This window comes from Oreochromis niloticus, linkage group LG5, assembly GCF_001858045.2.
Source record: "Oreochromis niloticus isolate F11D_XX linkage group LG5, O_niloticus_UMD_NMBU, whole genome shotgun sequence".
Classification (NCBI taxonomy): Eukaryota; Metazoa; Chordata; class Actinopteri; order Cichliformes; family Cichlidae; genus Oreochromis; species Oreochromis niloticus.
In genome coordinates, this window is record NC_031970.2 from 15650069 (window position 1) to 16128329 (window position 478261).

Genomic DNA, 478261 nt, shown 5'->3' on the forward strand with positions numbered 1-478261 from the left:
TTGTACTTGGGAGTTGTTTGTGCACTACAAAATCATTCAAATTCACAAATCAGTTTAATATAATACTCCAATCTTGAGATTTTTCAGAAATGAAGGCATTCATACTGATCTTTAGCTTTCTTCTTGCAGTGTTTTAATCTAGTAAAAATGGATTAAAGAGAATTATGTTTTCTTTAACACAAGTCTTCAAGAATCTGGAAACATCAATATTTAAAGTGTCTTATTTGCATTTAATTCAGAACCACAAAGTGCACACCATCTCTACACGATCTAAGATATAATTTTCTTTTACCCAAGTCTGATGCAGAGTTTTAAATCTTGTGAGCAGTTACAGTAAAAACCCCTTTGTAATGCCCTTCCTGCTGTTGCCATTTCAAAATAACAGCATGCAGAAGCCAGATGGGAAAAACCAGGATAGTTTCAACCTTCTGAAGTATTTATATTGACCCAAAATGAGTTCATCTTTCAGTGTTTGTGAATAAAGACACAGGAAGCAGGTTTGGTGGGTCAGCTTGCTACAACTTTAATCCAAACATCGCTCTGCATATTCAATACATCCTCATCATATCCTCTACATAGCTCCCTCTCATATCTCTAAACAGTTTTAACAAAATAAGTCTAGTAGCACATCAGTCGATAACATTTTATCTTACAATTCTCTCTCTGTTCTGTAGTGTTTTTTCTCTTTACACATCAGGAGTATTTGTTCATTGTCTTATTTTAGTTCTTTTTAAACACGGAGACGAGACGGAGTACACGAACGATGACGAACGCTGCTCAAGAGTCCAGACTGTGAACCCACACACACACACACACCCCTGTCTACCAACACACACACACACTTTGAAATGATTCAATGTCTCTCAAAATGTTTCAGTAGAGGCTTGACGTCTTGTGTGTCAATAAAAAAAAATGAATAGATTTTGATATTTGGCCCGTTAAACTCTGAAAACATGGCAAATTTTCTTGTTCCTCCTTTAAAATTTTGCTCTTTGGGTGTTGTATAGTCGGTTAATCTGAATTCTGGGAAATTCTCAGACATTTGAGCCGAGATTAAGCTGAAAGCCCTGGAAAAAGCAACCTCTGACTGTCCAACCAAGAGTGTGTGTGTGTGTGTGTGTGTGTGTATATCAGGTGAAGAGTGTGTGTGCGTGTCTGCACACATACACAAACTGTGGTGTTAGTTACATCAGAGGCACTTTGACCCCTTTTCTCTGTGCCCCCAACATGGAGAAAAAAAAAAAAGTAAATCCAACATAAACTAAATCAGATTTTATTTCAATAATTTGGCTTCAAGTTTCAACCCAGACCCCAAAATTCCCCCAAACAGAAACAAAGAAACAAATTAAAATAATAACCCCAGAGAAAAGGCCAAGTTAGACATCCAACATGGCCAACTGAAAGCAGAACAGGGCAGAGCTTCCTGAAATTGCTTCAGCGCGAGAGCTTCCCAGCAGCCTTGGGTTAATCACGACGATGTGGTGCGCTTTGTCACCGTTTGTGCTTCGTTTGTGCTCTTAGAGCCAGGATCACGCCGAGTCTATAAACTCAGACCTGCTCAAGCCCGATGTGATGCACGGTCACCTGAACTCACATTTAAGGCGGAACACCTGAAGTCACTGAATGAACATCTATCTGACCAAAAACAGATCTTAAAGCTCAAAGTAATCGAATTACTCCAACTCTAGTGAAACAGATGTTAGCAGGAAACCAGTGAACGCACCAAACTCTCATGATCTGTTTCACAGTACGGAGTACAACACTGTTCATTTTAGTGGTGTAAACATGTTTCTTCTGGACAAATTGTCAACATATCCTTGATAGAAAAGCTGGAAACAGCAAAATAAATAACTGTTTCTGTTTTTATAATTTTAATTGTAGTAACTGTAGCAATCGATGGACCTGAGGGATGTCGCAGCACTGTGGGCCACTTTACTGCAGCTCCCATTCAACTACCACAACCTTGCCCTAACATAAACCTCCGCTGTGGTTTAACTACACTTCTAACCTTTAGTTACTGTTTGGAAACAGCTGCTATCAAGGAAGTGCCCTGTCCCAAAGCCTTGAAATGTTGTTTCATCTGTTTTGGACATTTTATCAGAGAAAACTAAAATGAAATGTGTGGCTATTTTTAATCTCCTTCAGGACACAAAAAGTATTTATTGGTATTAATCGAGGATGGGTACATCCCCTGGGTGAATTACACCTAATTATGTCTGTAAACTGGGATCAAGAAAAAGTGGCTCCTCCTCTAGATCTGCTCTAACACAACGAGCTGGTTTGAAGAATTTAGCGAGTAAATTTAAGCTGAATGTGGAGCTGCGTAAAAGAGAAGCCATCTCTTCTTCAGCAACTCTGTCCTCAGAGGTAAAGTTGAAACGGACAGATTCAGACCTGTCAGTGACGTTCGAAGCTGCTGGAAAGCGCCGTGTTAGCATTAAGCAGGTTTTTGTGTGTATGTGGAAGCTCCACCTGCTGGAGAATGTTTTGTTACCTGGAAATCAGCAGAGAGACGGAAAAAAGGGGGAAAGGGGAGAAAAAAAAAAAAAAAAAAAAAAGGAGCCCCCACCAGAGCTGAGAGAGCGGAGAATAAAAACAAAACTCCCCGCCGCAGGAAAAACAACAACAACAACAAAACAAAAAAACCAAAACAAAATAAACCAAGAAGCTTCTGAGTCCTCTGTAGAAACCACAACCTTTATATCCCTCTACAATTATGTACAATTAGACTTTATACAAGTAAAGCAGTGACGCTCTCCTCACGGTGCTCCGTGTGTGTTCGCTTGTGTTTTGTGTCCTAGGTGGAGCTGCTCTTGGAGAGGTTGGGGTAGAGGACGGCGGCCGTCACGGCGACCATCACTGCGACGACCGGCATCCACGGGCTCCAGCCGCTCTGTTGGAGAGAGACGAACGAAAAAACACATACGAGACAGAAACAGACGAAGAAACGCGTGAATAAATAAAGTTAGTTTGAACATTACAAGTAAAAGTGGACAGAGGCGGAAGGAGAGCTTTTAAAGAAAGAGGAGAAAGAAGATGAAGAGGTGAAGACAAAAGAAGAGAAGCCACTTCAGTCCAAAAGATGATATTTTATTTCTTTTTCTGGTGCAAAAATTCATCTGATTGAGGAAAAAAAAAAAAAAAGTTTATTTAACGAGAACAACGTAAATGAATCAGCCAAACTGCATGTAAGTGCCAAAAATGTCCACCTGAGGCTGGCTCCAATCAATCTCCATATACTGACATGTAAAAATGTAACTTTTATAGTACCCGCTGCAAAAACATAGGTTTGACCTCATAGTTTCCTGCTTCTGACAACTACACAGGATTTTTCAAATAACCGAGGCTGAGATTTTTAAGGCTGTGGCTGCTTTGACCGACAGCTCAGAGACAGGTGGCTGAACTGGACCTCTCAAATACATTTATGCCGTTTCTCAGCTTTTAACATTATTTTTTGGCTTTTTTTTTTTTTTTTGCCTTTATTTGATTGGACAGGGAAGATTTTTGACACACAAAAGTGGGAAGAGAGCAAACGGCCTTCAAACCCAGTCTGCTCAAAGGGTCAGCTAAACTTTTTCCCCTTCAGAATATTTGTAATGTCATGATCTGAATAATATGGCTAATCAAACTGTAGTATTTTATTAGTGGAGTGCCCACAGAACAATGGATGACTTTGCAGTGGGTGCATCCATCTATTATCCATTTATTTTATTTGCAAGGAACCCTTTGTCTAATCAATCTGAAACAATAAAAGTCATATTCACTACAAATATATATATATATATATATATATATGCGCTATCACAGCTAGAGATTGACGAGGTACAACATAAATGCTACGGCAAGGAGGAGTCAGGACGCCAGGTCAGGGGGGAGATATCATCACCCCCACCCGAGATTGGGTACATAGCCCCAAGTGCGATAGGAGAAGGATCGTTGAGTGCGAGAGGAACTGACCTGAAAGATAGGATCATGGCCAAGCTTGAAACCTGGATCCCCCGTAGCCGGTTACCAAGATTACGTGAAGTACCCTCAGAAGGTCTGCTAGATGATGTTAATGCAGCACTACGGATGATACCTACAACCACGATTACCGACACTAACAAGCTGATCTACACTACGGCAGCAGTGATCAGTGAGATGCTTGGCTACAAGTTGAACAGCCACAAGGGGCAGTACCCTCCATGGAGAAGGAGGCTAGAGGGCAAGATCAAAGTAGCACGAAGGGAGGTTAGCCAACTAACGGAGTTGCAGAAAGGCATGACAAAGAAGGTGCATAAGAAATACAGCAAGCTGTCCATACCTGAGGCCTTGGAAACTGCCAAGCAAAGACTCACAGCCTTGGCCAGCCGCTTGAGGAGGTACACCAGAGAGATAGAAGGCAGGAGAATAAACCAGCTGTTCTCCACAGAACCAGCAAAGGTGTACTCTCAGTGGCAAGGGAACAATAAGAGAACAGCACCACCAAGGCTGGAGACGGAGCAATACTGGAAGAGCATATGGGAGAAGGACGCAACCCATAACGGCAATGCTCAGTGGCTAGTGGATCTGAGGGCAGACCACAGCAACCTCCCTGAACAGGGTCCAGTAACCATCACAGTGGCAGATATCCAAGAAAGGGTCTCCAGTATGAAGAGTTGGACAGCACCAGGGCCCGACATGGTTCACGCCTACTGGCTGAAGAAGCTGACTGCACTCCACGAGCGTCTGGCAGCACAAATGAACCAGCTGCTAGTTAACGAGAGACACCCGGAATGGCTAACTGAAGGTCGGACGGTCCTGATCCTCAAGGACCCCAAGAAGGGACCGGTCCCATCCAACTACCGACCAATAACCTGCCTCAGTACTACATGGAAGCTCCTGTCAGGCATCATATCGGCTAAGATGAACGGGCACATGGGTCAATGCATGAGCGGGGCACAGAAAGGGATTGGCAAGAATACCAGAGGCGCAAAACACCAGCTACTGGTAGACAGAACAGTCAGCCGAGACTGCAAGACCAGACTGACCAACCTGTGCACAGCCTGGATTGATTACAAGAAGGCCTATGACTCAATGCCCCACAGCTGGATACTGGAATGCCTAGAATTGTACAAGATCAACAGGACCCTAAGAGCCTTCATCAGGAACTCAATGGGGATGTGGCGCACAACACTAGAGGCCAACTCCAAGCCCATAGCACAAGTCACCATCAAGTGCGGGATCTACCAAGGAGATGCTCTGTCCCCACTGCTGTTCTGCATAGGCCTGAACCCCCTCAGTGAGATCATTAACAAGACTGGCTACGGATACCGACTACGGAACGGAGCAGTTGTCAGCCACCTCCTGTACATGGATGACATCAAGCTGTATGCCAAGAGTGAACGAGACATCGATTCACTGATCCACACTACCAGGCTATACAGCAATGACATCGGGATGTCATTCGGGCTGGAGAAGTGTAGTCGGATGGTAACAAAGAGAGGAAAGGTAGTCAGAACTGAGGGGATCGAACTACCAGAAGGCAACATTGCAGACATAGAGGACAGTTACAAGTACCTGGGGATCCCGCAGGCGAATGGGAACCATGAAGAGGCCGCTAGGAAAGCTGCAACCACCAAGTACCTGCAGAGGGTCAGGCAAGTCCTGAGGAGTCAGCTGAACGGTAAGAACAAGATCCGGGCCATCAACACCTACGCCCTGCCCGTGATCAGGTACCCTGCTGGGGTAATAGGCTGGCCAAAGGAGGAGATAGAAGCCACTGACATAAAGACAAGAAAGCTCCTTACCATGCATGGAGGGTTTCACCCCAAGTCCAGCACCCTGAGGCTGTACGCTAAGCGGAAGGAAGGGGGCCGAGGACTGGTGAGTGTCAGCACCACAGTCCAGGATGAGACAACGAACATCCAAGAATACATTGGGAAGATGGCCCCAACTGACCGAGTGCTCAGTGAATACCTCAGGCAGCAGAAACCCAAGAAAGAGGAGGGAGACGAGGAACCATCATGGAAGGACAGGCCCCTGCACGGTATGTACCACCGGCAGATAGAGGAGGTGGCTGATATCCAGAAATCCTACCAGTGGCTGGACAAAGCTGGACTGAAAGACAGCACAGAGGCACTAATCATGGCAGCACAAGAACAAGCTCTGAGTACAAGATCCATAGAGGCTGGGGTCTATCACACCAGGCAAGACCCCAGGTGCAGGCTGTGTAAAGATGCCCCTGAGACAATCCAGCACATAACAGCAGGGTGCAAGATGCTAGCAGGCAAGGCATACATGGAACGCCATAACCAAGTGGCCGGCATAGTGTACAGGAACATCTGTGCCGAGTATAACCTGGAAGTCCCGAGGTCAAAATGGGAGATGCCCCCAAGGGTGATGGAGAATGACCGAGCTAAGATCCTGTGGGACTTCCAGATACAGACGGACAAAATGGTGGTGGCTAACCAACCGGACATAGTGGTGGTAGACAAACAGGAGAAGACGGCCGTAGTGATCGATGTAGCGGTTCCGAATGACAGCAATATCAGGAAGAAGGAACACAAGAAGCTGGAGAAATACCAAGGGCTCAGAGAAGAGCTCGAGAGGATGTGGAGGGTGAAGGTAACGGTGGTCCCCGTGGTAATCGGAGCACTAGGTGCGGTGACTCCCAAGCTAGGCGAGTGGCTCCAGCAGATCCCGGGAACAACATCGGAGATCTCTGTCCAGAAGAGCGCAGTCCTGGGAACAGCTAAGATACTGCGCAGGACCCTCAAGCTCCCAGGCCTCTGGTAGAGGACCCGAGCTTGAAGGATAAACCGCCCGTAGGGGCGTGCTGGGTGTTTTTTTATATATATATATATATATATATATATATATATATATATATATATATATATATATATATATATATATATATATATATATATAGCAAGGTCCTTACATTTACATGTATATTTCAAGATTCATCCTTTATTTTTGGTGAGAAACAACAAAGGTTTTAACTCAAGCAAGTCAACATGCCAAGTACAATTTCCTCCTTGATTACGTCCAATAGGGGCTTAACTCGAGTTCCCTTTTATGCATCAAATATGGAATTAAGGCCCAAGTGTTTGTTGCTTCAAATTCAAAACAGCTTTAAATTCCTGCCGAGGACGGTCGATGTTTGTGAGTTTTACTCGAGTTCTCTGCTGACTTGTGTATGAACGATAAAAGGAAACAAATTCAATCAATATCATCTTTTGGGACTTCAGGACAGGAGGAGAAAACAAGTAAAAATTAAATTAAAAACAAAACAAAACAAAAAAACCAACAAATTATGTTACCTGAGCAGAACAACAGAAAAGTTACAGACCAATTTCCCCTCAAAGCAAACAACAACTGGGCATACTGGTCAGACGTTCCCGAATAAACAAACAAGCAGCAAACACAGTACAAACACGATGGACATGATGATGGATGCTTCAGAAATAAGGAAAGTAAGAATGGCTGCAGAAAAAAAGACAATAAAAAACAAACCAGTAACAGATGAAAATAACTGAAGTTTAGCAGCAGCTGGATGCAAGAACACAGAAGAAGAAAAAAAATTAATAAATGAAATTAAAAACAAACCCTGCAAAAAGAAACATAGGAGAACACAAACATGTAATTAAAGAAAGCTAAAATAAAGCACCGAAAACCTGACGGAGAGGAAGAGGAGAGTGAATGAATGAGGCAGGTGGAAGGAGAGGGTTAGCCTTTAAGATGCGATGGTCAGAGCCCGGCTCTTTAAAGGGGAACAGAGTGTAAAAAAACAGAAGGGTCACCTTTAGAAGTTTCCACAGATGAATTAAGCTCATCTACATTTCTCACAGCTCCAGACTTTTCTTTGAATTAAAACTGAAATATTGTTGAATTCTTGGGGTCGGGGAGAGATAAAGTGACAAATCAAAAGGAGGGTCACTAATTTATTTAAAATTACTGGGCTGAACATAAACATTAAGACTCTCTGATTAACTTTTTTCCCTTTATTTCTGTTGTTTCGCCTCTTCTTCTTAACTTAAAATTTTAACACACTGCTGACTGTGAACGGTCAGCAGTGAGCGGTTCAGCACTCTGTTTACACAGGAGGCGTTCAGGTGCTGCTTTCAGTGTGGGACAGCCACGTTTTGGCCCAACACGTGATGAAGTAAAGCTGCAGCAAGAAAACAGCCGCAGGTGCAGGTGACGTGTGTTTCACACCAGTGCTGTGGACAGCAGCTGGATTGGTAAACACAGAAACTTATTGTTCCTCTAGTCGTGCGTGAGACGGGCAACTTAAAAAAATGCACCTTCTTGACAGACTGAAACTAATCCCAGACAAAAGCACCATTTCATTCTGCGAGTAATGCAACCCAAGTTTGACAACTGAACTTTGCTTAGCTTAAAAACCGATCTGTGTAATATTGTGATGAGCCATACTCCTGCAGCGCAGTCAATAAATAAATAAATAATAAATAAATAATGCTTATTTTCTCCACTGTGTTTTTCAGGATTGTCAATTTAGGTTGCATCTTAAAGATTAGTCTTTATTATGGATGTGTGGTGCTGACTGACATTACCAGGATGGTCATGGTTTCTTGCCTGGTCATTAAACTATCAAAGTAGGCAAAGCTTTGAAGTAGTACAGTGTGCATAGATGTACAGCGATGACACAAAATTTGCATCCATCATACACATCTAAACACCCTGGAGGCCTACCGTGCCTTCGTTTTCAGCCAGGCTGTTTACATTCCTCTCATCTAGTCAGTGGATTTGGAGATGTGCGGATTATCGGCAGATTGGTTTATTTATGCATTTTTTCCACAAAAATAAAAAAGTCACTACAGCCACATCCCTTGTTTCAATTCCCTCAGAAATCATTTGTTTTGATCTTACATGACAGACCTTTCTGAGATCACTTTGAGCATGTAAATAACAAAACAAAATAAATAACTAAATAAATAAATAAATAAATGGCTGTGTCCAACTTAGTGTTGAATCTGCTCATCTGGACGTTGCGTTTTCATTGGGAGAAACATTTCGTCACTCATGCAAGTTACTTTTTCAGTCTCAGCTGATTTTCCCAACCTGATAGTAACAGTAACAGTAAATTTCCATAATGACTGAATCTAGTATCATTGCTTCAGCAAAAACCTTTGAGGACTCCTTATATGTCGGCTGTATCCAAACCGCTAAGAAGCATTTCATTAAAACGCAGCTTTTCTGTGGCTTTCAAACCTCAAAACACACTACACCAAAGATCAGTCAACCACAAGGATGTGTTTCCCCCACCACAAACACAGTAATATAGTGTACACAGTTAGTGGCTGTAGCTGTAAGTCATCTGCTAATCGGAAGGTTGTGGTTCGATCCCTAGGTTTTCCAGTCTGAATTCCAAATATCCTTGGGCAACATACCACCTCAAGTTGCTATGAGTATGAATGTGTGCGAACGCTAGATAGAGAGCACTTACATAGAAAAAACATATAAAAAAAGGTGCTTGCATGAATGAGGCAAGTTGTGCGAAGCGATTTGAGTGCTCAGAGTGGAAAAGCGCTATATACCATCTATAGACTGTCGTGATTTTATACATCGGGAAAACCAAACAACCTCTGGCTAAGTGGATGGGACAACACAGAAGAGCTACTTCATCAGGCCAGGACTCTGCAGTCTATTTATACCTACAGTCCAATGGCCACTCTTTCGATGAGGATGTGCACATCCGGGACAGGGAGGAACACTGAGGTTTGAGTGGTGGTAAAAGAGGACATTTTTTGGTGATCTAAAAAAGTGAATGCAGCCACTCCAACCACAGCTGGAGTAACATTCAGAATGGTACTAACGGCCATTGATCAATTAACCGAACTCGAAGCTGGTTGTTAGTCCGTGGTGCTAGTTTTGGTCATTATCCAAATGTACTGTTTATAAGGTTGGGGAAAGCTACCGTTAGTAGAGAGTGAAGGAATCCCCTGAATTAGTGAAAAAATATTTCTCACCCTGAAAACACAACGTCCAGATGAACAGATTCAAGGAATCACCTTGTTTTGAACCTACACGCTTCGAGCGAGGGTTGGTGTGATGGAAAAACTGAGGGGCACTGCACGCTCACATGTCAGTTACAGAGTAGACACGCCCTGTTTTATAACACCCTTTTGACTCCAATTGTACCATCATTTATAAAATAAACATGGTGTTCCATTTAACAATGTGTTTACTGAGGTAGATCAAGTGAGCTGAAGGGTGACTTCTTCTAGACACCCGGGCATTCCTTTACAGCCAAAGGAGTCTCCCCCTGCTGGTCATTAGAAAGAGTACAGGTTTATTGCACTTCCATACTGTATTTAAAGACCTGGAAGCTAGGTGCCTCTTTTATATCAAGTCTACAATAACAAGCCTTATCTATCCATTCCCCTCCCACCCCCCCCAACGATAGGTCAAACACCGCTGCTGTGAAGAGCATGAAGCATATGTACAAGGCTTCCTTTAAAATGGAGGGTCTGTGGGTGGAGGGAGCCCATCCCTTTAAAGAGCAGAGTTTAGTGTTAGCTGCAGCAGAGCAGAAGCAGAAGTGAGACTGACTGGCAGACGAACAGGCAGACTGACAGCCATGCAGTTAGAGCTTCTCAAATCAGAAGACGAGGGACCAGACGCCATGATGATGATAATGATGGCTAAGATGATCCTCAGTCTTAAATGGAAGTTTAGGAGGTGAAGAGAGCGATCTGGTGATCAGAATTCAGAGTTCCACTTTTAACAGCTGGGTTACCTTTATGTATCATCATCCTGAGCTGTTAGCATTCAAATGGTGAAAGATGTAGTTTAGGAATATTTGGATGCTTGCCAGTAATAACCTGCTCCTTACTCTTACATTCCCTCCTTATTTAGGTTAATTTGTTACTGAATTTATGACCTTTTTTAAAAAAACAGAAAAAAGTGTGGACATATGGGGGAAAAAAAGGAATGCACTTTAGCCACAATTAAAGTAAAATGTTAAGACTGTAAAACATCTATAAATGTGATAATGTCCAACCCCATAGTGAGGGAAATACTATGCTCCTACACGACATAAGCTAAAATAAAATCTCTTCTGGTAGCTTGTTTGGAAGGAGAGACTGACCTACAAAGGTGCCTCATATCAGGTACAGAACGTGTTCCAACTTTTTGTTTATGAGGGGCTGCCAATCAAAAAACAATTGAATTAAACTGGGCGGAGGTAAAACAGCAGGATTCACACTGAAGTTCTGCATTAAGGCCCAGTATAAGAAAATCATGAGTCATGCAAAGCTTCTCTATTAGACTTATAAATATATTATTACAATTCTTTGTGTTGGACACGCTTACAGGAACTTTCACTTTCAACAGCAATGCCTATAGTTCTTATTTTCAAAAATAATAAGCTCTCATGGCGCAAACCTGTGTTGGGTTCACAGAGGGAGATTTCTTTTCAATTTCAGCACGTCAGTTTTCCAGCTGAAACTCATGACCCTGAATTCATCACAGATCAGAATGACCCTTTCGCCTCTGACATCTTTCCTTCCAGTGATGACAAACAGATAGATGCATCAGAGACAGACAGACGGACAGACAGGACGGCAGAGAGATTGACTGATGTCATGTCGGTGTGTACCTTTCTACCACAACTGGCCGAAACACCAGTACAGCAGAGCCAGGACAAGGCCCATGAATATGGCTTGGACAGGCTGCAATATGGATGGCTAAAAGGGAGAGGGGTTGGAGGGGAGAGGGGATAAGAAGAAATCAGCCAGCAAATCAACCAAAACCAACATGGAGGATGGAGCAGCTACAGCGAGGGGGGAGGGAAGAAAGGGGGAGAGGGGAGAGAGGCAGAGAGAGGGTTTGGGTTTGTATCTAATCAGCCGTTTTCTACGAAGCAGCACCAACATTTCTACACATTCAGCAGCCACATTCACAAACACCACGGAGGAGCAGCCATCCGTCACCAGGCTCTTTTAAAACAGCAACACTTTTCTGCAGCAGGAACAGATCTCCTCCAGCTGCCGTCTGTCAGCTGGTTTCAATCTGATCTTTACAGCACGACAGACACCGGTTCATACAAAGAAGCCTAACAGAAACACACTGAGTGAAGAGAGGGTAACTCTAGTTTTTTATAATCAAGTTCTTATTTGCTCCATTGCTATCAGTGCTAATTAATGCAAACAGTAGTTAATGAGATCTGGGAACACAGTGAAATGAGCTACAAATACTTTTGTCTAGAAAATCTTACTTTTTGTAACCCTGATGGACATTTCCAAAAACAGTTTTAGATCACATCAGTGCCATTCATCCTTCCTTCCAAATAAATCAATCAAATCTGGAGTTTTGTTTTAAACTGCCTAGTTGAACATTTCATGGTTTCCATCTGGATATCTCCATAAGAGATATGGAGATGGTTTCCATCTCCATAGCTCAAATAAAACTTCACTCATCCTGCAGAAAAACATTTTAGTCTCCACAAAAGAATTAAAAAAAGGTCTCGGACAAGCCCCCATTTACGTTACAACCCGGTTTATAAGCATCATTAGATCAATAGTTAACCTAGTTTAGGATGGCAAGGTCCAGCAAAAAGTAGTGGAAGACCTTCCAAACCAGTGATCGCATTCCATTATCCACAACGTATCAGCTACAGACCACTAGCAGTTTAGCCCATGCAACGCCCAAAGACGATGCACTGTGAGGATAATGAGAATTGGAGAAGGCCATGAAAGAAAAGTGGGACAGAAGAGAATCAGTTCACTTAACATACACCAATGGTGGATTTTTTTATTTTATTTTTTCATAATAGATATCAATTGTAGACTTTGTATCAAAAAATAAATAAAATAAACAAACAGAAACAATGAGACTTTCTAGTGTGGCCTTCGTGTTCCCAGATCTCAGATATTGCATCATTATTATTACCAAAAAAACTAAAGACGCAAAATTACAAGGTTGTAATGAAGAGAAATTGGCCTTTAGATATATTGTGTTTTAAAAAAACACTATGTTGATTTGGGTCCAGGGACTTTGAATCAGGACTTTTAATGTTTAAAGCTCAGTTGCAACAAACCCTGATGTAATCTGCTGTCACTTGAACAGTTGAAAGAAGAGGACAAAGAGCTGAGGGAGGAGGAGAGGAAGAAAAGGGGTGGGGGGTACAGAGTAGGCTGCTCCGCCTCACTGATTTTCTGATTAATGTTTCCAAGAGTTTTTATTTATCAGCTTATTTATCAGAACAGGATATAAACCAGGAGAGACGGTGAGGTCACATGTTGTCACCTTGGCTAGAGGAGTCAGTTTAAAAAAAACCACACACACAAAATAAACACACAAGTCCTTTGACTGTGTTCACAGAGCTGCATGAATTCATTTAAAAATCACAATTTAAATGTTATTTTGTTACCTCACCAGTGATTATTTGGCATTATGAGCATTTCTACTTTCAACAAAGATGTTATTGACAGTTCTCTTTTTATAGGATTTAGACAACACTAACGCTGTGTGACATTCAGGATAAAAATGCAGCTTCACCTGCATAAAAAGCAACCTTAAAGCAAAAATAAATTAAGGTAAAACTTCAAGCTGAGCAAACATAGATTACAAGAAAAACAGTCCAAGCACAAGTCTGTGTTTTTTTATCATAAAGGAACAAAGAGTGTGGGTGTGGGCACTCACAGAGCTGGACTTGTCCTGCAGCAGCTTGAGGTTGCTCTTGCACTGCTCCAGCTCCTGGTGGATGTTCAGCTTCTCCTGCTCTGTTCTCTCATAACGCTGACGGAGATCAGACAGCTGGGACTGTGTGTCTTCATACTACACACACACACACACACACACACACAGATACGCCACTGTTATTTCTATGACCACTGTCATTTCTATGCCCATTTGCATAAAGGGTTCACTTCCAGGTAAAGTTAACCTCTTTGGGATATCCTTTTCCTTGTGACATCATACAGATCCAAGAATAGAAAAAAAACTGCCAGAAAAGAATAAGGTCCCTTTAAAAACTGATGGAGAATCCACCAAGTGCCACATTTACAAAAGCTCACTAGCTGCTGTTACCAATAACTGAGTCAACAAACACTGGACTATTTATACAACTATCTGACAAACACTATGACCTGCTGAGTTATTATCATTTTGTATTTTCTAATTAGCTTGTATTTATATTTCATTTTGACTTTTTGCTTTCAAGTCAGTCTAGTTTGTTAGTTTCCAGACTGGAATTTCTTATCTTTCAATGTTTGAATTGTTAGTTTTAGTCTTTTTAATTATTATTTTATTATGATCAGGCTAGCTAACCTTAAACTAACAATTACTAAAACTAAGAATTTATCCTCTATGTTAGTATTTTATTTTAGTTAGTTTTCTAAGTTCACAAAATTGTTTTAGGTAGTTTACTTTCCCCCCCCCCCAAAAAAACTTTGGTTTCATTTAAATTTTTTAGGATTTTTTTTCCCATTTTTATTATATTTTAGTTTTGTTTTCTTCACTTTTTACAGCACTTTGGTCATCCTGTGTTGTTTTTAATTGTACTTACAAATAAATTGACTTGAAAAAATGGACTTTTATTTTCAGTTTTAGTTGATTATAATAACTAAAACTGCTGTTTGGTCAACTGTACTTACAGACTGTTGAAAAAGTTAATTCTTTGATTTCAGTGATTGAAATTTCAGTGCATTATTAGTCTGTAATGTCGCACCCACCAGCAGATATATGTGAAATACAGTTTATGGACAGCCTGTTAGTGTTTGCGCCTTCTAGCTCCAAAAATACAAACATGGTGGCAGCCAAATTGCTAATGCCGAGATTTATGTTTTTCCCTCATTTCTTACAACTTTCAATTCCCCGAAGCAAACATACAATCAATAAATCACCAACTTGTCAATTAATGTCACTTGATGTGCTCCACTGAACAGATCCTGACTGCAGCTTGCTTGTGTAGCTGTTTGTCTATCTAAAAGTTCTTTTTAGCTGAACCATTTTTGGTTTTGTTTTTAAATAAGGGAGCTCAAAAATTTGTTCAGGCTGCTGCTTGTATGCATTTCCCTCACTGTGGAGATTTTGGGACATTTTATTTTATTTCTCTGAGAACCCCAGTGTGGTTTCCTCTCTTTATTCACATCTGCCTTAGGCATCTGCTCAACCACCTTCACTCGTGCTGACTTAAGTCTCTCTGGATTTATCAAAAGACTCAATGATCCATTTCCAACTTTTATTTTTCATCTCTTCCATTTGTTCTGCTCTTTCTTCACCTGGCTTTTGCTGTGTTTTATCTATTTATTTATTTTTTAAATCCCATCCTGTGTGCGTACCTCTTTCTGCAGTGTATGTGTGCGGGCCTGGGCCTGGTCCAGCTGGCTCTTTAGCCTGCTCGCGTCCTGCAGGTGCTGATTCTCCAGAGAACCCAGTTTGTCCTGCAAAACCTCCTCCCTCTTCTCCATAGACTCCAGACTGCTGCTCAGGACCAGACTCTGCTCCCTGGAGCTGCAAACACACCAAATCACACGTCTACTCAGTTATCACTCCACTACATTTCCCAACAATGTTAGAAACTCTCGAAGGATTCGCGATGTTGTGACTTTACTGAAGACTTATGAGGCTCATATTTCAGGCTCCATATTTTTTTCACTGTACTCTAGAGTCACTTATACTGGACCTTTGTGCAGGCCCTCAATTTATCCGGTCTGAAACAAGCTGTTTTAGCTCCTCTCTATTTAGACCAGCTTTTTTTCCCCCTAATTGGCTGTATTTTATAGACAAAGGGTTTGAACACCCTTTGCGGGGCTTGTGTGGTCACAATTAAAGCTGTGATTTCATTAGTATCATGTAGATCCAATGGTAGGAAAAAAGCGCACCTTTGTAGGAATACTGAGAGAGATTACTTTGTACTCTGACCAGAAGCCATTATAAAACATAAAATATATAAATCATTGTGTGTAACTGGGATACCTTACACATGATGCACAACATTTTTTAAAATAATTTTTGCAAATAAAGGCACAAAAATTGCATTTCCTTTTGTCATTAAGAAGAGCGAGACTTAATGTTAACAAATAGTCGTGTCTTCTCGATAGTCATGTGTTCACCATCGCTGCTGGTAAACAGATGAGTGCCTGGTTCATACAGTGTTTTATTCTGAAAAATGACCAAACTGTATGCTTCCTCTGTGTCTGGCTTCCTGTCCTGCTTATCTGCACTATGCAGCTTGGTGCTCCATCCATCAAAAATAGACTAAGGGTATGTTTTTAGCCAAGTCCTCAGCGTGTCTCGGCACTGACTGACCTCATCCATCTTACAAATGCATTATGATACGGAAAATTATGTGCTGACTGGATTTCTTTTATTGACAGCGAAGATTTTGATCTGATAGAACATTTTACTGGAGCTGAGTAAGACTCGATTCTGTAACCAATCACACTGGTAAATTCCTTTTGACGTAGCTCTCCAATATGATTTTCTGTTTATAGAGCTACATGCAACATAAACTGGAACATGTAGTTTATACTTGTGTTTATAGTTTTGAAAACCTGTCCAACATGTGGATCAAATCCTTGGACTGGTACTGTAAACAGTGATTTCTGTATTTAGCTCGTTTATGTAAATGCTGCAACAAAATGTCATCAACATTAAAAAACACTCTGACTTGTTTCCATAAATGTCGTCAGAAAGAGTTCAAATGCAGAAATTGATCCACAAACAGCAAAATCAAACTTTGGACATGCTGACAACTCTCATTAGTGAGATCTCTTTAAAGTGGTTTTCAGTCTTCTCCTGGGATTTGATATCTTTAAAACACAGGAGAAAAAAAATGCTTGATTACTTTTGAGTGCAACTGTACTTAAAATATATGTACATGGTACAAAACATGGTTCTGACTCTACAGGCAATTTATCTTCCATAACAACTAAATAAATCTAAATAAATTCCTTTTTAAACTTTAAAGTTACAGTGTGTAAGATTTCAAAGCTAGCTGTCAATAGATTTCAGTCAGCTCAAATTGTTTGCTTACTCCTCCCAAATCAACCGCATCATTCTAGCTGAGGTGGCTGTTGTAGGAATAATGTGATTCTTTCAGTCAAGAGATCAAAAACATTTATATTAGATTAGCCCATAATGGCAGTTTACTGTTTGTTTATAAGAAAACATTTTTTGTACATACTACCTGAACTTTTTTTGAATAATATCAACAATAGTAATAAACCAGGAAATACAAACAGCAAAGTGACTCCAAACTGGATCAAGCTCGGAGGTTTTTGCTATCTGGGTAGGCTGTCAGTCCACTGTTTACCTCAGCTGTCAATATGCAGGATAAAAATCGTCCATGTCCAAGTGCTTTGTAGAAAGTCAAAAGATGTGTACAGTTTATTGTAGACTAAAAAATTTGTAGCTGAGGCGCAGATAAAATCCTGCTGAGGACGTGGTTGTGGTGAGAACATGCAGCAGTGTTTTCTCTCAGCGGAGAACAGATCTAGCAGATGGTTTCAGTAAGCTGTCAGTCAGCTGTCATCTCCTCGTCTTTCTCTGCCTGAATCAGCTGGACACCATGTTTCCTTCTGTCAGTCTCACCCTCAGCCTGCCCTTTAATGCTGAATCCAAACTCTGAACCTGATCTGTTGACTTGGCAGTGCTCCTGAGAGCCGTCCTGGGCCAGAATTCATCAACTCGATCACGCCTGTCAAAAGACTTTAAGGTCCACCTAACAAAGTTTGATATGTTCCAGGTTTCGAGACTCTCAGCTTGAGATCCAGTTAAGAGACTATAAGTTTCAAAGTGGTGTTTATTTAGTAACGGTATATTCAAATGGTTTATAGATGTGTGGATCTTTTTTTGACAAATAATTAAATGTGATCTTGTTTAATTCTGACAGCACTGCAGTATAGTAAAATAAAAAAAAATAAAACAGTGGATTCAAATAAAGAATTTAAAGCAACACGTGTGTGTACCTGCTCAGCTCAGCCTCCAGGCGGTGCAGTTTTTCTGTGAGCGTTTTCCTCTCAGCTCTCAGCCCATCACAGTCCTGCTGCAAACACGTACACCGCTGGTGCAATGCAGTGCACTCCGCTGTGGCAGCGAGACAGAGAGGACGCACAGTTATGATTAGTAGTGATTCAAAGACATGAACAGACAGCCTCAGACGAACATGCAGGCAGTGCTCACCCTGCAGCTCGCTGGCAGCGGTCTGCTGCTGTTTCTGCTGCGTGAAGGCCTCCTGCAGCCGGGTGATCTCCTCCTCGTACTTGGCGGCTGTGTTCCTCCAGTGCTCTAGCTCAGAGCGCACGCTGACCAGGTCTGTCTGCAGGACAGTGATCTCACGCTCCCGCTCTGCCGTGGCTGCCTCCATAGCATGTCGCAGGACGAGAATCTGATAGCAAAAACACAATCCGTGGGTCGCTCACTTTGTCATGTGACTGCAATTTACTGCAAACTGACAAATAGGGAGACTTTTTGGGTAATGAAGAATGAGTGACAGAGACTTCAGGGTTCCTGAATCATTAAAAAAAAAAAAAAAAAAAAAAAAAAATCCATATAATGTTTTTGATAAACTTAAAAAGAAGGACTATGAGAGAACAATGTCACAATGTTTACCATTTGTCATTTTTAGAAACAAGAATGTCTAGTTACAGTTTAATTTTTATTAATTTCAATGTTTTTTATTATTACAATAATGATTTCAAAAGAAAATATTTTTAAAAATATTTCCACAGGCAAGATGTAAGATGCACTAAAGCCTCTAGAGGACTTGTGTGTAAAAGATGTAACCAGACTGAGTAAACCCAAAGACATTCCCTGAATATCTTTAATTGGTTTTATATACTTCTGTAAGCACACAATGTTGTTTCAGTTTGTTGTCTTAATTCAGTTAATTAAAATTTTCCCTTTTATTAGTTTTAGTTCAGTTTTTTTTAGTTAGGTTTTTTTTTTTCTTTTTAGCTCTCATTAGTATTTTCAACTTTTTAAGGGTTGTTAATGACCCACTCAAACCCTGGAGTCCATAAAGAGTCTGACATGTTACACATTAGCCAAGAGAGGTTTCAAGACAAAATGAAAGAGAAGTGAGGAAGAGTTATGACGAAGAACTGGCAGCAACAGTAGGTGAAGAGGTACCTCCTCCTGAGCAGAGTAAAGTTCCTCTCTGGTGCTGCAGATGGTGCTCTCCCTCTGCTCCCTCAGTGCCTCCATGTCAGCCTGAAGCTTCCCAAGCTGAGCTAAAAACACACAAACACATAGAAGGTGAGATGTGGCAGATAAATACTCATTGATACAAATCTATAGTACATCTTTTTCTCTGTGTTCACTCACTCTGCAAGAACTGGATCTGTTTGGTCGACTCCTCAGTCAGCTGAGAGTTACTCCTCCTCTCCTCCTCCAACAGAGCTGCACACCAAGAGTCACACAGTCACTATGTTTATACCACTGTTCTTTTATATTTTCATGCAACGTATAATTGGAGAGATGCAGAGCAAGAACTGTCATCTCACAAACTCAATAATACTGTAGTAAAAATGTATGAGGTAAACTTTAATTCAAACAAAGTTTGCGAGCTATTAATTACAATTAAATTTCTAATTATAAAATATTACTATATATTATCCACAGCCATGTGAGAACACTGTTACCTTGTAGCTCTAGACATTTCTGCTTGCCGGTGTTGGCTAATTCTTGGGCCTCCAGAAGCTCTCTGTGGAGATGGTGGATGACCTGCTCCGTGTCTCCAGGCTCTAGACCGGCCCGATGCAGCTCAGCTAACCACACACACATACAAAATGTTAAGTACATTATTTATTATGTTACAGTCTTCTTCTTCTCAAAAAACAACCTGAACATTCAATGAAAAAGTCAGAGTCTACAAATTGTCTGTATTTTTATTAAAAAAAAAACAAACAAAAAAAAACAGGAACTTTCCAGACTTAACTTCTTCACTGTTCAATAAATAAATATATGAATATACGACTGAGCACACAGTGACAGTGTGGATATCAACTTACTGAACATAACCGACAGGACTAATTTTTTCAGTCAGTTGTGAGTGTAGTGGGTGGGGGCGGTGGGGAGTGTCCAGCTGACTAGATAGTAGCTAGTAGATCTTTTATTGAGAAGATGGATGTCCTGGTTTAGACTGGGCCCTTTCACTTATTCAGATTTACATGTGTATATTACACATAAGTAAATGTAATCCCAGCTTTAAAAAATGCGCTTATTTAAAATATCGCCTGAGACCACAAACTCTGCAGGAAACAGTTTACTGAGGTCACAGGTCATGGCAATGATGCCTTTTTCCCACTCATATTTAATACACCTAGACTTCTTATCCCAAAGGTGAGAGTTTAAGGCACTTCAGGCTTCGCTTCGCTTCATCCACCTTTCATAGTCTGTAGACACAAACTCTAAAATGGAAAAAACACCAGGCCCTTCAGGGACCAGCACAGCTGAACATCTCCCTAATGGTCAGTTAAATACAATAATCAAACTGGGTGGCCCGGTGTTTTGGGGTTTATGATCACAGGTGCACGGCCACAGTTACCTTTGAGCAGAGCTACTCTGTTCTGAGGTTCATTCAGCTCTTGGTCGTTCATGTTTCCATCTGAAACACACAAAAACGCATAAAACTCCTATGGCTGCTTCAGGATCTACACTCCAGCAGTTTCAAGACTAATCAGATGCTGACATAATAAACTGCTAGAGAGAACAACTAATTTTAAAAGACACAAAACACCATTCTGTTCCAGGCAACTAATTTATAATCTTTAGGAAAAAATCTAAACATTTTCAGCAATTTGTGAAGCTATGCCATAATTACCGTAAATCCCGGACTACAGAGCGCACCTGATTAAATGCTCTAATTGTAGAAAGAAAATCAATTTTGTACTTGTACAGGCCGCACCGGATTTTAAGCCGTATGCGTTTCATTTGTAATATGAGATATTTACACAGAAATATTACACGTGAGGATTTTTAATGTTTAATTTAATCCGTAAGGTAACGTAAACATGGTAACATAAACGTTATGGTAACATACAAAAATACATACTGCAAATGCTTTTTTTCCTCGAACAGCGCCTGTAACACAGCTACCTTTAAGTATACGTACGCATCGGTAACACACAAATTACGTTGCTTATGGTTTTTTTACAGAACAGTGCACAAACAACATTACAACGTCTCTTAACAACCGATAAAAATATATACCGTATATATACGACTTATCATTTTGATTGGTCTACTGTTACCAGGCAAAATGTTTTTGGCCGCATGAAAAAAAATATGCATTAGCCGCATGTCAGTATAAGCCGCAGTGTTCACAGTGTGGGGAAAAAAGTAGCGGCTTATGACCCGAAAACTACGGTAATTAAAGATTGAAGAGCAGACAGTGTGAGACAGAACAGCTAAACCTTAAACAGATGTCAATGCTATTCGAAATTAGGTCGAAAAGAAAAACCTTTCCAGTAAAACTGAGAAAACACAAGACAAATTTTGGAATCACCAAAATTAGACTTAAACCGATGAGCAGGAATGTGTGGGTGTTTTCACTGACCTGATGTGTCATCACTGCTGCGGTCTTTGCTGGGACTCAGAGTGTCGGACATGTCTGACTCTTTGGCATCCATCTGATTCCCTGTGGACGCACAAACAAAAACAAACACGCACATCAGCCAGGACTAACTAAAAACTACAGTGTAATCACTTGACAGTCCACATTTACACATGCCATCAAATTCAAAACCAATAAATTACTTTAAGCAGCTGGAACACATGCACAGTGTTCAGGTAGATTTATACTTCTACTTAAATCAAACGTAATTTTGGGATCATTAAAACTGAACATTTAAAAAAAATAAAACAATATCATAAAACCTAATTTCTAACTCTGGTGTGTTCTCTACCTTTGAGTCGATCAGGGCTGGTCAGGATGTCATCTCCCGCCGTCTGGTTGTTCTGTAAGTGGGCGTCCATCACTTCTACAGAAACATCAGGGTGAAAATTTCAGTTCAGCTTTTAAAAAACAGCAATCCATTTAGCTTGCTTTTGTTCATGGATGAATCTATATCAGGACTCAAAAACCCCCCAAAGAAATCCAAAAGAAACAGAGTTATTAACTTACCATCAAAGTTGGCCAGTTTGTGGATTGAAGAACTGACGGTCTCCTTTAGCTGTTTGACGGCTGCAGAGAGAAAAAACAGAAAACCAGGAGGAATCAGTTTAAATAAGTCAGAAAATAAAATCGGACCTCCACCATTATCAGCTGGATTAGCAGTTGGTTAGTAAAAGTGTTAGTATAGAAATTCAGAAAAACTAATGTTTTATTTCAAACTTCTCAAACTGAACAGCTGAATCAGAGATTAATCATTTTAACACAATTATCAGACGACTGGAAAAAACGTGTAAAACACTGAACCAGCTGACAGCTTGAAGTAATTACTCACTACTGCAGTGACATCTCACTTATGTATCCTTACATTCAGTATGATAAATACAATGACATTTTTGTACAGCAAAAACTAACTGAATTCAAATGTGGAAATAAAGTTAATAAAAAATAAATACTTAATGCAATCGAGACCTTTGAAAAAGCCAAACTACGCTTACCAGGTGTTATTAGCTGTTCACACAATAAATGTTAAATTAAACTACAAAATCAACACAGCTCACTTCAATTAATTCCAAATGACCTTAAACAAAACTAAAGCTTCATCTAAAGTCCTAATCTCCATCTGTGCATTATATACCACACCAGAATGTGGCTGACAGCTGATAGTAAATGTAATCAACCGACAAGGTACACCAGCAATAAAAATTCCACAGTGGATGATGTTTTCCTCAAATGTTTTCACACACTTGCTACTCTTCACTCATACCATCTGTTTCCGGTATGAGTGAAGACATGGTCAATGTGTAAAAAGGTAAATTTTCCAAAGTTATGTGAAATGAAGAAACTAAAAGAGAAGGAAGACGAGGAAAAGAAATCGAAGGGAGAAAAAAAAAATCTGTGTTTCACTTTAGTGAAAAGTTATAAAAGCAACATGCAGGGAAAATCTGCTTCAGAAGAAGCATGACAGATGCCATAAGGAAATCCAAGCAACCAATATATATGTGTGGGGTTTTTAAAGAGGAAGAAAGAGTTCAATATGCAGGAACATTTGGTCAGTGAGACATCACCAGGCTCCAAATGTAATCTAATTATTCTCACTCCATGAAAAATAAAACTGAAATTAAGGCTTAGGTGGGTCCTGGTTCCTCATGATGAACCTCTAGTTTCACAATTTTTCAGCTAAAGCCTGCTCAAATGATCTGACAAACGGTATTAACACTTTAACTTAATCTTCCCAATAACACATATTTGCTCTCTTCATTCACAACAGTCAAAAACAACAGCTGTGCTGTGATTTTAGAAATAATCACTCAGAGAGCTCATTCATGTCTGTGCCAGCTGCAGTGAGGTAAATTTCATGTGCTGCTGCCGACAGAAAAACAAGATGTCGCTCTTGCAAAGTAGTATAGACTCTATTCTTTAAAAAAAATTCAGAAAAAACCCATTTTATCTAAACAAAAAACCCCAAAGAAACTGGCTTCTTTTTTCCCCACTCTGTGTTTACAGGCCATGCCGGTATTTATCTGTCTTACACACTCAACCAAACAACAAATACAAAATTAAACAAAAAGTAAGTTAAAAATCAAAATGTCTCTTCCAGCAAACATAAAAAAAAATATAACATCTCCTAAGTAAGGTTAATTCTTTTGTGCGATTTGCTGCATCTCTAATTAATTAATAAATAAATAAATAATCCAAAAAGTAGCTATATTAATACTGAAACAAACAAGAAAAGAAGGTAGAATATTCCCTCCCAAAAAAACCACGTATAAATTCTAAACGCACAAATCAGTCCGTGCATAATTACACTGCTCCGCCCATCAAAAAGTCACCTGCACGAATATATCGCCTATCATCGGTTATTGGACTGGAAAAATTTTACATATCGCCCAACCTTATCTATAACTTTTCTTTAAGAGTTCATCCTTTGGTGTGGCAAGGATAACAGAAAATTGTGCTAGAAATCGATGTTGTTTTGTTTCTTGTGTTTTTTAAAATCATACTTTATTTTTATTCTTTACTTTGTACTACATGACATTTTGCAGTGAACAAACTGAAAGACCCACAGCAGCAAAGAACATCTGTTTGAAACCATGGAAACAAACATAGCCATTAAACAATTATATCTGCATAAAATAGTTTGGCTGCTTAAGGTTTAACTACTACGCTTAACACTACTCAACCTTAAAAAGTTTATATTGCTTAGCCTGTCTTTATGAAAAGAACACTTGCAGTTTTCTAAGAATACTCTTTATCAGCCTGTTTCACGCAAAATAAAACTGCTCTGAAGAAACATCCAATTAAAGAAAAACAATCTTCATCCGAAAGATTTAATCACAGTTTACTAGTTAAGTAAAGAAGAATGAGCAAGAACAGAAACAACTTTAAACCAGGAAAATCCAAAGATGTGATGATGTGTTAAGGCATGTGAAGAATGAGTAAGAAAAATGTAGATTTCATTACATCACATCTCGAAATTTAGAATTTTTTAAAATTATTACAAAGGGGGATATTATGGTATTATTGGAATTTAGTGGAAGAAATTTTTAGTTATTAAATGTAAATGTCCAGATCTTATAATTCTGAGGAAAACAAAATAAAAATTGCAAAAGTATAACTTAATTGTTGTGCTTTCCATTTTATGACTTTTAAGCGCTCTGACAGTTTCATTTGGCTTCTCCTGGCATTGTTTGGCCTCCATAGGGAAGAAAGTAAAGGAAATTATGAGGAAAAAGTGTTTCGGTGTACAGCAGGAATGGATGCTTGTACTCACGCGGACACTCAATCAACTGTTGGATTCTAGTCGAGTCTCCTCCGCTGTTGTTAACATGACAGTTGTCTGATAGAAACACAGAGAACTGACATTACTATGAAGACTATCAGAGCAGAGCCCGGTATTTCTTTTAGATTTGATTGATTCTGCTTATCGATGCCAGGGTAAATTGAATCATGGATTTAACAAAGATCAATACAATTTTTTTTTTTTTAAGTTTGTTTTTTTTAAATTTGTCCTGATTTTAAACTGGTTTTATTGCAATATTATATTGAACTGCAAGACAAGTGGGTATACTGCATCCCATGTGCTTGTGCCTGTGTAGCCAATATAAGCACACTGAAGAGCAGACCATGAGACTTAATGTTCTGGATTAGATAAGCAGAATCAAAAAACAGTGGTCTTAAGGATCGACAAATCTGGAACAGGATCCAGTTGAGAATTGGCTCTCCACACCCAACCCGGTTTTAGACTGGACGGGTAGAACCAAAGACAGAAATCATGACGGACAAACAGGTAGAAGCAGGTAGAATGCATGAAAGAACGAGTTACAGAGAACTATGAGGACAGATAGATGCGCGATAAAAGGATGGAGCTGAAATTAAAGCCAAAATTGGTCTCGTCAGACAGAAAGTTAACACAAAGGTTCTGGACAGATACCACATCAGACAAGATGTGGACAAGCAAACAGCAGACAGGAAACATAAAGCCTCCCAGCAAGTTTTCATTTCAACATCACGCACAAGAAATAATGAGTTAACCAGCCTAACAGTTTCCACAAGTCGGCTTGAATTTTAAAGAAATAATAATAATAATTCCACCTTATTTTTGCATCCAAGTACAGATGTTACCAAAACAAAGTGAAATCAAAAAGATGTGAAATGATACAGTTTAACTCCCCAAAATGTAACAATACACAAAACCTGAATTCAAGGCTCGGATCAAACAAGTTATCATTTAAATGTGCAAAATATGATGCTCCCTTTAAGTAAAGTATCACGGTGTGAAATAGGTTATTTCAAGAAAACCGGAGGATAGTCATGCGTAATATGATGTGGCAGGAATGTTTAACTGGCTGTTTTAACTGGTTGGATAGTGTCTGTGATCTTAACCCAGTGCAAATCTGCTGTCATTCATTAAAAAAGAAAGGGAAATGAAAGGAAAAAAAGCAGGAGGCAGTGTTAAGTTGAATACTGAGTCCTGCCAGAGGACAGAAACCAAACCAAGCACATGATCTCCTTGTTGGAGTAATTAGAGATGGCAGATTTGAACGGGATTAAGGTCACTCTGCACTCATTATAAATTACTAGGTAATACTAGTTCCTCACTAAGAGGGTTTAAAGAAGTGTTTAAAAAAATAAAATACATTTTTAAATTAGAAAGTTTATCTGTATCCTAAAATAAAGAGCCATGCTAAAAAAAGAAAACTTCTAAAAAATGGAGAACACAAAATGCACTTAAAAGCAATTTTTTTTTATTTTTTAAATGGGTCACTTGAAGGACTGATTTTTGTATTTCTGTAATTATATACCCCCCCCCCCAAAAAACCCCCCCCATTAATATCAAGAGCAAATTATTCCCTAAATGTTGTTCTGATTACTTGCATTAAAATAGCATTGTTTTGTTAATTCTGTGAAGGAAAACCTTTTAAAAAAAAACAAGCCTAAATATAAATTAAATAGTTTATTATTATGATAATTAAACTACCATCAGCATCTTCATCTTCCCCAACTGCACCATCATCGGTGTCTGTATCCTCCTCATCCTCGTCTTCCTCCTGGCTCTCGCGTATCTGCTGTGTGGAATCTCTGTCCTCGACAAGCTCCTCTACTGGTCCGTGGGGGACAGTGACGACATCTGTCATGTGACCAGATCAGATATAGACGATTTTGTCGAAACGTCACCAGAAATGTTGAGCACAGAGTCTAAATGATGGCGGGTTCCGTCATAAGGTGATTACTGTGGCGAGGTGTGCAGTGAGCCAGTCACCCGCAGCATTCATGTTCAGAGTGTCAGGCATTCAATGACCAGAAGTCAATCAGTGACCAAGGCTACTTTTTTCCCCCCACAGGAAGAAAAACAAAGCAGTGGACAGTTTGGAAACCAGAGAAACAGCCCAGATTATCCAAAAAGCCCCAGAAAAAAAAATTCCATCACTATCACCAGTGGATATACCGACCATCGAGCTATTTAAAGGACATGAAGCCTTGTACAAATCCTACGGGCTTCACACAGAGCTGAAACTGAAGGTCACATGAAACACTTTGGTTTCAAAAGACTTCAGAATCAGAATCCAAATACTTTTTTAATTCCTAAGGAAAAGATGTACCCCTGAACAATCATTATAAAAAATGCTTTAGGCGGTGTGACAACAATACCTCATCAGCCTTTTACGGCTGAGGGGTAAAAACAATTAATTTAACATAAATTAAAGTTCAGATCACCAGAGCCACAGCATCAGCAAACCTTGGGTTGTTTTAGGTAAAATATTTACTCGCCTTAGTTTCACATCATATTTTTTTTTACCTGTTCGTCAGAGAGACACTTGCAGCATTTCAACTCCCAGTTTCAGAATGTACCAAAAAAAAAAAAAAAAAAAAATCCTATCTTGCTCACTTTTCTCCAAACGACATTTTTCTTCCTCTCGCTATCTAACAGCAAAGTTAAACCAAACAGCTCAAGCTGCCATCTAAGGCCGTCATCAAGCTTCCCCTCCATTTCTTAATGGCATCAGAAGAATCACAGCTGAACAGTTGCGAAACAGACAAAGAAAATTTTTTGCTCAAGTTGCTCATTCAATTCGGACCTCGCCTCTATTCCCGTTGCCTAGTGCAACATCTTACATCAGCTGGAATCATTGCAGAGATATATGTAGTTACACCTTAAAACTGAGCTGCTTTATTGGTGAGCGAACCGTTAAAATCTCTGGGAAATGACCACGACGTTTTTTGCAGAAGAACCCACATACTGTATGATGGATGCAGCTAGTGTGCAGTGCCTTAATCCCCTAATTTGATTTAACATGCAGTGTAAAGCTTTAATATTTGTTTACTTTTTCAAATAAGTCATAACTGGAATAATAAGGACGACCTTTAAAAAGTTGGAAATATTTGCTATATTTCATACTGTAATAAGCATAAATGATGCTGGTCCTACAGCTCCCATTTTTGGTGACTTATGAGTTAGTCAATAATGCTGCAGGGTGCGCTCATGTGCAGCCACTTTTCATATAATAGGTCCGTATAAAGGGAGAGGGCTGCAAATGAGCCTAACAACCATGCCCAATATATTCTCCACTGATTTTCAACACTGGATATATTCCTGATAAAAATATTTTCACTTCCTGTTAACTCCCCAGTAATATTGCTATGTAACAACATATTTCTATAAGTCACATCATCTAAAAGTAATTATTATTAACCTTCCTAATATTTGAAAACTTAAATTTAGGTCATTTTATCTCAGTGTTTTTGTTTCTGATTATAAACGTGGAAAAAGCTGACACTTTCTGAATACTCTCAGGACTTATTTGAACGCTTCAGTTCCTGCACCAAGATATAAACTACCAGAGGAAATGGAAACCCGAAGGCTGGATGGCATGCCACCATAAACAAGACGAAAACAGAAGACACCCAGATTCCCGTGACAGACAGATAGAAGTTCAGTGATAAGAGCAGCAAGCAACAGGAAATTACATGGAAATCATGCAGGAAGCTGTCATGCATCATTAGTGGAGGCTGAGGAAGTGATAGAGATACACAAACAGACGGTGGTGGAGATGACGCAAACCCAGGACATGTGGACTCACCCAGACTGTTGTTCTCTTTAATGCTTTTCTCTTGTAGCTGTTCTAACCGCACTGTAAACAACAACAACAACAACAACAAAAGCAGAGAGAAGTGTTGACTGACAGGAAGTCCGAGCACAGGTCAAAGACATGATCTGACCTGCGCAAGAGGCGCTATGTTGTTAAAGTGACTGGCGTAAAGGGATCACTATGCCAGCGGGTTAAATAGGACTGTGTGTGTGTGGCTCTCTGTATAGTTGTAAAGATGCAGATGATGCAGACTGATCACCAGGTGACTGAAAAACCATCATTTAATGTATCCAACCTATCATGAGTTTAACCAGGTCATTCAGTACAAAACTGAAATTGGCTATGATTTTTATAAATATTCTAAGTTACTGGACCACAAAGTACACGAGTGGGTTGACATTTTTTAAGCTGCCAAAAGGATTATGACTAGAGGATGAGCATGTTATCAAAGCACAGGTAAAAAGGAGACCTTTCATTTGTTATAAATAGTTTTGACCAGCCCCCTGTCTCATACTACGGTAATATGACCTCCTCACAATTTAGTCAAAATACACTTTTTGTCATTTTCTCCATGAATTATTGCAAAACAGATCCAACATCCTAATCGGATGCCTAAATAAACTCAGATGTCTAATTGCAAGTAGCAGATCAACTCTGAGCTCCTCCTGAATGAGAAGTTGGTGTCCAGTTGCTTTTATTACATTTTGGGATCAAGCTTTGATTTACGCAACCATATGATTGGATTAAGCGTCCAAGTCTGTGTAATGCCACATGAATTGAAGTGTGTGTGTGTGCGTGCGTTTGTACCCTGCAGGGCAGCGAGCCTCTCGTTGGTGAAGTCATTGTCTGCCTGCAGAGCCTCGATGCGAGCCTGGAGAACCTGCTCCTTCTCCTCCATTTCCTCAATCCGTAGTTCCAACTCCCTCTTCTCTGTCGCGCCCCGCTGAGTGAGCTCCTCTTGTCTGCCCTCTGCAGCCTGGAGGAGGAGAAAAGGACGTAAGAGAGGTTAGGCCAAAGGAAGGAACAGAAGAAGACAAAGACGAGGGTAAAAAAGTGGAATAAAGAGGGAAATGGGGAGAAAGCAAACAGAAAAAAAAGATTATATGCTACATAAAACACAGCTCCCATTTTTGATAAATATGGATTATTCTGGACTATAAATAATGCAAAGCTGCTCTACCAGAGTCGAAGGATAAAACACAAAATGAGCTTAAAATGAGCACAGATTCCCTCTACTGAATTTATAGATAATTTTATTCTAAATATATCTCCAAAAACACATTTAAATAAAACTTGTTTTAAAACAAATTAATGCTGCAGGAAAATAAATAATTTTCCCTTGACGGTTACCTTAATTTTGTCAGTGAGCTCCTTGATCTCATTAACGGCCGCGTTGTACTTGTTGGCGAGCTCCCTCAGCTCCTCCTGACTCCTTTCTGACATCTCCTTCAGGTGGGTGCACTCGTCCTCGGTGTTACTGAGCGTGCGCTGCACAACAGCAGAGATGGCACCAAATGTTAACCTTAGAAATTTTAATTAGTTTTCATTCTGTGCATACCATATACACACACGTGTATCGTACCTCCACCTCTGACAGCTTCCTGACCACCTCAATCTTCTCCTGCAGAACTCTCCTCAGAGACTCCTTTGCCGTTGTCTCGTAGTTGTGTTTATCCTCCTGAAGAGCCAAGAGTTCCTTACGGATCCCTTCCTCCGTCTGGGACTGAAAGAGAATTTTAAAAGGCGATGATCATTTTAACTTTGTTTTGATTCATTGTAGAAGTATGCAGCCATTTTTTAAGTGTATGTATACCTTAGAGTAAGCTTGTATCTGACTGCCCATCACCTCCAGCCTGGAGAGCAGACGGTCCTCATCAATCAAAGCCTGTAGGAGACACACACTTAGTTTACAGCAGTCCTTATCACATTAGATACCATCTATAGATGAAAATTATGGGGAAAAAACACAAATTAGTTTAACTAATCGCAGCGTAGTGTACTAAATGACCCTGATTAAATATGAGCAGTTAGATATGATGTTGCAAACTCGGGGTGAATCCAAGTTCACAACTCTTTTTAGGCTCTATTACTAAATAACCAATGAAAGTGCTGTGCCTCATTTTGTTGTGCTCATATTTATGATTTGTGGGAAACACTATACTTTTATGTTACTAAAAAGACTGAATGCTGAACTGCCAGAAAGCATGATCACAGCTGCACTTGTTGCATTTGTTCCTCAACTTGTGAAGAATGAAGAATGAAACGTGGTATTTCCTACCTGCCAGCTGCTCTCTGAGGCCTCCTGAGTGGTGGCTAACAGACGCTGCAGAGTGGCTAACTTCTGCTCCAACATCTGCTCTCTGTGTAAGGCCTCCTGGAGAGTGAGAGGGAGGTCATCGATGAAAAATAACTCAGGACAAACAACAGCTTACACAGTTATTTATGACAATGTCTGATTTTTATCCACTAATATTAGTGTACCAGTTAACTTCAGTTAGCTGCTTTTTCTTTGCGGTTTATTGTAACCTTTGCTTGGAACCTTCTGAGGGACAGAGGATGCAAATTATTTCTAAGCTAACTCTGGTACAGTGCATCAACATTTATGATAATATTATAAATGATTCCGTTTTTAGCTAAAATCACTTAAAATGAAAAGAAAAACAAAACAAAATCAGTAATCAGATTTTTTTCACTCTTCCTTTAGAAATAATTTAAACATTTATTCCTCATTTTAGTTCTTTGTGCATTATAGAAAGTTGCTTTTTAGTAAGGACCTCTGATGTATGCTTTTCATTATGTAATCCATTTTTCCGATCAGATAAAACTTCACATCAATTTCACATCAGAGAAATACTCCTGTCAAGTCTTCACAGAACCCAATGTTGTCTTGTTAAAGCAGACCTATTCTGTTCATTTCCTAGCTTCATAACTTTAGTCCCTTGGGTTGTAACAGAGTAAGCCTGCATTCTTCTGATTGGATGCCGTTTGTAAACACAAGGGTTGAGCGGCAGGTGGGTGGAGCCTTCAAGCCTGATAGCTATATGAAGGATATCCCTCTGCATGGCATCATACAGATGTTGCAAAAACAGCCACAAACCAGCTGTTTAGAGCAGTCTGAAGCCTGAACTTATGGCTCACCATGATTATTTGTATGTGAGAAAGCACCAGTTTAACTGTGTTTGTATATATTTATATAAATAAGAAAATAAGGAGAAGCACAGTCACATTTCAGTTCTCAAATATGTCCAGTAGGTGTCAGTGTATTACCTGTAGATACTGGGAGAGCTGGAACAGTTCCTGAGAATACATACTGGGAGTGTTGGCTGCAACCTAAAAAACAAACACAAACACAAACCATGGAAACATGCTGACAGTTGTCTGAGACTCATTCAGCCTTTTGTTTGAATGCAAGGACAACAAACAGCTGAAAAACCAAAGGTTAAAGAGTAAGCTGACCATAATATACAACAACAAACATACACGAAGACAGAGCACAGGAACAGTGCAGGTCCACATTTCAGCCTTACCACAACTCTGATCATTAAAACACGACATGAAATATATAACTCTCTGCTTTCATTGATTTACTTTGAGCTTCAGAATTTTCTGAACGACTCTCAGCAATGTTTATCTATGCATCATTTATCTGCTTTATTAAAGCTGTGCTGTGACAAGCTGCGTTTAGACTTGTAAGTGCTGCATAGAAGTAGTTCCCCAACAACTGTTACTGTTGTAGCCACAACTTAATTTTTACCTCTTTCACTCTGATAATGACAAATAACTTCAGGATCAAAAACGGGTCAGAAAATGAATAATGTAGTGTATTCTTCTTAGTTCTGTTTTTTTCTTTAAAGTTGTATAATTGATAGGGGAAAAAACATATTTATTGTAAATTACTTCTGGTGGCCTACATGCAGTACCTTCACAGCTCCATGCTTTTCCACACTTTAAGCCTGGGTCAATGCTAAGTTGTGTATCATAGAATGGATGCTAAGTATCTGCTATTGACTGCCAGTAGCAAAACATATTTAGCACAAAAAAAGTGTTAAAGCTAGTACTGTTTTTTTTTTTTGTTGTTGTTGTTGGAGGCTGTTGAATTTAACGAAAGAATTCATACAAATCTAGTCAAATTTCAAATCGGTCTGTGTGATAGCAAGCAAAGCGATGAAAACACTCAATACAGCCTACAAATAACCACACTGACATGTTCAGGTTCTCCAATCATCTGAAGAAAGATTTCATGTACACAGGAAAAAGCTCTGTGGAAAATTAAACTTTAAGGAGTGACTGATAACAAGCAGTACTGATAGTGTCCATTAGTGTTACGCTCAGCTGGATTTCTTTTAGCCATTTTCATCTGCTTGCTTCTCGCAGACTTTACACTTACACAGTATTTTAATACAGGCAAATAATAAATATGTTCCTGTTGTCAGACAACAGATTAACCATGAAATATCAAAGCCACATGGTCACCTTTGTATGTCCAAAGCTATTCCTGCTGGTTGGTTTTTATAATAGATCTGTGAGCTGGTTTTCTCTTATCCTTGTATATATGTGTACAAATCAAATCAGCATGCCCTTTGCTATCGATGTTTTATGTTTGTTACCAGTATGAGAACATAATGAGGAAAACACCTTTTACACTTGGGTCTGTAACCTACATAAGGATTTATACACACACACACACACACACACACACACACACACACACACACACACACACACACACGACTATGTGTGTTGAGACCTGGGAGATGTGAGGATCCTGCTTTAGAACACTTAACTATGTTTAAGAATGGCTCAAATGTAATCATAGCTCCTCCCAGGCGTGCTCACACACCAGCCTACATTCCTCAGACAGGTTATACTGAGTCTTTGCTGTTCTGAGGAAGAATCAGAGCAGGGCGAGGCAACAGAGGAAGCCTGGTACAACACACTATGGGTAAACAATAAGTCTGGTACTGCACTGTATGGCACATAGGGTTACATTACATTACATGTATATAATGCGTTTTAAAAAAACAAAAAAACCAAAAAAACCCAAAACATTGTTAAAGTACCACGTGTCTATATGATCACATGTGGTGTTGTACAAGAAACTATAGAAAGGTGTTCGTTATGATATGACAAAGATTTACTCGTTCATTCAAATTACATGATAAATGATCCCTTGTGTGAACAGCACTGGGAGCCAGCTGGTGCATGCGGACTAATTCAACTAATTGCAAAGTAACTGTAAAACAAACCACAGCAACTAAAGCTCGTAATTTCTACTGATTTCTTTTTTTATTTCTTTTTCAAAAGGTTGATACCTTATTGCTGGAATTTCTTGATACCAGTACAGGTTTTTACATGCTCAAAACAGTCCGTGTTGCCTTACTGAGCTTAAATCTGTGTGCTTTCCTATTATTTTATGACTATTTGCAAAAAAAATTAAAAAAAATTAAAAAAAAATTAAAAAGACAAAACTTTATTCTAAGGAAATCCCACTATTTAAAAAAAACACTGATTAAAATCAATATTTTCATACATCTAAAGATTTTACTTTGTGGGGAGCTCAAAGTCTCTTGATAAATTCCAATATTTTTATATGCAGAAATAATCTTGTAGTGTACATACAATAAGTTGGTGCTAGTCAATTTATCAGCTAAACTCTAACAACAAATTTCCCGATTACAGTACTAAGGAATTTTCCCAGTGTTACAACATTGAGGTTAAGAAATCAACCCCAATTCCTTCTGGAACTTCAAAAGAAGTCTATATGACTGAATTTAGCACCTGACTTGTAGAAAAACAAAAAAAAGTGTACTTTAAATTGTACGGGGTATTTTGTTTTTGTTTTTTGTTTTTGGTATACCCTTCATTCATGCTCTTTGAAGCCTGTCTGTGTAGGTTTGTGAGACTTCCTGAAACAGCAGCTTTCAGTGTTGCAAATTTTAGCATTTTTTAATTTAGCTTGGAAATTCACCCCACATGGAGAGGCAGAATCCAAGAAGCATGACAGCAATGACCAATATTACTGTAGACTGGGAAAAGTTTGTACGCCATTGCACCAAATTTTAAGTGTTAGATTTGCAGGATTGAGAATCCCACCAAAACTGGCCCAAATTTAAACCACATGTTCAAAAAAATATTTATGTGCAACTGTATAAAAGATAATGTCCCGCTGTGTTACACACAATTCAAACATTAAAACATTTTTTAACCCATCTGCCAAACACAAACCGAGTCAAGGCATGTGTGCAGTGACAGCACATACAGTTTACTTTCAACTTTCAAGTCCAATCTAATACTCTGAATTATACATCACTGCACACATTAGTAATTAGTTTAGTAAAAGGAAGCAATCTAAGGTTTTTCTATATAAGCACTTTAAGCTCTTATGAACATCATGAATCCATCCAAATAGTTAATCTCCAAAAGCAGTGGGACTTCAGTTTAGAGAGGTCACATCCTAGCTCTGAGAAAATGACAAATTTCCTTTTAAACTTGAGTGGACAAACATCTAAATGTATGTGAAACCACAGCCTGTACAGTGGCAGAAAAAAATCCTCCTCCTTGATGCACATGAAGGATTTCTGTAATGCTGCAGCACCAACTGGCAGGGATCTCTGCATTCCTCTGTCAGCTGACTACTCCACTCTGTGTGTTTAAAGACAACTTATGTGTGTTAGAAATACAAACACACACTCTTAGATGCTTCTCTGAGGTGTAGCCCTACATGTGAGTGAGTGAGAGACACTTTGACATGGGACAGGACAACACAAACAAAAACACGCACACGCATACATACTTCTGTTCTTACCTTGTCTATAGGTAGTGGTAACGGAGGCTGGATGACACTGAAAGAGGAAGAGAGGAGAGAAAAAAAGTTTGTCACCATAGAAACACCAAAGAGCAAAGACACATGGAGTAACCACGGAGACCGAAATAAAAAAATGTTCCTGGAAAAGTCTTGTGACATCGGTTTTTCAGCTCATTTTAATAAAACACTCATTCTATTACGACCAAGTCACTGGCAACAAGGAGTCCATTTCTCACACCTTTCTGACATTTCAGAGGGTATAAATCACTTGATGTAAAAAAATATCCACTCAGCAACTGAGCCTTGCAACAATTTTTAGATGGGAAGAGCAGAGGAAAAGACAAAGGGAAAAAACCCCCAAGACTTTTCAGACTAAAACTTTGGTTATGTTCATAGGTTATTTATGCAACTGGGAAAAAATAAAAAGTGAGTATTTATATATTACATATTTTATGTATGTAATTTAATCAAGCAAAAACCTCCAGGTCTGAAAAATGAAGTCAATTCATGAAGCAAATAACTGCAGTCCCTCTAATGGCCACTTAAGGCAGGTTTTTAAAGTGAGTTAGTCGGCACAGACTCACATGTTAAAATGTCTAACTTTGCAACATAAATAATCATGTTTGCAGCCTGCAACCAAACTTTTGTTGACAGGAAAGTCCATAAAAGGGGAGAACTAACAAGAAAAGATAATAAAAAAAAAAAAAATGCATCTATCTTAATTGCCCCTTGGGGATAAATACAGGGAGTGCAGAATTATTAGGCAAATGAGTATTTTGTCCACATCATCCTCTTCATGCATGTTGTCTTACTCCAAGCTGTATAGGCTCGAAAGCCTACTACCAATTAAGCATATTAGGTGATGTGCATCTCTGTAATGAGAAGGGGTGTGGCCTAATGACATCAACACCCTATATCAGGTGTGCATAATTATTAGGCAACTTCCTTTCCTTTGGCAAAATGGGTCAAAAGAAGGACTTGACAGGCTCAGAAAAGTCAAAAATAGTGAGATATCTTGCAGAGGGATGCAGCAGTCTTAAAATTGCAAAGCTTCTGAAGCGTGATCATCGAACAATCAAGCGTTTCATTCAAAATAGTCAACAGGGTCGCAAGAAGCGTGTGGAAAAACCAAGGCGCAAAATAACTGCCCATGAACTGAGAAAAGTCAAGCGTGCAGCTGCCAAGATGCCACTTGCCACCAGTTTGGCCATATTTCAGAGCTGCAACATCACTGGAGTGCCCAAAAGCACAAGGTGTGCAATACTCAGAGACATGGCCAAGGTAAGAAAGACTGAAAGACGACCACCACTGAACAAGACACACAAGCTGAAACGTCAAGACTGGGCCAAGAAATATCTCAAGACTGATTTTTCTAAGGTTTTATGGACTGATGAAATGAGAGTGAGTCTTGATGGGCCAGATGGATGGGCCCGTGGCTGGATTGGTAAAGGGCAGAGAGCTCCAGTCCGACTCAGACACCAGCAAGGTGGAGGTGGAGTACTGGTTTGGGCTGGTATCATCAAAGATGAGCTTGTGGGGCCTTTTCGGGTTGAGGATGGAGTCAAGCTCAACTCCCAGTCCTACTGCCAGTTTCTGGAAGACACCTTCTTCAAGCAGTGGTACAGGAAGAAGTCTGCATCCTTCAAGAAAAACATGATTTTCATGCAGGACAATGCTCCATCACACGCGTCCAAGTACTCCACAGCGTGGCTGGCAAGAAAGGGTATAAAAGAAGAAAAACTGATGACATGGCCTCCTTGTTCACCTGATCTGAACCCCATTGAGAACCTGTGGTCCATCATCAAATGTGAGATTTACAAGGAGGGAAAACAGTACACCTCTCTGAACAGTGTCTGGGAGGCTGTGGTTGCGGCTGCACGCAATGTTGATGGTGAACAGATCAAAACACTGACAGAATCCATGGATGGCAGGCTTTTGAGTGTCCTTGCAAAGAAAGGTGGCTATATTGGTCGCTGATTTGTTTTGTTTTTGTTTTTGAATGTCAGAAATGTATATTTGTGAATGTGGAGATGTTATATTGGTTTCACTGGTAAAAATAAATAATTGAAATGGGTATATATTTGTTTTTTGTTAAGTTGCCTAATAATTATGCACAGTAATAGTCACCTGCACACACAGATATCCCCCTAAAATAGCTAAAACTAAAAACAAACTAAAAACTACTTCCAAAAACATTCAGCTTTGATATTAATGAGTTTTTTAGGTTCATTGAGAACATGGTTGTTGTTCAATAATAAAATTATTCCTCAAAAATACAACTTGCCTAATAATTCTGCACTCCCTGTAAAGTCTGACTCTGATAACCTGGTTATGACCAAGTGTATAAAAACATGCCAGTCAGTTATTAGTAGTGGTAGTAGCAGTAGGAGGAGGAGGAGTAATTGGAGTATTAGTATTTTTTTATTACCATTATTAATAGTTAACCTGTTCTCACACGTTTCACAGCTCAATGAGCTCAGCTAAATGCTCCCTCAGAGACTGCACTCAGGTGGTTTTTATGTGACATACACTAATAACAATACTCAGTATCTCAGTGATACTTTTATAGGAAGATGAGTGGATATTTTTTGTTTGTGTGTTTGTTTTTGGAAAGACATTAAATCACACTGTCTAAATTTCTAAGTACCCTGCTATACTGGAATAAAACTGAAACCTAAGAGTCAAATAAATATCACCATGTGTTACTTCAAAATGGCAGGTAACTGGTTTCCATATTTTTTTTTTAAAAGAAATATTGTTAGTTGACTAATTTAATTCACATACTCAATATCAGTTTCACTTGCAGCCTGAAAAACACTCAAACACATACTTTTTTTTTTTTACTTTTGGTGAACTTGAACTGAATCACATTGCAGCGGCTGCTGTGTATGTTGGATCAGTGTGGTGTGGTTGTTGCAATAAACATCAAACACAGTCAATGATTAAGCCCGACAGGATTTCCTTAAAGTACAGGAAAAGTCAGAGATTGATGCGACTGTTTGCTTGCAGACAACACCTTGAGGCCAGTTTCAAAAATATCCTGTTACATAAAGTCTGACTTTAATAACATCTCAAACTCACATACATGGACCAATAAAACACCAAACAGTGCATTGAAACGTTTCACTCAAATCAAGTGAGATGTGTAAGCGCAGGATACAATTACTTTACTATAGTTTGCAAGGTTGCAAGAAAAGATCACTGTCTGATGGCAGAAAAAACCAAACAAAAAAACCAACCAAACAAACAAAAAGTCTTCAAGTAGGCCTGGAAATTAAACATTTTCAGTCAGACCCTGAAAATAGTTGTAGTTGATTATACAGTTTTGTTAAGGTTATACTGCTATCAGTTGTAACATTAGCTACAGGTAAAAATTTAAGCTAAAAGTTGTGTACTTTCAATGAGATAAACTTCAATGAATTCAGAAAAATCTAATTTTCTTTAAGAAATAAACAGAAATTAAAGCAGGCAAACATAATGACAGTTTAGAGCGCATCTACTATCCATTTCCTTATTTCCTGCCATGTATAGCTGCAGTGGTGGATGTTCATATCAAACATGGCCAACGTTTCAAATAATGTCATCTATAGTACTGTGCACTAGTCTTAAGCCAATCATTTCTTTACATTTTGCTAGAAAAATGGGAAATGGGCACAGCAATTTATGAAGTTTGCAAACATAAATGTAAATTGAGTAAATAATCAAGTGCAAAAATAAAGAAAAATCAGATGCCTGCCATTTGTTCTGTTCTGTCAGGATGATCCCACAATGCTTCAATAATGCTGAGGTCCAGTTCTCTGGGGAGGTCAATCCATGACTGATGGTGTTCAGCTGTGCATTTTTCTACTCAGGTGAAGCTTTTACTGCATTGGCAGTGTTTGGGATCACTGCCATGCTGAAAAATGAAGCCGTTACCAATCAGAAGCTTTTAAGATGGTATTGCAACAGGGCCATAAGACTGCTGCCACTAATTTTCAGTCCAGTTCTTATGCAATTTGGCATACTTCAACCTTTTCTCCTTTTAAGCCCTTCTATAAAGAAATAAGGGATGACTCAAGAATTTTGAACACACATGATCCCTGTGAACCAAAAACCCAGGCTCATGAATATCCTGATACAGCCTCCTCAAGCAGAAATCATGGTATTGTGTCTGCTTAGGTAGGTACACAAAGTCAAATATGTATCTGTACTTTTAATGGTCACCAGGATATAAAAACCATTCACTTGTACTAACCAATCACCATATTAGCCACGATAGCGTGTAGACATACCCACCATACAGTGGAAACTGTCGTGAACATCTTCTGTTGCATATGCATAAGCGCAACAAATGATTGGCTCATCTGTTTCCTGTTTTGGCTATTGATTGGCTCTTTAGAGACAGTAGCCACCATCTTCTATAGCTTTCCATTTAAAAAAGATTAGTTAAATCCCAGTAAACTATGGGATTCATATTGTAAAGATATGTAGGACACAGCAGGATATAGCAGTCAGAAGATGAATGCATTCATTTTAAAAATCAAACCAATGCAATAAATTTGTTGGTCATTTGTTTTAACACTGCACTGCTCCACAGGATCACATTTCTTCCATTTCCTTAGGTCAAACCATGCATAATAATATAGTACAGTCACTGTGAGTTGCTTCCACTGCTCTCTGTTTTGCATTAATTAAAAAACACAGTAGTTTTGAGAGGAGCTGAATGAAGAATAAATCTAAGCCAAAACCACAGTGTGAAAACAAATTGGCCACCTTCAGTTTCTGCCCTGCAGAAACATGGCCTCTGTCATTTTGTGCTGTGTTTACCCAAAGTACTGTAATCTTCCAGCACAGCAAGGTCATGCAGGTTTGTTTGAGAGACAGTGTGGAGATTACGTAGAAACAGTCGCAGTTCAGGAAGGTAAATTCAACTCTGGGCAAAAAAATAACTCAACACTGTTAATGTGTCACTACTCACTGCAGAAATGGAGAATGCAGCAGCTCCTTTAACAAAAAACTCACGGGTCACATGAATTCTCATGACACAAACACATTTTACAAATCAATAAGTGTTTGTTTTTCTACAGGAGACAAGAACAAGCTGGACTTCCATCATAACATCTATGGAGCCACCACAGCTTTAATTTTAGGCCTTTTTTCAATACATTTCCTCTTATAAAAAGGATTGCAGCACACACTTTAGCTGTCCATACTTATAACTCCAACTCAAATTTGCTTGGTTACTGAGCTACATGTAAAATTCTGCTCAGAAGAATGAAGATGCAGAAACTATTGTACATCAATTTTATCAGTTTGGTGCAACTCAAAGTAACAACAGGTGCACTGAAGAAGCCACAAAACAACCATGAACAAGGGAATGGTTTAGCCACAGACCACTGCTGTCTTAAAACAAAAACAAAAGCCAACAGTTTTATCTTCACTATTTTAGGCAACTTTCTTCTGAATGGCAATACCTCACAAAATAATGAGATGACAATACATGACCAGAAATCTGCAATGAATAAATAGATGGGTTGAAAAGAGCACTTTCATTTACCTCAGTTTGTACCTAAGGCCAAAACTGCAGGTCAGAAAAATAATTAAAAGCACTTTAAAAGGTTAAGGCAGTGATTTAAAAGGATTTTTGTACATTTAGGACCAGCAGAGCAGGTTCTCTACAGAGATTAGAGAAAACAGCTTCCACAGAGCCACATCATCAATCACAATAAACACCCAGTACTTTGTGTTGAGTTAGGCATTTTCATATCAGAGCTCCACTGCCTGCTGATCACATGACACCCAGCAAGAAGAAATGGAAGAACTACAATCCTCCTACATACAGTATTCAATGTTTCCTCTTATCTTGTTAAAATCTCCTAGTCATATTTTTGACTAGATACCAGCAAATAAGCATTGTAACACTTGAATGCTGGGCACTGGCACTTCCAGATGACTCTCTTGTCCTGAAGGGATGATGATTCTTCTTCACTGTGTTGTTCCAACAATTTGTTCCTGCTGCAATCATTCAGTCACAGCGCTGTCACACTTTAATTTCTGTGCATAACAGCTGGCAGTAGTTCTAGTATTCAGATACCATCTTCATATCAGCACTGCTCATGCTAATGATTAGCCTTTTGCCTCTCTCTTTACCCATACATAACAGAAATATGGGGTTTTGTGATAGTTTGTAAGTTTGGATTAATGGCTTGTGTACAGTGAAGACAATGAGGTTTCTTAGATACAACATCTTCTTCATTTTGACCATTTGAAACCCTGATCCAGGCACCAAAAATTAAAAAACGTAAATAAACCAAGATAACTGTCCTTTAAAGAAAAGATACCGTCAGGTCATTAAACTGCACTGCTTGCCGTTTTGGCACTTACATTTTTTGTACGTTTTCTCTTTTGCAAATTCATGACCAAAAAGCCTTTTAATGAGAGTTCACATACCAAACTTTACTACAGTTTTTACTTGCTCCCCTGCTTGTTTTACAGAGAAGAATATTTTATGTATCAGGGGATATTTTGGGCATGTTTGGCAAGAAATTTAAATATCAAAATAAATATGGGAATTCCTGTTATACAGGTCTGTTTATGGAAACAAAAATAAACCTTGAATCATTTGCAAATAGGCTGTTTGTTGTCATTCAGCTACATCATGCTAGCAGATTAAGCCTTTAAAGGTGAGCAGACACCTGTTTTCTCAGGCATGATTTAGCAATTTTCTATTCAAGTTCCTACACTAAAGGCAAGTTAAACTCAAGTTAAATTGAGGAGTTTCTGTCATATTTCAGGCCTGCTTACAAAACAAAACGACTGCATCATAAGATAATAAGGGTGGTCTCTGGCTGTGCAGCTACCCTTGGAAAAATGCAGAAACTTTTCTAATGGTCATCAAACCATGTCTTTATTGATATATACTGAGGGATCAAAACTCATCATTAAGAGTAAATGTCATCTTTATGGGGGAAGGAGTTAACATCGTCACAGTTAAGTTTCCAGTTACAATGTGTCTTTCCAACTAATAAAAACACATCTATTTAACTGATTCCATTAATTTGGATAATTGGGGTACATTTACTTCAGCTTTAAGGCATTTTATTTATCAAGTTACCAGAAAGAACAAGAAAACAAGAAAAGATTTCTATCCACTCAATGCCAGGAAAAACAACCACTTTAAACTTTTCTTCTTTCATTGGTATTGTTTTTTTTTTTTTGTCTTTTAATTGTATTTTATATAATTTACTTTATTTATCCAAAAAAGTTAGGAAATTATTATGTCACAGCAGCTAAAGCAAATAACTCATAACAAAAACAACACAACTGAAAGTCAAATAGCTCATTAAACTAAATTTTGATAGAAAAAAAAATAGCTAAATAATGTAAAAACAATTATATAAAAGAGCATGACTGAACAGTAAAAATACACTATTTAGATAAATATCTCAATGACAATCTCATGGAGCAATTATGCCTTCTCTTAATAAGCAAATAAAGAAAAGTACAGTAAACATGCAGGACAAAAATGATTTCCATTGTACAAAGAAAAGGAAGGATCAGAGGCCGGTTCAGGGGGTTCAGGAGGCTCTGCAGCAGTTGTTTACAGCAGATTCTGACTGCATCAAGAAAATTACTCATTTCCAGTCATCAAATACTGCCTGCACAGACCAGACCAGCATGGCTCCAAAGCAACACATTTTAAAAAAGATGGAACAATATCTACGCCATCACATGATCTAATTTCACAGGTCTTCAACTGTGGCTCACAAGAACGTCAAGTCTGCCTACACGGACACACAAAGTGAAGAGCAGAGCAACAGGAAAACAAAAAGGCTGAGTGTTTTGCATGCAGTCTAGCAAAAGGCTGCCAGTAGTTTCCAACTGTAGCATACTCGTATGTTTTTAAACCACTGTGGGAGAACACTTCATTCTGTCACAAACATAGCTCTACATGGTCATCTATTACTTACTAAAAGATGTCTGAAGCACAGACTATTTAAAAAATTAAAATAATAATTTAAAAAAAAAAAAAACAACAAAAAAAAAAAACAGACACGTGGTTGAGGGAAATTCTGGCTCAAAAAACTGCTTTTACATCGAAGTTTTAACAATTAATTTATTAGTGGGACACTTTTTTTAACAAAGAAAAAAAGGAAGCATAAAAGCTTGATTTTTAATCGCACATGTGGACAGATTCCTTCTTTTCTGTTGTTCCTTTATGTTCTCGTCAATATTGTGCAAATTTATTATGCTATAAAAAAACAGTCCTCGCATAGCTTCTTCAATTTAAAGCATAGTCTTTTTTGAAAACTCAATCTTTTGTTCACCTTTTCTCCTTTAAAGGTGATTTTGTAGATTTGTTTGTAGATTTATTTAAATTTATTTAAGCTGAAACCATCCACCATAAGCTGGATCCATTGATTAGACATTCGCCAGCAACACAACTGGAAGTTGGAAAATCAGTTAATAATACCAGTTAATAACATTCTCAAAGTGGGAGTAAATAGGAGAGAGAGATGTGACGCAAGAGTTTGAACTGAACATTACGAAATGTTATCTAGATAAACAAGTCAGCTGCAGCATAACTAAAAACAAAACTGACATCTTATCTTGACCAAAAACTCAAAACCATCCTCTGCTCATTTGGGCCAATCAGTGGGATGGATCCGTCCACGATTATCTCAAGTCTTATCACAGATGTGATGGAACAATTCACATAAAAGGTTATAAGACAAAATAGCTGATAGGTGGATTTCTCTGGTTCAGTGATAGAAAAAAAAAAATCTGTATTTTACAGACTTTCCATTTCTCTTCCACCTCTAACAGGTTTGATCTTGCTCTTCATCTCTGTTGCACTGGCCTTTTAATATGTCTCACTACCCATGTATTTCCACTGTCAGTGAAAAAAATAACATTGGAGTGGTAATCCCATTTTTTTTACCATAAAAAAATGTCAGGAAAGTATTTTAAAATACTAAACCCCTGGCCTCAATACAGTCTCCCAAACCAGCATTTCACCGCAGGAAGTGCAGGCAATAAATTTAAACTCTTAAGCCCTTTGGAGGCCCAAAGGATTCCAGATCAGGAGGACAGCATGAGGAGATTAACCTTAGAGATTACACTTTTGATAATGAGCAGGTTGTTTCTGAAACGATAATGTAAAATGCCAAGAATAAAAAAAAACTATAAAGAAGCCCTCTACACAGCTGCCACATCAGCTTTAAGACACCCAACAGTGACCTGAACAAACAACCAATCAGGTCCCATTTTAGATTTCCAGCTTTAGTTCATTTTAGTTTTGTTGACAACATAGTCCAATTTCATCTCGAGTGGGAAAACTAATAAAAATACTGCACACAAACATTCAGTATCCATTTAACAACAGCCTGAGCAGTCTTTTAAAAAATTACCAGAGTTTAATCAACAAGTCTTGCTGCACGTGTGTTACAACTTATAGAGCAAACATTCCCATGTGAGTTAATCTGGAACTACAACTAACAACATCTAGAAAACACTTCAGTTCCAGTACTCTGTAACAATGCTGGCATCCACACACCAGGAACAGCAGTGACTTCATTGAATTTTAATATTTTGCAAAGCTAGTTTTAGTTTCCACCAATGACTTTTTACACACACAGACTTTAAATGCCTGTGGTTCCCAGGTATAATATGCATTCGGAAGGGCTCCATCTTCATCACCTTAAACTGCAGCTGGCAACTGCATTTCTTGTCCTTGCCGCCTATCCCAACCACAACCAGCATCAAGTGGAGAACTGGCTCATGTGGTGCTACGCTGAGGTCATTAACAAAACAACACAAAACAATGCTACCCACAGACCAATATTGTGGATCTGAACTCTGTTTATGAGCTGAGAAATCAGAGACGCATCTAATTAATAACTGTCATAAACAATATAAACTATTATTCCTTAATTTATAAAAGAAAGCACAGGTTGGTCGACCGGTCACACAGAGAGCCACTTCCCCTGTCACCACCACAAATACAGAAATTCACTGAGAAACACTGAACAGATACAATCAGCAGCTGCAGCGACACACTGTTGTTTAGACACAAACTTTAGGTCATGGTACTATTTGACTTTAAAGCTCTGTAAATATCAAAAGCATGAAAACAGTCCGATCAGAGTTGCCTAGAAACCTGCCTGAAATTCTGGACCTCAAAGATCTTACCTGTGAGGTATTCTCCTCGTACGTCAGGTAGTGATTTGTCACAGGCCAAAGTTCACCTTTCAGCTTCTACCTCACCCTGACTAGTCTGAGAAATGCCTCCCCCCCTCCACAGCTTCTAACTTTTACTTAATTTCTCTTCTGGTTTCAGAGGAAGCAGCTGATTCTTCTCTACTTTTCCACGGAGCGCATGAAGTCTAAGACTAACTTGCTTTCTTCGTCTCTCCGCTCCTCCCCTCCTCTGAACAAACAGCTGAGTTTCTTCCTTTAACTTGTGCAAGGTACTATAGCTCCACCCCTCCTGGCACTCACTGTGAGGAAACACTCCTCTCTGCTGCAACTATGACTCTACACTACCTTTATCATCTTGTGGGAGGTCAAAGGTAGCCTGGATAAATCACTTGGCAACTGATTCATCATCTTTAATCCCAACCTATTTTTGAGCTGACATTTTATTGTCCTGCTCACCTGGCTGGAAGAGCAGTGAATCTGAAAATGAAACACCCCCATTAACCACATGACCACAAGTATGCGTGAGTGTTTTACGGAAATACGGGCAGCAGTAACAGACTGATAGGGGAGACAAAGAAGTACTATTGTTGTGATCAAAACAATGACACGAGACGCATGTACAGGCCAGACTTTAATAATTCATAGCTCAATTTTTACCTTATAAAATTAACTTTCATTAGTTTAAAGAAGTAGTTCAATAGAGCAATGCAGGAACACTAAGACACAACTTGCTCGAATTTATTCTTTGGATCTGTATGTGTTTTTCTGTGTCTCACCACATAAACAATATTGTGGAAAAAAATGACTTCACAAAGGCAGAAAACTGCTGATCCTCAATTACAAACATTTCTGGCCACAAGTCATCCAGTGAGGTCACAACAGGTGTTTTAGATTAGATGGAAGACCGAATAATAAGGAAACACTCCCACGTTGTCACCTCCTATTTTACATGAACTATAATGGAAGAGGCTCCAGGGAGCTGTGCTGTTCAGAGGACTTTATGGAGACTTCTGAGCATCAAACAGCATTAAAACTCAGTCAATACATTTTCATTGATCTATAAAAAGTATTTAATAGTATAGAGAAAATATTTAGAGTAAGAGATAACAGCTAATTAGTTGGAAATGGATACTGCTGAAAAATACTGCACAAAGTCCAGTCCTGGGCCTCACACTTTTTATATTATATAATAATGACATTTCCAGTTATCAAAATTACTTTGTCAACAACACTAATTTACATCACTGTGGGAAAAGTCTAGAACAGATTCTGTAAACTAAGTTTTCACATTACTAAATAATTTTTATTAATGTGTATTTAGCAGTTGTTTGAAATTAGAAATGCAGTATCAATGTGGAGAAAAGGGATATTAAATAAAGATGTAAATCTGAAAAGGGTTCAGTTTGGGGAGTATCTTTAAAGGGTGATAAGGAGAGTGGAGTTCATTATATAGATAAAGATGTTCATAAAATAAAATTGAAGCATAGTTATTGTTATGAAACTGTCGTTTTCGTCTTCCATGCATTTTCTGTGGTCTTTTTTTTTTTTTATTGAAATTTAGTTCTAAAAGTGCTGCTATGTAAAAAGTGTAATTTGCCTTCTTTCCATTTAATTAATTTCTTTCTTGTGGACATTTGTCACTATCAAAAGTTTTCAAAGACCCAGCCTTGGTTTAATGTAAAATTGCAAACACAGTAACCATCTTTATAAAGCTGTATATGGCAGATCTCCAGAAAGCTAATTCTAATACCAGGGAGCTGAGACATTCTTCAGCTATTAATAAATCTTCTGACTTAGCTTCACATCCCTCCCCTTCAGCAGCACTCTAGAGACAGAGTCCAACTGTTAGTTAAATAAGAAGAGCTGTTTGATTAAAGCAAATGTTAAAAAAGGTGAAATTTGACCTGTTGGGGGCAAAAAATGTCAAATGTGGTCCTGAGACAGAAGGTAGCATCATTGCTCTGTAAGTCTATGATGCCGTAATTGTTCCCGTAATATTCCCATGTGGATATAATAACAGACGCTGAAGGTCAAAGGTCAAACTAGAGACTGCAGTCATTTCCCCACAGAACATGTTGGAGGTCTACGCTTATTTAGATCTCAGGTAAGCACCATTCACTTTCATGGATTATTGACCATGTGGATAAAATACTACCGTTGGTGTTAATTGACGGACTTCTTAAACCTGTGCTGAACTACAATCCAAACCTGCACATTTGAAAATAAACCAGCACAATTCATCACAACTCACTACTAAAATACCACACATCTGCAGTGACAGAGAGACAAGGGAAAACATTACAGAGACTGAAATGATTTTGTTCCTGTGCAAAGACATACTAGAAACCAGAAAGTGACTGATGATCACTTGTTCAACAAGCAAACCTATTCATAATTTCAGATCAGATTCCTGGCAACTAATATCTGATGTCTTACAAATGTCTTAATAGATTATTTCATCCAGGTTATTTTTATATTCCAAGTCTTATTGATTTCACTTCCTAGTTGTGCATCAGAATCTTCACTTTGTTTGTGACAAAAAGCAGTTGTAAATGAAAAGCCGTCTTTCCAGGTTGCAAAAAATATATCACACAATGTCCAAATTTGGATAAACAGTCAAAGTAAGCTCTAAACTCATCCCAAGACCTCAGCTTTATTCATTAGAGAAGTGTGTGGCCTGTCATCTAGAGATTTAAACATTGTTGATTTCAGTAGTTGTCAGTAGTAATGCTACTTGGTTACTTAGTATAATAAAAATTAATATTTTGTTTAAGTAGAAAACCAGTTAACTACCAGAGGTGAGATGTTATGCAGCCACATGGCACAAGGTAGGAGATCCTCTCTTTCAGTGACAAGAAATTTTAAACAGGCAACATGTCAGAGCAAACTGAAATAAAACCACTCGACCACAGCAGTGTTTTCCGGTCCTGTGTGTGGAAGGAAGTGCTAGCACTGCTAACATTAGCTAGACTTGGCAAACTAATCTTAAAGTCCTGCATGTGTGACAACGTGAAAGTGCCGCACATTTTAGCAACATGTAAAATACAGTTTGATTCCTGAAGAATGTAATTAACAGTTACAAATAGATCTCAAAAACACACATTTTTACGAATAATAGTCGATCATTAGATTGGGCTTGTTTGAATTATATGTTAGTTTTTTCATACTGTTAACAACTAATTCTTGGTGTCCTTTGGTTTTGGAAATCAGCTTTTTGTTTTCTAGCACAGACAGCATGAACAAACCAGACCCAGGACTCCGGTCAGCGTGGCTGATGGGTTTACCAGACTGGAAGCTGAGCAGCATGGCAGCATATGGCACTGCCCAACACAGCACTGAGCCCCAGTAACACTAATGCACACGTCCAGCCAATTACAAACACACAGACACGCAAGTGGGACTCTGAGTACAGTAGGAAGTTCCATGCTGGGTCGGCAGCTGGTCAGCTACAGCCCATTTAACAGAAACACACACAAAGAAAGGCAAAGAGACATGTAAACACTCAGCATGAATCAATATAAAGAAACTAGGGGGGGGGGAACCCTAACACTCGAAAGAACAGTTGATTCAAAAGGTTATTACACAGGCCAGAATTATTAACACACACTCGCAGACCCTTATCCTCAGCTCATTAACTGCCCTCATCATCAACTAGACTGATAATAATCACATCACTACACAACCCTAACCAGACAACCATTAAATCGACAACAATATCTGGTTAAATCTGTATCAGTATACTGTTGCTTTAATGAGCAGTAATAAATCCCAATTTTTCAGAAAAATGTGTAGTGTAGAAACTGTAGAAAGCTTTGTTAAAAATATAGTCTGTTATTACTAGATAAACAAATCTTCATGGATCAATGTGAGTGGTGCTTACTCGCTTCGTCGGCGCGCCTCCATCCCATCAGGTAGGAAGAGTTTGATTGTTGACACGATGCAGCCATGGGTGACTGCAGACAAAAAGAGAAAAGACACTTCAATATTGTTCATATGAAGAAAACTAAATAAAACCGAGCAGAATGTTTACATATACAAAGTCCTGGATCATCAGCGAATATAGACTCTAGAGAATCCACGTCAAATATGCGGCCCGGGCTGACTATGTGTCAAAACTGCAGAAGTTCATAATTTTTAAGAAAATGATTTCTGCCTTTCTGGCCCATATTAACAAATCCTATGAGGTATCAAATTTCATGTTATTGAAGGTTTTCTGATGTGGGGGTGTACAATTCCCCCGCAACTGTTATAATTAGGTATGGTTCAGAGTAGAGCTGGGCGATATAAGATTTTTTCATATCACGATATGTTTTTTTCAGTTCAGGCGATAACAATATATATCACGATATAAGCCAAATAACTATATTTGTAAGATTTAAATGTGCCGTTGCTCATGAGTAAAATGTGAAATAATCTGCAGCTAGTTTTGATTTAAATATTTATTTCCCATAATAAGTTCAACAGGGTAGATGTACTTAAGGAACATGATAAATAAAGGCAAATATTGCAAACTACACAAAAGGCAGCCGCTAAAGCGTTTAAGTTTCAAAATAGAACAAACAAAACAGACTACTAAATTGTCAATTTCACTTAGAAACAAAATATTAATTCTAAAAATAAATCTTAGTTTGTTTTACAGAAGAACAGACAAAATTGACTAACTTTTGTCAATATCAAATAAACTGAGAACTAAAAGGAAATTCTCAATCTCTCTTGTTGTATAGCTTAGCTTTTCAAACAGTTTTAACAGTTACTTTAGTCTGACAAAAGCCGAATGACGAATTAGCGCTTTCAGTCAGAGATTGAGCATGCACTGGTTCATTGTATTTCCAGACTTGCTTTCGGCACAATTTACAGTGCGCGCTACTCTGTTTTTTGTCAGACTTGAAATAGCCGAAATACCTTCACACTACGGAACTTCTATGGCCCTTCCGTTCGACCACCTCTCCGGCATTGGAACCATCATCTGTTTTTTTCTTCGGTAACCTTCGCTCACGCTCTCGGTTGATTTTTCTCTAGTCGGCAAACTCATTTCCTTCATTACCCGGGCAGCCTGGCTGCAAAAACAAATACACATGTGCGCCTTGGCACTTGTGCTGTACGTGACGTGACGCTGCGGCTGTGATTGGTTCGGCTCTGCGCTACTTAATTTGGATTGGCTGTTCTTTTTTGGGGGGTTTTAAGAGGACAAGGGAGATGAGGCCTATCGCAATAGTTTAATTTTTCTATCGAGAAAAAGTTATTTCGCAATACATATCGTTATCGTTCTATCGCCCAGCTCTAGTTCAGAGTAATCACCGGCAATTTTTTCACCAGTAGTTGCAGCGCTGTTGTATTACCACTACCTTCAGCCCTGTTGAAGGTTATTCCACAGATTGTCAAACACATGGAGAGTCAGTGCCTGAATATTTGAGCGTATGTTGCTTCTTTCTATTCTGCCCAAACTGCTGTTTTCCACTTTACATTTTTACATATATTTGCACACAAGGATCCTGGTTCAAAGTGCTATTCAAAGAAATTTGAGCACGTAAATAGACAGTCATGCAAGCTCTCCTACACATTCACCTGGGTTACATCAGTCTAACTGCTACCAGGTCAAGCTTGTGTCCTGTGTGTCACAACAAAGAAGTGGTTTGTTTTGAGCTAAATAAAAGCACACGTGCTGTAGTGCCTGGATCAGCATGTGAGCTGACTGTGCGCAGAGGCACACAGATGGACAGAAAGGAGGGAGTCACATGGAGGGACTGGGATTTTACTTATTTTTGATAATAGGGAAAACATTATTATAAGGCTGTTCTAAAGCTCCCTGAAAAGCCTTTAGCTGATCCAAAATGCTGCAGTGAGAGTACTAACCGGGACTAGAAGGAGAGATCATATTTCTCCCATATTAGCTTCTCTTTACTGGCTCACTGTTAAGTCAAGAACTGAATTTAAATTCTTCTGCCTCACATAGAAATTCCTCAATAATCAGGCCCCATCATGCTTTAAAGACCTTATAGTATCATAGTATATCGATAGATCACTTGTCTCTCAGACTGCAGGTTTATCTACGGTTCCTAGAGTTCCTAAAAGTCAAATGGGAGGCAGAGCCTTCAGCTGTCAGGATCTCCTGTGGAACTCGCTGCAAGCTGTCAATCAGGAGACAGACACCATCTCTGCTTTAAAGGGCTTGTGTTTAACCTTTCTTTCTGGTTAGGGTTAGTTGGATCAGGTCGTCCTGAACCATGCCTAAGTTATGCGACAGGCTCAGGTGGCTGAGGGACTTCCCATGATGCACTGAGCATTTCTTCTTTACTCCCGTCTTTTCACTAACTGTACGGTAACATGCCACTATCCACTATCATCTCTATTCTCGTCTGTTTTCTCTTCTCCCTCCTCTCACCCCACAACTGGCCATGGAAGATCCTGCCCCTCCCTGAGTCTGGTTCTGTTCGAGGTCTTTTCCTGTTAAAAGACATTTCTTCCTCCTCGCTCTTGTAGGGGATCATTTGATTGTTGGTGTTCTCTTTCTCATAATTGATGGTGTTCTTATAGTACAAAGCAACTTAAGACAACTATTGTTGTGAAGGGGTAGTGCTAATAGAATAAATACATATCGTATTTCCAGTATACAGAGACAAAGCTGTGTCTAAATTTGTTTAGACACAGCTTTTTGTTGTTTTGCTTATTTTTTTTAATGCATAACAACAGTTCCGAGAACACACTTCTCTAAAGCTATCTGACTTGTCATACACTGGCGCAAATCCAGGATGTGAAAACAAAAACGTGTTTCTAGACCCTAGTGACTTATTTTCATACTGCTGATGAATTAAAGTAGTTATGAGTCTCCTCTGGTAAAACAAACTGTATATTTTTTTATTATATAATCTAACTTGATATAATCTTCTAAAATCTGTAAAAAGGCACAGATCAGTCTTTTTTTCATAACCTCTGACAGAAGTCTCGTGTGCCAGTTTAATGCCTGTTGGAACTCCAGTGTGAAAATGGCTTAAGTAGAGCTGAAAATCTGACCTTAATATGCGCTCTCTAGTGTCTATGTATGCATTAGGTCATAGGACCAAAGCTAAATGAGCCCAGAGCCATCCTTGAAGGTTAGTCAAGTGTGATTACTTGACATGTGTGCATTATTAACTATAAGAGTAAGGAAAAATCCTCTGTGCATTATGTATGCTGACTGAGAAGCATAAAATATATGTGCTTTGCCCCTTAATACATCACTGTATGTCATCATATTCCAGATGTGATCTTTGTACCTTTGCGTGTGTTCTCAGTGACGTCGACGCCAAACTGGATGATGTCGCCGGAGAGGACCTCACAGGGCGGACTCTCCTCCGAGCCACGACTCAACCTCTGGCTGTTGATGAATGTCCCATTGCTGCTTTTAGTGTCCTGCAGGTAGAACTGAAACATGCAAAACAACAGGTCACAACCATGTGAAGAAAACTGACACTTATAAACAAACATGAACAGAAAACTCTAAATTGAAGAAGAGTCGAGTTAAAATAGATCCCCAGATTAAAAGAGAGAAATAAATTATGACAGGAAATATGAAGCAGCGGCTCATAATGGCAGAAATTATATTTCACAACCTTTGGTGGTATGATTTTCGTATTGTCAAACGAATATCAAGTATTTATCAGTAATCAAAGCCAATTAAATAGTATATTTTGGGAAAAGAAATGTCTGCATAAACTATTTCCTTGTTTTCACCAGTGGTAGGATTTAACATGTTACCAACTACACCCTCTGGAACCTGGACACTGTTTGCTATTCACCAACAAAAACAACCAATATAAAATAAAAATGCACTACAAATGACCAGGCCTCAAACTGAAAAACATGTACAATACAAAGCTAAATACTTGATGTACTAGGTGTATCTGAAAAACAAAAAGAAACAAAACACACACAAAATGAACTGACCTACGTCCAATGAATTTCACCAGAACATAAAACTGAAACTCTTGACATGAACTCCCCTGGAGCAACGTGGGGTCAGACGGCACCCAAAAAATAATTCTGCTTTGTTTACCTAATTATTCATGTCACCCAAGCACAACATAGCCTCACTGATAGGTTACAGAGCCACCTGTCACCATCGATGGCTGCAGTCTACCGCCTTGTAATACACAGATTTTACACTGTTGTATTACCGTATTTTTCAGACTATAAGGCGCATGGGATTATAAGGCGCATTAAGCGAAACAAAACAGTCAGCTAAGTCAAACTTTACTCAACCCATTCTTCTTGCTTCCTCCACTTCCGTACCATTGATTCATTAATGTTGAATTCTCTCGCAGCTGCTCTATTCCCATGTTGTTGCAGTATATTAATGACTAACCTCATATTGTGGATGGATTATCTAAGTTGTTCTCCTGACTGAAGTTTGGTCCGTTTACAGCATCCTGCCATGCGATTGCATTTGTCCCTTACCATTGGGAACCTTCGCGTTAACTTTTATCGAGTGGAAAAAAGTTAGCGTTCATCCTCCAGCTTCACTGTGTTTATGTTATGCTAAAATAGCTATGTCACGAGCGATCACGTAGCACATCATTACATACCAGCTAGTCCACCTTCAGTAACCCTACAAAAGACACTCCTCCTTCATTTATGTTGGAAGTGACAGCAGAGCTGTACGTTTTAATTTTTTCAGAAATCTCTCAGTCAGAACATGGTAAATCATGTTTAGGTGGAAACTAGCGAGCGCCGTGTACCACATAAAATTGGTTCGAGGTCAGTAACCACAACCAGAATTCATACATAAGGCGCACTGTCAATTTTTGAGAAAATTAAAAGGACTTTAAGTGCGCCTTATAGTCCAAAAAATATGACACAAGCACAGCAGCTAGCCAGAGATGACCCTGGTGAGGCATAAGCACAAGGTTTAATTTTTTAGGGGAGTAAGAGGAACTCGTCTTGGTTTGTAAATTCCCACTGTAAAACCTCACGATGAGCATTATTTGCCATCAACATCTTTGTGTTTTAAACCAGAGGTGAAGAGTGAGGGACACTGGATTCTCGTATGTCAATCACAAAGTAGAGGGTAATGGGAACCACAGCATGTTGTGTTTAGTAAGTCTCACGGTACTTTGTGAAATAGTCAGGACACAATTTTCATCAGACCAGATGTCATATCAACTAGAGATGGACTGATTCGATATTACGTATCGGTCCAATACTGACCTAAATTACTGGATCGGATATCGGCGAGAAATAAAAAATGTAATCCGATCCATTAAATATCACAAAAGCACCTCACAAAACTTGCGACATAGCGTAACTCAGCTCATAACCTTAGCACGTCGGAGGAGTATGCGTCACGTGATAGAGCGGCTGTGGCCTGCGAGACCTGGTTGAGCATTTGGAGCCTTGCTACCAAACCGGAATTTCATCTGAGAAAGTTATGCCAGAGAGAAGTAAAACAAGTGTGTAAGTTCATCTCTGAATGTTTGTAAAGCATTCCCACGTTAAGCTTATGACTGCCTCTTATTCTCTCCCCCTCCCTCTCCTGCTGCTACTTCAATCATGAAACTGATCAACGATCAGCTGATCGGCTTTTCTGTCGGAGTCCCATCTCTCTTTTTTGTTTTTGGCCCACTTTCCAACAGAAAGAGGAAACCAGCGGCTGAACAACAGCAGCACGTTTAAGCTTGATAAACTGTTTTTAGAATTTATTTAATATTACTTTCTACACCAGGATCCTTTTCTACGTAGCTGACGGCTGGTAACTGTGCAGGAACGGGTCTAGCAAAGTTTGGCCAGGGGGCCAGGTAGGGCATTAACAGGGAAAAGGGAGCACAAAGAAATACTTTTCTTTCTTATTCTCATTTAAAATGTCTAGCTTTTAATAAATAATTATCTGGATCTTACACCCAAAGTTTTAATTTGATGTAAAATGTATAGAAGTCCATTACTGAATATAGTAACTATTAAGTCTAATATATACCCTAGTAAGCTATAGTACTTTTTCCTTTGGGAAGGTACCATCTGTGCAGTCTGCAATTCTGTTGAAGAAAGATGTTGAATCTATTTAATTATTGTAGAAAAATAATTGATTTCTGTGCATTTTTTTAATTATTTTTTTATTTTACACGTGCATTAAATTAAAGTTGATTACGTCGATTAAGCATCACAAGGCGGAGGGTGGTTCCCTTTTTTTTTTTCTTTTTTTTTTTTGCTGGGAGTTGACAACCCTATTAGCAGAAATATTAAGCAACCTAACTAAGTACTCTTTAAAATACCAGAATAGGGAGGATGGTGTAGGCTTAAGTTTATTAGATTGATCAGTATTGCTGAACTATGAAATATTTTGGGTGCAGTGTATTTTTAGCATACAGGTATAACAGAATAGCTTTGGTGTTTTGCTTTTTAAAACTCGAGTATGAACTTATACAAAATGCAGCAAAATATTAAAAAACAGTTTTATTGATTAAAAAAAATACACTATATCGGATTCATATCGGTATCGGCAGATATCCAAATTCATGATATCAGTATCAGACATAAAAAAGTGGTATCGTGCCATCTCTAATATCAACCGATTTGCATCCATGCACATTGATTACAGATTTTTTGCTCCTGAAGGGCAAAAAAAGTACACATTTGGAGGCTCATATCTCATGTCTTTCACAAATCAGAGATGTCATCCTCTGCTGACCATTACAAAAATTTCATACTTTAGACCACAAGCCTTATAAATCTTGCAGGTTGACAGCCACCAGGCCCACAGACAGACAGACATAGCTACCCTGAAATCACCCAGTGATTCCCACAGTCCTGTTTCAAAGCTTTGAGATGACTGTTTTCATCATCACCATTTTAGCATTTCACAATCAGATGTCACAAGCGAGGGTTTGTGACCAGCAGAGGTCGATGTTTTGAATAAATTCTTATCCATCTTTTATATACAGTCTATATACACAGAGAACACCCATGAAGGTAAACCATAAACAAGAAGCCAAAATCATTCGTTCATATGATTCAGGAAACCCATGCAGAATATCTTGATTAATATCAGACAGGAAACAACCATCAAAACAAAACACAAATTAGAGCAAACACAGATATTAACAGCTAAAATTGAAACACAAACCAGCACACACAGATAAAGGTAACACAGACACAGCAAAAATTACACACACACACACACACACACACACACACACACACACACAGATAACGATCTGATCTGGATGCCCGGGGCCTTTTTGCCTGTCGTTCCAGGAGTTTCATTCATCAGCTTTCAGCTCTCCGTCATGACTTGAAACACTCTGTCCTACCAGAGAGAGAGGAAGGAGGGACTGAAGGAGGAAACAGCAAAAAACAAGCCACGGAGCGAGAGAGAGGCTGAGGCTGACTGGCTCACTTCGCTGTTTATCCCACTGCAGTGTGCAACGAAAAGCTAGCAATTCACAGCTCATGATAGCTATACACTAACACACACACACACACAGTTACCTTCTGTCCCCATGGTAACCTGGAGATGGGGAGGGAGGGACCTAACTATAGAGCTTTTCACCCAGCAACACCACACACACACACACACACACACACACACACACACACTATGCGTCACATATGGCTCTCGCAGACTTACATTCTCACGCACACTCACATACACAGAGAAACCATGACATCATCCACCTGTGAGCTGCAGACAGCGAGTTCAGTCTGCTGACTGTGACGCCTGATTTCCCATAGAGCACCTGAGACGTGGACTTGTTTCACAACATTATTACGACACGTCACACAACCAGGAAGTAACAATAAAGCAGAGCACACAAGCAGCAGACATGGTGAGTAAAACTGTGCCAAAGTCACAGAGACAACATCACAGCAGGGAGAAAACGAAAATCGCAGCAAGAGTTTCATGAAGAAAAAAAATATGCCAAAAAAAGTTTTATATCAATATAAAATGCCACCATCCCATATGTGGAAAGTGGTGGGTAAAGTGAGGAACGTAGAACTGCTTTTGGCTCCTCCTCTATTCACAAGGGGTTGCACTTCAATCTGCACTTGCGTAGACTGATTTTTTTACACTCTTTGCCCCCTCAGAAGATAACGCTCTCAGTTGTTTGTGTCTTGTTCTCAAACCAGGAACCTTTTGTGTACAAGGCAAATGTGTTAAACACTACACCACAGAGCCACTATACTAATGCCACTATGTTAAAAATCTAAATCTGCAAAAGAATTATGTCACTAAATCTTTGAAATAAATCTTAGTAAACCTTTGTCCCAACTTTACATCCATGCATCTGTGGGGGTCATCTGGTCACGAACCAGGATGCTCAGATGTGCACAGTGTTGCTGATCTATTGAAGTTTTTTATTTTTTTAAACAATCTTAAAATGAATCATTCACCATTTATGTGTCAACCAGCTCCAGCTTCACATTATACTGTCACAGCACCATTTTTACTCCTGTGGTATCTTCAGTCTTTTTCTTGAAATAACACAAGAGGTTACTTGGGCTGAATGTTGTAATACTATGTATTCACTTGCACACTCCTAAGTAGTGTCTACTTTGAGTCTTTCTTTGATTAAATTTGGTATTCAAATTTAGGAAGTACTAGGATCAAATTTCTGATAACGTCATGCATCTACCCAGAAGTAATCAAAGCAGTCTGTGAGGCATCAGCCACACTGGCTATCATCCATTTCACTGTCCTGAAAACTTTCCATAATGACTAATAAGTGGCTAACTGTTAACTAAGAACAAATGCGTGAGTGAATGAGCCATTAGTTTATTACCAGGTCACAGAGGAGAAAACAGACCAGCTGGCTGTTTTAAGGCTGAATTTAAGTTTGTTGATTGGACATTTTATCTGATTTAACATTCTGAAATGAAGACACAACAAAGGAGATTCCAGAGTGACGCACTGTGGATATGAGCTGAGATTTCTTCCATGCATACCAGTATGAGAGAAGGAATTCTTTCCCAGTTTAATCAGTCTGCAAACTCAAATACCACAGAGCAGGATGAGCTACTGTCTTTTCAACTACAGTTCTGCAATCTCTTCTAAAGGGTCAAGAAACTCAGGTAGAAAGTGGAAATAATGTTTGTCAAATATAATATTTGTTTTATAACATGCAGGTATATATGTTTGTGTTGTATTGGTTTGTCCACCTGCTTTGTTGGGATTTCTTGGAAAAACAGCCATGTGTTGTGTTTTCTTGTTTGTTTGTTTGTTTTTTACCAATTTTGACAGTGATGGTCCACAATCACCAAGACAAACGAGAAAAATAAAAGTAATAATGAACATTTAAAAAGATTGATCTCTAGAACAGTTTCTCCCCCCAATCTGCACATCATCATATGAGTGAAGCACTTTTTAAACCAGAAGCTGGACCCCCAGCATTCCTGCAATACCTCCACCCACCATCAGAGCACTTCTCAGGCAAACACTGCATCCCTTTATCCTTCTATGTCTGTTCTCTCTCCATGTCCCTTTTCATCCATTAGTAGTGTCAGCTAAACAAACGTCATGCTACTCTGTTCGGATTTTACTTTGCTCTTAGCTTCCAAAAACAGTACAAACCATCAGCTGGCAGCTAGCCCTGCAGGCACAACAACCACTTAACCAGTCAGCAGGTCAACACATGACACCAGTTTGTATCAACACTACAGACAGATTTAAAGAAAGCAGCAGTCACCTGATGGATAAACCTTCCCAGAATCACTCGCAGGAGTCACCCTGACTCCTGGCACAACTAAAAATAATTCCACCTTAGAGCAGGACATCCAATATCTCGATTTAATGCAAACAAGATCCAGGGTCTATGAAAACATGTATACTAACAAATAATTAGATGACCTAATCTAGTCAATACCTTAAGAAAAAATAGCAAATATAAACCCAGACACCAAATAATAGCATTCAAGAGAAATTCCAGTGTAAATTCTTCAATTTCCAAATCAACTAGAGCATGCACATATTTGTCTCATCACTAGCACTGCAGCTCCCATACAAACAGATAAAGCGGATTATTCCTTCATTAGCAAAATATGACAAAGTACTTTTACAAAAAGCAGCAACAAACATCCATCACTCCAGGAGTCTTGGGCCAGTCAGGACACATTTCACTCTCTCAGAGGCTTGATAAACAAGTTCTTGAAATTTCACTGCCAGTCATAAAACAGAAGCAAGGTCACTGTACCACATGCAAAAAAAAAAAAAAAAAAAAAAAAAACTCATACAGGATTTAAAGTGGGCCTGTTATGCTATGTTATTTCCTGTTATATATCCTGTTCCATTGGTGGATGTTCAAATTAAACATGGCCAAAGTATCAAATAATGAAGTCAAGGTATGTACAAGTATTCCCTGTGAGCCATCAGTTACTTCAAATTTATCTAAGCCAGAGACACAATGAGAGCAATCAGTGGGCAACTCTACATCAACAAAGATGGTAGTAAAAGTTCCAGGTGAAAAGTTAAAATTTTAAGCTTTTATTAAAATCAGAGTTGACTAGTAATTTTATTAATTGCATACAATTTTTTTTATGTTCCAGTAGCCGAAATTTAATTTACATAGCTGGTTTGATGGCTGTCAAACAGAGGTATTACTGCACAGCCAAAGAGTCCACTGAGCCAATGGGGATCCTTCGCTTTAGGTGTCAAACATTGTTTTGAAAAATATTGGCACGAAGATATTTTAAACAGGTAGTAAGATAAAAAACAACAGTGAATTAGGTGATGAAATCACATATTAAAGAGCTGTGCTATAAGGTTAGATGTTAGCTGTCAATCTGATGCTCAACACAGAAAGCACTGATGGGTTACATGTAGCTGACCAGCCAGCAATGCCTCTCTCCCTCTGTCGCTTTTTTCCCCCACCCATCTACCCTAATGCTGCTAGCCCAAGTTCAGAGGAGGACTGCAGCTTTGAGATGAGTGATAGTGGTGCAGCAGTGCTTGCACTACAAGACCAGGCTCAGATAGAAGCTTGCTGCACCTTCCTTCATATGGAGGGAAAAGGGGCATGACTCTTGTTTACATTCAACAGTTTCCTATAGGCTGACCACTTCTTGTTGGTCCTGGTTCAGGATATTGAGAGGTCTGTGCTTTAATTCAGACATCTGTAACAGCATTATTTAGATTAAAGTGTGAGTTTTTAAGGTGCATACACAACTGTGCTACTGTGCAAATTAAATATGCTTGAGAAAGGCAAAGCAGTGCATACTCTGCATGTGAGTGTGTAGTCTGGGCTCTAACTGTCTATGAGCACAGAAGCCCCACCTACCCGTTGTTCAAACCCTCTGTTTTACAAGAAAAAGCCAATCACAACATAGGATGACTTAAGGGGCTACACCGATGCCCAGTATAAGATAAATAAGGACTGAACTGTGAAACATCCAAACCTACCTACTCTATTAGAGTCCAAGAATAAAAATGCTAAGCTACAAAAAAAACCAACAAAAAAAAAAAAAAAAACACACAAAAATGATAATCAAGAATAACAAATGTATTATAATCAGAGACCAGTGCAGGTAAACTTTGTTTTACCTTTTGTATAGGAATTTCTTTTATTTATGTATTAATCACATTATTTTATTGTATAATGCCTTGGTGCCACTGGATTTAACATTGGTTTTTCTGTTCTTTGTGTTTTGATTAAAGAATGTTAGCTACCGCTCACCGCTTGTCTGGAGGCTTTATTTAATGGAAAAATTCCACAACACTTTATAAAATAGGTCAAACAGATGTGCTTACATGTGCTTTTCATATCTTATACCACCACATTAAATAAGTGAAAACTTCACTATAAAGTGGCATACAAGTGGATTTACATGTAATTTAGAAAGTAAAAAGTAAAAGTTGGATTAGAAATATTACACATGCCAACAGGTGATAAAATATAGGAACGATGTACTGTAATGTCAATATCGTGTTATTAATGATCAATTAATCTGGAGTAACAGCTAGTAGAGGTCAAGTGGAAGGTTGAAAGCTGGACAGAGAAGGAGCCATAAAATTTCACTTATTAATTACTGACTTTAAAACCAAGAAGAGGTCCCTTTGTGGGTCTGAATGTCAAAGGACTGGTCACACCACAGGACTGTCAATGAGGCATGAGATTTTCTCCATATTTTATTAATGAATGCATCCGCCACACTGAAGGAAATGAGTCATGACGGGTGCGATAAAGCTGTTACTGTTGAGAAGCATTAGGTCCAGCAGGATTGTAAGGCTGAGAGAGAAAAGGGCAATAACAGAGTTAAATAAATAAATAAATGAAGTAACCATCCTTTTATTTGTTTTAAACACACACATCTTTGTTCTCTACATGTTCCACATTGACAGTGATACATTTTTTTGGGCACTGATCTGAAGTCATAGTACTCTGATATTCTTGATATAGACTCAGAGCCAAGATTTACTTAAACACTTTTTAAACAGCACTGTGTATCTGACATTGTGAGCTGTAACCTGAAACACCTGATTATATTTAAATATTTTTAAAAAGTCCTTGTTGAAAAAAGTGTTTGATAATCTTAAATTATTGATAAGATATGAATTATAGATTACCTGGCAGGATACAAGTCTTAAAACTGAAGTGAAGCAATCAAATGGAGAGAAGATATGTCACCGTGTTTGTGTACTACAGCAGCATCAGCAACTCCACACTGAGGTGTACCTCAGTAATACTGGTTTGCTATACTCATGGCAGACCAGACAAGCATTCATTGGCATCATCTGAATAACTGGTTATCAGTCACATTTGTAAGTCTACTTTAAATAGACTTTAAGTCCAATCCTGAAACAAACAGTGGCTGAACTATGGAGCTCCTGATAATAATGATGATAACAACAATAATAATAATAATAATGATAATAATAATAATAATAACAACTTCTCAAGGTTATTGCAGCACAGTTTTTATTGTAGCCTTTTCCTACAGTCTGATACAGGATTTTTTATTAATACATTTGTTAGTACTGTATGGAAAAAAATAAAACAAAAATTAGCCAAGTAGCCAATTTGCTTCACCTGAGAATCAACCAGTGGAAATGCCATCGATGGCCCAAAAAGGCTGGCAGCTGGGCAGTCAACTTACGTGCCACACTTCTTTCTTTTTTAAACTTAAAAAAATGGTTTTGTTGAACCCTGTTAAATTTTCTCTCTCTAATGTTCAAGATTTCTTATCTCCAAGTCCAACTCCATCAACTCAGTTTCACTTGTGATGGCAGCGCACCCAAGAATGACTTCAACAGGAATTCAGCAGAGGACTATGAAGACTAAATTCATCTTTCGCCGATAAGAAACCCTGAACACAAACCTAGATCTGCCAATAGTTGTTCTTTGGATCTGCTCAGGACATATCTTGTTCAAACTATAAAACTATTTTAAGTAACTTTCACATGATATTTGCCAACTTCCACATGAGCAAAGCCAGCCGTTCAAGTTTTATACACATTTAGTACACAGATGGCGGTAGCATGTTCTGCCATCGCTTCTTTGGTGTTTAGTGAGAGATTTGTACCCAAAGTTTTCTCCCTCAGCATGGAGCTGACATGCAAACCCGACATTCACAGGTTACAGAGCATGTTTCACAGAAAGGCTGCAGATGGAGAAAGAGAGAAAGCAGGAGACCCAGCTGACTGGAGACTGGACTCCTGCCACCATTTCCATAAGAGGCCGTTTGCTGCTGCTGCTGGCAAACAAAAAGAGCGTTTTATCAGCGTGCTCATTTCTGCAACAGTGTCTGCCTTACCTTCAAAGGTGAATCTTAGTGCACAAGTGTTTTGCTATAGACTTCACCATCTTTAACAGTTGAGATTACCTCCTTAATTAAGTTACACATTTTTCCATACTGAATATAAATTTAAGACAATAATGAAACAAAAAAAAAGTGCCAGAGGCTTTCAAGTTTCCTCTCCTTAAAGTGTGAGGATTTGACTTGTTTCTTTTTGTGGCAGTTTTTAGACTATTGGACTGGGACAGTACAGACCAGACAGGAAACTAAGAAAAGAGCAAAGAGGAACAACATGTAGGAATCAAACCCAGGATTCCTGCAGCCTTTTGTGATATGGATCTCCAGCTCAACCAAGTGACCTATAGTGGCGTCCCATTTTTGCCTTTTTGGTTTTGTTGCCTTCCAAAAATGACTCCTGACAAGAAAGCTTAATTTTTCCTGTTCAAGAGACCAGGCTGGGAAAATCTCATTCATATTGTTTCTGTTATTTTTCATAGTTTGACATTATGGCATCTGCTGTGATGCTTGCATCTCTGATGAAGTCTCACAAGTGTCACTTTTTGTTATTATACCTAGATAGTTTACACTGAGTATGTAAATGCAGATAAATAATCAAATAATTTGGAATAAAATATTTTTACATTACAAGGTTTAGAAGGTTATTTTGACAGTACATATCCAAGATAAATTATCATAATTATAATATTTTTTGACAAAGTCAGAATTGAATTGAATCGGATCAAGTGCAATCAAGGACCTTGTGATTCAGAATTGAATAAGTTGTAGAAATCAGTGACAATACCCAGCCCTAGTGGCCACTGTAGGACTGCCTGGAAAGAAACACAAGGGTACAGGGTGTCTTTAAAAAAGAAAAACAAATAAATTAAAAATACACACAGCCACAGTGACACTCTTTCTAACTTAACATTTTGATTCATCAAAATCAAAAGAGTCAGTAGTCAGTCAGTATACAGTAGTGGCAGAGTAGAGTCAACCATATTCGGATGCTAACAAAATGTCGTTAGTAAACTGCATCCATAAACCGTGCAGGTGCTAAGTAACACACTAATAAAAAATCTAGAATTTAACTCATCAAAACTGGAACATAAACTTCTTGGAGGGCCATTATCAAACAAAGAGCCATATTGTTTGCCAGACGATGTGATTTAAAATGTTTCTGAAGACACAAATATGGTGGACAGGTCCAATTCAGTACCTTAAGTTAGCAGAACAGATACCTTATGGCTGTGTGTATTTATACCTGATAATCAGACAGCGACTCCACTAAATTCAAATCTCAAAAGAATATAAACAGGTGAGTAACTTTCTGTGCCAGAAGAAAATCCTGACAATAGTCTTACCTAAAAGTTGCTAACATATAAACCAAACCAGGTTTGACTTCTATCAAGCTCATGAGGATCAACTGTTAACAGCATCATTATTCCTATTTGAGGAAGTACTAAAAAGCTGAAGATGGATTGCATCATCACTGACCAATCATCTGGTTCACCTGTTAACTTTAGTTTATTCTGACCAAGATGTTTACTCCTTCAGCTCTTCCACAATAACCTTCCTACAAAGCTGGTTCCTTTCTGCTGGAGTTTGTATGTTGATCTTGATATACTGGGTTCCTGGTATAACCTTCACTGACTTAGCACACAAAAATACATGAATAGAGTTGGTGCAGAATAGGATAATGTAACACACATACAAATAGTAAATGGGCTTTAACACCCCTACAGTCTAAAAATAAAAAGCTCCCAACAGCTTGCATCGTGTCTAAACAAGTTATGAAGACTGCCTCAAGCCTAACATGTTTAAATACTAATTAAAATGTACTAAAATCTGCAGCAACATGTCAGGGTCAGGATCAAAATTCAGACAGAGAAGAGATGGAATGACAGACAGGACATCAGAATATCTGCGGTTCCCATTGACAGTGGTGGTATCAGAGCCCCAACACTTAAAGATAAATTTTGGAATTTATCCATCTCAACAGACTATCCCAGCTTTTTACCAGCAGCTGTTTAAAGAGCTCAGGCAAAGGAGGAGATGTTAAAGATAAAACCAAACTTACTGAACCTGTTACCCAATTCTTTGACCCATTTTTATTGACGTTTTGTCTCTACCAGACATCCAAATTGAACTGCAGGGCCAAAACATACAAATTGTAACCCAAAATAGTTAACAAACTTCAGCTAAATGGCAATCTGCCATGTTTTTCTCCCAGTGAGGGAAAATAATATTCACATTTACTGTAACCAGGTTCAAATTCAGTCATCACTTAAAGCCAATAAAGAAAATCTGATTGGTCATTTAAATATGTCGCTGATTCAGGATGTCAGCTCATACAGTTTGTTTTAACATGTTTTATTTTATTCTATTATATTTATTAAGTTATTTTATCTTATTTTATTTTACTTTGCTTATGCTATTTGTATATGTACAGCACTTTGTGAACCCTGGTTTTATGTTACAGTGCTTTATAAATAAAGCTTGAATGGTATGGTATGGTATGGTATACATTAAGGAACAGGAAAAAAAACATTTCACCTAAAAGCTGCTGGATGTTTTGGGTTATTGAAAAGATATGTTTTTAAAAAGGATGTAAATAAGACATCTGTCCTAGTTTCATAACAGTCAGAAACTGCACTTCTAAAGCCCCATTGTGGTATCCTGCTGCAATATCTGGAAGCATCACTCTATCACTAAACACATGAACGATGCCAAAGCTGAGGCTGCCAGGCTGCTGTTCTTGCCAAAAGAGTCCTATTCCTCCACACACGCGCTCAGATATTAAGAGTACTACAGATCTGAATCCACTCTGTATAGCAACGTTCTTGTGCCTTGTTGGCATTCATGCTGCGGTTATTACCATGCCGTGGATTATTGACACCAGACAACAGCTCTGCTCTGCTGTCAGCACTGCCTTCCACCAGCTGCCTGGGTGACTGACCAGCTCTTTGGCTGCCTTTAATCATGATCTAACTTCCAATGATACTGTGTTAAAATCTGCATTGGCTACCTTCCTCATCACTGACTTGTGCTTTATGAAAATGGTGCTGGCACTATGGTTTGTATCTGTATCACTGAGGATGTATATGCTGCAGTTGTACAATTTAAGTTTAAAGTAAAAAGTATTTAACATGATTCATATACAAAGCATTCTCATTCCCAACACATAACATACCGACGATTTGTCACGGCTCGAGGCGTCCCACAGTAACGCGAAAGGTACCCTTCCGCGTCCTTATGAGACACTTAGGATTCTCAGTTGAATCCAATAGAATGCCGCTCGCGGTGGTAACACACCCTAACCCTATCACATAGTGTTTTCCAAAATAATTCATGAAAGAACGTAAAACACATTTACATGTATAGATTCACTCCAAACAGCTCTCATGCCTCCGACCGCATAACATACCGATGTTTTGTCACATAGCGTCGGTATGTTATGTGTTGAGATGACAACGTGTTGTCACATACGAGCTCTTTTTTGTCTTTCTGTAAATCATTTAGGTTGTGTACCCAACACGCTTGTTAATCAAGAGATTAAGCAAATTACGCACTCTACCCCAACCAGTTGATCAGTTGATTTTGATGGTTGCAACAACAATTGCATCAAAACAAAATTAACTATGCAGCATTTACAGCACAAAAGGCATATAACACATGGCAATATTCTCTCTTTCATACCATACTTAGGACTTAGGCTTCTACATGCGCTGAGTAAATAATGAGCCTTTGAATCTTCTAAGTCTGTTCATAGTTCATTCACAGTTTAGTTTGTGCATAGGTTTTCTCTTCTTTCTTTCTACCTGTCAATTCCAAATCCTGCACAGAGAGCTCACAGAGGGAAAAGTTGATCCTGATTAGAGCTACTGCATACAAATCAACACAAACGGGACACTTGCATCATAAGAAAAGTTACATTATTGTTCAGTATAAATAAAAATAGAATGATTCACTTTTTTTTTTTTTTTTTTTTTAAACCTACAACAAGCAGATGTTGACCAAAAACAAGAAAGAAAACAAGAAGAGTTGGCTTGTGGAGTCATGTCTATGTCCTGCAGGATGCTAAGTCTGGTCTGATCTGGTCTAGTGGCACGTGTTAGGGTTCTCAGCATACAAACACACTGGATGAATGAATGACTGGTGGGATAACTAGTGAGTAATACAGCTGTATTAGAGGGATCACCCCACTAAGTCCTAAATCGGATTTAATCTGACAAGTATCTGCCTGCGAGTCCATCCGACTGACAAACTGGTCAGTGGCTACAGACACTGACCTGTAAAAAAAGGTTAGGAAAATGGACAAATATATTGGCTCTCTTCACTATTATGACCAACTCTTCATGTGGTGGTGGTGGTGGTAGTAATGGGTGAGGTGGGCGGGAGGCTTTTACTTTTACCAATATATCAGCAATTGTCTGGTGGAAAATTTTAAACACACTGCCCAACCCAACTGGGAAAACTGTTCCTATGATTCATGTCAGTGAGGTGGAACGTAAACCTGATTGGAATGCTTCCTTTATTTATATTTATAAAGTCCACCTAGGACTGGGCGATATATCGAGTTTTTAAATGTATCGATATAATTTTATACGAGATATAAGATGTGACAATATCGTTTATATCGATATAGTCTATGTTACATTATAATTATACTTGTGGAGCCGCAAGTTTGCCTCTCTTTCGTCCACTTTTGTCTCTACGCAACATTACTCTGCCTCGCCTCTCTCCTTCACTGAACACAACTCCCCCTCCCCCATTGCTTCACCAGCAGGCAACGACAAGATGGACACGGCAGCTATCAAAGAGGAGCTGGTTGGTAAACAGAAAACATTTGGAGATTACTATTTTAGTGCTGGTAGCGTTAATCTCGTTAAAATGATGTTAACGCCATAACTGCATTAACGCAGCAAATCTCCGTTAACGAGTTACCGGGGATCGCCCCGTGCGTGGGGTTGGACGGTGTCAACACATTAACGAGCTAACCGCGCTAACGCGTTGATGCCTAAAGCTATTCATTTTCTCAAAAATCGACAGTGCGCCTTATGTATGAATTCTGGTTGTGCTTACTAACCGCGAACCGATTTTATGCGGTATACAGCGCTCAGCAATCTGTCAAAAAAGTGTTTTAGTACGACTTTGGTAAGCTACGAAGCAGCACCGCTTGATGGATTCTCAGAGCATTACGGCTACCAGAGTCAGGAGCCTCGCCGAGTAATACGTACTGTGCTTCAACGTAATATTACTGTATTTTGTGTGTGTAAGGACCACAAATGGCACCTGTTAAGAGACATGGTTACAAAGAGGATTTCAAACTCAAGGCTGTCAGTCACACAGTAGAACTTGGGGACAGAGCAGCTGCGAAATCTGTCTGTCTTTGTTATTATGCTCAGCGTCTTTTAACTACATTTTGACTGCACAATTGTGAGCTTTTTGTTATGCACAAAAACAACATTGTTTTCTTTTATTTATGGAGCATTATTATTTAATAAATGCTGATAATTTATTTCTGAGTAGTTGTTTTCATGTACATCTACGCTGTATGTTAATAAAAGTGCCTGTGTGAGATCTGGGACACAGCTTTGACTAAGAACTCTTTTTGTTCTTACTTTATGGCTTTAAAAAATATTGAGATATATATTGTATATCGCCATCCAGCTAAAGAATATCGAGATATGAATTTTGGGTCATATCGCCCAGTCCTAAGTCCACCCATTTTTTTGACTACCATGTATTTAAAAAGGCTGGGTAGGTTTGAAATATTATGACAGTCATACAATCCTGCAAATGGGGAAAATGGAAAATCATTTTATTTTTCATTTATTAAAGCTAAAATTACATTTATGGTTTTCAAACAGGCAAAAAAATTTGCAGGAAAATGTAAAATTGGTTCAGACATAACTGTGCAAGAACCAAGTCTCCTTATGTACATATTCATTCCTTTAACATCCATCCATCAAACAAGGAAAACTGCTAATATTCAATTATATAAATCAGATTTTTAATATTCAGTCACAGCTCCATACACCAGCCTATAAGTAGCCTTTCTGATCCAAGAAAATGCTGCTAAGAACCATTTCTAATTAGGTAGGACATGTGGTTCTCTGGGGCCACTTTGAAGGAAAATTATTTACATTTGTTGTTTCTAGATTAAGAACTTATAACATTATAATAACCCTATTCATTCATTTATAACATTTTGGTGCACTACCCACGTTTTTTATGACGTAAACAAAGATCAGGTGTAAGAGTAGTGAGTAATGAGAAACAGCGGGAAATTTAACGGGATATGTGCACAGACGGAGTGTTATCAATTAGTCACATTTATCAAGAGTTTTTAAAGCGCTTTGAGGAAAGTGGAAAACATGAACCAAAAATGGCATAGCACTATTTAACTGTCTATCTGACTGACATATCCTCTTGCTACACATCAATCTGTCTGACTGTCTGGAGCTCTTGAAGCCATACGGTAGGGCTGGGCCATATTATACGGTTCACGGTAATACCGGTACAATGTTAGGCAATGATAAGAAAATGAAATATCGCGATAGAATATGGGTAAAACACGCATGCGCAATGCCTTTGTTTTCATACGCACATGGCCGATTGTTGAGTGAAACGGATGAACCAGAATTGGTTTGTAAAAATGGTGCAACTTCAGTGATGTGGAACTGGTTTGGTGTTTGTCCGTCAGATACACAACAAAGCACATTTTTTTGTAGAACATGCAAGCGGCCGTCGTTATTGCCGTATTTGTCAGACTAAGGTGTTCTGGGTCCTAAACTCCGTCCACTACAGGTCCCAAAGTCAAACGAACACTGCAGCATCACTGAGAGTTAAAAACTGTCTAAATTCTTTCATCTTTAATAAAACGATCAGCATTGCTGCTTTACCAGGTGTAACTATGAAGTTTAACATCCAGGCATCCATGAAAACAGAATTTATTACATTTAACGGAGTTAGAAGTTAGCAGGAAGCTAGCGGGAGTTAGCTCACTAGTTTCGCTAGTTACCTAAGCATGATATAGCATGTTCTGACTGAGAGATTTCTGAAAAAAATCAAATGTACTGCTCTGCTATCATTTCCAACATAAATGAAGACAGGAAACTAAACAGCAGTGACGTTTGTAGGGTTACTGAAGTTGGGCTAGGTGGTGTATAATGATGTGCTACGTGATCGCTAGCGACACAGCTATGTTAGCATAACATAAACACAGTGAAGCTGGAGCATGAACGCTAACACTTTTCCACTCGATAAAAGTTAACGTGAAGGTTCCCAATGGTTAGAGACAAATGCAATCGCATGGCAGGATGCTGTAAACGGACCAAACTTCAGTCAGGAGAACAACTGAGATAATCTATCCACAATACGAGGTTAGTCATTAATATACTGCAACAACATGGGAATAGCGCAGCTGTGATAGAATACAGCATTAATGAATCAATGGTACAGAAGTGGAGGAAGCAAGAAGAATGAGTTGAATAAAGTTTGATTTATCTGACTGCTTTGTTTCACTTAATGTGTTTTATAATCCCATGCACCTTATGGTCCGAAAAATACGTATTTGACTTTTTTATTTGGCACACTGCAGTTTAATGTTGCAAAGCACCTCTTTTTAACTTCAGTGAATGTTATACATGGTTATGCTCAGGATATGTCAGCCCATTTCTACTGGAAATACCTTTTGGTTAAACTTTCAGCAAGGAATTTGCATTTGCACTGTTAAACTTTTACATAGCTTTACTGCACATAAAAGACAGCTGCTTGTTTAAGTGAAAATAAATGGATGGGGGTTTTTTTGCGCTAGTAAAGTTGTGGAGTTGTATTTTGTCTCGCATCAATTATATCGTCAGTTATATCGTTATCGCAAATTTTCAAATATATATCGTGATATATATTTTTGGCCATATCGCCCTACTCTACCATACGGTTCCTAAACTGAAGTCCCAGGACCTCCAGGGTTAAGAGAGAAGCAGCTGGGTCCCGCCTGACCTTCCCATGATGGCTACTGCTTAAATAAACACTTCATTATTTTCTCTCAGAGCCCTTCAGATATTCATCTCACCAGCTGCGTTCATGTCAATTAGCTCATCATTTCCTCTGCAGTAGTCAGCGGCACCAGGAGTCCACGGCATAGCGTGCAAGCACAGAGTTAGAGTCTCAGTCTGACTGCAACACTATAAACCTGACCAAATGTAAAAGACAATATGTCAGCCTGGTTTTTAAAGGCTCTGATGGGCTCTCATGCGGTCATCTCCTCAGATGTAAGAAATGGGGAATCCTTTTTGAGTGTGTGCCAGGAAAAATCCTGCTGTCATCTACAGGCAATTTTGCATGGCAGGTCAGTGCTCCCTTTCTGCTTGAAGTCTAGGGTGTCAGGCTAATCAACTAAGTATAAAAACCAGCAAATACTCACAAACATTAGTAAACTGACCACAGTCAGGTAGATGAGGTTTAACATTGGCCATAAAAATACTGCATGTGTACTTGAGAGCTTTGGTAAGTATGGCTAGCGGAGCTAAAATCAGCAACCCTCATTTCTTGCAGGCTAGATCCATATACATGTGTAGAATATGGTTAGACATGATATCTATCTATCCATCTATCTATCTATCTATCGATCGAACCAAACAGCAGCCACTCCTCAAACTCTTTCACATTAGACTGATTTTTAAAAGAACTAAAACTGCAGAGTCATGCAACACACAAACATTGTTTCTGCAAGAGGAAACTACGGTTATGAGGTACAGGTTAGGCAAGCCACTTTTAGAGAGTGTGTGTGTATGTGTGTGTGTGTGTGTGTGTGTGTGTGTGTGTGTTTTTAGCATTTCCCTAATATGAAAGCTACATTTCTGGTGCCTTAGTCACATGCAATCTATGTGACTTAATTGCAAAACAGGTAATAATAGTAGAACGCAAGACAGTGCTCATTCGACTTCATATACTACTGGGAAGCTTAGTCTATAGTAATACTGTTTTTTTGGAGATATGAACTTTTATATTTATAATCCAAATATGATAAGTGATAAACCAATAATCTCAAATCATTACTCCCCTGTTTCAATACATTCAGCAGCATGTGTGAATGGTAAGATCCTACAGATCAGTGTGAGTCTGCATGTGCGTTTATTCCTGAACAGAGGAAAGGATGACGCTGCCAGTGTCGTTATAAATAGCCTGTGCTGCGTTCACACACACACACACACACACACACACACACAGAGAGGGTATTTCAAAGTCCCTGCATACCACAGTGCTGGGTAATCCCGTGGCTGTCTCAGCCTGTTTAACCTGTTCAGCAGAGAAACTACAGATGCAACAATGCACAGATTTTATATGCCCACTTTACATTCAGACCTGTGCCTTTTAAAGAAACAACAGTTTGGCTCCCCTGAAAGGGATTAAGTCTAATCCTAGACTGGAATGTGGACTCCATTCAATGAATATCTGCTTTGAATTTTGGTTAGCCCTGGACTAAGTTTAGCCCCTGGTCTGGAAAATGAGTCCTACAACTATTTTTATCTCATTCTCTGCATTTAACAGACTCTTGGTTTTACTGTCCATTTTCTAATGACAGAAATTACTTAAACAATTCACAAGAAAGACACGTTATTTATTTAAATAAATAAATACATCGCATTTATAAGAAAACCTGGCAGATACACTAAATTTTTATTTTATCTTTTTGGTTTAGCACCAAGACAACTATTCCCAAAAGAAAAAAAAACTTTGTTTTTAAGTAATTTATCAAAGGAAATAGTTAATATCAATCATAGAAATTCATGATTTTAATGGCTAAAGATACATTTTTTGGCTCTACATCTTCATGACATTTAACTGAATGAGCAATTGTGTTAAATAATTACGCTAAATAATTACGTTCCAATGTTGACTTAACTAATCACGATTATGATTTTTGCCATAACCGAGCAGCCCGAATGAAATTATTCCCTCATTTCATCTTTGCCTCCTTGAAACTCAATTTTTTGTTTTGTTTTGGGGCGGTTTGCACTCTTAACGGCTAAGAGTGCAACAATTTAGCTTTTTCAGTCCATGTATTACCTGATCAATCTTAAAACTTAACACCTTTTACTAGAATAAATTATCACTTCCACATGAGTATTATGGTATGAAATGATGGTCCAACAATATCACATGGGAGAAGTTTGTATTGCGATTTCAACCTCTGTTTCAGTTATTGGCAGTTATACATGTCCAGGTCCAAAGTCTCCTTCAGTTCCCAAAAATCGAACACAGGGACCATACTGACAGTTAAACAGTCCAAACTCTTTCAGCTCCAATAAAATGATTAGTGTGGCTGTTACAATAAACTTTAACAGCCAGTCATCCATGAAAGAGAGAATTCACAAAGTTTAGCCAAGTTAGGAATCCACTGGAAGTTAGTCAGAAGTATTTATTTAAAAAAAAGAAAGAAAGAAAAAAATAAAAATGTACAGCTGTCTTATAGGTGCAGATATAAATGAAAACTAAAATCTAAATAGCAGCAACACTTGGAGGGTTCCTAAGTTGGGCCAGTTGACACTTAATAATGTACCACCAGGCAGCTAGCTACAGAGTTAGTAAATTGTTCTTGGTGAAAATCTTGTTTTTTAGGGTCCCTGATGAGCAGAGATAAATTCCATCATTTGACAGAAAGACAAGTCTGAGTTAATGCATCCATAATGCCAGGTTAGTCAATAATATGTTGCTGCAAAATTTGGATTCGTCACTACAAAAAGGTCCCAACTCAGTAGAGATGCACCGATACTCCCCAATCAGGAACTTGGCCAGCATTTTCTGCCCTGACTGAGAAAAGGCTAGTTCATGTATGCACAACACATGCACACAGCAATGCAGACAAATCATCATATGCACGTGCACATGCACAACCACACACTATGTCAAAACCATCTAACCTCCTCACTGCAAGTGAAGACACAGTTTGCCAAAGTGAAACACAAGAGTGAAAAAGTTCATAACAACAATCCCACTGAGACAAAGAACCTAACAAAGGAAAAGTGGTTAAAGCTACAACTTAGAGCCAGACACAAGCCAGCAACCTCAGCGTGAGCAAAAGATCAAAGCAATTACGAGACAAATTATGGAGATGAGTGGGAAAAGAGAGAAGGGTCAATGCCCTGTTATCTGGTGAAGTTATAAAAATACTAGGAAATGATGCAAGTACCTGACATTTGTTTTGTTATATAAATCTGTTGAACTTGACATTGTTTGCCTACATAAAATATGACAGGTAAAGGTAGGTGTACAGCACCTTATTTTCATTCAATTATTTGTAACTCTTTCCAGTGACGGAGCACTTTATTTTCAGTTTTCCAATGAGAGAAGATCTTGTAATGTACTGCAGTTTGCGGGAAAATTCTTAAGTTTAATAATTTATTTTATTATGAAAGTAAAACTTTGCATTGAAGCAGAGTGGGTATATGCTATCAGTTAAAATTGAAGAAAATTGCAACTGGTGCATCTGTAGATCCTGATCCTTTCCAATTATGTAATTTTAGATAGCAGATTAAGTCAACTACTTAAATAAATTTAAAAACATGTGTAAGCGTGTGAAGATTTTCTCCAAAATCTTTCAGGTGCATCAGTCCACAGAACAAAGAGTTATCAATTAAGTGGTTTTAAAGCCATATTTAATTTGCTAGGCAAGCTGGGCAATATCAGGAAAATGCACACATTTGTTAAGTAAGCCTCCCTACCTCAACTACACACTCAGTAATCCTGCTTAGTGCCCCACTCCCTTAAAAGTTTATTATGAGCCAGAAAAAGCCCTGACTACAGTCACAGCATCAGCTGTTCTTATGGAGGTTCCTAACAGAAATGACAAGGAAGCAATAAGAAGTGCTGGTTGAACTCTCTAAACTGTGGGGGGAAATACATTTTCTCGAGGGCTCACGTGAGAAAAAGAAGAGAAAACTGAGCAGAACTGAGTTCAGCTTATTGGTGTGGCCCTCCACAAGTGTCACAGTTTCTCACGTGGCCACCTTGGGAAAAATCAATTGCCCACCCCTGCTCTAAACACTTAAAAAAAAAAAAAAGTGCTTCACTACTTTCTTTATTACTAAAGAGACAATGCTTCCCCACAGTTCATAGTGACACAAACAAATCCATCAGCATAACTGACAAGAGTGACACAGATTATGCCAGTGTTAACGTTGTTAACATTGCTTCTTCATTTCATCCCACAACCTGCTGATACATTTCAAACTTTGAACAGCAGCCTGTTAAATCCACAGCAGAGCAATCATTATTAGTATTAATAATGATAGCTGTATTAAAATCTGCTCCCTTGTGCCATGAAGGTAAACATTATTTATAAATCTTCAAGTCACAATTATAAGGCATATTAAATTAATCCAAGTTGATGTAAGGGTTACCATGATTCAGTTTGGAATAAGTTGGATCTCCTGCTATATTTTAAGCTCTTAGGTAATAACCTTATTTACACAGTAAAAGAAAGGTTGTGAGCTAATTGGGATCATCCATGGAAAATATAAGTAAACAAGATGAGCAGCTAACATTGCAAAATTCCTCTTTATAGGCCTTTTATTCCTGTCTATTTAAAGATGCAAACCAATGAGGTGATATTTCTCACTGGTGGTTCTCTTTATATGGCCAACCCACAAGAAGACATGAAGTAAAGTATCCATCTACTGTAGGCCCACATAAACACCAAAGTAAAGCAATAGGAGGTCATTTTCAGTGCTGTTGCCGCTTACCTTGCCAGTCTTGTGGTCAAACCACACCAGAGCGTGATTCCTGGACAGCACCTTGCAGTCGAAGGTGGCGTTGTTCTGGGCTGGCCGGCACCGAGCCACCGACCTGCCGATCTTGACGGGCTCATCCAGGTACACATGCCGCTCCTGGAATGGGTGCGAGTTGGGTCGGCAGGCGAATATTGCCAGCGCTGAAGGCATTGATTTTGGCTTGAGAGTATTACTCCAACCAGAGACGAGGGGCAAGTTTTCTTGATCCAGAGTGGCAGGTTTTTCTGGTGCAGTCCCTCCTCCCAAAAAAATAGTAATAATCTACAATATCTGCGGCCTATCTGTAGGCTAAAACGTTAGTCCTCTAATCTTCTAGGCACTAACTAGTAAACATGGTCCTCTCTCATGTGTGAGAAATAAAAAACAAACCAACAGGTATAAAAAAAAAGACAGGACATTCCCCTCACTGACTGCCCACCGAAGCTACATAACGACGCTTATATGTGACAGCAGGCACTATGTACAGACCAAGCTGCCATGTGTCAAGACATACATGAGTGAGTATAGCACTGACAGCCCCTCACGTCCATCAAACTCCTTCTGTGCTGACTAAACTGTCTGTTTAACGCCTATCAAGAGCAGTAGGTCCAATTATTGCGCGCTTCTGAGCTGTGTTGTCTTCTCTTGCAGCAAGCTAACAGCAGGCACACACCCCAGCGTTCATCACCCTATACACACAAACACACACGCGTCTGTCGTTTACTAAAGTGTCATCTATAAGTGTAGTTGACATGTATGGCTCGTCATAATCTGAGTGACCTTGTTGCCCTGATGCAGGGAACCTTAGCTACCTTCCTATCTCCCTACCTTCACCACTCCCTCTACCAGAGAACACCTAGCGAGCCTGAACGCCAAAACACCCCTGAGTTATAAAACTAAAGCAGCTCAGTGCCCACTCTTCGTCTGAATTAGTCAGCGGAGACGTTTCAAAACCATCCACCGGGATGAACAGGGGGGGATTATCTGGTCGTCTTGTGCAACTGAAATGCTAATTGGCTAACTCGCTGGTGGACAGGCGAAGCGCTAACTCTCTTCTGGCGTTGTACCAGAAAGCTAGGCTAAGCTAGGCTAGGCTAATGAGTACTGACAAAGTTATCGTCCAGGTCCACAAATTTTTTCTCCCCATCTTTTTCAACCAGTCCGCTTACCAAATGGATACGATATACCATCCCTGTCACCTGGAGTAAATAAAAGCAACACGCTAGCGCTTCTTTTTGCTAACACAGAGCTCTGCAGGCGAGCGTTAGCATTGAAGGGAGCTACCTAGCAGCTAGCCGGCTAACTGACAGTCAGAGCAGAAACCGACGCGGAAAAATCAGGGGAGTTTCTTGACTGCGGGTCCTCACGCATCACACACCAGTCCGATTATTTTCTGGGGAAAGCCCCAGTAAGAAACACAAGTTATGCCGCTGTCGTCTGTTGCAGTGTACCTCGTGGTTGCCGCTATAAGTTTTATATTAATGCCGTCGCCTTCCAACAGTTTTGTGGAAGGAATCTAGAAGAAGTTGTCCTCCTCCGCAAGTCCCAGCCGCCATACTGTAACTAGAGAGCAGACAGCGGTGGTGCGTTCACTGAACGATAGACAGCCGGAGGGATGCATTCACTGACCAGGTGACATGAGCACCACCCACTGCTGAGCTCACTAAGTCAGACTCGGAAAAAGTAATGAGCTTAATAGATAAATACATAGATACATACAGAATTATGAATTATTAAAAAAAATAATAACCACGTGATTAACACTGACGATAAAATTATAAGCACTTTTTTAAATGTAAAAAAAAAGTACATACGGGTAAGGTGTTACAAAGTTGGTATTAAAGCACATCAACATATTTCACGTACAAACACTTCTTCAAATAATGATGATAAAGAAAATTACTTTATACAAAAATCCTATAATCTGATTACATCATCTTTACAAGAGTTCACATGAAAATCCAAACGTATTGCGCAAAGATTGGAGGACTAGAAACCACCCAGACAGTGAAAATACCTCAGACTAACACACAAATACAAATGTAGCTAACTCCCTCAGAGCTCAAAGGGACGTGTGAGGAAATTATTTCATAAGAAATTCTACTATAGACCCAAATCTATTTCTACTTAGTTTATATACAGGAGAACACAAATATATAAGCTAACATAAAAGCTAGAAGCATTGTTTTGGTGAAAAAAACCCTCATAAACCAAACCTTAAACACAAGATAAAACAAATGATGTCAAATCTTCCATGAAACGGTATCCTGAAAGGCAAAAGGGCTGAATTTTGTTTAGAATATGGATCTTTGAGAAAAGCTGCTTTTTGTAAACCACACAATTTCTCTGTTTTGTTGTTTTGTTTTGTTTTATTATTGTTTGCTGTGGTTTCCCTGTTTTACTGGAGTGGATTTTTTTATTTCAAGAACATGGACTGCTTTGTGTTAAATATGGAAACTGGATTATTGTTCAGTCTCTTTTTCAGAACTTTTCTTCTTGTTTTTTGTTGTTTTTCATTGTCCGTTACACAGGCCTGAATATATTAATTCCTTAAGAAATATGGAAGTCCTAATAAATGGTATAACCTAGAAAGGAAAAACAGAACAGATTTTTATCTACTTTGCTTAAAAAAAATCATCTGGTTTCTTTTCAAGTACCTTTTTGATTCTCATCACCTGCAGTTTATTAATCAGAGCAGTATTTTTCAGTTTGCATCAGATGGGCGTTATCCTAGCAATGCAGTTTAGGGGTAGGACAGCAGGTTGGGGGTGGTTTTACAGGAGATCAAATTCTGCTTCTGGCCCCAGAAATGTCCCTGTGGTGCTCTGGTGAACAGACAGCTGAGACTAAATCGATGGTGGATGAGACTGTAAAGCAGATAAAAACAAAGCAAAGCTTTGCTGTTTCTTCTTAGATTCAGCCATAATTTATAGGGCATGTGACTAAAGTATTCATAATTACTCTCCATAAGTGTTTGGAATTTTCCACATCAATTTTTTTTGTTGGTTATAAGGAAGTATAAAAAATATAATTGTTGCTTCTAGCAGCTGAACTGTGACCAGGCTTCAGTCTACACACTTTACTGAGAAAAGAAGAGCTAAAAATTTAATTGAACAGTTTGAACACTAACTTTTAAGACTGGGAATGTTGTTGTTTCATCAGTTTTGGGGGGAAAAAACACTTTTCTTGAAAGAGACAGACAGGTTTGGTGCTGTTCTCATTCATATTAAGTTAGTCAAGAGGTCACAGGCATTTTTTTAATATTCCTTTAAAATGAAGGAACTTATTTGCAGTATTTAAACTTTTTCTCAGAGTTTATTGAGTTGTTGCTTTCCTAACTAACCTCAAGCCATTGTTGCTAGTCCTTGTTTTCAATCAGCCTCAATAATACAGCAGAGCTGTAACGAAACATGCAGAAACCTTCCAGCATGATCAGAAACATATCTGAACCATTTAAAGGGCCACATGCACATTAAAGCAAATGACTTCCTCAAAACAAGAAACCCGAAAAGCAGCCTGGTGTCAGACAGAGTTATCAACTCCTTACACTCTGACCCTAATTTTTCAAAAGTGAGAAATATTCAGTGCATTCCACATTCACCTACTTCCAAAGTGTATGGAGAAGAGCAAGGGCCTAAAGAGGTTGAAGATGTAAAGCATTTCAGCCTCTTTTCCTCTAAATGTCCAAGACTGAGTAGGTTTGATGAGATCAGAATATTTAAATTCTTGCATGGCTGTTTAGTTTGGCCTCGTTCATATTACTAAACTGTAAGAAGATGCACGGGGAATCAATCTTCACAACAAATCCCAGCAAGAAAAACATATGTTGAGCTATGTAAGCCAGTAAATTAGTTCATCACAAGAAAAGGGCATGTTTCTGGGAATAAGACCTTGTACTGTTGCTTGAGATCTCAGTAGGTCTAAGAGGGCAGAGGATTGAAACAGGATTCACTTTGGGATCAGACTGATCATTAGGCTGTTCCAAATATACCAGAGTGAAGGACGAGATAAGGACTGAGTGACTGACAGACTCCTGCGATGTAAACATCAGACCTTATAGGACAGTGATATTAAAGTCATTTTAAACTGTGGGTAGATCATTCCCCAGACTGTGCTGTAAAACAGAAAGGTTCTGTTCTTTACGGAAAGAACATAATTTCTATAGCTGATAGTAAAAAAAACAGGACATTTTCTGTTATTTAATTTTGTCTGTTACTTAATTACAGATAGTATAATAAAGTCCAGATCCCAAATTGGATTTGGATTATAATTAAGTAACAAAGACTATACATATACTATAAACTAACAGAGATTGCACAAATACAGCAAATACTTTGGTGCAATATGAATGGCCATGGGAGAGGTTTATCAGCAAGACAAAAAGTTAAATTTATTAAAATACAGCGCAGTCCAAAATGTATGCCTTACTTCACATTTTCCAAAGCCATCCAGTGGGCCAGATCAGGGACTGTAGCGGCCCAATTCTGGCTCCTCTGCCTTGTATTTGATACCCTTGTTATAGGTTTTCATTTTAAAGTTTTGGAGTTTCCCGGTAAAGTGTTCCTGGTGCAGGTTTTGGTTGTGGGATAGACCCCATCGTGGTCCCTGCTGCATTGCCCAGCCCTCCTGCACAGAGAGCAGGGCACCAGCTGTCACTGTGCTAACAGTCTGACTATTATATGAGATTTAACAGCATCTTACTGTGTTTAGCTTCTTAGCCCAGTTTGACATCACTATGTCCATTTAACAGAGGCTGTTTGTGGGATACAAAGCCTTAGAAGCTGAACTCCATTACATCTTAGTTTAATTACAACACTCTTTAGTGATCTGATAAATGTTGGGGTTTGTGTGCTCCCAGATCTCTTTCATTGCATTTCATTATCTATCGATGGAAAGTGTTTTGGATATTGAATGTATTATCACTAATGTCAGGTTATCAATGTGAATATTTTACATTTGAAACTGTATACAAAAACATAAGAATGTATAAAAACATAAGAAACTATTACATTCATTATAACTTACATGCTTGTACCATGTGATATTTGAACATCCCCAAAAAGGTCTCACTTGGACTTTGGATTTTTTAATTGATTTATTTTCTGTTTAGTTGATAACTTAGCTCTTTAGTATGCACAGTTTTTTTGTTTTGTTTCGTTTTGTTTTTTTCATGGGATAACATATACTTTATTTATGAAAAAAAAACCCCGAAATCATAATAAAATACGAAAAAAGAATAATTGTGTTAAAAAGCTAAACATATGACAATAAAGTATGTAAAAAAGCAATGTACATTTACATTTATTTAGTGACAGATCAAATACGGTTTTCTGTGGCTCAAGATATAAAATGCAGGAATATTTAAAACCAAACACAATATATAAGTCATTTAGTATGAATTGGTTTAAATTTGCATTACTTTACACAGTCAGAAATAGGGGTACGGAAGGGGTACATTACTGTGCCCCAAGGTACAAAAATGACATTAATACAGTCTAAGGACAAATATTGGACCTCGGGGTAACTGTCTGTACCTTTTTTAGCGTCTGAAAGGTACATACATGTTCCTTAATTGTGAAAAGTACTTATTTGTACCCATTCTTTCAAAAGATAAAGTACAGGTTGATTAAGCTCTTTTTGATTAGAGGTTTTTTTTTTTTAATTCTTTTTGACAGTAATTTATTTGCAACTGTATTGATTTAAGCATATATTTTAGTGTTTTTATTTTATTTTTTATTATTTTCATTGCTGTTGTTGTTTTTGTATTCCCTGAACCCCCCTTATTTTTAAGCTGCTTTAAGAACAATGAATTTATTTGAAAGAAAAAAAGTAAAAATGCATTTAAACATTTTTTTTAAGAGTGATTTTTTTTTAAAGTATAACTATTTGGATGAATTGCAAAAAAGCACCCTTATTGAACTCTGAGTGCGAGTTGAGCCCATCCTCACAACATCAAACAAAAAGTAGAAGAAGAAACTCAACGAATAGCTGGTGGATTCTAGAACTTTCTGTAAATGCAGCAGGTGCCATTTTTGTTTTATCAACGGACGGAGATGGATTAGAACTTGCAAGTCCTGGTGTGCTCTGTTCACTTTCAACCGAGGAACTCTTAACAAAAATACAAGAGTGGGGCTTAGATGTCACCGAAGCTGAAGCTCAGCGTTTCAGAGGTAAGTTTTATTTAAAGAAAAATGTAGCATAATTACTAATTATTGGTTTAGCCTAGCTTAACGTATATTAGCAATTTAGCTAGTTTCGGCACTCTCTTAGCTCAAATTATGTCTTTTTACAAACGTTTCATGTGTAAAGTTGAGGTCACAGTTCTGAAAAATGAAAAATGTGTACACATAGTATTTGTATAAGTTTGAACTTATATATGTGGTTCGGCCACAGTCTATGGGTTCGGTAACCCCTGCGCAGCGGAACGGCGCGAAATTTGATTCCCTGGTAGCTGAATGCAGTTTACCGTTAGTGTATTAATGGTTTAATAAAATCACGTTTTTACATCCATTCCAAGGCCATCAACACACATGGGCGGCTGAATATAACGTTTAAAGGAAATATCTTGACGCCGCATTTGTTTAAAATATAACAAGGGTGTCGCAGCTGGGGTTTGATAGTAGCGTTTTAAGCAATGTGGGAACTTTTTCAGCATGTAATCTGAGCTTGTAATACAGTCCTGCGGGTGTTATCGCTATAAGTAATCGGTCTGAAAGAACAGACGGCAGAAACTGTCGGAAATCTGGAGAAAGGAGTCACCTTAGTAGTGAATATTAACAAATTACAGTATTCTAGTCTTTTTTTTTCTTCCAAACTTGAAAGGGCACAAAAGCATGCTCAGACTCTGCTCTCCTGTGTCCAGTAGTCCCAAACAAACATCTAAATTTAAAAATGAAAACTTTGCATATCGAGAGGATTCACTCTAAAAATTTGGTTTATTTTATTTAATTTACTGATTTTTTTTAATGAATATTTCTTTGAACTGAAAGAAGTTGTACAAAAGGTTTTAATGTGTGTGATATACGGTTTTTACCCATGTAAAAATGTGGTGATAAATATCCTTACATGGAATTTAGAGTTTGTACTACCATTTATCTTGCAGACAATGAGGTTGATGGTGACACAGTTGACTGCGGTCTTACTGAGACTATGGTTGCATACCTTTTCCAAGGATCCTTCAAAAAGCAGGTTAAATTCAACCAATTTGTGTCAAGGATGAAGGAATCTTCAGTGACGCTGACTCTACAGACTGTCTCTCCAGAAGACTGGCAACCATCTACTTCGTCAACTTCAATAAGGTATTTTCTTATTTATAATGAAGTTAGTATGTCTGAAGCATACATGTTGGCCGTTATGCACTTTTAGGATTTAGTTAATATGATCATTGTTTCTACCATATGTATTGTTACTGTAGTGTTTTATACTTCAATTCATGCAATAAATCAAACACTTAACTGTTTTCACAGCAATGAAAATACTTTGAGACTGCCAGCCTCTTTTGAAATTCCAAGATTTCCCAAAAATCTGCAACTAAAACTGGACAACAAAGAACCGTGCCATAAAAATCCAAGGGACAGACACACAATAATCAGAGTTCTATATAAAGGTGTGGCACAGTATACTATGTAAGTTAATCAGGGTAATGTTAGCTTGTTGCTTTAGAAAAAGCTGAATCTGTCATATTGAAAATAAACGCTACATTACTAAGAAACAATAACTGACACTTGATAAAGTTTGTTTGTCAGCAGTTGCTCTAACACTTATGTTTCTTCTGATATTACAGGTATCCCACAAATTCTGAATATGTGCAAGCTGTGAAGACGCTGGTAATGAAGTATCCTTTCCTCAAGGATCGTGAGGGAAATGGTTATGTAAGTTAAATTTAAAATTTGCACAAGGTTCCTTCAAGATTACAAAGTAAAAGTGAAGCTTTTTTCGATCTTGTTTTGTTAGTAAGACAATCTGTAGCCTCTCAGTAGGTTTGTATGAAGTATGTTTACTGATTCTTTGTTGGGTGTATTTTGTGTAGATTGTTTTTACAGTAACTTATGTTTCTGTTCAACAAGCACACATGGCATATGTCTTTGAGACGTAAATTCAAATCAGAGCGGGCACCACTAGTCGACAGTGAGGCAGTGAGGCGTTGTAAGGAGAAGTTTGGTTCTACGAGGAAAGGGCAGCCTAATAAATGTCAACGAACAAGTCAGAGAAATGTTTGTCAGGTTGGTGTGAGGGACATCTTGAGCTATAAAATGTTCTTGCATCTGTTATTACATCTAAAACTAAGGATTAGGGATGCAACTGTACCCCTTTTTTCAAACCGAAACAATACCAATACTTGGATTAGAGCACTTGCTAATACAAAGTACCAGTGCTAATACTTCTACCTCACAAAAAATTATTAATTGGAAGGCGCTAAAAGAGGGTGAACTAGATTAAAAAAATTTTTTTTAAAATATGACTCCAAAACTAAAATTTCAAGTTAACAATTAAGATTTTATGTGAAATTATTTCAGAGTTTCCATATTTTAAATATTGGTTCATGGTATCGGTTAACTTTAACCGATACAAGTTCTTTGTGATGCACAGATCGTGTCAGCTCTAATTGTATATTTAGTCTTATGTTGGGTTTCTAATCTGTTTTGACTTTCTCTTCTCACTCTTGCTTTCTTTCAAGGGACCATGCGTCCAAGGAGAGGATTTATTATCCATAGATGCCCACTTAAAGGTCTTACAGTGCCAATATCAGAAGATGCAACCAGATACCATGGTGGTTCATAACCGTATGCAGCAAACGTTTGCTTGGCGGCAAAAAGAAATTGCAGATGGTATGCCTGTGGAGGATGTGTTGAAGAAGTACCCCTTCTTAGGGATGCCTACTGGTGTAAGTCAGAAAGCTGAATTGAACTTGGAAATAGCTGTCACATTTAACATGTTTATAGTAGTAAATTTTATTTGCCCTTGACCTTGCTTTCTTCATCTGTCCCTCTTTCCTTTTTTTGTATGTTCATGTAACTTCTTACAGTATTGTTGTTAAATTCTATAAAAAAATAATTATGCAGCACCATACATAATTAATATCAACTTTAGATTATTTCATTTTCATACACTGTTATTTTGTACTGAAAATGAATTTTTTACTTGTAGCTGTGCAACGAACTCGGGTGGATCCAACCAACAACGGGTAATGTAAGCCAGCGATTTCGTGAAGGGCTCTCATGTGTTGCAGCAAAGGTGATTGACCTTACACGAGGGAAAACCCCACTCTACCAGCTCTACCTTGATGCAAGAGAGGAGGCTCTCACTGATGACCTACCAGGTATTTGCTTTTTTTTTTAACTTCAAGGCTTCCATTTTATATAATTTTTATAGGTAACTGGAAATGCCAGATAAAATGCATGGGTGATATTGTGGGGTGTTTTTTTTTTTTTTTTTTTTTTTTTTTTTTTTGGCAGATCTTGACACAAGGGCTGCACTTTTATTCCTGCCATACGTCTTCAAGGAGAAACTGGATCTCTTTGTCATACTTGGAGAGGTGTGTGTATTAAAATATTTAGTCTATATAAAAGGAAAACAAATGTATCTTTTGTTAAGAGACTAAGATATTGCTTTCCTCTACCTTCTCTTTTGACTTCAAAGGTTCATCCTAAAACCCCCTATCCAAATGTTCAGCTACTTCATGAAGACTGGAAACCAGTGTTCTCCAGAAGCGCTCCAAACATTGTGAAGTTGGATGGCAGTGAAGTGTGCAGAACCTCGTGTATTTTTGAAGGAATCATCTCTTCTTTCTGCTTGTATTTTGTCTTCAACCTTGCTTACCCAAAACATCTGAAGAACACCCTGATTTTTCTCCAAAAGTACATTGTGAAAATAGATGAGGGTGAGGACCGGCCTCTGCCAATCACAGTCACCAGACAAATAAATCTTCTGTATTGACCACCATGCCTCAGCCATATCAGTGCTCCAAATGTGGCAGAAGAACCTTTAGTTTGATAAAGCTTATTCAGCACATAGGACTTATTCATTCCCATGATGCCAATTTTGATATAACTTGTGGACTCAGTGACTGCTGTTCTGTTACACCAAAATGTCATTATTTAATCCACTATGCAAGACTGATTGAAATGTTCGGCCCTCTACGTTTGTTATGGTGTATGAGATTTGAAAGTAAGCACCAGTATTTCAAAACGTTGTCCCGCAATTGTAGAAATTTTATGAACATTGCTACAACTTTGAGCAACAGACATCAGTTCAGACAGTGCTGGGAGTTTTCTAACAAAAGTTTACTTGGTGAATTTGAAAATGTTTTTGGAAAAAGTGTGACTACACCATTTTTGTCATTACCACTGGAACTGCAACAAGCACTGACAGTCTATTGTGGCTTTTCTGAAGTTGATAGTGCTAAGACCTAAGAAAGCTTTCCGGCGTGTGTCAGAAGTAATTGTGAACAGTGTCAAATACTGTGTAAGAGATGTGTTTGTCATTGATGTACTGCATTCAGAGAAGATTCCTCTGTTCTGGCAAATTAAGTACATATTTAATATTGACACAATGTGGGTCTTTTGTGGAAAAATTCTCATTCCTCTGTTATATGACAACCATTTTCATTCATACAGTGTTAGAGTTGATAGTGAATGGACGTTGCTAAAACCTGGACAGGAAATTGATGTTGCAGCTTATGACACATACTCTGTTGATAACAGTCTGTATTTAAGAAGGTAATAAATGTGACAAGTATTTTTGACTTTGTATCTTCAATTTTTCAAATCTTGAGAGGAAAAATATAGGAAATCTGTGTGTAGATACTGAACCTTTAGAAAGACATTTTTGTACTCCTTTTTAAGGGTTCTTTTTTGTACTTTATACTAAGGGTACAACTTTGTCCTTTAAAGTACAGGTTTGACGTGTAAAAGGTACAAATTACAAGGGTACAAATCAGTACCCACAGTTTAGGGTACAGAACGGTACCTTAGAGGGTACCACCCCAGTGACAAGCCATTGTACCCCTATAGGTACATTTCTGTACTTTAATTTCTGAGTGTGTACTGATATCCAGTACTGGTCATTTTGTGGAAAAAGATCTTATTGATTTGATTGCTATTCTTACCCATAAGTTTGAGTCACAACTTAGGCCACCAGGGTTTGTTTGTGCCCTCTGTTTGCAGTTCGGTTCATCCATCTGCTTGCTCAGTGATGGAGCTATTAAAGGATTTAGATAAAGCTGATTTACTGCCTTCAGAGTCGGGCTGTAATTGAAGACGTGATTCATTCAGTGATGGGAGTTATACTTAGCAATGTGGATGTGTGTGTGTGGGGGAGGTGGTGGTAGTGGTGGTGGTGGTGGTGTTCAGATCACAAAGAATGAACTGTAGCTAGCGCTGCCAGCAGCAGGTGTCACTAAGGAATATATTATCGTATAAAGTAATATGAAAATGATCGTAATCATCAACATGTCTATCTACAGGTGGTCTGTAGTGGTACAATTGAATCATCTGACCACCCACTCAATTCATCAATGGGCTTTGATCAGTGGTTGTTGATCAATGGTGATGAAAATTTGCATATTACTGCTCAAGGAACTGACCTCACAGTCCATTGTTCATTCAGTGGGCTAGTTTCAGTCTTTGTCCAAATGTACTGTTTATAAGTTTGGGGGAACCTGCAGTCAGCTGAGACTGAAAAAGTCACTTGGATGAGTGACAAAACATTTCTCCACTGAAAATGCTACGTGCACATGAACAGAATCAACCTTTTGGGATTTACTTACCTGGATGATTGAGCATGCATCAAGACATTTTTTCAGTGTTTTTATTACTGCTAATTTCTACAATTATGTCATTCATCAAAAACAATTCCATTATATTTATAGTAGACAAAAAACACTTCTTCAGAGCCATGGTATAGAGGACCTGCTTTGTATGTTTTGTCTCAGTGTAAAGAGTATGAATATCTAACCCCAATTTACCACTTCACTGCCTCCATCTCTTCCTGTCTGCAGTGTTCTTCTCTGTCACACCAACCCCTGCATGTGCTTACTCCCATGAACCTTCTCTGTGCTGTTCCTCTTTTCCTCCTGCCTGGAAGCTCCTTCTTCAACATCCTTTGCATAGTATATCCACCATCTGCCCTCCGCTCATGCTCAAACCATCTCAGCCTGAGGTGTTCCTTTAATCTCGTCAATTCTAATGTCGAATGGAAAAGAAATAAACTGTTTCCTCCATTCCTCAGGCATCCTCTCATCCTCTCTGTTGCTAGATTTATGTATTGTAAGCATGCATGCAATTAACCTGCTATGTTCTCATCTTCCCTCAACATGTATCACCTGGACACTCTCACCAGTGAAGCTTAAAACCCTCTTGGATGGAACATCAACTCTAAACAAGCACAGTTATGCAATGTGTATAAACTGAACTCACCCTGTGAATAGAAAGGTCAATGTGATGACAAACATATTCAATGCAATATGAACCCTATAAGAAATATTACTGATAAAATAATACTGTAAGACATGTTATTAATGCATTTATCATAAGGCAGATTATATGATAGCAATAAAAGAATCTCTGAATCCTAACAATCTCCAAGAATGTCTTAACCAGTCTGGTTAAGAAGTACCCTGTTCTCTCTCCTAAACATCACCATTCCTCTACAGGTATGTCATTGGACCAACTGCCTTTTCACTCTTCATTTTCTTCATAGCTACCTTCATTTCCTCCTTACCAGTCCTATGCACTTACTGATTATCGTTCTATCTGTCCTCCTCTCTCACTTATTTTCTTCAGTCATCTGCCTCTTGCTAAAAATGCTTATTTCAGCCCAATATGTGCAAAAGATACAAAGTTAATTTGCACAGAAACAATGATCAAACAAAAGAACTTTTTTGGATTTTACCCAAGGTTCCAGCCAATGTACATCTTACAGCTTATTTGGAAAAAAAATTACACCAAACAAATAAACAAACAAAGAAGTTTAGCTTTTTTTTGGTTCTTGCATTTTAATATATAGTGCAGATGTTCCCCTTAATCAATTACATATTCTGTCATAGGACCTTCGTGTAGTCGTAGTATTTTAAATTTTGCAGCTGTATGTCTTATCTTAGATCAGGAGTGTTTCTGAGCCAGTTCAAGTACAATCTGAAAACACCCATCTTAGCCACTACCAAGATCTTAAAAAAGATGAAACCAATCTGGTATCAAAAACGATGAGCATTGAATTTTTGCTACTGAAACACTGTAATAACCACTGACTTCATCACTTACACTTTACAAAGCCAGTGTGTTGAACTACACCTATTGTCAGCCTGGGTCTGGGTTTGGCCACTGGACCATGTTTGACACCTCTTACTTAGATTATTATCTGTATAAAGCACGTTGTGACTTCAATTTTTGAAAAGTGCTACATAAATAAATCTTTAAAAAAAAAAAAAAATCTCATAAACATCTCTTAATTTCTACTTAGAGTTTAGGTTTACATTTAGGTTTACTAGCTTAGAATGTTTTGTCTTAACTAGGTTATGCTGTGACTTAGCAGGTCTAATGTTTGACTTTGGATCTCATAATTTTGATTTTAAAAGCTTTGATTTGAAAAGAAAAATCTCTTCTACCATGTTTTATGTCTTTTTAACAATTTCTTTGTATGTCTGTGTGCAAACCATTTGGAAAAATTAGACCACATATTAAATACAACTACGTAATTATTTGTTTATTGATTTTATATGGATTATTTAATACGGCATGTAGAAGTCAGCTCAGGGACATTTGTACGTGATGACGTTGCTCAAAGAACGTAATACGTTGCTGCTGAAATGCTAATTGAAAGCTAAGTGGCTACTTTCTACACCGTTCCTTGCCTCCTGTTGTTACCTGCGGACAAGCTGGCCTGAAATACCATTAAACTTATTTAGGAAACCGTTAACATTCTTCAGAGCATCTCGGTGTCCGGTGTCGGGCCGTAGCTATGGCTCTGCAAGGCCCGGAGGAGCTGGGGGAGCCGGTCGAAGAGCCGGAGGATCTGGACGACCAGGACGCTAGCAGCATCTCCCCGGCCGAGGAGATAACGCTACCCCCAGGGCCTGGAGGCGACGAGGAGACGGAGGAGGCTCTTCTGCTGCCCTGGGACCGTTTCTCCGCCTGGCTGCACTGCATTTGTGTGGTCGGCTTCGACCTGGAGCTCGGACAGGCGGTGGAGGTGAGACAAAAGTATCCGCCGGGGACAGCGGGGTCATGTTAAACTCAGTAAGGCTACAAATGTCTAAGTTAGCAGTTTTTTATGGCTTGGGCTAATTCTTGGAGGGGAGTGAACAAATCACTTTCATTAGCTGCTTTCATTTTGCCACTCTTTGATTTAACAATGATTACACGAGTGCACACACGCTTTACAAAACTAGCAGAACATTTTACCTTAGGATCACTTTATGACAATGCCTAGCTTACGGCGAAGCGTGTTTGGTGTCCTTAGCTGACGTTAGTCTGTCCCAGCAGCCACTGCATCACTCAGGCTATAACTTCAAATGGAGGTATTTTGCAGAAAGTTGCATATTTAAAACAAACAAACAAAAAAAAAATCATTCAACTTAACCTCCTAAGACCCGAACTCTTACACGGCATGCATTTTTAATTTCTCTTTGATATTTGGACATATTGGGGCCCGATGAATGTAAAAACAAAGAATTACCAGATATTTTTTTTTTTTTTAACCTTATTTTTGTCTTTAAGAAAAATAAGAGCCACATATGAGGATATTCGTTTAAAATTTTGATAGAACAGTAGCAGTATAATGTCCTCGGAAGTGGATATCAGGCCTTTGTAGAGCAAAATTCAGTATTTTGGTCTAAATAACCCAAAATGTGATGGGTCCTAGGAGGTTAAAACGGTACCCAAATATTTTGAATCCTACTGAAGTCACCAAGGCTAACAAAACAAACACCTGTTGACCTCACAGGAGTTATAGAAACACACATTAATCAGTAACCTGATAACAATGTTTAAATGCAAAACAACTATGCAGATTCAGACTTCTTCAGGTCTTTCTGTTTCACTTTCTGCAGCGGACTGAGCTACACTAAGACTACAGAGCATTTTATAATTTTGATTTACTAATTGGATGTAGTACTTAGTACGGTAAATTCATCAGCAGTACTAGGATCAGCATATTTGTTTATTTTTTTTAAAATTGTGTATATCAAAATTTGACTTGAATTAGGAGTGGGGGGAAAATCAATACAGCATAGTATCACGATACTGTAATGATATAGGAATACCAGATACTGATTTTTTTAAATTAAATATTTAAAATACTCTGGGAGTACTACCAACAAGATGGCTCATCTCATGTCACCATGCTGAGGTAACATTAGGTTAACAAACTTAACATTAAACTGGTTCAACCAAAACCACTGGACACACTTAGCTTGACAAAGTTACCCCGAAGTTCAGAGGCAGTTCAGGAGACAACCTTTATGCAGACAGTTGCAGTGTGACTTGGACTGACTGAAATCGCTGTCAGAGACACTGTCGAAGGTTTGTAAATAATTGCTGTCTAATTTATAAATGCAGAATGATTGCCAAGATGCTTTTGTTGCTCTGAATGAGTCTTTGTCCATGAGCACAACTGGAAGGGACTCAACTCAACTACGTGTTAGCTGGTTGAGTGCAAATATAATAGTTGAATTATGTGATTTTTGATTGTGTATAACAGTTAATTGCGCATTATCAGAAACAGATTGCATGTAGTTGCCAACTTGACCTTATTCAATCACAGACTGATAGCAGACTGACTCTGACTTACAGCAACATTTGTGAGTGGTTCTAATGACCATTTTGGTGTAGTTGATGATTTAATTTTGCAGCAAAAAAAAAAAAAAATGAAGTAAGATAACGTCATCTTATTAGTTAAAATATAAATATTGACAAAGTTTAACTGTGAGGAGATAATTTGCTGTTTTTAAAAAAGGTGATAATTCGCAATATATGTTCCGAAAATACAGCATGTCACAAAATGTTAAAAATGGCAACAGCATCATATTTTGAGAGAAATATTTTGATAATATTGTATCTAGGGATGTCGGATCATTCCCACCTCTAACTTGAATATAGATAAAGTTCAATATTAAATTTTTAGATAAATTTGCTGATGTTAGTGACTGATGTTTGTCTTTTGTGTAAGATACATTTTTTCTAACTGTGCAAATATTAACAAATTGTGCAATGAAAAACTGAAAAGACTATAAAAGTTTTGTTTTAAAATGTTTAATAAAACATTTGAAAGCAAATGTCAACACAAGTATTAAACCAAAATGTTGTCATTGATACATTTCTAGTTTGAAAAATATAAACACTGTAGATCATTTGTATACTAAAGGAAAACTAAAATTGTAAAAGTACAGCTATTTTTTTTAAGTACTTTAAAGAAACACTTAGAACTACAAAAATTGTATGTATTGTATAAACAGTTAACATTATACAATAGTTTTAAAAAATAATTTGAATTTGCTCATTTCTGTGTGTGTTTGTGGGTTTTTATTGGGTTGTATTTATTCATTTATTTATTTATTTTTATGGTGAAAGAAATCTTCACCGTGAAACATAATTTAACTCCTGTGTTTTAGCTTTTATCTTTGTCTCTCAGTCACATTAAAATCAGTTTATAACATCTTTGCATTCTATTAAAATTTTCTCTTTTTACAGTTTAACAACTTAAGCACAGCACTGAAAAGAGGCTGACCAAAGTTTTCAGTTGTGCATTTGTGAGCTTCTTCCTTGGGTAAAGTGTTGTTTTTTGTTTTCTCTTCCAGGTCATTTATCCTCATCATTCCAAACTGTCGGAGAAAGAGGTGAGTTACACTGAATGGGCGGGATTTTTTTTATTCTTTATTTTATTTTTTTAAAGAAAGGTTTGTTTTTGGAACATTTATTGACATGTTAAAAAGCATCACATGTTGATGGATTGATTCACAAAGGCCCATTCTGAGGCAGGAAAAGCTTAGTATGGGTATGTAAACCTGAGCTGATGTAATAAAAGAGGACAGGACATAAACTAAATATTTGCTCTTCTTTCAGAAAACAAGCATCTGCTACCTTTCATTTCCTGACTCCAACTCAGGTGAGTTTGTGTTTCAGCCTTTTTCTCTTACCTTGTATCCACCAAACTGGGGCTGGAGCTGGTTCTAATCCAAATCAAGGTCCAGTTTTGCCTTGTTGCTTTTTCAGAACCGTTCTACAGTTTGACTGGCTTGATGAGATAATTAAGTAGCGTTACTGTCACATTTTAGTGAACCAAAGCATGGCGGATAAAATCTGTGGCCTGAACTAGGTCATCTCAGAAGGACAAATACATGCACATCCTCATCAGAAGAGCTTACGCACTGCACGGTTTTTGATTTGCAAACAAGATAACATACAAAATAGGCACTCTTTCTGCACCTCTGTAATCATGAGAGACACACCTTACATTATTGTATTTTTTTTTTTTTTTTTTAAACAGCTTTCAGATTTTTCCATCAGTGATGGAAAATATTTGCCAACATCTGGTTGTGTTCTGCTTAAAAAGACCTAGTTTATACAAGGTGTTGGCTGTAATGCTAGGTGCAGCTCTTTCCAACTCTGTGTGGGATGTGTATAAAAATGGTTGTAATTCCTAAACAGTCATTCCTGTAGTTAATGCAATACTCCTTCTAAACACTTTGGATTAAAGCTGAGAGTCTACACTTCAGTCACATCTTGATTGTTTGATTTAAAATCCACTGCATAGGTCCATAAATATTTGGAGAAGTAACTGTAGGTGGATGGATATCAGCTGAACAGCATTAAGTCATAAAAAAATTGTACTTATTCTTTTTTTTTTTTCACAGATACTCTTAGATGTGTTTTTGTTAATTACTAAAATATTAAGTGTAAGATAGATTAGGGTATAGTGGTTGGCACTCTCACCACACACCCATGTACAAACACCACTGTGGCTTTGTGTGTTTGCCCGCAGGTGTGTGTTTTAGTTTACTGAGTCAGAGGGGGGTGAAGCTGAGGAACCTGCTGCCCTCAGTTTGAAGACAGGATTAGGACAGACTGCTTACAGGGCTGCTATATATATATCTCACTGTAGGTGTTTGTCAGAGAGAAAGGGGGAGAGAGACATTAAACTGAGGAACTGCAGCTCTCTTCCTCTCTCTGTGTGTTGTCCATAATTTAGGCTTACATCCTGAACAGAGTTGGCATCATTTGTCGTTAATCCACTTTGGGAATTCAGAATAAATAGTGAAATTTTTTTTGTTGTTGTTGTGCTCTTTATTTGGAAAGTGCTAACTCTTCATGCTTCTCATACCCAATAGAGCTTTATAAAACAAGTTGTTGTGCATAAATGAATAGGCTAGATGTCAGGTTGCTCTACATTTGTGCGACTACCTCCATCCGTTTCCTTCCACTTAACTGAGTCCAGGCTGAGCAAGCAGCAATTTAAGTGGAGATGCTCAGACCTGCCTCTTCTCCATCTCTACTGGGGGAGGGGGTAAAAAGTCAAGTCATTTGTAAAAACTTATTTAATTTTGATGTTGCCTGTCCTGTGAACTCTACATGGCATTGGTCAACTTGTTGTTAAAAGAGGACTGATGTGATTTGTGGAAAATAAAGCAAAGAGCTTTAAAGTCTTTCTTTAAGTACACACAGAAGTATTCGGACTGTGTTTGCTCTTCTCAGGTTTGCAGGTGAAATGTTTGAGTGAAACTCAAAATTAATTCAGAGCTGTGGTTGAGCTGTGGTCAGGCAGCAGTGGCCTGTTTTCATGCTGTGTGGTCTTGAATGCAACCTGACTGAATGATGTCATGGAGTCTTGGCGCTCCTGGAAGTGTGTGCTTATGTATGCGTGACTTATGAAGTGGAATGCTTTTTAAGTCTATCAGCCTGAGCTGAAGTGTTTGTCTTTCTTTGAATGTCCTAAAGCTCATTTTCTCTGTCTAAGGATGTGTGGACCTCCTGCTGAGGTTAACTTCTGGTTGATGGCTTATGCAGGACTTCCTGTTTCCTTTTTCCTTCCGTTTTCCTCTTCCTGTTTGTCTAAAAGACCAGAGGATGCAGGCTGGAAGAGCTGACCAGTGCTCATCGAGGTCACGTTTTTCTGCAGCGTACATTTTTTAAATTCTTTATTTTTAAAAGTGTGCACAATGCAAATATGTACAGAAATAGGTTGTGGTGGATTCTGCAGTGTTTTTGTTTCTTGTTTTTCAAAGGTGATTTTAAAAAAAAAAAAACTATTTATAATCACACTTATAATCTTAGTTTAAGGTTAGCTGAGGACAGTGCAGTTTTTCGTCTTCAGAACAAATTAAGTTGTATGTTTTTTGATTTTCAAACCCAAGTGACTTGGGCTTAAAGAATAATTTAGTACAAGTTTTAAATGTTCCTAAAGTTTTGTAGCACTCCTTTGCTATTGTGTCTTTATGAAGTGATTTTTATTTTTTTCCCAGCTTATGCATATTTTGGTTCTATGTGCTAGTCTGAGCTTAGAAAATACTGGAATATGCATCCATATTAAAATGTATTCACCATATTTTTTTGCATAGTGTTTGGAAGCTGGGATAATCTGGGCTTTTAATGAAATCCTCCTATAAATACTGCAGCCATCTTGGATTAAATCTGGGTGGCTGTCTGGATATTTTATAAACAAAACTTTATTTAAGCTTAATTAAATTAAACCCCGTGCATCACCACAAAAACATGATTGGTTTCCCGTGTTTGCTGATTTTCTCCCATATGTTTTTATTCAGGTCTTAAAATGTGTCTTGTTTACTGTGGGTGACAATCAGTCATTGCTCTGCCCTCTTTTTCCAGGTTGCCTTGGTGACACACAGTTCTGCTTCCGGTTCCGGCAGGGTTCCAACAGGAAGACATCACTTGGCTGCTTCTTGGAAACCACTGACAGAGACGCGCCACCTTGTCTGAAGGTCAGGCACCGCTCATTAACACACACACAGCTCTGTAGGCGCATAAACTGCACAGTGTAGAGTTTTGTGTGCTGAGAGTAAAATAAGAATCTGTGAACTGATAATTTGCTGTGTGTGTGTGTGTTACAGAGGGAGCAGGGCCATTACTACGGTTATGTGTACTTCCGTCAGGTGCGAGACAAATCTCTGAAGAGAGGATACTTCCAGAAGGTCAGTGTCATACTGCAGGAGGACTAAATACAGCCGGTGATAGAAAACTTAAGCATGAACAAGGATCCAGCACACTATGCACTGTGTTAAAACAACGTAACATTTGAGAGAGATTATGCTTCCTATTACCACAATAGGACTAATGATGGTTTTAAGCTATTTTTATTCCACATTTCAGAGATTAAATGGTTTCAGCAACACCTCTTGGTTATGATTTTAGGCTTACGATAGTAGTACTCCCACATCAGGCAAGGTTACATTGCGATTAACTGTATTAGCGATATAAAAACTGCATGCATGTTAAATTTGATATATAAATATCTAAAATGTTTTATTTTTACCCCACGTTATTTCAAAAGGCCTTTGCATCTCACTCCTCCCATCTGATCACTGAACAAATGCCAAATTAATTCACCTTATGTTTATTTGGCACCTTCCTTAATAGACTGATGATGCGATTGATGGATTTAATGTGGTGCAAATGTAACATTATACTTTATCATGACCGCAGGTACACAGAGGGTTAAAATAAGAAACAAAGGCCCATGTCGAGCATACACTGGTTCAAGCTGTGGGTTTGATTCTGTTTTTATTTGCAGTTTAAAAACCATAAGATATTTATTTGTTCCAGGTCTTTGTTTTGTGACACTTTTGAGATTTCTTGTAGTTTTCTGCTTTTGCTAGCTGACGCCCTTTGGGGTTTGATCTATTACTAGACAAAATGAGGGATTGTCGGGTCACTGTATTCTGACATCTTTCAGACAAAATCAAAATCAAACCACTAAAAAAATTACATACTGATGAAATGTCTGAAAATACAATTCCCTTTTTTTTTTCTTTCTTTCTTGCTGTGCCTGTCTCTTTCCAGTCTCTCGTCTTGATCAGTCAGCTGCCCTATGTGACCTTCTTCCACTCGCTGCTGAAGATTATGGCTCCTGAATACTTTGAGAAACAGGAGCCCTGCCTGGAGGCTGGTCAGTTTGATTACCTGTCTGTATGTAATCATTTATGTAATCCAGTCTCAGCTCCGTGTGGTCCAGAAGAGTTAACTGCACAGTCCTTAGTTCACACTTTCACAATGCTTTCACATCCTCGTTATATCTAGTTTCAGCATTTTTATTTTGATGGCACAACATATCAGCTTGGCAGCAGGTCCCCTGTACTGAGACTTCTGGGTTTATCAGATGTCACTGTAAGCTTGGTTCCCCTCTTACAAAGTTTAGAGAAACCAGTTTGTTGCACATTTAATTACAAGACATGTATTTTATATATATTCTCAGGAATGAGTTTCCTCTCGTCTGTTTAGGTTTTGAGGAATTCAAGAATACAGCAAAATGAGATGTAATTGATATGGTCAGACCTGAAAAAGATGTTTTACTTAGGACTAAGGTACAATTTAAGATGTTGACAGCCAAACCAAACTGTCACTGTCTGATTCAGAGAAACAGGAAAATAAAAAGGTAAATATAATTTTAAAATGACTAAAACAGCTTGTTTTTTGTTTTTTCTTTTGCTTTACTTTCATCAACCAAAAACCACAAAATAGAAATGTCCTCTTAGAGCAAGTTTTTCCCTCTAATGTCAGTGTCTCTAATATTTAATATCTAATATGTGTTGGAAATACTGCTTTTCACTAATTTCACCCAGGCTAGTAACAAACAAGGAGAGCCCACGCACAGTAGGGTTTAATTAGTCAGTCAAATTACCTAATCAAGAATTGGTGCAGTGAGATGTGAGAGTATGGTAAACAGTGCCACCTAAGGTGTCTCATTGAAAAAGTATATAAAGTTGGATAAGGCTGCAAAAACAAAATAACCAAACAAACCAAGAGAGGATCGTGAATAAGTGTGTTTTCACACCTGTGGTGTTTAGTCCATTTAGTTCACAGTAATTGGACTTAAGTATAGTCCAAAACAGCTGCACTGTGACCGTTTGGAGGAATAAACCCCAGAGTGGTTTGTTTATGGTGTGATGTGATCCGACCCTGATCCTGCAAGGTGTATGTTACAAGTTTGAGATAAAAAATGTCCCATAGCCACGTATGCTTTGTATTCTCAATGTGGGAAGGTACTACAGATATGCAAAGGTCTGTAGGGACTAGCAGCTAGCTGTGAAATGAATGTAAATTCTCCATGTTCTCCAGTGGTCCAGAACACAGCACCTTCTTCCTGTATTTACTTTTGTTGCTGCACTCATTGCTCCTGGCCATTGAGTGGACTCGCATGGTTTGTAGTGATGCATTTTGGCTTGCTTGGAGTTCTTTGTGTGAAAAAAAACACACCAAACCAAACAATGTGAAAAAAGTACTAAACTAAGTTTACGAACTCATCAGCTGATTCGGATCAGAGTAAACGAACTATAAGTGGAAACGGTGTGGACTGAAAGACGGGTTGTCCTGTAGGGCACTCCTACCTCTCAGGTGCAGCCACTTTTTTGATGAGCTTCCCAGACTGCTCCTGAAAGTAATCAGGAAGGGGTGGGAGCCTTGGAGGGTCGGCCAACCCATTGTTTTACCCATGTCTAATTGGAAACTATTTAAAGGGATTGTAGATTCTAGTTGATTATAGATTAATATCGACCAGTATAAGGCAATGATGCCATCTTTAATTTGGTAAGGGATGATCCTCTTATTTTGAAAGTTTGATTGCACATTGACTAAGGAATTGTAAATCACAAGTGGTTTGCCAAGTCAGAAAGCACTTTTCTGTTGAGGGTGGATTATACTCTGTTCCACAAATGACACTGAAAGCTGGAGACACAACGGCCGAGCAGTCCTTCCTGTTATACTTCGTTGAAGTCAGCTACCTGGGCCTGCCTGCCATGCGTAGTTGGTGCATTGAAATCTAAATTTTCCACAGTACAGTACTCATGATTAGAAAAAAACAGGCAGACATTTTGACCATTGCATTTACTGTCTGACAATGGAATTTGCATCAGAGACCAAAGCAGACCCTAGTGGACTTGCAGATGTGGAAAGTATGAAACCTGCTTGAGACTTCATGGGACGTGAAGTCTGTTTGAAACCACAGCTATCAAAATCTAGTTGCAGTTGCAGTTTAAGCCACTTTCTCATTGTCTGTCTTAATTTTTTGGACCCAGACTACATACATACACTTGATACATACACTTCCTGTTTCTGATGGAGAACTGGAACGTGCCATGTGAGCTCACTGAGGGTGAGCAGTGACTGTAGCTGACTGTGAACTTGTCTTGCCACAGAAGAAGAATAATATCAGAGAGGCAGCCAATTATTTCTGTGTACTTAAATAAATCCCTTTTTCTGTTTTCAGAGAAGATCTTTTTTTAATTCAAAATTGTTGTTGTGTTTGATAGCTTGTAATGACATCGATCGCTGGCCAACGCCTCATCCTGGACGAATCCTGACGCTGCCTATCATGGGTGTAGTCCTCAAGGTACACTCACTCACTAAGTTGAAACCAGCAGACGTTTAGTTTTGACATGTCGTGACAGGTAAAGATCAGGTCTAATTAATAACTTTAAAGATGGCTTGATTCAATTTCCCACGATAGGCAAATATTTGTTTAATCAGGCAGTCTTGTTCAGGTAGAACAAGAATCCTTCGCAGTCAGCAGAAACCTGTACTTTAAAGCAGGATTTAGGGGCTTAGTGAGGTAACGTCAATGTTTTCAATGTTATGGAGTTGGTTCACTACTTCTGTATCCTTCATGTCTTTTATTTTGTTTTAAAGAATACAAATTGGTACAGTTCTGGGACTGAAGGCTTGGTTTAGTTAAGTTTATCACTTTAATGAGTGTTTTAATACATTTGTATTTAAAAAAATAAATAAAAATCTGATTTCAAAGTGCTTTAATTCAGCAGTCGTTCACTGTTAATGATCAAAACGTGTTATTAGAATGAATTTTTGAATTTTACGTGGTTGCTGGTAGGGAACATAACAACAGCAGTGGCTACAATGACTCCAGACATGCTCGTAAAAGTATGAAACGAGTTTGACTATCGTAAGGATGCATGTCTTAAGTCTAGGGTAGGGTTGTAACTAAAGATTATTTTCTTCAATTACTCGATTAGTCAACGACTATTTCAGTAACTCTTATCTCCGCTTCCTGTGGGCAGACCTTCTGTTCTAGGCTCCATCACCCTGTTGTCTCGTCCCACAGCAAATTAAAATAAAAACCCAGGAAACAATTTGAAAATAATCAAATGTATTTCTAACATTTTTCAATATGACAGAGTAAAAATGAAATAAATAATATTATTTAAGTAATACAAATTAAAGTGCTAGTAGTATTTAAACAAAAATAATCTGCAAACAAGAAACTAAAAATAGTTTCTGTCTAAAAGTTCAAATAAACTTCAAATCAAAAAGATTTTGTCCAGTCCAAAATGACAAGTTTCCAAAGATGATTCAGTTCATGAATTACGATTGCACTAAACATAATGTGGAGTGAGGCTTGGTCTTATATTTGAGATGATGTTCCCAGCTGCTGCTAGAGATGCACTCTTTCATGACTTCAGCCATTTAAGATTTGCATGAGCCTCTTTTCAGGACGAACTCTTCTATATGCCTGTGGATAATACTAGTAAGAAGGACCTAAACAGAATTAGAAAAGGCCATTACTAATCACAAATGTGGTTGTATGTCGTTGTTTCTCTGATGAAAATCTGTGCTATGTGCTGCAGGTTCGCATCCCAACCTCTTATGATAAACCAGGAACGTCACAGCTGGTCCAATCCGCCCAGGTGATCTTACACATACACACACACACTCAGTGTCTGTATGATGTCTGTGATGACACACTGAGCATTATGTGAATATTAAAGCTGGAAGTGTGTTTTTGTGTTATAGAGTGATAGCATGGTGTCCATTGTGCTCCCAACAATTCATGAAGTGGACCTCTTCAGGTGAGTCCTGCAGGTCAAGGCTGATTTAGACTGAATCTTTATAGCGCCTAAGATGCAACCTATGTTACATAATAGTCTCATTGCCACATTGAAGCTTGTGATTGGTGTTAATTAGCTTGTTGTCATGTCTCTGTCTTTTGGTGTGAGTCTTGGTCGCTGGCATCCATCCATTTTCTACTGCTTATCAGGGTTGCTAGAGTATATCCCAGCTGTCATTCACACCTATAGAATCACCAATTAACCTAACCTCAATAATTACATGTGTTTGGACTCTGGGAGGAACTTCACGCAGAAATTCCACCGTCCTCCCAGATGGTGGAGTCGAACTCGGGACCTTCTTTCTGCACTGTGCTGCCAGAATATTTTATGTATTTTACCATTATTGTTGTGTGACAATGTCTAGATTAGGTTAGCGTTATTTATATGTTAGGATTGTTTAGGTAATTTTTGGATATTTTTTAGTGACTTGCTTTTGTATGATAATGTATGTTGGGATTGTATTTGGTGTAAGTTGAGAAAAGCAATCTCCATCCATTTGTTACAAATGTGTGTCCTTATATTGCTGATCATCATAACTTACATCAAGGTAATAATTGTTATGCTCTTACTGATCTGTCTGAAACCTGGTGCGTGGCACTGAATGAGCCAGTTGGCTGCAGACTGCATCGGTGTGAATTTCCAGGGACGTACACGTCAGGTTAAGGTGTAACGTGTACCTACAGGGTAGATTTAACACAGAAATTTTAATCCTCTGTCACAGTGTTCTTCATGCTTCTGACATGTTTTTTCCCCACCTGCTGCTTAGTAATGGTACTGCCATTGAATCAAGAACAATATCACTTGATGCTTCAGCTGAGGACAACGGCTTATCAAAAAAACAACAACAAAACAATAAAATCCACTGAGAGAAAGTGAAGACAGACCTTTCACAAGGAGGGTTAATTTCAGTGTTTAGTTGGCGTCTCTTAAAACTTGCTTCTACCCTGTGTCTCTGTGGGGGAAGTGCAGACAAAATGAATAGTCATGCCCATTATTAAAAGGTTAGAGTTACTGTTTTTGGTGCTCTGCTGTCAGGAAGGGTAAATTAGCATATTCTGTATTCAGGTAAAAAAGAATATTAATCACCCAGCTTGGTGGTTGTGCTCCTGACCAAATCTACTGAAACCCTTTAAGACTTTCAGGTTCTGAGGTAAATGAATAAATTTGAAATCTAGCAGTTCAACAAGGTTCGACCTGAGAATGCAACACAGGCGTGTGTCTTTGACATTGCCAAAATTGACTGGTTTGCAAACATTGGTAAAGAGACTTACTCCACTCATTGTCCCCCCCCAGGTGTTTCTATCCAGTCTTCTTCCATCTCCAGATGCTTTGGGAGTTGGTGTTGCTGGGGGAGGCACTTGTTGTCATGGCGCCATCACCAGCAGAGTCATCTGATACTGTGCTAGCGTTGGTCAGGTAAGTTAGCAGCAGTTATTGTGCCAGGATAATACATTGACCTGTACCTGACAACAAACCCAAAGCTAATTTTTACATAATTTTGTGTCTTCATGTCCAGGAAAATTGGATGTATGACACCTAGAAATGTCTTCCTGTTATAAATGTGTTATAAAGTGTAATTTATAGCCCAGCAAATGAGTCGGTCTACATATGTTTCTGTTTGTACAGTGATCAGAAAGGTTGATTTTCATCCAATGCATACTGGCATATGCGTCAGTAAAATGCTGATTTGTTTAAAATGGGCTTGGCCTAGAATATGCCAAGCATATTATATTTAAATTGTGAATACTTGAGATCTCTACAAAATCAGTGCGATTTTATTAATTTAAAAAAAAAAAAAAAACAACCCTTAATCCTGTCACCTTCACGTGTTTTTAAAAATGTTAAAAAAAAGGCACAAAAATGCCAGATGTACCAAAACTTACACAAATTAAAACTCAAATATTAAAACTGACATTTAATTATTTCTTCTTCTTCTTCTTCTCCTTCTCCTCCTCCTCCTCCTCCTCCTCCTCCTCCTCCTCTTTTTAATTTGTCAGAAGGTTCAGTAAACGCTCTAGTTTCAAAATGTTAGAAAATTTTTTTAATGTTTTTTTTTTTTTTTCCCCCTCTGCAGCTGCATTGCTCCTCTGCGTTACTGCAGTGATTTCCGGCCGTACTTCACCATTCATGACAGTGAGTTTAAGGAGTACACCACCAGGACGCAGGCTCCGTAAGTAAAAATAAATGATTAAAAATAAAATTATGCCATGCTGTTGTGTCATTGGTATTATTAGCTGGGATAAATTTGTGGACAGTGGAGCGATCAGCTGGTGAAGATTCTGTTGCCAAGAGGGGATATGCAGAAAACCACGAGTAGATTTGTAAAACAAAAAGTATCTATTTCACCTTCAAATAAATTTTATAAAATAGCAACAGGAGCTGCTGGAACAGGCTGCCACTCCATACAGCAGCAGGAAAAAACGTCTTGATGGGGCGTGGTCATTCAGGATGTTTGAAATTCCAATTTAAGATGGAGCCAATGAACAGAAGCTACTTTGGGAGAAATTTGTTGAGTGTTGAAAATTGTTTTTTGCTTATTGGTGTTAAAAGTTATTAATCTGTGTTTCTGCAGGCCGTCAGTCATTCTAGGAGTGACCAATCCTTTTTTTGCAAAAACTCTGCAGCACTGGCCGCACATCATCCGCATCGGAGACATGAAACAAGCAGGTAAACATTACAGCTTCAGCAAACTGAGACATACAGGGTCTCAAACCTGACCAAAAAGATGTCTCTGTCCAAAAAGTGTGTTGATATCCTGTATCCCATACTTTTATAGACTGGCTCTGCATGTTTTTTCGTGGCTTTGTTTATCATCTAGATTTTCAGGATATCAGGATACTACAGTAGGTAATGATGTATTGGAAATGGAGGAGAAATATTAACCTGTCCGATCACTCTTTTCACCACCTGGTACTCGCAGGAGAGATGGCCAAGCAGATGAAAGTCAAGAAACTGAAAAACCTCAAAACTCTGGACTCTAAACCCGGTAAATATTTCACATCCCCTTTGTATTCCATTTATTTTTCTGTATTATGAAGATTTTTTATTTTTTTAATACATTACATGAAATCTCTCCTCTCACTCACTCACTCACTCACTCACACACACACACACACACACACACACACACACACACCGACAAATTGTGCAAGAGGTCCCGCAATAACTAAAAAACAGTCTGATAAGTGTGTGTGTGTGTGTGTGTTCTGTAGGTGTGTACACTGCATATAAACCGTATCTCAACAAAGATGAAGAAATCATCAAACAGCTTCAAAAGGTGAGATGTTTCCCATTTTAAAGTATCACCTTATTCATTATTGAAAATATGAAATATTTTTATGTATTTTCTTGTTTTGCAGGGTGTTCAACAGAAGAGACCCTCTGCAGCCCAGAATGCAATTCTTCGACGCTACTTCTTAGAACTTACACAAAGCTTCATCATTCCACTGGTAACAACCAATTACTTTATGTCTGTGGTATCCTCCAATCAGATCCTAGAACTCTATAATGAATGCTGTGTTTTTAGAGTTGAAGCTCTGAGTTTGAAAGATTTTACAGAAGTGGATTTAACTCTGATGCATTGTGCTGTGAAGCTGTAAATATGTAATTTTAATTTTATAAATGACAATAAGCATTTTAGGCTTCAACTAAAATGATTTGTACATGTGATGCAGGAGCGGTACGTGGCCAGTCTGATGCCTCTCCAAAAGTCCATCAGTCCCTGGAAGAGTCCTCCTCAGCTACGACCGTTCATACAGCAGGACTTCATGAAGACACTGGAGAAAGCTGGACCTCAGCTTACGTCCAGACTGAAAGGAGACTGGATAGGACTCTACAGGTGCAGGCATAGGCCTTTATTATAAAATCTATCTGCAGAAATTAATTTATCAGATGGTAATCTGTATTTTTTAAGCTCATAAGCCATGGAAGCTTTTACTGGGTTAAGTATGAATGGTTTGATTGTAACACAGACTGAAAGGATGTCAGTAGTGAATCACTGACATGTTGTAGAAATGCAGACTATCCTGAGTGTCATATGAACTCCTTTTTTTTTTCTTTTTTTTTAAATTTGAAGGCATTTCCTCAAGTCTCCCAACTTTGACGGCTGGTTCCGCAACAGGAGGAAAGAGATGACACAGAAACTGGAAGCCCTGCACCTCGAGGCGCTGTGTGAGGAGGTGAGGAGGAGAAAGGCTTGGAGTGTATAAAGATCGGGCTGAGTCTGTCTGAAACATCATTTTAGTGTTTTATGCTTTTAAGTTAACTTCTGATTGGCTCCTCAAGTTTTGAACAGCAGGTGGGTGGGGCTTAAGGGACCATATAAAGGCAATATCCAAAGCATCATACAGATTCAAGATTAAACTAACTGTGTTTAGAGTGGTCTGAGGTTTTGGCCCTCTGAACATAAAGTTGAGCATAATTATTATTATTATTATTATTATTATTATTATTATTATTATTATTATTTTTTTTTTTTGTTCTTACATGGATGGGATGTTAGAAAGTAGTTAAGTGATGCCATTGGGTAAAGCTCTGTATATCTTAAAGCAGATATCAGTGTTGAATTGAGTCATAAAATGTAATGAGTTACCTTGAATTGAGTCCCAGACACCTTTATCGATGTCCACGTCATTTGTTCTTCTGCAGGATCTACAGAAGAGAATCCAGAAGCACACTGAGGTGGAGACAGTCGATCTGGTCCTGAAGCTGAAAGACAAACTGGTCTGTAAAGATGATTCATGGTCTATAACTTTAACACTACTGCCTCTAACCTCCTGTACTTTTACTGCTAAACTACTGCTCTCCTACTAGCACAACAGCTTATAGTCCTGCAGCTCTTTTTTTTCTTGCATAGTTAATAGGAAGTGAGGTCAAAAAGTTCTGGGAATGGATCTATAAAAATCAAAACCAAAATGTGCCTGCATTATCTGTCCATTCTCAATCAGCACACACTTGACATGCACCCCAAACTAGGTTTTTTGTTTTACATTAAATATTCAGTGCAGTGTCAACATGCTGCACATCCACCATAATTACTGCACTGGCTACATGTCTTCTGGCTGGGGTGTCATTTATTGGGAAGAGTTGAGTAATGCTAACATGGTGCTAAGTAAGCTAAATAAGCATGTGAATATCTGGAAGAAACTTCAGCTACTGTAAAACTGCACTGAATCTGAACCATAGGCAGCATGACCGGTTTATCTGTTGGATTAAAGTGTGTGCTAGTCTTTTATAAGGCAGTGAAGTGAGTGCGTAGCATAGTTTTTTATGTGTTGCATGGATGGATGGATGTATCATAAGAAATGAAGAACTGACATCATTCAAGATTACAAGCTAATTTAAAAAACCTAAAATAAATTTAGGAGGAGTGCCAAAGTCTAAAATCTAACTGGGCTTAAGCTGTGGGAACCCAGCTTCTTTCAGATCTGGGAGCTGTGGACTCTTGGATGGAAAACTGATTTTAAACATGACATTCAGGTCCGCTTGAAGCAGAAATTGATCTTTACTCTCTGTAAAGTTTGAGCTGTGTCAGAAATTGCAAAGCTCACAGTGCAAATGGTCAGAACAGGATGTGTGCAGTCACTGGAACCTGCCTGAACACGCCCAGGAGGATGGCGGGTTAAGGTCATCCTCTTTCTCGGGCAGATGACCTTCAACTCAAGGTCCATGAAATTTAAATCATGGAAGTTGTTTTTTTTTTAAAAAAAATAATTTTTTTTAATACAGCTGTTCCCAGAACCTTTTCTCCCTGCCTTGTATTCCTCCCACTTCTTTTACTTTACTTTTACTAACACAGCATACATGGCTGTGCTTGTTAGTAATCCCTGCTGCTGCACCTGGTATCTGGCATCTGCTGCATCTTCAGCCTGTTGGGTGAAGCGTTTTTGTCTCACTGTGCTCTTTGCTGCAGACTCAGGCGGAGAGGGAGAAGTTACCGGTGCGTCCCGGGACCTTGGAGAAGCTGAGAGCCCATATCGAGGGTGTCATCCTGACCTTACCAGAGGACCTGCAGGGCATCCTTCACAAGCCCACCACGCTCTGACCTCTAACCCTGCAGCCTGCAACACTAACCCCAGTTAAAGCTTGTTTTAAAGTTTTGGGTGGGGGTGCCTAGTGGCTTTCCTCCCAGTCGGTTTCCAAGGTGAGGGTGACGTGGACCCTCTTTTACTCGGACTGGGTGCCAGTTTAAATCTGCTCGGGTCTAAGATGGAAAGCACATACTTGGGTGCTAGCTCACAATGAGTCAGACTAAACAGCATTTCAGTGATCATGGTTTTTTTTTTTTTTATAAAGATGACCAGTCGAACCAGGATCGATCAGGAAGTGTTTAAAAACTGCTACTTTTTTTTTTTTCTTTTTTTAAATCACTGCTACATTACTACATGAAGAAAGCCTGGAGGGCTCGATCCTGATAGCATTTTCTGAACAGTCTGAGGCTGCGTGCGCAAGCAACAAGAAGATGACTTTTACTGACCTTTGACCCTGGGCGTTTTTACCTCCTTAACATTTTTTTTTTTTTTTTTAAACTTTGATGGCGGGTCGCTGCAGTCTAACTGAACAAAATCCGGAAATGTAAAAAGTTTCCCAAAGAAGTGCACTTCATCCATAACAGGACCAGTGTGCCCTTCTCACACCACACACCTTTATGCAAACAAGCTGAGCCAAGCAGTGCTTTATAATGGGATGTTACTAAAACACACACACAGCACTAACCACCAGCGACCCCTGCAGTAACTCTCTGCAGGAGCCAGTCATCTTCTTTTATCCATGTCACATGATCGTTACATGACCTATCAAAACAAAATTCAGAATGGTTTTTATATTTGTTTGTTTTTTTGTTGTTGTTTGCTTTGTTTTGTTTTTTTAACTTCTGAATTTTTGTGTCACTGTTGTGTAAAATCATGTAGAATCTCCTCCGACAGGTGAGGAAAATCTTTGACCTGCTCGAGTGTGAACTTTACAAGCCCGTATCCACCAAGAAAGAAAAATAGATCATTTGAAAAATACTTGCAGCAATGCAAATTTAAAAGATACCTTTTAAAAGAAAAAACGTTTTTCATTTGAATGAATGAGAGGACACCAAAAAATATGAGCTAGAACCCAAAGTTTGATTTCTAGAGATAATTATTGTTTTATGATAATCGGTAATAATGAGAGATTAACTTTCTGAAATACTGTGTGTTGTTTTGTGAACTTCCTTCTTTTCTCCTGATTAGTTTCTGTGTCACTATCACAATGAGGTTATTCCTGTATCTTATTGACTTCGATTTTAAAGGGTTCACAAAATTTTTCTTAGAAGTTATTTGGCCATTTTAACACTTTTAAACTTGAAGTATTTTCCAATTTCTTATATTTAACTCTTTAAAAAATGAAATGATGGAATGGACTTTTATTGTGAAAAACTGAAGCTTGAGCCTTCCTTTCTTTCTGGAAAGTTTTTCACTGGTTCATAAAAGTAATAAAATCCAGCAAATGTCCCTGTAATGTAGAGAAAAGTGGGGGATCACTGCAGCAGTTGGCGCCACATGTTTGATTTGGCATCTTTAAAGCTGTTTACTCTTCCCAGCGCAATTCTTAAACGTTTGTTTCTCATCGCAGGATCAAACTGCGTATCTGTTTCCGCTCAAGACCGTTCATAGAAAAATAAACTTTTTAAAAGCCAAAACAGCTCTTTTAAGCAATTATTTTAATGCACTTTCAAGTCCTTACTATGAACTGAAATAAACTGTCAGTTGTTTTGACTTTAAAAAGGTTTATTTTCTGTTTAGTTTTTTCCTGAAAAATGTCAACAACTTGTACAAAGATAAATAGAAGCTGTTCTGTCTTATTCACCTGAAAAAAACGTTTTTGATTGTAGAGCAGTTTGGATGACACAAAGTCTGAGACTCAGTAAGGGTGGAGTGCTCCATGTGGATTGGGAATAAGTTGCTACCTGAATTGGAGGGTTTTGTGTGTTCTTGTTCAGGAGTGAGGGTGGAGTGGAGTGGGAGCTGGGCAGACAGATGTGTGTGGAGTCAGCTGTGGTACAGAGTGTTAAACTGAAGCTGCTTATCTACATTTCTAGAAAGGAGGCAGTTGTGGTGGTTCATCAGCGTAAGATGCCTCCAGAGCATCTCCTAGATGAGGCGTGTTAGGCATGTCCTGCTGGAAGGAGGTCTCAGTGCAAACCAGGACACGCTGGAGAGATTGTCTCTCAGCTGGCTTGTGAACACTTGGTTGTCTCCCCAGAAGAGCTGGTGACAGGGAGTTTTAGATGACTCTGCTGAGGCTGCTGGGCCTGTGAACTGGTTCCAAAAAGGAGGCAGAAAATGGATAGATGGATGGGGGGCTTTCAAAAATGGCACTGCTGTGCTTTAAAATGTATTCATTCTAATGACTAACAAACAATGAACTTTGTATGTAAAATAGTGGTCACGGTTGCTCAGGATAATACACAGATGCTGATTCTTCACATTATATTTAATTTTAGGAGGTTTAAATTCTTTTGAGACTTTTTGTTTGTTTGCTTGTTTTACCTCAAACCTTTCAAAATGAGCTAAAGCTATCGAACACATTGTGAACAAAAACCACTTTGACTAAAGAGATCTCGACTGGCTGCCCTATATGTAATACCACTTTGTACCACAAGATGGTGCAGTGAGTCAGTGTAACCGTTAGTTAACCTGTCAGATTATTTAGAGCCCATATTAACAAAATGAAAAGTGTTTGTGTGGAAATAGATATAAAGCTAAAAATTAATATTAAAAGTCAAGCTGCAGCAACAGCTCCTTCATAGCACACAATGATTAAACATGAAAATCAGGAAAGCCAGCTAAATGTTGAATTTTATGATTGCATCACTATGATCTGTGATATTTCAAAGATTTCTGTACATTTTCTAAAACGTAAAAGCAATAATGGTTTAACAACTTGGCAGTTTGTATTTTCAGAAAACAAATTAAAACGCCTCGTTCTCATTTTTCTGAAAGAGAATACATACGTCGGCACATACAGTTATTTTATGTTTGCATTGCACATCATCGGAACATTGAATGGACTTGCAAGCTTGTGGATGTGTTTTCCTGCCATCATGTAACAGCTGTTTTATAAATGCTTTGAATTTTGCCTTTTTTATTACGCAGACAACTGTAAAGACAAAAAAATGTACTGGTTGGAATAACCTGTGACATCTGGTTGTTGGGCAACCATGCAAATTTTATATTTGTATTTTAAAAACAAAAAAAAACAGTAATATTTTACAACTTTTAATTTTTTAATGGAGGGCTATTCTTATTCCACAGTGTAGCAACTGAGGAGTTTTTTTGTACATAAAGCTGTAAAGTAAAATGTTCGCCCACATATGAGGATGTATGATAATTATTTTGCTATTCAAACAGATGTCTTTGCTAATTATTAACTATAGTGACGCCACTGCAGCGCTGAATAGCTTTTACGAGAATATTTACACTGCTCTGGAGGCACAGGGACATCTTGAATTTGTAGATTTTTCTCCAAAAGAAACAAGTCTCTTATCAACAGAGATGTGATAAGAGACTGGAACATCAGGAAGGTTCAAATCACGCCATCAAAAACCCAAATTATATACAAATGAGGAGATGAAATCTAACAGTATTTAATATTTATATGAAAAAGTAGCAATAATGACATTTTAAGTTATTCTGTAAATTTGCAAAAAATTAGAAGAAAGAAGTTGATTAAAATCAAAATAGTGCAGTGAGACGCTGAACTACAAACAGTTACACCATTATTTACAATATTATCATTTAGCATTATTAACTTGATATTTAATTTTTAAACATCGTGTTTATCATCAGTAGTTCTCGTGTAGGGTGACCAGATCCCAGTAAACTACGTTAAGATAAAAATGTTTAGTTTTAGGTCACATGTTTGACTTTGATCATGTGACATGTCATTTGAATGCATTTTCCCTGACTTTGAGAAGCATAAAATGAAGCTGATGTTTATTTCTGTGGTCTTGTCTCGCATTTCCTTTTTCTTTCTTGTGTTAGAACTGCTGTTCTGTCTGATAATTATCTTTTGATTTCATTCTAGATCCTCACATCAGCAGAAAGGTTTTCTAGACACGTTTCCTGTGAAACACGTGCTTACTTTAGTAAACCTTAACAAACTATGTGGAGATGGTCTCAAAATGTGGAAGAAGGGAGATGAAATTTAAATGACCTGGTCACCCTATTCTTAAGGTACTCCTAGATATAATCTGCTTTTTTACAGCAGGTCTAAATCTGCTGCTTCTCTCTGTATGAGGGATATGCGAGTTCCTGTCAGACAGATGGTTAAAATAAAAATCTGTTTATGGCAAATAATTCTGGTTTGATGGAGGATGGATGCTTCAAACACCTGGTTAAGGTTAGACTTAAACTTCTGTTTTAAATACTGTCTTATGCAGCAGTGGCACACATTTAGAAATTAGATTTAAAAGTCCCTTCAGAGGCATTTTCCCCTCATATTAATATAAAGTGTGGAGAAAAGACAAATTCAAAATGTCTCAAAGCCGTTGTTTTTAATATGCATTTTTGCTCCATTGACTTTTTATTTTATGTTTTTAAATTGAAGCCATAACCACTACACTTGACCACTCTGACAGCCTGAAGGACTGCAGCTGTGGTTATGAGACGCGTTATGATGAAAGTCATGCTGACCTACTTTTTTAATATAAGCAAATGATTATTGAACTTGTTTGAGTGGCCTTCCTGCTGTGCATCTTTCATAACATTGTTTTTGCTTCTGAAACGGTATTACAGTGAAACAAAATTCATCCAGCAGCTGTTTGTGATGGTTGATGCAGATGACCGACAGCTGCTGCTAAAACTCATGCAGCACGTCGCAGTTTGATTAAATGTTTGAAAAGGCTGCTGTTTGAATGAGGTCAGAGGATTTTTCATGCTACATGTCTCGTTCAGTGGGGTCACTGATGTTAACTGATGTGTTTTGTTTTGTGTCATTAAACTGACTTCTTAAAATGTAAAGTCTTGCTTGTTTTCTGAGGAGCTTCTGTCAAAGATGCTCCAATGCTTTAGAAGGACAAGGATTGTTTTAGAGTCACGTTTTAGTCTTTAATGATCCGTAGGGGCCCAACACAATGCAGATGCGTAAGATCTGCCTTGTACTAAAGGGTTAATTGTTGCTGAAGAGTTTATTTTAGTCTATTTTCACTAAACCCACCCAAGTAGCTTTGTTAGCTTGTCCTAATCAAACTGCAACAAAAAACCCTGCTTCATATTAAAACTGTCTTCCTGCCATCTCCTGATTACGATCTGGATTACGTGATCAGTAGAAGGCCAAAAAAAGGACTACCAAAACTGGATCATTCTTTTAGATTACACCTTCTGAACAACTGGACCCTGGGTGTAAACCCCCCTGCTGGCTCGGGCCTTCCTCTGAGAACTGTGTACTCTCTAAATACTCTGAATACTTCCACCCACAGCTCAAAGGCATGCATATTTAACTTAATCGGTGCTTCTGGGTGTGAATCTATGTTCATCCTATCCAGAATGTTTCCCATCACTCACTGGGATAGGTTTCAGCCCCAAATTTGTTTTTCCACTAAAAATGTTAATACAACTAATAATCTCAAGCAAAGTAAAACTTTTTTTGAAGTTTGTTAAAATTAATTTCCTTCTTTGTATTTTCTTGTAGACTTAAGCTTCAAAATACCAAGTGTCTCAATGGATAAATTTCACAATAAATCAGATTCTGTCTACCACCTCTTTATTTATTTTCTTTTACAAAACACAAATTTAAAAAAAAAAAACACACAGTGGATACAAATGAAAAGAATTAGCTTTGAGCATTAGTAAAATCTGTGTCTGAAATGAAGTGCTTATATACAGTATTGAGTACATGCAGTTCAACTACTTGGACGGTGTACCCATACCAGCTGCATACTTCTCATCCTTGGCGGTTGCCAATTTTCAGTCAGTATGATGAACTCAGTGCGCTGAGTGACGCCTCACTTCCACTAATTTAAGTCACTGAGCTGGACTCTTTGCAGTTGGTTACTTTAGAGAGCAGGTTTAGCTTTTGGAGAATGGACAGAAAGGCTGGGGAAGACATGGAGCAAAAGCCTCATACTTTTAATTTCAGATGATCAGTGTTAAAGAAGGAAAGAATCACTCTTTTTGCTTTTCTTTTGGTGCTGATGCCCCTGTTACGTCTTATAACACCTGGGTTTTCTGGGCCTCACTCATTCCATCCTTCTCCATGCTGAAAAACTTCAGCTTGTCTTGCTTCAGTCCGTGCTTTCGCCCCACTTTCCTGATTGGCTCTTTGGCCTGCATACCATAGGAGTCCTCCATGACTACCCTTCCTCTGAGAGAGTATCTGATGTAGGACCAGGAGAGGACGGAGCCGCTGTAAGACCTAAAAAACACAAGAGCATTATTAGTTATTGTTATTACACAAGCATAAAAGGAAGTCCACATGAATGGTGCTTGAGTTTCACTCAAAGACACACCAGCACACAAGTATAAGTCCAAACCACGAAGAGCCACTGCAGCATTGGCTGATCTGATAAAGACTTATTACTATTAAACCATCTGCAGTTTGTTATCTATCACAAATACACTGTGCCCACCTCTCCAGGGACACAGTACACAATCACGCTGGACCAATGAACTGGACTTTGGACACCAAACTTGCTTGGGCGGGATACGGATCATCAAGCGTCATTACGCCCTAAGTTTGAATATGTTTATAAATGGATTCCCTGTTAGGATACTCTCTAAATTCAACGTAATTCAATGTGCGTGCACACACACAGACACGCACACAGGATCTTACCCATAATAACCTCTGTTCATGTAGTAGAAGATTTCTTTATAGCGGAGTGGATAGTCCCACATCTGGATGTCTGTCAGCTGACCATCAAAACCCGGGAAATCAATCACAGGCTCGCCTGACCACACATACTGCAGACAGACATAATAGAGCCAATGAGAGCAATTAAAGATGATTTCACAAAAATTAGTAAGGTGCCCGTATTCTTTACAGTCTAAGCATTAATATCTGCAATGAAGGATTCATCGTCTCATCATTTTAACAATTTGTTTCTTTGCTTTTGTTCTTTATTTGGTTCTTCTTTTCTGTCTGTTGTCATCTTTGATGATTCCCAGTTTGCACTGAGGTGATTTGCAACAGTGTGAAGCGGCAGAAATTAAAATGAGCACCTCCAACAGACCCAGTAACGAAACATAACTCAGTACATCTACTCAAGCGGTTTACAGATGTACAGTTTTTCTTACAGAAGGAGGGAAAAACACATAAAACAGAAACACATGAAGCAATAACTTAAACATAAAAAATATTTAAGAAAGTGGATGGAAACAATCCATAAGTGTAGTCTGATATATCTGCCTCCAAGCTGATTTCAGCCCTGTTCTCACCTGAGACGGCAGCACCTTCCTGATGCTCATATTTGAGCCGCTGAACATCTGTACCACACCTTTCCTGGTGTCCACAGTGAGGCACACACTGGTCCAGAAGTCCGATCCGATGTTTGGCCAGAACTTGATGAGGGGTCGCAGGTACACATAGTTGTAGTAACCGCTAAATGTCAGGCCGTATGAGTTAGGGTTTACCTCCAAACTCAGAGGGGATCTGTTTGGACTGAGTGTGAAAAGCGGGAAGCCGGACTGTAAACTGTCAGCCATGTAACGCAGACACACGGACACACCTGCAGGAGGAGAGCAGGATCACAAATTTACCAAAGATGAGCAAAAACTTAACAGCTTCTTTAGTTGAATCTCATTTGAACACATGCATACGAATTTATAACAAATTTGTAATAATACTTGATTTACCACATTTTTGTACCTATGTTGGACTGTACTCACCTCTAGTTGGACTCTCTGTTGTCCAGGGATAGGTCCAGCGACGGTTGGTGGTCCAGGAAGGAGTAGAAAGGGGGGAGTAACGAGTGGAGCCCCAGGGACCGGTGGTGGGAGGTGTGGTGGGGATCCAGGAACTGGTTTTGTGTCTTCTGGTTGGGTAATCAGGGGTAGATGGCGAGACAGAATCATAATAGGGCGGGTAGAAGGTTACACCTCCATAATTACGAGACAAAGTGAACATCTTCCCTCTTAGATCTAGTGCAGAACTTCCTGGAGACAGAAACATAAACAAGTGGTCAACATGATATGATATGAAACCTTCTTTGTACTTATTAATGTAAGTGCTTTTATGAACAGTCCATCATCCAGGACGAAGGTGGACTAGAGCAGTAATTTAAGCCAGGAATGTGACTCCAGCCTGTTTTAGACTGGACGGATGTGCAGTTTGGTTTTAGATGCAACTGTAAGATGGAAAGGTGGCGCAGAGCACCTGGTGTGCATCCTCTCTCACCTGAGGTGCAGGGCAGGAGGGGACAGAGTGAGTGAGCACAACAGGTAGCTGTGCTGCAAAGCAAACAGTCAGTGCTCTGCAGCTGGGCTTTACAGTGAGGCAAAGGTTATCTTCTGTTTTTAGAAACTGCATAAATAAAGAGGTATGTGTGGAGCTCCAGTCCTCGCTGACGAGAACTCAGTGACACAAAGATATCAGATTTTCACTACTGTGGCAAGATGAATTCACTTTAACTGCAGAGATATATCCTTAAACATCCTTAATATCGAGCAGCTTTTTATAAACCTCCATTTGTTCCAAAACACTGCAATGAAAGTACAAACAGGGGCTGGAAAGAAAGACCATATCTCTTAATTGATCTGCTAAATCCAGAACCTTTATTATTACTAAAATTAATGATGATTTCATTGATTAAGGGAGAAAACCTCCCTGGTCCTGTGTGAAAAAGTAATTGGCCCTCTTGTTAAATCATGAATTATTGTGATTAACCACATTTTTTGGAAAGCTGAGTTTCATTTCATTACACACACTCAGGCTTGATTACTGGCAGACCTGTTGAATCAAAAAAACACTTAAACAGAACCTGTCTGACGAAGTGAAGCAGACTAAAAGTTCTCAAAAACAACACATCATGCCACGATCTAAAGAAACACCTGAGAAACAAAGTCAGAGACGTCTATCGGTCTGGAAAGAGTTACAATGACATTTCTAAGGCTTTGGGACTTCAATGAACGCAGTGAGAGCCATTATACTCAAATTGGAAAAAACCTGGAACAGTGGTGAAGCTTCCAGGAGTGACTGTCCAACCAGAATTACTCCAAGGGCACATCGATGACTCATCCAGGAGATCAGAAAAGAACCCAGAACAACATTAAGGAACCGCAGACTTGACGTGTCTTCGTTAAGGTCAGAGTTCATGATTCAACAATAACAAAGAGAGTGGGCAGAGATGCCATCCATCGGAGAGTTCAAGGACAAAACCACTGCTGACTAAAAAGAACACAAAGGATCGTCTCACAGTTGCCTGAAAACATTTTGATGATCCTCAAGACTAAACTGGACTGACGAGACAAACAATGACATCTTCAGAAGCGTGGTTCCCATTTCATGTTGCATAAAAGTAACACAGCATTTCAGAAAAGGAACATCATACCGACAGTAAAATAGGATGGTGGTAGTGTGATGGTCTGGGGCTGTTTTGCTGCTTTAGGACCTGGAAGACTTGCTGTGATAAATGGAACCATGAATTCTGCTGTCTACCAAAACATCTGTTCCTGACCTCAAGCTGAAGCACTATTAAAGTACAATGATCCAAAATACACCAGCAGGTCCACCTCTGAATGGCTTAAGAGAAACAAAATAAGATAAGATAAGATGACCTTTATTAGTCCCACAGGTGGGAAATTTGTTAAATTAAGTTAACTTTGGAGCGATCCAGTCAAGGTCCTGACCTGAACCCGATTGAGATGCTGTGGCATGACCTTAAAACGGTGGTTCATGCTCGAAAACCCTCCAATGTGGTTAAAATTACAACAATTCTGCAAAGATCAGTGGGCCAAAATTTCTCCACAGCGTTGTAAAAGACTCACTGCCAGTTATGACCGACGCTTGACTGCAGTTGTTGCTGCTAAGGGTGGCTCAACCAGTTATTAGGTTTAGAGGGCAATCACTTTTTCACACAGGGTCATGTAGGTTTGGACTTTTTCCCCTTTAATAATAAATACCTTCATTTAGAAACTGCATTTTGTGTTTGCTTGTGTTTGTATTCTTTGTTTAATATTTAAATTTGTTTGTTGATTTGAAACATTTAAGTGTAACAAACATACAAATAAAATAGGAAATCAGGAAGGGGGCCAACACTTTTTCACATTATTGTACGTCCTGAATGATTGGGCCCCAACAAAACAGCTCTTGGCTCTCCGGCTGCAGCCATACTTGTGGTTTGCAGAGTTTCGAAAAGCAGCGTAGGAGTCAGAGCCTTCAGCTGCAATCTACACAAAATAAAAGCAACAGCAAATCCGACTGCATATCACATGGGCCTCTTTAAGTATTGTTAATAAAGACAAAGGACCATTGTTATAGTCCTTTGTCTTCACTACATGCGCATGATTTTAATTAAGAAATATTTTCACTGCTGCAATTTTGGTAATTATATTTGCATTTAACCACATTCTCTTCTGTGTGTGTACCTGTTGTTCTTGGCCATGCATCTGGTTGTTCAGATGGAGTTGGTCCACCAATCACCTCCATAATAACCATCAGAAAGGGAACAAGAAGCAGCTTCATCTTCATCCCTGACACTGAGCGTCCCTGCAGTGAAGCGTGTGAGCGTCCTCGCTGTGTGGATGTGTTTATCTCTGCTGCCTCTCTGAGTCTGAGCAGGCTGCACTTCAGCTCTGTAACTTTCAGTTTACTGGTTCAGGCATCAGCAGCGGCTTTAAGTTTCATTTCTTTGAACAGAAACTCTCCCTGCCCCCTCCTTTTCCCCTCCTTTCAGTGTTGCAAGATTAGACAGATAGCAGCAAATGTGAAGTCACAGGGAGGTCATATTTTCTGTCTGTTCAGGACAGAGGGAGTTGAAAAAAAACTGTACAGTTGTAATGAAGTGGAAAACTATACATGAAGTCTAAAACTGTGAACAGTAGGCTGCAAACATGCTTTTTAATGCTGTGAATTTGGACGTTTTAAAATGAGAATCTAATGGGGTTGACCATCTTTTTGAGACAGTACGGACAAAAACCCGCAGTTTCTGGCATTTAGGGGCATTTCATTTTCACCCCTCCCTGAGCCTGGTTATGACAGAGGTTTATTCCTGTTAAAAAGGAGTTCCTCATCCCCATCAGGCTTCATCGTTATCACCAGGTGAGCAATCACACACACACACACACACACACACACACACACACACAAAAGATACATTATCTTTGGGTTGGGTTTATTGTTTGTCTTTGCTCTAGTTAATATTTAATTAGTCATCTGCAGCTGTTCCTATAGTTTAGACCAGGATTCAGCAACCTTTCTGATGATGAGTGCCATCTAAACTTTCCTCAGAAGTCAGTGTGCCATATGATTGTATTAGCAATAAATTTAATAACGCTCTATATTAACAGTTACACAGTATATAGAACAACTTTATAGAATTATATTTGTTCGCAGATGTTGGCAGCTATTAGCGAATAGTTATCAGCTATTTTGAAACAAAACAAAAGACACTTTTTATCCATAACAAGAACTCCATAACAGCAAATGAACTGTACAACAGAAAAAGCAAATGCTATTTATGGTCTCCTCACAACAGTGATAAGAAAAATAAACTGGGCCAATATGGCATGTTTGTTAATACAGAGACACTCATGTTAATGTGATCTCTGGTCTCCCACTCAGAGACACAGGTCTCCGAGTGTCCAGCGTTCAGACGGCTACCTGAGGACACTCATGTGAGAGAAAATCTGCTCACACAGATATGCAGAGCCAAATACTGTCAATAAGGCTTCTGCAATGTTCTGAAGACAGTTAAACTTGTCAGGTAGTGATGTCCAGCAGGTGAAAATGCAAGCTCCATGAACATGCACAGCTGTGGATTCCAGCTGCGTTCGTAGTTCTGCAAACTTTGACCCCCACAGAGTCGAGCTTTTCAGTTCAATCAGCTGCATTTCGATGTCCTCTGTGTCCAGCCAGTTAATGCGAGACAAATCCAGCTGCTCATTAAAGCTTTCTGGTTTGATCAGAAAAGAAAACATTGGTCCATACACCTGAAAGTCCCATAAACGCATTGTGAATTCTGTCTCGAATCTATGGATGTATTTCCGCGGTGCTGATGCTGCGCTGAGCGGACAGCTCCTGAAGCAGATGATTTCTATACATTTTTCATCAGATAAAAACTTTGGTTGTAAGATTCGGACAATTATTTAATAAAAGTTAGACATTTTAAATGAGAATAAGAAAGAAAAGTATTTCTTTGTGCTCCCTTTTACCTGTTAATGCCCTACATGGCCCCCTGGCAAAACTTTGCTAGACCCGCCCCTGCACAGTTACCAGCTGTCAGCTACGTAGAAAAGGATCCTGGTGTTATTTGTCTCTCAGAAACAGTTCATAACTTCCCTTCAACTTATCCATGTCACCTAAAAGGTAAACCTGTTTACCTCTCCATCACCTGTTCAGCTCTGATGATTCAGTAAGGACATCTCCTGGTTTCATCTGCATGTTTCCCTCTCACCACATATCCAAACCGATATCATGACCAGCAGCTTTTACAGCTGTGGCTCCAGCAAACATCAGCTGATACTAGAAATTAATATTAAATAAATTCTAACAACAGCTGATCAAGCTTAAACGTGCTGCTGTTGTTTAGCGCGACATCCGCAGGTTTCCTCTTTCTGGCGCAAAGTGGGCGATAAACAAACAAGAGAGACGGACTTGCGTCAGAAATACCGATCAGCTGATCACTGATGAGTTTCATGATTTAAGTAGCAACAGGAGAGGGAGGGGAGAGAATGAGAGATGAAGAGGCAGCTGACAGCGTAAAGACACAGAATAACTCCAGCTTTGTGTCTTTTTCCATTCTAGCTGAAGTCCGGGACAAACTCCGTTACGGGACGATTCCGCTTATTGTAACTGACTGTAAAAAGTCAGCACAATGAAAATAAACTACACCTAAACTTGGTTTATATCTGACCCAGATAGACTGCATCAGTGGCGCATCAGTGCCATCAGTTAACCCTTCGCGTGCCAGCTGTGGCACGCGTGCCCAGGGTTGCCGACCCCTGGTTTAGACAGTGCCTACGTCTCTGAGTTTGCATGGATAACATGTAAAACTTAATGTAATGTGTTTTTTATCCAAACTGTGAAGCACTTTATAACTGTGTGTTTTAAAAACCGCTACATAAATAAACGTCTTCTTCTTCTTATTATTATTCTTCTTATGTTAACTGTCTTTTTCTTGTATATATTTTCTCAGTCTTCCTTTGTCCTTTGTCGTGATGTTCTTGCAGCTGTGTGTTTCCTTGCTCTGTGCGTCCTGTATTTGCATCCCTTCTGACTTCTGGTGTTTGGACTCTGACATTATTCCTGTGTGTTTTGGGCATTTTGGACTTTGTTTGCTTCCTAGACTATCAGCTTTGAAAGCTTCCTTTGAGTTTCGTGCCTCTCCTGCATCCTATATTTGCCTCTGCTAAAGTTAATCAACGATCCACACAGCACAGTGTGACAGAAACTCACTGCTCAAATACTTTAAAAAAAACATCAACACAAAAGCAATAGACCTGTTTTTAGAATATTTGAATAATTGATAATGTGTCAGTAATCCGGTTCAGTTCACTGAGCTGTAACTGTCTACATGGAGGAATCTATCATGAAGAGGACCATGTGATGTCTCATTGTGCTGTCCTGAACCGCAAACACACCTCAACCTGGCTGCAAGTTCAACACAGAGGTCATGACTGCTGTGCAGTATGAATACAGTCCATAAAGGCTGATTCCAGTCTATTTAGACTAAAATAACACTAAAAGATTGAGTAGCTCTGCTCACCACAACAGCTTTTCCACATCATTTAACAAGAGGTAAAACTGACACAAGAACCAATACTATATGGAAATTCTAGTTCTTAAGTTAGTTTAGCTTTCATTAAATCTGTATGTGAGGTTTTACTTCCTCTACTCAAACCAGTGCTGAACTTTATCTCGTATTAACAGCTTGCTGTGTCAGTAAATTTCATCTTTCACTTCCTTAAACTTGTTGCCCAAACTTTCACACAGAGCTCCAGACACTTTTCTGACTGAATATACCAGTTTACTATGAGTACATTAGTCAAGACACATTTATTTAAGAAAGGGTGCCATGTTAGGGTAGCATGAGCTGAAATATTAGCCCAGTAAAAAATAAGAAAGGAGGGGCTCCCTGGAGTCAGATATTTTGTTTGGCTTGGTCTGAGAGTATCAAATGACATTTTGATGCAGAGTGATAAGTGTTACTGTTCTGTGCTGCTCATGTTGGCCCTTACCTCAGCTTTTGATACAGTTGGCTATCACATTCTGCTCAGTAGGTTGAGGTGCTGGGTTGATGCATGAGTATCTGCATTTTCACTCCACAGGGTTTGGCATTCAGGTGTAGGAGACCTGGCAAAACAAAGTGGAGAGAGGCAGCTTTCTGTTTGCTGCAGTTTTTTAAAGTCTACAAGCGCTGATGCTAGATCTCTGAATAATCTTAAGGAAATCTTATTTCCGTCACTCAGTAACAAATGTTGAGATGTAAAATCATCGCAAGTAAGCAACATATTTCAAACAGGAGCAGGAAGGTTTGAATGTGTGGAAACGTGAAGTTTTATCCTGCATGTGTGCGCGTATGTTGATGCTGCAACGATAATTCTCAGTACAGAATGCTAGAGAGCCTCATTTCATTATATTTCAGTGCGTGTATTTACATCTGTGAAATAGTTTACACATAGTAATGCAGCAAACAGATTGGTAAACAGATTCTTTCTGACACACACACAGTTTTTGTAGGAGGACCACAAGTCCCACCTAACATGAAACATGAAAACAGATTGAACGGTAACCAAAACAGATTTTTAGTTCCACATTTTGTTCTTGAGCTTTTGTTTTGTTTCCTCTGATACTGAAGCATTTCGGAAAGAGGATATAAGATTCCCAGAGGCTGTTTTCAAACCTTATGGCCACAGAATAAGTAAAAGGGCAGAACTGTGAAAATCTTTTTATGACACTGGGTAGACTGATGTTATCTGCACACTATCTAAAGACTCTTTATGTTGTATATATTTTCTTATTTCTTTTCTTATTTTCTTTCATTTTTTGTTTTAAGGTCAGAAATGTAAGAAATAATATCTCTTCCTCAGCATCTATGCAGACGGTTGTCACATCAGCTCGACCTGTTATCTTAGGCAGTTTTGCAGCAGTAACGAAGCTTAGTGGTACAATGACAGCGTTTTCTTGCTCTCTGGACATTTTAACTACACTTTTGTTCGAAAGTGTCTTACAGTGCATTGGTTCATATGTGCTCAGTGTTTTCACCTGCCTCTGGTAAGGTCTTATTTAAAAGCCAGTTAAAAACATCTTTTAAAATCAGCTTTTTATTAATTTCTCTAATTTTGTTTTTTTATGCATTGTTGGCTCCTATGACGTACTTATAAAGTTTTACTTATTTACTTACTTGTAAAATAAATAAGACATGGCCATGTTAGAAAGAGAAATCCAACAGTGAGACAGGTCGGCTGAGGTTAGGCTGGAACACAAGACAGTTAGTGGCTAAGTTTAGGAATAAGATAAGATAAACCTTTATTAGTCCCACAAGTGGGAAATTTGCTTAAAATAAGCACTTTTTAGTAATACATTATAATACCCGTGACTAAGAGCATAATTAAATGTAATTTCCATGTATGTTATTTAAAGTTAGAATTAAGTTTACCTACAAATAATTAAAGCTAGGCACACTAGAAATAGTTATACTGTAAGTAAATTATGTACTGCACAAGTACTTAATTTAGTATGTACTCAAGTATGTAATGTGTAAGTCATTTTCGGTAGTAAATAAGTAATTTTAATAATTACATAACTTCAGATGTTTTACAGGAAAGGAGACACTATTCTGGAAATCATGTGAAGTACTGTGTAAGTGATTTTAAGTTATGCATAAATTCATGTTTTCTATGCGAATGAAGAAATAATTACATTGTAAGTAAATTTAAGTAGTTGATAATTTCTTGGTAATTTTTGGGAAAAAAAACAATATTTCACCATCTTACATAACCTGTGTATATTAGGAGTATACTGAGCTTTTCAATGGTTTAACCTGGCCTAAATTCCAGATATTTTACAGATAAGGGGACACTCCTTTCCTGTACACTCATATTTGTACGGTGATTGTGAAATTTTAAAATACATAAACAATTAAGTTGGACTTGGCTCTATCATTGTAAGGTGACATAGGCCTGCAAACGTTGATTGTATTGATTTTTTTCTTGTAAGTTGGTAAGGGACAACAGTGCTAATCACATTTACATCAGCAATATAAAAGCACAGTTGAATAACAGAATATCCAACATACACATCAACATACTGAATATTAAATACAGATGTAAAAAGGCAGGATTAATCCACTTCAGACTGCAGCCCATGCTCTGAAAAAGTACAGTATTTATGATGAAACAGAGGAAAATGTTTGTTTTTCTGTTGATTTTCCCCCCACAATTTACAATATCATTTTCATTTTCTTACACAGTAAAATTGGCATTTTGTTTAATTTACGGATAATTTCTGTTTATTTAAGTCATAAAGTTAATTATTTCCTCATTTCCTTTACAGTGTAAGCCCAGTGAGTCTTGCTGACAGGTTTCTATGACTACAGCAGAATTCCTTTATAAATTTGAGATGTATTGTTGTTTTTTCTTAAGACGTTTCATAGTTTAAAAGTAAAACTTCCAAGTAAAATATGAGATTATACGCTTACAGAGTCGGTGCTTTTGGAAGTGCATTAAAACTGCATTTTTCATATTGGCCACCAGATGGCAACTCCTGTAGCTTCAAAAAGACTGTCCTTTAGAAGTCAATGGGAAAATTAAACTCAGCCCTGACCTCTGTGTAAAAACTTCCACTGACATTTGGCGACTTCAAGTGATTATGATCGAAAAAACAACAAAAAAGGCTGGTGAAACAAAGATAACCGATTACCGATTACGCTGTTCGGCTGCATGAAGTGAACTCTGATATATACATTAATACAAAAGAAGAAGGGGAAGGACCACCATCCACTTTTTAGCCAATGGGAAAAAGACATCTCAGCTTCACAGGACAGATGAACATGTTTTCAGCCTGGTGCAACAGTGGGATAGGTGGAAACTATTTATAGCGACAACACCAGCTTTTGTTTGTTTATTTGGCAGCAGGCTGCAAACATGTTTATTTCTGGTTGAAATCTTAACATTTTAACAAAGGAGTTTGTGGGGACTGACTTAAAGCAGCAGCTTGTTTTCCTCCTCCACACTGAAGAATCTCATCTTCTTTTCCTTTCGTCTACTCTCTTGCTCAACTTTTGCTCGCATGTCAAAGGTGTCCTCCAAGACTGCCCTTCCTCTGTTATTGTATCTGATGTTGGACCAGGAGATGACGGAGCCGCTTTAAGACCTAAAACCAAACCAAAACACACTTTTAAAAAGCCTTTAAAACAAAACTTAAACATTAAAAAACAAATTTAAGTCAAGGCCTGTTTTAAATGAAAAAAAAAAAAAAAATTATATCTTTAATATTTTCTTTTATACTGTGGTTATGATTAAACGGTCGGTGTGTGAGTTCAGCATAGAGATCTTACCCGTAATAACTTCTGCTCATGTAGTAGATGATGTCTCTATATCGCAGAGGATAGTCCCACACCTGGACGTCTGTCAGCTGACCATCAAAGCCTGGGAAACTAATCACAGGCTCGCCTGACCACACATACTGAACACACAGAAAAAAGAGAAGATCAAAATTACAGATGATTAAGTGATTTTGAGAATAATATTGTCTACTTTTTAAAGCCTTTTAGAAATCTGGATTACAATGAAGGAGTCATTTGATTTTTTTTTCTTCACTTAGATATAAACAAAACGAAACAAAAATGATTCTGTGTTGTCATTATTATGTCTTCTGTTGAAGTCTCAGGCACAAAAAAGGTGGAAAGGAGTTACTGTTCCAGCTGGTGGAGTCCAGCTATCTCAGGGTCTTGTTTCTTGAGAGACAGACTGTAATGTGATTAAGAGATGGCTGAATATTAAGGCAAAGCTCGAAGTTTATCAGCGGATCTATTTTTCCTTGTGACCATGAGCTGTGAGAGAATGAAATCATGGATACAAGTGAGGAAAATGAACTTCCTCGGAAAGGTGTCTATTCCGCTTATTGGAGACATTTCAAGTAAAAATCGCACACTGCTTTGCTCTGTTTAGTAAATTTGTCTTTCTGTCTCTACATCTACACAGTTTTTAACATGCTGATTCTAACTTTGTCGCCATTCTCACCTGATAAGGCATTACCTTCCTGGGGCTCATATACCCGCCACTGAACATCTGAACCACACTCTTACTGGTGTCCACAGTGAGGCAGACACTGGTCCAGATGTCCTGCTTAATGTCCGGCCATAAGTGCACAATGGGCTGCAGGTTCACACTGAAGGAATCATAATAGGACAGCATGAACGTGTCAAAGCTACCCTGCAGACTCAGAGGGGATATGCCTGGACTGAGAGTGAAGAGTGGGAAGTTTGGCTGCACAGTGTCAGTCATGTAACGCAGACACACCGACACACCTGCAAGAGATGTAACAAAAACGGGTTGGACAACACATTTCCTTAAAATGATTGGAAACAGTTTGCATCGGGCTTTAACGAATGTTTTCTTTCCTTTAGTTGGTGCTCAGGATCAATGTGAATATAAACTATACCAATTTCAACAGATCAATGTCATTGATCTGCAGTGCACACAGTCATTCAGCTGCACAGGCTGGACTTCTGGATAATAAGGTAATGCTACAATGCTGTTTGTTTGTGTTGTTTTAATTTAATTTTTGTCATGGTCATGGTCCCCTGGAGCCCTGCTGGCTCACTTGGTGTTTGGCAACATGTTTTGTTTGGTTTTTTTTGCTCTCTCTCTCTCTCTCTCTCTCTTCTCTGCCGGAGCGGTGCTCATTACAGGCTCCCGCCCCTGGCCTGCGCACCTGTGCTCACCGTCACACCTGTAGCCGATCCCAGCTGAGTGGATCGTTTCTAACCTGGACATCCCTCTCTGTGTGTGTACAGATCTGCCCTGGACGCCGTTTTCCGTGAAGCTGAGCGAGGATGTGTGTATTTGGAATCTGCTGAGGAGAAGAGCTTGTATATCCCTGTTTTCCCTGGACCCCCAGACCCTTTTCCCTGCCACACTGTGTGTGTTATATATATATATATATCTCTATCTCAACTTACTGTGCATGCTTCAGTCACCCCTTGCATGGGAACAGGTAGAAGTGATGGTGTTATGTAAAACTACACACAAAAAAACCCCACAATGTCAATAAATGTCACAGTACAAAAAGCATTTTAATTAAGGCAACAACCAAATATTTTACATTGTACAAATAGAATTATGAGCTCATTTACCAGTTATGAAGGTGCTGCTGCTACTGCACCCCGGCTGCTCGTCTAAGGAAGAGCTGCCCCCAGGGATGTCCTCAACAACGGTCTGGTGGCATTCAACCCTATAGGGCCAGCTCCTCTGCCGGGATGTGACGAGGGGGTGCAGGACCACCACCTGTCTTTTTTTGCTCTGCCCTTTTCTTGGTTGCTGTTATAAACAAACAGATTATTTCAGGGTCTCTTTTCAGGAGACTAAAAGCAATATAAGTGATAAATATTACCATTCTGTAGAATATTCTTATATTTCACTTTTACTTGTTCCCATGTTCTAGTGGGTCCTGTTGTGGCTCTAATGTGAAAGAGGATATAATGTAATATGATATAATATAATATAATAAATTACTTACGAGTTTAATTTGTCAGCAACTTTCTGCCAGCCCTCTCTCCTTGCTTTTGCAGCCTTTGCAGTGTTCCCTTGTGTTTTAATTAAACTCTGAAACTCCTGAAATCCCTCAATCAAGAGTTCTTGCTCTGCTGCCGTAAAATACTGAGCGCGCTCCTTCGACATCTTCGCCGACCAATCACAGGGTTGCCGATCAATGCTTCTACTATCGATGCGTAGCCCCTTTTAAGCCACCCAGTGATCTCACATTACTTCATCCAGCTGTACTAATCATCAACAACAGGTGTGTTCGGGGAACCGGATTAGCGAGCTCAAAGTTGGCGCGATGATTTGATCTTGGATGTGTCATTTGATCTTGGATGTGTCATTTGATCTTGGATGTAGTAAGCGAGGTACGAAGAACGGACCCCTGGACTTTACCAAGGTGCTCACAGACATGCTCAACAAATATGCTTCACAGGGCATATTTCAGAAGAGCATACATAAAAAGAAAGATCAAAGTTTTCTTGGCACTCGTGAGATGGTGGTTATAAACCCAGGCTGCGAGCCATAGTCAGAGCGTAATGCTTGCAATACTTGGCACACAGACAACAACAGAACCACAGACAACAGCAGATCCGGTACGTAAAGCTTACATTCAAATAATCATTCACAAATTATTTAGCCGCAGAGCTAAGAAATTAAACATGAAGTGCATTTGTGTATGCTCACAGAACATCCACAACGGGCTTCTGGAAGAAGTATGAGGCGAAGTCCAGGATAAAAAAAACTTACAGCCCCAAAACCCATAAATAGGACAGGAACTATGTTTGAAATAGCAAACTTGGAACTTACATTTTACACGCTTTCAAGGTGAAAGTCCATTTAAGACAAGTTCAACTCAAAACCTAACAAATAATCATTTAACCCAGCCTAATATACAAATATTAGAAATTGAAAAAGAATACTTAAATACAGAGAACATTAAGGAACTGACAGCAGCTCGTGTTTGTCCTGTCATCAAATCCTTTTTTGAAAACATGACAGCTGAACAGTGGCGTTCCATTAAATCAGGAAACCCCGACATAGCCACTAAGACTCTTCTGCCAGAGGCCTTATAGAGATCATTGAAACTGCGTCGAAACACTTTCAAATGATCGCCCAGAACGCCAACATTGAAGTGTCGGAGGAGGCTGTTTTGGACAACATGGGTACCATACTTCCAGAGCCTTTGGCAGAAGCTTTGAAAACGGATGATCAGGGCCACAAGGATAGCACTGAAAAACTTATAGCAGCTGTTTGCTAAAGAGGTTGTGCTGAGTGTTCAATCTGCACAGTCTGCTGACACCAAAACAAGCTTCACTTCAGAAAGTGAGCACATCATTCCTCCAAAACATCTAAACAAAATTATCAGTTTTGGTGGGAGAATGATTAAAGGTTTCATCTCCATGATGAAGTCTGTCGGCTTGAGCACTGACACTATTAGCTTCACAAATTCAGAGGTGACACAGAAATTTTTGATAGCCGAGATGTCCCAGAAGAACAGCAGGATCAACAATATGAAAGACTCATGACAGGCTCCTAGGACAGCTTAAATACTCCAAATTTGACATCCAAAAGGCTTTGGATCAAACTAAAGATCCTGAGTCTAACAAGCTGCAATCAGCAATAATTGAAGAGAGTGAGCTCTTTGCAAAAGCGCTCACTCTCTTTAAATAATCTAATTATTTAGCCGCAGAGCTAAGAAATTAAACACGATGTGCACTTGTGGCTGCTCAAAACATCCACAGTTGGCTTGGAAAAGTACGTTCTTAAAGACCTGCGCGATGTCTTTGGGAGTGTAGAAAATGTTCAAGTGAAAATAAAATAAACAATAAGAACAAAGGTCGATCAAATGGACCAATACAGCAAGGCCGTGATGATCCATTTGGCAAATTAAATCCATTGGGTATCCTTGTTGGTCTTCAGACAACAATTCTGATGGCTAAGGAACCAAATGGGACAGGCAAAAAAAAAAAAAAAAAGTGAGGTTTTTCACTGCATTGGCCAAAGCCATCACCAAGCCATTTAGACTTAGAGTGATGAAGGTAGCACTCCTACATCGTTTAAAGAGAAATTGGAGCAGCCGCAAAAAACACCTCAGGTAAAATCAAATCATTCTTTGCGAAGCAATTTGCAAATGCAACAATTCTTCGCACGGTCAAAAACATCAGGGCCACATTTCAGAGCACGGGGATAGACAAAAGCAGTGAATCGGCGGTGCAGCTTGTTCATGATTTTCTGCTTCAGACCATAAATCCACAGTTGGCTTCGAAAAGAACATTTTCTACACTCCCAAAGACATCGTGCAGGTCTTTAAGAACGTACAAGTGAAAATAAAATAAAATAAACAAAAGAACAAAGGTCGATCAAATGGACCAATACAGCAAGGCCGTGATGATCCATTTGGCAAATTAAATCCATTGGGTATCCTTGTTGGTCTTCAGACAACAATTCTGATGGCTAAGGAACCAAATGGGACATGCAAAAAAAAATTGTCAGGTTTTTCACTGCATTGGCCAAAGCCATCACCAAGCCATTTAGACGCACAGCTTGAAATGGTGGTTAGCCAGGCGAGTAATGCTAACTACCCCCTGACTAGACTAAGGAGCTTGAAAAGAAAAGCGTCTGGACTTCTTTGAGTTGCTTGAAGACGTTTCACCTCTCATCCGAGAAGCTTCTTCAGTTCTAAGGGTCAATTAGTGGGGAGTCCCAGATTTAAACCTAGTGGGAGTTTCCCCCCAAAGGGGGACAAAGGATCCCCTGATGATCCTCTACCTAATCACATGAGCCAAGGTGTGAAAGCGGGTGTGGGTCCCAATACGACAGGGTTTCGGGTGAGCTCATTGTGAAACCTGGCCTCACCCTCTCGTGTGATTTCCTGAGGTCAGATTGCCCATGATGTGAGTGGGCGTTAAGGCGTCTGGGAAGGGATATCAAAACTGGATTATAGATGGCAGACAGTTGGTGTCGTAAACCACCGCCTGTGTTCAAAGATGGTCGCTCACAGTGGACGTAAATGGCTTCTTTAACTCCTCTTTCAAACCATCTGTCCTCTCCGTCGAAAATGTGAACGTTGGCATCCTCGAAAGAGTGACCTTTGTCCTTTAGATGCAGATGAACTGCTGAGTCTTGTCCCATGGAGGTGGCCTCCACGGGAAATCCTCAGGAAATCACATGATAGGGTGGGGCCAGGTTTCACAATGAGCTCACCCGAAACCCTGTCTAATTTGGACCCACACCCGCTTTCACACCTTGGCTCATGTGATTAGGTAGAGGATCATCAGGGGGTCCTTTGTCCCCCTTTGGGGGGAAACTCCCACTGGCCCCACCCTGACATGTGATATCAGAGTTCACTTCATGCAGCTGTACAGTGTAATCCATTATCTTTTATCTTTGTTTCACCAGCCTTTTTTGTTTTTGTTTTTGTTTGTTTTTTCGATCATAATCACTTGAAATCTAAAATGTCGGTGGAAGTTTTCACAGAGGTGAAGGCTGAGGTTAATTTTCCCTTTGACTTCTAAAGGACAGTCTTTTTGAAGCTACAGGAGTTGCCACCTGGTGGCCAATTTGAAAAATGAAGATTTAATGCACCAGCAAAAGTCCTGACTCTGTGAGTGTTTAATCTCTTATTTAACTTTGAAGTTTTACCTTTAAAATATGAAACACCTTAAGAAAAAACAACAATGCAGCTCAAATTTATAAATGAATTCTGCTGTAGTCAGAGAAACCTGTCAGCAAGAATTACTGGGCTTACCCTGTAAAGGAAATGAAGAAATAATTTACTTTATGACTTAAATAAACATAAATTATCTGTGAATTTTAAAAAAATGCCATTTTCACTGTGTAAGAAAATGAAAATTACATTGTAAATTGTGAAAAAATTATTCTTACTATCAAAAATGATTTACACATTACTTAAAATTACTTGCAGTACTTAATTTGCTTACAGTATAACTATTTCTTTGTTTCCACTAAACTGGACTGTTACCCCCTTACTCTAGTGTGCCTAGCTTTAATTATTTGTAGGTAAACATAACCTTCAAATGAAAGTTTGAAGTTAAGGTCTATAAAGGTGTGCGTGTGAAGAATGCTCCTCAGATCAGCCTTTAGCATAGGACGGCATAGGATGCACTGTGCTGATCTCCAGATGCATCTGTAAGGAAAATGGGTAATAAAAGGATTGTATACAATGTGGAAACATCTCTGCTGATCTCTACCAAGACAAAAAGAATCGTAGCGAGACCGGCGTTGTCTCCTCACACTGCTCAATCTGTTTTCATGTTTCATGTTAGGTGGGACTTGTGGCCTGCCTCTCTCCACTTTGTTTTGCCAGGTCTCCTACACCTGAATGCCAAACTGAAAATGCAGATCCTCATGCATCAACCCAGCACCTCAACCTACTGAGCAGAATGTGATAGCCAACTGTATCAAAAGTTGAGGTAAGGGCCAACATGAGCAGCACAGAACAGTAACACTTATAAGATAAGATAAGATAAGACAAGATGACCTTTATTAGTCCCACAGGTGGGAAATTTGTTTCGTTACAGCAAAAGTGCAAAGTTATGTAGCAGAAATAGAAAACACTGGAATGGAATAAAATAAAAATAAAATACTATATACAATAGAATAAAATAGAATACTATATACAATAGAATAAAATAGAATAATATATACAATAGAATAAAATAGAATACAAATGCTATATACAACTGAGTAAGAAAATACAAAAGTACAACTCTGTCAGAAAAAGAATTGCACTTACAGCAGTCTTACTGCACATGTGTGGGTTTGATCAGCTGCAAAGGTCTTTGTTGTAGAGTCTGACAGCAGTGGGGGGGGAAGACCTGCGAAATCTCTCCGTCCCACATCGTGGGTGCCGCAGCCTGCCACTGAAGGAGCTGCTCAGTGCTGTCACAGTCTCATGCATGGGGTGGGAGATGTTGTTCAACAGGGATGACAGCTTAGCCACCATTCTCCTGTCACTCACCACCTTCACTGGGTCCAGAGGGCATCCTAGAACAGAGCTGGCCCTGCGGATCAGCCAGTTCAGTCGCTTCCTGTCCCCGGCAGACCACACCATAAAAGATGGCTGAGGCCACCACAGAGTCATAGAAGGTCTTCAGGAGTGGGCCCTTCACTCCAAAAGACCTGAGTCTCCGCAGCAGGTACAGCCTGCTCTGCCCTTTCCTGTAGAGCGCGTCTGAGTTATGAGTCCAGTCCAGTTTATTGTTCAGATGAACATCAAGGTACCTGTAGCTGTCCACAGCCTCAATGTCCATACCTTGGATGTTCAGTGGTTGCAGTGGAGGATGTTTGTGCCTGCGGAAGTCTACCATCAGCTCCTTGGTTTTACTAGTGTTGATCTGAAGGTAGTTCAGCTGGCACCAGTCCACAAAGCTTTGGGTCAGTCCTCTGTACTCCCTGTCGTCCCCATCAGTGATGAGGCCGACTATTGCAGAGTCATCAGAGAACTTCTGCAGGAAGCACTGGGTGGAGTTGTGGGAGAAGTCTGCAGTGTAGATGGTGAAGAGGAACGGAGCCAGAACCGTTCCCTGTGGGGCCCCCGTGCTGCAGACGACCCTGTCTGACACACAGCCCTGAGTCCTCACATACTGTGGTCGGTCGGTGAGGTAGTCCAAAATCCCTGTGGTGAGGTGATGGTCCACTCCTGTGTTCTCCAGCTTGTCCTTAGGACCGTGGGAAGAATGGTGTTGAAGGCACTGGAGAAATCAAAGCACATGATTCTCACAGTGCTCCCAGTGGTCTCCAGGTGAGAGAGGGAACGATGTAGGAGGTGGATGACGGCATCATCCGCTCCAATGCCAGGTTGGTAGGCAAACTGAAGTGGGTCCAGTGATGAGCTCACCAGGTGCCAAAGCTGAGCCAGGACCAGCCGCTCCAGGGTCTTCATCAGGTGGGATGTCAGAGCCACCGGCCTGTAGCAGTTGAGGTCCTTGGGGCGTGAAGTCTTTGGCACTGGAACAACACAGGAGGTTTTCCAGAGCTGTGGGACTCTTCCCAGCCTCAGGCTCAGGTTGAAGAGGGGCTCCATCACCCCACACAGTTGGTCTGCGCAGGCCCTGACCACCCTTGAGCTGATACCATCTGGACCCGCTGCCTTCTTGGCTTTAAGGCCCTAGTGGCCGTTTTGGGCCCATTGAAACCCATTATAAATGCTATTTTTCACTGCCCAATCATTACCATCAATTTAAAAGTGATCTTTTCACTTTCACCGAGGATTTGAGGTAGGGGCCTTAGAGTTGTAATTTTTTTATTTGTCCACCAGGTGGCGCCCTTTTTTTTTTTTTTCATTTTTGAGCATGGAACAAATTGAAGCAAAAAAAATCAGGTTTTGAGCGCCTCTTTCTGCTTTAAAAAGTGGAAAAAAAGAGTGGTGTTGTGTGTCACTATATAAAGGTCTTTATGCCTAAAAAACAATAAAAATATACAAACACACTTTTTTTCTTCAAATGTATTCAAAAGCTTTCAAAAGTATTTTCTCTCAGACGGCCACACTGCAATACAAACAAATTAAATATAAAACCATGGACCAAAAGCAAATTGACTATGTGCAGGAGAAAATGCTAACTTCCTGGTTTGAGGCCGGATGTGGGGTTGCACATTTCCGGTAGCTTTACTTTGCGGTAAATCGCTACTGCCAAGATATACTCCAAAATCATGTCCAAAACTTGAAAATGGAAAGATTGCGTTAAGTTCCAAAGAGCAGAAGGTGGGAACACTCACCACTGTTGTGTCACAAAAAAATCTAATGATAGATTTTGACGTTTAACCACTTAAGCCCCACGTCTCCGGTACCGGGGGCAAAAAGGAGGAGATCACGTTTAATCGGTTATAACGCCGGTTGAGAAATATAAGTCCAGACATGTGTGGTATCCACAGAAACCTCATAATCTCAGCTAAAATGTCATATAAACCATTTCTACAACCACCAAACACACCGAAAATAAGCCGCGATTAAACGAGCAGTTACGTAAATGCGCAGAAGTCCGCTAAACAAACAAAACCGAACCAGAAATTATTCAGACTTCATATAAGTAACCGGTTAAAGATAGGCTGGTTAGCTCCCAGAGCTATCACTGACTCCACACACCAAGTTTCACCACGATCAGACCAAAATTCACTAAATTAGCCGCAAAAGAAGACCACAAAAACACACAGCGGCGCAAATGCGCTAAAACAGAAATTGGCTTACCTTCCCGATTATTTTCGCCGGTAGCCGGTAACCACGTGATTGACGTTTAAAGAGTTGAGATCTATTGGTTGTTTGCATCACTCAACACAAGCAGAACTGCATCACTGCAGCATAGGACACATCGTCCACATTCAGAAGCACATCTCTGTATAGTGACTGGTCTTATTCTTTAAACAGGCAAATGTTCAGCATTCAAACTACAGGTGAACAACAGTCACAGATGTTTCCCGTTATGTCCACACCTACACAGCATGTTAACAAACCGTGAAAAAAGCCACACAAAAAATGAACGATTGCTGGTGAGGGTTTCTATACATTAGTATGTATGAAGGGTATGTTGTGACTTACCTTCTAAATTAAAAAGTGCAGTACTGGATGTCCACGATGTCCCTGCATCAAAAAAATAAAATTGGCTACTTGATTTCACCCATCGCTGGTTATTTTTAGAACATAACACCCGCAATAAACGAGGGACAGCTGAGAAATATAACATTTGAATCCCTTTTCTCCTTTGCTCTGAGGCGTGGGGGCAAAATATCGACAAGTCCGTGAACATCATTTACAGATATATTGGGTAAATGACCAAGACATCTATAGAAATGTAAATCGACGCTTAATTCATTCATTTGGTTAACTTCTTTTGGACATTAAACAGGGCGCGAATAGGACACCGGAAACAAAGCTCCACACAGGATTTTCCGCACCGGAACTAGCATATGCTAACGTGCACATAGTCAATTCTCCAAGTAAAAAAAATACCAGGATCCACAAATGTCATGTGACAACTTAATTGGCTTACGGATGTTGACGTCACATATATTTTGAATCTTACGACAAATTTGGTCCTTTGATGCTTTAATCCTTTGATCCGTAAAAATCCATAAATAGGGGTGAAAAGCAATGACTTTTACTTCGTTAATCGCAGCATTTATGTTTGCAGAATTGAAACACCTGGAACCTTTTCGGAGTAACTGTTTACAGATTCCAACATGTCTCAGAGGAAACAACCCTACAGATTTCTAAGGGAAGTTTTCTTGTTTTTTTTCTCTTTTTCACTAACAGAAAAACGACTCACACAGGATCACCTCTGCAGTGCTGCCGTCTCCTGTAACGCTGCATGGTTCTAAGCTACGTTTTCTTTCTTTCTTTTTTTTTGTTCTTGTAGTTTTTGTCCTCAGGTGAGGTTTGAAGTGTCTGTGTTGTGCAGCTGGTCTGGTCTGTCTCTAGACAGTCCAGGCTGCACCCATCAGTAAATGGTGGAGGCTCACAAGGACAACACACAAGTTTCTGAACAACTCTGCGGGAGGGTTTCTCCGACGAAGTGAAGGCCGTGAGGTACAGCTCCCCGTCCCCCGGTGACCCTGCTAGGTCCACCTTCTTAGGGAAACCCTCTGCAGAGGAGCTGAGAGAGCCAGGAACTTATAAGTTGTGTTTGTCCACTCAGGCATCATTCAAACTTGCTCTGCAGGCAGTTCCTGTCAGAAGGAAGAGGCACAGCAGGTGCGCCGGGGGGCGGAAGACGGTGCCTCAGTGCCTCTCTCCTTCTGACATTGTTAAAAAAAACCCCAACAAATTTATAATTATTTATATTTTTATATGTAGGTAATGTCCTCAAGTTCTTGATAACCACTTTTTCCTCTCTCTCTGTTTGTGTGTATTGTTTTGTCTCTTTCAAACAGGTGCCGGTCCTCACCTCTGCAGTGCTGCCGTCTCCTGTAACCGCTGCATGGTCCTAAACTACGTTTTCTTTCTTTTTTTTTTTTGTTCTTGTAGTTTTTGTCCTCAGGTGAGGTTTGAAGTGTCTGTGTTGTGCAGCTGGTCTGGTCTGTCTCTAGACAGTCCAGGCTGCACCCATCAGTAAATGGTGGAGGCTCACAAGGACAACACACAAGTTTCTGAACAACTCTGCGGGAGGGTTTCTCCGACGAAGTGAAGGCCGTGAGGCACAGCTCCCCGTCCCCCGGTGACCCTGCTAGGTCCACCTTCTTAGGGAAACCCTCTGCAGAGGAGCTGAGAGAGCCAGGAACTTATAAGTTGTGTTTGTCCACTCAGGCATCATTCAAACTTGCTCTGTAGGCAGTTCCTGTCAGAAGGAAGAGGCACAGCAGGTGCGCCGGGGGGCGGAAGACGGTGCCTCAGTGCCTCTCTCCTTCTGACATTGTTAAAAAAAACCCAACAAATTTATAATTATTTATATTTTTATATGTAGGTAATGTCCTCAAGTTCTTGATAACCACTTTTTCCTCTCTCTCTGTTTGTGTGTATTGTTTTGTCTCTTTCAAACAGGTGCCGGTCCTCACCTCTGCAGTGCTGCTGTCTCCTGTAACGCTGCATGGTCCTAAGCTACGTTTCTTTCTTTTTTTGTTGTTCTTGTAATTTTTGTCCTCAGGTGAGGTTTGAAGTGTCTGTGTTGTGCAGCTGGTCTGGTCTGTCTCTAGACAGTCCAGGCTGCACCCATCAGTAAATGGTGGAGGCTCACAAGGACAACACACAAGTTTCTGAACAACTCTGCGGGAGGGTTTCTCCGACGAAGTGAAGGCCGTGAGGCACAGCTCCCCGTCCCCCGGTGACCCTGCTAGGTCCACCTTCTTAGGGAAACCCTCTGCAGAGGAGCTGAGAGAGCCAGGAACTTATAAGTTGTGTTTGTCCACTCAGGCATCATTCAGACTTGCTCTGTAGGCAGTTCCTGTCAGAAGGAAGAGGCACAGCAGGTGCGCCGGGGGGCGGAAGACGGTGCCTCAGTGCCTCTCTCCTTCTGACATTGTTAAAAAAAACCCAACAAATTTATAATTATTTATATTTTTATATGTAGGTAATGTCCTCAAGTTCTTGATAACCACTTTTTCCTCTCTCTCTGTTTGTGTGTATTGTTTTGTCTCTTTCAAACAGGTGCCGGTCCTCACCTCTGCAGTGCTGCCGTCTCCTGTAACGCTGCATGGTCCTAAGCTACGTTTCTTTCTTTTTTTTTTGTTCTTGTAATTTTTGTCCTCAGGTGAGGTTTGAAGTGTCTGTGTTGTGCAGCTGGTCTGGTCTGTCTCTAGACAGTCCAGGCTGCACCCATCAGTAAATGGTGGAGGCTCACAAGGACAACACACAAGTTTCTGAACAACTCTGCGGGAGGGTTTCTCCGACGAAGTGAAGGCCGTGAGGCACAGCTCCCCGTCCCCCGGTGACCCTGCTAGGTCCACCTTCTTAGGGAAACCCTCTGCAGAGGAGCTGAGAGAGCCAGGAACTTATAAGTTGTGTTTGTCCACTCAGGCATCATTCAAACTTGCTCTGTAGGCAGTTCCTGTCAGAAGGAAGAGGCACAGCAGGTGCGCCGGGGGCGGAAGACGGTGCCTCAGTGCCTCTCTCCTTCTGACATTGTTAAAAAAAACCCAACAAATTTATAATTATTTATATTTTTATATGTAGGTAATGTCCTCAAGTTCTTGATAACCACTTTTTCCTCTCTCTCTGTTTGTGTGTATTGTTTTGTCTCTTTCAAACAGGTGCCGGTCCTCACCTCTGCAGTGCTGCTGTCTCCTGTAACGCTGCATGGTCCTAAGCTACGTTTCTTTCTTTTTTTTTGTTCTTGTAATTTTTGTCCTCAGGTGAGGTTTGAAGTGTCTGTGTTGTGCAGCTGGTCTGGTCTGTCTCTAGACAGTCCAGGCTGCACCCATCAGTAAATGGTGGAGGCTCACAAGGACAACACACAAGTTTCTGAACAACTCTGCGGGAGGGTTTCTCCGACGAAGTGAAGGCCGTGAGGTACAGCTCCCCGTCCCCCGGTGACCCTGCTAGGTCCACCTTCTTAGGGAAACCCTCTGCAGAGGAGCTGAGAGAGCCAGGAACTTATAAGTTGTGTTTGTCCACTCAGGCATCATTCAAACTTGCTCTGCAGGCAGTTCCTGTCAGAAGGAAGAGGCACAGCAGGTGCGCCGGGGGGCGGAAGACGGTGCCTCAGTGCCTCTCTCCTTCTGACATTGTTAAAAAAACCCCAACAAATTTATAATTATTTATATTTTTATATGTAGGTAATGTCCTCAAGTTCTTGATAACCACTTTTTCCTCTCTCTCTGTTTGTGTGTATTGTTTTGTCTCTTTCAAACAGGTGCCGGTCCTCACCTCTGCAGTGCTGCCGTCTCCTGTAACCGCTGCATGGTCCTAAACTACGTTTCTTTCTTTTTTTTTTTGTTCTTGTAGTTTTTGTCCTCAGGTGAGGTTTGAAGTGTCTGTGTTGTGCAGCTGGTCTGGTCTGTCTCTAGACAGTCCAGGCTGCACCCATCAGTAAATGGTGGAGGCTCACAAGGACAACACACAAGTTTCTGAACAACTCTGCGGGAGGGTTTCTCCGACGAAGTGAAGGCCGTGAGGCACAGCTCCCCGTCCCCCGGTGACCCTGCTAGGTCCACCTTCTTAGGGAAACCCTCTGCAGAGGAGCTGAGAGAGCCAGGAACTTATAAGTTGTGTTTGTCCACTCAGGCATCATTCAAACTTGCTCTGTAGGCAGTTCCTGTCAGAAGGAAGAGGCACAGCAGGTGCGCCGGGGGGCGGAAGACGGTGCCTCAGTGCCTCTCTCCTTCTGACATTGTTAAAAAAACCCCAACAAATTTATAATTATTTATATTTTTATATGTAGGTAATGTCCTCAAGTTCTTGATAACCACTTTTTCCTCTCTCTCTGTTTGTGTGTATTGTTTTGTCTCTTTCAAACAGGTGCCGGTCCTCACCTCTGCAGTGCTGCTGTCTCCTGTAACGCTGCATGGTCCTAAGCTACGTTTTCTTTCTTTTTTTTTTGTTCTTGTAATTTTTGTCCTCAGGTGAGGTTTGAAGTGTCTGTGTTGTGCAGCTGGTCTGGTCTGTCTCTAGACAGTCCAGGCTGCACCCATCAGTAAATGGTGGAGGCTCACAAGGACAACACACAAGTTTCTGAACAACTCTGCGGGAGGGTTTCTCCGACGAAGTGAAGGCCGTGAGGCACAGCTCCCCGTCCCCCGGTGACCCTGCTAGGTCCACCTTCTTAGGGAAACCCTCTGTAGAGGAGCTGAGAGAGCCAGGAACTTATAAGTTGTGTTTGTCCACTCAGGCATCATTCAAACTTGCTCTGTAGGGAGTTCCTGTCAGAAGGAAGAGGCACAGCAGGTGCGCCGGGGGGCGGAAGACGGTGCCTCAGTGCCTCTCTCCTTCTGACATTGTTAAAAAAAACAAAACAAATTTATAATTATTTATATTTTTATATGTAGGTAATGTCCTCAAGTTCTTGGTAACCACTTTTTCTCTCTCTTAGGGAATCCCTTTGCAGAGGAGTTGTGAGAGCTATGAACCTTTTAGTATTTTGGCCTCAACATCATATTTATATACAACTAAATTTTCATGTGAACATTCGAACCCCACTCGGTCGCGACAGATGGCCACCCCTTTCTGAGCCTGGTTCTGTCGGAGGTTTCTTCCTGTTAAAAGGGAGTTTTTCCTCCCCACTGTCGCCAAGTGCTTGCTCATAGGGGATTTGGGGGCTTTGTTAAAATAACCGCTTATAAGTTCAGTGGCATCAGTTTTAGCACTCAGCAAATATGTAAATGGATGATTCATCATCAAGTGAGGAAACATCCATTTAAAACATATTCGCGAGTTGTATTTAGTTGTGTATAAATATGATTTTTGGGACACTAAGGCCAAACAGAGACTAATTTGTACAATTGGGTGAAAAAATAAATAAAAAATTTAAAAGATATAGATGTGTCATTGTTTTATGTATATTTCAAATTGCACACCATTTGATTTCAACATATGTTTGTTACATTTGAAGTGCTGGTGTTATATTCTTATGATTTTGTCATTTGATGAGTATTATCTTTCTGCCTCGCTTCACATATTTACTGCTTCTTGGCTAGCTTTACCCATATGGAAAAGATATATATAAATCTTATAAAGTTTGTATCTGTCTTGTGTGAAACTTGTATGAAAAGCATACAAGAGTGAAAACAGATATAAGATGCCTTGAAAAATTATATAAATGAAACTTGTATGTTTTGGATACTTACTAAAACAATATATGAAAGTAATGAGAAAGTGGCCATTTTCATTAGTAAATCATATAAGCCTTATATGATTCACTATTTGAAGTAGGCCACGTCTTATGCAAGTCTTCTATAAGTTTTTTCTATTTCTTTTCCATATGAGTAGTCATGCTAGCATCAACACAGGTAGAAACAGATACGCATCAGAGAATCACCATGCATTGGCCTATCTAAATGCAAATGGAAAACGCTAAAAATCCAAATATAAATAACTTTCAGATTACTAAAGCTATCAATGGATCCACAGTTCCCATAGTGAAAACACATTCATATCATGTTCAAATCAGTTGTTATCCAATTTTAAAACGATAACACAGAATAAAGACACTTCCGGAAATCCCTTCATTGTGGCGGGAATGAACTCTGTATAAGTTCCGGGTTAATCTGCTGTATCTCCCCTGCTATATGTCATCCCAGAATGCATTGTGTGCGAAAAGACGTGGACGCTCCCACGGCTCCAAAATAGTTTAAAGCAACAAAGATTTATTGAAAAATTTTACAATTACAAAAGATTTGTAGTTATTCTCAAGTATGTTTTTATGTAGTGGAGATAATTTGTAACATATTTAGAGTAACTTGTCATAATAGTCGGGGTTCCTTTTAAGACACCTCTCTGTCACTTAACCACTGCCTAGGCATGCTGTAAAATGATTCAAATCAATAAATTATTCTTAGTTTTATGTAAGGGGATGTTGTAACACTTCTAAAATATGTTACAACCCACCCCACCTCTGTCATCAATTGTTTAGCTAACTGTATTAGCATAGTTAGCCCAAGGGGGTGCATCACAGTTTATCTAAGAAATCAGAATTTAATCTCCTGTAAGCCATATAATTTTATCTGCAAACAAAGTTTTGTGTTGTTACATCAAAATCCCTTTTTCTCAATAAAATCTGCATGCCCTATTTCTAGCCTTGAAGTCAGGGATAGAAGTGGGTAAACACTGAAATAATCATATGACTCCTATCTTATTGTTGATTGATGGAATTGGGGGTGTTGCAACTGTCCCCATGTTGCAACCATACCGTCCCCCCTATATACCCTATCCAGGTCTCTCTTGGAAATTAGATTTTTAATCTCAATCTCAACAGAGACAAAGTCCATCAAGATTTTTTTCCCCAAATTAGGATTTTTATATTTTTTTCTTACATGTAATTTGCATTTTTATTTTGAAAGGTGTTTTTTTGTGGAAAATTTTCTGGTCTTTTGCGACAAAAGGTTATTAGAAAATGCACTCAAAGCAGGTGATTTCCGGTATTTGCCAAAAAATGATTGGTATTTAAACTGCTGTAAACAGGTTTTTAGCCTATAGTCTGTCAAACAAATGTCACACAAATCACTCAGGGATTATAACAAATCATTCTCAGCCAGAAGGAACATTGGTAGAAGCTGCGATCAGTTTCCAGGTTAAAAAAAACCAAACAAACAAAAAAAACGTCATTGAGAAGTGAGGATAAGAGTCCAAGAGGGGAGCAGACATTGCGACAAATGTAAAATCACAATTCTATAGAAATATTTTAAATATTCATTAGGATACGTACAATAACGCAAAGTCAAAATTGTGTCAATCCGGTTGGATACAGTCTATTCATTAATATTGCTAATTACAAATAGAAAAAAAAAAGTTGGATTTGGATCAGGTTTCGGCACAAAAGACCCCAACGGCCGCGTTTATGCCGATACAGCGAAATTATGATAAACTGAGTTCTAATAGTAAAGTAGAAAAAGCGGGATTTGTTTCTTGCCAAAGCCATTGGTGTATCACAATATAATGCTTGTTTTTCTGCGCTTAAAAACAGCCTTAACTGCAGCCACAGGGTAGACCTTGGTCAGCTGTTTATTGAGCGAGTCACAAGCACACTGCAGGAAAAATAAAGATTTACAGTTTTTCGATTGTTTGCATTCACTGCTTCTATCTTTGATCGTTAACTTGGGGTAGGCGGGCCTTCTCTCCCACCAGCGGGCACCATTTAATCCTCCTCAGTTCCCTCCTAACCTGGGTGGTTGAGAGAGACAGGCTGTTGAGTGTGTATTGGATGCTGTTGTTGGGGGTGGGGAGGAGTGAGCAGGGTGAGGAGGTGTGAAGTGTCTGAGGTGTCAGAGGTGAGACAGCAGTAGTGGGGGTGGGTGAGTCTGCAGCCAGTGTTGAAGACTGCCTCATGGCTGAATCAAACCAGTTCATTTGCCCACCTCACATCCCTCCCAGGCAGAGAGTTCTGACCTCTGTGGCCCGAGAGGTCACTCTACATCAAAATGTTACTTGATACTCTCAGACCTAGAGACACTTTAAAAAAAAAAAAAAACTGGGCTGATATTTTAGCTCATGTTACCCTAACATGGTGACTTCTTTCTTAAATAAATGTGTCTTGACTGATGTACTCATAGTAAGCTGGTATATTCAGTCAGAAAAGTGTCTGGAGCTCTGCATCAAAGTTTGGGCAACGAGTTTAAGGAAGTGAAAGATGAAATTTACTGACACAGCAAGCTGTTAATATGAGATAAAGTTCTGCACTGGTTTGAGTAGAGGAAGTAAAAGCTCACATACAGATTTAATGAAAGCTAAACTAATTTGAGAACTAGAATTTCCATATAGTATTGGTTCTTGTGTCAGTTTTACCTCTTGTTAAATGATGTGGAAAAGCTGTTGTGGTGAGCAGAGCTACTCAATCTTTTAGTGTTATTTTAGTCTAAATAGACTGGAATCAGCCTTTATGGACTGTATTCATACTGCACAGCAGTCATGACCTCTGTGTTGAACTTGCAGCCAGGTTGAGGTGTGTTTGCGGTTCAGGACAGCACAATGAGACATCACATGGTCCTCTTCATGATAGATTCCTCCATGTAGACAATTACAGCTCAGTGAACTGAACCGGATTACTGACACATTATCAATTATTCAAATATTCTAAAAACAGGTCCATTGCTTTTGTGTTGATGGGTTTTTTTAAAGTATTTGAGCAGTGAGTTTCTGTCACACTGTGCTGTGTGGATTGTTGATTAACTTTAGCAGAGCCAAATATAGGATGCAGGAGAGGCACGAAACTCAAAGGAAGCTTTCAAAGCTGATAGTCTAGGAAGCAAACAAAGTCCAAAATGCCCAAAATACACAGGAATAAAATCAGAGTCCAAACACCAGAAATCACAAGAGATGCAAATACAGGACGCACAGAGCGAGGAAACACACAGCTGCAAGAACAACACGACCCTAACCCAAAGGACAAAACAGGACTGAGAAAATATATACAAGAGATACAAGAAAAACACAATCAACATAAGAAAAAGAATAAGAAGTTTATTTGTGTAGCAGTTTTTAAAGCACACAGTGACAAAGTGCTTCAAAGTTTGAATAAAATCACATTACAATAAGTGTACTTGCTATACTTCTTCTTCTTCTTTCTTTAAACTTGTCTTGTTTCATTTATTTCTTTAGTTTTTAATAAACAGTTTAGCTTTTCGTAACATGAACGCTAACATTTTCTCTTTCAGATGCAGATCCCAAAGCAATAATGAAAGAAAGGCAGAAGAAAGACAACCATAACCTCAGTAAGTCAAACCTTTTGTTTGAGATCCTTTTTTTAAACTTCTTGTTCGAATGTGAATACAATAAAAAAAATATACAACGCAATTGCTTGCTGGAGGTAACCTTGTGTGTCTTTGCTTTGTTGGTAGCAGTTGAGAGGAGGCATTGGTTCAACATGCGAGTTGGGCACTTTGATACCCGAGTCATCAGACCCGTAGGTCTTACTGGTGCTTTCATTTTCCACTGCTCACATAAAGTTACACTGTTTGAATTTTAATGCCAGGGGGCCACGCATTAGGCGTATAAATCATGATCTTGTCCTCTGCCTCTGTTGTCTTTCTTATCTTTACTGACATCGCAACAATGACAGAGAGATGCGCTGGAATAAAGGCACCATTCTCAAGGCTTCTGTAGACTACATCAGGAAACTGCAGAAGGAGCAGCAGAGTGCCAAGGATGCTGAGATGAGGCAGAAGAAGTTGGAGCAAGCAAACCACTCCTTATTAATGTTACACGTCCGGGTCAGTGTTCAGTTCAGTTTTATTTATGTAGAGCTGTTTCACAGGAATGGTCATCTCAAAGTGCGTTTTGTTATAAGCTAATGTCATGGTGCTGGGTCGTTGACCCAGCGTTTTGTGTTTAGTATGATTATTGTCTTCTGTTCTAGTTTATTCTGATTTTCTGTGTCCTCCCCTTGTGCCCTGTTCGTGTCCTTGAGCTCGTGTTGTGGATTTCCTGTTTTATTTTGAAGGTCTTTGTCTGTTGTCACTGTGTTCAGCTTGTATCCTCCGTTCGTCTTGTGTATTAGGATCAGCTGTGCTTCTCTCCTGTGGGTGATTACCTGATTACCTTGTGTGTGTGTATATAGTCTGTCTGGTGTGTTCTTTGGACTTCATGGTGTTGTTGCTCCCAATATTCTCTTAGACAACCTCTGAGGCCATCACAGGGCAGTTGTGGAGCTGTTTTGCAAAGAAGAATGGGCAAGGATTTCAGTCTCTAGATGTGCAAAGCTGGTAGAGACATACCCTAAAAGACTGGCAGCTATAATTGCAGCAAAAGGTGGTTCTACAAAGTATTGACTCAGGGGGCTGAATAATTACGCACACCCCACTTTTTGGTTATTTATTTGTAAAAAATGTTTGGAATCATGTATGATTTTCGTTCCACTTCTCACGTGTACACCACTTTGTATTGGTCTTTCACGTGGAATTCCAATAAAATTGATTCATGTTTGTGGCTGTAATGTGACAAAATGTGGAAAACTTCAAGGGGGCCGAATACTTTTGCAAGCCACTGTATTCCACTCATCATCAGATATATATCTATTTGCGAATCATTTCTCCATGCCTCTAAAATAGACTGTGTTGATTCTTTGGAATTTTCCATAAATAATTTGTACAATACAGAAACTCGGCCTCTCCCATTTAGATAATTTATAACTGTATTCTCTAGAGAGGAGTAGGTGCGGATTTCTAAGCTGTTACCTTGTGTGGTTAAGATAAAACTTCTTAATTGAAGAAATTTAAAAAAAATATTTGACAGGAATAGAAAAGGTACTTCTAAGTTGTTCAAAAGACATAAGAGTATTATTCCTAAATACAGATACTTTTCTTATACCTTGATCGAACCAAAATTTAAAGCCTGCATCCGCCCTACCAGGAGGAAAGCTGTTATTTCCAAATATCGGAGTAAACCTAGACAGTTGTAACATTTCTCCCAAATCAAACATTTAATTTCAAAACATTATAAATCATTGTCAAGTCTTTTATGACTGGATTATTTTCTACTAATTACCCTTGTCCCGATTCGAAATATTGAGATCCAAAACAAAATACCAAAGCCCCCGGAGGATGCAATCAAACAGATGAGTTTATTGAGCACACGCGTGGGAAGATGTACACTGTACAACATCAGGTGTAGATCTTCACCCAAAAGACACTTCAGATTGCTTTTGATTCATCAGGGTTAACGCCCCCTCATGCGTTTACAAAGATTATGATATGTCAGTTACAGTAAATATTCATTTTAATAACTAAAATAGACATAGAAGTTCCTGTTTTCTATCACGTTTTCCATATAAGGCCACTCGCTGCACCCTCCAGACGGTCCTTGGGGATGGTCGTCATCTGGCCACTTCTTCTGTCACCTGTAACAAGAACAACAAGAACAACAAGAAGCTGAATATGTTCCGGCCTTCACTCAAGCCTGTTTCTTGATTAAATGTATTATATGTGTTTTGTAGGCGTGCATGCATTGAACCTTCCATAGCTCCAAGCCACTTACTCCATGTTTCGCCGGGACATTCACGCCCAACCGAGCTTTCAACCTTTTAATTAATTGACTGAGCCACAACTCATTAATAAGCACCAAATTGCAATGTGTAAAGAATATTATGTGATTATGATAACACTTGTAATACAGACTTTAACGTACTGTCAGCAGCTTCAATAACTGCTTCAATAAAGTGATTATTATATGGTTTAATGCAATGATCATGACTTAATGCAAAGTTAATTAATGCAATCATAATGCTGATAATAAGTATAAGTAGCAGTAAAATATTCCTTATTCCACACCCTACTCCGTCCCTACTCTGTCATCATTAAAACAACTCTCGTCTTTTTTCCTCCTCCATGCTGAAAAATCTCAGCTTCTCTTCCTTCAGGCCACGCTCTTGCTCAGGTTCCCTGATTGACTGTTTTGCCTGCATGTCATAGGAGTCCTCCATGACTGCCCTTCCTCTGTTAGAATAGCTGATGTAGGACCAGGAGATGACAGAGCCGTTGTAAGACCTAAAAACACAAGGCCAATTATAAATAAAAATAATTCTGTTTAAAAATAGATTATGGATGTTAGATATGTGGCCAGCTTTTGGTGGCAGTGTAATGCAAACCCATCAGCACACAATTATAATTGCAAAGGACACATTTGGGCAAAATATGGTGGTCCTAAAGAAACAATTCACTCAAAAAACAGTAAAAGATAAATTGTCTGATTCTTATACAGCACATTTCTACTCTGAGCACTAAAAGCAGCACTTTTTCTACATAAGTGCTTTCTATTCAACATTCATACACATTCAGTGGATGTATCAGAGAGTAAAGTGGAGTTAGTGTCTTGCCCAAAGATATTTGGCACACAGACTGGAGCAGCCAGGGATCCAACTACCTTCCCTCTGATGACCTCCTCTACCTCCTGAGCTGCAGCCACTGAACCAGGTACCAACCAGGCACCACGCTCACATAAATGACTTCAGGTCTGCACTGTTATTTAACTTGATTCCAAAAGAGGGCGCTCCATGCCCAGAAAAATTTTTTCCGTGATGGCTATCAGCTGATGGTTGAATGTCTCTACTTTGTGCTACATATTTTAACATGTGATGTCATGCAGAGAGATGACAGAGAGATAACTATTGTTCCCATTAATAAATGAAGCACAGACTTCTCACACCCATCGTGTAACATTATGATGAGTTTATTTCTTCATGTATTAGACAATTTTTTAAAAGTATTGGGAATAAAACACACTCTTAAAATCAGTCTTAATGCAGTGATGATGGTCTGTGCTGCAGTGAGGTTTAAGTTAGCTGTACATGTAAAACTGGAGCACACCTACACACACACACACACACACACACACACACACACACACACACACACACACATAAACACACACACACATAAACACACACACACAGGATCTTACCCATAGTAGCCTCTAGTGATGTAGTAGAAAACTTCTTTATAGTTCAGAGGATAATCCCACATGTGGACATCTGTCAGCTGACCATCAAAACCTGGGAAGTCAATGACAGGCTCACCTGCCCACACATACTGAACACACACACATAAACGCACACACAGTGAAGGTTTTATTGGCTGACAGGGGTGTTTGCTTGTTTTTTTAGAAGGAAATGCTAACTGCTGTAGACCTGAAATATGAATGATCTGTATATTTTTCACAAAGTTTTTGTTACCCATATTCCATAGTTTGCATTCTGAGTGAAAAAAATGGCTTTTAAACTTTTAGAAAGGTTACAGCTTCCTCACTGTGTCATCATTTATTAGATGTTATGGATGCAGTAACTTTTCCACTCGCCTCAAGCCTGAAAGATGTTAATAAATAAAAGTGTTTCCTTTTCTATGCTACGTATTTAAACTAAACATGTGGGTGTAAATATGTGGGAGTCTACACACTAATTCTAATAATTCTCACCTGAGTGGGCAGCACCTTCCTGACGCTCATGTACCCGCCATTGAACAGCTGGACCACACCTTTACTGGTGTCCACAGTGAGGCAGACACTGGTCCAGATTTCCTGTGTAATGTCCGGCCATAAATACACGATGGGTTCCAGGCCCACGCTGTTGTGATCCTGATATGATAGCGTGAATACGTCAGTGCTACCCTGCAGCTTCAGAGTGGATTTCTTTGGACTGACAGTGAAGAGCGGGAAGGTTTGATACATATAGTCAGTCATGTAACGCACACACACAGACACACCTGTGAAAAGGTGAGTAAAAATGTAGACGTTACTTAACATGATTATTGACTTTACATGCAGTTTAAAGAGGTTAAATTGGTTCCTAGAAATGGTCAGGAACAGTGTGTAACAGGCTTTGAGGTATGTTTCCCTTTCTGCAGTTAATAATCTCTATATCTGGGTGCTTAACCCACCACTGTTTCCATTATTTATATAACAGATGAGCCTTTATGCTCCACCTTACTGATGTCTTCTTTATCTCTTGTCATCGTAGGCTTGCCTTTTAGTGCCATTTGTGTTGCTATGTCTTTTTCTGGACTTCCTTATCAGCTTCAATAAATCTAAATAATAAAGGAACTGACACCTGCACACCTATTACCATCACCATGGTAATTGGTGCAACAGACCTAGCCTCTGCTTCAACATTTTATGTTCATGAGATCAACAGGTATGAACTCATCACCTACTGACCAATCAGTTTTCTGGAAAATACGTCACCTTTCCCTCAGACCTATTAAAAAGAGCCTGTAGAGTTTTTGTCTTTTTAGTATCATGAAGAAAAAGTGACTCTTAGAAGCGTCTTTATTGCTTGCCTTTTCCCAGCTGTCCACATACAACTCTAAAACATTTTTATAATTTTTTAAGCTTTAATACAGTGGTATGACCCTTAAATGAGGCACCTATACCTTGTAGTTGTTGAACTTGTTTTTAGTTTGTATTTCAGTCTGTTTAACATCTCTGAGTTTTTCCAACATTATAATTTGAGCATCTTTATGAAATATGGGCCTCTGCAGTCTTCGTATGCTGCCAACACTGCCTCTTTCATAGTTAGAATGGTTAACCCTAGATTTACCTAGCGTCCACTTTTGTGTGACCTCTTAGCATAGGGATGTAAAACATAAGGCCTGGGGTCAGATTTGGCCCAGTAAAGAGAGTTAATTGCAAGTAATAAAAATAAAAAAAACCCCAAAAAACCCAACAACTATTAAATGACAGGGGTTTTTTTACAACCTGACTTAGAAATTTCACTTTGGGATTTTTTTTTTTTATTTTGATTTTTTTTACATTTTTTGTGGTTTTGTTGTTGTTGTTGTTGTTTTACAATTAGAAGACAGTCTGGGCAATCAGCTACCAAAACGTTTTATGCAATTTTACACATTTGTTGGTTTTTTTAACAATTTGAGCCCAAAGAGTTCTGTTAAGATTTCTTTAATTTACCACAACAGAATTTTTCTATATTGTAGAAAAACTACAGGTAAGATTACACTTTTTTTTTTTTTTTATAAATTATGGTAAGATACCTCAGGACAAAATGTGTAGAAACGATAGTTTCACTGGCCAACACTTAGGGAGACAGTTGCAATTTGGTGCTCTATAAATAAAATCGATTTGAACTGAAGTGGTGCGGCCCACTTAAGATCAAAGTTGGTTATGTGTGCATTACAGTGTAAAATGAGTTTGTCATCCCTGGCTTAGTAGGACTACGATGTTGCAGTAAGGGAAAGCCAGATTTAAAAAGCTATGTCCAAATTGTTTTGTGTGTATGTAGGTTTTTAAAATAATTTCATGGATTTCTGAACTACCAAACTTCCTAGCTGGAATCCCGGGATTCCCAGGATTGGGGACGATATTTTCCAGAGAACTGATTTGTCATCAGGGAGGTCGTTCTGTTCATGTTGATCTCTACTTTCCACAATCTGCTCTGGGGCAGGTTATCTTCACAACTTTAGCTCCTCGATAAGAAGTTAACCGTTTTTGTAACTCTGAAAACCTGCTTAGTAAAAAAGGCATCTGCTACCTTTTTAATGCACACAAAATTATGTCACTGTATCAGGTTTTGATAAAGAAATGAACTGTAACAAAGATTGTGTTTCTTTTTGGTTTTCTTTTGAAGAAACATAAAAGTCAGTGTTTGAATAATAAATACAAAAAATTAAATGCCCTGCTCACCTGTAGTTGGACCCACTGCAGTTGGGGCTCTGGTTGTAGCTGCGGTGGTGATGGGAGCTCTGTCTTTGTGTCTTCTAGTTTGGTAGGGAGTGGGGAAATGATAACTGGGGGGATAGAAGGTTACTCCTCCATTATTAGAAGACAGAGTGAACATCTTCCCATTTAGATTTAGTCCAGAACGTCCTGAAGAAAGAAACAGAAAGCCTGAGCTAATATAAAAATGATCTTTTCACTCTTTGTGTGTTTGTCAGTTTCCTGTTATGATTCTCATGTAACTCTACTCTACCTGAACATGTAAAGCACTACAAGCCTCATTCATGCAATCAAACACACATTTAAGAAAAAGAATACCTCCTACATCACAGACCACAAGTTTGTGTGGTTTACTTTTGTTGTCTGTGTGTGTGTGTCTACCTGTTGTTGTTAGCCATGCGTCTGGTTGTCCAGGTGGGGTTGGTTCATCACCAATGACCGCCATCGCTGGCAGAATAATCATTAGAATGGCAACAAGAAAAAGTTTCGTCTTCATCATCCCTGACACTGCAGTGAAGCGTCTGAGCATCTGTGCAGTGTGGATGTGTTTTTCTCTCTGCTCCCTCTCTGAATCTGAGCAGGCTTCACTTCAGCTCATTTAGTTATGTTCCTGTTTGAGATGATATCAGCAGCTTTGAGTCTGTCGCTTCTGACAACAAAAAATGGAGTCAAGAGGCATTCCTATTTCCTTCTGTTTCTTCACTGTACCGTCAGGTGATTGAGTTCAATTTAAAGATTGCTTGACTGCACATTTGCCTTTACGTTTGCTTTTGTGAACAGACATAACATTGTATCTGTCGTGGCCATAAAAAGGAATAAATAAAGCATTCACATTACCAAATATCAGGTAACAAACAAAACACTTCTTGCCTTCAGAATCTGTTGTGCAGCTTTCACAGTATGTTTTGAACCTTTGTACTGTGAAGAGTCTCCAATCAGTTTTGCTGTATCTGGCTCAAAGCAAAACTCTTTGCTCTTCAGATTTCACAATATCTGTCTTTTGTTCTCCCACATTAAAAAAGTGGTCTATTGGATTGAGATATGGTGACTGTGGACTGACAACAGTTAAAATCTACTTCCAACTAAGTTTCCTCCTAATGTGGCTCTGTAGTAAAATCTCTCTATAACTTCTTCTTTTGAAACAAACTGGACACTAAAAACAAAATGCCACAGCTGCTGCACAAGAAGTTTGATAGATAAGAAGACGCACTTCTGCCTATGGTAATTTTTTTATGTACCTGTTTGCTTCATCAATTCAGGTATAAATGACTTTATAGCCTACATGTAAATACAGATACTGGAATGTGTTAAACTGTTTTAACTGTTTCCTACCCCACACTTTGAGAGAGCAGCACCAGCATTACTTGCAAATGGTCCTTAATACAAATACCTGAATCCCAAGCATCTATTGGGATAGTCTAAAATATAACACTAAATGTGATTCAGAACATTTTTGCTTTTGGTTGCATAATTCTACATAGTTGTTTTACATAGTTTTACATGTTGCCAACCCACACAGGCACAGGGAGAACATGCAAACTTCACACAGAAAGGCCTGGAACAAGATGCGTTCACAGCGCCTAACACTATACTATCTGAAGTGATTATAAACTTACTTTTAAGCTCTTCATGGACTCCTACCATAAATCTGCTGCAGTAGATTTAGTCAGACCGTATGAACCCACCTGCTACTTGAGACCTTGCAAACTCTTTCCACCGTCTAACTCATTAAAAAGGGAAATGAGGTATTTTCTGTTATATCTGTGGTAGAAAAATATTAAATGTAACTTTTAAATCACTCACCAAATATTACTTTTACAAAAAAAACTTAAGTTGTTGATGTTTTTTACTTGTGCTGTGTAATAAAGAATCAGAATCATGTTTATTGGCCAAGTATATGTGCAGACACATACAAGGAATTTGGTTCCGGTAGATGGTGGCTCTCGAGCACAGCAATGTAAATCACACACACACACACACACACACACACACACACACACACACACACACACACGTGTCTGTATATACATTACACATGCATACACATACATACACAAAGCTGTGTAAACCAACTATAAATAACTAATCTAAACTTATATACATAAAATACAGAAATGAGTGTATTATTATTATTGATCAGAAGCTCCACCTCTTATCTAAGACAAACAAACACTGACTGAGTGAGTGGGTCGAGCTACAGGAGAGAAAAATTCCAAACTCTGCTGCTTCAGGCTGCTGATGCTCCACCTACTGAATGTGAGTTTGACCACAAGCACGGCTCAAAGGAAGTTTCAGTGAAGGTAGGATAAACAGTTAATAAACTCTTTGCTGTTTTGTCCCCTCATTTATCTTTCTGCCCGTACTTGATTTGTGATCTCTGGCTTCCCATCGTACAATGTTTTTAATGTCCTACTGTAATCCTAACTATCCCCTCATTTAGCGCATGTTTCTTTTATTTTACTGTGAATTTTATTTTTCTATTCAAACAGTAATTTCCATATTATCAAAGCGCAGAGCCAGTAAAAGGCCAGGGTTTATCAAAATAACACAAAGCTGCACAACCTCTCCACCACGACAACTTTATTATACAATAAATACAATCAAAGGGACTCTGAAAAAATAAACAAGGAAAGAAAGATTTATGTAATACATGTGAAAAATAACAATAGCCACAATGCTACAGAAACACCTTAACAGAAACATTCACCCAACAAAACCAGCAGCACATTAAGTCTTCTTTAAATTTACCTCATACACCAAGTTTCAACATCACAGTCATGTTTCATAAATAACCACTAAATCATGTGTTTCTGCTACAATGACAAACAACTCCAACAGTTCATTTGTGAAATAAATGAAATCAGTTAGAAGAAATAACCTGAAATAAAAATAATGAAGAGAAAAAGTGCAGTTAAATTTTGATTTTACAAAAATGAAAGTTATAAGGAAGCCGAGAGGGACCGTCAGAGTCTTTTGTTGATCAAATAAAGTGCACGATTTTGAATTTTCTTTAGCTTTTCAAATAACAAATTTTTTAAGTTCTGATTAATTTCACCTCCTTGTGCCTTTAAACCATTTAAAGAAAACAGTCAGGGATGGAAAATCCTTCGTCAATTAAACTAAAGGCACTTTGTGTCTACATTAAGGCAGCAGCTTGTAAATGGGGAACAAATCACAAACGAGGTCTGTTCACCGTTAAAATCATTATAACTGATTGAATTTAACCACTTTTTACATGGTTTGGTTTGGTAGTCTTTTCTAAAATTTCCCATCAGCATTCTGAATGTCTTTTGTCCTCCTCGTGCCAACCCATGTAAAAAAAAAAAAAAAACTAGAGACACTTCTGAAAACATTCACCCAAAAAAAACATATCAGAATCTGCCGGTCTTAAAACATTAAAGTTTCCACACACAAACATTTCAGCTGACTCAAAACACTAAATGTCTGCTGTAGTCCTCACAGTTTGTAAGTGCATTGTAAAAAGCCACCAGGAGGCGATATCTGTGGCTGCAAAAAGACTGCTTGTCCTACAGATTCTATGCAAAAACATCCCTCTGCTCTGACCCCACTAAGCACTCAGCTCATATTGAATAAAACCATCAGTCCATTTAGTTCATTGTGGTCATTTTAAGAGCCAGGCTATCCTTGCGACTGACAACACATTATCCAATGAGCTGATTGTTTCAAAACAATCAGCTCATTGGTGATGGCGCAAAAGAAAAAAAAAAAAAACTGAACTGAACTCGAGGCTTCACAGCAGTATTTCATTAACCAATCCATGACGTCCATCGTGTCTCTGTCAGAGATATAACAGCAGATATAAAATACTCCATCTTTGGTCTCTCCTGCTGAGAATTTAACCACAATTGTATCTCAAAGCTCATTCGTCCATATTTACAAGTGCAAGCTGGGTTCACATGACTGGCTGCATGAAGCGCTACATTTCCTGTCAAATGTCTTTGTGATGAGCCAGATTTAACAGTTGCAAAGGATCCTTCACGCTCCTTCTGGATTCACTGCTCGCCTCAGTTCATAGAAAGTAAAGCAGAACTCCTCGTCACCCCAACATCTGCTACTGTTTCAGGATCTCATTAGAGAGCCAGTCCAGACCTTCAACCACGCCGGTGCCGCTGACGGCGCAGGACGGCTGGATCGACCACTGCACAGACACAGAAGGATGAAAATATTAACAAGACACAGAAACACGAGGGATACAAACAGCATTCACCAAAGTCTTCAACTTGTAACAAATTATTTTAACTAACTACCCCTTCATAATAACTGCATGTGGGTTCAATTTAGGGCATGGCTGCTTTGACTGACAGGTGTGCCAACACAGATAATACATGTCTTGTTCTTCTTGTATGTTATTAATCTGTTTCTCAGCACTAATCAGCAAGGCTGTGTGTTGCCCCCCTACAGTTTATGCAAACCAAGTCGCTTTAATCACACTGCTAACCACATGTGGAAGACAGAAAACTCTCCCATGCTCAGCAGAAGCTGGGGACACCTACCGGCTGTGACACTCCTTTTAAACTCAGGGCCTCGATGATGTCACTGACAGACATGGCTCTGGGTAAATCCTGCTTGTTAGCAAAGACCAGCACGGCCACACCCTTCAGCTCATCCTCCTGCAACTGCAACAGGACAATAGAACCAACTTTAACTATGGTCTATTTTAAACTCAGACCTCTGACTGGTACTGGGTGGATTAAAAGCTGAATGAAGGAGTGTCGAGGCACCAAAGTGATTAAAGTTAACTAAACTGCAAATAAAAATAAAAACGTTCTAGTTAACTGAAATAAAAACAACATTTTTATAAAAACTAAACAATACAATAAGCTTAAAACTACAAAAAACAAACAAACCTCACACTGAAATAAAAAAAGTAACACCAAATAAAAATGTAAAACAGATGGAAAAACAAAACTATGACTAAGTTTAAATCTTTTTACCAGTGTGTGCAGCTCCTCAGACGCCTCTTTGATCCTCTCTGGGTCGTTGCTGTCGACCACAAATATCAAACCCTGAAGACAAACACAGACAATATTTATAATGTCCTCACTGCAGCTGCTTCATAAAACACAAACAATTAAAGTCCTGTGTTTACAGCAGCACTCTCACCTGTGTGTTAACGTAGTAATGTCTCCACAGCGGCCTGATGATCGTCTGACCACCAACATCCCAAACTGTGAAGCTGATGTTCTTATACTCCACAGTCTCCACATTAAACCCTGTGCACACGCACACACACACACACACACACGGAACCATGTTTATTATTATTTAACTCTTTTATATTTGTCTTACATAACATAAAGATGGAGGTTAAAAATGCTGACCAATAGTTGGGATGGTGGTCACGACCTCACCCAGCTTCAGTTTGTACAGCAGGGTGGTTTTACCTGCAGCATCCAGACCCACTGCAGAAACACAAACACACACAGACACACACAAGTGTTACTGTTGAAAACACAACACATATTCAGCCGTCAAATATGAGTTTTGGGGCAAAGGATGCAGACATTTTACTTAAGTGAAGGCAATACATAAAATATCCCATTAGAACAACTTTCATTTCAGAACCCCTTGTTTCTGAGGGGCAGCCAATAAGGAAGAAGAGGGGGAGGAACTACAACATCTTGCCTCAGACAGAGGATGAACTTGGCTGCACCAAGGCCCAGTATTGAACAAATAAGGATTATTTGGAACTGTCAATCATGCAAAGCTGCTCTAGCAGAGTCTAAGAATAAAAACAAGAACATTCACTTGCATATTGTTATGCTACACATCAGTAATATCAATTATATTCCATGGCTGCTGATGCGTTAACGTAAAGTAGTATTTTAGTTATATAGCTTGCAGCTGATTACCATCACTTAATATGACAAGTCATATTTTATAAGATGATCACAGGTTCTGCATGTAAACCATCATCAGTTAAGTACCGGTAATACAAATAAAAGTATCTAATACTTATACCTAGCCACACATACTGTAGTACTTATTGTTATTCACATTACGATGTATTTAGTGTATTATGTAATATGGCAACAGCAAATAAGGGCTGGCTATGTAAAAATATTCATTTGCAATGCAAACTGAAGGTATCATAGTCCCAGAAAGATTTTTTCATTAGAAGAAATTTGAATGAAGCAAAGCTGAGGCTTAAGTTTACAAAAACTGCACAACAGCTTACGTTGTTAATGACATGGTTTTTTTTTGTTTGCTTGCGTTTGATTGTCATAGTAATTTTTTTTAATAAGTAAAGAAAAATATAAGTCTGAAACGATTAATTAACAGTTAAAAGTCAAATATATTCAAGGTCAACCTTAACTATGTAATAAAGCTTATCCTACACTGAGATAAGATAAAATGACTTCATAGTCTCCTTTGAGTGAAAATCTTTTGGATCAGTCACCACAAAGAAACCCCTCAAACAGATGCACTATACAGATAATTACAGATGTTATAGATATATACTGTAGGTGATAAAGATAAGAAACATGACTTTTAAACTTATTTGCTCTTTGTAAGTAGAAAACAACCAAAAAGTGAGGAGAAAAATTAACAGAACTGCAGACTTTGCTTGTACGGGACTACAACTACAGCGATATCAGTAAGAACTCGCCATACTGGAAGCTCTGATAATTAAGCTCACATTAACTCACCCATCAAAATCCTGACGGGATGCTTGGAGAAGAATCTGGAGAAAATGTGTGAGACGATGACGCCCATGGTTCAGGTAAGCCTCAGGTAGGAAGTGTCTCTCAGGTAGAAAGCCTCTCCGCTCGCTGTGCCTCTGTGTGTCTTTGTATGTGTGTGTCGGTGTTTTATAGCGCTCCAGCGTGCTCTTTTGGTCTGTGTATGTGTTATCCATGGTGTCATCAAGACTCCTGTCAAATCTGGACACGGTGGAACTAGTAACAACACCGGAAAACACTGGAAAAATCAACTTCCGCTAATCCAGCTTTCAAACTAAGAGAGCTTTCGAGCCATTGGAATTGTTTCGTTTTCTTCTTCTTCTTCTTATCATTATTATTATTCGGAACCAACTAAGCAATAAAATGGCTTTTGAAACCTGACTGGAGATCATAACTAACACATACAATCTACTCACATTAAGAAAATAAACACTTGCTTATCACAAAGTGCTAGCTGAGGATCAAGAGCATTTCACATATAGTTGGGTTTACAACAGTTTTAACTTTAGCAAACAAGGTAAAAATGGAAGATAGACGTATTACATTGTTTTTGTTCCTCTGTTCCCATTTTGTTAAAGAAATGTTTTGCAATTTAATGCGCAGAACAATTAAATTTGTTTTGCATATGAAAAAAACAATCTTTAAATTGTTGAATGAGGTTTTGTTGCATTTCCATGACATAATTTAAGTAAAAATGTTGCGGTGCTGTGTAACAGTAATCTTGTTCCTGAGTTTATTGTTCTAACTTCTGATATCCAGTTCTGATGTTTTCCCACAATTCCAATGGCTTCAAAGCGCTCTTAATTTGAAAGCTGGGTTAGCGGAAGTTGAGTTTTCCAGCGTTTTCCGGTGTTGTTACTAGTTCCACCGTGTCCAGATTTGACAGGAGCCTTGATGACACCATGGATAACACACACACAGACCAAAACAACACGATGGAGCGCTATAAAACACCGACACACACATGCAAAGACACACAGAGGCACAGCGAGCGAAGACACTTTCTACCTGAGAGACACTTTCTACCTGAGGCTTACCTGAACCATGGGCGTCATCGTCTCACACATTTTCTCCAGACTCTTCTCCAAGCATCCCGTCAGGATTTTGATGGGTGAGTTAATACTTGTTATGACAGCAACATGTAATTTTATTCTTTCCGACACATTGTGATGTAATTTAAACTGACATGAGTCTCGTGTAGGATCATTGGTTCTTATTGACTCTGCAGTTTTTGCTTACTTCTTATTTACAAAGTGAAAATAACATTAAAATTAATGATCTTTATATTTATAATTCACCTATAGTATGTAAAATATGTGAGAACTTCCTCTGAAGTGTGAAGACATTTTCCTTACATATTCGTAATAATAACTTACATAAGTGTTATTATTACTAATTACTATTCGTGTGACCTGAACAAAGAAAGAAAAATCAATCAATTAATTAAATAAAGAAAAATAAACATTAATAACAAAAAAGAAAGCTAAAAACAAAAAACTGAGCAATATTAAGATCGTATGATGATATTAAGTGATGGTAATCAGCTGCAAGCTATATAACTAAAATACTACTTTACGTTTATGCATCAGCAGCCATGGAATATAATTGATATTACTGATGTGTAGCATAACAATACGCAAGTGAATGTTCTTGTTTTTATTCTTAAAAACTGCTGCTAGAGCAGCTTTGCATGATTGACAGTTCCAAATAATCCTTATTTGTTTAATACTGGGCCTTGGTGCAGCCAAGTTCATCCTCTGTCTGAGGCAAGATGTTGTAGTTCCTCCCCCTCTTCTTCCTTATTGGCTGCCCCTCAGAAACAAGGGGTTCTGAAATGAAAGTTGTTCTAATGGGATATTTTATGTATTGCCTTCACTTAAGTAAAATGTCTGCATCCTTTGCCCCCAAATCCATATTTGACAGCTGAATATGTGTTGTGTTTTCAACAGTAACACTTGTGTGTGTCTGTGTGTGTTTGTGTTTCTGCAGTGGGTCTGGATGCTGCAGGTAAAACCACCCTGCTGTACAAACTGAAGCTGGGCGAGGTCGTCGCCACCCTCCCAACTATTGGTCAGCATTTTTAACCTCCATCATTATGTTATGTAAGACAAATATAAAAGAGTTAAATAATAATAAACATGGTTCCGTGTGTGTGCGTGTGCACAGGGTTTAATGTGGAGACTGTGGAGTATAAGAACATCAGCTTCACAGTTTGGGATGTTGGTGGTCAGACGATCATCAGGCCGCTGTGGAGACATTACTACGTTAACACACAGGTGAGAGTGCTGCTGTAAACACAGGACTTTAATTGTTTGTGTTTTATGAAGCAGCTGCAGTGAGGACATTATAAATATTGTCTGTGTTTGTCTTCAGGGTTTGATATTTGTGGTCGACAGCAACGACCCAGAGAGGATCAAAGAGGCGTCTGAGGAGCTGCACACACTGGTAAAAAGATTTAAACTTAGTCATAGTTTTGTTTTTCCATCTGTTTTACATTTTTATTTGGTGTTTTTACTTCAGTATGAGGTTTTGGGGTTTTTTATAATATGATTTTAATCATATTGTGTTGTTTAATTTTTATAAAACTGTTATTTTTATTTCAGTTAACTAGAACGTTTTTATTTTTACTTGTAGTTTAGTTTCGTTCTTGAGTTTTAGTTAACTTTAACGACTTTGGTGCCTCGACACTCCTTCATTCAGCTTTTAATCCACACAGTACCAGTCAGAGGTCTGAGTTTAAAATAGACCATAGTTAAAGTTGGTTCTATTGTCCTGTTGCAGTTGCAGGAGGATGAGCTGAAGGGTGTGGCCGTGCTGGTCTTTGCTAACAAGCAGGATTTACCCAGAGCCATGTCTGTCAGTGACATCATCGAGGCCCTGAGTTTAAAAGGAGTGTCACAGCCGGTAGGTGTCCCCAGCTTCTGCTGAGCATGGGAGAGTTTTCTGTCTTCCACATGTGGTTAGCAGTGTGATTAAAGCGACTTGGTTTGTAAGCTGTAATCATAAACCGTTTCGGCTGTGTCCTATGTCTTTTTAATATTTTCATCCTTCTGTGTTTGTGCAGTGGTCGGTCCAGCCATCCTGCGCCGTCAGCGGCACCGGTCTGGTTGAAGGTCTGGACTGGCTCTCTAATGAGATCCTGAAACGGTAACAGACATCGGGGTGACGAGGAGTTCTGCTTTACTTTGTTTGTTGAGTCTTCTGTCTTCTGTGAACTGAGGTGAGCGGTGAATCCAGAAGCAGCGTGAAGGATCCTTTGCAACTCTTAAATCGGCCTCATCACAAAGACATTTGACAGGAAATGCTGTCACTCAGAGTTCTAGAAGAAACTCAAAAACAGGAGATAAAAGTCTAAACGGGGCTAATTTTTCATGAATTTAAAATGACCTGTGATGTTTTATTAACTTTTATTTTTTTAATCACTTTTGTTCAAACTTGCTGAGACAACACAAGTGGCTTTAAAACTGCCTCCACAGAACTTACCAGAACGGTGTTTTTATTTTTCTCATCTATCAAACTTACTTTACTTGCTGATGTAGTACGTAAATTATCAAAGGTTAGCATTGTCTCAAATGGACCACGATGAGTTTAATTATTACCACAAATGACGTTTGAAATGTTTAAACCACATTTTATGAACAGCTGCCAGAAGTTGTGCCTTCGATCGTTAAATTCACTACACCTGCCAAACAACGCCCTAACACGTGTAATGTTGTTTTTACCTGCAAAAAACTCAGTGCTGCTCTTGCTCAGCTAACCTGGGCTACCAGTCATCATCATCACAATGAAAATTGTTTAGCAGTCCCTCTGATGCAGCCAGTTATGTGAACTCAACTATGCACTCCAAATAGTGATTGTAAATATGGACGAATGAGACCTGATAGACACAGCATAGATGGACATCACCCATTGGTTAATGAAATACTGCTGTGAAGCTTCGAGATTGTTTTTTTTGGTTTTGTTTTGTTTTTGTTTTTTTTGCCATCACCAAATTGTTGTTTTGAAACAATCAGCTCATTAGATAATATCTTGTCAATCACAATGATAGCCTGGCTCTTAAAATGACCATAATTAAGTAAATTAATGACTGTTTTATTCAGTATGACCCGAAACCAAACATCATGAAAGTGTTTAGTGGGGCCAGGGCAGAGGGATGTTTTTGCATAGATTGTGTAGACAAGCAGTCTTTTTGCAGCCACAGGTATCGCCCCCTGGTGGCTTTTACATTTACTTAAAAAGTGTGAGGGCGTCACTGTTCAGTGAAGCCACCATTTTTTTACATGGGTTGGCACGAGGAGAACAAAAGACATTCAGAATGCTGATGGGAAATTTTAGAAAAGACTACCAAACCATAAAAAAACCGTAAAAAGTGGTTAAATTCAGTCAGTTATAATGATTTTAACTGTGAACAGACCTCGTTCGTGATTTGTTCCCCATTTACAAGCTGCTGCCTTAATGTAGACATGAGTTGCCTTTAGTCAAATTGAAGAAGGATTTTCCATCTCTGAGTGTTTTCTTTAAACAGTTTAAAGGCACAAGGAGGTGAAATTAATCAGAACTTTAGGATTAAAAAAAAATAAAAAAAATTCAAAATCGTGCACTTTATTTGATCAACAGACGACTCTGATGGTCCCTCTTGGCTTCCTTATAACTTTCATTTTTGTAAAAAAAAATTTAACTGCACTTTTTTTCTTTATCATTTTTATCTCAGGTTATTTCTTCTAATTGATTTCATTTATTTCACAAATGAAGCGTTGGAGTCGTTTGTCATTGTAGCAGAAACACATGATTTAGTGGTTATTTATGAAACTGTGATGTTGAAACTTGGTGTATGAGGTAAAATTCTGGGTGAATGTTTTTATTAAGGTGTTTCTGTAGCATTGTGGCTATTGTTATTTTTCACATGAATTACATAAATCTTTCTAAACATGTTTATTTTTCCAGATTCACTTTGTCATTATTGTATAATAAAGCTGTCATGTGGAGAGGTTGTGTATCTTTGTGTTATTTTAATACACACTGTTGGAATTACCAGAGAGAGTTCACAATAAAAAAAAAAAGTAACATGCACTAAATGTTCAATGCCATGATATAGATAAATTAAAGTAGGTTGACCTTTGCCAAAGTGTTTCCTTCTCACCTTCACCTACTCCCCTATGCCTGAACTCTAGTGTTCAACTCTCTTTTGTCTCTCTTTTGTTTTTTTAATGGTTGACTCCAGGTATTTAAACTCATCTACTGTTATTATCACTATTCCTTGCATGTTCACCTTTTCACCTGACCTAACTTCGTTCACATACATGTAGTCTTCTATTGACTTTCAATCCTCTTCTCTCCAGAGTACACCTCCACCTCTCTTCCGCCCTCTTCCTACTCTCACCGCAGATCACAGTGTCTACTGGACACAGCTCCACCTTGGACCCATCTGCCACTCATCTCTCCCACTTTCAACTTTCTCATGCAGTACCACAGCTCCTCTCTTGATACCCTATTATATGTAGTTTCCACAAAGAGAAAGAACTTCTCAAAAACACTCTTAAACAAAGCATCTGTGATGGTTTTTCTTGGGAAACCACAGTGCTGCTCATTGATTGTTGTCTCTTTCCCATAGTCCTCGGTGTCCAGCCTCACATATAACTCACTGTAAGCCTTTTCCTTTGTGTATGCTTGTCTCCCAATTCTACTGTCTATTTTCTTCATCTCCCTGACGAGCCCACGTTTTCTTTGCTAAACTATTCCTTTAAATACTTTCCTGTCCTCCTTCATTTCACCATCAAGTCTCCTTGTCCTCTTGACTCTGTTCAGAGGAAACACCAAACAGCTAGTGCTGAACTTTTCCTAGTGAAATGTCTTCTCTACTACGCAGTGCCACGTAATCCTTGCCTCTGCCTTCATTTAATTCCTCTTCTTAACATTCTCCCCTGACACCACCTTGGGTCTTCTATCCTTTCTGGATTGCTCCCTCTGTGTAAGATGTAGTCCACCTCTGTGCACCTCTGTTCTCTTGAACCAGTGCGAGTAGGGCACTTGGTGGCTCCACCATGGCTTGTTCTGCCAGGTAAAGGTACAATTTTTGTATTTTTCATGGAGAAAAAGATGTTAAAGTGCAATAGCTTTACTTTCAGAGATGGAAATGATTTGATTTGGCGCTATATAAATTAAACGGAATTGAATTAAACTAAGATTAAATAATTTCAAAATGTAAAGTTTGTTTTTCCAAAACATGAGGAAAAATATTAAATGAATTCTAAGCTGCTACATGTCACAGCATGTCATGCTTGCATGCAAAGCATAGTCTGCATCTCATAACAGCTTTTTGTTGCTCTATCGCGATATTTCTCTGGCACTTCGCCTTTACTGATCTCTATTTTTAAGGATGGATTTAAACAACATGCTGCCAAGAGCAGTTGCAGTTCAGCCTCATTTCCTGTGGGAGGTGCTTGAGAGCAGAGATCTGTTCCCTTCAGAGAACAGAGTTTGTTTCTGTTCGGACAAAGTGAAACTAAACGAGAGTCACTGAGAGAGTGAAATGGCACAGCACAAAAATCTAATGGACAAGGAAAAATTCTGCTGTTCAATCTGCTTGGATTTACTGACGGATCCAGCGACTATTCCCTGTGGACACAGCTACTGCATGAACTGCATTAAAACTCAATGGGATTCGGAGGATACAAAGCAAATCCACAGCTGCCCCCAGTGTAGGCAGACTTTCACACCAAGGCCTGCGCTGGTGAAGAGCACCATGTTAGCAGATTTAGTGGATGAGCTGAAGAAGATTGGGCTCCAAGCTGCTCCTTCTGATCACAGTTATGCTGAACCTGAAGATGTGGCCTGTGATTTCTGCACTGGAGTAAAACTGAAAGCCATCAAGTCTTGTTTAGTCTGTCTGGCGTCTTACTGTGAGAAACACCTCCAGCCGCACTATGATTCACTTACATTCAAGAAACACAAGCTGGTGGAGCCCTCCAAGAAGCTCCAGGACAACATCTGCTCTCGTCATGATGAGGTGATGAAGATTTATTGCCGTACTGATCATCAGAGTATCTGTTATCTCTGCTCAATGGATGAACATAAAGGCCACAACACGATCTCAGCTGCAGCAGAAAGGACTGAGAGGCAGAAGGAGCTCGAGGTGAGTCAAGAAAATATCCAGCAGAGAATCCAGGACAAAGAAAAAGATGTGAAACTCCTTCAACACGAGGTGGAGGCCATCAGTCGGTCTGCTGATAAAGCAGTGGAGGAAAGTGAGAAGATCTTCACTGAGCTGATCTGCCTCATCCAGAAAAGCTGCTCTGATGTGAAGCAGCAGATCAGATCCCAGCAGGAAACTGAAGTGAGTCGAGTCAAAGAGCTTCAGGAGAAGCTGGAGATGGAGATCACTGAGCTGAAGAGGAAAGACACTGAGCTGAAAGAGCTCTTAAACACAGAGGATCACAACCAATTTCTACAAAATTATCTCTCACTGTCAGCACTCACTGAGTCAACAGAATCATCCAGCATCAATATGCGTCCTCTGGGGTACTTTGAAGTTGTGACAACAGCTGTGGCAGAGGTCAGAGATAAACTGCAGCACATTCTGAGAGAGAAATGCACAGACATCTCACTGATAGTCACTGAAGTGGATGTTTTACTCTCAGATCCACAAGCAGAGCCAAAGACCAGAGCTGGATTCTTAAAATTATCACGTGAAATGACACTGGATCCAAACACAGCAAACACATGGCTGCTGTTATCAGAGAGGAACAGAAAAACGACAGCAATGAATAATCAACAGCCCTATTCTGATCATCCAGACAGATTCACTGATTACTGGCAGGTTCTGAGCACAGATAGACTGACTGGACGTTGTTACTGGGAAGTTGAGTGGAGAGGAGGAGTTCATGTAGCAGTTGCATACAAGAATATCAACAGAGTGGGGATGGGGAATGAATGTGGATTTGGAGGTAATGCAAGATCTTGGGCATTGAAATGTTCCCAAAACAGTTATACATTCTGGCACAACAACATCCAAACCCTCATCTCAGGTCCACAGTCCTCCAGGATAGGAGTGTACCTGGACCACAGTGCAGGTATTCTGTCTTTCTACAGCATCTCTGAAACCATGACCCTCCTCCACAGAGTGCAGACCACATTCACTCAGCCGCTCCATGCTGGACTTCGACTTAATGGTTGGTTTGTTTTTGGAGCAAGTGCCAAGTTCTGTAAACTCAAACATTTATAGTCTTTCATATCCATGTGGGTTTAAATCTGGATTCAAAATACATTGATAAAAATTCATATTCATATTGATGGCTTTATATGTTTTTGTCTTTCACTTTATGATGTTAACTTAATGAAGAAATCAGAAGCGCTCCCTCATTACAGATTTTGCTCTCATTAATTTGTACATGTGCGAAGAAATCTATGACACATTTGCATGTATCTGTAGGGCAAACTGAGTGTTTTTATTGTTGTTTTCTAAATTGACAAACAAAATTTAAAACTTATAATTATTGAATAGATCATTTGTTGTATGTAATGTGTGAAAATAAATGTTTTTCATACATAAAAAAACTTGTTTTTGATATTTTTAATTATGGTGACAACATACTGCATGAGTGGATCGTCCCTATGCAAGAAGCTGTTTTAAGTTGATGATGAGGCGACTGATCTAGTGACGCTGTGTGAAATTGCAAACGTTGGTGTCAGTCCAATACCAGGTAAATACACGGCCAGGATTGCCATTACCAATACAGATACTTTAAACCTATAAAGTAGGTTAAAGGTCTGTGGATTTTTATCCACTGATCAGTTTGAAAAACATCATCACTTTCCTAAATCAAACACATTTTAATGATCAGAAAATGTCTGTGATTTTTACTTTTGTTCATAGGACAAAACCTACCTTCCAGCTTTTCTTATATTTGTTTCTTTTTAGACTAGGAAAATAAATGTCCTCGTCTTTAAAGCACTCTAGCTATTGTTGGTTTAAATGTGCTACGTGGTGTATATGCCCACAGTTTCAACTTTTGAGTTCAAGTTATTATAGCAATTAAGCAGTACACACTTTGTCAAACAATAAGTCTGACTTAATCAAATCACCTGAATCCTATTATTTACAAAGATAATTCTGTCCTTTATCAATCATTATATGACATTATAATTAAGACTTTAAAAAAATCATCTGTCCACTTTCCTCTGCTCTTTTGTTTTAATTTGCATTCCACATAATTTTATTTTACTGCGCTCCACCCAATTTCAGTGTAATATTTTCATTTAACACAGCTACTTTTTGCCAAATAAAATTTTTTTATAGACCAATGCTCTATTTATATATTAAGCTTGTATACACTGCAGTATTACATAAGGTATCATTATGTAAATATGTAAACCATGTGACAGAAAATTATCATCATTAAATATCATTACTTTAAAACAATTTTTTCATATGAAAATGCAAAACAATTTGCAGATCCACCTTATGTAGAGATAGTTGTTAAAAAAAAAAGGTATACCAATATAATGACTAAAATTTACTAAATAAGCTTCATGTTTTATTAACTAAGACTTGAATGAAGTTATTGAGCCCGTAAAGTCTTCAGGAAACTGCCAAAAAGCACAGCTCACAGACCTGTAGAACAGCTGCCCCCTGCTGGCCATTACACAAATAAAATACAGATTAAAAAATACATTTGGTCTAGTGTTATAGCTCACCGCACCACCACTGTGTCATAGCCGGCACAAACATAAATAAAACTTTTAATCTTTGTCTAAATGTTCCTCTCATTCTATGTTTGTCTGAAGCTCGTGCTGCTGGTGAAGGTTTGCTTGAAGTGGAAAACAAGAGCAGACTGAGTCAGGCGGATGGAGTTAGTGCTTTATTATCACCGTAAAGCCTTTTATTAATCATGACACGGGAACATCAATCACTGAAACGTATTTACAGCTCAACATCAGCAATCCTGTCGTGTTTACTTCGTCTGTAAAGTGCAGCTCTGCCAACACGAGTCTTTCACTTGGTTACAGCAAAAACAAGAAAGCAATATCTCACCCCCACATGTCCCAAAAAACTCAAATAAAAATAAAATCATCTTCAGTAACTGTTGATTTCGGCTTTTTAGAAACATCTCCGCTACTTTAACCTCCCCACAAATGGAGAGGTGTGTCTGTGACCTCTTAAATTCCTACATGAAGAAAATGAAGCTTTTTTAAAAAAAATTAAAAACAAATAATCATCGTGAATCACTCTGGAAATGATGAATAAATGAATAATGAATAAATGTGCGACGAACATATAAGGCCCCAAACAACAACCCACGTACGCATGCCTGATAAATATTAAGACATTAGAAACAAACAAATGGACTCAGCAGGCAATGTGAAAGAAGATGGAGTCTGTTTTTTATGACACACAGGTGGTTATTGGTTTTTCAACACTATATCAGAGGAGCTTAAAGTCTAGTGTTTTTCTTTTATGAAAACAGAAAGCCATGTTCTCCTTTTAGTTTGAGGAAACTTGTTGGACTTTTGTCCTTTTCTCTCTTTTATTTATTTATTTATTTTAAACAGACCTCCATCTTTACAAATGTCAGACCAGTGATTCACAACCGGAACGGACCAAGAGAGGAGAAAAAAAAGCATCTTTGGCTCACTGACGTGGCCTTAAATCTTCATGGTTAATTGGTATGAGAGCTCATTAACGAGCGTTACTGTCATTCAAACTCTGCTTTCAGTCACATGGGCGCCGACCCTTACAGGACGCTAACACACACATACAAACACTGCATACGAACAGCTTGAAATGCTGGAATACTGGACTGATTATGGCATGATATGGCTTCCCTAATAAATACGGGAAAAAAAAGTTAAATTCAGAATTTGTCCAGGCCTGGTTTAAATTGAAATATTTTTTCTGGTTTAAATCAAATTGTCATATTTCTGTTCATACTGGTTGTGCTTTAAAATCTTTTTCATGGAACGATCAAGACTTAATAATAAAAATAAAAGCGGATTTTTCCTTTAATATTGGCACCTGAAAGTCAAAGAAGTGGACCTTGGATCCATCTGGAGCTCAGCTTTGAACCAAGAGGAGCAAAAGTGAAGTTGTATTCACGATAAGGTGGACGACAGGTGTAATTTAAGTGGTCTAAATTTTCTCAGCAGGTAACAATCACAACATAGGTCTCTCATGTCAGGGAGTCAAATCCACAGGTGTCAAAAACTTTTAAAAAAGAAAAAAAACAAAAACATCCTTCAAACTTTCAGCCATCAAATGTGTATCACAAAGTGAGCGCAGGTAGTTGAAAGTATGTTGACTTTTTATCTTTAAAGGCAGTGGTCAAGTAAAACGTACACGTTTTTCTTCTATTCTGTAGTGCCGTTTATCAAATAGATAATTTTGGCGTAACTAAAGTGAACTCACTTTGTGGTGCCCAAAGTAGCAATCTTCACTGAGCGAGCACAGACCAAATCATGCAAAAACAAGGAAGTCCGAATACTTACAGGATGAATTTTTCCCTTTACACCTTTCATTCAGCAGCTGCTTTCAGGTACTATCAGTAAAGCTCAAGCACACCTAAGGCCAAATATTTTTCATTTTTGGATTTGGTCTATACCAGGGGTGTCAAACATATAACCTAAGGGGCTGAATCGGCCCACTGGATAGCTTACAAGATGTGAATTTTTAATCGGGGAGGTTTTGAGTTACACATCTTTAAAGTGAATCTATTATTATTATGATCTATTATCTGCTATTCAAACTTTCTGTTTGCAAAGTGGAGCCAATCAGAAGAAAGCTGGCTTTTGTTAGTGGTTTCAAGGAGTGAGGCAGGCTCTGTCACTGGAGGATTAAACCACTGTAGGTAACTAAGTAAGATTAAAGTGATATTTGTGGGAAAAATACACCAAAAAACCCCAAAACAGACCAACACTGACCATTATTCTTATTAAAGTGTAGCTTTGAATATATCTATAGGTGAGGCACACCAGAAAAAGAAATCAATAGCTACAGTGAAACGGTTAATCGAGGTCCAGTGTAAGAGAAATAAAGATGATTCTGAACCGTGAATCACGACTCAAGTCCAAGAATAAAAACTGGAGCTGGAGTGGACTGTAAGATGTCCCTTTAAGAGTGGGTCGATTTAAACTTTACTTAAATTAACATTAGTGTCAACTGATCAGCATTAAGGGTCTAACTGTTGTTTACATATGTCCGTTTCCATAAAAAGAAAAATATACTTAATGTTATAAAGAATATAAGTTTTCCACCACTGGTCTAAACAGCATCTGAAAAATCCACCCACATTTTTCTGCAGTTAAATAACATCTAACATTATTAATAAATTGAACACGGTGTTTGTAAAAACAGCTGGTTAGCAGTTACTAAAAATTCATTTTCTATTGATCAATTAATTGACTAATCAGTGAAGATCTGCTGTGATGTGTTGAAATGAAGCCAGTGACTACATGTAAGGAAGGAAGGAATCCTTAAATGACCTTTTCAAAATAAGTTTCAGCTCATCAGCTTACCCCCCCCCCCCACCACCTTTTTTTTTTTTTTTTTAAACCAACAACACTGATGGAGAAAGTGGATGAGGTGTCCTGTTGCCCTCTGGGACCTTCATCATGGCTAAAGAAACCATCACTTCCTCTCAAAGTGCACTCATGCAAGAGCCGGTACCGACAGACCCAGGTTCAATATTCTTCTCACATTTTGTTTTACGTCTTCCATATTTTTGTTAGCTCTTCTTATAAAATAAACATAAAAACAGAAACTTAGAGGTTAATCTATATTCATGTCTTTTCTTGAAAGTGGAGCCGGTATAAAAGCAGCGTTTTTTTTTTTCTTTCTTCCTGTTTTTTTTTTTTTTTTTTTTAAAACACACAGAATAAAACACGAGTCCTGGATGAGGCATTTCCTCACCTACTCCCCTTCTCCCTTTTACAGTGAGGGTGTGTTAGATTTTTTCCTCCATTTCAGAGTAACAGGCCTCCATCACAAGCTTCAGAGTCCTGCACAGAGGAAGCACATGTTTTTCAGTTCCAGGCAGTCCGAGCGGGCGGATAGCTGGGCGGGTGGTGTTCCCCTCCTCTGATTCCTGAGCTGTGGTCTCGATTTTACCAGCTGGGACTCGCCTGGGAGGTAAAACATGCATCCTCTGAGTGTTGTTAAGCTTCAGACTCACCCTTCTTCTTCCCCTCCTCTCCAGCATCACTGTCCTCTGACTGGCTGTTGCTAAGCACTAGGAACTGTCCATCAGAGCCAGGCGGGTTGGCCGGGCGACTTGACGCAGCGATCAAGCGGCTCTGCTCCTCCAGATCCTGCAAGTCAGTCAAGAGAAGAAGAGTGAACTTTTTTTTGCGCATGGTGTTGTTTTCAGCATTTGGTGGCAGATGGAGCTTTTAATGGGGCAAGTGTAAGACCTGGACTGAGAATGGGAGGAAAATGACTTGAAAGACCTTCAAAAAACCACAGTGACCTATAAAGATGACATCTGACAAGCGCCACAGTACCCTTAATGACAAATTCATGTGGTTTGACGACCATTAAAAAAAGAACTGCTTAGTTCAGAAAAGAGCTTCAAGGGTAACTCCAAGGGGTAAAGAGTTAAAATTGGCTCCTTGGATGCAAACTCCAAAGAAAAAACATGGTGGCTGAGACTTTTGCACAGCACTGTAAATATATAATATTTTCATTCATTTAAGTCAGACAAAGCAAAAATGTCTTTAAGTGATGAACCCCAAGGTCCAACAAACTCACAGCCTAATCAATTAAAGTGGTGATGATGGGTCATAACACGTTTACATTGTATTACAGGCTAAAAACACGCCCTGACTGCTCGGTATACTCTGCACATTCGGTGTAACAGGGGAATAATGTGACGTTTGGGTTGAAAGATAAAAGATCACCTTCTCGATCTGTCTTTGCTTGCTCAGTTCCTCCTTCTGTTTCTCTTTGGCCTTATCCTCCTCCTTTTTCTTCTCCACCGCTTTACGGTCCTGCATCAAAAGAGCAACAATAAGAAAAGAAGCGTAAACATCCAAAGCAACACATGAATGACCACCGGTAACAGTCTCACCATCTCCGAGTGCAAGGCGATCTGCTTGGCCAGACCAATGCTGTCACAGATCTGAAACGCATGAAGAAGACAGACAATCAGACAGAAAGAAGGATGTGTTACACAGCCAGTTAAACAGATAAACGGACACACAACCTTCTCTCCATCGTTGTTGGATTCAAAGATGTAGCAGACGACTCTGCTGTCGCCCCGCCCGCTTGCCGTCTGCAGAACAAAACCAAACAGCCTCTTGTTGTCCTGATGGGATGAACACTGCACCACAGTGGAGAGAGGGAACTGCAGCGAGACACAGCAGGATGCCAGTGAGCAAAGACAGAAGCGACACTTCAAATCTTAGAAACAAGACAAAACTGGAGAAACTGGGGTCACCGTACCCTGAGTCGCGTCACTTGTGTCTGAGGATCAATTAGCCTGAAAAATAAAAGACATATTTTAATATTAGAAGATAATTGCAGTTTATTTCAAGCTGGCATTTTATTTTATTTTTTGTTGAATATGGTTCCTGTGGCTCATGCTTGAGAAGTTAGTCACACAACAAACATCAGCTTCATCCAACAGGCTCAAAATGATCACTGCAGTTCCTACTTGAGGCAGTCGCAGGTGACCAGCAGGTGGGACTCGGTCATCCTGAAGATGTTGTGGATGGCTCTGGCAGCCAGGATCTGCCTCATGGTCTCAGAGATGACATCCACTGACTCGGCAGTCTTCACCTCCATGGAGCCCAGGAAGCGAACGATAAAGAGCTGGTGGAGGATCGAGTCTGCGCAGCACAAAAAACAGAAAAAACAAAACATACTTCATGTACGGCTGTGGTTCCACTCGAGTTGTGTAAAAGCTGATTCTTTGGTGGTTTAAATGTCCCTTTCTAATAATTAAATGACTTTAAATTATTTTAAACTGGTTGGGATTATGGATAATAATAATGGAAATAATAAAACCCATTATAATCTAAATAAATACACCTGTATTTTCTGCTCAGTGTTAAAATACTGTCATTCACTAAATAACACTAAAGGCCACAGAGATGATGAGAAGAAGAAGAAGAAGAAGAAGAAGAAGAAGAAGAAGGAGAAGAAGGAGAAGAAGAAGAAGAATGAGCCAGTGGAGGATAAAACAGTATTAGTAATGAAAAGTAATGAAAAAAGATTATTGGATATTTCAGTTTAAACCTTTTTTCTAAATCAGCTTAATCCTGGATACAATCTTGCCAGAATCCCATTGGTAACATTAACATGACCTCTGCATGTGTCTTTTAGAAGATAAACAGGTAAATAAATAAATAGAAATTGATAAAATAGTCGAGACAGACAGACACGAGTACCTTCGCTGTCTTCTGCTGTGCTCTCTCCTGACTCCCCAAATGGATTACTTCTCCTGCAGAGAAGCACATAAACACAGCCAAACAGTCATATTTTCAAAGCTTCAAATATATCTGTCTTCACATTATTAGTTTAGTTAGCTTGCTTTTTGTTCTGTCATTGCGTACTTCACAGACCGTGTAAACAGTAGACATGGGCAGAGCTGCTTGAACTCTAATGTTCACAACACTCTCAGCACTGTCTGCGCCACATGTAGCACAGAACCTTCAAATCTGAGCAGATGGTGCTGCGCGGTCAGGCGGTATCGCCACGTTATGCTGCCAGCTAGTTTGTGAAACACATGCTGGAAAGTTAAACAGTGATTCATCATTTTCCCTGACAGACACGTACCTGCCGGACTGCGGTGCTGTTTTGTTCTGTCCTGAGTTCTCCTCGCTGACGGGGGAAATTATGTCAAACTGGATGGGTGTTTCTGGGGCAACCAGTGCATCCAGTGAGAGCACAGAAAGAGCAGGCGATGGCTCGGAGCCCACAGAGCTGATGCTGCTCGCTCGACCCGTTCGCCCCTTACTGGATGGGAGACACAGAAAGAGCGAGAGAGAGAGAGAGAGAAAAAGAGGATGATGACAGGGCTCCGTAATGAAATCTGGACCACCTGGGGCCCTACTTCAATAAATCATGGCAGCCGATAGCATTTTGTGAGGGTGTTGGTAATCATTACTCTCAGCTAAACCTAATTTTGAAAAAGTCTGAACCCTCGAGCAGAGAGAACAGGTAGAAATACCCAGTCTAAAACTCAAACTAGTTTGACAACCCACTCACCCACACGCACTCCTACCTGGTGGGTCTCATGCTCTCGTGTCTCTGTTGAAAGGACGGTGATGGTGTCACAGCTTCAAGAGCGGATTGGTTCACTCTGGCTGCAAGCTCCTGCCAACAAGAAGTAACTAGGAATTACTGTGAGCGTCTGGTTTCTAATAGAGATGTTTTTGCTTCTGTACGTGTCAAATTCCCCACGTGGCGTACTGTCGCAGTCACAAAAAACTCGGGGGAACACAGATATTAGATCAGATCTTCATTACCAGTACCTCGTGCCAAATAGTCAAATTTAAAGTAGTTTCCACAGAAAATCTATAATCTCCCAAGAGTTTAAGGTCTTCTGCACTATCTCACAATATTGATGCTGATATTTTACAACACATACTTCGCTGGCTAGACTACAACTAAAATAGCTGCCAAAGGTATACCACAGTGAACGGTAAGCAACATGAAAGCAGACACAAACCTCTGCATTTTCACTCAGGTAGATCCTCCTTGAGATGTTGTTGATGGTGGAGATCCACTATTGGAGAGGAACAACGTCAGAAAACAGCAGCAAACTCAAAGGAGGCTTCATAAAGTTAGAGAAGTATTTTACCTCCTCGCATTCCTTCCTGCTCTCCGCCTGCAGCGTCACCACTCTGACATAATAAAGAGAAGAAAATGATTTTTTTTGACCTAAGAATTAGGAAAAAAAGGGGGCGGGGTTGGGCACATCTGAGAAGAGAAATATAAAAAAAGACCTCTCACTTTTTCCCATCGAAGGAAGTGACCTGAAAGCAGAATCGGCGGTCGTCACAGTCAACGGCCATGACAGAGGAGTTGTCAAGGTCTGTGACCAGCCCCCCCGCCACCTCTCCCCGACCCTGTTGCATCAGGTTTCCACCCTGTGTAAAGAAGTACTGACGCTCCCAGGACGATGACACTAGCCCAGTCTTACTGTGAGACAGCAAAGACACAAAAAGGATTTGACAGTGTTTACAGTCAGGGATCAAACCACCAACCTTCCAATTAACCTTCCTCTACCTCCTGAGCTACAGTCACCCCAAAAAGAGATGCTCAATGTAAACACTGTTCTGGGTCTGTGGGTGAAACAGGATTAAAGCTCACTAAGAAATAAAACACTGAAGTCTTCCTGTGGCTTACTTCCGGATGTACAGGTAGCCCTGCTTCCTGGTCAGGTTGCGACACACAGGTGAGTGGGCGGGGTCGGGGTCACATGGTGCATAAAGGGCATCACAAGCCCTCTCCATCTCCTGGATGGTCTGTTGCATCTGCCCCACCTCCTCCTCCATTTCCCGGCGTACACTATACACACATTCACATGTTCATTGTCAGTCATTGCTAAAATCTTCATGTCTCCACGTTAATGAATTAACAGTTTGGGGATGAAGGAGTTCTTACTTCTGGACACTGGTTCCTATAGTTCCCAGGAATTCTTCCCACTGCTGGGTGAGATTTTCTGACCCCAGCTTAAAGAAGCTGATCTGAAGAGAACAAAAACAGGTTGGTAACAGTCACTTTCCTTTGCACGGCAGCAGTCTGAAGTTTCTCTCTGCTACCAGTGAGCAGTTTATGTTGTGTTAATTCACCTGAGGGACTCACATGTAGTTATCTGATATCAAATTTTCCAAAGCTGTAAGACCGTTCAATGAATATTTGATGACGATGATGATAAATTGTATGATTGTATGATTGCATGATTAAAGCTACAAAGAAATATTCATCTTACAGCATCTATTTTGCTATGACTGTTTACAAAACGGGGGGCAGCACAGTGGTTAGCACTGTTGCCTCACAGCAAGAAGGTCCTGAGTTCAATTCCACCATGGCTGGAGTCTTTCTGTGTGAAGTTGGCATGTTCACTCCGGCTTCCTTCCTCCCAAAGACATGCAGTTAGTGGGGAAAGGTGTGAGTGTGAATGGTCTTTGTCATCACTATGTCTATGTGACCTGTCCAGGGTGTACAGCAGAGAATGGATGGATGTTTACAAAATGCAGCAAAAACTAGCTTCTACATTGATTTCAGCAGTATTTAATTACCACAATTTCCCATATTCAATGCATTCACAGCTCTTCAGCATCTTTTCACACGGTTTTGGTCTTAAATCTCCTTTGCAGAAACTCTGTCTCCCCCTTCTGGCAATAAAGGCAATCCATGTTTGTTCTTGCCCTCATTCACCGGCTGTGGAACATATCAGTTTTCAGAATTCCTCAATGAAGTTACCTGGAAGTGTGTGTGTGGTCGTCACAATAAGAGCTCACTCCTTAGTGCTTCCTTTGTTACCTCCTTTAGCAAAGGATACACTGAACCATTCTTCGTAAAAGTTAAAGAAACAAAATGAATACCTATGCCACATGGAAAATGCACTTTCTTTTAGTCTATATTTGGGGCATTTTAGTTTAAGACCCACATCAACAACATCCACCATCAGATTAAAAAGTCTGACTCTCAGAACACCACAATTTTTTTCCTTTTCTTTGAATTTTCCTTCATATCCTTCTCTGAGCTCAAAGCGTTTTCCATCGAGTTTCTTTCCTGTTATAAACTATTCTTGGATGCTTCCCAGGTGTTTTAGACTACTTAACCTTTGTTGCTACAGGTCCTCCCCTATTCAAACCTGATTACAATGTGTCACCACTAGTGCGCATGTGTGTGTGAATATCACCTGACATGAAACTGTGTGCTCCAAAATACACAGCTGCCACTGATAGTGCAAAAGCTTCAATGAAACCAAACTTAATTTATTCACATAAAAGTTCAGCAGTCCAGCTTAAAATGTCTGTCAGAATTGTTTTACAGGATTACCAAAGAATTTCAAAGCTGTTTCCAAAATTCCCAGAATCAAGCAGGGGGATTAACATTTTGCCAAGTTAAGGAGTTTAATGTGTATTTCACACTGTTCTGGCTTTTTCTGGTGGAAAAGAATTTCGGACCTGAGTCAGATATGGAATCCAGTTAACATTTGGTTAAGACCTAATGTTGGATTTTTAAGGTGTACTGGTCCTATCTCTCTCTCATCACCCCCAACCAGTTGCAGCAGATGGCCGCCCCTCCCTGAGCCTGATTCTCCTGAAGGTTTCTTCCTGTTTTTCTCACAGGAGTTGTCTGATTAGGGTTAGCGCCTTTTGGTGCCTGTTGTTGTGATTTGGAGATATATATATATATATATATATATATATATATATATATATATAAACACAGTTGAACTGAATTACTCTGCAGTAAAGGTGTGCACACCTGTGCCTGCATGTATCCCAGCAGCGGCTCCAGCAGAGCTGTCTTCTTCTTGTACTGCAGAGTGTTCAGTGAGCAGAAGTAGTGCATCATTGTCTGGTGCTGTTTCTTGCGGGAGGTGTAGACATCCTCCACCACCTCCGCCCGTAACTGCAACACACGAGACTCTTATTTCAGTAAAAAGCCAGATAACATTATTCACTCGCATAATATCATTTGGTCTTGATAATCATTTTCCTTCTAGGAAGCTGCTGCTTTGAGGAACGTGAAACTTGATGAGAGACTTTTTAAAACAACCCAACCCCATCCTTCATCGCAGCCGCATTTCCACACAGTCATCACTTCCTGTAACTTTAACAAAAATACTACTGAGGAGTTTTTGCTGTTGTTTGTTTTGTTTTTTTAAATAAAGCAGATTCTGTAAAATTATTTTTATAGAAACCAAAATAGAGACCAAATATATATATATGTTTGGTCTCTATTTTGGTAAAATAATGTTACATATATATATATATATATATATATATATATATATATATATATATATATATATATATGTGTATATATATATATATATATATATATATATATATATATATATATGCATTTCTTTCATTAATATAATAAGGCTTAAATTAAATGAATAAACTTCAGTGATTTGGAAGATTGAGGGAAAACAGAGAAAGCATTTAGCTCTTTTAGTTCTACGTTCATACTAATATGTCTTTTTGACAAAGCACAATGAGCGTGCTATACATGCAAAATATGAAAATTATCCACAGATGCCTGCAGCTGTATTTAAATGGTAAAACCAGCTTCTTCTTATCAGCTCAGCCTTCCAATCTAAACAAAGCTGCTAAGCTTCTATCCATCTAACTGTGGATGTTTTTACAGTTAAATAGAAAACTTTCCAGACTATGATTTACCATTTACAGACATGTAAAATAAAACCGTGACCACAAAAGTCAATGTATAATTTGAGGTGTGAAGTCATGAATGGTAAACCTAAAAGCTGTTACCTTGTCGTTATCCCTCCTTTTGGATAAGCGACTGTATCTGTTAATTGCCACGTCGTGATCTGCACACAGAGACACAGAAAACATTTTTAATAGTAAAATATATTTTTCCCTTTTAATGGTTAGAAAACCCGAAACTGCCTGAAATGCACACTAAAAATACCTAAACTAACTAAATTTCACAATTGCAAGTAATTTAGCTTCTATTTGTACCATTTCAATAATTTTTCTTTTATATATAGGCTTAAAATTTAAGATCTAAAGTTAAGTACTTACTAGATCACAAAAGATTTAAATGAAAGCTGAGATGAAAGCACTGTGATATACAGAGTTCAACTGCTGTAGTGTTGTTTGGGGAGTGATAACACGAGCTATATCCATTGTTAAGGACAGACATGAAGGTTTACTACACAGTAGTATCCTTTAATTCTATACAAAATATATCTGACTGACTGAAAACCAGTATGAAAAACAGTGTGGGGAATTTCTGTGCAGTAGGATAAAAACTTAGGCTTAATCTCATGTGTAGGCAACTTTTTTCCCCTCCAGAGGGCCATACTGCCAAGATCAAATGGAAACATGGTTAGAGGTTAGAATGAAAGTACTAAATGTTAAATGAACATTTATGTAAGTCTTGTCAACTGTATGATATGAACTGCTGCATTGCCTGAATTAAACAGCAATAAAGTCTCACTGCAGTGACTGGCCAAGAATTATACTGCCTCTTAAGCTAATTTTCAAACACTGCGGGTCAGAATCAGATGGCTTTATATTGCACATGTGTGATTTATCTAGACATAAAGTATATGTAGTACAAAAGTACTCAACCACACCTTTAAATGTTTGAATTCAGGAATTTTCTGTCCAATTTCCACAGATGTATAAAATCAAACACCTAGCCATACAGTCTGTCTTTACAAACATTTGTGAAAGAATGGGTCATTCTAAAGAGCTTACTGCATTTGAGCATACCAGTTTAATAGGAGCCACCTTGGCAGCAAGTCAGTTTATGAAATATTGTAATGTAATATTCTATTACCAGCTGTAAGTGGTATTATTACAAACAGGAAGTGTTTAGAACCACAGCAAATTCGTCACAAAGTGGCAGACCGCATCAAGTTACAGAGCGAGGTCGGCATGTGCTAAAAGGTAAAGCACGTAAAAGTCCCCATCACTCTGCAGAGATCCAAAACTCATCTGTTATTAACATCAGCACAAACCCTATCTGCCAGAGGCTTCATGGGAAGGGCTTTCATGACTGGAGGTGCAATGCAAGCGTAATGTGTAGGCGATAAAGTGCACTGACTGTAGTTTATGAGGTACAGCTTACCACCACTGGCTATTTGGAAGACTTCTTTAAGTGTAAGGATCTCTGGGGAGACAAAAAAAACTCACATTAGAGAGTAAAGTGCATCTGTTTATGTAGCAAGGGCTGCTGCTTCAAATTTATTCTACTACCATAAATATTAAATATGTATATTAAAAGTAAACAACTAACATAGCAATGCACAAAATAATTTAAATTATGTGTCACTGTTGATGGCAAAATAAAATTTGTAAACTGAAAATTGACATTATGCATTATTAACGTCTCTAAAGCAGTTTCAAAACTGGGTGAAAGATCTTAAAGTGTTTTCTACCCTTCAGGTCTCGCTCTTTAAACTGAGTAATGGGGAACATCATGGCATCAGCAAGCTGGGTGGACAAGACAGCATGACAGGAGCTGAGCTAGAAAGAGGAAGAGAAGGGGGAAGTTAAAATCCTAACCATGAATCAGATCAACAAATACAAATATAACACTAGTTTTTCTTATTCTTTTTATTTTGCACCAAATTTGCCTGTTTGGGACATCAAAACATGCAAACCTAACTCACTTCATCGATGACTTTTGCAAACTGTTGCAGGGTAGAACTCATCACCTCATCATCACCCCCGAGAGGAAAACGCTGCAAACAACAGCGACAATAAGGAAACATTACACAGCTGAGATTAACACACAGATTTCTGGATGTTATTAAAATCGCTGATATTTTCTATTATGGTAAAGAAAAAATCTGAATAATGCTGATCCAAAGCTGTTTCTAGAAGACAGGAATGGCCAGACTAAATTTGACAGAGGTGTGGTAAAGGCAGATGTGTGTGAAGTAACAGATAAGAGCAGAAGGCTCGTTGTTACAGGATTACAGTTAGGGTGATAAGTTTAATGGATGGTGTTACAAGGCTGACATTTAGTATTTTATTGCCCTTTTTTAAGGGTCTATTGGTATAACAAAGATAGGCTGTTATAACAGTGAGGCTATTATTATACTGTGTGGCCTGTGGCTTGTGTGATAAGACTGGGAAGCTACACCAAGCAGTGCCAAAACCTGCAGTTCTCCCAACTGACCACATAAAGCTGGCTCCAAAAATGTTTTTCAGAACAGTGACTTCGAAAAAGGCGGAGCATTCTTAGGGAAATTGGGGTAGCTTAAAAGAAATTTTAAAAGTGAAACTACGGCAGAATTAAGAAAACTTTTAGAAAACTCAACTCAAGAGACGAGATTCTGAGACCGCCCAAGTGGAAGCCTTCCGCCACTTGCCTACAACCTAGAAATTCTGTCCATAAAAATTATGAACAGAATCAGTGACAAAGGGCAGCCCTGGCAGAGTCCAACGCCCACCAGGAAGGAGTCTGACTTATTGCTGGCTATGCGGACCAAGCTCTTGCAACGGTTGTATAAGGATCGAATGGCCCGCAGCAGTGGGCCAGACAGCTTCTGGAGTATTTTGAATTGCATGAATCCTCCTTAGTTTCCAAAAATCAGTCAAATATTGAGGCACCACTGGGAGCTAAAAACAGTCCAAATTCTTTCAACTCCCAAACGATTCTCCAGAGAAGTGACTCTAATTATTGTCTAATGCTGATTTTTATCCTTATTACCATTTATCTTCTATGCTTTGTATGGTGAGTTTGGGTTTTAAAAAGGCGCTCACAAATAAAATGTATTATTATAAAATAGGATTGATGAAGTTTAGCCAAGTTAGAAGTTAATAGTGAGGTATCTCAGCCAAGTCAAACTTCCCCCAAGGGAATGTGTGAAACAATCCATGCACAACACAAAGTTAGTCATTTATATTTTGCCGGCTGGCTATGAAAAAGTCCTGATCCTAAGCTTAATGTCCACACTGAGATCTCAGTTGGTTCAAGGGTGATTCATTTGTGAAGCTTTCAGATATTTAGTGTCCAGCACTTCTTTGTAATAATAATAAAAATAATAAAATAATCTAGTGTTTGAGTGTGTAGACTTGTGCTGCGGTTGGGGCAAATATGGTGTTTCCTACCTGTTTGTCGTATTCTTTCAGCAGTCTGGAGGTCAGGTGTGTTGCAGCACTCAGCTCATTCTGGAAGACAAATCAGCAGCACTAAGAGCTGGACACACACTATCCAACAGCAGCACATTATTGATTTTGTGTTTATGTGAGTGAGTGAGTGTATGTGTGTGTACATGTGTACCTGTGCATCATAAATCCTCTGCATGGCCTGATACAGTTGTGTGCAGTAGTTGGAGATGGCTGCAGTGTCCTCCTCAAAAACTCCCAGCAGAGACCGTGTCTGCAAACAAAAACCATCAAAAACAAACAAACAAACATCATGCAGCTGATTTAACTACATGATCTGTTTTTGAAACCACACTCAGCTTACTTGCTCCCGATTATTTCCTATGCAAGTGCCAAAAACTTCACCCGGATCCATTTCTGCAAATCAAACACCTGCACCCACTACTGCTGCTCTCAAGGTGTGTCTTAACATCCTGCTGGTCCCTGTCATTTTCAAGGCATTAGTCACTGTGAGAAATAAATCACACTCTCAGGCTGTTTTCCTGAAAGCTGAATGGTTGCAACATGTTGTGTGATTATCCTGAATGTATTTCACCCTGCTGTAAATCAGATTTTACTGCTGCGGTAACCTGGTTTCTCTCCAGCTCCCACTGTTAAATTACAAATATAACAGAGCAGACGCCTAATGTACACCGAGAGAGTTAATAAGAGACTGGAGTGGATGAAGCATAAATCATTAGTTATATAGACTAAAAGATTTTGCAAAGACTGCAGAGTCATACCAGCAAATCTGAAAAGTTCCCACCCAAACCTGATAGAGTCAGCTGATTTTTTTCTACTCTATAACTTTAACATATCATGCAAAACTTTATCTTTGTATTATGAATATGTCTGAGTTTCAGTCCATCAGAGTACAGGCATTCGTCAAAATTAGTTTCCCTTATTTTAATGCTCTTAGAATTTCTTAGAAACATGAGATAGCCACATTACATTTTCAGGGTTGAAAGAACAGTTATGCAAATTCTTTTGGCTCTTGCAAATGATTTCTGTGCTTGACAGCAGCAAGAATTTCCCTGTGCTTTGAGAGCCGATACCCAGATTATCCTGACTATTAACGTAAGTAAATCCTGGGTATGTGCAGCTTCAAACCAGGTAAGTTTATACACTTTGACCACACCTCAATCCGTGATGTCACAGCAGGTGTTATTCCTAAGATTTTCAGGAAACAACATCATTGCTCGAGTTGTTTTTCTGTCCATCTGCAGCAGTGCAGTTGAAGCTTTGGGCACGGTGTGACACCAACAGAAACACAACACTGGTGTTTGACCAGATAACCATCACTGGGCAAGAGGGAGGAATGATTAGCGAAGTGGCTACGGAAGTTGCAGGTTAACCGTTGATTTATGTGCTAACCAGCACCAAATCTGACATTTCAGGATCTGACAGCTTGGCGAAAGCTTCCACCACCTGATCCATAAAGCAGTCAGTTTATGATCCCACTGCATAGCTGAAGTATCCAGCTTGAGAAGCTGTGATTAGCTGTGCCGTTAGCGATTAGCATCATTCCGATGGATGTTGGCAAACAGTCTACAAAGACAGTTAGCCTAGCTATAGACGTGGCTAGCATTAGCTTTTAGCTAAAGCCCTCGGGGAGTAGAGCTGTTACCTGCGGGCTGTCCTCCAGCGTCTCCTCTATCGGTAGCTTCTCTATCCCGGGCATAGCTGCTGCAGGCGTGTCGATGATCTCTGAGAAACGCAAGACAAACACACAACAAATCGGTCCGACAACTCCCACTCAGGATTTCTGGGCTACACGGATTCACAACACCCCAAAACAGCTCCTCCCGGTTCCACATGCCACGCCCTCTACGGGGTTTTGGATTGGATAGAAGAAAATGAAGCCAATGTGATTGGCTTATTTTTTTAAAGGAATATTCACCATTTTGGCTCTAACCGTCAGTTCAGCGATAGAGGGATAGCGCGTACACGTCAGAGCCGTAATGGCGACTACTTCGGCGAGTTTCCTGTTGAGATATTTTTTAATCTTATTCAGAAATTTACTGACGCCACATTGTGTACAATATTTTAAAACGCGTTTTTTACGGATAGTATTTTTGTAACAGATATTTAAATTTTGAAATGTTCAACTTTCCAAAATTATTACCACAAACCATATACACTGAAAAAAGAACCAACTTAATTGAATTATTTCAATTGGTAACACCTAATTTAATTAAGTTCTTTGAAATGAAGTTAATACATTAGAGTAACACAACTGATTTATCTAATGTATTAACTTCATTTCAAAGAACTTAATTAAATTAGGTGTTACCAATTGAAATAATTCAATTAAGTTGGTTCACCTATTTTCTTTTTTCAGTGTAAAATGACCATGTTTACAAATATAATTGTTTGTTGAGAAATGATGATGATGATGATGAGCTGAATAATAACTCTTCTTCTTTTAGCGGCTCCTTTTAGGGGTTGCCACTGTGAATCATCTGCCTCCATCTCATCCTATCCTGGGCATCTTCAACCTTCTGCAGGTCCTCCATAACTGCATCCATGAATCTTCTCTGTGCTCCTCCTTTCCTCCAGCCTGGCAGCTCTGTATTCAACATCCTTTGTCCAATATATCAACTGTCCCTCCGCTGCACATATCAAAACTTTCTCAGCCTTGCATCTCTAACTTTGTTTCCAAAACACTCTGAGTTGTCCCTCTCATACAATATTCATTCCTAACCATGTCCATCCTGTTCACTCCCAATGAAAATCTTAACACCTGCAGGTCCTCCTCCTGTTTCTTTTGTCAGTGCCACCATCTCCAAACCGTACTTCATGGCAGGTCTGATTACATTCAAACCATTCACTCTTGCTGCTATCCTTCTGCCACAAATCACCCCAGACTCTTGTCTCCACCTACTCCATGCCTGTCTTCTTCACCTCTCTTGTGCAGTCTCCGTACTTTGGACAGTTGATCCCAGATATTTAGACTTCTCCAGCTTACCTCTGGTCCTTGTAGCCTCACTGTTACACCTTTCTCCCTCTCATTCATACTCGTACTTGTTTCTGCCTATACTTTAATTTTCACACCTCCACTGCTCCAGGCTTTCTCCCAACTTCTCCATACTCTCACAATGACATCTGCAAACCTTATAGTCCAGGGAGACTCCTGACTACATCTTCTGTTGACCACTGTGATCACCATTGCAAACATCAGTGGCCTCAGAGCTAGATATCACTCTATCCCAGCAGTCTCACTAATCCTCTACACTTCCCGATCCACTAACTTTCATCCAACACATCCTCTCCTCCCTCTCGTTTTCTTCATTTATCAGGTCCTCAGAGTACTCCTTCCATCTTCTCAACACACTCTCTTCACTTGTTAGTACATTTCCATTCTATTCTTGATTAATCTTTTCCAGCTTGATTTCACTGCCTAGCCAATCAATACAAGTTATTTCTCCTTCCTCAGTGTCCAGCCTAAGATATCACTTACTATAAACCTTTAGAGTAGGGGTGTCACCACCAGGGGTCCGCTTGCGGCCCACGTCACCCCTATTTGCGGCCCATGTATTGAAGTGAAGAAATATAAAGCAATTTGGCCCTTGAAGTAACTTTTTTGTTAGGGAGGATTTGTTTTAGTGTTGAGTGCAATGTTAAAATAAGTTATTTAGAAAGCAAATAATTATTTAATATAAAGGCAATATGAGCAGAGAGTACAAACATGTTGAGGGATTGGTTGTGTTAGTTCAGTGAGAGAGTTAAACAATTTTAACTAGCAGTCAAAAACTAATTTGTACACTTATTTCTGCATTTTTATTTTGTTATATACAAACAAAATTATAGCAAGGAGGAAAGAGAGTAACAATTTGTTTATTTGGTAGTTCAATGAATGGCTTCAGTTAAGTGTGAGAAAAAAAAATTTTTGCTCATGTTTGCATTTTTGTCTTGTTATACAATATTTTCTTGTTTGTTTCTTTTGTACTAAAGTGGCGCTCCAATGAGATGACAGTGCCAGCATTGGCCCACAGCTCATTTAAGTTTGAGACCCCTGCTTTAGAGGTAGAGGTGCATTTGCTATGTTTCTTTGTGCTGTATAACCAGCCTCCCAGTAGTCCTGTCTACTTTCTTCAGCTCCCTCACTATCCCACTTTCTCTTTATATATACTGTATGTATACTTATCCATGATATTAATATTAATATTAATATTAATATAAATCTGACCAAAATCATACTATAATACAATACACATAAAACATACAAATATATAGATAAAGTAATAATAATGCAAAAAACTTTTATTATTAATTAATTAAAATGCTACTATGATAACAGGCAAGCTGAAGTCAGAAGGTTCCACCTTCCTCATCCACATTAGGCAGCATTAGGGGATCACGAGGGAACAAATTCTCCGCCAAGCTGTAGAATCCATGTAGCACGCAGCAGCTCAGGCCACTGCGGGACTCCGCAATGTCCGAGGTACTGTACCACCAACCGGCCTCCCCATCGTAGCGCTCCACAGAATACATACAGTGATAGCCACCATATCCTCCGACCACAAAGAGCTGGTCATTCACAACTTCAATTCCAAAGTGGCTGCGGGGGTAATGCATAGATGGCAGGAGGCGCCATCTGTTGGTGATAGGGTTGTAGGCCTCAACAATACGCAGTGGGGTGTACCCATTAATGGTGCCACCAACCTGGGAGTGGGAGAGTGGGATGAGTTCATAGGAGAAAGAAGTACCACTGAATAAAAAAAACTATGAAATACAACTCTTTTGGACATGTTTTCCTCACTGCAATGCTGCGACTGGCCACTAGGAAAAATTTGTTAGTAAGTCTGAATGACTGCTCTGTATTCATGTTCTAACCTTCAGCACTTTAAGGGACCTAACCCCAGTGACCAGAGTCTAAATGAAGCTCCTGAGAAAGGAACATGAAGTAAAGGAAGAAGAAGACATGCAACAGACAACAAAGCACCAGGATAGTTTTTAGATCTGACAACTACCGTGGGGAGACTGTGGATGATTTATGTCATGCAATCTATGCCCTACAATGCTAAAGTCAAATTCATGGTGGTATGTTTCTTTCAGCTTGTGTAGGTGTTTGGCCCTGCACAGTGCATGATTTTATGTATGCAATCTACATTAACTAAGCAATGAACTGGGAGCTGCGCCAAGGCTCAGTTTAAGAGAAATAACAATTATTTTAAACTGTGAAGCTTGCAAAGTTACTCTAGAGTACAAGAAAATTACTGTGGTACACTTACTGCATATATCTGGTTTTTGTAAGCAATAACCCCCAGGCCTCTTCGCCTGCACATCATGGGAGCAATTGTGGTCCACAGGTTGGTGTCTGGATTGTAGCATTCAGCTGTAGGGAGGCTATAAGTTTGATAGAAACCCCCACAGATATAAACCTGTAGTAAGGATTAAGAGAAATTAAGAGCAAATTATTATTCATGAAGCGCTAGCCCCTCCCACGGTGTAGTGGCAACACAGTTGTAGTTAAGACATTTGCTTGGCAAGTGAAAGGTTGCTGGTTTCATTCCAGCAGACACAAATTCCCTTTGAAGTTGTGACAGAAAGGGTATCAAGTGTAAAACTGCAAAATCAAACCTGTGGAGCTATTTGTAGTAAAAGGAAGCAGCTGAAAGGGAAAGTAGCTAATTATCCATGAAGAGCTAATCAGAGTTTGGTAGGCAGGTTCAGGAATAAAGATATATTATCTAATAGCGGAAAAAGAAATGGCAACAATTACTGCATTTTTACAGGACATACAGGGAGAGGTTAAAAATTCAAAGAAAAAATGGAAAACAGTGTAAGGGTATCTGTTATCTCTTTAATGGTGGCTTTGTTTGGGTCCACCTTGGAGACAAGTGTCAAATCAATAGAATGGTGCTCTAAATGAAAGAAAAACCTCTATTCTGATAGGAGTGGTTGTTTCTAGGATGATATTACACCATTCACTGAGCCTGAAAAGTCATTAAATTGTTCCTATAGTCTGGCTTAAAGAAACATGTTGTCAGGCTGAACAATGAAGTGAAAACAACATAGTTTGGTCACTGCTTTCAGTCATGTCTCCTTGCAAGTACCTTTCCATGCAGAACTGTGGCACTGGCTGCAGCTCGCTGTGCATTCATTCTTGCCACGATGGTCCACTGGTCAGTCTCAGGCTTGTAGCACTCAACACTGCTCAGGGATATTTCTCCGTTGAAGCCTCCCATGGCATAAATGCATCCATTCAGCACAACAACGCTGACATAGCACCGGGCATTGTACATGGGTGTCACAAGTTGCCATGTAGAGCTGCTGAGATCAAGTCTTTGCACAGTTTTCAAGTTAGTTTCATGGTTGCAGCCACCAATTAAGTAGACAAAGCCATCCAGGGTAACGGCTCCATGGTGAGCACGATGAATGTCACAGCCCACAGTGGCCCAGCTGTTGGTTCGGTAATCATATGCCTCATAGCTGCATCGTGCAGTGGAGCGATTTTTGCCTCCAGTGACCAATAAGATGGAAGAAGGCAGACGTGGCCGGCTCAGCAAGCTACTGTAAATGAATTGTGGACGTCTGTTGAGACCACAAGCTTGAAACACCTCCACGACTTCATTGATAATGGACATGCATTCAGCATTGTTCTTTATCATGGCATTGTTCATGACGCTGTTTTGGAAGTATTCTGAGGTCATCAACGTGAGCCGTACCTGGACAAATAAAGAATGAGGGTTTAAGGCAAAGGTGTCAGGCTAATTTTTAATTAAGTCACATGCAGCCTAATGTGATCTCATAATGGCCTCAATGAAAAAAAGTCACTCCTCTAAATTTTTTCTTGCTTTAAGTGTAAAAAAATACAAGTGCGTTGTGGAAACACTGATTTTCACACAAAATGATCCAACTTCTGACTAAACTGATTGTAATTCAAATTAAACCACTAGTGGGGAGCAATTTAACATATGTGTTGATATGTTTTCAGATATAATATTCTGCTGTTATAACATTTGACATTTCTTTTTAACCGTAACCCCATTTTATACATACAAAACACCTGTTTTGAAGTAAAAACTTTTGAGTTGGACCCTCTGACGGGCCAATTATGGTGCCTGGACTACATGTTTGCCACCCCTGGGTGTTAGTATACATGTTACGATACATGTTTTATTAAGCTGACTACAGCTACAGTTGATTTGTGGTTAAGTTACCTTGGGCAGCAGCACAGAGATACTTCCTTGTCTTTGGTCAGGCATATGGTCAATCCACAAGAGGATGACTTCAAATGCTGTGTTTTCACATTTCACATTGAGGTGATCGTTCTCAAGTACAACGGCTAGCTGCTGCTCAGAGAGATCAAGCAGCTCCTCTGGGGTACCGATGATTTCTTCAAAGTGATGCAGGATGTAGAAGAAGGCCCTTTTCCTCAGTTCAGGGCAGTAGTAGAAGTCCACCAACTTCCAGATGCCAATGCAGTTCTCCGGAGACAGCTGGTCCTCCAGATAGGAGCAGCAGGCCCGAATTATCCCCGGGACCAAGAACTGGTCTGCAGCTGCTAAAATGGGCACCACATTATCCTCTGTCAGAGGAACAGATTTGGTGTAGGCGTAATTGATGATGACGTCCATCATCTCAGATGACACGCCAGGGATGGTGTACATCCGCTTCTCCGGAGTGGCCCAGGCTCCAGTGAAGAGAGTGCTGTGGGATTTAGAGGACATCAGGTTTTCAGGAAGTATATGTAGCACATAAACTACTGCTGGATCAAACAGGAAGTTGTTAATTTGGCATGAATAAGAGGTTATTTACAGTAAAATTTATCTAGAGCTCAAACCCAACAATCTTCAGTGCACATTCATTCACTAATAATATGACCATATCCAGAGAAGGGGACTGGGTGACAATGCCCCCCCTAAAATAATCCCATACCAATGCCATTGGACTAATGGACACAATTTTATAATATTAGTTTAGTACTAGATTATGCTTTAATATTAAAAACTAAAGCTTACATTTAAGTAAATAACATTTTCTCCAGCTGAAATATTAAAGTAATGTACACATTAATGAATTAGTAACTGCAATCTAATATAATGTCTTGATGCATGCATCATCCAAGTAAGGAAATCCCAAAAAAGTTGATTCTGTTCATCTGGACGTAACGTTTTCAGTGGGAGAAACATTTCATCACTCATCCAAGCGATTTCTTCAGTGTAATAATAAAATGTTTATGTTTGTGCAATATGAGAACCTTCACATTAGGTACTTTAAGTATATCTGAACACAAAAACTTTTTGTTTCTTTTCTTTACTCAGTGGAATTGTCACTTACTTAAATATGTGAGGATATCCTGTAGTCAGACTAACAGCAGATTTAGAAATGTGATGGACTTCAAGTGCCCACAGATATATTAATGGTCACTTATTGTTCTGACCAAACTCCATTTCTCCATTTCTTCAATAATACACAGATTTGCAACCCTACCAACAGGAGAAGGTGTGAAAGGTCGCGACAGGTCCTGACAGTTAAAAATGTACCAATCCTAGGAACTATTAAAGTATTGCACTCTGATGAAACTGCACACAATTAACCTCCAGTGAGTGTGTTGCCACTTCCATGGTGGTTCTTCTTGTAGGTGTGGTTACACCAAAGCGTTGCACGAATATAAAAGGTGGCTGCACAAAAGACTTTTTTTTTAATAAAAACTTTTTACTCGTACACGTGACTGTGTTTTGTTTTGTTTTGTTTTTTAATCTCAAAGGACCTCTAGATATTCGCAAATGAAAAACAGAGTTTGTTTGGTTTTAGTTTGTTTTGGGGGGTTAAAAGCAAATAAACTGGAAAAAAGTGCTCTTTGGCTTTGCATGAGTAAAATGTCAGGTGCCCCTTGATACATATTCAAAAATATATGATATACATATCTGCTTTGAATAAATACTTTTTTCTTGATAAAATGGAAATTTAATTTGGTTAAAAATGTCTTAAAAGGACATTTAACACTTCTATGACCATGCAAATTTTTGTAGAAGTTTTGCTGCAGGACAGAAGTTGTCTCCATCATGGTTTTAAGGTAGACTTTTTGCAATGCTGATTTCAAGTTTCAGCATCCCATACTGTGTAATCTGTTGGACCAGGATTCTTTCCCATACCACATGTTGTAATACCACAACAAATACTCCCATCAGTCATAAGCCTTGAGGAACTTATGCTGTCACACATACCACAGTCAGTACAGTGAAGGCCAAACAACCAAGAAAACTGACCAAAACAAATTTCTAAATCAGGGCCTGGGGGCCACTTGCGGCCCACATCACCCCTACTTGTGGCCCGTATAATGACGTGAAGAAATATAATGCAGTTTGGCCCTTGAAGTTACTTTTTTTGTTAGGGAGGATTTGTTTGTTGTTGAGTGCAATGTTAAAATAAGTTCTTTAAAAAGCAAATAATTATTTAATATGAAGGCAATATGAGCAGAGAGTACATACATGTTCAGGGATTGGCTGTGTTAGTTCAGTGAGGGAGTTTTTGTAAAGAAAACAATTTTCACTAGCAGTTAAAAACTAATGTGAACGTTTATGTCTGCGTTTTTATTTTGGTAAACACGAACAAAATTATAGCAGAAGTCCTGCCACATGTCTGGCCAGAAAGAGAGTAACAATTTGTTTATTTGGTAGTTTAATGAAAGACTTTAGTTAGTTAAGAGTGAGAGAAAGACATTTCAGTTCATGTTTTCAGTTTTTTTTTGTTACACAATATTTGACATTAAAAAAAACAACCAAAACACTACATTTTTGGAAATATTTGTGGGTGTCTTCTTGTTTGGTTTTTGCACTACACTAAAGCGGCCATCCAGTGAGGTGACAGTGCCAACAGTGCTAACAGCTCGTTTAAGTTTGAGACCCCTCTTCTAAATAGAAAGAAGGACTTGAAAATGATGACTTAAACTGCATTTTGTATTAGTTTTCACAATCAGAGACATTATGTACCTTCGAATTTGGTTACTTACAGAGTTTTTTGCTATACTTTAATCCTGCTGAGATAACCTACTCACCAAAAGTATGAGCTGCAGCTACTGAGGATGATCTTGTGGGCATCAAACATAACATTGTCCACTACGAGCACCACATCACACAGTTTTCCATCCAGAAGGAGTTTGCTCGGGGCTGTGCATACCGAGTCGCTCATCTTTTTCTCCATTTCTCTTCTGTGAAAATTTAAGTCTGTGCAAGTTTTTTCCTGTTCTGTCTTCTTTGACATGTCTATTGGTAACCAGGTCAGCTTAGTAAAGCAAATCTATGAAGAGATTTTTTCAGTTGGAAGTATGAGCCTGTTCACAGAGTTTTAGAATGTTACAATGTGACATCACAGAAAATCATCAAAATGTATTACATCAGTAACTAATTTACATAAATTTAAATAATAATAATAAAAAAAACTAGAAGAATGATGAAGACTAACTAAAACAAAACTGTATACTTTTCAAACTAAACTACATTCCATTTAAAGTATACAGGAAAATATTTTTAAGGGAAGTAAGGGAAAGAAACTTAAGAAAAAACATTTTGGTTTAGTACATTTTTACTGAGACTGAGGTGTCTGTGTTGCTAGTTTAATTTATTTCCTGTGTGCAGTCTCCTACATTTGCCACTTTTTGCCTGTCACACAGCCAATCTTTAAAAGTTTTACCTATCCTGAACTTTGAAAATCTTTCCACTCACAAATACTGACCTTTTGTGATAATAAAACTAACAGAAACTAAATGTAAAAGAAAAATTATCTATTTTAAGTGTCAGCACCAGTGCTGTTACTTCGTTTGGCCACAAGATGAAGCTGTCTCATACAATACAAGATACATATTGAGAGTCCAAGTAAGAACATACACAGCAGGGTACCACTTTTCTCTTTTTTATTTATTTGTTTTTATTTCCTGGACTTCCTCGTCTTCTCTGCCATCCATCCTCTTGCCTGTGGTGTCTCAATTTCTAAAGGAGAGGAGAGCTAGGGCTTAACAGGAGTGTACAGATACACACAGGCATACTTTACAGAATTTTTAAGGTTCACTTATTTTATTTATCCAGACTGTATGAAAGAACACACAGTTTTGAAGAAAGATGTGTACATATTAAAGTTGTCACACTGTAATAATAATTACACATCTCTGAACTAATAAAATGGACAGAAAGCAGTGTCAGTTAAATATGATTAGCACCACTCTTCATATTTAATTCACACTGCTTTTAATTCGCTCCAAACCAAAGATCTCTCCTTCCCCCTTTCTCATTTCTGTTTGTACATCCTTGAATCCTCTTTTTACCTCCATTCCTCACATCCACCAGAGATTGAGGCAGAGGAGGCAAGACATACACAGAGAGAGAAGCTGAGACAGCAGGCATTTAATGACACATCTTTACTTTCATCCATCTCCTTACATTTATCTTCATCAGGGTCACTGGAGCCTATCCCAACTACCACACGATGAGAGACAAGGTCACCATTCTGACGCAGGGCTAACACAGAGCACTGTTCTGTTAGGGCTCAACTACAGCTGTATTTTATAATCTCAGCCAGACAACCATTCACATCTATGGGCAATTTAGAATTACCAGTTAACCATGTCTTTGTCAGCATGTCCAAAGACAATGTTAGAATGTCTTTGTACTGTAGGAGGAAGCCGGAGTACCTGGGGAGAACCCACTCAAACACAGGTTAGAGTTAAGCATGTTCTCTCAATGTTAGGGGGGAAAGCTCACACAGAAAGGCCCCAGCCACACGGTGGAATTGAGCTCAAGACCTGCTTGCAATATCAGTTAAATATGATTTGGCACAGCTTCAGAATGCATTGTATGAAAAAGCCACAATCTTTTTCATACAAGGCAACTTTGAATGAAATTTACAACTAGCACAAAGTGACAAGATGATGCACCTTTTTCTGTCACACACATAAACCGTTTTTGATTGCACGGTTTATCATTTGCAATGAGTGAAGCATATGAATACATAGGAATAATTGTTTGTAGAGTCCTCCACCCTCCTTCGGTTGTATTCTCCAGCTGCAGGCCACACCTCTTTTGTACACTGAAGTCAAAAACACTTCCACCAAGGATATACCTGTGCATCCTCAGATATACCTTCTTCTGCAGCCACCTCACTCGTCTGTCTTCCACACGCATTTCAGAATTCCAGATATCCCTCAATATGTTGTAACAAGATTGATGTCAGGGTTGTAGGCAGAAACATGGAGGACACAGAACACAAAGATGGACAAATGAGGTAAATGAGAACTGCATATTTGGTGGGAGGGTCTAAGGCACAAGCAGAGGAGGTGGGGAAAAGAATTGAGGATGTAAAATCTGATGAAGGGAGAAGTGGGGAAAGAAAGTCTGCAGTGACATGGTTGGTATTGATTTCATTATGTGTGCATAATGGCAAGTGTGGTTCTGGAGACCCCTTATTAAAGCATGAACAACCACACTGGCTCTGAGGTTTTTGAAAGGGGTTTATATGCCACAACTATGCAAGATTCAGTCACAGAGCTAAACAGGTGTGCAAATAAAGGCTCATTTTGAAGATGGGTGTGGTTCAACCAGCTGTTAAATGAAGCAAACAGCTGTTAAAGGAAGTATATGTAGTGTGCAGGTGGGATTTATATGAGAGTCTCCTCCTATAAATCATATCTTTATCCAGTATGTAAACAGATAATGTTCTTACCTGCAGAGGGCATTGTTTGAGTCTTTGTGTCTGCGTGTGTGAGTGTCAGGATGCCAAAATGACTTCATGCAGACACCAACTGAAGCAAGAACTACCACAAAGGTTGCTTTGAGTGCTTTGGCAGGTGTTTTTCTGTGGTCATACAGTCAAAAACTGTGCAGGTGAGATCAAACTGAACTTTGAGTATAGGTGTGGTCTGAAAAGTTATCTGTGATATGGCTGGTGTCATCTCATCCCAATCCCATCTCATGGATAGGTTTTCGTTTTTTGATTTTGTTTACTTTGTGTTTTGATTGATAGCCACCCCAGACACAAATGTGAATTTCTGAAAGAACCAATAAAAAGTAAGCAAATATCTCAACCTTCCACCCTATTCAAGTCATGCATTGCTCCAACGTGTAGTTACATTCCTCAGGGCGTTCATGCCAGGTTACATAGAAGGTTAAGACGCAGAGTTAAAATGGTGTAAGCTATGACCTAGATCTGACACAGAAATACAATTCACATGGTAGACCACCATGTGAAGGTATGTCTCAATGGCTAAGATGTCCTTACTCCCCAAAGTACAAATCACACAAACACAGATTCATCCTTTTAACCAATTAATGGATTTTCCAGCCTTCTAAACCTAACTCTTATCTTATCCAGCCTCTCCTTTTTAAATCTGATTCCTAATATCAGATTTCACACTGCTGTGTGAAGGGGTGAGGGCATCTTGAGCACCAGCCAAGATGTCCTCAACCCACAAATTATAATTCACACAATGCAAATTTGTCTTTTTAATTATTAATGGATTTCCCAGCCTTTTACCCGATCTAAATCTGATTCTAATCTGCACCAAAAATCCCGTTCTGAATCCCTCAACAACCACCCAAAAATTGGCCCAAAAGTGAAAACTGGCCAAAGAGCTTCACCCCCAAAAGTACAAAGCTCACAACCACAAAAGACTAGCTGTAACTTATGAATGCCTGTTTATTTCCCATTCTTTTAACTTAAATCTGAATCCTAAAACCAAGTGTGCAGTCTTGCACTGGCCTGTGAATGTCTGTCTCAAAATGAGCACTGGCTAAGATGTCCTCAATCCCCAAAGTACAAATCACACAAGATCAGTACTGCAACAATATTTCCCAGCCTTTTCGTCCTCATCCAAGGGTGGAACCTAAAAAACACAGGGGGAAAACCCCTCTGAATATCACTTCAAGAAGGTGAGTACTGGCCAAACTGTCCCTGTAGGTCCCCCACAAAGATATGCGTGCGCAGTACACGCATGCACGCGCGCTCACCTCCTCCGTCCTCTCCTCCTCGCTCTCAGAGTTGTTCAGACTTGAGGGAGGAATGGCGGCCCCTCGGAGTTTCTTCATCTCTCTCTGCGGTTTATACCTGCTTTTATATTTCCCATGTGGATCTACGACATCGGGCACCAGAAGAGCGAATCAGGATCGATGCGGGTTTAAGGTAAAACACAGAATTAAACTTTCTCCGCGGTGTTCAGCGACTTTTCGTTAAAGCTGTCGCTGCGACGTCTCAAGTGTCCAAAAAGTTCCGTTTTCGGAGACGGTCGTGTTTTTATGTCACTTCTGCAGTATATGCAGTCAGGTTCTTGATGAATAAGCCGCCAGTTTAACACATTCACGTGTGAAGTTACAGTTATGATCGCTTTTTATTTAATTTGCTGTGTTTTTAATCTCAGGTTGCGTTACCTTTACCTGTCTGTCTGCGGGGTTCTAGCTGCAGGTCTTTTGCGTAAGGCTGCGGACCAGACTCCGTTGTAACAAGAATTTATTTATCTTTTTCTCCTTTTATTGGAAATTTGCAGTCCCCTCATAAGCAACTTCAGATATTTTCTGAATGAGTCTGATATCATGTTTAATTCGGCATATAATAAAACAAAAATGATTTTATTAGCTTGACACTATTATCCTTTCCCTAATCTCCAGTCTGGTTGGTAGCGTAATTCAAAGAGATAGCAAGGGGGGTGTTTTAAAGTTTATAAAACAAAACTTATTAATGATATTTATGTGTCGTGTTTGCCGAGTTGAACGTGTATTTTTCTGCTTTTAACCAAAACGCTTTAAACATATTGTCGATGTAAGTTTTGCCGCTTTGTGGCAAGTCTTAATATCCTTAAATTATTATTTGTCAGTGTTTGGTGTTCCCTTGTTCTGTTCGGCATTTATGTAATGCTACAAAGTGCACATCACTTGGTTAAAACTCTAACCCCAACAGCCAAAGTCGAGGCGATATTTGCAGGCCCTGTAAATTATCGTAGGTCGTAAAGCTGATTTCCTGCCTTTTGTGTAATCTTTTAAAAGCAATTGATGTGGAAAACAGGAATATGTGAGCTGACCCACCGCCTCCAAACGCTTGTCCTGCTTTTGTACTTCACAGCAGCCTTGCTTTTGGCCATGAATGAACCAGTGTTTGGTCTGTGCCAGTTCAGAATAAGTCTCTAGATTCCGTAAAGGCCAGTGTGCATGAATCTCACTGCAACGTGAAAAGAACAAGTCTCAGATTTTTCATTTGTGGGAATTTCTATAGTTTCTATCCTCAGGCTTGTTTTCCCCTCCTCTCTGTAATGATTTTAAGCATCATAAATGTTAGTTTATTTCAAAGATCCCAAGGACCTCACGTTTGTGTTGGGTTTTCTTTATTACCGAAAAGGGTAGATTTTGTGGCCATTAGACTTAAGGTCCTGCAGTTGATGATTCAACATTGAACGTTTGTTGTTTTTGGCCAAGTAAAATTGTATCATATGCTTAGGCTGCACTATTAAATAATTAAACAACTAAATATAGAAAATTTGATAAAGGCAGTGAAGAGTTGTCCATAGTTATTTCTTTCAAATCTTGATTTTTTTTTTCTTTCTTTCTCTGAATCACACCAACAGGTCAGGGAGCACAGACTAAGCTAAACTACGATTAACTGATAAGTTTCAATCATTGCCAGTTAATCTGTAAACCCATCTCAATTTTTCAGTCATTTATTTTAAATTTGGCTCATTAAAGTTGCCAAGAGTGCCAAATGTGACGTCTTCAGGTTTTTTTTAGTGTTGACTGACTATTATTTACACTGATCATATACTCTAGTTACTGTCATATATGACAAAAAAGATAAGCAACCTCTCACAACGGAGAAATTGAAGTTCGAATATACTTGTCAGTTTATCTTCCATAAAATAATAACTCTATAATGAAGTGTTAAGAAACAGTTTTTTGTTTCCGTGTTTTTTAAGTGAAATAAAAGTTTCTCTGGTTGCATGTGTGTCCACTCTGCAGGTTTTAATTTTCCTATGTTGATAGATGAGTCCTACATGCCTTTGATACGCTCACTCTCCGTGTGTGTGTGTGTGTGTGTGTGTGTGTGTGTGTGTGTGTGTGTGTGTGTGTCTGTCTGTGTGTTATCCTGGTTTCCTCTTCGGCTTTGAAGTGTTTTCTACAGGAAGCTTCACACTGTTTACTCTGCTGAAACATTCCTTCCTGCAATATCTCCCCCCTCCCTCCACACACACACACACACACACACACACACACACACACACACGCAGTCTGCCACCTCCCCCTCTCTTCTTCTGCTTCCTCTCCTTTCACACACACTTCAAAGGCTGCTGGATGGGGGTGTGAGGGCCTGCTATTCTACAGGTGTGAGGTTATTAGAGCTGCCTGTGTGTGTTTTTGACTGTGTGCTAGTTTTGCGTGTCAGCATCATGCAGGAAAAGGCTCCTGATTCAGGATAGATGTATTTAATAAGTGTCATTTTAACGACCTCTTGGTTTCAAACACTCCACCTTCTTCCCACAGTCCAGTGACATGGATGATGTAAGGATGCACTTATCCAACATTTTCCACTTCCAGCAGAATATTGATACCTTTGTGTTGTACTAAATAATAAAGCTATATGAGGAAGAGACTGGGAATCATTCCTTTGTTAGGGACGTGGCTGCTTTGATTATCATGTGTCCAGGTACAGGCTGTGAATGCCAGACCTCACCTAGTGTCACTGAGCTGTATATCTACCCTGTGTTCAAGATATCGGTGCCTTGTAGAGTATTTTCATCAGACTAATATTCTGGCTTACTTTATGGTACAGAGCACGCAATAAGTCTGAGATTCAGTTTTTGTGAGTAAAATCTTAGTATTTCATTAATCTCTTAATTAATAGGTATCTTTGTGTCTGTTAATGGGTGCAGCTAGCTAACCCAGCTTGCCAGTGCTAGCTGATACCTTGGGACTGAGGCTTTTTGATCAAATCTGGTAACTTCTGGCTGGTGAAAGCAGAAAAGCACCAGAAAAACCCAAACTTTGAGGCGTCAAAACACAGTCTTAAGCCAATGGGTGATGTCACTATGGCTACCTAAATCTTTCATACCCAGTCTCTGGTCCTGAAACATTTGCAGATAGTACTCTCTTTTTTTGTTAGGGTTAGCAGAATCTGAATAAGAATCAGCATATTTTATTAATCCCTAAGGAAATTATCTGGGTTACAGTTGCACCATTATAAATACCAGTAACAGAAACAGACTGGACTATTTAACAATACAATATGTTACAGATTTAAGAAATTTAGGAAATATGAACAATATATATGAATCGCTCAATAATGAATGTCACGGATTAACAGAGGTGATTATAAATAACTAGATATATAATATAAATCACTTGATACAGATATCCTGGAAAATACTGAATACCATTTTCAGTGGTATCAGTTGCTGTTTAAATAGTTTTTTGTTTTTTTTTAAGGCAGGATGCTGTTGTCTTTTTTGCTGGTAGACTTTACAGACATTAAACATTACAGATGGGCACGACTTTAAGGCTCCTTATCGTTTTATTTTTAGCTCCTAGCTGCTAACTTAACAGATGGCTAATGTGGCTGTCAGACTGACGGTTGCATTTACGATGTGTCTTTAATACTTTACGGACCTCCCGAAATTGCTCATGACATTTGTTCTGTGTCGTGAAGATCAACAGCTTCAGCTGTTAGTGAGGGGAGGGGCTGTGTGCCTGCTTGTCTGTAGCATGGTGTGTGATGTTGCGCGTTAATACTTCTGCAAATAAGTATCTCATCCGTTTATTAGTATCAATTAATATCAGAGTTTTTTGATAATCCTACTCAACATTCCTGCTTTGAAGAGCTACATGTTGGTCAAACTCGATGGCACCATTGTAATCCAGATGTTGGCTGCAGTGCCTCTAATGATGCAATGAAGTTTATTTAATTTAATTATCTAATGTAGCCTGTAAGCTCCAAGCCTCTACATTTATTTTAACTGTCTTCAAATTGTTTGCTCAGATTTCTTCAGCTCCCTCTGGAGCCTTGCAAGACTACTGCAGTTTTTTCAAAGATGGTGCATTACTCATCAAAACCAATAAACAATTTTTTATGTGTGAAAACAATTGTGTTTGTCTACATGGAAAAATTGTAGTTTTTTTCTATTAAAATTGCAAATGTGTTAAAAGGAGGTTTGATATTAATCCTGAAAATCTTGGAGGAAACCTCCTTTTTTCCCTACATCATCCAGAAACCCGATTAATGCGGAGAAAGACAGAATGATTTAAGTCAATGTAAAATCTCTTTTTGTAGTGAAACACATCTGCTGAAGCCATCACATCTCTCTCAGCGGAGGAAGGAACTCATTCGGCTTCCTCCTCTCTGTATCCCTCTCTGGATTCTTCATCCTCCCGTCTCTCTCACCCTGCCATCATTTTTCAAATAAGGTTTCCCCTGTGAAACCATGTCACATATCTAGGGCGTCGGTGTGTTTTTGGCATCGGGGAGCCTCAGAGGACATCATGGCTGGGTAGGCGTCGGATGGGAAACGTGTGTTTTCTGATTTCTGGCGGCTGAAACAGGCAGAAGGTGAAGCATGAGTGCTGGAGCTCCACCTCGATCATAAAACAGCTCAGGGAAATATTTTTCATCGCTGTCCTCTGAGGCTTTCTGAGGAAAAACTGAGTTTTACTACTTGAACTTTACTTATGTTCGCTCTGGAAATGTCCTAAACAGTCCTGAGCAGAAGTACGAGGTAATAAAAGGAAAGTGAGGATGCTTTAAAAACTTATGCATAGAACAGTTTTGATTTATTGAGTTAATATTTGGTTCTTAAACCTTTGGAAAACTTGCCACAGTTCTTCTGTGGATTCAGGCTGTGTCAGTGTGATTCCATCTCTTCATGTCTTCATGAGTGAATGATGTTAAGCTCTGAGTACATCATTCTGTTCCCATTCTGCTCCAGTCTGCATGCCAAAGTCTTCCTGGTACCCCCAGTTGATCTATGTTGCGTTTGTCAGAGTGTGAAAGCACTTAGGTAAAGAAAAAAGTGCATGTGTGGATGGTGAGTGCTCCAGTACAGAAGAAAAGTGCTATATAACAACTAGTCCATTTGGGATTCGAAGCATCTGCTATTCTTCTGGGTGAAGACGGGGTTTTTTTGGGGGTGGGTTCAACACATGTACTGCAAATCTTAATTTTTCTACACACCTTAACAGAAATATAAATGGTCTTCGGTGGTCTTCCAACTTGGGCCGTCTAAAGTCTGTCGTGGTTTACCTAATCCTGTGAGAATAGAGCAGGTAATTGGTCAAATCACAGCAAGCTAATGGAGTCTCTACTTAGTAGTGTACTTTGAGAAGTGAGGACGTGTCGGGCGTGCACTTTCTCCTGCTGTGCGGCTACACGTGTGAAAGGGAAACATCAGACAATGTCCCGACCTGATTCCTCTGACGTTGTCAGGAGCTCGTGTGTAAAAATGGCCCACAGCTCTTGCTTCAGAGTCAGTTTTGTTGCAAAGAGATGGCCCCCTGACGGTGTTGGTGGTGGAGAATTTCATTGTGTGTGTTTATGTCCTTCAAACAAAGAAGAACTTTGTAGTGAAAGGAAGATGTTGGATGTTAAAATCCTAAATGAAATTAAAATGGAGTTTTCTTTGGTTGCAGCGTCTGCAACCTCAGGTATTAAGTGAGCGTCACATGACCTCGTTCTATAGATTTGGACTCACTACACATGTATAGTGTTGTCCAGGTCGTGTCTTTTCAAAGGAAGTCAGGATTTGGCCTGCTCAGAGTCTCTTAAAGGACAAACCGTCACAGCGGGAGTGAAGCAGCTCCTCCTGGGTGAGGAGGAGGAGTCCTGATGAAGAGGGGTGGGAGGGGTTGGGGGACATTGAGGAGCAGTCATGCAGGAGGAGGAAGCCGCAGGTTTTGTTCTTGCGGTGGGAAATCTCTGGTTGGCTGCTCCCGAGCTCACACTCACACAGAGTTTGTATTGTTGGACCTCACTTTTGTTTCCAGCTTTTTTCTTTCTGGATTTGGTGCCGAACCGAGATCATACATGATTTCATGTTCCTGTTCAGCAGTTTGTCATGTGACAACAGATGTGTGCGTCCCTGCTCTCCGTGTTTAGCCATTAATAAAACATATTGACTGGACTGCGCTCACTGATTGGCAGTTCCAGAGTCGTTGATGATGCACAGTTTAGGTCATTTCTAAAGATGATTCACCAAAGTCAGCCTGTTTATGAAGTACTTTGTGTCTCCAGTTTTCATCTCTGCATGTCTGACGATCTTTATCAACAAGTACATGCTCCTCACTTTAGATGCGTCCTCTCCCCTGTGTCCTTTCTCTGGATGGATTCACACTTCCTCACTTAATCTATGATCCCAGAGGGTTTCCCATCAAACTGCGAGCATGGTAACATTAAGTTTTAGGCTTTTACTATTTTGTATATTTAATAAGTAGCAGAATATTTTGCTGTCTTTTCATCTTGGTTAACTTGTACACTAAAGGGATGAAATGATTCAATTCAGTCCCGCGTGGAGGCAACAATCTAGCTACACTTTTAAGGTGGAACGCTTTCATCCATCCTACTCAAGCTGACTGAACAGAATCTATGAACAGATCTCAACATAACAGTGTTTTTACTGGCTGCCTTGTATTAAATATGCTTTAGTGGGGATTGAAATGTAACTGTACTATGCAAGAATCAGTTTGAGTTATTAAAATAAACACTGGAAATCTCATAGTGTGTTGAATTGGTGTGTTTTATGCATTGCATGTTGAATATCTGTTCCCTGTGTCTCAGCAGTATCTGGTTCTTTCATCAGTATCACTCTCCCATGATTTATGAGGATGAAGTTAAACTATTTCTCAGTGCATGCTGAAACTCCCAAAGCACTAAAAATAAATCCTTTAACTTTTCTTCTGATAGAAGAATAAAATCAAACATGACTTCATTACATGAGAAAGATTTGATCTCTACAGCACGATGCTCTGCTCTGCTTTGTCACTTCTGGCCACACAGTTCGTGTGTCCTGACATAATTTTAAAAAACAAAGTTCACCAGGTGATCATAATAATTACAAAGTGCATAATTTTCTCTTGTGTAAAATACCAGTTTACAGGGAAGGAAAGTACAGTATCAGCGTTGATTAAAGGTCTCCATCCGCCTCAAAAACAGCCTTTTTTCCCCTGTGATGATGATCACGAAGATGATGCAGCGATTCGTCAGAACTGACAGTCTGCATCTGCTCCAAAACGGTATTTTGCACACAGTGAACAAGATCCTACAAGACCAGAGCAGACTGAATCCAACTCCGACTCAGGGGCTTTGTTATCAGCGGCCTTGTTATGCCATATGGAAGTGTTTGGAGGTGTGTGTTTGTCTGTAAAAGGCAGGAAGACATTAAGAGGGCTGAGTTTTTAGCCTCGAGGCTTTTGCAAGAACAAGGACCTCATCAGCTTCACACGGTCTCGCTGTTCTTTGTGTGCAATGAAATCCTCAATGAAGTTTCAATGAAGATAAAAAGGTTAAGGTGGATTTTTTTGAAGTAGTTGCCATGAAGGAGCACCTTTTTTTGTACGTCTCTGGTCGTTTGCAGAAAAAAGTGGTTTGTATAGCGTCTCATCTCACCTGTGTGCAGAAAACAAGTTCTCCAGAAGCAAATACTCAGAGACGGACTCAGAACGGGAGATGAGTAAAAATATATTAATTGTAGCTCAATAATATTGACATAGATTACTCCTATCATGTTAATTAACTCAACTTTGCACTTAAAGAAAAACATTCACATGTCCCCGACCACATGTAAGCGCACTTCATTTTTATTATGGCGGACCTAATTATTCCTTGGGATCAATCTAAGCAAATATTTATTGATTACACTGAATAAACTGAAATAACAGCTGGAGCTCCCTGAATGTTGATTGATTGTGCCTAGCAGTCTTGAAAGAAATAAAACAGAGAACCAGCTCTAACTTTATCCCTCAGGTCCTTTCAGCTGGGCATGAATGTAGGATGGCTGGTTTAAGATACAGCCCACTTCAGACTACTGGACCATCACACAAGCAGCTGTGATTATTGCCATATTAACATCCAGGCCTGGCAGTGGGCTGGAAGTCTCTGGGTGCTGCTCAGAGCTTTGGAGATCCACATCTGCATGTTGTGGTTACCTGAGGGCAGTGTCAAAGACATGTAGAGGCTTTTCACATTTCCTGTAAGCTACTCCTGTTTATGTTTGTGGTTTTGCTGCTCCTTTAGCATTGACTTAGAAGTTATAATAGACAAAGAACTTTATTTTATTTTCAGTGAAGTGAAATCAAGTGTTGAAGATAAATACAGCTTTAATGTGCTGAAGAGCTTAGTCTCATGTTTTTTTTTATTTATTTATTTTTAATTACCACAAACCCTGAAAAACTATTTGGTCATCAATCTCGGCCTCTTCAGCTTTTTATTAGCGCTGTCCATGTGTAGCATATCTAATGTGTATGTTAGCCTAACCATTAGTTAGCCCATCACTACATGTGAAGTTCAAAGTTACAGTTGTGCTGTGTGATTTTTAGAAGTGTTTCACTCAGTACAAGGTAAATCATCTTTATGTGGAGACTTCCTGCCTGCAATTCAGCTGAAAGCTTTACATCTTCTTTTTTCATTGATGGAAGGATGTTAAACTTTATTGTAGCACCTGGAATAACAGCGACACTGAAAGAGTTTGGACTGTTTTTAACTCTCGGTGGTGATTGCTTTTGCCCAGTGTTTGTTTGCTTTTGGGAATTCGAGGACCATTTCAATACGGAAATACCCGATGACGGCAGAGTTAACAAGCAGATAAAGATAAGATAACGTTAATGGCTGTATGAAGACTGGTTGCTAACCAGGCTTTAACCCCACCTTTGTTGAGGACACTACACCCTTGTAGGCCATATGGACAAAACTGGAGAGAAGTCTGAACATTTGGACCTGAGCTGCCTGAATTCTGGAAGAAGTGGAAAAATTGTTGTCTAAACGCAAGTAGCTGCACATGAGCTTACATGGAACTACGTTTTGAAATCTGTGATTTAAATCTGAAAATATCTGAGGAGCAAGTGAGCAGCATCATAAGTGATGGTGCCTGACAGACGCTCTGCTCTGCAGGCACTTCAGCTCATCGTGCAGCTCTAATCTTCCTCTAATCTTCCTCCCCTGAACGGAACTTTTGTTTATGCTTCAGCCCAAGAGCAGTATGTTGATTAGAGGTCAGCTGGGAGTTTGTCCCCACATCTGGAACTGGTCTGGCTGGCCCAAACAAAACGAAGCAGAGGAGAAGTCTGCTAAGTGAACCTTAAAAGCTGTAATTGAAGAAGTTCCTGTTTAATCAGATCCCTCCTTCTTCTTTCCTCCTTCCTTCCTTCCCTTTTTCCTTCCCTGCAGGCTCGGTCATTACTTCTCCCATCATCCTTTACTCCCCCATTCCTCTCCTCCGTCCTCAGATCCTTTCCTCCCTTGTGTGCGCTGATTAATTACTGTTTCAACTAACTGAGCCTGCAATTAGCTGTCTGATTACCACAGGAACTGATTGTGTGTGTCTGTGTGTGTGTGTGAGTGTGAGATGTTTGGGGATTCCCGAGGGAAATTCAGTGTTTCTTCAAAAGTTTTTATGTTGTTTAAAGAGTTTTGTTCTTCTTGTCTGAAAAAGTGAATTATTATTTTTTTTGACTGGTTTGTTTATGTGTCTGCGGACAGGATGTCAAACAGCTGCTCCTCCGGTCATTTATTGTGAGTGATAATGAACTACTTGTATTTTCAGTTGTTTACTGATGTGGATTCATGTCTGCTCAGGCCTCAGGGGGTGTGCGTATATTTGTGTGCATGGATATTTGTGGGGAGAAGCATAATGATTATTACTAGTGAGAAACACCTGGCAACAGGAAAGAAGAAAGCTTTTTGTGTGTGTGTCTGCTGTAAAGTATTAAAGTTTGACTCACAGCGGTGGGCGGTTTAACTGGCGGTGAAGAGGGGTAGAAATAGTTCATTAATTCTGAATTATCTAAGTATGCAAGTTAGTAAAAAGTCCAGGTGTTTTTACACAGCTGGTTAACTTTAGGATAGCTTAGAGTCGCCATTAGTTGGAATGTGAAATGAACAAGACACCTTTGACTAAACACTGAGATTTAGCCCCTTAGAATCAGGGCTGGGTGGATAAAGCACTTAATGAATGTATGGTTAAATCTACCTTGTAGTCTCAAGTCCTTTGAGTCCTCAGTAAGACTAGAAAAGTGCTACACAAATACCAGTGAATTTCCAATTCTTGTTTTATAAATCAGGTGCACCCCTTTCCTTTCCATCTGTGTACCGTCTCTCGCCGTTTAGTTCATCTTGACCCAAAATGGCTAAAAATAGAGCCCTTATTCGACAGGATCTCAGTAGATGTCACAACATTTTTTCTGTAGGTGAACCAGTCGATGCTTTTTCCCTTCAGATCAAAGGTCTGCCAGCTGTTCAGCTTTTCACGGTACACAGTCGAGGTGTTGGTTGGATGCCTGCTTTGGCCCTTCATTGCTCTTCCTGCAGCTAAGGTTGTCGCATGGGCCTCGCTTTTCTCTTACTGCCATTGCAGATTTTCTGCCCTTGCAAGATGGCCAGTATAGTCAGAGTCTGGGCCTGACTCCCTGTTGGATGGCTTTTACTTATTTGTTTTTCATTTGATTTGTTTTTAAATTGCAAGAAAATTCCTAAGGCTTTAATGAAGACACAATGTTTATACCATGTTAAATGATTAACCTTAAATTTGCTTAGCAAAATAACATTTGCTTTGGATTGGAAACAAAAGAATTCATAGCCGGCTGTCAGAGGGTGGAGATCAGAGAAGAGTCAAGTGTTTCTGTCCTGTAAGATGCTGGAGTGTTTGGAAGAGATACAGGAAACGTTGTAATGCAAAACCCATAACAGAGTAGGAGCGGATCAAAAGTACTGACTTAATTATAATTTATGTTTTAAGACATCACTATTAAATAGACTATTACTTAGAAAAAAATAAAAAAATTAGACATCAGACATTAGTCATTCTAATCTACTCTCATGAGTTATTTTATTTAATCATAATAAAACCACTGATGCTTGTCAGTTTTTCCACTCCAGCACAGTAAAATAATAACTGTTGACAAGTGAATTCAGCAAACTTTGTTTTCCAAATTGTAAACAAACACAGTATAAAACAGTGCTACGGTGTGACACGGGAAACTGAACCTGTCAATCACAGAGGCTGTGGTGACACTGCTGTTAAAACAAACCAAACCATGGGAGAAAGCTACAAGTTGTGATTCGTACCAGAGTGAATGATCTAATTTGAGGAATTTAAATACGTGTTCGCAATGAGTACTTGCACCTGTGACGTGAAGTTATTTACTTGTTATTATGTTTTATCTTGTACGCCATTTTTGGCAAAAATGTAGTTCCATGCAAAATCAGGTTTTTGTGGGTCAGTGCAAGAAACCAGGAAGTCTGTTTTTTTTTTTTTTTTGTGCTGTCGGTGGAAAAAACGTCCCCCTTGATTTTTAATTAGCCTTTTAGTTCATGCTGCCAGCGGGACACGTGCACACACCACAGCGTATAAACTTCTAAAGGTCAAAGTTCACACAGCAGAGGCCAACTTAAAGCCCAGAGTATGATTAATGCAAACATGATTAGATGAAACTTTGTGTGTGTATTTTTGTCATTGTTCTGTTGCCTTTAGGTGGTTTACGATCGGGACAATGAGGGACTTCACAAGTATGTCATTAAAAGTGTGTGTGTGTCTTTTTGTATGGATGGGTTGTGTTTGTGAGGTACAGTGGCTGCTAATAAACAGCACACCGTCAGGAACACTCGCACACACTCAGCTGGGTGTCTCTTTGATTGGTTTCAGGTGTGTGAGACCAGTCTGACACCTCTGTAACAAGCCTGTGTGTGTGTGTGTGTGTGTGTGTGTGTGTGTGTGTGTGTGTGTGTGTGTGTGTGTGTACATAAAAAAGGGTCAAAGCCGTAAAACTGCTGAAACAGTTGAGGCTGAAACATGCGTAACGAAAGTCCTCATCTTTGTGTGGGAACGTGGAGAATGGGCTTCTGGGTAATTTTAGCTCACAAGGGAGCTGATGTCTCGTCTTATCTTGCTGCTCATCATGTGTTACTCTATCTGCTGCTCTTTGTATTAAATAGACCTCATGGGTGAGGTTGCAAGGATATCCCAGTCCCGTCTATTAAATGGAGATTTGGTGACCTTTCTCAGGCGCCAGCTTTTATCTTACAAAAATGTAATTATTGCTAAGATTTCCACTGCTAACACCATCTTAAGACCAAGTAGACTTAACATCTGTTCACCGTTATTGTCATTTTGTTAAAAAGAAGTGAAGCAGCCATGCTTTGACATGCTAGGTGACTGGTTTGCATAATCTTCTGCTAAAAGTTTAAGCTTTTTCACGCCTGTCATCAGGAGTGGTTACTCTCATATGTCTCATATATCTCTGTTTTCTCCCTCAGGTGCCTTCAAGTGCAGATGGAGGCCGCAGGCTGGCGGTCACCTTCAGAGCTGACAGTGAGTTTCTCTCAAACATCGTAAATCTGCTACAAAGTGGCTGACTGAATGTAGCAGAAATTGTAGCACACGTAGTACTTTTCCTCTGGTTTGCACATTGCATTGTCTGCATCAGGTATACTCTCTTAATTCTTTACCCATTAAAAGCATACTAGGATTAAGTAAGCCTCGAAGCTCTGCTGGTGTCCGTCATATTTCAGGCCTATAGAACAAAGTGATTGGGTGGTCATCGGAAGTTGGCAAGAAGATGAGCTTTTCCTGTTCAGATACACTTGGAAAAACATGTAAACTATTCTAATGGTCATGAAACCACCTTTGTTGATACATACATAGGTGTCAAAACTTGTCACTATGGGTACAAGGGAGGTCATCAGATGTTATCTGAAAGGGGGTGGGGTGTTGAGGTAGACTCCATGTGTTGCTGTTCAATTATAATCCTTGTTTAACTGACATTGGATCGTAGTGAGCCCATGTATAAAACAAGCTGTTCAGCTCTTCACCCCTCAAAGTCAGCTTCTTTCTGATTGGCTTCCCCTTGTAAACACGAGCTTTGAACTTAATGAGCTGAGCTGTGAGCCTGAGATGGCAAACAACAGTCTGAAAGTGTTAAGAGCAGTTAAAAGCTAAGCTTTTAATTCGCAGACCTCATTACTGGACACTCTGGCCATGTTTAAGACCAGCCACTGGAACATTAGCTGTATAACAAAAAATAATCTAATCTAGTTCTGATTATGTTTGCTCTATCTAACTTGAATTTCAAGGTATTTATTAGTTAATCCAAATGAAATCATATTATAATATCAAATTTGAAGCATTACAGACTAGAAGAGAGCTTTCATGCAGGCATTTTATGGAGATCTTTTTGTATTTGCCGCTTAAAATCCTCCACAGGTGTGACCTAAAATCTTTCACAAAGATCAATTTGATCATAAAATAGTTTACTTTCTGTCATATTTGATATGAAAATCTGCAAGCCCTCCTTACCCTCACCCACATCATCTTCTCTCTCCTCCTCCTCCACCTTTTCCACCACCACCCTGTGCCTCCTCTTCTTCTTTTGTTCTTTTCTGTGTAAAAGTCAAGTTCCTGAGCCGTGGCAGATCCCTGCCTCCCCTCTTTGTCTGTGACCATGAGCGAGGAAACGCTTTCAGATCCCTCAGTCTGTTTGTGTGTGTCTGTGTGTGTGTGTGTGTGTGTGTTGTCTGCAGTGTTATTGCAACCCCTGCAGCTAACAACTACATGCGGTTTAACTATTTTAATGGGTTTGCCTGTCTTGATTGAGGTTTTTTTTTTTTTTTTTTTATAAAAATTGTTATATTTGTGCGATAGGAAAAAGTATCGTCATAAATACAGATAAAATTTAAATAAGAAAACCTGTCTTTGGATCCAGGGACTTGATACATGGATGGAGTTAACAACATCATTATCCTTGGTGGACATTATTAGTCTGTGTTTCATCTAATAAATGTAAAAAGTCCTCCTTCTGTAAGGTTTAAGATGTTTTTTTTTATATTTTCAAAGTTAGTTTAACATTGCGTATGAGGGGAAGTGCAGCAGCAGATTTAATTCATTAACTGTTTCTGCTGTGACTGCAGTTCCTGTGTTCAGTGACTCTGAGTTGATTCACAGTTTTAGTTTTTTAAAAAGTTAAAGTGATTCTGATTTCCTAAAGATTTCCGCCCCTGTGTTTGGACACCGTTAGGTCACCTCTTTCCTTGTGTCTCCAGCGCTTTAGCTACGCTAACATGTAGGTTTGTATTTGCTGACATTTAACTGCAGATTAAACCAAATGACAGTTTTAACACGTATTATGTAAGCAATGACGTGTGGGTCAGAGGTCAGAAGATCCTGTGAATTCTGAAGATCAGATGAAATGAAAACACGCTTGGAGCTAAAGTGAAGCGCTGAGGTGTTTTAGCATGACAATCAGAGAGTGTGTGTGTGTGTGTGTGTGTGTGTGTGTGTGTGTGTGTGTGTCACACCTCAGTAGTTTGAGGATCAAGGAGAGCCAGAGGCTTCCTCTCTCACACTCTCCCTGCTGGAGGTGATGTCATGGGGATTATAAAGCAGGGTGACCTTTGACCTCCAATAGGTTCCCAAGAAAGGATTGTGGGATCAGCGATACTTTGAGCATGGATTATTTTTATTTTTATTTTTTTTTTGTCATGGGTTTATCATCTTTGCTGCAACCACACAATTCTGCTGTGGGAAATTCTCACCAGTGATCAAAATGTTTTTTAATCCACACATTCAAACAAATGAACATTTAAAAACTATGATGTCCAGGAGTTTTAAAAACTCCTGGATATTTTGTCAAATTAAAACTGTACATTTGTAAGCTGTGTTAGATACCTGTCCAGTGTCGTGTTTGGGATACTTTCTGTAGCTCTAAGTTACAGACGCACCATAAACGGCTCACGTCCCGGCAGTCATTAGTCGTGAAAGTTGTGGAAACATTTTTGCCAGAATATTAGACCTCCTCTTTCAGATGATTTCAAACCTGACATCACACTTCCTTGTGTAAACGAGGATGAAATATGAAGCTAGCGAGCTTCATATAGCAGTGAACAGGTGCCTTATACCTGTACAAATCCATGTCTCCTCTGGTCATGTCAAGAAAGAATACATAAAGAATAAGGTCGATACGTAATCTTAGGAAACACTTTCCTGATGAGAGGAAAGATTTAAGGTCTTTGTTGCTGGTTTCAGCACTTACTTAATGCACCAGTCTCAGGGGGCCAAAACTGGAGACTAGTTTTAAAAAACAAAGCTAGTCAAAACATTTATTTGAGTTTTATGGAGTTTTATTCTCCATGGGTGATGTCAACACAGATACGTCCACGAATTTTGTTGCAGATGGGATAGGTTCCAGCACTCCTTAGCTGAAAAAACGTAAGAAAATTAAATGATAACTAATTGTTGACTTTGGTCTTCGTTTGCTGACAGTACGTCCAGGCAGAGCAACCAGTCTGAGTGCTTGAAACTGTGTCACGTGCTCCAGAGGATTTAACCAAAACTAAAGATTATGCTCTATAGAAATCTGACAGCACCTCACTGTCATTGAATTATGTTAAATTTCTTACTCAGACTGAAATCTGCTTCAGAAGAACGTCAGCTGAAGCTGATACTTTAATAAAACAGTACGTTCAAGTTGTCATAATTCTAATTTGAAGGATGAAGCGTTCTGTTGAAAGGAAATGAGGATCCATAAATAAATGGAGCAGACCACTGTGATGGTCTCCTTCAGCCTCCTCTTCTTCCCATGCTTTGTGTGAGCGCCTCCTCCTTTGCTCCTTAAATTGGAAAGCGAAAAGGAAGAAGAAAGGAGACATCTAAAGAAAATGGTTGCTGTGAACTTTGGCCCTCTTTTCGTTCTTCTGTCTTTACGCTGCTTTGTTTTATAAACGCAGAAACCAAAGATTAGTAAAGGAGGGAGAAGAGTAAAAAGAACTGCAGCCTTCCTCTCCTCCATACATCCTACGGAAGATGGAGGAAGAGGAGCAACCAGCTGTGACCTTCTCCTTTAGCCCTGAACATGACCCCGCTTTGAGGAGGATGATGAGGCGAGAGGAAGAGGAGCAGTGACTCGTGTCCGCTGCTCTTCTGACGTTCTCTCATCCGTCTCCATCTTTTATAAGCTCCTCTCTCCCAGCTTCTTCCTCCTCTTCCTCACTTCTGTCAATAGATGGTTAGCAGGAGGAAAGGGAAGCAGTCAGTCGTGTCTGAGTTCACGCCTCTTTTCTTTCTACATCCTAAGTCCATCTTTTTTCCTCCAATCCCTCTCGGTTCATGGCTGGCTGCTCCTCCTCCTCCGCCCCTCCAACTTCGTGTTTCTCAAGATAAAACAAGAGAAATGTTGGAGACGAGAGGAGGTGAACGACAAAAAATCCCAGAGCGATTGAATTAATGAAGGTGCGGTTAATAAAATATGGATGACAGATCGGACAGCTGTGGAATCTGCTAATAATGCAGATTCTTAATTTAACTCAAAGTATCTCCTTAGAGGGTTATCTAAGGACGATCACACACACACACAAACACACAAAAGATGTCAGCCATATAACTTTTAAAAAAGTAGACCTGTTATGTTTAGTAGTTCTCTCATTAGAGAAGCTTTGAACAACTCACAGTTCAAATTCAGCCTTTCTTATCAGTTCAAACAAGCGGTTTTAGCTCCGCCCTTTAATTCTAACTTTCTTCTGATTGGCTGCAGAAACTTTAACCAGCAGGTTTATGAAGCTGTTGAAGTGAAATGACGACATATGGACCTAAGAATAGAAATAAATGTCTGAAACTGAGTGTTTATATCAGTCTGAAGTCTGAGTTTAATCCAGACCATTAAGGAAAGCTCGATAGTGCAGAGGATCTCACACCAGAGCTCTGGACCATAAACTTTCTAATATTTTAAATTCTGAATTGCATATCCTTCATTTTAACATGGTCTTAGCCTATTGTTGCCTTGATCAGTTTTTATAGTTTTGTGGTTTTATTTGTTTATTTTCCCATTTCCTGTTATGTATGTATTATGTTTAATTACTGTACTAATGTATGTCTCAAATTTCAAGTTATTCTCTCAATTTTGAGTTGTTTTCTCAGACGTTTGAGCTGCTAAGTAGAAATTTCAAGATACTTACTTTTAAATTTTAACTTACGGGTGGTAACAAGCTGGAAACTATAAAAAAAAGACTCGTCAGAGTGGACAAAAGTCCATAACCTTCCTGCAATTCCTAGAATTGAGCTTGAGTGGTCCTTAAAGGGCTGTGAAGATGTTAACTGCAGTCTTTAATCTTTACTCTGTCCATCAGGCTCAGATTTCTGTTTCAAGAACCATTAAATTTGTAATCTTTTGTTAAAGTGCGGCTCTCTGTGCTGTTGTTAATCTCTTCATATCTCTCTGTTTCTCTCTGCAGACTGCTCATTAAACTACCCACTGGGGAAGCACATGATCCGTGAGGTCACCAACGTCTCCTTCAGTCATCTAGCCTGCGACGATCAGGCCGCCGTGGTCGTCCACTGGTCTGCGAGCCCACTAGGTCTGTTTACCTGTCAGCCTGCCTGTTTGCACGATCATCCGGAGAGACAGTTTTAGAGAGAGAACAGGGAAAGTTGAGGGAAGAGCAAGAAAGTTCAAAGTGCTCAAATCCGTAAGATTACCCAGCTCTGTGCATGTGTGTCCCTTTGATCGGGGCCGGAAAGAGGATCGCATCTCACACAACAATGCCGCGATTTGACCGTGAAGGAATGTGTGTGCGCACAGTGTAAGGTGAACCTCTGCTGCCTCTCCCTCTCTGTGACAAAACGGCCTGTTGTTTTCTCACACAGAGAGGGAGAGGCAGAAATCTCCCTGAAATTCTCCATGTCATACTCACATGTTGCCAGATTTCCTCTTTGAGATCTGCACAGCTTAAAGTTTCTGCTGTAACACAGCCAAGACTTTACCGACAGACCCAGAATTTATCTGAAACAAGGCTGAAGGCTGTGGCAGACCAGTAGGGATGGGTATCGAAAACCGGTTCTTGTTGAGAACCGGTTCCCACTGTTTCAATTCCTTGGAATCGTTTGCCATTTTTGCAAACGATTCCCTTATCGATTCCAGTCGCCCCGAATGACGTCACCACGTTGCGGAGCGTCGGAGTGTACCTGGCAGGAAACACGGCGCCTAATGCCGGGCTCACACTGTGCGATTTTTTTCAGTCGCGCGATTCAGCTCCTGCTCAAACTGTACGATTGACTCGCAGGGGTTAGAAGTTCATAGGTCACGATGCAGGGTCTCACACAATACGGCCCGATGCTCTGATGCGACCTGAGTGCTCAAACTGTGCGTTCATAAAATGAAGGTTATAACAGAAATTCTGTCGCTCGCTCTCCCTCTCTGTCTTTCACTCACACAGACACGCACACCACCACCATCAACTTTATGAAAAACATTGATCAGGCAGCTGTGATTGAGCAGCAGTGTAAATCCAACTATTTTCACGGTTGTTGTGGTCGTGATAATTTTGTGAGGCCACATCGAAAAGGCTCGGATGAGCTTTCCAAAGTTCTACAAGTTGTGCCTCCATCGCTTGTGTCCAGATCACACGCTGCACTGCCGTGCTGCGCCGTCTTTTTCGCTGACATTTGTGTTTGCGCGTGTGCAGTGTGAGAAGCTGAGGTGACACCCTCACGACGGTCGGGAGGATTTCAAACAGGTTTGAAATCCTCACGACCAAGCAATTGATGATCGGGAGCTGGTCGTGAGGTGTTAATCGCTTCTCGTTACCCCACGTACACTACACGATGCATGACGCACGATGAAGGACAAACTCGGGCCGATCACCAAAACGGTCGCACGACTCAAAAATCGGCTCAAAATTTGAGCTTTGTTATTGCTACAGAAGAATATTTATTTTATTATTTTACATTTACAATTTTCCCCGGGGACCCTGTGACACCCCATTGAAGAGCCATAGGCTGGATCTCTTAAGATCTCACTGTTGGGTTTATAAGGCCATGTTACTCCTAAATTTCTATCTTGTTCAAAGAGAAGATATAAAACAAAATTCTAAGCTAATCGACCTTAGTGTTCTCCTTTTTTAAAAAGAATCGATAAGAGAATCGATAAAGAATCGAATCGTTAAACAGAATCGAAAATGGAATCGGAATCGTTAAAATCTTATCAATACCCATCCCTACAGACCAGATGAGTAAAATTAGGGAGTTGGACAGGAAGACTTCACGGATCCCATTCAGAACTTTTATGGACAGAATTCTTAAAGGGTGGAGGTTGTCGGATTCAGAGGTCTCAGGATCTTGTGTGAGTCTGTCGGCTTCCTTGAGCCATGACCTCCACGGTGTGCTGAGTCACAAGTCTGAGGCCATGGTTCTGAGCCAGGATTGGGTTTGGGAACAAGCTGCTTCCCCCGGGTAGGAGTAGTAGGAGTCTTGCGGTCTTGGCCTTGAGTGATTGGTGTGGTTGTCTGCAGTGATGCTGTACAGGTTTGTTGTGGTGAAGAGAGAACTAAGCATGAAAACAAAGCTGTCAACTGGCCGATCTACGTTTCCACCCTCAGCTGTGGTCACGAGCTGTAGGATGGGTGGCTGGACTCAGCCTTAGAGACTTAGAGGGTCTGGGTATCTGCTTAAGCTGCTGCCCGAATGACACAGGATAAGTGACAGATAACAGATGAATGGATAGCTGGTTAGATATTTCCACTGTGTTTTTCCCAGAGAAGGCAAAGCTTCTACTGTTACGTACCAGAGATAAATAAGACTAGTTGTTGGAGACATTTAGCATCATCACATTGAACTGAGCCTAGTCTTAGCATTTAACTTCTTGCAGCTACATTTAATCTTCAAAAATAATGTCAGTAATGTTAACAATGTCTATATTTGCTGATCACTCAAAGCAACTGAAGTACAAGCTATTTTTACCCACACTTTCACTCTTTTTTTTTTTTTTTTTTTTCCAATACATTTTAATCCTTTGCTCACATGCGGAGCCCATATAGAATCACAGATTAACTTTAACAAGTCTTTGGGGTGTGGGAGGAAACCGGAGTACCTGTAGGAAATCCAGGAATGCAGGCTCCTCACAGAAAAGCCCCGGCTGAGCAGGAGATTGACACAAGAAACTCTTTCCTGTGAGGCAACATAACCATCCATGCCACAATTCAGACTACTCGATCGACTTACAAAAAAACGTCCACCACAAACACTAAACTCTTTACATGTGTCCGATCTTCTAAAAGAGGTGAAAAGGTGTCGTTTTATATTTGTATTTGTGATGAACAGACGCTCTTGGTTCTTGTTTGTTTGGTATTGAGTTTGAATAAAGATTGTCCAAATTTATACTGAAGAGAAGGAGAAAAAGAAAAACAGATCAAATCTGACCTCAGGCTGCTTCTGCTGTTAAAATGCAAAACATCGACGACTCACAAAGAGGGAGCGAGAGAGAGGTGTTCAGAAATCTGCCTCAGGACAGAAAAACCTGCTCTACTGCATCTCTCTCTCATGTTCCCTGTCTTTCTCTTGGAGAGCTAATATGAAAAACATGTCCGGTCGATGTATAGGTATAATTAAAAGACAGGTGTGCTTTCAAAGAGGAGGGACGAGGGTGTTAGGAGTGGAGGATTGTAGGAGAAGTGAAGAGGACTGAAAATAAGGAGGGTGGAGACGAGAGGAGATGCATGCAAATGAAGGAACAGAGTGGAGGGGGGAGAGAAACTAGAGCAGGGGGATAGGCGGAGATATGAGGAGGCACAGGAAAGAAGGAAACAAGAGTAGGTTTGAAGCCTTGTTATCACTGTGTGAATTAGCTCTGCACACTATTTGGTTTTTAGTTGTAGCTATCTGCCGTGACTGGTTGCTGTTTAGCTGGGATGATTCCCAGCTACGCTGACTGGTTACGTATCAGAAAGGATAACAGAAGAAAGTCCCCAAACTATATTATCCCCATAATGTCAGGAGTTCATGCATAAAAGTGGCACAACACATCAGATTCCCCCCTTTTCAGTCTTTTGCCTTTTTCTGTCAGGAAATTTGTCGAGTAGCTGTGACAAGCACGTACTGACAAGGTATTGCGATAAATCTGTTTCTCCTGTGTTTATATCAAGGTATTTTCATGCACCTCCACCATGACCACCTAAAAATCCCACCTCCAATCAAAGAGGTACTAATACAGTAGAAAATTTACTTAACTGTGCAATAGAAATGAGTTCACCAGAGAAAAGCGGAAAGATGGATGAAGAGGAGGGAGCAAGGAAAGGCAGAAAGGAGAGTAAGAAGAAGGTAGGAATGAAACTAGATCTGGTTAGGAGTGGAGTGTAGAAAGTGAATGAGGTAAAAAAGGGAACGAAAGGAATTAGGCGAAGAGGCAAAAAGCAAGTGTGTTGGTAAAAGTCAAGGAGAAAAGACTGGTGAGGACAAAGGAAGAGAAAAGATGGATGCTGACGTGGTGACACTGAACTTCCTGTTGCTGTTGCATCTCTGCAGGGATTGAACACATTAAAGGCTTCAGAGTTTACCTGGAGGACAAGAATCCAGAAGGGAAACAGTGTCAACACCTCATCCTCAAAGACCCACGACAGCTCAACTTCTCCTACAAGAACACGGTAGGGCCATTTCCACAAAAACACTTTGAACTGCCAGCCAAATGTAAGCATGTTAGAGGTAGCTATCAAGGGTGCTGGAACCAAGGGACAAGGAGCCCTGAAGAAAATCTTGATTTCAGGGATAAGCATGTTAATCCCTGCCCACTTTTGGTAAAATGAAGCAGACATGCATAAACAGGCAGAACACTCCTAATTCATTCTATTTTTCAAAATAGGGATTTGTAATTGACGCCATTCTGGGTTTGCTTGGGAGTGGACAGAGAGTTTGGGTCTCCATAAGGCATACTTTTGGATCTGCATCTGCAGTTTCTTGGGTTGTTAATGCATATTAGGCCTTAACATCATCAGTTTGAGTCATTGTGCAGACCTCTCCGAATATAGTTTTATGTATTTGTTTTACTTTATTCTGCTGTTTCTTGTTGCTTTTTGGCCCTCAATCTATATGAAATTACTTCAGCTCCTTTGGTGGTTTCAATCAATCCTTTCCGCTACAGGCTGGCTGTGTAATAATCTCCTCCTAAGCTGACGGTAATGTACTGTAAGAGATCAGGAACACAATCTGCAGTCTTCATTCTTCCAAAGTATCGTCATTATAGGACACTGACAATAAACTCGCACATGACTGCCTGGACAAAGATAAACACTTGAATCCTTGAAACATCTGTGGCCCTGAAGCCTTGAAATAATTACCACACAGTGTAAGCTGGCTCACTGAGTCACTCTTCTGTTGAGATGTTGTATTTAATAAGTACACATATACGTGCTCGTTAGAGTCTGCTTTTAACTTTTTTACTGCTTTTAATCAATGCATGCCTGCAGCCCACAGATAAAAAATGTTGGCACAATGACCTCAATTAATGTGCACGGTTCCCGATGAATGGATGAAGCAAACATGCTGTTTGTGTTTTATTAACTCGGATATTTACTCTTGCTGCTAAACTGTATTATTATTTAGATTTACTTCATTTCCTCTGAAGACTGTCGCTCATCATTTCCTTCTGATTTCACTGTTGAACGTTTGTGTTTGTTAATGTTTTCCTGTACAGAAGCTGAGCAGTCAGCCGTTCAGCGGTTTGAACTTTGACACCGACTACATGGTTCGTGTGGTTCCCTTTCCATCTCAGATGAACGAGAGTTTCTTCCCTCCGTCTTTCCTCAAAACTAACTGTGAGTCCTACATGCCTCACAAATGTATGGGACTGAGCTTTTAGCCGATCAGCTGATTCATTGATTGTTTAGAAAAGCCTTTTCAGGCGCCTCTTACGTCATCTTACTGTTCCAAATCACAAAAAGCCACCTCAAGGCACTTTACACTTTAAGGTAAAGGCTTAACCAGACTCAGGGAGGGGCAGTCATCTGCCACGACTGGTTAGAGGTGAGCATAGTTTTACGTTTTCTTTGTTATAATATAATTGTTCCATTTAGGCTTCGAAGGGACGATAAAACACAAGTATGATTTAGGATGTGGCTACCTTAGGATGTACAAATCTCTACCAGTGTTTATATATAGTTATATACAGTCTATATGTAATACCCGTGACAACATAAACAAAAACAAGATACAAGATGCTTTGTTTTTATGGTTTCTTTTTCCATTTAAATCAGTTCAATTCAGTTTTATTTATAAAGGACTAAATCACAACAACAGTTGCCTTAAGGTGTTTTATATTGTAAGGTGAAGACCCTACAATAATACAGAGAAAACCTCAACAATCAGATTAGCAAGTACTTGGCAACAGTCGGAAGGAAAAACTCCTTTTTAACAGGAAGAAACCTCCGTCAGGACTGCTGTGACTGGTTGGGGCTGAGGGGAGGAAGACAGGACAAAAAAGAGCCAGGAGATTAATAATAACTCATGATTAAATGCAGAGAGGTGTAAACACGCATATTGAGTCAAAACAGATGTGAAAAAGAAAGAAAAAAGAGTGAAAAAGAAACACTCAGTGGATCATGGGAAGTCCCAGCAGTCTAGACCTATTGCAGCATAACTTAAGGGAGGATTCAAGGTCATCTGATCCAGCTAAAACTGTAAGCTTTATCAAAGAGAAATCTTTTAAGCTTGGTCTTAAAAGTGGAGAGGGTGTCTGTCTCCTGAATCCAAACTGGGAGCTGGTTCCACAGAAAATGGGCCTGAAAGCTGGAGAGACTGCCTCCCATTCTACTTTTGAATACTCTAGGAACCACAAGTAAGCCTGCAGTCTGAGACCAAAGTGCTCTAATGCGGTGATATGGTACTATCAAGTCATTAAGGCCTTATATATGAGAAGAATTTTACATTTGATCCTGGATTTAACAGGGAGCCAATGAAGAGACGTGACATCAGTGTCGTCACCTCTTGAGACAGCTAAAAATTACCGTTCTGAAGAAAACTGTGCTTACTTTAATGCTGGAGTCAGATGGAGACGTGTTCATTAAATACTGGAAGCAAGATAAAAACAAAAATGCTGCTAGACTGACAGATTTACTGCACTGCTCCAAGATGCATGCACCATCTTGGAAGCGAGTTTAAATGCATCACAAGACAGAACATGCATAAAACTTTAGGGTTGCTGTGAGGTTGTGTGTTTCACTATGTGCCAAGCCTGACTAGTTTTCTGTTAGAGAATACTAACTGAAAGGGCAAAACATCCCCTTTTTTTTAATAAGCTGAGACAAAAATGAGTCTATACAATGAGAACAATAAAACAAACTTTGTAACCATCTCTCTGTCTGTATGTTTTGTTTTGTTTTTGTTGTTTCCCTACAGCGTGCGAAATGCTCCTCGGCTCAGACAACCTGGTCTGCAAACCATGTAAGTTCCTCAGTGTCGTCGTCATAACCAGAGCCACATGTAGGCCGACTTAGTCGGGAGCTGGTTGCACTGCCATAGCTGGACCCAGCCCCGCCTCGCTCTTACATCAGTTTATTGTGAATTAGTTTTTGCACAAACAATTTAAGTTTTCCTGTGTAGTTGAAATGGTGAGAAATGGTGGAGGTTACGGTGACCTTAAGTGGAAAAAGACAACAATGTGTTCCTACATTTCTGAAATGTTGTTGTGTTGTTTGAAAGGTTCTTCTTCTTGTACTTGTTTTATTGCAATATCTAAGAGGACGTGGGAGTTTAGAGTTCTTATTTCTTGTGTTTGCAGTCTGGACACCAAAGACACTGAACGTGTCTCAGCTCGGATCGAGCCTTCATGTGGCCTTTGATCAGGCTCCGCCCTCATTTGGTTTCCATTTCTACTACCTGTACTACAAACTGCGACCGGACGGACCCTCCAAACTGCAGCGCTGCAAACCGGTAAGATCAGCTGTGTTTAATACATTTTGACATTGATCGTCAGTTAAGTTCAGATTTATGAAAGTTTTCTAAAACCCGCCATGTTCGAGCAGGTTTTCAGTGACTTCACATGAGAAACGTGACAGTTTTTGTAATAAATACCCTAATAAATCTCCGTAAACGGATTCAAATGCAAAGGACTGTGTAGGCGAATGAACATATACTGGGTAGCAGTAGATGACAGAACCTGAGGGACTGGTATCATATTTAACCCTTTGTAATCACCTTTTGCATATCTAGACCAAACAAGTTACAACAATAATTTTTTCTGCATGCAGCCGCACTTAAATATCACGAGATCAGCTGTCCCAGCGCGCTGTTTCCTTTGGTACTGTATTGATCTGACCAGCTGTTAACAACACTTCTTAAGTTGAAATATACGTCATCTCGCTGTCAGCATGAACTGCACGTGGTTTTCCCGCAACAGCGGGGAAATTATGTCATTTTCCGAGGAGCTGTAGTATTTTTTTTCTCCAAGGCCTATCACAGATCCACTGTGGCTGCTGAAAACTGTTTAACTTTGCTCTTTGCGCATATTAGCTGGACACGTAGAACTTTGAGTGCACTACTGGAAATAGTTCATTTTGCTGTACATGGTGTGTTTCTTCAAACTGCATATGCATTTTATTTTATTTTTAATACAGTTTATAAAAACGAGTGGATCACAAAAATTTATGAACACACTCAAGCTAAATTTCCCGTTTACAGTTTTGAGGGACACACCCATGACAACTCTGTATCTAGAAAAATGTGTAAAGACATACATGTTTTATTTCACTTTTAGTAATGTATTTGGTTACTATGGACTTATTACATACACGTTATTAAACTTTTGGCTCTGTCAATATACAGCAAGTTGAATTTCTCCAAAAAATGTCAGTACAGCATGTAAAAATATGAAGATAAGCTTGGGTGGACTGTGATAGTTAAACTGGAAGAGGTTATATTGGTGCCTATTGAGTACCTGTAGACCACCAGAGATTTTCTCATGAAAGATCTTAAGTTTTGATTGGAAAGAGAGTTTAATCATTTGAGGGGAAAAAGCTTAATTAAACTGTATGGAAAATTACCAAAAATGTTTTTTCTACTTTGTTTTGGGAAGCAGATCAGCTTGTGGGTAAAATTGAATGCTGTTGTTTCCAGAGATGTATTTATTTGGATTACAGAAGAGGGTTTACTCTGTCCTTTTTTTTTTTTTTTTTTTGTTTGCCACCACAAAAAGAACTGAAATGCTTTTGTTGGTCGCTGCTGAAACCCTGTAAAGAGGTGTTTTTATTGAATTCTTTCCTTTCAATAAATACATTTGTTTGGACTTGCCTGAAAAGAACATTTGAGATTGCTGGGGATTAGATTCCTATCTGAATCTAATAGACATAGGCATCATTGGACCTTATTTTGCTTTGCTTGGTGCTTTACAGTTGAGGGGTTCGTGGCAGAGTGTGTGATGCTCTAAAACATGTGCTCTTGGGCAGATTCACACTGAAGTAGCAAGCTAGCAGTCTGTTACAAACATGTGATTGTCTCTGATTCTCCAAACTATTCTCATAGTTTCTTCTAGTATTTTCTGTGAAAATGTGTGTTGTCCCACCCCCTTCCAGCTCTATATAATGGTCTTATTTTCACTTCGCCTTCACGTGTGGCCACTGTGGAGCAGCTGTAAACACATTTTATTTGCGATGAATTTGATGTGGAAGCCTATAATTCGCCCCTAAATCTCATCCAACCACATCAAGAGTTTCTACTTGATCATGTCCGGACTGGAAGGTGGCGTGAAAAGCTTTTGTTCCAGCCTCGTCCTAACTGCATCTTCCTCGATCTCGCGCCAGCAGCTCTTTTCTTTTGTCTGTCTTCGCAGTATCAACACCATCAGGAGACATACAAACTGCACACGCACACACACACACACACACACACACACACACACACACACACACAGAGGGGAGTTTCTGTCCTTTAAGGGGTTGTGAAGAATGAAAAAATGTGTGTGTTGTCAGAAGGAGTTTGGGATTGAATCTGTAAGCTAAAATTTAATTGCAGATGTTAGTCTTTATTGAAAACTAAAGTGTCGTGTTTTACCGTTTCCAGGATGTGAATCAGCCCAGAACAACATGTATCCTCCAGGACGTCACTCCAGGGACCTACACTATAGAGGTACATGAATGTAGCACAGAGCTGAGCTTCATTTAGAGCATTCACAGCTGGTTAAACTGGTTTCTGCTGGATCCTAGTCCTCACCAAAGATGATTTATAGACCAAAAATGATCAGTTTTAAACAGTACAATCTTCTCTTCTCTTCTCTTCTCTTCTCTTCTCTTCTCTTCTCTTCTCTTCTCTCAGTTGAGAGATGACAGCAACACCACCAGGATGCACACTCAGCACCACGTCAGTCAGGGTGAGACACGCACAACCACACTGTACGCTGTATATAAAAGATGGCCACAGACACCATTTCATCTTTAGTATTGTTAGGTCTTTAGTTTGATTTACAAATACACCATTAAATAAATATTCCTACGATGACTGCACTGAAAATAATTGAGCTGAATCCACTGTGATCAGCCCACCTGTGCAACACTCCTGTTCCTGATTTACTGACAGTTTTAATCCATTTTTTTTTAAAAGCCACTGAGGGGCTGTCATAGTGAGACATTAATGACATGTTTTCAATGAATGCTCTGGTCTGGTCCATGACTCCGTATATCATCTTACCACATGCTGAGCACAAGGCATTGTCCACATTGAGGCAATAGACTACAATAAAATACAATGGCATGTTGGCAGTCAGAAAGGAGTTTGCCTCTTCACTAATTTGTCAGCTCATTAAGGATCTCTGATTTCTTTACCTTATAATAATAAATTAGCACCACCTAGTGGCTGGAGGTGTAACTACAAACCAAAATTGATTCTACACAACAAAGGGGTCCAAGGTGAATTTGAGTAAAATAAAGCTCAGCATCCCGTTTCTCCCCCGAGTTGAAAAAAGTCTGTTGGACATTAGGATGCCTCCTGGTAGCCTCCCTGTAGAAGTTTTCCTGGCACGCTCAACTAAGACGAAACCCTAACGTAGATCCAGAACCCACTGGAGAGATTATGTATCCACTGGGTCCAACGAGTCAGGATTACTCCAGGAATCAGTTCTGATTGTGTGCACACAATGAAACATCAACTTCAGTTCAGACCTAGTTAGCTCAGTCGGTGACTCTCCCCTGCCCACTACTATCATTTTTTTGTGGGAAAGAAATACTGAAATAACAGTCTGATCTAATTGCCTCAAAAATGGGTATGTTTGTTTCCATCCTCCAGTCCACTCCCCCTGGGCGGGACCTATCCGTGCCATGGCCATCACTGTGCCGCTGGTTGTCATGTCAGCATTTGCCACCCTCTTCACAGTCATGTGTCGCAAGAAGCAGCAAGGTGAGGGGAACCATGATTCATATTTTAAGGGGCTCAGTTTCTTCCCATTTTAATTTTTGTTAGTAATCATTAGTGATAGTGATCATCTGCTGTGTAAATGAGTTTCTTTCCTTTAGACAGCAACTGGTCCCAGATTTACTATCTTGAGGTCTACACTGTATATAATAACTGCTCTTGTAAACCTTTGCATTACAAAAGGATGGGAATATATAAGTGTTACTTCTTTCCACTCCTTTTCGAGCACTTGTTGTACTAGAAGACAGTATTAACTGTATTTATGCTGGGAATAAACGATCAGTCGATCAATCAATGTGACTGCACGACATCCCCGGTATCTTAATGTTTTTGTCATTAAATTCAAATGCAGGTGCAGAATTTCTGTCACCTTACTTTAAGTTTATGGCTGTATTTTAAAACAATCCTCTCTTCCCTCTTTTAGAAAACATCTACAGTCAGCTGGATGAGGAGAGCAGCGAGTCATCCAATCACAGCGCAGCACTGACCACTGAGCGGCCGTGGCCCCGCCCCAAAGTCTTCATCTGCTACTCGAACAGAGACTGTCCCAAACACACCAGTGTCATCCAGAGCTTTGCCTTCTTCCTGCAGGATTTCTGCTGCTGTGAGGTGAGAGACGATCATGAAAAAGAAAACTGAGGACCAGTAAGAGACTTAGTGAAAATAATCAGTTTGATGTTTTCTTGTTTTCTATATTCTTTTCCTCTGATGTTCAGGTTGTGTTGGACCTGTGGGAACACCTGGAGATGTGCAAAGAAGGTCAGATGTCATGGCTCAGCAGACAGCTGGACGAAGCAAACTTCATTATCACCGTCTGTTCCAAAGGCCTGCGGTACTCACCTTACCCTTCTGTTTCTATAGGAAAATAAGCAGACAATCAGATTTATTTGAATTTAGATTTCATTAGTTTGATTTGGTTTTATTTATTTTTATGCTAATTTTTATGAGTGTAAAGTATCATTTTAATTAGTCTTTGTTTTTGAAGTCTCATGTTTCCTTTTTAAATTTAACTTTAATATATTTTCTTCATATTTAATTGTATTTTTTTTAATATTACAATTGAGGTGCTGAAAGTGCCTTCAGCCGCAGTTCCTCAAATGGCCACTAGATGCCTCTAACCCTTTTTATTGAAAGTAAACATCAGAATTTGAACTGAAAAAATTAGTCAGGTGCTCAGTAGTTACTTTATGATTTAGTTTATGGTTGGCTCACAGGTTTCTAAACCTAACTGACAAGTGTGTCACCCCTCTGACCCACCTCTTTTTACAGGTGTCATGTTTTCTTCATTGTTTGTTCACTTGTTTCCATCTTTCCTTTCTTTCCTTTTGTCTTGCTTGTCTTCTTGCCATAGGCGTGTGCCTTTTCTTCTTCTTCAAAAAAATGCAAGTTTCTAAAATAGAAAAAAATGTTGAGTAAAGAGTCAACTGAAAATTTACCTTTATTCTTTTCCTTACCAGATTTTTTTCAACCCCTTTTGTCATAACTGTTGTTTTTCTGCAGCTATTACGTGGAAAAGAAGAGCCGTCGAGGGAAGACACCAGTGAGCCGCCGCGGTAATGGCAGCAGCTCTTCGATTACTGCCGTTGGTGGGGACCTTTTCATTGTGGCTGTTGCCATGATTGCTGAGAAGCTGCGGCAGGCGAAGCAAACCGAAGACAGCGGGACTCAGGAGATGAACCGATACATGGCGGTTTACTTTGACTATTCTACAGAAAGCGACATCCCCACCATGCTGAGTCTGGCTACCAGGTAGATGCAGGAACCATGAAATACCATCTTTAATGAAAATCATGAATACTTGAGCCTGATAAATAATTTTATTTCCTGTTTAGGTTCAAGCTGATGGACCAGTTGCCTCAGCTCTTCAGTCGTCTCCATTCGAGTCATTCCAGTCTGACTGATCGTGAGCAGCAGCCTCTTAACGTTTCCCGGAGGAACTATTTCAGAAGCAAGTCCGGGCGCTCACTTTACGTTTCCATCTGCAACATGCACCAGCACATCAGCCAGAACCCCGACTGGTTCGAAAAGCAGCTCGCTCCTGCAGGAGCATCCTCTACCTCCCCTGACTCCTCCTCCAAACATCCATCTCTTGCTGCTGTCCAGGCTCCGAGCCTCCCGCCAAAACCTTCCTGCTTGTCATCTCAGGCCGAGCAGAGGTTTGACTCTGGCTTGGTGCTGAATGAGGTGGTGGTGCGAATGCCATCGCTGGAGAGTGGGGAGGGTGTGACGGGGAGGAACGTACTCCAGCTGGCCCCTGGTTCCAGCCCTGATCCCAACCTTGGCCCGAGTCCCAGTTCCACCCCTGACCCCTGTCCCAGTCCTGGTGTCTGTCCCAGTCCAGACCTACCACACTCTTCTCTGTTCATGCTAGATCCCAATTCAAGGTAAAGTGTGTCACCCCTCATTTTTGTTTTCTTTTAATTTCACTGATTAACAGCAGGTAACACAGAACTATTATTATTATTATTATTATTATTATTATTGTTAATGTTATTATTCTGACTGCAGATGCTTTTTATCTGTTACAGGTCTGCTTCTGGAATATCTGGACTGTTATCCGAAGACTCTTCCTCCTCCTTGTCCTCCTCTGGTCCTTCCGTCCTCCAGGATGGCATTTCCCCTAGTCAGGGACATGCTGATGAAGGGCTTCCCCATGTTCCAGAGATTCCCCCTCCTCGTGATTCAGGCATCTATGATTCATCTGTACCTTCGTCAGAGCTTTCTATTCCCTTAATGGACGGACTGTCACATGACCAGGCAGACTCCTCCTCCCTGGCTGAGAGTGAATCATCTTTCTATGGTCTGAGTAAGGCATCAACTTCAACAGATGTTTTATAAAATATAATGCTGTTTGTTCTGTAGAAAAAGCAACATTTTAAATAACATGCATGTGCCAAATTACCCTGACTCATGTCCTTGTGTGACTTTTGCACAAAGGTAATTTATTCTTAAATGAAGATGAGCATGGTGCTCAAACTTGTCTATGTGTCTTTCAGGTGATGAAGAGGCACCCGCTGCCACACCGCTCAGCTGCAGTGCTGCCACGGTGTGCAAAGCTGAACTGCACCACCATCATCACCTCGAGCAAAATGACGTTGTTCTCACACCTGTGGCATCATTGTAGGGGTATGCCTTCAGCCAATCAAAAGAAGGCTCAGTGTGCCAACTCGGACGAAAAAGTTGTCTTTGTGAAGAAGGCGAAGCTGGAAGAACCGGAGTGGGAAACAGAAACTGAGTTCTGGAATGCTGATCTGTCATAACTATGTTAACCATTGAGTTCTAGAACACTATTCCATGGTAACTATGATAACCAGTGTGTTGTGAAACACTTGACCATAGTGACCATGGTAACCTTTGAATTCTAGAATGTTGATAAATAGCTATGATAACTATGGAACCACTGAATTCTATAACAGTATTCTTTTGTAACTGTGGTAACCACTGTGTTCTAGAACAGTATTTCCTGGTAATTGTGCCAATCACTGATTGCGAGAACACTTTGGTAATTGCAGTTCTTTTTTCTTTTTTGCCCACTGGAGGATTTTTGAAAGACTGGAACTCCAGATGTTGCCAGAGGTGACCATTTCAAACCAAAGATGGCCTCAGGCCACTGTGTACTGATTGGCAGACAGAAATGTATGACTTGATGCCTGGTACCAAAACGTGATGCTGTAAACAAACCAGCTGTTCCACTACTTTTTGATGGGAAATGCAAGATAAAGCAGAACCTGATCAAAGAGTTTACTTGCTGCCCAGGACTGTCAAAGCAGTTCTTACTTAAAGCTGCTGAATGTATAAACACCTTAAAGACATCAGTAGGCACTTTTGGACCAAACACTTCTGGGAAACTCCCTTAGAATAACTGCTCCACAGAAGTGCATACCATCAAGGACACTTTTTTTTCTTTTCAGTTTGCATTCACACCTTTGGTAAAAATGCTACCATGAAGTTTGACCCACCTGGCTGCTGGCATAGCAACAACTTATCACAATTACATAATGGAGAACACGGTAGTTGGAGCCGTTTGTTTGTTGTGTAACAGGCTGAAGAAGGAAGCAATGGCATTAGAAAGGGGACAGATATAGACTTTGCAGAGGGAAGCACCAATTCTGGGCTTTTCCAGCAACCACAGCTGTCATTGCTGCAGATAACCAAATAAATCATCCCTATTCTGTGGCCAAACATGTTATCAAGTAAACCAAAACAGTTCAGATCTGCTTTGGTTGTGGTGATTCTTGTAATTTTGTTTCCGTCTCTTTGTTTTCTCTCTGTTTTACTTATCAGTGTATACAGTCGAGACAAAACTCTAGCAAAGATTTCCCATTTCTTCTGTCACATACAGGCTGGACTTAACAGATGCTTTGTCTACTGTCTTTCATTTTTAGTAATCTCTGGCTTACATAGGTAATGTTTACTATTCCTATTTTATCATGGCAATTGCATTACTCAAAAGGTTCCTCATGCACTTTTAGTTCTTGTATTATACAAAAATGCAAAAAAGGGGGGACTGCTCCGATTAATTTGTAATATTATTTTGTATTATCATGATTTAAGACCAAATACTGAAAAGTCTTGTACTATAAGATAAAGAATTAGATGAAGCTTGTTTAAGAGATGCCTTTTTTATTTAAATGTGCCCACTTGTTTCTGGAAATACATTTACATCATAAAGAGAAACCTTCTTTAAGAGCACATCTTGTTTTGAAATACTTATGACATGGCATGCCTTATATTTGTTGACTAAGATTTATTGTCGGAGTAACAAAGTAACAGGACCACTATTATCCGATCATAAAATCTAATATTTTGTTTAAAGAAGTGACATAAATGTTAGTAAAGCTGGCTAATGTGATAAACAATGATGGAAGACTGTCATTTACGTGAACTCAAATTATTCTGCTTTTTGAGTTTTTCTTTTTAAAAATTGTTTTCTAGCTCAAGATTGTGAGTTGCTGCTGAACGCGTGAGCAAGGATTTCTGGTTCATCTGCAGGTTTGAGTTGGCTGGAAGGGACGATGTAACATTTCCTACTTGTAAATATAACTTTTATTTTTCTCTGGAAATGTCTGATATAATTTTGTATAGTTAGACTTTTATTTTAGTAAGCTACTTGTTTTTAGAAAATGTACTGTTTTATAGTACCTTTTATATAGAAAATAAAAAATCCATATTAAAAAAAAAAGTTATTTCTATTTCCTTTCTTTGTCGTGACTTCCTGCTGGGGATGATTATGAGCAAGCTTTTATTGTTGCAAAATATAATTTGGATCAAAATATGCTTTATGGCTGATAGTACTCTGTGACATGCTTCAAGCTGACTAACAGGTTTTAGTTTCTTGTGGTGAAACAAACACTCTTCCCTGATATAAAGGCCAGTGGACAGCTCTATAGTTTGTGAGCTGTGAGGCATCAAGGCTTAAATAAACAGAAGCTACTAAAACTTAGAGATCTTCTACAAACAGTCTGCTTTTATTTTCAGAATAAAAGCTTAAACCCTGGCATGGTTTAGAGATGATTAACAATTAATTTAACAAATATTTAACAATTCAGTGGGCTACATATAGTTAGCTTGGAGGAAACAAAGTATCAATTCTATTGCACTAATATCAGTCCAATACCAACTTTGCTATCGATAATAGAAATATTTGGATTATTCTGCCCACCTCTAGTTTGAACTCTTGGATATGTATGAGGTCACAGAGAGCAGATATAATATGGTCATCTTTGGCACAGAAGCTCCACCCACCTGCTGCTCAAACCTCGTTTTTAATGAGTGAGTATCATCCAGTCAGGAGAAAATTGGTGTAAAGGTGGAGGAACTAAAACAGCTTGTTTGAGAGGATTTGTGGTGCTGCAACCAAGGAGCAGAGCTTTTTTGACTGAATCATGCAAAGCTACTCTAGGATAAAAATAAGCCTGATCTGGAAATGCATAATACAACCCTATGTTAAACTTTTTGTTCTTGACAGCCTCTTTTTTTTTTTTTTTAATTTTTTTTCCCTCAATGCATTCTAAAACACATTTAATATGTTAATGTACTCGTTGTTGTAATATCTCATTTTATCTTCAAAGTCAACCATGCTTTTATTTTGAAAGCGAGGTTCGAAGGAAGACGCTGGTCAGACTCGACTGTACAGAAAAAGGAAGGATTTATCACTCTCAGGTTGTTTTCCGGCACAAATCTTCGCACTGAAGCTGGACTTTCATTTATTTTAAGAAGAAACTTTTGTTTTCACTCACTGGAAGAGCTAAACTCACTGAAACAGCTGATCCGACTGCTGTTTGCTGTTTTTGTTTTTAATCAGGTTTTTTTTTAAAGAGGGTTTGTTTTCAGCTCGTTGGGAGGAGCTGCAGTCCGATGCAGGCAGGTGATGGATGTCAGCGGGGTTCGAGGTGAGGGGAAGCTCCTCTGTGAAGTTTGAGGTGTTTTTACTGAAGTTTTTTGGTAAAGAAAATGTATTAAAAGTTTCGTGGAAAGGCATGTGATTCTAAGATTAACCCTAGCACTGCCGGTGTGTGTTTAATTATAAGGTGTTATAATGTGGAAGATTTAAAGTCAAGAGACTCTGAAGGGGCAGTCAGTCTACCAAAGAGAGAAAAAGCTGAAAGAAAGAGGTTTTTATTGCTGCTTCATGAGTCACAAGTTTGCATGAGAGGGTGACTTATAGCTTGTGCAAACACACACACATACTAGGCTCCAAGTCTATCTCTGTGAGGACCCCGAGCTTTACCCCTAAACTTAACCTGGACCTCATTCAATTCTGAGCCATAAAAGAAATCTTTCAAGCACCAAAAGACAGGATCTCTCTTTTCCCAAGCTGTAAAACTCAAGCTGGTGCTCGCAAAAAGGAATATATACCCACACACACACACACACACACACACACACACACACACACACAGTGGGTACTTCTGTCCTTGTGAGGCCCTTCCTATGATTTTAACCTGTACCACACAGTACATTTCAGATAAACAGCCTTCTGCAGACAGTTTGGTGTGAGCTGATGTTTGTTTGCTGTTTAAGTCACAGTTTTCTGATACTGTTGAATTAGCAGCTGAAGCTCTGGAGTGATGGGATTTTATAATAGTTCGTGTTAGTTTTGGTTACTTAAATGCAAAATAGCATTTGTTGAAGCTGGGGTTTACCCACGCTGCTCCAGGATGAGCTCACAAAGAACTTCCTCAGTCTTCATAAATGTTCAGTGAGGTTGAGATCATGTGATTGCAGGGAAATTCATGTTTGCTGGGACGCCTACTTTGTTTTTAAGTAGTTCTCCAAGGCTTTGATGTGTGTTTGGGGCTCATTATCCTGCTGCTGTGCGAATCCCACTCCACAAATATCAAACCAGAAGGTGGAGCGAGTCTCTGAAGGATGGAGAGCTGCTTTTCTTTGGATTCAGGCAGTGTGGATTCATAGTCCTTCTAGAAGCAAGCCTCTCTTATTTGGACAGTTATTTTAAAGTATCAGCTGAACTAACTTCTAATTTTGCTGTTCATTGGGAGCTCAAATCAAAAGTTGCTCTAAAACAAGGTTTAAAAAAAAAATCTTCTCACAAAATTATACTTCCATAACCATATTTGGTGCAGGTGTCCTACTCTGTGAGGCAGGCAGTAAATACAGCGTAGAAGTCAGCATGACTTTAAACATTTAAAATGGTAGAAGAGTATTTACGTCATTTACATAAAGTACAAACATTATATATAAATTAAAATGACTGAGTATGCAGGATCGTAGCAAAATCACTGATGAAAAAATGTCACTTTATTGCTGCAGTGAGAGATTATTTTAATTGCCTGGATGCTACTTCATCTATATAAATACAGGATAATTTATCACCTTTCAGTAACTTCAAAATCATAACTAGCTAACACTTTTAGATAAAAGTTATAGAGTACAAACTGAAATATTCGTGTAGCGTAGAAATATTTAAATAAACTCAAAGTACTTGAGATATGTTCCACCACGGTCATTTCCATGCTCTCATCCAGTGGGAATTTTAAGATTAAGACAGTATATCATTGGAAAATTTTACCCACTGGTGATCTCTAACTGGCATTCTTCATACTGTATTGTTTCTTCTTCTTTTGGGTGCTCCCTTTATAGGTAGTCACAGCAGATCATCTGCCTTTGTCTCACCTTATCCCTAGCATCCCCTTCTTCACTACATCCATGAGTCTTCTCTTGGTCTTCCTCTTCTTCCTCTGATTGGTAGCTCTGCCTTCAACATTTCCACTACCCCTCCTCTGCACATGTAGAAAACTCATTTCACTCACTCGCTTCAGCCTGAGTGGTGCCTCTGATGTTCTCATTTATAACCTTGTCCAATCTAGTCACTCCGCCGAAAATCTTAACATCTTCAGCTCGGCGTCCTATCTTTTGGTCATTGCCATTGTGTCCAAACCATACATCATAGCAGGCCTCACTCACTTGTCTTGTAAACCTTCCCTTTCTTTCCTGCTGCCATCATTCTGTCACAGCTGCTCCACACTGCCTGCACTCGCTTCTACATCTCTCTTGTGCACTGTCCATTGCTTTGGATGGTTGATCTCAGGTATTCCTCACAGCTTCACGGTTACTTCACTGTTTCATCTGCCTCCCACTCATTCACACACATGTATTTTGCTTTGTTTCTGCTTAATTTCAGTCCTTTTCTTCTTTATAGAGCAAGCCTCTGTGCAGAGGATACATCAGATACCTTTCTGGAAGTTTCTCTCAGCACTACAGCTGTACTTTCACACTCTTCTTGTAACTCTTGTCTACCACTTAAAGCCTGTGTCAGCTCCCCCCGAACTCTGTGCAGCCTTTTTCCTTCTTCCTTCTTCAGCCTCTGTCTTCACTCACTTCCTCTTCTTGATTTCCAAAGTAATCATACAGACTGTTATCCAGTGCTGTTTTGCTGCATTCTCCCCTGACACCACCTCGCAGTCTCCTATGTCTCTAAATGGCACTTTCTGCATAAGCTGTTATCCACTTTTGTGCACCTTCCTCCATTCTTTTACATCAATTGATGTTCCTCCCTCTTCTTAAGCACATATTTGCCATTTCCATCCTTTTTCAAAATCCATCACCATTTGTGTTTCTTCTCATCACCTCCTCATCACCTATGGTCCCTTTGCTTTTATGTCAATTAAAGTCTACCTTAATCAGCAGCCTTTCTCTGCTGACATCCAACCTGTGGCTCATGTTGACTGCCAACGTTCAACATCACCCCTTCTATTTAAAAGGTTAAAAGGGAGTTTTTCCTTCCCACTGTCGCCAAACTGCTTGCTCATAGGGGGTCATATGATTGTTGGGTTTTTCTCTGTATGTATTATTGTAGGGTCTACCTTACAATATAAAGCGCCTTGAGGAGACTGTTGTTGTGATTTGGCGCTGTATAAATAAAACTGAATTGAAATTGAACTGAATATTTCAAGCCTCACACTTGTGATCCTGTCTGGCATTCTCTTCACCTCCACAGCACTGCTCATATACATTTCCTTGAAGATTGCCCCTACTCTCTTCCTCTTCCTATCTATACCATAATAGAACAGCTTAAATCTGCCTTCAGTGCTCCTGACCTTGCTTCACTTCCACTTAGTCTCCTGTACACACAATATATCCATATATATCAGCCTACTCTCATCTCCACACTCATGCCTTTCCTTCTCTCTCACTGCCTCCTGACATGCCTTCCCCCCTCTCCTGTTGCTTTCCTTCAGCCAACAGTACCACAGTTTCCACAAGCTCCTTGTTGGCGAACAGCACCAGAGGCAGTCATTGTTAACCCGACTAATCCAATATGGAAATGCCATTTTTTATGAGCCACATGTTCAATTCGGCAAAGATTTTGGGCCGGATGCCTTTCTTGATGCAACCCTTTCCATTTATCTGAACTTGGGACCGGCAGTAGGAGTACAGTGGCTTGTGGCCCCCTCGTGGCTGGGTTCATCATATACTGTATTTAAAAGATGGATGTAGCTACTGTGATCATTTGTAAATAACAGCATTAACATTATTTGCTGTTGTACAAACACCACACCTTGAAATCTTGTCCTGCTGAATAAAAAGACATTGAAAGACCTTCCATACACAAGTTTTTAGATGGAACGCCACCTCCACACACAAAGTTTTAGTAACCAAGCATGCAGTAAATACAACCTGCATTTCTTTTGTGGGACAGGCAAATTCTGCTTGTATGCAGGAATTCTGCCTTCGGGGCTTCAGTAATGTTAAGAAACATAAAGAGATGTGTTCTGTAGTTACTTGCACGTGTAGTAACTCAAGTTTCTCCACATTTCAGCGGTCCACAAAAGGCTGATTGTCAAATGAATTAACTGCTGCTTTGATACTTGTTTTCACAACATTGGTAATTGGTATGTAATATTAGTCACAGTTCTCCTGTGTTGTTTGAATACCACTAACTTCTACTCCTCAGATGAAGCTTTCAATGATTTCTCCGAAGCTCATACAGACCGAAAACTTTCTGTCCGTATACAAAGACAAATGCACCCCAGCTGCATTTGTATGGTGAAAGCTGAACATTTAGACAATGACTGATTACTCCCGTTAAGCTGCTAATTATGGAGCTCATGGGATGTAGATCTGCTGATGTAATTTAGAAATAAATTCTGTAGATAAAATTAGGATATAATAATGATACAACTGGCACCTGGGCACTTGTGAGAGCCTTCCCATTCCAGAAGTTGGACTAACAAATCAAAAGAGATGTTAAAGAGGATGTGTAGATGCAGTTTGTGTCTTCGCAGATGGCGTTTTTTTTCTTTTTAGTGCTTGAAATTCTGATCATTTTGCATCTTTTTAAAACAATTTTCCCCCAGCTTTTTTACTTCTTATAATGGTCTATTTGTTGGCTTCTGTATTCATGGTTCCCATATAGTAAGATTTTACTTTTAGGTAATAAAGGCTAAATTTGGTCACCTTTTAAAAATTCATTTAATCCTTTATTTTTTTTCATAGGATTGTTTGTACTTGTTGAAAAAGGGATGAATGAGATTATGTCAGTGCAGTCCTACTTGTGCAACCCTTTCAGCTCTGGTTCAGTCCAACAGAGAGAAATTTCTGACTCGTTGTATAGAAATTTAGAAATGTTCGGCAGATTGGTGTTAGCAGGTAGTTTGCGGTGAGTTTATCAGCTGTCTACCTAAAAGAGGCTGAGGCTGTGTAATTTATTTTAACCGCTTTTGCTATGTCTGAAATGCTTCTCAAGAGTCATAAAACAGATGATGAACTGGGTGTGGGGAGTTAATCTCTGGAGGAATGTGGTTCTGCTGCTTTCAAGGGACAATGCAAGATGTTGTTCAGGTGTCATTTTTTTCTGTCGTTTAGACATAAATGTTCCTACCCAGACTGCACGCCGCTCTGCTGGCTTCATGAGACGTTTTTGTGCCTGAGCTGTGTGTTGTGATTTGCAGTGCTGACGGAAGTGGAAGCAGCACAAAGAATGAAAGATTTCCTTAATGGTTTGACATTTGAGATTGATACCACTTTATGGAGTTCTCCTAAATAATCCACTGATTTGCAGATAGTTTCATATCTGCATTTTTATTAATGATGATAACCTGGTGTGTCAGGCTGGATGTAGTGAACAGAACAATGTAAAACTCCAAAATGTCTCCCACAGTCAAGGTTAGTCTCACTACAGCTAGCCTCTCCTTGAGCATAGCAGCTTTTTTTGTCTGAAAACTGAATGTTTGCTGCGAAAGAGATATTAAAAACAGATGAGGAGGTAAAAGATTTACCAGGAGAACAGGGAGGGAAAGACTGGAGGAGCGGGTAGCCAAACAAACCTCTGATCTCCTCTGCAGGAGAGTTCAACCACGTCGCCTCCCTGTTGGGGAAAAAAAGTGAGTTTAAAACATTTTAAGGTTTAAGGTTAGAGTAAGGGTTATAGTACATGTATTTAAGTCGGCGTAATGTCCTCTGAAGTGATGGAAACAGAACTCTGTGTGTGCAAGTGTGCGTGCGTGTGCATGTGTGTGAGTTCATCCAGGATGGGATGGTTTGCACTGTTGGAAAAAGCCCTGCAACTCCCAGGAATGAATGAGTCACACACATAAAGGCACAGACACACACACACTTTAGAGCTATGATGAGACAGAAATACTTTGTTTGTTTTTTTTGCTTATTGATTAAAAAAAACAAAACAAATACTGATGCCTGGTAGCATCTGTATCTTCAGATCCATCCATGTCATTGTTATAAAATCGTCATAAAACACAATGAAGAAGCAACAGAAAACTGAGAAGAAGCAGCGATCGCTGAACCGTCTCCCACCATACACTGTGTGTGAACACATTCGCATCTTATTGTTTTACAGCTGTTCACTGTTTTCCAGTTCCTCCTCCTGGCATTTATTTTATAGCTCCAACCAAACCCTTACATCAAAGCAGGAGAGGTGGAGCAGTTGCGCCTCTTTATGGTGTTGCGTTAGAAACTTTTGAAATAAAGACGGAGCTTAAAGTAATTCACAGCACAGTACAGGGATTGCTTTCTCCTCTAAATATTTGTGCACATTTTATTTTATTATAAGGCTCAAAGAATAGTTATTACAATCAAATATTCCCTTTTTAAAGTACAACATAATTTTGACATATGGGCAATGCACCGCTTTTGGATTTTGTGCATGCATAAAATCTGCTGTGAATGTTCAAAGGATAGCAATAAAGGACGTTCAGCCTCAGTAGTTAGGTTAGATTTTATTTTATTTTTTTTTAATTTACAGTCTGACAAAAACAGAGCAGTATGCACTGCCAGCTGTGCTGAAATACACAACTTTAAGGAAAGGCAATGGCTCAAACCTGTTTCATCCTCTAAAACAGTGTTTCAAAATGCTGCACCATCCAGCAAACATGCATACATAATTATTATAGTATATAGTAACTGCCTAAAACAGTGAATGAGATTTTAATTTATGATATCAGTATTTTGTAGGCTTTGTCTCAGATGCCAGATGATAGGAATTATTACAGAGTTACACATCAAAGTCTCTGATTGTTAGGGAAGGGGATCACTTATAATGAGGGGGGGGGATTATCACATTTTTCTGTGGATCCAACCACAATGAACAACTAGCGCAGATGGTCTACCATCTAAAGAAAAAAGAGGGGGAAAAAACTGTGCAGCCCTCAGCCCGAGTGCGTCATCTGTTGGGAGAAGTTGGCACAGGGTTATGGCATAATGAGACAAAGATGTCATTCCCAGCTGGTCATTGTTCAACACAAAGGGTTACTGGTGAGTGGGACGTATTTAAACCCAAACAAGGATCTTCTCCTAACAGTTTTAGTACTTAAATCTAGACAGCGAGTGAAAATCAAAGTAAAAAAAGCAGGTCAAACCAAGTGCAAAAACATTAAAGTCCAAGCAGGCTCATAAACCTGATATTTACGCCACCACCAGCCTCCAAAGCTTCCTAATGTGGTCATTGTGTGAGACACGGTCAGCATCTGACAAGACAGGATTATATGAGACATCCTGATGAAGTTATTTTTCAATAATAAAGTGGATTGATACTCATACATGCATACAAGGCCAAAGTTTCGAATAGTGAGGTCAGCATAACCGAAGTAATTTATGTGTTTGCGAAGGGGAGCGAACTAGAGGAAAGTCAGTTTACAGCAGCTTATTTCAGACCAAAGTCTTTTAAGAATGATTATTATACTGATCTGTGAATCATACAAAGCTGCTCTTGTTTTCTCAAACCAGTCTGTATTTTTCAGTGTGAAACAAGTTCTGGAGCAACTTTGTTTGGCTATAACTTCATTTATTGTCATAATTGTTTATCAGTGAGCCACACAGGCCTTACATAAGCCTAATTCTTAAGGTAGAACTGACTTAAAGTGAGTTCTACCTTAAGTAAGAAACATCCAATCAGAGAACTCCTGAGCAGTTACCGTGCCGCTGACAGCAGAGGGAAGGTAGACACTGAAGTCACAGACACAGTTAGGAGCTTCCTGGGGTGAGAGGCCAGGAAACAGAGCAGGACTGCTGTCACTCTCTGTGTCACACAGCCAGAATAGGGAGAGGCTCTAATGATGTAACATGTTTGTCTCTGGCTTTCTGTGTCCTCTCTGTCTGCTCGTTCTTCTGCAGCTTCACCAGCATTCATAAGCCTTTTGTTCAGATTAGAAATGATGAATATGCTATTAACAGTAAATAAAAGTGGATGCCTCTTGGTGATGCTGAAGTTGACTTTTGCTACAATTTGTCTTATTTTGTTGAATCTCTATTGTGTCTCTAATTTTTGCACAGTCAGTTGCAGGACTTGCAGAAGCCCAGGTTGGAAGGAAGCTGTCAGGTTATTAGGACAGGAAACACACTTGCAGTTTCACACCAGTTATTTCCACATACATATGTGGAAACATACATACATACATAGATATACACCATATTTCACTTTTTTGTCAGTTTAGCGGAGCTGCTTTATAGTCATCCAAGTGTACAGTCTACAAACTAAATGTGACAGTTACAGTTGTTACTGTTGCTGAAAGTTTCACTACTTAAACAAATAATCTGTGCACCTTAAAAGTCTGATATCCATAATAAAAACAAATGAAGTGCAAATATCCTGTATTTTCTTTAAAAGTCACGATGTCAGCTTCTCATACACATAAATGAAGTGAAGGTTTTTTAACTCTGATGGATGCTAAGACATGCCAGAGTGCCTTCATCCCCTCATCTGTTCAAAATTCTTAAGATTTGAAGGTTAGTAAGGAATTTAATCAAACTTACACAAACTTTTCACCTAAAAGATCTTCACACAAATTTTGCACTGGGTAAAAGGTTGTGGGTGTAGTGACCTTGAGAAACCACCTGGGGGAGCTCTGCCCACTTCATATTTTACACACCTTTAATTGCTTGCTAACTTTACTCATCGCGACAATCTGCAAAGTTAAAAAGTCAAACCTTAAAGAAATTAACTTCCTTTTTAACCAAGTATGAAAATGAGTTTTCACTTAATCTGCTTAAAAACTGCTCACATTTTAATTTCCGTAGTTTTAATTTTAAAAACTTTTTAAAATCCTACTGAATTTAAAATGTGTGTAAGAGGTCTTTTTTCAGTAATTTTAATTTTGATGATTTTTTTCATTTATGCAAAAGTCAAAATTATAAATTCAGAGGCCATGTTTAGAACTTAAAATAAATAAAGCAGTAACTGAAAAACACATTGAAAATCTTTTTTTTCTTCTTTCAGTTATTGTTTGAGGTAACAGCATGTTATCATGTTCCTTTCATCCTTTATTGCTTCTCTCCTCTCCTCATCGGTCTCTCTTCCTTCCTCCTTTTCTTCCTTCAGGTCGAAGCGGCAGAGGAAAACATCCTCCTTCTCTCTCCTCTCTACTGATGGCTGGACCCTCAGAGGGGTAAGAACAATGTTCCCACACATGAACGTAGTCATGTTATTCCCTGCGTTACAGTAACTGCTGTGACTCCATTATTATATAACACAGGATGTGCCAAAGTCCATAATAAAAAAATAAAAAGAGCACCAAGCTGTGGCTCACCTACGTTATATTACCTTTTCTTTATTTGATTTTTATGTTTTGAGGTTTGGAGATGAGCACGTTATTTTAAACATCACACAAAAAGTCCCATTTTGAAGACTCACATTTAGGCTATTTGGTTCAGCTTAATTCAGTAATTTGTTATTGCCCCTACTGGGAAAACTGGTTTACAAACAGATTCGCAAGAAATCAGCCACAAAAAGAGCAATATAAAATCAACAAAAACAATACACAAGAACCATGAAAAAATAAATCCACATAGAAAATTAACTAAATATTCAAAATCACTGCATAATCCCCCGGTAATAATCACTAAATTAATTTTAAAAAAAAACACTAAAACAAGCCACTTAGCCTTCGGTGACAAGACCAGCATAAGATTCATTCTGTTTATCTGGGTTTAGCTTTGGACATTTCGCCACATTAAAGGAGCCAGTTGAGGTTGCTAAGGCATCTGACCCAGATGGCTCCTGGACGCCTCCTGGATGAGATGTTACAAGCATATTCAAATGGTAGGACACCCAGGAGAAGATGCAGGACAGGCTGTACAATTTTTGTCTCGCAGCTGCATCAAAAACACCTCAGTTTGTCTTCCAGACAAGGTGGTGGAGGTCTGGGGCTCTGCTGAGACTGCTGACTCCTGCAAAGAGGCACAAAACAGATAGGTGGTTATGTCCATTTGTAATGTTAAAGGAGACCTATTATGGTCATTTCCAGCTTTCCAGCTTTTTTCCTGCTCTCTGGCTCTACTAGAGTAGCTTTGCATGACTCACAGTTCAAGCTGGTCTGTAGAAGTGTTTGTGTGTTAGTGCCAGCAACATGAATGCCAGGACCCAGGGTTTCCCAGCAGAACACAATGCACTGTAATGTGATGATTGATGTAATTCACTTAAAACCATCAGGGGTTTATTGGTAATATTGTGGCTGAATTCTCATTAATAATATGTATAATGTAACAAACACAAGAACTGTGCAGTATCTGTGCCCAGTGAAATTAGAACTGTTTCACCTTTAACAATTAGGTAACGGCACAGCTGAAAACAAATTTCTCTCTGTCAGTTCATCAGTTAATATGAAGCACACTCTGCTTGATTTTTTTGCAATTCACACTCTTTAAATCGTTTACTTTAAATTATAGTCTTAAAAAAAGAATCTCTGTGTTGCAAAATGAAGAATTTCCTTTAACATAATTTGATATAAAGACAAGAAAGAAATAAAATTCATAATTTATTTTTTAATTTTTTTGTGTCATTTTAAAAATAAATGTAAGTGATCAGTCTTTGTGTGTAAGTGTTTGTCCTGCCGCTGTCACCGTGCTCCTTCAGCTCCTAATTATAGACGTCTTGTTTCCCCCCCCCCGACATCCGTCATTTCCTGTTTGTCCAGTGGGAACCGAGGGGACAGACAAACACACACATATACACACACACACATACATTGTAAAGGGTTCCTGTTCCTGAGGGTCTGTAGATCCACTCAGGAAGGTGGTAAGGCTGAGGAGGCTCAGACTGTGGCTGAGGTGGTGAAGCAGGAGAACGCAGGCGGAGAGAAGCAGCGGGCAAAAGAAGGTTAAAAAAGAGGAGAGGAGGTGCAGAAGAAGAGGCTTTTGGATCAAGAACCTGGAGAACTTTACGGAACAAGAAGGTGGAATAAAATGTGACTGTGAAGGAGGTGATTCACAGGAGGTAGCAGGAACAAAGGAGAAATTATTTCAAGTGCTGTCCAGCATGTGAAGAGAAGAAAAGAAAAGAGGGCGAATGTGACTTTGGGGTGAAAAGAAAGGGACCTGGAGGAAGAGGAGAGGAAGAAAGAGGAGGATAAGGAGCTGGGTTGATTACGTTTCAAGTGTGTTTGAGGAGCAGATCTGATCCTGATGATGGGCTGTTGTTTGTTTGTTTACTATCGGGTGAGTGTGAAGAATCAGAACCACTTCAATGAAAGCACAAACCTGCAGTACCGATGTCGTCCTGTAGGGGGGCATGTTTCTGGATTTGGTTTTTGTGCGCATGTTTCTATATTTATTAAGTACAAGTTTAAGATATGTTTATTTCTCTGGGCTGGTTCCCTTTGTACTTCCAGCACTTTGGGGAAAAAACAAGTGGTAGCTCGCTGTCAGAATGGGTGGAGCTGGACCCCTGTCTTTAATGCATGTCTGACAACAAGCCAAGTCAACCTTTGACCTTAAAAATGAACATTAGAGTCTGAGCACCCATTGTTGATTATACTGTTGCACCTAAATCAGAAATCAGATTGCAATGAGGATAGGAGCCTGTAGTAGACTGTTTATAGAAGAAACATTTAGGTTTGAGGCCTTGTCTCCGAAAAGGACTCTGGTCCTAAAGCGTCCTTGATCACTAAATGCTTTTTATGATGAGTTTATCATCTCTAGTTAGAAGTTTTATTCAATACGACACGATGCTCAAGCACGGTGTGCTTTTCTTTGTTATAAACAAGTCTGGTCGCCATCACGTGTGGGGCATTTAGTGGGTTACAAAGTCTAAAATGTCAGAAGTGCTCATCTTGAGATGTTATTGGACCTCAGAAGCCATTGGTTGACCACGTCCATCTTTGTAGTTTTTGTAGCCCCCACTGTCTGGTCACAAGATCACAACCCTTGGTCGGTTATTACTCTAACCTAGTAGGCCTTTTTCATCACACACATTAAGGCTTCCTGTCCCACTTTTTAAGGGGTCTAACTCCATCTGGAATCATTTTTCCATCACCTGGAAAATCTACTGGGACATCCTCTCCTTTCTCCAACAGAAGCAGGAACTCCCAGTCAGGATCCACAAAGATTTGAGTTAAGATTGTGTCCATTGTTTAATGGAAAAAGCATCTACTCCATTTAAATCACATTCAGACTAAACTACTCTCAAAGGAAAGGAAACGAGGGACTTCTTGTTGTATTTTTCACCTCTTAACACCACCTAAACTGCCTAGCTTTGAAATTAGAGCACAGTTTCCTCGTCCTGTCTGCTGACCCCCCATGACTGAGCCTTAACCTGTACATATGGGGAAAAAAGATATAACACATAATAATATGTTAAGGGTTGAAATGTTTTTTCATGTTATTTTCCATTCATTGTAATCTGGGTAAATTAAACTCAGTTTATCAGATGGGTAACAACTTACTGAAATGTTCATATCTGAGCAGACTTGAGCAGACAAATTAGTTATTATTATTCTTGCTCATTTGCCGTAAGTTCTGCCTCTCAGGATACTTACAGGTTACTGTTCGACTCTGTGTTGAGTTGGAGGTTAGCCCAGGAAGGTCTGCAGACACTATTAAGTGATTAAAAATGCTAAACTCTCCTCTCCAGATTGATCGAAACAAGGCAAAAACAAATTGAACAATTACACTGAACAGATTTTTTTGTCTGCTTACTTTTTTTGTATTTACATTTTTAATTTATAGCAATTTATTGAGAAATAACTCACAGATTATTGCAAACTGAAACCAGAACAGTGAGCTAAAAAACTGCATGGAGCTGTGGGTCCATCACAAAAACTTGACTTTCACATTTCTGAGTAATCTGATTTAATAAAGATAAAAAAGAATTTAAAGCACACTAAAATCAAGCACCTGCTCTGTCTCTGATGCATTTTATTCTGTTTATTGTGTTTTGCAGAAGAAGAGGAAGCAGGCTAACAGAGATGCCGACTCCCTCAGTCTCTGCAGTCTGGAAATCAATGTGAGTTCAGCTCCTCTTCAAGTGTGTGTCGAACTCTATTCTCGTTTAAAAAATGGTGATGTGTTTGTGAAAAGCTCTGCCTTCCTCAATGTGTGGGCAGCGTTTTCACACATTTAAAATATGACCTAAAAAAGAAACCTTAAGCTAACAAGATGATGATGTCCTACCACTCGGGAAGTGTTCAGCTGTATTTGTCTCCATTATCCTCATATGCAGAACACAAAGGAGGCGGTACATGTGACCTTCTAATCAGGAAGCTGTTACAAGGCCTGTATATGAGAGAGCTCACATTTGTCATTTGAGTTAAAATACCAACTGATTTCAGTTGCTTTCTAACTTGAGGACAGACATCTTTTAACCAAACTTTATTGATCCTGTGAGTTGGTTTTAAGTTTCAGTGCATCGAAATGGGGGGAAATCACAAAAAAATTATATGTACAAAAAACTTATATGGTAGTAAAAACTTAACACAAGACATTTTTATGGTTTTATCCACAGAATCGGATAATAAATGTCCATATTTTCCTACAATTATCAGACTGTAGGAAAATATGGACAGGCAAAGGTTAAAATATCAATACTACAGTCTAAATATCAGGAGAGCAAATCAATATGCTTTCAGATGTGTGGCTACAATATTAAACTGATTTCTTTGCTGTTATGCTGTCATGCACTTGTGCACAATCAAAAACTGAGACATTGTTCTTCCTTCAGGGTTGAACCTCAGTTAAAAAGAGACTAGCTGTAGTGAAACTGTGACAAGTGCGACACAGACCAGAAACTGGGAATGTTTGAGCTGTGCCTTTTGAAATACGTTGACTGCAGAGACTTTTTTGAGTTTCACTGCCACTTGGCCTGGAGTTTGCTCGTGTTTGTAGAAAAACATCAGCATCTTCCATGAAAACCACATAACATCAGTAATCTGCTAGTGACTGAAGTATTCACACGAAAGTTTTTGATGCAGCACCATCTTTGCAGCTGATTTCAGTGACTGCCGGAAACCACTGAACCATTGGTTGGCGAGTAGTTTCTGGCAGTCACTGAAATCAGCTGCACTCTCTAAGACAAAGAGTATCTCCATACATTTACTCCCACATTCTGCCAGAGTAGCTTGGCTTGTTTACTGTTTGAAAATAATCCTCATTTATCGTACATTGGATTCAATTCATTCACTGTCTGCAACAGCGACAGTTTAACTCCTCCTCTTTAAACCAACTTTCTTCTTATTGGTCACCCCTCGTAAAGCCGATTGCTTAATTTAAATAGAAGGTTTATTATAGGAGTTCTATGAAATGCATCCCTATATAACATAATGAAAGAATACAGCTGGAAATCTGTATCTGTAAATATTAAAATACAAAACCTCCAGGACACACTGTAATTATATCTCTAAAAAAGTAATATTCAATAAAGTTTTTTTTAAATATTTGACCAAATCACAACAGCAGTGACCTCAAGGCACTTAAGATTGTAAGTTAGATACCCAACATTTATAGAGAGAAAACTCAAACAATCAAATGACCGCACTTGGCGACAGTGGGAGGGAAAAACTCCCTTTTAAGAGGACAAAACCTCCAGCAGAACTAGGCTCAGCAACCAGTTGGGGATGATATGGTGGTACAGTGTTTATCCCAGAGACAAACAGAAAGTTCCCACATTTATCAGATATTTTTCTCATCAGAATTTTTATCACACTTGTATAAACTCTGAAAAGAAAAATGTTCCTCTTAGAGCATCCGTCTGTCCAATTTAGATTTGCCAGGGGGCTGATAGGTAACCTAAAAACTAAATTCAGTTAGAGAGGATAACACAAATTAACTGGAAATCTTGAGCAGAATTTTCTTTGTATTTGAGTAATAATTATGACGGTGAAAGAAATATTGCAGGCAAAGTACACTGAACAGTCAGTGTACTGTCTGCAGGCCCTTTGGGGCCCCCGGCCCTTAAGTTGGGTCCCTCCTCCTGTATTTTTAGCCCTCTGCCAGGAGCCTGTTCCTTCCTGGGCGTTTCCCCCTCTGCTCGGTCTAACACAGGATGTCCAGCCTGTTCAGCACACTCCGGCGGCTCCAAGGGGACAAACAGACCCAAACACACCATCAGTCTTACTTTGTTCAAACCGGCGCTGGCAGATACTGAAGCTGGAATGAATTACACTCTATTGTTTCTGAGCTGTCGCTCAGTGAATCACACACACTCGTATTGTTTTCTTACTCAAACTCCAGGACCCAGAGACCACTTTATCTGATTTAAAAGACACGTGTAAGGACCACCGGGAAACGTGCTTTACATCAATAATTTAACCCTCCTGAGCAACTGTCTGTTTTTGGAGTGGAGATCAGTAAAGATTAATTCACTGGGAATTATTATAATTTATTGGTCCATCAGTGTAGGAAACATTTACTACAGATTCATAACTTTATACATCTATTTATTTTAGGACAGTTTTCAAATATTTTTACCTAAATTGATTTTTGACACAGCCCACATACTAACAAATCCATTTAAAACTTTTAAGAGTTTTATAAAATTTGACTTGTTCTGACTGCATAATTACAAAATAAAATAAAGACAATATGCAGACCTTTAAAAAAAACAAAGGTAAGTACTGTGAAAAATCCACAAAACCAACAACATTAAAGTAAAAAAAAAAAAACCCAAACAGGATTAAAAGCACTGAAGTGTAATCGATGTAAACAGACATTAAAGTAATTATTTATTCCCTTATTAATAATTAATGTGGCACTATATTTTGATTAACAATAATAATAATAATAATGATAATAATAATGATAATAAAATAATAATAATGTTAATAATAATAATAATAATATTAATTGAATATCTTTGTTTAAACCTAAAATATTCGACTGGAATTATTTGCTATTGCCATTAATTTTGTTTTATTTGTGAAAAAAGCTGCTCTAGATGTAAATTAGTTGTTAAGGGGCTGATGCTGTCATTCATAATTATAATTATAATACATTTACTGTGGAGGTTTCTGTTTGGCATTGGATTTTTTAATAGATTTTTTTTTTTACTTGTTAATTAAAACAGGCATTCACTATTGATCAGTTACTGATGTGGTTTAGTAACCCTGGATTAAAAAAAGTGAGGGACGTTATCTGTTTAGATTTTATACACATTGTCTTTCTGACTACAATAAAACAGCATCCCAAGCTTTCTGTCAAAGATATTTTTAGTCGTAATTACAAATAATAGTTAAAAAAAAAATGCCCTCATCAGTACATGAGATCCCATCCTCAGCATGACTGGATAAAAACATGGATGGGACCAATACTGGAATATTGGAAAGTCTTAATTTACTTAGTTTTAGTTTACTTTTTTCATGTTGTCCTTTCTCCTACTTTTATGTATTGAATGTAAATGTTGTATTATATGTTGTGTTCCTTAAATGCTGTTTTAAAGTTTTAAATATTCATTATTTTGCTGATTTTTTTAATGTTAATTTACTCAAATTGATGCTCTGTCATCTTAAAGCTTCCCAGATTAAAGATAATTTAAAAATTCTCCAACTGCATCACTAAAGTGAGGTTGTGCATTAATTCATCAGTAATTGTATCATATGTTGTGTTATATAATTAAAACTTTCCCCTTTCACCTTGTACTTTTATTTAAGTCTGAAGATTTTACTTAGGGAAACGGTTTAGATCAGTGATCAGCACACCTGATCATGCCGCGAGAAATGATGAGGTGCGCTGTGGAAGATAATCTGGTTCCACCTAATAAGTACTCTAAGCGATTGGTGTAACGGGCAGAACAATTACATTCTCTTCCATCAGAGGGCAGTACAACTACCTGCCCTAATTAAATGGGTTGCCAACTGCCAGCAAAACAGAAGAAGACAAAGAAAAAAAATACATAATAGTGATGCTGTGAGACCACGCAGTGCGAGAAATAGAAATATGAAATATGAAAAATGAAATATGAAATAGAAATAGAAATTGAAATATGCACATATGTGTGGAGTACCATCTACTGTATTCTTCATGTTTTAGGAGATAATATGTATGATCCGTGTTTTAAAATCTCTATGATTGAAAAAGAGTGTGTGTTTCCATCTGTAAATGCTTCACCACATCCCTGTAAGGTTTAAAGACGCAGTCGATGTGTCACACTGCAGATCGAACGAGGCTGTGTTAACAGTTGAGCGAGTTCCTCCCTGGGCGTCTACAAACGAAGCCTCCTGATAACAGACAATAGAGCTTAGTCACAGGGAGCCGCTTTTGTTAACAGACTGTGAGGTGTCGGAGGCCAACGCTGATGCTCTGACTCTGATACCAGTCATAGCTTTTAAAGGAAACAATGAAAACACTTCTGTGAATGATGCAATCTTGTTCTGATGTCTTGTTGCTTTCAGCTGAGACAGGATGTCTGTTTATTTAAAGCTACTTTTTTGGAACTTGGATGTACCCTGATTATAACAAGGGTCCTAATGTACCCAAATCTGGTCAAATCAGGTCAGCCAAGCCGATGTATGAACATATATAGCTCATTAACATGCTTTGGTAAACAATGGATGTCCCACCTCTTCATTAAGCACTCGAAAGGCTTGATAAAGATCCTCTTTGTAACATCAAGTGAAGCAGTAGAATTAAAAGAGACTTTTTCATAAAAGTGAGAGTGGAGTATAGGAGGAGATGGACTGATGTGCTGACCCCAGTTCAGTGTCTTCATCAGCAGTGATGAAGACACTGCACTGGTCTGTTGTGGTGAAGAAAGAGCTGATTGTGAAGGTTAAACTGTTGATTTACTGGCTGATTTACTATATTCCTATCTGCACGCATTGTAATGAGATGTAGAGACTAATTCAATTCAATTCGATTCAATTCATTTTTATTTATATAGCGCCAAATCACAACAGAAGTTGCCTCAAGGCGCTTTATATTGTACAGTAGATCGCACAATAATACATACAGAGAAAAACCCAACAATCATATGACCCCCTATGAGCAAGCACTTTGGCGACAGTGGGAAGGAAAAACTCCCTTTTAACAGGAAGAAACCTCCGGCAGAACCAGGCTCAGGGAGGGGCGGCCATCTGCTGCGACCGGTTGGGGTGAGAGAAGGAAAACAGGATAAAGACATGCTGTGGAAGAGAGACAGAGATTAATAACAGATATGATTCAATGCAGAGAGGTCTATTAACACACAGTGAGTGAGAAAGGTGACTGGAAAGGAAAAACTCAATGCATCATGGGAATCCCCGGCAGCCTACGTCTATTGCAGCATAACTAAGGGAGGATTCAGGGTCACCTGGTCCAGCCCTAACTATATGCTTTAGCAAAAAGGAAAGTTTTAAGCCTAATCTTAAAAGTAGAGATAGTGTCTGTCTCCTGAATCCAAACTGGAAGCTGGTTCCACAGAAGAGGGGCCTGAAAACTGAAGGCTCTCCCTCCCATTCTACTTTTAAATACTTTAGGAACAACAAGTAGGCCTGCAGTGCAAGAGCGAAGTGCTCTAATAGGGTGTTATGGTACTACAAGGTCATTAAGATAAGATGGGGCCTGATTATTTAAGACCTTGTATGTGAGGAGCAGGATTTTGAATTCAACTCTGGATTTAACAGGAAGCCAATGAAGGGAAGCCAAAACAGGAGAAATATGCTCTCTCTTTCTAGTCCCTGTCAGGACTCTTGCTGCAGCATTTTGGATCAGCTGAAGACTTTTCAGCGAGTTTTTAGGACATCCTGATAATAAAGAATTACAGTAGTCCAGCCTGGAAGTAATGAATGCATGAACTAGTTTTTCAGCATCACTCTGAGACAGGATATTTCTAATTTTAGAGATGTTGCGCAAATGAAGAAAGCAGTCTTACATATTTGTTTAATATGTGCGTTGAAGGATATATCCTGGTCAAAAATGACTCCAAGGTTCCTCACAGTGTTACTGGAGGCCAAGGTAATGCCATCCAGAGTAAGAATCTGGTTAGATACCATATTTCTAAGATTTTCAGGGCCGACTACAATAACCTCAGTTTTATCTGAATTAAGAAGCAGAAAGTTAGCGGCCATCCAGGTCTTTATGTCTTTAAGGCATTCCTGCAGTTTAACTAATCGGTGTGTGTTACCTGGCTTCATGGATAGATAGAGCTGCGTGTCATCTGCATAGCAGTAAAAATTTATGCTATGTCTTCTAATGATGCTGCCTAAGGGAAGCATGTATAATGTAAATAGAATTGGTCCTAGCACTGAACCCTGTGGAACTCCATAATTGACCTTAGTGGGTGAAGAGGACTCTCCATTTACATGTACAAATTGGAGTCTATTAGATAGATATGATACAGACCACTGCAGTGCAGTACCTGTAATACCTACAGCATGTTCTAATCGCTCTAATAGGATATTATGATCAACAGTATCGAACGCTGCACTGAGGTCTAGCAGGACAAGCACAGAGATGAGTCCACTGTCAGAGGCCATAAGAAGATCACTAAAAGAATAATGTCACAGACACAAGCATCAGAAAGAAGAAGCTTCCTCTGAACAGAGTTCAGCCTTAGAGACAGGGGGAGGAGCGCTTTGTTTCAGGAGGGACTCAGAGTAGAGCTACTCCTCCACATTAAAAATCAGATGGATTCTTTCAGGATGCCTCCTCAGTGAGGTGTTTTAGGCATGTCCACACAGGACACCAAGGACACTCTGGAGAGATTAGGTCTCTGCTCAGTGCCCATCTGAAAGAGCTGCAGTAGATGGCTGGGGAGAAGGAGGTCTGGGCGTGGATAGGTGACAGAAAAAAAGATGGACTGATGTCCCTAAAAGTCTTCTCATTAGTCATCATGTTGTTTCAAAATGGAAAAGCAAATTTTATTATTTGTAAAACACAGTAATCTTGTGGTCAAAGGAGTTTGCAAAGAAAAAGCGTCTGGACTTCTTTAAGTTCAGACGCTTTTTCTTTGCAAACTCCTTTGACTACGATGACCTGGATGACTGAGAATCTTCACAGACAGTAATCTTGTGGTGAATGGATGGACGGGCCTCACCCGTCCCCTCACCTGTTTGGACTCTGGAACAACTAAAACCTGAACCCGTGTGACTCATTAAACCGACTGGATAAAAACTAGTGGAAGACTGGATTTGACCCGTGACACGTGGCTTATGATGAAAGAAAAAGAGAAAAGCAAAAGCAAAATCTTCACATTTAAAAAGGTTGGAAGGACAAATTGATTTGAGTTACTGATTTAAAATAAAAGTCAGTAAATAAAAAAACAAAATGCAGATTCTCAACATAACTTTCATAAAATCTTGCGTTAACTAATAAAAAAAAGTGTTTCTTTGTCCCCACGGTGGGGCTGAATAAACACATTGACTCAGAATTTAAAACCAGGACACAGCTTTGGCTGCCTGCAGGCCTCTCTCTGTTTATTAATTATACTTCGGACTGGCATTGACTGATGAGGACTTCCCAGAACCACCAGCAGTTCCAGTCAGGGATTTCATAATTTACTTTTGTCCAGATTATCAAAATAATAATAAACTGAGTAAAGATAATTTGAGTAATGATATAAATATTAACTTTATACAGTTTACATTATCATTTCTTTCACCTTAAAGCTAAATTTACTTTTTATTTCTGGCATGAAACATTTTCAGGGAATGACACATTTTAAATACACACAAGAAAAACAATATACATTTTCTTAAGTGCATTTACAAAATGTCTTATCTGTAGGATTCATGTTATATGTTTTCATATTTCATACCAGCTCTTTTAACTTTATTTCTGATTCCTTAATGTGTCTGTGGCACTGAGACAATTGGTTCAATATTTGAATATCTGGAGTGTAATTTTTAAGGAGGAAATGGGGTTTGGGTTTTGGAGTTTTTCTTTAAGTAACTGTGCACAAGTGTGGCTTATTAAGTTTTAGTTTGTGGACCACAGTAGAGCTCTATGACACAAAGGAATCAAACATATCAGGGTGTGGATGCACTCAGTACTTATGAGGATGACTTCATTGTTGTTGTTGGTCATTTCTTGGGATTTGTTGACAATGGAAGCTGCATAAAAATATATAACAGTACAGGAAAGGGACAGGCAGAGAAATGAAAAAGTACAGAATAAAGAAAGGAAGGAAGTAAAGCTACAAGTGAGTGGGTGAGAGCGCTGCTGAGTAAGTGAGCCAGTGACAGAGAGAGAGAGAGAGAGAGCATTAGCAGCAGAGGAGTGAGAAGGCGGACGAGTGAACAGCTACCACTGAGAGGATTACATGTTTCAGAGCTCTACACGGTCTAAACTGCAGACTAAACTTTTCCTGTATGATTTTTCTGGGAACAGAACCAAATCCAGCCTCTTTTTGAACTGTTGTTTGGGGTCTGATGGTTCGGCTCTGGACCTCAAGCCCCCCCGGAGCAGTGTGTTTAAAAGCTCTGGTCAAAGCTAACTTGTCTTTATGAACACTGCCAGCACCGAGTCTGACTGGATATTTTGCCTCTGGCAGAACTCTTATGGCACCAGGCCTTTTTAGAGCTGTTACGTCAACTCTTTGAGGCCACTTTACAGCTATTAGACTTTTAGTTGAACGGCTACTATTACCAGTAGCCGTTATTACTATTACTATTACCACTATTACTCTCCTTGTCTTTCTGTACCTGTGCTACCACCAGAATTGTGCTTGGAACTCCACTGATAGCACTTTCTTTCTGGTTTCCCAGCTTGTATCAGTCATCGCTTCAGTGGTAGAACAGCAAGCTGAATTGTTCCTGGACTTTGTGTTTATACTAAAAGACAGTACCAAACTCTCTTTAGTGTCACTCTGGACCCTCTGCTGTTTTCAGTCTCTCTCTGGACATTAGACTTCCATACCCCCTTCTCTCTGCATTCTCTACCAGTCTGAAAATCTTTATGGACACTTTCTTGGTACTGGGAATAGTCCAGATTGTGTGTTTGGCTCTGGGGTGAGCAATATGGTGGCAGGGCAGGGGCCCCTCAGCCTGCTGGTACAGCGGTTCAACTCTCGATGCTCAGTGGCAAACAGCAACATGGGAAAAGAGGTGGAGGTAAGATCGAACATTTATCCTTCTGTTCAGCCTGCTTGGATTCAGTTAATTTTGTGACATAAATTAGATTCTTTTGTTTGTCTTTGTGTGTGTTTTGTTGTCATCAGGCAAATGTATTCATTTTTTGTTGATTTGGTAGTATTAAGGATTTGTAGTTTTCACAAATGGAAAAAAATCTTGGCAATGAAGCTAGTGACAAAATCTGCAGTTCCTCTATTGGCCACTTGAGGCTGACTTCAAAGTGAGTTAATCCCCATAGACTGAAGTAAGCATAAAGAAAATAAGCCCAGCAAAGAAGACATTTTATGTCATTTCCACCTTCATGCACTGCAATTGGGAGTTAATTTTTTAAACTAGACCATTTACGTTTTTCTAATAGTATTAAGTTACTATAGCTCGCTGGTAGGCCTCACCTCCTCTAATCGAAGCCAATGAACTGGACACTTTAACCTTGTTTGAGATGTTGCGTGTTTGAGTTCATTGAATATCTGATTGTATGATAATGATAAAATAATAGGGCCTGACGTGGAGTTGATTGCATTAACACGGTGTTTTATTTATATGTTACTATGCTGTAATTACCAGGTGTCTGTATTTTTGCAGCACTTTGACTTTCATACTAACCAGTATGTCACCAATAGATGACATTAGTTTTCTTATCAACACAGTACTTATCTGTACAGTAATTAATGATAAATATACAGAATCTGACCTGATCTATAACTTGTATTCTTGTTTTATATGATGTAATCTGATTGGGCCTAATTTACTCTATCATATGACTGATGTGAATCAATCAAATGGGATCTAATCTGATGTTATATGGTCTAATTCAACAAACTAATATCAAAACTAGCACAACTAGTTACATTTAATGTTATTCACTTTAAACCAAAAAGACTGACACCTTCACTGAGGGCAGGTGTTGACTTATTAGGTTACTAGCTGATACTGTCATGGAGGAAAGGGAATCACTTTTTCTGCAGCCATTTAAAGGAAAAAAAAAGACAAAACATGTAGGTTAAGGGGTTACAAATGTTCTTTATAGTAAGTTTCGTTTCTTGAAAGTCTGGGGTCATGCTAGGTATCACTAAAGACTATAAAGTTAATTGTAAATCAAATGACTGAACAAATGTTGCAGTTCAGGGATTCAAACTGCAGACCGGAGTCAACCTGCTGTGAACTTGCTGTAATTAGATAACCAGGCAGTGGCTGACGAGCTGTATTGAATTGATTGCTGTCAGTTCGAATCAGCTGAAGCACCATCATGCACAGAAAACCCATTACAGTTTGTCCGATGGAAAGTTCTCGAGCATGAAGCAAATAAGCAGATAGTTCCAAACTGAACCCAAAATCTGCAAAAAAAACCCCAAAAACCCAGCTGCAGTGCATCTAAGCTCATAACCTCCACCAGGAAATGACACTGACTTTATTTCCATGTTATATTACTGAGACTCATCACTGACTCATCATTTTTTGAGAAGTTGCTGAAAACTGGAAATTCTATTTCCAGATTTGGGGGGTGAACTTAAATCGAAAGGTGAAGGAAAAAAGAAAATTATCTCAGAGGTTGATTTATTTTTAGGCAGCTGGTTCCTGACTGTGAGAGCTGATGGTTCCTGTGTTCCAGTAGGTCAGCTGACAGTGGGCTGCCGGGCAGAGCTGCACACACACAGACACATAAACACGCTGATTTACTATAAGTCTCCATTCAGGGCAGATAACCTAGAGCAGTTTCACACTAAGAGATGTGCCCTTTCCACTGCAGAAACTCCAGGTGCACACCAGGTGTCCCTATTGTTTACAAGATGCCGTCCTAATCAGGGCTTTGAGTCTATCTGTTTATAGACTCAGATCCATCAGACTCACTACTACGACTACAAAAAACCAATTGAAATAGTACCTAGTCTTTAACAAGCCTTTTTAGGCTTAAATGTATTTTTAATTAAACAATCAGTTACCACTTGCAGCACATTGAATATTATTTTCGAGATCCAGCTTGGGTGAAGCTGCTGCTTCTGACAAACACTGAAAATGGAGAGATTGCATCTGAATGCATGTGCGATAAAAAAAATTGGGGGGATTTAACATGTTGACATACATGTAATCGGATATTTTCCATACTTAAAACATTAAGCATAAAGTAGAAATGCTGGGGTAACATCCTTATGAAGATAACTTTGCTTATTATTATTAACTGTGTGCATTGTTTTTAAACGAGCTGTGACACTGATTCTTCTTTACACTTGACTTTTGGCAGTTTGTTGTAACAAAATACAGCCACAAAGATGACTTTTTCCAGTTAATTTGCAGTAAGTGTAAACATTAAATAACCATTATGCTCATCAAAACTTAATATTTATTAAAAACTTTGACTGTAAAGTTTATTCTGAGCATGTAAAACACTGTATAGGATGAATGAGACTTAAAAACTCTCCAACAATTGAAGGACTCAACTAATGTTGTTGTTTGTTTTCTGTCCCTGTATCACAGATATTAAATTGCTGGTTTGGATTGGTGTTTTTTTTTGTCAACATCTATCCCCTCTCCAGCAGTTTTGCAATGCATTTAAGTACCTGCTTCAGGGTATAAGTACTTTCTTCAACCAATAAAAAGAACAAACGCAGTTGAATTTTAAATAATTTCACTCCACGCGGTGTAGAAATTTGGAGGCATCATGACAAGAAAAGTAGCCCATCACATTTTATTTTAAACCTTTTATACCACCTCGAAAGAGGTTGGGTTGGGTTGGTTTTTGAAGGGAAAGGGAAGAGATGGATAAAGGGGAAAAGATAATGATGAGATTTAAACACAAGGGGGAGTGAAAAGAGGAAGGTAGAGGAGAAAAGGTCAGTGAATGATGGGAACTTCCCAAGAATTGTGAGCCAATAACCTAATAAAGGGATGGTTATAAAGGTGGTTTTTGGTAGTCCTGCAGCGCTTTTTCACTTTACTCACGTATGAAAACACATCCATGTTTGTTCATTTATCATTATGAAATGATAATTTTACTCTTTTTATCTTCATTATGTCACTGCATATAACGAGATGGCAAAAATGGTTGTTTATAAACACCAAATAATTGAATAATAAATACATATATTCTTTGTCTTTGCAAGCTGCATATTCGTTGATTAAGACAAAGTAATCAAAAACAGGCACTGTTAGTGTCATTCTTCAATGAAAACTTATTTAGAGATATGTATGAAAACTTATTCCATTGACTCCAAAGTTTCATTACACTAAAAAAATTGTTTTTAATTTTTTTTATTTACAATCAACAATCTACATGTAATGTCAAAAATGTAGCCCTAACATGGATGTAATGTCCATATTCAATTTGAGATCAGCTGCTATACGTAATACATGAATTTGTAGGAATTTCAGTGTTATAAAAATAATTGGCTAAAGCAAAATGCATGTACATTTAAGTTTTACATGAAACCACAACAGCCTCTTATCACCATGATCATCCAGTCTCACACAGTGGCCATAACAACAGTCCTGTTTAGTGTGTGCGTGACATAAGTTAGTGAAACATGACTGCATGTGTGATAAAGTCTGGTACTGAGGGAAAGACTTTGAGTCACGCTATTGTTTAATATGTCAACAGAACAGAGTCGGCTTTCCCACAATCAACTAGAACATTTGCACACACGCAATCCTCTGACTGGCTGATATAAAACAAGAAAAATGTCTGCTGGTGCTGATGTTTGGTTGATTAATTTATGTCCTTGTTAACCCTTCGGGTCCTTTGTATGCCAGATGTGTTGTTTTTGTGTGATAATGTAACCGTGTGGCTCTGCTCACCCCTTCCAGGAGCCCAGCACCAAGCGCAGTAAGCCTTTATCCCGGGTAGCGTCTCTGGCCAGCCTGCTGCCCCCCGTCAAGACAACGCCGCTGAAGAGGATTGGCCAGACACTGCAGGTAAACCAACAATCACGTCTTCAGTTTTTTAGTATTAGGTTATTTAAGATGGGAAATGAGAGTGGCTCTTATCTTGCTTCCCATTTTAAGGACATTTTATTAGGACATTGTCAGGTTTGATGAACTTAGATCAGAGATCTCGTGTGGGAGCAGCTATGAATACTACAGTTTAGAGTAGAAAATAGCAGTGAAGTGAGTGTGGAAGTGCCTTAAAACTGCATTCTTTCTAATGGCAAAAAGAAGTCTGGTTATACAGAAATCTCTGAAGATATCGCCGCCATATGAATGTGCAGCTAGATCCTGTCCGATTTCAAAACACAAAAATGGCAACACCCAAAACACCCAGCTTGACTTCAATAGCAGGTGACATTACAGTATACTGGCACCTATACTGAGGGAGTGGAGGGAGCTCATAGTCAAAGGAGTTTGCAAAGAAAAGCGTCTGGACTTCTTTGAGTTGCTTGAAGACGTTTCACCTCTCATCCGAGAAGCTTCTTCAGTTCTAAGGTCAAATGGCCGAGAGTCCCAGATTTAAACCCAGTGGGAGTATCCCCCCAAGGAGGGACAAAGGACCCCCTGGTGATCCTCTAATCACATGCGCCAAGGTGTGAAAGTGGGTGTGGGACCTAATCAGCCAGGGTTTCGGGTGAGCTCATTGTGAAACCTGGCCCCACCCTATCATGTGATTTCCTGAGGTCAGATGGCCCAGGATGTGAGTAGGCGTTAAGGCGTCTGGGGAGGGAACTCAAAACTGGATTATAGATGGCAGACAGTTGGTGTCGTAATGTGATTAGAGGATCACCAGGGGGTCCTTTGTCCCTCCTTGGGGGGATACTCCCACTGGGTTTAAATCTGGGACTCTCGGCCATTTGACCTTAGAACTGAAGAAGCTTCTCGGATGAGAGGTGAAACGTCTTCAAGCAACTCAAAGAAGTCCAGACGCTTTTCTTTGCAAACTCCTTTGACTACGATGACCTGGATGACTGAGAACCTTCACAGACGAGGGAGCTCATAATTCAAAAAACAGTTTTATAGTCAAATAATATTATTTAATAATGTTGTTTATGGGGAAAATTGATGATTGATGAGTTTTTACTTCCAGAATAAGGGATGGTGTTATGGCCCGTCTAGGGGTGGCCAGACCATAACATAAGGGTGATCCATCCCCGTCCGACCCCAAGCAGCACATCACACAATTAATACTTTTTGATTTATTTACAATACGTGAATTTAGAAACAAAGGAAGGGAGCGAATTATAACTTCGGGGTGGACCTAAGGCCAAAATGACAAACAAAGGGAGCCTATCTCAAGGATAAACCAAACTTAACTATTCAAAAGAATTAAACCAAACGACAGCGACTTACCTCCCTAACTAACAAAAACAGGAAAAAACTGTAATCAAACAAAAAAAGCAAACGCTCCTGCATTAAACAAACATTACTAGACAGGGAACACACAGTCTGCTGGTTGGGGTGGGCCGAGAATGAATGACTGGCCGTCCATGGCGGTGTCTTCTTATATGCTGCCTCCTGGTCATTAGCCAATTGGTACGCTCCGTCCCCCTGGATGCACCAATCATGGAGAGGCACCTGCACACTCAGATTTGCATATTAGATAAAAGTACAACAACAGTCGTAACAGATGGCAACAAAAGTTTTAGGCTACAGAATAGTACAATTAAACAAAACAGAAATAAGTTGTAATAATAATATATATTTAAACCATCCTCTGGTTCTGCAGCGCACCATCAGTCTTCGTAATGAGGGCCGTGCAGAGAGAGCTGCTCCTCCTCCTCCTCCTTCTTCCTCCTCGACAACAAAGACACGTGTTATCTCAGCGACACTCTCAAACCCTTCGTCCTCTATGACTGCCCCGAGGGTTTCAACTGCAGCTGCTTCGGCTTCCAAGCGTCGGGACAGCAAGCTGTGGAGCGAGACGTTTGACGTCCGACTGGGAGCGGCACAACCTCTGAGCCCCAAGGAGATAAAACGACAAGAGGTGAAAAGCAGTGAATTTTTATCAGTGTTTTTCTTTATTTGCCACATGTCTTCAGGTACATAATTTCATTCATTATTTCATTTCATTATTATCATTATTATAATTTAAATACTAGAATATAGTCTCAAGAATGATCAATAGAATATAATAGCCCTTTTTTGTCACTGTACATATACAATAAAATTGTGGAAACCCTGCCAAACAACAATGATGAATGAACTGTCTTGGCCTGAATCATAAACTGTATATATAAAAAGGGGAAGTAGCCATTGTGCTGTCACCCATTTGTTTCTGGACTCCACATTTAGAAGCCTTAATCACCCCCTGACACAGAGAGCTGCTAATTAGTGATAAAAACTAGAAAAAGAAAAAGAGAATGTCACCCATCAAAATGAAGCACAGCGTCGTGAACCAGCTATACAGGCACCAACACCAGAAACGAGTCCAGTTTGACTCAAAAAGCGGCTGACTGCAGCTGTGTCGGCATGCCTATTAATTAAAGGGCCTCATACCAAACCTCACCATAGAGTCGTTATAAAGGGGGAAATATCCATAGATTCTAAAGCTGTTTATATACCACACTGTAAACATGTTTGTTTAATATGGGAGTCAATGGGGCTGACTCACTTTTTAAGTCAGCCCCAAGTGGCCACTCCAGGAACTGCATGTTCATTTTTCATCCCCTGAGCCAAACTAACACTAAAGTCAATCTGTAGCATTGAATTCTTAAAGTAATTGTTCATCTTTGCAGGCTATATTTGAGCTGGCTCAGGGCGAGCAAGATTTGGTGGAGGATCTGAAGTTGGCCAAGAAGGTGAAGTAACCTTTATTTATTTATATTTTAATGAAGAGCTTGTTTTCAGTGTCAGTATAGTCACCTGTGTTTCTTTATGTGTGTGCTGTAGGCCTACCACGACCCAATGCTCAAGCTATCCATCATGACCGAGCAAGAACTGAACCAGATCTTTGGTACTCTGGAATCCCTTATACCCCTGCATGAAGGTAGGAAAATATTTTAATTACTATTATTTACATTATAGTTTCACAGGAATCTTTTGCAGTCATTTGCATGAACTTTATGTAGACATACAGATGAATGACATATATGTAACAACCTTAATGCTCTGTGTATATAAAGAATCTGTAATGGATGTTTGATAATTCAACACATCTGTGGGTCAGATGTGCTTTCTTAACTAAAATTAAATCGAGCCTCATTAGCGTTCAGGTGGAGGAGTCATGGCAGTTAAGGTAAAACATTTAGTGATTCAGGCTGGCCAAGTGTTTTTTTTTTTATTTTTGGTCAATACATTTTTATATACACTTACATATTTACACTTCTATTGTATAAAATATTAGAGTATCAGTCTACATTTAATTTTGTGGATCTTTCCTTTCTCGGTATTACTTGATTCCACTAAAGCATCCATTATTCTCACTCTGACGTTTCTTTTCATAAATTTTAACTTTTCTGTCTCACCTCAGATTTGCTGAGTCGCCTCCGAGATGCCAGAAAACCCGACGGGTCCACAGAACATGTAGGACATATTTTAACTGACTGGGTGAGTGTTTTTCTAATCAACAGACCAGTCCAGATATTAGCTCTTCACCAAGTATTTATCAAAGTGTGTGTCTGTGTGTTGCTGTAGCTGCCCTGCCTCTCTGCTTACACGCCGTACTGCAGTAACCAGGTCAAAGCCAAGGCTTTGTTGGACCAAAAGAAGCAAGATCGGCGAGTCCAGGACTTCTTGCAGCGTTGTCTCCAGTCACCTTTTAGCAGGAAGCTGGACCTGTGGAACTTCCTGGACATTCCCCGCAGCCGGCTGGTGAAATACCCGCTGCTGCTCAGAGAGATCCTGAAGCACACAGCCAACGACCACCTAGACCGACAGCACCTGGACGAAGCGGTGAGGAAAACTAAGATTTTAATACTTTATCAGTTTGGATCACCAGACAAAGCCTTTAAAAAGACTAATAACAAATGTGAGATGACATAACAGTGTGTGTGTGTGTCTACCCCATAGATGCTGATGGTTCAAAGCGTAGTGGCGGACATCAACAGGCAGACAGGAGAGTCGGAGTGTCAATACTACAAGGATCGTCTGGTGTACACAGAGGACGGACAAAGGAACGAACTCATCGACCGCTCCAAGACCCTCAGCTGTCATGGAGAGCTGAAGAATAACAGAGGACTCGTCAGTACAGTTCTATAACTTTACCGTCCTCCCTTCCCCATTTATCCATTCATTCATTTACCCAAAGGTCAAAATGGACCTCAGAGTTTTAGATATTGAAATCATTGTATGTTAAAGTAATCCTTATAAGTGGTAAGATCAGGGTTCAGACTGCTCTGCTGATTAACTGCACCTGATGAGGTGTTGATGAAGACATGCCTGAAGTCTATTGTATTCCCACTGCAAGGTATACAGAGGGGCGTAACATAGTTTCAGACAGGTTTTCTAATCTTGGGTCTTTAATATGTTGCCTTGGCTAAATTATTCACAACAATAATGATTAAATCTGATCAATAAAGTATGTTTATTTTCAACATATTCTTGAAATCAGTGATATGCATTATATGTATTTTCATGACATACGTGAGCTTTTTAAAGGTGATTCCTTAATTTGATTAATTTACTGCTATACCGAGATGCTTTTTATGCTTTCATAACATTACCATTTTTATGACCAAAATCATTCATAAATATCATCCAAATATTTTATTGTTTATCTTTGGAGGAAAAAATTTAAACCTGTACTCTGTATGACTATCTTTCCAGAAGCTCCACGTGTTCCTTTTCCAGGACGTCCTGGTCATCACCAGATCCATGTCGTCAAACGACCAGCCAGTCAGCTATCAGCTCTGCCGCCAGCCAATCCCCATTCGTCAGCTGGACCTGGAAGACCTATCAGATGGAGAGATAAGAGTGGGCGGATCCATCAGAGGGGCCTTCAGCAACAATGAACGAAGTCAGTACTGGACAAAATCTCACAGACTACAAACACAGATATTTAAATCAGCGTCAGGTTTGCTGCATGCTGAGGATGTCTTTGTGACCAAAGTTAAAGTTACAGAAATGTTTTTTGTAGTTTGGTGTGGTAGAAACTAAGTGTGTCCTATTCAGCACTCACCAGATGAACTACTATGATGATTGTAAGTAGTTTTGACAAGAGGAGTGTCATTTGTCAAATGACTCCAGAGACAGAAAAATGCATTAAATTATATTAAAACATGCTGATAGAGCTGACCATGTGATAATCAGACCGTGTATTAGATTATTGGAGTGATTAATTTTTGCATAATGTCTGACTTTTTTACCAGTGTTATTTTTTCGTCTGCCTTTAAAGGGTTGTTTAGGGGTTAAAACCAATTTTTAGGGTTAAAGTTAGAGTTAGGGTTCTGAACTTAGTAGTGACGATAAAAATGATAGCTGGATTGAGTTTCAGTTTATTCTGTTTATTTATGTATCAATAAGATCAAAATAGGATTTTTATCCTATTCCAGCCTACGTTCACCACCTCTGTCTCCCGTTTCCTCTTCCTTATTTTCTCCTCCACACAGCAAAGAACTTCTTCCGGGTTTCATATCGTACTGGAGGCCAACTGCAGAGCCACTGCTTTCAGGCCAGTGACGCCTTCAACAAACAACAGTGGATCAACTGCATTAGACAAGCCAAAGAAGCTGCAGCACTGACTGGAGACCAGCTGCCACAGACGGGACAGTGTCCAGAGACGGGGGTCAGTGAACAAACAGGGCCACCTGTTGAGACAGGGCGGAGTTTGTGCAATGACTCAGAGCCTGTGAATGAAAAGGGGTTGTGGGGTGTGAAAGGACAGGGCTTGGAGGGAGAGGCAGGTCTGCATGGAAAGGAAGATCTTGGACTGAGTGATGGAGATGGGCTGGGTTTAACTCAAGAGACAATGACGGGGAAGGAGATGGAGGCAGATTTGGATTTGCATGGTAAATCAGGGATGGACAGAGCGCCACAGCCGGTGATCAGTGAGGCGAAAACAGGTTTGGAGATGGAAAGGAATCAGGGTGTCGGTGTGGAGATGGGAGCTGAACCAGGAGCCACTACAGACTTTAAGGTGGATGAAGAGGGGCAGACTCTCATCAGATGTGAAGATGCAGTTTCCATTTCCCTCCTCTCCTCTTCAATTCCCAAAGAAGTGGAGGAGGAGGTGATGGAGGAGGAGCGTAGCAGTGCTGCAGAAGAAGGAGAGGATGGTATGGACACTGGCGAGATGGACTCACTGCAGTGCCACAGGTGCTGATATGATGACACCTATCAGGAATGGAACTGAACTCAACCAACTGTGGTATTTAGTAATGATGTAACTGACAAAAAACCAAATGAAACGTATATAAACAACCTTATTGGGAGAAGTCACGTGACCAACCGGTGCTCACTGCTCACAGACATGCTGCTCAGAATTGAGGCTAAAGGTGGCAAATGCTTGTACTGTGCTATGTATGTAAGATATTAAGTCTGGGAGATATGGTGAAGTAACAAAAATGTGCTCCAGGTGAAATAAAGACTTAGAAAAGGCCACTTCAAACAAGATTAGATCAAAAACATTAAATAAAGAAGACAACTGGGTGCTCTATCTGATGAGAAGAGAGAAAAGATGACAGCAAACATTACACATTTAGAAATAAGTATATCTCAAGGAGATGAGTCAGGAGGATACACATTTATTCTCCACATCAGAGTAAACAGTTACTCCCTAGCAATGTAATAACACAGTGGGACACTCCTCTCCCTTAGGTTAAATACTCCCAGGACAGTCTCACTGCTGCACCCACTCTGGTTGACCCACAGATGCAAAAATAAAACTCCCTATAAAACCTTGGTGAATTTAGAGTTTTGATTGTTTAAGGAAATTTGAAAAAGTGAAATAGAGGAAATGATGTTAGCAGTTGCTAAAACGTGTGTGCACAGGTTGGTCATAAGACTGAGGATTGGAAGTAAGCGTCTCCCATGCTGCTATCTGCTGTATCCTAACTGCAGTTAGCAATGGATGTCATTAAGAGGACTGGATACCACACCCTGTGGAAGTTGCTCACCAGGCACACACTGCTGAAAGATTGCTCAAAGGCTCTCCCTCCCAGGCTTCCTTTCCAGCTTCCCCCTGGCTCCATCATAGCTAATATTGACCCACCTTTGAAGAAATAAATCCTGTTCTAACCACTCCTGGCCAGCAGCAGAGCTCAACAGTCTTTATAGTTGTGACCAGGCTGACAACACTACTTTCACTGAATGACAACAAAACTCATGTCTCCATTCACTGTAGTTCAAATCGCCAGTTATTTGGTCACTCTTATGTTTGGGTTTATGAACACAGACGTATGGGGGTTGCTCCTGGACAGGCTTCACCACTGGTCCTGTGAGGTGAGCAGTAGTGAAAAACAGAAAACTGGGAAATGTGAAAACACTCTTAATTGTGCCATCATCTCATGTATTATTGCTCATGGTTATATTTTACATACCAATTCTGTTGTATAGATTGGTGGAGACAGAGACTGTATGTAAAACGTGGACTCTTCTGGTTGCAAAAACTAGTCTGCAGCAATGTTCCCTCTAAGCTGCGCACTGTTGGCACGGTCTCTGCGCAGAAAAAGTCTGCGTTGCGCACACACAAAAAATTCTAACCTGAATTGACATTAAAGTAAATATGTGCCGACACCAGTGTTTTAGCTAGCAAAGCGGCGTGGCTGATGTGGAGTGAAGCCACGTTAATGACAACGTGTATAACCATTGGAGATGTGAGCAGGACAGACGGAACAATTGACGGAAAAAAGTGGGGACTTTATACCAGTTTTTAAATTGTGTTGATAGGCCACGTAAAACCAGAGTTATGATAAAAATATATGCAATGATTGGTTTTCTTCCTGAATACTATTGTTGTTTATATTTACTGCGGGAAGGAACGGTAAAAACTGCGTTTTATAAGGAAAACGCTCGAAAGCACTCTCCACCTGTGAGTAAAGACGAAACCAAAACACCCCACCCTTTCCCACTGGTCGAAAAATGTACCATGTCGACCAATCAAAACATGGCATTTAGTTGTTAAGAAACAGGAGGAAGTTTTAGGAGGGACGGCAGTTTTGAGATGTGAGAGATTTGAGACGTTTAGCGCAAATCTTGTGTAGTTAGTGTGTAGTGTAGCCAGTAGTTTTGTTGTGTGTCAGAACAATGAGGCGACCGCTGAATGTTACAGGTGTTACAGGAGTGATACATCTCCTGTTGTCAGGCCTGCAGGTATCAGGCTGTTGTTCTCCTTTATCTCATAGTGGACAGAAATTATTTTTTGGAGTGGCACAAATAATTTGTGTGGCATCAAATTTGATGCAGAACAGCTGATTGTTCTGTAAATAGTTTGAAATGTTTGTTTAAAAAACTCCTTGGCTGCATTTTTAGGTAAACAGCTGCAAAAAACTTTGTTGTTTGCAAAACTCAGTAACTTTTTTGAAGAAGTAACTATATAATTAATTGCCCAACATTGGTCATTATATACTGTATTTTGCAGACAGAGAGTTACAGACTCTCTCCCAGACCACAGACTCATAATACAAGTCAGAGTTTTCTTTTTTTTTTTCTTTTTTTTTTAAAAAGAAAGTTGTGTTTTCAAAATTGGAGTTCAAGTTATTTTTACTTCCAATAGTGTTAACATACTACACAGGTCATGAACAAGATGTTTTTAAATTTTCATTGTAAATGGGCTAAAGCAGTTAATTAAAAGTAGTCTAACATAAATGTAAATGCTGTAATTTGATTATTTTAATAAACCATGTAACTTGGATGGATTCGACGCTGGTGTGACCACAGTGCACACGTCTGATGTCGCTCACAGTGGTCCAAGAGATCGCTCAGGGAGTTTGTGTGTTCGCTCAGACACATGAAAAATTAGAGGGAACATTGGTCTGCAGAATGCCATAATTTCAGTCACCAAAACTAAAGCAGAGATGTCTTGGATTGGTTGTACCGCACAGGAAATTACAGTATTCTTAGACAATTCCTTTAAAAGCAAAGCAACAAATCCCCTAACTTTGAGCTTAAAAGTCCCCGTCTTGTTGAGTTGTTATGGAGGGGAAGAAACTATTCAATGAAGCCAAAACATTAATTGTACCAGGCTGTAAATATGTTGGGCAGTTTTGCGTGGGAGTCTATGGGAATTGATTTCCTTTTGGAGCTAGCCTCAAGTGGCCATCAAAGGAACTGCAGTTATTGGCATTTGTGCATGGGCTTTTTTGCAAGTGCATTTTTCAGCTCTGGAGGGCGTCACTTGGTTTTCATCTCCTGTTTTAGTTTTCTTGTCAGATGTGGGATTGTTTCCTCCTCTGCTGCTGTGTTTCAAAAACTTTTTAAAGCATGTCTGAAAACACTGGAGAGAACTCAGCTGTACATTCACTTTTAATGAGTTAGCAGATTTTATTTATCTTCTGTGTTCTGTATTTACAGTTTTTATCATGTATCCCAAAAATATTTTGTTAAACTGAAGTAGCCTGCAGCAGATGAAGCTGCTGCTAAGTGATATGCTCTGTGTTAAACTCTGTATTGAAGGAGGAGCCTGTTGTATATGTACTGTATGTATATAAAGAATGTATATGAAGTATTTGTGTAATATGAATGAAGGAAAAAAACAAGCTGTACTGTTTGTTATATACGTGCTTACATATTACACACAGAATGATTGCTGTGTTAACACAGTCAGCTCTGTCAATGTTAGCAATGCTGAAGATGCTAATAATGACATTTACACTAAATTAAGGCTGCCATTTTTAAATGAATTACAGTACTGTGCAAAAACTTTGAACCACCCTTCATTTTTTTCTATATATCTTGCTAGGAAAATAGGAAATAGGTGCAGCACTTTATTCAAACATGTAGAAGCGTACATGGAAATAGTGTTTATAAGGCAAAAAGAAAAAAAAATCCTTAAAAGTCAATATTTGGTATGAACACATTTATTTTTTCTTAGGCAAGCTTTCTAATAATTTCTTTATGCAGTCTTCGGGAGTAGTTTTCCATTCAATTCAAAGCTGTTCTTTGGATGTTGCTCCATTCTCATATTTTTGTAGATTATGCCAAAAAAGGGGACTAAATGGTGTATTTCTGCTTACTTGCTTGTTATATGTAGACAGCACCAGTACATCCATCGAGTTAGATGCATTTTTAGTGCTTGAATATTACATAGGTCAATGTGAAGTGGTTAAATAAACAGAGAAAAACATTCTTCTGAAAATGTTCAGGTACAAGGACTGGACTGAAAATTAGTGAAATAGCAGCAATTGTCCAAAAAGACTAATTTTTCACTTATTGGGAGCAAAATGTAAACAAATGAGAGGCGACTCAAAACTTTTGCAAAGTCCTTATAAGAGGAGATTTGGGCTGCTCAGAGAACACTAACTCTTGTGCAAAAAGGAAGAAGGTGAATACAAGTTGAAGTGTTATTGTGAGGACCAAAACATCAATAAATTGTTTTAAGAGAAAGCCTTTCATTGGATGGATGGTTACTGTTAGTTTAAAAATAAATTGCCTATCGCACACACAGAAATGCAATCACTCAAATGCACAAAAGCAACAGTTAAAACAAGCTATTCTGATTGCCTTCAAATTTTCCAAACCAGGGGTTCCAAACATAGGGCCTTGGGGCCAGAATCAGCCCATCAATGAGTGTGATCTAGCAGACTGGATGGATGGCTTCAAATCATTTGAAAGCTACAAAGTAAAAAATTTCAGATACAAGGCCATAAGTTATGGCATAAATTTTGTCCATGGACTGTATTTTTGTCAGCTTAAGTCTTCTTACTGGCAAAGATGTCACCCATAGCCTTTCATAAACCAAAGTAAGTAAAAATAAACCAAATTACATAAAATAAGGCATTTTTTGGTAGTATTAAATAAAACAAAAAAGTCATGTTTTTCTTCACTACTCTGGATATTTTAACAGTGATTCTACATTAAAAATAAGACATTTTCTCTTAAGTTAAAAAAAAAAAGACAGATCATGTCATTTTCATGGCATTGTTGTGCACCAACAGGAACCACTGCACACGCTGGCGCAGTGGTTCCTGGACACATTGTGTCCAAAGATTTCATCTTAATACCTAACAGCTGTCAAGATACAAATGTCCTCCACCTGTAAAACCATTCCTGTTTTGGGGGTTGTCTCATTGTTGCACTTCTAGTGCATTGATTGGTAATTTCATTAACAGCAAAGCAGCTGAAACTGATGAACAACCCCCTCTGCTACTTAAATTATCAGATCAGTGTCCAAGAAGTTATGTTAACTTGCCACTATACTATGAATAAAAAGTGTTCACGTCATGTTTTTGAGTAGTGTACATCATGGAACCCAAACAACTTCCTCATCAGGTCAAGGCTCCACAGTCTATTTACACCTACAGTCCAGTGATGAGAATGTGCACATCCTGGACAGAGAGGACCGCTGGAGTAAAGAAAGCCATCTATGTAAAAAGTAAAAACCCATCTCTGAAGCAGTGAGGGGGCCTTGTTCATCTTCCACCACAATGCTGTAATTGCAGCCATTTCCCGGCTTTCTGTGAATGACTGCTCATCGACATTGATCGATGGTCATGCCAATTTGCATATTAACGATCATGAAATTGAGCTCACAGCCTATTGTTAGTCAGTGGTCATTATGCAAAGGTACTCCTCAAAGGTGCGGTAAGCTGAGACTGAAAAAGTCACTTAGATGGGTGATGAAATATTTCTCTCACAGATCGTTAGAACTTAGTGGGATTTCCTTACTCCAGCTTAGTCCACTACTGCAAACTACTGTTAACCCTGCACTGCTCATTACAACCTCGGAATAGCATTACATCATTTTCGTTCAGCTGCTGTAAAAAAAGAAAGAAAAGACAAGAAAAAAGTATGAAATAATCAGATCATGTATATACACACTGACTGCTCAAATAAAAATGACGCATTAGAAATATTTCAAAACGAATCTCACGTTTTTCTTCTCAGTTCTTTTTCACTATAAAATAAACATTTATTATAAATATACATTTATTTCCGACTGTAAAATACAGAAACTGTATCTTTAGAAAGCAAGAGACACCGTGTGCTAAACTACAGTTGGTGTGTCTGTTTGTATTACTTGAACTTGTTTGCATTTCAAATGAACTGCCATACCAGAAACAGTAGTCCCGTTTATGTTCGCCCCCCTGCTGCAGAGCTGCCTCGATGGCTGGAGTACTTGACTGTCTGTCCATATCAAAGCATGAACAAGCAGGATGTGCAGGAATAAAGGGTACACTGTGTGCAGGCGGGATCTCACTGCGGGACGATTGAACATTGTGAATGAAGGCGGTCAAGGCATTATCTACCTGCACATAGGTAAATCCCCTTTCCTTTGACTCTCCGTCAGGGTAAGTGATGTACAGCTTGATGTTGAATCCAGCACAGCCCTTAGTAAAATCAGAATTCCAGGAAATTACAGCAGGCTTTAAAGCAGGACTATGTCTCTATGTGCGGCTGATATGCAGGGACCGTTTACAAAGTGCAACACTGAACAAATATTAGACATACAAATTCATGACTTTCCTGTCACACGGAGCACTGCTCCCAAAATCATTTCATACTTTAATCACTGTACTAACATGCCGCCGTATAATTTAGTGTATGTTTTTAAATATGCAGAACTTTCCCAGTAATAGAGTAAACAGTTACGTAAAATCCCCATTTAGTCTGTCCACAATTTGCAACATCAGGGGTGGAAGTGGGGGTGGATTAATCCTAATAGATGGCTGAAACATTTTATGTGAATTTCTTTCCAACCTAGCACTGAAAAGAAAAGAAATATTTTTACTAAATTTGTAATTTTTCCTGTGAAGTTGTCATCTTTACTACAAATTGGCAATTTTTTCATAAACTGTTTCCCTTGGTATGAAGCACTGTTGCTTCATACTAAGGAAGGTTCTGTGTTCGAGTCCACCATTTGTGTGGAGTTTGCAGTCTGCGTCATGGAGCTGTGGGTCCTACATCTTCCTTCCACAGTACAAAGACATGCAATGTTAGGCTGAATGGTGATTCTAAATCGTTCATAGGTGTGAATGGCTGTCTCTGTGTTTGTCTGCGCTGCGACAGACTGACCTGTCTGTAGCATGCACTCCTTATGGCAGCCCCCCCCCCCCGACGACCCTGACTGATCGGTAGATTAATTTGGACACGTTTTTCCTCATAAATATGCCGGTTTATTCAAGTTTTTTTTGTCTTTTCTTTCCTTTTTTGTGTAACATTTCCATTTTTGTATATTTGTTTCTTATAAATTTATTTATTTATTGCAGATGTATGACTTTATTCACTCCCCTCTCTGCTCGGTTTCTTATTTTCCCTTTCAGTGGCCCTTTATACCACCATTCTGTGCTACTTCGTGGAAAAACACCGTGGGAACTCTCGCAGTTTTAGGCTCGAGGCTTTGTCCTCTCTGAACCCTGACGTGTTTTATTTTTTCCATTTATTTATCCATCGCTGTTCTTCGTCCACTGAAACCGTAATGAAACTGTGGGGATGGGGTTAATTTTCCAGAAGATGGCAGCATTGAGATAACCAGATGCAGCTAAATCTCAGTGAAGAAGATCTGCGCCCACAGGAAGCATGGTGCGGGTTGAGTGTTGCTCCGACTCCCTCCGCTGCGGGATTAGGAGGTAACAGCGGTGTCATCGCGGGACTGTAGCCGAGACGAGGTGCCGGAGTGACGGTTGAGGAGAGACTCGTCCGTTACGTCCAAAATACATACAATGGACGACAGCAGCCTGCCCCGGAGGGAAGCAGGTCGTCCGAGGAGGGTGTCTGCTGCTGCGGAGCTTGGAGCTAATGTTAGCCTGCAAGATGGCGAGGTGATCGACCTAAACTCTTCCAGAGAAAGTCAGCCTGGAGCGGACAGACCGGGCGCTGCTGGCGGGAGGATGGAGAGGAGGAACTCAGCCCCGCTAATAGTCCATAAGAGGCATATGCCCAAGGAGCCCTACAAGTTCCACATACCGAAAAAAACCGAGGAGAAGAAAGGTGGGCCATTTTGTCTGAATATCAGTAAAATTACACCATAGTATTCAGGACTTTTTTACGCTAATTTGTTTAGCACCTGAAAGACTGCCCTGACTGCCCGTTAGCAACGGGAAAGTTCCATTATCGGACGTGCGAGTATCAATTCTTAGAAAACGTTGTTTCTCTTCTTACATCGCACAACATGACGGTTGTGTCCACAAATGTGTATTTCATATGTCCAGCCCTACTGTCGCCATCAGTTTTAGCTGTATTAAACTCCGTACAAGCTCCAGTGTGTTTGAGGACACGGTTAGGGTGAGTGAGGGATGCTAGGCGTTAGCGTCGCCAGCCAGTTAACATTAATTACATGCTTGTAAGTGCAACAGGTGTTTATTTTCACTTTGTAGATGATTTTAGGCTGTTTGTGAGTGAAAGTAAATATCCACGCATTCATGTACGAAATTTTAAGCTGCATTTCACCTTTATGTTGACATTAGCTTCTGCTAACGAGGGTTAGCTAAAGCGAGGTAACCGCCTCCTTGTTTACATTTCATTTATAAGTGTCCAAGTGCTCACATGTACTTTGCGCTTTCTGCTCTTGTGTTTATGGCTATTGTTATCGTGCTGACCCTAAAATGTGATCTTGAGGACATTTTTTGGCGCTTTTTACAGAGTCTACTATAAGATTAAGACTAAAAGTTAAATGAGCCTTGAGATAAAGTTTAGTGTTGTGCTTTTTAGGGATTGTAGGTCAGATAGATGTAAGCCTGAGGCCAAGGTGATTTTATTTTTGCCATGAATTAGAATTGGTGACTTCCAAGCCTAATGGACCAGTCCTACTGAGAAAGTCCAAGAAAAATTTTATTGGTTTTTTTTCTTTTCAATCATTAACAAACAAAGTTAATAACCACCATGCTGATGATTATAGGTTTTTTTTGAAGCAGTAGTTTCAAAGATGTTCAGCCGACATGCTGACATCTTGTTGTATCTTCTTAATCTATTATAGCTGTCTGAGATCACAATTTGAAACTGTGACCACATTCTTTTTTTGTCTTGTGTTTGAATGTTTTGTCTCAACCCTGGTATTGTAGCTGTGGAGCGCACACATATGTTGTGGGTTACTGGGGGCATTAGCTCTTTTTGTTAAATCACACATAAGTGTTTGATGCTCCAGCTGAGCCCTCCCCGCCCCGAGGGAGGCAGCTGCTACAGGTTTTTCCTGTTCTCCTGAGAATCTGGCTAAAAAAAGAAAAAAACAGCACCTGTCCTGCTGTAATTAAGCCAGTCTGTCAAATATTTCTGTGGGCCTCCTCATGAGGAGCCTTGATGCTGGAAGCGGCATAAAGGGTGGGGCATTTTGGTGGCATTATTTCATATTTTAAAATTTTGTCTGATATACGTGAACAGCAGAGTTACTGACAAGCGCAGTAATATTCTATTCAAGCTCAAGTTAAAGTCCTGTTATTTGACTTGAGTTTATGGTCCTTCTAGAAGCAAGTGTGTTAATGTCAGTGATGGCAAGGACTCACCAGGGAACCTGAAGATAAGGTTAAGATAAGAGCTCCCTCCCAGCTCGTTATATGCCTGTTACACATACACAAAGCAAGGCATCAAGTTCAGTTAACTGCATCTTTTTTTTAAAAACTAGGGCTGTCATGATATCAGTTTTTCACTGAATTAATATTGTGGCCCATTGCTTACTAAATCTGGCCCCTGATCTCTTCCTGTGTGGACGCCCCATAAGAAGTTACAGTGGTACCCTTGTTGTTTTATTGATCTGAATACCTTTAGCACTAATTATTGAAACATAAAATTTGTTTGGTAAGCTCATTGACCCTTGACCTACATACACAGGTAAATCCAGTCATGAGGAAGGGTATTTAGGGTGGCCAATTGCAAGTTTTTCTCCTCTTTGCATCTTCTCTCGAGAGTGGCTACATGGGAGCCTCAAAACAACTCTCAAATGACCTGAAAACAAAGATTGTTCAACATCATGGTTTAGGGGAAGTATACAAAAAGCTATCTCAGAGATTTGAGCTGTCAGTTTCCACTGTGAGGAACATAGTGAGGAAATGGAAGACCACAGGGACAATTCTAGTTAAGTGACAGGTCAAGGAAAATCTTAGATAAGCAGAGGCAAAGGATGGTGAGAACAGTCATAGTCAACCCACAGACCAGCTCCAAAGACCTGCAACATCATCTTGCTGCAGATGGTGTCACTGTGCATCGTTCAACTATTCAGCACACTTGCACAAGGAGATGCTGTATGGGAGAGTAATGCAGAAGAAGCCTTTTCTGCGCACATGCCACAAACAGAGTTGCTTGAGGTATGCTAAAGCACATTTGGACAAGCCAGCTTCATTTTGGAATAAGGTGCTGTGGACTGATGAAACTAAAATTGAGTTATTTGGGCATAACGAGAGGCAGTATGCATGGTGGAAACAGAACACAGCATTCCAAGAGAAACGCTTGCTAGCCACAGTAAAATGTGGTGGCATTTCCATCATGCTGTGGGGCTGTGTGGCTGTGTGGCCAGTGCAGGTACTGGGAATCTTGTTAAAGTTGAGGGTCGCATGGATTCCAGTCAATATCAGCAGATTCTTGAGAACAATGTTCAAGAATCAGTGACAAAGTTGAAGTTGTGCCAGGGCTAGATATTTCAACAAGACAACGACCCTAAAAACTGCTCAAAATCTACTAAGGCATTCATGCAACGGAACAAGTACAATGTTCTGGAATGGCCATCTCAGTCCCCAGACCTGAATATTATTGAAAATCTATGGTGTGACTTAAAGCGGGCTGTCCATGCTCGGAAACCATCAAACCTGACTGAACTGGAGATGTTTTGTAAAGACGAAGGGTCCAAAATACCTTCAACCAGAATCCAGACTCTAATTGGAAGCTATAAGAAGTGTTTGGAGGCGTTATTTCTGCAAAAGGAGGATCTACTAAATATTGATGTAATTTTTCTGTTGGGGTGCCCAAATTTATGCACCTGCCTAATTTAGTTTAAGTAACTATTGCACACTTTCTGTAAATCCTATAAACTTCATTTCACTTCTCAAATATCATTGTGTTTGTCTGCTATATGATATATTTAAATGAAATTGCTGATCCAAACAACCAATGATTTATGAAGGAAAAACATGAAAATTCTCAGGGGTGCCCAAACTTTTGCATACCACTGTACATGCATACTGCCTTCGGGCAGGGGTGGAGGACTGGCAGTGGTCTTTAGGAATAAATTCCGAGTACGGCACCTGCCCTCCCCTATGTTCTCTAGCTTTGAAGCCCAGCTGCTGGAACTTGCTGGTACCCCCTTGACTCTCTGTGTTGTGATTTACCATCCCCCGAAATATAATAAGACTTTCATTAACGACTTTGGTGACTTTTTAGCATCTCTTTACCTAAATTATGATCGTGTTCTTATCACTGGCGATTTTAACATTCACATTTGTTGCAAAGATGATGTGTTTGCCAAGGATTTTCTAGCCTTAGCTGACTCTTTTAGTCTTATCCAGTGGGTTAATGCACCTACCCACCTTAAAGGTCATACCCTTGATTTGATTTTTTCTTATGGACTGGACATTTGTATCAGGGACATCAGTAACATTGGAATCTCCGATCATTTCCCAGTCATCTTTGATGCTGAGCTATGCAAATTGGACCAGAGCTTTGAGGGTCCTCGACGTCTTGCGCGCATTATCAATCCTGGGACTGTGGCTGAATTTTCAGCTGCTTTCTCTAAATCTGTTCTCCCTGACATTGATCGTTCTACACCCTCTTCAGTTGATGATTTTGCTAACTCCTTTCTCTCTACCTGCTCCTCTTTATTGGACGTTGTGGCTCCTATGAAAGTAAAAAGGCCTAGAAGCTGCTCGCAGCCGTGGCTAAATGACTCTTTACGCGCTTTACGACGCGTTTGCCGCCAGGCTGAAAGGCGGTGGAAAAAAGATAGGCTCCAGGTGTCTTTTGATATCCTTTGCAGGACCCGCCTGGAATTTCAGAAATCTGCTAAGTTGGCTAAAGCGGCTTTTCTGTCGGGTGTCATTGCTGATAACAGTCACAACCCACGTATTTTATTTAAGACTTTTAACTCATTGATCAATCCTTGTCCTGAAACGCCTAGATTGGCTTCCTTAGCCCTTTGTGAAAATTTTTTAACTCATTTTACAGGCAGAATCTTATCTCTAAGAGTCTCACACCCTCCTGTGATGAGTCAGGCCCCAGCATTAAGATGCTCTACTAACTTCAATCAGTTTGATCCAGTTTCGCTCCCTACTCTTAAGGGTATAATTGATCACCTAAAAAACTCAAACGCTGCCCATGACATCCTTCCATCTCGCATTATTAAAGATGGGTTTAACATTATCGGGCCCTGTATTTTATCATTAATTAACCTGTCATTGTTATCGGGTTGTGTTCTGGCTGCTTTTAAACACGCTGTAGTGCAACCTATACTCAAAAAGAGCTCCCTTGATCAGAATGACCTCGCTAACTTTAGACCTATTTCCAAACTCCCGTTTCTGTCTAAAATCCTAGAGAAGATTGTTCATTCCCAACTTCAAACTTATTTGGATGCAAATAATATCGGGGAAAAATTTCAGTCGGGGTTTAAGCCACGCCATAGCACGGAAACTGCATTACTGAGAGTCTTTAATGATCTTCTCTCAATTGCTGATTCAGGGCGCCCTGTGGTGTTAATTTTGCTTGATTTGTCCTCTGCTTTTGATTTGGTGGACCATAATGTCCTTTTAATGAGGCTTGAGCATCTGGTGGGCATCACAGGCAGTGCCCTTAGCTGGTTTAAATCCTATCTCTCAGAAAGGTCCTTTTCTGTCACCATGGGTACCTATGCCTCCTCCATTGCGCCTGTTACCTCTGGTGTCCCCCAGGGGTCTGTGCTGGGTTCCATGCTGTTCTCTTTATACTTGTTACCCTTGGGCCGAATCTTTGATAAATACAATTTTTCTTTTCATTTTTATGCGGATGACATTCAAATCTATTTTGAACTAGCTGAGGATGTCATGTCGTCATTGCAACACTGATTGTATGAATGAAGTTAAAAACTGGCTACTGAGCAATTCTCTCATTCTAAATGATAAGAAGACTGAAATTGTAATCTTTGATACTCCCTTCCCTTGGGCTGAACTAACTGGTATTTTTGGGCCCTTTGCTGACTCCCTTTCTGACACTGTGAGGGACCTGGGTGTTGTCCTGGACAGTTCCTTCAAGTTGGACAAACATGTGTCCTTCGTAGTTAAATCGAGTTTCAATCAACTACGTCTAATCTCTAAGGCCAAGCCCTACATACCACGTAAGGACCTGGAGAAACTTATCCATGCCTTTGTTACATCAAGGTTAGATTATTGTAATTCCCTTTATACTGGTCTCCATTCTGCCCTTGTTCACAAACTGCAGCTCGTTCAAAATGCGGCTGCGCGTCTCTTAACTGGAACTGGCAGGTTTGAGTCTATTACTCCAGTTCTTTCTGACCTGCACTGGCTCCCTATTAAATTTCGTATTGATTTTAAATTCTTATTGCTCACTTTTAAAATCATAAATAACACTGCGCCCAGCTATCTTACGGATTTCCTCAGCTTTTATATCCCTGGGAGAGTGCTTAGATCAGCAGGCCAAATGCTCCTGGTGCGACCTAGATCTCGGCTCAAGACCAGAGGTGACCGCGCATTCGCCGCTGTCGCACCCTACCTCTGGAATAACCTCCCCCTAGCTATTCGGGCGTCTGATTCAATTCAATCTTTTAAATCTCAATTAAAAACTTATTTGTTTAGCCTTGCTTTCCCCACCTCCTAGAGCCCACATTTTTAGTGTACTGGAAATTATCTTTTTCACTTTGTTAATGTTTATAATGTTTTAACCTTCAGCCTTTTGGGTTGTGCCTACTATGCCTGGTGTATTATTGGTTAGTTATGTCACCCGCCTGTCAGTATATTTTTTTGTATTTTGTATTTTGTGCTTTATATTTGTATTTATTATTGCTCTTAACTCATTCTGTGAAGCACTTTGGCATACCTGTGGTTTTTTAAATGTGCTATATAAATAAAATTGTATTGTATTGTATCATCAACAACTTGTCCAGTGGGAGAAAATGTTATGTTGAACAGAGAACACTGCAAACAGCCAAACACACCTGTTTCTTGTTACAAAATAATGAAGACCGTGTAAAGGTATATATGTAAAGTATAAAGGTAAAATGGATTCATCATTCTGAGGGATTATTTGTGAAAAGTGTTTTTTATTGGCTCTAATCTCTCCTGTTTTTCTTGTAGCTCTGTTCCAGTATGTCTCCACTGAGTCCAGGGAGTATGAAGACATGATGACTATCCTGACCTCCAGCTACATTGACACTAACTCTGCTGGATGCTTTACGTACTCCATACCTCGGCTTGTCTACAGTGAGCTGCTGGAGAAAGAGGTGAGAGATAAACAAGTCAGAGTCGTGAATTTATTAAATGACTAAATGAAAGGGGGGAAAAAAAATCAAGATCACCGTGGGTTACGTGCAGGGCCTACTTTACTTGCAGGTTGTGACCACACGTCTTTGCTGGGATGGTCTGGTCAAGTGGTTTTGTAACAGTTTACTTAGATTGTGGGCAACACAGATGATAATACTGAAAACAAACAAAAATATTGTCTCTCCTTTCTTTCCATATAAAGAAGTTTAACTACACATTTAATCCTTGATATATCTTAAGACAAATAACTGCAATGTAAATCTTACTTTTATCATGCAGAAAAACTGTGTTGTGATGCAGCTGTAGTATTAAAAAAAATCCAGATGGCACAGTTCTTTGTGCTTATATTTTAAGAAAAATATTTTAAAGTACTTGCAGCTCACTACCTGGAGTATAAACTAAAAAACAGGTAAAAAAAAAATGTCTTTTTTAATGGAAACCATATCTTAAAAAATGAAATTTTAAAGTAAATAGTGATAATAGTGATAAATAGTGTTATTTTAAGGAATGCTGACAGTAGAAGGCAGCTCATTTTATGCCCCTTAATGGTTCATCATTTACTTACAGGCTGTAGATGATGTCTTTGTCAGTAAGAACATTATACAACGAACACAAGTTTTAACATTTTCAAAAGCTGTGCCGTGGGTTGGATTGGATGATTTGGTGTGCTGATTTTGGTTTCAGCGCCTTATGTTGAAACAGCTGGTGTACTCTGACATGACCTATATGTAACTGTTTATTTTCTAGATCAAAGTATCACAAAACCACTCTGCTGTTTTCTGCTTTTGTTTTTTAACACCTTGCTTGGGTATCTAACTTCCTTTCCATGAGAGAGTAAAAAGGAGTCATAAGCAAGCCTCGGCTGGTAGTTGGTGACTTAACTTCTTTTGGGGCGTCCACACAGGAAGAGAACTGGGGCCAGATTTAGTAAGCCATGCAAATTAGTGTAGTCCCACAAAAATTATGCCAGTATTACTTAGCTGTAGATCCTGTTAACACATCTGTCAGTTAGGGCGGTGAATGAACAGACATTGTCACAGTATAACTGACTCGATTTTAGGAAGAAAAAAATGTCATTTTAATCCTGAACTCTGAAATCATATATTTCAATATTAAATGAAGTAAAAGGAGATGTTAAAGGAGATTTAACCTCGACAAGCAAATATAAAAAAGTTAAAACAGAATCAGTTCTTATTTTGTGTATTCTGCTCTCTGTATTTGTCTAGCACGATCACGCAAAACAGATTGTTCATCTTTTTTTTTGAATTCACTGAATTGAATCGGATAGGTTTGTCATTAGGAAAAGCTGGTTAGAGAGATGATATTGTTTGTTTAGTGATCATTGTACTGATAGTTTTTGTGTGTGTTTGTGTTTATGATTGATCACATTATTCGCGTGTGTGTGTGTTTTTAAGTTTGTGGAAAAAAGGAAGGAGATGAAGGCAGAGGGGAGGACCGATAAGGAGCTGGAGGAGTGCTACTGTTTCCTGTTGACAGACACTCAAAAGGTAGGAGTGACACTGAGCTATTGGTGAGACGTAGTCAGTTTACATAGTTGATTTACGTAAATGAAGTATGTATTTCTTAGAAGATTCTTCTTAAGAAATGAGTTTACAGGGAAAAGACACTGATTGTAGTTGTTCTTAGAAAACAGAATGACTGCGTTTTCTCTGTAAAATAACTGGGGTCACGCCAATAAACCATGTCCCTTAAGACTGAGCTTTCACCCTATCTGTGATCTAACTTGTGTTTTGTTTATTGTTTTAGCTTCCCCTGCTCTGTGAGAAGGGACTGTTTGTGGGTCAAAGCTGGATCACAGTGTTGGGAAACCCCAGTAAAGGTAATAGTGCACAAATGATCTACATATTGAGTTATTGCATGCTAAAAGGAGAAGTCACAACAAGCTGATATTGAATTTATTTTGTTGAATCAGCTTTCCAATATATATATATAGTGGTGCCTTGATTTATGAGTTTAATTGGTTTCGTGACGGAGCTTGTAACTCAAATTACTCGTATGTAAAATCAGTTTTCTCCATTGAAATAAATGAAAAGCCATTAATCCGTTCCAGGCCCCCAAAAAACGCCGCCTTCGGATGGATGGAAAAACAAAGTTCTTGCAAAATAAATGCAAGAACAACACTGATGCTTCCACTGCGAGCTAACCGCATAAAGTGACTGAGTGAAACACAATGTGCTCGGCGGATGTTACGGTGTTCACTGTGGTGTTCGCTCTGCCAAATAGTGGTGGGGTATTCAAAGCTGGCTTGTAGCCCCAATTGTAGCTCTCAACTCAAAATTGCACGAGAGACTGGGCGCATCTCGAAAAACTTGTTAGTTGGGGCACTCTTAAGTCAAGATACCAGTTTAATTCTGTAAGTATTAATTTTATTACTTCGTGTGTGTGTCTGTATGTGTCTGCGTATGTTCTTAGGAGTGTATCTGTCAAGGTACTCAGACCTGCTACAGATGAGTTCCTTAACACCAGGATCCATGGGGGAGATTGTCATCTTCAAAGTGATGAAGGTAAGTTACAGGGTTCATATGTGTGTGGAAAAGCTGAGAATGGCCAAGGAATTTTACAAACCTCTAAAAATGTTGGAAAATTCAATAAATCCACAAAGTCTTGGAAAAGTCATGGAAATATGTTTCACAATTACTTCTGTAATCGAGTATTTGTGATTCAGGTAAAATAATCTGTATTGGTCAAATAATTATATTTTATGGAAAATCTATCACTTTACTCAGCATCATGTTGTTCTCTGTTTAGACCCCAGCACGAGCTGAAGCCTGCACTTTGAGGATAATTGCAAAAATACTAAAATAATGCTTCATTAATGTCTTGCTGCATTTGTAAAAGCACAAAGTAAGAGCAGAGAAAAGCCAGGACATGAGACATGCAAACTGGATTTTGTAGAAGGGATAGTCATCGTCATTAGTCATCATTTTGAATATTCAAAATGTTAAAAAAAAAATAAATCCTCAAGCACTTTAAGCTACTATTTTTTAAAGTACATAGTTTCTCTTTCATTGACCAACACTTAGTAGGATATAACAGAAAACTGCAATATTGAATCAGTGATGTAAGTCAAGAACAGAGTTTGTGAGGCAAGCTTTCTTATAAATATCGATTTGATTACTTATTTTATGTTTTTTTTTTTTTGTTTGTTTAAAGTGTTTTATTGTTTGCTGACTTGTTGTGACTGTGGATATGACATTTGTTAGATGGCTGACTTTGTAGACATTTAAATACTACAGCTGTGAAATAAAAAGTAAATTATTTGGGCCACAGCCAGAAACTGGCCCAACTAGAAATGCAGCTCTGAGGTTTGATGATATCAGCTAATCCCACCTTCGACTCATCTGCATCGGCGATGCTAATTTAAATTAGGGGTGGGTTTTGATAACCGATTTTCTGATTAAAATTGATTTTAGCTTGAATAAAGCGCTATCGATTCATTAAAATCCTGAATCAATTTTTAAATATAAATGTATTTCGCCCGAAATGCCAGAATCTCAGGTTAAACCTCACAAAACTATTTCGACAACCACTAAACAGCTAAAACAGTAAATGAGAGCAGGTAAACGGATTCCACAAACAGACGTAAACACAAAGCCGTTGTGTTTATGCCTTTTTTTTTGCGCTAGATTCTGAAGCTGCAGGTTTTGTCTCTCTCCAACCAAAATTGACTGAACCAGCAGCAAAAGAAGATCAAAACTACGCTTCACATTTCGTTTAACATAAACATCGTCATGAATTCCCTCTTACTTTTGCTGTTTTGCTTCCACCACGATAAAATGATTAAATGCACAGCTCTCCCTCTCAGTGTACTTCAAGAAAGGTTTCCCATCTAAAAATCTCTGTTTTCTGCATTATTCGCTTGCTTATTACAGTCTGTTGTTTACAGTGCTGTCAGCTGCTGGGTTTTTTTTTTTTTTTTTTAAACAACTTTCAACAAGAAAGCGTAATTTCTGCTGTTCAATACTGAAGAAATGTAAAATTTTTAAAATGATGCCAAATTGTAAAACGATTAGCCGTGTCTCTAATAAAACCTCTGTAACTTTGCTCTGCTTCACTTCAGCAGCATCAGGTATTGTTAGTTGATTGTAGATTCATGGTTTTCTTCCGTTTTTGTTCTGCTGTAGAATATTTTTAAGGTTATCTGCTATAAAAAGTCAGGCCAGGAAAATCTCCTTCATGTTTTTCTGTGTTTTATCCTGAGTTACTTTGACACAAAGGCTTCTGCTGTGATGCTTACACCTCAGATAAAGTCTCACAAATGTCAGCTTTCTTTTTATAGATATAAAAATATAGACATGTACTGATAAATGATCAGACTGTCTGAGGCAAAATTTCCCTGAATCGAATCGAATCATGGATTGAATCGAATCGAATCGGGACCTTGTGAATTGGAATTCTAGAAATCAGTGACGATACTCAGCCCTAATTTAAATCTTTGTTGTTAAACTCAGTACGTGGCAGTAGAAATGATTGTAATCTGCAGTGGAATTTTTTGTTTGGCATTTTAGGGAAAAGTCAAGAGCATCTATGAAAACATGAAAAACCTTCTAGATCCAACGCCTCGCTTTGACAGCCATATCTCCAAGAACGCCAGCAAAGTCACCTCGCTGAACTCATACCGCGCGTTTGAACTCACACAGGTAAATACACTCAAACACGGAGAAAAAAAAACTGTGACACTAAGATCCCTGGACAGAAACAATGATCTAATACACAGAAGTGGACGTCTTACTCTGGGACAAACATAGTGTTGATGCACTTACTCACATTTTATCTGTTCAACACTGAAAATAGTTTCAGTGCTTTGAGATGTTTTATAGTCAACATGAGTCTTTCAGTTGGTGCTGGCGGTGTTGTTGGGGTTCAGTTTTTGTTTGGCAGGAAATGCACGTCTGAATTTAACTTTAAAAACAATATTCAGAGAGAATTGTGTGGAAATGACTCGGTTGTTGAAAAAGCTGACATAAAATTACACGTTTGTCAGTATTTTTGTTTTTGTTTTAAATTGAACACAATCCAGTGAAAGATAGCTTTCAGCTTCAGATGGTTTACTCGCATCTACTAAAACAGATTTTCTGGTTAAAATGTTTTTTCTTATGTTCAAATTTTCAGTTTCCATATTTGTATTTGGATTGACTTGAAAAAGAAGTTTTCCATGGTTTTGGTTAGGCCTCATATTTAATGTGTGTATGAATTTCATTTCATTGTCAGGTCAGTGTTGTCTCAAATGGAACATGTCAGGCTGTGCACTCGCACAAATGACTGTTGCAGCATTTGACTCTGATTGTTGTGATCGCCACCTCATTTTGTCAATAACTTGTTGTCCCATCCATGCATCCATCCATCTGTTTTGGGTGGATAAAAAACGTCCACACTCACTCTGCATACCTAAACCCTTTGCAAACTGATACAAGTGTGCCACCAAAAATCTCGTTCAAGATGCTTGAGCCACCTCAACTTGCTCCTTTCGACATGGAGGAGCAGCCACGCTATACTGAGCACCTCCCGAAGGAGCATAGAGAGGTGCTCCGTTCGGTGAAGGAGGCTCATTTCTGGTTATCCGTGATCCCATTTTGGCCCTCTTTTGAATTTTGTCTTTCTCCCCCACAACATGCCTGGAAAAGAAAAATCTGTTTTATCTGTTGATGAGGATATGTTGTCAGATGGTGATATCATCGTCAGTGCGTATGACATATCCTACTTTTACTAGCTGCACCTCTTCTTCTACTCTGAGCCAAGATAGTGACCATTAATCATTATCATTCAAATAATTATTCAGGTGTTTTTAGTGAGATTCGTTTAGTTTGTTCATACTTTTTGTTGTGAATCCACTTGTAGGCAGTGCAAGTATAGACACAGTATGTGTATATGTAGAAAAAGTACTGACATATGATGCATTTAACGTCTGGTTATTGAAGAGGAAAATGAGCGGTTGTGAACCTTGTGAGTCTTTTAAAGAAGTAATGACTGCTTTAAACACCACAGTTTTCTTGATTATTCCAGCAATACTTCTACGAGTATACATTTGACGAGCTGCGACAGCGACCTCGCCAGGTGTGCCCATACGCTGTGGTCTCCTTCCAGCTTAAAGGAAAAGACTCTCCTCTTCCCAGTGTACCTCTAGCACCCATCAGGTATGTGACACATGTAAATTCATGCTATTCTAGCGAGACGACACCAAAAGAGAGTGTTCGCAGGTGTCCAGGAAAAAGCAGCCAGAGCAGCTTCAGTAATAAACTTTAGAATTGGAGTCTTTTAATGAGTGTGCTCCTGTTTTGTTTTCTATATTTTATTCCATGAAAGTCTGAATAACATTGAAGTAATTTCAAAATTCAAGTGTCACCGACTAAGTCATGCACTTTGAAGTAAAGCAGCAAGCTTTGATGAAATTAAAAAAGGAATTCAGACATGTGGAAATCAACAATGGTTCTGAGTTTTAACCTCCATCTCTGTTCCAAAACTGACATGAAGTTTGTGATTTGTGTTTGGTGGGCAGGTCGAACAGTCAGTCAGCAGAGGGGAGTAAAGGTGAGCACTGGTCCCTGTTTTTTGTTGATGTAATCACACCTGAATGTGAAAGGTCACCTAAACCGCTTGGATATAAAATACAATAGGAAGCTCTGTGTTTTTTCAGTCTTGCTCTGGTGCTGATGAGGTTTTATTTTTCTCCCACAGAGCGTGCTCAATTCACAGTGTGGACTGGAGACCTGGTGACAGGCGACCGAGTGCTCTTTCAGATCTCGCTCTGTTCCCTGTCTCCTCCCTTCCTACCCCACAAACTGTGAGTACTGAGCTGACCTTTAGGCTGTTTAAAGCAGTGGTTCTCAAACTGTGGGTCATGGAGTTCCTGTAGGTGGGGTGTGGATGACCAGAAAAGTCATTAGTTTGCTCACTTACTGACCAATATTTGTGACTTCTCTTTATTGTTTAAAAGGTGGATCAAAATCTAAAGTGTGCTTTAGATAGACTTGAATGATGTAATCAGCTACTTCTCATGTGAGTTTCCCATTGTGATGCGAACTCCACCAACTTGGACCACAGCTAGCAAGAGTTGAGTTCGGTCTAGTAAAACATAAAATGTTAGCGTGGAGCTGCTGCAGTCCAAGATGGGCAAGATGGAGTATATTCGATTCCATAGATTCTCTCTATCTAAGCTGAATGATACAGAGAACCACCACATCAGCAACCTGGCCAACAAGCCCGGAGGTAGGGCAAAAGAAAAAAGGAAGGGCTGGGAATAGCCGTTTAGTTGTTGCTGAATTTTTAAAAATAAGACTGAGGATATTGTCCACTGCTTAAGTGCTTATGATGTTTTTCTCTCAGACAGATGGAAAAAAAATAAAAAGCGAGTCACTGAAAAATAATTAGTAAATCTCAGCAGTCTGACTGGGTAAAGTGTAAGCATGGGAAACACTGGATGGGGGTGTTTCTTTGAATGGGGAAAAATAAAAAATTAGAGAAAAGGTTTCAGCTAAAATGAAAAAGCACACAGACATATTCCATCAACACCTCGAAAGTTTACCTGGCTTAGTTGACTAAATTCCATTGTTGGTGTCCTTTATGACATTTTTTCTGTGATGCATTGTGCTCAACTCTTTAGCTTAGCCTTACTAAAATAGCTTAGCAGCCTGCCTTTAATGATCTGTAATCTCTCACAGTATTATTTTTACTTTTACTTACTTCAAAAAAACTGCATGCACATTTAAACAGATGCATCCTTACCATTTTAAAATGATTCGCTCTGTGTCCGTCTCACCTTGATCCTCCTTCAGACCAGAGAAGCTGGAAATTGGTCATTTGATGAGGTTCGACCAGGTGACCAAGCTCCTCCCTGCCAGCCTGTTCTCCTATAACCTCTACAACAGCAGCCAAGAGGGTAAGATCACATTAACCCTCTTAGTGATGCCACGTTACACACCAGAACTACAGTAACTTTAATGTTACATAAGATTAGATAAGATATTGCCAAAAATCCTTTCTTAGTTATATTTTCAAAATGTACGTGCATTGAACTTAAAAGAGGAAGTGGATGGGACTTATTTTATATTTTCTTTTTGGTAGTTGTGAAGAACGGCTATTACTGCAGTCTTCTGGAAGTGATGGACAGAAATCGGTCTAAAACCAGCGTCACGAGACTGCTGCATGAGCTGGAGATAAAGCGAGTGGTGGGTTCCGCTTACTTTAATATCACAGAGGACTAGCAGATTCTCATGTACAGTGCATGGAAGCTATATTTGGAAACTATATATCTGCCAGAGTCTTTATTTACCTATAGAGAAAAGCAGCTTGCCTTTATTTGAAACGGCCTCACATCAAGGATCACAGATGAATAGATTGTGAAGTTCTGAGCCATGATCAGCTGAAACTCTGTCCTGATACAGTGATTTTTACTCTATTTTTGAACTGTTATTCAGTGTAAAATGTATGTTAGACAGCAGTTGAATATTATCTTGTTATCATGCTGGTAGGGCAATGATTTCTAATTAAGTGTCCCAGTAACTCATTTTTGACTTTTCTTTATAACGCAAAATGATAAGTGGATTTGTGGAAACGTTATTTTATCTTAAGACGTTGTTTGTTGTTTGTTTAGTTGTTTGGAGAATTTTTTTCATGCTTTGCATCACTATTGGAGTCTCAGAGATACTAAAAGTTGTAAATATGTCCCACAGACAAAAGCAGTTTGAATTAACTGTAACAAGGAAGACAAAAATAAAATGTGAAAAATGACAGGAAGTGTTGAGTACAAGTTGTCTGCTCTCTTAACAGGTTCTAGTGACTCCGCTTGTAGATAAAGGCTTTCTGTTCCTGTTGTCCAGTGTTCAGATGGCCACGCCCACAGGTAAGGAGTGCTACTGTGAGTTACACTGGTAAATTGTATGCAGGATAATATTTGGATAAAAATAAAGAATAAAAATAAATAAATTGGCATTTCTCACGGTTCAGTGTTATCTTCTCATTCAAATCCTGGCAGTATCTAGCGCTGGTGGTATTTTTCCTGTCAGATCACTTCTCTGTCAGTCCCGTATTGACCCATTTCATGTTTGCTTCTGTAAATTGTTTTGCTAATTTCAAACTTGGGCAGATATCAACTTTTATGTCAGACTGTCCCAGTCTTCATGTTTATAGTCATTGCCAGCATGGGGTTTGAAGCACAAGCAAAAACATGCACATTAATGTGTTTGATCCATCCCTCAGGCTGAGCATTCAACTTACTGTAACATCCTCTGATGGTCTCTGATGGAGAGTGTGAATGAAATGTGTCTTGAGGCCATCTCACCTCTTCCTAAATGATAGTAAAATACTGCATAATAACTTTGAAGGGGAGGTTGACCAAATATAAATCCTTTTTATGGGTTTTTTCAGCCCATTTCAGTGCCTTAAAGGCAGAATTGGCACAATCCAACCCATAGTAGATTTATTCTTGTTTGAAGTAGTAAACCTTAATTTTATCACTGCTGTGAGTTTTCTCTACAGAGAAAATATTGGTAGATGTCAGTGAAATGTTCATGCGCTATGTTTTTGCTGGTTGTATAATTATTTATGAATTTACTATAATGAAATGAGTAAGAGTGAGCTAATGTGTTTTCAGAGAGAGGAGAGAACTGGAAGAGGTGTCTTCTGGCATTGTTTGTTTTCCCAGAGACCAGAGATGTGTCCAAAACTGGTGAGTATCACCGTAAATGAGGGGTATTCATTTAATTTAATTGCCTTTTGGTACAAAGTAAAGTTTAATATAGAAAAGAAAATAACAGGAGTATTAGTGGTGTCCCTGAAAACTCATTTTTGATTAGCTAAATTAAATGGAGTCATAATACAAGCATTTTTAGTGTAACCACAGTTCACAGGATACTCAGCCTAAGTGTTAATACTGATCATTGACTCTGCTGAAGGAGTTAAACAGCTGAAGCAACATTATTTTCAACCCAATGATGTTTTCCTTGTTTTGTTTTTTTCCTTGTAGCACCGCGCTCTGCCTTCACTTCCCATGATGCCTCTGAGTCTCAGACATCTGGTGCCGCAGTGATGTCACGGCTGAGTCAGTTTATCCCAGCAATGCATCACGCCCTGCTCAAAGTTCGTGCCAACCCCCCTCCTGAGCTGTCTGCTGGTGTGGAGCGCCAGGCACGGGAATACCTCATTGGCCTGAAAGATGGCAAGGTACGACCCAAATCTCTTGAAGCTGGCATCTTCAAATATCCACTTCCCCTGGGGACTGCAACGTTTCTGTGTTTGCTCCCAAGGTTCGCCAGTACCCGATGGGTGAGTACGATTCCCAGATGGATGACAAGGAAAAGTCGTTTGCTGCTCCCATACACCATCGGGTGAACTTGGAGGGCTACCTGCGCTCCTACCTGTACAGCCCCGCCTTCTACCTTCTATCAGCAGCTCGGGCCAGGCTGTTATTAGAGGCGCACTGTGGCATCGAGCAGCCGCAGCAGGAAGCGAGAGCCAGGAAGAGAGAGGCAACAGAGAAGGAAGCGACAGGAAATACTAGGCACGGGCAGACCAACACACAAAAGGTGAACAGTCACACAAAAAAACATAACGCGTCTTAGTAAGTCCTCTTGTCCTGGTCATGTCCATAAGTATTCGGACAGTGATGCAGCTCTGCGCACCAATATTGTCTATCTGAAAGTTAAAGAATCAAGATGTTATTTTAATGGTATTGAAATTATTATGTTGTAATTCAAAATTTTATTGAATTACAGACTTTTAGCCTTAATTCAAGGGGTTTAATAGAAATGTTATTGAATTTACTTAAAAATAGGTCATTAGTTGTTTTTTGGGTAAAAGACTACATTTGGTAGCAGTTTAATGGTGCTCTCAATATCCCCTTCCAGGCCAGAAAGCTCTGGGGAGTACTCTGGGTTAGATGAATGTTGGACATCTTCAGCAAGAACAACATAAATTATCACAGTCTTTTATTTTAATGAAATCCTGTTTCAGCCTTTTCATTTTCCCTCTTCATTCTCTCTCTGCCTCCCTTTGTGGTGGATGCCGGGTAACAAGTTGATGGAAAATTATGGCAAAAATTTATTTTTATATATTTTTTTATATACTCATTAGTTTATTTCTCCTTGTTTCGTTCAGTTTCTTGAAGCAAACAAATAGGCATGTTGATTACATTTTGAATATTTACAAATGTTACACTTTTCAAAATTCTACATGAAGTCTTTAACTGTTTACCCCTTGAAATCCTGGAGTAACCCTTGAAGCTCTTTTCTGAGCTGAGTGGTTTCTGTTATATTTCAGCCTGCTTATGGAACCAACTGACTGTGTTTGCATCAGAAGTTGGTGAGGGTGGTCTCTGCCTACGCTGCTACCCTTGGAAAAACCCAGAAACTATTCTAATGGTAGTCAAACCAAATCTTTATTGATATATACTAAGGATACAGGGGAGGCATTGTTGTCATCAATACTGTTAGAAAGGAGTACCTAATCTGATAGTTATTTTTAGTATAAATTTTTCTGACAACCCTACTCAGTACGGGGAAAAACCCCCAAATGCATTTAGATTTGTGAGTCAATGTAAAGCTACTCCAGTAGAGTCCGTAAATAAAAATGTGGATATTGAAATGTGCAAAATAATCCTGCGAAGCAAAATAAATCTCCTTGAGTCATTCACCTAAACTTAGACAAACAGCGCATACTTTTGAAACTTATGAAACTGAGGGCTAAAAGACCCACAAACAAGCAGCAACTTAAAGTAGTAAAGACCTGACAGGAAATCTCAAGGGAGGAAACTCAGCTTGGTGGTTTCAGATTTAAGGCAGTTAAGATGAAAGTTTACACATTATTCGTAACTTGATGTCACAGTTTCAGTTTCACAGTTGCGTCTGAAATGAGAGCGAGAGACCCACAGTGGGTGGTTTACTGAAGTAAAGTGACGGAAATTGTTTTTGTCCTATGGGGTTGATGAACTCATACCATTAATGCTTGTTGTTCAGATGCAGCAGCTGATCGACCTTGTTTTGACCTGCAAGAGGAATGCAGAAAATGAGGTGAAGAGGGAGGAAGGAGGGGTGCTCCAGGCTCCAGGGAGGAAGAGGAAGATGGAGCAGCAGGCAGCAGAGAGGGCTATTAAATACCTGAAAGCATCCCAGGAACCCATAAGGTCGGGCAAGATCCCAGGTGAGGAGAAGGGAAAAGCATGTCTGCTTTTTTGATATGACCAATCCCAGGCTTCATGAAAATCAGCTTTCAGGTCCTGAAATGTAACCTCTAAAGTCATGAATGAACTTAGGTTTGGTAGCAAATCCTCATGAGTGAGTCATGTTTGTACATTTATGCAACATCAAGGGAAGCTCTTTTTCTTTCGATGATTCTTTTTTGTCAAATTTCCCTCTAAATTTTTTTAAAAACACCAAAGATTGTTTGCTTTTCTCATTTTGTTAACAAGCTCACAATCAATGACTGATGACATGTTTTCTCTTTGGATTTGCCTCCTAAGTTGAAGGAAATCAAGGGTCCTTGTCTCCTGTCTCCTTCACGTCTGTGATTGGCTCATTGGGTTTGAGGGATGCTGATTTGAGAGAAGAGGGATCTGAACTTGCCGCCAAACTTCTGAGCCTGCTAACAAGTGAGCGGATACTCGGACAGCATGCTGAAACTTTCCATTCTTCCTGCTCTTCTTTTGGCTCCTTTGTTTAACCAGAATCGTTTAACTCTGTTTCCTTCTGTTATGGAGCAGCTTGCAGCTTACATCTTATTTCAGTTGATTTTTCTGCTCATTTCCAGGCCTCTACCAGGCTGCCAGAGGAACGGCTAATCAGAGCCTTTATGAGGCACAAGAAGATGGGCTGAGGGGGTCGTATCCATTTGATAGGCTGGCTACAAAACTAGGCCTGCCCACCAACTGTGACATTGATCTGAGAAAGCAGGATGAGCTGGAGGTATTTTATGTTTATGGTATCTGTTCAAAAAATTACTGTCTAGATCAGCGATGTTAAACATGCAGTCAGGCAGCCAGAACCTATCTGCTGAAGGGTTCAATTCAGCCTACTGGATTGTTTTGCAAAGTGCAAGAAATTCTCATTAAAGTGTACTTGTTAGTGTGTGGGTACCAGTGTTACACATATTTTTTACCTTCTGTTTCCTGGCAAATTTTTAGAGATGCCATGCGAGGGCTTTCTTTCACTTTTTTTTTTTTTTTTAAATTTATAGTGAATAAAGCGAATACTGGACTGCAGAACAAAAAGCCTATTAAACAAAAAGCCTATTAAAACCTGAAGCATATCACAGCTGTGATACTGTTGTGGTTTCCTGCCAAGAGCCTTTAAGGGTTGTTTACAACATGATCTCAGTGGTTTTTAGAGTTTTCTTAGCATCTTCAGACCAACAAGAGTTAAGGAAGTTGATACCAGTGCAATCACGTAGGTTGTTATGTATTATTTCAATGTATTAGTCATCTTCCTGCCTGCTTTCTGAAGCTGGGACTAGGATCTAAGATAACAGCTAGATATTTAATTTTGACTGTCAAAGTAAATGTTAATGATATGACTTTTGTTTAAATAGACTAGTGAAATACTAATATTGAGTATAAGACATGAAGAGTTAAGCCATTTTAAAACTTTGCTCATACACTCACTGGTCACTTCATTTGTTTATACCGGGTTCCCTTCAGAACTGCTTAATTCTTCATGGAATCGATTCAACAAGGTGCTGGAAACCTTCCTCAGAGATTTTGTCCACATTGACATTTACAAAGTGAATTTCCTATTTCAACACTTTCCAAAGATGGTCCATTGAATTGACATCTGGTGACTGTGGAGGCCATTTGAATAGAGTTGTCATGTTCAGGAAAGGAGTTTTAGATGATTTGAGCTTTATGACACAGGCAGCCATCAGCAGATTGGTTGTCTGAGGTGATACAGGGATGGACATGGTCAGCAGCAATGCTCAGGTAGGCGGTTACCAACGTTTAAACAATGCTCAGTCGCTCCTAAGAGTCACAAAGTGTGCCAAGAAATATCCTCCATGCAGTTACACCAGTGATCCTTTCATCTTGTTTACACCAAATTTTGCAGCAGAAATCATTTGCATTACTTCTAAATAAAGCTCCCACACTGGATCAGCTTCTTCCAGAAAGTGTCATAAAACATAACCATTTGAAATCGAGCAGGTGAGATTACAAAGTGTGTTTTCTTGTGTTTGTAGGAGCAGACAGCAGGTAGCGTCAGTAGTTTGGAGGGATTCAGTCCCAGCTCGCACAGCGGGGAGATGAATCACCACGGAGCAGCAGCTCGAGGAGGAAGAAGAGAGCTGGAGAGAAAAATGGAGTTTGATGAAGATGACGAGGAGGAATATGAGATCCCGTGGGTCCTCATCCCCATAACAGGTGTGTCTGTCTGCTCAGTCAGACATCTGTACTCTAAAACAGACCGTGTGCATTTTTCAATAATAAAAAAAAAAATCAGCAGTCATACCACACATTTAAATACTGTAGATTTTAATATGAAGAGTAAATTAAAGTCAGAATAGAACTAAACTCAAAAAACTAAAAAATGTACGAACAATAAAAAGATAAGGGGCCACATTGTTTACTAACATTCATCATAGGAATAAAGGTTTTTGTGCTAAAACCGTGTCCAGGTACAGTTAGGATGAATACAGCAGCCTGTAGTTTAGATCACAGATCACAGAGTTGGAGAACTAATCAGACTGAAAACTAAATGTTGGTGTTTTCTGTCTGCAGGTCTGAGTTCAGAGAGGTACACCCTGGGAGACAGGAACATCCCTCACGATCCTCGTTTCCTGCACCTCACCACGGCTACAAGCATCACCACAACAACCAACCCTCCCAGGCAGAGCCCCACCTTGTCTCCTGAGCCCAGTTCTCCTCCCTCCCCCTCCCTGTGCCCATCCCCTGAGGCCAGCCTGCCTCCATCCCCCTCCCAGTGCCCCTCACCTGACCCCAGTCTTCCTCCTTCACCTTCGCAATGTCCTTCTCCAGATCCCAGTCCCCTACCTTCCCCGTCTCAGTGCCCATCTCCAGAGCCCAGCCCTCCCCCATCTCCCTCACAGTGCCCATCTCCTCAGCCCAGTTCCCCACCTTCTCCTTCCCCGGAGGCCAGCCCTCCGCCCCACACATCCTCCCAGCCTAATGAGCTCAGCCTACATAATAAGAACCACAAAAGTGCTAACGAGGAGTTGTTAACCTCCATGGCCTCCAGGGAGCTTGCAGGTAACATCAGGCAACCTGAGAGCGTCTTGCTTAATGTATCAGTGAATTCTGGACTTTTATGCCACCTGCAGTTTTGATTGCCAACTCCAAATTTAAAAATTAATACAAGTTTATTTTTCCATTTTATGTTGCACATTTAAACTCTGGGTTATCGGTTGTGTAAATCATTGTGGCTGATTTATGTATTTATTTATTTTAATAGCTTTAATTTACGATTTTTGCAGTATGAAGCACCATTTTATTTTTACCAGTGTTTCTGAGCACTTTTGACATTCAAAATTCCAGATCTGAACAGGAACCTGAGCATTTCAGGTGTGTTAGAGGCTTCAGCTACCTACTGCAAAATCTAAAGACAAAGTCCCTCTCACCCTCTGCAATCCATACTGTTCATCTAAAATATGACTATTATATGCTACTGATGAGCCTGCTCTCAAAATGTAGGTATTGAGACAGAAAAAAGGATAATGTATATAGAATAGTGTGTAATTACATCTTCCATCAAACTGATGCATTCTTAACTCTAAACTTATATTTAATATATCAGAAATACATAGGAGCAGGCGCCAGTTTGTGGAAGCTGCCATGTTCCCCTGCCCCTGAACTTATAGCTAGCTGCGTTTTACATATGTGGCAGGAGATGAGCCTTGTTAGTAGAGACCTATTCCCTGAGTATTTCCATGTATTTATTTATTTTAACTTATTAATTCAAATATTGATATTTGGTGTTCCTGTATTGATTTTAACGACTTGTAACTCAGAAAATTTTCATAGTATGAAGATGACAGTTTGTAAGTGTAAGGTGAGACTTTAAAAAAACCCCCAAAACGTTATTATATTTTACGTCTGATGTATAGTGCCAGTGCAATCACATGATCCTCATTGGTTCTACTCCTGTAATCCTTCCCTCTTGTAATATATGCTTGTTTTTAAATGGGCTGACCTTCGTGTACAGTTAATATAATTTGTCTCCAGTCTAACACTGTCTTCTCCTGCAGCAGCATCCAGTGACAAAGAGGAGAAACCTCAGGGTAAAGAAAGGAAGACTGAAGAGCCATGCGTTTCTGCATCCATTCGTCTATCTATTCCTCCATCTTCAGAGAGAAGGATCTCATCACCATCCACTGAGCGAGTGAAGGAAGCAACAGAGAGAGGAATGGTTAAAGTGAAAGAAGAAGCGGTAGAAGCTTTGGTGAAGGAAAAAGAATGTCAGGCAGGTGAAAAGGTGCAGAAACGAGAAATAAAAGCGACTGATGATCATGAACAAGATTGGGAGATCCAAGAGATGGATTGTAAAAAGGGAAACGTGAAGGAGCTGGTAGGTGGTTCTGCCTCCTCAGCCTCTGCTTGCCCAGATATTAACAGCATTGTGGACAGACATCTTGGTGACTTCTCCTCTGAGATTCAGCTGCTCCTGCAGGAGGAGAGCACCCACTATAACTTACCTCAGTACCCTCACTCGACTTTAATCACAGAAACACCTACACCTCAACACACAATGTCCTACGCCTCTGTGTCTCAGTTTTCACAGTATGTGTCCTTCTACAACCCCTGCCCTTCCGTGCAGGACTACGTGGACTCACTAAAGGACGGCATTGACAGCATGATAACAGAGTTTGATGATGGCTGGCGAGAGCGCAAGCCCGAACCCAGTGGGACTAACCCTGACGCCACTTTAGCGAATAGAGTCAGTGCTTTTGTGGCCAGCGTTCGAGCAGCTAATACTACAGGCAGAGATGACGAGGGGTCTGCTTCCTGTGATGAGCGGACAGCTGCTGACTCTGGCACTAAAGTCAGTCAAAGCCTAGCACTCTCCAGAGGAAATGAGGCGTGGCTGCCAGACAGCACAAACTACAGGAATCCCACAAGTTCTCATGTTTCTTTATCAATTCCTACCCCCTCATCTGGTTTGATCTATGAGCCTGCAAACACTTCTGTCCTCTGCCCTCCACCTAGCACATCACCACATTCTCAATGGACACCACAGCAGAATGAAACTGTAGAAATCAGCAGGACAATCACTCAAGATGTCAGCCAAACACAAGAAAACAGCACCACGAGGACTGTGCTATGTACTGCTGCTGCTGACAGTGGGGGTGTTCTTCCAGCTAAAAACATCGTTGTGACTCTGCCGGGGCTAGGAGGTACTTCTGACTCTTTGGGAGAAGCTTCCCATCCCTCTAAACCGGCATCCAGCCAGAGCTCTGTACCTGTCCCCAAGCCCAGTGTGGGGACTGCACCCCCTGCCACAGACCTGAGCTCCCTGATCAGCCAGTTGCAGCCAGATGTGTTCAACAGCCTGGTGGAGATCATCAAAGAAGTCAAGAAAAACTCCCTGCAGTTCTACATCCACTGCACTGAACCAGGAGACGAGGTTACCAAAGATATAAAGGTAACCTCATGGGCAGCTCAGTTCACACTACACGTAGAGCCAAAGGAAAGTCTCCAGAAATTATTGTTTTAACTGTTTTTTAAATTTGGGTTTCCTTTACTTATTTATAAATAAACAGCTTGACTACTTTGACAAGATGATCTCAAGAAAATCGCAAATAGAGACTGTTTAACATGTCAAAAATGAAAGAGGTAATGCCAGTTATTAATGCTAAAAGAGCTAAACACAAAGCTGCTGCTGTGTACGCAGAGTTGAGGAATTTTTTGTTGGTATAAATGTGTATAATCTCTGGTTAAATTGAAGAATAAGCCATAGAAGTTCATCTTTACTGACGCGGAGTTATTTTATTTGTGTTTGACGTTATGTTGTAGGAACTCCTGCTGAAGCAGGGTAACGTGGAGCAGAATCCAATCACCTTTCTGAGCCAAGAAGACCCTGACAACAGGCTCCTGGTCATCATTAAGAACAAGGACATAGCTGGACACATACACAAGGTAGTTAACAGCTGTAAAGTCTTGACGGACTCTGCTTTAATCCACACGTTTTGTCTGATGATGACTTCTCCGGTTGTGATTAAATGTCCCCTGGCTGGTACACTGGAGCTGCCTGTACTATAGATGTCAGCTGTTTTCACTCAAGCTCTCCAGGCCTCATTTTTTTAGACACCAAGGATTGCTGCATGTGGGTGAACCTGCAGCTTTCTAGTACAATGCAAATAAAGGGTCTAGTAGTCCTGTGCATTAACCCCCAGTAAGAAGTCTCATGTGTCCTACCTCCTCATGGGAGCTCCCTTGACTACGCAGAATATTTGCCTTTAAGGGAATGGGATTGTATTTTATGTACTCATTTTGTCATCTTTGTTCTTTTTACTTTAAGACGTTTGTAGTGCAGTAAGGGTAACATGACACTACACAAACATTTTAAAAAATGGTATTGATTTGTAAATAATTGGACATGAGTAACTTAAGCTTATTATATAATATTATACTACTGTATATTTCAAATTACCTCAGCAGCTACTGTATATTTCAAATTACCTCAGCAGCTCTTTCTCTTTCTTTAAAGATGTAATGCATTCTGGGGTCAGCTTAAAACAAAGGCATATGTGAAATGTAAACCTGAGGTCAGAGTTCCAATGTGATCTTTGGATCCAAACTATAATCCCATATTTAGAACCAGTATGACTTCATGAATGTTGCCAATACAAACAAAGTAGCAGGTGAGCGGTGGCACACCTTAAGCTGGTCCCAAATTTGTGTCCATTTGTGTAGCTCTTCATTATTAACCTTTATTTAACCAGGAGTTAACAGACCTATACAAGCACCCCTGCTAACTGCTGTCTTTGATCAAAGCATGTTTTTATACTGCAAAGTAGAAGCAGTACAATCAATGCAGCGGCTCATGTGATCACGGTGGCATTGTGCATCAATCAAGTGCTGACTTAAAAGGTGGCCTGGACAGGAAAGACCAGCGCATTTAGAGCTTAAATGCACTTACACACAGCGAACACAACACCTGTGTGCACTTTTAAATGTAACACTGCAAACAAATAATGTCTGTTGTGATTTCTGCCTTCTCTGTGGCAGGTGCTAACTGTAGGATAAACATTAGTACTAATGCCAATAACAGGTTTTCCACATATTTTTGATTTAATATGTATGTGCAGTATGCTGCAAAGGTTCCTGCAGTACTTAGCTGTCAGCAACTGCACTTTTTATGTGCCGCTGCTGTGAGGAATTGGGTTTTTCATGCTTGGCAGATGTTTTGATGTAGATATTGAGTCATGAGAAGCCCACACTGAAAACACACATACAGCTGCTGTGTTTATGTGTTTGTGTTGCTGTCAGATCCCAGGGCTGGTGTCTCTGAAGCAACACTCTGCTGTGGTGTTTGTGGGAATCGATACGCTAGATGACATCAGGAACAACAGCTACAATGAGCTCTTTGTAGCCGGAGGCTGCATCGTATCAGACGAGCTGGTCCTCAGTCCAGACTGCATCACTCACGGTAGGTCAGAGAATCAGAAAGCAGCCATGTAAATGTAGTGAAAAAAGCCTTGCAGTTCACATCTACACATGGAGAAAATTTTCTTTTTCACAAAGATAAAAACAGATTTTGTCTTTTCTGTCAATCAAAACAAATGCATTACTTATATAACTGTAGTGTTAATTAATGAAATGCTTTTCTGCAGAACAACTGGCGGCACTGCTGATGTTCCTGGAACAGCACAGTTCTCTAGAGAGTGTTTGGAGGTGGAAGATTCACTGCAAAACGCACAAAAAATTAAAAGAACAAGCCAGGTAGTAAATCTGCTTCTCACTGTGTAATGAACAGCCTTTAGCCATTTTAGAATCTATAGGTGTCACATTTCAAACAAGTTTCTTTTACATTAGTTTAGGCCTTACAGATTAACTGCTATATAATTCTAGCAGGATATGTAAACTTTTACTTTAAAAACTTTAAAGGAATTAAAAGAATACATGTGAAACTAACCTTAACTGTAAACAGGTCATTGGTGACCTTGTGGATAAAAGGTTACAGTATTCAGTTTTCCAAACTGGACTACATTCTGACTGGAGAAGTGTAGTTGAATGGTAACAAAGAGAGGGATGGTAGTCAGAACTGAGGGGATTTTCCTATCAAAAGGAAGCATTGCAGATAGTCCGCTGAATGGTAAGAACAAGATCTGGGCTATCAACACCTACGCCCTGCCCGTGATCAGGTACCCTGCTGGAATAATAAGCTGGCCTGATACAGATACTTCCAGATACAGACGGACAAAATGGTGGTAGCTAACCAACCGGACATAGTAGTGGTGGACAAGGAATGAAAATGGCCACAGTGATAAACATAGTGATTCCAAATGACAGCAACATCAGGAAGAAGGAACACAAGAAGCTGAAGAAATACCAAGGGCTCAGAGAAGAGCTCAAGAAGTGAGGAGGTTGAAGGTAACAGTGGTCCCGGTGGTAATCGGATCCCTCAGTGAAATGACCCCCCAAGCTAGGCGTGTGGCTCCAGCAGATCCCAGGAATTGAATTGAATTGAAATTGAATTGAAAGCCTTTATTGTCATTATACATAGTATAACGAGATTAAAACAGCTCTATAAAAGTGCACATGTGCTTTAGCACATTATAAAAACTATACAATAATTTAACTATACACTTAATATAAATATAAATACACGGTACAGTACTGGATGACAGACAGACGGGCAGAGAATTGATGATATTTCAGTGCAGATTACTTTTTGTGCAAGTTTGAATTGAGTATGGTGATAGCTTTGGGGAAGAAGCTATCCCTGAGTCTGTTCTGGCCCGTATGGATCTGAAGCGCCTGCCAGAGGGCAGTAGGTTGAAAAGATGGTTGCTGGGGAGGGCAGTGTCCTTCAAGATGTTTCTGGCCCTGCTGAGACAACGGGAGTTGTAGATGGCAGACAAGGAGGGCAGGGGACAGCCGATGATTTTTTTGTGCTGTGTTTACCACTCTCTGCAGACTCTTCTTGTCTACCTCTGTGGAGCTGGCGTGCCACACTGTCACTGCATAGGTCAGCAGGCTCTCGATGGTGGATCTGTAGAAGGTCACCAGCAGCGGGGCGTTCAGTTGCTCCTTCCTGAGCATCCTTAGGAAGTGTAGCCACTGCTGGGTCTTCTTGACTTGGGCCATGGTGTTAGCTGACCAGGAGAGGTCTGCAGAGATGTGGACGCCAAGGAATTTGAAGGACTCCACTAGCTCTACACATTCTCCATTTATGTGCAAGAGGGCAGGGGCAGTTCTGTTCCACCTGAAGTCCAGGATGAGTTCCTTGGTCTTGGTGATGTTAAGTGCCAGGTTGTTTGATGCACACCATTCTCCCAGTTTCAGCCGCCTGTAAGCCGCCTCATTTCCCCCTGTGATCAGCCCCACCACCGTTGTGTCATCAGCAAATCTGACAGTGATGTTCTCTGGTTGGGCGGGACTGCAGTCAGATGTATAGAGGGAGTAGAGTAGTGGGCTTAGTACACAGCCCTGGGGAGAGCTGGTGCTGAGAGTGCGATGGGAGGAGATTTGAGCACCCAGTTTCACCCGCTGGGGTTTGTTGACTAAGAACAACAACATCCGAGGTCTCTGTCCAGAAGAGTGCAGTCCTAGGAACAGCTAAGATGCTGCGCAGGACCCTCAAACTCCCAGGACTCTGGTAGAGCACCTGAGCTTGAAGGATAAAGACTGCCAGCAGCAGGGAGAGAGGGGATTTTTTTTTTTCTTCTAATTCTGTACTGCACTTCCCACTCCCTTCAATTAAAGAATAAGATGTTTGAAGAAGCATCTACATCCTCCTGCAGGTTGAACTTGGATGATTTATATGTGTTTGATCATCAGATTCAGGAGAGAAGCAGCCAGCCTGCTGGATTTGCTGTCAGCTTATCAGAAGCGGCAGATCGTGGAATTCCTCCCTTATCATCACTGCGACATGATGAACCATCAGTCGCCTGACCTGGACTGTCTGATCGAACTTCAGGGACGATACACGCAGTACCGACACACGATCTTCCTCACAGGTACGTATGTGTGAGCAGCAGTGACTCTCCGGGCACCTGATTAATACTGGCGACTGGTTACCTGATTGCAAACTAAACCCAACATCTGAACTGCATAAGCTTTTACTTTTTGTCTTTCCTATTTCACCTGACTTGGAACCATGGAAGCAGTGTGCCTGAAGTGCATTTATAGGACGATAAATTCCACCAATAAACATTTGATCATTTGATTGGTCGGGTGGTTAATCAAATTTTTGTTGTTCATGATTGTGGCTTCAATTAGTTATGAATGACAAGAAATCTTCATGTTCTGTGCACAGTATGACTGCATGTACAGTGGCTCACCTGACTGTTCAGAAAATAATTTCATCCTTTAAAGTGTTTTTTTTATTTATTTTTTTTTTATTCAGAGCATCATAATGAGAAGTTCCCGGCCTACTCCAGCGGGGGCATTATTGTTGCCAATATCGATGAAATTCTGCACAACTTCTCCCAAATAGTTGGTTGTCATGACCCCAAGGCAAAGCAGCCAATCATAGATGACATGTTGTCTCCCAAAGGTGCCAAAGGTTTGCAATGTCCGCTCTACTATCTCTCCTACTTTTCTGTTTCTCCTACTTTTATACTGACACTCTTCTCTCCTTCCGTCTCCTTCTCTTCAGATTCAGGTTTTAAAGTCAAGTGTTAGAAATAACATCCAACCTAATTTAAATTCAAGCATTCATTTAAATTTAAATGCAGCCTTGTCATCGATTGTGATGGGAGTGCTCCTCTCTCCTCAGGTTTCGGGGGTCAGCTGAGTAATAGTGACTGTGTCTCAGGTCCTGAATGCTCTCCGTCCATCTTCCCAGAACACAACCACTCGCTCTCCTCTATCACCCAACCGCAGCAGCTTCCACAGCCCAGCTCGGGCTTCCCAACCTCTCTCCCTCACCCCTCTGACCAGCTCGTCCCTGACGCCTCCTGTAAGGACGGGGTCCCTCGCCACTCAGACGCTGACTGTGAGGTTCTTCGACAGGCCATCTTACAGCTGCGGGCAGAGCGTCAGGCGCAGCTGCAACAGCTTCAGCAGCAGCAGCAGCAGTTGGAGTCCCAAGCAGAGTTGAGCATCAACCCCGTGAAAGGCTTCCTACTCAGTCCCTCCCCTCCTTTGGGTCAGGGAGGTCCTCCTGACTCAGTACAGCTCACTCCAGGCAGGAAAGCCATGTCAGCCACTCTGGACTCGATTCACTCTGTACTGCAGCCAGAGCTGAGCAGCAGGAGAGAGGACAAGGTGGAGCCTCCTATAGAGGGATGGAGGAGAGGAGGAAGTGCAGCGAGAGAGGCTGAAGATCAGAGAGGCAGCACTCCAGTGCGAGTGGTGGGCTCACAGACAGGAAACCAGGCTACTGGCAATAATGGCACGTCAGCCTTTCCGAGCAATCAGAACGCAGCTGTAGTGACAGCGCTGAGCAATCAGACACATGGCGAAGCAGATCAACACGGAGAGCCTGTGTTTTCCAAAGCAGACGAAAGTAGTGCACCGCCCTGCAGTACCACCACCTGTCCAGCAGAGGGCGAGGACAGAGCAAGGTAACATAACACGCTGATTTGAGTCCTGCTCTTTTTTTTTTACAGTTCAGTTTGTAATATGACAGAACTGCAACACTAACACTGTTCGAGTATTCATATAAAATACAAACAGAAAAATTAAACTTACCTTTAGAGTCGCAAGTGGCCTTTAGTGCAACTGCACTTTTTGGCACTTCTATGTACACTTCATTTTGTGGCCCAGAGGTTTCCATGTGATGCCGACATGCATCCATAAAAGCTGTGCTGATTTCAGTTTTCAACCTCTGACAGTCCTGTTCCTGCTCGGTCTCTTCTTCTGCTTCTGTTTCTGTAGTGAATCAAAGGACAGCTATGAACAGCCAATAACAGAAGATGCAGCACCACCGGGCAACAGTGAGGTACCTGGAAAAATCACCTCGGTCACAAACCACGAGAGTGTCTCACATCCTGCTCTGCCCCAACTACAACAGATCCAGCACCCTCAGCAACATGTGAGTGAGCAGCAGCAGGGTGCTACACACCTGCAGTACCCACCGACCAGCCAGCGGGGCATTGGTCTCCTTCACCCCCACCTACCTCGAGTCCACGGACAGCCTTTTCACCGGGCCCCCATGCTGGGGCCCCTGAATGCCCTGGGAGGAATCAGGGGCCTCCTGGGGCAGCCACCCCTGTGGCCTGGAGGTTTAGGCCCTGGAGGTGCTGTCCCCCTGGTCTGGGGTTTCCAGCAGGCAGCTCTGGACTTCACGGGTCCTTCACTGCTGGGAGGGTACCACAGCCCTGCAGGCCAGGGCAGCTTCAGGTACAGAGGGGGGCAGCGAGGAGGCTTTAATGGGATGTAGACAACCAGCAGATTAAACTATGACCCCAGAAAACTAACAGCCAGGAGTCTGAACAGGCCAAATTCTGAGAGGTGTCCACACTCTGTTTCCAACAACAAAATTAAAAAAAGATCACAGTTTTAGCCAGTTTATTGCACTACAAAAAATTTCACGTTGTTTGTGGTTCAAAAGTGGGTAAAACTAGAGTCTAAAAGTATGCAAGCTTCTGATGGTTTGTATAGTCTGCTTCTGATCCTGAATCATCCCAGGAGGTCAAAGAATCTGCATGTTTCTGTCAGTCAGGGCTCATCACCTCTTTTTATGTGCAAGACCCTGTCTTGAAAATGCCGCACACTAATTTTGTATCAGTGCTGCTGGTCTTTGTACAGTATTCAAACTTAAAAACACAAACTTATTCAGCCTGTACTGTAAACCCCAGGAGATATGTGAATGTGTGAATTAGCAATAATTTTCATACTTAGTTGATTTCTTTTAAATCAGTCTTCTAATGTTTTTCATTTAAAACATCAAAAATGTGAAAATGTTATTTCTCACGTAAAATTATTGACTGTCAAGCCCTTCTGTAGTTGTTTTATGCACCTCGGAGCGACTGACATGTCTGAAGACATTTGTCTCTGATGGCTGGCAGTCTGAGACCAGATCAAAAAATGTTGTCCTCAACTACTTTCTGTTTCTTACTGAAGCTCTGTAGCCTCCAAAAACCTCAAAAAACACCAAATATATGTCGGTCTGTTTGGTGTAGTTGTAATAAATAGTAACCCTGTGCAGAGTGTGGACTAAAAAACAAAAAAACAAAAACCCCATTAAAGTACCAGCTGTGTGCTGAGCCTCAGCGCAGAAACCTGTTTACTATCTGAAAAACACTGAAAGATGAAGCCCCTTTCTCAGTTTTTGAACATGATTGAGAGATAAAAACAAGCACAGCAGTTGGTGTACCAATTCAGTGCTGACGTGGATACAGGACAGTTTCTGACTGAATCAAGCGTCTCATGTAAATCAGTATCATTTGGACCTTAAGTGTGACTCTTATTACTCTGAGTGGTAGTCCTGTTTTCCCAGATTCCCTGAACGCACCACAGTTTCACACTTTGGGAACGTTTAATAAGTAAAGTTTTTGTTTTGTTTTGTTATGAAGATGTTTTGTCTTTGTGGAAAATGGCACTGCAGAGTAACCTGTACAGGAGGCTGACAAACAGACTGCCTCATACCTGTGGAGGATGTTTATATCCTGTAAAAAACTTTAGTTTGTACAGAGTGTTTTGGTTGTTACACTCTGAGCTGTTTGTGTTGAATTTTATGTAGGAAGAGACTGTGGAACAGACTGGTTTTAACTTAAAAAGCGTTTTTTATGTTTTCTTTTTTTATATCAGAGATTTTGTTTGTATTAAAATAAACATGTAAAACTTTGTGCTCTGAATGCAGTTATAACAGTCAGCATTAATGTTGAGGTTTTCCAAAGCTTCTGAGTGATCTTTTTTCCTTTCCTCTTGCACGGTGCTGCTGTGGCGCTCGGCCTTTCTGCCTGGGGAAATCACGCAGTAGCTGTTCCCAGTCACAGGTGTCAGTAATCCCAAACAAAGACAGTGTAACAGGTGGATGAAGCCACAGGGATGTCACAAACATCTTGAAGACGTCAAGCTGCCGAAGTCCTGAACGCTACATGCGTTTACACACTGTTTAAATACGTTAACCCAGACTCACAGACGACTTTTCTTGCACAGTGTCAGTCAATTTGGATCCAACTAGAAGAAAATAGTACACTGATCAAAAAAAAATGACAGGAACACTTTGAAAGTATGTCGGATTTCAGTGGTAAAAGAAATCACGCTGGATAACATTACTGACATGGAGTGGGTGATTTGTTAAGGATAAAAGGATGCCACATCGTTTGGTGGAAATGAAAATGATCAACCTACAGAGGCTGAAATCAAAGACACTGCCAAAATCAAAGTGGAAAAAAAATGATGTAGCAGGCTGAAATTTCATCGCAGCACCTCAGAATGGTACTCATTAGTTTGTATGACCCCCATATGCTTGTCTGCATGCCTGACAACATCCCGGCATACTACTAATGCGATGGAGGTTAAAGGTGCAACATGGGTGCATCCAATGAACTGAAATGTAATGTAATGAAAAGTGTCTGAATGGTGAACTGGAAACACTACGTCCAGATGAACAGAATCAATTTTTTGGGATTATTACCCAGAGGTGTTTTACTGGGTTTAGGTCGGGCGAGTGCGTAGGTCCTTCATCCTCCAGGAACTCAGTTTATCCACTATGTGAAACAAGTCGTTAGCTACTCTCCCTTTAAACCAGCTTTCTCCTGATTGGCTGGCCCTCACAAACTGAGGGTAGGTGGGGCTGTGTGTTGGAGATGACCCATATTATTAGCGATATCCCCTCACTATTACTGCCTGAAACTCTTTACAGCACTCCTGACCTTCTGGCTCACAGGGATTACTGTACATACACTTACCTCATTATGTGAAACTGTCTCAGAACCAGGGAATCAAACCAGAACAAAAATGAATCTGACCAGAATAAACTGGTGTCAGCAAGTTTTAACTAACTATGCATAAAAGAAATGAAAGTCAGTATAAACCACAGGTCTCCAAATATTTATTACATTTAAAATAAATAAAAAATACATCAGCACAATGAAAATTACACAGAAACACAAAGCTTCTTAGGCAGCAGAAAATAAAGAAACATTTTTTTGTTCCTCACTTCTCTGCAGGAAAAATGGAAAAACTCAACAGTTGTCAGGTACCGTGTCGTTCTTATAAAAAAAGTGCATTTAAAAACATTAAAATATGTTCCTCATGTAAAGCGATTCACCAAGAAACTCAGCCAGTGAGCAGCAGGAGAAAGACTTCCCGTTTGGAGGAGGCGTTTCAGTTTCAGTGCTGTCTGTTTGAATTAACTTTAAAGGCTTACTCTGCTTCTTTTTTAATTTGTGAGACTTTTGTGTCTCTTCGAGAAAACCTCATGTTTTTAAGGTTTAGCCACTAAAATTTGATTAATTTTCCCATCAGGCTGTGAAATCTAACAGCCTCCCTCAGAGAAAAGGGGCAGATTTTTATCTTTAACTCATTTAATAGCGTTGGACTCGTGAGGAACGAACGAAAAACACAAAAATAAACTGAAGCCACAGGATGATATACGTCACCTCATTCTGCCGTCTTGTTCCAAAATCAGCTTCTCACATTACCCACAATGAAACTCAACCACCAACCTCAACAGAGATGAGTTGTATGTAAAAGATGGACATCCAGGTCTAAGAGGTGAAACCAACCCATTGATCAGTACAGAAGCTGCAATTGCTACAGCTCGGGTTTTGATTATTGCAGATAACAGGCTCTGTGGGAAAGATGAGTAAAATTCACTAATTTTACTGTTAAACTCAAAACAGACTACACTACAGTTACATGACTTTAGGGGCGTGACCACTGAGCTCCTGTGTTTGGCTTGATTAGACTTAATGTTCCCCGACAGCTTCTGTCGTCTTGTTAGCAACCTGTTAATAATCTTCTTTGGGGCGAGTAAAAGCTTCAAGTATTTTAAGTAGAACTAAATGTAAACTACACTAAATGTTGAGCACCAACCTTAAAACATAGAAAACAAATAAAAAATGCAACATTGAACTGAAGTCTGCATGTTTATGGCCATCAGACTCAAAAAAAAAAAAAAAAAAAAAAAAAAGGATAGTTTTAAGGCGTGTGTGATTGACATTTCGCTATCCTACGAGCATTTTAGTTACATCCACACTCCATCTGCAATGCCTAGTTTCAAAAACATCAGCTAACACATGGGTGATGTCACAGTGGCTATGTCCATCTTTTATATACAGTCTATGGCCACCCCTTGTTGGTGGTCTGTAGGCGGGGCGTCGATACTACAAAGGATTTCATCTTCAGCTATGATTCTTAGCTGAACATAGAGATAAACGATTATCATCAGACTTTCATATCTGCTCAGTGCCCACGTCCACATCACTGGTTCACTGTCGCAGTCAAGTACACCTGCAGAGTGCTGGATGGTCAGTTTCCCGTCAGAGTCTTCAGCTCTGAGCCTCAGACACCGCGGCGTCTGATTCGTGGACCGCTCCCCTCTGCAGCTCTGAGGGATCAGTTTATTCTGACATATTCACACCAGTTCAGCTTTTATGCACCATGAACATTTGTCTTAACTCCGTTTTATTACTATTGTGCTTTTTTTTTGCTTAAAACATGACACCTGTAGTTCAGTACTCCATTTCCTGGCTTCTTCTTTTTGTAAAAGGAATATTTTAAGGATATTCCAGAAAACTTCCCTGGTTTAGAATGACCCCCCAAAAAAGGGCAAACTTTGTATGCCTATTCATCCAGAACCTTTTCAAGAATCCAGCTGGTAGACAAGCAATGTTGCAATTTCAGCTTTAACAGAATTTTGAACATCGCTGTGTCCCCAATGTTAAATAAATTAAATATTAAGAAAAATAATGATTTAATTTGGGGTTTTCTATAATTGAGCAGCTCATGAGAGCTACAACCATCTCTGGAATATTTACTCTTCCCTTTTGTGCAGTGGGAAGAAGAGTTTATGGAGAATTACACTCAGTGACTCATTCAGGGGTTGCTTGAATCCATTGTTAGATTAGTTTAACAGTGAAACAATAACAAACTGTCTATCTCCTGGTCATAGGTGCAGTGGAGTCTACTGCTGATTTGTGACATTGTAGTGCGCTGATCATCTGTCCCCTCAAGGGCTGGACCTCCTGAGGTCATCAAGTCTGAAGGACTCTGTAGTATCAAAATAAATGCACTCACATGAGAGTGCTGAGGTTTTTATTTGACACAGGTCGGAGGTCACGTGCGGTGTGATGTTGAGGGAATCCGGTGCTCGTCGTGACACTTCGGGAAGGATTCAGATCTGACTCTAGCTCCCGCTGCTTCAGTAACAAACCCTGAGAGCACACAAACACAGTTTGTACAGGTGAGGATGCTCATCACTCATCGTCTTCATGTGGATCAACTCAGGCGTGACGGGGAAACTGTTCTGCTCATTGTTAGGCAACTGAATTTACTGAGAAGAGGAGAGCGGCAGACAGCTGGGTTTGTAATAAACTGGCAGAAACTCTGTTACAGATATTATGTTTCTGAAGACTTCAGCAGATAAAGACGGCAGACTTTATCTGCTAACCCTGGTTTCAGGGTCATCATACATGATTAGTAAACCTGACAAACCTAAGTTGGAGAATGATTACTTCCTGGCTCTCTTCCACAGTGTGTCTTTTGTCTCGTCTCCGTTCCCCAACCCCCTACCAGCAGATGGCTGCCCCCTCCCTGAGCTTGGTTCTTTAGCTTTATTCCTGCTAAAAGGGAGTTTTTACTTCCCACTGTTGCCAAGCGCTTGCTCACAGCAGGTTGTTTGATTGTTGGGGTTTTCTCTGTAATGACACCTTGTGTGGGGGTTTTCTTGTGCGTGTTACCTGGCGGAGCTGAGCCAGGCATCTGAGGATCTCCTGCTGTCGGTGTGTGTGGGTGTTACGAAGCAGCTCTGGGTGGAGGAGGGGGTCTCGATGTGATGGAGGAGGCGCTCCTATACCAGGAGAGAACGTTTATTTAGATGCAAAGTGATCCACAGTAACATGTTCAGAGGTTTTTCTCTGCATTTATTTGCTGCAGTTTGTAAATTTGCTTCCTGAAAAAAGGTTTTGAGTTACTTCCAGAGGTGACCAAATGGACTGTTTTTATCCGACTAAAGATCAGGTAGTTATCATGATTGTCTACCAGAAAGAAATAAAGATTTATCTGTTTCTGTGCAAAGACTTTCAAAGTGACATTAGATGAAACATAAAACTGGTGCATGTACTCCGACTATTCATAGTAAAGCGTGTAGGTACGTGAACATTTCTGGGAGAAAGAAACTGGAAAAATGGGAATCGTTCAGGAGGTGCTTTAAATTTTGGGAAAAACCAGAAAAAACAGGAGTGCTGGAAGTTATGAGGATACAAAATGGACCCAGCTTCCAGGGTCAGAATAATCCTGAATAATTTTGTTTTAATGGCCACCAAGGGTGATACCTTTGGTTATATAAAGATTATGTATTAGTCTGTGGGGAAATTACCTTTAGCTATGACCTCCGTAAACACTTTCCTGATAAGTTAATGAGCTCATTCATTATTTTCAGGCTACACTGAAACATTGAGCCTATTTTGTAAATTCTGGTGATTCTAAGAGTGAGAAAGGAGAATTCTGCAAGATATTTCTACTGTCAGGCAATTAATTGATTGGTTTTTAATGTTTTGGGGACTTGTGGGATATTCAAACCCAAATCATTTCCTCTACTGGATCGTAGAATTTGTGTCAATGGTGAGGCTGGAACTTGAAAAATTTTGGGATCATTAAATCTAGTTTGGTGTGTCTAACCTGAGTGTGTGAGGGGTGGAGGAGTGTCAGCAGCCTCCAGAGGGTCCAGGTTGAAGACTTCATCAGTCCTGACGTAAGGAATGAACTCCGAGACCAGAGGAAGAGTATTGGAGGCATGCTGACTCTGTGCTCTGTGTTTGACTGCAGGGACAGGAGGAGAGCGCCCTCTGGAGCACAAAAAAATAAACATGAAAAAGCCCTTTACAGTGTCCATTTTTTGTTTTTTAGTCTAGAATAAAATGCACAACCAAACTACCTAAAAACTGGCTGAAAATACAATCTCATAATGATTTTAATTGTGGGCTGACCAAAGTTAATGCAGTTTTCCATTTATTCCATTAGTTTATTTAATTTAGTTAGTCTTATTTTTCAGTTTACGTTAGTTTAAAGAGTGAGTTTGCAGGTAAGTTTTTATCATTTTGTATATTAAAATACACAGAACACGGACATCCAAGTCTCAATAAACATCTACAACAAAGTCTCACCTTTCAGTGTTTAAGCCTGTGGAGATGATGTGCCCTCTGGAGTTGGTTTCCACCTGAAACAGTAGCAGTCATCAACACACACATCCACCTGCAGCTGGGAGGGTTACAAATGACCTCCAGCCAGCAGAGAAAACTAGAAGTAACAAAAGTCTTCATTTTTAAGAAGTTGGTATGAGGGGGGAGTCCTACCTTCCTGATGGGACTGGTTCTGGTTTGCATGATGTTGGGGCACAGGCGAAGCTCCTGGGGTGGAGGAGGAGGAGGGTCAGTCCTCGGCAGACAGGCCCTCTCCTGCAGAGCGAGGAGCTCAGCTTGCCTCTTTAGTCGACTCTCCTGTCTGTTCCTCTGCAGAGAAGCTGGGTAACGCTCCGAGGCTGGAACGAACCGACGGTTTGGTCTGAAGCAGAGCATGGGTACGGAGAGATTTTAAAAATAATATCAATACAGTCCCTGTGTTTCAGATGTATTACAGTGTGATCGTCTACGAGTTTCTACCTCTGCGTGTTCCACTCAGGTCTCCTCTCGTCCCTCCTGCTCTTCTCTGTCCTGGCAAACGGCTCATATGGGTCTCCTCCAGCTGGCAGACAAATGTTCTCCTTTCCTGTTCTCAATGCTCTGCTCCTGCTGTTTGGAGGAGGGGCAGCAGTGGGCAGAGATGGAGGAGGCTGCACGGAGACATCTGGAGTCTGAGCTCTGAGCGGGAGAGAAGGAGCAGCTTCTGCACAGAGAGAGGGATACACGAAAATATACAGATGTGAGGCCTTTCACCAAATATTAAATAGGGCTGAAACAAAAAATGATTTGTACTGTACAGGAAATAATGAGCAGCTTTCTAGAAATACTGCTCCTTCACACAATGAAAGCAAAAACAAAAAACAAAAAATCGAGAATCATTTAAACAAATTTTGAGTCTGACTGTTTAAGTTTGTAGGACCTAAGAGGTAAAGATGACACCACTACAACTTTATTAATATATTCACAGAGAGCCTCTTCACTTATAGTCATTTATCTTGTAGAAAAACTGAGAAAATATAAAATACTGCAAAGGTATTAGATACCCATATAAAGAGAGGGCAAAAGTGTGAAAGAGACAATCGTTGATATTCATATTAAACATGGACACATTTTCCAACAATGACATCACCTCTAGCAGACTTCAGACAGTTCTGTTTTCCTCCACTTAGATATGAATGATGTCAGAGTCGATGTCCTTAATACGGTAATATCAGGCACACAGCTCCGACTGTGACCGCAAATTTGCCTGCTGTTCAAACCTTTCGGCAATGGGGAGCCTATCAGAAACAAGTAGTCTTAAAAAGGAGAGTCTGTTTTAGACAGAGGATTAACTTCAGGAGCTGCACCAAAGCTCGGTCAAGGATAAAAAAAAAAGAACTTTTTTTTTTTTTTTTTTATAACTGTACATCATGAAAAGCTTCTCTAGAGAGAAAAATCTGAAATCGTGCTAATTTAGTCATAAACTAGAAAGTAAACTGGTACTTATAGTGCATTTTCTGCTCTAATTGAGGACTCAAAGCTCTTTTTACTCCACCCTGATGCGGCACTGAAACATTTCAATCTCACAAACATGGAAACAGAATTTTTTTAGTGGCTCAGTGAAGATAGACTTGAGAGACACAGACATACTGTCTCCCACAGCAGCAGTGTAAGTGGGTGTAGTAGCATTAGATGCGTTACCTGTCTGTACAGCAGCGTCTTTGTAAGAGAAAGCCGAAGTGCTGGTGTCCTCCAAATCTTCAGCCTGCCTGGTAACTGCTGAAAACACAAACAGACACACACACAGAGCTGATTATTACAAACATGTTTACTTTAACATCATCTGCACCTCAATTTATTTTAATCAGCTGTCACCAGTGCTACACAGGGGGGAGCAAATCCTGAAGCAGGTGTGTTTAATAAACAGTTCGGGAGTGAAACGCTCTCTTCTGTCAGAAACCAGAAAATATTAAACATGAATGAGTACATTGAGTTTGTTCCTTGGTAGGATAGTTATGAAACTAATTCCTGTGGGTGGAAATCACTTTCATTGCTGTTTATCCGTCTCTCAGCAACAGTTTTGGTTCATGGCTGAAGTGGATTACATTTCAAGTTTTTAGAAAATGACTCCCTCCATAATCCTCACAGTGGTTTGATCGACTGTTTAGCACTGATTTACTTTGCCAACTATTTCTGAGGCCACGTTCTGTAGTTCTGCCACTCAGTAGAATAAAAGATATGTATGTTTGGACCCAGACTCTATATTTTTAGCAGCTTTACCATGTGGTTGAATCCTGTGCTTCAAAGCATTGATTCATTACTGAGCAGGCAGAGTAAAAATATTGGTGCATATTTTCAGATCTAAAGTGCAAAGACACTGCAGAAGTCTTACTGACCGTTGGCCTCCAGTGCCTGTTGCAATCTGCCATCATTGCTCCTTTTTTTTAGCTGCTCCTCCTGATCAATCGATTGCTCCTGAAGATGAAGAACACAATGAAACAATTGCAGATAAGTACAGTTAGCTTCATCCTCATCAGAAAATGTTTAACAGAAAATATGAGACATAAAGGAGTGCAGAGAGTTTACGTAAATGTTTCTGTATAAGAATCTCTCTCTGACCTTTTCCCTCTCCTTCAGTGTGTCTATCTCATACTGTCTCTGCAGCATTTCCCTTTCCAGCGCCACCCTCCTCTCTTCTTCCTCCTCCTCCCGTCTCCTCTTCGCCTCCTCTCGTTCTCTTTGCAGACGACGCTCCTCCACTTGGGCTTCGATAGCTCGCTAATAGGAAAAGATAAAGTTTATTAAATCTTGGTGAGAAAAACCTTCACTGATCTCTTCTCTGTGTCTCCTCCTACCTGCTGTTCAAGCTGTTTGAGCCTCCTCCGCTCTCTCTCCTCTATCTGGGCAGGATCCAACAGGGAGGTCATGGTCCTCAGATAGCTGTACGTACCACATGAAAACAAAAAACTAAATATATACACATATACATCTGCAGCTCATCTCAAATAAGTCACCATGGATCGTGTACAAAGAATCTTTTAAATATTTGACGAGACAATCCTTCCCACCTGGCCCTGGTTGGGTACCCACGGGTTGTGTCCACACTGTTTCCTGCGACACTATCTGCTCCACAGCTGCTCGTAGCATCCCAGACGAGCGAAAGGCTTGACAAGGGCTCCCAGTCTCCCCGTTCAGAGCTGCTGAACTGAGCCGGTGGCAGCGCTGATGGAGCTGCAGGCTGGACAGGAGGCCTCCTCTGCAGCGAGTCAAAATGTGTAGCCCAGAGCTCGTGGTCCTCCGCCTGCAGACACAACAACACCAGACTCAGGGGGACAACTTTGACCTCTCAAACCTGGCTGGTCTGTGCCGTGTCCCTGCTGTACCTGACTCTGCAGCACTTTCTCTCGTCTCCTGCGCTCAGTCATCTCCTCTCTCTGACGGTCCAGCTCCTCCAACCAGCGCCTCCTCTGTTCTTCTCTCCTCTCAACACTTAGCATCTCCTCCTCCATCGGAGTGACCTCCTACAGAGACGGCAGGATTTAATTTTAATTCATATTTTTTGTTGCCTAAACACATACTTAAGATCACAGTTAAATTTTATTGTGAGTAAATTTTAAACAGACACACACACACACACACACACACACACACACACACACAAAGAATATGCTCGAATTCAGTCAGCAGCAGTTCTGAAATGAATAACCCTGAACTGCATAGATAAACAACACTTGAGAGAAATATCGGATTCAATAAATCTTTTCCCCTTTCACTCTCCCAGTGTGATATTTAAAAAAAACAAAACTCCAATGAAAGCGACATTTTTTCTGTACTATAAGTTAGAGAGGGATTAAAAGGCAAATAACGACAAGTTAGGGAAAGTTATGTTACTGAGAATCTTCTAAAAATCTTCAACTGCACTTTACTCTTAAAGAGTAAGGTATAAGAAAAAAAGCAGATAAATGCTTCATCTGATTTAATTAGTATTTAAGGTAAGATGGAACATGTTTTATCTATTCCAAAAGTTCCTGTTCCAGCAGCTAAAACAGGAAACCAGTAATGAAATAAAACAGCTATTATTGAAGCAAAATGACAAAAAAAAAAAACAAAAAAAAAAAAACCCTGAAAAAGAGCTGAACTAAATACAATAAAATAAAAACAAAAATCTGTGTAATACACATTCAATTGCTAAGTAAAAAAAAAAACTAAATATACAATAAAAAGACTTGAGTAAAATAAACCAACAGAGTATATTTTTATTTCAGTTTTTAGTGTTTTTTGTAATTGCTTAGTCACCAGGGTCTGATTTAGACTGCGGGTAATCGTATTTATGTTTAACCTGTAATGGACAAGTACAAGCACAATTACCTGTGTGGTTGTATTCTGGTGTTTTACGTCACATTAACATCATCTCTAGAGATAATATATCTAACTGTAACCCACAACATGCAACAAGTACTAAAACACATTTTGTAAGATGCATAAGATCATAAGAAAATAAAGAATCCAATAAGACCAATCCACCCATCTATATCCATCCATCTAATACAAATAAAAAATTACTGATAATTGATTAAATATACTTTTTCTGTTAGTTACAAATTTAACTGATGTTTAGTCTTGCTGAGGACAGAATGGAAAGTTGGTGTTCTTACATCAGGAAAAGTGTGATGGTATGAAGATATGAAAAAAAGCTACTGCATGGCTGTTCCAACCTCAGTGTTGATTTTATCTGTGAATTAAAAGTACTTTTATTACCCCGAGTCTGAGGCTGGATCTGATGGCTGGCGGCTGCTGTTTGTGGCCGATCGAACTCTGCACTGACAACACACTCTGTGTGTCCTCCTCAGCCTGAAAAACACACACATACACAAAAGGCTTTTACACATGCTACAAATAAAATAAAATACATCAACCCAGAGTCCAATCACGTCCTGCATAAGCCTGTATTCTTCTTAACTGACAATAGAGGGCGACAGCTTCATACTGAATAAAGTATGATGCAAATAATTCAAGCACATTTTGGCTATTCTAAGAGTCAAGCCCACTTTCCTAAATCAATTCATCCATTCCAACTAATTCTTGAGCATTACTTAACACAATTCAGCTTGTAGTTCTTGTTGTAAAAGTTCTAGTTTTAATATTTTTGGAACAATGGGTAAAATTTTAAATCAGCAGTTTAATTATTCAAAAAAAAAAGAAAAAAAAAAGAAAAAAGAAAAAACATGAGCACAGAAACTCAGAGGTGAAATATGCACTGTACCTGCAGTCTGCTGGGTGCTGAATGTTGCTGCTGCTTTAAGGCCACCTGTTCATCTAACCACACACACACACCAAAACACAGTATTACTTTGATAAAGCACTCACTGTCAAATGAAACCAGTTTGACTCTTTGATAACAGTTTGATAACCATATGAGGTTTCAGTCATTGTTAGTGTTGAGCTATCAGTATGTCATTTCACGTTACCCATAAATTAAAATAAACTTCACAAGGTTAAACACTGATTTGGGAAAACAAAAAAACAAACAAAAAAAACCCTGTTTTTCAAAAGTGTTGAAACGTAGTACTCAGAGTCTTAAGTCAAAGTCAAAATCTTACTTAAATAACACTAAAAAAGGTTTTAACATCGAGTACTCATTATGCACACTCTGGTATAATTGTGCTCTTGGAGCCGTTAAATTGTGACCATATAAAGAAATGGTCATCAACAACAGTCAGAGAGCCTGTGGCGTTCACATCATGAGCAGTTGGTATTAATGGACTCAAAGTGTGCCAAGAAAACATTCCCCTGAACATTACACCACCAGCAGAAGCTAGGACTGTTGACACAAGGCAAGTTAGGCTCCACGGAGTCAGGTTTTTGTTTCTGACTGAGCATCTGCAGACTTGGTACTACAGACTACATTTTGCACTTTGGTTCGTGGTACCAGTAGGTTGGAGCAGATTCTCTGCTCAGCAAAAAAGGGACTGAGTAAATGAAATCTGTCCTGTCTGGCTTCTGACCTCTCGCTGGATGTTTTCCCCTCATAGTTCAGAGTAAATCTAAACACTTGTGCTGAAAATCCAGATGGTCTAACTAATAAGTAAAATTCAGAAATCAGTGAGGTGTGTAAACACTACATTTCCATTTTTCAGGTCATGAAAGTGGCTTTCTTTTTACCTGATAAGACCAGACTAACTTATGTTGAATATATAACACAATCCAGTGTAAAATAAGGTTTCTTTAATGACAGCATGCTCAAAATGCGTTATATATTCTCTACAGACAGAATATATTTTATACATGCAACCTGTGGAGCCATATTTTACTGACACCACCGAAGCAAGCCTTGCTGCAAAGTGACTGCAGGACAAACTGTTCGTATTATATTTTCTCAAGAATTCAGTTTGTAAAGCAGAAAATGCATAAATATAATTTCATACTTTGCTCTAATCTGGTGCCATTTCTTTCTTCTTCTTTTTTTTTTTACACTTCTTACATCATACATACAAATACAACACAGAGTCATGTGTCCACAAACTAAAGGCATATTTGTAAATAGGCTGTGGGACAGAGTCTGAAGAGTTCTGAAGCTACTGATTATAAAATGACGTGTAAATGGATCAAGTTTAAAGTCTCAGAGCTCTAATGTGCACACAAGAAGTACACGTAATGATTTTCTACAGCATTGCTCACTTGCCTTACATGCAGCACCTGTGTTGTCCTTTGCTGTGTCATTATTTTACACTCCTTATGTTTGTCTATTGCCCATTCCTCTGATTAGGATTCTTAAGTAAGCAGAACGATCAATTACGTGCAGAAGAAAAGTGAAATGACAAGCGAAACACCCCCTTTAATATGCAGCAGAAAGCCTGAGTTGACTGAGAAAGTGATAACCATCATCGTATTAATGGTCATCTCTTAACTTTGGTTTTAAGCTTTGTCAAGCCAGCTAACCAAAAGAAATCACAGCTGTGTCCAATTGCTTCGTAGTACGCCTCTCTGCTGTTTCATAAATAGCAAAACCAGCATTGCAAAGTGACTGACATTTTTCCTCATTCTGATTTTTTAACATCAACTGAGGCTTGACTTTAGGTTGCAGCGAGTAAAGACAATATAAGATAAATCAATAATTAAACTCTTACTGTTCTTGCTCTTTGCTGTTCAGCAGGTTTATCAGAGCCATACAATGATGCTCAAACTCTCTGGTAGAACTGTCAACATTTTTAATATACATGAGGATTACTGGTTTAAAATGCCTGCATGTGTGTGAGTAACCGTACGTACCGAGTTCTTTCTTCCACTGAGCTTTCTTAGCTTCAATGGCTGCCTTGCTGTCTGACTGTCGCTCTTCCAGCCAGCTGAACATACCTCCAGACAACCTGAAGAACAACAGCATCATCACAACATCTTAAAAAACTTGAATTTTTTTGATCTGCTGTAACAGTGATGTGACATTCCTGTTGTCTAATTATATTCATGCTTGAATTAAAGAGTCAGCTAAATTCCCAGAGTCCTATACACTGACTGCAATCTACAGTAGGTATGCATCAAAAGGAATTTGATTTTGCCACAAGAACTGTAACAAGCTCCTCACTTGTTGTCTTTCTGTTGTGAGGTTCCCATTGAATCTGTTCCTTCTCCATCTCCTTTCTTTACTCCCTCCCCTCCTCCTCTGTCTTCCTCCTTCATATTCCCTCCTCCTCCTCCATTCTGTGAGTAGCCAGACTTTGAGCTTGCTTGATTTCCTGAAAGGGAAAAAAAAACAAAAAACATATGAGCTTTTTAAATTGCTCTTAACTCTGTGCTTCAATCCCTCTCAGTACACCACTGCACCACTCTACCATTGCTTCCTTGAATCTTGTCATCCTCTGGTGGGTGCTGCACGTTGCTGGAGGTCTGGACAGTGCTGAGGATGTGCTGCAGCTCCTCAGTGGTCAGACACACCATGCTGTCCTTCAGTGCTGCATCCTTACTGGCTGCTGGGTCTTTAAATCCTGCCTTTCCAGCTCCTCGAGTCCTAGTGTTTCCCGCTTGTCCCGTTTTCTCACCGGCTCTCAGGGGCCCAAGAGTAATACTGTGTTTCTGCCTGTCTGACTTCACCTTCAGCAAATAGACAGAAAATCAATGGATGAGGTGAGACAGTTACAGAGTTATTTTAAATTTAAGGCAACTTACAATACCCTATTTTATAAATAGTGCACAGTATGGACAGTCTGTTGTGGTGAGGAGAAAGCCAAGTGTTAAGGTTAAACTGTTAAATTACTGGTGTATCTGTAGGTCTTTGACGATGACGTACAGATAGTGCCTGAATGAAAAAGATTGCAGATACAAGCAGTACAAATTAACTTCTGCACAAATGTGTCTATGTTCAGTCATCCAGGAAGAGCTCAGAGTAGACCTGCTGCTCTTTCACATCAAAAGAAACCATGGTTAAGGCATATAACGAGAACAACACTTTACAACTGGTGTTTTAGGCATTTTCTACTAGGAGATGACCCCACAACATGCTGGTGAGATCGTGTCCCTCAGCAGGCTTAGAAGGGCCTTTGTTTCCCCACCTGGACGAGCTGGATGAAGTAGGTAGGAGAAGAATTTCTAGGAATCTTTGCTTAGGCTGCTTCCCCCATTGCCTGCATCCAAATAAGTGGTAGAATCCAAAGAACCCCAAAATATTTGAACTAGACAGTAATAACTCTAAACCAGTAGTGCATCATCAGAACAAAAATACAAAACATGAAAAACATGTACATATGTATATAAGAAATATTTACATGAGTATTTATAAGAAATAGCCCCATGTCCTCTGATATAATGCATCTCCTCCAGTATGTCAAAACAATGATCCTTGAAATTTATTTTAATTTTTTTAGGAAGTAAACAAAATCACAGGAAGGTATATCTGGAAAGTGAGACAGGTGGTGAGCAAAGATTGTGTTGGTGTGGCAACCCCCCCCCCCCAAAAAAAACTGCTGTGTTTTTAATGTGCTGTGTGTCAGCATATGATGGCACCACAGTTCAAACCCTTTCCACCAAATGCTCTCTGTCAGATGCCTCAGGACATCTGACAGAACATTCAGCGGAAATCTCTGTTGACAATCTCATCCCAGGAGACAAATTCTGTGAATTATGGGAAAAAAATAAAAAAATAAAAAAAATAAAAAAATGTAATGAGCACACTCCTAGTCTTGCTTTTGATGGGCTGCGTTCTCGCTTGGAAACTGTGCACTCTTGTCACCAGCAATGATCCCTCACACGAAATTTGTGCCAGGCTGAAACAGAAGTTGATGTTTGCTTTCTGTACATGTTTGAGGTCCATGATTAAATCATAGAAGAAAATTGGTGCAAGTGGTCATAACTGGTCTTTCAGAGAGTTCTGAAAGTGGTCTTTAGATGCACAAGAAGAAAAGAAGGTCGATCACATTTAGATCACAAAAAAGAAGAAAATTATCTTCAAAACAACTGAAGTGAAAAAAGTAAAGCAAGAAATTACAATATTACCAAAAAACAAACAAACAAAAAAAACAAAGAAAAATATAGTAGGAGACTGAATTAAAAAAAGCAATACAAATTGGGAAAATGTCTAGAAATAGAACAGCCAGTTAAGAAAAACAGTAAAAAATGTGAACAAAAACCATTGGAGCACTTCAGATTCAACAGAAAGCAAGTGAAACTAACAATGACCTGCTCACTCGGATTTTATGTGTGAATGGTCCAAGTCACACATAAAATCACACATAAAAAAGAGGAACAAATAAAAAATAAAAAATGTTTTGTTATCATTTTATTATTTCATAGAAGCTTTTTGAAAGTGTGTCCAAACGTTTACAGGTATGCTAAACCAGATCCTTACCTTGGCCACAGCTTTAACGACGCCAACTTTGTGATGATCATGTGTTTTCATTGAAGTCAAGCTGGCACTCTCCCCTTCAGTATTGGAGGTGACAGATGCACCTGCTCCTCCTGCCTTAGTCCTGGCCCCTCTGTGCCTCATTGCCAGCTGTCGGGGTGGATGCTCCTCCCCCTGTACATCTGACACACAGGAGGCCTGCCGGCAGCTGAGGATGTTTGCTGCTCTAGGCCTGAAGGACAGCTGTGAGGAAACACACCAGATCAGACAAAACTATAACAGTCATTAAGCCGACAGACTATCATGCATTTGTTACCGATTATTAGAAACATAAACAATATGTCACAAAGTATTTGGATAAACACACTTTCATGAGAATATAATAGCCCAACTTTAAATTGGAGTCCTACCTTTGCTGGATTTTTATCAACACCTGCAGTGGAACAGGCATGGGAGTAGTAAGTATAATTTCAAAAATAGGAATTTTACATAAAGTAATCTTCACAGTGTCAAAACACAGCTTTACCAGGAAGGTTAACTGACTGTTAACTGTGCGTTTGTTAACAGGATTACTCAAAGAGCTATGGATAGATTTGGATGGAAAAACATTATTTTTCTACACATCCAAAATGAAGATTAAAATGTAGATTATAAAAGCTTAAAGGTCTCACCATGACTGAGCAAAATCAACTTGGGTTTTCCATTTTCAAGTTCAAAAAGCAGGCCATCCCTGTTCACAAAGACAACATCGATTAGGGCACAGAAAAACACAATAAACACCAAAAATTATATTGTAGCTGTACTGCACTTACAAAACAAACTGTTTCTACTTTCATTTTTCAAAGTGTGTTTTGTCCAAGTCCAAATATGGACAGGATCACTGAAACAGCACTCAAATAACAACTGTCCTACCACAGGAGGGTCATGGTTTTTCTTCGCTTAAATGTCCCATTTATGAAACGTCACACAATCACATCTTATTTGCTTAGTTATGAGTCAGTACAGGGCAAAGATCGATACTCTATTAAAGTCTCATTATCTAGTCTAAGTGGTTGGTGTATGCTCAATTTCCACTCCATACTTTTTTATTATTGTACTACAGAAGCTTTACATATTAACAGTTCAAAATAATCCTTATTTATCTTATAGTGATGATGTGGGTGCTGACAGAAGTAGTAGGATTAATTGTGAAGTGTACCAAGCTTTACTCTCTGCTGATTCAGACAAATGCTGCAGAACTGATCACATTGTGCTTCACAGTACAAATGAATAATGACCCAAAGCATACCAAAAAAAAAAGCAATCTAGAGCAAGCTTTTCAGCTACTGAAGACCAAACTGAAGGCTTAGAAATCCACAAACTAACAGAAACTGAAGGTGTCTGCAGTAAGTCTGCAGAGCACCTCAAGTGACGAAAAGGATTGTCATCCAAGTATTTAAAACAACCCTTGTATTTAAAATTGTGTTAGTTTGCAAAATTTATTTTGCGCACATAACAATGAGGCTAAAAACGGCTGCAATTCCGTAACAGTTAATGCAAAACCTGGAAAACTCAATTAAACGCGGGAAACTAATGTACAGAAGCAAACTTCTAACTGTTCGACTATACTTAGGGCTCCAAACCTTCTGCCCGTAAATCAATACAATGTTAAGATGTTTTGGTGCACACCAGTCTCACGGTGAAATTTTCTGAGTTGTTTGTAAGGACTGGTTAATGGGACCTTTGCGGGTTGACCTCCCCTCTTTTATTACTACAATGTAGTGTTTTTAAAATGGGTCAAGTTATGTATTGATTCTCTTTGGTTTTAAGCTAAAATAATCCCCCTTCATCTCACTGCGACACATTCGCCCCCGTGTTAGCCTAAGCTAGCTCCCATTACCGTTATAAGGAAGACTCACCCGAGATTCATGCCGACAGAAGACGGCTACGCGTTTACCTAGGGCCGTATTAAACCAGATGTGGAAACTCAGCACATGACGTACAGCTTTATAAAAGCGCTTTTGTCAGGCTCTGACTGGCCAAACTGCTAGTTCCTCTATGTACAAACAGTGTACGTTCGTTGCTGGCGACGACCAAGAAAAGTGTCACTGATTGGCTAATTCTTGATCATGTTTAAAATTAACAGCCAATCACATGTCTTCATTAGAAAGATTTAAACGATGTTGCATTTGAAGTAACTCGGAATTAGGTAAACTATTAAGCCCTTTTCCCATCAGCTTGCTACCTCTATTTGTTTATTAATTACTACTATTAGCTAGTAGGGAATTTTAAATGGTCCACCACCTATCAGGAGGCAGTATAAATGTTGTGTGAATGAGGGTCACAGTGATCACAGTGATCGACTTGATTTTTTTTTTACTTTTCAAAGGGGTTCTGAAGGTAGCCTCCAATTATTAATGCGTTGTTTACAGTGAGACGAATTTATGTAGTCATCCTTTTAAGTCACTCATATTTATGTATATCGTGGTTTGTTCTTTATATTGGGACAGCTTTTTTATGTCCCCACCTCGCTTACAGTATCATAACATAACTACATAACATAACTACAGGAACATAACTACTGTAACAAAAGTAATTTCCCAAATATGGGATAAACAAAGTATTCGTCACATCAAAGAATACTCATCTCATCATAACCACCCCATATCATTTTTTTTAAATCTTAGCTTCTTTTATCCACTTTAATTGCAATTTTATCAACACTGTTAGTGTGGCATCTGCAGTCAGTTAGTTCTATAAGTGTTTATGTTGAAATGATATCAGTATTTATGACCTAAATTATTCATGAATGAATTTAAGTCATATTGTATTATTGTAATGTTATTGTTGTTGCTATTGTTGTTGTTGTTGTTGCCAGAGGCGTTTAAGAGGTTCAGACAACAGTTTACATAACTGTAAAGCAGTCTGTAAACATCCCAATTTAATAAACAATGTCGACTCATTATTTTTTGTTTTGGAAACTGAAACCAATTGAGATCAAAACTAAAGACATTTCAAAGTTTTTGTAAGAACTCACTATTCATATTTCTTTTTCTTTTTTTTTAAGTTTAAGTTATTTCTTGAATTGGATTTCTTGATTAATATGTGTTTTTTACAAGTTGTCTTTAACCTTGTGTATACCAAATATATTCAAATAACATTTACATAACACATAAATGTAAAGTACAAAACACAGGAAACAAAGATAATTTGTCATGATTTTCAAGATCACTCCAGTAAAACCCCAAATATTAAAATATAAATGTACTTATGATTAAATAATATAATGCATATGATTTGCATATTAAGTAAGTAAGGTAAGAATGCGAATGCTACTTAAACAAGTTCCACATCAGTTATCTGCACTGGATTTATTTCTGAATAACTATTCATATATGCCCCCCTAACCCACCTCCTGTATGCCACTCCATTTGAAAATTCATGTAAACACCTAAGACTACTGGTGACGTTTGGCTTGCAGAAGTTATAAAAGGATTATTCCTCATGTTTCTTCCCCAGTTAAAGCTTTAAGTTTAGTTTTGGTTAACAATCCTGGTAAACGAAAAAAAAAAAGGCTGCAGCTTGCGAGTAGGGTCGTAAGAAACTGCAATTCCCGTTGTGACCTGAAGATGTCACTAAGCCATTGTCACGCAGATGAACCGTAAAATCCAAACAGGCTGACGTTAGCCTCCTCCTGGATGTTTTTCTTCGCCGTTAAAGAGTTTGGCTACAGTAGAGCGACATTAATCAACCGCTTCAGTCTCTGAAGCACCTCCAGCGACACCTGTGCGGAGTCTGCTCCTCGTCCACTCGATGCTCCTGAAGGTGAGTAGCTATCGTGACAACTCGGTGCCTCTCTAACCGGAGAGACTGCGTAATGTTAGCCGCTAGCGTTAGCATGCACCGCTGCTCAAACGGCAGAGTCAGACCAGTGTTTACCGTCAGAGTCCGACACTCGGAGCATTAGTTGAAGAAGAGAGGAGGTTTACCACTGACATGAAAATTAAACAGCGCGAAGATTTATTTTAACTCTAAGCCGTTTGAAAACGAGTCTGGCTGACTTAGCTAGCTAGCATGTTGTCAGGCTAAGGTCAAGAAGCTGTCCAATCTGACAGCTAACGCTAACTAACATGGTACCGATTCTACAAACGGGATATGTAGGAGACAGGCACGCCAATAGCAGGTAACATCAGCACCCGTTCTGATCGCTGGAAACGGGGCTGTGTCGCTCACAAGATTTCCAACAAGAGGTGGGTTCCTGAAAGTTTGACTGGGGTAAATATGGTTTTAAGGGAGGTTGATGGAGTCAGATGGGCTGCCCAGTGTGGCATACTGTGATGGGTTGGTGGTGGTATTGCTACCTGGCATTTTATGAGGGTTTACCCGGGTTTAGTCGTAGCTTTTCTGGGTGTGATGCTGCTGCTCCACAAATGGCGACAGTGTTAGTAAATAAACCGACTCATCCGCTTTACTTCTGCTCTGTGGCGTTTGTGCAGAGGATGCGGTGGTTTCTGTGGCTCCTATGTAGTTCTACATAACCAGCAGCTAACAGCCTCTTCTCAGGCATCAGTCAGCTAAGCTCAGCGATGACTGACGAGATTTCCAGGTCTTAATATAATTTTCTGATCATTACATTTCTGGTATGTAACAGTGCTGTGCAAAAGTTTTGAATGTGTCCTCATTTCTTCATATTTTGGCTTCCAAGGAGCCAGACTTTCTTGTAGTTTTTTTGAAGTGATCTTTTTTTGAAGTGATCTTGAACAATAGTTCTGCTCACTTTCTGGATCTTTTTCCCACTCCCACTTTCCCAGTCCAATACTTGTACCTGATCATTTTCAGAATATTTTTTTTGTTTCTTCAGCAACTTAAGATTGACCTATGAATCATTCAAGCATAAAAAGGCTTCTAACTCAAAGGATGAATCAGTGTTGTGTCTACGCAAAACTGTCAGCTTAGTAAAGAACCAGTAACCAAGTATATCTTTAGACACTTGGTTACTGGCAGCCTGTTGCATAACACATAATTTGCTCCCATTCATTTAGTTGAATCTGTGAAAAGATCTAAAGATAACATAGTTTGATAGACATAAAATTGTATTTTTGCACCAACAAGGTGATTCTCAAAGAGCTACTGGCCCAAAACTATAAGACTAGGTTGTGTGAGTTTGAGTGTGTGGGTAAGCTAGAAAAAATGCCCTTTTTGGAATTATTAAAGTTTCCCTATCTGAATCTGAAAAAATAACTATATCTTGGCGTGGAGAAAAAAATCCTACAAAGACCTGACACAAGACCTGAGAGTTCCATCTGGCGCTTCAGTTGATTCAGCTACTGTTCACTGAAGCCATGTCAGAAATGATTTTAGTGGAAGGGTGGCTGTCTAAAGTATCTTAAAGCATGCTCAAGAAACTATTCTTAAGGAAGGAGGCTGTGTTTCAGCCAGTGGTTTTGGAGATCTTGTCAAAACCGGTATAACTGTAAATGCAGGAAAGTACCATGAAATTTTTAATTACCATGCAGCACCAACTGGAAAGCATTTGTTTGGGAACAGCTTCATTTTTTTTAAATTTTTTTTTAGCCTAACAATGATCTCAAACACACACCAGTGCAGTAAAAGCATACCTGGATAGAAAATCACACAAAGGAACGCTACCAATCATGGACTGGTCTTCACTGAGCCCAGACCTCAATGTTATTGAGGTAGTGTTACAGAGAACAGAACAAAAGGCAGCCACCATCCAAAGAAGACCTTTGAATTTCCTTCAAGACGCCTGGAGAACTATTCCTGAAGACTACTTACAGAAATGACAAGGAATCTTGCCTAAGTTCAGGCTGTGATGAAGAATAAAGGTGGACATACCAAATATTGACTTTCAAGCTCGTTAGAAATGTGCAAACTTTGTTTTAGCCTTATATGCTGTATTTTTGTGTATGTCTTAGCACAAATTATTGCACATGTTCCCCATCCTTGTAGCAAAATATAAAGAAACGATGGTGGCTGAAGAAGTGCAGATACACAAATGTCAGTGTTTTATAAGCAGTGTTCTTATTTTTCAATGTTTTATTTATTTGACGTTTTCTCCTCCTTTTCTGTGAGTTTTTCCATTTACAGTTTTTGTCATATATATATATTTTTCTTGCTATACTGTAAATCTCTTGTCAGATTAAAGCTAACTTTTTGTTAACAATTTTCCAGTAGCCTGAAATGGGTGGACAGTCAGTGTACACATTCCAAGTGTTTGTCTCAATATTTACATTTTTCAGTGTTGACCAGTAGCAGTTTATCTTTTCTGAACAATCAAAAACAGAAACTGACTCTGAGACTGATTCTGATGCTGGACAGTACGATGTTATATTATGATATTATTATTATTATTATTATTATTATTTTTTTCATATAGATTTAAAGGACCAGAAATACATAAAATCTTAAGGTATTTAAATTTAAGAAATAATGCATAAAATATGACAAATGCAAAAAAACACAACTGAAAATAAATAATCTACACTTTGACACAGGGAGTTAGTCCTCAACAGGACGCTTATGTTATGTTTCAGTTTGATTTAACGTAGCAGTGAGTGTTAAAATGATAATTGTCAAAAACTACTTTCTTCAATAAAAAATGTTCAATATTAATTTGATAGAACTCATTCCATCAATGGCTTGATAGACAGCACAGAAAGGCTAATGATGATGAGAGTACCGCTAAGTTGAACCATTCATGTGACTTGAAGAGAGTTAAAACTACAGCATGTTAGGTTGACGCACCAGCAGCACTTAATGTATGGGTCTCTGCAGCCATACACACTGAAAGACTGATCGATGGTCTGTATGGCTTATATAGTGAGTCATAAATACAGAACAGTGGCAGTACAGATTAAAAGTTTTACAGTTTTTTAGAACCAAACTATTGTCATTTTGGGTTGTTAAGTGAGGGTAAATGGGGCTGCTCCGATTGTCTGAGTTGCAAATCCAACTTGTTGAAGTGTCCTAGTTCAAAATTCACTTCCAGCTTCAATTGGAATGTACTAAAAATACCAGCAGCAGCATTATAGTGCAATGTTAGTGACACAGGAGGATAAGTGAAATGTATGCACTAAAGTAGCCCAGGAAGGGTTTTCAATGGGAATTTTAATTAAAAGAATAAAATAACTGCTTAATATTTTAGTTTACCTTAACTAAAGTAATTTAACCTTTTAACTTGTCAGGAACTCCGGCTCATTATTAGATAATAAAACTGAATAATATTTTCTGTCTGGGATGTTGCATCTTGGGTTTAAGCTTTTCAACCAGCTCCTTAAAGCCATGTTCTTCTGCCATGTAACAAGATCAGCCATTTTCTGTTCACTATTTGATTTTTCTGTCATGTGGAGTGCAAATAGTGATGCTCAGTAGAGTTTTTTTGTTTACTTTTAAGTTGCATATTACTTGCTATTTCTCCTCCTTCATAGCCTGGTTGGTGTGTTTTTTACCTCAAGTTAGTGAAACAAGTTTGTGGTTTTCTCATTTTGCTTTAACCGTTTTTATTTTGTTAAGTACTGTGATTTGTTGGAGGTTGTCAAAGTAGCTCCTTTTCTAAATCCATGCACTGCTCTCGCTCTCTGACATGCCCTTGTTTCATCTTTTGTTATCATTGTGCACCAGGGAATGTAAAAGCAACCTGTTGCCTTAGCAATGATATCGCAATATTATACATTTAGATCACAAAAACAATTATACAGGTGTTATTGCTGATGCTATGCTATGGCACAACCCTAGTTAGTAACTCCATGGCCTTAAACATTTCTATTAGACAGCACTTCCCCAGCTGTGTGTAGAAAGTTGAACATCTCTTTATTACTTCACTGTTACACCAAGTGTGGTCAAGTTGGGCATCTGATGCAAATCTGAAATGGTCGGAATTAAGGTTTTAGTTTATAATAGATTCTTATGTTACTTCATTGAAATACAGTCATATAATTTTCTGTTGTACATTTGTCATGTTCAGTTTCTGACAGAAAATAAATAATAAACAAACCAAAATTAACCATTATATGTTCACATCTCACTTAGGAGTGTGAAGGAACCTTTAAGACCTTTAAACCTTTAAGAGAAATACTGATTTGGTTTATATCATGATGAAGATCAATATCAACTGATGGCGTAATAATTAATTTTGGCACCAAACAGATTTGGTGTACCACCAGTCACTATCCAGGCTCATTAAGTTTTCTTGAGATGTTTAAATTTAATCAAACATCAATGCCAGATGCAGACCTTTCATATAACGTACAGTCCAAATTAATATCATTACAAAAGACCAGTCAACAAAGAGTCAAGAAAAATGCTTCATTGACTTCAGGATGACAGCTCAATATCTGTGCAGAAAGTTTCATAATAAGAGAGTGACAGATCTTTGATCTTGTGGTACAGCTGTAACATACAGCCCAGCCTTCTGCCATAAAATTCACAACACATCAAAATGAAACTTCTTTTTACAGCCCTTTGAGTCTTAGAAACATAATTTGCTGTAGCTGAATGCCTTTTTAGTTCAATGACTTTCTGAACCCTCAGTTCTCTGTGACTCCATATGACTACTTATTTGTGGAATAAAACTAAAAATGATAATGCAAATTATTCTCTTTGAAAACGAAAATTGTCTCATGTTGAATGGAGTCCCAGGTGTCTCTTAATAGGCAGTAAACAAGCATTCATTCTCTGACCTCAGTTGTCGGCCTTCAGTATCAACTTTTTTTTTTTTGTCTGCATCCAGTTAAAGTGTGCAGGCCTAAATTTATTAAGAAATTTGAGTGCTGGATTAAAATACTGAATATAAAACCTCCAGAGTAGAAACTTAGTTGAACAAAAGTGATTACTGACACACTAATTAGATAACTAAGGATAATTGGAACAAAATGGACTACACCTGTGATTTCTGATGAGCCTAATTGCATGCATATGGATATGAAATTACCCGTGAACAAGAACAGCATCCAAGAAAATAAACCATTCCTTCTTTTTCAGCGTGAATAAACTTTGGTAACAAACATGAAAAGATGCCTGATGAGTACTTGGGGCACATCTTTAGTCTGATGAGACCAGAATACAATAGTTCTAACCTCACCAGGACCACCATGGTGAAGTGCAAAGTAATGAATGGAGGAGGGACTAAAATGATATCGAGCTGCAAAAGGTGATGGGGAGATGACATTTCTAAATGGCACCATGAATATTTCTGGACCAAAATACAAGCTGACAAGGTGGCTTCCAGTCACTTGATGCCAAATAGAAGATGCCAGAGAGAAGAGTCAAAGCAACACTGCCAAAAGAATCTGAAAGAATAAATGAATTCTTGCAACTCTGTAAGCATCTAAGAGGAGATTATCAGGAGAAAAAGTAAATAAAGGTGAAAATAAGAAGAGGGAGGAGGCAAATGGATGCAGAAAGATTCAAATCTTTGTAATACAAGATGTACTATTTGTTTGTTGCATTGAACTCAAACTATAGGGTCTGTATTCTTAATGAAAATAACTTCTGAAAAGTTGAATACATTTTACTATTCTTTTGTGAACTTTTTATAAAGATACATAGTTTAAATATCTCAATAACAAAAATAAACATTTTTAATAGATTTTTAATGCTATCAAAATTGTTTGACATACCCAGGCCAATTAATTTTTTCTAACTCTGCATTCACACAGGAAGTGACTAGAATTGATCATAGAAGGTCAATGACATTTAGCAACTTTATGCAAAAACAAGTGAGCATAAAGAAGAAGTCATTTGACATTTCAGGTGGGGTGGGTAGGCAAATGGAGCCTGGAATGTTCATTAGTGACCAATCACTGATGAGTGAAATGCTTTATATTAGGTTGAAATTAAAGGTTTAACTCATAGGGTTAAACCTATGAGTTTATCTAAAGAGTTAAACCTTTAGTACAAATCATGTAAATTATACCCTGGATTTTAGACACACTTTAACTTTTGAACTTGATACTATCTTTGGCTCTTCCAAAGATAATTTAGATGCAGTCCCTCCAAAACCAAACCCCCCCCAAACATTTAGGTATTCATACTTACGATATGTCTAGTTACCCTTAAAAGATTGTCCAGATGAACAGAATCAACTTTTGGGGATACCCTTAAAAGACTTTAAACACTGTTCAACACTTATACTTGTTAACTGTCTGCACCTGGAGGCTCACAGAATTTTCCAGGAATGGTGACGCTATTTTCCAGAGAATCACTTGGTGATGATTTTGCACATTTTGATCTTTTATCTCAAACACAACCTGTTCCAGGGCATTTTGGACATGCAAAATAAGTTATTGTTGTGAAAAGTTAATCCTGAAGTGACTTCGCTAATCCTGCTAATCCTGCTAATCCTGCTAATCCTAATTCATAAATTTCAGTCCTCTGCTCTATGTTTTACACAGAACTAGTTCACAAACATCAGAATATGAGAAACACATTTTTACCATGAAGTTTAACCATGAACTTGACATGACAGGCGTTTCAGCTGACAGACTGACATGTTGAGTTTTGGTTGCCATGTTGACACTACCATCTTGAGTTTGTGGTGAAAAAGGAGTCCATATGGTAGACGTGTGTGGTCTTGGTGGTTGTTTTGACCGATGCAAGCTGACTTTTCTCTGACGTCATACCCAGCCCATTGTTCGTGTGTGCGTGTGTGCGTGTGTGTGTGTTTCTCAGCAGCTGTTTGGTTGTGTTAGGGGACCCTGGCAGCAGCTGTGTGTGTGTGTCTGTGTGTATTTGTTTCTTCCCTGTTATAGTTTATGATTTTTGACACTGACAGATGTGTTTTGGGGTTTTTTTGGGGGGGGATGTTGTTTTTCTTCCCACGGGACTGCATGATACTGCAAAACAGCTCGATCTGCTTCCTCTGTTCTTTCCAAGCCTCCTCGTGGCATCATTATTATGTCATGAACCGTTATTTGTCTTTGCCTTCTCCCTTTTCCTGGGATTGCTATTGAGAACACAGTTATGTATATGGATTGACTAATTATCTGTTACGCTTAAACCGGCGTCTCTCTTTTAGAAACCTGAACACTACTGGAAGCCTTTTCCTGTTTGTGTGTCAGCAGTACCAGCCTCCAGCCCTTATTTAGCATCGTTTAACCTAGTCATGCTACACTGCACTGATACAACCATTCAGCAGTGAAACACAAGCTGCTGACATATGCTGAGGATGTTGATGGTGTCTTTTGGGGATTTTTCTAGAATGTTTCTCCTCATGGAACTGCACTAGAGAGGTAAAGGGCGGGAGATGGGATCCTGACTGTTGTAAAAGGTATAATTAATTGTTTGTGGTGGTAAAAAAGACAACAAAACATTTTAAAATATTTTTATGGTTTTATATTATCCAGTGCGATGTTATCAAACGTCTTTCTGGAACACACAACTACTGATGACATACGGGGGGAGATCTCCCTGTCATCTCCCTGTGTGAAACTGCCTGATTCAGTTTAAGCGTTGTTTTCAATAAATTGCATAGTCAAAAAAATGTTTTGTCTCACTCCCATTTCTTCTTTTTGCATGTTGAAGCTCTACTTGGAACCTTGTTAAGATCCAACCATGCAAAATATATATATATATTTTTTTTTTTTTTTTGCCGTTTTCCAGTGGTCTTAAACTTTTGCTTGGGACTGTGTAATATCAAAAGAGTTAAAATAATACGTCATTTAAGCACTGTCTGTGTGTTTTACTTGTTTAGTTAATAAACTTTTTCACTTAAAAAAAAAAAAAAAAAAAAAAAAAAGTAAATATTTTGTAGACTTTTAAACTTAATACAGGGGCCCTCTTACTGTGTTTTAATTCAAAGACTAATTGGTGATTTTGTTGCATAAAGCTACCTCAAAGAGGCAGCTACTGTTCTGCCTGCATCATGGGAAGCTTACTTGTGTAAACGAGGGCAAAGAGAGGCGTGCGCTGCCACAAACTGGACCAAAGAAAGGAGCCAGGAGGCAGCTATAGGCAATTCACTGCCATTTAACGTATGATTTTATTGTCAGATAATATGATGATTATTATTTTTTTAAGATTTTGTTAAATGTCTCTTAAGCATTTATTTTAGTTTTCAATTTTGGGGAGGGAGTAAACCTTTATTGTGATAGGACCATGGAGAGAAGACAGGAAGGATGGGAGAGATGAACCTTGGTGAAGACACACAGCATGGATTCAAACTTAGGCCCTATAATAGTCTTACAGCATATGGGTCGTCTGCTCAAACCAGTGAGTTATATTGGTGACCTAGTTTTCAATTTTGACTGTTGCTTGAGTGGTCTCATTTTTAATTTCTGCCGTTTAATAATTGGACCAATAATTGAGTTGCCAACAACATGCCTAGTACATGCTACCGTACATACTGTGTGGAAATAGCTGCGTGACCTGTGTGGATAGTGTGTAGCAGGGAGCATCCATCTAGTTGTAAAAACAGTCTGCACATTGGCACAGTCTTTAGATAGAAGGTCATTCCTGTATTGTGTCAGAAGTGTGCATTCTCATGTCCACGTCCGCTGGATAAAATGTAGAAAGTTCAGAGATGCAGCACATGTGTCCTTACAACTAAACAGTAAGAAGAGGAAGAGGAAACATTTGTTTGTTTTGTCCTCTTGGTTCTCACACTCTTTATTGGATCATATTTGCATTTCCTGGTTGGAGCCATTAATCTGTTTTTTGTTGTGAGGTGATTGCTTTGTAGTGGGTTATGAACAGGGATGCACATAAGTGGTCTGCAGGTGTGCATTCGCTGTCAAAATAAAAGACGTGCACCAGATAAGAAGTTGCAACGCGCATTTGCTTACATATAAAAGGCACCGTTTTTGACCGCTAGAGGGGGATTTTCACAGCATATTCTGCACCACATCTCTGTGCGTTCATCATTTGTTTGAAGCCAGCTCACCTCCTGCAACCACTTTTCCGAGAATACGCGCTTCTTTTGTGGTTCGGACTCCTTCTGACATTTCTTTGGAGGTGGAGGAACACCAAAGTAATTGCTTAAAGGAGATTGCTTCTTCGACATCTTTAAGAGTTCTAAACAAATGTCTGTCCTCCTCCAGAAAATCTTATGTACGCAAACGCACGTTGCAACTTCTTATCTGGTGCGCGTCTTTTATTTTGACAGCGAATGCGCACCTGCGGACCACCTATGTGCACCCCTGGTTATGAATTGTGACTAATAGTTTTTCTCGCATTGTATTTATTAAAATTATGGAATGATTTTTCTTTAATGATATATTATTTTTATTACCAATGGGAAAGTGGGCAAAAATGTCAGTTGGCATGTTTTGGCCTTCTTTGAAACAGACAGGGTATAAGGCTTTGCTTGAAACTTTGATTCCCACTTGTGCAAATGAGTCAGTAAAAGTAGTTTATTTTACTAATAAAAAAAGCAGATAGTAGTCAAATAGCTTTTAAAAAAAAGACCTCTTTCGATTTAGGTTCGACTAAAGCCGCAGATTTGCATACATACTGGTAAGCCATCAGCACTGGCAAAGGAAACAGATTTGTTCATGCATGGTTAATTCTGTATTTTCCACAGTGACTTTTACTTTTTGGATTTGGAGTATAGCTAGGGGGCCTCACGGCTGTTTTTTTTGTTTTTTGTTTTGTTTTCATTGGAGGTGTGATTTTTTTTTTTTTTTTTTTTTTTTTTTAATATATTTTTCTGTTCTGACATTTTGATTTGTTGGTTTCCTCCTTGAGTGTCAGGGAAGCTGCAGCAGTGATCGGTAGGTGTACTTAGTGTTTGTCATGTCAGCTGTACAAATATGTTGAGTTAAAGAGCCAATTTAGCAGCAGCCTCTACATCTACATTTACATTTGTCAAAGTGTTCTTGGCTGTTTGTCTGTCGCCATTAGCCTCGTTCCAGATGAATGGCGCCTTGCCTGGAACGCAGACAAGTGCAGGCAGCGTCTGTAATCAAGATGTATGGTTCGCAAGGAAGTCGAAGAAATTTACTTCTGGTTCTGCTGATCTGCTGATTTAAATGAAGTTATCGGCTTGGCCGTTTCAGCTTGTATTCAGCCTCCAGTAGCGCCATACTTTAGTTTACTGAAATGGCATACAGGCTGTGTTCATGGTAAGACATCCCCATTACTCAACTATTTCAAATTAGATTTGCCAGAACTAATATAAGGCAGCCCCATATGGAACAGAAATATATGTATAAAGGAAATCTATTACAATCTATTACCTGCAGTGTCATGCTAAGACTTACTGTTGAAAGTGGCCACTTTTTTCAGTGTTCTTACTATATATCTAACATTTGGAATTAAAAGACAGACCTCACATTTCTTTTACGTTAGATGGTCATCAGTTTGTTGCTGTCCTTCTCAAATCATAAAGCTTCAAAGTAATTCAAATATCTACCAGTACCGTGTAGAATCTCTAAAATTAAATTGGTACTATACAGCTTCTCTTAACTCTCATTATGCTGCGATCTAACTGAACTATCTAAACCAATCAGGACCTCATTTATGTTAGAGGCCAGGCATTTCTCATCATGCACTTGGTAAAGAACAAGTAGCAACATCTGCAATTTCTCTAAAGGCCACTTGAGGTTGTTTCCAAAAATGAGTCATAGAGCCCCATGTAATTTAGAGCATCAAAAAATTTGTTTACAGCCTGTTTAAAAACAATGTTTTAGGTCTTCAAAATGTGGTGTCCAGAATATTTGACTGAATGATAAAATGTTTGTCAGCAACAGAAATCACAATAAATATGCCAGTAAACTGTTGGTTGCAAGATGTTAAGCCACCCACCACAAACCGGGACTGCAGCGCTTACAGGCAGCATGGTCTCTTCATCTCTATCTGTGATGTCAACAAACAAGGCAGAGAGAAGTTAAATGCCGCATAAATTACATTACTGGGCAGGAACATCCCAAGTCTAGAAACCAATGGGTGATGTCACAATATCCTTTTTATAAACAGTGTTTGGTAGAGTAGGTGCAGTGCCTGGCTCCAAATACTCCAGGTAGCTTGATCACCTTTAAGTCGTTGTTTTGTGCAAGTTTAGAACATGGTTGTGAATATATGGTTGCATTTCCAATGTGTGGTGGCGATGATAGATTAATGACTCCCTGACCTTTGCTGCGTCTTGGGAAAGTTTCCACCAGTATGATTATAATCTGATTACCTCAGGCAGTTTAATGCAGGTGCAATGGATATCTTTGCTTTCTAAGCTTTTTCAGTCAACTCTGCTGAAATAAAGGGTTTTATAAGGTGAGAGAGACCTTGGAAAACCTGAATAGGACTAAAGCTAGTTGTGGAATTGATTACATTTATTTAGATGGATAATTGATTAATCTTCCCAATAAGGATTAGCTGGTTACTGCTTGTATCTCTTCTTTTTGGTGCTTTTTGAATCAGCGAATGCAGTTTCAGGAGATAACATGTTATAAATGTCTCTGAGTAGATTAGATCGAGAAGTGCCTTCGTTATGTAATTTGTGTCTCAGACAGTTTAGCTGTGTCTCCTGTTATTCTTTCTGGGTGTTTTTACGGCACCGTGCCAAACTTTTCTGTGTCCAGTCTGAAGACGGGTCCAAGAAAAATAATTCTTCCTTTTAACCCTGCTGGAAGTGCTGTGTGTCCAAACCACAGCAAGCACCCATGGCTCTTTGCTGAACCACTTCACAGCATTAAATTGACTAAAATAGAGGACGACAGCAGTAAATGCAGCAGTTTCAAGAACTGATCTATGTTCAAGAAAAGATTGTTTAAAGAAATTTCTTTAAACAATCTCTTCTTTCCATGTTATAATCATAGATCGTTTGGTTATAACCTGGAAGATGCAGATGCAAGATGCAGATCCTAAGTTGATGCTAAAAGGCTTGTTTAATAAACTGCATCTATAAATTATTTGGGACAAACCTGCAAATTAGTGCTACATAACAAATTAATTAAATCCTTATATTTCAATAACCAAAACAGAAGCATCAAAATCTTTTGGAGGTTTTTTACCACAAGGCAGGCCATATTATTTCAGATAATTATATGAAAAATGATTCAGAAGCCACCAACGGCACAGAAGGGGTCTAGTCCAACAGATGTCCCATTCAGATTGATGGAAGTGAAGCATATCAGACACCTTCCAGCTCAGTCAAAGCAGCTACTCTCCTAACTCCAGCATCCATATTTTCGAAGAATAGAAAAATAAATAATTAAAACTCCTGTATAGTTGTTATGAAGGGTGAAACTATCCACAGAAGCCTAAACTGTTTTTTGTACCACTCTATAAACATGTTTACTGCAGTTATTTTAACATGGCAGTCTGTAGAGAATAACTCTCTTTTGAAGCCAGCCTCAAATGGTCATTATAGGAATTGCACTTTTTGGTTGCCCAGTGGTAACCAGTAACACACCTGTGTAGACCAGAGCTCATCTTTTTAAACAAACTTACACCTATTATGCAAAACCAACACAGCTAGACTTAAAAGCCAATTAAGAAGAAGTATCAACGTGTCAAGTTCTGATCACAAATGTTGGTGGTTTAGCTCATTTACTATTATTGATTAGTGCTAGAAATTCTTAGCTCTTTGTTAAAGCTTGAGTTAAATTAATTGTTGATCTAAATTTAAAATAAAAAAGTTCATTCATGATGTGCTCAGCCTTATATTGGATATTTATTTAAATAACTAGAAGGATTGGCTTAAAAAGACAAAACCTTCTAATCTATGCATAAAAACAGACAAAAAAACAGAACTAAAAATGTAAACAGCAAAGTTGTTGTTGTTGTTGTTGTTTTCTTTTTTTTTTCTTTTTAAAATTGGTTTTGATTCTGCATGTGCAGTTTTATGTCAAGGTAAATGGCTAAATAAAGTTCATTTAGATATATTTTCAAAACTAACTGCCCAAATATGTGCTGAGTTTGGTACAGCTATCTTTTCACTGGACTTGCACAACCGTTAAAATCCAACAACAAGGTGCCGAGGTGTGTCCATCTACTCTTAGATATTCCTGGAAGTCCTTAATTGGCTCTCTCATCTCTAACTTCATGAAGGACATGAGGATTCCCACACACACAAACACACCGTCACTCAGTCAGAAATAGCAGTTTAATCAGCGTTCGAAATAGCAGCTTAACCAATCAACGTTGCTGAGCCGTAGTGAGCCTCCAGCGTTGTCACATTAATGGCTGGTGATGTAGGCTATACTCACAGAGATCCTCTAAGCTGATTGGCTGTCTGCTGGAGTTATTCACCACACCGGCATGACACAGGGGGCTGATTAGAGATGGAGTTATTTGTTTGTTTGGACTGTGGACAAAATTCAGCACCTCCTCCTGGAGTTTGCTGCAGTGACAGATGATAGACAGAGCACCAACGACACACAGCAGACAATTATTTCTGAACATCCTGCAGACTGCCACATGTAGAAAGTATACATAGATACACAAAACCATATGAAAACAACATACAGCCTTGATACGTCCATCAGAGCATTTGCCCTTCATTGTCACACACCCTCTTTCCTCCTGTCTTGGCTTCCCACCCAACCTCCCTCCCTCCAAGCTAAAATCCCTCCCTCCTACCTGTCTTTCTACCCACACCTCTTCCTTCCCAACCTCCCTCATTCCTTCGTGCATTCCCTCCTACCGTTGCGTCCTTCCTTTTCACAGAATGACACAGCACATCACTAATCCAAGCTGTACTAAAGCTGTAGAAATTTCTGCATTATATTTTACTGTGCAGATCTCAGACAGATGGGGGCTGAAATAGGGAAGGAGACAAGAATGGGGCATTTGAGGGGAAGGAGGATGATAGGAAAGAAGAAGGGGAGTTGACCTTGATTTTGTCCCCCACCCAGCTCACACTGCTTACAGGACACTGCTCGGTGGACGTACACCTGTTGTTTTTCTGCTGGGGATTCACCTTAGATGCATATAGAGCCACTAACCGAGAGCAGACCACCAACCAGAAGGGTCAACAAACAAGGGGTATAGCGAAACTGTCTTTCATTGTTGATATAACAGTCTCCTCTTAATCAATTCAAGAGTTTAAATTACATGATAAGACATTTGTTAGAGGTGTGTTCAGACTCACTGGCTATAGCAAACATTTAGTACTCAAACCACATACTCTCTTTTATCATATAAGAAAAGGTTTCAGGACTTGTTTCCAAGCTTACACTCTCAATTGATGCAGCATAGGTCAACTCACCATAATTTTATCTGACTACTAATAAATAATGAATGGAAAAAATTTTGCAGCTGTATTTTGAATGGATCCATGTGTTTCGGCGTATTCATCACTCTAAAGTACAAAGATGCACAGTTGAAATGGTGTAAAGCTGCCAAAAATACAGCAGCACTAGTCCTATTAATAATAAAATTACAATATTATAATATTATAATTATAAGAAGTTTAATCATAAGTCATCTAATCTTGGTTACAAAAAATGACACAGCAACTTCTGGTTCAAAGGGATAGGTTTTAACAGTTATTAACATTCAGGGGTACATTACTTTTGCATGCTGAAGTAATGCAGCAATTTAGTTATGCTATTAAAAAAGTTGTCACATTTTTGGACCAAACAAATCTAAAGCATCTTGAATGGAAACTTTGGAAAATTCAAAGTTAGGATTATTTAATGTTTTCTTTTCAAACTGTTGGATTGTAGCAGTGGAAAGTTAGATTTGAATCATCAGGACGAGTTCACCAATCCCAGGACAGAACAGATGTGGCCTGATGTTTGTGTTTGCTTCTAATGTTAGAATTCATTGCTCATGGGAAACACTGTTTACACTCTGTGTGTGAGGTTTTGTGTGAGGGTTTCTGTGTGTGTGGCTGTGCACCCAGCCTGTATCTGAAGCTCACGCTTGGTCGAGGTTGGATCGTGACTTGAGAACAGGCTGTCCCATCGTGGTTAAATTTGTGCGCTGTGTGGTGAGCAGTCGTGATCCACTCCTGTGATGTGGGCCCAATGCTAGTGTGTTTTAAGCTGAAGGTATTTCTTACCTTGATGACATGTTAGACGTTTGAGGTTTTCAGGATTTTTGGTAAGCGCCGGGTGTCTGTAGCTTCTTGCTCAAACATCTCGCTTGTAGGTTTTCCCTCTTCTGTTTTGTTAAATTACAGAAGAATTGAAGTTATGATAGAGTCACGATAAATGCCTTTCAGACTGACGCTGGATCCTGAACAGTAGTTTAACCTCTGACATGTTTATGACCAGGACTTTTATCATGGTGGTTAAAAACAAAGTCTGGTTTTGTACTGTTAAAGCTGCGTTTATGCTGTAATTATCCAAACTGGTGTTTATCGTTACTGGCAGCATCCACATTTCTCTCACAGGCTCTCGTGTATTGAGCTGAATGTCTGCACGGGGCTGCAAGCGGCAGCTTTAAAAAATTTTTTATTGATTATTCTGCTGATTATTTTCCCACTGGGCTATCTCTGTAGACACCATCATTATGTGCAATGACTATACACCACCTTTTCACTCTCCTGGTGCTATAGAACATGTGGTATAGTACAAAAAAGTCTGAGGGGCAGAACTGGCCTGTAGATCATCTCAATCTGACCTCTAACATCCTAAGAATAAAAATAAACCATATCAACATTAATCATTTAAATCTGAAACAAAAGTTCCACCTGATCCCCCACCCCCAGAATCAGCTGGGGTTTTTTTGTTTGTTTTTTTAAGTCTTAAATGGCCTTAACAGGAAAATGTATTGATCTCTGTTAAAAGTAGATAACACAGACTATTTTACTGTAATTTTTTTGAGCCAGGACAGACATTTGTTTCTTTTTGTTTTGTTTTGTTTTTGTTTTTTTAGCGTTGCTTCACATAACAGATCTGTAAAAATAAAAAATGAGAGCTACGTTTTAAAGTACTGACGGTCACATCTTGTCACGTTGTGGATTTAAAATTCTTTGTTCAGAAAAATAAGCCTTTGATTTGATTTTATTTTACTGAGCAATGTTTTTGTGAATGAGAAAATAATCCTCAATCATAATGTACATAATGTATTAGTGTGGAGCACTTAAGGAAAATCAGTACGGTATCTTTAAACAGAGATGTTCTTTTTGGGGATGACCCTTCAGTAAATGGACTTAATTGTGTCCATGCTTAAACCTTCTGACAGAAAAGGTTCAGAAGTGAAGAAATAATTATGGAAAATGCCTCAGCAGTTGCCCATTATATACTTTTATTTATTATACTTTTTTTTTTTAATCCATGTCTCACTGAGATTAAAAATCTGTTTTTCAAGAGAAATCTGGCCAAGAGGGCAGCAGAAATGACAACAAATAAAAAACATAACAATGTAATAAGTCAAGAAACAAATAAAACTGGTATTGAGTACAGATAAGTGAACGCAAACCTGTGAATCATACGCAGTAACAGATCATTATGAGAGAGACATCAAAGCATTCACACTGACCAAAAGAGCTAGTCTCTTGCTCTCCAGTAAAATTGACTTAATCTCCCCCCATCATAACCAATTCTGATAATTTCATCTGCTTTCATAGATTATTTCAGGATTATTCTGTTGTGACTCTGGAGACAAACATTCATATAATAATGTGAGAGTGTAGGCTATACTAGTTGTTGTGGTGTTTACACATATAGAAACAGATCAGAAATAACCCAGCCAAGCAGAGATTTATAGATTAAAACAACAAAAAACAACTGACTGGAAAGTCTGCAGATATATGAGATGACCACTTAGCAGTATGATGTACACGATTTCTATAGCCAGACTTAAAGTACAGTGTCATTAACAGGATTTTTTGTGTGTGTGCGTGTGTGACAGTTTGGTGGAAGCTGATGTGCTGAAGCATTTGATGTCAACTGTTTGTGGCAGCTTGTCCAAGAAATGCTGTTTTATAAGGCGAGTTCAGATTCACTTGATTGCAGTTGTTGTAAATGAGAACATTGGGGGGTTTTTTTCCCCTTAAGAACAATCTAATACATTGTTTATGGGATTTTTTTTTTTTTTTTTTTTTGGTCTTCCTGGAAGGATACTCCCAGTCCTCCACTTCCAATGAACTCCACGTTTAAAGCTATAAAAGCTATTCATAGGGTTAGACAGAAGCTGATGAGCCGGGGCCAGTGAAAAAGTATTTTGTGCAAGTTGACAGCCCAGCTTCTGACCCATTAGAGCTCATGTCATGTTTTTGTCAGTCACAGAAATGATGTGAAGACGTGAAATATTTGAAGAGAACTGTCACTAACAGTAGTTTTTTGTTTGTTTTTTTTCATCACATTAAAGAAGTCATCACATTAAAGAAAGCCAATTTTCCCCACACAATATAACACTGTACACCTTAAATGAATGCTAAACTATTACAACTGACATTGTGTCGTTTCCTGTCTTTTCAGGAAGTGGTGACCCTGCCTAACTGACACGCTGCTTTCCCTGCCGTCCCCCCATCTCTGCCCCCCAGCCCCCTGTCCTGATTGGATCTCCGTGGTGCCGGTGGTGGATTGGAGCACTCTGATTGGAGGCTTTGCGAGGTGGTTTTTCGGTCTGGCGCCGCCTCCCCCGGGCCGGCGTGCGCTCCCAGCAGCCCGTGGTGCCCTGCGCCCCCCCGTCCCCGTCACTGCACAACCGAGCCCATGCCCAGGGTACGATCAAAGGATGAGTTTTCAGCATTCACACCTGTAGTTCAGTTTCCTCTCTGTGTACCAAAACAGACATCTCATCAAAACCACTTCCTTGTTTTTGCCCCTATTAGCCTGAGAGTTGTGAAGATGAATTCACCAGTGTAGACTGAAAAATTAAAGACAACGAAGAAAATGTGAACCATTTAAAAATAAAAAGCACAAATGTATATCGCAGTAGACATGACTAAAACGTTTTAGCCCATTCAGACTGTTTCAGTATAAATGTGGCCCCTGATGTTCATGTAAGCAGCAAGGACAAGAGGTGGGTGTCTCTCTTGGCTATATGCCACGGCTGTCTGAGTTAATGAAGGTTGATTAAACCTTTTTTCCAGTGTTATGGTTCACTGTGTTACCCTAGCAACCAGTTAAACCACACCAATGTAATCACTGAAGGATCTAATTACTGAATTATCCGCCTATTACTCGGCTCTTTCTGCAAAAACTCCTTCTATTAGGAGCCAATCAGTCTCAAAGTTTGATATCAGAGCAGATGTATTACCCAATCTTTTAACCAAACCTGCTGCTTTTATGGTGTCATGTTCTTAACATTTTATATTAAACTTTGTTACATGTTTATAATAAATTTATGGAGACTGGGTCCTTCTCTAAATTGATTTGAGGTAACTGTTGCTCAGACAGTAGACCATCTCCTTCAGTCCTCTTGGCAAAGTTAATGGACTTGATACTAAAAACATGTATAAAAAATTCTATAACAGTGATCCATTTACTATTTCTAGTCAATCTAAGTAAACATCAGAGAAGCAGCTTTAACTATATGATGTCAGAAAGAGAAAAGAGTAGCTTTGGGTGATTCACAAGTCAAAATAACCTGTATCTTGTACTGAGCCCTGCTGTTTGTCATGAGGCTCCTTTGCTCAGAGTCAGGGCTGTATACATGAGGTGTGACCATATTAGGGATATCCCCTCTGAGTGACATCATACAGAGCCAAGAGCAGAAGAAAACTGTTTGAAACTGGGTGTTTAGAGCAGTCTGAAGCTGCGGCTTTTGGAATTACTCATATCTACATGTTATTTAAACTACTACACATATTTTGTTTTGTTTATTTAGGAAATAAGGAAAAGCAGAATAAATTGTTTTTACCCCTGAGCCATTTTACAAGCCAAAAGGCTGATGAGGCAATGTTTGTGAATGCGAGAACTTGAGATGGAAGTTGCCTAGGATTATGAAATTAATACCATAGGTCCATCTACTACAAATCTCGGACATTCAAATCTCAGAGACCTTGACCTCAATGTCAGAGGAAATGAGGAAGGTGTTCTTAAAATCTTGTGACTGCAATAACTGGAGAATAAAGGTGGCTTAGGATTTTCAAATTGATACCATAGGTGTACTAGGATGCTCAGGGGTAGCACTGGCAAAGATGCAAAGGAATGTGAATTTGTTGCTTATCTTTATTTGAGTATTGGAGTTATGGGCTCTTCCCAATAAATCTTAACACTTTTAAACATTAACTGCAGCACAAGCCCAACTCCAACTCTAGTCGGTCCTCTCCACCCTTTTCCTAACTGCTGAAAAAAAATACAGCAGCAAGCTTTGGGATATCCTCATCTTTCTCCAACTTGTCAGCGTGTGTTGCTATTTTTTTTTTTTTTAAATGGTGTCAGATGGACGTATTAAGATCATGGCATAATAGAAAATTTGCTTATTCATTCAGGTCATTACAGTGACATTTCTAAACTCCTCCCACCTGTCTTAAATCTCGTCTTGTTTCTTGTTCTTTACCCTTTATTATCAGTTCTTTAATATTTATGGGGTGTTTTTACATTTTGGCACCAATTTAAATACTACTAATACTACTGCTACTACTGATGATGATGATGATGATGATGATCATTTAAAAAAAAAAAAAAAAAAACTTCAGCCACTGTGTTTTGCACAGGTGCTGGATCAGCTGCAGTGTTCTGGTATTTATTGGATTTGACTTTTATTCTGTTTTACAATTTTTTTTTTTTTCTTTTTACTTGTAGTTTTAATGTATAGTTGTCAACATTCTCTTGTGTGTGGCACATCTTTATATTTCAGGATCAGTGCTGGTCCATATCATGCACACTCTAATTTCCAATAACAGTGTCCCCATAACAATGAGGAAACTGGTTTGTGTTTAGTTTGAGTGGTATGTAGCAAACATTAAATAGGTTTGTGTCTGTCCTGCTTTATGCCCTCTATTCGATTGTGTTTTAATGTAGCCGAATTGACAATAAATATAAAGTAAATCAGTCTTTACCTTCAAGTAATTTTCTAGCTCTCCTTTCTTTCCTGCCAAAGCTTTGATTTTATAACAAAGAGGTTGTCTGACTGAAATTTCCTTTCACGTCAAGTTTTGGCTGTATATTCACGTGTAAACTCACAGCCCAGAGACAGCTGAGGCTAAAGCGTGTTGTTCAGAGTTAAACTAATGGTTCATAGTCAGCTCTTTAGAGGTCTGCGCTTGTTATGTAATTAACTAATGTTACCTCACTTTCAATCTGTCAGCTTTCTAAGAGGGGAGACGGGCTTCCCACAGAGGGTCATGCTGTAACAATGCACACTATAAGAGAATGTTTTTTTGTTGTTGTTCTGGTCACCCCACAAAATAAAATTAATGAGCTCATAAACGGCCAGTTTGCCAGATGCCAGATATTAAAAGGCCCATCCAGGTGAGAAAATTGTGAAAGGTTTTGGCTGACAAGAATGACTTCACTTTGTACTTCACTTTGTAATTTTAAATGCAACTATGCAGATGTGTATTTTTACCCTATAACTTGTGTAAAATACTGGTAGTGAAACATCTTCCCTGCCAAAGACGACTCATGAGTTTTATTATGTAGGATTTGTTTGTTTTGTAAGACACGAATTACAAAGCTTCTGTCAAATAACACAGTTGCATTTACTGTTACGTGGAGTCACCTCTGAAGGCTAATTCTGACTCAGGAATCCACCGGTATACCAAAAGCAGTAGACTTAATGAAACATGAAACAAACTGATGGACATGAAGTACAAATTTTCCACAAAGCAGTTTCATTTTAGGTTTTACTGAGACAGTCCTGAAAAAATCACAAGGAACTCACTTTTATATGCAAAACATGAATTTTTTTAAATGTGGAGTTCAATATTCAATGTAGTGGAATATTAAACTTTATTACTCCAAAGATAAATTAATTCGCTTTATCAGTATTGAAACTACAGCAGGAGTTCAGGACTTTTCGGCTGTTTCCTCGTGGTTAAATCTCCCTCTTATCTACAGGAGGAGGCGCGGTGCGTCCGCCAGGAGCCATGTGCCTCCCTCACTCCAACAACATGGACAGCAAGCTACAGGGGGCGGGCACAGGGGGAGGGGCTTCACTACGACCACGAGCAGGAGGCGTTCCACTGGAGCCTTTTATACACCAGGTGAGTGCTAACAGTCGGTGATGGTGAAAAGTCTTTATCTAAAAAAGGAACGTTTGCGTTAGGAAAACTGCCAAATATTCAGAAACATAAATATTAAGAGGTTGTGCATACTACATGTAAATTTAAAGCACTTACTGGTATAACTATGGTATAATAATATTTTTTTTAATATTCTTGGAAAGAGGCAGGAGTTGTAAATATCGTCCCTTTGTTAAGACATTTAGCTTTTTGTTTTGCCTGTTAGCTCTTTTTATGTATGTGTTCTGCATGTGTTTGTGTTTTCAGGTTGGCGGTCACACCAGTATGATGCGTTATGATGACCACACGGTGTGTAAACCTCTCATCAGCAGAGAGCAGCGCTTCTACGAGTCCCTGCCTCCTGAGATGAAAGAGTTCACTCCAGAGTATAAAGGTCGGTGACTGCTCACTGATGTCAGGTATCAGAGCAGCAGGCGGGAGATAGCTGGAGTTGTTGGTTTATAGTCAGATCTACTTCTACAGCTCATTTATGAGACGTGCATAAATGCAGCCAGTGACTGACATAATCAATGGCCAGTTTAAAAAAAATAATAATAAAATAAAACGAGTAAATTAATTGTCTGGTTGTTTGGCTATTCAGCGAGCAATCAGTTTTGTTAAGCAAACTGACTCAAGAGAGCGCTTATGTGCAAATAACTGGTTGATAACATAGCAGCAGTTAGGATGACGCTGTCGTATCTCGTTTCTCTTTGGGTCTTAGTCCTCTCCTGTCGGAGATAGCGAGGATTTTATGATATCAGACAGTGTGCGTGACATGTTTATATTTAGGGCCACGTTTAATTAAATTCATAACAATTTCCAATGTAACAAGATAATAAACCTCACACAGAAACAGTGAAGGGCAGATCATCTGTGCATTGTCAGGTTTTTTTGTTCCTCCAGCCAGCCTCCCCTGCTTTTAAGAATTAAGACATCCGTCATAATGGTGTATTGTGTTCTGGTTGTAGGCTGTAGGTTGGAGCACATGTTGGAGAACAATTTACAGAAATGAGAAAAGCTTGTAGTTTATGGGGATGGTGGAGCCTCTTTTCTCTGACACACCCAGCAAATTCAAGGCTGCTACCTCACGACTGAGACACTGAACCCAGGGTAAAAAAATAAATAAACCTTTTTCTCGGAGCAACAATAACAGTGCTTGCTGCTGTAAATGTTATTATCTCTTTATCTCTTGACAGTAACGAAGAGTAACCCTTGAAGCTGTTTTATGAAGTGGGAGGTTTTTGTCATATTTCAGGCCTGCTTATAAAACAAAATGACTGGGTGTGCATCAGACGTTAGTGAGGTTAGTCTGTGCCTATGTACCTACCTTTGGAAAATCCCAGAAAATGTTCCTATGGTCGGCAGACCACATCTTTATTGATATATACATTAAAGGTAAAGTGATGTCGTCGTCATGAAAGAAATAGTTAAAAACTTAAAGGATTAAAAGCCAGTTAGAGGCCTTTGTCCAGTAACCTGATCAGCAAGTATAAATATAAAAAAACCTCTTTTTCCAGCTGCTCTAATCCACAGCAACAAAGCTATAAAGAAAAAACTTAAACTAGTTGTATTCAGTTAAACTGCTCTCTCTCGCTCTCTCTCTGTCATAGTGATACCTGCATAATACCAAAGCAAATTTGAAAGGGGTATATATAGAGTGTTTCCACTATATTTATTTCACAGCTTTAGTTTCGACTAATTGAAATTGGTTTGCCTATCTTTTGTGGGCCAATAAAACTCTAATCTTGAAAACATATTAGAATTTTATTAGGTTGTTTTTAGCTGTTCAGCACTTTGGCCTACATACATTGTTTTGGGTTTTTTGGGGGGGTTTTATGTGTCATATCTATAACCGAATCATGGAGAACCTGCCTGATACCTGATCCCAAAGGCAAGCAGGCGTAGCCACATCCCACCAAATGCTAATTGTACAGGATCCAAAATACAGTGGACCTGAACAGACCCTAATAGAGAGAGAAGCGAACAATGACAGCAGCATAAGGGTATCAGTTAATGAGATCAGTTAACAAGCTGCTGTGGTGAAAGAAAATGAAAGCACTGTATTATTAAATGGAGTGAATGTAAAGTCACATTAACTATGGTAGATTGTTTATAGGCTTCAAAGACAAGCGTGTAGAAACACAAAATCTTGTTGAAAGTTCCCGCACCACAAATAAAAAGCTGTTATAAATTCAAGAAAATGGGTACCCCATGTACTATGGCTCCAGTCAGCAGCGGCTGTTTTACTCTCAGTCTTACATTCATTTATATAACTATCCTCAGAATTGACTATGAAGCCTTAAAAATGCTTTTGATTTTGCAGATAAAATCATGTTTCATTTTCTTCCATATTAAGATCATTGTGAAGAATTTGGTGAGTCTGCTGCAGATAACATAGCAGATATTTTTGTGTGACTCAAGTAGGATTAGGTTAGATCAGGTCACATCAAATTGGCTGCGCTCTATCATCTGGAGGGAGGGGAAAAAAAAGATAAATATGATATTCAGACAGCAGATGAGGATTGGTTATTGACCACTGAGGGGGAAAAAAATGTAGCTCATAATGTTTAGCTTTATTAGCTCAAATTGCATATAGACCGCTAGCTGTAATGTTTTGGGTAAGGCACTGCTGTTTGTAGTTGAGGAATCTAAAATAAGTCCCTGTATTAGCAGTCAGTACCCTGCAAAACAGTGTGCGCTCTTAAATCTCATCAAAGAGGTCTGAAAAGGTCTTTTAATGTCTTTGTGACATTTCCTGAACCTCCCGTTAGCCTGAATAACCCAGCAGTAAAAGACAGTTGAATTTTATTGATTTCACAGCTGTAAGGTCTCTTTTAGGGGAGCTAAACCCTCATTGGTTCAGCAGCAAACACTCATGCTCTATATTCCTTATTTTCTAATGTTTGGTGGTGAATGGAGAGGCAGACTGACAGGAGAGAAGGAAGGAAGTACGGATGTTTAATGGAAGTGGAGAGGTTTAGCTGCTCTGCTCATCATCACCAGGCATAGTCTGACTGTTTCTACTTGATTTTGCTGTAGTAACAGACCCAAGCAAATGTCAAAGAGCACTAAAACGCAAATGAAACGCAGGCTTCATTATGAAGCATTAGTTTCATTTCTGTGATATCAAAATGTCTGCCAAAAGGAAGGCAGACGAGACTAAACAGCAGCGTCTCAGTTGAGCACTGCTTACTGACTCTTAGCAGGTTTGAGCTCATAGTCAGGTCAGATTATATACTATTCTCTTATTAACTGAGACATCATCCAAGCATTTCCTGCTTTGGAAAAGGTGTTCTTTTAAACTGCAGTGATTTGTCTTTTTTTGTTTTAACAGACATAAGCCCCTAAAACTATTAAGTCACATCTGTAGCCTTTGTTTTTTTGTGTGTTTTGTTTTTTTGGCACTAGTTACGTGCAGTTTTTAGAAACTTTTTAGACTGCAGGCCATGCACTCACACTCTCTTAGACACCGAATCTTTAAATGCCTTAGAAAAGACTCTCAGGCCAACACTAAGGCACCAACATTATAAAGAGAATGTTCCACGTTTCACTCCTGTGGCATTTAGTCTGTTTAAATTGAGCTCTGGCTTGTTCTCCCTCTTGATGTGGTTCGCTTGTGCAGGTGTGAACATGGTAATCGGACTCAGGTGCAGACCAGAACGGGCACCCTTTGGAGAAGGTGGTCACTGTCCAGTGTCAAAATCTTCATAGACATTTGTTTATGGTGTGAACCTGATCCGGTCAATTGGCTTGTGACTTGTGATTGACTACTCATTAGCCACTGAGCATGTGGTTTCACATTCAGACTCGCCCCTCACTTGTCACATCTGGTTTGAAAACACTAAAACGGCATCAGTGAAAATGCTTATCTCAGTGCTTCAAAATGAGATTTATCAAACCAGTGCGTGATTTCATGATGGCTCTGACGGTGTTTGTCTCTGGCCATCAGGGACTGAACACATTGCTGCTTCGTCTGCTGCTGATTGGCTCTGTGGGGGGAGTGGCAGGACAACCATGCCACAGATTTCTGCAAATTGTTCTTGTTGTGGATATCCATGTCTCTGGCACACTTGGCTCCTTTACAAGAGATATGATGGACGTATTCCAAGGGTTCTGTACTGCAGTTGATCGGAGGCTTGTACTCCTATTAGTCCACCATGCTGGTGTTCTGGCTCCCAGTGCCATGACAAGTGTGCTCTATAAGGAGTCTAAATTTATCTCTGGATGTCTGCCCACTACCCATTGTCCTGCTGATTAAATAACAGCAGACAGACGGACAGCTGCCCAGGCATGACTTTCTGTATCTGTCAAGGTTGTTTCATCCACCGCAGCTTGGCACCGTCAAATCAAATTAGTTCTCATGATGCGGGTAAGGAAGAGGTCAAGTTTTCTGAGGATGGAGAACTCGCTCTGTGCTGTTGAGGGAAGTTTGAAATTCATATTTAGGGTTGGCTTCTCCACTGATGAGCAAACTGACAGCTAAATTAAATTAGGACTAAGATGGAGGATGTTGAGTGTCTGGCTTAGCAGGGATGACATGCTCTGGTCTGTTTATAAAGCTAAATATAACAGATGTTCAAACGTACATCTGTTATACAAAAACATTACTGTCTGCTTATTTTATCCATAAATCGTTGTTCAATCAAATTTTAGAAGCACTCTGTACATCTTGATGCATATTTTTTTTTGATAGATGGGTAGATATTGATATCTAAATACAATCTTATGCTTTTTACATGTTGTTGGTACAAAGTTAACAACTTCACTCTCTCAGTTATGTCTATAAAACAAAGTGGTGATCTTAGGATAAGTTTTAGAATGTTTCATCCTTGTGATGGGTTGCCTCTAACCAGCTGCTTTATTTGTGTATGTTAAATATGTGTATATCTCGCCCCTGCGGGCGGTTTTATCCTTCAAAGTGTGTGTGTGTGTGTGTGTGTGTGTGTGTGTGTGTGTATGTATACATGTGTATATATATGGACTATTGTCTATGGACTATTGTGCATAAAAACCTGGCCTTGGCTCCAAGATTGCCTCTTGGAGAGGCGATGATTTATTGAAAATTCTTTACAATTTTTAGGTAAAAGCAAAATTGGATATCATGCTAATTTTAGCGTCATATCTTCACAAATCAAATTGAAATAACAAAAATTGAGAGTCATTGTCTTAATGAGGTCAAAAAAATTTCACAGACTAATCTGGATTTTGTTATCCTTCTGGTCCCGGATCCCACAAGTCAAAATTATAGCACTTTCCTCTGCCTTCTTGGACATTTTCCAATATCTCTAGTATGTACTGCACTATAAAAAGTTAAATATTCTTGCACCAGTTTGGTACCAAAGTATCAGTTTGTAAAATCCCTTTAGCAGATCTAACGTGATATTTGCACATTTTTTACTTTTTAACAGGGTCATATATGAGCTGGCTGAATCATATAGACCTCATAGACCTGAACCTAGCAGCAGGAAGGACTGTAATGATGCAAGTGTTTTTGTTTTTAATTTCTGTGTTGATGATACAGGCTGTTATTGGTGAGTCTGGTGTACTGTCTCTGATGTTATCAGACCGATTAATAAAAATAAAAAACAAAAATACATACAAAATTATAAAACGGTATCTGTTTTGGCCTGACTCTTCTGTGGGTCGCTGGTACAAAAAATACTGACCTTTAAAAATGCATTGTTTTCCCTTTGGCATTTCAGAGTATTTCAATAGTCTGTTTTTTCTCTTCTGCTCTTTAATGTTTTTAATAATTCCCAACATCCTTTCTGTGTTTGGCTCCGTCCTGTCAGGTGTGGTGCTGGTGTGCTTTGAAGGTGACTCTGACGGTTACATCAACCTGGTGGCCTACCCCTACGTGGAGAGCAACATGGAGGGAGGAGCCGGTGAGCATGAGGAGCGTGACCCCCCAGAAAGGGAGCAGCCGAGGAGGAAACACTCCCGCCGCAGCCTGCATCGCTCCTCATCCACCTCTGAACACAAGGAGGAGCGGCCCGACCGGAGGGAGGCGCACGACACAGAGACCTCGGATAAGTAAGATATACTCGAGGAAACAATGAACTCGTAGACCGATTTCACTTGATGTAGGACGGTTCGTGTGAAAATATCTTATTGATCTATGTCATAAATTTGACGACAAAGGAGAGAAGCTGAAGGCAGATAACAAGAGAACTTGTAGTTTATATTTATATTGGGTCATTTGGCATCAAACAGTCCAGTGGTCACATTTATAACATAACCTTGAAACCCACTGTAGATGCAGCAGCCAGAGCAGAGGGTCACCTGCAGTGCTTTTAACGATCCTCTCTCCTCCTCTTTCTCCTCTCTGCAGTCTGGCAGAGCTGAAGAGCCCGAGACTCGACCCAAAGGTCCTCTCAGATGTTCCCTTCCAGATGCTGGACTGGAACAGCGGTTTGACGTCAGAGAAGATCAGCCACAATCCCTGGAGCCTTCGCTGCCACAAACAGCAGCTCAGCCGAATGAGATCTGAGTCCAAGGACCGAAAGCTCTTCAGTATCCTTCCCCAAAAATGTTGACGTCCATTAACCCCATGTAACCAAGGGTCCTGCTGTTTATCCTGCTGATCTGTGTATTAAGACAATATATTAAATTTTAATTGGCCCTAGTTTTCAAAGATGATCATAGGAAATAGGAATAAACCAGTGTACAAAAATTATAAAAATTACATTAAGATAAAATACTGTATGTTAGTTTTTCATATGATCGATGCCTGCACAGTTTATTTTTAAGTTGGGTGTATGAAACATCTCATTCTACATCTCATCATTACTAACTCAAACATACTCTTTGGAGCTGATAGTTTTTGCAGTTTTATCAGTTATTTGTGACCCACAATAAGTTTTATTGAAGCAGAGGTCAGTATGAAATCTGAAAACTGATGTTCATGTTCATTCAACTTCATTCAAGTTTCATTTCATGTCATATTTTCTCCCAGTGACCCAAACTCTTCTAGTATTGTTTTTTTCTGGCCATCCAGGGTGGTCAAACCAGCAGGTGGGAAGCACTACTTGACATTTAAGCGGTGATAAAAAGGTAATGAATGTACCTTAAGGTATATTTAACCAATCACAGCATATTAAAAACACTGATTGGGGAAGTGAATAACATTGTCATGTTTTAAAGGCACATTTCTCATGATTGAGAGGTCTGCCGGAGGAAGTACTTCCTAGTATCCCTGAAAATTACCCAGATGGGTCTTGATGCTGATTGGTTAAACCTGGAGAACATGACCACATATTCATTCCACACAAATACCTTTTTTATGCCTGTTACCTATTGTTTTGTTTTTATTTTTAAAATGCTGATTTACTTTTGTTTTTTTACATCTTCATGTATCAGAGATATTGTAGAAAAGAAGAAAAGGGGCAATGACACACAACAAATGACCAGCTGTGGGCCATCAGATAATGGAAAGCGCAGAATGTAAATGTGAGAGAGAGTCTGTGCAGACCAGAGTGGGAATAAATAGGAGGGCTGGAGGTTATCAGGTTAGAGGTCATGTTTTGATCTGCAGCTTCAAAGAGAGCAGCCTGCAGCTGTCTGGATATTAGAGCTGAGGGGAGTGAATGAGCAGCACACACTTTGTCCTCAACAAGCTCCATCTGTCTTCTGTCAAAGCAGATTCAGCACGCTGCTGTCACCTCAGAGGTTCTCCATATTTACTGTACAGACACAAACAGCACTCACATAACCAAAATGATCAGCGTCCAGGCCTGTCGTCTTTGAGTGTGACAGGCTTTTCTTTTGTTAAGAGTGAGGTTTTCAGAAGGTCTTTGTTTTAGTTTTAATCATTAAAAGCGCTGTTGGGAGAAGAACAATCAAGATTGAAAGGAGAGGAAATTTCTCCCTTCTTGGGTGGGTTCTTAATGTCAGTCATATCCCAATGACTTTAACTTTCAGTTGAGTTTGTGTACAGTGTTTTGTTTGCATACATTTCGTTTTTTTACATTTAGTAGTTGCTTTTTTGCACAAGAGATCAAACATAAAAAAGGGTGGAGGTCAAGGACGGTTGGCTCCTTAACTGCAGCTTTTTAACCAGAGTTCCTGTTGTTAGAGAACGTGGTGCACCACTTCTCTTACCCCTGCATCCTCGACCTGAAGATGGGCACCCGGCAGCACGGAGACGACGCCTCGGAGGAGAAGGCAGCCAGGCAGATAAGGAAATGCGAACAAAGCACCTCAGCGACGCTGGGAGTCAGAGTGTGTGGCATGCAGGTACAAAGGACGACTCACACCGCTGAACACATGAGAGCAGTGGTCCATCACGGGTCTGAACAAAACGATAAACACATGCTAGTTTATTGTTTGATCCTGCAACAAACCGAATGCTGCAGGAGAAGCGGGTGCAATATCATCGCAATCTGCTACCACCTCTGCAAGATAAGCTCACGTGTCTGCTGTTATTAGGACAGCAAAGAGCACTAGTTCTAATTGTCCTACTAATAATAATCATGATATTAATAATTTCACGAATTAGTGGAGATATTTAGAGGGAATGGAATAAATATGTAAATAAATATTATAAATGGTTGTATGCATATTTTTCCAACTATAATGATTAAATTGAATCAAAGGGAACATGTGTTAATATCTAATCCAGACTCACGTTGTACTGAGCTGTTGCCCACCTGTCCCTGCAGGTGTACCAGCTGAACACCGGTCACTACCTGTGCAGGAACAAGTACTACGGCCGCGGTCTGTCGATCGAAGGCTTCCGCCAGGCCCTCTACCAGTACCTGCACAACGGAAAGGGCCTGAGGCGGGACCTCTTTGAGCCAATCCTGAATAAGCTTCGCACCCTGAAAGCGGTGCTGGAGCGGCAGGCATCCTATCGCTTCTACTCTTCCTCGCTGCTCATCATCTATGAGGGAAAGGTGCGCCTGATGTTGAAATAACTATTTTTATACTTCTATTTTTTTTCGATTTTGGAAGTGTTCTGATTCCAACTGATTTCCTTTGTTTGACCTGATATTTTTTTTTCGTCTGTAGGAACCTGAGAGCCCCTCTGTCTGGCAACCGAAGACCTCCGTGCCGCCCACAGAGCCCCACTGTGGCCCCGCCCCCCATGCACCTACGGCCCCCGATGCACCCTGTGAAACGGACATGAGCCAGAAGCCAGACACAGGATCCCTGCCCTCTCAGGGGTCTGGACTGATGGTTCCGGCCTCCCCATCACCTTCCCCTCATCCTCCCACACAAGCTCCGCCCACTAAGTCAGACTGCCACTCCTTCCTCCCACGCCCCCCATCGCCTCATCCTCATCCAGACTCCACCTCCTCGGCTCCCAGTTTAGGTTCCTCCCCCTCTCCCGCTCCCCTACCCCAGCAGCCCCCCTTGGTGGACGTTCGCATGATCGACTTCGCCCACTCCACTTTCAAGGGTTTCCGCGGCGACACAGCCATACATGATGGGCCAGACAGGGGCTACATGTTTGGACTGGAGAGCCTTGTCCAGATCCTGGAAAGCCTGCGGGACGACAACCTGTAGCTCCATCACTCACTTCTGTATCTTTGTGAGGACCCCCTGAGAAGGTTTGTCCCACAGTGCGGACCAGCCTCACACCCAAAGTATAACTGGTCCTCACAAAGATAGACACAGACAGACACAGACAGACACACACACACACACACACACACACAGCTGGTTGTGAGATAGTTCAGGTTGTGCTGTCAGTGCAGTTTGTCTAGCTGTGTTTCCAGCAACAATCGGCTGTAAATATGGAACATGATTCTCCAGGACATCGCTGTGCAACTGCAGGGAAGTGGGACATTGGAGCCAAAATGGCTGCCAAATAAAGATGATACGGAGAACCAACACATACACTCACAGCTTGTGCTTCTATTCTTGTGAGGACCTTTGACATAATGCATTCCCTGAACGTAACCACAGCTAAATGACAACCCTGTAGTCGCCATGCTCATCTTTAAAGTAACTTTTGTCTTTCTGGGCGCCATTTTAATCATTCTGAAATTACAGGATGTGGTGGAGCACCTCCTGAGCTTTCTCCTGATGGCTTTACATGTTTTATTTTATTTTAATTTTATTTTTTTTAGACAAGTTTCAGAAGTCTCTTTCAGCAGGAACATGTCCGTCTCATTTCAGTCATTCAGGAGGCTAAAAATAATTTAAAAGGAATGAAGTTGTGGATGAGATCCACTTTAAAATACAGGAATGTCTTTCTGGGAAAGATTCAAATTACAGAACAGTCCAGTCTGAATAGAGCTTTGTTTATTTTACCATCACTTTCAGAATGATGAGTGTGCATAGTTGGAAGAGGACAGTTTCTCTGTGTTCGCCTAATTATGTAAGTGAACTAGTTTGAAAAACAAAAAAAGGGGAAACAGGTAAAACCAGATCAGAGCAGAGTACTTAATGTCCTTTGGTACAAATCTGGAAACTAGAGCAGGGGTGTCAAACTCATTTTAGTTCGCACAACCCAGTTTTATCTCACATTTTTCAAACCATGCATTTACAGCTAACAATAAGTGCAATTTAAACAGTGTGTATCGTTTTGTTTTCGTCTTTCTTGACATTACATTTGCATTACAGTTTAACAGTAGTTTTTTGTAAACACACAACTTTCATATATTTAGGATTTTGGAGCTAAACGGCAGTCCATCCTCTGTGCGGAACAGATGTTTGACACCCCTGAACATGAGAAACATTCCTCTTCCCTCCTTTCAGTTTTGAAACGGCCTTCTCACACGTTCTGCACAGTGAAATAATAAACCAAAGTCGCTCTTTAACCATAACAAAATGTGAAGGATGTCCTCACAAAGATAGAGGGACACACACGCTCACAGACACACATCCTGGGAACAGTTGTCTTTGGAGCTGTTTGACAGCGTCCCAGGACACAGCGTCCTGTCTGATTGACCAATCAGCTGAATCCCACAGACCGCCCACTGAACACTTTATTCCCTCACTCCCTGACCTCCCATCACCTCCTTGTCCTCACTCCTCTTCTTCTACAGAAACCAAATCTAGACAGGTGAACAGACCTCATGCTCAGAAAAAGACCCAAGAATCTGTGAAAGCAATAGATGGCAAACTCTTTTTCTTTCTTTTGGCCCCCCACATAAAAGTATAACAGAGACATAGAAGTAGGCTTCAGGGAGAGAGCATAGATGCATTTCAAAATGTTGTATGGCCTTTTTTTTGTTTTATTTTTGTTTTGTTTTTGTTTTTGTTTTTGTTTTTTGGGAGATTGAATCAGGAAAAACAGGAGTAGTCGGTGTCCTGCAAAATCATCCTCGGGGTTATTGGAAGCATAAGTGTCACTTTTCCAAATCTGGTGTTGGTGATGCTTGAGCCCCTTTCAGACATGTGTCGCTTTAACATGAGTGTTCCTCACGGTTTCTTTACAACACTCCCACTAGAATGATGGCGAGAGCTAAAAGTACACACACAATGTTTACTGCATCATAGAAAAACCCAGTATTGTGAGCAGTGTAATCGCACTTTGAACTGCCGTCTTCCATAAGAGCAGCGTCTCTCTGTGCATCTGTGAGCACTGCTGAGAAAGCTGTTCCTGGCCCTCTTTAACCTTACTACATTATATAAACCGAGACATTATCTACATGTCAGAGCTGTTTAAGTTATTCTGTTGAGCACTAAGAAAGTCACATTACAGGACTTTCTTAGCGCTCCGTCTGTGAGTGTCTGAAAGGGGGCTTCAGATCTGTATTCTTAATTTATTATTGTCAACAAATGTCATGAAAAAAATACCCAAAACACTGAGACACACCTTCCTCATCTTGTAGATACTTGCAACAGCAGGTGTGTCAAACTCATTTTAGTTCACGGGTCACATAAAGCCCAGTTTGATCTGAACCGGGGCCAAACCGTTTAGACCATACATCTAAGACACCTCTGCAGGCCCCCCCCCCCCTCTCCTTTTTTTAAGTGCAAAAGAAGTCAATTCTGACAACAGATGAGATGTTTTAAGCAAAATAAGTGATTTTTGGTTTTAAAATTTTACTTCTTTACACAAAAAAAAAAGTTTTAGAGATTTTTTTTTTTTTTTTGGTAAACAACAACATATTTTTCACTTCAGATATCATGTCATCAGAATCATTTCAATGGAAAAGCAGTAAAATTGGGGTATATTGCGCCTTCTGGCAGGCTTGTTCTGGCTCCCGGGCTGCATGTTTGACACCCTTGCAGCTACAGCAAGAAATGAGCATTAACCTTCTGCTGAAAGTCTTCCTCAGCAACAGCGCTGTTTACACCAGTTACAGTAACATTTAGAAGGAACTCAAGTGTCTGCACGCCTCCCCTTAAAAACATAGTAAATGTGGGAGTAGTAGTAGTTTAGTGGCTATACTTGAGCTTCCTCAGACGATGGGCTACTGATTTCTCATTTTAAGTACTTTTCATTGATGTTTTAAATACGAACCTACGACCTTTTGATTGCCTAAAATGATGTCCCCACAGGGTCCAGTCTTGTGTGTAAAGGGTCAAGACTTGAACTTTTACTCATAACACATAACACTTAAGATGGCCTGAACATGCCAAAGCAAAATAAAAAAACAAATGCTCATGGGCTTCGTTGCTCTAAAAAGAGAAACTTCACAAATCTCGCTAATTTGTTGACAATAATGAAAAAATAAAGAGTGACAACAGCCTAATTCTTTAAGTTAGGGCTGGGTGATGTGGCTGATTAACCATATTCAGCATATATTATACACAGATGAGTGACAGATAAAAGGAAAAATCTGCACACCTACAAGATCTGGTGAGTGAGGTTTTCCTTTAATTTGTCACCCTTCTGTATTTCATAACACAGAAAACAGGCAAAATCACACGAAAGTATTAAATTCATGTTCATTGAGCTCTTATTTTTTTCAGCTTTTATTTTTTCAGCTTTTATTCTATAAAAAAATATTTTTATAGATGAAAACACTGAATTATCACCCAGCTCTGCCTCAAAAATAATATTAAAAATACATATATATATATATATATTTATTCCCTCTGATTGGTCTACCGATAGCCAGTCGTATTTGTCCATTTATGCTTCCTCCAACTGGTACCTGAGGCTGGGCTTGATGCACCACCGCCCCCTGCTGGACAGCCACAGGAACTTAACCCCAGGAGCTGGAATGAGAGAGAGGGAGGGTGAGCAAATATGAATATTTTATTTTTGGTTTATGAAGGTGATAATTTATTTTTTTATCCTGCCTTTACCTAAAATCTGTGGGTACATGTTCTTGTCTTTTACATGGCTCCCCCACCCCCTCTCAATGTATAAAAGTTTAAAGAAATTTAGTGACTCTGAGACATGGTGTGTGTGTGTGTGTGTGTGTAAGAGAGATGTTGGGAGCATTGTTAACAGTGTTTTTGGAGCCAGCTGAAGTCTGATTTATTTACCAGATTCCAGACTTGAGTCGGCTCGCTGAGCTCCTGAGCTGTTTGCTGGGACGCTCAGCTGTGTGTGTGTGTGTGTGAGTGAGAGTTAGAGCCATCTTCAGTCTTCGGTTTGTTTGACTTCATGTTAAAGAAGCTGGTGAAGAACTGCATGCACATTAAACGCCCTCCTGTTTGAGTCTGTTTTCACCACCACATCAGACCGCCCTCGTTCCAGTCGTCTCTGAGTTTCAAGCGGCGATGGGTCCACGCGTCCTCTCAGATCATGGATATTAGCCTCAGTGATTGATCGGACTTGTTTAGCAGCATTCTCTGCCTCTGCCATCGTCCTGACTGTTTGTTTAGAACAGTGAAAATAAGTGAGATTAAATCTTTCCAGAAGCTTTTGGGCTTGTGTTGTGATTCTTGAAAGCACACTCGGGGAGGGAGGGGACCAGAATTAAAAGACTCAGTAAAGTAAAGACTCACTCACATCATCCAGTGTCTGAGTTCAGAGTGAATAATCAGGGAAAAAATTCACCTCTGGGCATTTGGGACCAGGATCCAACTAAACAAACATACTTTAATGCCTTCCAGTCACAGTTTATCCACAATTCATCCTCTCAAATCTTATTTCCTCCCCCTGGACTTGAAAGCAGGGGAGGAAGAGTAAAAACGAAAACAGGGGTTGAGGCAACAGGTGCTTTAAATAAATGAGACCCAAAAAAGAAAAACAATCAAAAGTGGGGATTTAATGAAAAGCTTGGTAAAGAAAAATTTTACTGGCTGTGTTGTCTGTTGATAGTCATGGAAAATAGAGAATTGGGCAGGCTGACGTGGCTGAAAAGCAACATTCTCTTTTACACACAAAAATGACAAATTAAAGGGAAAAATCTCCACAACTACAGTAAGGCCTAACACCTTGCTACAACACTTCCATGGATTTTCCTTTAATTTTTCTGGTGAAGCAAAAACCTTGCTTTGAAGTCCTTTTTAAAATTATGTCAAATAATGGTGTTTAGTGCAGCCCAACTACAGTGTGTGAGTGCAACAATGTTCCTTTATAACTCTTATATTTAGCCCTGCTTTTAATTAAATTTGTAAGTAGAATAAAATGCAGGGTAAGAGTCCTCCTTTCATCACGCTTTGTACATTCCAGCTGTGCCACTGCTCTTGTAAACATGGAGGGTAAAAACACTCCAGCAAAAGATGCACCTGTGCATCTTCTCTTCTATTGATCTCTTCTATCTCTTCTTCTCTTCTACCAGCTTCTATTTAGAGGCTGAAACATGCTTTAAAATTATTTACTTTTTCAGGTCACAGGCAGAAGGGCAGAGCAGGTAAGAAGGCATGAAATGAGAGAAATCTTCAAATTCTCTGCAAACATCAGAGAACCACTTCCACACAAAAAAAGAACCACAAGTGAAAGCAAGATTTCTCCATTTACATACTCACTGGCCACTTAATTAGGTACACCTGTTTAGCCGCTAACCAGTCAGAGGCATGTAGACATGCTCCAGACTACCCACTGAAGGTAAAATCGGGACGAAAGGTGATGCAAGTGACTTTGAACATGGTATAGTTGTTGATGCCAGACAGGCTGGTCTGAGTATTTCAGAAACTTCTGATCTGCAGGGATTTTCCTACAAAACCATCTGCACGGTTTACAGAGAATGGGGGGAAAAAAGAGAAAATATCCAGTGAGCGACAGTATTCTGGGAGAAAATGTGTTATTGATGAGAGGAAAACAGAGAATTGTGGCACTGCTAGCAAAGCAAAATTAACTCAAATAATCACTCATTACAACCAACGTATGCAGAAGAGCATCTCTGAGTGCAAGTGCCAAACTATGAAGGAGATGGGCTGCAGTAGCAGAAGACCACATCGGGTTCCACTCCAGGAAAGTGAGCCGCACATGGAAAAATGTTGCTCCAATGTAATAAAAATGTTGTCAGATTAAATTAGTCTCTAATATTGTTGGATATGAATAAAACACCCTGAGGCGATCGTTTTACGCTTTAACTTTATAAATAAAATATAATCAAATAGTAGCACTCAGAAAATTTAAATTTCACATATTTGTAGTTTAATATTTAGAAATATTTTCTTTTTAAATTCGATATTATATTTGATTGCATTTATATAAGCTGTATTTAAAAGCTGGACATAGCCATTGTGATGTGACACATGTAATTCCATACATAACCCTTAAAATATATTTTAATGCACTGTTCCTATTCCGAACACTAAAATTGCTTACAGCTAGCAATAATACAAGGAGAAAAAAAAAAAATAGATATAGATATGTAATTCACCCATAAGCATGTCATCAGGTCTGTTAGGCTCGAGAGAGCCCCACCCTGAAGCTTGTACATTACACGTCCACGAGTAAGCAAAGGCCCGCTTGACCTGCATGATTCAAATTTTGTCATCAGACTGTGGGTGTGAGTATTGATGATTTACATAACAGTGCACCAAATTACAGCATTATTATGTTTATTTTTGCTGTCATTGTCATACATCACCATGTTGAATACTGACATCAATTTTACACTGCTACATCACATTTTATAAATTTACACCTAGCAATTTAGAGCAATATGTGTATAAAACATGTAATCTTATATTCACGGGCTATTAGCGGGCTATTATAACGTAAATATCCAGGACATGTGGTAATGTGTTTGTATAGTCCCGCACATTATTTGGATATTCAAAAATATTAAAACTAATTAAAAACACTGTGGAAACTGCTGTTTTATCAATACAATAGCCTACAGATCTCTAACCTTACTGTACACCTGTGTAGCATCAGTAAAGACAATGGGGACCCCCATCACACCTTTCTTTAGCAGATACCACATGTGTTGTTTTCCAAAATAAATAACCTTACAAAAACAAGATGGTGCTTGATTTATTATTTGTATTTTAAAATCTGCAAATGTTTTGTTTTGTTTTGTTTTGTTTTGTTTTATTACAAAAAATATGCATGTGTACAATAACATATTCGCACAGTTGGCTCTCGGGGCAGTATTTACTTTTAAGGGAATAGTATAGTATGTTCTACATCTTCAGTTTGTTTGTTGTTTTTAAATGTAAATGATTAAACAAAACATTATGCATCAGTTGGTAATGGATGATTGGAATTGATTTGTAAATGACTTGTCATGAATAACTCGAGCTTATTATATAATATTATACTGCATTATATTTGCATCACTTTTTCTCTTAAAACACATTTTAGGGTCAAGGGGAAAAAAGGCAGATGTGAAATGTAAGAGTGAGGTCAGAGGTCAAAGGTGACATGACATCTGGATTCAAACTGTAATGTCATATTAAGAATACACCAGCATCATTTCCTATTTGTTGCCTTTGACCTTCACATCAATCTATCTTTTCGAGCTGTGGTGTTTACGAACGCTAACAAAAAACATATGTTTTGCATGCTCCTTAATTTCCCCCCATTTTCTTTGTGAAATAAAAATATGCATATGTGTATGTCAGCCTAACACGCTCCTCTTTTAGCCCCTAAATTATCAGCCTGGATTGCCGCCCCACCGGCCCCGCAGCAGGTCGTACTCCCGGTACAGGATGTAGTCCTTCAGCCGCTCCGGCAGCGGCATGAAGCTCATGAAGACCTGGGACCGGAGACGGAGGCGGCCGAGGCTCCGGCGGATCCGCAGGCGGCATAGATGCTGCAGGCAGCGGGCGTTTTCTGAGAAAGCAGCGGAGGAAGTGAAGGCCATTGGTGAGTTCAGTATTTTCCCTCTGAGATACGAGACAACATCTAATTTCAGTCACCTTGCAGTCTGCAGATGTCCGGCCACTGCTTCTGCTCCATCAGAACCGCCTTCAGTTTGGAGCACATGGTCACGTGATCCATGTAGTCCAGCAGGACACGAACTACGTGACCCGACAGATGTTTCAGCCAGGAAACTGTGATCACCTCGCAGAACTGCGCTGACGGACAAACGGAAGAGCTTTTATTTTATCACTGAAAACAAACAGAGAAGGTTTACCTTCTGAGTCTGAGTCACTAGTGGTGATTAACCTTAAGCCTGTGATCTGGAGAAAGGAAAAATCGGCTTTTTGTGGAAAGTAACATGTTCCTGATCGTTTTGTTTCCTTGGAGAACAATTCAACAAACGAACAAAATCTACATATAGACCTAGTAGTTGCTTAGGGTTGGGGTTTTCACTGATGATAAAGAGGCTGATGTTCCAGCAGCTTGTAGTATAAAGAACAACTTTATTCACTGACATGCGTTTTGGCCTATTGCCTTAGGTCATCAGCAATATATTGCAGACAGCACTTAAAAACAACATGTGTGGGGTATACTTTAAAATATACCTTAAAATGTCTGTCCTTTTAGACATAAGTTTCACGTCTATTTTATTTATAGTCTAGAGCTCATTTAACAAAACTTGACCAAAGTGGCTTAGAGACAGGCACATTTACATTCCAGGTTTCTAAAAAAAAACAGTTTTAAAATACATGAAAAGCTGAAAGGCTTGTTTTATTGTGTTAACTAACTACTGTAGATTGTAAAAATGATGGTAATTTAAATAGTCGTCATTAAATGTGTTCATGATTTTCAAATTGATGATTCATCTCATAAGTCATGGTACACTGCTCTCCCCTACGCAAGCTGCCCACCTGGGCTCAAGACTGCCATGAACTGGAAACTGCTAGAACATTAGCGTGACTGTCCACAGTGAAGTGAATTTTAAATAATTATGGACTGACAGGTTGTCAACCAAGAAAGAAGCCCTGCGCCAAAATTGACACTTTCAAGCTTGACTGAAATTTGCATCTACCCACATGGACAAGCTAAATACCTTGTGGAGAAAAGTTTTATGGTCTGGGACTGTTGGATAGAATAATAAAGAGGGAAAATACTTTCACAATTCCATCTCTAATACAGAGCTAGATGGTTGAAACTTGGACATAATTGAGTCTTCCAAAAGGACAATAATCCCAAACACATATCAGAACTGGTTTTGGGATGGATGAAGTGGGCTAACATTAAGCTTCAAATCTGTATGTGTAATTTGACCCTGTGTGGATAAGAGAAAATCCAAAATGAATTCAACCTTGTGCACCTAATTCAGTTTTTTTTTTTCATTAAAGACTTATGCCGTACAATCATTCCACCCTGGAAAAACAACAGTTCAAAGAAATCATGAAAAGCCTGAAATCACCATGGCATTCATTCCCATGATGTGTGTGTATAAACTTCTCACAACTAGTAGGTGAAGTTGTGTCAGAAACCTTTATCTCATTTATCACTGGTAATGACTTCGACTGATCATAGGAGCATTTTGGTGGTGAGATTTTTAAATATCTTGGGTCACCTAGAGAAACATGCAGGTTTTACTTCCATCTTATATGTACAGCCTACATGTCACCTTTTATATTACCATAGTGTCTTTGATCACGCTGTCGCTCCATCCCTCATAGTCTTCAGGGATGTGGGGTTTGTTTCCATAGGGACAGTCAAAGCAGCGCTCCACATTGTAACCATAGTTACACAGCATCCTGAGAATCACCTGACACACATGACATGAAAACACACAATAACATGAGTGAAGCTGTTGAATCTGCAGTAGAGATGTACTGAATAAAAACGGCGGCTCACCTCGTCTTTGAAAGCGTACTGCAGTGCTGATGGGAAGTGAGTCGTGTTTATCCTGGCGTAATAGTTGACGTTGGCTCCAAACCGCAGCAGCAGGTCGATCAACTCATAGTTGCCCATGCGCAGTGCAACCTTAAAAAAACAGACGCTGAATCATAAACAGTGGTATTATTTTTTCCTGATGAACAGATGCAGATTCATTCACCCAGCTCAGGACATTGTACCAAACCTTTAAGGAAGCCACGCCCACATCAAGAAGTTGAGGTTTTGCTTGCATATTAGGGAAGAACATTAGGTGAGATAGCTGGGTGTCATCCCTGAGGAAATTTTAATCCTCAGACAGTCAGTGTCATCAATTTCTGGCAAATTTGTTCATTTTCTGCATAAATTTATGATGGAAATGCCTTTTCTAATGTAAAGAAACCACATGACAAAGACACACACTGGTATTCTGCTGCTTCTTTGATGTTTTAATTTGAGAAAAAACCATGTGGAGGGCACATGCCCCCCACCCCACCCCTGAGATCAGCACCTGTGCTCGCATTTGTACCTGCAGACATTTGACCGGGTCCTGGTTGGTCATGGCTCCGGCCTCCAGCAGCAATTTTGCTGACGGCATATCATTATTAGAGACGGCAAAGAAGAGAGCTGACTTCCTCTCATCATCGTAGCTGCGGCGAACCCAGGGGTGGAGCATGTAGTTGGGGTCGTATCCTGCGTTCAGCAATACCTGGTTGGAGTTTGAAGATAAGGGAACATCTAAACTGGGAACTTTTGCATGAGTAATAAAAAGAAGGCATTCTAACATGATGATTTAGCCCCAACAGACCCAGAAATTTCACACTATGAAATGAAGTTGCTTTGAGTCAAGTTTTTGTGCAAAAAATGTTATATTGTCACCAACAATCCTTCATTTAGGAGAAATCTCTCTATATAAATGGTAGAGCAACCAACACGTGCTGTTTACACCTACTTTTATTGATTATAGAAACACCCATAAACACACACACACACACACACACACACACACACACACACACACACACACACACACACACACACACACACACACACACACACACCTTGATGCAGTTTGTGTGTCCTCCCGCAGCAGCTGAGTGAAGGGGACTCATCCCGCTGTCATTTATGTCCCTCATAGAGGTGACAGGAAGCAGCAGTTGCAGAGCTCTGACAGCAAACACACAAGATACACATTTTTCATGCTTGTTGATTTATTCACCAAGTTCAAATTAAGGAGACATTCAGCTGTGCAAAAGACAACAGGTGCAGCGATTTACTGAAACATGTCTAAACACGCATGCAAATATGGTAAAAACACTGTTCGTACAACTCCAATGAGCTTGAAAGTCAGAATTTGATATGAAGACACTCAGAGTTCTTCCTTGGATGCTGGATGCCTTTTGTTCTGTTCTGTGAGCCTTGCTGATGACTAATGCAGTCATCAGCAAGGGTCAGTGTGAGTGAGTCCAGCTCAGCTCACTGGATGACTTTGAAAAATGTAAAAAAGACAAAGGAGATCATCCATTTTGGATATCTTGTTGTTAAGTGTGAGTCAGTACATTTAATTTCAGGTGTCTGAATTCTTTTAGAGCCTTCTTACCGATCAAACAATACCCTGCAACACTACATTAAATAATAGTAGATAAAGCATTAAAGAGAAAATAATGTGATTACAGAAAAACCTCTGTATTTTCACACTGAATGAAACATTAAATGTCATGGTCCTTGGGTCTTGGACCCATGGTTATGAGTTTTGGAGATGTTTATGGATTGTCTTGTTTTGTATTTTTCATAATCTTGTATTTTGGGTTCTGTATCCTGTGTTATTTAGTCTTCTGTTTATGGTGTTCTGTTTACGTTCCTGGGGTTTGTGTTGATCCCGTTTCTGTTCCTTCAGTTGCCTGATTGCTTCAGTTGATAATACGTTTTTAATAACCCCCTTAGGTTTTCCCATTCTGTCCCCCCAGTCTTGTCTCTGTGTTATTACCTGTCTTATTTTGATAGTCATTTGTCTCATGTGAGTTTGGTTCTACTATCCTGTGTTTCTTGTTTTTATTTTTCCGTGAATTAATACATTATTTCAGTTTTTTCATTTATGAGACAATGAGCTTCCAGTATTTTTTCTATATTTTTAAGGATTTATATCTTAGGTGTGGTTTCTATGATAATTTACAGCAGCATTTATTTGTAAAGTGGAAACCCTGAAATGATTTTTGCTTACATAATCATAAATGCATGCTTTATTAAATATTTTCACAAGAAGTTTAAACACCTACTCCAGGTGTCCTCGGTGAGCGACACGGTGGATTGGCATGTGTCCCGTGTGTTTGGCAACGTTGGCATCGGCACCATATTCCAGCAGGAGGCTGATGACGGCTGGATTACCAGACGCTGATGCTTCGTACAAGATGGATGCCTCGTCCTGCGCCTGAGAGAAGACGTCGGCACCTGCAGGAAGAACAACATGCCAGCAACATGCTCTTAAAGCCATGTTGTGTTTTCTTCTCTTTAACTCAAGACTGGTTTCTTTCTCAGCTGAATCTAACTCTGACAGTGACTTTACAGCATGTAATGGACCATTATCTAGTTGAAGCTTCTATCACCTTTCTTCAGCAGAATCTGCACCACCTCTAGGTGACCATCCTGAGCTGCTAGAGCCAGCGGCGTGAGGCCATAGTGGCTGCGGGGGTCGGGCCTTGCTCCGGCCTCCAGCAGCACCTTTACCATCTCCATTCTGCCGAACCGCGAGGCCTCGTGGAGGGGCCGGCGACCGTGGCAACCCTCCTGGTGCACGTTGGAGCCACGCAGGAGCAGCAGCTTCACCAAGTCCAGGCGGTCTAAGCGGATAGCTACAGACAGGCAGAATCAGACAACAACAAACATCACAGAAAAAGCTGTGAGCTAGAGTCTGGATCAGTGTCAGCTCTTGAAGTCTGGAAATGCCATGCATCTTACCCACAAATAGCGGCGAGTCCTGGTTGTCATCCTGAATGTCTGGGCTGGCTCCATGTTTGAGGAGGAAGGAGGCATTTTCTATAAAACCATGTTCTACTGCGAGGAAAAGTGGAGTCTGACCTCGTAGCGTACAACACTTCACTGAGTCTGGGCCAGAAGCTGGAAAACAGCCATCAGGTTAGTTTAAATGAAGGCCATCATCACTTACCACACATCTACACAGAAACACTGAAGCTGACACAAACCTTTGTACATGAGCTCCAGGATGCTCTGGTTGCTCTGAGATGCTGCTTCGTGGAGAGGCGTCCAGCCTCTGCTGTCTGCCAGTGAAAAGCTCTCTTTCTGTCTGACACACAGATCCTTCAGGAGCTTCTCATTACCTGCAGGTATGGACATTCGTACAGAGTCTCAGTCTGCAGCATGTAAACATCAGAACCACTTTTTGTTGTTTTATGTGAAGCATACAGTGGTTCAACAAATATTTGTCCTCATAGAAGGAAAAAATGATAATAATAAGAAGAAGAACAAAACAACAACAATTTTGGTGCCTTTCAAAGCACTCAACGTCATCTGCAGCACCAAATTAACAACAAGGACAGTATTAAAAGAGATTTAAAATCCAGGAGAAATTATTAAAAACAGAAGGTTGTAACAGTCTTGCTGAAGAAGGTGAAGTGGTAATAAGTTCTAAAGATGACATGCAGAAGGTTGTGATGGGTCTGAAGCAAGAAGGAGGAGTCAGGAGAAGAGCTGAAGCTGAGCGTAGGAAACAGGAGTTTAAGGATGAAGATATGCAGGAGCCAAATCACTGAAAGGTGGATACTTGTTATGTTGGGGAATGGGGAGCCCATGAAGCTGGATAGGATGGATGGGTGTAAAATGATCAGCAGACAAGATGATTCAGAGACTTTTAACATTATGGGAAAGAAGGACCTAACAACAATCCATGCAGACAACAAAAGGGTATATGTTGGAAAGTGAGTCCTCAGAGCTAACAAGAATGACTTGACTTTTATTGCGATTGAGTCTGGGCTGATTGAGTGTCATCCAAGTGGTGATGGCCTGTAGGTAGGAGGTGAGGAGAGGAGGGGGGAAGAGAGGATGTGGCACATGTTTTTTATGTGCCAGGGAAGGAGATGCAAAATCTTAGCATAAGAACTAAGATCACTGATGTTTTTCAAGCAGTCACATGCTAGACTGCATTGTGTCAAAGTCTTTGTGTTATTCCAGTGCTAAAAAAGAAAACAATGCTTTAGCTTATTTTTATTATTTAACAATAAAATCAGAAGTGTTCATCTTGTCTCACCTTGTCTAATAGCAGTGAAGATCTTGCTGATGTCTGCAGATTCTGAGCTGCTGGAAAGAAAAAACAGAACAGAACAAAACAAAAAAGCCACCACGCTCTATTACTGGCGCTGTGTGATGTCAAAGAGAGCAGAGCTTGAATATGGTCACATATCAATCACAAAAAAGCTGCTTAAACAAACTTTTTTCAAACAGAAAGCAAACTGAGAGGCTGCATGACGGTTCAGTATTATTTTAAATAGTGAATCATGCAAAGCTGCTACAAAGGATTCCAAAAATAAAAATCTGAAGTTGAATATGAGCATAACAAGTTCCTTAAAACATGGCAAACACCTGATTTTTCCAGGTATCTGCTGGACTGACCTCCTGTCGTCCCACGTTGTGGCGTTTCTGTGCGTCTCCTTCTGCTTGCTGCTCTCCAGCAGACTCTGTTCAATCATGTACTGAGTGGCTGCATCATCTTCATCATCCTCATCGTGAATGCCGAACCGATCGAGCTCCATGATGGCAGAATAAATGATCGCGGTCAGACCAGGTGAAACCTGCGTATTTAGATGGGGTCAGCGTTTAGTCAATCTCTCCTTTCTGATGTTGAAACCGGGCTGCTGAGTTAGAGGTCATATGTTCATGTTAAAGGCGAGAAACCTACACAGGTCATTCCAGACACCAAAGACCAGCCTGTGGCTACGGCTCTAAGGAGACCTTAGATCCGACTTACTTCTCTGAGAACATAATCAGATTACTTAATCTGTGAAACCAGTGCAAGAAATTTAGAAGCAAAAAAATTATCATTTGCATTTAAAACATGCAAGATTTGACTCAAGCTGTGGACCTTTTATTGAAGGTCATCCATCTGTCTACTGTCAAATTAAAGCTTTTTCATGGTGTTAACCTTTCGCATACACTCACCTTTCTGTTTATTAGCAACAGCTGTACACTTGCTTATTCATGCAGCATGTGGCAGCACAAGGAGAAACTGATAAATCTCAGTGATTTTATGGTACGACTGCTGTGGCTGATCTGGAGTTTTTCTCCACAAAAAGTTGTTTTAGCTTTTCCTTTTCCTTACATTTTTCTTGTTTTGTTTGGCCTCAGTGTTCAGCTTAATTATTGACTTTGTCTTCTGAGAATCTTGCTTTTGTCTGTCTGTGAGCTAAATGGAATTTATGGTATTTATATAGCACCTTTCTACTCAGCGGAGCACTCAAAACACTTTTTACTGGAGCACTCATTCATCCGATCATACTGCACTTTTATCTCTGCCTGAGTGCTTTCTAATAGTCTGATTAATGCATCAGGGCAACTTAGGGTTCAGCATCTTGCCCAGGGACACTTTGGTACACAGCTGGAGGAACCACTGACCTTCCAATTGGTAGATGACCCACTCTACCACCTGAGGCACAGCTAAGTTTCTTATGTTTTATTATTGTCTTCAGCCTGTTTTAGTCACAGTTTTTTTTCCTTCTTTTTGGTAAAAGGCAAAAATATCCCTGAGCACAGGAGCACTGAGATTCAATGACGTGATACAATGGGATTTTTTGGAGGTCACTGCAGATAAAAGAAAATAATATTGGAGCTGTGGAGGCTAATATTCCAAGAAAACATACTCAGAGTTTCAGTGATTAAAGTCTTAAAATATGGGAGAAAAAAACATTATAGTCATAAAGCAACGAGGTGGGACCACTGATGTGGTCTAAAATTAAAGGTTCTTATCTAAGAAAAATACTCCTAGAACAAAAGCAGCAGGAAGTGGTGTGGAGTGATTGTTCCAGGTCTGTGTTTTTATTCTTGGAAGTTCTTGAAAGTTCAAAATAATCCTCTGTGTCCTCGGGAACACAGATTTCCTTCCTTCTTATTTGTTTGTTTCTGAGTCACCTGAGAGCTGAAAATTGGTGCTACTCAACACATTATACTCATTTTCAGACACTGTTATTTCTGGACTCTACTCACAGATCAAAATAATCTTTATTCATCCTTTTCTGGGCCTTAGTGCATCCCCTCCAGTCATCACCTGACTGAAACAAGTTGTTTTAGCTCTTCCCCTTTTAAGCCAAGTTTCTACTGATTGGCTGCCCCTCATTAACGTTACGTTTAACAGCCACAGCAGGTGAACGAGGGCTGAAGTGTCTGAGATGAGCATATTAGAGATGCCCGCTCTCTGTGACATCATGCAGAGCCAAGAGTTGAAACAACAGCCTGGAACTGAGTGTGTACTACAGTGTGAAGCAAGCGTTCTTGACTCACAGTGATTGCTTATACATTGTTTGGACCTTATTAGTTGAAACTTTGGCCATGTTTAATATGAGTACCCACCAATGTAACAGTATATATGTGTTAGGAAATAATGCAAGGCAGAATAGGTCCATGTTCAGGAGACAGGAGGCCTGAGTTCACCAGACCAGTTTGAAACTTTAAAGTAAAACCATCATCTCATTGTAGGTTTGTGAGCTGACAGATCAGATGTCACCTGTTTCCTTTACCTTGTGGTTTGTGTTGGGTTGGCTGAGGAGTCCCTGCAGATTCAAAGTTGTTGTTGCTGAAAGCTGGCAGAAGGAGAAGGAGGAGGTCTGTGAAACCAGACACGGGTTCTCTCAATAAAGCTCCACAGCTTCTGTGTCCTTCAACAATATGTTCATACAGCATGACTCCAAATTTACTGCGATTTACTCACCAGATTAACACATCTGCATCAGAGACGTCTCACATATGTGACAATCCTGCAAAGCTCAGGCTCAGGGCCTGTCATGTTTCCTCTGTGCAGCTACAACACTCTGGCTGAGAGGACGGGGATCTGACACCAGTTACTATATTTACCTGCTGTAGACAGACAGCGTGACACTGCAGGGTGGTTAGAGCTGTTTACCCTGACACACCTCCACCCTCCAGTCTGTTTGGTGTCTGCTTCTCATTGTCAGCTCGTCTGCCTGATTTTGTTGACAATTTAGAATTAAAACAAGAAACTGTTGACACAATTCATCAGAGTTTGCCTGAATTTTGTCATCAAATTGTCCCAGTTTAAAAAAAACACACCTCAGATTTGCCTGAAAGGTTTTCCTAATAGCTAGGTATTATCCCAAATTTCAGGTTCTTACTGTCATATGACTGTTTTTAGAGGGGTTTTTTTTTTTTTTGAAGAAAACGTTCTAAGCTCTGTTCTTCAAATTGTTTAGAGCAAATATCTGGTACTGTGGCAGGGCTCCAGCTGTGGACCTGCCTGGCGAGCTTCACGACGCTGAGCTGTGAGCACAGACCTCACTAAAGGTTGTCAGCTGGAGGTCAGTTAGGGCTCTGGTAGTGCTCCTGCTTTTGGACCTGGCACAAAGGAGCAGATACCGGTCCCGCTGCTGGGCTGATGACCTTCTATGGCCCTGTCCGGCTCTCCTTGTAACTCCTCCACACTCTTAAAGCTCAGCTGGAAGACAGAGTAAACCTTCTGATGGCACTGGAGGAGCTGGACTAGCCTGCAGGCACCACCTCACACTATCAGTGCCAAGGACGCAAGCATAAAGCAAAACTAGACAAATCAGTCAGGAGGGACAAGGAGAGAGCGGTGGTCATGGATTCAAAATGGTTTCTGGATCCAACTTGTTATCCATGAAGTCTAAACGACTTGGTGTCATGCTGTGACTTATTTATTTTAATCAGTGCAAAATGTAATTTAAACTTTGTCCACCAGAGGGCAGCGTTTTACCGTGTTTACTAAGACGTTATCAGCTGTTACTGTTAGGCATTTCTTTTTTTAATTTGTTTTAGCTTGAAGCTCGTTTTCTCAAGAGGTATTTCATTTCTCCAGGGCACCACCATCAATGAACGTGTTTTTAATGACCTCCTTAAATAAAAATTACAGACTCACTGCAGCATCTGCTGTTACAAAGCGGTATCAGACTAAAAGCACAGACAGCACAGATACAGCTTTAGTTTCTCTCCTTGGAAATTAAGTCACAGAGGCATGAAGCTTGTATACCACTTTTAAAAGAATAAGTACATTTAAGTGTAGTTTTTACTTTTATTTCACTTCTTAAAATATTTTTGATTTGTTTGTATTAATTGTGTAACACTCATAGTACCAAAGTAACTAGAAAACTGTTTTTTTAAAACTTAAAAATAATAACACCACCACAGGTTGGGACACAAAATGCCATCATTTTGTGAAACTGGACCACAACCAGGTCAGCAGCACTTTTAGATTTTTTCTTCTGCTAAACTAAAAAGCTCCTTTTGGGGGATAAACCACTGGAGGACTTTGCTCGGTATAACCCAAAAACATGTTCTTTTTACATCAACGGCAGGTCTGTATGTCTTCACTTGTTTTTGATCCACAGCATTATTACCCAGCTTTCTGATCTGAGATCATGTATAACTGTGTCTACATTCAAAATCAGTGTCAGAATCTTTATATTATCCCAGCCCTGCACTTAATGACTGTACGTGTTGGGACGCCCACACATTTTAAATTATTTACTTCACATGAAAGGGTGAGTGCAAAATGATGACCAAACCGCAAAAATATGTTCATGTGAAACTTGTTTTTGCTACTGTACACATTAATTAGATTTTACAAAATTACATGAAGTCCTTATTTTGAGGATATACACAGAAAAGACTGACATAATTGGCCTGAATTAAATGTTAAACATAAGCCAGTTTCTGGTATACTGATGTAGTTTAACCTGAAATTCAAGCAAAAACAGTTTGCATGATTCACTGCTTAACAGTAACAAAAACATCAGTTTAACTCACTAACAACTGTGCCTTAAAAACACAGTGAAATGAAAACACGAAGCAAACAGGCTGTAATTGAAAATGTGTTTATTTTATTTTATGTTATTCGTTGACTGTTTATGATCTTGGTCTCTCCTTCTTGCCTTTGTAGAGTGCCAGCAGAGACACGTTGGCCACTTTGACCACCTTGAAACGAACTCCGGGAATGTCACCGACGGCGTGACCCTTACGTCCGAAACCTGCCACCAGAACCTCGTCGTTCTCCTGCAGGTCAAGAAATAGAAGCAAAAGAGGTTAGAAGAGCGAAAATTGAGAACAGAGCTAAATTATACATTTAAGAACTTTTAAGGACCCAAGAGAAAATTACAATGAGATCTGTAGATACACGTACAGATCAAAAACTGGAGAAAGTTAAAATTCGCAGTTTAGCTTACTGCAACTTAGAGACATTTCATAGACACAGACACTCAACTCCACATAAACAGGACTATTGCGGAAACAATGGCTCGATGTTTCTGTTGTAGAATCTACATAAACAATCCTCTAAAGAATAAACTCGCCACTGCCGTTTACCTCGATGAAGTTGAGGCAACCGTCATTGGGGACGAAGGCGGTGATCTTCTTGCCGTTCTTGATGAGCTGAACTCTCACACACTTCCTAATGGCAGAGTTGGGCTGCTTGGCCTCCACACCACTGCACAGAGGAAAAGTACAAAGCTCTTTAAGTTCAAAACAAACACCCTTGATTATGGATTTAATAAAGAGGAACTCAAAAGACCAAAAAACTGCTTTATATCTTCCTAAATTACAAGTGTTAGCTGCTGTTGTGATACTTACACTTTCTCAAGTACGATCCCCTTGGCGTGAGAGGCTCCTCCGAAGGGGTTAGCCTTCAGGGCAGTGCCCAGGTGGGCCTTCTTGTACTGTTTGTCGTGCCATTTCTGCTCACGCCGGTGATTGCGGAGCTTTCTGGCAGTACGCAGACCACGACACTTTCCTGAAAGAGGGGAAAAAAAGAAGAAAAAAGCCAAAGTCAGCACAGTCAGGTATGACCATTAAGATGGCACTTCAGACCTTCCCGAGTCATGCTTAACTCTTTCCCCCCTAGGGGTAACTTAAGAATATCCCATTTGTGCATCAGTTAATGAGGATGAACCTATACAGCAGGCATGTCTAAAGTCTGGCCCAGGGACAGACTGCAGCCAAAGTCTGGACACTCTTCCATTACAACTTACTAGGGCCACCCCTGTAAACCCAGGAGCTGTTCTAATAAACATCAAACCACCTCTTTAATATACAACAAGTGTCTTTGTGGGGAAAAAAGAGAAACATCAAACACAGTGATGCTGCAGATCAATTAAACGGACTCCTTAACGAGAAAGGCAAAAAGGAACCCAGATGCTTCTCTTCGGTGGGTACATTAAAAACTGTTCAGCCCGCTGTTCGCAGGGTAGAAACATTTCACCATCAGTCCCTATTCAACAGAAATCTGATTTGTCAGGCATCCTTTCCATGAGACCCACCTCGTGGTGTGAGGACCGGGCTTCAGTTAAGCTTTACTTTTGCCAACATATCAAAATTAACGAGAGCTGGATAAGCGCTGGGCTAAAACCGCAGACAACAGCTAATGCTCGGTGCTCTCACAAAGACAACCTCCGGCTTTCAAAATGACACTTAACCCCCATCGGGTGTCACTTTAACGACATTTATAAATCTTCTATTTAAGTACAAAACAAAAATAAGGCACAGGCAGCTTAAACTATAACGGGAATCTTTGGTGTGCGGAGCTAATGCCGCTAACACGCCGCTAGCCGCTCAGACATGTTATGGCCGCTCCACGTTGCGGTTTCAAAGAAGCATAAAAACGGATTTTTTTTAATAATCTGCAGAATTTTACCGACACAAACGAGTTTAAATCTGTTCGTAAGACCTTTATACGCGGCACTGTTGTGAAACCCCCCCACAGAAGTCACATTTTTGGGGTATTTGAGATGAACTTTCAGACGTACCCATGATTGCTGAGCGAGCCTGGGATGGAAAGGAAGGAACCAGGATGCACCGCGGCGATGTCTACACCGAGGCCCCCGGACGGACGTTGCCACGATATATGCCTGATTAAAATTATGCCATTTCACGCCAATGTTTTCATATTTAATTCTTGCAGAACAAAGAATTTGAACTCATTTTAGAATTTGGTAATTATACATACAACCAGTGTACTTTTATTATTGAGAGCCACTAAATTCCTTCTCTTATTTTTGTCTTCACTGTTTTATCTCCCTTTCAGTCAGTCACACTATTATTATTCATCATATTTCACTCCCGACCCTCCCGTTTTCTCAGTTTTTGAGTAATTTGCTGTATTGTTTTTATTTAAAAACTGAAATTAGAGCGAAACCAAATAATTGGATATCTAAACCTGCAATTAACGGCTAATGGATGTCTTGTTAGTGCCCTCTGGTGGACAGAGTATGTAGTTCACAAATGTGACAAATTAAAGGAAAACCTTGAATCTCGGTATGAGTGACAAATTCAGCAAATGGCTCCTTCACAATTCATGAATTCCATGAATCTTCACTGTGGTCTTCCTTTCCCCACTTTTGTCCAATATACCCACTACCCCTCCTCTACATGTCCAAAGTATCTGAGGTATCCCTCTGATAAACTTATTTCTAATCCGGATTATTCTAGTAACTTGCAGCAAAAATCTTAGCATCTTCACCTTCAAAACATAGATAATATCAAACCTCTTGTCATCCTATAAACCGCCCCTTTCAATCTTTCTGTCGCACTCTCTTCTTCCACTCTTCTCTGCACAGTTCATTGCTTTGGATGGTTGACACCAGGTATTTAAACTCATCTACTGTCACTACCTCTGATCCTTGCATCTCTGGTGCACTGATGACAAGACCTTCACTCACAATGTCTGCTCAGCAGCAAAATTTAGCTCTATGTGAACAGTTAGGACAATGATGTTTCTGCATTACTGACATAAGCAGGTGACTGAGAAGGTCAGTGCAGGACACGATCAGGCTGTTGATTAAAACCAAGAATGCTGGGTGTGAGATTTACCAGGAAAAGCTGGAAATGTCCTTAGAGAGGTCAGTCTGATTTAAAAAACGATGCATGAAGATAATCACCAGGCAATAACACAAAAGTATGAACCTCTTGATCTTGTTAGTCCCATTTGGGGGATTATATGCTGTTATCTGACAAATAAAATCACTTGCTGTGAGGTACAGGTTTTGGTGAGTGAAATTCTAGCATGTTATTAGCACCAATTCACAGATATCTGAGTTTTTCTGATTCACCCATAGAATTTGTGAATATTCTTGTATCAGCTGCCGCATTTAGTCATCACCACCACACATCGTCTTCCCGCATCTCATCCTATCTCTTGCATCCTCTTCTGCCACACAAACCCTCTGCATGTGCCTCCCTAAATCCTAAACACTAGACCACCAGTGAAACTCATCCAGTTATTATTAATACTGTATAAACTGTAGATACAGATATACTGTATATACTTTGGTAAATAGTGTAGTGAAGTAAAGACAGAATGAAGTTTAAGCTTCTAAGCTTTAAATAAATAAATAATGTTTAATCTTAAAAATACAGATAAAATGCATTTGCAACAAATGAGTCGAACACAAAACCTATTTTTTGTTTATTTATAAGAGGCTTAAACTTCATTCTGTCTTTACTTCACCACACTGTTTACTACAGTACTGTTGATATAAAACTAAATCTGGTACATACAGCAACAAATCCAATAAAATCGGAAAAACCAGATGTGATCCGTAAGCCACTGTTTCTCTGCCGGTAATGCATTGTTGTTGTAACTGTATTGTGGACATTACATTCACTGGTATCCCTGTAACAGTGCATCTGAACACCTTTCATACACGACAAACATATTTAGAGACAGACAGCTGACCAGTGCTTTGTTTTATGTAATCATCATTTTGCTGCCTTTAATCTCCAGACATTAAATATATTTTGACTGAGCTGACCTGAAAATGACAAACTGAGGGAACAACAGTGTGTTTGACCTGTGGGCGGGGCTCCTGTCACCGTGCTTACCACTGCTGTGTCCTGTGATTGGCTAATTCTGCCATCTGTCAGGGGGGTTTAAAGGCATGGGGCAGATTAAAGTAGATTAGGATGGGCAGGGAGGGAGAGAGAGCGCATGCTGGCATCAGACTCTGGTCACCACAGCGATGGCTTCACCAGGGAAACATTGCTGCATCCTCCTCCTCTTCCTCCATCTGCAGGCGTCTGCCTGCCTCCACCGACAACCTGCAGACAGGTAGGTGGACAAACACAAACAGAGCAGGTGTAGTAGCTTTAAGTTTGTTTTTGACCTCACCTAACTGTCTAATCTTTGATTTGTGCTATGCTCACAACTTTCTATTCACTACACCTCATGTGGTGCTATGGTATAGAATTTATTTATTTATTTTTAATTTGAGCTCAGAGGAACAATCTCGGCAACTTTTCCTGCAAACAGATACCTACTTTCACATCTAGCACACACAGAGTAACATTATCATCCTTTTGTACTAATGTGTGTGTGTGTGTGTCCATGTGATTAAACTAAGCCCCACATTCACTCTCCTTTTAGCTCCACCAAAGCCTGAGAATGAGGTACCTGCTTAATCTGGAGACAATGAGCCTTGAGCAGAGAGTTAGCATGCCATTATCAAACCCAAATCAGGACCTAAAACAGGCTGGAATGCTTTGGTGATCTGCAGAGCGTGGAAGAATTCTTTGTAGCCACACAAAGTCCCCAATTACTTCAATAAAGCATGATGACGCTATCTAATGACATATAATGTTTCTTTGAGATGCCATCAGCAGTAAGACAGGAGTCATTTTCAGCAGAATCATTTTGATTCACATTTAAAAGCCCCTGGTTTCTTTAAAGTTGTTTTTTTTTTTGTTTTTTTTTTTAGCTCCATTAATTAAAATACACAGATTTTTAAAGGATAGTAAGTATGCAAGTTGTTTAAGTACTGATCTAGCAAAAGTAATGCTGATTGAATGGACAACATTTGATCCTGGAGCTCTCTTTATTACTTGAATTTCCAAACCGATGGTCACGCTTTGTTTATTTTCAGTTTTTATTACTCTTCTTCTTTGCTGTTGATGGTAACAGACTCTTTTTTTTTTACTGCATCAAATACAAGTGGTAAAAATGAAGGCAATGCACAAGTGCTAAAAACTGAGCATTTGGAGCATTTTTAATAAAATTATATGACAAATAATACAGTGCCACTGTGTGCCACAGTCTGTCCAAGACTGATCAGCAGGTATTAGTTTGTATATGTCACAAATGTACAGTTTTATTGATGCTTGTCTCTAAACAAACCTGTAAACACTGATGTCATACTGGTCACTTCTGACTACCAAAATAAAGCATGGTGACAACCAAAATGCTAATGCCGAAACTTTAAAAAGTGGTTTCTAGAGCCAATGAGTGACATCATGGTGTGTGACATCACGGTGTGCATGGCCATCTTTTCTATACAGTCTGTGGTCACATGGATTGAAATGAATACATTTTCACCAGTTATTTCAATTTTTTTCAATATGTTATACATGTGTATTTTCTGTTTTTTCAACTGTAATCTGTCCTTTCGTTCAGATTTAGCAAACAGAATCATGGTCTGAATGCTCTGTTGTGACAAACACAAGAGGGGCACTGCAGATTCTCTGTAGGCTCCTCTTGTTCACCTGTTTTGTTTTATTTACTTACTTTATTGTATTATTTAGATTATTATCAGAGTGGGTATTATGTCGGGTGAACAGGGGTTGAAGCTCACGTTATACACATTTGTTCAATGTTCAATTATTTATATCCTGTTTTTATTTCGGCTTATTTAACCTTTCATCCCTTTCAGTCTATACCATAGACTGTATATGAAAGATGGCCACAGTCACTGTTACCCTGTTTTGCTGCCAGTCTGCTCACTGGTGGGCCCAGTAATGTAAAAAATTAACATCATGTTGTATCATGAGACTTGAATCAAGTGACTGGGATGAAAAATTAATCTGGAGCATGATCACAGGATAATAAATTAAAGTAAGCAGTAGGTCTGTTTGTCCCTTCATACCCTTTTGCAGCCAGAGTCGACCATTAGAAAGAACAAAATGTTTAAGGCACCTCCACTAATGCTTTAGTTCAAGTCTATCAGTCGATGGTCAGCAGTCATCCAACTCACTTGCTTCCAGTGACCTCACAACACCTCTTAATACAAACCAGCAATCATGCCTTTGTTTTCTACCTCTTGCTCACAGAGATTTTATCCTGACTCTTGTTTGTTTAATCCTCTTTGTTCCTTCTACCTGCCAGCTTACTTATTATATCTCTGACACGCTAATGAGCTCCAGCTCATCCAGCAGAAGTCTGTTAGTAATTCCTGGTTGAGGCTAAAAGCCAGGGGAGACTCAGGCACCTCCGTTTCATCTATTTCAGATTGTTTCTTTGTTTTTAATCTGTGTTTTAGTACAACTAATGTGTAGAATCATGCTAGCCGTATGTGGTGATTTAACTGTTATTTTCTCTCCTGTAAGCCATTAAACATATGGCAGATGTTTACGAAATCATTCAGTGTCTGCTTTCGTCTGGCGATACTTGCCTTAAACTCGACCCCAATAGGATGATTATGTTGCCCCGTGTCTTTTGAGTGTGTGCATCAGCAGCTGTTTATTGCGTTTCACAGTGTGCAGCTGTTGATGGTAAAGGATTGAGAAGCTGTAAAGTCTTCTCTGGCTGCAAGCCACCCCATCCTTCATCCTTGGGGTCTGTGTGCTTGTGATTGTATGATTATGCAAACAGTGCAATCCCACAATCCACAGCCCAGTGCTCTGACCCAGCACAAGAGAGCAGCTAAACCTTGTTTTTGGCTGAAGAGGCTCTTTGAATGAAGGGGATTTGATCGCTCTATTGTCTGATTCTCTGACCTGATGTACATTTAAAATACATTCAGTATGTGCTGCATTTTATTTTACATTCACTGAGAGGATTTTGATCTTGAGAGTGCCCATACAGAGATCCACCGTGCTCGTGGCTCATTTAGATTAGATTATCCATAGCTGGACAATTTTGGCAGATTATTCAGAAATCAGGCTGCAGCTTTAAAGAAACAAAATCACTGCCCAGAGTAAATGCATGCTTGCATTGTACATACCGGCTGTTAAATAATGTGAAACGACTACTAAACATACACATATTTTTACTAAAAGAGAAACTAAAATTACAAAATCATTGAGCAGAAAATTTTTGCAGATTTATTAGCCTGTGTACAATGATGGCAAATACACCGAGACGTTAAACATACTCATCGGTAGAAGCAGCACTTATGTATGTATTTTACTTAAGTACTGGTACCACACTAATATAGTAGAATTTTTTAGTAGAAGTCCTGACTGTAGGGCACTTAAGAGCACTTAATGTAGAGCAGCAATGTTCTGTCCTCTTGTGTATGAAAAATCTCATCAGTACCTGTAATAGTCAAACAAATAATGTTAAACAGCACAAGCCTGTGAAACTATAAAAAAACAGAAAATATAAAAAATCTAAATAGAACTTCAAAACTATAATCTGTTGGTAGCTGTCTTGTACTTTCTGCTCATATATTCTGACCACTGCTTTACAGCATCAGTAAGGAGTAAGATTTAAAGATTAAAGGCTCGTGGCTGAGCTGTAAAACCTTAATTTGAGAGCTTTTGACTATTAATCAAGAATCTTCAAATATATATATTCCTACATATTACATATTTAGACATGTTATTTAAAACTAATCAATAAATCATGGAAGGTCTATATAGATAACAGCTATTGATGGGCTAACTAAATTAGTTAGCATTAAGCAAGACTTATTAACCCGGTATTTTCCTTTTTTTAATCATGAATAAGAAAGCAACTACAATCACCAGGCACTTTATTAGGTACACCTGTTCTGCTGCTCCTTAAAGCAAATATCTAATTAGCCAATCACATGGCAGCAACTCAACACAACCAGGCATCACAGTGAGAAAGACAGGTGATTTACATGACGTTGAACCTGGAATGGCAACCATATCTCGAGTTTACAGAGAATGATCTGAAAAAGAGAAAATATTCAGTGAGAAACAGTTTTCTATGCTTTGCTGATGTTAGAAGGGAATGGATGGACTGCTTCGTTCTGATAGGAAGCCAACAGCAACTCAAATAACCATTTATTACAACCGAGGCATGCAGCAGCGCATCTGTGAAGAAGAACACATCAAACCTTAAAGCAGATGGGCCATCAGAGGAAAAGCACACTGGGTGCCACTCCTCTTAGAAAAGAAAAGAAAACTGAGGCTAGAATTCAGAAAAACTGGAGAACGGCAGACTGGAAAAACATTGTCTGGTCTGATGAGTCCCAATTTCTGTGGCAACATTCAGATGGTCAAAATCTGGTGTAAACAACATGAAAGTATGGATCCATCCTCCCTTGTATCGACTGTTCAGCTTCCTAGTGGTCTAATGGTATAGAGGATATTTTCTTGGCACACTTTGGACCCCTTATTACCAATTGAGCACTGTTTAGATGCCACAGCCAAACATGTCCATCGCTTTATGACCACAATGTACTCGATTGTTGTTACACGTGTGTCTGCAACAATACTACTACTACTAACAGTAATAACACATTAATGGGAAAAATCAAAACGTAGCAGTTTCTGTGTTTGAATCCCAAAGTAAGTTTCTTAACTTTGACCAAATATGGTCAAAGTACAAAGCAGTAAATTGATATAGAAAAGTTCAATCTGGGCCTTTTCTTGACATTGTGTGTTTTCTTATTATTCATCAAAATGTAAAACAGTTTTTCTAAAATTGCTTCTTTGTTGTTTTTTCCACCTGTGCTCCTTTCACTGGTGTGACCATGTGCAGACTTTGGTCAGCCTGCACATGGTCACACCTCTCTGCTGCTCTTAACAGCATCTCAGGATTTCTTTAAACAGGTGGAGTTGCTCAGTTGTACTTTGACAGGTGGAACAGCAGGTGGTTGCATACCTGGTTCAAGACAATGTTTTGACATCTCTCCCGCTGTCCACTAAACCCTGGCTGATGACCTTTGTGTAGTTTTCTCAGTGGTCATTATTAGGCAGTAAATGAATCATTAACATCAATCAGATTGGTTCCACTCTCTCTTCATTATTTTAAGTTTTTATTGTAACGATACATATTTTCTGTAATTCCAGATTAGAAAGAGGATGAGCTGTAGCTTTAACCTTGTTATTGTTGCCTGATCCAGCACATCGATCTGAACCAGCTGAAGAGTCATCACATAAAACCTTCAATTACAAAGAAAACCGTCAATCAGACCTGCTGCTAATTTGATTCTAGCATTAGATCTCAGTCCATTATGTTTCTGCTACAAGGCTCTGTCTGTAATCTGGGTCAGAGTGTATCCTCTCAACAACTACCCACCTCTGTGCCAGACTGATCACTGTTATCTTAACTAATCCACTGGGTCAGCAGCCGGGTCACTCAGGTGTACTCTGAGGACTTACACTCTCACAGGTTCCTCCCTTATTTAGCTTGGATTTCAACTGGGTGATTTGGAATGATGTCTTTCTTGCATTATGCACAAATCAGCATCTGAGAAATGAAGGTGAAGAACACCAATCATCAGTTTGCTTTTGATGTTTTGCGAGAAGGAGCAAGAGCCATCTGATAAGTCCCTCCACACACTCTGCGTGAATAGAGTCAGATGCAAAACAATCTGCAGCTTGATCAGTTTGTGAAATCAAGAATATTTTATCTTGAATGTGTTTGATGTGTATTTGTGACTTCTTTCAAACTTTCTGAATCCAGTTCAGCTGCCAAATGTAAGCACATCTAAGCTGGAGCCGAACCAGTTCTGCCAGGGTGCCTTTTGAGAACCAGGCCACATTTTGATGGGCCTGAAAATTTATTATGATTCAATGTTCCCAGAAGAAGTCTGAGAAACTCAAACAGAATTCACTATCAGTCACTGATGAATTTAATGAGGTAGCCCAACAGTTTTCTAGTGTCATACTGGTGCAAATCTTTAAAACTGGTTTTCGATTGGACACTGGCATCACATCAGCAAAAAGGGGCAAAAAGGTGCCTGCAGGTATTAGGCTACCAACGTGGGCAGAGAAGGACAGCTGGTGGTTTTGATGTGGCTGATGGTCCACATTAAACTCAAAGTTGTAAAAGTTGCTGATGGTTGCTTAAGTATCTCAAACAGTTAAGTATGAGTGAATCAGACTCTTTTAAACATACTTTCACTTTAATTCTTGGATATTTTTTTTTGTTCAGAATAAACATAATTCGTATGAGACAGTAAATTATTTAATATTTCACAATAATGTAATAAAGATTTATTTTAAGATGATTTTTTTTTACCTTGTTGTTTTCGAATACTGATATTTAATATTTTAACTGATTAATTTATTTCATGTATTGAAATCATTACTTAAAAATAAAGTTACAGAAGAAAAATAACTAGTGGAAAAAAACTGTGCTGATGACAAATATGAAGAAATGACAACGTTAAATATTTTACTGATTCTTCTTTCAATTCCTTTTGCAGTGCTGCTGTTTCTCTGGAATACGGTGAGATCTATTTATCAATCTACAATCTACAATTTTGATTTGTTTATCTTTCTCATATTTTAGTATAAAAGGTCAAAGGTATAACATGTATATTCTCATGGCTTATTTTGTTAAACAAATCCTGTTGTCTCTGCAGACATCGGGAGCAATAAAAGGGTGAAGGCAGAGCAATATTTGATACCTGCAGAGAGAGGATTTGGACAACTGCAGGTAAAATATGAGTGGGGAGGGAAAAACGTAACCCTACAATTTTCTATTAAAGTTTTACTGATTTTTAACCATTTAGGTGCTGAGAATGTCAATAAATGGAAGATGTGTCACAATTTAATCCTAATCTAAAAATGTGCAGCCACAATGTCACATATGCCAACTGTACCAGCTTGAAAATGACTTAAATTTTTATGTCAGGTTCATAATGTCAGCAGATTAACTTGCTTTTTCAACAAATCAAAAAAAAATCTTCATGTAAATTTAACAAACCTTCCAGTTTTTGGAAACAAGGTTGTAAGAGTGGAAAAAAATCATGTCCTCTCTGAGAAAATGATGATTCCTGTTTTTGGAAGCATACCAGGAAAATGCTGGATTTTATGAAGCACAAAATTCTCATTAAAACACATATTTTATTAAATAAACAAAAAAATAGACATGAAAGAGCAAAAACAGTTAATGCCTTTATATAAAAATTGAAAGTTTGGCTTGAAGAAGTTGTTTCACATGATTGAAGTTTGCTTCTTCCTGCCTCCAGTCTTCAGATGCATCACGCAGGAAATTACTTCAGACACCAGGAGCTGCAGTTCCCCTCCCTCCTCTAAAGGTTCACTGAGCATGAGTAACATTTTCTCCAACACAATCAGTTGGAGATATATATTATAATAAAAAACACATTATATATTCAATTTCAAAAGAAGGTTTTTAAATTTACTGCTTTCTATCTGGTTGTACCTGCCCACCAGGTGTTGTCCGATGGGCAGCCCTGCCTCTTGTTCCAGGCCAGGAAACTGTCTCTCCGCTATGACAAGCAGAAACACCTGGACCTCACAGAGCGAGCCTTTTCTCCTCAGAAACCTGTCGACACCAGTCAGTCTGTCTGTCGCAAGGACAAAGCCACGTAAGTGCACCTCCTACTTGTCTGTCTAGTTGTATGAGAAATGTCACAGGGTCTAACATGAAGATTATAATCCCAATTTAAAGACAAGAACAATGCAGTGTGTCCTGTAAAGAAAGGTCCAGGTGTGCTGTACATCTGAGAGTCTTACTTGTCTCTTTGTTCCTCTGTAGGCTGGTCATGAGGTTTGGAGATGTGGAGGATTTGAAAGGCCTTTCCATCAGGTTAGCTATGCCACCAAATATGATCACGCTAAGCAGTTTGTACACAATACATGAACATTTGCCCTGACTGTCTCCTCTCGCCTCTCTTTCATCAGACTGCAGCTGTCCAACAGCTTTTATGAGTCTTCGGGGCAGTGGTGGTTCTCGGTGGACAGCGTCTCGCTGCTCTACAACATTTCTGAAGAGGCTGTGTTCAATGCCAGCGAGGTGTACGCTCCAGCTTCCTCCTCCTACCGCTGCATCCACGTCAGCAGCCTGGAGCGATACAGTGCCCTGCTGCTACCTGGCACTGACCAAGCCCGCCGCTGGTCCATCACCTTTACAGACTTCCAGGTACCCGTCTCTTTACCCTGTCTTTGACTGATTCTTCAAAGAGGGTGTTTCATTTCTTGTATGGTGTCTGGAAGACACAACAAAGTCTTGTTAGAACATTTATTAATTTTTCAGTGTTTTTTGTGGTTAAGGGTCATTTTCTCTCTAGTTCAATACTTTGTTAACACATCTTGAACTTAAATGTCGAAATGAGCAAACACAAAGCTGGGAAAACAGCGGTATACTGTCAGCTCACAGACCCAGAGACTGGCAGAGCACATGATTTACACAGGTGAGCGGGTAGAGGACACAATACAGTTTAAAAATGACCAGTAACAGCTTCTAATTGGACAAATACAAAAATACAAACAAACAAAATTTATTGAAAGATGCAAGTTTTAAAGGGTGTTGAAATGGTTTTCCAATATTTAAATCACCACAGTGAAAAAAGCAATCACCCCCTCCTGAGGTTATAGCTAGTTGTATCACGTTAATGAGTTAATAATAAATTCTAGCTCTGGGTTTTTATTCTCAGACTACTTGGGCTAGTAGAATAGCTATGCATGATTCACAGTTCAGAATAGGCTTATTTGACTTATCCTGGACCACAGTGCAGCCCCTCAGTTCACAGAAGCTGTTTTAGCTCCTCTCTGTTTAAGGCAAATTTCGGGCCCCTCATAAAGATAAAGTTAGACCAGTAGGAGGTTCTGAGATGACTGTATTAAGGGTACCTGATCTATGTGATGTGATATAGAGCCAGAAGCATATTGAGAATATTACCTGTATTTTGGGGTTTTTTTTGTTTATTTTTAAATGTTTCTGTGCTCTCCTCAGATTCAGGCCTTCAGCGTCACCTCGGGAAAGTTTTCTCCTGCAAGCGACTGTACCACCTTCTTGACGCCAGCCATCCTGATGGGCCTCGTCACCTCCCTCATCCTGCTGCTGGTGCTGGCCTATGCCCTGCACATGCTCATCCACTTGAAACACATTGAGCATGACGAGGAGCACAAAGCCGACGTCTACTTCCCAAAAAGCCCTGAACACTTGGAACAGTACTGCGTGGAAAACCTCACTGAGAAAAATGTTATGTAGGTTAGGCAGTGAGGTGATGGACAGACTTTTAACAGTTACAGTTTTGAAAAAGTGAAATGCAGCTGATCTGATAGCTGGCACCAAACCGGGTGTGACATACTCTCAGCCCAGGATCAATTTTTTTTTTTTTAAACGGACATTTCTAAACTTTTGTAATTTACCCATGAGAGGATTTCTGTTTTTGTCTTAATAAAAATATGAAATGAAAATTCTGGTTTCTTTTATATTTGTAGTGTTTGATTGAATTTCTTGCTTTTCAGTTTGAAGACATAGCAGAATAATTGTTTATAGAGCTAGCTGTATGTCAGCTATAAGTACTAGTCTCTTCAGGGAAATACAAAAAGAAAATTAAAATTTGGTTAGAGGATTTAAATCCTGACGGAGCAGACCGAGACTTAAAAGAACCATGAAGACAGCTAAAAACAACTGAAATTATTTAATAAGCTAGCAACCTCCCTTGCCACGTGTAGGGAAAATACAAATATACATATGCAAAATCATTATAGTATGATGTTGCCAGTAAATATAGACTTTGACATTTGACACATGACACAAGACTTTGTCAAAAAATTAGTTTTCATTGAAAGACCCATGCCGATTTTCCTAAATCTTGCCTCTGTCATATACCCTACATAATATGGCCTTAAAAATATGTAGCTTATGCTTCTTATAGATGAAGCAGGAGTATCACAATTACAGTAGTAAACGAGTCTCTGCACTGAAGTGTAACTGATGTAATTCTGATTCTGTCCAGTGGGGGCGCTCTGAAGCCTGTGAGACGAAACATCCAGCCAAAGAAGAAGAATCTCACACTAACCTGAGGAAAGTGCTGCCCGTCACTGAACTTACAGATGAATTGTAAATATTGAAACTCGTATCTGAACCAGCAGCTTTCTCTACGAACCACGTGTCATTTTTAGTTTTAGTCCACAGAGCCGGAGCTGAATAAACACGTAAATTTAACGGTTTCCTGTTAGGGTTGGCTTCCAGCTGATTAGCATCGGGCTAACCGGTGTAGTTACTGACAGCTCTACCTGCTGGTAACCGTTAACGTTACCTGTCCAGGTACTCTCCCGTTCAGCCCTGCTCTCCTGTTCTTGCCGACGGGGCCTTCATGTTGAACCACCTCTCCACTGCTCTAACGCTCTTCACCCGCCGACTCCCCGCTTCCTCCCCGCGGACTTTCTCCGGAGCCCTCCGCCGCCTCTGCAGGATGGAAGCGGCCGTGGTGAGGTGCCTCCCCGGGGAGCCCAAGCTGACCATCTCCTTCTGTCTGCAGGGCAGCCACAAGCACATGCTCCGGGACCAGGACGAGCCGCTGGGTAAGGTCCTGGCCCGCATCTCCAACGGGATAGCCAAGAACCAATCAAAAGCAAAGAAGTCCAAGAAGAACCGGGGTCAGGAGCAGCCGGATGAAGCTGCGGAGCCCACCGTGGTGAAGCTGTTCTACGACGGGGAAGAGGTGCCGGAGACGGTGCTGAACGCGGAGGCTTGGCAGGACGGCTCCGTGCTGCAGGTGGGAGATGTTAAATATTCAGTGCAGAGGAACGCGCCCACCTTCACCACCGCGGAGCTACCGGTGTCCTTGTTGGCCGGCTTCCCCGTCTGCCCTAAACTGGAGGTGGAGTTTGGGAACGTCCAGGACTGCGAGTTCACCTGGTTCAGAGAAAACTGCCCACACACGAGGTAAATACCCAGAAAAGAAGGTGTAAATGTGAAGCAGAGATTGTCTGGTGCAATCCAGCTGTTTCAAGAACTGCATGCCTTACACGGTCTTATCAGGGGAGTATTGGGTCAGGAAGGTCTACATATCTCTACCAAGCTGTTTTATCGACACAAAAACATAGATAAGTTTGCCAAAGGGTAAACAAACCTTTACACTGAAGTGTTTTTAACACCCTGGATGCAGAACAGTACAGCTGCTTTTTCTGTTTTTGTTATAAATCCGGTGATTGTTTGGGCACATTAATAATCAAATTGATTTGACATCCTGCAATCTTCTTCTCTTTGCTCTTGTTCCAGGTCTGAAGCTCCTGGCGAAACTTCAGATCAGGACAGTGGTTGGACTCAGGTTGGATGTGAGAGAGTTTACATCCCATCCAATCAGGACATCAGCTTCAGGCTCAAACTGAGCTGCACGCCCAAAGATGGAAGTCGCAGTGGCCCGGCCAAGGAGCTGGTTTCTGTGGGAGCTGTGGAGGCTGGACCAGGTGTGTGCTTGTTTGACAACCGTCATGCTTTCACAGCCAAAGTCACGGACTGGCCGACTGTGAGAGTGGTGTCGTATAACATCCTCGCTGACATCTACGCCCAAACGGACCTTTCCAAGACGGTGCTGTACCCGTACTGCGCCCCCTACGCCCTGCAGCTGGACTACAGACAGAACCTGATCAAAAAGGAGCTTGCCGGGTACAACAGCGACATTATCTGTCTGCAGGAGGTGGATAAAGGTAATCACTGATAAAAACACAAAAATACTGATGATTTTTAAAAATAAATCTTTGACATTAGTTGTGCTCTCTGACCTCTGCAGGAGTGTATGTGGACAGTCTGACTCCAGCACTGGATGCCTTTGGTCTGAACGGTGTTTTCAAGGTCAAAGAGAAGCAGCATGAAGGACTTGCCACCTTCTACCGCAGGTTAGGCCAATCACCAGCCAGAAGCTGGATTAACCTTAACTTGCTTGGTAACTTTATCACTGGCAAAATAATATGCAGAGCCACATCTGTGTTTGTTTGGTTGAAGCGAGCATAAGGAGCACATTTTTTAGATTTTTGAGTAAAAAGCCAAACCCAGCTTCACTCCACACGCTGGTAAAGGTAATGAAGAGAGTTGGATAAAGTCTCAGTTTTTTAAGATACATTACCATCTTTACACAGGCCAGAAATAAAAAGCTTTTAGTACATGAAATACATTTTGTTTAATGCACTTTTAATATATTGTGTGTCTTACGTGACGGTCTGTGTTGATAGAGTAGCAAGCACCTACAAATAAGTGATTGTGAAGAAAGTATCGAATATCTGAAGCATAACAGAAAGGCCTCTTTATTTATATGCAGCCCTAATGGCAATATCACAAATTTACTTTTAATTCTATAATGATTATGAGCCCTGCAACTAGTCAACAGTCCAGAGTTTACCTCGCCTCTCGTCCTATGACATCTGGAATAGGCTTCAGCCCCATGTGACCCTGAATTGGATAAGCGGAAAAAGTGGATGGATGGATGATGATTATGATATTTAAGTGAATCCTGTTGTGCTGTAGGTCAAAGTTTCGACTCTTGAGCAGTCACGACATCATGCTGAGTGAGGCGTTGTCCTCTGACCCCATGCACGCTGAGCTTCTGGAGAAGGTTTCTGCTAACGGTGCCCTGAAGAATAAGATCCTGCAGAGGTCCACCTCGCTGCAGGTACTGCTGCTCACCATCAGGGCTGATTAACTGTTATATTTTAGCTTTGGGAGGCAGTGATGGACATTTTGTTATTGCTCCCATCCAAATATCGGGTCAGCAGTGTGGAGGTCTTTCAGACCTACTGCACTCACAACGTTTTGACTTTCTTGTAATTTTTAAGTAGTTTTAAGACATTTCAAGCATGAAAAAGGTGCCAAAGAAATGCATTAAAATAGCTCCCTTTTGTTACCAGCAGCCACAGCCACTGTCACAAAAAATTAATTTCTTCACAGTTCATTAGTCAATGAACATTTGTGACAATAATACTGTTTGACAGACAAAAAATACTATTTTTGCATGAACAAGGTGATTCTGAAAGTGTCCATTAGCTGAAAACTTGGCATGTCTCCATGTGGTGTGCAGTCTGTGGTTCATAAAATCAGAGGAAATTGGACAAGTGGAGAAGTGGAGTAAAGAAGAGGTGGTAGGTCTAAAAATCTGTCTACAGTAACTGAAAGTCACATATTTAAGAAATGGTAAAAATCCATGTATGGAGGTGTTAATCAGAGAGGTAGAGTATCTACAGCCATTTGTAAAATATGGTGGCGGCTCTGTCATGATTTGGAACTGCATTTCAGTGTTGGGGATTTTGTAAAAATTCACGTAAACACGAGCACAGAAAAGTACTATCGGATTTGATCCAGCGTTGAATACTGTCTGGAAAGCATTCGATTGCTAACAGTTTAATTTTTCAGTTTAATAATGATCCCAAACACACTGCTAGTGCAGTAAAAGTACCTTGATAGAAAAATTCACATTGGAGCATTGTCGCTCATGGATTGGTATCCTCAAAGCCTAGACCTCAACATTATTGAAGCAGTGTGCGATCATCTTGACAGAGAACACTAGAAAAGGCAGCCAACATCCAAAGAATGTCCTTCAAGAACTCTGGAGAGCTATTCCTAAAGAAATTAGAGGAATACTTGTTCAGGCTGTTTTGAAGAATACAGGTGGCCATACCAAACGCTGACTTTCAAGATTGTTTAAACTGTACAAACTTTTTTTTAAATTAACTGTATTTCCATGTATCAATACATCAGTGCACCTATTTGTCATTTTTCTAGCAAAATATAAAAAATTAAGGAGTAATTAAGGAGGTTCAGGACTTCTGCACAATACTATGTTTGCAGACTTTAAAAAACATTTTAGCACAAACACCGGCTTGTTATGTTCAGTGTAATACTTCTTGGAAAACTTTAATTGCACTTAGGGTAACATCACATATTGCCATCAACATTTCACCCTACCTGTCTTGTTTATGTGTGAGTACTCAAATCGGCTATATTTACATGTAAAATGATAATTCAGGGAGAGTTACAGACAACAGGAGATCATCTCTGCTCTCAGTCACTCTTGAAGTCGCTGTTTGCTCACATAGCAAACGGAGAGAAAGGAAAGAGAGGGTGCAGCTGCTGCAGATGAATCAGAATTTGCTGCCTGTGGTTGTTTTTCTAAACTAAAGTTTGATTGTTGGCTGTTGTCTGTTTGAGAGTTTGTCCTGGTCCTGGAATTTGCTTCTTGAATATGTGAAAGAAATGCCCACTACAATTAAAAAGTCAGCAATTTATTCAGTCATGAAAAGAAATGTTTGTCTAATCACTGAATTGTTTGTTTCCCTGCAGGTCACTTTCCTCGAGGACCTGAATAAACCCGGCAGGAAGGTCTGTGTGGCCAACACTCACCTGTACTGGCACCCGAAAGGTAAAATGTCCTGTTTACTTCCATGAACACATGAGTTGCTCATTTTAACCAGCAGAGATTGTCAGTACGGACTTCTGAGGATTTAATTCATTTCCTTTGAAGGGGGGAATGTTCGCTTAGTCCAGATGGGCGTGGCTTTGAAACACCTGAGTCATGTGATCAGCGAGGTCGCACCTGGAGCCCCGTTGGTCTTTTGTGGAGACTTTAACTCCACCCCACATGCAGGTAACTCCAGAATAGTACCTACAGCTGAATCTGAGACTGTTTACAAAAACATAATGACCCTCAGGTCAAAGTTCATCTTTACCATGTCTGCAGTTTTTTTTAACTCTTTATCCAGGTTGGTTTGTTTCTTGATCTCGTCCCCTCTCAGGTGTGTTTCAGCTGCTCAGTGAGGCTGTGGTTCCTCCGCAGCATGCAGACTGGAGCAGCTCGGGGCCGGAGGAGTCCTGCAGCATGGAGCTGCTCTCTGACATCCCCCCTCTGCTGAGCGCCTGCGGATTGCCGGCTTACACCAACTATGTGAGAGGGTTTCAAGGCTGCCTGGATTACATCTTCATACAGCCGGACTGCATGCAGGTACTGATGGCAGAGGATATAGGAGAGACACATTTTTTGTTTTAACAAACTTACTTTACTTAGAACATCTTTTAGCCAAACTATGTGTACCACTCAACCAAATGAAATCAGTCTTTTAATTACTGAGATCTTGAGCGACCTACTTGCTAAGTTTGAAGTACATCAGAAAAGAGTTTGTAAAACAGGTGAAGAATGACAGATTTCTCAGATTTTCAGAAGTCAAAGAACAGAAAACAAACTCAATGGAGATTGGTTATTTAAAAAAAATGATGATAAGGTAAAAATGGAGTCGGGTGTTCTTTGTGTGAATAACTGATGTAACACATATATTGTTTGTGTGCAGGTGGAGCAGGTGATCCCCCTGCCCAGTCTCGAGGAGGTCACCACCTACGAGGCTCTGCCCAGCGTGGCTCACCCCTCCGACCACATCGCTCTGGTTTGTGACCTCCGGTGGAACCCCTGACCTCTGACCTCCAACCATGATGGACAGAGATGCTTAAAAACAGTGAGATTTAAACTGTGTCCCTGCAGGTTTACCAAGAAGAACCAAAGTCAACAGAAGCTCAGAGGATCAGAAAAAAGAACTTGAACCACAACACAGTGAAAGTTCATGTGAAATTATTCACAGTCCTTATTAGACAATAAATTATTTTCATCACTTATATTCAGTGTTGGAATGAGAAAAGTAAGTAATTGCACATTTTGAGAAGGGATTTAAGAAAGGGATTGATTAAATACTCAAAAAACAAACTCACAATACTGCATCATAATAGTTTGATGATTAATGATCACTCTGAGGTTATTCACTTTATTTCTGGGTTAATAGATAAATATTGACCTTTTAATATAAGTATTTATTATTGTTGCCAAATGTGCTGCTCAGTGGGCCTTTCAGTTTTTAAATAAAGTCTACAACAGTGACTCTTACTTGTTGGCTTAATGTCATATACTCTGTACTTACAGACATCATTAAAGAAGGTGAACATCCTGTGATGCTTAAATGATTTGCTCACTATTGTGACAATATCCTCGAAATATAGATTTAATTTAATTTAGTCCAACTGTTACCTTCTTAATTTAACTTACAGCTTTATTTGCGAAAACAGGTAAAAATGTGACAGTCTTAACACAAATTCTATTTAGTATCCAAGACATGAACAATATCTATCACATATTCACAGTTCAGATGAGTAAAGTAACACACATTTAGTTTTACATTTTTTTTCTTTTTAGAAGAGCAGAAAAATGATTTGTTTTATATTTCTCTAGGAAGCAGTTGTGAGTCACTTAGTTTTAGGATGTTTGTGCACTTAAAGGCAGCACTCCATGAAAACAGTAACAAACAATACAATTCAGCTTTTTGAATTTTTGTTATTTTATTTTAAAATAATCATAGAAGGTGTTACACCTGAATGTAGGTAAATAGGACAATAACAAATGTTTCTGGATGAGTTCACCGAACAATGTGATTTCATTTTATTTTAAATTATTTCCATTGTTGTTTTCTGTATTGTCCTCAGCCTCTCTCTGCGCACCTCCACTGCCACTTGATCCAGTTCATTAACTGTCATTATGTCTCATGGATTTTTAAAAAAACACTTTGTCTAAAAACAATAAATCTCATACAAAAGCAGAATTCTCCCAAGCAGACAGAACAAACATCTACACAAGTTTAACTTTAGTCCACACAGGACGTCATCAGGAATATTAAAACCATGAAAGGATCTTTTAGTCCAAAACAAAACACTCTGATAAAAACAATGATAAAACTGTAATTATATCTGATTATTTTCATATCACCAAGGTGACAACTGTGAATGGTATAATTTGCATAAACAAATACAGAGCAAAACCACAGTATGTACAGCAGCTTCATGTACACTAAGCGTGAGTTTCAGAGAAGCTGCAGAAATGTTGGTTTTAAAATTCACAGCTCAGTTTTCTTCTTTGAGTACTTTCCCTGTCTTTATGGAAGACGGCTCCATCAGGCTGCTCTCTCCACTGCACAGTGACTCCATTCACTCCTTTCTCCTTCAGTCTGTCCTGCAGCTGAGAGATACAAACATTACACACATGTTTAAACAGAGACTAAAAACAAACAAAAGACAACTTTAAAAAACAAAACATCAATAAAGGAAATGAAAACCATCAGCTTGTTTTCTGACATTAATTCATACCTTTGCATTTAAATTGGGCTGACTAATGTATACAGTAAAATCATATAACTCATAAACATGAGTATGAACATTATTTCTGTCATTTAAAAAAAAATCATTTGTAGATGTCAGAATTTTACGAACACTTGTCAGGATTCAAAAATTCTAATTTACAACCTTAATTTTCACGCAGCAGCTCGCTCATAGACACTGTGAACAATGAGGACAGGCAATCACATTAAATTAAAGAGATGGGTAAAACCCACAGCACCTATACTAAAGTGCAAAGGTGATGAGGTGAAGTTTTAAGGCGGTATTGTGGAGACTTGCCTCTTTCAGGTGTGTTGCTTTGGCAGCTGTGTCATTCAGATCCACAGAGGAGTCCTTCAGCTTCAACCTGATTTTTATTACTGAGACAGAGAGGACAAAAGGCGTCATGATGAGTTTTCAGTTATTATATTTTTGTGATATCAAAACTGTAACTTTATACCTTTTCTGTAAACAATTTCGTTTTTGGGAGCTTCTGTGGTTTCAGGTTGAGGAGCTGGCAGGTTGTCATAGCAGACAAATGGTCGTGGTGTATTATAGGGCAGTAACCTCCATTTTCCTGATCTCTGCATATCTGCAACACCACACAGGGGATTTGAAATGCCAAATATTTTTCCTGATTCATCCCAGTATCTGAATGAGGAGTCTCTGCCGTCGATCCAGAAAATTTGAGGATGAATAATGTAGCCTATCCATATTTCATTCCCATACGACACCAGCCTCTGTGCATTACTGACGGAAAGCGAACTTCCAGCCAGGTCTGTGAAGTTCTCCCTGCAGTACCTCAAAGCTCTGAACCAGTCCATGCTTTTATTCACAAAAACAAATTCAGGACTCTGGTAAGTTCCTGCAATTAGAAATTGTGGTTAAATAAGTCATGTTGATTTTTCTGTGAATGAAAATAATCAAATCAAAACAATCTTAATGAGAAAAGAAAATGCTTTGCTATTTTCTTACCATTGTAACAGATGAATGGGTATTCCAATGAGCAGTTGATATAGTGATCCCAAGACCAGTACGATGCATTCACTAAAGCTTTTGTACACAAATAGTAAACTGAGAAGGGTTCATTTTTAGTTTGGTTTTCCCATTTCCAGTAATCATCATTGATCTGAGATACATCACTCCAATAAAACGATAGGTAAGCACCAATCCAGACCTCAGAGTTGTAACCAGCAGATGAAACTGTTTTGTTAAATTGTTTCATTTCTGTAGCGTTTTCGAAGTTGGCCAGACCTACGTAGTTCTTTCTACAGTACCACACAGCCGCACCCCAATCTAAAGACTCATTAACAAAGTGGTACTGACGGCACCTGGAGAAGATGAGCCACCCTGTGAGGAAATATGATCGATCAACATCTCTGAACATGCAATCTGGATGTAACATATCAGAGTGATAACCACTGCCAAAATTGACTGACCTGAGAGACAGAAGACACCCAGCAGGATCTTCACAGTCATGATGCTGCTCTGTGGACTGTGAAAGAAAACTCTGCCTTTATAATAATAAAAATGCAGGGAAATCCCACTCCTGCTTCATGTTCCTGTTTCTGAGAAATGTTACAGGTCTGTTGATCAGTTTATGCAAAATGTGTTACAGAGACTCCTCTATGGAAACACAGAAGCAACATCAACCAGGTTTGTTTAAAATTGCTAAAAATTCAAATTTCAGGCTTAAAGTAATAGAAATTATTTTAAATGAGAGTGTTTTATCTTGTGTTTAATGACATTTATTTCCAACTGCAGTTTGTTTTCTTAAAATTTGAAGACGTTTTATTCATTTCAGTCATTGTTTTTAATGATACTGCACAGGAGTGAAGCTAATCTGTTTGATTTTAGAGAAAAATATGCAAATCGTGTCATTGAATTACCGAAGTTATATTTTTTTATTTTCATGATTTGATTGAACCAAAGAATCGCCTAAAACAATAGATATGACTGATGAATCAGGTAAAGGAAACATTTAAAAGGCATAAGAGAGATGAAGTTAAATGTCTTAAGAACACATTTTACCATCAGATGCTTGACTGTGTGCATCCTGACTGTCTTATAGGGCAGTTATGGCTCAGCTGATAGAGCAGGCCATCTGCCAGTTAGAAGGTGGGAGGTTCAGTCCTTGACTTCTGTGAATCTGTCAAAGTACCCTTGGGCAAGAGCCTTAACCTCAAATTACTTGTGATGTATCCACCGTAGCATAAAATAATATGATTTGTAGTATTTCCGGTACGTATTTTATTTTCACACCAGTGATGAATTCCTCAGTAAAACTCAAACATGTTTCGGTAAGATCTGTCCGTAACTACAGTATTTCAAGATAAGTTTCAGTAATCAGCTTAAGTTTGTTCTGGAAGCTAAATTCTCCTAAACAATGCCTCTAAACACAGACATTGTTTGTTTAGTGACCAAACCTTTTCTTTGTCTTTTTGAACAAATAAATAAAAGTCCTAATATTGGAGCTCCTTTTTTCCCCATTTGCTTCATCCATGACAAGAAACCTGTGCCACTGCTGATCACAACACTGGTTTTCGAAGATCAAATTTCATAAATCAGTCACTTTTGAATGCAGTCATTTTCAGAGGCTCAAAAGTAATTGGACAATTTATGGGTAAAATCATGACCCAGAGAGGCCTTTTTCTCATTCAATCTCTCGGGGAAGTAGGTATAATTGTCTTCATACAGAAAGTTTACAAGAAGATGTAAACCAAAAAACAGGAAGGCTAGATTAAACTTTGCCAGGAAATATCTAAATAAGCCCCAGAAAATTCCTCCGATCTTGCACTGATGAAACCAAGAATAATTTGTACATCAATGATGGAAACCAAAATGTGTGGAGATGATGTCACTGTTGATAGACGTAGCAAGATATTCTGGCCTTGCACGTTATAGAGCATCTCATCTTTCCATAGATAAAGGCATTGCATTGGATGCAGAAATGATAGAAATTAATGCAAAATTCACTAAATGTTGTTTATGAAGTCTGAGTCCCACTCCCACCCCTCCTCCCACATTCACTTAAAACATACAAGCTTAACGACAGACTGGTTTAGGACAAGTGACCACATGAACTTTTATAATAAGGATGTGTTCTTATATTTATTTAACAATAATATCTGTCTATGTATGCATCTAAACTATCTAAACAATCTAAACAAGTGAAATCCCAAGTCTGACACCACGACAAGACCCAAATCGCTTTTGGGTTGCGTCAAGAAGTATAAGTTAAATCTGCTAAATAAAACGTGTGAAGTTATCTGCTGTGGCAAACAGACGTGAATATAGGAGCAGTTAAAAGTACCTTTATCTGAATCTAAACTGCAGTCCCGTGTGTCGGGTTGTCAGGAATATGCTATCTTTCTTTTAACAAAGCGCCAAAGAAATTTTTTCTTGGAAATTTGTTTTTCCTTTCACTGAGGCAGGAACTATTCGCAGCATCATTTGCATGAACAGAAAGTTGAAGGAGAGCCAGAATTGCATGAACAGAAAGTTGAAGGAGAGCCAGAATTGCATGAACAGAAAGTTGAAGGAGAGCCAGAATGCACTAAACAGCAGCTTCATTTACACAAAACATCACGCTAGAGTGTTTTTATGAACAGAAGCAAAGCTGGCTTTGAATTTCACAGGTCAGTTTTCTTTCTGTTGTCATTTCCCCCTTTATGGAAGACTTCTCCATCCGACTGCTCTTCACTTCAGAGTGACTCCACTCACTGCTTTCTCTTTCACATTGTGAAAGCTGCTGAGTGATACAAAAAGCAGGTTAAAAAATAATCTTTCTCAAACATCACATTCACAAGACTGACCGTGAGGTCAAAGTTACTGACAACTCATGTGAGATTTTCAATAGATACAACTACAGTATTAAGTCTAGGTGAGATCCCAGCAAACAAGGGAGCGTTCAGGGATTGTTCACTGCCCCACTTCAGCTAACGTTTTCTAAACGGTGTGTGAAGAAAGTTTTCCTGATGTTTGGGGAAAGTTCACTTTTGATTAAAAAAAAAAAAAAAAGATGGTTTGGAGGATGTTTTAAAAACATCCCCCAGACTGTCAAAACCAACAATAACATTGTAAACACGATAACTCGACAAAGTCTATATAGTCTAAATCTATAACCTCGACCTTCACCTTCAGGTTGAGGTCAAAGTAATAGATTTTCAAACTTGTCAGAGACTTTTAGTAGATCCATTTGAAAAATCCTACATCTCCCTTTTCTTGAGTTATCGTGTTCACAAAGTTGGGTGTCATCACCACCGTTCTGCCTAGTGGGGTAATGCTAACACCCCATCAGCCTTTTTCCAGTCGAGGGGTAAAAATGAAAAAGATCTTTCAATTCATTTCAGTCTTTATTGAAAGACTTTATGTCCATAAAAAACAAGACAAAACACAATATATAAACCTTAATAAAAAACATTAAAAATATTAAAAATTTGTAAAAATATAAAACCATAACACACATAAAATACACAATTACTTAGAAGAAATCAATAAATACACAAACACTTAAACTAATGCTTTCTCAGACTGGATAATTAATGGGAACCACTCGCTGTCGGATCTGTGAGTGCTAAAATTATACTGCCACTAGAGCCATGCAGTCGTCACACAGTCACACCGCTCTCAAGGCGCTGCTGCTGTGGTGCTACTCCCTCTCCCACGCAGAGCGGGCCGAATAACTCCTCTCTCTCTCGGGCCACTCCCGAGCTCATGGAGAGCACGCTGTCCTTGCTAGGAATGGATGTGAGCTGGCCCCGCCAACTCCCTGCTGCTGGCCGTGAAGGATTACCTTTCACTCGCAGAAGAAGCAGATCGCATTCTCTTGGCTAGGAGCTTCGACATCCAGGCGATAGTTCCTGACTCACCAACGACATCTCCCGTGCCCCCACCGATTCTCCCGGGGGCCTCCAACTCATCGATGCTGGCTGGGATCGCGGCACAGCAATAAAAAACTTAAAATGCACTGTTCCAAATTATTATGCACACAGAGTTTCAAAAGATTTTATAGGTTGTAGAGAATTGAAAGTGGTCATTTGTTGAATTTGCAGCATTAGTAGATCAATTTCACTGACATCAAAAGCTATTTCAATCAAAAACATCTTAACAGGTCAAGTTACATATTAACATAGGACCACTTATTTGATAGCAGTTTTACAATTCTTGCATCCATGGAACTTGTGAGTTTTTGGAAAGTTTCTACTTGAATGTCTTTGCAGGATGTCAGAACAGCCTCCCAGAGCTGCTGTTTGGATGTGAACTGTCTCCCACCCTCATAATTTTTTGCTTGAGGATGCTCCAAAGGTTCTCAATAGGATTGAAATCAGGGAAGAATGGGGGCCACTCCATGAGTTCCTCTCCTTTTACGCCGATAGCAGCCAATGATGCAGAGGTATTCCTTGTAGCATGAGATGGTGCATTGTCTTGCATGAAGATGGTTGTGTTGCAGAAGGCACAGTTCTTCTCTTTCTACCATGGAAGAAAGTGGTCAGTCAGAAACTCCACATACTTTGCAGAGGTCATTTTCACACCTTCAAGGAGCCTAAAGGGGCCGACCAGCTCTCTCCCCGTGATTCCGGCTCCACCACCTCCTTCTTGACGATGCAGCCTTGTTGCGACATGGCGGCTGTCCATCAACCATCCATGACTGCATCCATCTGGACCATCCAGGGTTGCACTGCACTCATCAGTGACCAAGACTGTTTGAAAATTAGTCTTCATGTAGTTCTGGGCCCACTGCAGCCATTTCTGCTTGTGAGCATTGGTTAGGGTTGGCCAAATATAAGGTTTATGCACAACTGCAAGTCTCTGGAGGATCCTACACCTTGATGTTCGCAGTGCTCCAGAGGCACCAGCAGCTTCAAATATGTGTTTGCTACTTTGTAATGGCCTTTTAGCAGCTGCTGTCTTAATCTGATGTATTTGTCTGGCAGAAACCTTCATCATTGTGCCTTTATCTGCACGAACCTATGTGTGCTCTGACTCAGCCACAAATCTCTTAACATTATGGTGATCACGCTTAAATTTTCATGAAATATCTAAGGTTTTCATTATGTGTCCAAGGCATTCAACTATTTCACGCTTTTCAGCAGCAGAAAGATCATTTTTCCTTCCTATATTGCTTGAAAATGGTGGTCTGCTTAATAATGTGGAACATCCTTCTTTAGTAGTTTTTCCTTTAATTGGGTTCACCTGGCAAACTAATGATCATAGGTTTCCGAGATTGATTTCAGTGATACAAAGAGTCCTGAGACACAATTCCATCAATGGGTTTAATTGAAAAACAACTTATTTAATCTTTATGACACTTAAACACAATTTGCATAATAATTTGGAACGCGGTGTAATCATATTGCACACCACACTCAGTACAGACAGTAACGCAGCACTGCTTGGACTAAAAACAACCAGGTCAACTGCATACATGAGATGATTTATCAATGTTTTACCTAATATACACCCAGTGTTACAGTCTCTCAGCTGTATGGACAAATCATCAACATATAAATTAAATAAAATTGGAGATAAAACCCCACCCTGTCTGACACTATTGCTAACACCAAAGGGGGCAGAAATACTGCTTCCCCATTTAAACTACATCTTCTGATGAGCGTGCCAGTAAGAGAGAATCCTCACAATGTATCCAGGAACTCCCCGCCGCTTCAATTTATCAAAACGTTTTCTGTCGTTTACTCGATCAAAAGCTTTAGAGGCATCAATGAAATACATAAGGACAGATGAATTTTTTTGCCCTGACTATTTCTTTGAGTGCATATATGCACATGTCAGTGATGTGCTTTGGTCAGAAGCCAAACCGATTATCCAGGGAATAGATGAACACACTAACTCTGTCAATCAAGATTCTTTCTAGCACCTTAGATAAAATACTGGCTAGTGCAATCCGCCTATAATTATCCAGACAGCTCACTTTTGCAGCTTCATTCTTCATAACTGGTACAAGTAAAATACACAGCATTGAGTCTGGTAGTATCCCATGAATCATAAACCCTAGCAGAGTGCTAGAAGAGGAGCTAGCCTTAACCTAGCATGTTTTAAATGTTCTGCAGTGATGTGATCCAACCCACAAGCTTTATTATCAGATAAACTATGAATGGCTTAATATACTTAATATACTTAATGTGTCCTTACACTTATTTCTTTTTTCCCCTTTATCTCTTTATCTGGATTTTTTGACATTAAAAAAAACAAAAAACAAAAACCCCAAACAACAACACACTAAGCAGTCTGAGCCAAGTAAAAGAAAAACAAAAACAATATGGTAAATAATTGTGTCTACCAGCCGTTTACACATTTGACCTGACAAACCCAACCTGCCATTAAAGTGGGCCTGCCCCTCTCCCCCATAGTTTCCCTCAGATCATCAGGTAAGTATTCCATTAGAGGGCGCCATATATCCATAAAGATATCATCATTACCTTTCAATTTTGCACTCAGTCTTTCTATTGGTTAGACTCTGAAGATTTCTTTATACCAGTGTACAGTATACCAGTTGAGTTATTGTTGGTGGTTTTTCATTGATCCAATTGAAAAGAATACATTTTCTTGCCAAGAACAATAATTTTCATATAGTTTATATTTGTTTTTATCGGGAAATTTGTTCAGAGTTGGCAGAGCCAATAAATACTGAGCTGGATCTTTTTGTACTCTGCATTTAAATATACCCTTTAATTCGTTTGTTACACAGAACAAGAATTTTGACATTTTTGAACAAGTCCAAAGACAATGCAAGTAGGTCCCCACCTCAGATTTACATTTAGTACATTGTGATGACCTACTCGGATCAATTTTATTCAGAAAAGTAGGCGTTCTATACTGTCTGTGTAAAATTTTATATTGTATTTCTTTAAATCTGTTATTAAGAAATAAAGAATGTGCAGATGGTATGCACTCACTCCAGGCATAATCATCACAATGACACTGGAGGTCTCCCTCCCAACTCCTGATATGTTTTCTAATATTATGTTTGTTATGGCCTTGTAATGTATTATAGAACTGTCTTATAGTACTTTTATCTGAATTTAAATGTAAAAAAATGCATTGGGTCCTAGTTGCATTGTATTGTGCAAAGCATCAAAATTTGAAGTAATGAACTGACGAGCCTGTAAAAATGCAAAAAAAAATCCTTTTGATGTATTCCATATTTCCTTTGGACCTGCTCACAAGACATACAGACATTCCCATTAAACAAATCACCAACCACACGTTTCATTACTCATGTCAGAATTGTCCTCATATGGTTCACTTTTTATACAGTTAAACAATGCATGATGCTGCAGTGTTATCTGCCGCAGAAACACCTTCAACCTCTTTATTATTAGACTTATAAACGGTCACTATTTACTGTTGTGGAAATAAGAATCCACTAAGTGTAATCAGCGACTTCATTATTTTTTGCTTTAGTTGGACTTTCTCCTGCTTTCTTGTTTAGTAGTGCAGAATCCTCTCTTACAACATCATCACCATTCTTTCCTTCACCTGGAGGGCTACACATTTTCTCATGTGGAGAAACGGTATGTTTGTTGTATTAAAACTGCAATAACCTTCTGGTTCTGACCGAATCTCGTTTCCTTACGAGGGCTCGGAGTTTTAAGGACCTATCCTCGCCACGCTGTTTTTCTCTGATTGATCAGACTTGGAGAAGAGGCGGGATCAGTGTGTGGGACATACCATTATCCTTTCTCTGAAATACATAATATATTTTGACAACCGTGACGTTTTGACCTATTTTACGGCAACAATAAAACTATATAAATATACATTCACTTTTTAAAAATATTATTTAGGAAGCTTTCAAGTGTGCGGCTTAGACTCTGTTAGAGTTGAACACCCCTGAGTTTATCAAGGCAGTTAGAGATGACCTTCGAGTTCGACAGACTTCAGGCAGTCAAACCGGAAACTGAAACATTTGGCCTTTAGAATAAAAACCATAACGTCTCCGAGGCAGAGAGGACCTGCCCTAAGTATTTAGAGCAACTTGATTTTAGTAATGAAAAGGCAATTTGACATGGAAAGATACAATCTGAAACCAAAAAACCCTAAGACTGAAATAAAGTCAACAAAAGGAAAAAAAAGTTACACTGGAACCAAACCATAGCTTTGTTACCACCAAGATTTTTTTTACTTAAAAAAAAAGAGAAATATTTCTTCACATTGATAAACACACTTAACTCATATTCCTTGCTCTTGGAACTGCCCTTACATAAAAGTTAGAAACAAATCGCTCTTTGTGCAAAAATGGTACAAAAAAGGCAACTGGTCAGTGATGCATTTATTAAATGATAAAGGTAATATTTTGTTTGAAGATTTCAGGGCCAGTTATAACTTGCAAATAAGCAACAAAGAGTTTCAAAAAATTATTAAGGTTATCCCTCAAAACATTCTTTGTACAGCACATAATCTGTTTCAAAACCCTGACTAGATCCCCTGGCCTCCCTGGACTTTTAGTAAATGGGCACAACATTACAGCTAGCAGTCTAAAAAACTCTAAAATAAGTGAATTATTCACTAATGCTTTTTTCCCATATAGATCAAATCCAAATTCCATTTCACAACTGTTTTTCTGCGATCAAAAGAAAGAAATCAGAACAAAGTACATAAAACTTCCCATTCCTCCAAAAGCTAAGGAGGTCCATTACAAAATCCTCTCAGGTGTTTACCCTTCCAAAGAATTTCTCAGACATCGTTTTGCTATTGATGATAACATTTGTTCTTTCTGTCATGGGAATATTGAATTGACAGAACATTTATTTTACGAATGTATATACTGTAAAGCCCTGTGGGACGATGTGCACTACTGGGTTTTCCCAAAGATTCCAAACTTCCTTGAATTTTCTAAAATTATGATATTATTTGGATCTCTAAGAAAAGAAAAGAAACTTAAAAATGTCTTATACAGTGGGTATGGAAAGTATTCAGACCCCCTTAAATTTTTCACTCTTAGTTATATTGCAGCCATTTAATCATTCAAATCATTTAATCATTTAAGTTCATTTTTTTCTTCATTAATGTACACACAGCACCCCATATTGACAGAAAAACACAGATTGTTGACAAAAACTGAAATATCACATGGTCCTAAGTATTCAGACCCTTTGCTTTGACACTCATATATTTAACTCAGGTGCTGTTCATTTCTTCTGATCATCCTTGAGATGGTTCTACACCTTCATTTGAGTCCAGCTATGTGTGATTATACTGATTGGACTTGATTAGGAAAGGCACATACCTGTCTATAAGACCTTACAGCTCACAATGCATGTCAGAGCAAATGAGAATCATGTGGTCAAAGGAACTGCCTGAAGAGCTCAGAGACAGAATTATGGCAAGGCACAGATCTGGCCAAAGTTACAAAAAAATTTCTGCTACACTTAAGGTTCCTAAGAGCACAGTGGCCTCCATAGTCCTTAAATGGAAGATGTTTGGGATGACCAGAACACTCCCTAGAGCTGGCTGTCCGGCCAAACTGAGCTATCGGGGGAGAAGAACCTTGGTGAGAGAGGTAAAGAAGAACCCAAATATCACTGTGGCTGAGCTCCAGAGATGCAGTCGAGAGATGGGAGAAAGTTGTAGAAAGTCAACCATCACTGCTGTATGGCAGAGTGGCCCGACGGAAGCCTCTCCTCAGTGCAAGACACATGAAAGCCCACATGGAGTTTGCTAAAAAACACCTCAAGGACTCCAAGATGGTGAGAAATAAGATTCTCTGGTCTGATGAGACCAAGATAGAACTTTTTGGCCTTAATTCTAAGTGGTATGTGTGGAGAAAACGAGGCACTGCTCATCACCTGTCCAATACAGTCCCAACAGTGAAGCATGGTGGTGGCAGCATCATGCTGTGGGGGTGTTTTTCAGCTGCAGGGACAGAATGACTGGTTGCAATCAAGGGAAAGATGAATGTGGCCAAGTACAGGGATATCCTGAACGAAAACCTTCTCCCGAGTACTCAGGGCCTCAGACTGGGTTAGGTTTACTTTCCAACAAGACAATGACCCTAAGCACACAGCTAAAATAACAAAGGAGTGGCTTCACAACAACTCCGTGACTGTTGTTGAATGGCCCACCCAGAACCCTGACTTAAACCCAATTGAGCATCTCTGGAGAGACCTAAAACACCATTGTCCACCAACGTTTGCCATCCAACCTGACAGAACTGGAGAGAATCCGCAACGAGGAATGGCAGAGGATTCCCAAATCCAGGTGTGAAAAACTTGTTGCATCTTTCCCAAAAAGACTCACAGCTGTATTAGCTCAAAAGGGTGCTTCTACTAAATACTGAGCGAAGGGTCTGAATACTTGGGACCATGTGATATTTCAGTTTTTCTTTTTTAATAAATCTGCAAAAATGTCAACAATTCTGTGTTTTTTCTGTCAATATGGGGTGCTGTGTGTACATTAATGAGGAAAAAATGAACTTAAATAATTTTAGCAAATGGCTGCAATATAACAAAGAGTGTAAAAATTAAGGAGTCTGAATACTTTCCGTGCCCACTGTATGTGATAATTGTTATGGGTAAATTCTTCATTCATAAATGTCGATTTCTGAAAATAAAGCTGTCCTTTTTCACCTTTCACAAAGAACTCTGCCTCTTCCTCTCATCTGTAAAGTTTATGGTCAAAAAACAAACTGTGGATCTGCATCATATGGTTAATGAACTAAAGCTTTTAGAAAACCCCAAGGTTATAATTTTATTTTATGACTTTTAATTTTCATTTTAATTTTTATTAATTTCATTTATTTCTTTAGTTGCTTATGTTTATTTTATTTTCATTATCTGTCTTTTATATTTTGTAAGAGAGCCTGTCGTGGTATTATCTCAAGTTGGAAAAAGTCTTTGACAATATTGCCATATTTGTTATACTTGTTACATTTGTTTAATTAATCAAAAAAAATATTCCTTGCTCTTGTTTTTTTGTCCAGTAAAATTAAACTGGGTTCAACAAGTTTTTCTGGAACTAGCCCATTAGTTGCATACATTTTTCAAAAAGTCTGTAAGCACAGGATTTATCGATTTTCATTTCATTTTATTTATTTATTTTTATTCCACTATTCTCATTTAACTTTAAGACCAAGAAACCTTGTCCAAATATTAGTCTGTGGATAGAAATGCTGCACAAAGCCCGTTTTTAAAATGACTCTTATTCTGAAACGCTTCACCAGATAAGGTATGTTGACGTCGAAAGAGTTGATTGGCCGGCTCTTGCACCGGAAGCCAAACAAGGATTCGGCGTTTTAGCGATCTTACGTGTCATTCCCAGAGTGTCAGTGATTGAGACCTGCTGAAGACTATTAATGAAAAAAACCCAGGTGAGTTTTCATCGTTTTCATTTACTCTCACGCTGTTCGCAGACTGTAAAACCTGAATAGTAACCAGCTACCTGTCGATTTGAGTTCATTTACTGTAGATAAATAAAGTCAGCTCTGTCAGCTGACGTTAGCTATTTAGAGGCACTGTAAGTTCAGTACAAACCAAAACATGATCAGAGTCACATTTTATCTCACTGTTTCCCTTAAAAGTGAATTCATTTAAGGTAAAGTGCTGATGTAATCTGTATAAAACGCAATACTCTTAACAGGTTGTTTTAGTAGTACCTGTTTTAATCTGTGTTTATTCCCATGTGTATCCTCGTTTTGTCACCTGTTTGTGTTGGTTGGTTCTTTGGTTTGTTTTTCGACACTATTCAGGAACGTAAATATCACCCTATCACATGTTCCAGACCGCCTGATAGAATGAATGAATGAAATCTGTTGATCTGAGGCGACACCATGACCTTTTCTTGTTCTTCTTGTTCTTCCTCTTCTTTTTCTTCCGGATGCTTCCTTTAGAGTTTGCCACAGCGATCTGCTGTCACACCAACCATCTAAATGTCGTCACTACAGCCTTAAATGTTCTCTGTGCTCTTGTTCTTTTCTATCTGCCTGGAAGCTCCATATTTAACATCCTTTGTCCAGTTTATTCACTATCCCGCCTCTTGCATCGCTAACTTTGTCTCCAAACCACTACTGCCTGAGCTCTCCCTCTGATACTCACTCCAATGGAAGTCTGAGCATCTTGATCTTTATCACCTAATAATTAATAATTAAGTTGAATTTAATGCAGCCAAAAAGGTGGCAAATGCCTGAATTAATGCAGCCAAAAAGGTGGCAAATGCCTGAATTACTGCATCCAAATGTGTAAATGCAGTAAAAACAATAACAAAATCACCATCACTGTGATTTTATTGTATTATTTACTCAAGTGTACAACTTTGTAAAAAGACATTTACTTTCTTCAAGGCCAGTAGATATCAGGAAAATGCACAGACTTCTGTAACACAGATTCTTTGCTTTAACTGTAAGTGGACCAGACATGTTTACATATATAGTCACTCTCAAAGGTCCATTTTGAATCAGGAAAACCCTGACCTAAGTTAAACACGTTAAAATAACAGTACAGAAGTTTAGTAACTAAGAATATAAATAAAACAAAGTGGAATTTAATCATCCATTTTCTTCTTTTAATACAATTCACCTTTCCACCCGGAATAGAATTGAGTGTAGTAAAATGGCTCAATAAAAATACGACAAACCAAAGTAAACAACACAATGGATCAGGAAATAGTCTCTGATCTGACCACAGTTCAAGTCTTACACGTGATTTATTTTAGTAATGATGTATTATTTTAATACATTATTACTTTAAAATACATTAGGCATTATCTTTAAAACTACCTGCTCAAGGTTAGAAAATGATCATGGATTTTGTAAAGCTCTGTATTAAGTATAGCCCCAGATTTATATTAGTGGTATCACATTGTTTTTTTGCCAATATTTGCCTGTTTGTATATTGGCATTTGTGTCTATTTTATCTGATATTCACTGATATGAAAAATGTAAATGCTTTGCTGTCCATCTGTTTTGCACCCGTCTGCAAAGTTTTTTTTTGAAATTTCACTCCATAGTATGTTTGTTCGTGTACTGTAAGTCACACAAATGTCATCAATTTCATGGGAAGAACCTGTTTTTCAAGTAAATCCAGAGAACAAATACTAAGGGATCTTTGCCACAAGCAAAATATTGACATGTGCTGTTTGAAAATATCAAATACTGGGAGAAAAAGTTTATAGTAAAATAATAAGATCATGATCTGTCCTAGAGGTTATAATAAATTTTTCTCTGATTGTCGTCTTCAAAGTAAAAAAGTGACTGTATTTGAAAGTCACTTTTAATTTTAAATCCAACACAGAAACAAGCATGACAGATTTTTTTCTGTTCTTCCTTTAGAAAATGTCTGATTTTAATGATGAATGTGAATCTCATCTTTGCAGGGCATCAGCATCTGGTTATTGATGAACCTGGGTAACTGTTGGTAACGGCAGAATCATGAAGGCTTTGATCCTGGTGGGAGGGTACGGGACCCGACTGCGACCGCTCACCCTGAGCGTCCCAAAACCCCTCGTGGAGTTCTGCAACAAACCCATCCTGCTGCACCAGGTGGAGGCGCTGGTGAAAGTAAGGCAAAGATATCAATAAGGATCTAATGATGCTACTGAGAGGTTATTTTGTGTTGTAGTCATGAATCACTGTCTCTGTGTGTTTTCAGGCTGGGGTGGACCATGTGGTTCTGGCAGTGAGCTATATGTCAGAGCTGCTGGAGAGAGAGATGAGAGTGCAGGAGCAGAGAGTACGTACAACAACCTGCACTGTTACAGCAAACACCACCAGGTTTCTCCTGCATGGAGTGATATATGATAGATAACCAGTTTTATTAATCAGGATTTCATTTACTGAGGTATAATTGTGCACAACAGTCACTGTCGAGTATGTTTGGTTCCCTTTTCAAGAAACTATCGGCGTCTCTGCTTCTTATTTTTCTGGTTCTAGTTTATCCAGGATATTCAGAAAGTCGGTAACAGGTTTTAGGTTCAAGATTTCCAATCAATTGGTCTGAATTTAGAAACTAAGTCATCCTCAAAGGATGGCTAATTATTCTGAGATTGCTTTTCAGGCAGTGCAAGCCTGCAGTTTTAATTTTTCTATGGACTGTTTACCTGTGTGGAGAAATTTGATCATATGTGATTGGTCAGTATAATCTCTGGACTATAAGTGGAAAAAAACAGAAACAAGAAATCTTTAGATAGATTGTGATTAGTTGCGTGTCTCATCTGTGGCTTGTAACCTGAAGGGAACATCTTTAATCAGCGTGATTTCACACTAGGTGATCTTTGTTGTGCTTGATCAGGACCTCAAAGACTCGGTTGTTGGACTTGTGGGATTTCTGTATCTCTGGTCACATGTTAGGAAATAAATTCCGGAGACATTCATTTGGATTCGTGTGTGATGTGGTGTGGTTTCTAACTGAGCCCAAACATTAAAGTTGAACCTGACTGTTTTTTGTTTTCTTCTCAGCTCGGGATTCGTATCTCTCTGTCTCATGAGAAGGAGCCTCTGGGAACAGGTGAGTTTTGTCTTTACGACAGACAGATCCAGTAAATGGCTCTCTGCAAGTATCCAGTGATTCAACATTGATTAACTCATCTTTTAAAAACCATAGTAAATTAATGTGAACCATATAAAACTGTGTGTTTGTGCACAGCGGGTCCCCTGGCGTTGGCTCGAGACTTGCTGAACGATGACGGTGAGCCGTTCTTTGTTCTCAACTCAGACGTCATCTGTGATTTTCCGTTCAAAGATCTGCTGCAGTACCACCGCAACCACGGCAAGGAGGGAACCATTGTGGTAAGAGAGACTGTCCAAGTATTTCCTATGCTTAGCTGCTGCATATTGACAGGTTTTTATATGTTTTAGGTGGTTTAGGGGAAGCTGACTACTGTGGGGTCATACTCTGTGTGTGTGTGTGTGTGTGTGTGTCTGTGCGTGCATGAAGGTAACACGGGTGGAAGAGCCCTCTAAGTACGGTGTGGTGGTGTATGAGGCGGACAGCGGGAGGATCCATCGCTTTGTGGAGAAACCACAGGTCTTTGTCTCCAACAAAATTAATGCCGGCATGTACATCTTCAATCCCAGCATGCTCAGCAGGATCCAGGTGAGGAGGCTCTCGCACTCACTCATAGTGTCGATGTTAGTGTGTTATTTAGTAACAGACTCAGTGTTTCCCACAGACGGACTTTACCTGGGTGGGCCACACTGTTAGTATCTGGTATTATTGAAGACTGAAAGCTGAAAAGGAGCTACCACCAGTGCTTCCAGCCTTTTAGTTTTGATCAGAGTGAAGAATGCCATCTGGGTCACTGTTCAGCCTGTCATTGTGGCAGTCACTGATATCATTCAGCTTCTTGATCAGAGCTCGTCCTACATTCTGATGTACTCAGACTTCACTATCTTAGACTGTAGCTAGTGATTGCAGTCCTCCTGCTCTGAATATCTCCTGCGAGACCCTGGGTCACTCTAAGCCAAACCTACAACAGGTTTGTGTGCTGCTTCTCTGAGGTTGAAGAGCAGACTACGCTACAGCCACCAGCTCGTCTTCAACACGGTGGAGTCTACCAGCAGGATGAGACTCACTGGAGAGGCACCTGATTATGTGGGAATCTGTGGGAAACACTGAGTCTTGAAGACACTATAGTTTTGTTTATTTTTTGGACCATGTTCATGACTTTTTTATGCATTCTTTTTGCAGCTGAGACCAACATCCATTGAAAAAGAAATATTTCCTGTCATGGCAGGGGAGGGACAGCTGTATGCCATGGAGCTGCAAGGTAACTAATACTAATATTAAGACTGCAGTACTACAGCACAGGACTCTTCTCCTCCAGTGGCGTAGTGGTCATATAGTGACTGGTTTGATTCCAGCCGGAGACACAAATCCTCTTTGGGGTTGCGTCAGAAAGGGCATCCTGCGTTTAAAGAAAATCTGCCAAATCAGACATGCAGAGCTGCCCACTGTGGCGACCGCTGGTGGCAGGGAAGCAGCCGAAAGTAGCTTCTACTACAGCACAGGACTGTAAAGCTGCATGTGAGATCTGAACATTCAGCTTTTGCCCAAAATAGGGGCCCGTGGAGAAGATCGTATTCATCAAAATGATGCAAGTCAGTTCATAAAAGTATACAGTGGTGACCTCACCTTTTTCTTAACACAGCAGTAGGATCAGTAGGATGGAAATGTATGGTTTGAAGCTGACCTGTGTGCTTGATCTGGTCTCTGCAGCTCACAGCTCCACCAGACGTAAGTGTTTGGGCTTTTCGTGCAGGTCTGGAGAGGAAACGTTTGCAGAAAAGCACCACTAACCTAATCTTTATGCTCAGACCTAAAGGTTCTCTAAAGTTCTGATACAGATGTTTAAAAAGAAAACAACAAAAAACATAAGAGCTCACCAGCAGGAGGAATCACTTGTTGGTGCTTCTCTACATCCTCATTCCTCTCTGAGATCCTTTGGCTTTGCTGAAACAGCGGAACCACGTAGTCAAACCCCCACCCCATCCTGACCTGTAGTCCAGGCAGGCTTACTGGTCCCAGTCAGTAGTGGGTTTGTTCCCCTTTAGAAGATGATGTGATTCATCATGTTTAAGTAGTAAAACAAGGTCCTCGAGATTAGCAGCGAAGCATTTACTTAACTTAAGAATCAAAGGATAAATAAAAAAAAGATGGGCTTGATTTGTTCTTTAAACTTTCTTAGAGGAGTAGGAATTTGTACAAGTGACCTAAATTCTGTTTTGTCTTGGGCGTAAAAGGCTAAATAAATCCATTACATTTTAATAACTGATCTTTGGCTAGTTTATGCTTGAATAAAATTAGATAAATTCAGTTTAAATCTTTACGTTAATCAGAAACCAGAAACCCTGATGTTTATTTATGATGCTGGTGCTCATAAAAACCCTGATTAATGTTGTTCATACTGGTCATGCTTTCTTTCTTGTGTGGTTTTATTCAGGTTTTTGGATTAATGCTTTTTCAGGATTGGTATTTATTGAATTATGAATTGATGGTGATTTTTCTCCCTCTTTTTTTTTTTTTAAACGGAGATCTGTAGAAAATCCATCATTCTTTCCAGTGAAAATGTGGCTTTTTTAACCCACTGCACTGCATTTTCAGTTTTCAGTTTAAATCTGTATCTATGTCTGTCCTGGTTTCCACTTTTCCCCCCACAGCTTAACGGTAAGGGGGTGACACCATGTTGCAGTGGTTAGCACTGATAGGCGCTGGGTTCAAACCTTCTGGTTGATTTCTGTGTGTTTGTTTGCTCCTGAAATTCATAGTCTGCGGTCATACTTGTTAGGTTATAACTGGTGATTTTGGTGGCCGTAGGATTAGATGTGAGGGTACCTGTTTGCCCCGGTGTACTCCGCCTCTCCTCTCTTGATCCTGCCCCCCCCACAACACTTAGCTGGATATTTGGTTGAGATAGATGAATGATTTGTGCAGCTATGAGAAGAAATGCTGAAAACTCTGCTGGCAGTTATGTAAAATATATGGTAGAGTTTGCAGTCAGCAGATAAATGTCTGCCTCTTCTGTGACCTCATTATTCAGTGAGTCACCTGTTAAAGATCACAAGGAGCCGCCTGGTTGTTTTCAAGCTTTCAGCTTCCACCCTCTGTCCGTCTGTCTGCAGGTTTCTGGATGGACATCGGCCAGCCTAAAGACTTCCTGACAGGGATGTGTATGTACCTCCAGTCAGTACGACAACACGCACCTGAGAGATTACGCACAGGCCCCGGTTTCCTCGGCAACGTCTTGGTGGTGAGTGCACTTTGTTAATGTGACATCAAAATAAAGGCTTGTACTTCATGATAATGATCATCCCCTTTTCTTCTTCCGTCAAGGATCCCACGGCACAGATCGGGGAGAACTGCACCATCGGCCCGAATGTCACCATCGGCGCCGGCGTTGTCGTGGAGGACGGGGTGAGGATAAAGCGGTGCACGGTGCTGAAAGGGTCAAGGGTTCGATCGCACTCGTGGCTGGAGAGCTGCATCGTGGGGTGGAGCTCGTCAGTCGGCCAGTGGGTGAGTGGGAAAAATGTGTGGACGTTCTTGATTCATTCATTTATTGTGAGACGCAGCTGATTGTGTCTCTGTCTGTTTAACTGCAGATATCACTTGTGGTGATATTTGTACTCTATAACTTAGCCTAGTTTATTTTATTTGTTTCTTTTTAGAGCTTGTTGTATCTGCTTACCCGCTCATGGATATAATTTATTGGAGTTGCTCAAACTTTTGTTTGTTTGTTTTGTTTTTGGGTTTTTTGTCTTAAAGTAATAACCAAATGGGATTTTTGGCCAACTTCACAGTTCACTATTATATCTACCCTTTTCACATAACTTATAATAGCTAACGCCAAAGGAGCAGTAGGAGAACAGAAGGAGGCTGAAGGCTGTGGAAGCCGTACTCTTTCCGCTCTCTAGTTAAATCCTCTGTTTCATCTCGGACAGCGAATGTACCAAGATTTGTCACGTGCGATGGTGGATGACTTGTGTCTTAATGTGCGTCCTCAGGTGCGTATGGAGAATGTGACGGTGCTGGGGGAGGACGTGATCGTCAATGACGAGCTTTACCTGAACGGTGCCAACGTCCTGCCTCACAAATCCATCAACGAGTCAGTCCCGGAGCCGCGAATCATCATGTAGCGTCAGGTGGAGGAAAAATCCCAGCGCCTTTTATATGAAGACTATGAGGAAGACCCAAACTGTGCCAGAGAAGAGGGAGGGACATTCAGGCAGTTGAATGGAAGCAGGAGGAGGAAGAACAAAAGTCTTCTTTGTCTTTCTTTTTATACATTAATTTGGACTTTTTTTTAGCCCTGCTTGGCTGCATTTGTCAGAAAAGGTGACGTGTGTCAAGGAAGGTTTCTTAAAGTACTGACAGGTCAAACTCTCATGTTGGTAAATATGAGAAAAGTCGAGAGAGGGGGCTGCTTGGTGGAGGGAGCAAAGATCAGTATACTGGTAGGGAAGGGGGAAGTGGGTGTGTGAATATATGAACACTGCTGGTTAGATTTACTATGCATTTACACTTCCTGAAAAGAACAATCAAACCACGGCTACAGGTTGATGTCATGACTAATGCTCAGATTCTGATCTGACTTATTGTGAAACATAATGCAGTATTGGTCACAGTTAAAGGTCCAGTGTGTAGGATTTCTGATGCTCCTTTAGCAGAAATGTAATACAGGATTTATAACTAGTGTTTCTACTGAAGACCAAAAAGGACAAACAGCACTGGTTATAAGTAAATGGAACTGAAGGTGCTCCTACATAGTTGTAAACAATAGACTGTATATCAAAGATGGACAATGCCACCACTGTTTGCTTGTGGAGGCTTGCCAAGTTTTTGTTTTTGTTTTGTTTTTTGGAAGTTGAATATTTACTTACACAAAAGTGTGAAGTTGTGAGCTGGGTCCAGCAGAGGTGAAGACTAGGAAAGAGATGAGACCAGTGTAAGCACACTGTTTAATCCATGCCACACCCCAATTTTAAGCCTTGGCGAAATCTTAATGGTTGAATTATATTTAAATATATAAAAATGACTGTCCTTACAGTTGTTACCAGCCTGTAAATTTGTTTATTTCTGCTGCTTGCTGGAAACAAAGGGCGATTCAGTATCTTGCAATCTACAACTTCACCACTAGATCTCACTAATTCCTACACACTGGTCCTTTAAAGCCATAGCAGTTTATTATTGAGGGCAGCAGAACAAGCTGTAAGCAACTTCATGGAAATGTGAATGTTTTGAGTTGGAAGTCATGTTTGCATCCACCTGAATGTAATTTACATCAAATAACAGTCAATAATTTGATTTGTTTTTATACAGAAATACCAATAACTGCAGCTTTAATCATGAATGTTGGTTATGTCTCGTGTTCTTGATGAACTTTCCAGGTTTCTCTGTTCTTTGAAACGGTTCTTTCAATCAAAGTTAATGATCAGCAAAAAGTGCTCCAACACTGTAGTGGGCGAGCTGACAACTTTATAATGCGGACAACTTTAGTCTTTAAGATTAATTGCACATTATAAATAAATATACAGCGCTGTCTAAAAGTTCCTACTCCACATGAAGTAAGCAGAAACGTGTTTTGGTTTTGTCACAAATTAGGCAATGGCCATCAGATGTAATAATCAGGGGTGCACATAAGTGGTCCGCAGGTGCGCATTCGCTGTCAAAATAAAAGACGCGCACCAGATAAGAAGTTGCAACGCGTGTTTGCGTACATATAAAAGGCACAGTTTTTGTCCGCTAGAGTGGGATTTTCACCACTTTTCCGAGAATACGCGCTTCTTTTGCGGTTCGGACTCCTTCTGACATTTCTTTGGAGGTGGAGGAACACCAAAGTAATTTCTTAAAGGAGCTTGCTTCTTCAACATCTTTAAGAGTTCTAAACAAATGTCTGTCCTCCTCCAGAAAATCTTATGTACTTCTTATCTGGTGCACGTCTTTTATTTTGACAGCGAATGCGCACCTGCAGACCACTTATGTGCACCCCTGGCAATAATCCTCTTAAAGGTGGGAAAAAGCAGATAAGGAAAAGTTTTCAATATACTAAAAAAAAAAACATCAAAGGAAAAGGAGTATAAGTCACCGCTTCCTGTCAGGGTTTTCAGAGTAAAAATACTTAGATTGTAAGTTAGCTTTCAGCCTCGAGGAGAAGACGCAGCCTAATTTAGGACCAGTTTCTTGCATTGTCGGCAAAAATAATAGTCCTGAGGCCAAAAAGATGGAAAGAGCATGGCACCATGAAATTACTGGACCTTAAGTTGGAACCACTGACATCACTCAAGTCCACCAATGACTGACAGATTTCTTTCCAACTAAAAGCAGGGGCGTGACTCCAAAAGATCATCATATAATCTCATGACCAGACTGCCCAAAACTAAACAAAATGTATCCGACCATCAGAAGTAAACTTTATTAACTTCATGAATTTGACATTGCATCAGTAAATCATAACATTTTCAGTATCACTAATGTTGACACTCTCATTCTGTGTTCAATATTTAATTTGTACAGTAATCTGTGTATATAATTAAAAAGCCAACTTTCAAACAAATCTAACGCTAACATGTTAGCCACGTGTTATTTCCTGCTACTAGCATAAAAATCAGATGATTTTGAGCTTTTACAAACAAATGTAAAGTAAAAGTAAACCGAGCCCAGTGTAAATCCCCTCTGTCATTAGAACTACTGAAACTTTTCTTTGACTTATTTCAGGGTCATAAATAAACACTCACATTCAAATTTCTAAGCCAGAAAGAATCCTTGGAAATTAGAAATCCTCAGTAAAGAAGTGCTAATCAGCCCCGTGCTAAGACTGGAAAAGTTGTTGGTGTTTTCACATAGCAGTTTCTCCTTAACTGCTGATAAGACAGACATCTCTCCCCTGAGACAGTTTGTAAAAACAAAGTGTTTTAACTTGAAATAATTACACGCCTGAAAATCTTTTAAGGGTATCTGTTCTGCTTTTCTGTTTTGTTTTGTTTTAATGTTTCTGGGTCAGATTTTCATATTATATGTGAACAAAATACACGTTGAAGGTTCAGGGTGTTTTTGGATTTCTTTACATACTAAATGGGGAAAGTACAGTTCACAAGCACTGGGTACTACCCCTCTGTAGCCTTCCAAGTGCCAGCCAGTCCGCAGATGAGGGGTTTAAAGTTTGAACTGAGGGGCTGCATAAGGGACTAGAATAAGAAAAATAAGGATTGTTTTTAAACTTGGAATCATTCTGTGATACTGGAGTGGAGTCAAAAAGAATAGAGCAGGAAATTAACAATATAAATGCAACAGGTCGCCTTTAAATAAATGCTCTCCTGTGGGAGGTTACTAAAACTGGTCAGCAGGTTAGTCCTGTGTTAGTCCACACTCAGCGCTGGTGTCTCGATGTAAAGCAGTGATTCTGCTGTTTGTGGCGAGCTGAATGTGCAAAAGACTTTGAGTGAAGGAAGTTGGTCTTTGTAATGTTTTTTTTTAATTTCTGAAAGAAAAAAATATAATCTACTGACCACTGCAACACGTCTGGACTCTTATTATTGGATGTTTAACAGGTGAAGGTCACAGTAAATCTCATGTCAGTGATATAAATTGTCACCACAGTTAGATTCACCTTTCTGGTCTCTGCATTACCCGTGAAATGTAAAGTGCATGAACATGTTTTTTTTTTTTCTTAAAACGTCACAAGCCTTTGTGAATGTTCAAATTTTAATTTAGAGATATAAAAACTTTATAGAGGCAAAGGTTGTTTTTAATTTTTCCTGATGTACATAACATCTGAAAGAATTTTTTACATTTAAATCCAAATCTGTTGGTTTTACAGACACTTTTGAGCTTCGTTAGATTACTTCACTAGATTACCATACAAATTGAAATGTATACACAATTACATTTTGGTTTTGCATTTAAAGTATATTTGTATCTAAATAATACCAATTTAAACATTAAATTGGACTAAAAAAGTCGTAGCTTTTTATTACTACGTTTAGTAAAAAAAACAACTCTTGCACACTTGACGTTTGGATGGATCAGGGCTTGTACCACTCTCCCCAGTCTCTGTTATTGGCCCAAAAACGAAAAAATATTGATGACACACAGAAATGTAAAACTACATTTTCACAGATACAATTATTAAAGCTTGTAAGATTGACTATTACCAGTTAAGCCAAGTTAGTTTATTTGTAGAGCCCATTATCCCACCTAAAAGGCTTTATAGACACATAAGACAGACAAACATATTAAAACAAGAAAGAAAATATACAAGTAATAAAATCTAAAAGGCTTTCAGTGTCTTTTAACATTAAAAGAAAAACCCTAATATAATAAGCTATTGAAATGTAAAAATTCTTAAATAAAACTCATCAAAACTCAGAGATTTCTGAGTGGAAATAAGAGCTAGCTAAACCAAAAACCTGTAGATAAAGAGGGCGTGTGCTGTTCCACTCTCACAGTCACAGGTAAAATCTTCATTGGTACTTTATTGTGCGTGCCAATGTAAGGAAACAGCTTCTCAGTGAAACTGAGTTTGAAGGTGTGTATGTGTGTACTGGTGTCAAGATCAAAGAATGAGAGCTTCCCTCTGTCACAGTCCAGCTGAACTTTGACCCTCTGGAGCTTCTTCACTGAGAGAGGTTTATCAGGAAGTGGTGGAGCGGCTGCTGTGTATTGTCCATCCTGGAGACATATTTCCCAGAATCCAGTCTGTAATTGTTCTTTTCTCTTAACAGACTCTATTAGCACACCGAGGCACCTGATCCCATCCTTTCTAACCTCAACATCCCAGCTGTGAGTCCCTGAGTCGAAGCCCTCGGAGCCCAGAACAATTGGATGGTGGTCAAATCTCTCTGGATTGTTGGGAAGCTGCTGTCTCTCACCGAGACTCACACTGGTCAGATCTTCTGAGAGGATGAGTTGTTGATGAGCTGTGTTTGGATCCAGAATCACTGGAGTGCAGGAGACCATCTCCTTCATGTTCTTCCAGATGTTGAAGGTTAGGTTGCCCAGGTGTTGGGCCACATCTATCAGAGCTCCTGAGACCACATGTAGTTCCTCCAGCAGGGTGCACTGCTGGACTCTGTTCACTGCAGGCTTGATGTTTTGCAAAAATGAGACATCTTCAGCTCTCAGGTACTCCTCTGTGGCTCTGATTGTGTCTAAAAGAGCTGCTATCTTTCGGCTCAGAGCCTCCGTCTTCTCCTTGATCATCTGACTCTTCTGCTCCTCTTCTGCCCTCAGAGCAGTGATTCTTTCTTTTTCTTCTTCTTGTAGAAACTGGTGCATTTTTGCAAACTTCTCCTTGATCTTCCTCTCTGTGTGAAGGGCCTGGATTTTAATGTGTTCTCTGGTTTGATCAAACTCTCCTTTAACTATTTTAAAGTTCTTCAGTTTCTCTTTTAAGGGCTTTAGTAACACCTGAAGCACTTTTCTGTGATCCTCTGCAGCTTCTTCGATGGTTCTGAATTTGTGTTTGTTGTGTATTTTTGAATCCCTACAAACAAGACACACTGGCAGCTGATGGTCCAGACAGAAGAGTTTGAGTTTCTCAGAGTGCAGACTGCAGTGAGCCTCTGACTCTAAAGAAGCTTTTTGAGCTTTCTCCAGTAAGAAAGCTTCACACAGGTTCTTTAACACCAAGTTACAGGGTGGGTCATCTGACAAATGCAAGTTCTTACAAAGTGGGCATTTACGTACTGGTTTCTCCTTCCACCACATTTGCAGGCAGTCTTTACAGAAGCTGTGGCTGCACGACAGCATGATGGGGTCTCTGAAGATGTCATAGCAGATCGAACAAGAGAGATTCATTTCTGACTGAGAGGACATTTTGCCTCTGAGTGAAAAAAAATGCAGCTAGGGTAATTAGAGACTGAAGACGTATCTTGAAACTTACTTTTCTTCCAGCTGTGGCTTCTTTAAAAGTCCTGCTCGTTATATGAAATCAGCAGCAGGTAGAAGTGGCAGTATCCCCGATAGCTATAATTCCTCTTTGCTTCGATAGTGAATCTCAAACACACTGCTCACAAAGTGAAACTGTGACACATAACTGATGCCATATGATGCCTGGTTTAATTCCAATTAATGTTTCTGTTGCAACTCTATTGTGGCACTTATGCTACCTTTGTCTACAAAGCCTCTTATCTGCATTTACAGTTCTTTTGTCTGTTACAGCCAACCAAAAGCGGTGGAGAAGCAGGACGTTAGATCATATCTCAGCAACTGAGAGAAATTTGCCTTCAGGGATTTCTGCCTGGCAGGCTCTCTAACACCTGTTAGAGATGTATTGTAGCCCAGCAGATGGAGAGGACTATGTATAGGTGACTGATTGCTCGTGACAAACAGTGGAAAGTAGGCAAATACAGTGCAGGCGACAAGAATCAGAGAAACGGGAGAGAAGAACGGAAGCACAAAACAAAATAAGATACATGAAAGCTAATTCTTGTTTTTTTCATTTTTAATGCTAATCCTTAGCACCTTAGGAAAACAACCAGAGTACCAATCAGAACAAAAAGGAAGCAAAACTCAGCAATATCTTCAAAACGTAAAATTATTGTGAGAGTGTTATTGTTACATCTTGAAAAACACATATTTGTGGATCCTTTTGACACCTATATTGTGGAAGATGAGTAATACTGTAAGATATGTTTTCATAGAATATTCTGGGACGTCTTGAGTGATCAGTGGTTCAGGTGTCAATGTGAACTTCAAAAAAATGTTTACTGATTATACGACACATGACTGTGAAACCAGAGCATATGGTTGAAGTGTGACTGTGTTTAAGAGGAAATGTGTTTAAGAGGAAATGTGTTTTGCAGTGTGTGCATGCATTTCTGTTACTGGTAGTGCCCCTCAGGATGGCGAGTCATCGCCGCTTTAAACCACAGTACTTCCTTCCTTGAGCGGCTTCCTTGAGTCAAAAAGACACTTTTTGTCCATTATTTGAAGATATTTTCTCTGCAGGAATGGCGGACACTGGTGTGGAACTGGACAGACTTGTTGCTGCAGTGCCCCAGAATCCAGATGAGCAACAAAAAGATGACAAATTGGCACAAACATTGCTGTTTGTCCTGCTGACTGTAGTGCTGTGTGGCATTGCTGCAGAGGCTTTTTTTATTAACCTGCTTTACCACCGTGAATTGGTGAGTATCAGCTCAGTGTACTCTAGTCTGAGCCTTTTACCCTCTCTTATTGTGACTTTAGAGGTGTAAAAATGAATTCAATAACTGTAACAATTAAGCAATTGTTGTGATATATCAGCTGATAAGATTAGATACTACTGTAGCACATATCTAATTGCAAAAGCTTCTTTAATTTTAGGCACATTTGTTGTGAGCTTGTCTCTTTTTAACAGTCATTTGTTTATATTTTACTCAGTTTTCCTGTACTTTTAAAAAAATGTTATTTTATTTTTTTAAAATTCTTCTCTGTACAAGTAAACGTTGTACTCTATCATCAAATATGACGCATGGACAATTTCTTTCAAACTAATTTTTAACTTCCATTGCAGGCTGTCTCAAGACTGAAGAACAGATCAGGTACACAAGTCTTCTATTACATTTAACCTTAATTCAACCATGAACTAAAATCTCGAGACTAAGAATATCTTTTGTGAGCGTATCTAAAAAACAAATCACTGTTTTTTGCAGAACAAGATGGACCAATCCGTGGTTTTGCACATCTGACAGGTTGGATAACTTTTTGTTGTTGTTGTTGTTGTTGTTGTTGTTGTAAATAACACAAGTGTATACCATCCATAAATAAAATAACCGTCGTCATGATTTTCTGATTTGCATGATTTTTGCATTTGTTTCTCTAATTAATGGTCAAACTGTATAGAAAAGCCTTAATTTCCCATCATTGTCAGTGATAAATATTTTGTCTTGCGTGCTGTATTTTTATATCAGATGTAAGGCAGCAGCATTATATGCTGAGTATAAACTGTGAGTTTGTTTTGAAACTCAAACTGTCAATGAAGCTGCAATAAACACACCAAGATTTGACTTCAGAGAAAAAAGAAGCTAAAAAGGAAATTTTTAAACTTTATTAATTTGTTGGCACATTATGTGAAAAAGCTACATTAATTTAAATATTTACCAAATAAATAATAATAACAATAACAATAATTAGGTGAATATTATCACAAAACTAAAGTACTGCATTATCTACTGTGTGTTATCAGGGGCATTTAGATCTTTTTTAAATGGGGTGGCACAAGAGGGATGAAGAACAAGGCAAGGTGACTACAGGACATTCAAATTTTTATGACAGCGTACAAAAAAAAATCAGATTAATAAAACACTAGGTACAGTTTAGAAGCAAATGTACAGGTGTCTTCTGTCCCTTCTGTCAGATCAACTTTGCAGTCTCTATTTCCTTTCGAGCAATTCATTGAAATTAGCTGTTTCACAAAACGCATCATAACTGGCGAAAAACAGGAGCTGAACTTTACATAAATTGGTTTAAATGTTTGCCATGCCTGACTGAAAATACACAACTTTAAATTGCTACATCCATCTTGTCTTTTATCCCTGCAGGCGGGTCGGTTCAAGAAAACGAGGTGATTCTTTGGCATATAAATAATGTCACTGTTCTCAGCGGCATGGCCTACAAAGACGGTAGGCTTGAAGTTCAGAAGGAGGGATTTTACTATGTGTATTCCAAAGTTTGCTTTAGTGACATTGGGCTCTGGAACCAGTCACCTGTTTTTTTTAACCACTTTGTTATGAAATCTGCTCACCTACATGGAAATTATTATACCCTCATGCAGTCACAGAAAGAGTTACGGGTGAACACAAACGACTTAAACAACAGCTTTCTGGGTGGACTTTTTCATTTGCATAAAGGTGAAGGAATTTTTGTTAGGATAAGGACAAATTTAAACATTTTGCAATATAATGTTTCTGAACATTTCTTTGGTGCATTCATGATGTAACTTTACACAGCAGGAAATATCAGAAAATCATCTGGTCTTTACCAGGCTCTCAAATGATTTAAGTCTAACTAAGTATAAAACAACATGACATATTACACCCAATGACTGTAGAAAACAATCATTGATCTCACTGTTTTATTATGCATTTAGCAAAAGTTAAATCAAAATGCAATAAAAAAAAAAATGATTCAGTAGTTTGCAGACCCACCTTCAACAACAATTAGTCAATAAGTCACTACTGAGCCCAACAGATAAAACATTAGAAACTGAACTAAGAAAGCGTTATCAGTAGGTTGTATCTGTGAAAGCATTGACATGATTGGCTGTCCTCAGGTCTTCAAGAAGGCTGTTCCACAGATGTGCAGCATAGTAACAGAAAGCTTTCTCACTGTGGGTTTTACTTCTGACTTTAGGGACAACTTCAAAAACCTAAAAACTAGATAAAGAATCTATTCTGGGGCTGACAGGAAGACAATGCAGATACTTAAAAGCTGGTGTTGTCCATACTCTCTTCTGGCCTTGGTCACAACCTGTGCACCTAAGTTCTGGAGTGTAGTTGGGTTCTAGTTTGTTTTTAGGGAGGCCAGAAAGTAGATCATTACAATATTCATTGTGTTGTTTTGTACTTTTTTAGCTTTATTTTGCTGTCTCACTATTTCACTCATGTATGATGTACAACACTGTGTGTCCACTGTGGCTGTTTTAAAGAGCTTTAAAAAAAAACAAAAAAACGTTGCAATATATTGTATTACTTAGTTTTCGTAGTTACTGTTCTTACTGTTTATGTGACCACATAATTTCCTCTGGGATTAATAAAGTAATCTGTTTCTGATTCAGTCTTTCACATATTTGTGGAGAAATTTTGGCCCACTCTTATTTACAGCGTCACTTCAAATTATTGAAGTTTGTTCTGTTTGTTTATGCACAGCTCTTTGAGGTCCCACCACAGCACTTCAATCAGGTTGAGGTTTGCAGTATCACTTGGCCATTGCTACCAACTTGTTTCTTTCCTTTGTCAGTTATTTTGTATGGTCTGAGTTCATGCAAGCTTTAGTTGTTGGTCTTGTGCTTTGTCCAAGTGCAGCTTTGCGAATCCAAACATTGCTGCCATGTTCTTTTTAGAGTGAAGAGGCTTTCTCTTTCTCAGTCTTTTCTAATTGTACTATCATGAAATTTAACATTTAACATGATAACTGAGGCCAGTAGAGACCAAGACGTAACTCTTGGGCTTTTGCAGATTCTATGAGCACTGCATGGTTTGATCTTGATGTCAGTTTGTTGAGACATCCACTCAGGGAACATGGCATGGTATGTTTTCCACTTGTGAATAATCTTTCTCACTGTAGAATGATGGACTTGGAATTGATTGAAAATGACCTTTTAATAACAGTTGCTTCTCTAAGATCATTGCTGATATCTTTCCTTTGTACTGAAACACACCTGAATGCTCCAGACCAGCAAACTGCTGAAACTGTGATCTTTATGCTTTTATGCTCAATTAATCAAGTTCATCTGATTAGCAGCTCCTGGGTGCTACTTACCCTCTTATATCCCATTAAAACAGCAAGGATCTACTTTGTTTTTCACACACCTTTTCTGATGTCAGCTTTTGTTTTTCAAGTTTTTGTTAACAATATAAGGTAACTATGTGATATTGTGTCATGTGTGTTTGTTTATCTGAGGTTCTACAAGTAATCTAGTAAGATTAAGGTGATTTGTTTTCATTATTTCCTGATATGTAAAAACTAATAACTTAAAGAGGGTGTATTTTCTTTTTGATGTGCACTGGTATATGGCTGAAGTCTCTGGGAGGATATATTAATTTACCTCAAGGTAATAAACTTATAAATGCTGTGCAGTTTAATGTCAGATAAACATATAACTCATGTATCTCTATACATATGGGATTGTTGTACCAATTATAATTTTGTTCAGCTGTGCATAGATTGTGGTGTTTTTGCTTGAGTTGTATTTTTGATTTGTATTTTACTGTTTTAATAAACTCCTAATACCTTGCAGCAGTAAAATATGTTATTTTTGACTGACAGCTGATATTCTCTTCTTTTAACTTTTATCTGAAATGTTTTTCTATTCTACATTTCTGATTAAAAGTTCCATTTTATTTTTGTTTCTAATTTGCTCTACAGTCCGCATCTTATTTTTGATCTTCAGTGTATAACACCATCAAAATTAATTTGGTAGCAGACTGTGTTTGCTGTGTTTTCTCTGCTTTCCTTGCACAGCGTTTGTGGTGAAAAAGCTGTTTTGAGTTTTCAAGAATATGAAGATTAAATCTTTGCTTTTTCAAACAGTAATTAGCACTGTTGCCTCACAGCAAAAGGTCCTGGGTTCAACTCCATCATCTGGCCGGGGCCTTTCTGTGTGAAGTTTGCATGGGTTCTCTCCAGGTACACCAGCTTCCTCACTGGATCATTAGCTATGTGCTTCTTAAGCTGCTGCAGGTGCCTCTGACTGTAGCAAATAACTCTCAGACCACAGCACACACGTTACAGAGCAGGTGTGCATGTTTGGCAGCACGGCAACACTTCCTGTTAATAGTTTGTTGTGTAGTTTGCATGTTCAGATCAACAGCTGCACTGAGTACTTTGTACCACAGATATTCTGACTGGTCACATCATCAACAGCAAAGGTGGAATAATAATAATGATTACACCTTTGTTTGATGCATGGCCTAGTAATCTGTTTACTAATGTTTTTGATCTCTCTTAGTTGATTAAATTCAAAGTCATTTAGTTATTTATATAGCACCTTTCATACAAAAGCAATTCATTGTGCTTTACAAAGACAACGAAGAGGAAAGAATTAGGATAAAAACAAAAAACAATAAAATGAATATTTCAAAACTAAAACTAGTTTTAGTTTTGTTTTAAGACTAAAACATGTTTGCTCTATAGGAGACACCATAGTTAGGATTATACACTTGAATTAGGAGGAAGAAAACAGAATTCAACTGACTGCAATCTACTGACATCTGGTGGCTCGATTTTACACACCGTTATCACCAAAAGCTATATCCACAATGGATTTTATTCCAATCGCCACTACATATGTAATGAATAATGTTTGCCACTTTGTGAAACCAAATGATGTGGTTACATTGTAACAGACTCCCCTCTACTCCTCCACTCACCTCTGCTGCTGAGGATAAATTCATCCGAGTCACCAGCGTTTTGTTTGGTTTTTTTTGCGCCTGTCCCGTTTGACTCTTTTGCCATCAGAATTATTGTCTAAAGGCGAAGAAAGATGCCCAACGGATTTACTTTACCAAATGGACCATCCCAGCCTTGCCGTAATGGTCTATTTGATTCACCTTTTATTGTTTATTTTATTTTATTTTCACTTGTTAAATACGGGACAGATTTGACTGGGGAAAAGAAAGGGGAGAAAGAAAGGGAAAGAAAAACAGCGGGGAAGAGGGACGGGGATAAAGGGCAAAAAAACAAAAAACAACAAAATAAGCAGACAAAAAATACATACACATGGTAAGAAACCACTACTAAGGAAAAGCAACAAGCAGAAGAGATTTGCCTGGGACAAGAAACACAAGGAATGGACCAGTGGAAATCTGTGCTTTGGTCTGATGAGTCCCAATTTGAGATCTTTGGTTCCACCCTTGGTTTGTCTTTGTGTGACACAAAAAAGGTGAACGGATGGCCTCTACATCCATGGTTCCCATTGTGAAGCATGGAGGAGGAGTTGTGAAGGCGTGGGGGTGCTCTTCTGGTGACAATTGAAGGCATACCATACCAGCATGGCTACCACAGCATCCTGCAACGACATGACATCCCATCCGGTTTGCATTTAGTTGAACCAACATTTACTTTTCAACAGGACAATGACCCCACAATGGCCTCCATAGTCACCTGACCTAAACCCATTTGAGATGGTTTGGGATGAGATGGATTCCAGAGTGAAGGCAAAAGGACCAACAAGTGCTCGGCATCTCTGGGAACTCCTTCAAGACTATTGGAAAACCATTTCAGGTGACGAAATCCAAAATATAAAACATGTTTTGAGTTATTTCACACTTTTCTGTTTACTACAAATGTGTTCATTCATAGTTTTTATGCATTCAGTGAGAATCTACAATGTAAATAGTCATGAAAATAAAGAAAAAACATTAAATGAGGAGTGTACATTAAAATGTATTATCTTTGAAGTGAACATGTGCCAACCACTGGAGAGGCTCACCTTGAACAAGGGTTCAAGGTGATCCTTTAATTTCTCACCTGTCTGCAAAATTACAATGTATACTAAACAAATCATTTTACTAGCTTTAAAGGTGAAAGCATACAAATGATACACATTTAAACAAAACTACAATGTCATTCTGTCATCGGTGCAGCCTCATGGAGTGGCTCTTTTTAGACTTTCTTTGCTTACCATAATGACAGAAGAAAAGCAGAAACTAATTAATTCTTAACATAACAAACAAAGTTAAGTTAAAGGCACACAACAAAGAAGTTCTGCCTCTCCCCCAAAATCAGCAGTGTTAAAATAAATCTGAAAAAAGAGGTAATTATAGTACAACATACAGCTAATTATAGCACAATATATGTAGTACAGAGATAACTGCAGTGCTGGGCATTATAACAGGTTCTATGTGTGACATTTTGCTGAGAGAATGTCATAAGATAAAATCAGTATGACAGTGAATTCTTGCATTTACTGTCATGCTTAAATGCATTTTTTGTGTCTTTGAAAAACACACACATTACACATCACTCATCATTTTTAGTTCAGATGGCATCTAAATTTAGTAAAAAAATAAAAAAAAAAAACACCCAACATTTTAACATTTTGTAGAGTTTTTTTGTGAACATGATGATAAAAAGTGATGGTTCGCAGACATAACATGTGGATGAAGAGTGGAACAACTGAAGCACAGAGGTTGCGTTGTTCTTGTTGGTGGGTCCATTAAAAAATGCTGCACACATCTTGATTGCAAAACTCCAATATATCTGTTGGAAAGGAAAGCAAACAGACCCATTAGTGACAGTTTAATTGTGCAACAAGTGGCCACTCTGTCGGGCTGCAGTCGTACCAGAGTGCGTGCAATTAAAGACCGTGTCTGCGTGGGTGTAGAACTCCTCTCCGAGGATGGAGCGGTAATCCATGTGACTCGTGTGGGCAAAGCACTGTGTTGCATCTTTAAACAGCAAATCACTTTCTCCATATTGATGAGACTCAAAGAGCCTGAACTCTGTGTTTGAGTTGACTGCCAGAGCTTCCTATATGGTCAAAAAACAAGTAATAAATACATTTAGAAGTATAATTATCCACCTGTGTCCTCGACTCAACTTTGGGCTGCATATTGGTGCAAAAATGATGCTATGCCATTAAAACATAGAGCTTCACTGAGCAAATATAAAAGCAGGAAGATAAAAAGCATTCTGCAAAACTTTTACAATAAAGAAATAGAGCTGAGGTAAGTCAAAGCAAATGGTTATAAAATACACTGAGTAGTAAAGTAATGTACTGGCAGTAGTTTGCTGCTGAGGAGATTTTAAAAACAGATTGTTTAAAAAACCCCAAACAGACCTGTGACTTCATAAGGAAGTCGTACACTCGTGCTGTGAGCACGGGCCGTGTCATGACGGTGTTTGGTGGGATGACTCCCAGATTACAAGTCTCCCAGTCTGACAGTGGTGCCCGACGACCGTCAGCACACAGCAACTCAAAGTCTGACGATGACCACCCCTCTGCCCAGCCAGTGGTGTTCAGACCTGCAGGATGTGCAAAATGTAGATATTTGTCATGTGAAGTTAGAGTCTCTGTGTTAGTGTGGGTGATCGCATCACTGGTTTTATTTTGAATATCTCACCGAGGATGTTTGTGTGAAGGCTGTGCTGCTCAAGAAAGGCCACGTCACCGTAGCTTTTCCCGCTGCGATCTCCAACTAAGCACCTGAGCAATGAGTAACGGGTTGAAGGGTCAGTTTAGTAAAATGATATAACTCAGTTTCCACCACTAATTTCTTTTATCACCTTTAATGAATATGGAAGCTTATTTCAAAAAGAGAAAAAATTGCCATCTAAAAATTTTGACTTACTGACTCAAACTGGCATTTTCTTCATATAGTGGAAACAAGCTTCTATATGCAGTAGAGGTTATAGACTGTATATAAAAGATGGATACAGCCACAATGACTTTGCCTATTGCTTTGCTGACTACCTTTTTGAAGCCTTCAGTTCATCATTATAACCATCACCACTTTAAATTTTCCAAGTTAAACAAACTGCAACACAGATTTTTGGGATGATCGTTTAGTACAACTAAACTCACTGCAAACCTTCTTATTTTTCAGATATTTACATTAAAATGCTCCAGAAGACTCCAACACCACATACATGGTCAGACGTTACGACAACTAACAGACTGACACACCTGTCAATCAAAGCGGCAGTGTTCCTGACTTTAAGTCTTAATGTGAATTAAATCTTTGAGTTCTAAAAATTTTTTTTACAACAATATTATTTTGGCTTAATGTAACCATTTTTAACAGTGTCATTGCCTAAAACCTCCTCTGTATAGGAAAATATTAGAGATCCTAAAATATTAGAGAAAACCCCAAGAATCAGACTTTGAGCAATCACTTGGTGACAGTGGGAAGGAAAAACCCTCTTTTAACAGTAAGAAACCTCCCGGAGAACGAGGCAGGCATCTGCTGAGGCGGTTTGGGGGTGAGCATAAAGAGAAAAAAGCAGAGGGATTTTATATTCTGCACTTGTCTCACACTGATGTTATGTTTTCTAGTGTTGCGACATGGTCATGTGGAAATTATGTTATAATATTTTTGGATGAAAGAATAACAATAAAACCCATTTGAACCACTTGATTTCCAAAAATGCTTTCTTATTTTTTTTTCCAAAAATCCCTGTTAACTTTAGTATGTGTCTACAGATGACCCATAGAGACGAATGAAATTAGTTTATTCAGATTTACGTGCATTATGATGACGGAAGATACTTCAAAAAGAGGGCAATAGAACTTAGAAAGACTAAATTAAATAATATTTGATGCAGGACATAGACTTTACAATATGACTTAACACTTTACTACACATACCTTAAAGCTCCCATATTTCCATAGTAACGCTCATTGTGGTTTTCGGTGCAGCGTTTGGTTGCAGTCTCCCCTGTGCCTCCAATGCATACCTTGCAAAGATTCCCCTTAGATCCAGGAAGACAGCTTTTCCAGAACACCTCATTGTACACTAGGAAAACACAAAGTGGCAGACTGCAGTCACGTGAGGCTCGGAGCAGCGTTGGATTAAGTTAAAAGGACAAGGATCCACCAGTGTGGAGTGCAAAGGTCCAGAAAACTTGAACAAGATATTTCTAAGAAGTGGACTTGAATGAACACTGATTAGTGGTGAGTATGTTTAGTAAATCAGGATTTCCCATGAATTTTTCTGAAAACACTACCTTTGTCTGGATCACAGGGGGAGCTGCTGTTGTTCGCCAGGCTTAAGCTGTGTCTGTATGGCAGGAGCCAGCCTGCAGGGCTGTAGGTGTTGCTGTGGCAGGAACGACGGCCTCCGAGATTCCCGATAAATATGTTCCTGCTGGAGTGCTTTGCGACTGCTAAACCCACAACTGAGGGAAAGACTGAACAGAGGAGCAGACGTGGTTTCTATGTAGAAATAAGATCACTGTAAACTGCTTATGCTGTTTTTAGTCTTCATCTCACCATCTGTCTCCAAGTGAGTGGATCCTTCAGCAGGCACACAGTTTTTTCCTGTGAAAATCCAACAACATAAGAGTGACACAGAAAAGCATGTGCTTTATTGATTAATCTGATAAGACTTTGTTTTGTTTTTTACAAGGGAAAAACGCTATCCAATCCTACTGGCCCTGTGTGAAAAAGTGATTGACTAAACCTATTAACTGTTTGCGCCACCCTTGGCAGCAAGAACTGCAATCAGGCATCTGCGATAACTGGCAATGAGTCTTTCACCTCAGTGTGGGGCCCATACTTCTTTGCAGAATTGTTTTAATTCAGCTACACTAGAGGATGTTTGAGCATAAACGTCATGTTTGAGGCCATGCCAAAGTATCCAGACTTTGGTTAGGCCAATCTAAACCTTCATTTCTGTTATTTTGAACCATTCAGTGGTCCTAGTGGGTTTGCTCGAGCTTCAGGGCATGAACTGATAGTCGGACATTCTCCTTCGGGATTTTCTGGTACAGAACAGAATTCATGGTTCCATCAATTATGGTAAGTCATCCAAGTCCTGAAGCAGCAAAGCGGCCCCAGGCCATCACATTGTGGGTATCATGTTCTTTTTATGTAATCCTGTTAGTTTTATACCAGATGTAACTGGACTTCTCAAACTTTCTTAAAAGATGAACTTTTCCCTTGTCAGTTGAAAGAATATTTTCTCAAGTCTTTCCAGAAGTCTTGAGGATCATCAATATTTTTTTGTTAGCAAAAATGAGCCAAGCCTTTGTGTTCTCTTTGGTCAACAGTGGGTTTCACCTTGGATCTCCCATGGAATCCATTTTTGCCCCGTCTCTTTCTTCTTGTTGAATCATGAACATCGACCTTAACAAATGCAAGTGAAGCCTGCAGTTCTTTAAATGTTGTTCTGGATTCTTTCCCTTGTATTTACTCAAGTCATCTTTATCTAATATTAACATTTATTTGATCATGTGAAAAATGTAAGTGTGGCAAATATGCAAAAAACTAAGAAAATCACGAAGGGGACAAATACTTTTTCACAAACTGTAAAAGTTGGGCTGAGCTCATCTCTGGTAAAATGCTCTCGCAAATCCACCCATTACACCAAAGCCCACATCACACAGGCTTAGAGGGCTCCGGTAACAACTTAGCACAAGAAAAATTTCCATTTCAGTCCTTGGAAGCTGCAGGGATTTTGGGTTGCCAGTGGGTCACTGACCGGTGTCTAGGACTTTGTGACTGAGGCTTAAGACACCCTTCATAATTACATTACATAACATTATTATATTCTGCAACAGTCCTACCATAATATTCCGTCACAACGGGGACAAGACCACACTTCCCTGCGATGAACGAATGCGTTGCATCCAGCGAGACAGCGTCCACCTCATCCCTCTGTGGTAAAGGCACACGTCATTTGAGCTTGTATAGTGTCCTAGAGAGTTTGATAAACATCTCAATAATCTGCAGTCTAGATGGCTTACCTTAATTTTCTCGATACAGTCACGCATTGAGATGGCTCTGACGCACACCAGTGGGTCAGACTTTATACTGAGCGCCCACTGCTCACACTTCTTCTGCTCTGCGTAGCTGATGCAGCACCATCTAATGACACTGTCCTCCAGTGAGCTTCCTGCAAACACAAAGATGCCTTAAAACCCAAGTCTGTGTGTTTTGAGTTTAAAAATGTACAACGGTACATATACAAGCATAAGCACCTTCATGCCCAAGTCCTTTGAGTAGCGCCACATAATCCAGCCCCAGCACCTGACTGACGTCTATGTCGTCTTGCAGGACAACGAGTTTCTCAGTCACATCTCTGAAGAGAAGATCGTTTTCTCCAAAAGATGAGGAGCTGAAGAGTTGGAAGCGCTGCCTCTCTCTTCCTTGCCGACCAAACAGCGTCTAACAAATTAATAAAAAATGCTTGAACAATCAGTTAGTGGGTACAGTGACAGCTATGACCCTTAGGCACAGAGATGGAAATTGAACAAACTATTTACCTGCACAGTTGCTAGAAATTTGCGAACAACCTTGCGAAAATTGACTCTGGTGACCATGCCCCCTCCTGGACCACGACCCAGATTACAGCTTCTGTGCTGGCTGAGGGGAGCTTGTGTGCCATCAGAACACAGTAACCTGAACTCATCACGCTCACTCTCTGACAAATAAAGACAAATAAAACAGACAAATAAAAAACTGAAAGGTAAACAAGTCTTAAGGGTCAGTGCAACGTTCTGCAGTTTGGTTGTTGAACTGATTTAAACAGGACATTTACACCGATCAGGCATAACATTATACCCCCTGCAGGTGAAGAGAATAACGCTGACTGTTTCTTTATCTTGGCACCTATTAATATGTGGGATATATTTAGGTGCCAAGAGAACATTTTGTCCTGAAAGTTGATGGATTAGAAGCAGGAAAACTGGGCAAGCATAAGGATTTGAGTGAGCTTGAAGAGGACCAGATTGTGTTGGCTAGATCAGAGCATCCCCAGAACTTGCTCAGTGACAGCTGGATTAGGCTCCAGCCTTTCAGCGACCCTGATTAATAAGCAATTAAGAAAATAAATTGAAGGACATTTTGATGAACAACATTATATTCTATATTTTGGTTTTCTGTGCATTCATTATCTTTTAAAACCTGTTAGTCCTGATGACTATGTGTAAAATAAAGGAACAAACCCCTCTTAGGCAGTTTGTAGCACAAAGATCAGGAAAGTTTATTTATGGCTGAAACATAGCAGCAATACAGAAGTTACACAAGTTACACAATTACACAAGTAATACAGAAGTTTGATCAGGAAAAACAAAACAAAAATTTGATAACTGGCTCAGTCCCAAGGCTGTGCGCAGCTTAGCACTTTTCTTTTAAGCACATTATCTATCTCACATCCATTAGCTGATTAGGCTCAGCAGTTACCCTAGCATGAATATGGACCATCGAAGGAAGCCGGGGTACCAGAGGAAACACACACAGGATGTGAGGTGCTATTGTGGTTAGCACTGAACAACTATATCACCCACTGTCATCAGAAACACTCATCTTTAGTTTTATTGTTTAATAACAACCAAAAGTCAGTTTGCCATGATTTTAGTAACTTAAATTTTTTTATAAATATGATATTAATAGACCCCTTTATGTAAATGCCATTTTTTACCAAAAACATTTTGCTGGTTTTGAAATATCCCCATATATATTTTTATTTCAATACAATAAAAAAAAAAATGCTTACCTTCAATAGTTTCAAGTGCTAAATGGTCCACAAATGCAACATCCCCTATCCCCCTCCTGAGACATCTGTAACAGAGCAAAACAGGAAATAAAAACAGTTTCCTGATGTTTTAACTGGTTGACCTTTTGCAAAGCCTGACCTGAGAGCTCCCTGGTTGTTGTAGAAGGGCTCACTGTGGGATGTTTCGCAGTGGTAATTCTTCTGGCGTATGTAAGACTTCAGGCCCTGGCACAGTGTGCACAGAGGAAGTGCCATCGCACCGGCACCAGGAATACAGCTGGCACTGAAAAAAGTGCTGACATCTGCCAGAGGAGGAGATAAAACAAGTCAGGGTGGGGGACTGAAAACCCAGATCAGAAATGAAAACACATTTATGGAAAAAAGCAGCTGCACTGACAGGTGATTACAGTCCAATTACCCTGACTAAGCGGATGCTCCTTTGCCCAGCTCAGGTAGTTTCGGGACAGCAGGAAGCCGAGTGGGAGACTCCATCCAGCTGTCCATCGAACTCCACTGTGGCAGCTCCTGCGGCCCTGTAGGGATCGTATGTCTAAGCTGTTGTTTCTCACCACAGCCACAGACAGAGTACAGCCTCCTGTAGATAAATATATAAACAGACATGTGGGTCTTTTCATATCAACCAAATCTAAAAAAAATTTCCACCTGACTTACTGAAGCCATACAAAAAGTTTCCTTTTTTAAGAGTCAAGACTGGGTGCTTTTTAACAGGTCCTATTTTTTCTTGTTATTTTTTCTTTTGAAGTTCAGAACGTCCACTCCAGGTGTCATAATCTAAAACTGAAATCTCAAGATGCGGCTCCTTTAGCATTACCAAGATCTTAACTCCTTCAGTAAACATAATTTCATATTTAACTGGCAATCTGGGAAGTGTTAAATATATAAACTATGCTAGAAAATGATTATATGCATGAGGAATTACGGCTAGAAGATGAGTCAAAATTTAGGTAACAAGGCGACCTTTCAGATGCTACAGCATGTTGAAACTAGTCACTCTTCCTGCATAGCCCTGAAAGATAGACACAAATTTACTTTTTCCAAGTTTTCTCTTTTGAATTATTATTAATTATTTACCTTCATTTTTTTCCATGAAGCTAGCTCTTGCATTGCTCCAAAATATGAAAAAAAGGTTATTAAAAAGCGCCAAATTTCAAACCACTGCTGTACTCTGAGGGTGTTAAAGTCAGAACATTTTCAAAGTATGATGGTACTATTTTGCATGGTTATGCTCATTCTAAGCTCCAAGCTCATTCTGAATGGGGTCAAGTTGGAGACACTTATTTTTCAATAACCCCCTTTTTAGATCAGTGCTGAAGATGCATCTCAGAAAAGCGAGCTTAAACCTACCATCACTGTAGATCTCCTTAGCAATGGCTACAAGGTCAAACTGCTTGACAGCCGAGTAAATTTCTCCTGCATCTAAAGTCACAATGTCAGCACGATTAGCCTGAAACAAACAATTCAGAAAAAGAGTTTGAAATAGTTAATTTTACATCTCAGCAAATTTAATTAATACAATGCTAATACACGGTTTTCCCAAAAAGAAGGGATGTGCAATGTACTGTTTATAAGATAGGGGAAACCTGCAGTCAGCTGAGACTAAAAAAGTCACTTGGATGAGTGACGAAATGTTTCTCCAACTGAAAACGCTATGTCCAGATGAACAGAATCAACTTTTGGGTAATGTACTTGCACTTTATTGTGTCCTCCATGTTATGGTGCTTTCTAATTTTACTCCACTACAATCTGGATGTAATCATTCCATTTTGTAATCCATTTATTTTACATCTTAATTTCATTAGTGCAGTTCTCCTTACAACTTCACTATTACACTTCTCTCTCCCTTATAGTCCTGCGCACATATTCTGTCTTGCTTCTCATGACTTTCATTTGCATTTGGTAAATTTTCATTTACCTCATTTTCATGTGCTTGCCTTATCACCAGTGCAAACAGGGGGCTAAAAGTCAAACCCAGCCCCACCATGAGCACAGGAGTCACTCCAATCACATATCTCACCACTGTCCTCATATATGTCGTCCACCATCCACACATAGTTCTCTGGCACTCCCTCGTGCAGTATCGCAGTTCATCTCTTGACGCCTTATCATATGCTATCTCCATAAAGACAAGTGCAACTCCTTCCATCTTTCCATACTTTTCCATCAGCACTCTCAAAGCACACAGGACATCTGTTGTGCTTTTTCTCAGTATGAAGCCATACTGCTCCTCACTAATCATCACCTCTGTTCTTATCCAAGCTTGAACAGCTCTTTTTCATATCTTCATGGTAAGGTGAATCAGCTTTACTACAGCTCTGCACATCACCCTTGTTACTGATATGCAAGCAACTTTAAATGATCTGCTCCAAGCTGGATTAAAGCGCCTTTTTACTGTGTATTGCATTGTAGACTTGCTCACCTTGATCCTATTGATGCAGTCGGTTGTGCTATATGCTCGTATGCATGAAAGTCTGGCAAAAGCTGCCAGAATGGCTGGTGACACCACTGCTGCCAGAGCTTTAGCTAGTTCTGCACACTTCCTCTGTTCAGGATCTGACACTGTGCACCATCGCATCTTTTTAGCTGCGATGAAGGGAGCAGTTCAAATGGTTAAAGAAAAAAATAACAGCCATAAGAATGCATACAGTCCTTCCAACTTTCGGTAAATTTAAAAGACTCTACAATATTCATATTATTAAACTCAGTTTTATTAATGTCCTGAAAAGGAAATGCTCCAAACAGATGGTAACAGGAATCAGAAACACTTCAACAATATGAGGCTGAAGAACATATTTCAAAAAAACAATAATAATCACCTAGTTCAGTAACAACACTTACCACTTACAGAGCACACAAAGATGGAAAAGAGTAAAATGGGATAAAATCCTTGCATTTTGACCTGCTCTTGATCAAAGATATAATAACTCTGCAAACAGACTGCTGTCCTCTCTGTTAGACTAAAATCTGTGATTTTAGTTCAGTGATTTTTCCGAAGTACTAGAAGCACTGCTACAAACAGGGTAACAGCAGACCTATTGCGTAAGGGCACCTCCTCCGAAAACAGTAAAGTCACTCTTTGCACACATATGGAAATATTTTGCACCATCTGCAACAAGGACAACCCCTATCCAACGTTTTGCTGGATTTACAGTGTAGCTATAGAGCTGAGTGTTCCTTTAAGGCACTTGACGTTTATGTTTTGGGAATGCCGAAGACATTTTACACGATAATTAATAAGAACCATTCAAATTGGTCCCCACCAGCTGAGGGCAGTAAAGACATAAGCACAGAGTAGTCAAATATGCATATGTTGATTCAGTTCAAAGATCAGATTATTTTTAAAAAATGTGATGCTGGCAATCGAACAACAGTTCAAACAATCAGCAGGTGAGCCCGTCACGCTCTCCATTATTCCTGTCACGTTGGAAATGCAGAGTTCTGAGTTTCTGACTCTTCTGTTTTTTGATGAGGAGCATGAAGTCCTAAACTCCGGAGGACAGCCTGCAAATGTTGGATTCTCTCTGCGTGCAGCAACATCACCGGTTTCTGTTTTTCCAGCTTAGTGGACAGCCTGTCGATGAGCTCCTCCAACTGTCAAATCAAAAATCACCAAGAGTGACACAGTCAGTACCATGAGCAATAATTTAAGTGAATGCACCACCCTCTCAGCTTAGTTTCTTTTCCTCCACAGAGATTTACAGTTCAAATGACGCTTCAGAAGAATGCATGAAAAATCTGAGCCATCGGGAAGAGAAACAGAAGTTATTTCAGGTAACTAGCATCATGATTAAGACTGCACATGCACACATTGCAAAGTGCCTTCTTCCTTTCCATAAGGAAAGAAATGTGAACCATTAGATTTATAACAGATAGTTAAAATATGTGAAAAGGTAATGTATCTGAATCTGTTTTCCTACCTTATCACGCTTACTTGTTGCGTAAGATATCTGTTGTTATAAGTGCTTATGCACTTTGCAGATTCAATAATTGCATAATATCTGAAATGTCAGGAATTTAAAATATCTTACTTTAGAACTGAATTACCTAACAAAAATGCTTTTTTCAACAAAAGGCATTTCACTTCATTAATAATCTCTAAAGCTTCACTCACACAGCCCTAGAGACAGCTTGGCAGCTCCAAAACAGGTTGGTGAGTGGTTGCTGGCTCAACTAGTTGAGGAATATGCACTTTTCCCTAGTGAATGGTTTTTGCCGTTCGCTAGGGAACGCAAGTGTAAAATTAGTCTTTACACTTGTGTGACTGGGGTACTGAGCTTAATACTTATGTGAACCTAAATGTGAAAGGCACCAAATTTTGGGCTGTGATGATTAAATCAGGATAGCGTAATAGCACACAATGTAAGTTTATGTTAAACATAAACAGTGACAAAAGTATCTTGTGTCCTTACGTCCTTCAACTCTTGACAGATAGCATTTTTTTCCATCACTTAGTCCTTTCCACTGGTCTGCAGCCAACTCTGTAACACCCCTTTCAGCTTTCGCCATGCCCTGAGTGAATAAAACACCAGCGCTATTTTCACATCACATATTGCAATGAAAAGAAGAATGGAAAACAGATTTCTACCGGAGCTGCTTTCTGTCCAGCTGGAAACTCTTCATGTCCTGTTGAATCCTAAGAAGCTCGCTCATCAGAGCTGACGTTGTTGTTGCATTTTCAGCATCAGGAACCTCAGTTTCTCCACCAGATGCACTCAGATGTGTTTCTTGAAAAAGCAGTAAAACAGTTGTTTTGGGTTTGGTGATTTAATAAGTTTTGTTTTTTTATAAATATTGAAAACATACTCTAGAAAAAGAGCAGGATCTATACCTGGATATGCAGATGAGTGGGGATCTAAAGAAGCGACAGACTGAGGAAAAGGCTCAACTGAAGCGTCTCCAAGACTTGATTTGAACTTTAAAAGAAAAAAAAAAAAAGAAGAAAAAGTTTAACCCAAACTGAGTTACTTAATACAGCAACAAATAGTTGCTGATATGTCAAACAGGTGTATCTTATCTTACTTTATTCCGTGTCCCAGGAGTCATGAAAGCTGAAGGAGGTAAAAGAGGTTCTCGGTTTTGGGTGTGCTGAAAAAAGTCCATGTTGGACATTAGAGATTCAGAGGGTTGCACAGTTGACATGACGCTGCACTGATGTGGAGAGGCAACAAAAACATCATCAGCATGGCAGCAGTTTGACGCTGGAAGGTTTTTCTGTGTGCGACGACTGGACTCAGATGAGTTTGGAGCTGCTTTAATGTTGGTGACGGCAGATTGTGGCTGGGTACTTGAGTAAACAGAAAAAAAGCTTTAATCAGTGATTCCTACACTGAGTTTTAACACAATGCTTCAATTTAAGTAGGCATATTATACTTCAAACAATATTCAGATGCTTGTCTTCTGTTTTTATTGTCATGTGTTACCACATACAGCACTGGAAAAAGGATTTTACCATCAAAAAACATGAAGCAATGTTTCTTTTACTGATAACTTCTCTTCCCTTTATGGGCCTAAAACCGGTGTTTGGGTACGCAGCCTAAAAAACATGTCAAACTGCATGTGTGGAACAGTTTCACGGCCTGTCAGAGTGAAGTACACACTCACAGCTTGCTATGCAATCCATCTGCAGCTTCCTGCTTTGTTGAGTCAGACGATGAAACACTGCTCAGACAGAAGCTCACACTCTTTTTTGCTGGCTGCCCTCTCGTCTCTTGCTCTCTTTGGGGTTTGCACAGTGCCCGCTGCTTCCACCGTGCAGCACAACGTTTAACAACTCTGTGGAGGTGTTGTGATTTCTGCAGGACACAAGCAGAGAGGTGAGGCACTGAAATCTTAGGTCTAGAAATCACAAGAAATGCACAATAACCTACTTGTAGTTGACTGTGTTGTGTTAGGTTTGTTGTGAGATCATTCATGTGAGCGGCATATGTGAGGATGCATGTCACCCCTTCCCTCAGCAGCTGGTCTCTGTAGACCAGTGCAGCTCTGGCTGCATGTTCTTGCTTTCTCCGCTGCTCTGTGACCCAAATCCTCCACCCATACAACACCTGCAGCAGGTCCAAAAAGTATCAAGAGGGCTTGTTAGATCCTGTGAGCACCACTTCTGCAATACATTTGGTGGTGTAGAGAGAAAAGAATGTGGAGGCAGGTTATTTACCTTGGCCTGAAGTGTGAGGGACCAGTGCCAGAGTGCTCTCTCCGTCTGCTTCGCCTCTCGCTGTCTGTGCTGCAGCTGTTAGCAGAAAGAAAAACCAAAGCCTGTTTAACTGCTCTCAATCAAAACCAATCAATACTCATTCATTAGAAGTGCAACATTTGCAGCATGACGACAATAAACACACAGACAGATCTCAAAATCGCACAGTCAGAAGACACAGAGACAGCCTAAATCCATAGAAGAAATGTGGCAAGATCTTCAGATGGCCAAAAGTAAACCAACCTTCAAAGTGCCATAAACACCTGGGAGCAAATGAAGGAAGGGGAACTGATGCCATTTTAAAAGTAAAGACTGTTCACACCAAATATTGTTTTTTTGAATCAAGTCTATTGATTTAAAGTCTGGCTTTGCTGTTTTCCCATAACTCCTTTTCCTAACAGAAATGATTAGCAGTAAAAGCAAAATAGAAGCAAATGGTAGATATTCGCTTCTTTTGATCAATCAGTCTGATCAGACCACAAAAAAAGGAAAATCAACAAACCTTTGTTTTCCACAGCTCAAAGTACATCTGGTACATTTTTAATCTCAGCAATAACAGTCCCTGTCTTTTCATCACCTACAAAATCACAGTTTTAACCAAGTTAGATTACAGCTTGATGTCAGTATAGATGTTTATGCATTAAGGGATAAAAGAAGTTACAACCTTATTCTTCTGGTGCTGGTAGTGATGCTCTTTCCAAGCTTTCAGCGCATTAGAAAGGAGTTTGGAGTTATGGTGTCTCCTGGCTTTTTCCATGATTATCCTCTCCCTCCGAGCCTCCCTGGTCCGATTCCTCCATCGTCTGAAAAACTGCAGCAACCGCACTAAACACAGAAGTGATTAAAAAGTTTACAACGATTTGGATACACCTGGTAACCAGAAAGCACAGTTCTGATGCAACAGTTACTTAACAGGTACAACATCTTTGACAACTGCTAAGGTAACTGCTGCATTTGTCCAGGCGGTACCTTTCCATGACAGCCAAACAACTCTAAGACTAAGAAAAACATGCTGGAATATCAAAATTATTCTTTACTCACCACTGCTCTTAAGGGTTACAGGTAGGTGGCAATCACAAGAGCAAAGTTAAGTTTGTTTAAAGAAAAATAGATAACTAAAAGGAGTTAAAACGGCAACATATGACATTACCTTCATTTATAGACTGCTGAGCCCTGCTTAGTGCTTCCCCCTGCTGGAAGCGCTTTGACACCGCATGTGTTGTTGCTTCTCTCCAAGCATGAAACACCTTGAAAGATTTAGTGAAAACGAAAGCAATCAGTGTTGAAAATATGAAGACGCCTGATAATTTTGAACATGTATGCATCTGATCGCTTTGTAACCTTAAGCTGAAGGGCGTGACGGAAGTGATTCTGTGCTTGTTGCTCTGCGAGCCGGATCTCTGCCCGCTGCTCTGCATTTTCCCTCCACTCAGTAAGCGCCACTCTAGAGAGACATGACTGAAACTTAAGATCCTAACAAACACCAAGGATTTCTAAACAGAAGAAATAAAACTCTGAATTTAGAATGAAACACAGTATTTGTTTTTATTACCTGAGAAAACACTGACTGTGCTGCTTGTGAAGCTCCTCTGCATGGTCATGGATCTGAGACATCTGCAGTTGGTGTTTCTGTGAATGCAGCAGGCCACAATGCGTAGACTTTAACACTGTTTTCATGACCCTAAACAAATAAAATCATGTGGTTTTAACTGATATAAGATGTGTACCTTCCAGGCCACAAAGGAGTGTTTTAGAAGTTTAACGTCATGGTAACTCTGAACCTCCTCCAGCCTGCTTTTCTTTGCTCTCTGGCTCTGAACAAACTGACACACACAGAGAAAAAAAGAAAACGGACACATTACACATGATTATAATCAAAATCAAAGCAGGGAAGAAAAATCTATCAGCTTTCATAATGTCACTCCAAAGCTTTGGTCTCATTTAGGCAGTCTCATGCTGTCAGAGATGCGGAGCAGAATTTATAAGATACACATTTCCACATCAAAAATCTAATTCTTTCAGTCTTTTTCCAATCTTAAGCCAAAGGCGCTGATTCCTTACGGCACTGACTGAAGTAACAGATGGGGTTCAGACTAGACTAAAAAAAAATTTTAAATAATCACCTTTTTCCATTTTTCTACGGCCAATCTTAAGCAGCGCAAATCACCCTGATGGCAGGCCTGCTGCTCTCTGTTTCTCCTGAAGTAAAACAAATAAACGATTCTATTAGCCGACAGCACATTTAGCTCAAGCCCAAATGATTCAACAGCTTCACCAAAACTTCTTCTTGAGCTTCACCTGTCTCGTAGCTCAGTGCTGTTTTCCTTCCACTGCATCATCGTCCTGTGTAGAAGTGTGCGACGATACAGACTACGTGAAGCCTCCCATTTCTCCACCTCTTTGATCCGCTCTTGTGTGCGCTGCCTCCATCGCGTCCAGGCTCTCTGCTTCTGGCATCTCTCATCATGAAGAACTGCCTGGAAAAACGTAAGTGTTATTTATCACCAATGCGGTGCACCACAACAAAGTTTTCATCTGCAGTTGACGTACCATCCGCTCAGAAAGCATCTCTTCCTTGAGCTTCTCCGACTTCCCCCACCAGGTGTAAAACACCCAGGTGCACTGGCGCCGCCTGACAACACAGTGGACAGACAGATCATTTGGCCATATTCATCCACCTGCTAAGGTTGAAAACTACAAAGTCTACACACAAACCAGTACAAACCAAAGTCTAGATAATGCAAACTGAATGTTCTCCCTCAGATGCCTAAATAAAGTAAATCTGACACTCTGACTGTCTGGGAAATGACTCCTGATCGTGGTGCCTCAGGGCTTGGACACCACAGACAGTTCCATAGAAAACTACCTTTTTGTCTTTGAGTTACAGCCAGAGACCAGCTCCCATGAGCAAAAATGATCCTCAATATGAAATTGGGGTCAATTTGACACAGAAGATGATGTCTGCTTTCTGTTTAAAGACTGTGGTGAATCTGTATGCGCGCATCCCACCACTCAGAATGGGACCAGTGATCTAAAAATAGAGGGTCTAAAAACAGCACCCACACTGAAAGTGGTCCAGAGAAGCCAAAAAAAAAAAAAAAAAAAAAAAAAAAAAGAACTTTCAAGGGGAAAGCAGCCAAATTTAAAAAGGTATATTGTTATTTTATTTTCATTTGAAGAGTTGCATAACTGAAGAGGAGAAAGATGATGACTCACCGATTATAAGCTTCAGCTTTGAGTCTTCTCTGTTGACGCATTCTGCTGTGGAGGGTAAACTCAACCCAAGACTGGAAGCACCGAGGTAGCATATGGTCTACAAACCAAATGTCTGCACGACGCTCCAGTTCCTGTAAAAAAAAAATAAACAAAAAAAACAAAACTTAACAAGTTGATTGTGTTGTGATGCAAAAGCATCTGCATCTCTGCTGTCTTGAGTTGTATTTGAAAATACCTGCATGTGTCTCTGCTCAGCAAGTTTCTCTCTCCAGTGGTGAAAATGTCTTCTAAGCAGTGAAGTGCTGCAACGAGAAACAAAATTCCATTTGTAGCATGGGTGTTACAACAAAGAGCCGTGACTATAGCCCTATGGATTGGGAAATGTATGTAAGAGCACCTGTAGTTACTCAGGGCCATATCTATGAAGGGTTTAAAACTCCGGTTTTCAGCTTCCTCCACACGATCCTGCCATAGTTTCCAGTACTTATGAGTCATCTACAAAAAAAAAAAAAAAGCATTTCAGATGCTTTGAAATCTTCAATGAGAGTAACGCTGACTGTCTGCAGCGTGAAGATCGTAGTGTGTTCATCAGTTACCGTTTGCTGACAATGTTGGATAGCCATATGGTTGTTCAGTCGATATGTTTTGTTCAACACGACATTAAGAGACAACCCTCGCAATCCAGCACGCTGCAATGAGAATGCGCTGTGATGAATACATGAATTGAACATGCTGATCTTTGCTTATGTGTGGGTTCTTTATTTTATTTATTTTTTTACCATTAAATGATGTTGGTAGTGTTGATTTGCTGCATGCTTTCTTTCAGTTTCTTCTCTGCACAATGCCACATCTACTGAAGAGCTCAAGAATCAAACAACAATGCCGATAAATTAAAACTGATTTAGTAGCAGGTAGAAAAACTAGTTTATCCAAGTTTTATCTATTCTACATGTGGATCAGGATACAAGCTCTCCAATGCACCAGTGCTGTGCATTGAATGCTCCGCGTGGCCAAACGGGCTGCTGCTTGCAAACGGGTCTCTTCACTGTGTTTGCGATCGAGAGCATTTCTCCATTTACTCCAACACCTCCTCACCAGGAGGCGAGAGCAGGCACGCTGAGCCAAAGCTGAAGGCGAAACACAAAAGAACAAAAAATAAAAATGTGTTAAGAGATAGCAAAATAATGATGCTTCAAGAATGGAAACAAAGCTGCGTGGGTATTCTATAATGACCTTGTGTTTCTGTCTTGGTGTGGCGATAGGACACATATCTCATCCACTGATGCAAAGCTCTTCTTTTCAATCTGGAGATAAAATGAAACGCAGCTCTGGATTCTTTCTCTTTCTGGCAAGAAGCAGCCGTATGCATCTCTTTCCACTGAAGCCAAGCCTTCAATACAAAATATATCAGGTGACCCATCACCAGAGAGAACACACAGGAGTAATGTACCTCAAGGTTCACTACTCTTTGGTTTTCTTTATACATTTGACCCCGGGAGCATGTCATCCATGGGCATAGTGTAAGTTGACAACCACCTCAGCTTAGATAAGCATTTCAATTCAGTTGTCCAGTCTTATTTTATGCTGCTTAGGCTCAGTAAGAGTTAGTTTTCACAGGATTGTAGTATAACTGAGCTATTTTCCCATTCCTGATTTCTTTTTATTTTTGCACATTTATCTCACTTAAATGTTTCAGATCAAATGTTAATATTAGATAAAAATAATTGAGGTTCATATGAAATGCACTTTTAAGTAATGATTTCATTTATCAAGGACAGAAATAATCCAAACCTACATGGCCCTGTGTGAAAAAGCAACTGCCCCCTAAATCTAATGACTGCTTGTGCCACCCCTGACAACAAGAACTAAAATCAGGTGTTTGCAATAACTGACAATGAGTCTTTCACATCCCTGTGGAGGAATCTTGGCCAACTCTTCTTTGCAGAATTATTTTAATTCAGTCGCACTGGTGCGTTTTGGATCATTGTTCTGCTGCATAGCCCAAGTGCGTCTGAATTTCAGAGCACGAACTGATGGCTGGACATTCTCGTTCAGGATTTTCTGGTAGAGAGCAGAATTCATGGTCCATCACAGAGTCACCACCATGTTTGACACCGTGTAATGTTTCTTTTATGAAATACTGTGTGAGTTTTATGCCAGATGTAACGGGACTCAAACCTTCCAAAGACAGATGGCGGTATGACGTAAATCTACTTGACTTCGTCTGACAGGTTCCATTTCCATTATTTCTTGATTCAACAGGTCTGCCTTGAATCAGGCCGAGGTGTGGCTATCAAAATTGAACTCAGCTTTCTAAAGAATGTGGTTAATCACAGTTAATTTAAAATTCAATAATAACAGATGAAATTATCACTTTATTATTGTTATTATTATTTTTTGTATTTCCTTGGGTCATCTTTATCTAATTAGTTTGACAGATTGGAACAGCCTAACTGAGTAGATCAGATTGCAGAGCTTACTATCATCTTTTAAATCTCTCTTAAAGACATACTTTGATGATCAGGTTTTTACTGTGCCTCTGCTTTGAAGTGAATGTTGTCCTTCATAATTTTTTCTTGGTGATAATTTTTTTATTTAGTCTAATTTTTCATAAATGCTTTTAATTTACATGTTTATAATTTTAGTTGTCTTTATCTTTATAAAGATAAGATAAAATTCGTCTTTATCTACTGCCTTTGAACTTCTTCTACTGTCAGCGTTCCTACACTTTATGTTGTTTCACTTTTAATTCTTCTTAAACATTTTGTAGTTTGTCACTTGGTTTTGAAAGGTGCAGTATTGAAAAAAAGTTATTCTTGTTATTTTTATTATTACTATTAATAATAATAATATTAACATGTGATTCACAGGGGTGTTCGATCATGCCCTTACCCTTTTCTTTAAGGTTAGCGCCCTCTGTTTCTGTGCTTGAACCTCCAAAACGTGAAGGTCTCGACGGTGCTGTAATCTAGTCTGCCACAAGCTCCACACTGAGCTGCAAAACAAAAACAATGGTAAAATCAATATTATGGTAAAAATCATAATGCTACAAGTTTTCATTTGATAACACAAAAATCTCACTGCATAGCTGAGAGCCTGTACTGCTCAAGAGCTGATTCCAGCCTTCTGCTCTTCAGTCTTCTCATCTCTGTGAAAACCTCCCATCTGTCCAACAGCAGACGCATCCGCTGGTTGTCAGCTGATGATAGAAACAAAGTGGGTGATGACACATCAGTGAATTATAAAATCTGACAAACCCCCCCCCCAACATTAGGCTTGAATGGTAAAAGTCACACCAAATGACTGAGCCTTTTGCTGTTGCATCTTCTTTTCCCTCTGCAAACACACAAACATTCGCCAGCTGCGGAGAGTCCAGTTGCACAGGTAATACCTGAAATAAAAGCAGCATGAACACATGAACAGACTTCAGTGAATCAACTATAAAAGTCTTCTATAATGTACTGTAATGACCTGTAGTGACAGTCTGCTCGCATGTTCAGACTCCACTCCCTCCTGGATGACCACCACTCATCTCTCCATCCTTCAAAGGTTCTTCTCAGTACCACTCTGTTATAGTGCGACCTGGAAAACACTGGAATTAGTGAGCAGGTAGGAAAACGAGGGCAACCAAATGGTAAACTTGAAAATGCTTTCAATTTCCAAACAAATGAAACACGTTACTTTGCTTCATGAGGAAGAACTCGGCCAAAGGTGTTCTGTATCCATATCTTCAGAAACTTTCTTGCAAGGTGCCTGCAGAAGTTAAAAGAATGGAGACTTAATTTTCAAGAAGACAGTAACATGATAACAGTGGGTCAAGGAATAGTCTCAGCACCTTATTCTCAGCTCCTTGAGTCTTCCACCTTTGTTCCAGGTGTATCCAACTCTGTAAGCGACCTTTCTGATGTGAACTTTGCGCACTTGTTTTGCTTCACCACGAGATCTGACATAGTTTAAACGGGGTCTTACTGGATCCGAGTTTCCGCCGATACTTTGCATTTTTCAAGCCGCTATTATACAGAGCACCGAATCGCATCACTTCTCAAATACAAGCATCAAAGCATCCGCATTTTACACTTTGAAGGCTGTTGTAGCTTACATGATAAAATTACCTTAATTTATCCTCACGTTAAAACTCTTTACAAAGTGCCGCGCGTTTGTTTTTCCTTATCACGTGACCACTTGGTGTCTTCGATACACAGTTGTCAACAACAACAACCTCTGCTGCCGGTCTGTGGAGACCACACTAAACTGGTTGTGGTAGTTATAAGAGTCACGGTCTGCTTAATAAACTTTTCAATATGGGGTGGTGTTTTTCATACACCTCCCTCTACAACAGTTTAAACTCTGAAATGTTTACTTCACACAGGAAGAACGTACTTAAGGTCCCCTCAGTTTAACGACGATGACACGAAATGTCAGTCGTGGACTGCCCGCGAGGACGGGGTCTTTATTTTCATAAGGACCATCAGGAGACCGGCGGTGGAGAATCACAAATCAAGCGAATCCTGAGACAAAATATGGCTGTCTCTAATAATGCCTGTCACGTGCCTTTTACCGTAGTATAAAAAAAATCACTACAAAGCAATTTACATTTTCAATATTTTATATACATACGTATAAACCAATTTATTTTGAAATTAATTTTCATATATTGGTTTAGATTTTAAAATAATTATCGCCAACGCACACCTGCCAATTTAAATTTTTACAAAGGCGCGCTGGGCACGGCGTAATCTTTGCCAGGACCTTCTTAAAGCGGTGATCAGAGGAAAATTGCTGCTACGACTTAGAAAACAGAGAAAGAGAAGACTATTATTTGAGATTTCACCGGTTCCGTGTGATTTAATTTGTTGTTTTGAACCAGTCTTATTGTGTTAGGTTACCCCTCTATAGTGTGTGCTCCCTGAAATCACAGCGACAACTCTACCGGCTCACGATTTGGTGCTCGCTGGGTGGGCATTTATCCCCAGTCCCCCAGCTAGTTAGCTAGCTCAAAGTGCTAGGCTAGGCTAGCCAGCTAACTAACGTGATCAGCTCGGCCGTTAGCGACCGGCATTCCGCACAGCATTCAAACTGAGTAAGTTTGTCTTTTGCCAAAATTTGACTTGCAAGTCGGTTGTCTACACAACTTTTGTGCCACGAATTCGCCTTATGGTTAACTGTGTGGGACGCTACCATCGTTTGGCTAACCCTGTGTCAATCTCTTGGCTAACTAGTAGCGTTTATTTCCTAAAGCTGAAATGATGAGGAATGTTTTGTATTAAAATGTTTACATGTCTTTAACTCGCTGGATCCTTTCATTGCAGAACGGCTTCGTTTACAACTCAAATGCGATACCCAATTAGTAAATTGATGTAAGCGCTTTGTAATATAATGACCTGTCAGTTCTCAGCTGCTGTCAATTAAATTGCTAATTAGCCAGCAACAACCTGAGACTCTAGAGTTGTTTTTTAACTGCCCGGTGCAGGTAAGCTTCATGAGAGTTCAAGTTTTTCTTCACGGCAACTTTTCTGTAATCTTGTTTTCTCGTGCTGCCTAGTTTAAGATGGCAATACATCTGATATATTTTGCAGCAACAGAAGGAAGCAGGGTTTTTTTTGTTTTAATCTTCGGAACATGCGTCCTTTCATTTGAAGTAATTGGCCTTTAAGACTGTATTTAGTGGCCGTAGTCGAGTATAATTGACTTGTAAATGTTAACTTGTCATCCACAGGTGTAGAGTCATTGGTGGCTGAGACACTGTCTGCTCTGTCTGAAATCCATCATGGAGAAAGATGCCTGTGTAGAGCCTAAGAATGGTGACGCTGCTGTCGACCAGCCTAAGCCGGCAGCCACAGCTCCTTACAGATACACTAAGGTGACAAAATGCCAGCTGTGTCATTGTTTATCAAATTTAGATGTTGCTGTGAATTAAACTAGACTATCAATTTATTTGCAGGAGGAGCTTTTGGAAATCAAAGCGCTGCCAATCTCCAATGAAAGGCCTGAATGTCTCTCTGAGAAATATGACAGGTATGAATTTGTGTAAAAGTCACATTGGGTAATACTGGACAGGAGGTTATGCTTTTCAAATGAGAAAGCATGGGTGAATTCTAGTAAGGAAAAGTACTAGTATTTCTCTATGCTGTGAAATACTGATTTTTGGCACAGATCAACAGTTCTTCAATTGTATTTGTTGCTGGAACTGAAGTGTATGTGATCAAAAGTTACTTTGATTAAACAAGGTTAAGCAGAAGAGTTTCTATACAAATATGTTCACTGTCTTGAAACTAAAATTTGCATAAAGTTTGTAATAATCATTGACATAGTTTAACTGTCCAGAAGACTTGCTCCTGCTTTTTGGAATTCACATGCACTTCCAGCTTGTCTCTTGCTCGGAGCTTATTTAAATTCCTTGGGGTAATTCTTAAACAACAGTCAAAGATTTGTTCAGATGTCTGCTTGAGAAGCAAAACAAACGCTTGCACTAGAAGACTTGTATCTTTGTCCAATAGCTGTTGGAGCCAGGAACAGTAGCTATGACTATATGAGAAGTGGGCTCATTAAAGGGTGGGTCAAGCGGTTTTGGGTGGGGGGGTGGGGGGGTATTTTTAATCCTAAAAAAGACCTCTTTACCCCTTCAAAGCCTACTAGGAGTTGCCCTCGAAGATCTTTTCTGAACTGAGCAGTTTGTCATTATTTTTTAGATCTGCTTATGTTTGCATCCGTTAGTGAGGTAAGGTGTGAGAGTGGTCTCTGCCTAGGCAGCTACCCTTGCTAAAACCTGCAAACAATTTTAGTTGTCATCCAATCACATCTTTATTGATGGATACTGAGGTGTCAGAACTCGTCATTAAGTGTAATGTCTTTATGGGAGAGAGTTAATGAATGACTTCAGATTTTGAAGACATGTACTTAAAATGTGATTTGTCTCAACTGTTGGAAAAATTGTTTATAGTAGTCTGTCATCAGAGTTAAACACTGCTAGTGCAACAGTATCAATTAGTTTATTATTTTGAGGATCTGATTTTATTGCACCCTCTTTTTGGGTTGTATTCTGTGCTCACAGCATAAAGGTTGAAATGGATGGCCTGACCTGTGTATTGTATTTTTGCCCATGCCTATCTTTACTTTACTCATCACAGTAGTCTTGTAATACTCAAATATAAATGTTAAACTTTCAAGATGCAGGAATTGTATCTTTCATTGTTGCTCTTTATTTATTTTTTCCTAAACAGGATCCCAGTTGAGGCTGTAGTTGTCTCTTTATTTGAAATTTATGGGTGGCTTTTTTGTTTGTTTGTTTTAAACAGTGATGGTGTCTGGGACCCTGAGAAATGGCATGCCTCACTATATCCCACTTCAGAGCGAAGCTCACCTGTGGAAGGTTTTAAGAAGGACTACATGGATGACAGAGTTCCATTAAAACGAAGAATCCCAGGTAAATAATTACTGATGGTAGATGGTTATCCTTTCATCTTTGCGTTTCATAACAATGTTGTCTAGAAACTTAACTGTGCTCTGATCAATGAATGTTTAGGATTTTAGGTTCCAGTCTTGCACAAGATTTCTAAACTGCTGCAGTGGAATTGTTCATGTAGTCTATGTACTCCATAAAACAGTTGTTGTTGTTGTTATTATTATTATTATTATTATTATTATTTGGGGTGTGTGTTTCCCTCCCTGTTTTTTAGATCCCCGTGAGCGGTTAAAGGAGGATGACCTGGATGTAGTACTGAGCCCACAGCGACGTAGCTTTGGAGGTGGATGTCAGGGCAATGCTGCCCTTCATATCCGTCGCCCAATCAGCCCCTTGGAAAACAAAGAAAATGACACTCTACGTATGGGAGGGTCACGCAGAATTGGCAGTGGACGCATAATTGCTGCCCGTGCCTTTGAGAGAGAAGCTCGTGCAGAGAAGGAGCGTGAGAGAGACTTGAAGGATAAAAGATTCAGGGTTGGTGTTTGTCACTTTCAGTCAGTGCAAATGTCCTTGCTTTTAGTTTTAATGTAATATTGAATGCACTTACATTTTTTGCAACTTTATTTTACACGATACATTTTTAGTTCAAGGAAAATCTTTTTTTTTTTTTTTTAAACTGTCTAAAAACACAATTTTGTAAGACTTGAGCTAAATTTATAAAAGTGTTTCTGTGCAGTTACTCTTTAATTGTTCCATCCCATATTTCTAAATTGATATTGTTTGTCCCATGTAATCATTTGCAGAGAGATTTTGGTGACAAGCGTGTGTTTAGCGAAAGGAGGAGGAATGACTCGTATGCAGAAGACGAGCCAGAGTGGTTCACGGAGGGTCCCACCAGCCAGTCGGAGACAATTGAGCTTATTGGATTTGATGACAAAATCCTGGAAGATGATAAACGCAAATCTAAGCGTTCAAGGAAGCGGACAGAATCTTTGAAAGAAGGCATGTCAAGACATTGTTAGAAATACTGCCAACATTTTTAGGGACTATTGTATTTCTAGTAGTATTTGGAAAGTCAGTTCAGTAAGACTTCATGTTAAAATTGTGACTTGTATTTAATTTTATTGTCGCACATCTTGTATGCAGTAGTGGAATGTAATGGCGGACAGCCTGAGGAGCAAGATGTGGGTTTGCAGTCGACAGCTGATCAGGAAGTTCCCCACACTGATGTTCTGCCAGAGCCTTCAGCTGGTGACTTCGACTTCAATGAATTCTACAATCTAGAGAAGACCATGCCAGGACTGGCCTCTGTAAGTACTGGGGTGCACTCTGGTTTTGTTTGGCTTAGTGGTTTGAAGCTCACAGATGGGGTGTCATTAGTAACTTCTAAAATATCAGTGTGATTTATTTTTCCAGAAAAGCTTAACAGTAGAGGTTTTCATGTTTGCTCACCCCTGAACCAGACACAACTGTCAACTTAAAAACAAATTATACAATTAAGACTCTTACAAGCCTGATAGTTGTGGCTTTTTAAAAAAAATCGGAATTTCACAAATTGTGCATTTAGTCATATAAAACAAAGTATTGATACTTTGTATCAGTGCAAGATTACCTCTGCTGCACTAGCTTGACCTCACTGAATTTGGTCTTTGGTTGGTGAGTCATGTCACTGAATGGTGCACTATCAATATTCTGTTCTCTGGGCTTTTGCATGGGGTTAATGAGATGTTTAAAAGGCATCAACAATCCAAATTTATGCCCATCATTGTAGCTTGGATGCAGTTTCTAGTTTGAACTAGAAAAGCCCAACTGCAAACTACTTTTAGCATTTTTAGATTCTATGCTTTCTGGTAAATGAGAACAAGGTCAAACAGCAGTGCATTCAGTGACACTGCCCTCAGTCTTCTAGCACCTTTTTAGTGCTAAATCGATGGAAAGCGCTACAAACGTAAGTGGCACATTTGTTCTTGCACCCTTCAGTATGCAGATTTTTGTATCCTAGTCTGTCTCACAGGCCCCTATTTCTGTCTCACAGATGATAGAGGATGTTTTGGGAGAGGGCCCTGTGTCAGCTAGCCGCTTCAGCCAGTGGTTCTCTAGTAACCAGAGTCCATGCAGCCGGTCCAGCAGCTTGAGGTCAACTCCTCATGAAGAGTTGGAGAAACTTGCTGGTAAGTGATTTGATTTCTTGATCACTGAGTCAAATCTATTTTCTGTAAAAGCAGTTGTAGGGCTGTGCCATATCACATCATCTGTGATAAGACAAGTCTTTACATGACGTCTGATGTTAACACAGTAAAACAAGGGTATGAAGGTATGCAAGGAGAAGGTGCTAACAGGTGGGGATGTGAAACCCCTGTGTTAAACAAATGACTTGCTGGAGCGTTCACTAGTTGCACTCTGTATGACTCTTTATGACAGGAAGCACGAATGGTGGTTGGAAACTACTAATGTGGCTACATGGTGGAAAAAGCTGAGCTTAAAGCAGCTAATTTTAAAAGCCATTACCCATGTTACAACAGCCTGGGTTTAGAAAAAACATAAAATAAAATAAAAAAATTTCAATATCAATTTTGTGTGACACTATTTACAGATTCCTGAAGCGCTAAAAGGCTGTTAAGTCATGATTAAAATTTCTAGGAAGAAACATGACCTAAGCTGCTTTAGTGCTTACATTTCACTTATGCTGTGTCTTTTGTATATTTTGCTTTGTCACTAGATATATCTACTCTTATTAATCCTAAACTGGGGAAATTGACTAGTTACAGTAGCACAAAGGCCAAAGAAAAGCTGAATTGTTCATATTAGAAAAATATTAAAAAGAAAAATGAAGAATAACAAAAGATAAAAAGCAGATGTTGAATAACTATAAAAGAGTAATTTGTATGTACAAATGGTATTATATAAAACTAAAAGACACCAGTTTTTATATATTCACAGTGCAGCAGGAATGATAAAACGGGTTGGGTTTTTGGGGTTTTTTTTTTTTTTTTTGGTTGTTTTTTGTTTTTTAAAGCATGTGTTTATTCTTGTGCATATTGCACAGTCTGTCAAAATGGACCTGTGATAGCACTCGGATAAGGATAGAAAATGCCCTTCATTTTGTTTGTACTAATAAATGCTGCTATCTGCGAGCTGCAGGCATTGATTAAACATTGAGTATTCTTCTCCCACTATCAGAAATGAAAGATTTCCTTGAAATATCATTTTGAGCCTATATTGCCCACCTCAAGCAGTTCTTGTTTAATCATCAGGATAGCTTGCACGATTTAAAGAAATCTTGGAAACATACCCTTGACATTTGCACCCCACTTTTGGGATGTATTATCAAAATCCTGACCTGCTGCTATTGCATCATATGTGATGCTATTTGAGTACAAACAAAGATTACGCTCCCGAAATGATCTGGATTGCTGTTAAATATCCTAAATCTTGTTCCCCTTCTGATTCTCTGAAGGGCTTGAGCCACGTTGCACGTCCCCCAGCCGAGGCAATGCCTCGTATTTTGCACCTATTCAGTCTTCTGAATGCAAGGAGAAGGTGGACATCCTGGAGCTGCTGCATAAGGCCAAAGTAGACCTGAAACCTCTGCTTTCTACACTCTCTGCCAATAAGGCTCGGCTTCGGGACAGCAGTGAGTGTCTGTTTACTAAACCATTTCCACAGCTGAGCTCTACTCGGTGTCACGTGGATTAAAAGTCTACCTTTTCTGTTCCTAACCACACACACCCTGTTACCAACTTTTTTTTTTCTTTTTTTTTTTTTTTTATATATCCATGGAGTGACAGTCACAGTTCAGCAGGCTCATGCATTTGTCTTTAAGTAGGTATGGCAAAAGAATGCCAAAAACAAGCAAGTGCTGAATGCCATGGTGCACACGTCGATGATCCTTGACAATAGCTAGATGAACTCAGAAGATTTCAGCAGTTAGCTATCATGTTTTTCAAAAATGGGTATATGTAGAGAGAAGCTGAATTTCAGGCTTTTGAGTTTTAACATTCAGCTGCACCTGTCTGCAGTAATAAACTGAAAGCTGTTTCAGGATACTGTGGAGTTTAATTTATAATTTAACACAATTTATAATTTAATAAATCCATTCAATGAAATGGTAATTTGCTTTTTAACACTGAGCTCTGATACATGAAGCTTGAATTTTGTTGTATAATGTGTTCCCAGCTAATTCTGGAGTTGTACTCTCATTGGAGGAGGTGGAGGGAGAAATGAAGGGAATGAGGCTAGACTCGGAACCACAGATGCGAAAGGTGCCACCTGCCGAGAGAGGAAATGGAACGCCCTTCATGGCTGAACATTTAGAAGAGGCTTTAACTGGCGGGTTGAGTGCCCGTCCGCGCTCACGTGACACAGACATGTCAGCCTTTAATAAACTGGTCAGCAGCATGAAGGCAAGTGGAACTCTGCCACCTCACCCCAAAACCAACACAAACACTGTAAGTATTTCTACATATTTATAATTTTCTTTGCTCCAAGTCAACACTTTATACGTGTCAACTTGGAGCATTGTGCATGTTGCAGTAAAACAGGTGAACTCGGGCCCTGTTCAATGCATCCTGCAAGCTTAAGAAACCACCACCCCCCCTCCTTTTTTTTTTTTTTTTTTTTTTTTTTTTTTTTAAATTAGGCTAGAAAATGATGGGCATAAATTTGCTTAACTGTTGAGGTTGTAGCTTGTATACCTTTTTTTGCAGTACAATGTCATCTGTAAACTGTCCTTTGTGCAAGTTGGTGAAGAAATGAAAAGTAATAGCTTCTTGAATTGGGCAAAAGAATTGTCAGAATATATCATGGAACATGAATCTAACAGCGTTACTCACTTGCAGAATGGACGCTTTGACTTGGAATTGCATGCACACGTCTGTCTTGTTCAGTTGACTTTTTCCTCCCTGGCGGTAACTTGACTAAGGCCGATTTGTTTGCAGTTCAGAATGTAGAGTAGCAGACTGGTTACTTTATTCTACTTTGATTTACCCCAATTTTCCTCCCTCCTGTACAAAGCAGCAAACTGCAGATCAAGCTGTAGTGACACTGCCTGATGCCCAAGTACCTGCACAGCAACAAAAAAATATATTCCAGGTGGGTATGGTTGCTGTTCTGAGGATAATGACGTGTTCCTACAATCAGTCAGGGCTAGATGTAGACTATTCACATTAAATCTATCAAATCATAAAGTAAATGAGAAGTTATTGAAAAAAATGTTTTCTCTCTAAAGGAGCTCTTGGGAGTTCGTAGTGGCTCCCCAACGCAGTTTGGCAATCTGCTGAGCAGCGCTGAGGCCCCAGTGACTTCTGCACCTCTACGTGGCCTACTACACAAGGGCCCTTCACCCCCTCTCTTTCCACAGAGGGCTCCCTCACCTGAATACTTCAATAGTCGGTTGCAACCCCCTGCAGGTAAGCTTACTGAGGAGTGCCATGGAACTAGGAAGAATGATGGCATGCATTTCTTTAAATTGGATTAGCCCATAAATTGGTCAATAAACAGTTCTTCATCCTCTCCTACCTCAAGGATTTCCTGTTGGTCCTCAGCCCATGCTACCAGAACAGTTTGCTGAGATACACAGGTCAATCAGTCCTGGATCTGCTGCACAGCAACAGGTTACTGAGATGAGATTTCATGCGGTTTCTTTGGTTCATATGTAAATGGATAAATATGCTTTCAGTAAACTACTGTTTAAGTATTATAATGTATATGTTGTGATACATGTTGCTTGTAATAGTCATATTGATAGTATCATCATCATGGACTAAAAATTACATTTATACATACGTAGGCCTTTGAGCTAAAACTTTGACTTTTGATGAGTTGGGTCTACCTTGTCTTTCCAGATGAGGGCGCTCTCTATTCCTATTAACCAAGCAGACTTGGAAGCGCTGGCATTCCAGCAGGATCTTGCTCTCCATGTCCACCACCAATTCCAATCTGGTTACAAACAGCCACAAGACAAGTCTTTCCGAAATAGGTTTGTTTTTGCTTTAATTGTGTTTAAATACCACCTAGTATTGAGACTTAAAATAGTTATATCAGTCAATTTCAACAAATTGAGTGACATGCACTTTAATGTCTTATTGACTGCTTTTTACAAAACAAATACTTCCTTTATAAACAAAGCTGAAGAATATATTGCCACATATTAAACCAGTATAATGTATGTGTCAAAGGATGAAAAATGTTGGTTGGAATTTTGTAAGGCTGAGTGAGTGTTTGTTTTTGTTTTGGTTTTTTTTTTGTCCAGACCACAGCGTGTTAATCGTTCCCCTGGACCAGGCTCTCAGCCTGCTGGAAGAAACTCTCCAGGAAGTACTGTCACCAGTATGGTAAGCATAAACGTAACTCTGCAAACTTTTTTTCTTCCCAGTGTTGTTTTTAAAGTCGTTTTGACTTATTTCTAATTCATGCACCTGTTGTTATTGCTAGTATTAACTTCTTTCCTTTCTTCCTCCCCTGCTTTTGTCAGTTGTCCCCTTCATTTACACCCACATCTGTGATCCGCAAAATGTATGCAACAAAAGAGAAGAGCAAAGATGAACCTTCAAATCGCCCAGAGACCAAGGACGACTCGGCAGCACATTCTCACGATGGTGCAGTATTAATCTATCGTATTTTCCAGACTATAAGGTGCACTTAAAATCCTTCAATTTCCTCAAAAATCGACATATAATCCAGTGCACCTTATGTATGAATTCTGGCTGTGCTTACTTGCCTCGAACCAATTTTATGTGGTACACAGCGCTCAAAACTGTCAAATGTTTTAGTACGACTTTGGTAAGCTACGAAGCCGCACCGCTTGATGGATTGTCGGAGCGTTACGGCTACCATAGTCAGGAGCCTCACAGAGTAATCTGGGTCCAAAACTCAGTCCTCTTTAGGTCCGAAACACTGGGGCATCACTGAGAGTTAAAAACTGTCTACATTCTTTCACCTTTTATAAAATGATCAGTGTTGGTGCTTTACCAGGTGTAACAATTAAGTTTAACATCCAGGCATCCATGAAAACAGAAATTTAATAGAGTTAGAAGTTAGCAGGAAGTTTCCACCTAAACATGATATAACATGTTCTGACTGAGGGATTTCTGAAAAAATTAAAACGTACAGCTCTGCTGTCACTTCCAGCACAAATGAAGACAGAAAACTAAACAGCAGTGGTGTTTGTAGGGTTACTGAAGTTGGGCTAGCTGGTATATAATGAAGTGATCGCTAGCGACACAGCTATGTTAGCATGACATAAACACAGTAAAGCTGGAGGATGAATGCTAACTTTTTTCCACTCAATAAAAGTTAACGTGAGGGTTCCCGATGGTTGGGGACAAATGGAATCGCATGACAGGATGCTGTAAATTTCTGCCAGGAGAACAACTGAGATAATCCATCCACAATACGAGGTCAGTCATTAATATACTGCAACAACATGGGAATAGAGCAGCTGCTAGAGAATTCAATATTAATGAATCAATGGTACGGAAGTGGAGGAAGCAAGAAGAATGAGTTGAGTAAAATTTGACTTATCTGGCTGTTTTGTTTTGCTTAGTGCACCTTATAATCTGGTGCCCCCTATGGTACAAAAAATACGGTACCCACAACTAGTTTGATATTTAACTTTCACTTGCATACCTGTGAGTGAACACATACCCTGTAACACTGAGATCTCGGTTGTATGATTACAGGCAGCAGCTCCCCAAATCTATACCTGGAAGCAGTGGATGGTAATGTAGCTCAGTCAGGGGGAGTAAAGACCAGCTCACAGACGTTGTCTAGCAAAGAACAAGAGCGCCTCAGGCCTGGCTCTACTGGACACCATACACCCGCCGTGGTACCTCCAGGACCATCCTCATCTTTCCCTCGTCCTGTCTACCCAGTACAGCTGCTATCCCACGTACCTATGGTGCGCCCTCCTCCCCAGCTCCACCCTGTGGTGCAACGTATGCTGGCGCAGGGTATCCAGCCCCAGCAGTTAGGACCTGCTCTTGTGCAAGCAGGTTGCTGGCTTTCTTTCCTTCTCTTTTTTTTTTTTTTTTGTGTATCCTTTTGCTTTATAAAAACACTAAAAACTGTATTAAAGTCTTTTTGTAACTAACTGAACATTAAACCTAATTGTTTCTGATCTTTAATTGTACTCTCAAGGTATATTTCCGCCACATGACCTTGCACAACTTCAAGGCTTGCCTCCTGCCCTGCTCGGACAACCACTGTACCCACTAAGTGCAACTGGGCATCCACTTCTACCTCCCAGAGCCAGTACTCAAATGCAGTTAGCAGCAATGCAACAACAACTTCAACAACAGCAACGACCAAGTGAGTGGAGGAAAATTTCAAATATTCAAATTCAGTGGGACTATGTGGCTATGGCAGAATTATCCTCACAAATGTTATTAAAATGCGGTGCATTTAATTGTCTTGTTTGAAGACTTGTCGATTGAATACTTTTGTCTTGTTTTGCAGTACATCCCAGTGTCCCTGGCACTCAGTCACAGAGCCAAGGCCCCCACCGGACGAATGGCTCCCAGCGACATGGCGGCAGCCCCCCTCTAGGCCTCGCCAAGTGGTTTGGATCAGATGTACTAGAACAGCCACTCCCCTCTATGCCAGCCAAGGTCATAAGTGTAGATGAATTAGAGTTCCGGCCATAAGAAAATAAACACTGTGCTGGAATTTTTTTGGTTTTTTTTGTTTTGTTTTTTTCCCCCCCTCTTTGCCCATCTCCACTTCTTGTTTACTGTGAAAATGTGAACATTAATTTGAAAGTGCACAGAACAGGACGATGTAACTAAGCCATGCTTTAACTTCAGTATTGAAGTTACTGCTTTTGAAGAGGCAAGTGATGGAGATCCGTTTTGCCAGCTGAGTGAATATATATTTTTTGTACGAGACTGCACCGTAAATAATGTATAGGCCCAATTGTACAGACCATGGGAAAAAATCTTATTCTCAGTGTATATAGATAAGGTGTTTTTTGTTTTTGTTTTGTTACCCCCCCCCCTCTTTTCTTAGTAAAGGGGAGCTGTACCAATCTTGCAGTTCGACTGAAAACTGCGACAAAGTCAGCAAAAGCTAGTAGCATTCCTTTGTCGCGTCGCAGCCACCCAATCTCGCATCACCTGAATCATACTGAGAGGGTCACACGGTGAAAAATGTTGGCATAATTTTAGCGCATAAATCTTCCCTTTCATGGCATAGATAGTGGCCCTTTCCTGTAGATGTGGAGCATTAAAGATGCCTCTGAGGGATGCAGCAAGCTGTTTGTGCCTTTGTGGGGTTTTTTTCTTTTCTTCTTTGAACTGTATCCTCTCCAATCCTACTGGTCACTAATGGGGGCAGCGCTGCTCGCAGTCATTTTTTTGAGGGTGGTTGGGATTCAGTTTGTGTGCTATTAAGTTATAAAAAGCACAAATAGAATTAATAAATAAAATCTTGAGTAAACATTTTTTGTATTTCCTCTTTAATGCAATTAAATTTTTTACGTGGTTGAATGCTTACACCTGCCACTAAGAGTTCAGTTGTAAAACTTTCCACACTAACAAGACACATGGTTGCAGTAACTTGTACTTTTGTGAAACAGAAAATAATTGTTTTATTTTGAGTTTAATTCAGAAGCAGTACTTCACAGTGGTCTGAGATGTTTGTTTTTGTTCACCTTAACTTGGTTAAGGGTTACGAACTCGGAATTCAAACACAATCTCAGTACAAACTGTTTAGAAATTTCTAAACTGTTCAAAGTTGAAACTTTTTAAAGGTAAACTTTGGATTGCAAAATATTGTATTTACGAGATCTCCTTGAATGTTCGGTGTAAATCTGATCTTTAATTATGAGAAACTAATGAGGTTGCTTTTTTTAAATTTATTTTATCCTGAGTACTTGTGAAATATTTAAGGTGGTGGTGTGTGGATTGATTGTTGCACTTAATCTTTGTGGGTATATACACCTAAACATTTTATTGGGTACATTTATTCAGCTGCTGTCTGATTAGATACTGGTTTCAATCACATGGCAACACCCTAATGTGTTTGCACATGTAGATGTAATCAAGAGTTTAAATGGAGCATCAGATTGGGGTTGAACTTTGAACATGTCATGCTAAATGGGCTGCACTGAACATTTCAGAAACTGCTGATCTACTTGGGTCTTCTTACACAAGTATTCTTCCTGATGATGTCCATCCCTTTATAGACCACTGTGTACCAGTGCTCTGATGGCCGCTTCCAGCAGGATGATATACACAAAGCTCATTCTCAAACTTTACACCAGAATCACTGCCATGTTACTCTAATGGACTCCAGTCACCAGCTCCAACATCATGGATGTCCATCTGCAGCAACTATGTAACTACGTGTTGCATGGTGACCCCAAATCTTTGTTTCCTGCACCTTGTTGAGTCTGTTATGAAGAATTATGGCTATTCTGCAAGTAAAAGGGGTCCAATCTGGCTCTAGCAAAGTGTAACTATTGAAGTTGCCCAGTGAGTTGTGGTAAATAGAATTGTCATTTCAGAGGGGAATAGCACGAAATCAATTCTAAAATGTCAAATTCCTTCACGGTAGAGGTAAGAGTTTCAAGATTTTCCTTTAATGCCTCGTCAGTTTTATCAGAGCTTTGGCTCTACCTCCAAAATCAAATGCGGATTGGGTTCCGCTTCCATAAACAACCTAAACATGTGAAGCCTGCAGTGTTTGGTGTCAGCAGATGTGTGGACAACCTCAGTAATTTAGTGATTTTTCCCACTTGAGGAATAGTAACTGAAGTCTTCCCCCCCCCCCCCTTCTAGCTAAATTATTGCTACAGATCATCAGTGGAGATGTATATTTAATGAGTACAGTTGTATTGCCTTGTGCAGCTCGACCCTTACCTGAAGTGACTGGTGCAGCATTGTGCTCTGCATGTGTTTTGAATAGGCTCACAGACAGCGCTCATAAAGAGTGACGGAAGGAGGGAGGGGGGGTTGTGGTTGGCTGGTTGGGGGAGGGGTTTTTACAGACAGCAGGCAGGAAGAGACCTGCGTGCAAACATAAGGCATGAAGAAATGAAAGACCCCTGCAGTGCCGGAGTACTGCTGCTCTAAGAGAGCGCCGATACCACCAGAGGAAAAAAAAAAAATACACATTCACTGTCAAAGCACTGATATCGATATATATTTTTTTATTATTACAAAACGAGCGACCCCCACCCTGAAGAAAGCAGGGTCAAAGTTCACAGGAAGCTGGGGGGCTGCCATTTTTCCCTGCTGCTGCTACTGCTAGCCTTTAACGTTAGATGCTAAAACGACGGGAGGGGCGGCTGGTTTTGGATTTTGTAGCTAGCTGCTTTCGGTTGATCGAAATCCCCACGCATAATCTGCCATTTCTCCGACCTTTGTCGCCAACAACCATTGTTATTGGATGAATTCGGCATGGAGAAAGTAGCAGAGCCGTCTTGGACTTCTTCGTACACCTACCAGGTGAGCAAGCACAGTGCGGAGATGCTACACAACCTCAACATTCAGAGGAAAGATGGAGGCAGGTTCTGCGATGTGATCCTGCGCGTCGGCGAGGAAAGCTTTCCTGCCCATAAAGCAGTGTTAGCCGCCTGCAGTGAGTACTTCGAGTCGGTCTTCAGCCGTCAGACTGAGGGCGACGGCGACGCCAAGGAGCTGGAGATGCATACGATCAGCCCGAAAGTTTTTAAAGACATCCTGGACTTCGCGTACACGTCTAGGATCGTGGTCCGACTGGAGTGTTTCCCGGAGTTGATGACAGCTGCCAAGTTTCTTTTGATGCGCTCGGTTATTGAAATATGTCAGGAGGTTATCAAACAGTCCAACGTACAAATCCTCGTCCCGACCTCTCGGGGAGGAGATGCCAGTCTGTTCCAGGCCACGGGGGCCACGGAGCTCGGTTTCCCGGTGGCTCACCAGGGTCTGGTAAACGGAACGGGAATGCTGGTGAACGGTCAGAGCTTTGCTAACAGCATGCAGATGCATGTGGACGGAGGAGGTGAAGACGCCGCCGCCGCGATTCTGGAGGACGGCGGCGAGTCGTCGGTGCCGATGTTGGAGCCCGTCGAGGGACTGCCAGTCTCCCCATCCGCGGAAATAACGGGGAACGCGTTTCCTCACGACGCTGGCTCCCCGGGGTCGAAACGGTGCAGGGGGAGACCAAAGAAAGCTGGCGGAGCCGTGGAGGCTGTTCACTTTAACAACAGCCCCCAGAAAGACAACGGACTGTTTCCCTGTGGGACCTGTGGCAAAGCTTTCACCGAGGCTTCCCGCTTGAAGAACCACGAAGCGCAGCACGGAGCCTCCAGCGGGGCTGTAAACAACCTCAGCGACAGCCTGTCAGCCCCGGCCGGGATTTCTCTTCTATCTCAGCCCGGGCTGCTGGAAAACGGCGTGCAGTTACACGGAGGCCTCGCCTTGGACAACGGCCGCAAGAGAGAGAGGACCAGGCGGCACGTCGGCTGTGACATTTGCGGGAAAGTGTTCCGCGACGTGTACCACCTGAACCGACACAAGCTCTCCCACTCCGGGGAGAAGCCATACGCCTGCCATGTGTGCGGGCTCCGGTTCAAACGCAAGGACAGGATGTCGTACCATGTGCGCTCCCACGACGGCTCAGTTGGCAAACCCTATGTGTGCCAAAGCTGCGGTAAAGGGTTTTCAAGGTGAGTTGAATGAGGTGTATAAATAATAATAATAATTGGTCAAACTCTGTTAGGAGTTGTAAAAAAAACAAAACAAAAACCACACACAGTGCTGTTACTGGGTCTTAATGCCCTAAATTTCCAGATCATCCCAGACAGAAGTGTGCTTTGTTGTTCCTTAATTTAATTAAAGGTACATGTGTGAATCAGCACATGTAATTTAGTCCATTATGTGACGGTATCAAGTGAGTACTTCTATATTTAACAGTCAAAGCAGCTTTAGAGATGCACAGACGCCACCATCATTCCAACAGCTCGGATAAAGGATCTTGTCCATAGTTTCTAACTACTGCCGTGCAGCCATGCATGCACCTTTCATATAACATTTTCACTACTTTACCTCCCACTATGAGTCCTGCCACAGCTGTCAAATTCAGGATAACCAGTGTAAGTAATCATTAAAGTATCACCACTGTGTTTTGTTTTCAGATACACAAACCAGTTGAAGGTTGGGATTTAGCTCACTGCCTCCACCTACTGCTTTGGAGGTTAATGTTTCTGACATGATGAAGAAAGCAGCAGTTTTTTTTTTTTCTCCACAAATTTTCCAGAAATCTTTTGTTTGTTTGTGTGTCTCAGCACAGGTATGACTGAAGAGTTCTTACTGGCCGCCTTTGTGAAGACATACTTTTATGTTTTCTCTTAAGCTACTTTGGTTTCAGGATGGTGAGCGTACAGGGTCACCGGTCTGGCTTCCTAGAGCCCTTCAATAGAACAGTGACACTGTTAATGTTATTAGTAAACCCTCTGTTGAGGAAAAGGCTACTTTACCTTCAGCCTTGATTTGATTATTTTGTTTTTAAAACAAAAGAGTCTCTTAAGGACTCCTTTATTATATTAATGTCATACAGCTCACCTGTACCTCGTTGCCAGCTTGCACACTGTGGGAGGACAGCTCTCTGAGACATGAATGAATGAATCTAATTAATTTGAGTAGCTTCCCTCTCGTGATTGATTCTCATGCCAGTGAGAAAGTAATATAATACTAATATACAGAGTTCCACACAGGTTAACAGGGAGTTCTGATATCAGGCATATCAGTTCATGATGCACAGACTTTAATTTGCACTGTTTCCTTTCAGACCAGACCACCTGAATGGACATATCAAACAAGTACATACAACAGAGAGACCCCACAAGTGCCAGGTAGGATCAATATGTCTATCTTGTGAATAGCCACATCGAATGAGTTTCTTTTTTTTTTTCCTACTGTGAGAGGCATTAGCTCAGTGATTTCTGTCTTTCAGATTTGTAATGCCTCTTTTGCTACAAGAGATCGCCTCCGCTCTCACCTTGCATGCCACGAGGACAAAATCCCCTGCAAAGTTTGCGGCAAGTTCCTGCGAGCTGCCTACATGACAGACCATCTCAAGAAACACAGTGAAGGAACTCATAACTACTGTGGCATTTGCAACAAAGGTAATTCCTTCAAAAAACAAAACAGCATTGTACTCAGTTTCGAAATCTGAAACCTCTCTACCCCCTATCTTGATCAATATCCAGAGGGTGCTGACGTCCTGGATGTTCACAATATACAGACTGATATTATTTGGAAATTTGGTAACTGTGCTTTTAGGAAAAATAAGACAGTCTAGAGCAGGGGTGCCCAATCCCAGTCTTCGAGAGCTACAATCCTGCAGCTTTTAGATGCATCCCTACTCCAACACAGCTGAATCAAATGGTTTGATTACCTCTTCAGCGTGCCATCAAGTTTGGCAAAGGCCTGATAACAAGCCATTCATTTGATTCAGGTGTGTCGGAACAAGGATGCATCTAAAAGCTGCAGGACGGTAGCTCTCGAGGACTGGGATTGGGCACCCCTGGTCTAGAGTCTAGAGTTATGGTTGGCGTACTGCCTTGTGATCTTGTGATATTTAAAAGTAAGATTTTGATTATATAAGATAGATTTTAGTTGGTTTTTTCTTTGGTTTTTTTTGTTGGTTGCTCTAGCTTGTGGATTGAAGTTGAATAACATAATCTGGCAGGGAATCTGTTTGTGAAGATTAACTTCACTACATGGATGTAAAATTACATCTCAATTTTTTTCTCTGTTGATTATCCATAAAATCTGCTGTGATCTTCATCTGAATCACAGTCATAGACAGAGCAATCTGATTTACAAACAAGCCTGACCAATTTATTGGTGGTCCAATGTTATCAGCCAGTATCAGCATTTATAACAGTGAATAAATGGAAATAAGAAGACAAGTGGGGATAAACATCCATCAATTGTTCCTCCATTACTCTGAATATTCCCTGATAACAACAGCAGCAATTATAACTGTTGGGCAAAATCTGTTTGTCCAAAAAAAGAAGGAATATCAGCCAGCATAGTGGAATATCAGATTTTTAAATTGCCAAATATCTCTGTCTGTCCTAAAAATCCTATATTGGCGAGGCTTCAGTAATCACACACAGCCCAGAGGTGTGTACTGTAATTCGAGTTAAGTAAGCGAGTTTTTCTTATCGTTAGCTAGATTGAAAAACCTAAAACCTGATCTCAGACTTGGGGGGGGTTTCAGAACAGTGCTGATCAACTTTCTGCTTCAGGCTGTGTGCTCGTATAAGAGGGTGTTTGATGCGTCATTTCATATCAGTCGACGCTGTCAGATAAACGGGTGATAAAGAATATAAAAAAGTTTGGAAGTCCTCTCTGCTGCAAATGAGGGAATTTGGCAATGCTGCCAGAAAATGTTTGATCTGTTTGATCTTATTTAAGCGGTCCGTGCGCTCTCAGCGATGCAGTTCATTTCTAATGTGACAGCAGCACAGAACTGGTGTGAAACTAGACTCAACACACTTAAATATTAAAGACTACTCTGTGCATTCACGCCTCATACTTTTTCACAGCCTGATGTGAGGTGTGGCCAGATCAAAACAAAGTAGATTTTATCACTTGATTATTCCTGGTGATTAAGAGCCTGTGACTAAATTAGTCAACTGGTCAGTCTGTGTTTTATTAGCTGCGGTTCCAGTATTGTAAAACTGACTTGGCAGCTGGTTGGGGACCGAACATAAAAGGCATGTTTTCATATTTTCGACATGTCCAACTGAATGCATGCAAAGTCCTGCAACAATGGTGACACATACAGTTTGGGATGCTGTAACTTCACGGCTTCCTTTAGTGGTATTAGTCATGTGCAGCTCAACATGTTGCATGTATGAAACGCATTTCTTCAGCAGATGGTGTGTGTGTGTCACACTTGGAGCATATTTGTTTAAATAAAAGAAATGACAAAAAAGTTACTCTTGCAGTCGATTTTAAATTAAAACTCTGAACATAACCTTCTCCTGATCAGGTGTTCAATCTCCCTTCGTGAAGTCAGGTGTTCCAGTTATTGTGGACATCACATCAGCAGCACGTAAAAATCACAACTGTCTTAATAATCATTTCAGTTATCCTGGAAATTGCTGAGGGTTCAGATTTTAGTTTTTTGCAATTGCATGTCTGAACATTGAATTTCGTATGGTGCTTACAGTCTCAGTCATACATATTGAAGGTTTCTTCACGCGTCTGATTTTTGCATCTTTAGGCCATTACAGAGAGTGGAACAGGCCTGTAGTAATCATGCAGGTTAGACTCCTCTGGCTGACCTGATTATTTACTGTTCTGACGTGTGTCTTCAGTACTGTTGAAAATTTATTGGAGAAATCTAATTATATTTAGACTGATTTCAGTGTGTTTTTAAAAGGAGTGATTCCATCTGTAATAACTGTGATCCATGGGAAAAGCCCTCTCTCCTCCCAGGGGCTTAGTTTTACTGTAGTATTATTATGTTGTCTTTATCTTTACAAGTCCAGACAATACAAAAAACTGTTTGAAGCTCTGTTGTTTGACATTGTCGAGCAGTACAATTCTCAGTTCACCACACATCCAGAAATGAGTCATGGAGTGGGAGCAAACTCGAACAGCACACCTTTGTTTCAGGACACCTCTCTCACAGGCGGGGATGTCAGTGTGTCAAGCAACTTCCTTCTTCTTTGTTCCTTTGGTCCCAGGTTTCTCCACCGCATCCTACCTTAAGGTGCATATAAAGACACACCATGGTTCTCCACTGCCCCCCTCTGCCACAATGCACACCTTCCCTGAGCCAAGGGGGGAACTGCAGATGCACAACGGCAACCCTTACCACATGGGACGCCAGTGCTCAGTGGAAGGCAAGCAGCCGCCCGCCCCATCCCAAACTTTCATGTTTCTGGCTTTCATTTGTTCTGCGGCCGTTTATTTATTTATTTATTTTTTGGGCAGGGGGGGAGAAACATGCTGCTGCATCTCTGTATATGTTAACACACGCATACATCAGCTCCTGCTTCCAAGCTTTTCGCTGAAACATTTACTATTGCACCTTCATTTGTCAAGTATTGCACGTCTCTGTGACGACAGTTGCTGTAATTATTCTCTAACTGTGACACCCTTTTTGTTTTGTTTTTTTTGTTTTAAATGATATCCAGGTTAATTAGGCATGCGGTCAGTTTCAGTGTTACATAAAAGCTGGAAATGCCAGTGAGCTCAGGCCAGCTTCGTGACTCATGCCAAAGGTCGGGGTGGTAGGGCTGCGGGAAACTATTGTCACACCTTAGACCGTTAAATCTGTTTGGTAGTTGAAGAACTAATTTATCTTTTAACATCCTGGACTCATCTCAAAGCTTAGGCTTTATTTCTAACGTGATGTGTACGTACGACTATTCTTTTAAACCCTGATTCGTTTTGAAAACTGCCTACATATTCCTGTTGCCACTTGGAATAACTGAAGATGTATCCTTTTTTTTTTTTTTTTTGTAATTCTTAAGCTGACCTTTTTTTTTTTTTTTTTTTTTTTTTTTTTTTTACTCTCAACCATGTTAGCAGGTCTCATACTAATTCATATTTCTTTTATTTGTACACGTGTGTCTGTCCAGCATGCCCATGGCCGTATGGTTAACAGTGTCTGTATCTGCTTGGCTGGTTCATCCACTGTTGTTGGGCTATGCACAGTGTTGCATGATCGTCCTAACGTGTGCTCCATTTGCCCTGGATTCATTGAAATTTTCATAGTTGTGCCATTTCTGTTGGAGAAACTGTGAGCCGAACCCACAAGTGGTTAAATGTAATATCAAAGAAAATGCTGTCTTCTGTTGATTTACAATTTAATGACTTGGGCTTTTAAAATAATGGATTACATTAACAACTACACATAATATGTCAGTGGAAACATCAATAGGGTTCTAAAATTCACACCTTTCACCTGTCATGGGTGCAAATTAAGCATGAGAATTCCAAGAACCACTGCAGGATGCTTTGAAATTATATGTGGCATTTGTAAAATTAAGTGTTAAGTATTAAGCAGTCACAATTATAATAGCAACTTCAAACTATCTTTTCAGAAAATGCATACCTGTTAGTCAAAGAGCTATTAGAAAAGCACTATTACTACACTATATATTAAGCTCTGATACTAAAAAAGGGAAAATGATGTTCTTACTTCAAAAAAATAACATTTTCCAGCAATATATGTCATAAACTTGCAGCACTATATTTACTATATTTCATTAAAAGAAGCTTTCCATATATATATATCGGAAAAGTTGTTCACCGTTATTGATTATATATCTGTGATTGGACAATATTAACTGATAATATTGGTCAGGATCTAGTTTGGGGGGATAGCTGGTCTTCTTTTTTTTTTAAACTTCTAAACCTTATAAAGGAAAGTGAGTTTCTGTTGAAATGACACAAAAAAAGCACATTAACACGTTTAACACATATTTTATGTTAAACTTGTTTTACCTCATAAGTCACATACAGCCAGTTTGATCTTTAAGTGTACTGGACCAGCAAAACTCTCCTTTCTGTCGGTGTAAAGACATTTTAAGCAATTAGATATTAACATATAATAAGGAGAAGTGCAGTTTCGACTGTAGGTCTGTTTTTCTGCTTGCTAAATGTGTAAAATTAAAGAACAAGTTCTGTTAGGTATTTGCCCAGACTGTCCTATATTTATAATATATTTATAAACAAAGATTTTTTTTTATTTTTTTTTTAAACAACAACCCCCCCCCCCCCCAAGAAATTTCTATAATACATAGTAGGAGGACATGACCTTTTCAGTTTCTCTAGTTCTTCACTACTTTAGTATAGAATGAATGCGGGAAGTTTTTATCAGTAGAAAAGGCTGTAAAACATAAATACACTTATACAGACATTTACCGACACCACTGAAAAGCACACGTCCCTTTTTTTCTACTTCTTTTTTGTTCTTTTATCTGTAACCTTCACTTCTTGTCACAGGACTAGTGAGACATGTGAACGTTACACTTCTCTCCCGGGGGGGGGTCGGTCATTGTGACGAGATACAGCTGGATTCGCAGGTGCATCTGATGATATTAATTGCTGGCTCCGTTCTTTAGCTGTTTTAGTGAGCCAGCATGTGCAATCGAAGGATCCCGTGTAGTTTTTTTAATTGCACCTGTATTTAACAAATCAAGTTTCAGCAAGGATTATAATGAAATGGCACACAGTTTGATTAAAGTAGTCAGGCAGCCAGGGATTTATTGTTTGTTGACTGTGAGCCAAGGAAAAGGTTAATTCATTCATCACTGACAGCTTTAGTGAAGGGATTCACTCAGCATGGGCTCATTTGCAGTACTGTACATGTCTAGTATACTGTGTACAAACAGCATTAACACTAGTGATGAAGTAAAGGTATTTTTGTCCATATGGTTTCCACCGGCCTGTTATATCTGTCCCTCCCCCTTCCTTTCTCCCTGGCTGGGTGCTGTGTAGACCTGTGCGCCAGTCGCCAGCTGCTTCTCACCTCGTCTGAGGCAGAGGGGCGCTTTCATGGGCTCTCTGGACACCCAGTTCTTCCCCAGCCTGGCCATTCAACCCTCTGCTTGCAGCCTGAGCTGCTCATGGGGAAGCCAGGTGGGGCTCCATATTTCTGGGAGTGTCGCTCTGGCGGGGTGCCTGGCTTCCCCGTCCATGGGCCTGTCACAGGTCAGTACAGTCCAGCAGGAGGGTGGGTGGGGGCATGGTGCTAGCATGGCCTACTGGTTGGATGAGCACAGCAGAATTCTCAGTGGACACTGGGCAAATGGACTGAGCTAGATGACTGTGTAGTTAAATGCTGTAGCCACATTTTGGAAAGAACTGTATTTAATTATTGATGTCTTTCAGTCATCGTATCTGGTTCTGCCCGTGCTTGGTGCTTTCTCATGTGACCCCCGAAGTTTACATTTTATTTCTTTTCAGGTGCCAGCCAACAAATGGATTAAAGATGTTTTTTGAGAAAGCCTAAAGCCTAATTCATGCCTCTCTTTTTCTCCCATTTGTTTTTTTTCACCCCCCTCTTTTGCCTCGCCTCCCTCTTCATTTCCATGCTGTATCTACCTCAGACGGGCAGGAAAACGCTGGTAAATGTCCTCACCTGGAATCGGAAGAATCAGATCCTTCATTTGGGGATTTGTCCAACAGTGAAGAGCTTAAATCTCCACACAAAACCGACGGACCAGAACTCGAGATGCCCTCTTTGCCCTGCAATGGCGCCTCTGCGGGGGCTTTGGTCTCTCCAGAGGCATCTAAAGCCAAGATGGACCCTGAGAAGAAATTTATCTGCGGGATCTGTGGTCAGGCTTTCCGCACCAAGTCCTACCTCAACAAGCACCAGCACAGAGTTCACAAAGCCCAGAAGGTCCAGGGCGTTTCGGGGTCCAGCTTGAGTGATATAACACCTTCCCTGACCTCTCCCTTCTCCCCTCAACAAAACATGTCTCTGCTCGAGTCCTTTGGCTTTCAGATAGTTCAATCAGCTTTTGCCTCTTCACTGGTGGACGCTGAGGTCGGTCAAAGTGGAATTGACTTTGGAGGAAAGTGACTTTTTTTGCTTGAGGCTTTACAAGTTGCAGGAAAGCCACCTTTTCTTAGGACAAAGCTGGGTTGCCCACAGAAGATACTCTGTATTTGGGAATATCTTTGCCTCAAGACTACTTTCTTTTTCTTTTTTGTCATGTTGCTCTATGTGTATCCAATATTTTTGTGAAAGACTGCCATATAATTCCTACCTTTTCTACTTTTCCAGATTATGTATGTGTCTGGCATTTTGCATTTTGCTTTATAAAGAAATTACATGAAGGCTTTATTTCCTTTAACTGCTAGGGATGTGTCAAAGTTCTGGGGGTTCTTTTGGGGGTTTTTTTAAAGCCCTTTTCAGACACTGATTGTATTTATCAGTTTGTTAAAGTGATGGCAATCAGACAATTCAGACATGGGTCACTTTAACATTAATGTTCCTATGACAGAGAGCCATTTGGTGTAAAGACTCAGCCCGCCGTTTCCCGTAAGTAGATTTTTGTGCTTGTGGCATTAAGTATTGCTGTTATTGACTAATTAACTAATTAACCACACTTCTTATTAGAAGCAAGGTCTCTCTTGTGGAATTCATGATGGATAAACGCTCGTAGGTCTGACCTAATGAGTTTGGTAATTGTTAAAGAAAAGTGACCAAGACATTCAGTCAAAGGAGCGGATGTCTGAAAAGGGCTTTCAGCTTTTATATATGATTTACCAATCACAGTTAAATCACCATTTCTGAGATGAATTCTGTACTGCATCGTTAAAACGTAAAGTAATCTTTGTCCTTTTGCTCACTTCACCTACTCTGGTGTACTTGGTTAATAGACCCATGACCATCACAGTGAATTTTTAATGCTTTATATCCTTACGCTCCCCTGAAGTCTTTAAACAGATGTCTTTACCTCAGAGCAACAAGAGGGCTAAATTCTGTATTTATTACCTTATTTACTACCTTTCAGAGAAGACTTTTTTCTTTTTTTTTTCTTAAGTAAAGAGATCTAATTTGGCTTAAAGTTTGCTAGCAGGGCTTTTTTAATCTGTTAAATGCTAAAGAAGAAATATTAATAACAGGCTTGATGTGCGTTTCATTCTGTTTCTTTTTCTTTTTTTGCTTCCAGTGTGTCAAGTGTCAGTTCTTATGCCAGTGAGTAGGACTGGTAGGTGTTAGGAAGCACTTAAAAAGCCCTTTGTTATGTGTTGGGTTGAATTATTTGTGAAATGTTCATTTAAGGAGAGGGAAGCCATTTATTGTTGTGACCTTCACAGTGTACGTGAATGCTTTTCCAATGAGATTTTTTTTTTTCTTTTTCTTTTTAACATATTTGGATGCAAAATCTGTCTTGAATCGTCATGAGCTTGTTAGCATTGAGCTTTGTTTTCCTGCTACACGGACAGCGTTTCCCAGTCTTGTTTTTTAGGTGTTTAATCAGTTGTGTAAATGAAACAGGGACCAAGGTCAGGTATATTTTCGGTATATATTTTGAGAAATGTAGATTATATTTTATTAACTTATTAATGCCCTCAATTTTGTGTAGTTCTTTTTTTTCCCCCCCTTTCATTGTGTGAAAACAAAAATCTTGTGATTTGCTCAGTTTGACTATTTTCACTCTAAATTATATTAAATATAGATGCGTGTTTGTTATGTGTGTGTTGTGCAACAGACATCGAGAGGGTTTGAGGAAAGATTTGCAATGTGATCCACCAACCTGTGAGTCAGCAGAATATATTTGGCTTTCTTTAATGTGTCATTGTTTCATTTCGTGTTACTCTTCTCCCTCCCATTAGATTGCTATTGCTGTGTTGTTGCCGCCGCGTGCTGCGCTTGCCATAATGGTCACAGAGTACCTGTCTGGGTGTCTCACTGTGTTTATTCACAGACATTCCTCTGAATACTGCTGTTTCTTTTCATGTGTGCTTATAAGGTAGGCAGAAAAAGTCCTTTTACAGTGTCTTGAAGCACACCGCAACATCTTCAGTGTGGCTGACAGTTAAAGACCTGAAGAATTGGTGTTTTGAAGCTGAAACCAGCCGGTGCTTTGAATTTATATAAAACTCATGTAACCCATGTATCTGCAGATGTAATTCACTTTATTGATTAAATCACCGACAAACACAAATCCCAGTTTTCCACAGTCATGATGTTCTTTCATCCCGATTTGTTGTAGTGGTGGTGAATCAGAAAACACCGGCAGATGACATTGAAACATTTGTGGAAAGGGATCTGCTCTTTTTAATGGTTTAAATTTAACGATTTAGTGTCATGTGGACCTCATTTTCCATTGGTTGGTGTTTTGTTTTTGTGCTTTAAAAAGTGTATCATGATGCAAATCAGGCTGGGTCCAGCAGCAAACTGTGTGTGTGTGTTTCTCTGTTAACAAAAACAGAGTGTATAATTGTGTGTGACTTTCTGTTTGATCTGTTTCCTGCTTTCTGCTTAATTATTATTTGTGGGTAATTGAGTCTGTTAAATTCAGTACATTCCCTTATTATTTATAGTTATATTGTGATTGTAACAAGTGTATATACCTTCCATATACACCTTTATAAATATATATAAATATATATATAGATATATAAAAGAACCAACCAATATGATTAGTGTTTGTAAGTGGTGGTCCTGTACATAAAAATTTTATTTTATTTTTTTCGTTGGTTTTGTTTGTTTTTCCTTGTCTGTTTTTGTGGAGGGATTTTAAGTTATGGCCATTTGAAGGGTAAACTGCATGTTCTGGCATGCGAGCCGAGGTGGGGACTGAATGTCGATCACTGGTTGGTGGCAGTAGTCGTTTCACTGCTCACTCTGCTCCGGTAGCGCACACGCTGCCAGCTGACCTTTTTTGATTTTCCTTTTTTGATCCACTCTGCACTAGTATTTACTCCTTGAAAGGTAATAAGGGTTGTGTTGTCATAATTATTATTTGAAGACAAGTGTAAAATGCTGTAAGGATGTAATTCAGCTTTTCTTTTTTTGTAGTTGGTTTGTTTTTTCCTCCCCCACAGGGATGTATAATTTGTTTCATTTATGTTGGTACTCCAGTGTAAAACATGACGTATTATTTCGGCCTGAGTGTTTTTGCTTTGTGCTTTTTGTCTGTTGCGAAGTGCCTTCCAAATACTGATTGTGCACAGCAGTGGATTAAAAAAAAAAAAAGGTCCTCTTTTCTATAGGTTAATTATTGTACAGAGTGACTCGCATTGACACTTTTGTATAAAAACACAAATGTACAATATGTTCACTTGGTATTTTATCATCGTACACGATTGCTCTTAAAACATGTGAGCTACATGTTTTGTTATAACGTCTTTGGACATATTTCAATATAAGCTTACTTTTCTATAGATATTTGTTTTTGTACTCTGTTATTGAGTCTCATCTCTTGTCTTGGTACAGAGGTGAGCAACAAATAAATTGCAACTTAAGCCCCCCCAACTGTTGTCTTGTTATTACTCATACTTGGTCTTTTGCAGCTTTAGTCCAGTTCCTTACAGTTTTTTGTGTGCATTTAGAGATGCTTTTCTGCAGATCATGAGCAGTTGTTTGAGTTACCGTTTCCTTCCTATCAGTTTGAAGCAGTCTGGCCCTTCTCCTCTAACCTCTGGCATCAACGAGGCATTTTCACCCAGAGAACTGCTGCTCACTGGATATTACTTTTCCACCATTCTCTAAAAAAACCCTAGAGATGGTTGTGGGTGTGAGGAAAATCCCACCAAATCGGCTGTTTCCAAAATACTCAGTGGTGTGTTCAAAGTCACTAAAATTGCCTTACCCCCCCGCATTTCTGATACTCAGTTTGAACAGGTCATTTTGAGCATGCTTACCTGAACTGAGTTGCTACAATGTGATAGGTTGATTTGTTATTTGACCAGGGGTACCTAATAAAGTGGATAGTAATTTTAGTCTTACAAATAAGGAATCCCTGAATTATGGTAATAGATGCCTGGTTTGTTGTGAAGTATTTCACCCACATGATCACTTCTGCTTTAGTGCCAACAATTACCCACTTTGTCGCAGTGCCACTCTTTATGATAAAATAAGAACCATCATAGCTTCTGTTTGATCGTGATACTAACTGTAATAATGTAGTGTCCTGTGTTTTAGTCTAACAAAGTAGACAAAAGACTTTAATTAAAATGGATATTGTTTTCCTTGTAACGCAGAGTAGATCTACTGTGGCATTACACAGATTTAAGAAAACTGTAACAAAATCGGGTTGCTATAGAAACTGGACTACCAATGAAGAGTTATTTAACTCACTAAACATTTATTTCATTGTTGCTCAGTTAAGCTACAGCTAGGTAACTTTAAATCAAATTACTGAATTTATGGAGTGTGGGTTTATGTCTTTTTCTTTTTTTTCTTTTTTTTTTTAATAAGGGTGTTTGACCTCTAAGAAGAAAAGGGAGTATGAATATATTGTTCCTCTTTGTGTCATTACTCTTTTTAGATTTTAACTGTAAGAGGGCTGAATCATGGGCACAAATTAATACATTAAAACTAAAATACAATGCAGATGCACAGATAAGCCATGCAGAATGAGCAAAGCTAAAACCAGAAGTTTAGGGATTTAGACTATTGTAAACACTTCGTTTAAGACTTTTACTCTTTGATATGTATCCCACTGCAGCTCAAGCTGGGAGGTCCCGCCTAGATGTTGTTTAGGCCTGCTGCTGTTGAGGCTAAGCTAATTAGAAGACAGTGGGCTTGAAGCTTGCTGTAACAGCTTGTTTCAAGGTAAACTGTTGAAATGCCCCTATAAGATAAATAAGGATGGTTTTAAACAGTCAGTCAGGAAAAAAAAAATACTGAACTTTTAAAATGTCCATTTGAAAAATTCATGACTGTCACCTTTGTTTATTTATTTAAGTTAAAAGCTGTAGCTTAAGCGTGCCAATCTACCTGATGTGTTGACCCTTTGCTAATAAGAGAACAGCTGACATGCTAATATTAGCTTTATGTCTTTGTTATGTTTTATTATGTTCATTGTGGGAGTTTGTCTTCAAACTGCATGTGAGGATGGGCATCGCACCTATACTGCAGACAAAATCTTTCTACAGGTACCATTAAGTAATCTGAACCTGATAAGGGGCCAGGTGATTTTCTTCATCTAATAATTCAAGAATTTCAGTAAAAAATAAATAAATTAAAAAATAAATAAATAATATGATTTAATATGAATAACCATAAAAGCAGAGACCAGGATTAAGGACGTGTTTTATTTTTAATTGGACATTTTTACAAATGTAGCATCAGCCCTTTGTGTATGTAACCTATCAGAATTTTGCTAAAAGCAATAACTGCACTTGTTTGCATAAAGGCGACTTACAAGTGATTTACATGAGGAAAAAAAGTTAAAATTTAGTTTCAAGAGCAACATCAGTATTTTCAGTATCAGCTGTCCTGTTCTTGTAATTCAGCCTGTTGAAGTCCTCCATAATCTCTATCATTGTCTTTCCTTTGGTCTCTGGGACAAAATATATAACAAATGCTGCACTGCCAAGTGAGTAAGCCACAAAAATCAGGAAGCAGAATTGGCCAAGTCCATCCTGTATGGATACACACAAAAAAGACTGTTAGATAAACAGCAGGGTGGCATACAGTAAATACACTTATAAAGATGGAGATACATTATGGTATATCCACAGTGGCTGTCTTACCACTATATAGCCAAACAGCATCCCTACAACAAACATGCCGAGCCAGTTGATGGTCCCACTAACCACGTAAGCAGAAGGACGCCAGGCTTGTAGGAAGAGGTCAGCAGGGAGAACCATAGACACTCCAGCTGCAAGAAGATTCAAACATTAAAAAGCTATTTAGATATGAAGCTCAGTCAAGTATCGGGGCAGAAAATGTTTATATAGGAGTTGAGTAAAAAAAGGAGTAACTTACAAGGCCCAAGCCCATAAATGCAAATGACACAAAAGATCAGAGTGATGTTCACATACGGGATCCATGAATTCAGATCCTGTAAAAGTCCAATTGATGGAATTTATCCTCTAACATACAACAGCCCATAAGTTTCTTTCTGCCAGCACGATCGATCAAGAAGGACTGATGCACAGCAAATAAACAAAAACTGAGAACAATGTTATTAAAAGTCTTCATATTTGATTATTTTTTTATGAAACCTTATATTGCATTTTTGTAAAGTATCAAGCATGTTCTTTCCTGTTTCCCAGCCTTTACTTCTATATTATTTATGCAAATGATAAAATGTGCAGAATCGTGCCCAAGTTGACCGAGAGCTTTTTAGATGTAAAGTCTAATTTATGCGACTTTACTTACACATAGCATTATAGCGATGAGCTCTGTTGCTCCAATACCAATGGCCAAGTAATGCATCTTGTCCTCTGGCACTCCAGACTCACGGAAGATGTCAAAGGCGTAGAAGTACAGCTGAACAAGAGGATGACAGATAAAAGGGAACTAGAAACTGCAATTTTGAACAGATTTAAGTTGATAACTGTCGTATCGGCGGAGAAACATAAGCATACAGCATTGATGCCGCAAAACTGAACGCCAGCACAGGGGATGGCTAGAGTCAACAGTTGCCATCGCACACAGCTAGAGGTGAGCACATCCTTTACAGTCTTAGCCTTTTCTCCCTGAGACCTTTCCCGCTCCAACTGCATGTCGTTCAGCTCCATCTTTAAGTTGTCCTCCTGCCACAGCCACTGTAAAGCTGTTGGACACATAAATACCACAGGGATTACATCCAATGTCTGTTCTATCAGTCTGCCATTGAAGAGATCTTTACTGAGGTTTACTAGTGTCGTCAGTTACACCATTAAATTGCTCTTCATTGTTGTTTTATTGTTTAAATATGTAGTTAAACTTCTTTACACTGACACAGAGTTTCACTGGTCCAACACACATAAAATCAAAGTGGGCTGTGTGTGGCCCTCAGTGTTAAGCGGGTTAGAGACTTCTTGGTAAATGGTAAATGGACTTGTTCTTGTATAGCACCTCCTACTCCATTTGACCACTCAATGATGAACGCATCAGAGAGCAACTGGGGGTTTAGTATCTTGCCCAAGGATACTTTGGCATGCAGACTGGAGCAATCAGGCCTGCATGATCAAACCATCAATAACTGAACGACCAAACTCCCAATTAGTAGATGACCTGCTGTACCTCCTGAGCTACAACCACCACAGCTACAGCAACCCCACCTTACTTCAACGAAACAGTATTCTCAGGGACTTCTTTCAGCAGGATAATGCACACCTAACAATGAACCTAAAAAGTTGAGTTCAGTATGTTGAGTTTGACTCCAAAGTGAATATGCTGGAAAAACAGCTCTAATCTGTGGAGAACGCATCTCACAGTTAACAGGACCGAATGATGTGCTGCTGTTGTCTTAGTGCATGACATCCGAGGACACCTTCATCAGTCATGTGGACATAGTGTCCAGGTCTCAAATGAGATGTGTGCCTAAAACTTAGATTGCTTCTATTGACCACAGGGAGTGAATGCTGTGGTTGCAAAAAGAAGTTTGGTGTACTGTCTTGGTAAGCACTTTTTGATACATTTTAAGTGTCAGTTCAGCTACTTGTTGGTTTAAACTCTGTGCTGTCGCTTTAAAAAGGAGGAGAAAGCTTTGGGGAAGGACTACTTTCTGACTGACCAATCGACATGCCTTCTGTTTTCAGCCAGATCTAATCCTCGCTTGTCATGTCTGAATTTAAACACAGCAGCATGCTGAATGGTCAAAACGTTCAGCTTCAGGCTGCGTCCATTTTTTATGTACAGCCCATACGAACCCAAACTGCCCTCAGTACTTTCAATGGCTAATCCTCCTTCTTCTAAACTTGAATTTTCAATTTCTTTTTACATTTGTATTAAAATTTAACAATTAGATCCCTTCTCTACTGTGCCCACTCACCTTTTTTGCTCCTTTCAGTGTCTCCTTTATCAATGTAAAGGTACCGAGGGGCCTTCGGGAAGAAAAGCAGCATCACAAACTGCAGGATTGCAGGAATACCACTAACACCTAAGAGATATGGCCACATTTCATCTGTTCCCATGATCTCCCTGAACAACAACAACAACAAAAGACGAGTTAAAAACTAACAGGAGGAGCAACAAGAAATGCAGGACTTCTGCTTTCATAAAGAATTACACTGCTGGGATCATTTGAGTCCCACTGATTAGCATTCAAGCTTCAGAAAGTGTTGTACTTTAATTTGGAACAAGTCATTGATTATGGCAGATAACAACTAGCTGGGCAAGTGCCAGAGAAATGTCTCTACCTACAAGTGGCCTTCTTAATGAGTGAGCGAGTGAGTAAGAGGTTGTTTTTCTGCTCCATTTGCCATGAATATCATTTGTCTTGTAGTGAAAGTTACAAGTCAACTTCTGCTTTCATGTTTCTAGCGGTCAGTTCTTACTTGATGCCAATTATCTGACCCACGACCTTCCCCAAGCCAATGAAGATTGAGCTCGTCAGAGTCAAGAAACCCCTGAGTTTCTTTGGAGAGCTCTCACCGAGATACATGAGGTGAACGCTCAGGCCGAGACCTGTGGAGAAAGACCATATGAAGAAAGAAGAGGAAGAAAAACTGCATTGTAATTAAATGAAAAATACACATAACATACCGATATTATATCCATAGAGAAATCTTCCCAGCAAGATCATCTCAAAAGACTTTGCTGTGCGACTGAAGACCATGAGCAATGCAGCGATGACTGCCACCATGTTGTTAAACAGCAGGGCTTTCTTTCTGTAAAATTAGAAGAAAAAAAATCAAAAGATTTTAATTGATGTAAGATTCAAGGAAACCCTTTCTCCTTCTGCATTTCATCTGTTCATGAGTACTTCATATGCAGTTTTAGAAGTTTTACAGTTGTAGTCACAACCTGTGAGGTCTCTCTCGGTTGAATTTAGTTGAATTTTATTTATAAATAATTTTGGATTCTGATCAAAAATAAATAAATCATGCACTGGTCCAGAGATGCTAGAGGTGGTGATTGATTAATATAATTTATTTATAGATTGCACAAAAATGTTGAAAAAAGTGTGAAACTAATTTTGAAGTTTTACAGAGATTGAATATGTGCCCGTCACGGTGGCTTTTTTGCAGCTTCACAGAGCCAGACCTGCTGTTTTCTGCCTTTTCCAAGCTCCTGTTAATGTCTGAGAGATCAGAGTGTTCTGAAAGGCAGTGCCTGCTGTTAATAAACCACAAATGCTTGTGCTATTACCGGCCATAAGTAACAGGAAGGCTTCCACTGTGAACAACCCCAGCCCAGCATCCCAGACTTAAAACAGCCACGATGAAGGACCAGATGAGCTGGTTGGTAGACTCGTGGACTGGAGTGTTGTACCTCATCATCCATGTGTAGTTCACAAAACTCTGAATGTGCTGCAGAAAAGTCAGCGAGGTTAAATAGGCAAACTTTAGCAGCCAAACTTGACAAAATTGGCAATTTAAAGAAAAAGAAAAAAATTCAGACATTCTCTAATTTGGTTGTTCTTATTTTCACATTTTAATTTTGACATATGTTATCACCACATAGGGTGATATTTTGAGTCTTATATCTTTTTATAATGGGGATAATTATCAGTTCAGTTGTTATTTAGTAAAAAGTCTATGCAATATCAATATTATGCACATCATCATGGGTATGTGTGCAATAAATTATTGGTGCCCACAAGATAAAAAATGAACTTATGGAAATGTAGGTAGCAGCTTTATATTCTAATATGATTTCCCCCCCCCCTTTCTTTGAATATTTATGTGTACCACATTTAGGTTTTCCAACAGCTCCCTCCTGCCTATGTACAAACAATTAAGTGGTGAAGTAAATAGGAAAATGGGTGGATGGATGGATTGTTGAATAAAAGCTTCTTTGTGTTGTTTTTCATTTTTTAATGTCATGTTTTTCTGAAAAATTACTGTTTTTTTTGTTTTAAAAAAAATTGAATTAGTATACAAATAAGATAACTTAAAAAAAAAAAGTCTTATGTGACATTTTCTTAACCAGCAACACTTTATAAATGTTTCTTCTTTCTCCTTTCTGGCTTTCACGTTTCATGACAATCTGATGCTGAAAGCAAACTGCATAGTGAGTAAATAATATCACTACTGTTATTGTAATATAGCACTACTGTGAGGACATAATCTTTCACCATAGCAAACTTCATTACAGTGAGATACACAATAATACTGAGCGTGAACATATTTTATGTGTAAATTGTGTAACTAACGGGCATCTTACCACTGCCGGAGAAGCGCTGAGAGACACATGGATCCCATATTGAAAAGATCCACCGATTCCCAGCACCAGCGACAGCAGGTAAAGCCTCCAGTACTGCAGCTGACATGTGAAGTGGACATCAGGCATACAGTGAAGA

General features: G+C 39.6%; 29 protein-coding genes and 3 long non-coding RNA genes across 75 annotated transcripts; 16 read left to right on the forward strand and 16 right to left on the reverse strand.

Annotated features, from left to right (window-relative positions):
- Positions 1-498: 498 nt before the first annotated feature.
- On the reverse strand, positions 499-77703 carry slmapa (sarcolemma associated protein a). 8 transcript variants are annotated; one of them, XM_019359178.2, is made up of 26 exons: positions 76066-77702; positions 52876-53023; positions 49503-49575; positions 35444-35480; positions 31906-31968; positions 30917-31012; positions 30452-30523; positions 30221-30361; positions 29989-30126; positions 29446-29614; positions 28630-28680; positions 26529-26678; positions 24822-24887; positions 22061-22120; positions 21843-21917; positions 21494-21574; positions 20483-20542; positions 19578-19703; positions 19261-19335; positions 19066-19166; positions 18118-18322; positions 17904-18021; positions 15273-15444; positions 13633-13767; positions 11588-11675; positions 499-2893 (listed from the first exon to the last, which is right to left on the reverse strand). In XM_019359178.2, exons 1-25 carry the CDS (start codon positions 76261-76263, stop codon positions 11592-11594), a joined length of 2694 nt encoding a protein of 897 aa, XP_019214723.1. In that variant the 5' UTR covers positions 76264-77702; the 3' UTR covers positions 499-2893; positions 11588-11591. The 8 variants fall into 8 exon arrangements, with proteins under 8 accessions (XP_019214723.1, XP_005453652.1, XP_019214724.1 ...); XM_005453595.4 differs by lacking the exon at positions 11588-11675; XM_019359179.2 differs by lacking the exons at positions 11588-11675; positions 24822-24887 and having other exon boundaries at positions 76066-77703.
- Positions 77704-82158: 4455 nt separating this feature from the next.
- LOC109194227 (sterile alpha motif domain-containing protein 3) lies at positions 82159-86028 on the forward strand. Its single transcript, XM_019358484.2, has 8 exons — positions 82159-82262; positions 83195-83390; positions 83559-83717; positions 83876-83963; positions 84770-84976; positions 85240-85411; positions 85548-85627; positions 85732-86028. Exons 2-8 carry the CDS (start codon positions 83242-83244, stop codon positions 86026-86028), a joined length of 1152 nt encoding a protein of 383 aa, XP_019214029.2. The 5' UTR covers positions 82159-82262; positions 83195-83241.
- A 3738-nt stretch (positions 86029-89766) lies between these two features.
- On the forward strand, positions 89767-112143 carry dennd6a (DENN/MADD domain containing 6A). The gene is made up of 19 exons (XM_003448424.5): positions 89767-90279; positions 92885-92923; positions 93150-93192; positions 95910-96022; positions 96152-96232; positions 97101-97206; positions 99566-99645; positions 100895-100954; positions 101061-101116; positions 102449-102571; positions 103230-103325; positions 103728-103822; positions 104076-104141; positions 104368-104432; positions 104515-104604; positions 104830-104993; positions 105231-105333; positions 105803-105877; positions 107067-112143. The coding sequence occupies exons 1-19, from the start codon at positions 90049-90051 to the stop codon at positions 107196-107198; spliced, it is 1818 nt and encodes a 605-aa protein (XP_003448472.1). The 5' UTR covers positions 89767-90048; the 3' UTR covers positions 107199-112143.
- A 725-nt stretch (positions 112144-112868) lies between these two features.
- LOC100691815 (uncharacterized) lies at positions 112869-117932 on the reverse strand. Its single transcript, XM_003448358.5, has 5 exons — positions 117706-117932; positions 115009-115275; positions 114559-114848; positions 113957-114084; positions 112869-113536 (listed from the first exon to the last, which is right to left on the reverse strand). The coding sequence occupies exons 1-5, from the start codon at positions 117806-117808 to the stop codon at positions 113332-113334; spliced, it is 993 nt and encodes a 330-aa protein (XP_003448406.1). The 5' UTR covers positions 117809-117932; the 3' UTR covers positions 112869-113331.
- Positions 117933-124386: 6454 nt separating this feature from the next.
- LOC112846898 (jeltraxin) lies at positions 124387-127069 on the reverse strand. Of its 9 annotated transcripts, none has more exons than XM_025907190.1 (7): positions 127019-127069; positions 126636-126819; positions 126462-126521; positions 126225-126352; positions 125521-125807; positions 124836-124963; positions 124387-124651 (listed from the first exon to the last, which is right to left on the reverse strand). In XM_025907190.1, the coding sequence occupies exons 4-7, from the start codon at positions 126274-126276 to the stop codon at positions 124645-124647; spliced, it is 474 nt and encodes a 157-aa protein (XP_025762975.1). In that variant the 5' UTR covers positions 126277-126352; positions 126462-126521; positions 126636-126819; positions 127019-127069; the 3' UTR covers positions 124387-124644. The 9 variants fall into 9 exon arrangements, with proteins under 9 accessions (XP_025762975.1, XP_025762976.1, XP_025762977.1 ...); XM_025907191.1 differs by having other exon boundaries at positions 126225-126355; XM_025907192.1 differs by lacking the exon at positions 126462-126521.
- LOC112846899 (uncharacterized) lies at positions 125699-126448 on the forward strand. The gene is made up of 3 exons (XR_003220108.1): positions 125699-125818; positions 125907-126020; positions 126297-126448. It is a non-coding gene; the product is annotated as an uncharacterized LOC112846899 (long non-coding RNA).
- A 16537-nt stretch (positions 127070-143606) lies between the features above and the next one.
- Positions 143607-144269, forward strand: LOC112846823 (uncharacterized). Its single transcript, XR_003219997.1, has 3 exons — positions 143607-143850; positions 143977-144041; positions 144198-144269. It is a non-coding gene; the product is annotated as an uncharacterized LOC112846823 (long non-coding RNA).
- A 1372-nt stretch (positions 144270-145641) lies between these two features.
- LOC102081764 (C-reactive protein-like) lies at positions 145642-150874 on the reverse strand. The gene is made up of 5 exons (XM_005453626.3): positions 150674-150874; positions 150260-150442; positions 148043-148329; positions 147533-147660; positions 145642-146619 (listed from the first exon to the last, which is right to left on the reverse strand). Exons 1-5 carry the CDS (start codon positions 150819-150821, stop codon positions 146430-146432), a joined length of 936 nt encoding a protein of 311 aa, XP_005453683.2. The 5' UTR covers positions 150822-150874; the 3' UTR covers positions 145642-146429.
- A 1981-nt stretch (positions 150875-152855) lies between these two features.
- LOC102076401 (ADP-ribosylation factor 4) lies at positions 152856-157222 on the reverse strand. Its single transcript, XM_019359187.2, has 6 exons — positions 156964-157222; positions 155635-155715; positions 155417-155526; positions 155248-155319; positions 154807-154929; positions 152856-154451 (listed from the first exon to the last, which is right to left on the reverse strand). The coding sequence occupies exons 1-6, from the start codon at positions 157028-157030 to the stop codon at positions 154365-154367; spliced, it is 540 nt and encodes a 179-aa protein (XP_019214732.1). The 5' UTR covers positions 157031-157222; the 3' UTR covers positions 152856-154364.
- Positions 157223-157855: 633 nt separating this feature from the next.
- LOC100691547 (ADP-ribosylation factor 4) lies at positions 157856-161927 on the forward strand. Its single transcript, XM_019359186.2, has 6 exons — positions 157856-158107; positions 158986-159066; positions 159163-159272; positions 159370-159441; positions 159778-159900; positions 160061-161927. The coding sequence occupies exons 1-6, from the start codon at positions 158041-158043 to the stop codon at positions 160145-160147; spliced, it is 540 nt and encodes a 179-aa protein (XP_019214731.1). The 5' UTR covers positions 157856-158040; the 3' UTR covers positions 160148-161927.
- A 339-nt stretch (positions 161928-162266) lies between these two features.
- On the forward strand, positions 162267-165534 carry LOC100709791 (tripartite motif-containing protein 16-like). The gene has a single exon (XM_003448423.5). It carries the CDS (start codon positions 163526-163528, stop codon positions 165215-165217), a length of 1692 nt encoding a protein of 563 aa, XP_003448471.1. The 5' UTR covers positions 162267-163525; the 3' UTR covers positions 165218-165534.
- A 1304-nt stretch (positions 165535-166838) lies between these two features.
- On the reverse strand, positions 166839-182630 carry appl1 (adaptor protein, phosphotyrosine interaction, PH domain and leucine zipper containing 1). 2 transcript variants are annotated; one of them, XM_005453593.4, is made up of 23 exons: positions 182429-182630; positions 180938-181036; positions 180766-180825; positions 179319-179390; positions 179085-179172; positions 178775-178816; positions 177448-177506; positions 176432-176578; positions 174596-174678; positions 174338-174499; positions 173942-174130; positions 173790-173832; positions 173658-173714; positions 173211-173302; positions 172763-172942; positions 172375-172427; positions 171639-171813; positions 171428-171464; positions 171189-171329; positions 171054-171104; positions 170884-170973; positions 170160-170295; positions 166839-169986 (listed from the first exon to the last, which is right to left on the reverse strand). In XM_005453593.4, the coding sequence occupies exons 1-23, from the start codon at positions 182480-182482 to the stop codon at positions 169979-169981; spliced, it is 2118 nt and encodes a 705-aa protein (XP_005453650.1). In that variant the 5' UTR covers positions 182483-182630; the 3' UTR covers positions 166839-169978. The 2 variants fall into 2 exon arrangements, with proteins under 2 accessions (XP_005453650.1, XP_003448404.1); XM_003448356.5 differs by having other exon boundaries at positions 166839-170295.
- Positions 182631-185091: 2461 nt separating this feature from the next.
- On the reverse strand, positions 185092-191051 carry LOC100709520 (kelch-like protein 10). Of its 2 annotated transcripts, XM_003448422.4 has the most exons (5): positions 190808-191051; positions 187968-188457; positions 186861-187472; positions 186036-186185; positions 185092-185466 (listed from the first exon to the last, which is right to left on the reverse strand). In XM_003448422.4, the coding sequence occupies exons 1-5, from the start codon at positions 191011-191013 to the stop codon at positions 185113-185115; spliced, it is 1812 nt and encodes a 603-aa protein (XP_003448470.1). In that variant the 5' UTR covers positions 191014-191051; the 3' UTR covers positions 185092-185112. The 2 variants fall into 2 exon arrangements, with proteins under 2 accessions (XP_003448470.1, XP_005453649.1); XM_005453592.3 differs by lacking the exon at positions 186036-186185.
- Positions 191052-194709: 3658 nt separating this feature from the next.
- il17rd (interleukin 17 receptor D) lies at positions 194710-228305 on the forward strand. Of its 3 annotated transcripts, XR_003220212.1 has the most exons (17): positions 194711-194919; positions 207229-207283; positions 212194-212316; positions 216257-216375; positions 217422-217542; positions 219122-219166; positions 219504-219655; positions 221780-221845; positions 222032-222086; positions 222998-223108; positions 223548-223732; positions 223840-223955; positions 224624-224872; positions 224956-225507; positions 225652-225929; positions 226120-226420; positions 228059-228305. XR_003220212.1 is itself a non-coding variant. In XM_005453591.4 (16 exons), the coding sequence occupies exons 1-16, from the start codon at positions 194713-194715 to the stop codon at positions 226245-226247; spliced, it is 2556 nt and encodes an 851-aa protein (XP_005453648.3). In that variant the 5' UTR covers positions 194710-194712; the 3' UTR covers positions 226248-228305. The 3 variants fall into 3 exon arrangements, 2 of the variants coding, with proteins under 2 accessions (XP_005453648.3, XP_005453647.3); XM_005453591.4 differs by having other exon boundaries at positions 194710-194919; positions 225652-225923; positions 226120-228305; XM_005453590.4 differs by having other exon boundaries at positions 226120-228305.
- A 947-nt stretch (positions 228306-229252) lies between these two features.
- arhgef3 (Rho guanine nucleotide exchange factor (GEF) 3) lies at positions 229253-262827 on the forward strand. Of its 3 annotated transcripts, XM_013273294.3 has the most exons (12): positions 229253-229515; positions 238419-238485; positions 242256-242318; positions 255151-255258; positions 257000-257257; positions 258009-258071; positions 258163-258259; positions 258743-258819; positions 258907-259164; positions 259282-259452; positions 260038-260227; positions 260820-262827. In XM_013273294.3, the coding sequence occupies exons 1-12, from the start codon at positions 229481-229483 to the stop codon at positions 261530-261532; spliced, it is 2100 nt and encodes a 699-aa protein (XP_013128748.1). In that variant the 5' UTR covers positions 229253-229480; the 3' UTR covers positions 261533-262827. The 3 variants fall into 3 exon arrangements, with proteins under 3 accessions (XP_013128748.1, XP_005453645.1, XP_005453646.1); XM_005453588.4 differs by lacking the exons at positions 229253-229515; positions 238419-238485 and adding an exon at positions 240035-240532; XM_005453589.4 differs by lacking the exons at positions 229253-229515; positions 238419-238485; positions 242256-242318 and adding an exon at positions 249817-251331.
- LOC112846900 (uncharacterized) lies at positions 257088-267599 on the reverse strand. Of its 2 annotated transcripts, none has more exons than XR_003220110.1 (6): positions 267421-267599; positions 260017-260163; positions 259275-259431; positions 258928-259152; positions 258136-258249; positions 257088-257227 (listed from the first exon to the last, which is right to left on the reverse strand). It is a non-coding gene; the product is annotated as an uncharacterized LOC112846900 (long non-coding RNA). The 2 variants fall into 2 exon arrangements; XR_003220109.1 differs by having other exon boundaries at positions 260011-260163.
- Positions 267600-268744: 1145 nt separating this feature from the next.
- On the forward strand, positions 268745-301234 carry tasora (transcription activation suppressor a). Of its 3 annotated transcripts, none has more exons than XM_013273271.3 (28): positions 268745-269295; positions 275568-275713; positions 277169-277261; positions 277521-277593; positions 278187-278278; positions 280283-280414; positions 281778-281908; positions 282271-282302; positions 282450-282555; positions 283547-283650; positions 283836-283939; positions 284541-284613; positions 285364-285438; positions 285736-285932; positions 286016-286294; positions 287723-287906; positions 288226-288354; positions 288513-288667; positions 289932-290112; positions 290470-290958; positions 291954-293347; positions 293719-293841; positions 295195-295354; positions 295539-295647; positions 297709-297887; positions 298277-298435; positions 298649-299438; positions 299752-301234. In XM_013273271.3, the coding sequence occupies exons 1-28, from the start codon at positions 269028-269030 to the stop codon at positions 300254-300256; spliced, it is 6462 nt and encodes a 2153-aa protein (XP_013128725.1). In that variant the 5' UTR covers positions 268745-269027; the 3' UTR covers positions 300257-301234. The 3 variants fall into 3 exon arrangements, with proteins under 3 accessions (XP_013128725.1, XP_005453643.1, XP_013128726.1); XM_005453586.4 differs by having other exon boundaries at positions 298277-298426; XM_013273272.3 differs by having other exon boundaries at positions 268746-269295; positions 291957-293347.
- Positions 301235-301306: 72 nt separating this feature from the next.
- Positions 301307-319061, reverse strand: ccdc66 (coiled-coil domain containing 66). 3 transcript variants are annotated; one of them, XM_005453584.4, is made up of 21 exons: positions 318876-319061; positions 317649-317707; positions 317388-317410; positions 316981-317220; positions 314972-315230; positions 314725-314875; positions 314415-314509; positions 312409-312461; positions 311904-311996; positions 310529-310666; positions 310214-310446; positions 310001-310085; positions 309765-309923; positions 309542-309620; positions 308847-308921; positions 307647-307869; positions 307341-307548; positions 307152-307204; positions 306667-306833; positions 305727-305836; positions 301307-305201 (listed from the first exon to the last, which is right to left on the reverse strand). In XM_005453584.4, exons 1-21 carry the CDS (start codon positions 318884-318886, stop codon positions 305061-305063), a joined length of 2655 nt encoding a protein of 884 aa, XP_005453641.1. In that variant the 5' UTR covers positions 318887-319061; the 3' UTR covers positions 301307-305060. The 3 variants fall into 3 exon arrangements, with proteins under 3 accessions (XP_005453641.1, XP_005453640.1, XP_005453642.1); XM_005453583.4 differs by having other exon boundaries at positions 308847-308924; XM_005453585.4 differs by lacking the exon at positions 317388-317410 and having other exon boundaries at positions 308847-308924.
- Positions 319062-320579: 1518 nt separating this feature from the next.
- Positions 320580-355749, forward strand: ip6k1 (inositol hexakisphosphate kinase 1). Its single transcript, XM_005453582.4, has 9 exons — positions 320580-320781; positions 338280-338525; positions 341811-341956; positions 342242-342368; positions 347767-348007; positions 348306-348487; positions 350034-350209; positions 350635-350868; positions 350984-355749. The coding sequence occupies exons 3-9, from the start codon at positions 341840-341842 to the stop codon at positions 351479-351481; spliced, it is 1575 nt and encodes a 524-aa protein (XP_005453639.1). The 5' UTR covers positions 320580-320781; positions 338280-338525; positions 341811-341839; the 3' UTR covers positions 351482-355749.
- Positions 355750-357817: 2068 nt separating this feature from the next.
- On the reverse strand, positions 357818-368113 carry asb14a (ankyrin repeat and SOCS box containing 14a). 4 transcript variants are annotated; one of them, XM_005453580.4, is made up of 14 exons: positions 367930-368108; positions 367739-367801; positions 365622-365800; positions 365260-365309; positions 364199-364333; positions 363954-364112; positions 363602-363847; positions 363275-363446; positions 362060-362165; positions 361528-361707; positions 360981-361109; positions 360763-360891; positions 359144-359297; positions 357818-359057 (listed from the first exon to the last, which is right to left on the reverse strand). In XM_005453580.4, the coding sequence occupies exons 3-14, from the start codon at positions 365759-365761 to the stop codon at positions 358879-358881; spliced, it is 1779 nt and encodes a 592-aa protein (XP_005453637.1). In that variant the 5' UTR covers positions 365762-365800; positions 367739-367801; positions 367930-368108; the 3' UTR covers positions 357818-358878. The 4 variants fall into 4 exon arrangements, with proteins under 4 accessions (XP_005453637.1, XP_019214733.1, XP_003448466.1 ...); XM_019359188.2 differs by having other exon boundaries at positions 365260-365306; positions 367739-367825; XM_003448418.5 differs by having other exon boundaries at positions 367739-367825.
- A 1937-nt stretch (positions 368114-370050) lies between these two features.
- rps23 (ribosomal protein S23) lies at positions 370051-372131 on the reverse strand. Its single transcript, XM_003448354.3, has 4 exons — positions 371990-372131; positions 370818-370977; positions 370554-370674; positions 370051-370244 (listed from the first exon to the last, which is right to left on the reverse strand). Exons 1-4 carry the CDS (start codon positions 371991-371993, stop codon positions 370098-370100), a joined length of 432 nt encoding a protein of 143 aa, XP_003448402.1. The 5' UTR covers positions 371994-372131; the 3' UTR covers positions 370051-370097.
- Positions 372132-374037: 1906 nt separating this feature from the next.
- Positions 374038-383831, forward strand: atp6ap1la (ATPase H+ transporting accessory protein 1 like a). Its single transcript, XM_003448417.5, has 8 exons — positions 374038-374289; positions 380576-380598; positions 380735-380808; positions 381344-381412; positions 381552-381706; positions 381877-381927; positions 382023-382260; positions 383074-383831. The coding sequence occupies exons 1-8, from the start codon at positions 374201-374203 to the stop codon at positions 383329-383331; spliced, it is 957 nt and encodes a 318-aa protein (XP_003448465.2). The 5' UTR covers positions 374038-374200; the 3' UTR covers positions 383332-383831.
- A 135-nt stretch (positions 383832-383966) lies between these two features.
- pde12 (phosphodiesterase 12) lies at positions 383967-389984 on the forward strand. 2 transcript variants are annotated; one of them, XM_005453579.4, is made up of 9 exons: positions 383967-384189; positions 384611-385017; positions 385354-385781; positions 385865-385970; positions 386596-386740; positions 388405-388483; positions 388586-388708; positions 388857-389062; positions 389406-389984. In XM_005453579.4, exons 2-9 carry the CDS (start codon positions 384626-384628, stop codon positions 389523-389525), a joined length of 1599 nt encoding a protein of 532 aa, XP_005453636.1. In that variant the 5' UTR covers positions 383967-384189; positions 384611-384625; the 3' UTR covers positions 389526-389984. The 2 variants fall into 2 exon arrangements, with proteins under 2 accessions (XP_005453636.1, XP_005453635.1); XM_005453578.4 differs by having other exon boundaries at positions 383967-385017.
- Positions 389985-390112: 128 nt separating this feature from the next.
- LOC109202259 (lymphocyte antigen 75) lies at positions 390113-396192 on the reverse strand. Its single transcript, XM_019359190.2, has 6 exons — positions 396044-396192; positions 392688-392743; positions 392224-392598; positions 391709-392113; positions 391549-391628; positions 390113-391111 (listed from the first exon to the last, which is right to left on the reverse strand). The coding sequence occupies exons 1-6, from the start codon at positions 396094-396096 to the stop codon at positions 390983-390985; spliced, it is 1098 nt and encodes a 365-aa protein (XP_019214735.2). The 5' UTR covers positions 396097-396192; the 3' UTR covers positions 390113-390982.
- A 7244-nt stretch (positions 396193-403436) lies between these two features.
- On the forward strand, positions 403437-412255 carry gmppb (GDP-mannose pyrophosphorylase B). Its single transcript, XM_003448352.5, has 10 exons — positions 403437-403576; positions 405577-405760; positions 405852-405932; positions 406658-406706; positions 406845-406987; positions 407136-407294; positions 407889-407967; positions 409820-409947; positions 410031-410213; positions 410702-412255. The coding sequence occupies exons 2-10, from the start codon at positions 405632-405634 to the stop codon at positions 410831-410833; spliced, it is 1083 nt and encodes a 360-aa protein (XP_003448400.1). The 5' UTR covers positions 403437-403576; positions 405577-405631; the 3' UTR covers positions 410834-412255.
- A 687-nt stretch (positions 412256-412942) lies between these two features.
- Positions 412943-417359, reverse strand: LOC100707901 (tripartite motif-containing protein 35). Of its 2 annotated transcripts, XM_025907199.1 has the most exons (2): positions 416578-417359; positions 412943-416454 (listed from the first exon to the last, which is right to left on the reverse strand). In XM_025907199.1, exon 2 carries the CDS (start codon positions 416442-416444, stop codon positions 415086-415088), a length of 1359 nt encoding a protein of 452 aa, XP_025762984.1. In that variant the 5' UTR covers positions 416445-416454; positions 416578-417359; the 3' UTR covers positions 412943-415085. The 2 variants fall into 2 exon arrangements, with proteins under 2 accessions (XP_025762984.1, XP_003448464.1); XM_003448416.5 differs by having other exon boundaries at positions 412943-417359.
- A 129-nt stretch (positions 417360-417488) lies between these two features.
- LOC102082145 (tumor necrosis factor ligand superfamily member 14-like) lies at positions 417489-421655 on the forward strand. 2 transcript variants are annotated; one of them, XM_013273240.3, is made up of 5 exons: positions 417489-417823; positions 418192-418219; positions 418331-418369; positions 419219-419299; positions 420545-421655. In XM_013273240.3, exons 1-5 carry the CDS (start codon positions 417647-417649, stop codon positions 420550-420552), a joined length of 333 nt encoding a protein of 110 aa, XP_013128694.1. In that variant the 5' UTR covers positions 417489-417646; the 3' UTR covers positions 420553-421655. The 2 variants fall into 2 exon arrangements, with proteins under 2 accessions (XP_013128694.1, XP_005453634.1); XM_005453577.4 differs by lacking the exon at positions 420545-421655 and having other exon boundaries at positions 417499-417823; positions 419219-420086.
- A 2231-nt stretch (positions 421656-423886) lies between these two features.
- On the reverse strand, positions 423887-433208 carry sxph (saxiphilin). The gene is made up of 16 exons (XM_019359193.2): positions 432993-433208; positions 431921-432020; positions 430974-431150; positions 430695-430857; positions 430556-430620; positions 429324-429481; positions 429039-429225; positions 428805-428953; positions 428625-428715; positions 427330-427377; positions 427065-427247; positions 426706-426853; positions 425462-425544; positions 425179-425363; positions 424682-424868; positions 423887-424598 (listed from the first exon to the last, which is right to left on the reverse strand). Exons 1-16 carry the CDS (start codon positions 433146-433148, stop codon positions 424555-424557), a joined length of 2124 nt encoding a protein of 707 aa, XP_019214738.1. The 5' UTR covers positions 433149-433208; the 3' UTR covers positions 423887-424554.
- Positions 433209-433407: 199 nt separating this feature from the next.
- On the reverse strand, positions 433408-444443 carry sfi1 (SFI1 centrin binding protein). Of its 3 annotated transcripts, XM_005453575.4 has the most exons (31): positions 444095-444443; positions 443818-443992; positions 443664-443735; positions 443454-443564; positions 443279-443373; positions 443064-443181; positions 442875-442977; positions 441216-441372; positions 440948-441109; positions 440762-440832; positions 440579-440671; positions 440380-440477; positions 440218-440284; positions 439983-440113; positions 439317-439398; positions 439065-439243; positions 438890-438965; positions 438494-438589; positions 438319-438395; positions 438108-438210; positions 437917-438013; positions 437431-437591; positions 437269-437343; positions 436728-436802; positions 436441-436617; positions 436175-436365; positions 435593-435857; positions 435402-435486; positions 435159-435297; positions 434983-435082; positions 433408-434164 (listed from the first exon to the last, which is right to left on the reverse strand). In XM_005453575.4, the coding sequence occupies exons 2-30, from the start codon at positions 443979-443981 to the stop codon at positions 435022-435024; spliced, it is 3381 nt and encodes a 1126-aa protein (XP_005453632.1). In that variant the 5' UTR covers positions 443982-443992; positions 444095-444443; the 3' UTR covers positions 433408-434164; positions 434983-435021. The 3 variants fall into 3 exon arrangements, with proteins under 3 accessions (XP_005453632.1, XP_005453633.1, XP_025762985.1); XM_005453576.4 differs by having other exon boundaries at positions 443085-443181; positions 443818-444443; XM_025907200.1 differs by having other exon boundaries at positions 443818-444443.
- Positions 444444-444702: 259 nt separating this feature from the next.
- Positions 444703-456821, forward strand: eif4enif1 (eukaryotic translation initiation factor 4E nuclear import factor 1). Of its 7 annotated transcripts, none has more exons than XM_013273257.2 (19): positions 444703-445062; positions 445699-445842; positions 445924-445997; positions 447278-447405; positions 447659-447921; positions 448191-448389; positions 448534-448697; positions 449423-449558; positions 450845-451021; positions 451564-451835; positions 452401-452478; positions 452615-452795; positions 452911-452999; positions 453231-453364; positions 453638-453719; positions 453860-453983; positions 455067-455378; positions 455524-455694; positions 455842-456821. In XM_013273257.2, exons 2-19 carry the CDS (start codon positions 445750-445752, stop codon positions 456027-456029), a joined length of 2865 nt encoding a protein of 954 aa, XP_013128711.1. In that variant the 5' UTR covers positions 444703-445062; positions 445699-445749; the 3' UTR covers positions 456030-456821. The 7 variants fall into 7 exon arrangements, with proteins under 7 accessions (XP_013128711.1, XP_013128714.1, XP_013128715.1 ...); XM_013273260.2 differs by having other exon boundaries at positions 452404-452478; XM_013273261.2 differs by having other exon boundaries at positions 451564-451790.
- Positions 456822-458433: 1612 nt separating this feature from the next.
- On the forward strand, positions 458434-471329 carry patz1 (POZ/BTB and AT hook containing zinc finger 1). Of its 4 annotated transcripts, XM_013273256.3 has the most exons (6): positions 458434-460033; positions 461155-461218; positions 461320-461491; positions 464072-464230; positions 466836-467048; positions 467447-471329. In XM_013273256.3, the coding sequence occupies exons 1-6, from the start codon at positions 458784-458786 to the stop codon at positions 467923-467925; spliced, it is 2337 nt and encodes a 778-aa protein (XP_013128710.1). In that variant the 5' UTR covers positions 458434-458783; the 3' UTR covers positions 467926-471329. The 4 variants fall into 4 exon arrangements, with proteins under 4 accessions (XP_013128710.1, XP_005453627.1, XP_019214739.1 ...); XM_005453570.4 differs by lacking the exon at positions 464072-464230 and having other exon boundaries at positions 458435-460033; XM_019359194.2 differs by lacking the exon at positions 466836-467048 and having other exon boundaries at positions 458436-460033.
- Positions 471330-473172: 1843 nt separating this feature from the next.
- Positions 473173-477698, reverse strand: LOC100707094 (solute carrier family 2, facilitated glucose transporter member 11-like). The gene is made up of 9 exons (XM_025907460.1): positions 477109-477698; positions 476503-476627; positions 476295-476424; positions 475790-475938; positions 474399-474586; positions 474190-474300; positions 473794-473869; positions 473559-473686; positions 473173-473447 (listed from the first exon to the last, which is right to left on the reverse strand). The coding sequence occupies exons 1-9, from the start codon at positions 477360-477362 to the stop codon at positions 473253-473255; spliced, it is 1356 nt and encodes a 451-aa protein (XP_025763245.1). The 5' UTR covers positions 477363-477698; the 3' UTR covers positions 473173-473252.
- Between the last annotated feature and the right edge of the window lie 563 nt (positions 477699-478261).

Coding starts and splice junctions, on each gene's coding strand:
- slmapa (XM_005453595.4), bottom strand. CDS start 76,263: ATGCCTTCAGCGCTGGCAATATTCGCCTGCCGACCCAACTCGCACCCA. Junction 26,679..28,629: donor TAAAGAGAACAACAGTCTGG/GTGAGTCCACAT, acceptor GTCACATGACAG/ATGTCGTCACTGTCCCCCAC. Junction 19,704..20,482: donor CAGAGTAGCTCTGCTCAAAG/GTAACTGTGGCC, acceptor GTGTGTGGTTAG/CTGAGCTGCATCGGGCCGGT.
- LOC109194227 (XM_019358484.2), top strand. CDS start 83,242: ATGGTTGCATACCTTTTCCAAGGATCCTTCAAAAAGCAGGTTAAATTC. Junction 83,718..83,875: donor GGTGTGGCACAGTATACTAT/GTAAGTTAATCA, acceptor CTGATATTACAG/GTATCCCACAAATTCTGAAT. Junction 83,964..84,769: donor ATCGTGAGGGAAATGGTTAT/GTAAGTTAAATT, acceptor CTTTCTTTCAAG/GGACCATGCGTCCAAGGAGA.
- dennd6a (XM_003448424.5), top strand. CDS start 90,049: ATGGCTCTGCAAGGCCCGGAGGAGCTGGGGGAGCCGGTCGAAGAGCCG. Junction 97,207..99,565: donor GGAGCCCTGCCTGGAGGCTG/GTCAGTTTGATT, acceptor TGTGTTTGATAG/CTTGTAATGACATCGATCGC. Junction 104,142..104,367: donor AACTCTGGACTCTAAACCCG/GTAAATATTTCA, acceptor TGTGTTCTGTAG/GTGTGTACACTGCATATAAA.
- LOC100691815 (XM_003448358.5), bottom strand. CDS start 117,808: ATGAAGATGAAGCTGCTTCTTGTTCCCTTTCTGATGGTTATTATGGAG. Junction 115,276..117,705: donor TGCATGGCCAAGAACAACAG/GTACACACACAG, acceptor TTCTGTCTCCAG/GAAGTTCTGCACTAGATCTA. Junction 113,537..113,956: donor ATGAACAGAGGTTATTATGG/GTAAGATCCTGT, acceptor TGTGTTTTTTAG/GTCTTACAGCGGCTCCGTCC.
- LOC112846898 (XM_025907192.1), bottom strand. CDS start 126,276: ATGTCCAGGTTAGAAACGATCCACTCAGCTGGGATCGGCTACAGGTGT. Junction 125,808..126,224: donor GATCGGCTACAGGTGTGACG/GTGAGCACAGGT, acceptor CATCTCTTGCAG/GTGTGTCGGTGTGTCTGCGT. Junction 124,964..125,520: donor GGAAGGTAATGCCTTATCAG/GTGAGAATGGCG, acceptor CTGTGTGTTCAG/TATGTGTGGTCAGGCGAGCC.
- LOC102081764 (XM_005453626.3), bottom strand. CDS start 150,821: ATGCTCAGACGCTTCACTGCAGTGTCAGGGATGATGAAGACGAAACTT. Junction 150,443..150,673: donor CGCATGGCTAACAACAACAG/GTAGACACACAC, acceptor TTCTTTCTTCAG/GACGTTCTGGACTAAATCTA. Junction 148,330..150,259: donor TGCAGTGGGTCCAACTACAG/GTGAGCAGGGCA, acceptor ACCTTTTCACAG/GTGTGTCTGTGTGTGTGCGT.
- LOC102076401 (XM_019359187.2), bottom strand. CDS start 157,030: ATGGGCGTCATCGTCTCACACATTTTCTCCAGATTCTTCTCCAAGCAT. Junction 155,527..155,634: donor GACCACCATCCCAACTATTG/GTCAGCATTTTT, acceptor GCGTGTGCACAG/GGTTTAATGTGGAGACTGTG. Junction 154,452..154,806: donor TAAAAGGAGTGTCACAGCCG/GTAGGTGTCCCC, acceptor GTGTCTGTGCAG/TGGTCGATCCAGCCGTCCTG.
- LOC100691547 (XM_019359186.2), top strand. CDS start 158,041: ATGGGCGTCATCGTCTCACACATTTTCTCCAGACTCTTCTCCAAGCAT. Junction 159,067..159,162: donor CGCCACCCTCCCAACTATTG/GTCAGCATTTTT, acceptor GCGTGTGCACAG/GGTTTAATGTGGAGACTGTG. Junction 159,901..160,060: donor TAAAAGGAGTGTCACAGCCG/GTAGGTGTCCCC, acceptor GTGTTTGTGCAG/TGGTCGGTCCAGCCATCCTG.
- LOC100709791 (XM_003448423.5), top strand. CDS start 163,526: ATGGCACAGCACAAAAATCTAATGGACAAGGAAAAATTCTGCTGTTCA.
- appl1 (XM_003448356.5), bottom strand. CDS start 182,482: ATGCCCGGGATAGAGAAGCTACCGATAGAGGAGACGCTGGAGGACAGC. Junction 179,391..180,765: donor TGAAAGAATACGACAAACAG/GTAGGAAACACC, acceptor TGTTGTTTGCAG/CGTTTTCCTCTCGGGGGTGA. Junction 174,131..174,337: donor GGCTACCTGTACATCCGGAA/GTAAGCCACAGG, acceptor GCTGTCTCACAG/TAAGACTGGGCTAGTGTCAT.
- LOC100709520 (XM_003448422.4), bottom strand. CDS start 191,013: ATGTCAAAGAAGACAGAACAGGAAAAAACTTGCACAGACTTAAATTTT. Junction 187,473..187,967: donor TCTCTGTGCTGCTGCCCAAG/GTAACTTAACCA, acceptor TTATTTGTCCAG/GTACGGCTCACGTTGATGAC. Junction 185,467..186,035: donor ACAAAAACCAGATATATGCA/GTAAGTGTACCA, acceptor TCCCACTCCCAG/GTTGGTGGCACCATTAATGG.
- il17rd (XM_005453590.4), top strand. CDS start 194,713: ATGCGTGCGCAGTACACGCATGCACGCGCGCTCACCTCCTCCGTCCTC. Junction 219,167..219,503: donor CAACCTGGTCTGCAAACCAT/GTAAGTTCCTCA, acceptor TTGTGTTTGCAG/TCTGGACACCAAAGACACTG. Junction 225,508..225,651: donor ATGCTAGATCCCAATTCAAG/GTAAAGTGTGTC, acceptor TATCTGTTACAG/GTCTGCTTCTGGAATATCTG.
- arhgef3 (XM_013273294.3), top strand. CDS start 229,481: ATGCAGGCAGGTGATGGATGTCAGCGGGGTTCGAG. Junction 229,516..238,418: donor GGATGTCAGCGGGGTTCGAG/GTGAGGGGAAGC, acceptor TTCTTCCTTCAG/GTCGAAGCGGCAGAGGAAAA. Junction 258,072..258,162: donor ATCTGAAGTTGGCCAAGAAG/GTGAAGTAACCT, acceptor TGTGTGCTGTAG/GCCTACCACGACCCAATGCT.
- tasora (XM_013273271.3), top strand. CDS start 269,028: ATGGACGACAGCAGCCTGCCCCGGAGGGAAGCAGGTCGTCCGAGGAGG. Junction 283,940..284,540: donor AGCTGGAGATAAAGCGAGTG/GTGGGTTCCGCT, acceptor CTCTCTTAACAG/GTTCTAGTGACTCCGCTTGT. Junction 286,295..287,722: donor GGCAGACCAACACACAAAAG/GTGAACAGTCAC, acceptor CTTGTTGTTCAG/ATGCAGCAGCTGATCGACCT.
- ccdc66 (XM_005453583.4), bottom strand. Junction 310,447..310,528: donor AGAAAGTGCTGCAGAGTCAG/GTACAGCAGGGA, acceptor TTGTGTCTGCAG/GCGGAGGACCACGAGCTCTG. Junction 310,086..310,213: donor GGGTACCCAACCAGGGCCAG/GTGGGAAGGATT, acceptor TGGTACGTACAG/CTATCTGAGGACCATGACCT.
- ip6k1 (XM_005453582.4), top strand. CDS start 341,840: ATGTGCCTCCCTCACTCCAACAACATGGACAGCAAGCTACAGGGGGCG. Junction 348,488..350,033: donor CAAGGACCGAAAGCTCTTCA/GTATCCTTCCCC, acceptor CTTTTTAACCAG/AGTTCCTGTTGTTAGAGAAC. Junction 350,210..350,634: donor TCAGAGTGTGTGGCATGCAG/GTACAAAGGACG, acceptor CTGTCCCTGCAG/GTGTACCAGCTGAACACCGG.
- asb14a (XM_005453580.4), bottom strand. CDS start 365,761: ATGGAGCTCGATCGGTTCGGCATTCACGATGAGGATGATGAAGATGAT. Junction 363,848..363,953: donor GGACTCGCCGCTATTTGTGG/GTAAGATGCATG, acceptor GCCTGTCTGTAG/CTATCCGCTTAGACCGCCTG. Junction 360,892..360,980: donor AGTACGCTTTCAAAGACGAG/GTGAGCCGCCGT, acceptor CATGTGTGTCAG/GTGATTCTCAGGATGCTGTG.
- rps23 (XM_003448354.3), bottom strand. Junction 370,675..370,817: donor GGGATCGTACTTGAGAAAGT/GTAAGTATCACA, acceptor TCCTCTGTGCAG/TGGTGTGGAGGCCAAGCAGC. Junction 370,245..370,553: donor GTTGCCTCAACTTCATCGAG/GTAAACGGCAGT, acceptor CTTGACCTGCAG/GAGAACGACGAGGTTCTGGT.
- atp6ap1la (XM_003448417.5), top strand. CDS start 374,201: ATGGCTTCACCAGGGAAACATTGCTGCATCCTCCTCCTCTTCCTCCAT. Junction 381,707..381,876: donor TGTCGCAAGGACAAAGCCAC/GTAAGTGCACCT, acceptor GTTCCTCTGTAG/GCTGGTCATGAGGTTTGGAG. Junction 382,261..383,073: donor TCACCTTTACAGACTTCCAG/GTACCCGTCTCT, acceptor TGCTCTCCTCAG/ATTCAGGCCTTCAGCGTCAC.
- pde12 (XM_005453578.4), top strand. CDS start 384,446: ATGTTGAACCACCTCTCCACTGCTCTAACGCTCTTCACCCGCCGACTC. Junction 385,971..386,595: donor CTTGCCACCTTCTACCGCAG/GTTAGGCCAATC, acceptor GTTGTGCTGTAG/GTCAAAGTTTCGACTCTTGA. Junction 388,484..388,585: donor CCTGTACTGGCACCCGAAAG/GTAAAATGTCCT, acceptor TTTCCTTTGAAG/GGGGGAATGTTCGCTTAGTC.
- LOC109202259 (XM_019359190.2), bottom strand. CDS start 396,096: ATGTCGAAGCTCCTAGCCAAGAGAATGCGATCTGCTTCTTCTGCGAGT. Junction 392,599..392,687: donor GGGTGTCTTCTGTCTCTCAG/GTCAGTCAATTT, acceptor ATTTCCTCACAG/GGTGGCTCATCTTCTCCAGG. Junction 392,114..392,223: donor CCCATTCATCTGTTACAATG/GTAAGAAAATAG, acceptor TTCTAATTGCAG/GAACTTACCAGAGTCCTGAA.
- gmppb (XM_003448352.5), top strand. CDS start 405,632: ATGAAGGCTTTGATCCTGGTGGGAGGGTACGGGACCCGACTGCGACCG. Junction 409,948..410,030: donor TCCTCGGCAACGTCTTGGTG/GTGAGTGCACTT, acceptor TCTTCCGTCAAG/GATCCCACGGCACAGATCGG. Junction 410,214..410,701: donor GCTCGTCAGTCGGCCAGTGG/GTGAGTGGGAAA, acceptor GTGCGTCCTCAG/GTGCGTATGGAGAATGTGAC.
- LOC100707901 (XM_003448416.5), bottom strand. CDS start 416,510: ATGTCCTCTCAGTCAGAAATGAATCTCTCTTGTTCGATCTGCTATGAC.
- LOC102082145 (XM_005453577.4), top strand. CDS start 417,647: ATGGCGGACACTGGTGTGGAACTGGACAGACTTGTTGCTGCAGTGCCC. Junction 417,824..418,191: donor TGCTTTACCACCGTGAATTG/GTGAGTATCAGC, acceptor CTTCCATTGCAG/GCTGTCTCAAGACTGAAGAA. Junction 418,220..418,330: donor AAGACTGAAGAACAGATCAG/GTACACAAGTCT, acceptor TGTTTTTTGCAG/AACAAGATGGACCAATCCGT.
- sxph (XM_019359193.2), bottom strand. CDS start 433,148: ATGCGATGGTGCACAGTGTCAGATCCTGAACAGAGGAAGTGTGCAGAA. Junction 432,021..432,992: donor ACTGCATCAATAGGATCAAG/GTGAGCAAGTCT, acceptor TGTTTGTTTCAG/GCTAATCGTGCTGACATTGT. Junction 427,378..428,624: donor CGTTGTGACGGAATATTATG/GTAGGACTGTTG, acceptor GGATTTTCACAG/GAAAAAACTGTGTGCCTGCT.
- sfi1 (XM_005453575.4), bottom strand. CDS start 443,981: ATGCAAAGTATCGGCGGAAACTCGGATCCAGTAAGACCCCGTTTAAAC. Junction 438,966..439,064: donor AGCACTGAGCTACGAGACAG/GTGAAGCTCAAG, acceptor GTTTTACTTCAG/GAGAAACAGAGAGCAGCAGG. Junction 438,396..438,493: donor ACTCCTTTGTGGCCTGGAAG/GTACACATCTTA, acceptor CTGCATTCACAG/AAACACCAACTGCAGATGTC.
- eif4enif1 (XM_013273257.2), top strand. CDS start 445,750: ATGGAGAAAGATGCCTGTGTAGAGCCTAAGAATGGTGACGCTGCTGTC. Junction 451,022..451,563: donor GGCTCGGCTTCGGGACAGCA/GTGAGTGTCTGT, acceptor ATGTGTTCCCAG/CTAATTCTGGAGTTGTACTC. Junction 453,000..453,230: donor GATCTGCTGCACAGCAACAG/GTTACTGAGATG, acceptor TTGTCTTTCCAG/ATGAGGGCGCTCTCTATTCC.
- patz1 (XM_013273256.3), top strand. CDS start 458,784: ATGGAGAAAGTAGCAGAGCCGTCTTGGACTTCTTCGTACACCTACCAG. Junction 461,219..461,319: donor AGAGACCCCACAAGTGCCAG/GTAGGATCAATA, acceptor TCTGTCTTTCAG/ATTTGTAATGCCTCTTTTGC. Junction 461,492..464,071: donor CTGTGGCATTTGCAACAAAG/GTAATTCCTTCA, acceptor CTTTGGTCCCAG/GTTTCTCCACCGCATCCTAC.
- LOC100707094 (XM_025907460.1), bottom strand. CDS start 477,362: ATGTCTGAATTTTTTTCTTTTTCTTTAAATTGCCAATTTTGTCAAGTT. Junction 476,628..477,108: donor CTTCCTGTTACTTATGGCCG/GTAATAGCACAA, acceptor CTAATTTTACAG/AAAGAAAGCCCTGCTGTTTA. Junction 476,425..476,502: donor TCTCTATGGATATAATATCG/GTATGTTATGTG, acceptor CTTTCTCCACAG/GTCTCGGCCTGAGCGTTCAC.